This window comes from Delphinapterus leucas, unplaced genomic scaffold (assembly GCF_059928025.1).
Source record: "Delphinapterus leucas isolate spDelLeu-1000000601 "Yukka" unplaced genomic scaffold, BTC_Dleu_Yukka2 spDelLeu_asBTCV2_sq52, whole genome shotgun sequence".
NCBI lineage: Eukaryota > Metazoa > Chordata > Mammalia > Artiodactyla > Monodontidae > Delphinapterus > Delphinapterus leucas.
This window is the reverse complement of record NW_028322261.1, coordinates 2,427,116-2,994,807: the sequence shown is the minus strand read 5'-3', so window position 1 is coordinate 2,994,807 and position 567,692 is coordinate 2,427,116.

Here is a 567,692-nt window from a genome sequence, read left to right as displayed (position 1 = left end):
GTAGAAGCAGTAGTAGAAATAGTAGCAGCTGCGCCAGTTGTATTATTTTGCCATGCCCTGGGTTAGTAGAAGTAGTAGCAGCAGCAGCAAAATTTGAAGCAGTAGCAGTAGTAGCAGAAGTAGTAGTACTAGCAGCAGTAGCAGTAGTTGCAGCAGTAGTGGTAATAGTAGTAGTATTTGGCACGGACTGGGCTACTAGTTGTACTAGTAGCAGCAGCAGTAGTAGTAGCAGCAGTAGTAGTAGTAGCAGCAGTAGTAGTAGCAGCAGCTGTAGTGGTAATATTTGTACTCTTTGAAATCCACTGAGGTGGTAGTAGTAGTAGTAGTTGTATTGGTAGCAGCAGCAGTTGAATTGGCAGCAACATCAGTAGGAGGAGGAGGAGATTTGCCCTACAGTGTGCAAGTAGTAGTATTAGCATTAGCACTAATAGGTGTAGTACTAGTAGATTTGCCATGCACTGGGTTAGCAGTATTGATATTAGTAGTAACAGTAGTAGCAGCAGCAGCAGCAGTAGTAATATGAGTAGTACTTTCCATGCACTGGACTACTATTAGTAGCAGTAGTAGTAGCAGTAGTAGCAGCAGCAGAAGCAGTAGTGGTAATAGTAGTAGTATCTGCCAAGCACTGGGTAAGTAGTAGTAGTAGCAATAGGAGAAATAGCAATACTAGTACTAGATTTGCCATACACTGGGCACATTGTATTGATTTTAGTAGTAACAGTAGTAGCAGCAGCAGCAGTAGTGTTAATAGTAAAAGTATTTACCATGCACTGGACTAGTAGTAGTAGTAGAATTAGCAGCAGCAGTACCAGTAGCTGCAGAAGCAGTAGTAGTAGCAGCAGCAGTAGAAGTAGCAGCTGCAGCAGCAGTAGTAGCAGCAGTAGTAGTAGTAGTATTTGCCATGCAGTGAGCTAGTAGTAGTCGTAGTAGTAGTGGTAGCAGCAGCAGTAGAACTGGCAGCAGCAGCAGTAGAAGTAGCAGAAGCTTTGACCTGCAGTGGGCCAGTAGTAGTAATAGCATTAGCACTAATAGGTGTAGTACTAATAGACATGCCATACAGTGTGCTAATGTTATTAATACTAGCAGTAGCAGTGCTAGCAGCTAAAGCAGTAGTAGTAGTAATAGCAGTAGTATTACCATTCACTGGACTAGTAGTAGTTGTAGCAGCAGCAGTAGAATTATCAGCAATAGTACTAGTAGTAGTAGCAGTATATGTAGCAGCAGCAGCAGTAGAATTATCAGCAACAGTACTAGTAGTAGTAGCAGTAGTAGTAGCAGTAGTAGCAGCAGCAGTAGTAGTAAAACTATTTGCCAGGCACTGCACTACTTGTAGTAGCAGTAGTAGTAGCAGCAGCAGCGGAAGTAGTAATAGTAGTGGTATTTACCATGCACTGAACTAATATTAGCAGTAGTAGCAGCAGCAGCAGTAGTAGTAGTAGCAGCAGTAGTGGTAAATGTAGTAGTATTTCCCATGCGCTGGGCTAGTAGTAGAAGTCATAGTAGTAGTGGTAGCAGCAGAATTAGAAGTGCCAGCAGCAGCAATAGTAGTAGCAGAAGTTTTGCCCTGCAGTGGGCCAGTAGTAGTAGTAGCAGTAGCAGCTATAGAAGTAGTAGTAGTATATGTGCCATGAACTGGTGTAGTAGTATTGATAGTAGTAGTAGCAACAGCAACCGTAGTAGTATGAATAGTACTTGCGATGCACTGGATTACTAGTAGTAGCAGCAGTAGTAGAAGTAATAGCAGCAGCAGCAGTAGTAGTAATGCTAGTACTATGTGACATGCACTCTGCTGGTAGTAGTAGTAGTAGTAATAGCAGCAGCTGTAGATGTGGCAGCAGCAGTAGTAGTAGTAGCAGCAGTTGTGGTAATAGTAGTAGTATTTGCCATGCACTAGGATCGTGGTAGTAGCAGTAATAGTAGTACTAGCAGCAGAAGTAGATGCAGCAGCAGCAGCAGTAGAAGTAGCAGCAGTAGTGGTAATAGAATTAGTATTTGCCATGCACTGGGCTAGTAGTAATTTTAGTGGAAGTTGCGGCAGTAGAATTGGCCACAGCAGCAGTAGTAGTAGCACCAGATTTGCCCTGCAGTGGGCAAGTAGTAGTAGTAGCAGTAGCAGCAATAGAATTAGTAGTAGTTGATTTGCCGTGCAATGGACTACTAGCAGTAACAGTAGTAGTAGAGGTAGCATCAGCAAGAGAAGTGGCATCAGCAGCAGTAATAGTAGCAGTAGATATTTCCTGCAGTGGGCCAGTAGTAGTACTAGAATTAGCACTAACAGTTGTAGTACTAGTGGATTTCCCATGCACTAGGTTAGTTGTATTGATACTAGTAGTAGCAGTCGTAGCAATAGCAGCAGTAGTAGTAACATTAGTAGTATTTGCCTTGCACTGGAATTGTAGAAGAATTAGTAGATTTAGAAGCAGGAGTAGAAGTTTCTGCAGCAGCATTAATAGTAGCAGCAGCAGTAGTAGTAGTATTAGCAGTTGTGGTTATAGTAGTAGTATTTGCCATGCACTGTACTAAAAGTAGTAGCAGTAGTAGCAGCAGCAGCACTACTAGTTACACTACTAGTAATTACCATGCACTGGGCTAGTAGTGGTATTAGTAGCAGCAGCAGTAGTAGTAGCCGCATTAGTAGTAGTCGAAGCAGTAGTGGTAATAGTAGTAGCATTTTCCATAAACAAGGCTAGTAGAAGTAGTAGTAGTGGTCGCAGCAGCAGTAGAAGTGGCAGCAGTAGTACTAGTGGCAGCAGATTTGCCCTGCAGTGGGCTAGCAGTAGTAGTAGAAGAATCAGAAATAGCAGTAGTATTAGTAGATTTGCCATGCACTGGGCTGTAGTATTAATACTAGTAGTAGCAAGAATAGCAGCAGCAGCAGCAGTAGTAATAATAGTAGTATTATTTGCCGTGCCCTGGGATAGTAGTAGTAGTAGTAGTAGCAAAAGCAGTAGAATTAGAAAGAGTAGCAGTAGTAGTAGCAGCAGTAGTAGCAGCAGTAGTGGTAACAGTAGTAGTATTTGGCACGCCCTGGGTAAGTAGTAGTAGTAGCAGTAGCAGCAATAGCAATTGTAGTAGTAGATTTGCCATGCTCTGGCCTAGTGGTATTCATATGAGTAGTAGCAGTAGTAGCAACAGCAGTTGTAGTAATATTAGTTGTATTTGCCATGCACTTTACTACTAGTAGTAGCAGTGGTAGCAGCAGCAGCATTAGTATTAATTGTAGTTGTATTTACCATGCACTGTACTACTAGTAGTAACAGTAGTAGCAGCAGACGTAGTAATTATAGTAGTATTTTAAATGCAATGCACTACTAGTAATAGCAATGTGTTTGCAATGCACTGGACTTGTAGTAGTAGCAATAGTAGTAGCACCAGTAGCTGCAGAAGCAGCAGTGGTAGTAATAGTAGTAGTATTTACCACGCACTGGGCTAGTAGTAGCTGTAGTAATACGAGCAGCAGGAGAAGTAGCAGCGGCAGTCGAAGTAGTAGCAGCAGTCGTGGTGATACTAGTAGTATTTGATATACACTGGACTACTAATAGTAGCAGTAGTAGCAGAAGTAGTAGCAGCAGAAGCAGTAATAGTAGTAGTATTTGCCATGCATTGACTAGTAGTAGTAGTAGCAGCACATAGAGCAGCAGCATCAGTAGAATTAGCAGCAACAGTGCTAGTAGTAGTAGCAGTAGTAGTAGCAGTAGTAGCAGCAGCCTGAGCAGTAGTGTTAATAGTATTTGCCATTCACTGCACTACCTGTAGTAGCAGAAGTAGTATCAGAAGTAGCAGCAGCTGCGGTAGTAGTAATAGTACTAGCATTTGACATACACTGAACTAATAGTAGTAGTAGTAGCAGCAGCAATCAAATTAGCATCAGCAGTACTAGTAGTAGCAGCAGTAATCATCATAGTAGTAGTATTGGCCATGCGCTGGGCTACTAGTAGAAGTTGTAGTAGTAGTGGAAGCAGCAGCAGTAGAACGGACAGCAGAAGCAGTAGTAGTAGCAGAAGATTTGCCCTGCAGTGGGCCAGTAGTAATAGTAGCGGAAGCAGGAATAGCAGTATTAGTAGTATATTTGACATGCACTGGGCTAGTAGTATTTATAGTAGTAGTAGCAGCAGCAGCAGTATTACTATTAATAATATTTGCCATGCACTGGATTACTAGTAGTAGCAGTAGTAGGAGCATCAGTAGTAGCAGCAGCAGTAATAGAAATAGTAGTAGAATTTTAAATGCACTGGACTGCTAGTACTAGCAGTAGTAGTAGCAGAAGCAGCAGTAGTAATAATAGTAGTACCATTTGCCATGCACTGGGCTGGTAGTACACTAGTAGAAGCAGCAGCAGTAGAAATAGCAGCTGCTGTAGTAGAACCAGTAGTGGTAATTGTAGTAGTATTTGCCATGCACTGGACTAGTCGTCGTAGTAGTAGTAGTGGGATCAGCATCAGTAGATGTGACAGCAGCAACAGTAGTAGTAGCAGCTAACTTGCACTGCAGTTGGCAGTAGTAGTAGGACAAGAAGCAGCAATAGCAGTAGGAGTAATAGATTGGGCTAGTAGTATTGATGGTAGTAGTAGCAGTAGTAACAGCATCAGAAGCAGTAGTAAGAGTAGTAGTATTTGCCATTTACTGGACAAATAGTAGTAGCAGCAGTAGCACCAGAAGCAGCAGTAATATTAATAGTAGTAGTATTGTTGATGCACTAGTCAATAGTTGTAATAGTAGTAGCTGTAGCAGCAGCAATAGAAGTGGCAGGGGCAGCACTAGAAGTAGCAGCAGATTTTCCCTGCACTGGGCCAGTAGTAGTAGTAAAAGTGTTAGGAATAGAAGTAGAAATAGTAGATTTGCCTTGCAATGGGCTAGTAATATTCATAGTAGTAGTAGAAGTAGTAGCAGCGGCAGTAGTAGTAATATTAGTAGTATTTGCCACGCACTGGACTACTATTGGCAGCAGTAGTAGCAGCAGCAGCAGCAGTAGTGGTAATAGTAGTAGCATCTGCCATGCACTGGTTTAGCAGTAGTAGTAGCAGCAGCAGCAATAGCAAGAGTAGTAGTAGGTTTGCCATGAAATTGGCTGGTACTATTGATATTAGTAGTAGCAGTAGTAGCAGCATCAGCAGTAGTAGTAATAGAATTATATTTGCAATACACTGGACTAGCACTAGTAGCAGTAGTAGCAGTAACACTAGAAGCTGCATCAGCAGTAGTACTAGTAGTATTAGGATTTACCATACACTGGACTACTAGTAGTAGCAGTTGTAGTAGTTGTAGCAACAGCAGTAGAAGTGGCAGCAGCAACAGAAGTAGTAGCAGCAGATTTACCCTGGAGCTGGCCAGTAGTAGTAGTAGTAGCGGTAGCAGATACAGCAGTAGTAGTAGCAGATTTCCCATGCACTAAGCTAGTAGTATTGGTAGTAGTAGTAGCAGTATTAGCAGCAGCAGCAGGAGTAGTAATAGAAGTAGTATTCCCCATGCACTAGACTACAAGTAATAGAAGTACTAGTAGAAGTAGTAGCAGCAGCAGCAGTAGTAATAATAGTAGTATTATTTGCCATGCCCTGGGCTAGTAGCAGTCGTAATAGTAGTAGTAGCAGCAACAGTAGAATTAGAAGCGGTAGCAGTAGTAGTAGCAGAAGTAGTCGTAAGAGCAACAGCAGTTATAGTAGCAGAAGTAGCAGCAGTGGTAATAGTAGTAGTATTTGGCATGGACTGGGCTAGTAATAGTACTAGTAGCAGCAGCTGTAGTAGTAGCAACTGTACTGGTAATATTGGTAGTATTTGAAATGCACTGGGGTACTAGGAGTAGTAGTTGTATTGGTAGCAGCAGAAGTAGAATTAGCAGCAACGTCGGTAGTAGTAGCAGCAGATTGGCCCTGCAGTGTGCAAGTAGCAGTATTAGCATTAGCACTAATAGGTGTAGTACTAGTAGATTTGCCATGCACTGGGATAGTAGTATTGATACTAGTAGTAGCAGTAGTAGCAGCAGCAGAAGTAGTAGTAATAGTAGTATTTGCCATGCACTAGACTACTAGTAGTAGCAGCAGTAGTAGAGGTAGCACCAGGAATAGAAGTGGCATAAGCAGCAGTAAGAGTAGCAGCAGATTTGCCCTGCAGTGGGCCACTAGTAGTAGTAGCAGTAGCAGCTATAGCAGTAGTAGTAGTATATTGGCCATGCACTGGGCTAGTAGTATTGATAGTAGTAGTAGCAACAGCAGCAGTAGTAGTATGAATAGTATTTGCGACACACTGGATTACTAGTAATAGCAGTAGTACTAGAAGTCATAGCAACAGCAGCAGAGGTAGTAGTAATACTAGTACTATTTGCCACGCACTGTGCTAGTAGTAGAAGTAGTAATAGAAATAGCAGCAGCAGTAGATGTAGCTGCAGCAGCAGTAGAGGTAGCAGCAACAGTGGTAATAGAAGTAGTATCTGCCATGCACTGCGTAAGAAGTAGTAGTAGCAGTAGCAGCAATAGTAACAGTAGAGGTAGACTTGCCATGCACTGGGCTCGTAGTATTGATATTAGTAGTAGCAGTAGCCGCTGCTGCAGCAGTAGTAGTAATAGAGTAGCATTTGCCACGGACAGGATTAGTAGTAGTAGCAGTGGTAGCATTAGCAGCAGTCATAGTCATAGTAGTAGTATTTGCCAAGGGCTGGACTACTAGTAGTTGCAGTAGAAGGAGCAGTAGTAGTAGCAGCAGCAGCAGTAGTAGTGATAGTAGTAGTATTTGCCATTCCCTGGACTACTAGTAATAGCAGTAGTAGTAGCAGTAGTAGCAGCAGCAGCAGTAGTAGTAATAGTAGTAGTATTTGCCACACACTGGTCTACTAGTAGTAGCAGTAGCAGAAGCAGTAGTAGAAAAAGCAGACGTAGGAGTAGCTTTACTAGTAGTACATTCCGTGCACTGGGATAGTAATAGTACAAGTAGCAGCAGTAATAGGACTAGCAGGAGTAGTAGGACTAACAGCAGTAGTGGTAATAGTAGTAGTATTTGAGATGCAATGGGCTAGTAGTAGTAGTAGTAGTTGTAGCAGCAGCAGCAGTAGAAGTGGCAGATGATTTGCCCAGCAGTGGGCCAGTAGTAGTAGTGGAAGTAGCAGCAATAGCAGCAGTAGTAGTATATTTGCCATGCACTGGCTAGTAGCATTGATAGTAGTATTAGCAGTAGTAGAGGCAACATCAGTAGTAGTAATATTTGTTGTATTTGCCATGCACTGGATCACTAGTAGTAGCAGTATTAGCAGCAGTAGTAGCAGCAGCTGCAGCAGTAGTAGTAAGAGTATTTTTCATGCACTGGACTACCAGTAGTAGCAGCAGTACTAGCAGAAGCAGCAGTAGTCGTAATAATCGTATTATTTACCTTGCACTGGGACTAGTAGTGGTAGTAGTAGAAGCAGCAGCAGGAGAAGTAGAAGCAGTAGCAGTAGTATCAGTAGAAGCAGCAGCAGCAGTAGAAGTAAGAGTTGTAATGTTTGCAATTTACTGGGTGCAAGTTGTAGCAGTAGTAGTAGCAGTAGCAGCAACTGCAGCAGTAGTAGTAATAGAAGCAGTATTTGCCATACACTGGAGTACTAGTAGTAGCAGTAGTGGTAGTGACAGCAATAAAAGTGGCAGCAGCAGTAGTAGAAACAGTAGTAGTACTTGCCATGCACTGCACTACTATCAGTGGCAGGAGTAGTAGTAGTAGTAGTAGCAGCAGCAGCAGCAGTAGTAGTAATAGTAGAAGTATTTGCCATGCACGGAGATAGTAGTAGTAGCAGCAGCAGCAGCAGCACTACTAGTTGCTGCAGTAGTAATAGCAGCAGCAGTAGTGGTAATAGTAGTAGTATTTGCTATTCACTGGGCTGCTACTAGTAGGAGCAGTCGCAGCACTAGCAAGGGTAGTAGTAGATTTACCATGCACTGGTCGAGTAGTATTGGTATTAGTAGTGGCAGTAGTAGCAGCAGCATCAGCATCAGTTGTAGTAGCAGTATTTTCCACGAACAGGGCTAGGATGAGTAGTAGTAGCAGCAGCAGCTGTAGAAGAAGCAGCAGCCGTAGTAGAAGCAGCAGTACTAGAAGTAGAAGCAATAGTGGTAATAGTACTAGTATCTGCCATGCACTGGTCTAGCAGTAGTAGTAGCAGTAGCCGCAACAGATGTAGTAATAGTAGATTTGCCATGCACTGGGTTAGTATTATAGATCATTGTAGTAGCAGTACTAGCAGCAGTAGTAGTAATAGTAGTAGTATTTGCAATGCAAAGGACTGCTAGTAGTAGCAGTAATAGTAGAAGTAGGAGGAGCAGCAGCAGCAGTATTAGTAATAGCACTAGTGTTTGCCATGCACTGGACTAGTAGTAGTAGTAGAAATAGCAGCAGCAGTAGTAGTAGCAGCAGTTGTGGTAATAGTAGTAGTATTTGCCATGCACTGGACTACTAGTAGTAGCAGTAGTAATAATGGGAGCAACAGCATTAGAATTGACCGCAGCAGCAGTAGTAGTAGCACCAGAGTTGCCCTGCAGTGTGACATTAGGAGTAGTAGCAGTAGTAGCAATAGAAGTACTAGTAGTAGATTTGCCATGCACTGAGCTAGTAGGATGGATAGTAGTAGCAGTAGCAGCAGTAGTAATAATAGAAGTAGTATTTGCCATGCACTGGACTACTAGTACTAGCAGAAGTAGTAGCAGAAGTATCAGCAGCAGCAGCAGTAGTAATAGTAGTAGTATTTGCCATGCAATGGTCTACTAGTAGTAGCTGCAGTGGTAGCAGTAATAGAAACAGTAGACACAGGAGTAGTTATACAAGTAGTATTCTCCATGCACTGAGCTACTAAGGGTACAAGTAGCAGCAGTAGTAGGAGTAGCAGCAGTAGTGGGAGTAGCAGCAGTAGTGTTAATAGTAGTAGTATTTTCCATGCACTGGGCTTGTTGTAGTACTAACAGTATTAGTGGTAGCAGCAGCAGTAGAAGTCCCGGGCTAAGTAGAAGTAGCAGAATATTAGACCTGCAGTGGACCAGTAGTAGTATTCGCATTAGCAGTAATAGGTGTAGTACTAGTAGATTTGCCATACACTGGACTACTAATATTGATACTAGTAGCAGTAGTAGTAGTAACTATAATATTATTTGCGATGTACTGGACTACTATTAGTAGCAATAGTAGTAGCAGTAGTAGCAGCAGCAGTACTGGTAATAGTAGTAGTATTTGGCATGCACTGTGATAGTAGTAGTAGTAGCCCTAACAGCAATAGCAAACAGGCCCGACCCTGCTTAGCTTCCGCGATCCAGCCGAGATCACGCCCCTCTGGGCTGGTTTGGCAGTAGGTGGCTGCAGGGTCGCGGGCTGCCTCTTGAGGCGCAGCTGAGCAGGCACTTTGGTCTAACCTCCAGCCCAGCGGCCCGCCCGACCTGGCAGGGCCCCGCCGCCCGTCTAGACAGGGAAACGGAGGTCTAGGGTACAGGGGAGTGGCGGGCATGTTGGCGACCATCCAGCCCAGGGCGGGCGGGACCCAGCAAATTTTTGGCGCTTGGCGCCCCACCCCAGATCTCGCAGGCCGCTCACAAGTATGTGGCCCCGGAGGCTTCAGGGCCCGGGGCCCGCGGTCCCTTGGGCATCCCACCTGCCCGCCCACGCTGTGCTAGGCGCAGCCCGGACGCAGACGTGCCCGGCCCTCCTAACCGAGAGAAGCTGTCACGAAACCATTGGGAGCCACCATTGTGTTGGCACAGCCTCTGAGACCCAGCAACGCCACCCCTGCCCCCACGCCGCAGTTCCGAACTCAGTACCCCGCCCCAAGTGGCCGGCAGCCCCGGGGAAGCGGCCTGCGCCCTCAATCCCGCTCTCGCCCCCGGCCAGAGCGAAAAGGCAGAGGGGTGGCATTTTCCATATGGAGCTGTGGAGAGACAGCCAGGCAGACAGGTGGCGGCGAAGGGGCTGTGCTCCAGTGGGTGAGGCCAGCTTCCCCGGGGCTGCCGGCCACTTGGGGTGGGGTACTGAGCTCGGAACTGCAGCGTGGGGGCAAGGGTGGCGTTGCTTGATCCTAGGGGCCCTGCCAACTCAATGGTGGCTCCCAGTGGTTTCGGGCCAGCTTCTGTCTGGTAGGACGGCCGGGCTCATCTGCATCTGGGCTGCGCCTGGCGCAGCGTGGGTGGGCAGGTGGGATGCCCAAGGGACCGCGGGCCCCAGACCCTGTAGCCTCCGGGTCCACGTCTTTGTAAGCGGCCTGCGTGATCTGGGGTGGGGCGCGAAGCGCCGCAAAGTTTGCTGGGTCCCGTCAGCCCTGGGCTGGTTGGTCGCCCACACCTCCGCCACCTGCATGTAGCCTAGACCTCCGTTTCCCTGTCTAGGCAGGCGGCAGGACTCTGCTGGATCGGGCGGGCCGCTGGACTGGTGGTATGACCCAAGCGCCTGCTAAGCTGCGCCTCAAGAGGCAGCCCGCGACCCTGCAGCCACCTATTTCCAAACCAGCCCAGAGGGCATGATCTCGGCTCAATTGCGGAAGCTAAGAAGGGTCGGGCCTGTTTAGTACGGGAATGGGAGACCTCCTGGGAATACCGGGTGCTATAGGCTTTTGGCCTCCCGCTCTGCATTCTCCTTTTGTCGTCCGCGGCGGCGGCTATCTCTGCCCACGCCTGGTACCTCTGCAGGCCCCACCTCCTCAGGCCCCTCCCACCACAGCAAGCGTCTGACGGGGCGCTCCCCGCCTGCCTGACCGGCCAGGCGGCCAGAAGGCGTCCCTGGAAGGCAGCGACACACCAGACGCTCCGGGGGTGGCCTGACGCGACCCAGACATGGCCGCGGACACGGGTGTCATCCGTGCGGCCCGCGAGCCCTGCGAACTGCAATAGTAGTAGTAGATTTGCAATGCACTAGTCTAGTAATATTGATATTAGTAGTAACAGTAGTAGCAGCATCAGCTGTAGTAGTAAAACTATTAGTAATAATGCACTGCAGTTCTAGTAGTAGCGGCAGTAGTAACATTTTAGCAGCAGCAGCAGTACTCATAGTAGTAGTATTTGCCATGCACTGGACTCCTATAGTAGCAGTAGTAGTGGTGGTAACAACAGCAAAAAAGGGCCGGCAGCAACAGTGGTAGCGGAAGAAGATTTGCCCTGCAGTTGGCCAGTAGTAGTAGTAGTAGCGGTAGCAGCCATAGCGGTCGTAGTAGTAGATTAGCCATGCACTGAGCTAGTAGTATTGATAGTAGTAATAGCACTAGTAGCAGCAGCAGCAGGTCTAGTAATTGTAGTAGTATTTGACGTGCACTGCACTACTAGTAGTAGCAGTAGAAGTAGTAGCAGCAACAGCAGTTGTAGTAATAGTAGTAGTGTTTGCCACGCACTGGGGAGGTAGTAGTTGTAGTAACAACAGCAGTAGTAGAAGTAGCAGCAGCAGCAGTAGTAGTAGCAGCAGTAGAGGTAATAGTATTTTTATTTACGATGCACTGGGATTGTAGTAGTGGTAGAAGCAATAGTAGAAGACGCAGCAGCAGCAGTAGTAGTAACAGCAGTTATGTACTGCACCGGGCCAGTCGTAGTAGTAAGAGTAGAAGCAATAGGAGTAGTAGTAGGGATTTACTGTGCACTGTGATAGTAGTATTGATACAAGTAGTAGCAGTAGTAGCAGCAGCAGCAGCAGTAGTAATAGTAGTAGTATTTGCCATGCGCTCGACTACTAGACGTAGCGGTAATAGTAGTAGTAGTAGCAACAGCAGCAGCAGGAATAGGAATAGTTGTAGTATTTGAAATGCACTGTGATAGTAGTAGTACTAGCAGCAGCAGCAGCAAAAGTAGTAGCAGCAGTATTTGTAGCAGCAGTAGTGGTGGTAGCAGCAGAAGTGGTAATAGCAGTAGTACTTGCCATGCACTCGGCTAGTAGGAGTCCTAATAGCAGCAGTATTAGTAGTATCACCAGTAATAGTAACAGCAGCAGTACCCCTACTAGTAGCAGCTATAGTGATAATAGTAGTAGTGCTTGGAATGGACTGGGCTAGTAGTAGTACTAGTAGCAGCAGCAGTATTAGTAGAAGCGGTAGTAAAAAGTAGCAGCAGTAGTGGTAATATTTGTAGCGTTTGAAATACACTGTGGGAGTAGTAGTAGTAGTAGTTGTATTGGTAGCAGCAGCAGTAGAATTGGCAGAATATCAGTACTAGTAACAGCAGACTTGCCCCGCTGTGTGCAAATAGTAGTGTTAGCCTTAGCAGTAATAGGTGTAATACTAGTAGATTTGCAAGCACTGGGTTAGTAGTATTGGTAGTAGTAGTAGCAGCAGCAGAAGTAGTAGTAACATTAGTAGTATTTGCCATGAACTGGACTATTATTAGTAGAAGTAGTAGTAGTAGCAGTAGTAGCAGCAGCAGCAGCAGAAGTGGTAATAAGTAGTAGTATCGGCCATGCACTGGGTTAGTAGTAGTAGTAGCATTAGCAGCAATAGCAATAGTAGTAGTAGACTTGCCATGCACTCCGCTAGTAATATTGATATTAGTAGTAGCAGTTGTAGCAGCATCAGCAGTAGTAGTAATAGTAAAAATATTTGCAATACACTGGACTACAAGTAGTAGAAGCAGTAGTAGAAATAGTAGCAGCTGCGCCAGTTGTATTATTTTGCCATGCCCTGGGTTAGTAGAAGTAGTAGCAGCAGCAGCAAAATTTGAAGCAGTAGCAGTAGTAGCAGAAGTAGTAGTACTAGCAGCAGTAGCAGTAGTTGCAGCAGTAGTGGTAATAGTAGTAGTATTTGGCACGGACTGGGCTACTAGTTGTACTAGTAGCAGCAGCAGTAGTAGTAGCAGCAGTAGTAGTAGTAGCAGCAGTAGTAGTAGCAGCAGCTGTAGTGGTAATATTTGTACTCTTTGAAATCCACTGAGGTGGTAGTAGTAGTAGTAGTTGTATTGGTAGCAGCAGCAGTTGAATTGGCAGCAACATCAGTAGGAGGAGGAGGAGATTTGCCCTACAGTGTGCAAGTAGTAGTATTAGCATTAGCACTAATAGGTGTAGTACTAGTAGATTTGCCATGCACTGGGTTAGCAGTATTGATATTAGTAGTAACAGTAGTAGCAGCAGCAGCAGCAGTAGTAATATGAGTAGTACTTTCCATGCACTGGACTACTATTAGTAGCAGTAGTAGTAGCAGTAGTAGCAGCAGCAGAAGCAGTAGTGGTAATAGTAGTAGTATCTGCCAAGCACTGGGTAAGTAGTAGTAGTAGCAATAGGAGAAATAGCAATACTAGTACTAGATTTGCCATACACTGGGCACATTGTATTGATTTTAGTAGTAACAGTAGTAGCAGCAGCAGCAGTAGTGTTAATAGTAAAAGTATTTACCATGCACTGGACTAGTAGTAGTAGTAGAATTAGCAGCAGCAGTACCAGTAGCTGCAGAAGCAGTAGTAGTAGCAGCAGCAGTAGAAGTAGCAGCTGCAGCAGCAGTAGTAGCAGCAGTAGTAGTAGTAGTATTTGCCATGCAGTGAGCTAGTAGTAGTCGTAGTAGTAGTGGTAGCAGCAGCAGTAGAACTGGCAGCAGCAGCAGTAGAAGTAGCAGAAGCTTTGACCTGCAGTGGGCCAGTAGTAGTAATAGCATTAGCACTAATAGGTGTAGTACTAATAGACATGCCATACAGTGTGCTAATGTTATTAATACTAGCAGTAGCAGTGCTAGCAGCTAAAGCAGTAGTAGTAGTAATAGCAGTAGTATTACCATTCACTGGACTAGTAGTAGTTGTAGCAGCAGCAGTAGAATTATCAGCAATAGTACTAGTAGTAGTAGCAGTATATGTAGCAGCAGCAGCAGTAGAATTATCAGCAACAGTACTAGTAGTAGTAGCAGTAGTAGTAGCAGTAGTAGCAGCAGCAGTAGTAGTAAAACTATTTGCCAGGCACTGCACTACTTGTAGTAGCAGTAGTAGTAGCAGCAGCAGCGGAAGTAGTAATAGTAGTGGTATTTACCATGCACTGAACTAATATTAGCAGTAGTAGCAGCAGCAGCAGTAGTAGTAGTAGCAGCAGTAGTGGTAAATGTAGTAGTATTTCCCATGCGCTGGGCTAGTAGTAGAAGTCATAGTAGTAGTGGTAGCAGCAGAATTAGAAGTGCCAGCAGCAGCAATAGTAGTAGCAGAAGTTTTGCCCTGCAGTGGGCCAGTAGTAGTAGTAGCAGTAGCAGCTATAGAAGTAGTAGTAGTATATGTGCCATGAACTGGTGTAGTAGTATTGATAGTAGTAGTAGCAACAGCAACCGTAGTAGTATGAATAGTACTTGCGATGCACTGGATTACTAGTAGTAGCAGCAGTAGTAGAAGTAATAGCAGCAGCAGCAGTAGTAGTAATGCTAGTACTATGTGACATGCACTCTGCTGGTAGTAGTAGTAGTAGTAATAGCAGCAGCTGTAGATGTGGCAGCAGCAGTAGTAGTAGTAGCAGCAGTTGTGGTAATAGTAGTAGTATTTGCCATGCACTAGGATCGTGGTAGTAGCAGTAATAGTAGTACTAGCAGCAGAAGTAGATGCAGCAGCAGCAGCAGTAGAAGTAGCAGCAGTAGTGGTAATAGAATTAGTATTTGCCATGCACTGGGCTAGTAGTAATTTTAGTGGAAGTTGCGGCAGTAGAATTGGCCACAGCAGCAGTAGTAGTAGCACCAGATTTGCCCTGCAGTGGGCAAGTAGTAGTAGTAGCAGTAGCAGCAATAGAATTAGTAGTAGTTGATTTGCCGTGCAATGGACTACTAGCAGTAACAGTAGTAGTAGAGGTAGCATCAGCAAGAGAAGTGGCATCAGCAGCAGTAATAGTAGCAGTAGATATTTCCTGCAGTGGGCCAGTAGTAGTACTAGAATTAGCACTAACAGTTGTAGTACTAGTGGATTTCCCATGCACTAGGTTAGTTGTATTGATACTAGTAGTAGCAGTCGTAGCAATAGCAGCAGTAGTAGTAACATTAGTAGTATTTGCCTTGCACTGGAATTGTAGAAGAATTAGTAGATTTAGAAGCAGGAGTAGAAGTTTCTGCAGCAGCATTAATAGTAGCAGCAGCAGTAGTAGTAGTATTAGCAGTTGTGGTTATAGTAGTAGTATTTGCCATGCACTGTACTAAAAGTAGTAGCAGTAGTAGCAGCAGCAGCACTACTAGTTACACTACTAGTAATTACCATGCACTGGGCTAGTAGTGGTATTAGTAGCAGCAGCAGTAGTAGTAGCCGCATTAGTAGTAGTCGAAGCAGTAGTGGTAATAGTAGTAGCATTTTCCATAAACAAGGCTAGTAGAAGTAGTAGTAGTGGTCGCAGCAGCAGTAGAAGTGGCAGCAGTAGTACTAGTGGCAGCAGATTTGCCCTGCAGTGGGCTAGCAGTAGTAGTAGAAGAATCAGAAATAGCAGTAGTATTAGTAGATTTGCCATGCACTGGGCTGTAGTATTAATACTAGTAGTAGCAAGAATAGCAGCAGCAGCAGCAGTAGTAATAATAGTAGTATTATTTGCCGTGCCCTGGGATAGTAGTAGTAGTAGTAGTAGCAAAAGCAGTAGAATTAGAAAGAGTAGCAGTAGTAGTAGCAGCAGTAGTAGCAGCAGTAGTGGTAACAGTAGTAGTATTTGGCACGCCCTGGGTAAGTAGTAGTAGTAGCAGTAGCAGCAATAGCAATTGTAGTAGTAGATTTGCCATGCTCTGGCCTAGTGGTATTCATATGAGTAGTAGCAGTAGTAGCAACAGCAGTTGTAGTAATATTAGTTGTATTTGCCATGCACTTTACTACTAGTAGTAGCAGTGGTAGCAGCAGCAGCATTAGTATTAATTGTAGTTGTATTTACCATGCACTGTACTACTAGTAGTAACAGTAGTAGCAGCAGACGTAGTAATTATAGTAGTATTTTAAATGCAATGCACTACTAGTAATAGCAATGTGTTTGCAATGCACTGGACTTGTAGTAGTAGCAATAGTAGTAGCACCAGTAGCTGCAGAAGCAGCAGTGGTAGTAATAGTAGTAGTATTTACCACGCACTGGGCTAGTAGTAGCTGTAGTAATACGAGCAGCAGGAGAAGTAGCAGCGGCAGTCGAAGTAGTAGCAGCAGTCGTGGTGATACTAGTAGTATTTGATATACACTGGACTACTAATAGTAGCAGTAGTAGCAGAAGTAGTAGCAGCAGAAGCAGTAATAGTAGTAGTATTTGCCATGCATTGACTAGTAGTAGTAGTAGCAGCACATAGAGCAGCAGCATCAGTAGAATTAGCAGCAACAGTGCTAGTAGTAGTAGCAGTAGTAGTAGCAGTAGTAGCAGCAGCCTGAGCAGTAGTGTTAATAGTATTTGCCATTCACTGCACTACCTGTAGTAGCAGAAGTAGTATCAGAAGTAGCAGCAGCTGCGGTAGTAGTAATAGTACTAGCATTTGACATACACTGAACTAATAGTAGTAGTAGTAGCAGCAGCAATCAAATTAGCATCAGCAGTACTAGTAGTAGCAGCAGTAATCATCATAGTAGTAGTATTGGCCATGCGCGGGGCTACTAGTAGAAGTTGTAGTAGTAGTGGAAGCAGCAGCAGTAGAACGGACAGCAGAAGCAGTAGTAGTAGCAGAAGATTTGCCCTGCAGTGGGCCAGTAGTAATAGTAGCGGAAGCAGGAATAGCAGTATTAGTAGTATATTTGACATGCACTGGGCTAGTAGTATTTATAGTAGTAGTAGCAGCAGCAGCAGTATTACTATTAATAATATTTGCCATGCACTGGATTACTAGTAGTAGCAGTAGTAGGAGCATCAGTAGTAGCAGCAGCAGTAATAGAAATAGTAGTAGAATTTTAAATGCACTGGACTGCTAGTACTAGCAGTAGTAGTAGCAGAAGCAGCAGTAGTAATAATAGTAGTACCATTTGCCATGCACTGGGCTGGTAGTACACTAGTAGAAGCAGCAGCAGTAGAAATAGCAGCTGCTGTAGTAGAACCAGTAGTGGTAATTGTAGTAGTATTTGCCATGCACTGGACTAGTCGTCGTAGTAGTAGTAGTGGGATCAGCATCAGTAGATGTGACAGCAGCAACAGTAGTAGTAGCAGCTAACTTGCACTGCAGTTGGCAGTAGTAGTAGGACAAGAAGCAGCAATAGCAGTAGGAGTAATAGATTGGGCTAGTAGTATTGATGGTAGTAGTAGCAGTAGTAACAGCATCAGAAGCAGTAGTAAGAGTAGTAGTATTTGCCATTTACTGGACAAATAGTAGTAGCAGCAGTAGCACCAGAAGCAGCAGTAATATTAATAGTAGTAGTATTGTTGATGCACTAGTCAATAGTTGTAATAGTAGTAGCTGTAGCAGCAGCAATAGAAGTGGCAGGGGCAGCACTAGAAGTAGCAGCAGATTTTCCCTGCACTGGGCCAGTAGTAGTAGTAAAAGTGTTAGGAATAGAAGTAGAAATAGTAGATTTGCCTTGCAATGGGCTAGTAATATTCATAGTAGTAGTAGAAGTAGTAGCAGCGGCAGTAGTAGTAATATTAGTAGTATTTGCCACGCACTGGACTACTATTGGCAGCAGTAGTAGCAGCAGCAGCAGCAGTAGTGGTAATAGTAGTAGCATCTGCCATGCACTGGGTTAGCAGTAGTAGTAGCAGCAGCAGCAATAGCAATAGTAGTAGTAGGTTTGCCATGAAATTGGCTGGTACTATTGATATTAGTAGTAGCAGTAGTAGCAGCATCAGCAGTAGTAGTAATAGAATTATATTTGCAATACACTGGACTAGCACTAGTAGCAGTAGTAGCAGTAACACTAGAAGCTGCATCAGCAGTAGTACTAGTAGTATTAGGATTTACCATACACTGGACTACTAGTAGTAGCAGTTGTAGTAGTTGTAGCAAGAGCAGAAGTGGCAGCAGCAACAGAAGTAGTAGCAGCAGATTTACCCTGGAGCTGGCCAGTAGTAGTAGTAGTAGCGGTAGCAGATACAGCAGTAGTAGTAGCAGATTTCCCATGCACTAAGCTAGTAGTATTGGTAGTAGTAGTAGCAGTATTAGCAGCAGCAGCAGGAGTAGTAATAGAAGTAGTATTCCCCATGCACTAGACTACAAGTAATAGAAGTACTAGTAGAAGTAGTAGCAGCAGCAGCAGTAGTAATAATAGTAGTATTATTTGCCATGCCCTGGGCTAGTAGCAGTCGTAATAGTAGTAGTAGCAGCAACAGTAGAATTAGAAGCGGTAGCAGTAGTAGTAGCAGAAGTAGTCGTAAGAGCAACAGCAGTTATAGTAGCAGAAGTAGCAGCAGTGGTAATAGTAGTAGTATTTGGCATGGACTGGGCTAGTAATAGTACTAGTAGCAGCAGCTGTAGTAGTAGCAACTGTACTGGTAATATTGGTAGTATTTGAAATGCACTGGGGTACTAGGAGTAGTAGTTGTATTGGTAGCAGCAGAAGTAGAATTAGCAGCAACGTCGGTAGTAGTAGCAGCAGATTGGCCCTGCAGTGTTCAAGTAGCAGTATTAGCATTAGCACTAATAGGTGTAGTACTAGTAGATTTGCCATGCACTGGGATAGTAGTATTGATACTAGTAGTAGCAGTAGTAGCAGCAGCAGAAGTAGTAGTAATAGTAGTATTTGCCATGCACTAGACTACTAGTAGTAGCAGCAGTAGTAGAGGTAGCACCAGGAATAGAAGTGGCATAAGCAGCAGTAAGAGTAGCAGCAGATTTGCCCTGCAGTGGGCCACTAGTAGTAGTAGCAGTAGCAGCTATAGCAGTAGTAGTAGTATATTGGCCATGCACTGGGCTAGTAGTATTGATAGTAGTAGTAGCAACAGCAGCAGTAGTAGTATGAATAGTATTTGCGACACACTGGATTACTAGTAATAGCAGTAGTACTAGAAGTCATAGCAACAGCAGCAGAGGTAGTAGTAATACTAGTACTATTTGCCACGCACTGTGCTAGTAGTAGAAGTAGTAATAGAAATAGCAGCAGCAGTAGATGTAGCTGCAGCAGCAGTAGAGGTAGCAGCAACAGTGGTAATAGAAGTAGTATCTGCCATGCACTGCGTAAGAAGTAGTAGTAGCAGTAGCAGCAATAGTAACAGTAGAGGTAGACTTGCCATGCACTGGGCTCGTAGTATTGATATTAGTAGTAGCAGTAGCCGCTGCTGCAGCAGTAGTAGTAATAGAGTAGCATTTGCCACGGACAGGATTAGTAGTAGTAGCAGTGGTAGCATTAGCAGCAGTCATAGTCATAGTAGTAGTATTTGCCAAGGGCTGGACTACTAGTAGTTGCAGTAGAAGGAGCAGTAGTAGTAGCAGCAGCAGCAGTAGTAGTGATAGTAGTAGTATTTGCCATTCCCTGGACTACTAGTAATAGCAGTAGTAGCAGCAGCAGCAGTAGTAATAGTAGTAGTATTTGCCACACACTGGTCTACTAGTAGTAGCAGTAGCAGAAGCAGTAGTAGAAAAAGCAGACGTAGGAGTAGCTTTACTAGTAGTACATTCCATGCACTGGGATAGTAATAGTACAAGTAGCAGCAGTAATAGGACTAGCAGCAGTAGTAGGACTAACAGCAGTAGTGGTAATAGTAGTAGTATTTGAGATGCAATGGGCTAGTAGTAGTAGTAGTAGTAGTAGTAGTTGTAGCAGCAGCAGCAGTAGAAGTGGCAGATGATTTGCCCAGCAGTGGGCCAGTAGTAGTAGTGGAAGTAGCAGCAATAGCAGCAGTAGTAGTATATTTGCCATGCACTGGCTAGTAGCATTGATAGTAGTATTAGCAGTAGTAGAGGCAACATCAGTAGTAGTAATATTTGTTGTATTTGCCATGCACTGGATCACTAGTAGTAGCAGTAGTAGCAGCAGTAGTAGCAGCAGCTGCAGCAGTAGTAGTAAGAGTATTTTTCATGCACTGGACTACCAGTAGTAGCAGTAGTAGCAGCAGTACTAGCAGAAGCAGCAGTAGTCGTAATAATCGTATTATTTACCTTGCACTGGGACTAGTAGTGGTAGTAGTAGAAGCAGCAGCAGGAGAAGTAGAAGCAGTAGCAGTAGTATCAGTAGAAGCAGCAGCAGCAGTAGAAGTAATAGTTGTAATGTTTGCAATTTACTGGGTGCAAGTTGTAGCAGTAGTAGTAGCAGTAGCAGCAACGGCAGCAGTAGTAGTAATAGAAGCAGTATTTGCCATACACTGGAGTACTAGTAGTAGCAGTAGTGGTAGTGACAGCAACAAAAGTGGCAGCAGCAGTAGTAGAAACAGTAGTAGTACTTGCCATGCACTGCACTACTATCAGTGGCAGGAGTAGTAGTAGTAGTAGTAGTAGCAGCAGCAGCACTAGTAGTAATAGTAGAAGTATTTGCCATGCACGGAGATAGTAGTTGTAGCAGCAGCAGCAGCAGCACTACTAGTTGCTGCAGTAGTAATAGCAGCAGCAGTAGTGGTAATAGTAGTAGTATTTGCTATTCACTGGGCTGCTACTAGTAGGAGCAGTCACAGCACTAGCAAGAGTAGTAGTAGATTTACCATGCACTGGTCGAGTAGTATTGGTATTAGTAGTGGCAGTAGTAGCAGCAGCATCAGTAGTAGTAATAGTAGCAGTATTTTCCACGAACAGGGCTAGGATGAGTAGTAGTAGCAGCAGCAGCTGTAGAAGAAGCAGCAGCCGTAGTAGAAGCAGCAGTACTAGAAGTAGAAGCAATAGTGGTAATAGTACTAGTATCTGCCATGCACTGGTCTAGCAGTAGTAGTAGCAGTAGCCGCAATAGAAGTAGTAATAGTAGATTTGCCATGCACTGGGTTAGTATTATAGATCATTGTAGTAGCAGTACTAGCAGCAGCAGTAGTAATACTAGTAGTATTTGCAATGCAAAGGACTGCTAGTAGTAGCAGTAATAGTAGAAGTAGGAGGAGCAGCAGCAGCAGTATTAGTAATAGCACTAGTGTTTGCCATGCACTGGACTAGTAGTAGTAGTAGAAATAGCAGCAGCAGTAGTAGTAGCAGCAGTTGTGGTAATAGTAGTAGTATTTGCCATGCACTGGACTACTAGTAGTAGCAGTAGTAATAATGGGAGCAACAGCATTAGAATTGACCGCAGCAGCAGTAGTAGTAGCACCAGAGTTGCCCTGCAGTGTGACATTAGGAGTAGTAGCAGTAGTAGCAATAGAAGTACTAGTAGTAGATTTGCCATGCACTGAGCTAGTAGGATGGATAGTAGTAGCAGTAGCAGCAGTAGTAATAATAGAAGTAGTATTTGCCATGCACTGGACTGCTAGTACTAGCAGAAGTAGTAGCAGTAGAATCAGCAGCAGCAGCAGTAGTAATATTAGTAGTATTTGCCATGCACTGGACTACTAGTAGTAGCAGTAGTAATAATGGGAGCAATAGCATTAGAATTGACCGCAGCAGCAGTAGTAGTAGCACCAGAGTTGCCCTGCAGTGTGACATTAGGTGTAGTAGCAGTAGTAGCAATAGAAGTACTAGTACTAGATTTGCCATGCACTGAGCTAGTAGGATGGATAGTAGTAGCAGTAGCAGCAGTAGTAATAATAGAAGTAGTATTTGCCATGCACTGGACTGCTAGTACTAGCAGAAGTAGTAGCAGTAGAATCAGCAGCAGCAGCAGTAGTAATAGTAGTAGTATTTGCCATGCAATGGTCTACTAGTAGTAGCTGCAGTGGTAGCAGTAATAGAAACAGTAGACACAGGAGTAGTTATACAAGTAGTATTCTCCATGCACTGAGCTACTAAGGGTACAAGTAGCAGCAGTAGTAGGAGTAGCAGCAGTAGTGGGAGTAGCAGCAGTAGTGTTAATAGTAGTAGTATTTGCAATGCAATAGGCTAGTATTTGTAGTAGTACTAGTGGTCGCACCAGCAGTAGAAGTGGTAGAAGATTTGCCTGGCAGTGGGCCAGTAGTAGGAGTGGAAGTAGCAGCAATAGCAGTAGTAGTAGTAGATTTGCCATGCACTGAGCTAGTAGTATTGATGGTAGTAGTAGCAGTAGTATCAGCAGCAGCAGTAGTAGTAATAGTTGTAGTATTTGCCATGCACTGGACTACTAGTACTAGCAGAAGTAGTAGCAGTAGTATCAGCAGCAGCAGAAGTAGTAGTAGTAGTAGTATTTGCCATGCACTGGTCTACTAGGAGTAGCAGTTGTAGTAGCAGTAATATAAACTGCAGACATAAGCGTAGTTATAGAAGTACTATATTCCATGCACTGGGCTACTAAGAGAAAAAGTAGCAGCAGTAGTAGTCGTAGCAGCAGTAGGAGGAGTAGCAGCAGTAGTGTTAATACTAGTAGTATTTGATATGCAATAGGCTAGTATTTGTAGTAGTACCAGTGATCGCAGCAGCAGAAGTGGTAGAAGATTTGCCTGGCAGTTGGCCAGTAGTAGGAGTGGAAGTAGCAGCAATAGCAGTAGTAGTAGTAGACTTGCCATGCACTGGCTAGTAGTATTGATAGCAGTAGTAGCCGTAGTAGCAGCAGCAGCAGCAGTAGTAATAATAGTAGTATTATTTGCCATGCCCTGGGATAGTAGTAGTAGTAGTAGTAGCAAAAGCAGTAGAATTAGAAACAGTAGCAGTAGTAGTTGCAGCAGTAGTAGCAGCAGTAGTGGTAACAGTAGTTGTATTTGGCACGCCCTGGGTAAGTAGTAGTAGTAGCAGTAGCAGCAATAGCAATTGTAGTAGTAGATTTGCCATGCTCTGGCCTAGTGGTATTCATATTAGTAGTAGCAGTAGTAGCAACAGCAGTTGTAGTAATATTAGTTGTATTTGCCATGCAATTTACTACTAGTAGTAGCAGTGGTAGCAGCAGCAGCATTAGTATTAATTGTAGTTGTATTTACCATGCACTGTACTACTAGTAGTAACAGTAGTAGCAGCAGACGTAGTAATTATAGTAGTATTTTAAATGCAATGCACTACTAGTAATAGCAATGTGTTTGCAATGCACTGGACTTGTAGTAGTAGCAATAGTAGTAGCACCAGTAGCTGCAGAAGCAGCAGTGGTAGTAATAGTAGTAGTATTTACCACGCACTGGGCTAGTAGTAGCTGTAGTAATACGAGCAGCAGGAGAAGTAGCAGCGGCAGTCGAAGTAGTAGCAGCAGTCGTGGTGATACTAGTAGTATTTGATATACACTGGACTACTAATAGTAGCAGTAGTAGCAGAAGTAGTAGCAGCAGAAGCAGTAATAGTAGTAGTATTTGCCATGCATTGACTAGTAGTAGTAGTAGCAGCACATAGAGCAGCAGCATCAGTAGAATTAGCAGCAACAGTGCTAGTAGTAGTAGCAGTAGTAGTAGCAGTAGTAGCAGCAGCCTGAGCAGTAGTGTTAATAGTATTTGCCATTCACTGCACTACCTGTAGTAGCAGAAGTAGTATCAGAAGTAGCAGCAGCTGCGGTAGTAGTAATAGTACTAGCATTTGACATACACTGAACTAATAGTAGTAGTAGTAGCAGCAGCAATCAAATTAGCATCAGCAGTACTAGTAGTAGCAGCAGTAATCATCATAGTAGTAGTATTGGCCATGCGCTGGGCTACTAGTAGAAGTTGTAGTAGTAGTGGAAGCAGCAGCAGTAGAACGGACAGCAGAAGCAGTAGTAGTAGCAGAAGATTTGCCCTGCAGTGGGCCAGTAGTAATAGTAGCGGAAGCAGGAATAGCAGTATTAGTAGTATATTTGACATGCACTGGGCTAGTAGTACACTAGTAGTAGCAGCAGCAGTAGAAATAGCAGCTGCTGTAGTAGAACCAGTAGTGGTAATTGTAGTAGTATTTGCCATGCACTGGACTAGTCGTCGTAGTAGTAGTAGTGGGATCAGCATCAGTAGATGTGACAGCAGCAACAGTAGTAGTAGCAGCTAACTTGCACTGCAGTTGGCAGTAGTAGTAGGACAAGAAGCAGCAATAGCAGTAGGAGTAATAGATTGGGCTAGTAGTATTTATGGTAGCAGTAGCAGTAGTAACAGCATCAGAAGCAGTAGTAAGAGTAGTAGTATTTGCCATTTACTGGACAAATAGTAGTAGCAGTAGTAGCACCAGAAGCAGCAGTAATATTAATAGTAGTAGTATTGTTGATGCACTAGTCAATAGTTGTAATAGTAGTAGCTGTAGCAGCAGCAATAGAAGTGGCAGGGGCAGCACTAGAAGTAGCAGCAGATTTTCCCTGCACTGGGCCAGTAGTAGTAGTAAAAGTGTTAGGAATAGCAGTAGAAATAGTAGATTTGCCTTGCAATGGGCTAGTAATATTCATAGTAGTAGTAGAAGTAGTAGCAGCGTCAGTAGTGGTAATATTAGTAGTATTTGCCACGCACTGGACTACTATTAGCAGCAGTAGTAGCAGCAGCAGCAGCAGTAGTGGTAATAGTAGTAGCATCTGCCATGCACTGGTTTAGCAGTAGTAGTAGCAGCAGCAGCAATAGCAAGAGTAGTAGTAGGTTTGCCATGAAATTGGCTGGTACTATTGATATTAGTAGTAGCAGTAGTAGCAGCATCAGCAGTAGTAGTAATAGAATTATATTTGCAATACACTGGACTAGCAGTAGTAGCAGTAGTAGCAGTAACACTAGAAGCTGCATCAGCAGTAGTACTAGTAGTATTAGGATTTACCATACACTGGACTACTAGTAGTAGCAGTAGTAGTAGTTGTAGCAAGAGCAGTAGAAGTGGCAGCAGCAACAGAAGTAGTAGCAGCAGATTTGCCCTGGAGCTGGCCAGTAGTAGTAGTAGTAGCGGTAGCAGATACAGCAGTAGTAGTAGCAGATTTCCCATGCACTAAGCTAGTAGTATTGGGAGTAGTAGTAGCAGTATTAGCAGCAGCAACAGGAGTAGTAATAGAAGTAGTATTTCCCATGCACTAGACTACAAGTAATAGAAGTACTAGTAGAAGTAGTAGCAGCAGCAGCAGTAGTAATAATAGTAGTAGTATTTGCCATGCCCTGGGCTAGTAGTAGTAGCAGCAACAGTAGAATTAGAAGCGGTAGCAGTAGTAGTAGCAGAAGTAGTCGTAAGAGCAAGAGCAGTAATAGTAGCAGAAGTAGCAGCAGTGGTAATAGTCGTAGTATTTGGCATGGACTGGGCTAGTAATAGTACTAGTAGCAGCAGCAGTAGTAGTAGCAACAGTACTGGTAATATTGGTAGTATTTGAAATGCACTGGGGTACTAGGAGTAGTAGTTGTATTGGTAGCAGCAGAAGTAGAATTAGCAGCAACGTCGGTAGTAGTAGCAGCAGATTGGCCCTGCAGTGTGCAAGTAGCAGTATTAGCATTAGCACTAATAGGTGTAGTACTAGTAGATTTGCCATGCACTGGGATAGTAGTATTGATACTAGTAGTAGCAGTAGTAGCAGCAGCAGAAGTAGTAGTAATAGTAGTATTTGCCATGCACTAGACTACTAGTAGTAGCAGCAGTAGTAGAGGTAGCACCAGGAATAGAAATGGCATAAGCAGCAGTAAGAGTAGCAGCAGATATGCCCTGCAGTGGGCCACTAGTAGTAGTAGCAGTAGCAGCTATAGCAGTAGTAGTAGTATATTGGCCATGCACTGGGCTAGTAGTATTGATAGTAGTAGTAGCAACAGCAGCAGTAGTAGTATGAATAGTATTTGCGACACACTGGATTACTAGTAGTAGCAGTAGTACTAGAAGTCATAGCAACAGCAGCAGCGGTAGTAGTAATATTAGTACTATTTGCCACGCACTGTGCTAGTAGTAGAAGTAGTAATAGTAATAGCAGCAGCAGTAGATGTAGCTGCAGCAGCAGTAGAGGTAGCAGCAGCAGTGGTAATAGAAGTAGTATCTGCCATGCACTGGGTAAGAAGTAGTAGTAGCAGTAGCAGCAATAGTAACAGTAGAGGTAGACTTGCCATGCACTGGGCTCGTAGTATTGATATTAGTAGTAGCAGTAGCCGCTGCTGCAGCAGTAGTAGTAATAGAGTAGCATTTGCCACGGACAGGATTAGTAGTAGTAGCAGTGGTAGCATTAGCAGCAGTCATAGTCATAGTAGTAGTATTTGCCAAGGACTGGACTACTAGTAGTTGCAGTAGAAGGAGCAGTAGTAGTAGCAGCAGCAGCAGTAGTAGTGATAGTAGTAGTAGTATTTGCCATTCCCTGGACTACTAGTAATAGCAGTAGTAGTAGCAGTAGTAGCAGCAGCAGCAGTAGTAGTAATAGTAGTAGTATTTGCCACACACTGGTCTACTAGTAGTAGCAGTAGCAGAAGCAGTAGTAGAAAAAGCAGACGTAGGAGTAGCTTTACTAGTAGTACATTCCGTGCACTGGGATAGTAATAGTACAAGTAGCAGCTGTAATAGGACTAGCAGCAGTAGTAGGACTAACAGCAGTAGTGGTAATAGTAGTAGTATTTGAGATGCAATGGGCTAGTAGTAGTAGTAGTAGTAGTAGTTGTAGCAGCAGCAGCAGTAGAAGTGGCAGATGATTTGCCCAGCAGTGGGCCAGTAGTAGTAGTGGAAGTAGCAGCAATAGCAGCAGTAGTAGTATATTTGCCATGCACTGGCTAGTAGCATTGATAGTAGTATTAGCAGTAGTAGAGGCAACATCAGTAGTAGTAATATTTGTTGTATTTGCCATGCACTGGATCACTAGTAGTAGCAGTAGTAGCAGCAGTAGTAGCAGCAGCTGCAGCAGTAGTAGTAATAGTATTTTTCATGCACTGGACTACCAGTAGTAGCAGTAGTAGCAGCAGTACTAGCAGAAGCAGCAGTAGTCGTAATAATCGTATTATTTACCTTGCACTGGGACTAGTAGTGGTAGTAGTAGAAGCAGCAGCAGGAGAAGTAGAAGCAGTAGCAGTAGTATCAGTAGAAGCAGCAGCAGCAGTAGAAGTAATAGTTGTAATGTTTGCAATTTACTGGGTGCAAGTTGTAGCAGTAGTAGTAGCAGTAGCAGCAACGGCAGCAGTAGTAGTAATAGAAGCAGTATTTGCCATACACTGGAGTACTAGTAGTAGCAGTAGTGGTAGTGACAGCAATAAAAGTGGCAGCAGCAGTAGTAGAAACAGTAGTAGTACTTGCCATGCACTGCACTACTATCAGTAGCAGGAGTAGTAGTAGTAGTAGCAGCAGCAGCAGCAGTAGTAGTAATAGTAGAAGTATTTGCCATGCACGGAGATAGTAGTAGTAGCAGCAGCAGCAGCAGCACTACTAGTTGCTGCAGTAGTAATAGCAGCAGCAGTAGTGGTAATAGTAGTAGTATTTGCTATTCACTGGGCTGCTACTAGTAGGAGCAGTCACAGCACTAGCAAGGGTAGTAGTAGATTTACCATGCACTGGTCGAGTAGTATTGGTATTAGTAGTGGCAGTAGTAGCAGCAGCATCAGCATCAGTTGTAGTAGCAGTATTTTCCACGAACAGAGCTAGGATGAGTAGTAGTAGCAGCAGCAGCTGTAGAAGAAGCAGCAGACGTAGTAGAAGCAGCAGTACTAGAAGTAGAAGCAATAGTGGTAATAGTAGTAGTATCTGCCATGCACTGGTCTAGCAGTAGTAGTAGCAGTAGCCGCAATAGAAGTAGGAATAGTAGATTTGTCATGCACTGGGTTAGTATTATAGATCATTGTAGTAGCCGTACTAGCAGCAGTAGTAGTAATAGTAGTAGTATTTACAATGCAAAGGACTGCTAGTAGTAGCAGTAATAGTAGAAGTAGGAGGAGCAGCAGCAGCAGTATTAGTAATAGCACTAGTGTTTGCCATGCACTGGACTAGTAGTAGTAGTAGAAATAGCAGCAGCAGTAGTAGTAGCAGCAGTTGTGGTAATAGTAGTAGTATTTGCCATGCATTGGACTACTAGTAGTAGCAGTAGTAATAATGGGAGCAACAGCATTAGAATTGACCGCAGCAGCAGTAGTAGTAGCACCAGAGTTGCCCTGCAGTGTGACATTAGGTGTAGTAGCAGTAGTAGCAATAGAAGTACTAGTACTAGATTTGCCATGCACTGAGCTAGTAGGATGGATAGTAGTAGCAGTAGCAGCAGTAGTAATAATAGAAGTAGTATTTGCCATGCACTGGACTGCTAGTACTAGCAGAAGTAGTAGCAGTAGAATCAGCAGCAGCAGCAGTAGTAATATTAGTAGTATTTGCCATGCACTGGACTACTAGTAGTAGCAGTAGTAATAATGGGAGCAATAGCATTAGAATTGACCGCAGCAGCAGTAGTAGTAGCACCAGAGTTGCCCTGCAGTGTGACATTAGGAGTAGTAGCAGTAGTAGCAATAGAAGTACTAGTAGTAGATTTGCCATGCACTGAGCTAGTAGGATGGATAGTAGTAGCAGTAGCAGCAGTAGTAATAATAGAAGTAGTATTTGCCATGCACTGGACTGCTAGTACTAGCAGAAGTAGTAGCAGTAGAATCAGCAGCAGCAGCAGTAGTAATAGTAGTAGTATTTGCCATGCAATGGTCTACTAGTAGTAGCTGCAGTGGTAGCAGTAATAGAAACAGTAGACACAGGAGTAGTTATACAAGTAGTATTCTCCATGCACTGAGCTACTAAGGGTACAAGTAGCAGCAGTAGTAGGAGTAGCAGCAGTAGTGGGAGTAGCAGCAGTAGTGTTAATAGTAGTAGTATTTGCAATGCAATAGGCTAGTATTTGTAGTAGTACTAGTGGTCGCACCAGCAGTAGAAGTGGTAGAAGATTTGCCTGGCAGTGGGCCAGTAGTAGGAGTGGAAGTAGCAGCAATAGCAGTAGTAGTAGTAGATTTGCCATGCACTGAGCTAGTAGTATTGATGGTAGTAGTAGCAGTAGTATCAGCAGCAGCAGTAGTAGTAATAGTTGTAGTATTTGCCATGCACTGGACTACTAGTACTAGCAGAAGTAGTAGCAGTAGTATCAGCAGCAGCAGAAGTAGTAGTAGTAGTAGTATTTGCCATGCACTGCTCTACTAGGAGTAGCAGTTGTAGTAGCAGTAATATAAACTGCAGACATAAGCGTAGTTATAGAAGTACTATATTCCATGCACTGGGCTACTAAGAGAAAAAGTAGCAGCAGTAGTAGTCGTAGCAGCAGTAGGAGGAGTAGCAGCAGTAGTGTTAATACTAGTAGTATTTGATATGCAATAGGCTAGTATTTGTAGTAGTACCAGTGATCGCAGCAGCAGAAGTGGTAGAAGATTTGCCTGGCAGTTGGCCAGTAGTAGGAGTGGAAGTAGCAGCAATAGCAGTAGTAGTAGTAGACTTGCCATGCACTGGCTAGTAGTATTGATAGCAGTAGTAGCCGTAGTAGCAGCAGCAGCAGCAGTAGTAATAATAGTAGTATTATTTGCCATGCCCTGGGATAGTAGTAGTAGTAGTAGTAGCAAAAGCAGTAGAATTAGAAACAGTAGCAGTAGTAGTTGCAGCAGTAGTAGCAGCAGTAGTGGTAACAGTAGTTGTATTTGGCACGCCCTGGGTAAGTAGTAGTAGTAGCAGTAGCAGCAATAGCAATTGTAGTAGTAGATTTGCCATGCTCTGGCCTAGTGGTATTCATATTAGTAGTAGCAGTAGTAGCAACAGCAGTTGTAGTAATATTAGTTGTATTTGCCATGCAATTTACTACTAGTAGTAGCAGTGGTAGCAGCAGCAGCATTAGTATTAATTGTAGTTGTATTTACCATGCACTGTACTACTAGTAGTAACAGTAGTAGCAGCAGACGTAGTAATTATAGTAGTATTTTAAATGCAATGCACTACTAGTAATAGCAATGTGTTTGCAATGCACTGGACTTGTAGTAGTAGCAATAGTAGCTGCAGAAGCAGCAGTGGTAGTAATAGTAGTAGTATTTACCACGCACTGGGCTAGTAGTAGCTGTAGTAATACGAGCAGCAGGAGAAGTAGCAGCGGCAGTCGAAGTAGTAGCAGCAGTCGTGGTGATACTAGTAGTATTTGATATACACTGGACTACTAATAGTAGCAGTAGTAGCAGAAGTAGTAGCAGCAGAAGCAGTAATAGTAGTAGTATTTGCCATGCATTGACTAGTAGTAGTAGTAGCAGCACATAGAGCAGCAGCATCAGTAGAATTAGCAGCAACAGTGCTAGTAGTAGTAGCAGTAGTAGTAGCAGTAGTAGCAGCAGCCTGAGCAGTAGTGTTAATAGTATTTGCCATTCACTGCACTACCTGTAGTAGCAGAAGTAGTATCAGAAGTAGCAGCAGCTGCGGTAGTAGTAATAGTACTAGCATTTGACATACACTGAACTAATAGTAGTAGTAGTAGCAGCAGCAATCAAATTAGCATCAGCAGTACTAGTAGTAGCAGCAGTAATCATCATAGTAGTAGTATTGGCCATGCGCTGGGCTACTAGTAGAAGTTGTAGTAGTAGTGGAAGCAGCAGCAGTAGAACGGACAGCAGAAGCAGTAGTAGTAGCAGAAGATTTGCCCTGCAGTGGGCCAGTAGTAATAGTAGCGGAAGCAGGAATAGCAGTATTAGTAGTATATTTGACATGCACTGGGCTAGTAGTACACTAGTAGTAGCAGCAGCAGTAGAAATAGCAGCTGCTGTAGTAGAACCAGTAGTGGTAATTGTAGTAGTATTTGCCATGCACTGGACTAGTCGTCGTAGTAGTAGTAGTGGGATCAGCATCAGTAGATGTGACAGCAGCAACAGTAGTAGTAGCAGCTAACTTGCACTGCAGTTGGCAGTAGTAGTAGGACAAGAAGCAGCAATAGCAGTAGGAGTAATAGATTGGGCTAGTAGTATTTATGGTAGCAGTAGCAGTAGTAACAGCATCAGAAGCAGTAGTAAGAGTAGTAGTATTTGCCATTTACTGGACAAATAGTAGTAGCAGTAGTAGCACCAGAAGCAGCAGTAATATTAATAGTAGTAGTATTGTTGATGCACTAGTCAATAGTTGTAATAGTAGTAGCTGTAGCAGCAGCAATAGAAGTGGCAGGGGCAGCACTAGAAGTAGCAGCAGATTTTCCCTGCACTGGGCCAGTAGTAGTAGTAAAAGTGTTAGGAATAGCAGTAGAAATAGTAGATTTGCCTTGCAATGGGCTAGTAATATTCATAGTAGTAGTAGAAGTAGTAGCAGCGTCAGTAGTGGTAATATTAGTAGTATTTGCCACGCACTGGACTACTATTAGCAGCAGTAGTAGCAGCAGCAGCAGCAGTAGTGGTAATAGTAGTAGCATCTGCCATGCACTGGTTTAGCAGTAGTAGTAGCAGCAGCAGCAATAGCAAGAGTAGTAGTAGGTTTGCCATGAAATTGGCTGGTACTATTGATATTAGTAGTAGCAGTAGTAGCAGCATCAGCAGTAGTAGTAATAGAATTATATTTGCAATACACTGGACTAGCAGTAGTAGCAGTAGTAGCAGTAACACTAGAAGCTGCATCAGCAGTAGTACTAGTAGTATTAGGATTTACCATACACTGGACTACTAGTAGTAGCAGTAGTAGTAGTTGTAGCAAGAGCAGTAGAAGTGGCAGCAGCAACAGAAGTAGTAGCAGCAGATTTGCCCTGGAGCTGGCCAGTAGTAGTAGTAGTAGCGGTAGCAGATACAGCAGTAGTAGTAGCAGATTTCCCATGCACTAAGCTAGTAGTATTGGGAGTAGTAGTAGCAGTATTAGCAGCAGCAACAGGAGTAGTAATAGAAGTAGTATTTCCCATGCACTAGACTACAAGTAATAGAAGTACTAGTAGAAGTAGTAGCAGCAGCAGCAGTAGTAATAATAGTAGTATTATTTGCCATGCATTGGGCTAGTAGCAGTCGTAATAGTAGTAGTAGCAGCAACAGTAGAATTAGAAGCGGTAGCAGTAGTAGTAGCAGAAGTAGTCGTAAGAGCAACAGCAGTTATAGTAGCAGAAGTAGCAGCAGTGGTAATAGTAGTAGTATTTGGCATGGACTGGGCTAGTAATAGTACTAGTAGCAGCAGCTGTAGTAGTAGCAACTGTACTGGTAATATTGGTAGTATTTGAAATGCACTGGGGTACTAGGAGTAGTAGTTGTATTGGTAGCAGCAGAAGTAGAATTAGCAGCAACGTCGGTAGTAGTAGCAGCAGATTGGCCCTGCAGTGTTCAAGTAGCAGTATTAGCATTAGCACTAATAGGTGTAGTACTAGTAGATTTGCCATGCACTGGGATAGTAGTATTGATACTAGTAGTAGCAGTAGTAGCAGCAGCAGAAGTAGTAGTAATAGTAGTATTTGCCATGCACTAGACTACTAGTAGTAGCAGCAGTAGTAGAGGTAGCACCAGGAATAGAAGTGGCATAAGCAGCAGTAAGAGTAGCAGCAGATTTGCCCTGCAGTGGGCCACTAGTAGTAGTAGCAGTAGCAGCTATAGCAGTAGTAGTAGTATATTGGCCATGCACTGGGCTAGTAGTATTGATAGTAGTAGTAGCAACAGCAGCAGTAGTAGTATGAATAGTATTTGCGACACACTGGATTACTAGTAATAGCAGTAGTACTAGAAGTCATAGCAACAGCAGCAGAGGTAGTAGTAATACTAGTACTATTTGCCACGCACTGTGCTAGTAGTAGAAGTAGTAATAGAAATAGCAGCAGCAGTAGATGTAGCTGCAGCAGCAGTAGAGGTAGCAGCAACAGTGGTAATAGAAGTAGTATCTGCCATGCACTGCGTAAGAAGTAGTAGTAGCAGTAGCAGCAATAGTAACAGTAGAGGTAGACTTGCCATGCACTGGGCTCGTAGTATTGATATTAGTAGTAGCAGTAGCCGCTGCTGCAGCAGTAGTAGTAATAGAGTAGCATTTGCCACGGACAGGATTAGTAGTAGTAGCAGTGGTAGCATTAGCAGCAGTCATAGTCATAGTAGTAGTATTTGCCAAGGGCTGGACTACTAGTAGTTGCAGTAGAAGGAGCAGTAGTAGTAGCAGCAGCAGCAGTAGTAGTGATAGTAGTAGTATTTGCCATTCCCTGGACTACTAGTAATAGCAGTAGTAGCAGCAGCAGCAGTAGTAATAGTAGTAGTATTTGCCACACACTGGTCTACTAGTAGTAGCAGTAGCAGAAGCAGTAGTAGAAAAAGCAGACGTAGGAGTAGCTTTACTAGTAGTACATTCCATGCACTGGGATAGTAATAGTACAAGTAGCAGCAGTAATAGGACTAGCAGCAGTAGTAGGACTAACAGCAGTAGTGGTAATAGTAGTAGTATTTGAGATGCAATGGGCTAGTTGTAGTAGTAGTAGTTGTAGCAGCAGCAGCAGTAGAAGTGGCAGATGATTTGCCCAGCAGTGGGCCAGTAGTAGTAGTGGAAGTAGCAGCAATAGCAGCAGTAGTAGTATATTTGCCATGCACTGGCTAGTAGCATTGATAGTAGTATTAGCAGTAGTAGAGGCAACATCAGTAGTAGTAATATTTGTTGTATTTGCCATGCACTGGATCACTAGTAGTAGCAGTATTAGCAGCAGTAGTAGCAGCAGCTGCAGCAGTAGTAGTAATAGTATTTTTCATGCACTGGACTACCAGTAGTAGCAGCAGTACTAGCAGAAGCAGCAGTAGTCGTAATAATCGTATTATTTACCTTGCACTGGGACTAGTAGTGGTAGTAGTAGAAGCAGCAGCAGGAGAAGTAGAAGCAGTAGCAGTAGTATCAGTAGAAGCAGCAGCAGCAGTAGAAGTAAGAGTTGTAATGTTTGCAATTTACTGGGTGCAAGTTGTAGCAGTAGTAGTAGCAGTAGCAGCAACTGCAGCAGTAGTAGTAATAGAAGCAGTATTTGCCATACACTGGAGTACTAGTAGTAGCAGTAGTGGTAGTGACAGCAATAAAAGTGGCAGCAGCAGTAGTAGAAACAGTAGTAGTACTTGCCATGCACTGCACTACTATCAGTGGCAGGAGTAGTTGTAGTAGTAGTAGCAGCAGCAGCAGCAGTAGTAGTAATAGTAGAAGTATTTGCCATGCACGGAGATAGTAGTAGTAGCAGCAGCAGCACCAGCACTACTAGTTGCTGCAGTAGTAATAGCAGCAGCAGTAGTGGTAATAGTAGTAGTATTTGCTATTCACTGGGCTGCTACTAGTAGGAGCAGTCGCAGCACTAGCAAGGGTAGTAGTAGATTTACCATGCACTGGTCGAGTAGTATTGGTATTAGTAGTGGCAGTAGTAGCAGCAGCATCAGCATCAGTTGTAGTAGCAGTATTTTCCACGAACAGGGCTAGGATGAGTAGTAGTAGCAGCAGCAGCTGTAGAAGAAGCAGCAGCCGTAGTAGAAGCAGCAGTACTAGAAGTAGAAGCAATAGTGGTAATAGTAGTAGTATCTGCCATGCACTGGTCTAGCAGTAGTAGTAGCAGTAGCCGCAACAGATGTAGTAATAGTAGATTTGCCATGCACTGGGTTAGTATTATAGATCATTGTAGTAGCAGTACTAGCAGCAGTAGTAGTAATAGTAGTAGTATTTGCAATGCAAAGGACTGCTAGTAGTAGCAGTAATAGTAGAAGTAGGAGGAGCAGCAGCAGCAGTATTAGTAATAGCACTAGTGTTTGCCATGCACTGGACTAGTAGTAGTAGTAGAAATAGCAGCAGCAGTAGTAGTAGCAGCAGTTGTGGTAATAGTAGTAGTATTTGCCATGCACTGGACTACTAGTAGTAGCAGTAGTAATAATGGGAGCAACAGCATTAGAATTGACCGCAGCAGCAGTAGTAGTAGCACCAGAGTTGCCCTGCAGTGTGACATTAGGAGTAGTAGCAGTAGTAGCAATAGAAGTACTAGTAGTAGATTTGCCATGCACTGAGCTAGTAGGATGGATAGTAGTAGCAGTAGCAGCAGTAGTAATAATAGAAGTAGTATTTGCCATGCACTGGACTACTAGTACTAGCAGAAGTAGTAGCAGAAGTATCAGCAGCAGCAGCAGTAGTAATAGTAGTAGTATTTGCCATGCAATGGTCTACTAGTAGTAGCTGCAGTGGTAGCAGTAATAGAAACAGTAGACACAGGAGTAGTTATACAAGTAGTATTCTCCATGCACTGAGCTACTAAGGGTACAAGTAGCAGCAGTAGTAGGAGTAGCAGCAGTAGTGGGAGTAGCAGCAGTAGTGTTAATAGTAGTAGTATTTTCCATGCACTGGGCTTGTTGTAGTACTAACAGTATTAGTGGTAGCAGCAGCAGTAGAAGTCCCGGGCTAAGTAGAAGTAGCAGAATATTAGACCTGCAGTGGACCAGTAGTAGTATTCGCATTAGCAGTAATAGGTGTAGTACTAGTAGATTTGCCATACACTGGACTACTAATATTGATACTAGTAGCAGTAGTAGTAGTAACTATAATATTATTTGCGATGTACTGGACTACTATTAGTAGCAATAGTAGTAGCAGTAGTAGCAGCAGCAGTACTGGTAATAGTAGTAGTATTTGGCATGCACTGTGATAGTAGTAGTAGTAGCCCTAACAGCAATAGCAAACAGGCCCGACCCTGCTTAGCTTCCGCGATCCAGCCGAGATCACGCCCCTCTGGGCTGGTTTGGCAGTAGGTGGCTGCAGGGTCGCGGGCTGCCTCTTGAGGCGCAGCTGAGCAGGCACTTTGGTCTAACCTCCAGCCCAGCGGCCCGCCCGACCTGGCAGGGCCCCGCCGCCCGTCTAGACAGGGAAACGGAGGTCTAGGGTACAGGGGAGTGGCGGGCATGTTGGCGACCATCCAGCCCAGGGCGGGCGGGACCCAGCAAATTTTTGGCGCTTGGCGCCCCACCCCAGATCTCGCAGGCCGCTCACAAGTATGTGGCCCCGGAGGCTTCAGGGCCCGGGGCCCGCGGTCCCTTGGGCATCCCACCTGCCCGCCCACGCTGTGCTAGGCGCAGCCCGGACGCAGACGTGCCCGGCCCTCCTAACCGAGAGAAGCTGTCACGAAACCATTGGGAGCCACCATTGTGTTGGCACAGCCTCTGAGACCCAGCAACGCCACCCCTGCCCCCACGCCGCAGTTCCGAACTCAGTACCCCGCCCCAAGTGGCCGGCAGCCCCGGGGAAGCGGCCTGCGCCCTCAATCCCGCTCTCGCCCCCGGCCAGAGCGAAAAGGCAGAGGGGTGGCATTTTCCATATGGAGCTGTGGAGAGACAGCCAGGCAGACAGGTGGCGGCGAAGGGGCTGTGCTCCAGTGGGTGAGGCCAGCTTCCCCGGGGCTGCCGGCCACTTGGGGTGGGGTACTGAGCTCGGAACTGCAGCGTGGGGGCAAGGGTGGCGTTGCTTGATCCTAGGGGCCCTGCCAACTCAATGGTGGCTCCCAGTGGTTTCGGGCCAGCTTCTGTCTGGTAGGACGGCCGGGCTCATCTGCATCTGGGCTGCGCCTGGCGCAGCGTGGGCGGGCAGGTGGGATGCCCAAGGGACCGCGGGCCCCAGACCCTGTAGCCTCCGGGTCCACGTCTTTGTAAGCGGCCTGCGTGATCTGGGGTGGGGCGCGAAGCGCCGCAAAGTTTGCTGGGTCCCGTCAGCCCTGGGCTGGTTGGTCGCCCACACCTCCGCCACCTGCATGTAGTCTAGACCTCCGTTTCCCTGTCTAGGCAGGCGGCAGGACTCTGCTGGATCGGGCGGGCCGCTGGACTGGTGGTATGACCCAAGCGCCTGCTAAGCTGCGCCTCAAGAGGCAGCCCGCGACCCTGCAGCCACCTATTTCCAAACCAGCCCAGAGGGCGTGATCTCGGCTCAATTGCGGAAGCTAAGAAGGGTCGGGCCTGTTTAGTACGGGAATGGGAGACCTCCTGGGAATACCGGGTGCTATAGGCTTTTGGCCTCCCGCTCTGCATTCTCCTTTTGTCGCCCGCGGCGGCGGCTATCTCTGCCCACGCCTGGTACCTCTGCAGGCCCCACCTCCTCAGGCCCCTCCCACCACAGCAAGCGTCTGACGGGGCGCTCCCCGCCTGCCTGACCGGCCAGGCGGCCAGAAGGCGTCCCTGGAAGGCAGCGACACACCAGACGCTCCGGGGGTGGCCTGACGCGACCCAGACATGGCCGCGGACACGGGTGTCATCCGTGCGGCCCGCGAGCCCTGCGAACTGCAATAGTAGTAGTAGATTTGCAATGCACTAGTCTAGTAATATTGATATTAGTAGTAACAGTAGTAGCAGCATCAGCTGTAGTAGTAAAACTATTAGTAATAATGCACTGCAGTTCTAGTAGTAGCGGCAGTAGTAACATTTTAGCAGCAGCAGCAGTACTCATAGTAGTAGTATTTGCCATGCACTGGACTCCTATAGTAGCAGTAGTAGTGGTGGTAACAACAGCAAAAAAGGGCCGGCAGCAACAGTGGTAGCGGAAGAAGATTTGCCCTGCAGTTGGCCAGTAGTAGTAGTAGTAGCGGTAGCAGCCATAGCGGTCGTAGTAGTAGATTAGCCATGCACTGAGCTAGTAGTATTGATAGTAGTAATAGCACTAGTAGCAGCAGCAGCAGGTCTAGTAATTGTAGTAGTATTTGACGTGCACTGCACTACTAGTAGTAGCAGTAGAAGTAGTAGCAGCAACAGCAGTTGTAGTAATAGTAGTAGTGTTTGCCACGCACTGGGGAGGTAGTAGTTGTAGTAACAACAGCAGTAGTAGAAGTAGCAGCAGCAGCAGTAGTAGTAGCAGCAGTAGAGGTAATAGTATTTTTATTTACGATGCACTGGGATTGTAGTAGTGGTAGAAGCAATAGTAGAAGACGCAGCAGCAGCAGTAGTAGTAACAGCAGTTATGTACTGCACCGGGCCAGTCGTAGTAGTAAGAGTAGAAGCAATAGGAGTAGTAGTAGGGATTTACTGTGCACTGTGATAGTAGTATTGATACAAGTAGTAGCAGTAGTAGCAGCAGCAGCAGCAGTAGTAATAGTAGTAGTATTTGCCATGCGCTCGACTACTAGACGTAGCGGTAATAGTAGTAGTAGTAGCAACAGCAGCAGCAGGAATAGGAATAGTTGTAGTATTTGAAATGCACTGTGATAGTAGTAGTACTAGCAGCAGCAGCAGCAAAAGTAGTAGCAGCAGTATTTGTAGCAGCAGTAGTGGTGGTAGCAGCAGAAGTGGTAATAGCAGTAGTACTTGCCATGCACTCGGCTAGTAGGAGTCCTAATAGCAGCAGTATTAGTAGTATCACCAGTAATAGTAACAGCAGCAGTACCCCTACTAGTAGCAGCTATAGTGATAATAGTAGTAGTGCTTGGAATGGACTGGGCTAGTAGTAGTACTAGTAGCAGCAGCAGTATTAGTAGAAGCGGTAGTAAAAAGTAGCAGCAGTAGTGGTAATATTTGTAGCGTTTGAAATACACTGTGGGAGTAGTAGTAGTAGTAGTTGTATTGGTAGCAGCAGCAGTAGAATTGGCAGAATATCAGTACTAGTAACAGCAGACTTGCCCCGCTGTGTGCAAATAGTAGTGTTAGCCTTAGCAGTAATAGGTGTAATACTAGTAGATTTGCAAGCACTGGGTTAGTAGTATTGGTAGTAGTAGTAGCAGCAGCAGAAGTAGTAGTAACATTAGTAGTATTTGCCATGAACTGGACTATTATTAGTAGAAGTAGTAGTAGTAGCAGTAGTAGCAGCAGCAGCAGCAGAAGTGGTAATAAGTAGTAGTATCGGCCATGCACTGGGTTAGTAGTAGTAGTAGCATTAGCAGCAATAGCAATAGTAGTAGTAGACTTGCCATGCACTCCGCTAGTAATATTGATATTAGTAGTAGCAGTTGTAGCAGCATCAGCAGTAGTAGTAATAGTAAAAATATTTGCAATACACTGGACTACAAGTAGTAGAAGCAGTAGTAGAAATAGTAGCAGCTGCGCCAGTTGTATTATTTTGCCATGCCCTGGGTTAGTAGAAGTAGTAGCAGCAGCAGCAAAATTTGAAGCAGTAGCAGTAGTAGCAGAAGTAGTAGTACTAGCAGCAGTAGCAGTAGTTGCAGCAGTAGTGGTAATAGTAGTAGTATTTGGCACGGACTGGGCTACTAGTTGTACTAGTAGCAGCAGCAGTAGTAGTAGCAGCAGTAGTAGTAGTAGCAGCAGTAGTAGTAGCAGCAGCTGTAGTGGTAATATTTGTACTCTTTGAAATCCACTGAGGTGGTAGTAGTAGTAGTAGTTGTATTGGTAGCAGCAGCAGTTGAATTGGCAGCAACATCAGTAGGAGGAGGAGGAGATTTGCCCTACAGTGTGCAAGTAGTAGTATTAGCATTAGCACTAATAGGTGTAGTACTAGTAGATTTGCCATGCACTGGGTTAGCAGTATTGATATTAGTAGTAACAGTAGTAGCAGCAGCAGCAGCAGTAGTAATATGAGTAGTACTTTCCATGCACTGGACTACTATTAGTAGCAGTAGTAGTAGCAGTAGTAGCAGCAGCAGAAGCAGTAGTGGTAATAGTAGTAGTATCTGCCAAGCACTGGGTAAGTAGTAGTAGTAGCAATAGGAGAAATAGCAATACTAGTACTAGATTTGCCATACACTGGGCACATTGTATTGATTTTAGTAGTAACAGTAGTAGCAGCAGCAGCAGTAGTGTTAATAGTAAAAGTATTTACCATGCACTGGACTAGTAGTAGTAGTAGAATTAGCAGCAGCAGTACCAGTAGCTGCAGAAGCAGTAGTAGTAGCAGCAGCAGTAGAAGTAGCAGCTGCAGCAGCAGTAGTAGCAGCAGTAGTAGTAGTAGTATTTGCCATGCAGTGAGCTAGTAGTAGTCGTAGTAGTAGTGGTAGCAGCAGCAGTAGAACTGGCAGCAGCAGCAGTAGAAGTAGCAGAAGCTTTGACCTGCAGTGGGCCAGTAGTAGTAATAGCATTAGCACTAATAGGTGTAGTACTAATAGACATGCCATACAGTGTGCTAATGTTATTAATACTAGCAGTAGCAGTGCTAGCAGCTAAAGCAGTAGTAGTAGTAATAGCAGTAGTATTACCATTCACTGGACTAGTAGTAGTTGTAGCAGCAGCAGTAGAATTATCAGCAATAGTACTAGTAGTAGTAGCAGTATATGTAGCAGCAGCAGCAGTAGAATTATCAGCAACAGTACTAGTAGTAGTAGCAGTAGTAGTAGCAGTAGTAGCAGCAGCAGTAGTAGTAAAACTATTTGCCAGGCACTGCACTACTTGTAGTAGCAGTAGTAGTAGCAGCAGCAGCGGAAGTAGTAATAGTAGTGGTATTTACCATGCACTGAACTAATATTAGCAGTAGTAGCAGCAGCAGCAGTAGTAGTAGTAGCAGCAGTAGTGGTAAATGTAGTAGTATTTCCCATGCGCTGGGCTAGTAGTAGAAGTCATAGTAGTAGTGGTAGCAGCAGAATTAGAAGTGCCAGCAGCAGCAATAGTAGTAGCAGAAGTTTTGCCCTGCAGTGGGCCAGTAGTAGTAGTAGCAGTAGCAGCTATAGAAGTAGTAGTAGTATATGTGCCATGAACTGGTGTAGTAGTATTGATAGTAGTAGTAGCAACAGCAACCGTAGTAGTATGAATAGTACTTGCGATGCACTGGATTACTAGTAGTAGCAGCAGTAGTAGAAGTAATAGCAGCAGCAGCAGTAGTAGTAATGCTAGTACTATGTGACATGCACTCTGCTGGTAGTAGTAGTAGTAGTAATAGCAGCAGCTGTAGATGTGGCAGCAGCAGTAGTAGTAGTAGCAGCAGTTGTGGTAATAGTAGTAGTATTTGCCATGCACTAGGATCGTGGTAGTAGCAGTAATAGTAGTACTAGCAGCAGAAGTAGATGCAGCAGCAGCAGCAGTAGAAGTAGCAGCAGTAGTGGTAATAGAATTAGTATTTGCCATGCACTGGGCTAGTAGTAATTTTAGTGGAAGTTGCGGCAGTAGAATTGGCCACAGCAGCAGTAGTAGTAGCACCAGATTTGCCCTGCAGTGGGCAAGTAGTAGTAGTAGCAGTAGCAGCAATAGAATTAGTAGTAGTTGATTTGCCGTGCAATGGACTACTAGCAGTAACAGTAGTAGTAGAGGTAGCATCAGCAAGAGAAGTGGCATCAGCAGCAGTAATAGTAGCAGTAGATATTTCCTGCAGTGGGCCAGTAGTAGTACTAGAATTAGCACTAACAGTTGTAGTACTAGTGGATTTCCCATGCACTAGGTTAGTTGTATTGATACTAGTAGTAGCAGTCGTAGCAATAGCAGCAGTAGTAGTAACATTAGTAGTATTTGCCTTGCACTGGAATTGTAGAAGAATTAGTAGATTTAGAAGCAGGAGTAGAAGTTTCTGCAGCAGCATTAATAGTAGCAGCAGCAGTAGTAGTAGTATTAGCAGTTGTGGTTATAGTAGTAGTATTTGCCATGCACTGTACTAAAAGTAGTAGCAGTAGTAGCAGCAGCAGCACTACTAGTTACACTACTAGTAATTACCATGCACTGGGCTAGTAGTGGTATTAGTAGCAGCAGCAGTAGTAGTAGCCGCATTAGTAGTAGTCGAAGCAGTAGTGGTAATAGTAGTAGCATTTTCCATAAACAAGGCTAGTAGAAGTAGTAGTAGTGGTCGCAGCAGCAGTAGAAGTGGCAGCAGTAGTACTAGTGGCAGCAGATTTGCCCTGCAGTGGGCTAGCAGTAGTAGTAGAAGAATCAGAAATAGCAGTAGTATTAGTAGATTTGCCATGCACTGGGCTGTAGTATTAATACTAGTAGTAGCAAGAATAGCAGCAGCAGCAGCAGTAGTAATAATAGTAGTATTATTTGCCGTGCCCTGGGATAGTAGTAGTAGTAGTAGTAGCAAAAGCAGTAGAATTAGAAAGAGTAGCAGTAGTAGTAGCAGCAGTAGTAGCAGCAGTAGTGGTAACAGTAGTAGTATTTGGCACGCCCTGGGTAAGTAGTAGTAGTAGCAGTAGCAGCAATAGCAATTGTAGTAGTAGATTTGCCATGCTCTGGCCTAGTGGTATTCATATGAGTAGTAGCAGTAGTAGCAACAGCAGTTGTAGTAATATTAGTTGTATTTGCCATGCACTTTACTACTAGTAGTAGCAGTGGTAGCAGCAGCAGCATTAGTATTAATTGTAGTTGTATTTACCATGCACTGTACTACTAGTAGTAACAGTAGTAGCAGCAGACGTAGTAATTATAGTAGTATTTTAAATGCAATGCACTACTAGTAATAGCAATGTGTTTGCAATGCACTGGACTTGTAGTAGTAGCAATAGTAGTAGCACCAGTAGCTGCAGAAGCAGCAGTGGTAGTAATAGTAGTAGTATTTACCACGCACTGGGCTAGTAGTAGCTGTAGTAATACGAGCAGCAGGAGAAGTAGCAGCGGCAGTCGAAGTAGTAGCAGCAGTCGTGGTGATACTAGTAGTATTTGATATACACTGGACTACTAATAGTAGCAGTAGTAGCAGAAGTAGTAGCAGCAGAAGCAGTAATAGTAGTAGTATTTGCCATGCATTGACTAGTAGTAGTAGTAGCAGCACATAGAGCAGCAGCATCAGTAGAATTAGCAGCAACAGTGCTAGTAGTAGTAGCAGTAGTAGTAGCAGTAGTAGCAGCAGCCTGAGCAGTAGTGTTAATAGTATTTGCCATTCACTGCACTACCTGTAGTAGCAGAAGTAGTATCAGAAGTAGCAGCAGCTGCGGTAGTAGTAATAGTACTAGCATTTGACATACACTGAACTAATAGTAGTAGTAGTAGCAGCAGCAATCAAATTAGCATCAGCAGTACTAGTAGTAGCAGCAGTAATCATCATAGTAGTAGTATTGGCCATGCGCTGGGCTACTAGTAGAAGTTGTAGTAGTAGTGGAAGCAGCAGCAGTAGAACGGACAGCAGAAGCAGTAGTAGTAGCAGAAGATTTGCCCTGCAGTGGGCCAGTAGTAATAGTAGCGGAAGCAGGAATAGCAGTATTAGTAGTATATTTGACATGCACTGGGCTAGTAGTATTTATAGTAGTAGTAGCAGCAGCAGCAGTATTACTATTAATAATATTTGCCATGCACTGGATTACTAGTAGTAGCAGTAGTAGGAGCATCAGTAGTAGCAGCAGCAGTAATAGAAATAGTAGTAGAATTTTAAATGCACTGGACTGCTAGTACTAGCAGTAGTAGTAGCAGAAGCAGCAGTAGTAATAATAGTAGTACCATTTGCCATGCACTGGGCTGGTAGTACACTAGTAGAAGCAGCAGCAGTAGAAATAGCAGCTGCTGTAGTAGAACCAGTAGTGGTAATTGTAGTAGTATTTGCCATGCACTGGACTAGTCGTCGTAGTAGTAGTAGTGGGATCAGCATCAGTAGATGTGACAGCAGCAACAGTAGTAGTAGCAGCTAACTTGCACTGCAGTTGGCAGTAGTAGTAGGACAAGAAGCAGCAATAGCAGTAGGAGTAATAGATTGGGCTAGTAGTATTGATGGTAGTAGTAGCAGTAGTAACAGCATCAGAAGCAGTAGTAAGAGTAGTAGTATTTGCCATTTACTGGACAAATAGTAGTAGCAGCAGTAGCACCAGAAGCAGCAGTAATATTAATAGTAGTAGTATTGTTGATGCACTAGTCAATAGTTGTAATAGTAGTAGCTGTAGCAGCAGCAATAGAAGTGGCAGGGGCAGCACTAGAAGTAGCAGCAGATTTTCCCTGCACTGGGCCAGTAGTAGTAGTAAAAGTGTTAGGAATAGAAGTAGAAATAGTAGATTTGCCTTGCAATGGGCTAGTAATATTCATAGTAGTAGTAGAAGTAGTAGCAGCGGCAGTAGTAGTAATATTAGTAGTATTTGCCACGCACTGGACTACTATTGGCAGCAGTAGTAGCAGCAGCAGCAGCAGTAGTGGTAATAGTAGTAGCATCTGCCATGCACTGGGTTAGCAGTAGTAGTAGCAGCAGCAGCAATAGCAATAGTAGTAGTAGGTTTGCCATGAAATTGGCTGGTACTATTGATATTAGTAGTAGCAGTAGTAGCAGCATCAGCAGTAGTAGTAATAGAATTATATTTGCAATACACTGGACTAGCACTAGTAGCAGTAGTAGCAGTAACACTAGAAGCTGCATCAGCAGTAGTACTAGTAGTATTAGGATTTACCATACACTGGACTACTAGTAGTAGCAGTTGTAGTAGTTGTAGCAAGAGCAGTAGAAGTGGCAGCAGCAACAGAATTAGTAGCAGCAGATTTACCCTGGAGCTGGCCAGTAGTAGTAGTAGTAGCGGTAGCAGATACAGCAGTAGTAGTAGCAGATTTCCCATGCACTAAGCTAGTAGTATTGGTAGTAGTAGTAGCAGTATTAGCAGCAGCAGCAGGAGTAGTAATAGAAGTAGTATTCCCCATGCACTAGACTACAAGTAATAGAAGTACTAGTAGAAGTAGTAGCAGCAGCAGCAGTAGTAATAATAGTAGTATTATTTGCCATGCCCTGGGCTAGTAGCAGTCGTAATAGTAGTAGTAGCAGCAACAGTAGAATTAGAAGCGGTAGCAGTAGTAGTAGCAGAAGTAGTCGTAAGAGCAACAACAGTTATAGTAGCAGAAGTAGCAGCAGTGGTAATAGTAGTAGTATTTGGCATGGACTGGGCTAGTAATAGTACTAGTAGCAGCAGCTGTAGTAGTAGCAACTGTACTGGTAATATTGGTAGTATTTGAAATGCACTGGGGTACTAGGAGTAGTAGTTGTATTGGTAGCAGCAGAAGTAGAATTAGCAGCAACGTCGGTAGTAGTAGCAGCAGATTGGCCCTGCAGTGTTCAAGTAGCAGTATTAGCATTAGCACTAATAGGTGTAGTACTAGTAGATTTGCCATGCACTGGGATAGTAGTATTGATACTAGTAGTAGCAGTAGTAGCAGCAGCAGAAGTAGTAGTAATAGTAGTATTTGCCATGCACTAGACTACTAGTAGTAGCAGCAGTAGTAGAGGTAGCACCAGGAATAGAAGTGGCATAAGCAGCAGTAAGAGTAGCAGCAGATTTGCCCTGCAGTGGGCCACTAGTAGTAGTAGCAGTAGCAGCTATAGCAGTAGTAGTAGTATATTGGCCATGCACTGGGCTAGTAGTATTGATAGTAGTAGTAGCAACAGCAGCAGTAGTAGTATGAATAGTATTTGCGACACACTGGATTACTAGTAATAGCAGTAGTACTAGAAGTCATAGCAACAGCAGCAGAGGTAGTAGTAATACTAGTACTATTTGCCACGCACTGTGCTAGTAGTAGAAGTAGTAATAGAAATAGCAGCAGCAGCAGATGTAGCTGCAGCAGCAGTAGAGGTAGCAGCAACAGTGGTAATAGAAGTAGTATCTGCCATGCACTGCGTAAGAAGTAGTAGTAGCAGTAGCAGCAATAGTAACAGTAGAGGTAGACTTGCCATGCACTGGGCTCGTAGTATTGATATTAGTAGTAGCAGTAGCCGCTGCTGCAGCAGTAGTAGTAATAGAGTAGCATTTGCCACGGACAGGATTAGTAGTAGTAGCAGTGGTAGCATTAGCAGCAGTCATAGTCATAGTAGTAGTATTTGCCAAGGGCTGGACTACTAGTAGTTGCAGTAGAAGGAGCAGTAGTAGTAGCAGCAGCAGCAGTAGTAGTGATAGTAGTAGTATTTGCCATTCCCTGGACTACTAGTAATAGCAGTAGTAGCAGCAGCAGCAGTAGTAATAGTAGTAGTATTTGCCACACACTGGTCTACTAGTAGTAGCAGTAGCAGAAGCAGTAGTAGAAAAAGCAGACGTAGGAGTAGCTTTACTAGTAGTACATTCCATGCACTGGGATAGTAATAGTACAAGTAGCAGCAGTAATAGGACTAGCAGCAGTAGTAGGACTAACAGCAGTAGTGGTAATAGTAGTAGTATTTGAGATGCAATGGGCTAGTAGTAGTAGTAGTAGTTGTAGCAGCAGCAGCAGTAGAAGTGGCAGATGATTTGCCCAGCAGTGGGCCAGTAGTAGTAGTGGAAGTAGCAGCAATAGCAGCAGTAGTAGTATATTTGCCATGCACTGGCTAGTAGCATTGATAGTAGTATTAGCAGTAGTAGAGGCAACATCAGTAGTAGTAATATTTGTTGTATTTGCCATGCACTGGATCACTAGTAGTAGCAGTAGTAGCAGCAGTAGTAGCAGCAGCTGCAGCAGTAGTAGTAAGAGTATTTTTCATGCACTGGACTACCAGTAGTAGCAGTAGTAGCAGCAGTACTAGCAGAAGCAGCAGTAGTCGTAATAATCGTATTATTTACCTTGCACTGGGACTAGTAGTGGTAGTAGTAGAAGCAGCAGCAGGAGAAGTAGAAGCAGTAGCAGTAGTATCAGTAGAAGCAGCAGCAGCAGTAGAAGTAATAGTTGTAATGTTTGCAATTTACTGGGTGCAAGTTGTAGCAGTAGTAGTAGCAGTAGCAGCAACGGCAGCAGTAGTAGTAATAGAAGCAGTATTTGCCATACACTGGAGTACTAGTAGTAGCAGTAGTGGTAGTGACAGCAACAAAAGTGGCAGCAGCAGTAGTAGAAACAGTAGTAGTACTTGCCATGCACTGCACTACTATCAGTGGCAGGAGTAGTAGTAGTAGTAGTAGCAGCAGCAGCAGCACTAGTAGTAATAGTAGAAGTATTTGCCATGCACGGAGATAGTAGTTGTAGCAGCAGCAGCAGCAGCACTACTAGTTGCTGCAGTAGTAATAGCAGCAGCAGTAGTGGTAATAGTAGTAGTATTTGCTATTCACTGGGCTGCTACTAGTAGGAGCAGTCACAGCACTAGCAAGAGTAGTAGTAGATTTACCATGCACTGGTCGAGTAGTATTGGTATTAGTAGTGGCAGTAGTAGCAGCAGCATCAGTAGTAGTAATAGTAGCAGTATTTTCCACGAACAGGGCTAGGATGAGTAGTAGTAGCAGCAGCAGCTGTAGAAGAAGCAGCAGCCGTAGTAGAAGCAGCAGTACTAGAAGTAGAAGCAATAGTGGTAATAGTACTAGTATCTGCCATGCACTGGTCTAGCAGTAGTAGTAGCAGTAGCCGCAATAGAAGTAGTAATAGTAGATTTGCCATGCACTGGGTTAGTATTATAGATCATTGTAGTAGCAGTACTAGCAGCAGCAGTAGTAATACTAGTAGTATTTGCAATGCAAAGGACTGCTAGTAGTAGCAGTAATAGTAGAAGTAGGAGGAGCAGCAGCAGCAGTATTAGTAATAGCACTAGTGTTTGCCATGCACTGGACTAGTAGTAGTAGTAGAAATAGCAGCAGCAGTAGTAGTAGCAGCAGTTGTGGTAATAGTAGTAGTATTTGCCATGCACTGGACTACTAGTAGTAGCAGTAGTAATAATGGGAGCAACAGTATTAGAATTGACCGCAGCAGCAGTAGTAGTAGCACCAGAGTTGCCCTGCAGTGTGACATTAGGAGTAGTAGCAGTAGTAGCAATAGAAGTACTAGTACTAGATTTGCCATGCACTGAGCTAGTAGGATGGATAGTAGTAGCAGTAGCAGCAGTAGTAATAATAGAAGTAGTATTTGCCATGCACTGGACTGCTAGTACTAGCAGAAGTAGTAGCAGTAGAATCAGCAGCAGCAGCAGTAGTAATATTAGTAGTATTTGCCATGCACTGGACTACTAGTAGTAGCAGTAGTAATAATGGGAGCAATAGCATTAGAATTGACCGCAGCAGCAGTAGTAGTAGCACCAGAGTTGCCCTGCAGTGTGACATTAGGTGTAGTAGCAGTAGTAGCAATAGAAGTACTAGTACTAGATTTGCCATGCACTGAGCTAGTAGGATGGATAGTAGTAGCAGTAGCAGCAGTAGTAATAATAGAAGTAGTATTTGCCATGCACTGGACTGCTAGTACTAGCAGAAGTAGTAGCAGTAGAATCAGCAGCAGCAGCAGTAGTAATAGTAGTAGTATTTGCCATGCAATGGTCTACTAGTAGTAGCTGCAGTGGTAGCAGTAATAGAAACAGTAGACACAGGAGTAGTTATACAAGTAGTATTCTCCATGCACTGAGCTACTAAGGGTACAAGTAGCAGCAGTAGTAGGAGTAGCAGCAGTAGTGGGAGTAGCAGCAGTAGTGTTAATAGTAGTAGTATTTGCAATGCAATAGGCTAGTATTTGTAGTAGTACTAGTGGTCGCACCAGCAGTAGAAGTGGTAGAAGATTTGCCTGGCAGTGGGCCAGTAGTAGGAGTGGAAGTAGCAGCAATAGCAGTAGTAGTAGTAGATTTGCCATGCACTGAGCTAGTAGTATTGATGGTAGTAGTAGCAGTAGTATCAGCAGCAGCAGTAGTAGTAATAGTTGTAGTATTTGCCATGCACTGGACTACTAGTACTAGCAGAAGTAGTAGCAGTAGTATCAGCAGCAGCAGAAGTAGTAGTAGTAGTAGTATTTGCCATGCACTGGTCTACTAGGAGTAGCAGTTGTAGTAGCAGTAATATAAACTGCAGACATAAGCGTAGTTATAGAAGTACTATATTCCATGCACTGGGCTACTAAGAGAAAAAGTAGCAGCAGTAGTAGTCGTAGCAGCAGTAGGAGGAGTAGCAGCAGTAGTGTTAATACTAGTAGTATTTGATATGCAATAGGCTAGTATTTGTAGTAGTACCAGTGATCGCAGCAGCAGAAGTGGTAGAAGATTTGCCTGGCAGTTGGCCAGTAGTAGGAGTGGAAGTAGCAGCAATAGCAGTAGTAGTAGTAGACTTGCCATGCACTGGCTAGTAGTATTGATAGCAGTAGTAGCCGTAGTAGCAGCAGCAGCAGCAGTAGTAATAATAGTAGTATTATTTGCCATGCCCTGGGATAGTAGTAGTAGTAGTAGTAGCAAAAGCAGTAGAATTAGAAACAGTAGCAGTAGTAGTTGCAGCAGTAGTAGCAGCAGTAGTGGTAACAGTAGTTGTATTTGGCACGCCCTGGGTAAGTAGTAGTAGTAGCAGTAGCAGCAATAGCAATTGTAGTAGTAGATTTGCCATGCTCTGGCCTAGTGGTATTCATATTAGTAGTAGCAGTAGTAGCAACAGCAGTTGTAGTAATATTAGTTGTATTTGCCATGCAATTTACTACTAGTAGTAGCAGTGGTAGCAGCAGCAGCATTAGTATTAATTGTAGTTGTATTTACCATGCACTGTACTACTAGTAGTAACAGTAGTAGCAGCAGACGTAGTAATTATAGTAGTATTTTAAATGCAATGCACTACTAGTAATAGCAATGTGTTTGCAATGCACTGGACTTGTAGTAGTAGCAATAGTAGTAGCACCAGTAGCTGCAGAAGCAGCAGTGGTAGTAATAGTAGTAGTATTTACCACGCACTGGGCTAGTAGTAGCTGTAGTAATACGAGCAGCAGGAGAAGTAGCAGCGGCAGTCGAAGTAGTAGCAGCAGTCGTGGTGATACTAGTAGTATTTGATATACACTGGACTACTAATAGTAGCAGTAGTAGCAGAAGTAGTAGCAGCAGAAGCAGTAATAGTAGTAGTATTTGCCATGCATTGACTAGTAGTAGTAGTAGCAGCACATAGAGCAGCAGCATCAGTAGAATTAGCAGCAACAGTGCTAGTAGTAGTAGCAGTAGTAGTAGCAGTAGTAGCAGCAGCCTGAGCAGTAGTGTTAATAGTATTTGCCATTCACTGCACTACCTGTAGTAGCAGAAGTAGTATCAGAAGTAGCAGCAGCTGCGGTAGTAGTAATAGTACTAGCATTTGACATACACTGAACTAATAGTAGTAGTAGTAGCAGCAGCAATCAAATTAGCATCAGCAGTACTAGTAGTAGCAGCAGTAATCATCATAGTAGTAGTATTGGCCATGCGCTGGGCTACTAGTAGAAGTTGTAGTAGTAGTGGAAGCAGCAGCAGTAGAACGGACAGCAGAAGCAGTAGTAGTAGCAGAAGATTTGCCCTGCAGTGGGCCAGTAGTAATAGTAGCGGAAGCAGGAATAGCAGTATTAGTAGTATATTTGACATGCACTGGGCTAGTAGTACACTAGTAGTAGCAGCAGCAGTAGAAATAGCAGCTGCTGTAGTAGAACCAGTAGTGGTAATTGTAGTAGTATTTGCCATGCACTGGACTAGTCGTCGTAGTAGTAGTAGTGGGATCAGCATCAGTAGATGTGACAGCAGCAACAGTAGTAGTAGCAGCTAACTTGCACTGCAGTTGGCAGTAGTAGTAGGACAAGAAGCAGCAATAGCAGTAGGAGTAATAGATTGGGCTAGTAGTATTTATGGTAGCAGTAGCAGTAGTAACAGCATCAGAAGCAGTAGTAAGAGTAGTAGTATTTGCCATTTACTGGACAAATAGTAGTAGCAGTAGTAGCACCAGAAGCAGCAGTAATATTAATAGTAGTAGTATTGTTGATGCACTAGTCAATAGTTGTAATAGTAGTAGCTGTAGCAGCAGCAATAGAAGTGGCAGGGGCAGCACTAGAAGTAGCAGCAGATTTTCCCTGCACTGGGCCAGTAGTAGTAGTAAAAGTGTTAGGAATAGCAGTAGAAATAGTAGATTTGCCTTGCAATGGGCTAGTAATATTCATAGTAGTAGTAGAAGTAGTAGCAGCGTCAGTAGTGGTAATATTAGTAGTATTTGCCACGCACTGGACTACTATTAGCAGCAGTAGTAGCAGCAGCAGCAGCAGTAGTGGTAATAGTAGTAGCATCTGCCATGCACTGGTTTAGCAGTAGTAGTAGCAGCAGCAGCAATAGCAAGAGTAGTAGTAGGTTTGCCATGAAATTGGCTGGTACTATTGATATTAGTAGTAGCAGTAGTAGCAGCATCAGCAGTAGTAGTAATAGAATTATATTTGCAATACACTGGACTAGCAGTAGTAGCAGTAGTAGCAGTAACACTAGAAGCTGCATCAGCAGTAGTACTAGTAGTATTAGGATTTACCATACACTGGACTACTAGTAGTAGCAGTAGTAGTAGTTGTAGCAAGAGCAGTAGAAGTGGCAGCAGCAACAGAAGTAGTAGCAGCAGATTTGCCCTGGAGCTGGCCAGTAGTAGTAGTAGTAGCGGTAGCAGATACAGCAGTAGTAGTAGCAGATTTCCCATGCACTAAGCTAGTAGTATTGGGAGTAGTAGTAGCAGTATTAGCAGCAGCAACAGGAGTAGTAATAGAAGTAGTATTTCCCATGCACTAGACTACAAGTAATAGAAGTACTAGTAGAAGTAGTAGCAGCAGCAGCAGTAGTAATAATAGTAGTAGTATTTGCCATGCCCTGGGCTAGTAGTAGTAGCAGCAACAGTAGAATTAGAAGCGGTAGCAGTAGTAGTAGCAGAAGTAGTCGTAAGAGCAAGAGCAGTAATAGTAGCAGAAGTAGCAGCAGTGGTAATAGTCGTAGTATTTGGCATGGACTGGGCTAGTAATAGTACTAGTAGCAGCAGCAGTAGTAGTAGCAACAGTACTGGTAATATTGGTAGTATTTGAAATGCACTGGGGTACTAGGAGTAGTAGTTGTATTGGTAGCAGCAGAAGTAGAATTAGCAGCAACGTCGGTAGTAGTAGCAGCAGATTGGCCCTGCAGTGTGCAAGTAGCAGTATTAGCATTAGCACTAATAGGTGTAGTACTAGTAGATTTGCCATGCACTGGGATAGTAGTATTGATACTAGTAGTAGCAGTAGTAGCAGCAGCAGAAGTAGTAGTAATAGTAGTATTTGCCATGCACTAGACTACTAGTAGTAGCAGCAGTAGTAGAGGTAGCACCAGGAATAGAAATGGCATAAGCAGCAGTAAGAGTAGCAGCAGATATGCCCTGCAGTGGGCCACTAGTAGTAGTAGCAGTAGCAGCTATAGCAGTAGTAGTAGTATATTGGCCATGCACTGGGCTAGTAGTATTGATAGTAGTAGTAGCAACAGCAGCAGTAGTAGTATGAATAGTATTTGCGACACACTGGATTACTAGTAGTAGCAGTAGTACTAGAAGTCATAGCAACAGCAGCAGCGGTAGTAGTAATATTAGTACTATTTGCCACGCACTGTGCTAGTAGTAGAAGTAGTAATAGTAATAGCAGCAGCAGTAGATGTAGCTGCAGCAGCAGTAGAGGTAGCAGCAGCAGTGGTAATAGAAGTAGTATCTGCCATGCACTGGGTAAGAAGTAGTAGTAGCAGTAGCAGCAATAGTAACAGTAGAGGTAGACTTGCCATGCACTGGGCTCGTAGTATTGATATTAGTAGTAGCAGTAGCCGCTGCTGCAGCAGTAGTAGTAATAGAGTAGCATTTGCCACGGACAGGATTAGTAGTAGTAGCAGTGGTAGCATTAGCAGCAGTCATAGTCATAGTAGTAGTATTTGCCAAGGACTGGACTACTAGTAGTTGCAGTAGAAGGAGCAGTAGTAGTAGCAGCAGCAGCAGTAGTAGTGATAGTAGTAGTAGTATTTGCCATTCCCTGGACTACTAGTAATAGCAGTAGTAGTAGCAGTAGTAGCAGCAGCAGCAGTAGTAGTAATAGTAGTAGTATTTGCCACACACTGGTCTACTAGTAGTAGCAGTAGCAGAAGCAGTAGTAGAAAAAGCAGACGTAGGAGTCGCTTTACTAGTAGTACATTCCGTGCACTGGGATAGTAATAGTACAAGTAGCAGCTGTAATAGGACTAGCAGCAGTAGTAGGACTAACAGCAGTAGTGGTAATAGTAGTAGTATTTGAGATGCAATGGGCTAGTAGTAGTAGTAGTAGTAGTAGTAGTTGTAGCAGCAGCAGCAGTAGAAGTGGCAGATGATTTGCCCAGCAGTGGGCCAGTAGTAGTAGTGGAAGTAGCAGCAATAGCAGCAGTAGTAGTATATTTGCCATGCACTGGCTAGTAGCATTGATAGTAGTATTAGCAGTAGTAGAGGCAACATCAGTAGTAGTAATATTTGTTGTATTTGCCATGCACTGGATCACTAGTAGTAGCAGTAGTAGCAGCAGTAGTAGCAGCAGCTGCAGCAGTAGTAGTAAGAGTATTTTTCATGCACTGGACTACCAGTAGTAGCAGTAGTAGCAGCAGTACTAGCAGAAGCAGCAGTAGTCGTAATAATCGTATTATTTACCTTGCACTGGGACTAGTAGTGGTAGTAGTAGAAGCAGCAGCAGGAGAAGTAGAAGCAGTAGCAGTAGTATCAGTAGAAGCAGCAGCAGCAGTAGAAGTAATAGTTGTAATGTTTGCAATTTACTGGGTGCAAGTTGTAGCAGTAGTAGTAGCAGTAGCAGCAACGGCAGCAGTAGTAGTAATAGAAGCAGTATTTGCCATACACTGGAGTACTAGTAGTAGCAGTAGTGGTAGTGACAGCAACAAAAGTGGCAGCAGCAGTAGTAGAAACAGTAGTAGTACTTGCCATGCACTGCACTACTATCAGTAGCAGGAGTAGTAGTAGTAGTAGCAGCAGCAGCAGCAGTAGTAGTAATAGTAGAAGTATTTGCCATGCACGGAGATAGTAGTAGTAGCAGCAGCAGCAGCAGCACTACTAGTTGCTGCAGTAGTAATAGCAGCAGCAGTAGTGGTAATAGTAGTAGTATTTGCTATTCACTGGGCTGCTACTAGTAGGAGCAGTCACAGCACTAGCAAGGGTAGTAGTAGATTTACCATGCACTGGTCGAGTAGTATTGGTATTAGTAGTGGCAGTAGTAGCAGCAGCATCAGCATCAGTTGTAGTAGCAGTATTTTCCACGAACAGAGCTAGGATGAGTAGTAGTAGCAGCAGCAGCTGTAGAAGAAGCAGCAGACGTAGTAGAAGCAGCAGTACTAGAAGTAGAAGCAATAGTGGTAATAGTAGTAGTATCTGCCATGCACTGGTCTAGCAGTAGTAGTAGCAGTAGCCGCAATAGAAGTAGGAATAGTAGATTTGTCATGCACTGGGTTAGTATTATAGATCATTGTAGTAGCCGTACTAGCAGCAGTAGTAGTAATAGTAGTAGTATTTACAATGCAAAGGACTGCTAGTAGTAGCAGTAATAGTAGAAGTAGGAGGAGCAGCAGCAGCAGTATTAGTAATAGCACTAGTGTTTGCCATGCACTGGACTAGTAGTAGTAGTAGAAATAGCAGCAGCAGTAGTAGTAGCAGCAGTTGTGGTAATAGTAGTAGTATTTGCCATGCATTGGACTACTAGTAGTAGCAGTAGTAATAATGGGAGCAACAGCATTAGAATTGACCGCAGCAGCAGTAGTAGTAGCACCAGAGTTGCCCTGCAGTGTGACATTAGGTGTAGTAGCAGTAGTAGCAATAGAAGTACTAGTACTAGATTTGCCATGCACTGAGCTAGTAGGATGGATAGTAGTAGCAGTAGCAGCAGTAGTAATAATAGAAGTAGTATTTGCCATGCACTGGACTGCTAGTACTAGCAGAAGTAGTAGCAGTAGAATCAGCAGCAGCAGCAGTAGTAATATTAGTAGTATTTGCCATGCACTGGACTACTAGTAGTAGCAGTAGTAATAATGGGAGCAATAGCATTAGAATTGACCGCAGCAGCAGTAGTAGTAGCACCAGAGTTGCCCTGCAGTGTGACATTAGGAGTAGTAGCAGTAGTAGCAATAGAAGTACTAGTAGTAGATTTGCCATGCACTGAGCTAGTAGGATGGATAGTAGTAGCAGTAGCAGCAGTAGTAATAATAGAAGTAGTATTTGCCATGCACTGGACTGCTAGTACTAGCAGAAGTAGTAGCAGTAGAATCAGCAGCAGCAGCAGTAGTAATAGTAGTAGTATTTGCCATGCAATGGTCTACTAGTAGTAGCTGCAGTGGTAGCAGTAATAGAAACAGTAGACACAGGAGTAGTTATACAAGTAGTATTCTCCATGCACTGAGCTACTAAGGGTACAAGTAGCAGCAGTAGTAGGAGTAGCAGCAGTAGTGGGAGTAGCAGCAGTAGTGTTAATAGTAGTAGTATTTGCAATGCAATAGGCTAGTATTTGTAGTAGTACTAGTGGTCGCACCAGCAGTAGAAGTGGTAGAAGATTTGCCTGGCAGTGGGCCAGTAGTAGGAGTGGAAGTAGCAGCAATAGCAGTAGTAGTAGTAGATTTGCCATGCACTGAGCTAGTAGTATTGATGGTAGTAGTAGCAGTAGTATCAGCAGCAGCAGTAGTAGTAATAGTTGTAGTATTTGCCATGCACTGGACTACTAGTACTAGCAGAAGTAGTAGCAGTAGTATCAGCAGCAGCAGAAGTAGTAGTAGTAGTAGTATTTGCCATGCACTGGTCTACTAGGAGTAGCAGTTGTAGTAGCAGTAATATAAACTGCAGACATAAGCGTAGTTATAGAAGTACTATATTCCATGCACTGGGCTACTAAGAGAAAAAGTAGCAGCAGTAGTAGTCGTAGCAGCAGTAGGAGGAGTAGCAGCAGTAGTGTTAATACTAGTAGTATTTGATATGCAATAGGCTAGTATTTGTAGTAGTACCAGTGATCGCAGCAGCAGAAGTGGTAGAAGATTTGCCTGGCAGTTGGCCAGTAGTAGGAGTGGAAGTAGCAGCAATAGCAGTAGTAGTAGTAGACTTGCCATGCACTGGCTAGTAGTATTGATAGCAGTAGTAGCCGTAGTAGCAGCAGCAGCAGCAGTAGTAATAATAGTAGTATTATTTGCCATGCCCTGGGATAGTAGTAGTAGTAGTAGTAGCAAAAGCAGTAGAATTAGAAACAGTAGCAGTAGTAGTTGCAGCAGTAGTAGCAGCAGTAGTGGTAACAGTAGTTGTATTTGGCACGCCCTGGGTAAGTAGTAGTAGTAGCAGTAGCAGCAATAGCAATTGTAGTAGTAGATTTGCCATGCTCTGGCCTAGTGGTATTCATATTAGTAGTAGCAGTAGTAGCAACAGCAGTTGTAGTAATATTAGTTGTATTTGCCATGCAATTTACTACTAGTAGTAGCAGTGGTAGCAGCAGCAGCATTAGTATTAATTGTAGTTGTATTTACCATGCACTGTACTACTAGTAGTAACAGTAGTAGCAGCAGACGTAGTAATTATAGTAGTATTTTAAATGCAATGCACTACTAGTAATAGCAATGTGTTTGCAATGCACTGGACTTGTAGTAGTAGCAATAGTAGCTGCAGAAGCAGCAGTGGTAGTAATAGTAGTAGTATTTACCACGCACTGGGCTAGTAGTAGCTGTAGTAATACGAGCAGCAGGAGAAGTAGCAGCGGCAGTCGAAGTAGTAGCAGCAGTCGTGGTGATACTAGTAGTATTTGATATACACTGGACTACTAATAGTAGCAGTAGTAGCAGAAGTAGTAGCAGCAGAAGCAGTAATAGTAGTAGTATTTGCCATGCATTGACTAGTAGTAGTAGTAGCAGCACATAGAGCAGCAGCATCAGTAGAATTAGCAGCAACAGTGCTAGTAGTAGTAGCAGTAGTAGTAGCAGTAGTAGCAGCAGCCTGAGCAGTAGTGTTAATAGTATTTGCCATTCACTGCACTACCTGTAGTAGCAGAAGTAGTATCAGAAGTAGCAGCAGCTGCGGTAGTAGTAATAGTACTAGCATTTGACATACACTGAACTAATAGTAGTAGTAGTAGCAGCAGCAATCAAATTAGCATCAGCAGTACTAGTAGTAGCAGCAGTAATCATCATAGTAGTAGTATTGGCCATGCGCTGGGCTACTAGTAGAAGTTGTAGTAGTAGTGGAAGCAGCAGCAGTAGAACGGACAGCAGAAGCAGTAGTAGTAGCAGAAGATTTGCCCTGCAGTGGGCCAGTAGTAATAGTAGCGGAAGCAGGAATAGCAGTATTAGTAGTATATTTGACATGCACTGGGCTAGTAGTACACTAGTAGTAGCAGCAGCAGTAGAAATAGCAGCTGCTGTAGTAGAACCAGTAGTGGTAATTGTAGTAGTATTTGCCATGCACTGGACTAGTCGTCGTAGTAGTAGTAGTGGGATCAGCATCAGTAGATGTGACAGCAGCAACAGTAGTAGTAGCAGCTAACTTGCACTGCAGTTGGCAGTAGTAGTAGGACAAGAAGCAGCAATAGCAGTAGGAGTAATAGATTGGGCTAGTAGTATTTATGGTAGCAGTAGCAGTAGTAACAGCATCAGAAGCAGTAGTAAGAGTAGTAGTATTTGCCATTTACTGGACAAATAGTAGTAGCAGTAGTAGCACCAGAAGCAGCAGTAATATTAATAGTAGTAGTATTGTTGATGCACTAGTCAATAGTTGTAATAGTAGTAGCTGTAGCAGCAGCAATAGAAGTGGCAGGGGCAGCACTAGAAGTAGCAGCAGATTTTCCCTGCACTGGGCCAGTAGTAGTAGTAAAAGTGTTAGGAATAGCAGTAGAAATAGTAGATTTGCCTTGCAATGGGCTAGTAATATTCATAGTAGTAGTAGAAGTAGTAGCAGCGTCAGTAGTGGTAATATTAGTAGTATTTGCCACGCACTGGACTACTATTAGCAGCAGTAGTAGCAGCAGCAGCAGCAGTAGTGGTAATAGTAGTAGCATCTGCCATGCACTGGTTTAGCAGTAGTAGTAGCAGCAGCAGCAATAGCAAGAGTAGTAGTAGGTTTGCCATGAAATTGGCTGGTACTATTGATATTAGTAGTAGCAGTAGTAGCAGCATCAGCAGTAGTAGTAATAGAATTATATTTGCAATACACTGGACTAGCAGTAGTAGCAGTAGTAGCAGTAACACTAGAAGCTGCATCAGCAGTAGTACTAGTAGTATTAGGATTTACCATACACTGGACTACTAGTAGTAGCAGTAGTAGTAGTTGTAGCAAGAGCAGTAGAAGTGGCAGCAGCAACAGAAGTAGTAGCAGCAGATTTGCCCTGGAGCTGGCCAGTAGTAGTAGTAGTAGCGGTAGCAGATACAGCAGTAGTAGTAGCAGATTTCCCATGCACTAAGCTAGTAGTATTGGGAGTAGTAGTAGCAGTATTAGCAGCAGCAACAGGAGTAGTAATAGAAGTAGTATTTCCCATGCACTAGACTACAAGTAATAGAAGTACTAGTAGAAGTAGTAGCAGCAGCAGCAGTAGTAATAATAGTAGTAGTATTTGCCATGCCCTGGGCTAGTAGCAGTCGTAATAGTAGTAGTAGCAGCAACAGTAGAATTAGAAGCGGTAGCAGTAGTAGTAGCAGAAGTAGTCGTAAGAGCAACAGCAGTTATAGTAGCAGAAGTAGCAGCAGTGGTAATAGTAGTAGTATTTGGCATGGACTGGGCTAGTAATAGTACTAGTAGCAGCAGCTGTAGTAGTAGCAACTGTACTGGTAATATTGGTAGTATTTGAAATGCACTGGGGTACTAGGAGTAGTAGTTGTATTGGTAGCAGCAGAAGTAGAATTAGCAGCAACGTCGGTAGTAGTAGCAGCAGATTGGCCCTGCAGTGTTCAAGTAGCAGTATTAGCATTAGCACTAATAGGTGTAGTACTAGTAGATTTGCCATGCACTGGGATAGTAGTATTGATACTAGTAGTAGCAGCAGCAGAAGTAGTAGTAATAGTAGTATTTGCCATGCACTAGACTACTAGTAGTAGCAGCAGTAGTAGAGGTAGCACCAGGAATAGAAGTGGCATAAGCAGCAGTAAGAGTAGCAGCAGATTTGCCCTGCAGTGGGCCACTAGTAGTAGTAGCAGTAGCAGCTATAGCAGTAGTAGTAGTATATTGGCCATGCACTGGGCTAGTAGTATTGATAGTAGTAGTAGCAACAGCAGCAGTAGTAGTATGAATAGTATTTGCGACACACTGGATTACTAGTAATAGCAGTAGTACTAGAAGTCATAGCAACAGCAGCAGAGGTAGTAGTAATACTAGTACTATTTGCCACGCACTGTGCTAGTAGTAGAAGTAGTAATAGAAATAGCAGCAGCAGCAGATGTAGCTGCAGCAGCAGTAGAGGTAGCAGCAACAGTGGTAATAGAAGTAGTATCTGCCATGCACTGCGTAAGAAGTAGTAGTAGCAGTAGCAGCAATAGTAACAGTAGAGGTAGACTTGCCATGCACTGGGCTCGTAGTATTGATATTAGTAGTAGCAGTAGCCGCTGCTGCAGCAGTAGTAGTAATAGAGTAGCATTTGCCACGGACAGGATTAGTAGTAGTAGCAGTGGTAGCATTAGCAGCAGTCATAGTCATAGTAGTAGTATTTGCCAAGGGCTGGACTACTAGTAGTTGCAGTAGAAGGAGCAGTAGTAGTAGCAGCAGCAGCAGTAGTAGTGATAGTAGTAGTATTTGCCATTCCCTGGACTACTAGTAATAGCAGTAGTAGCAGCAGCAGCAGTAGTAATAGTAGTAGTATTTGCCACACACTGGTCTACTAGTAGTAGCAGTAGCAGAAGCAGTAGTAGAAAAAGCAGACGTAGGAGTAGCTTTACTAGTAGTACATTCCGTGCACTGGGATAGTAATAGTACAAGTAGCAGCTGTAATAGGACTAGCAGCAGTAGTAGGACTAACAGCAGTAGTGGTAATAGTAGTAGTATTTGAGATGCAATGGGCTAGTAGTAGTAGTAGTAGTAGTAGTAGTTGTAGCAGCAGCAGCAGTAGAAGTGGCAGATGATTTGCCCAGCAGTGGGCCAGTAGTAGTAGTGGAAGTAGCAGCAATAGCAGCAGTAGTAGTATATTTGCCATGCACTGGCTAGTAGCATTGATAGTAGTATTAGCAGTAGTAGAGGCACATCAGTAGTAGTAATATTTGTTGTATTTGCCATGCACTGGATCACTAGTAGTAGCAGTAGTAGCAGCAGTAGTAGCAGCAGCTGCAGCAGTAGTAGTAATAGTATTTTTCATGCACTGGACTACCAGTAGTAGCAGTAGTAGCAGCAGTACTAGCAGAAGCAGCAGTAGTCGTAATAATCGTATTATTTACCTTGCACTGGGACTAGTAGTGGTAGTAGTAGAAGCAGCAGCAGGAGAAGTAGAAGCAGTAGCAGTAGTATCAGTAGAAGCAGCAGCAGCAGTAGAAGTAATAGTTGTAATGTTTGCAATTTACTGGGTGCAAGTTGTAGCAGTAGTAGTAGCAGTAGCAGCAACGGCAGCAGTAGTATTAATAGAAGCAGTATTTGCCATACACTGGGGTACTAGTAGTAGCAGTAGTGGTAGTGACAGCAATAAAAGTGGCAGCAGCAGTAGTAGAAACAGTAGTAGTACTTGCCATGCACTGCACTACTATCAGTAGCAGGAGTAGTAGTAGTAGTAGCAGCAGCAGCAGCAGTAGTAGTAATAGTAGAAGTATTTGCCATGCACGGAGATAGTAGTAGTAGCAGCAGCAGCAGCAGCACTACTAGTTGCTGCAGTAGTAATAGCAGCAGCAGTAGTGGTAATAGTAGTAGTATTTGCTATTCACTGGGCTGCTACTAGTAGGAGCAGTCACAGCACTAGCAAGGGTAGTAGTAGATTTACCATGCACTGGTCGAGTAGTATTGGTATTAGTAGTGGCAGTAGTAGCAGCAGCATCAGCATCAGTTGTAGTAGCAGTATTTTCCACGAACAGAGCTAGGATGAGTAGTAGTAGCAGCAGCAGCTGTAGAAGAAGCAGCAGACGTAGTAGAAGCAGCAGTACTAGAAGTAGAAGCAATAGTGGTAATAGTAGTAGTATCTGCCATGCACTGGTCTAGCAGTAGTAGTAGCAGTAGCCGCAATAGAAGTAGGAATAGTAGATTTGTCATGCACTGGGTTAGTATTATAGATCATTGTAGTAGCCGTACTAGCAGCAGTAGTAGTAATAGTAGTAGTATTTACAATGCAAAGGACTGCTAGTAGTAGCAGTAATAGTAGAAGTAGGAGGAGCAGCAGCAGCAGTATTAGTAATAGCACTAGTGTTTGCCATGCACTGGACTAGTAGTAGTAGTAGAAATAGCAGCAGCAGTAGTAGTAGCAGCAGTTGTGGTAATAGTAGTAGTATTTGCCATGCACTGGACTACTAGTAGTAGCAGTAGTAATAATGGGAGCAACAGCATTAGAATTGACCGCAGCAGCAGTAGTAGTAGCACCAGAGTTGCCCTGCAGTGTGACATTAGGAGTAGTAGCAGTAGTAGCAATAGAAGTACTAGTAGTAGATTTGCCATGCACTGAGCTAGTAGGATGGATAGTAGTAGCAGTAGCAGCAGTAGTAATAATAGAAGTAGTATTTGCCATGCACTGGACTACTAGTACTAGCAGAAGTAGTAGCAGAAGTATCAGCAGCAGCAGCAGTAGTAATAGTAGTAGTATTTGCCATGCAATGGTCTACTAGTAGTAGCTGCAGTGGTAGCAGTAATAGAAACAGTAGACACAGGAGTAGTTATACAAGTAGTATTCTCCATGCACTGAGCTACTAAGGGTACAAGTAGCAGCAGTAGTAGGAGTAGCAGCAGTAGTGGGAGTAGCAGCAGTAGTGTTAATAGTAGTAATATTTGCAATGCAATAGGCTAGTATTTGTAGTAGTACTAGTGGTTGCACCAGCAGTAGAAGTGGTAGAAGATTTGCCTGGCAGTGGGCCAGTAGTAGGAGTGGAAGTAGCAGCAATAGCAGTAGTAGTAGTAGATTTGCCATGCACTGAGCTAGTAGTATTGATGGTAGTAGTAGCAGTAGTATCAGCAGCAGCAGTAGTAGTAATAGTTGTAGTATTTGCCATGCACTGGACTACTAGTACTAGCAGAAGTAGTAGCAGTAGTATCAGCAGCAGCAGAAGTAGTAGTAGTAGTAGTATTTGCCATGCACTGGTCTACTAGGAGTAGCAGTTGTAGTAGCAGTAATATAAACTGCAGACATAAGCATAGTTATAGAAGTACTATATTCCATGCACTGGGCTACTAAGAGAAAAAGTAGCAGCAGTAGTAGTCGTAGCAGCAGTAGGAGGAGTAGCAGCAGTAGTGTTAATACTAGTAGTATTTGATATGCAATAGGCTAGTATTTGTAGTAGTACCAGTGATCGCAGCAGCAGAAGTGGTAGAAGATTTGCCTGGCAGTTGGCCAGTAGTAGGAGTGGAAGTAGCAGCAATAGCAGTAGTAGTAGTAGACTTGCCATGCACTGGCTAGTAGTATTGATAGCAGTAGTAGCCGTAGTAGCAGCAGCAGCAGCAGTAGTAATAATAGTAGTATTATTTGCCATGCCCTGGGATAGTAGTAGTAGTAGCAAAAGCAGTAGAATTAGAAACAGTAGCAGTAGTAGTTGCAGCAGTAGTAGCAGCAGTAGTGGTAACAGTAGTTGTATTTGGCACGCCCTGGGTAAGTAGTAGTAGTAGCAGTAGCAGCAATAGCAATTGTAGTAGTAGATTTGCCATGCTCTGGCCTAGTGGTATTCATATTAGTAGTAGCAGTAGTAGCAACAGCAGTTGTAGTAATATTAGTTGTATTTGCCATGCAATTTACTACTAGTAGTAGCAGTGGTAGCAGCAGCAGCATTAGTATTAATTGTAGTTGTATTTACCATGCACTGTACTACTAGTAGTAACAGTAGTAGCAGCAGACGTAGTAATTATAGTAGTATTTTAAATGCAATGCACTACTAGTAATAGCAATGTGTTTGCAATGCACTGGACTTGTAGTAGTAGCAATAGTAGCTGCAGAAGCAGCAGTGGTAGTAATAGTAGTAGTATTTACCACGCACTGGGCTAGTAGTAGCTGTAGTAATACGAGCAGCAGGAGAAGTAGCAGCGGCAGTCGAAGTAGTAGCAGCAGTCGTGGTGATACTAGTAGTATTTGATATACACTGGACTACTAATAGTAGCAGTAGTAGCAGAAGTAGTAGCAGCAGAAGCAGTAATAGTAGTAGTATTTGCCATGCATTGACTAGTAGTAGTAGTAGCAGCACATAGAGCAGCAGCATCAGTAGAATTAGCAGCAACAGTGCTAGTAGTAGTAGCAGTAGTAGTAGCAGTAGTAGCAGCAGCCTGAGCAGTAGTGTTAATAGTATTTGCCATTCACTGCACTACCTGTAGTAGCAGAAGTAGTATCAGAAGTAGCAGCAGCTGCGGTAGTAGTAATAGTACTAGCATTTGACATACACTGAACTAATAGTAGTAGTAGTAGCAGCAGCAATCAAATTAGCATCAGCAGTACTAGTAGTAGCAGCAGTAATCATCATAGTAGTAGTATTGGCCATGCGCTGGGCTACTAGTAGAAGTTGTAGTAGTAGTGGAAGCAGCAGCAGTAGAACGGACAGCAGAAGCAGTAGTAGTAGCAGAAGATTTGCCCTGCAGTGGGCCAGTAGTAATAGTAGCGGAAGCAGGAATAGCAGTATTAGTAGTATATTTGACATGCACTGGGCTAGTAGTACACTAGTAGTAGCAGCAGCAGTAGAAATAGCAGCTGCTGTAGTAGAACCAGTAGTGGTAATTGTAGTAGTATTTGCCATGCACTGGACTAGTCGTCGTAGTAGTAGTAGTGGGATCAGCATCAGTAGATGTGACAGCAGCAACAGTAGTAGTAGCAGCTAACTTGCACTGCAGTTGGCAGTAGTAGTAGGACAAGAAGCAGCAATAGCAGTAGGAGTAATAGATTGGGCTAGTAGTATTTATGGTAGCAGTAGCAGTAGTAACAGCATCAGAAGCAGTAGTAAGAGTAGTAGTATTTGCCATTTACTGGACAAATAGTAGTAGCAGTAGTAGCACCAGAAGCAGCAGTAATATTAATAGTAGTAGTATTGTTGATGCACTAGTCAATAGTTGTAATAGTAGTAGCTGTAGCAGCAGCAATAGAAGTGGCAGGGGCAGCACTAGAAGTAGCAGCAGATTTTCCCTGCACTGGGCCAGTAGTAGTAGTAAAAGTGTTAGGAATAGCAGTAGAAATAGTAGATTTGCCTTGCAATGGGCTAGTAATATTCATAGTAGTAGTAGAAGTAGTAGCAGCGTCAGTAGTGGTAATATTAGTAGTATTTGCCACGCACTGGACTACTATTAGCAGCAGTAGTAGCAGCAGCAGCAGCAGTAGTGGTAATAGTAGTAGCATCTGCCATGCACTGGTTTAGCAGTAGTAGTAGCAGCAGCAGCAATAGCAAGAGTAGTAGTAGGTTTGCCATGAAATTGGCTGGTACTATTGATATTAGTAGTAGCAGTAGTAGCAGCATCAGCAGTAGTAGTAATAGAATTATATTTGCAATACACTGGACTAGCAGTAGTAGCAGTAGTAGCAGTAACACTAGAAGCTGCATCAGCAGTAGTACTAGTAGTATTAGGATTTACCATACACTGGACTACTAGTAGTAGCAGTAGTAGTAGTTGTAGCAAGAGCAGTAGAAGTGGCAGCAGCAACAGAAGTAGTAGCAGCAGATTTGCCCTGGAGCTGGCCAGTAGTAGTAGTAGTAGCGGTAGCAGATACAGCAGTAGTAGTAGCAGATTTCCCATGCACTAAGCTAGTAGTATTGGGAGTAGTAGTAGCAGTATTAGCAGCAGCAACAGGAGTAGTAATAGAAGTAGTATTTCCCATGCACTAGACTACAAGTAATAGAAGTACTAGTAGAAGTAGTAGCAGCAGCAGCAGTAGTAATAATAGTAGTAGTATTTGCCATGCCCTGGGCTAGTAGTAGTAGCAGCAACAGTAGAATTAGAAGCGGTAGCAGTAGTAGTAGCAGAAGTAGTCGTAAGAGCAAGAGCAGTAATAGTAGCAGAAGTAGCAGCAGTGGTAATAGTCGTAGTATTTGGCATGGACTGGGCTAGTAATAGTACTAGTAGCAGCAGCAGTAGTAGTAGCAACAGTACTGGTAATATTGGTAGTATTTGAAATGCACTGGGGTACTAGGAGTAGTAGTTGTATTGGTAGCAGCAGAAGTAGAATTAGCAGCAACGTCGGTAGTAGTAGCAGCAGATTGGCCCTGCAGTGTGCAAGTAGCAGTATTAGCATTAGCACTAATAGGTGTAGTACTAGTAGATTTGCCATGCACTGGGATAGTAGTATTGATACTAGTAGTAGCAGTAGTAGCAGCAGCAGAAGTAGTAGTAATAGTAGTATTTGCCATGCACTAGACTACTAGTAGTAGCAGCAGTAGTAGAGGTAGCACCAGGAATAGAAATGGCATAAGCAGCAGTAAGAGTAGCAGCAGATATGCCCTGCAGTGGGCCACTAGTAGTAGTAGCAGTAGCAGCTATAGCAGTAGTAGTAGTATATTGGCCATGCACTGGGCTAGTAGTATTGATAGTAGTAGTAGCAACAGCAGCAGTAGTAGTATGAATAGTATTTGCGACACACTGGATTACTAGTAGTAGCAGTAGTACTAGAAGTCATAGCAACAGCAGCAGCGGTAGTAGTAATATTAGTACTATTTGCCACGCACTGTGCTAGTAGTAGAAGTAGTAATAGTAATAGCAGCAGCAGTAGATGTAGCTGCAGCAGCAGTAGAGGTAGCAGCAGCAGTGGTAATAGAAGTAGTATCTGCCATGCACTGGGTAAGAAGTAGTAGTAGCAGTAGCAGCAATAGTAACAGTAGAGGTAGACTTGCCATGCACTGGGCTCGTAGTATTGATATTAGTAGTAGCAGTAGCCGCTGCTGCAGCAGTAGTAGTAATAGAGTAGCATTTGCCACGGACAGGATTAGTAGTAGTAGCAGTGGTAGCATTAGCAGCAGTCATAGTCATAGTAGTAGTATTTGCCAAGGACTGGACTACTAGTAGTTGCAGTAGAAGGAGCAGTAGTAGTAGCAGCAGCAGCAGTAGTAGTGATAGTAGTAGTAGTAGTATTTGCCATTCCCTGGACTACTAGTAATAGCAGTAGTAGTAGCAGTAGTAGCAGCAGCAGCAGTAGTAGTAATAGTAGTAGTATTTGCCACACACTGGTCTACTAGTAGTAGCAGTAGCAGAAGCAGTAGTAGAAAAAGCAGACGTAGGAGTAGCTTTACTAGTAGTACATTCCGTGCACTGGGATAGTAATAGTACAAGTAGCAGCTGTAATAGGACTAGCAGCAGTAGTAGGACTAACAGCAGTAGTGGTAATAGTAGTAGTATTTGAGATGCAATGGGCTAGTAGTAGTAGTAGTAGTAGTAGTAGTTGTAGCAGCAGCAGCAGTAGAAGTGGCAGATGATTTGCCCAGCAGTGGGCCAGTAGTAGTAGTGGAAGTAGCAGCAATAGCAGCAGTAGTAGTATATTTGCCATGCACTGGCTAGTAGCATTGATAGTAGTATTAGCAGTAGTAGAGGCAACATCAGTAGTAGTAATATTTGTTGTATTTGCCATGCACTGGATCACTAGTAGTAGCAGTAGTAGCAGCAGTAGTAGCAGCAGCTGCAGCAGTAGTAGTAAGAGTATTTTTCATGCACTGGACTACCAGTAGTAGCAGTAGTAGCAGCAGTACTAGCAGAAGCAGCAGTAGTCGTAATAATCGTATTATTTACCTTGCACTGGGACTAGTAGTGGTAGTAGTAGAAGCAGCAGCAGGAGAAGTAGAAGCAGTAGCAGTAGTATCAGTAGAAGCAGCAGCAGCAGTAGAAGTAATAGTTGTAATGTTTGCAATTTACTGGGTGCAAGTTGTAGCAGTAGTAGTAGCAGTAGCAGCAACGGCAGCAGTAGTAGTAATAGAAGCAGTATTTGCCATACACTGGAGTACTAGTAGTAGCAGTAGTGGTAGTGACAGCAATAAAAGTGGCAGCAGCAGTAGTAGAAACAGTAGTAGTACTTGCCATGCACTGCACTACTATCAGTAGCAGGAGTAGTAGTAGTAGTAGCAGCAGCAGCAGCAGTAGTAGTAATAGTAGAAGTATTTGCCATGCACGGAGATAGTAGTAGTAGCAGCAGCAGCAGCAGCACTACTAGTTGCTGCAGTAGTAATAGCAGCAGCAGTAGTGGTAATAGTAGTAGTATTTGCTATTCACTGGGCTGCTACTAGTAGGAGCAGTCACAGCACTAGCAAGGGTAGTAGTAGATTTACCATGCACTGGTCGAGTAGTATTGGTATTAGTAGTGGCAGTAGTAGCAGCAGCATCAGCATCAGTTGTAGTAGCAGTATTTTCCACGAACAGAGCTAGGATGAGTAGTAGTAGCAGCAGCAGCTGTAGAAGAAGCAGCAGACGTAGTAGAAGCAGCAGTACTAGAAGTAGAAGCAATAGTGGTAATAGTAGTAGTATCTGCCATGCACTGGTCTAGCAGTAGTAGTAGCAGTAGCCGCAATAGAAGTAGGAATAGTAGATTTGTCATGCACTGGGTTAGTATTATAGATCATTGTAGTAGCCGTACTAGCAGCAGTAGTAGTAATAGTAGTAGTATTTACAATGCAAAGGACTGCTAGTAGTAGCAGTAATAGTAGAAGTAGGAGGAGCAGCAGCAGCAGTATTAGTAATAGCACTAGTGTTTGCCATGCACTGGACTAGTAGTAGTAGTAGAAATAGCAGCAGCAGTAGTAGTAGCAGCAGTTGTGGTAATAGTAGTAGTATTTGCCATGCACTGGACTACTAGTAGTAGCAGTAGTAATAATGGGAGCAACAGCATTAGAATTGACCGCAGCAGCAGTAGTAGTAGCACCAGAGTTGCCCTGCAGTGTGACATTAGGTGTAGTAGCAGTAGTAGCAATAGAAGTACTAGTACTAGATTTGCCATGCACTGAGCTAGTAGGATGGATAGTAGTAGCAGTAGCAGCAGTAGTAATAATAGAAGTAGTATTTGCCATGCACTGGACTGCTAGTACTAGCAGAAGTAGTAGCAGTAGAATCAGCAGCAGCAGCAGTAGTAATATTAGTAGTATTTGCCATGCACTGGACTACTAGTAGTAGCAGTAGTAATAATGGGAGCAATAGCATTAGAATTGACCGCAGCAGCAGTAGTAGTAGCACCAGAGTTGCCCTGCAGTGTGACATTAGGAGTAGTAGCAGTAGTAGCAATAGAAGTACTAGTAGTAGATTTGCCATGCACTGAGCTAGTAGGATGGATAGTAGTAGCAGTAGCAGCAGTAGTAATAATAGAAGTAGTATTTGCCATGCACTGGACTGCTAGTACTAGCAGAAGTAGTAGCAGTAGAATCAGCAGCAGCAGCAGTAGTAATAGTAGTAGTATTTGCCATGCAATGGTCTACTAGTAGTAGCTGCAGTGGTAGCAGTAATAGAAACAGTAGACACAGGAGTAGTTATACAAGTAGTATTCTCCATGCACTGAGCTACTAAGGGTACAAGTAGCAGCAGTAGTAGGAGTAGCAGCAGTAGTGGGAGTAGCAGCAGTAGTGTTAATAGTAGTAGTATTTGCAATGCAATAGGCTAGTATTTGTAGTAGTACTAGTGGTCGCACCAGCAGTAGAAGTGGTAGAAGATTTGCCTGGCAGTGGGCCAGTAGTAGGAGTGGAAGTAGCAGCAATAGCAGTAGTAGTAGTAGATTTGCCATGCACTGAGCTAGTAGTATTGATGGTAGTAGTAGCAGTAGTATCAGCAGCAGCAGTAGTAGTAATAGTTGTAGTATTTGCCATGCACTGGACTACTAGTACTAGCAGAAGTAGTAGCAGTAGTATCAGCAGCAGCAGAAGTAGTAGTAGTAGTAGTATTTGCCATGCACTGGTCTACTAGGAGTAGCAGTTGTAGTAGCAGTAATATAAACTGCAGACATAAGCATAGTTATAGAAGTACTATATTCCATGCACTGGGCTACTAAGAGAAAAAGTAGCAGCAGTAGTAGTCGTAGCAGCAGTAGGAGGAGTAGCAGCAGTAGTGTTAATACTAGTAGTATTTGATATGCAATAGGCTAGTATTTGTAGTAGTACCAGTGATCGCAGCAGCAGAAGTGGTAGAAGATTTGCCTGGCAGTTGGCCAGTAGTAGGAGTGGAAGTAGCAGCAATAGCAGTAGTAGTAGTAGACTTGCCATGCACTGGCTAGTAGTATTGATAGCAGTAGTAGCCGTAGTAGCAGCAGCAGCAGCAGTAGTAATAATAGTAGTATTATTTGCCATGCCCTGGGATAGTAGTAGTAGTAGCAAAAGCAGTAGAATTAGAAACAGTAGCAGTAGTAGTTGCAGCAGTAGTAGCAGCAGTAGTGGTAACAGTAGTTGTATTTGGCACACCCTGGGTAAGTAGTAGTAGTAGCAGTAGCAGCAATAGCAATTGTAGTAGTAGATTTGCCATGCTCTGGCCTAGTGGTATTCATATTAGTAGTAGCAGTAGTAGCAACAGCAGTTGTAGTAATATTAGTTGTATTTGCCATGCAATTTACTACTAGTAGTAGCAGTGGTAGCAGCAGCAGCATTAGTATTAATTGTAGTTGTATTTACCATGCACTGTACTACTAGTAGTAACAGTAGTAGCAGCAGACGTAGTAATTATAGTAGTATTTTAAATGCAATGCACTACTAGTAATAGCAATGTGTTTGCAATGCACTGGACTTGTAGTAGTAGCAATAGTAGCTGCAGAAGCAGCAGTGGTAGTAATAGTAGTAGTATTTACCACGCACTGGGCTAGTAGTAGCTGTAGTAATACGAGCAGCAGGAGAAGTAGCAGCGGCAGTCGAAGTAGTAGCAGCAGTCGTGGTGATACTAGTAGTATTTGATATACACTGGACTACTAATAGTAGCAGTAGTAGCAGAAGTAGTAGCAGCAGAAGCAGTAATAGTAGTAGTATTTGCCATGCATTGACTAGTAGTAGTAGTAGCAGCACATAGAGCAGCAGCATCAGTAGAATTAGCAGCAACAGTGCTAGTAGTAGTAGCAGTAGTAGTAGCAGTAGTAGCAGCAGCCTGAGCAGTAGTGTTAATAGTATTTGCCATTCACTGCACTACCTGTAGTAGCAGAAGTAGTATCAGAAGTAGCAGCAGCTGCGGTAGTAGTAATAGTACTAGCATTTGACATACACTGAACTAATAGTAGTAGTAGTAGCAGCAGCAATCAAATTAGCATCAGCAGTACTAGTAGTAGCAGCAGTAATCATCATAGTAGTAGTATTGGCCATGCGCTGGGCTACTAGTAGAAGTTGTAGTAGTAGTGGAAGCAGCAGCAGTAGAACGGACAGCAGAAGCAGTAGTAGTAGCAGAAGATTTGCCCTGCAGTGGGCCAGTAGTAATAGTAGCGGAAGCAGGAATAGCAGTATTAGTAGTATATTTGACATGCACTGGGCTAGTAGTACACTAGTAGTAGCAGCAGCAGTAGAAATAGCAGCTGCTGTAGTAGAACCAGTAGTGGTAATTGTAGTAGTATTTGCCATGCACTGGACTAGTCGTCGTAGTAGTAGTAGTGGGATCAGCATCAGTAGATGTGACAGCAGCAACAGTAGTAGTAGCAGCTAACTTGCACTGCAGTTGGCAGTAGTAGTAGGACAAGAAGCAGCAATAGCAGTAGGAGTAATAGATTGGGCTAGTAGTATTTATGGTAGCAGTAGCAGTAGTAACAGCATCAGAAGCAGTAGTAAGAGTAGTAGTATTTGCCATTTACTGGACAAATAGTAGTAGCAGTAGTAGCACCAGAAGCAGCAGTAATATTAATAGTAGTAGTATTGTTGATGCACTAGTCAATAGTTGTAATAGTAGTAGCTGTAGCAGCAGCAATAGAAGTGGCAGGGGCAGCACTAGAAGTAGCAGCAGATTTTCCCTGCACTGGGCCAGTAGTAGTAGTAAAAGTGTTAGGAATAGCAGTAGAAATAGTAGATTTGCCTTGCAATGGGCTAGTAATATTCATAGTAGTAGTAGAAGTAGTAGCAGCGTCAGTAGTGGTAATATTAGTAGTATTTGCCACGCACTGGACTACTATTAGCAGCAGTAGTAGCAGCAGCAGCAGCAGTAGTGGTAATAGTAGTAGCATCTGCCATGCACTGGTTTAGCAGTAGTAGTAGCAGCAGCAGCAATAGCAAGAGTAGTAGTAGGTTTGCCATGAAATTGGCTGGTACTATTGATATTAGTAGTAGCAGTAGTAGCAGCATCAGCAGTAGTAGTAATAGAATTATATTTGCAATACACTGGACTAGCAGTAGTAGCAGTAGTAGCAGTAACACTAGAAGCTGCATCAGCAGTAGTACTAGTAGTATTAGGATTTACCATACACTGGACTACTAGTAGTAGCAGTAGTAGTAGTTGTAGCAAGAGCAGTAGAAGTGGCAGCAGCAACAGAAGTAGTAGCAGCAGATTTGCCCTGGAGCTGGCCAGTAGTAGTAGTAGTAGCGGTAGCAGATACAGCAGTAGTAGTAGCAGATTTCCCATGCACTAAGCTAGTAGTATTGGGAGTAGTAGTAGCAGTATTAGCAGCAGCAACAGGAGTAGTAATAGAAGTAGTATTTCCCATGCACTAGACTACAAGTAATAGAAGTACTAGTAGAAGTAGTAGCAGCAGCAGCAGTAGTAATAATAGTAGTAGTATTTGCCATGCCCTGGGCTAGTAGTAGTAGCAGCAACAGTAGAATTAGAAGCGGTAGCAGTAGTAGTAGCAGAAGTAGTCGTAAGAGCAAGAGCAGTAATAGTAGCAGAAGTAGCAGCAGTGGTAATAGTCGTAGTATTTGGCATGGACTGGGCTAGTAATAGTACTAGTAGCAGCAGCAGTAGTAGTAGCAACAGTACTGGTAATATTGGTAGTATTTGAAATGCACTGGGGTACTAGGAGTAGTAGTTGTATTGGTAGCAGCAGAAGTAGAATTAGCAGCAACGTCGGTAGTAGTAGCAGCAGATTGGCCCTGCAGTGTGCAAGTAGCAGTATTAGCATTAGCACTAATAGGTGTAGTACTAGTAGATTTGCCATGCACTGGGATAGTAGTATTGATACTAGTAGTAGCAGTAGTAGCAGCAGCAGAAGTAGTAGTAATAGTAGTATTTGCCATGCACTAGACTACTAGTAGTAGCAGCAGTAGTAGAGGTAGCACCAGGAATAGAAATGGCATAAGCAGCAGTAAGAGTAGCAGCAGATATGCCCTGCAGTGGGCCACTAGTAGTAGTAGCAGTAGCAGCTATAGCAGTAGTAGTAGTATATTGGCCATGCACTGGGCTAGTAGTATTGATAGTAGTAGTAGCAACAGCAGCAGTAGTAGTATGAATAGTATTTGCGACACACTGGATTACTAGTAGTAGCAGTAGTACTAGAAGTCATAGCAACAGCAGCAGCGGTAGTAGTAATATTAGTACTATTTGCCACGCACTGTGCTAGTAGTAGAAGTAGTAATAGTAATAGCAGCAGCAGTAGATGTAGCTGCAGCAGCAGTAGAGGTAGCAGCAGCAGTGGTAATAGAAGTAGTATCTGCCATGCACTGGGTAAGAAGTAGTAGTAGCAGTAGCAGCAATAGTAACAGTAGAGGTAGACTTGCCATGCACTGGGCTCGTAGTATTGATATTAGTAGTAGCAGTAGCCGCTGCTGCAGCAGTAGTAGTAATAGAGTAGCATTTGCCACGGACAGGATTAGTAGTAGTAGCAGTGGTAGCATTAGCAGCAGTCATAGTCATAGTAGTAGTATTTGCCAAGGACTGGACTACTAGTAGTTGCAGTAGAAGGAGCAGTAGTAGTAGCAGCAGCAGCAGTAGTAGTGATAGTAGTAGTAGTATTTGCCATTCCCTGGACTACTAGTAATAGCAGTAGTAGTAGCAGTAGTAGCAGCAGCAGCAGTAGTAGTAATAGTAGTAGTATTTGCCACACACTGGTCTACTAGTAGTAGCAGTAGCAGAAGCAGTAGTAGAAAAAGCAGACGTAGGAGTAGCTTTACTAGTAGTACATTCCGTGCACTGGGATAGTAATAGTACAAGTAGCAGCTGTAATAGGACTAGCAGCAGTAGTAGGACTAACAGCAGTAGTGGTAATAGTAGTAGTATTTGAGATGCAATGGGCTAGTAGTAGTAGTAGTAGTAGTAGTAGTTGTAGCAGCAGCAGCAGTAGAAGTGGCAGATGATTTGCCCAGCAGTGGGCCAGTAGTAGTAGTGGAAGTAGCAGCAATAGCAGCAGTAGTAGTATATTTGCCATGCACTGGCTAGTAGCATTGATAGTAGTATTAGCAGTAGTAGAGGCAACATCAGTAGTAGTAATATTTGTTGTATTTGCCATGCACTGGATCACTAGTAGTAGCAGTAGTAGCAGCAGTAGTAGCAGCAGCTGCAGCAGTAGTAGTAAGAGTATTTTTCATGCACTGGACTACCAGTAGTAGCAGTAGTAGCAGCAGTACTAGCAGAAGCAGCAGTAGTCGTAATAATCGTATTATTTACCTTGCACTGGGACTAGTAGTGGTAGTAGTAGAAGCAGCAGCAGGAGAAGTAGAAGCAGTAGCAGTAGTATCAGTAGAAGCAGCAGCAGCAGTAGAAGTAATAGTTGTAATGTTTGCAATTTACTGGGTGCAAGTTGTAGCAGTAGTAGTAGCAGTAGCAGCAACGGCAGCAGTAGTAGTAATAGAAGCAGTATTTGCCATACACTGGAGTACTAGTAGTAGCAGTAGTGGTAGTGACAGCAATAAAAGTGGCAGCAGCAGTAGTAGAAACAGTAGTAGTACTTGCCATGCACTGCACTACTATCAGTAGCAGGAGTAGTAGTAGTAGTAGCAGCAGCAGCAGCAGTAGTAGTAATAGTAGAAGTATTTGCCATGCACGGAGATAGTAGTAGTAGCAGCAGCAGCAGCAGCACTACTAGTTGCTGCAGTAGTAATAGCAGCAGCAGTAGTGGTAATAGTAGTAGTATTTGCTATTCACTGGGCTGCTACTAGTAGGAGCAGTCACAGCACTAGCAAGGGTAGTAGTAGATTTACCATGCACTGGTCGAGTAGTATTGGTATTAGTAGTGGCAGTAGTAGCAGCAGCATCAGCATCAGTTGTAGTAGCAGTATTTTCCACGAACAGAGCTAGGATGAGTAGTAGTAGCAGCAGCAGCTGTAGAAGAAGCAGCAGACGTAGTAGAAGCAGCAGTACTAGAAGTAGAAGCAATAGTGGTAATAGTAGTAGTATCTGCCATGCACTGGTCTAGCAGTAGTAGTAGCAGTAGCCGCAATAGAAGTAGGAATAGTAGATTTGTCATGCACTGGGTTAGTATTATAGATCATTGTAGTAGCCGTACTAGCAGCAGTAGTAGTAATAGTAGTAGTATTTACAATGCAAAGGACTGCTAGTAGTAGCAGTAATAGTAGAAGTAGGAGGAGCAGCAGCAGCAGTATTAGTAATAGCACTAGTGTTTGCCATGCACTGGACTAGTAGTAGTAGTAGAAATAGCAGCAGCAGTAGTAGTAGCAGCAGTTGTGGTAATAGTAGTAGTATTTGCCATGCACTGGACTACTAGTAGTAGCAGTAGTAATAATGGGAGCAACAGCATTAGAATTGACCGCAGCAGCAGTAGTAGTAGCACCAGAGTTGCCCTGCAGTGTGACATTAGGTGTAGTAGCAGTAGTAGCAATAGAAGTACTAGTACTAGATTTGCCATGCACTGAGCTAGTAGGATGGATAGTAGTAGCAGTAGCAGCAGTAGTAATAATAGAAGTAGTATTTGCCATGCACTGGACTGCTAGTACTAGCAGAAGTAGTAGCAGTAGAATCAGCAGCAGCAGCAGTAGTAATATTAGTAGTATTTGCCATGCACTGGACTACTAGTAGTAGCAGTAGTAATAATGGGAGCAATAGCATTAGAATTGACCGCAGCAGCAGTAGTAGTAGCACCAGAGTTGCCCTGCAGTGTGACATTAGGAGTAGTAGCAGTAGTAGCAATAGAAGTACTAGTAGTAGATTTGCCATGCACTGAGCTAGTAGGATGGATAGTAGTAGCAGTAGCAGCAGTAGTAATAATAGAAGTAGTATTTGCCATGCACTGGACTGCTAGTACTAGCAGAAGTAGTAGCAGTAGAATCAGCAGCAGCAGCAGTAGTAATAGTAGTAGTATTTGCCATGCAATGGTCTACTAGTAGTAGCTGCAGTGGTAGCAGTAATAGAAACAGTAGACACAGGAGTAGTTATACAAGTAGTATTCTCCATGCACTGAGCTACTAAGGGTACAAGTAGCAGCAGTAGTAGGAGTAGCAGCAGTAGTGGGAGTAGCAGCAGTAGTGTTAATAGTAGTAGTATTTGCAATGCAATAGGCTAGTATTTGTAGTAGTACTAGTGGTCGCACCAGCAGTAGAAGTGGTAGAAGATTTGCCTGGCAGTGGGCCAGTAGTAGGAGTGGAAGTAGCAGCAATAGCAGTAGTAGTAGTAGATTTGCCATGCACTGAGCTAGTAGTATTGATGGTAGTAGTAGCAGTAGTATCAGCAGCAGCAGTAGTAGTAATAGTTGTAGTATTTGCCATGCACTGGACTACTAGTACTAGCAGAAGTAGTAGCAGTAGTATCAGCAGCAGCAGAAGTAGTAGTAGTAGTAGTATTTGCCATGCACTGGTCTACTAGGAGTAGCAGTTGTAGTAGCAGTAATATAAACTGCAGACATAAGCATAGTTATAGAAGTACTATATTCCATGCACTGGGCTACTAAGAGAAAAAGTAGCAGCAGTAGTAGTCGTAGCAGCAGTAGGAGGAGTAGCAGCAGTAGTGTTAATACTAGTAGTATTTGATATGCAATAGGCTAGTATTTGTAGTAGTACCAGTGATCGCAGCAGCAGAAGTGGTAGAAGATTTGCCTGGCAGTTGGCCAGTAGTAGGAGTGGAAGTAGCAGCAATAGCAGTAGTAGTAGTAGACTTGCCATGCACTGGCTAGTAGTATTGATAGCAGTAGTAGCCGTAGTAGCAGCAGCAGCAGCAGTAGTAATAATAGTAGTATTATTTGCCATGCCCTGGGATAGTAGTAGTAGTAGCAAAAGCAGTAGAATTAGAAACAGTAGCAGTAGTAGTTGCAGCAGTAGTAGCAGCAGTAGTGGTAACAGTAGTTGTATTTGGCACACCCTGGGTAAGTAGTAGTAGTAGCAGTAGCAGCAATAGCAATTGTAGTAGTAGATTTGCCATGCTCTGGCCTAGTGGTATTCATATTAGTAGTAGCAGTAGTAGCAACAGCAGTTGTAGTAATATTAGTTGTATTTGCCATGCAATTTACTACTAGTAGTAGCAGTGGTAGCAGCAGCAGCATTAGTATTAATTGTAGTTGTATTTACCATGCACTGTACTACTAGTAGTAACAGTAGTAGCAGCAGACGTAGTAATTATAGTAGTATTTTAAATGCAATGCACTACTAGTAATAGCAATGTGTTTGCAATGCACTGGACTTGTAGTAGTAGCAATAGTAGCTGCAGAAGCAGCAGTGGTAGTAATAGTAGTAGTATTTACCACGCACTGGGCTAGTAGTAGCTGTAGTAATACGAGCAGCAGGAGAAGTAGCAGCGGCAGTCGAAGTAGTAGCAGCAGTCGTGGTGATACTAGTAGTATTTGATATACACTGGACTACTAATAGTAGCAGTAGTAGCAGAAGTAGTAGCAGCAGAAGCAGTAATAGTAGTAGTATTTGCCATGCATTGACTAGTAGTAGTAGTAGCAGCACATAGAGCAGCAGCATCAGTAGAATTAGCAGCAACAGTGCTAGTAGTAGTAGCAGTAGTAGTAGCAGTAGTAGCAGCAGCCTGAGCAGTAGTGTTAATAGTATTTGCCATTCACTGCACTACCTGTAGTAGCAGAAGTAGTATCAGAAGTAGCAGCAGCTGCGGTAGTAGTAATAGTACTAGCATTTGACATACACTGAACTAATAGTAGTAGTAGTAGCAGCAGCAATCAAATTAGCATCAGCAGTACTAGTAGTAGCAGCAGTAATCATCATAGTAGTAGTATTGGCCATGCGCTGGGCTACTAGTAGAAGTTGTAATAGTAGTGGAAGCAGCAGCAGTAGAACGGACAGCAGAAGCAGTAGTAGTAGCAGAAGATTTGCCCTGCAGTGGGCCAGTAGTAATAGTAGCGGAAGCAGGAATAGCAGTATTAGTAGTATATTTGACATGCACTGGGCTAGTAGTACACTAGTAGTAGCAGCAGCAGTAGAAATAGCAGCTGCTGTAGTAGAACCAGTAGTGGTAATTGTAGTAGTATTTGCCATGCACTGGACTAGTCGTCGTAGTAGTAGTAGTGGGATCAGCATCAGTAGATGTGACAGCAGCAACAGTAGTAGTAGCAGCTAACTTGCACTGCAGTTGGCAGTAGTAGTAGGACAAGAAGCAGCAATAGCAGTAGGAGTAATAGATTGGGCTAGTAGTATTTATGGTAGCAGTAGCAGTAGTAACAGCATCAGAAGCAGTAGTAAGAGTAGTAGTATTTGCCATTTACTGGACAAATAGTAGTAGCAGTAGTAGCACCAGAAGCAGCAGTAATATTAATAGTAGTAGTATTGTTGATGCACTAGTCAATAGTTGTAATAGTAGTAGCTGTAGCAGCAGCAATAGAAGTGGCAGGGGCAGCACTAGAAGTAGCAGCAGATTTTCCCTGCACTGGGCCAGTAGTAGTAGTAAAAGTGTTAGGAATAGCAGTAGAAATAGTAGATTTGCCTTGCAATGGGCTAGTAATATTCATAGTAGTAGTAGAAGTAGTAGCAGCGTCAGTAGTGGTAATATTAGTAGTATTTGCCACGCACTGGACTACTATTAGCAGCAGTAGTAGCAGCAGCAGCAGCAGTAGTGGTAATAGTAGTAGCATCTGCCATGCACTGGTTTAGCAGTAGTAGTAGCAGCAGCAGCAATAGCAAGAGTAGTAGTAGGTTTGCCATGAAATTGGCTGGTACTATTGATATTAGTAGTAGCAGTAGTAGCAGCATCAGCAGTAGTAGTAATAGAATTATATTTGCAATACACTGGACTAGCAGTAGTAGCAGTAGTAGCAGTAACACTAGAAGCTGCATCAGCAGTAGTACTAGTAGTATTAGGATTTACCATACACTGGACTACTAGTAGTAGCAGTAGTAGTAGTTGTAGCAAGAGCAGTAGAAGTGGCAGCAGCAACAGAAGTAGTAGCAGCAGATTTGCCCTGGAGCTGGCCAGTAGTAGTAGTAGTAGCGGTAGCAGATACAGCAGTAGTAGTAGCAGATTTCCCATGCACTAAGCTAGTAGTATTGGGAGTAGTAGTAGCAGTATTAGCAGCAGCAACAGGAGTAGTAATAGAAGTAGTATTTCCCATGCACTAGACTACAAGTAATAGAAGTACTAGTAGAAGTAGTAGCAGCAGCAGCAGTAGTAATAATAGTAGTAGTATTTGCCATGCCCTGGGCTAGTAGTAGTAGCAGCAACAGTAGAATTAGAAGCGGTAGCAGTAGTAGTAGCAGAAGTAGTCGTAAGAGCAAGAGCAGTAATAGTAGCAGAAGTAGCAGCAGTGGTAATAGTCGTAGTATTTGGCATGGACTGGGCTAGTAATAGTACTAGTAGCAGCAGCAGTAGTAGTAGCAACAGTACTGGTAATATTGGTAGTATTTGAAATGCACTGGGGTACTAGGAGTAGTAGTTGTATTGGTAGCAGCAGAAGTAGAATTAGCAGCAACGTCGGTAGTAGTAGCAGCAGATTGGCCCTGCAGTGTGCAAGTAGCAGTATTAGCATTAGCACTAATAGGTGTAGTACTAGTAGATTTGCCATGCACTGGGATAGTAGTATTGATACTAGTAGTAGCAGTAGTAGCAGCAGCAGAAGTAGTAGTAATAGTAGTATTTGCCATGCACTAGACTACTAGTAGTAGCAGCAGTAGTAGAGGTAGCACCAGGAATAGAAATGGCATAAGCAGCAGTAAGAGTAGCAGCAGATATGCCCTGCAGTGGGCCACTAGTAGTAGTAGCAGTAGCAGCTATAGCAGTAGTAGTAGTATATTGGCCATGCACTGGGCTAGTAGTATTGATAGTAGTAGTAGCAACAGCAGCAGTAGTAGTATGAATAGTATTTGCGACACACTGGATTACTAGTAGTAGCAGTAGTACTAGAAGTCATAGCAACAGCAGCAGCGGTAGTAGTAATATTAGTACTATTTGCCACGCACTGTGCTAGTAGTAGAAGTAGTAATAGTAATAGCAGCAGCAGTAGATGTAGCTGCAGCAGCAGTAGAGGTAGCAGCAGCAGTGGTAATAGAAGTAGTATCTGCCATGCACTGGGTAAGAAGTAGTAGTAGCAGTAGCAGCAATAGTAACAGTAGAGGTAGACTTGCCATGCACTGGGCTCGTAGTATTGATATTAGTAGTAGCAGTAGCCGCTGCTGCAGCAGTAGTAGTAATAGAGTAGCATTTGCCACGGACAGGATTAGTAGTAGTAGCAGTGGTAGCATTAGCAGCAGTCATAGTCATAGTAGTAGTATTTGCCAAGGACTGGACTACTAGTAGTTGCAGTAGAAGGAGCAGTAGTAGTAGCAGCAGCAGCAGTAGTAGTGATAGTAGTAGTAGTATTTGCCATTCCCTGGACTACTAGTAATAGCAGTAGTAGTAGCAGTAGTAGCAGCAGCAGCAGTAGTAGTAATAGTAGTAGTATTTGCCACACACTGGTCTACTAGTAGTAGCAGTAGCAGAAGCAGTAGTAGAAAAAGCAGACGTAGGAGTAGCTTTACTAGTAGTACATTCCGTGCACTGGGATAGTAATAGTACAAGTAGCAGCTGTAATAGGACTAGCAGCAGTAGTAGGACTAACAGCAGTAGTGGTAATAGTAGTAGTATTTGAGATGCAATGGGCTAGTAGTAGTAGTAGTAGTAGTAGTAGTTGTAGCAGCAGCAGCAGTAGAAGTGGCAGATGATTTGCCCAGCAGTGGGCCAGTAGTAGTAGTGGAAGTAGCAGCAATAGCAGCAGTAGTAGTATATTTGCCATGCACTGGCTAGTAGCATTGATAGTAGTATTAGCAGTAGTAGAGGCAACATCAGTAGTAGTAATATTTGTTGTATTTGCCATGCACTGGATCACTAGTAGTAGCAGTAGTAGCAGCAGTAGTAGCAGCAGCTGCAGCAGTAGTAGTAATAGTATTTTTCATGCACTGGACTACCAGTAGTAGCAGTAGTAGCAGCAGTACTAGCAGAAGCAGCAGTAGTCGTAATAATCGTATTATTTACCTTGCACTGGGACTAGTAGTGGTAGTAGTAGAAGCAGCAGCAGGAGAAGTAGAAGCAGTAGCAGTAGTATCAGTAGAAGCAGCAGCAGCAGTAGAAGTAATAGTTGTAATGTTTGCAATTTACTGGGTGCAAGTTGTAGCAGTAGTAGTAGCAGTAGCAGCAACGGCAGCAGTAGTATTAATAGAAGCAGTATTTGCCATACACTGGGGTACTAGTAGTAGCAGTAGTGGTAGTGACAGCAATAAAAGTGGCAGCAGCAGTAGTAGAAACAGTAGTAGTACTTGCCATGCACTGCACTACTATCAGTAGCAGGAGTAGTAGTAGTAGTAGCAGCAGCAGCAGCAGTAGTAGTAATAGTAGAAGTATTTGCCATGCACGGAGATAGTAGTAGTAGCAGCAGCAGCAGCAGCACTACTAGTTGCTGCAGTAGTAATAGCAGCAGCAGTAGTGGTAATAGTAGTAGTATTTGCTATTCACTGGGCTGCTACTAGTAGGAGCAGTCACAGCACTAGCAAGGGTAGTAGTAGATTTACCATGCACTGGTCGAGTAGTATTGGTATTAGTAGTGGCAGTAGTAGCAGCAGCATCAGCATCAGTTGTAGTAGCAGTATTTTCCACGAACAGAGCTAGGATGAGTAGTAGTAGCAGCAGCAGCTGTAGAAGAAGCAGCAGACGTAGTAGAAGCAGCAGTACTAGAAGTAGAAGCAATAGTGGTAATAGTAGTAGTATCTGCCATGCACTGGTCTAGCAGTAGTAGTAGCAGTAGCCGCAATAGAAGTAGGAATAGTAGATTTGTCATGCACTGGGTTAGTATTATAGATCATTGTAGTAGCCGTACTAGCAGCAGTAGTAGTAATAGTAGTAGTATTTACAATGCAAAGGACTGCTAGTAGTAGCAGTAATAGTAGAAGTAGGAGGAGCAGCAGCAGCAGTATTAGTAATAGCACTAGTGTTTGCCATGCACTGGACTAGTAGTAGTAGTAGAAATAGCAGCAGCAGTAGTAGTAGCAGCAGTTGTGGTAATAGTAGTAGTATTTGCCATGCACTGGGACTACTAGTAGTAGCAGTAGTAATAATGGGAGCAGCAGCATTAGAATTACTGCAGCAGCAGTAGTAGTAGCACCAGAGTTGCCCTGCAGTGTGACATTAGGAGTAGTAGCAGTAGTAGCAATAGAAGTACTAGTAGTAGATTTGCCATGCACTGAGCTAGTAGGATGGATAGTAGTAGCAGTAGCAGCAGTAGTAATAATAGAAGTAGTATTTGCCATGCACTGGACTACTAGTACTAGCAGAAGTAGTAGCAGAAGTATCAGCAGCAGCAGCAGTAGTAGTAGTAGTATTTGCCATGCAATGGTCTACTAGTAGTAGCTGCAGTGGTAGCAGTAATAGAAACAGTAGACACAGGAGTAGTTATACTAGTAGTATTCTCCATGCACTGAGCTACTAAGGGTACAAGTAGCAGCAGTAGTAGGAGTAGCAGCAGTAGTGGGAGTAGCAGCAGTAGTGTTAATAGTAGTAGTATTTTCCATGCACTGGGCTTGTTGTAGTACTAACAGTATTAGTGGTAGCAGCAGCAGTAGAAGTCCCGGGGCTAAGTAGAAGTAGCAGAATATTAGACCTGCAGTGGACCAGTAGTAGTATTCGCATTAGCAGTAATAGGTGTAGTACTAGTAGATTTGCCATACACTGGACTACTAATATTGATACTAGTAGCAGTAGTAGTAGTAACTATAATATTATTTGCGATGTACTGGACTACTATTAGTAGCAATAGTAGTAGCAGTAGTAGCAGCAGCAGTACTGGTAATAGTAGTAGTATTTGGCATGCACTGTGATAGTAGTAGTAGTAGCCCTAACAGCAATAGCAAACAGGCCCGACCCTGCTTAGCTTCCGCGATCCAGCCGAGATCACACCCCTCTGGGCTGGTTTGGCAGTAGGTGGCTGCAGGGTCGCGGGCTGCCTCTTGAGGCGCAGCTGAGCAGGCACTTTGGTCTAACCTCCAGCCCAGCGGCCCGCCCGACCTGGCAGGGCCCCGCCGCCCGTCTAGACAGGGAAACGGAGGTCTAGGGTACAGGGGAGTGGCGGGCATGTTGGCGACCATCCAGCCCAGGGCGGGCGGGACCCAGCAAATTTTTGGCGCTTGGCGCCCCACCCCAGATCTCGCAGGCCGCTCACAAGTATGTGGCCCCGGAGGCTTCAGGGCCCGGGGCCCGCGGTCCCTTGGGCATCCCACCTGCCCGCCCACGCTGTGCTAGGCGCAGCCCGGACGCAGACGTGCCCGGCCCTCCTAACCGAGAGAAGCTGTCACGAAACCATTGGGAGCCACCATTGTGTTGGCACAGCCTCTGAGACCCAGCAACGCCACCCCTGCCCCCACGCCGCAGTTCCGAACTCAGTACCCCGCCCCAAGTGGCCGGCAGCCCCGGGGAAGCGGCCTGCGCCCTCAATCCCGCTCTCGCCCCCGGCCAGAGCGAAAAGGCAGAGGGGTGGCATTTTCCATATGGAGCTGTGGAGAGACAGCCAGGCAGACAGGTGGCGGCGAAGGGGCTGTGCTCCAGTGGGTGAGGCCAGCTTCCCCGGGGCTGCCGGCCACTTGGGGTGGGGTACTGAGCTCGGAACTGCAGCGTGGGGGCAAGGGTGGCGTTGCTTGATCCTAGGGGCCCTGCCAACTCAATGGTGGCTCCCAGTGGTTTCGGGCCAGCTTCTGTCTGGTAGGACGGCCGGGCTCATCTGCATCTGGGCTGCGCCTGGCGCAGCGTGGGCGGGCAGGTGGGATGCCCAAGGGACCGCGGGCCCCAGACCCTGTAGCCTCCGGGTCCACGTCTTTGTAAGCGGCCTGCGTGATCTGGGGTGGGGCGCGAAGCGCCGCAAAGTTTGCTGGGTCCCGTCAGCCCTGGGCTGGTTGGTCGCCCACACCTCCGCCACCTGCATGTAGCCTAGACCTCCGTTTCCCTGTCTAGGCAGGCGGCAGGACTCTGCTGGATCGGGCGGGCCGCTGGACTGGTGGTATGACCCAAGCGCCTGCTAAGCTGCGCCTCAAGAGGCAGCCCGCGACCCTGCAGCCACCTATTTCCAAACCAGCCCAGAGGGCGTGATCTCGGCTCAATTGCGGAAGCTAAGAAGGGTCGGGCCTGTTTAGTACGGGAATGGGAGACCTCCTGGGAATACCGGGTGCTATAGGCTTTTGGCCTCCCGCTCTGCATTCTCCTTTTGTCGCCCGCGGCGGCGGCTATCTCTGCCCACGCCTGGTACCTCTGCAGGCCCCACCTCCTCAGGCCCCTCCCACCACAGCAAGCGTCTGACGGGGCGCTCCCCGCCTGCCTGACCGGCCAGGCGGCCAGAAGGCGTCCCTGGAAGGCAGCGACACACCAGACGCTCCGGGGGTGGCCTGACGCGACCCAGACATGGCCGCGGACACGGGTGTCATCCGTGCGGCCCGCGAGCCCTGCGAACTGCAATAGTAGTAGTAGATTTGCAATGCACTAGTCTAGTAATATTGATATTAGTAGTAACAGTAGTAGCAGCATCAGCTGTAGTAGTAAAACTATTAGTAATAATGCACTGCAGTTCTAGTAGTAGCGGCAGTAGTAACATTTTAGCAGCAGCAGCAGTACTCATAGTAGTAGTATTTGCCATGCACTGGACTCCTATAGTAGCAGTAGTAGTGGTGGTAACAACAGCAAAAAAGGGCCGGCAGCAACAGTGGTAGCGGAAGAAGATTTGCCCTGCAGTTGGCCAGTAGTAGTAGTAGTAGCGGTAGCAGCCATAGCGGTCGTAGTAGTAGATTAGCCATGCACTGAGCTAGTAGTATTGATAGTAGTAATAGCACTAGTAGCAGCAGCAGCAGGTCTAGTAATTGTAGTAGTATTTGACGTGCACTGCACTACTAGTAGTAGCAGTAGAAGTAGTAGCAGCAACAGCAGTTGTAGTAATAGTAGTAGTGTTTGCCACGCACTGGGGAGGTAGTAGTTGTAGTAACAACAGCAGTAGTAGAAGTAGCAGCAGCAGCAGTAGTAGTAGCAGCAGTAGAGGTAATAGTATTTTTATTTACGATGCACTGGGATTGTAGTAGTGGTAGAAGCAATAGTAGAAGACGCAGCAGCAGCAGTAGTAGTAACAGCAGTTATGTACTGCACCGGGCCAGTCGTAGTAGTAAGAGTAGAAGCAATAGGAGTAGTAGTAGGGATTTACTGTGCACTGTGATAGTAGTATTGATACAAGTAGTAGCAGTAGTAGCAGCAGCAGCAGCAGTAGTAATAGTAGTAGTATTTGCCATGCGCTCGACTACTAGACGTAGCGGTAATAGTAGTAGTAGTAGCAACAGCAGCAGCAGGAATAGGAATAGTTGTAGTATTTGAAATGCACTGTGATAGTAGTAGTACTAGCAGCAGCAGCAGCAAAAGTAGTAGCAGCAGTATTTGTAGCAGCAGTAGTGGTGGTAGCAGCAGAAGTGGTAATAGCAGTAGTACTTGCCATGCACTCGGCTAGTAGGAGTCCTAATAGCAGCAGTATTAGTAGTATCACCAGTAATAGTAACAGCAGCAGTACCCCTACTAGTAGCAGCTATAGTGATAATAGTAGTAGTGCTTGGAATGGACTGGGCTAGTAGTAGTACTAGTAGCAGCAGCAGTATTAGTAGAAGCGGTAGTAAAAAGTAGCAGCAGTAGTGGTAATATTTGTAGCGTTTGAAATACACTGTGGGAGTAGTAGTAGTAGTAGTTGTATTGGTAGCAGCAGCAGTAGAATTGGCAGAATATCAGTACTAGTAACAGCAGACTTGCCCCGCTGTGTGCAAATAGTAGTGTTAGCCTTAGCAGTAATAGGTGTAATACTAGTAGATTTGCAAGCACTGGGTTAGTAGTATTGGTAGTAGTAGTAGCAGCAGCAGAAGTAGTAGTAACATTAGTAGTATTTGCCATGAACTGGACTATTATTAGTAGAAGTAGTAGTAGTAGCAGTAGTAGCAGCAGCAGCAGCAGAAGTGGTAATAAGTAGTAGTATCGGCCATGCACTGGGTTAGTAGTAGTAGTAGCATTAGCAGCAATAGCAATAGTAGTAGTAGACTTGCCATGCACTCCGCTAGTAATATTGATATTAGTAGTAGCAGTTGTAGCAGCATCAGCAGTAGTAGTAATAGTAAAAATATTTGCAATACACTGGACTACAAGTAGTAGAAGCAGTAGTAGAAATAGTAGCAGCTGCGCCAGTTGTATTATTTTGCCATGCCCTGGGTTAGTAGAAGTAGTAGCAGCAGCAGCAAAATTTGAAGCAGTAGCAGTAGTAGCAGAAGTAGTAGTACTAGCAGCAGTAGCAGTAGTTGCAGCAGTAGTGGTAATAGTAGTAGTATTTGGCACGGACTGGGCTACTAGTTGTACTAGTAGCAGCAGCAGTAGTAGTAGCAGCAGTAGTAGTAGTAGCAGCAGTAGTAGTAGCAGCAGCTGTAGTGGTAATATTTGTACTCTTTGAAATCCACTGAGGTGGTAGTAGTAGTAGTAGTTGTATTGGTAGCAGCAGCAGTTGAATTGGCAGCAACATCAGTAGGAGGAGGAGGAGATTTGCCCTACAGTGTGCAAGTAGTAGTATTAGCATTAGCACTAATAGGTGTAGTACTAGTAGATTTGCCATGCACTGGGTTAGCAGTATTGATATTAGTAGTAACAGTAGTAGCAGCAGCAGCAGCAGTAGTAATATGAGTAGTACTTTCCATGCACTGGACTACTATTAGTAGCAGTAGTAGTAGCAGTAGTAGCAGCAGCAGAAGCAGTAGTGGTAATAGTAGTAGTATCTGCCAAGCACTGGGTAAGTAGTAGTAGTAGCAATAGGAGAAATAGCAATACTAGTACTAGATTTGCCATACACTGGGCACATTGTATTGATTTTAGTAGTAACAGTAGTAGCAGCAGCAGCAGTAGTGTTAATAGTAAAAGTATTTACCATGCACTGGACTAGTAGTAGTAGTAGAATTAGCAGCAGCAGTACCAGTAGCTGCAGAAGCAGTAGTAGTAGCAGCAGCAGTAGAAGTAGCAGCTGCAGCAGCAGTAGTAGCAGCAGTAGTAGTAGTAGTATTTGCCATGCAGTGAGCTAGTAGTAGTCGTAGTAGTAGTGGTAGCAGCAGCAGTAGAACTGGCAGCAGCAGCAGTAGAAGTAGCAGAAGCTTTGACCTGCAGTGGGCCAGTAGTAGTAATAGCATTAGCACTAATAGGTGTAGTACTAATAGACATGCCATACAGTGTGCTAATGTTATTAATACTAGCAGTAGCAGTGCTAGCAGCTAAAGCAGTAGTAGTAGTAATAGCAGTAGTATTACCATTCACTGGACTAGTAGTAGTTGTAGCAGCAGCAGTAGAATTATCAGCAATAGTACTAGTAGTAGTAGCAGTATATGTAGCAGCAGCAGCAGTAGAATTATCAGCAACAGTACTAGTAGTAGTAGCAGTAGTAGTAGCAGTAGTAGCAGCAGCAGTAGTAGTAAAACTATTTGCCAGGCACTGCACTACTTGTAGTAGCAGTAGTAGTAGCAGCAGCAGCGGAAGTAGTAATAGTAGTGGTATTTACCATGCACTGAACTAATATTAGCAGTAGTAGCAGCAGCAGCAGTAGTAGTAGTAGCAGCAGTAGTGGTAAATGTAGTAGTATTTCCCATGCGCTGGGCTAGTAGTAGAAGTCATAGTAGTAGTGGTAGCAGCAGAATTAGAAGTGCCAGCAGCAGCAATAGTAGTAGCAGAAGTTTTGCCCTGCAGTGGGCCAGTAGTAGTAGTAGCAGTAGCAGCTATAGAAGTAGTAGTAGTATATGTGCCATGAACTGGTGTAGTAGTATTGATAGTAGTAGTAGCAACAGCAACCGTAGTAGTATGAATAGTACTTGCGATGCACTGGATTACTAGTAGTAGCAGCAGTAGTAGAAGTAATAGCAGCAGCAGCAGTAGTAGTAATGCTAGTACTATGTGACATGCACTCTGCTGGTAGTAGTAGTAGTAGTAATAGCAGCAGCTGTAGATGTGGCAGCAGCAGTAGTAGTAGTAGCAGCAGTTGTGGTAATAGTAGTAGTATTTGCCATGCACTAGGATCGTGGTAGTAGCAGTAATAGTAGTACTAGCAGCAGAAGTAGATGCAGCAGCAGCAGCAGTAGAAGTAGCAGCAGTAGTGGTAATAGAATTAGTATTTGCCATGCACTGGGCTAGTAGTAATTTTAGTGGAAGTTGCGGCAGTAGAATTGGCCACAGCAGCAGTAGTAGTAGCACCAGATTTGCCCTGCAGTGGGCAAGTAGTAGTAGTAGCAGTAGCAGCAATAGAATTAGTAGTAGTTGATTTGCCGTGCAATGGACTACTAGCAGTAACAGTAGTAGTAGAGGTAGCATCAGCAAGAGAAGTGGCATCAGCAGCAGTAATAGTAGCAGTAGATATTTCCTGCAGTGGGCCAGTAGTAGTACTAGAATTAGCACTAACAGTTGTAGTACTAGTGGATTTCCCATGCACTAGGTTAGTTGTATTGATACTAGTAGTAGCAGTCGTAGCAATAGCAGCAGTAGTAGTAACATTAGTAGTATTTGCCTTGCACTGGAATTGTAGAAGAATTAGTAGATTTAGAAGCAGGAGTAGAAGTTTCTGCAGCAGCATTAATAGTAGCAGCAGCAGTAGTAGTAGTATTAGCAGTTGTGGTTATAGTAGTAGTATTTGCCATGCACTGTACTAAAAGTAGTAGCAGTAGTAGCAGCAGCAGCACTACTAGTTACACTACTAGTAATTACCATGCACTGGGCTAGTAGTGGTATTAGTAGCAGCAGCAGTAGTAGTAGCCGCATTAGTAGTACTCGAAGCAGTAGTGGTAATAGTAGTAGCATTTTCCATAAACAAGGCTAGTAGAAGTAGTAGTAGTGGTCGCAGCAGCAGTAGAAGTGGCAGCAGTAGTACTAGTGGCAGCAGATTTGCCCTGCAGTGGGCTAGCAGTAGTAGTAGAAGAATCAGAAATAGCAGTAGTATTAGTAGATTTGCCATGCACTGGGCTGTAGTATTAATACTAGTAGTAGCAAGAATAGCAGCAGCAGCAGCAGTAGTAATAATAGTAGTATTATTTGCCGTGCCCTGGGATAGTAGTAGTAGTAGTAGTAGCAAAAGCAGTAGAATTAGAAAGAGTAGCAGTAGTAGTAGCAGCAGTAGTAGCAGCAGTAGTGGTAACAGTAGTAGTATTTGGCACGCCCTGGGTAAGTAGTAGTAGTAGCAGTAGCAGCAATAGCAATTGTAGTAGTAGATTTGCCATGCTCTGGCCTAGTGGTATTCATATGAGTAGTAGCAGTAGTAGCAACAGCAGTTGTAGTAATATTAGTTGTATTTGCCATGCACTTTACTACTAGTAGTAGCAGTGGTAGCAGCAGCAGCATTAGTATTAATTGTAGTTGTATTTACCATGCACTGTACTACTAGTAGTAACAGTAGTAGCAGCAGACGTAGTAATTATAGTAGTATTTTAAATGCAATGCACTACTAGTAATAGCAATGTGTTTGCAATGCACTGGACTTGTAGTAGTAGCAATAGTAGTAGCACCAGTAGCTGCAGAAGCAGCAGTGGTAGTAATAGTAGTAGTATTTACCACGCACTGGGCTAGTAGTAGCTGTAGTAATACGAGCAGCAGGAGAAGTAGCAGCGGCAGTCGAAGTAGTAGCAGCAGTCGTGGTGATACTAGTAGTATTTGATATACACTGGACTACTAATAGTAGCAGTAGTAGCAGAAGTAGTAGCAGCAGAAGCAGTAATAGTAGTAGTATTTGCCATGCATTGACTAGTAGTAGTAGTAGCAGCACATAGAGCAGCAGCATCAGTAGAATTAGCAGCAACAGTGCTAGTAGTAGTAGCAGTAGTAGTAGCAGTAGTAGCAGCAGCCTGAGCAGTAGTGTTAATAGTATTTGCCATTCACTGCACTACCTGTAGTAGCAGAAGTAGTATCAGAAGTAGCAGCAGCTGCGGTAGTAGTAATAGTACTAGCATTTGACATACACTGAACTAATAGTAGTAGTAGTAGCAGCAGCAATCAAATTAGCATCAGCAGTACTAGTAGTAGCAGCAGTAATCATCATAGTAGTAGTATTGGCCATGCGCTGGGCTACTAGTAGAAGTTGTAGTAGTAGTGGAAGCAGCAGCAGTAGAACGGACAGCAGAAGCAGTAGTAGTAGCAGAAGATTTGCCCTGCAGTGGGCCAGTAGTAATAGTAGCGGAAGCAGGAATAGCAGTATTAGTAGTATATTTGACATGCACTGGGCTAGTAGTATTTATAGTAGTAGTAGCAGCAGCAGCAGTATTACTATTAATAATATTTGCCATGCACTGGATTACTAGTAGTAGCAGTAGTAGGAGCATCAGTAGTAGCAGCAGCAGTAATAGAAATAGTAGTAGAATTTTAAATGCACTGGACTGCTAGTACTAGCAGTAGTAGTAGCAGAAGCAGCAGTAGTAATAATAGTAGTACCATTTGCCATGCACTGGGCTGGTAGTACACTAGTAGAAGCAGCAGCAGTAGAAATAGCAGCTGCTGTAGTAGAACCAGTAGTGGTAATTGTAGTAGTATTTGCCATGCACTGGACTAGTCGTCGTAGTAGTAGTAGTGGGATCAGCATCAGTAGATGTGACAGCAGCAACAGTAGTAGTAGCAGCTAACTTGCACTGCAGTTGGCAGTAGTAGTAGGACAAGAAGCAGCAATAGCAGTAGGAGTAATAGATTGGGCTAGTAGTATTGATGGTAGTAGTAGCAGTAGTAACAGCATCAGAAGCAGTAGTAAGAGTAGTAGTATTTGCCATTTACTGGACAAATAGTAGTAGCAGCAGTAGCACCAGAAGCAGCAGTAATATTAATAGTAGTAGTATTGTTGATGCACTAGTCAATAGTTGTAATAGTAGTAGCTGTAGCAGCAGCAATAGAAGTGGCAGGGGCAGCACTAGAAGTAGCAGCAGATTTTCCCTGCACTGGGCCAGTAGTAGTAGTAAAAGTGTTAGGAATAGAAGTAGAAATAGTAGATTTGCCTTGCAATGGGCTAGTAATATTCATAGTAGTAGTAGAAGTAGTAGCAGCGGCAGTAGTAGTAATATTAGTAGTATTTGCCACGCACTGGACTACTATTGGCAGCAGTAGTAGCAGCAGCAGCAGCAGTAGTGGTAATAGTAGTAGCATCTGCCATGCACTGGGTTAGCAGTAGTAGTAGCAGCAGCAGCAATAGCAATAGTAGTAGTAGGTTTGCCATGAAATTGGCTGGTACTATTGATATTAGTAGTAGCAGTAGTAGCAGCATCAGCAGTAGTAGTAATAGAATTATATTTGCAATACACTGGACTAGCACTAGTAGCAGTAGTAGCAGTAACACTAGAAGCTGCATCAGCAGTAGTACTAGTAGTATTAGGATTTACCATACACTGGACTACTAGTAGTAGCAGTTGTAGTAGTTGTAGCAACAGCAGTAGAAGTGGCAGCAGCAACAGAAGTAGTAGCAGCAGATTTACCCTGGAGCTGGCCAGTAGTAGTAGTAGTAGCGGTAGCAGATACAGCAGTAGTAGTAGCAGATTTCCCATGCACTAAGCTAGTAGTATTGGTAGTAGTAGTAGCAGTATTAGCAGCAGCAGCAGGAGTAGTAATAGAAGTAGTATTTCCCATGCACTAGACTACAAGTAATAGAAGTACTAGTAGAAGTAGTAGCAGCAGCAGCAGTAGTAATAATAGTAATAGTATTTGCCATGCCCTGGGCTAGTAGATAGTAGCAGCAACAGTAGAATTAGAAGCGGTAGCAGTAGTAGTAGCAGAAGTAGTCGTAAGAGCAAGAGCAGTAATAGTAGCAGAAGTAGCAGCAGTGGTAATAGTCGTAGTATTTGGCATGGACTGGGCTAGTAATAGTACTAGTAGCAGCAGCAGTAGTAGTAGCAACAGTACTGGTAATATTGGTAGTATTTGAAATGCACTGGGGTACTAGGAGTAGTAGTTGTATTGGTAGCAGCAGAAGTAGAATTATCAGCAACGTCGGTAGTAGTAGCAGCAGATTGGCCCTGCAGTGTGCAAGTAGCAGTATTAGCATTAGCACTAATAGGTGTAGTACTAGTAGATTTGCCATGCACTGGGATAGTAGTATTGATACTAGTAGTAGCAGCAGCAGAAGTAGTAGTAATAGTAGTATTTGCCATGCACTAGACTACTAGTAGTAGCAGCAGTAGTAGAGGTAGCACCAGGAATAGAAGTGGCATAAGCAGCAGTAAGAGTAGCAGCAGATTTGCCCTGCAGTGGGCCACTAGTAGTAGTAGCAGTAGCAGCTATAGCAGTAGTAGTAGTATATTGGCCATGAACTGGGCTACTAGTATTGATAGTAGTAGTAGCAACAGCAGCAGTAGTAGTATGAATAGTATTTGTGACACACTGTATTACTAGTAGTAGCAGTAGTACTAGAAGTCATAGCAACAGCAGCAGCGGTAGTAGTAATCCCTAGTACTATTTGCCACGCACTGTGCTAGTAGTAGAAGTAGTAATAGTAATAGCAGCAGCAGCAGTAGAGGTAGCAGCAGCAGTGGTAATAGAAGTAGTATCTGCCATGCACTGGGTAAGAAGTAGTAGTAGCAGTAGCAGCAATAGTAACAGTAGAGGTAGACTTGCCACGCACTGGACTCGTAGTATTGATATTAGTAGTAGCAGTAGCCGCTGCTGCAGCAGTAGTAGTAATAGAGTAGCATTTGCCACGGACAGGATTAGTAGTAGTAGCAGTGGTAGCATTAGCAGCAGTCATAGTCATAGTAGTAGTATTTGCCAAGGACTGGACTACTAGTAGTTGCAGTAGAAGGAGCAGTAGTAGTAGCAGCAGCAGCAGTAGTAGTGATAGTAGTAGTAGTATTTGCCATTCCCTGGACTACTAGTAATAGCAGTAGTAGTAGCAGTAGTAGCAGCAGCAGCAGTAGTAGTAATAGTAGTAGTATTTGCCACACACTGGTCTACTAGTAGTAGCAGTAGCAGAAGCAGTAGTAGAAAAAGCAGACGTAGGAGTAGCTTTACTAGTAGTACATTCCGTGCACTGGGATAGTAATAGTACAAGTAGCAGCAGTAATAGGACTAGCAGGAGTAGTAGGACTAACAGCAGTAGTGGTAATAGTAGTAGTATTTGAGATGCAATGGGCTAGTAGTAGTAGTAGTAGTAGTAGTTGTAGCAGCAGCAGCAGTAGAAGTGGCAGATGATTTGCCCAGCAGTGGGCCAGTAGTAGTAGTGGAAGTAGCAGCAATAGCAGCAGTAGTAGTATATTTGCCATGCACTGGCTAGTAGCATTGATAGTAGTATTAGCAGTAGTAGAGGCAACATCAGTAGTAGTAATATTTGTTGTATTTGCCATGCACTGGATCACTAGTAGTAGCAGTATTAGCAGCAGTAGTAGCAGCAGCTGCAGCAGTAGTAGTAAGAGTATTTTTCATGCACTGGACTACCAGTAGTAGCAGCAGTACTAGCAGAAGCAGCAGTAGTCGTAATAATCGTATTATTTACCTTGCACTGGGACTAGTAGTGGTAGTAGTAGAAGCAGCAGCAGGAGAAGTAGAAGCAGTAGCAGTAGTATCAGTAGAAGCAGCAGCAGCAGTAGAAGTAAGAGTTGTAATGTTTGCAATTTACTGGGTGCAAGTTGTAGCAGTAGTAGTAGCAGTAGCAGCAACTGCAGCAGTAGTAGTAATAGAAGCAGTATTTGCCATACACTGGAGTACTAGTAGTAGCAGTAGTGGTAGTGACAGCAATAAAAGTGGCAGCAGCAGTAGTAGAAACAGTAGTAGTACTTGCCATGCACTGCACTACTATCAGTGGCAGGAGTAGTAGTAGTAGTAGTAGCAGCAGCAGCAGCAGTAGTAGTAATAGTAGAAGTATTTGCCATGCACGGAGATAGTAGTAGTAGCAGCAGCAGCAGCAGCACTACTAGTTGCTGCAGTAGTAATAGCAGCAGCAGTAGTGGTAATAGTAGTAGTATTTGCTATTCACTGGGCTGCTACTAGTAGGAGCAGTCGCAGCACTAGCAAGGGTAGTAGTAGATTTACCATGCACTGGTCGAGTAGTATTGGTATTAGTAGTGGCAGTAGTAGCAGCAGCATCAGCATCAGTTGTAGTAGCAGTATTTTCCACGAACAGGGCTAGGATGAGTAGTAGTAGCAGCAGCAGCTGTAGAAGAAGCAGCAGCCGTAGTAGAAGCAGCAGTACTAGAAGTAGAAGCAATAGTGGTAATAGTACTAGTATCTGCCATGCACTGGTCTAGCAGTAGTAGTAGCAGTAGCCGCAACAGATGTAGTAATAGTAGATTTGCCATGCACTGGGTTAGTATTATAGATCATTGTAGTAGCAGTACTAGCAGCAGTAGTAGTAATAGTAGTAGTATTTGCAATGCAAAGGACTGCTAGTAGTAGCAGTAATAGTAGAAGTAGGAGGAGCAGCAGCAGCAGTATTAGTAATAGCACTAGTGTTTGCCATGCACTGGACTAGTAGTAGTAGTAGAAATAGCAGCAGCAGTAGTAGTAGCAGCAGTTGTGGTAATAGTAGTAGTATTTGCCATGCACTGGACTACTAGTAGTAGCAGTAGTAATAATGGGAGCAACAGCATTAGAATTGACCGCAGCAGCAGTAGTAGTAGCACCAGAGTTGCCCTGCAGTGTGACATTAGGAGTAGTAGCAGTAGTAGCAATAGAAGTACTAGTAGTAGATTTGCCATGCACTGAGCTAGTAGGATGGATAGTAGTAGCAGTAGCAGCAGTAGTAATAATAGAAGTAGTATTTGCCATGCACTGGACTACTAGTACTAGCAGAAGTAGTAGCAGAAGTATCAGCAGCAGCAGCAGTAGTAATAGTAGTAGTATTTGCCATGCAATGGTCTACTAGTAGTAGCTGCAGTGGTAGCAGTAATAGAAACAGTAGACACAGGAGTAGTTATACAAGTAGTATTCTCCATGCACTGAGCTACTAAGGGTACAAGTAGCAGCAGTAGTAGGAGTAGCAGCAGTAGTGGGAGTAGCAGCAGTAGTGTTAATAGTAGTAGTATTTTCCATGCACTGGGCTTGTTGTAGTACTAACAGTATTAGTGGTAGCAGCAGCAGTAGAAGTCCCGGGCTAAGTAGAAGTAGCAGAATATTAGACCTGCAGTGGACCAGTAGTAGTATTCGCATTAGCAGTAATAGGTGTAGTACTAGTAGATTTGCCATACACTGGACTACTAATATTGATACTAGTAGCAGTAGTAGTAGTAACTATAATATTATTTGCGATGTACTGGACTACTATTAGTAGCAATAGTAGTAGCAGTAGTAGCAGCAGCAGTACTGGTAATAGTAGTAGTATTTGGCATGCACTGTGATAGTAGTAGTAGTAGCCCTAACAGCAATAGCAAACAGGCCCGACCCTGCTTAGCTTCCGCGATCCAGCCGAGATCACGCCCCTCTGGGCTGGTTTGGCAGTAGGTGGCTGCAGGGTCGCGGGCTGCCTCTTGAGGCGCAGCTGAGCAGGCACTTTGGTCTAACCTCCAGCCCAGCGGCCCGCCCGACCTGGCAGGGCCCCGCCGCCCGTCTAGACAGGGAAACGGAGGTCTAGGGTACAGGGGAGTGGCGGGCATGTTGGCGACCATCCAGCCCAGGGCGGGCGGGACCCAGCAAATTTTTGGCGCTTGGCGCCCCACCCCAGATCTCGCAGGCCGCTCACAAGTATGTGGCCCCGGAGGCTTCAGGGCCCGGGGCCCGCGGTCCCTTGGGCATCCCACCTGCCCGCCCACGCTGTGCTAGGCGCAGCCCGGACGCAGACGTGCCCGGCCCTCCTAACCGAGAGAAGCTGTCACGAAACCATTGGGAGCCACCATTGTGTTGGCACAGCCTCTGAGACCCAGCAACGCCACCCCTGCCCCCACGCCGCAGTTCCGAACTCAGTACCCCGCCCCAAGTGGCCGGCAGCCCCGGGGAAGCGGCCTGCGCCCTCAATCCCGCTCTCGCCCCCGGCCAGAGCGAAAAGGCAGAGGGGTGGCATTTTCCATATGGAGCTGTGGAGAGACAGCCAGGCAGACAGGTGGCGGCGAAGGGGCTGTGCTCCAGTGGGTGAGGCCAGCTTCCCCGGGGCTGCCGGCCACTTGGGGTGGGGTACTGAGCTCGGAACTGCAGCGTGGGGGCAAGGGTGGCGTTGCTTGATCCTAGGGGCCCTGCCAACTCAATGGTGGCTCCCAGTGGTTTCGGGCCAGCTTCTGTCTGGTAGGACGGCCGGGCTCATCTGCATCTGGGCTGCGCCTGGCGCAGCGTGGGCGGGCAGGTGGGATGCCCAAGGGACCGCGGGCCCCAGACCCTGTAGCCTCCGGGTCCACATCTTTGTAAGCGGCCTGCGTGATCTGGGGTGGGGCGCGAAGCGCCGCAAAGTTTGCTGGGTCCCGTCAGCCCTGGGCTGGTTGGTCGCCCACACCTCCGCCACCTGCATGTAGCCTAGACCTCCGTTTCCCTGTCTAGGCAGGCGGCAGGACTCTGCTGGATCGGGCGGGCCGCTGGACTGGTGGTATGACCCAAGCGCCTGCTAAGCTGCGCCTCAAGAGGCAGCCCGCGACCCTGCAGCCACCTATTTCCAAACCAGCCCAGAGGGCGTGATCTCGGCTCAATTGCGGAAGCTAAGAAGGGTCGGGCCTGTTTAGTACGGGAATGGGAGACCTCCTGGGAATACCGGGTGCTATAGGCTTTTGGCCTCCCGCTCTGCATTCTCCTTTTGTCGCCCGCGGCGGCGGCTATCTCTGCCCACGCCTGGTACCTCTGCAGGCCCCACCTCCTCAGGCCCCTCCCACCACAGCAAGCGTCTGACGGGGCGCTCCCCGCCTGCCTGACCGGCCAGGCGGCCAGAAGGCGTCCCTGGAAGGCAGCGACACACCAGACGCTCCGGGGGTGGCCTGACGCGACCCAGACATGGCCGCGGACACGGGTGTCATCCGTGCGGCCCGCGAGCCCTGCGAACTGCAATAGTAGTAGTAGATTTGCAATGCACTAGTCTAGTAATATTGATATTAGTAGTAACAGTAGTAGCAGCATCAGCTGTAGTAGTAAAACTATTAGTAATAATGCACTGCAGTTCTAGTAGTAGCGGCAGTAGTAACATTTTAGCAGCAGCAGCAGTACTCATAGTAGTAGTATTTGCCATGCACTGGACTCCTATAGTAGCAGTAGTAGTGGTGGTAACAACAGCAAAAAAGGGCCGGCAGCAACAGTGGTAGCGGAAGAAGATTTGCCCTGCAGTTGGCCAGTAGTAGTAGTAGTAGCGGTAGCAGCCATAGCGGTCGTAGTAGTAGATTAGCCATGCACTGAGCTAGTAGTATTGATAGTAGTAATAGCACTAGTAGCAGCAGCAGCAGGTCTAGTAATTGTAGTAGTATTTGACGTGCACTGCACTACTAGTAGTAGCAGTAGAAGTAGTAGCAGCAACAGCAGTTGTAGTAATAGTAGTAGTGTTTGCCACGCACTGGGGAGGTAGTAGTTGTAGTAACAACAGCAGTAGTAGAAGTAGCAGCAGCAGCAGTAGTAGTAGCAGCAGTAGAGGTAATAGTATTTTTATTTACGATGCACTGGGATTGTAGTAGTGGTAGAAGCAATAGTAGAAGACGCAGCAGCAGCAGTAGTAGTAACAGCAGTTATGTACTGCACCGGGCCAGTCGTAGTAGTAAGAGTAGAAGCAATAGGAGTAGTAGTAGGGATTTACTGTGCACTGTGATAGTAGTATTGATACAAGTAGTAGCAGTAGTAGCAGCAGCAGCAGCAGTAGTAATAGTAGTAGTATTTGCCATGCGCTCGACTACTAGACGTAGCGGTAATAGTAGTAGTAGTAGCAACAGCAGCAGCAGGAATAGGAATAGTTGTAGTATTTGAAATGCACTGTGATAGTAGTAGTACTAGCAGCAGCAGCAGCAAAAGTAGTAGCAGCAGTATTTGTAGCAGCAGTAGTGGTGGTAGCAGCAGAAGTGGTAATAGCAGTAGTACTTGCCATGCACTCGGCTAGTAGGAGTCCTAATAGCAGCAGTATTAGTAGTATCACCAGTAATAGTAACAGCAGCAGTACCCCTACTAGTAGCAGCTATAGTGATAATAGTAGTAGTGCTTGGAATGGACTGGGCTAGTAGTAGTACTAGTAGCAGCAGCAGTATTAGTAGAAGCGGTAGTAAAAAGTAGCAGCAGTAGTGGTAATATTTGTAGCGTTTGAAATACACTGTGGGAGTAGTAGTAGTAGTAGTTGTATTGGTAGCAGCAGCAGTAGAATTGGCAGAATATCAGTACTAGTAACAGCAGACTTGCCCCGCTGTGTGCAAATAGTAGTGTTAGCCTTAGCAGTAATAGGTGTAATACTAGTAGATTTGCAAGCACTGGGTTAGTAGTATTGGTAGTAGTAGTAGCAGCAGCAGAAGTAGTAGTAACATTAGTAGTATTTGCCATGAACTGGACTATTATTAGTAGAAGTAGTAGTAGTAGCAGTAGTAGCAGCAGCAGCAGCAGAAGTGGTAATAAGTAGTAGTATCGGCCATGCACTGGGTTAGTAGTAGTAGTAGCATTAGCAGCAATAGCAATAGTAGTAGTAGACTTGCCATGCACTCCGCTAGTAATATTGATATTAGTAGTAGCAGTTGTAGCAGCATCAGCAGTAGTAGTAATAGTAAAAATATTTGCAATACACTGGACTACAAGTAGTAGAAGCAGTAGTAGAAATAGTAGCAGCTGCGCCAGTTGTATTATTTTGCCATGCCCTGGGTTAGTAGAAGTAGTAGCAGCAGCAGCAAAATTTGAAGCAGTAGCAGTAGTAGCAGAAGTAGTAGTACTAGCAGCAGTAGCAGTAGTTGCAGCAGTAGTGGTAATAGTAGTAGTATTTGGCACGGACTGGGCTACTAGTTGTACTAGTAGCAGCAGCAGTAGTAGTAGCAGCAGTAGTAGTAGTAGCAGCAGTAGTAGTAGCAGCAGCTGTAGTGGTAATATTTGTACTCTTTGAAATCCACTGAGGTGGTAGTAGTAGTAGTAGTTGTATTGGTAGCAGCAGCAGTTGAATTGGCAGCAACATCAGTAGGAGGAGGAGGAGATTTGCCCTACAGTGTGCAAGTAGTAGTATTAGCATTAGCACTAATAGGTGTAGTACTAGTAGATTTGCCATGCACTGGGTTAGCAGTATTGATATTAGTAGTAACAGTAGTAGCAGCAGCAGCAGCAGTAGTAATATGAGTAGTACTTTCCATGCACTGGACTACTATTAGTAGCAGTAGTAGTAGCAGTAGTAGCAGCAGCAGAAGCAGTAGTGGTAATAGTAGTAGTATCTGCCAAGCACTGGGTAAGTAGTAGTAGTAGCAATAGGAGAAATAGCAATACTAGTACTAGATTTGCCATACACTGGGCACATTGTATTGATTTTAGTAGTAACAGTAGTAGCAGCAGCAGCAGTAGTGTTAATAGTAAAAGTATTTACCATGCACTGGACTAGTAGTAGTAGTAGAATTAGCAGCAGCAGTACCAGTAGCTGCAGAAGCAGTAGTAGTAGCAGCAGCAGTAGAAGTAGCAGCTGCAGCAGCAGTAGTAGTAGTAGTATTTGCCATGCAGTGAGCTAGTAGTAGTCGTAGTAGTAGTGGTAGCAGCAGCAGTAGAACTGGCAGCAGCAGCAGTAGAAGTAGCAGAAGCTTTGACCTGCAGTGGGCCAGTAGTAGTAATAGCATTAGCACTAATAGGTGTAGTACTAATAGACATGCCATACAGTGTGCTAATGTTATTAATACTAGCAGTAGCAGTGCTAGCAGCTAAAGCAGTAGTAGTAGTAATAGCAGTAGTATTACCATTCACTGGACTAGTAGTAGTTGTAGCAGCAGCAGTAGAATTATCAGCAATAGTACTAGTAGTAGTAGCAGTATATGTAGCAGCAGCAGCAGTAGAATTATCAGCAACAGTACTAGTAGTAGTAGCAGTAGTAGTAGCAGTAGTAGCAGCAGCAGTAGTAGTAAAACTATTTGCCAGGCACTGCACTACTTGTAGTAGCAGTAGTAGTAGCAGCAGCAGCGGAAGTAGTAATAGTAGTGGTATTTACCATGCACTGAACTAATATTAGCAGTAGTAGCAGCAGCAGCAGTAGTAGTAGTAGCAGCAGTAGTGGTAAATGTAGTAGTATTTCCCATGCGCTGGGCTAGTAGTAGAAGTCATAGTAGTAGTGGTAGCAGCAGAATTAGAAGTGCCAGCAGCAGCAATAGTAGTAGCAGAAGTTTTGCCCTGCAGTGGGCCAGTAGTAGTAGTAGCAGTAGCAGCTATAGAAGTAGTAGTAGTATATGTGCCATGAACTGGTGTAGTAGTATTGATAGTAGTAGTAGCAACAGCAACCGTAGTAGTATGAATAGTACTTGCGATGCACTGGATTACTAGTAGTAGCAGCAGTAGTAGAAGTAATAGCAGCAGCAGCAGTAGTAGTAATGCTAGTACTATGTGACATGCACTCTGCTGGTAGTAGTAGTAGTAGTAATAGCAGCAGCTGTAGATGTGGCAGCAGCAGTAGTAGTAGTAGCAGCAGTTGTGGTAATAGTAGTAGTATTTGCCATGCACTAGGATCGTGGTAGTAGCAGTAATAATAGTACTAGCAGCAGAAGTAGATGCAGCAGCAGCAGCAGTAGAAGTAGCAGCAGTAGTGGTAATAGAATTAGTATTTGCCATGCACTGGGCTAGTAGTAATTTTAGTGGAAGTTGCGGCAGTAGAATTGGCCACAGCAGCAGTAGTAGTAGCACCAGATTTGCCCTGCAGTGGGCAAGTAGTAGTAGTAGCAGTAGCAGCAATAGAATTAGTAGTAGTTGATTTGCCGTGCAATGGACTACTAGCAGTAACAGTAGTAGTAGAGGTAGCATCAGCAAGAGAAGTGGCATCAGCAGCAGTAATAGTAGCAGTAGATATTTCCTGCAGTGGGCCAGTAGTAGTACTAGAATTAGCACTAACAGTTGTAGTACTAGTGGATTTCCCATGCACTAGGTTAGTTGTATTGATACTAGTAGTAGCAGTCGTAGCAATAGCAGCAGTAGTAGTAACATTAGTAGTATTTGCCTTGCACTGGAATTGTAGAAGAATTAGTAGATTTAGAAGCAGGAGTAGAAGTTTCTGCAGCAGCATTAATAGTAGCAGCAGCAGTAGTAGTAGTATTAGCAGTTGTGGTTATAGTAGTAGTATTTGCCATGCACTGTACTAAAAGTAGTAGCAGTAGTAGCAGCAGCAGCACTACTAGTTACACTACTAGTAATTACCATGCACTGGGCTAGTAGTGGTATTAGTAGCAGCAGCAGTAGTAGTAGCCGCATTAGTAGTAGTCGAAGCAGTAGTGGTAATAGTAGTAGCATTTTCCATAAACAAGGCTAGTAGAAGTAGTAGTAGTGGTCGCAGCAGCAGTAGAAGTGGCAGCAGTAGTACTAGTGGCAGCAGATTTGCCCTGCAGTGGGCTAGCAGTAGTAGTAGAAGAATCAGAAATAGCAGTAGTATTAGTAGATTTGCCATGCACTGGGCTGTAGTATTAATACTAGTAGTAGCAAGAATAGCAGCAGCAGCAGCAGTAGTAATAATAGTAGTATTATTTGCCGTGCCCTGGGATAGTAGTAGTAGTAGTAGTAGCAAAAGCAGTAGAATTAGAAAGAGTAGCAGTAGTAGTAGCAGCAGTAGTAGCAGCAGTAGTGGTAACAGTAGTAGTATTTGGCACGCCCTGGGTAAGTAGTAGTAGTAGCAGTAGCAGCAATAGCAATTGTAGTAGTAGATTTGCCATGCTCTGGCCTAGTGGTATTCATATGAGTAGTAGCAGTAGTAGCAACAGCAGTTGTAGTAATATTAGTTGTATTTGCCATGCACTTTACTACTAGTAGTAGCAGTGGTAGCCGCAGCAGCATTAGTATTAATTGTAGTTGTATTTACCATGCACTGTACTACTAGTAGTAACAGTAGTAGCAGCAGACGTAGTAATTATAGTAGTATTTTAAATGCAATGCACTACTAGTAATAGCAATGTGTTTGCAATGCACTGGACTTGTAGTAGTAGCAATAGTAGTAGCACCAGTAGCTGCAGAAGCAGCAGTGGTAGTAATAGTAGTAGTATTTACCACGCACTGGGCTAGTAGTAGCTGTAGTAATACGAGCAGCAGGAGAAGTAGCAGCGGCAGTCGAAGTAGTAGCAGCAGTCGTGGTGATACTAGTAGTATTTGATATACACTGGACTACTAATAGTAGCAGTAGTAGCAGCAGAAGCAGTAATAGTAGTAGTATTTGCCATGCATTGACTAGTAGTAGTAGTAGCAGCACATAGAGCAGCAGCATCAGTAGAATTAGCAGCAACAGTGCTAGTAGTAGTAGCAGTAGTAGTAGCAGTAGTAGCAGCAGCCTGAGCAGTAGTGTTAATAGTATTTGCCATTCACTGCACTACCTGTAGTAGCAGAAGTAGTATCAGAAGTAGCAGCAGCTGCGGTAGTAGTAATAGTACTAGCATTTGACATACACTGAACTAATAGTAGTAGTAGTAGCAGCAGCAATCAAATTAGCATCAGCAGTACTAGTAGTAGCAGCAGTAATCATCATAGTAGTAGTATTGGCCATGCGCTGGGCTACTAGTAGAAGTTGTAGTAGTAGTGGAAGCAGCAGCAGTAGAACGGACAGCAGAAGCAGTAGTAGTAGCAGAAGATTTGCCCTGCAGTGGGCCAGTAGTAATAGTAGCGGAAGCAGGAATAGCAGTATTAGTAGTATATTTGACATGCACTGGGCTAGTAGTATTTATAGTAGTAGTAGCAGCAGCAGCAGTATTACTATTAATAATATTTGCCATGCACTGGATTACTAGTAGTAGCAGTAGTAGGAGCATCAGTAGTAGCAGCAGCAGTAATAGAAATAGTAGTAGAATTTTAAATGCACTGGACTGCTAGTACTAGCAGTAGTAGTAGCAGAAGCAGCAGTAGTAATAATAGTAGTACCATTTGCCATGCACTGGGCTGGTAGTACACTAGTAGAAGCAGCAGCAGTAGAAATAGCAGCTGCTGTAGTAGAACCAGTAGTGGTAATTGTAGTAGTATTTGCCATGCACTGGACTAGTCGTCGTAGTAGTAGTAGTGGGATCAGCATCAGTAGATGTGACAGCAGCAACAGTAGTAGTAGCAGCTAACTTGCACTGCAGTTGGCAGTAGTAGTAGGACAAGAAGCAGCAATAGCAGTAGGAGTAATAGATTGGGCTAGTAGTATTGATGGTAGTAGTAGCAGTAGTAACAGCATCAGAAGCAGTAGTAAGAGTAGTAGTATTTGCCATTTACTGGACAAATAGTAGTAGCAGCAGTAGCACCAGAAGCAGCAGTAATATTAATAGTAGTAGTATTGTTGATGCACTAGTCAATAGTTGTAATAGTAGTAGCTGTAGCAGCAGCAATAGAAGTGGCAGGGGCAGCACTAGAAGTAGCAGCAGATTTTCCCTGCACTGGGCCAGTAGTAGTAGTAAAAGTGTTAGGAATAGCAGTAGAAATAGTAGATTTGCCTTGCAATGGGCTAGTAATATTCATAGTAGTAGTAGAAGTAGTAGCAGCGGCAGTAGTGGTAATATTAGTAGTATTTGCCACGCACTGGACTACTATTGGCAGCAGTAGTAGCAGCAGCAGCAGCAGTAGTGGTAATAGTAGTAGCATCTGCCATGCACTGGGTTAGCAGTAGTAGTAGCAGCAGCAGCAATAGCAATAGTAGTAGTAGGTTTGCCATGAAATTGGCTGGTACTATTGATATTAGTAGTAGCAGTAGTAGCAGCATCAGCAGTAGTAGTAATAGAATTATATTTGCAATACACTGGACTAGCACTAGTAGCAGTAGTAGCAGTAACACTAGAAGCTGCATCAGCAGTAGTACTAGTAGTATTAGGATTTACCATACACTGGACTACTAGTAGTAGCAGTTGTAGTAGTTGTAGCAAGAGCAGTAGAAGTGGCAGCAGCAACAGAAGTAGTAGCAGCAGATTTGCCCTGGAGCTGGCCAGTAGTAGTAGTAGTAGCGGTAGCAGATACAGCAGTAGTAGTAGCAGATTTCCCATGCACTAAGCTAGTAGTATTGGTAGTAGTAGTAGCAGTATTAGCAGCAGCAGCAGGAGTAGTAATAGAAGTAGTATTCCCCATGCACTAGACTACAAGTAATAGAAGTACTAGTAGAAGTAGTAGCAGCAGCAGCAGTAGTAATAATAGTAGTAGTATTTGCCATGCCCTGGGCTAGTAGCAGTCGTAATAGTAGTAGTAGCAGCAACAGTAGAATTAGAAGCGGTAGCAGTAGTAGTAGCAGAAGTAGTCGTAAGAGCAACAGCAGTTATAGTAGCAGAAGTAGCAGCAGTGGTAATAGTAGTAGTATTTGGCATGGACTGGGCTAGTAATAGTACTAGTAGCAGCAGCTGTAGTAGTAGCAACTGTACTGGTAATATTGGTAGTATTTGAAATGCACTGGGGTACTAGGAGTAGTAGTTGTATTGGTAGCAGCAGAAGTAGAATTAGCAGCAACGTCGGTAGTAGTAGCAGCAGATTGGCCCTGCAGTGTTCAAGTAGCAGTATTAGCATTAGCACTAATAGGTGTAGTACTAGTAGATTTGCCATGCACTGGGATAGTAGTATTGATACTAGTAGTAGCAGTAGTAGCAGCAGCAGAAGTAGTAGTAATAGTAGTATTTGCCATGCACTAGACTACTAGTAGTAGCAGCAGTAGTAGAGGTAGCACCAGGAATAGAAGTGGCATAAGCAGCAGTAAGAGTAGCAGCAGATTTGCCCTGCAGTGGGCCACTAGTAGTAGTAGCAGTAGCAGCTATAGCAGTAGTAGTAGTATATTGGCCATGCACTGGGCTAGTAGTATTGATAGTAGTAGTAGCAACAGCAGCAGTAGTAGTATGAATAGTATTTGCGACACACTGGATTACTAGTAATAGCAGTAGTACTAGAAGTCATAGCAACAGCAGCAGAGGTAGTAGTAATACTAGTACTATTTGCCACGCACTGTGCTAGTAGTAGAAGTAGTAATAGAAATAGCAGCAGCAGTAGATGTAGCTGCAGCAGCAGTAGAGGTAGCAGCAACAGTGGTAATAGAAGTAGTATCTGCCATGCACTGCGTAAGAAGTAGTAGTAGCAGTAGCAGCAATAGTAACAGTAGAGGTAGACTTGCCATGCACTGGGCTCGTAGTATTGATATTAGTAGTAGCAGTAGCCGCTGCTGCAGCAGTAGTAGTAATAGAGTAGCATTTGCCACGGACAGGATTAGTAGTAGTAGCAGTGGTAGCATTAGCAGCAGTCATAGTCATAGTAGTAGTATTTGCCAAGGGCTGGACTACTAGTAGTTGCAGTAGAAGGAGCAGTAGTAGTAGCAGCAGCAGCAGTAGTAGTGATAGTAGTAGTATTTGCCATTCCCTGGACTACTAGTAATAGCAGTAGTAGCAGCAGCAGCAGTAGTAATAGTAGTAGTATTTGCCACACACTGGTCTACTAGTAGTAGCAGTAGCAGAAGCAGTAGTAGAAAAAGCAGACGTAGGAGTAGCTTTACTAGTAGTACATTCCATGCACTGGGATAGTAATAGTACAAGTAGCAGCAGTAATAGGACTAGCAGCAGTAGTAGGACTAACAGCAGTAGTGGTAATAGTAGTAGTATTTGAGATGCAATGGGCTAGTAGTAGTAGTAGTAGTTGTAGCAGCAGCAGCAGTAGAAGTGGCAGATGATTTGCCCAGCAGTGGGCCAGTAGTAGTAGTGGAAGTAGCAGCAATAGCAGCAGTAGTAGTATATTTGCCATGCACTGGCTAGTAGCATTGATAGTAGTATTAGCAGTAGTAGAGGCAACATCAGTAGTAGTAATATTTGTTGTATTTGCCATGCACTGGATCACTAGTAGTAGCAGTAGTAGCAGCAGTAGTAGCAGCAGCTGCAGCAGTAGTAGTAAGAGTATTTTTCATGCACTGGACTACCAGTAGTAGCAGTAGTAGCAGCAGTACTAGCAGAAGCAGCAGTAGTCGTAATAATCGTATTATTTACCTTGCACTGGGACTAGTAGTGGTAGTAGTAGAAGCAGCAGCAGGAGAAGTAGAAGCAGTAGCAGTAGTATCAGTAGAAGCAGCAGCAGCAGTAGAAGTAATAGTTGTAATGTTTGCAATTTACTGGGTGCAAGTTGTAGCAGTAGTAGTAGCAGTAGCAGCAACGGCAGCAGTAGTAGTAATAGAAGCAGTATTTGCCATACACTGGAGTACTAGTAGTAGCAGTAGTGGTAGTGACAGCAACAAAAGTGGCAGCAGCAGTAGTAGAAACAGTAGTAGTACTTGCCATGCACTGCACTACTATCAGTGGCAGGAGTAGTAGTAGTAGTAGTAGCAGCAGCAGCACTAGTAGTAATAGTAGAAGTATTTGCCATGCACGGAGATAGTAGTTGTAGCAGCAGCAGCAGCAGCACTACTAGTTGCTGCAGTAGTAATAGCAGCAGCAGTAGTGGTAATAGTAGTAGTATTTGCTATTCACTGGGCTGCTACTAGTAGGAGCAGTCACAGCACTAGCAAGAGTAGTAGTAGATTTACCATGCACTGGTCGAGTAGTATTGGTATTAGTAGTGGCAGTAGTAGCAGCAGCATCAGTAGTAGTAATAGTAGCAGTATTTTCCACGAACAGGGCTAGGATGAGTAGTAGTAGCAGCAGCAGCTGTAGAAGAAGCAGCAGCCGTAGTAGAAGCAGCAGTACTAGAAGTAGAAGCAATAGTGGTAATAGTACTAGTATCTGCCATGCACTGGTCTAGCAGTAGTAGTAGCAGTAGCCGCAATAGAAGTAGTAATAGTAGATTTGCCATGCACTGGGTTAGTATTATAGATCATTGTAGTAGCAGTACTAGCAGCAGCAGTAGTAATACTAGTAGTATTTGCAATGCAAAGGACTGCTAGTAGTAGCAGTAATAGTAGAAGTAGGAGGAGCAGCAGCAGCAGTATTAGTAATAGCACTAGTGTTTGCCATGCACTGGACTAGTAGTAGTAGTAGAAATAGCAGCAGCAGTAGTAGTAGCAGCAGTTGTGGTAATAGTAGTAGTATTTGCCATGCACTGGACTACTAGTAGTAGCAGTAGTAATAATGGGAGCAACAGCATTAGAATTGACTGCAGCAGCAGTAGTAGTAGCACCAGAGTTGCCCTGCAGTGTGACATTAGGAGTAGTAGCAGTAGTAGCAATAGAAGTACTAGTACTAGATTTGCCATGCACTGAGCTAGTAGGATGGATAGTAGTAGCAGTAGCAGCAGTAGTAATAATAGAAGTAGTATTTGCCATGCACTGGACTGCTAGTACTAGCAGAAGTAGTAGCAGTAGAATCAGCAGCAGCAGCAGTAGTAATATTAGTAGTATTTGCCATGCACTGGACTACTAGTAGTAGCAGTAGTAATAATGGGAGCAATAGCATTAGAATTGACCGCAGCAGCAGTAGTAGTAGCACCAGAGTTGCCCTGCAGTGTGACATTAGGAGTAGTAGCAGTAGTAGCAATAGAAGTACTAGTAGTAGATTTGCCATGCACTGAGCTAGTAGGATGGATAGTAGTAGCAGTAGCAGCAGTAGTAATAATAGAAGTAGTATTTGCCATGCACTGGACTGCTAGTACTAGCAGAAGTAGTAGCAGTAGAATCAGCAGCAGCAGCAGTAGTAATAGTAGTAGTATTTGCCATGCAATGGTCTACTAGTAGTAGCTGCAGTGGTAGCAGTAATAGAAACAGTAGACACAGGAGTAGTTATACAAGTAGTATTCTCCATGCACTGAGCTACTAAGGGTACAAGTAGCAGCAGTAGTAGGAGTAGCAGCAGTAGTGGGAGTAGCAGCAGTAGTGTTAATAGTAGTAGTATTTGCAATGCAATAGGCTAGTATTTGTAGTAGTACTAGTGGTCGCACCAGCAGTAGAAGTGGTAGAAGATTTGCCTGGCAGTGGGCCAGTAGTAGGAGTGGAAGTAGCAGCAATAGCAGTAGTAGTAGTAGATTTGCCATGCACTGAGCTAGTAGTATTGATGGTAGTAGTAGCAGTAGTATCAGCAGCAGCAGTAGTAGTAATAGTTGTAGTATTTGCCATGCACTGGACTACTAGTACTAGCAGAAGTAGTAGCAGTAGTATCAGCAGCAGCAGAAGTAGTAGTAGTAGTAGTATTTGCCATGCACTGGTCTACTAGGAGTAGCAGTTGTAGTAGCAGTAATATAAACTGCAGACATAAGCGTAGTTATAGAAGTACTATATTCCATGCACTGGGCTACTAAGAGAAAAAGTAGCAGCAGTAGTAGTCGTAGCAGCAGTAGGAGGAGTAGCAGCAGTAGTGTTAATACTAGTAGTATTTGATATGCAATAGGCTAGTATTTGTAGTAGTACCAGTGATCGCAGCAGCAGAAGTGGTAGAAGATTTGCCTGGCAGTTGGCCAGTAGTAGGAGTGGAAGTAGCAGCAATAGCAGTAGTAGTAGTAGACTTGCCATGCACTGGCTAGTAGTATTGATAGCAGTAGTAGCCGTAGTAGCAGCAGCAGCAGCAGTAGTAATAATAGTAGTATTATTTGCCATGCCCTGGGATAGTAGTAGTAGTAGTAGCAAAAGCAGTAGAATTAGAAACAGTAGCAGTAGTAGTTGCAGCAGTAGTAGCAGCAGTAGTGGTAACAGTAGTTGTATTTGGCACGCCCTGGGTAAGTAGTAGTAGTAGCAGTAGCAGCAATAGCAATTGTAGTAGTAGATTTGCCATGCTCTGGCCTAGTGGTATTCATATTAGTAGTAGCAGTAGTAGCAACAGCAGTTGTAGTAATATTAGTTGTATTTGCCATGCAATTTACTACTAGTAGTAGCAGTGGTAGCAGCAGCAGCATTAGTATTAATTGTAGTTGTATTTACCATGCACTGTACTACTAGTAGTAACAGTAGTAGCAGCAGACGTAGTAATTATAGTAGTATTTTAAATGCAATGCACTACTAGTAATAGCAATGTGTTTGCAATGCACTGGACTTGTAGTAGTAGCAATAGTAGCTGCAGAAGCAGCAGTGGTAGTAATAGTAGTAGTATTTACCACGCACTGGGCTAGTAGTAGCTGTAGTAATACGAGCAGCAGGAGAAGTAGCAGCGGCAGTCGAAGTAGTAGCAGCAGTCGTGGTGATACTAGTAGTATTTGATATACACTGGACTACTAATAGTAGCAGTAGTAGCAGAAGTAGTAGCAGCAGAAGCAGTAATAGTAGTAGTATTTGCCATGCATTGACTAGTAGTAGTAGTAGCAGCACATAGAGCAGCAGCATCAGTAGAATTAGCAGCAACAGTGCTAGTAGTAGTAGCAGTAGTAGTAGCAGTAGTAGCAGCAGCCTGAGCAGTAGTGTTAATAGTATTTGCCATTCACTGCACTACCTGTAGTAGCAGAAGTAGTATCAGAAGTAGCAGCAGCTGCGGTAGTAGTAATAGTACTAGCATTTGACATACACTGAACTAATAGTAGTAGTAGTAGCAGCAGCAATCAAATTAGCATCAGCAGTACTAGTAGTAGCAGCAGTAATCATCATAGTAGTAGTATTGGCCATGCGCTGGGCTACTAGTAGAAGTTGTAGTAGTAGTGGAAGCAGCAGCAGTAGAACGGACAGCAGAAGCAGTAGTAGTAGCAGAAGATTTGCCCTGCAGTGGGCCAGTAGTAATAGTAGCGGAAGCAGGAATAGCAGTATTAGTAGTATATTTGACATGCACTGGGCTAGTAGTACACTAGTAGTAGCAGCAGCAGTAGAAATAGCAGCTGCTGTAGTAGAACCAGTAGTGGTAATTGTAGTAGTATTTGCCATGCACTGGACTAGTCGTCGTAGTAGTAGTAGTGGGATCAGCATCAGTAGATGTGACAGCAGCAACAGTAGTAGTAGCAGCTAACTTGCACTGCAGTTGGCAGTAGTAGTAGGACAAGAAGCAGCAATAGCAGTAGGAGTAATAGATTGGGCTAGTAGTATTTATGGTAGCAGTAGCAGTAGTAACAGCATCAGAAGCAGTAGTAAGAGTAGTAGTATTTGCCATTTACTGGACAAATAGTAGTAGCAGTAGTAGCACCAGAAGCAGCAGTAATATTAATAGTAGTAGTATTGTTGATGCACTAGTCAATAGTTGTAATAGTAGTAGCTGTAGCAGCAGCAATAGAAGTGGCAGGGGCAGCACTAGAAGTAGCAGCAGATTTTCCCTGCACTGGGCCAGTAGTAGTAGTAAAAGTGTTAGGAATAGAAGTAGAAATAGTAGATTTGCCTTGCAATGGGCTAGTAATATTCATAGTAGTAGTAGAAGTAGTAGCAGCAGCAGTAGTAGTAATATTAGTAGTATTTGCCACGCACTGGACTACTATTGGCAGCAGTAGTAGCAGCAGCAGCAGCAGTAGTGGTAATAGTAGTAGCATCTGCCATGCACTGGTTTAGCAGTAGTAGTAGCAGCAGCAGCAATAGCAAGAGTAGTAGTAGGTTTGCCATGAAATTGGCTGGTACTATTGATATTAGTAGTAGCAGTAGTAGCAGCATCAGCAGTAGTAGTAATAGAATTATATTTGCAATACACTGGACTAGCAGTAGTAGCAGTAGTAGCAGTAACACTAGAAGCTGCATCAGCAGTAGTACTAGTAGTATTAGGATTTACCATACACTGGACTACTAGTAGTAGCAGTAGTAGTAGTTGTAGCAAGAGCAGTAGAAGTGGCAGCAGCAACAGAAGTAGTAGCAGCAGATTTGCCCTGGAGCTGGCCAGTAGTAGTAGTAGTAGCGGTAGCAGATACAGCAGTAGTAGTAGCAGATTTCCCATGCACTAAGCTAGTAGTATTGGGAGTAGTAGTAGCAGTATTAGCAGCAGCAACAGGAGTAGTAATAGAAGTAGTATTTCCCATGCACTAGACTACAAGTAATAGAAGTACTAGTAGAAGTAGTAGCAGCAGCAGCAGTAGTAATAATAGTAGTAGTATTTGCCATGCCCTGGGCTAGTAGTAGTAGCAGCAACAGTAGAATTAGAAGCGGTAGCAGTAGTAGTAGCAGAAGTAGTCGTAAGAGCAAGAGCAGTAATAGTAGCAGAAGTAGCAGCAGTGGTAATAGTCGTAGTATTTGGCATGGACTGGGCTAGTAATAGTACTAGTAGCAGCAGCAGTAGTAGTAGCAACAGTACTGGTAATATTGGTAGTATTTGAAATGCACTGGGGTACTAGGAGTAGTAGTTGTATTGGTAGCAGCAGAAGTAGAATTAGCAGCAACGTCGGTAGTAGTAGCAGCAGATTGGCCCTGCAGTGTGCAAGTAGCAGTATTAGCATTAGCACTAATAGGTGTAGTACTAGTAGATTTGCCATGCACTGGGATAGTAGTATTGATACTAGTAGTAGCAGTAGTAGCAGCAGCAGAAGTAGTAGTAATAGTAGTATTTGCCATGCACTAGACTACTAGTAGTAGCAGCAGTAGTAGAGGTAGCACCAGGAATAGAAATGGCATAAGCAGCAGTAAGAGTAGCAGCAGATATGCCCTGCAGTGGGCCACTAGTAGTAGTAGCAGTAGCAGCTATAGCAGTAGTAGTAGTATATTGGCCATGCACTGGGCTAGTAGTATTGATAGTAGTAGTAGCAACAGCAGCAGTAGTAGTATGAATAGTATTTGCGACACACTGGATTACTAGTAGTAGCAGTAGTACTAGAAGTCATAGCAACAGCAGCAGCGGTAGTAGTAATATTAGTACTATTTGCCACGCACTGTGCTAGTAGTAGAAGTAGTAATAGTAATAGCAGCAGCAGTAGATGTAGCTGCAGCAGCAGTAGAGGTAGCAGCAGCAGTGGTAATAGAAGTAGTATCTGCCATGCACTGGGTAAGAAGTAGTAGTAGCAGTAGCAGCAATAGTAACAGTAGAGGTAGACTTGCCATGCACTGGGCTCGTAGTATTGATATTAGTAGTAGCAGTAGCCGCTGCTGCAGCAGTAGTAGTAATAGAGTAGCATTTGCCACGGACAGGATTAGTAGTAGTAGCAGTGGTAGCATTAGCAGCAGTCATAGTCATAGTAGTAGTATTTGCCAAGGACTGGACTACTAGTAGTTGCAGTAGAAGGAGCAGTAGTAGTAGCAGCAGCAGCAGTAGTAGTGATAGTAGTAGTAGTATTTGCCATTCCCTGGACTACTAGTAATAGCAGTAGTAGTAGCAGTAGTAGCAGCAGCAGCAGTAGTAGTAATAGTAGTAGTATTTGCCACACACTGGTCTACTAGTAGTAGCAGTAGCAGAAGCAGTAGTAGAAAAAGCAGACGTAGGAGTCGCTTTACTAGTAGTACATTCCGTGCACTGGGATAGTAATAGTACAAGTAGCAGCTGTAATAGGACTAGCAGCAGTAGTAGGACTAACAGCAGTAGTGGTAATAGTAGTAGTATTTGAGATGCAATGGGCTAGTAGTAGTAGTAGTAGTAGTAGTAGTTGTAGCAGCAGCAGCAGTAGAAGTGGCAGATGATTTGCCCAGCAGTGGGCCAGTAGTAGTAGTGGAAGTAGCAGCAATAGCAGCAGTAGTAGTATATTTGCCATGCACTGGCTAGTAGCATTGATAGTAGTATTAGCAGTAGTAGAGGCAACATCAGTAGTAGTAATATTTGTTGTATTTGCCATGCACTGGATCACTAGTAGTAGCAGTAGTAGCAGCAGTAGTAGCAGCAGCTGCAGCAGTAGTAGTAATAGTATTTTTCATGCACTGGACTACCAGTAGTAGCAGTAGTAGCAGCAGTACTAGCAGAAGCAGCAGTAGTCGTAATAATCGTATTATTTACCTTGCACTGGGACTAGTAGTGGTAGTAGTAGAAGCAGCAGCAGGAGAAGTAGAAGCAGTAGCAGTAGTATCAGTAGAAGCAGCAGCAGCAGTAGAAGTAATAGTTGTAATGTTTGCAATTTACTGGGTGCAAGTTGTAGCAGTAGTAGTAGCAGTAGCAGCAACGGCAGCAGTAGTAGTAATAGAAGCAGTATTTGCCATACACTGGAGTACTAGTAGTAGCAGTAGTGGTAGTGACAGCAATAAAAGTGGCAGCAGCAGTAGTAGAAACAGTAGTAGTACTTGCCATGCACTGCACTACTATCAGTAGCAGGAGTAGTAGTAGTAGTAGCAGCAGCAGCAGCAGTAGTAGTAATAGTAGAAGTATTTGCCATGCACGGAGATAGTAGTAGTAGCAGCAGCAGCAGCAGCACTACTAGTTGCTGCAGTAGTAATAGCAGCAGCAGTAGTGGTAATAGTAGTAGTATTTGCTATTCACTGGGCTGCTACTAGTAGGAGCAGTCACAGCACTAGCAAGGGTAGTAGTAGATTTACCATGCACTGGTCGAGTAGTATTGGTATTAGTAGTGGCAGTAGTAGCAGCAGCATCAGCATCAGTTGTAGTAGCAGTATTTTCCACGAACAGAGCTAGGATGAGTAGTAGTAGCAGCAGCAGCTGTAGAAGAAGCAGCAGACGTAGTAGAAGCAGCAGTACTAGAAGTAGAAGCAATAGTGGTAATAGTAGTAGTATCTGCCATGCACTGGTCTAGCAGTAGTAGTAGCAGTAGCCGCAATAGAAGTAGGAATAGTAGATTTGTCATGCACTGGGTTAGTATTATAGATCATTGTAGTAGCCGTACTAGCAGCAGTAGTAGTAATAGTAGTAGTATTTACAATGCAAAGGACTGCTAGTAGTAGCAGTAATAGTAGAAGTAGGAGGAGCAGCAGCAGCAGTATTAGTAATAGCACTAGTGTTTGCCATGCACTGGACTAGTAGTAGTAGTAGAAATAGCAGCAGCAGTAGTAGTAGCAGCAGTTGTGGTAATAGTAGTAGTATTTGCCATGCACTGGACTACTAGTAGTAGCAGTAGTAATAATGGGAGCAACAGCATTAGAATTGACCGCAGCAGCAGTAGTAGTAGCACCAGAGTTGCCCTGCAGTGTGACATTAGGTGTAGTAGCAGTAGTAGCAATAGAAGTACTAGTACTAGATTTGCCATGCACTGAGCTAGTAGGATGGATAGTAGTAGCAGTAGCAGCAGTAGTAATAATAGAAGTAGTATTTGCCATGCACTGGACTGCTAGTACTAGCAGAAGTAGTAGCAGTAGAATCAGCAGCAGCAGCAGTAGTAATATTAGTAGTATTTGCCATGCACTGGACTACTAGTAGTAGCAGTAGTAATAATGGGAGCAATAGCATTAGAATTGACCGCAGCAGCAGTAGTAGTAGCACCAGAGTTGCCCTGCAGTGTGACATTAGGAGTAGTAGCAGTAGTAGCAATAGAAGTACTAGTAGTAGATTTGCCATGCACTGAGCTAGTAGGATGGATAGTAGTAGCAGTAGCAGCAGTAGTAATAATAGAAGTAGTATTTGCCATGCACTGGACTGCTAGTACTAGCAGAAGTAGTAGCAGTAGAATCAGCAGCAGCAGCAGTAGTAATAGTAGTAGTATTTGCCATGCAATGGTCTACTAGTAGTAGCTGCAGTGGTAGCAGTAATAGAAACAGTAGACACAGGAGTAGTTATACAAGTAGTATTCTCCATGCACTGAGCTACTAAGGGTACAAGTAGCAGCAGTAGTAGGAGTAGCAGCAGTAGTGGGAGTAGCAGCAGTAGTGTTAATAGTAGTAGTATTTGCAATGCAATAGGCTAGTATTTGTAGTAGTACTAGTGGTCGCACCAGCAGTAGAAGTGGTAGAAGATTTGCCTGGCAGTGGGCCAGTAGTAGGAGTGGAAGTAGCAGCAATAGCAGTAGTAGTAGTAGATTTGCCATGCACTGAGCTAGTAGTATTGATGGTAGTAGTAGCAGTAGTATCAGCAGCAGCAGTAGTAGTAATAGTTGTAGTATTTGCCATGCACTGGACTACTAGTACTAGCAGAAGTAGTAGCAGTAGTATCAGCAGCAGCAGAAGTAGTAGTAGTAGTAGTATTTGCCATGCACTGGTCTACTAGGAGTAGCAGTTGTAGTAGCAGTAATATAAACTGCAGACATAAGCATAGTTATAGAAGTACTATATTCCATGCACTGGGCTACTAAGAGAAAAAGTAGCAGCAGTAGTAGTCGTAGCAGCAGTAGGAGGAGTAGCAGCAGTAGTGTTAATACTAGTAGTATTTGATATGCAATAGGCTAGTATTTGTAGTAGTACCAGTGATCGCAGCAGCAGAAGTGGTAGAAGATTTGCCTGGCAGTTGGCCAGTAGTAGGAGTGGAAGTAGCAGCAATAGCAGTAGTAGTAGTAGACTTGCCATGCACTGGCTAGTAGTATTGATAGCAGTAGTAGCCGTAGTAGCAGCAGCAGCAGCAGTAGTAATAATAGTAGTATTATTTGCCATGCCCTGGGATAGTAGTAGTAGTAGCAAAAGCAGTAGAATTAGAAACAGTAGCAGTAGTAGTTGCAGCAGTAGTAGCAGCAGTAGTGGTAACAGTAGTTGTATTTGGCACGCCCTGGGTAAGTAGTAGTAGTAGCAGTAGCAGCAATAGCAATTGTAGTAGTAGATTTGCCATGCTCTGGCCTAGTGGTATTCATATTAGTAGTAGCAGTAGTAGCAACAGCAGTTGTAGTAATATTAGTTGTATTTGCCATGCAATTTACTACTAGTAGTAGCAGTGGTAGCAGCAGCAGCATTAGTATTAATTGTAGTTGTATTTACCATGCACTGTACTACTAGTAGTAACAGTAGTAGCAGCAGACGTAGTAATTATAGTAGTATTTTAAATGCAATGCACTACTAGTAATAGCAATGTGTTTGCAATGCACTGGACTTGTAGTAGTAGCAATAGTAGCTGCAGAAGCAGCAGTGGTAGTAATAGTAGTAGTATTTACCACGCACTGGGCTAGTAGTAGCTGTAGTAATACGAGCAGCAGGAGAAGTAGCAGCGGCAGTCGAAGTAGTAGCAGCAGTCGTGGTGATACTAGTAGTATTTGATATACACTGGACTACTAATAGTAGCAGTAGTAGCAGAAGTAGTAGCAGCAGAAGCAGTAATAGTAGTAGTATTTGCCATGCATTGACTAGTAGTAGTAGTAGCAGCACATAGAGCAGCAGCATCAGTAGAATTAGCAGCAACAGTGCTAGTAGTAGTAGCAGTAGTAGTAGCAGTAGTAGCAGCAGCCTGAGCAGTAGTGTTAATAGTATTTGCCATTCACTGCACTACCTGTAGTAGCAGAAGTAGTATCAGAAGTAGCAGCAGCTGCGGTAGTAGTAATAGTACTAGCATTTGACATACACTGAACTAATAGTAGTAGTAGTAGCAGCAGCAATCAAATTAGCATCAGCAGTACTAGTAGTAGCAGCAGTAATCATCATAGTAGTAGTATTGGCCATGCGCTGGGCTACTAGTAGAAGTTGTAGTAGTAGTGGAAGCAGCAGCAGTAGAACGGACAGCAGAAGCAGTAGTAGTAGCAGAAGATTTGCCCTGCAGTGGGCCAGTAGTAATAGTAGCGGAAGCAGGAATAGCAGTATTAGTAGTATATTTGACATGCACTGGGCTAGTAGTACACTAGTAGTAGCAGCAGCAGTAGAAATAGCAGCTGCTGTAGTAGAACCAGTAGTGGTAATTGTAGTAGTATTTGCCATGCACTGGACTAGTCGTCGTAGTAGTAGTAGTGGGATCAGCATCAGTAGATGTGACAGCAGCAACAGTAGTAGTAGCAGCTAACTTGCACTGCAGTTGGCAGTAGTAGTAGGACAAGAAGCAGCAATAGCAGTAGGAGTAATAGATTGGGCTAGTAGTATTGATGGTAGCAGTAGCAGTAGTAACAGCATCAGAAGCAGTAGTAAGAGTAGTAGTATTTGCCATTTACTGGACAAATAGTAGTAGCAGTAGTAGCACCAGAAGCAGCAGTAATATTAATAGTAGTAGTATTGTTGATGCACTAGTCAATAGTTGTAATAGTAGTAGCTGTAGCAGCAGCAATAGAAGTGGCAGGGGCAGCACTAGAAGTAGCAGCAGATTTTCCCTGCACTGGGCCAGTAGTAGTAGTAAAAGTGTTAGGAATAGAAGTAGAAATAGTAGATTTGCCTTGCAATGGGCTAGTAATATTCATAGTAGTAGTAGAAGTAGTAGCAGCAGCAGTAGTAGTAATATTAGTAGTATTTGCCACGCACTGGACTACTATTGGCAGCAGTAGTAGCAGCAGCAGCAGCAGTAGTGGTAATAGTAGTAGCATCTGCCATGCACTGGTTTAGCAGTAGTAGTAGCAGCAGCAGCAATAGCAAGAGTAGTAGTAGGTTTGCCATGAAATTGGCTGGTACTATTGATATTAGTAGTAGCAGTAGTAGCAGCATCAGCAGTAGTAGTAATAGAATTATATTTGCAATACACTGGACTAGCAGTAGTAGCAGTAGTAGCAGTAACACTAGAAGCTGCATCAGCAGTAGTACTAGTAGTATTAGGATTTACCATACACTGGACTACTAGTAGTAGCAGTAGTAGTAGTTGTAGCAAGAGCAGTAGAAGTGGCAGCAGCAACAGAAGTAGTAGCAGCAGATTTGCCCTGGAGCTGGCCAGTAGTAGTAGTAGTAGCGGTAGCAGATACAGCAGTAGTAGTAGCAGATTTCCCATGCACTAAGCTAGTAGTATTGGGAGTAGTAGTAGCAGTATTAGCAGCAGCAACAGGAGTAGTAATAGAAGTAGTATTTCCCATGCACTAGACTACAAGTAATAGAAGTACTAGTAGAAGTAGTAGCAGCAGCAGCAGTAGTAATAATAGTAGTAGTATTTGCCATGCCCTGGGCTAGTAGTAGTAGCAGCAACAGTAGAATTAGAAGCGGTAGCAGTAGTAGTAGCAGAAGTAGTCGTAAGAGCAAGAGCAGTAATAGTAGCAGAAGTAGCAGCAGTGGTAATAGTCGTAGTATTTGGCATGGACTGGGCTAGTAATAGTACTAGTAGCAGCAGCAGTAGTAGTAGCAACAGTACTGGTAATATTGGTAGTATTTGAAATGCACTGGGGTACTAGGAGTAGTAGTTGTATTGGTAGCAGCAGAAGTAGAATTAGCAGCAACGTCGGTAGTAGTAGCAGCAGATTGGCCCTGCAGTGTGCAAGTAGCAGTATTAGCATTAGCACTAATAGGTGTAGTACTAGTAGATTTGCCATGCACTGGGATAGTAGTATTGATACTAGTAGTAGCAGTAGTAGCAGCAGCAGAAGTAGTAGTAATAGTAGTATTTGCCATGCACTAGACTACTAGTAGTAGCAGCAGTAGTAGAGGTAGCACCAGGAATAGAAATGGCATAAGCAGCAGTAAGAGTAGCAGCAGATATGCCCTGCAGTGGGCCACTAGTAGTAGTAGCAGTAGCAGCTATAGCAGTAGTAGTAGTATATTGGCCATGCACTGGGCTAGTAGTATTGATAGTAGTAGTAGCAACAGCAGCAGTAGTAGTATGAATAGTATTTGCGACACACTGGATTACTAGTAGTAGCAGTAGTACTAGAAGTCATAGCAACAGCAGCAGCGGTAGTAGTAATATTAGTACTATTTGCCACGCACTGTGCTAGTAGTAGAAGTAGTAATAGTAATAGCAGCAGCAGTAGATGTAGCTGCAGCAGCAGTAGAGGTAGCAGCAGCAGTGGTAATAGAAGTAGTATCTGCCATGCACTGGGTAAGAAGTAGTAGTAGCAGTAGCAGCAATAGTAACAGTAGAGGTAGACTTGCCATGCACTGGGCTCGTAGTATTGATATTAGTAGTAGCAGTAGCCGCTGCTGCAGCAGTAGTAGTAATAGAGTAGCATTTGCCACGGACAGGATTAGTAGTAGTAGCAGTGGTAGCATTAGCAGCAGTCATAGTCATAGTAGTAGTATTTGCCAAGGACTGGACTACTAGTAGTTGCAGTAGAAGGAGCAGTAGTAGTAGCAGCAGCAGCAGTAGTAGTGATAGTAGTAGTAGTATTTGCCATTCCCTGGACTACTAGTAATAGCAGTAGTAGTAGCAGTAGTAGCAGCAGCAGCAGTAGTAGTAATAGTAGTAGTATTTGCCACACACTGGTCTACTAGTAGTAGCAGTAGCAGAAGCAGTAGTAGAAAAAGCAGACGTAGGAGTCGCTTTACTAGTAGTACATTCCGTGCACTGGGATAGTAATAGTACAAGTAGCAGCTGTAATAGGACTAGCAGCAGTAGTAGGACTAACAGCAGTAGTGGTAATAGTAGTAGTATTTGAGATGCAATGGGCTAGTAGTAGTAGTAGTAGTAGTAGTAGTTGTAGCAGCAGCAGCAGTAGAAGTGGCAGATGATTTGCCCAGCAGTGGGCCAGTAGTAGTAGTGGAAGTAGCAGCAATAGCAGCAGTAGTAGTATATTTGCCATGCACTGGCTAGTAGCATTGATAGTAGTATTAGCAGTAGTAGAGGCAACATCAGTAGTAGTAATATTTGTTGTATTTGCCATGCACTGGATCACTAGTAGTAGCAGTAGTAGCAGCAGTAGTAGCAGCAGCTGCAGCAGTAGTAGTAATAGTATTTTTCATGCACTGGACTACCAGTAGTAGCAGTAGTAGCAGCAGTACTAGCAGAAGCAGCAGTAGTCGTAATAATCGTATTATTTACCTTGCACTGGGACTAGTAGTGGTAGTAGTAGAAGCAGCAGCAGGAGAAGTAGAAGCAGTAGCAGTAGTATCAGTAGAAGCAGCAGCAGCAGTAGAAGTAATAGTTGTAATGTTTGCAATTTACTGGGTGCAAGTTGTAGCAGTAGTAGTAGCAGTAGCAGCAACGGCAGCAGTAGTAGTAATAGAAGCAGTATTTGCCATACACTGGAGTACTAGTAGTAGCAGTAGTGGTAGTGACAGCAATAAAAGTGGCAGCAGCAGTAGTAGAAACAGTAGTAGTACTTGCCATGCACTGCACTACTATCAGTAGCAGGAGTAGTAGTAGTAGTAGCAGCAGCAGCAGCAGTAGTAGTAATAGTAGAAGTATTTGCCATGCACGGAGATAGTAGTAGTAGCAGCAGCAGCAGCAGCACTACTAGTTGCTGCAGTAGTAATAGCAGCAGCAGTAGTGGTAATAGTAGTAGTATTTGCTATTCACTGGGCTGCTACTAGTAGGAGCAGTCACAGCACTAGCAAGGGTAGTAGTAGATTTACCATGCACTGGTCGAGTAGTATTGGTATTAGTAGTGGCAGTAGTAGCAGCAGCATCAGCATCAGTTGTAGTAGCAGTATTTTCCACGAACAGAGCTAGGATGAGTAGTAGTAGCAGCAGCAGCTGTAGAAGAAGCAGCAGACGTAGTAGAAGCAGCAGTACTAGAAGTAGAAGCAATAGTGGTAATAGTAGTAGTATCTGCCATGCACTGGTCTAGCAGTAGTAGTAGCAGTAGCCGCAATAGAAGTAGGAATAGTAGATTTGTCATGCACTGGGTTAGTATTATAGATCATTGTAGTAGCCGTACTAGCAGCAGTAGTAGTAATAGTAGTAGTATTTACAATGCAAAGGACTGCTAGTAGTAGCAGTAATAGTAGAAGTAGGAGGAGCAGCAGCAGCAGTATTAGTAATAGCACTAGTGTTTGCCATGCACTGGACTAGTAGTAGTAGTAGAAATAGCAGCAGCAGTAGTAGTAGCAGCAGTTGTGGTAATAGTAGTAGTATTTGCCATGCACTGGACTACTAGTAGTAGCAGTAGTAATAATGGGAGCAACAGCATTAGAATTGACCGCAGCAGCAGTAGTAGTAGCACCAGAGTTGCCCTGCAGTGTGACATTAGGTGTAGTAGCAGTAGTAGCAATAGAAGTACTAGTACTAGATTTGCCATGCACTGAGCTAGTAGGATGGATAGTAGTAGCAGTAGCAGCAGTAGTAATAATAGAAGTAGTATTTGCCATGCACTGGACTGCTAGTACTAGCAGAAGTAGTAGCAGTAGAATCAGCAGCAGCAGCAGTAGTAATATTAGTAGTATTTGCCATGCACTGGACTACTAGTAGTAGCAGTAGTAATAATGGGAGCAATAGCATTAGAATTGACCGCAGCAGCAGTAGTAGTAGCACCAGAGTTGCCCTGCAGTGTGACATTAGGAGTAGTAGCAGTAGTAGCAATAGAAGTACTAGTAGTAGATTTGCCATGCACTGAGCTAGTAGGATGGATAGTAGTAGCAGTAGCAGCAGTAGTAATAATAGAAGTAGTATTTGCCATGCACTGGACTGCTAGTACTAGCAGAAGTAGTAGCAGTAGAATCAGCAGCAGCAGCAGTAGTAATAGTAGTAGTATTTGCCATGCAATGGTCTACTAGTAGTAGCTGCAGTGGTAGCAGTAATAGAAACAGTAGACACAGGAGTAGTTATACAAGTAGTATTCTCCATGCACTGAGCTACTAAGGGTACAAGTAGCAGCAGTAGTAGGAGTAGCAGCAGTAGTGGGAGTAGCAGCAGTAGTGTTAATAGTAGTAGTATTTGCAATGCAATAGGCTAGTATTTGTAGTAGTACTAGTGGTCGCACCAGCAGTAGAAGTGGTAGAAGATTTGCCTGGCAGTGGGCCAGTAGTAGGAGTGGAAGTAGCAGCAATAGCAGTAGTAGTAGTAGATTTGCCATGCACTGAGCTAGTAGTATTGATGGTAGTAGTAGCAGTAGTATCAGCAGCAGCAGTAGTAGTAATAGTTGTAGTATTTGCCATGCACTGGACTACTAGTACTAGCAGAAGTAGTAGCAGTAGTATCAGCAGCAGCAGAAGTAGTAGTAGTAGTAGTATTTGCCATGCACTGGTCTACTAGGAGTAGCAGTTGTAGTAGCAGTAATATAAACTGCAGACATAAGCATAGTTATAGAAGTACTATATTCCATGCACTGGGCTACTAAGAGAAAAAGTAGCAGCAGTAGTAGTCGTAGCAGCAGTAGGAGGAGTAGCAGCAGTAGTGTTAATACTAGTAGTATTTGATATGCAATAGGCTAGTATTTGTAGTAGTACCAGTGATCGCAGCAGCAGAAGTGGTAGAAGATTTGCCTGGCAGTTGGCCAGTAGTAGGAGTGGAAGTAGCAGCAATAGCAGTAGTAGTAGTAGACTTGCCATGCACTGGCTAGTAGTATTGATAGCAGTAGTAGCCGTAGTAGCAGCAGCAGCAGCAGTAGTAATAATAGTAGTATTATTTGCCATGCCCTGGGATAGTAGTAGTAGTAGCAAAAGCAGTAGAATTAGAAACAGTAGCAGTAGTAGTTGCAGCAGTAGTAGCAGCAGTAGTGGTAACAGTAGTTGTATTTGGCACGCCCTGGGTAAGTAGTAGTAGTAGCAGTAGCAGCAATAGCAATTGTAGTAGTAGATTTGCCATGCTCTGGCCTAGTGGTATTCATATTAGTAGTAGCAGTAGTAGCAACAGCAGTTGTAGTAATATTAGTTGTATTTGCCATGCAATTTACTACTAGTAGTAGCAGTGGTAGCAGCAGCAGCATTAGTATTAATTGTAGTTGTATTTACCATGCACTGTACTACTAGTAGTAACAGTAGTAGCAGCAGACGTAGTAATTATAGTAGTATTTTAAATGCAATGCACTACTAGTAATAGCAATGTGTTTGCAATGCACTGGACTTGTAGTAGTAGCAATAGTAGCTGCAGAAGCAGCAGTGGTAGTAATAGTAGTAGTATTTACCACGCACTGGGCTAGTAGTAGCTGTAGTAATACGAGCAGCAGGAGAAGTAGCAGCGGCAGTCGAAGTAGTAGCAGCAGTCGTGGTGATACTAGTAGTATTTGATATACACTGGACTACTAATAGTAGCAGTAGTAGCAGAAGTAGTAGCAGCAGAAGCAGTAATAGTAGTAGTATTTGCCATGCATTGACTAGTAGTAGTAGTAGCAGCACATAGAGCAGCAGCATCAGTAGAATTAGCAGCAACAGTGCTAGTAGTAGTAGCAGTAGTAGTAGCAGTAGTAGCAGCAGCCTGAGCAGTAGTGTTAATAGTATTTGCCATTCACTGCACTACCTGTAGTAGCAGAAGTAGTATCAGAAGTAGCAGCAGCTGCGGTAGTAGTAATAGTACTAGCATTTGACATACACTGAACTAATAGTAGTAGTAGTAGCAGCAGCAATCAAATTAGCATCAGCAGTACTAGTAGTAGCAGCAGTAATCATCATAGTAGTAGTATTGGCCATGCGCTGGGCTACTAGTAGAAGTTGTAGTAGTAGTGGAAGCAGCAGCAGTAGAACGGACAGCAGAAGCAGTAGTAGTAGCAGAAGATTTGCCCTGCAGTGGGCCAGTAGTAATAGTAGCGGAAGCAGGAATAGCAGTATTAGTAGTATATTTGACATGCACTGGGCTAGTAGTACACTAGTAGTAGCAGCAGCAGTAGAAATAGCAGCTGCTGTAGTAGAACCAGTAGTGGTAATTGTAGTAGTATTTGCCATGCACTGGACTAGTCGTCGTAGTAGTAGTAGTGGGATCAGCATCAGTAGATGTGACAGCAGCAACAGTAGTAGTAGCAGCTAACTTGCACTGCAGTTGGCAGTAGTAGTAGGACAAGAAGCAGCAATAGCAGTAGGAGTAATAGATTGGGCTAGTAGTATTTATGGTAGCAGTAGCAGTAGTAACAGCATCAGAAGCAGTAGTAAGAGTAGTAGTATTTGCCATTTACTGGACAAATAGTAGTAGCAGTAGTAGCACCAGAAGCAGCAGTAATATTAATAGTAGTAGTATTGTTGATGCACTAGTCAATAGTTGTAATAGTAGTAGCTGTAGCAGCAGCAATAGAAGTGGCAGGGGCAGCACTAGAAGTAGCAGCAGATTTTCCCTGCACTGGGCCAGTAGTAGTAGTAAAAGTGTTAGGAATAGCAGTAGAAATAGTAGATTTGCCTTGCAATGGGCTAGTAATATTCATAGTAGTAGTAGAAGTAGTAGCAGCGTCAGTAGTGGTAATATTAGTAGTATTTGCCACGCACTGGACTACTATTAGCAGCAGTAGTAGCAGCAGCAGCAGCAGTAGTGGTAATAGTAGTAGCATCTGCCATGCACTGGTTTAGCAGTAGTAGTAGCAGCAGCAGCAATAGCAAGAGTAGTAGTAGGTTTGCCATGAAATTGGCTGGTACTATTGATATTAGTAGTAGCAGTAGTAGCAGCATCAGCAGTAGTAGTAATAGAATTATATTTGCAATACACTGGACTAGCAGTAGTAGCAGTAGTAGCAGTAACACTAGAAGCTGCATCAGCAGTAGTACTAGTAGTATTAGGATTTACCATACACTGGACTACTAGTAGTAGCAGTAGTAGTAGTTGTAGCAAGAGCAGTAGAAGTGGCAGCAGCAACAGAAGTAGTAGCAGCAGATTTGCCCTGGAGCTGGCCAGTAGTAGTAGTAGTAGCGGTAGCAGATACAGCAGTAGTAGTAGCAGATTTCCCATGCACTAAGCTAGTAGTATTGGGAGTAGTAGTAGCAGTATTAGCAGCAGCAACAGGAGTAGTAATAGAAGTAGTATTTCCCATGCACTAGACTACAAGTAATAGAAGTACTAGTAGAAGTAGTAGCAGCAGCAGCAGTAGTAATAATAGTAGTAGTATTTGCCATGCCCTGGGCTAGTAGTAGTAGCAGCAACAGTAGAATTAGAAGCGGTAGCAGTAGTAGTAGCAGAAGTAGTCGTAAGAGCAAGAGCAGTAATAGTAGCAGAAGTAGCAGCAGTGGTAATAGTCGTAGTATTTGGCATGGACTGGGCTAGTAATAGTACTAGTAGCAGCAGCAGTAGTAGTAGCAACAGTACTGGTAATATTGGTAGTATTTGAAATGCACTGGGGTACTAGGAGTAGTAGTTGTATTGGTAGCAGCAGAAGTAGAATTAGCAGCAACGTCGGTAGTAGTAGCAGCAGATTGGCCCTGCAGTGTGCAAGTAGCAGTATTAGCATTAGCACTAATAGGTGTAGTACTAGTAGATTTGCCATGCACTGGGATAGTAGTATTGATACTAGTAGTAGCAGTAGTAGCAGCAGCAGAAGTAGTAGTAATAGTAGTATTTGCCATGCACTAGACTACTAGTAGTAGCAGCAGTAGTAGAGGTAGCACCAGGAATAGAAATGGCATAAGCAGCAGTAAGAGTAGCAGCAGATATGCCCTGCAGTGGGCCACTAGTAGTAGTAGCAGTAGCAGCTATAGCAGTAGTAGTAGTATATTGGCCATGCACTGGGCTAGTAGTATTGATAGTAGTAGTAGCAACAGCAGCAGTAGTAGTATGAATAGTATTTGCGACACACTGGATTACTAGTAGTAGCAGTAGTACTAGAAGTCATAGCAACAGCAGCAGCGGTAGTAGTAATATTAGTACTATTTGCCACGCACTGTGCTAGTAGTAGAAGTAGTAATAGTAATAGCAGCAGCAGTAGATGTAGCTGCAGCAGCAGTAGAGGTAGCAGCAGCAGTGGTAATAGAAGTAGTATCTGCCATGCACTGGGTAAGAAGTAGTAGTAGCAGTAGCAGCAATAGTAACAGTAGAGGTAGACTTGCCATGCACTGGGCTCGTAGTATTGATATTAGTAGTAGCAGTAGCCGCTGCTGCAGCAGTAGTAGTAATAGAGTAGCATTTGCCACGGACAGGATTAGTAGTAGTAGCAGTGGTAGCATTAGCAGCAGTCATAGTCATAGTAGTAGTATTTGCCAAGGACTGGACTACTAGTAGTTGCAGTAGAAGGAGCAGTAGTAGTAGCAGCAGCAGCAGTAGTAGTGATAGTAGTAGTAGTATTTGCCATTCCCTGGACTACTAGTAATAGCAGTAGTAGTAGCAGTAGTAGCAGCAGCAGCAGTAGTAGTAATAGTAGTAGTATTTGCCACACACTGGTCTACTAGTAGTAGCAGTAGCAGAAGCAGTAGTAGAAAAAGCAGACGTAGGAGTAGCTTTACTAGTAGTACATTCCGTGCACTGGGATAGTAATAGTACAAGTAGCAGCTGTAATAGGACTAGCAGCAGTAGTAGGACTAACAGCAGTAGTGGTAATAGTAGTAGTATTTGAGATGCAATGGGCTAGTAGTAGTAGTAGTAGTAGTAGTAGTTGTAGCAGCAGCAGCAGTAGAAGTGGCAGATGATTTGCCCAGCAGTGGGCCAGTAGTAGTAGTGGAAGTAGCAGCAATAGCAGCAGTAGTAGTATATTTGCCATGCACTGGCTAGTAGCATTGATAGTAGTATTAGCAGTAGTAGAGGCAACATCAGTAGTAGTAATATTTGTTGTATTTGCCATGCACTGGATCACTAGTAGTAGCAGTAGTAGCAGCAGTAGTAGCAGCAGCTGCAGCAGTAGTAGTAATAGTATTTTTCATGCACTGGACTACCAGTAGTAGCAGTAGTAGCAGCAGTACTAGCAGAAGCAGCAGTAGTCGTAATAATCGTATTATTTACCTTGCACTGGGACTAGTAGTGGTAGTAGTAGAAGCAGCAGCAGGAGAAGTAGAAGCAGTAGCAGTAGTATCAGTAGAAGCAGCAGCAGCAGTAGAAGTAATAGTTGTAATGTTTGCAATTTACTGGGTGCAAGTTGTAGCAGTAGTAGTAGCAGTAGCAGCAACGGCAGCAGTAGTAGTAATAGAAGCAGTATTTGCCATACACTGGAGTACTAGTAGTAGCAGTAGTGGTAGTGACAGCAATAAAAGTGGCAGCAGCAGTAGTAGAAACAGTAGTAGTACTTGCCATGCACTGCACTACTATCAGTAGCAGGAGTAGTAGTAGTAGTAGCAGCAGCAGCAGCAGTAGTAGTAATAGTAGAAGTATTTGCCATGCACGGAGATAGTAGTAGTAGCAGCAGCAGCAGCAGCACTACTAGTTGCTGCAGTAGTAATAGCAGCAGCAGTAGTGGTAATAGTAGTAGTATTTGCTATTCACTGGGCTGCTACTAGTAGGAGCAGTCGCAGCACTAGCAAGGGTAGTAGTAGATTTACCATGCACTGGTCGAGTAGTATTGGTATTAGTAGTGGCAGTAGTAGCAGCAGCATCAGCATCAGTTGTAGTAGCAGTATTTTCCACGAACAGAGCTAGGATGAGTAGTAGTAGCAGCAGCAGCTGTAGAAGAAGCAGCAGACGTAGTAGAAGCAGCAGTACTAGAAGTAGAAGCAATAGTGGTAATAGTAGTAGTATCTGCCATGCACTGGTCTAGCAGTAGTAGTAGCAGTAGCCGCAATAGAAGTAGGAATAGTAGATTTGTCATGCACTGGGTTAGTATTATAGATCATTGTAGTAGCCGTACTAGCAGCAGTAGTAGTAATAGTAGTAGTATTTACAATGCAAAGGACTGCTAGTAGTAGCAGTAATAGTAGAAGTAGGAGGAGCAGCAGCAGCAGTATTAGTAATAGCACTAGTGTTTGCCATGCACTGGACTAGTAGTAGTAGTAGAAATAGCAGCAGCAGTAGTAGTAGCAGCAGTTGTGGTAATAGTAGTAGTATTTGCCATGCACTGGACTACTAGTAGTAGCAGTAGTAATAATGGGAGCAACAGCATTAGAATTGACCGCAGCAGCAGTAGTAGTAGCACCAGAGTTGCCCTGCAGTGTGACATTAGGTGTAGTAGCAGTAGTAGCAATAGAAGTACTAGTAGTAGATTTGCCATGCACTGAGCTAGTAGGATGGATAGTAGTAGCAGTAGCAGCAGTAGTAATAATAGAAGTAGTATTTGCCATGCACTGGACTGCTAGTACTAGCAGAAGTAGTAGCAGTAGAATCAGCAGCAGCAGCAGTAGTAATATTAGTAGTATTTGCCATGCACTGGACTACTAGTAGTAGCAGTAGTAATAATGGGAGCAATAGCATTAGAATTGACCGCAGCAGCAGTAGTAGTAGCACCAGAGTTGCCCTGCAGTGTGACATTAGGAGTAGTAGCAGTAGTAGCAATAGAAGTACTAGTAGTAGATTTGCCATGCACTGAGCTAGTAGGATGGATAGTAGTAGCAGTAGCAGCAGTAGTAATAATAGAAGTAGTATTTGCCATGCACTGGACTGCTAGTACTAGCAGAAGTAGTAGCAGTAGAATCAGCAGCAGCAGCAGTAGTAATAGTAGTAGTATTTGCCATGCAATGGTCTACTAGTAGTAGCTGCAGTGGTAGCAGTAATAGAAACAGTAGACACAGGAGTAGTTATACAAGTAGTATTCTCCATGCACTGAGCTACTAAGGGTACAAGTAGCAGCAGTAGTAGGAGTAGCAGCAGTAGTGGGAGTAGCAGCAGTAGTGTTAATAGTAGTAGTATTTGCAATGCAATAGGCTAGTATTTGTAGTAGTACTAGTGGTCGCACCAGCAGTAGAAGTGGTAGAAGATTTGCCTGGCAGTGGGCCAGTAGTAGGAGTGGAAGTAGCAGCAATAGCAGTAGTAGTAGTAGATTTGCCATGCACTGAGCTAGTAGTATTGATGGTAGTAGTAGCAGTAGTATCAGCAGCAGCAGTAGTAGTAATAGTTGTAGTATTTGCCATGCACTGGACTACTAGTACTAGCAGAAGTAGTAGCAGTAGTATCAGCAGCAGCAGAAGTAGTAGTAGTAGTAGTATTTGCCATGCACTGGTCTACTAGGAGTAGCAGTTGTAGTAGCAGTAATATAAACTGCAGACATAAGCGTAGTTATAGAAGTACTATATTCCATGCACTGGGCTACTAAGAGAAAAAGTAGCAGCAGTAGTAGTCGTAGCAGCAGTAGGAGGAGTAGCAGCAGTAGTGTTAATACTAGTAGTATTTGATATGCAATAGGCTAGTATTTGTAGTAGTACCAGTGATCGCAGCAGCAGAAGTGGTAGAAGATTTGCCTGGCAGTTGGCCAGTAGTAGGAGTGGAAGTAGCAGCAATAGCAGTAGTAGTAGTAGACTTGCCATGCACTGGCTAGTAGTATTGATAGCAGTAGTAGCCGTAGTAGCAGCAGCAGCAGCAGTAGTAATAATAGTAGTATTATTTGCCATGCCCTGGGATAGTAGTAGTAGTAGCAAAAGCAGTAGAATTAGAAACAGTAGCAGTAGTAGTTGCAGCAGTAGTAGCAGCAGTAGTGGTAACAGTAGTTGTATTTGGCACGCCCTGGGTAAGTAGTAGTAGTAGCAGTAGCAGCAATAGCAATTGTAGTAGTAGATTTGCCATGCTCTGGCCTAGTGGTATTCATATTAGTAGTAGCAGTAGTAGCAACAGCAGTTGTAGTAATATTAGTTGTATTTGCCATGCAATTTACTACTAGTAGTAGCAGTGGTAGCAGCAGCAGCATTAGTATTAATTGTAGTTGTATTTACCATGCACTGTACTACTAGTAGTAACAGTAGTAGCAGCAGACGTAGTAATTATAGTAGTATTTTAAATGCAATGCACTACTAGTAATAGCAATGTGTTTGCAATGCACTGGACTTGTAGTAGTAGCAATAGTAGCTGCAGAAGCAGCAGTGGTAGTAATAGTAGTAGTATTTACCACGCACTGGGCTAGTAGTAGCTGTAGTAATACGAGCAGCAGGAGAAGTAGCAGCGGCAGTCGAAGTAGTAGCAGCAGTCGTGGTGATACTAGTAGTATTTGATATACACTGGACTACTAATAGTAGCAGTAGTAGCAGAAGTAGTAGCAGCAGAAGCAGTAATAGTAGTAGTATTTGCCATGCATTGACTAGTAGTAGTAGTAGCAGCACATAGAGCAGCAGCATCAGTAGAATTAGCAGCAACAGTGCTAGTAGTAGTAGCAGTAGTAGTAGCAGTAGTAGCAGCAGCCTGAGCAGTAGTGTTAATAGTATTTGCCATTCACTGCACTACCTGTAGTAGCAGAAGTAGTATCAGAAGTAGCAGCAGCTGCGGTAGTAGTAATAGTACTAGCATTTGACATACACTGAACTAATAGTAGTAGTAGTAGCAGCAGCAATCAAATTAGCATCAGCAGTACTAGTAGTAGCAGCAGTAATCATCATAGTAGTAGTATTGGCCATGCGCTGGGCTACTAGTAGAAGTTGTAGTAGTAGTGGAAGCAGCAGCAGTAGAACGGACAGCAGAAGCAGTAGTAGTAGCAGAAGATTTGCCCTGCAGTGGGCCAGTAGTAATAGTAGCGGAAGCAGGAATAGCAGTATTAGTAGTATATTTGACATGCACTGGGCTAGTAGTACACTAGTAGTAGCAGCAGCAGTAGAAATAGCAGCTGCTGTAGTAGAACCAGTAGTGGTAATTGTAGTAGTATTTGCCATGCACTGGACTAGTCGTCGTAGTAGTAGTAGTGGGATCAGCATCAGTAGATGTGACAGCAGCAACAGTAGTAGTAGCAGCTAACTTGCACTGCAGTTGGCAGTAGTAGTAGGACAAGAAGCAGCAATAGCAGTAGGAGTAATAGATTGGGCTAGTAGTATTGATGGTAGCAGTAGCAGTAGTAACAGCATCAGAAGCAGTAGTAAGAGTAGTAGTATTTGCCATTTACTGGACAAATAGTAGTAGCAGTAGTAGCACCAGAAGCAGCAGTAATATTAATAGTAGTAGTATTGTTGATGCACTAGTCAATAGTTGTAATAGTAGTAGCTGTAGCAGCAGCAATAGAAGTGGCAGGGGCAGCACTAGAAGTAGCAGCAGATTTTCCCTGCACTGGGCCAGTAGTAGTAGTAAAAGTGTTAGGAATAGCAGTAGAAATAGTAGATTTGCCTTGCAATGGGCTAGTAATATTCATAGTAGTAGTAGAAGTAGTAGCAGCGTCAGTAGTGGTAATATTAGTAGTATTTGCCACGCACTGGACTACTATTAGCAGCAGTAGTAGCAGCAGCAGCAGCAGTAGTGGTAATAGTAGTAGCATCTGCCATGCACTGGTTTAGCAGTAGTAGTAGCAGCAGCAGCAATAGCAAGAGTAGTCGTAGGTTTGCCATGAAATTGGCTGGTACAATTGATATTAGTAGTAGCAGTAGTAGCAGCATCAGCAGTAGTAGTAATAGAATTATATTTGCAATACACTGGACTAGCAGTAGTAGCAGTAGTAGCAGTAACACTAGAAGCTGCATCAGCAGTAGTACTAGTAGTATTAGGATTTACCATACACTGGACTACTAGTAGTAGCAGTAGTAGTAGTTGTAGCAAGAGCAGTAGAAGTGGCAGCAGCAACAGAAGTAGTAGCAGCAGATTTGCCCTGGAGCTGGCCAGTAGTAGTAGTAGTAGCGGTAGCAGATACAGCAGTAGTAGTAGCAGATTTCCCATGCACTAAGCTAGTAGTATTGGGAGTAGTAGTAGCAGTATTAGCAGCAGCAACAGGAGTAGTAATAGAAGTAGTATTTCCCATGCACTAGACTACAAGTAATAGAAGTACTAGTAGAAGTAGTAGCAGCAGCAGCAGTAGTAATAATAGTAGTAGTATTTGCCATGCCCTGGGCTAGTAGTAGTAGCAGCAACAGTAGAATTAGAAGCGGTAGCAGTAGTAGTAGCAGAAGTAGTCGTAAGAGCAAGAGCAGTAATAGTAGCAGAAGTAGCAGCAGTGGTAATAGTCGTAGTATTTGGCATGGACTGGGCTAGTAATAGTACTAGTAGCAGCAGCAGTAGTAGTAGCAACAGTACTGGTAATATTGGTAGTATTTGAAATGCACTGGGGTACTAGGAGTAGTAGTTGTATTGGTAGCAGCAGAAGTAGAATTAGCAGCAACGTCGGTAGTAGTAGCAGCAGATTGGCCCTGCAGTGTGCAAGTAGCAGTATTAGCATTAGCACTAATAGGTGTAGTACTAGTAGATTTGCCATGCACTGGGATAGTAGTATTGATACTAGTAGTAGCAGTAGTAGCAGCAGCAGAAGTAGTAGTAATAGTAGTATTTGCCATGCACTAGACTACTAGTAGTAGCAGCAGTAGTAGAGGTAGCACCAGGAATAGAAATGGCATAAGCAGCAGTAAGAGTAGCAGCAGATATGCCCTGCAGTGGGCCACTAGTAGTAGTAGCAGTAGCAGCTATAGCAGTAGTAGTAGTATATTGGCCATGCACTGGGCTAGTAGTATTGATAGTAGTAGTAGCAACAGCAGCAGTAGTAGTATGAATAGTATTTGCGACACACTGGATTACTAGTAGTAGCAGTAGTACTAGAAGTCATAGCAACAGCAGCAGCGGTAGTAGTAATATTAGTACTATTTGCCACGCACTGTGCTAGTAGTAGAAGTAGTAATAGTAATAGCAGCAGCAGTAGATGTAGCTGCAGCAGCAGTAGAGGTAGCAGCAGCAGTGGTAATAGAAGTAGTATCTGCCATGCACTGGGTAAGAAGTAGTAGTAGCAGTAGCAGCAATAGTAACAGTAGAGGTAGACTTGCCATGCACTGGGCTCGTAGTATTGATATTAGTAGTAGCAGTAGCCGCTGCTGCAGCAGTAGTAGTAATAGAGTAGCATTTGCCACGGACAGGATTAGTAGTAGTAGCAGTGGTAGCATTAGCAGCAGTCATAGTCATAGTAGTAGTATTTGCCAAGGACTGGACTACTAGTAGTTGCAGTAGAAGGAGCAGTAGTAGTAGCAGCAGCAGCAGTAGTAGTGATAGTAGTAGTAGTATTTGCCATTCCCTGGACTACTAGTAATAGCAGTAGTAGTAGCAGTAGTAGCAGCAGCAGCAGTAGTAGTAATAGTAGTAGTATTTGCCACACACTGGTCTACTAGTAGTAGCAGTAGCAGAAGCAGTAGTAGAAAAAGCAGACGTAGGAGTAGCTTTACTAGTAGTACATTCCGTGCACTGGGATAGTAATAGTACAAGTAGCAGCTGTAATAGGACTAGCAGCAGTAGTAGGACTAACAGCAGTAGTGGTAATAGTAGTAGTATTTGAGATGCAATGGGCTAGTAGTAGTAGTAGTAGTAGTAGTAGTTGTAGCAGCAGCAGCAGTAGAAGTGGCAGATGATTTGCCCAGCAGTGGGCCAGTAGTAGTAGTGGAAGTAGCAGCAATAGCAGCAGTAGTAGTATATTTGCCATGCACTGGCTAGTAGCATTGATAGTAGTATTAGCAGTAGTAGAGGCAACATCAGTAGTAGTAATATTTGTTGTATTTGCCATGCACTGGATCACTAGTAGTAGCAGTAGTAGCAGCAGTAGTAGCAGCAGCTGCAGCAGTAGTAGTAATAGTATTTTTCATGCACTGGACTACCAGTAGTAGCAGTAGTAGCAGCAGTACTAGCAGAAGCAGCAGTAGTCGTAATAATCGTATTATTTACCTTGCACTGGGACTAGTAGTGGTAGTAGTAGAAGCAGCAGCAGGAGAAGTAGAAGCAGTAGCAGTAGTATCAGTAGAAGCAGCAGCAGCAGTAGAAGTAATAGTTGTAATGTTTGCAATTTACTGGGTGCAAGTTGTAGCAGTAGTAGTAGCAGTAGCAGCAACGGCAGCAGTAGTATTAATAGAAGCAGTATTTGCCATACACTGGGGTACTAGTAGTAGCAGTAGTGGTAGTGACAGCAATAAAAGTGGCAGCAGCAGTAGTAGAAACAGTAGTAGTACTTGCCATGCACTGCACTACTATCAGTAGCAGGAGTAGTAGTAGTAGTAGCAGCAGCAGCAGCAGTAGTAGTAATAGTAGAAGTATTTGCCATGCACGGAGATAGTAGTAGTAGCAGCAGCAGCAGCAGCACTACTAGTTGCTGCAGTAGTAATAGCAGCAGCAGTAGTGGTAATAGTAGTAGTATTTGCTATTCACTGGGCTGCTACTAGTAGGAGCAGTCACAGCACTAGCAAGGGTAGTAGTAGATTTACCATGCACTGGTCGAGTAGTATTGGTATTAGTAGTGGCAGTAGTAGCAGCAGCATCAGCATCAGTTGTAGTAGCAGTATTTTCCACGAACAGAGCTAGGATGAGTAGTAGTAGCAGCAGCAGCTGTAGAAGAAGCAGCAGACGTAGTAGAAGCAGCAGTACTAGAAGTAGAAGCAATAGTGGTAATAGTAGTAGTATCTGCCATGCACTGGTCTAGCAGTAGTAGTAGCAGTAGCCGCAATAGAAGTAGGAATAGTAGATTTGTCATGCACTGGGTTAGTATTATAGATCATTGTAGTAGCCGTACTAGCAGCAGTAGTAGTAATAGTAGTAGTATTTACAATGCAAAGGACTGCTAGTAGTAGCAGTAATAGTAGAAGTAGGAGGAGCAGCAGCAGCAGTATTAGTAATAGCACTAGTGTTTGCCATGCACTGGACTAGTAGTAGTAGTAGAAATAGCAGCAGCAGTAGTAGTAGCAGCAGTTGTGGTAATAGTAGTAGTATTTGCCATGCACTGGACTACTAGTAGTAGCAGTAGTAATAATGGGAGCAACAGCATTAGAATTGACCGCAGCAGCAGTAGTAGTAGCACCAGAGTTGCCCTGCAGTGTGACATTAGGAGTAGTAGCAGTAGTAGCAATAGAAGTACTAGTACTAGATTTGCCATGCACTGAGCTAGTAGGATGGATAGTAGTAGCAGTAGCAGCAGTAGTAATAATAGAAGTAGTATTTGCCATGCACTGGACTACTAGTACTAGCAGAAGTAGTAGCAGAAGTATCAGCAGCAGCAGCAGTAGTAATAGTAGTAGTATTTGCCATGCAATGGTCTACTAGTAGTAGCTGCAGTGGTAGCAGTAATAGAAACAGTAGACACAGGAGTAGTTATACAAGTAGTATTCTCCATGCACTGAGCTACTAAGGGTACAAGTAGCAGCAGTAGTAGGAGTAGCAGCAGTAGTGGGAGTAGCAGCAGTAGTGTTAATAGTAGTAATATTTGCAATGCAATAGGCTAGTATTTGTAGTAGTACTAGTGGTTGCACCAGCAGTAGAAGTGGTAGAAGATTTGCCTGGCAGTGGGCCAGTAGTAGGAGTGGAAGTAGCAGCAATAGCAGTAGTATTAGTAGATTTGCCATGCACTGAGCTAGTAGTATTGATGGTAGTAGTAGCAGTAGTATCAGCAGCAGCAGTAGTAGTAATAGTTGTAGTATTTGCCATGCACTGGACTACTAGTACTAGCAGAAGTAGTAGCAGTAGTATCAGCAGCAGCAGAAGTAGTAGTAGTAGTAGTATTTGCCATGCACTGGTCTACTAGGAGTAGCAGTTGTAGTAGCAGTAATATAAACTGCAGACATAAGCATAGTTATAGAAGTACTATATTCCATGCACTGGGCTACTAAGAGAAAAAGTAGCAGCAGTAGTAGTCGTAGCAGCAGTAGGAGGAGTAGCAGCAGTAGTGTTAATACTAGTAGTATTTGATATGCAATAGGCTAGTATTTGTAGTAGTACCAGTGATTGCAGCAGCAGAAGTGGTAGAAGATTTGCCTGGCAGTTGGCCAGTAGTAGGAGTGGAAGTAGCAGCAATAGCAGTAGTAGTAGTAGACTTGCCATGCACTGGCTAGTAGTATTGATAGCAGTAGTAGCCGTAGTAGCAGCAGCAGCAGCAGTAGTAATAATAGTAGTATTATTTGCCGTGCCCTGGGATAGTAGTAGTAGTAGTAGTAGTAGTAAAAGCAGTAGAATTAGAAACAGTAGCAGTAGTAGTTGCAGCAGTAGTAGCAGCAGTAGTGGTAACAGTAGTTGTATTTGGCACGCCCTGGGTAAGTAGTAGTAGTAGCAGTAGCAGCAATAGCAATTGTAGTAGTAGATTTGCCATGCTCTGGCCTAGTGGTATTCATATTAGTAGTAGCAGTAGTAGCAACAGCAGTTGTAGTAATATTAGTTGTATTTGCCATGCAATTTACTACTAGTAGTAGCAGTGGTAGCAGCAGCAGCATTAGTATTAATTGTAGTTGTATTTACCATGCACTGTACTACTAGTAGTAACAGTAGTAGCAGCAGACGTAGTAATTATAGTAGTATTTTAAATGCAATGCACTACTAGTAATAGCAATGTGTTTGCAATGCACTGGACTTGTAGTAGTAGCAATAGTAGCTGCAGAAGCAGAAGTGGTAGTAATAGTAGTATTTACCACGCACTGGGCTAGTAGTTGCTGTAGTAATACGAGCAGCAGCAGTCGTGGTGATACTAGTAGTATTTGATATACACTGGACTACTAATAGTAGCAGTAGTAGCAGAAGTAGTAGCAGCAGAAGCAGTAATAGTAGTAGTATTTGCCATGCATTGACTAGTAGTAGTAGTAGCAGCACATAGAGCAGCAGCATCAGTAGAATTAGCAGCAACAGTGCTAGTAGTAGTAGCAGTAGTATTAGCAGTAGTAGCAGCAGCCTGAGCAGTAGTATTAATAGTATTTGCCATTCACTGCACTACCTGTAGTAGCAGAAGTAGTATCAGAAGTAGCAGCAGCTGCGGTAGTAGTAATAGTACTAGTATTTGACATACACTGAACTAATAGTAGTAGTAGTAGCAGCAGCAATCAAATTAGCATCAGCAGTACTAGTAGTAGCAGCAGTAATCATCATAGTAGTAGTATTGGCCATGCGCTGGGCTACTAGTAGAAGTTGTAGTAGTAGTGGAAGCAGCAGCAGTAGAACGGACAGCAGAAGCAGTAGTAGTAGCAGAAGATTTGCCCTGCAGTGGGCCAGTAGTAATAGTAGCGGAAGCAGGAATAGCAGTATTAGTAGTATATTTGACATGCACTGGGCTAGTAGTATTTATAGTAGTAGTAGCAGCAGCAGCAGTATTACTATTAATAATATTTGCCATGCACTGGATTACTAGTAGTAGCAGTAGTAGGAGCATCAGTAGTAGCAGCAGCAGTAATAGAAATAGTAGTAGAATTTTAAATGCACTGGACTGCTAGTACTAGCAGTAGTAGTAGCAGAAGCAGCAGTAGTAATAATAGTAGTACCATTTGCCATGCACTGGGCTAGTAGTACGCTAGTAGTAGCAGCAGCAGTAGAAATAGCAGCTGCTGTAGTAGAACCAGTAGTGGTAATTGTAGTAGTATTTGCCATGCACTGGACTAGTCGTCGTAGTAGTAGTAGTGGGATCAGCATCAGTAGATGTGACAGCAGCAACAGTAGTAGTAGCAGCTAACTTGCACTGCAGTTGGCAGTAGTAGTAGGACAAGAAGCAGCAATAGCAGTAGGAGTAATAGATTGGGCTAGTAGTATTTATGGTAGCAGTAGCAGTAGTAACAGCATCAGAAGCAGTAGTAAGAGTAGTAGTATTTGCCATTTACTGGACAAATAGTAGTAGCAGTAGTAGCACCAGAAGCAGCAGTAATATTAATAGTAGTAGTATTGTTGATGCACTAGTCAATAGTTGTAATAGTAGTAGCTGTAGCAGCAGCAATAGAAGTGGCAGGGGCAGCACTAGAAGTAGCAGCAGATTTTCCCTGCACTGGGCCAGTAGTAGTAGTAAAAGTGTTAGGAATAGCAGTAGAAATAGTAGATTTGCCTTGCAATGGGCTAGTAATATTCATAGTAGTAGTAGAAGTAGTAGCAGCGGCAGTAGTGGTAATATTAGTAGTATTTGCCACGCACTGGACTACTATTGGCAGCAGTAGTAGCAGCAGCAGCAGCAGTAGTGGTAATAGTACTAGCATCTGCCATGCACTGGGTTAGCAGTAGTAGTAGCAGCAGCAGCAATAGCAAGAGTAGTAGTAGGTTTGCCATGAAATTGGCTGGTACTATTGATATTAGTAGTAGCAGTAGTAGCAGCATCAGCAGTAGTAGTAATTGAATTATATTTGCAATACACTGGACTAGCAGTAGTAGCAGTAGTAGCAGTAACACTAGAAGCTGCATCAGCAGTAGTACTAGTAGTATTAGGATTTACCATACACTGGACTACTAGTAGTAGCAGTAGTAGTAGTTGTAGCAAGAGCAGTAGAAGTGGCAGCAGCAACAGAAGTAGTAGCAGCAGATTTGCCCTGGAGCTGGCCAGTAGTAGTAGTAGTAGCGGTAGCAGATACAGCAGTAGTAGTAGCAGATTTCCCATGCACTAAGCTAGTAGTATTGGGAGTAGTAGTAGCAGTAGTAGCAGCAGCAGCAGGAGTAGTAATAGAAGTAGTATTTCCCATGCACTAGACTACAAGTAATAGAAGTACTAGTAGAAGTAGTAGCAGCAGCAGCAGTAGTAATAATAGTAGTAGTATTTGCCATGCCCTGGGCTAGTAGTAGTAGCAGCAACAGTAGAATTAGAAGCGGTAGCAGTAGTAGTAGCAGAAGTAGTCGTAAGAGCAAGAGCAGTAATAGTAGCAGAAGTAGCAGCAGTGGTAATAGTCGTAGTATTTGGCATGGACTGGGCTAGTAATAGTACTAGTAGCAGCAGCAGTAGTAGTAGCAACAGTACTGGTAATATTGGTAGTATTTGAAATGCACTGGGGTACTAGGAGTAGTAGTTGTATTGGTAGCAGCAGAAGTAGAATTAGCAGCAACGTCGGTAGTAGTAGCAGCAGATTGGCCCTGCAGTGTGCAAGTAGCAGTATTAGCATTAGCACTAATAGGTGTAGTACTAGTAGATTTGCCATGCACTGGGATAGTAGTATTGATACTAGTAGTAGCAGTAGTAGCAGCAGCAGAAGTAGTAGTAATAGTAGTATTTGCCATGCACTAGACTACTAGTAGTAGCAGCAGTAGTAGAGGTAGCACCAGGAATAGAAATGGCATAAGCAGCAGTAAGAGTAGCAGCAGATATGCCCTGCAGTGGGCCACTAGTAGTAGTAGCAGTAGCAGCTATAGCAGTAGTAGTAGTATATTGGCCATGCACTGGGCTAGTAGTATTGATAGTAGTAGTAGCAACAGCAGCAGTAGTAGTATGAATAGTATTTGCGACACACTGGATTACTAGTAGTAGCAGTAGTACTAGAAGTCATAGCAACAGCAGCAGCGGTAGTAGTAATATTAGTACTATTTGCCACGCACTGTGCTAGTAGTAGAAGTAGTAATAGTAATAGCAGCAGCAGTAGATGTAGCTGCAGCAGCAGTAGAGGTAGCAGCAGCAGTGGTAATAGAAGTAGTATCTGCCATGCACTGGGTAAGAAGTAGTAGTAGCAGTAGCAGCAATAGTAAGAGTAGAGGTAGACTTGCCATGCACTGGGCTCGTAGTATTGATATTAGTAGTAGCAGTAGCCGCTGCTGCAGCAGTAGTAGTAATAGAGTAGCATTTGCCACGGACAGGATTAGTAGTAGTAGCAGTGGTAGCATTAGCAGCAGTCATAGTCATAGTAGTAGTATTTGCCAAGGACTGGACTACTAGTAGTTGCAGTAGAAGGAGCAGTAGTAGTAGCAGCAGCAGCAGTAGTAGTGATAGTAGTAGTAGTATTTGCCATTCCCTGGACTACTAGTAATAGCAGTAGTAGTAGCAGTAGTAGCAGCAGCAGCAGTAGTAGTAATAGTAGTAGTATTTGCCACACACTGGTCTACTAGTAGTAGCAGTAGCAGAAGCAGTAGTAGAAAAAGCAGACGTAGGAGTCGCTTTACTAGTAGTACATTCCGTGCACTGGGATAGTAGTAGTACAAGTAGCGGCTGTAATAGGACTAGCAGCAGTAGTAGGACTAACAGCAGTAGTGGTAATAGTAGTAGTATTTGAGATGCAATGGGCTAGTAGTAGTAGTAGTAGTAGTAGTTGTAGCAGCAGCAGCAGTAGAAGTGGCAGATGATTTGCCCAGCAGTGGGCCAGTAGTAGTAGTGGAAGTAGCAGCAATAGCAGCAGTAGTAGTATATTTGCCATGCACTGGCTAGTAGCATTGATAGTAGTATTAGCAGTAGTAGAGGCAACATCAGTAGTAGTAATATTTGTTGTATTTGCCATGCACTGGATCACTAGTAGTAGCAGTAGTAGCAGCAGTAGTAGCAGCAGCTGCAGCAGTAGTAGTAATAGTATTTTTCATGCACTGGACTACCAGTAGTAGCAGTAGTAGCAGCAGTACTAGCAGAAGCAGCAGTAGTCGTAATAATCGTATTATTTACCTTGCACTGGGACTAGTAGTGGTAGTAGTAGAAGCAGCAGCAGGAGAAGTAGAAGCAGTAGCAGTAGTATCAGTAGAAGCAGCAGCAGCAGTAGAAGTAATAGTTGTAATGTTTGCAATTTACTGGGTGCAAGTTGTAGCAGTAGTAGTAGCAGTAGCAGCAACGGCAGCAGTAGTAGTAATAGAAGCAGTATTTGCCATACACTGGAGTACTAGTAGTAGCAGTAGTGGTAGTGACAGCAATAAAAGTGGCAGCAGCAGTAGTAGAAACAGTAGTAGTACTTGCCATGCACTGCACTACTATCAGTAGCAGGAGTAGTAGTAGTAGTAGCAGCAGCAGCAGCAGTAGTAGTAATAGTAGAAGTATTTGCCATGCACGGAGATAGTAGTAGTAGCAGCAGCAGCAGCAGCACTACTAGTTGCTGCAGTAGTAATAGCAGCAGCAGTAGTGGTAATAGTAGTAGTATTTGCTATTCACTGGGCTGCTACTAGTAGGAGCAGTCGCAGCACTAGCAAGGGTAGTAGTAGATTTACCATGCACTGGTCGAGTAGTATTGGTATTAGTAGTGGCAGTAGTAGCAGCAGCATCAGCATCAGTTGTAGTAGCAGTATTTTCCACGAACAGAGCTAGGATGAGTAGTAGTAGCAGCAGCAGCTGTAGAAGAAGCAGCAGACGTAGTAGAAGCAGCAGTACTAGAAGTAGAAGCAATAGTGGTAATAGTAGTAGTATCTGCCATGCACTGGTCTAGCAGTAGTAGTAGCAGTAGCCGCAATAGAAGTAGGAATAGTAGATATGTCATGCACTGGGTTAGTATTATAAATCATTGTAGTAGCCGTACTAGCAGCAGTAGTAGTAATAGTAGTAGTATTTACAATGCAAAGGACTGCTAGTAGTAGCAGTAATAGTAGAAGTAGGAGGAGCAGCAGCAGCAGTATTAGTAATAGCACTAGTGTTTGCCATGCACTGGACTAGTAGTAGTAGTAGAAATAGCAGCAGCAGTAGTAGTAGCAGCAGTTGTGGTAATAGTAGTAGTATTTGCCATGCACTGGACTACTAGTAGTAGCAGTAGTAATAATGGGAGCAACAGCATTAGAATTGACCGCAGCAGCAGTAGTAGTAGCACCAGAGTTGCCCTGCAGTGTGACATTAGGAGTAGTAGCAGTAGTAGCAATAGAAGTACTAGTAGTAGATTTGCCATGCACTGAGCTAGTAGGATGGATAGTAGTAGCAGTAGCAGCAGTAGTAATAATAGAAGTAGTATTTGCCATGCACTGGACTACTAGTACTAGCAGAAGTAGTAGCAGAAGTATCAGCAGCAGCAGCAGTAGTAATAGTAGTAGTATTTGCCATGCAATGGTCTACTAGTAGTAGCTGCAGTGGTAGCAGTAATAGAAACAGTAGACACAGGAGTAGTTATACAAGTAGTATTCTCCATGCACTGAGCTACTAAGGGTACAAGTAGCAGCAGTAGTAGGAGTAGCAGCAGTAGTGGGAGTAGCAGCAGTAGTGTTAATAGTAGTAGTATTTGCAATGCAATAGGCTAGTATTTGTAGTAGTACTAGTGGTCGCACCAGCAGTAGAAGTGGTAGAAGATTTGCCTGGCAGTGGGCCAGTAGTAGGAGTGGAAGTAGCAGCAATAGCAGTAGTAGTAGTAGATTTGCCATGCACTGAGCTAGTAGTATTGATGGTAGTAGTAGCAGTAGTATCAGCAGCAGCAGTAGTAGTAATAGTTGTAGTATTTGCCATGCACTGGACTACTAGTACTAGCAGAAGTAGTAGCAGTAGTATCAGCAGCAGCAGAAGTAGTAGTAGTAGTAGTATTTGCCATGCACTGCTCTACTAGGAGTAGCAGTTGTAGTAGCAGTAATATAAACTGCAGACATAAGCGTAGTTATAGAAGTACTATATTCCATGCACTGGGCTACTAAGAGAAAAAGTAGCAGCAGTAGTAGTCGTAGCAGCAGTAGGAGGAGTAGCAGCAGTAGTGTTAATACTAGTAGTATTTGATATGCAATAGGCTAGTATTTGTAGTAGTACCAGTGATCGCAGCAGCAGAAGTGGTAGAAGATTTGCCTGGCAGTTGGCCAGTAGTAGGAGTGGAAGTAGCAGCAATAGCAGTAGTAGTAGTAGACTTGCCATGCACTGGCTAGTAGTATTGATAGCAGTAGTAGCCGTAGTAGCAGCAGCAGCAGCAGTAGTAATAATAGTAATATTATTTGCCGTGCCCTGGGATAGTAGTAGTAGTAGTAGTAGCAAAAGCAGTAGAATTAGAAACAGTAGCAGTAGTAGTTGCAGCAGTAGTAGCAGCAGTAGTGGTAACAGTAGTTGTATTTGGCACGCCCTGGGTAAGTAGTAGTAGTAGCAGTAGCAGCAATAGCAATTGTAGTAGTAGATTTGCCATGCTCTGGCCTAGTGGTATTCACATTAGTAGTAGCAGTAGTAGCAACAGCAGTTGTAGTAATATTAGTTGTATTTGCCATGCAATTTACTACTAGTAGTAGCAGTGGTAGCAGCAGCAGCATTAGTATTAATTGTAGTTGTATTTACCATGCACTGTACTACTAGTAGTAACAGTAGTAGCAGCAGACGTAGTAATTATAGTAGTATTTTAAATGCAATGCACTACTAGTAATAGCAATGTGTTTGCAATGCACTGGACTTGTAGTAGTAGCAATAGTAGCTGCAGAAGCAGCAGTGGTAGTAATAGTAGTAGTATTTACCACGCACTGGGCTAGTAGTAGCTGTAGTAATACGAGCAGCAGGAGAAGTAGCAGCGGCAGTCGAAGTAGTAGCAGCAGTCGTGGTGATACTAGTAGTATTTGATATACACTGGACTACTAATAGTAGCAGTAGTAGCAGAAGTAGTAGCAGCAGAAGCAGTAATAGTAGTAGTATTTGCCATGCATTGACTAGTAGTAGTAGTAGCAGCACATAGAGCAGCAGCATCAGTAGAATTAGCAGCAACAGTGCTAGTAGTAGTAGCAGTAGTAGTAGCAGTAGTAGCAGCAGCCTGAGCAGTAGTATTAATAGTATTTGCCATTCACTGCACTACCTGTAGTAGCAGAAGTAGTATCAGAAGTAGCAGCAGCTGCGGTAGTAGTAATAGTACTAGTATTTGACATACACTGAACTAATAGTAGTAGTAGTAGCAGCAGCAATCAAATTAGCATCAGCAGTACTAGTAGTAGCAGCAGTAATCATCATAGTAGTAGTATTGGCCATGCGCTGGGCTACTAGTAGAAGTTGTAGTAGTAGTGGAAGCAGCAGCAGTAGAACGGACAGCAGAAGCAGTAGTAGTAGCAGAAGATTTGCCCTGCAGTGGGCCAGTAGTAATAGTAGCGGAAGCAGGAATAGCAGTATTAGTAGTATATTTGACATGCACTGGGCTAGTAGTATTTATAGTAGTAGTAGCAGCAGCAGCAGTATTACTATTAATAATATTTGCCATGCACTGGATTACTAGTAGTAGCAGTAGTAGGAGCATCAGTAGTAGCAGCAGCAGTAATAGAAATAGTAGTAGAATTTTAAATGCACTGGACTGCTAGTACTAGCAGTAGTAGTAGCAGAAGCAGCAGTAGTAATAATAGTAGTACCATTTGCCATGCACTGGGCTAGTAGTACGCTAGTAGTAGCAGCAGCAGTAGAAATAGCAGCTGCTGTAGTAGAACCAGTAGTGGTAATTGTAGTAGTATTTGCCATGCACTGGACTAGTCGTCGTAGTAGTAGTAGTGGGATCAGCATCAGTAGATGTGACAGCAGCAACAGTAGTAGTAGCAGCTAACTTGCACTGCAGTTGGCAGTAGTAGTAGGACAAGAAGCAGCAATAGCAGTAGGAGTAATAGATTGGGCTAGTAGTATTGATGGTAGCAGTAGCAGTAGTAACAGCATCAGAAGCAGTAGTAAGAGTAGTAGTATTTGCCATTTACTGGACAAATAGTAGTAGCAGGAGTAGCACCAGAAGCAGCAGTAATATTAATAGTAGTAGTATTGTTGATGCACTAGTCAATAGTTGTAATAGTAGTAGCTGTAGCAGCAGCAATAGAAGTGGCAGGGGCAGCACTAGAAGTAGCAGCAGATTTTCCCTGCACTGGGCCAGTAGTAGTAGTAAAAGTGTTAGGAATAGCAGTAGAAATAGTAGATTTGCCTTGCAATGGGCTAGTAATATTCATAGTAGTAGTAGAAGTAGTAGCAGCGGCAGTAGTGGTAATATTAGTAGTATTTGCCACGCACTGGACTACTATTGGCAGCAGTAGTAGCAGCAGCAGCAGCAGTAGTGGTAATAGTAGTAGCATCTGCCATGCACTGGGTTAGCAGTAGTAGTAGCAGCAGCAGCAATAGCAAGAGTAGTAGTAGGTTTGCCATGAAATTGGCTGGTACTATTGATATTAGTAGTAGCAGTAGTAGCAGCATCAGCAGTAGTAGTAATAGAATAATATTTGCAATACACTGGACTAGCAGTAGTAGCAGTAGTAGCAGTAACACTAGAAGCTGCATCAGCAGTAGTACTAGTAGTATTAGGATTTACCATACACTGGACTACTAGTAGTAGCAGTAGTAGTAGTTGTAGCAAGAGCAGTAGAAGTGGCAGCAGCAACAGAAGTAGTAGCAGCAGATTTGCCCTGGAGCTGGCCAGTAGTAGTAGTAGTAGCGGTAGCAGATACAGCAGTAGTAGTAGCAGATTTCCCATGCACTAAGCTAGTAGTATTGGTAGTAGTAGTAGCAGTATTAGCAGCAGCAACAGGAGTAGTAATAGAAGTAGTATTTCCCATGCACTAGACTACAAGTAATAGAAGTACTAGTAGAAGTAGTAGCAGCAGCAGCAGTAGTAATAATAGTAATAGTATTTGCCATGCCCTGGGCTAGTAGTAGTAGCAGCAACAGTAGAATTAGAAGCGGTAGCAGTAGTAGTAGCAGAAGTAGTCGTAAGAGCAAGAGCAGTAATAGTAGCAGAAGTAGCAGCAGTGGTAATAGTCGTAGTATTTGGCATGGACTGGGCTAGTAATAGTACTAGTAGCAGCAGCAGTAGTAGTAGCAACAGTACTGGTAATATTGGTAGTATTTGAAATGCACTGGGGTACTAGGAGTAGTAGTTGTATTGGTAGCAGCAGAAGTAGAATTAGCAGCAACGTCGGTAGTAGTAGCAGCAGATTGGCCCTGCAGTGTGCAAGTAGCAGTATTAGCATTAGCACTAATAGGTGTAGTACTAGTAGATTTGCCATGCACTGGGATAGTAGTATTGATACTAGTAGTAGCAGTAGTAGCAGCAGCAGAAGTAGTAGTAATAGTAGTATTTGCCATGCACTAGACTACTAGTAGTAGCAGCAGTAGTAGAGGTAGCACCAGGAATAGAAATGGCATAAGCAGCAGTAAGAGTAGCAGCAGATATGCCCTGCAGTGGGCCACTAGTAGTAGTAGCAGTAGCAGCTATAGCAGTAGTAGTAGTATATTGGCCATGCACTGGGCTAGTAGTATTGATAGTAGTAGTAGCAACAGCAGCAGTAGTAGTATGAATAGTATTTGCGACACACTGGATTACTAGTAGTAGCAGTAGTACTAGAAGTCATAGCAACAGCAGCAGCGGTAGTAGTAATATTAGTACTATTTGCCACGCACTGTGCTAGTAGTAGAAGTAGTAATAGTAATAGCAGCAGCAGTAGATGTAGCTGCAGCAGCAGTAGAGGTAGCAGCAGCAGTGGTAATAGAAGTAGTATCTGCCATGCACTGGGTAAGAAGTAGTAGTAGCAGTAGCAGCAATAGTAACAGTAGAGGTAGACTTGCCATGCACTGGGCTCGTAGTATTGATATTAGTAGTAGCAGTAGCCGCTGCTGCAGCAGTAGTAGTAATAGAGTAGCATTTGCCACGGACAGGATTAGTAGTAGTAGCAGTGGTAGCATTAGCAGCAGTCATAGTCATAGTAGTAGTATTTGCCAAGGACTGGACTACTAGTAGTTGCAGTAGAAGGAGCAGTAGTAGTAGCAGCAGCAGCAGTAGTAGTGATAGTAGTAGTAGTATTTGCCATTCCCTGGACTACTAGTAATAGCAGTAGTAGTAGCAGTAGTAGCAGCAGCAGCAGTAGTAGTAATAGTAGTAGTATTTGCCACACACTGGTCTACTAGTAGTAGCAGTAGCAGAAGCAGTAGTAGAAAAAGCAGACGTAGGAGTCGCTTTACTAGTAGTACATTCCGTGCACTGGGATAGTAGTAGTACAAGTAGCGGCTGTAATAGGACTAGCAGCAGTAGTAGGACTAACAGCAGTAGTGGTAATAGTAGTAGTATTTGAGATGCAATGGGCTAGTAGTAGTAGTAGTAGTAGTAGTTGTAGCAGCAGCAGCAGTAGAAGTGGCAGATGATTTGCCCAGCAGTGGGCCAGTAGTAGTAGTGGAAGTAGCAGCAATAGCAGCAGTAGTAGTATATTTGCCATGCACTGGCTAGTAGCATTGATAGTAGTATTAGCAGTAGTAGAGGCAACATCAGTAGTAGTAATATTTGTTGTATTTGCCATGCACTGGATCACTAGTAGTAGCAGTAGTAGCAGCAGTAGTAGCAGCAGCTGCAGCAGTAGTAGTAAGAGTATTTTTCATGCACTGGACTACCAGTAGTAGCAGTAGTAGCAGCAGTACTAGCAGAAGCAGCAGTAGTCGTAATAATCGTATTATTTACCTTGCACTGGGACTAGTAGTGGTAGTAGTAGAAGCAGCAGCAGGAGAAGTAGAAGCAGTAGCAGTAGTATCAGTAGAAGCAGCAGCAGCAGTAGAAGTAATAGTTGTAATGTTTGCAATTTACTGGGTGCAAGTTGTAGCAGTAGTAGTAGCAGTAGCAGCAACGGCAGCAGTAGTAGTAATAGAAGCAGTATTTGCCATACACTGGAGTACTAGTAGTAGCAGTAGTGGTAGTGACAGCAATAAAAGTGGCAGCAGCAGTAGTAGAAACAGTAGTAGTACTTGCCATGCACTGCACTACTATCAGTAGCAGGAGTAGTAGTAGTAGTAGCAGCAGCAGCAGCAGTAGTAGTAATAGTAGAAGTATTTGCCATGCACGGAGATAGTAGTAGTAGCAGCAGCAGCAGCAGCACTACTAGTTGCTGCAGTAGTAATAGCAGCAGCAGTAGTGGTAATAGTAGTAGTATTTGCTATTCACTGGGCTGCTACTAGTAGGAGCAGTCGCAGCACTAGCAAGGGTAGTAGTAGATTTACCATGCACTGGTCGAGTAGTATTGGTATTAGTAGTGGCAGTAGTAGCAGCAGCATCAGCATCAGTTGTAGTAGCAGTATTTTCCACGAACAGAGCTAGGATGAGTAGTAGTAGCAGCAGCAGCTGTAGAAGAAGCAGCAGCCGTAGTAGAAGCAGCAGTACTAGAAGTAGAAGCAATAGTGGTAATAGTAGTAGTATCTGCCATGCACTGGTCTAGCAGTAGTAGTAGCAGTAGCCGCAATAGAAGTAGTAATAGTAGATTTGCCATGCACTGGGTTAGTATTATAGATCATTGTAGTAGCCGTACTAGCAGCAGTAGTAGTAATAGTAGTAGTATTTACAATGCAAAGGACTGCTAGTAGTAGCAGTAATAGTAGAAGTAGGAGGAGCAGCAGCAGCAGTATTAGTAATAGCACTAGTGTTTGCCATGCACTGGACTAGTAGTAGTAGTAGAAATAGCAGCAGCAGTAGTAGTAGCAGCAGTTGTGGTAATAGTAGTAGTATTTGCCATGCACTGGACTACTAGTAGTAGCAGTAGTAATAATGGGAGCAACAGCATTAGAATTGACCGCAGCAGCAGTAGTAGTAGCACCAGAGTTGCCCTGCAGTGTGACATTAGGAGTAGTAGCAGTAGTAGCAATAGAAGTACTAGTAGTAGATTTGCCATGCACTGAGCTAGTAGGATGGATAGTAGTAGCAGTAGCAGCAGTAGTAATAATAGAAGTAGTATTTGCCATGCACTGGACTACTAGTACTAGCAGAAGTAGTAGCAGAAGTATCAGCAGCAGCAGCAGTAGTAATAGTAGTAGTATTTGCCATGCAATGGTCTACTAGTAGTAGCTGCAGTGGTAGCAGTAATAGAAACAGTAGACACAGGAGTAGTTATACAAGTAGTATTCTCCATGCACTGAGCTACTAAGGGTACAAGTAGCAGCAGTAGTAGGAGTAGCAGCAGTAGTGGGAGTAGCAGCAGTAGTATTAATAGTAGTAGTATTTGCAATGCAATAGGCTAGTATTTGTAGTAGTACTAGTGGTCGCACCAGCAGTAGAAGTGGTAGAAGATTTGCCTGGCAGTGGGCCAGTAGTAGGAGTGGAAGTAGCAGCAATAGCAGTAGTAGTAGTAGATTTGCCATGCACTGAGCTAGTAGTATTGATGGTAGTAGTAGCAGTAGTATCAGCAGCAGCAGTAGTAGTAATAGTTGTAGTATTTGCCATGCACTGGACTACTAGTACTAGCAGAAGTAGTAGCAGTAGTATCAGCAGCAGCAGAAGTAGTAGTAGTAGTAGTATTTGCCATGCACTGCTCTACTAGGAGTAGCAGTTGTAGTAGCAGTAATATAAACTGCAGACATAAGCGTAGTTATAGAAGTACTATATTCCATGCACTGGGCTACTAAGAGAAAAAGTAGCAGCAGTAGTAGTCGTAGCAGCAGTAGGAGGAGTAGCAGCAGTAGTGTTAATACTAGTAGTATTTGATATGCAATAGGCTAGTATTTGTAGTAGTACCAGTGATCGCAGCAGCAGAAGTGGTAGAAGATTTGCCTGGCAGTTGGCCAGTAGTAGGAGTGGAAGTAGCAGCAATAGCAGTAGTAGTAGTAGACTTGCCATGCACTGGCTAGTAGTATTGATAGCAGTAGTAGCCGTAGTAGCAGCAGCAGCAGCAGTAGTAATAATAGTAATATTATTTGCCGTGCCCTGGGATAGTAGTAGTAGTAGTAGCAAAAGCAGTAGAATTAGAAACAGTAGCAGTAGTAGTTGCAGCAGTAGTAGCAGCAGTAGTGGTAACAGTAGTTGTATTTGGCACGCCCTGGGTAAGTAGTAGTAGTAGCAGTAGCAGCAATAGCAATTGTAGTAGTAGATTTGCCATGCTCTGGCCTAGTGGTATTCATATTAGTAGTAGCAGTAGTAGCAACAGCAGTTGTAGTAATATTAGTTGTATTTGCCATGCAATTTACTACTAGTAGTAGCAGTGGTAGCAGCAGCAGCATTAGTATTAATTGTAGTTGTATTTACCATGCACTGTACTACTAGTAGTAACAGTAGTAGCAGCAGACGTAGTAATTATAGTAGTATTTTAAATGCAATGCACTACTAGTAATAGCAATGTGTTTGCAATGCACTGGACTTGTAGTAGTAGCAATAGTAGCTGCAGAAGCAGAAGTGGTAGTAATAGTAGTATTTACCACGCACTGGGCTAGTAGTTGCTGTAGTAATACGAGCAGCAGCAGTCGTGGTGATACTAGTAGTATTTGATATACACTGGACTACTAATAGTAGCAGTAGTAGCAGAAGTAGTAGCAGCAGAAGCAGTAATAGTAGTAGTATTTGCCATGCATTGACTAGTAGTAGTAGTAGCAGCACATAGAGCAGCAGCATCAGTAGAATTAGCAGCAACTGTGCTAGTAGTAGTAGCAGTAGTATTAGCAGTAGTAGCAGCAGCCTGAGCAGTAGTATTAATAGTATTTGCCATTCACTGCACTACCTGTAGTAGCAGAAGTAGTATCAGAAGTAGCAGCAGCTGCGGTAGTAGTAATAGTACTAGTATTTGACATACACTGAACTAATAGTAGTAGTAGTAGCAGCAGCAATCAAATTAGCATCAGCAGTACTAGTAGTAGCAGCAGTAATCATCATAGTAGTAGTATTGGCCATGCGCTGGGCTACTAGTAGAAGTTGTAGTAGTAGTGGAAGCAGCAGCAGTAGAACGGACAGCAGAAGCAGTAGTAGTAGCAGAAGATTTGCCCTGCAGTGGGCCAGTAGTAATAGTAGCGGAAGCAGGAATAGCAGTATTAGTAGTATATTTGACATGCACTGGGCTAGTAGTATTTATAGTAGTAGTAGCAGCAGCAGCAGTATTACTATTAATAATATTTGCCATGCACTGGATTACTAGTAGTAGCAGTAGTAGGAGCATCAGTAGTAGCAGCAGCAGTAATAGAAATAGTAGTAGAATTTTAAATGCACTGGACTGCTAGTACTAGCAGTAGTAGTAGCAGAAGCAGCAGTAGTAATAATAGTAGTACCATTTGCCATGCACTGGGCTAGTAGTACGCTAGTAGTAGCAGCAGCAGTAGAAATAGCAGCTGCTGTAGTAGAACCAGTAGTGGTAATTGTAGTAGTATTTGCCATGCACTGGACTAGTCGTCGTAGTAGTAGTAGTGGGATCAGCATCAGTAGATGTGACAGCAGCAACAGTAGTAGTAGCAGCTAACTTGCACTGCAGTTGGCAGTAGTAGTAGGACAAGAAGCAGCAATAGCAGTAGGAGTAATAGATTGGGCTAGTAGTATTGATGGTAGCAGTAGCAGTAGTAACAGCATCAGAAGCAGTAGTAAGAGTAGTAGTATTTGCCATTTACTGGACAAATAGTAGTAGCAGTAGTAGCACCAGAAGCAGCAGTAATATTAATAGTAGTAGTATTGTTGATGCACTAGTCAATAGTTGTAATAGTAGTAGCTGTAGCAGCAGCAATAGAAGTGGCAGGGGCAGCACTAGAAGTAGCAGCAGATTTTCCCTGCACTGGGCCAGTAGTAGTAGTAAAAGTGTTAGGAATAGCAGTAGAAATAGTAGATTTGCCTTGCAATGGGCTAGTAATATTCATAGTAGTAGTAGAAGTAGTAGCAGCGGCAGTAGTGGTAATATTAGTAGTATTTGCCACGCACTGGACTACTATTGGCAGCAGTAGTAGCAGCAGCAGCAGCAGTAGTGGTAATAGTAGTAGCATCTGCCATGCACTGGGTTAGCAGTAGTAGTAGCAGCAGCAGCAATAGCAAGAGTAGTAGTAGGTTTGCCATGAAATTGGCTGGTACTATTGATATTAGTAGTAGCAGTAGTAGCAGCATCAGCAGTAGTAGTAATTGAATTATATTTGCAATACACTGGACTAGCAGTAGTAGCAGTAGTAGCAGTAACACTAGAAGCTGCATCAGCAGTAGTACTAGTAGTATTAGGATTTACCATACACTGGACTACTAGTAGTAGCAGTAGTAGTAGTTGTAGCAAGAGCAGTAGAAGTGGCAGCAGCAACAGAAGTAGTAGCAGCAGATTTGCCCTGGAGCTGGCCAGTAGTAGTAGTAGTAGCGGTAGCAGATACAGCAGTAGTAGTAGCAGATTTCCCATGCACTAAGCTAGTAGTATTGGGAGTAGTAGTAGCAGTATTAGCAGCAGCAACAGGAGTAGTAATAGAAGTAGTATTTCCCATGCACTAGACTACAAGTAATAGAAGTACTAGTAGAAGTAGTAGCAGCAGCAGCAGTAGTAATAATAGTAGTAGTATTTGCCATGCCCTGGGCTAGTAGTAGTAGCAGCAACAGTAGAATTAGAAGCGGTAGCAGTAGTAGTAGCAGAAGTAGTCGTAAGAGCAAGAGCAGTAATAGTAGCAGAAGTAGCAGCAGTGGTAATAGTCGTAGTATTTGGCATGGACTGGGCTAGTAATAGTACTAGTAGCAGCAGCAGTAGTAGTAGCAACAGTACTGGTAATATTGGTAGTATTTGAAATGCACTGGGGTACTAGGAGTAGTAGTTGTATTGGTAGCAGCAGAAGTAGAATTAGCAGCAACGTCGGTAGTAGTAGCAGCAGATTGGCCCTGCAGTGTGCAAGTAGCAGTATTAGCATTAGCACTAATAGGTGTAGTACTAGTAGATTTGCCATGCACTGGGATAGTAGTATTGATACTAGTAGTAGCAGTAGTAGCAGCAGCAGAAGTAGTAGTAATAGTAGTATTTGCCATGCACTAGACTACTAGTAGTAGCAGCAGTAGTAGAGGTAGCACCAGGAATAGAAATGGCATAAGCAGCAGTAAGAGTAGCAGCAGATATGCCCTGCAGTGGGCCACTAGTAGTAGTAGCAGTAGCAGCTATAGCAGTAGTAGTAGTATATTGGCCATGCACTGGGCTAGTAGTATTGATAGTAGTAGTAGCAACAGCAGCAGTAGTAGTATGAATAGTATTTGCGACACACTGGATTACTAGTAGTAGCAGTAGTACTAGAAGTCATAGCAACAGCAGCAGCGGTAGTAGTAATATTAGTACTATTTGCCACGCACTGTGCTAGTAGTAGAAGTAGTAATAGTAATAGCAGCAGCAGTAGATGTAGCTGCAGCAGCAGTAGAGGTAGCAGCAGCAGTGGTAATAGAAGTAGTATCTGCCATGCAGTGGGTAAGATGTAGTAGTAGCAGTAGCAGCAATAGTAACAGTAGAGGTAGACTTGCCATGCACTGGGCTCGTAGTATTGATATTAGTAGTAGCAGTAGCCGCTGCTGCAGCAGTAGTAGTAATAGAGTAGCATTTGCCACGGACAGGATTAGTAGTAGTAGCAGTGGTAGAATTAGCAGCAGTCATAGTCATAGTAGTAGTATTTGCCAAGGACTGGACTACTAGTAGTTGCAGTAGAAGGAGCAGTAGTAGTAGCAGCAGCAGCAGTAGTAGTGATAGTAGTAGTAGTATTTGCCATTCCCTGGACTACTAGTAATAGCAGTAGTAGTAGCAGTAGTAGCAGCAGCAGCAGTAGTAGTAATAGTAGTAGTATTTGCCACACACTGGTCTACTAGTAGTAGCAGTAGCAGAAGCATTAGTAGAAAAAGCAGACGTAGGAGTCGCTTTACTAGTAGTACATTCCGTGCACTGGGATAGTAATAGTACAAGTAGCAGCAGTAATAGGACTAGCAGGAGTAGTAGGACTAACAGCAGTAGTGGTAATAGTAGTAGTATTTGAGATGCAATGGGGTAGTAGTAGTAGTAGTAGTTGTAGCAGCAGCAGCAGTAGAAGTGGCAGATGATTTGCCCAGCAGTGGGCCAGTAGTAGTAGTGGAAGTAGCAGCAATAGCAGCAGTAGTAGTATATTTGCCATGCACTGGCTAGTAGCATTGATAGTAGTATTAGCAGTAGTAGAGGCAACATCAGTAGTAGTAATATTTGTTGTATTTGCCATGCACTGGATCACTAGTAGTAGCAGTAGTAGCAGCAGTAGTAGCAGCAGCTGCAGCAGTAGTAGTAATAGTATTTTTCATGCACTGGACTACCAGTAGTAGCAGTAGTAGCAGCAGTATTAGCAGAAGCAGCAGTAGTCGTAATAATCGTATTATTTACCTTGCACTGGGACTAGTAGTGGTAGTAGTAGAAGCAGCAGCAGGAGAAGTAGAAGCAGTAGCAGTAGTATCAGTAGAAGCAGCAGCAGCAGTAGAAGTAATAGTTGTAATGTTTGCAATTTACTGGGTGCAAGTTGTAGCAGTAGTAGTAGCAGTAGCAGCAACGGCAGCAGTAGTATTAATAGAAGCAGTATTTGCCATACACTGGGGTACTAGTAGTAGCAGTAGTGGTAGTGACAGCAATAAAAGTGGCAGCAGCAGTAGTAGAAACAGTAGTAGTACTTGCCATGCACTGCACTACTATCAGTAGCAGGAGTAGTAGTAGTAGCAGCAGCAGCAGCACTAGTAGTAATAGTAGAAGTATTTGCCATGCACGGAGATAGTAGTTGTAGCAGCAGCAGCAGCAGCACTACTAGTTGCTGCAGTAGTAATAGCAGCAGCAGTAGTGGTAATAGTAGTAGTATTTGCTATTCACTGGGCTGCTACTAGTAGGAGCAGTCACAGCACTAGCAAGGGTAGTAGTAGATTTACCATGCACTGGTCGAGTAGTATTGGTATTAGTAGTGGCAGTAGTAGCAGCAGCATCAGTAGTAGTAATAGTAGCAGTATTTTCCACGAACAGGGCTAGGATGAGTAGTAGTAGCAGCAGCAGCTGTAGAAGAAGCAGCAGCCGTAGTAGAAGCAGCAGTACTAGAAGTAGAAGCAATAGTGGTAATAGTAGTAGGATCTGCCATGCACTGGTCTAGCAGTAGTAGTAGCAGTAGCCGCAATAGAAGTAGTAATAGTAGATTTGCCATGCACTGGGTTAGTATTATAGATCATTGTAGTAGCAGTACTAGCAGCAGCAGTAGTAATACTAGTAGTATTTGCAATGCAAAGGACTGCTAGTAGTAGCAGTAATAGTAGAAGTAGGAGGAGCAGCAGCAGCAGTATTAGTAATAGCACTAGTGTTTGCCATGCACTGGACTAGTAGTAGTAGTAGAAATAGCAGCAGCAGTAGTAGTAGCAGCAGTTGTGGTAATAGTAGTAGTATTTGCCATGCACTGGACTACTAGTAGTAGCAGTAGTAATAATGGGAGCAACAGCATTAGAATTGACCGCAGCAGCAGTAGTAGTAGCACCAGAGTTGCCCTGCAGTGTGACATTAGGTGTAGTAGCAGTAGTAGCAATAGAAGTACTAGTACTAGATTTGCCATGCACTGAGCTAGTAGGATGGATAGTAGTAGCAGTAGCAGCAGTAGTAATAATAGAAGTAGTATTTGCCATGCACTGGACTGCTAGTACTAGCAGAAGTAGTAGCAGTAGAATCAGCAGCAGCAGCAGTAGTAATATTAGTAGTATTTGCCATGCATTGGACTACTAGTAGTAGCAGTAGTAATAATGGGAGCAATAGCATTAGAATTGACCGCAGCAGCAGTCGTAGTAGCACCAGAGTTGCCCTGCAGTGTGACATTAGGAGTAGTAGCAGTAGTAGCAATAGAAGTACTAGTAGTAGATTTGCCATGCACTGAGCTAGTAGGATGGATAGTAGTAGCAGTAGCAGCAGTAGTAATAATAGAAGTAGTATTTGCCATGCACTGGACTGCTAGTACTAGCAGAAGTAGTAGCAGTAGAATCAGCAGCAGCAGCAGTAGTAATAGTAGTAGTATTTGCCATGCAATGGTCTACTAGTAGTAGCTGCAGTGGTAGCAGTAATAGAAACAGTAGACACAGGAGTAGTTATACAAGTAGTATTCTCCATGCACTGAGCTACTAAGGGTACAAGTAGCAGCAGTAGTAGGAGTAGCAGCAGTAGTGGGAGTAGCAGTAGTAGTGTTAATAGTAGTAGTATTTGCAATGCAATAGGCTAGTATTTGTAGTAGTACTAGTGGTCGCACCAGCAGTAGAAGTGGTAGAAGATTTGCCTGGCAGTGGGCCAGTAGTAGGAGTGGAAGTAGCAGCAATAGCAGTAGTAGTAGTAGATTTGCCATACACTGAGCTAGTAGTATTGATGGTAGTAGTAGCAGTAGTATCAGCAGCAGCAGTAGTAGTAATAGTTGTAGTATTTGCCATGCACTGGACTACTAGTACTAGCAGAAGTAGTAGCAGTAGTATCAGCAGCAGCAGAAGTAGTAGTAGTAGTAGTATTTGCCATGCACTGGTCTACTAGGAGTAGCAGTTGTAGTAGCAGTAATATAAACTGCAGACATAAGCGTAGTTATAGAAGTACTATATTCCATGCACTGGGCTACTAAGAGAAAAAGTAGCAGCAGTAGTAGTCGTAGCAGCAGTAGGAGGAGTAGCAGCAGTAGTGTTAATACTAGTAGTATTTGATATGCAATAGGCTAGTATTTGTAGTAGTACCAGTGATCGCAGCAGCAGAAGTGGTAGAAGATTTGCCTGGCAGTTGGCCAGTAGTAGGAGTGGAAGTAGCAGCAATAGCAGTAGTAGTAGTAGACTTGCCATGCACTGGCTAGTAGTATTGATAGCAGTAGTAGCCGTAGTAGCAGCAGCAGCAGCAGTAGTAATAATAGTAGTATTATTTGCCATGCCCTGGGATAGTAGTAGTAGTAGTAGTAGCAAAAGCAGTAGAATTAGAAACAGTAGCAGTAGTAGTTGCAGCAGTAGTAGCAGCAGTAGTGGTAACAGTAGTTGTATTTGGTACGCCCTGGGTAAGTAGTAGTAGTAGCAGTAGCAGCAATAGCAATTGTAGTAGTAGATTTGCCATGCTCTGGCCTAGTGGTATTCACATTAGTAGTAGCAGTAGTAGCAACAGCAGTTGTAGTAATATTAGTTGTATTTGCCATGCAATTTACTACTAGTAGTAGCAGTGGTAGAAGCAGCAGCATTAGTATTAATTGTAGTTGTATTTACCATGCACTGTACTACTAGTAGTAACAGTAGTAGCAGCAGACGTAGTAATTATAGTAGTATTTTAAATGCAATGCACTACTAGTAATAGCAATGTGTTTGCAATGCACTGGACTTGTAGTAGTAGCAATAGTAGCTGCAGAAGCAGCAGTGGTAGTAATAGTAGTAGTATTTACCACGCACTGGGCTAGTAGTAGCTGTAGTAATACGAGCAGCAGGAGAAGTAGCAGCGGCAGTCGAAGTAGTAGCAGCAGTCGTGGTGATACTAGTAGTATTTGATATACACTAGACTACTAATAGTAGCAGTAGTAGCAGAAGTAGTAGCAGCAGAAGCAGTAATAGTAGTAGTATTTGCCATGCATTGACTAGTAGTAGTAGTAGCAGCACATAGAGCAGCAGCATCAGTAGAATTAGCAGCAACAGTGCTAGTAGTAGTAGCAGTAGTAGTAGCAGTAGTAGCAGCAGCCTGAGCAGTAGTATTAATAGTATTTGCCATTCACTGCACTACCTGTAGTAGCAGAAGTAGTATCAGAAGTAGCAGCAGCTGCGGTAGTAGTAATAGTACTAGTATTTGACATACACTGAACTAATAGTAGTAGTAGTAGCAGCAGCAATCAAATTAGCATCAGCAGTACTAGTAGTAGCAGCAGTAATCATCATAGTAGTAGTATTGGCCATGCGCTGGGCTACTAGTAGAAGTTGTAGTAGTAGTGGAAGCAGCAGCAGTAGAACGGACAGCAGAAGCAGTAGTAGTAGCAGAAGATTTGCCCTGCAGTGGGCCAGTAGTAATAGTAGCGGAAGCAGGAATAGCAGTATTAATAGTATATTTGACATGCACTGGGCTAGTAGTATTTATAGTAGTAGTAGCAGCAGCAGCAGTATTACTATTAATAATATTTGCCATGCACTGGATTACTAGTAGTAGCAGTAGTAGGAGCATCAGTAGTAGCAGCAGCAGTAATAGAAATAGTAGTAGAATTTTAAATGCACTGGACTGCTAGTACTAGCAGTAGTAGTAGCAGAAGCAGCAGTAGTAATAATAGTAGTACCATTTGCCATGCACTGGGCTAGTAGTACGCTAGTAGTAGCAGCAGCAGTAGAAATAGCAGCTGCTGTAGTAGAACCAGTAGTGGTAATTGTAGTAGTATTTGCCATGCAGTGGACTATTCGTCGTAGTAGTAGTAGTGGTATCAGCATCAGTAGATGTGACAGCAGCAACAGTAGTAGTAGCAGCTAACTTGCACTGCAGTTGGCAGTAGTAGTAGGACAAGAAGCAGCAATAGCAGTAGGAGTAATAGATTGGGCTAGTAGTATTGATGGTAGAAGTAGCAGTAGTAACAGCATCAGAAGCAGTAGTAAGAGTAGTAGTATTTGCCATTTACTGACAAATAGTAGTAGCAGGAGTAGCACCAGAAGCAGCAGTAATATTAATAGTAGTAGTATTGTTGATGCACTAGTCAATAGTTGTAATAGTAGTAGCTGTAGCAGCAGCAATAGAAGTGGCAGGGGCAGCACTAGAAGTAGCAGCAGATTTTCCCTGCACTGGGCCAGTAGTAGTAGTAAAAGTGTTAGGAATAGAAGTAGAAATAGTAGATTTGCCTTGCAATGGGCTAGTAATATTCATAGTAGTAGTAGAAGTAGTAGCAGCGGCAGTAGTGGTAATATTAGTAGTATTTGAAACGCACTGGACTACTATTAGCAGCAGTAGTAGCAGCAGCAGCAGCAGTAGTGGTAATAGTAGTAGCATCTGCCATGCACTGGTTTAGCAGTAGTAGTAGCAGCAGCAGCAATAGCAAGAGTAGTAGTAGGTTTGCCATGAAATTGGCTGGTACTATTGATATTAGTAGTAGCAGTAGTAGCAGCATCAGCAGTAGTAGTAATAGAATAATATTTGCAATACACTGGACTAGCAGTAGTAGCAGTAGTAGCAGTAACACTAGAAGCTGCATCAGCAGTAGTACTAGTAGTATTAGGATTTACCATACACTGGACTACTAGTAGTAGCAGTAGTAGTAGTTGTAGCAAGAGCAGTAGAAGTGGCAGCAGCAACAGAAGTAGTAGCAGCAGATTTGCCCTGGAGCTGGCCAGTAGTAGTAGTAGTAGCGGTAGCAGATACAGCAGTAGTAGTAGCAGATTTCCCATGCACTAAGCTAGTAGTATTGGGAGTAGTAGTAGCAGTATTAGCAGCAGCAGCAGGAGTAGTAATAGAAGTAGTATTTCCCATGCACTAGACTACAAGTAATAGAAGTACTAGTAGAAGTAGTAGCAGCAGCAGCAGTAGTAATAATAGTAATAGTATTTGCCATGCCCTGGGCTAGTAGTAGTAGCAGCAACAGTAGAATTAGAAGCGGTAGCAGTAGTAGTAGCAGAAGTAGTCGTAAGAGCAACAGCAGTAAGAGTAGCAGAAGTAGCAGCAGTGGTAATAGTCGTAGTATTTGGCATGGACTGGGCTAGTAATAGTACTAGTAGCAGCAGCAGTAGTAGTAGCAACAGTACTGGTAATATTGGTAGTATTTGAAATGCACTGGGGTACTAGGAGTAGTAGTTGTATTGGTAGCAGCAGAAGTAGAATTAGCAGCAACGTCGGTAGTAGTAGCAGCAGATTGGCCCTGCAGTGTGCAAGTAGCAGTATTAGCATTAGCACTAATAGGTGTAGTACTAGTAGATTTGCCATGCACTGGGATAGTAGTATTGATACTAGTAGTAGCAGTAGTAGCAGCAGCAGAAGTAGTAGTAATAGTAGTATTTGCCATGCACTAGACTACTAGTAGTAGCAGCAGTAGTAGAGGTAGCACCAGGAATAGAAGTGGCATAAGCAGCAGTAAGAGTAGCAGCAGATTTGCCCTGCAGTGGGCCACTAGTAGTAGTAGCAGTAGCAGCTATAGCAGTAGTAGTATTATATTGGCCATGAACTGGGCTAGTAGTATTGATAGTAGTAGTAGCAACAGCAGCAGTAGTAGTATGAATAGTATTTGTGACACACTGTATTACTAGTAGTAGCAGTAGTACTAGAAGTCATAGCAACAGCAGCAGCGGTAGTAGTAATATTAGTACTATTTGCCACGCACTGTGCTAGTAGTAGAAGTAGTAATAGTAATAGCAGCAGCAGCAGTAGAGGTAGCAGCAGCAGTGGTAATAGAAGTAGTATCTGCCATGCACTGGGTAAGAAGTAGTAGTAGCAGTAGCAGCAATAGTAACAGTAGAGGTAGACTTGCCACGCACTGGACTCGTAGTATTGATATTAGTAGTAGCAGTAGCCACTGCTGCAGCAGTAGTAGTAATAGAGTAGCATTTGCCACGGACAGGATTAGTAGTAGTAGCAGTGGTAGCATTAGCAGCAGTCATAGTCATAGTAGTAGTATTTGCCAAGGGCTGGACTACTAGTAGTTGCAGTAGAAGGAGCAGTAGTAGTAGCAGCAGCAGCAGTAGTAGTGATAGTAGTAGTATTTGCCATTCCCTGGACTACTAGTAATAGCAGTAGTAGCAGCAGCAGCAGTAGTAATAGTAGTAGTATTTGCCACACACTGGTCTACTAGTAGTAGCAGTAGCAGAAGCAGTAGTAGAAAAAGCAGACGTAGGAGTAGCTTTACTAGTAGTACATTCCATGCACTGGGATAGTAATAGTACAAGTAGCAGCAGTAATAGGACTAGCAGCAGTAGTAGGACTAACAGCAGTAGTGGTAATAGTAGTAGTATTTGAGATGCAATGGGCTAGTAGTAGTAGTAGTAGTTGTAGCAGCAGCAGCAGTAGAAGTGGCAGATGATTTGCCCAGCAGTGGGCCAGTAGTAGTAGTGGAAGTAGCAGCAATAGCAGCAGTAGTAGTATATTTGCCATGCACTGGCTAGTAGCATTGATAGTAGTATTAGCAGTAGTAGAGGCAACATCAGTAGTAGTAATATTTGTTGTATTTGCCATGCACTGGATCACTAGTAGTAGCAGTAGTAGCAGCAGTAGTAGCAGCAGCTGCAGCAGTAGTAGTAAGAGTATTTTTCATGCACTGGACTACCAGTAGTAGCAGTAGTAGCAGCAGTACTAGCAGAAGCAGCAGTAGTCGTAATAATCGTATTATTTACCTTGCACTGGGACTAGTAGTGGTAGTAGTAGAAGCAGCAGCAGGAGAAGTAGAAGCAGTAGCAGTAGTATCAGTAGAAGCAGCAGCAGCAGTAGAAGTAATAGTTGTAATGTTTGCAATTTACTGGGTGCAAGTTGTAGCAGTAGTAGTAGCAGTAGCAGCAACGGCAGCAGTAGTAGTAATAGAAGCAGTATTTGCCATACACTGGAGTACTAGTAGTAGCAGTAGTGGTAGTGACAGCAACAAAAGTGGCAGCAGCAGTAGTAGAAACAGTAGTAGTACTTGCCATGCACTGCACTACTATCAGTGGCAGGAGGAGTAGTAGTAGTAGTAGTAGCAGCAGCAGCAGTAGTAGTAATAGTAGAAGTATTTGCCATGCACGGAGATAGTAGTAGTAGCAGCAGCAGCAGCAGCACTACTAGTTGCTGCAGTAGTAATAGCAGCAGCAGTAGTGGTAATAGTAGTAGTATTTGCTATTCACTGGGCTGCTACTAGTAGGAGCAGTCGCAGCACTAGCAAGGGTAGTAGTAGATTTACCATGCACTGGTCGAGTAGTATTGGTATTAGTAGTGGCAGTAGTAGCAGCAGCATCAGCATCAGTTGTAGTAGCAGTATTTTCCACGAACAGGGCTAGGATGAGTAGTAGTAGCAGCAGCAGCTGTAGAAGAAGCAGCAGCCGTAGTAGAAGCAGCAGTACTAGAAGTAGAAGCAATAGTGGTAATAGTAGTAGTATCTGCCATGTACTGGTCTAGCAGTAGTAGTAGCAGTAGCCGCAACAGATGTAGTAATAGTAGATTTGCCATGCACTGGGTTAGTATTATAGATCATTGTAGTAGCAGTACTAGCAGCAGTAGTAGTAATAGTAGTAGTATTTGCAATGCAAAGGACTGCTAGTAGTAGCAGTAATAGTAGAAGTAGGAGGAGCAGCAGCAGCAGTATTAGTAATAGCACTAGTGTTTGCCATGCACTGGACTAGTAGTAGTAGTAGAAATAGCAGCAGCAGTAGTAGTAGCAGCAGTTGTGGTAATAGTAGTAGTATTTGCCATGCACTGGACTACTAGTAGTAGCAGTAGTAATAATGGGAGCAATAGCATTAGAATTGACCGCAGCAGCAGTAGTAGTAGCACCAGAGTTGCCCTGCAGTGTGACATTAGGAGTAGTAGCAGTAGTAGCAATAGAAGTACTAGTAGTAGATTTGCCATGCACTGAGCTAGTAGGATGGATAGTAGTAGCAGTAGCAGCAGTAGTAATAATAGAAGTAGTATTTGCCATGCACTGGACTACTAGTACTAGCAGAAGTAGTAGCAGAAGTATCAGCAGCAGCAGCAGTAGTAATAGTAGTAGTATTTGCCATGCAATGGTCTACTAGTAGTAGCTGCAGTGGTAGCAGTAATAGAAACAGTAGACACAGGAGTAGTTATACAAGTAGTATTCTCCATGCACTGAGCTACTAAGGGTACAAGTAGCAGCAGTAGTAGGAGTAGCAGCAGTAGTGGGAGTAGCAGCAGTAGTGTTAATAGTAGTAGTATTTTCCATGCACTGGGCTTGTTGTAGTACTAACAGTATTAGTGGTAGCAGCAGCAGTAGAAGTCCCGGGCTAAGTAGAAGTAGCAGAATATTAGACCTGCAGTGGACCAGTAGTAGTATTCGCATTAGCAGTAATAGGTGTAGTACTAGTAGATTTGCCATACACTGGACTACTAATATTGATACTAGTAGCAGTAGTAGTAGTAACTATAATATTATTTGCGATGTACTGGACTACTATTAGTAGCAATAGTAGTAGCAGTAGTAGCAGCAGCAGTACTGGTAATAGTAGTAGTATTTGGCATGCACTGTGATAGTAGTAGTAGTAGCCCTAACAGCAATAGCAAACAGGCCCGACCCTGCTTAGCTTCCGCGATCCAGCCGAGATCACGCCCCTCTGGGCTGGTTTGGCAGTAGGTGGCTGCAGGGTCGCGGGCTGCCTCTTGAGGCGCAGCTGAGCAGGCACTTTGGTCTAACCTCCAGCCCAGCGGCCCGCCCGACCTGGCAGGGCCCCGCCGCCCGTCTAGACAGGGAAACGGAGGTCTAGGGTACAGGGGAGTGGCGGGCATGTTGGCGACCATCCAGCCCAGGGCGGGCGGGACCCAGCAAATTTTTGGCGCTTGGCGCCCCACCCCAGATCTCGCAGGCCGCTCACAAGTATGTGGCCCCGGAGGCTTCAGGGCCCGGGGCCCGCGGTCCCTTGGGCATCCCACCTGCCCGCCCACGCTGTGCTAGGCGCAGCCCGGACGCAGACGTGCCCGGCCCTCCTAACCGAGAGAAGCTGTCACGAAACCATTGGGAGCCACCATTGTGTTGGCACAGCCTCTGAGACCCAGCAACGCCACCCCTGCCCCCACGCCGCAGTTCCGAACTCAGTACCCCGCCCCAAGTGGCCGGCAGCCCCGGGGAAGCGGCCTGCGCCCTCAATCCCGCTCTCGCCCCCGGCCAGAGCGAAAAGGCAGAGGGGTGGCATTTTCCATATGGAGCTGTGGAGAGACAGCCAGGCAGACAGGTGGCGGCGAAGGGGCTGTGCTCCAGTGGGTGAGGCCAGCTTCCCCGGGGCTGCCGGCCACTTGGGGTGGGGTACTGAGCTCGGAACTGCAGCGTGGGGGCAAGGGTGGCGTTGCTTGATCCTAGGGGCCCTGCCAACTCAATGGTGGCTCCCAGTGGTTTCGGGCCAGCTTCTGTCTGGTAGGACGGCCGGGCTCATCTGCATCTGGGCTGCGCCTGGCGCAGCGTGGGCGGGCAGGTGGGATGCCCAAGGGACCGCGGGCCCCAGACCCTGTAGCCTCCGGGTCCACGTCTTTGTAAGCGGCCTGCGTGATCTGGGGTGGGGCGCGAAGCGCCGCAAAGTTTGCTGGGTCCCGTCAGCCCTGGGCTGGTTGGTCGCCCACACCTCCGCCACCTGCATGTAGCCTAGACCTCCGTTTCCCTGTCTAGGCAGGCGGCAGGACTCTGCTGGATCGGGCGGGCCGCTGGACTGGTGGTATGACCCAAGCGCCTGCTAAGCTGCGCCTCAAGAGGCAGCCCGCGACCCTGCAGCCACCTATTTCCAAACCAGCCCAGAGGGCGTGATCTCGGCTCAATTGCGGAAGCTAAGAAGGGTCGGGCCTGTTTAGTACGGGAATGGGAGACCTCCTGGGAATACCGGGTGCTATAGGCTTTTGGCCTCCCGCTCTGCATTCTCCTTTTGTCGCCCGCGGCGGCGGCTATCTCTGCCCACGCCTGGTACCTCTGCAGGCCCCACCTCCTCAGGCCCCTCCCACCACAGCAAGCGTCTGACGGGGCGCTCCCCGCCTGCCTGACCGGCCAGGCGGCCAGAAGGCGTCCCTGGAAGGCAGCGACACACCAGACGCTCCGGGGGTGGCCTGACGCGACCCAGACATGGCCGCGGACACGGGTGTCATCCGTGCGGCCCGCGAGCCCTGCGAACTGCAATAGTAGTAGTAGATTTGCAATGCACTAGTCTAGTAATATTGATATTAGTAGTAACAGTAGTAGCAGCATCAGCTGTAGTAGTAAAACTATTAGTAATAATGCACTGCAGTTCTAGTAGTAGCGGCAGTAGTAACATTTTAGCAGCAGCAGCAGTACTCATAGTAGTAGTATTTGCCATGCACTGGACTCCTATAGTAGCAGTAGTAGTGGTGGTAACAACAGCAAAAAAGGGCCGGCAGCAACAGTGGTAGCGGAAGAAGATTTGCCCTGCAGTTGGCCAGTAGTAGTAGTAGTAGCGGTAGCAGCCATAGCGGTCGTAGTAGTAGATTAGCCATGCACTGAGCTAGTAGTATTGATAGTAGTAATAGCACTAGTAGCAGCAGCAGCAGGTCTAGTAATTGTAGTAGTATTTGACGTGCACTGCACTACTAGTAGTAGCAGTAGAAGTAGAAGCAGCAACAGCAGTTGTAGTAATAGTAGTAGTGTTTGCCACGCACTGGGGAGGTAGTAGTTGTAGTAACAACAGCAGTAGTAGAAGTAGCAGCAGCAGCAGTAGTAGTAGCAGCAGTAGAGGTAATAGTATTTTTATTTACGATGCACTGGGATTGTAGTAGTGGTAGAAGCAATAGTAGAAGACGCAGCAGCAGCAGTAGTAGTAACAGCAGTTATGTACTGCACCGGGCCAGTCGTAGTAGTAAGAGTAGAAGCAATAGGAGTAGTAGTAGGGATTTACTGTGCACTGTGATAGTAGTATTGATACAAGTAGTAGCAGTAGTAGCAGCAGCAGCAGCAGTAGTAATAGTAGTAGTATTTGCCATGCGCTCGACTACTAGACGTAGCGGTAATAGTAGTAGTAGTAGCAACAGCAGCAGCAGGAATAGGAATAGTTGTAGTATTTGAAATGCACTGTGATAGTAGTAGTACTAGCAGCAGCAGCAGCAAAAGTAGTAGCAGCAGTATTTGTAGCAGCAGTAGTGGTGGTAGCAGCAGAAGTGGTAATAGCAGTAGTACTTGCCATGCACTCGGCTAGTAGGAGTCCTAATAGCAGCAGTATTAGTAGTATCACCAGTAATAGTAACAGCAGCAGTACCCCTACTAATAGCAGCTATAGTGATAATAGTAGTAGTGCTTGGAATGGACTGGGCTAGTAGTAGTACTAGTAGCAGCAGCAGTATTAGTAGAAGCGGTAGTAAAAAGTAGCAGCAGTAGTGGTAATATTTGTAGCGTTTGAAATACACTGTGGGAGTAGTAGTAGTAGTAGTTGTATTGGTAGCAGCAGCAGTAGAATTGGCAGAATATCAGTACTAGTAACAGCAGACTTGCCCCGCTGTGTGCAAATAGTAGTGTTAGCCTTAGCAGTAATAGGTGTAATACTAGTAGATTTGCAAGCACTGGGTTAGTAGTATTGGTAGTAGTAGTAGCAGCAGCAGAAGTAGTAGTAACATTAGTAGTATTTGCCATGAACTGGACTATTATTAGTAGAAGTAGTAGTAGTAGCAGTAGTAGCAGCAGCAGCAGCAGAAGTGGTAATAAGTAGTAGTATCGGCCATGCACTGGGTTAGTAGTAGTAGTAGCATTAGCAGCAATAGCAATAGTAGTAGTAGACTTGCCATGCACTCCGCTAGTAATATTGATATTAGTAGTAGCAGTTGTAGCAGCATCAGCAGTAGTAGTAATAGTAAAAATATTTGCAATACACTGGACTACAAGTAGTAGAAGCAGTAGTAGAAATAGTAGCAGCTGCGCCAGTTGTATTATTTTGCCATGCCCTGGGTTAGTAGAAGTAGTAGCAGCAGCAGCAAAATTTGAAGCAGTAGCAGTAGTAGCAGAAGTAGTAGTACTAGCAGCAGTAGCAGTAGTTGCAGCAGTAGTGGTAATAGTAGTAGTATTTGGCACGGACTGGGCTACTAGTTGTACTAGTAGCAGCAGCAGTAGTAGTAGCAGCAGTAGTAGTAGTAGCAGCAGTAGTAGTAGCAGCAGCTGTAGTGGTAATATTTGTACTCTTTGAAATCCACTGAGGTGGTAGTAGTAGTAGTAGTTGTATTGGTAGCAGCAGCAGTTGAATTGGCAGCAACATCAGTAGGAGGAGGAGGAGATTTGCCCTACAGTGTGCAAGTAGTAGTATTAGCATTAGCACTAATAGGTGTAGTACTAGTAGATTTGCCATGCACTGGGTTAGCAGTATTGATATTAGTAGTAACAGTAGTAGCAGCAGCAGCAGCAGTAGTAATATGAGTAGTACTTTCCATGCACTGGACTACTATTAGTAGCAGTAGTAGTAGCAGTAGTAGCAGCAGCAGAAGCAGTAGTGGTAATAGTAGTAGTATCTGCCAAGCACTGGGTAAGTAGTAGTAGTAGCAATAGGAGAAATAGCAATACTAGTACTAGATTTGCCATACACTGGGCACATTGTATTGATTTTAGTAGTAACAGTAGTAGCAGCAGCAGCAGTAGTGTTAATAGTAAAAGTATTTACCATGCACTGGACTAGTAGTAGTAGTAGAATTAGCAGCAGCAGTACCAGTAGCTGCAGAAGCAGTAGTAGTAGCAGCAGCAGTAGAAGTAGCAGCTGCAGCAGCAGTAGTAGCAGCAGTAGTAGTAGTAGTATTTGCCATGCAGTGAGCTAGTAGTAGTCGTAGTAGTAGTGGTAGCAGCAGCAGTAGAACTGGCAGCAGCAGCAGTAGAAGTAGCAGAAGCTTTGACCTGCAGTGGGCCAGTAGTAGTAATAGCATTAGCACTAATAGGTGTAGTACTAATAGACATGCCATACAGTGTGCTAATGTTATTAATACTAGCAGTAGCAGTGCTAGCAGCTAAAGCAGTAGTAGTAGTAATAGCAGTAGTATTACCATTCACTGGACTAGTAGTAGTTGTAGCAGCAGCAGTAGAATTATCAGCAATAGTACTAGTAGTAGTAGCAGTATATGTAGCAGCAGCAGCAGTAGAATTATCAGCAACAGTACTAGTAGTAGTAGCAGTAGTAGTAGCAGTAGTAGCAGCAGCAGTAGTAGTAAAACTATTTGCCAGGCACTGCACTACTTGTAGTAGCAGTAGTAGTAGCAGCAGCAGCGGAAGTAGTAATAGTAGTGGTATTTACCATGCACTGAACTAATATTAGCAGTAGTAGCAGCAGCAGCAGTAGTAGTAGTAGCAGCAGTAGTGGTAAATGTAGTAGTATTTCCCATGCGCTGGGCTAGTAGTAGAAGTCATAGTAGTAGTGGTAGCAGCAGAATTAGAAGTGCCAGCAGCAGCAATAGTAGTAGCAGAAGTTTTGCCCTGCAGTGGGCCAGTAGTAGTAGTAGCAGTAGCAGCTATAGAAGTAGTAGTAGTATATGTGCCATGAACTGGTGTAGTAGTATTGATAGTAGTAGTAGCAACAGCAACCGTAGTAGTATGAATAGTACTTGCGATGCACTGGATTACTAGTAGTAGCAGCAGTAGTAGAAGTAATAGCAGCAGCAGCAGTAGTAGTAATGCTAGTACTATGTGACATGCACTCTGCTGGTAGTAGTAGTAGTAGTAATAGCAGCAGCTGTAGATGTGGCAGCAGCAGTAGTAGTAGTAGCAGCAGTTGTGGTAATAGTAGTAGTATTTGCCATGCACTAGGATCGTGGTAGTAGCAGTAATAGTAGTACTAGCAGCAGAAGTAGATGCAGCAGCAGCAGCAGTAGAAGTAGCAGCAGTAGTGGTAATAGAATTAGTATTTGCCATGCACTGGGGTAGTAGTAATTTTAGTGGAAGTTGCGGCAGTAGAATTGGCCACAGCAGCAGTAGTAGTAGCACCAGATTTGCCCTGCAGTGGGCAAGTAGTAGTAGTAGCAGTAGCAGCAATAGAATTAGTAGTAGTTGATTTGCCGTGCAATGGACTACTAGCAGTAACAGTAGTAGTAGAGGTAGCATCAGCAAGAGAAGTGGCATCAGCAGCAGTAATAGTAGCAGTAGATATTTCCTGCAGTGGGCCAGTAGTAGTACTAGAATTAGCACTAACAGTTGTAGTACTAGTGGATTTCCCATGCACTAGGTTAGTTGTATTGATACTAGTAGTAGCAGTCGTAGCAATAGCAGCAGTAGTAGTAACATTAGTAGTATTTGCCTTGCACTGGAATTGTAGAAGAATTAGTAGATTTAGAAGCAGGAGTAGAAGTTTCTGCAGCAGCATTAATAGTAGCAGCAGCAGTAGTAGTAGTATTAGCAGTTGTGGTTATAGTAGTAGTATTTGCCATGCACTGTACTAAAAGTAGTAGCAGTAGTAGCAGCAGCAGCACTACTAGTTACACTACTAGTAATTACCATGCACTGGGCTAGTAGTGGTATTAGTAGCAGCAGCAGTAGTAGTAGCCGCATTAGTAGTAGTCGAAGCAGTAGTGGTAATAGTAGTAGCATTTTCCATAAACAAGGCTAGTAGAAGTAGTAGTAGTGGTCGCAGCAGCAGTAGAAGTGGCAGCAGTAGTACTAGTGGCAGCAGATTTGCCCTGCAGTGGGCTAGCAGTAGTAGTAGAAGAATCAGAAATAGCAGTAGTATTAGTAGATTTGCCATGCACTGGGCTGTAGTATTAATACTAGTAGTAGCAAGAATAGCAGCAGCAGCAGCAGTAGTAATAATAGTAGTATTATTTGCCGTGCCCTGGGATAGTAGTAGTAGTAGTAGTAGCAAAAGCAGTAGAATTAGAAAGAGTAGCAGTAGTAGTAGCAGCAGTAGTAGCAGCAGTAGTGGTAACAGTAGTAGTATTTGGCACGCCCTGGGTAAGTAGTAGTAGTAGCAGTAGCAGCAATAGCAATTGTAGTAGTAGATTTGCCATGCTCTGGCCTAGTGGTATTCATATGAGTAGTAGCAGTAGTAGCAACAGCAGTTGTAGTAATATTAGTTGTATTTGCCATGCACTTTACTACTAGTAGTAGCAGTGGTAGCAGCAGCAGCATTAGTATTAATTGTAGTTGTATTTACCATGCACTGTACTACTAGTAGTAACAGTAGTAGCAGCAGACGTAGTAATTATAGTAGTATTTTAAATGCAATGCACTACTAGTAATAGCAATGTGTTTGCAATGCACTGGACTTGTAGTAGTAGCAATAGTAGTAGCACCAGTAGCTGCAGAAGCAGCAGTGGTAGTAATAGTAGTAGTATTTACCACGCACTGGGCTAGTAGTAGCTGTAGTAATACGAGCAGCAGGAGAAGTAGCAGCGGCAGTCGAAGTAGTAGCAGCAGTCGTGGTGATACTAGTAGTATTTGATATACACTGGACTACTAATAGTAGCAGTAGTAGCAGAAGTAGTAGCAGCAGAAGCAGTAATAGTAGTAGTATTTGCCATGCATTGACTAGTAGTAGTAGTAGCAGCACATAGAGCAGCAGCATCAGTAGAATTAGCAGCAACAGTGCTAGTAGTAGTAGCAGTAGTAGTAGCAGTAGTAGCAGCAGCCTGAGCAGTAGTGTTAATAGTATTTGCCATTCACTGCACTACCTGTAGTAGCAGAAGTAGTATCAGAAGTAGCAGCAGCTGCGGTAGTAGTAATAGTACTAGCATTTGACATACACTGAACTAATAGTAGTAGTAGTAGCAGCAGCAATCAAATTAGCATCAGCAGTACTAGTAGTAGCAGCAGTAATCATCATAGTAGTAGTATTGGCCATGCGCTGGGCTACTAGTAGAAGTTGTAGTAGTAGTGGAAGCAGCAGCAGTAGAACGGACAGCAGAAGCAGTAGTAGTAGCAGAAGATTTGCCCTGCAGTGGGCCAGTAGTAATAGTAGCGGAAGCAGGAATAGCAGTATTAGTAGTATATTTGACATGCACTGGGCTAGTAGTATTTATAGTAGTAGTAGCAGCAGCAGCAGTATTACTATTAATAATATTTGCCATGCACTGGATTACTAGTAGTAGCAGTAGTAGGAGCATCAGTAGTAGCAGCAGCAGTAATAGAAATAGTAGTAGAATTTTAAATGCACTGGACTGCTAGTACTAGCAGTAGTAGTAGCAGAAGCAGCAGTAGTAATAATAGTAGTACCATTTGCCATGCACTGGGCTGGTAGTACACTAGTAGAAGCAGCAGCAGTAGAAATAGCAGCTGCTGTAGTAGAACCAGTAGTGGTAATTGTAGTAGTATTTGCCATGCACTGGACTAGTCGTCGTAGTAGTAGTAGTGGGATCAGCATCAGTAGATGTGACAGCAGCAACAGTAGTAGTAGCAGCTAACTTGCACTGCAGTTGGCAGTAGTAGTAGGACAAGAAGCAGCAATAGCAGTAGGAGTAATAGATTGGGCTAGTAGTATTGATGGTAGTAGTAGCAGTAGTAACAGCATCAGAAGCAGTAGTAAGAGTAGTAGTATTTGCCATTTACTGGACAAATAGTAGTAGCAGCAGTAGCACCAGAAGCAGCAGTAATATTAATAGTAGTAGTATTGTTGATGCACTAGTCAATAGTTGTAATAGTAGTAGCTGTAGCAGCAGCAATAGAAGTGGCAGGGGCAGCACTAGAAGTAGCAGCAGATTTTCCCTGCACTGGGCCAGTAGTAGTAGTAAAAGTGTTAGGAATAGCAGTAGAAATAGTAGATTTGCCTTGCAATGGGCTAGTAATATTCATAGTAGTAGTAGAAGTAGTAGCAGCGGCAGTAGTAGTAATATTAGTAGTATTTGCCACGCACTGGACTACTATTGGCAGCAGTAGTAGCAGCAGCAGCAGCAGTAGTGGTAATAGTAGTAGCATCTGCCATGCACTGGGTTAGCAGTAGTAGTAGCAGCAGCAGCAATAGCAATAGTAGTAGTAGGTTTGCCATGAAATTGGCTGGTACTATTGATATTAGTAGTAGCAGTAGTAGCAGCATCAGCAGTAGTAGTAATAGAATTATATTTGCAATACACTGGACTAGCACTAGTAGCAGTAGTAGCAGTAACACTAGAAGCTGCATCAGGAGTAGTACTAGTAGTATTAGGATTTACCATACACTGGACTACTAGTAGTAGCAGTTGTAGTAGTTGTAGCAACAGCAGTAGAAGTGGCAGCAGCAACAGAAGTAGTAGCAGCAGATTTACCCTGGAGCTGGCCAGTAGTAGTAGTAGTAGCGGTAGCAGATACAGCAGTAGTAGTAGCAGATTTCCCATGCACTAAGCTAGTAGTATTGGGAGTAGTATTAGCAGTATTAGCAGCAGCAGCAGGAGTAGTAATAGAAGTAGTATTCCCCATGCACTAGACTACAAGTAATAGAAGTACTAGTAGAAGTAGTAGCAGCAGCAGCAGTAGTAATAATAGTAGTATTATTTGCCATGCCCTGGGCTAGTAGCAGTCGTAATAGTAGTAGTAGCAGCAACAGTAGAATTAGAAGCGGTAGCAGTAGTAGTAGCAGAAGTAGTCGTAAGAGCAACAGCAGTTATAGTAGCAGAAGTAGCAGCAGTGGTAATAGTAGTAGTATTTGGCATGGACTGGGCTAGTAATAGTACTAGTAGCAGCAGCTGTAGTAGTAGCAACTGTACTGGTAATATTGGTAGTATTTGAAATGCACTGGGGTACTAGGAGTAGTAGTTGTATTGGTAGCAGCAGAAGTAGAATTAGCAGCAACGTCGGTAGTAGTAGCAGCAGATTGGCCCTGCAGTGTTCAAGTAGCAGTATTAGCATTAGCACTAATAGGTGTAGTACTAGTAGATTTGCCATGCACTGGGATAGTAGTATTGATACTAGTAGTAGCAGTAGTAGCAGCAGCAGAAGTAGTAGTAATAGTAGTATTTGCCATGCACTAGACTACTAGTAGTAGCAGCAGTAGTAGAGGTAGCACCAGGAATAGAAGTGGCATAAGCAGCAGTAAGAGTAGCAGCAGATTTGCCCTGCAGTGGGCCACTAGTAGTAGTAGCAGTAGCAGCTATAGCAGTAGTAGTAGTATATTGGCCATGCACTGGGCTAGTAGTATTGATAGTAGTAGTAGCAACAGCAGCAGTAGTAGTATGAATAGTATTTGCGACACACTGGATTACTAGTAATAGCAGTAGTACTAGAAGTCATAGCAACAGCAGCAGAGGTAGTAGTAATACTAGTACTATTTGCCACGCACTGTGCTAGTAGTAGAAGTAGTAATAGAAATAGCAGCAGCAGTAGATGTAGCTGCAGCAGCAGTAGAGGTAGCAGCAACAGTGGTAATAGAAGTAGTATCTGCCATGCACTGCGTAAGAAGTAGTAGTAGCAGTAGCAGCAATAGTAACAGTAGAGGTAGACTTGCCATGCACTGGGCTCGTAGTATTGATATTAGTAGTAGCAGTAGCCGCTGCTGCAGCAGTAGTAGTAATAGAGTAGCATTTGCCACGGACAGGATTAGTAGTAGTAGCAGTGGTAGCATTAGCAGCAGTCATAGTCATAGTAGTAGTATTTGCCAAGGGCTGGACTACTAGTAGTTGCAGTAGAAGGAGCAGTAGTAGTAGCAGCAGCAGCAGTAGTAGTGATAGTAGTAGTATTTGCCATTCCCTGGACTACTAGTAATAGCAGTAGTAGCAGCAGCAGCAGTAGTAATAGTAGTAGTATTTGCCACACACTGGTCTACTAGTAGTAGCAGTAGCAGAAGCAGTAGTAGAAAAAGCAGACGTAGGAGTAGCTTTACTAGTAGTACATTCCATGCACTGGGATAGTAATAGTACAAGTAGCAGCAGTAATAGGACTAGCAGCAGTAGTAGGACTAACAGCAGTAGTGGTAATAGTAGTAGTATTTGAGATGCAATGGGCTAGTAGTAGTAGTAGTAGTTGTAGCAGCAGCAGCAGTAGAAGTGGCAGATGATTTGCCCAGCAGTGGGCCAGTAGTAGTAGTGGAAGTAGCAGCAATAGCAGCAGTAGTAGTATATTTGCCATGCACTGGCTAGTAGCATTGATAGTAGTATTAGCAGTAGTAGAGGCAACATCAGTAGTAGTAATATTTGTTGTATTTGCCATGCACTGGATCACTAGTAGTAGCAGTAGTAGCAGCAGTAGTAGCAGCAGCTGCAGCAGTAGTAGTAATAGTATTTTTCATGCACTGGACTACCAGTAGTAGCAGTAGTAGCAGCAGTACTAGCAGAAGCAGCAGTAGTCGTAATAATCGTATTATTTACCTTGCACTGGGACTAGTAGTGGTAGTAGTAGAAGCAGCAGCAGGAGAAGTAGAAGCAGTAGCAGTAGTATCAGTAGAAGCAGCAGCAGCAGTAGAAGTAATAGTTGTAATGTTTGCAATTTACTGGGTGCAAGTTGTAGCAGTAGTAGTAGCAGTAGCAGCAACGGCAGCAGTAGTAGTAATAGAAGCAGTATTTGCCATACACTGGAGTACTAGTAGTAGCAGTAGTGGTAGTGACAGCAATAAAAGTGGCAGCAGCAGTAGTAGAAACAGTAGTAGTACTTGCCATGCACTGCACTACTATCAGTAGCAGGAGTAGTAGTAGTAGTAGCAGCAGCAGCAGCAGTAGTAGTAATAGTAGAAGTATTTGCCATGCACGGAGATAGTAGTAGTAGCAGCAGCAGCAGCAGCACTACTAGTTGCTGCAGTAGTAATAGCAGCAGCAGTAGTGGTAATAGTAGTAGTATTTGCTATTCACTGGGCTGCTACTAGTAGGAGCAGTCGCAGCACTAGCAAGGGTAGTAGTAGATTTACCATGCACTGGTCGAGTAGTATTGGTATTAGTAGTGGCAGTAGTAGCAGCAGCATCAGCATCAGTTGTAGTAGCAGTATTTTCCACGAACAGAGCTAGGATGAGTAGTAGTAGCAGCAGCAGCTGTAGAAGAAGCAGCAGCCGTAGTAGAAGCAGCAGTACTAGAAGTAGAAGCAATAGTGGTAATAGTAGTAGTATCTGCCATGCACTGGTCTAGCAGTAGTAGTAGCAGTAGCCGCAATAGAAGTAGTAATAGTAGATTTGCCATGCACTGGGTTAGTATTATAGATCATTGTAGTAGCCGTACTAGCAGCAGTAGTAGTAATAGTAGTAGTATTTACAATGCAAAGGACTGCTAGTAGTAGCAGTAATAGTAGAAGTAGGAGGAGCAGCAGCAGCAGTATTAGTAATAGCACTAGTGTTTGCCATGCACTGGACTAGTAGTAGTAGTAGAAATAGCAGCAGCAGTAGTAGTAGCAGCAGTTGTGGTAATAGTAGTAGTATTTGCCATGCACTGGACTACTAGTAGTAGCAGTAGTAATAATGGGAGCAACAGCATTAGAATTGACCGCAGCAGCAGTAGTAGTAGCACCAGAGTTGCCCTGCAGTGTGACATTAGGAGTAGTAGCAGTAGTAGCAATAGAAGTACTAGTAGTAGATTTGCCATGCACTGAGCTAGTAGGATGGATAGTAGTAGCAGTAGCAGCAGTAGTAATAATAGAAGTAGTATTTGCCATGCACTGGACTACTAGTACTAGCAGAAGTAGTAGCAGAAGTATCAGCAGCAGCAGCAGTAGTAATAGTAGTAGTATTTGCCATGCAATGGTCTACTAGTAGTAGCTGCAGTGGTAGCAGTAATAGAAACAGTAGTCACAGGAGTAGTTATACAAGTAGTATTCTCCATGCACTGAGCTACTAAGGGTACAAGTAGCAGCAGTAGTAGGAGTAGCAGCAGTAGTGGGAGTAGCAGCAGTAGTGTTAATAGTAGTAGTATTTGCAATGCAATAGGCTAGTATTTGTAGTAGTACTAGTGGTCGCACCAGCAGTAGAAGTGGTAGAAGATTTGCCTGGCAGTGGGCCAGTAGTAGGAGTGGAAGTAGCAGCAATAGCAGTAGTAGTAGTAGATTTGCCATGCACTGAGCTAGTAGTATTGATGGTAGTAGTAGCAGTAGTATCAGCAGCAGCAGTAGTAGTAATAGTTGTAGTATTTGCCATGCACTGGACTACTAGTACTAGCAGAAGTAGTAGCAGTAGTATCAGCAGCAGCAGAAGTAGTAGTAGTAGTAGTATTTGCCATGCACTGGTCTACTAGGAGTAGCAGTTGTAGTAGCAGTAATATAAACTGCAGACATAAGCGTAGTTATAGAAGTACTATATTCCATGCACTGGGCTACTAAGAGAAAAAGTAGCAGCAGTAGTAGTCGTAGCAGCAGTAGGAGGAGTAGCAGCAGTAGTGTTAATACTAGTAGTATTTGATATGCAATAGGCTAGTATTTGTAGTAGTACCAGTGATCGCAGCAGCAGAAGTGGTAGAAGATTTGCCTGGCAGTTGGCCAGTAGTAGGAGTGGAAGTAGCAGCAATAGCAGTAGTAGTAGTAGACTTGCCATGCACTGGCTAGTAGTATTGATAGCAGTAGTAGCCGTAGTAGCAGCAGCAGCAGCAGTAGTAATAATAGTAATATTATTTGCCGTGCCCTGGGATAGTAGTAGTAGTAGTAGTAGCAAAAGCAGTAGAATTAGAAACAGTAGCAGTAGTAGTTGCAGCAGTAGTAGCAGCAGTAGTGGTAACAGTAGTTGTATTTGGCACGCCCTGGGTAAGTAGTAGTAGTAGCAGTAGCAGCAATAGCAATTGTAGTAGTAGATTTGCCATGCTCTGGCCTAGTGGTATTCATATTAGTAGTAGCAGTAGTAGCAACAGCAGTTGTAGTAATATTAGTTGTATTTGCCATGCAATTTACTACTAGTAGTAGCAGTGGTAGCAGCAGCAGCATTAGTATTAATTGTAGTTGTATTTACCATGCACTGTACTACTAGTAGTAACAGTAGTAGCAGCAGACGTAGTAATTATAGTAGTATTTTAAATGCAATGCACTACTAGTAATAGCAATGTGTTTGCAATGCACTGGACTTGTAGTAGTAGCAATAGTAGCTGCAGAAGCAGAAGTGGTAGTAATAGTAGTATTTACCACGCACTGGGCTAGTAGTTGCTGTAGTAATACGAGCAGCAGCAGTCGTGGTGATACTAGTAGTATTTGATATACACTGGACTACTAATAGTAGCAGTAGTAGCAGAAGTAGTAGCAGCAGAAGCAGTAATAGTAGTAGTATTTGCCATGCATTGACTAGTAGTAGTAGTAGCAGCACATAGAGCAGCAGCATCAGTAGAATTAGCAGCAACAGTGCTAGTAGTAGTAGCAGTAGTAGTAGCAGTAGTAGCAGCAGCCTGAGCAGTAGTATTAATAGTATTTGCCATTCACTGCACTACCTGTAGTAGCAGAAGTAGTATCAGAAGTAGCAGCAGCTGCGGTAGTAGTAATAGTACTAGTATTTGACATACACTGAACTAATAGTAGTAGTAGTAGCAGCAGCAATCAAATTAGCATCAGCAGTACTAGTAGTAGCAGCAGTAATCATCATAGTAGTAGTATTGGCCATGCGCTGGGCTACTAGTAGAAGTTGTAGTAGTAGTGGAAGCAGCAGCAGTAGAACGGACAGCAGAAGCAGTAGTAGTAGCAGAAGATTTGCCCTGCAGTGGGCCAGTAGTAATAGTAGCGGAAGCAGGAATAGCAGTATTAGTAGTATATTTGACATGCACTGGGCTAGTAGTATTTATAGTAGTAGTAGCAGCAGCAGCAGTATTACTATTAATAATATTTGCCATGCACTGGATTACTAGTAGTAGCAGTAGTAGGAGCATCAGTAGTAGCAGCAGCAGTAATAGAAATAGTAGTAGAATTTTAAATGCACTGGACTGCTAGTACTAGCAGTAGTAGTAGCAGAAGCAGCAGTAGTAATAATAGTAGTACCATTTGCCATGCACTGGGCTAGTAGTACGCTAGTAGTAGCAGCAGCAGTAGAAATAGCAGCTGCTGTAGTAGAACCAGTAGTGGTAATTGTAGTAGTATTTGCCATGCACTGGACTAGTCGTCGTAGTAGTAGTAGTGGGATCAGCATCAGTAGATGTGACAGCAGCAACAGTAGTAGTAGCAGCTAACTTGCACTGCAGTTGGCAGTAGTAGTAGGACAAGAAGCAGCAATAGCAGTAGGAGTAATAGATTGGGCTAGTAGAATTTATGGTAGCAGTAGCAGTAGTAACAGCATCAGAAGCAGTAGTAAGAGTAGTAGTATTTGCCATTTACTGGACAAATAGTAGTAGCAGTAGTAGCACCAGAAGCAGCAGTAATATTAATAGTAGTAGTATTGTTGATGCACTAGTCAATAGTTGTAATAGTAGTAGCTGTAGCAGCAGCAATAGAAGTGGCAGGGGCAGCACTAGAAGTAGCAGCAGATTTTCCCTGCACTGGGCCAGTAGTAGTAGTAAAAGTGTTAGGAATAGAAGTAGAAATAGTAGATTTGCCTTGCAATGGGCTAGTAATATTCATAGTAGTAGTAGAAGTAGTAGCAGCGGCAGTAGTGGTAATATTAGTAGTATTTGCCACGCACTGGACTACTATTGGCAGCAGTAGTAGCAGCAGCAGCAGCAGTAGTGGTAATAGTAGTAGCATCTGCCATGCACTGGGTTAGCAGTAGTAGTAGCAGCAGCAGCAATAGCAAGAGTAGTAGTAGGTTTGCCATGAAATTGGCTGGTACTATTGATATTAGTAGTAGCAGTAGTAGCAGCATCAGCAGTAGTAGTAATAGAATAATATTTGCAATACACTGGACTAGCAGTAGTAGCAGTAGTAGCAGTAACACTAGAAGCTGCATCAGCAGTAGTACTAGTAGTATTAGGATTTACCATACACTGGACTACTAGTAGTAGCAGTAGTAGTAGTTGTAGCAAGAGCAGTAGAAGTGGCAGCAGCAACAGAAGTAGTAGCAGCAGATTTGCCCTGGAGCTGGCCAGTAGTAGTAGTAGTAGCGGTAGCAGATACAGCAGTAGTAGTAGCAGATTTCCCATGCACTAAGCTAGTAGTATTGGGAGTAGTAGTAGCAGTATTAGCAGCAGCAGCAGGAGTAGTAATAGAAGTAGTATTTCCCATGCACTAGACTACAAGTAATAGAAGTACTAGTAGAAGTAGTAGCAGCAGCAGCAGTAGTAATAATAGTAGTAGTATTTGCCATGCCCTGGGCTAGTAGTAGTAGCAGCAACAGTAGAATTAGAAGCGGTAGCAGTAGTAGTAGCAGAAGTAGTCGTAAGAGCAAGAGCAGTAATAGTAGCAGAAGTAGCAGCAGTGGTAATAGTCGTAGTATTTGGCATGGACTGGGCTAGTAATAGTACTAGTAGCAGCAGCAGTAGTAGTAGCAACAGTACTGGTAATATTGGTAGTATTTGAAATGCACTGGGGTACTAGGAGTAGTAGTTGTATTGGTAGCAGCAGAAGTAGAATTAGCAGCAACGTCGGTAGTAGTAGCAGCAGATTGGCCCTGCAGTGTGCAAGTAGCAGTATTAGCATTAGCACTAATAGGTGTAGTACTAGTAGATTTGCCATGCACTGGGATAGTAGTATTGATACTAGTAGTAGCAGTAGTAGCAGCAGCAGAAGTAGTAGTAATAGTAGTATTTGCCATGCACTAGACTACTAGTAGTAGCAGCAGTAGTAGAGGTAGCACCAGGAATAGAAATGGCATAAGCAGCAGTAAGAGTAGCAGCAGATATGCCCTGCAGTGGGCCACTAGTAGTAGTAGCAGTAGCAGCTATAGCAGTAGTAGTAGTATATTGGCCATGCACTGGGCTAGTAGTATTGATAGTAGTAGTAGCAACAGCAGCAGTAGTAGTATGAATAGTATTTGCGACACACTGGATTACTAGTAGTAGCAGTAGTACTAGAAGTCATAGCAACAGCAGCAGCGGTAGTAGTAATATTAGTACTATTTGCCACGCACTGTGCTAGTAGTAGAAGTAGTAATAGTAATAGCAGCAGCAGTAGATGTAGCTGCAGCAGCAGTAGAGGTAGCAGCAGCAGTGGTAATAGAAGTAGTATCTGCCATGCACTGGGTAAGAAGTAGTAGTAGCAGTAGCAGCAATAGTAACAGTAGAGGTAGACTTGCCATGCACTGGGCTCGTAGTATTGATATTAGTAGTAGCAGTAGCCGCTGCTGCAGCAGTAGTAGTAATAGAGTAGCATTTGCCACGGACAGGATTAGTAGTAGTAGCAGTGGTAGCATTAGCAGCAGTCATAGTCATAGTAGTAGTATTTGCCAAGGACTGGACTACTAGTAGTTGCAGTAGAAGGAGCAGTAGTAGTAGCAGCAGCAGCAGTAGTAGTGATAGTAGTAGTAGTATTTGCCATTCCCTGGACTACTAGTAATAGCAGTAGTAGTAGCAGTAGTAGCAGCAGCAGCAGTAGTAGTAATAGTAGTAGTATTTGCCACACACTGGTCTACTAGTAGTAGCAGTAGCAGAAGCAGTAGTAGAAAAAGCAGACGTAGGAGTAGCTTTACTAGTAGTACATTCCGTGCACTGGGATAGTAATAGTACAAGTAGCAGCAGTAATAGGACTAGCAGGAGTAGTAGGACTAACAGCAGTAGTGGTAATAGTAGTAGTATTTGAGATGCAATGGGCTAGTAGTAGTAGTAGTAGTAGTAGTTGTAGCAGCAGCAGCAGTAGAAGTGGCAGATGATTTGCCCAGCAGTGGGCCAGTAGTAGTAGTGGAAGTAGCAGCAATAGCAGCAGTAGTAGTATATTTGCCATGCACTGGCTAGTAGCATTGATAGTAGTATTAGCAGTAGTAGAGGCAACATCAGTAGTAGTAATATTTGTTGTATTTGCCATGCACTGGATCACTAGTAGTAGCAGTAGTAGCAGCAGTAGTAGCAGCAGCTGCAGCAGTAGTAGTAATAGTATTTTTCATGCACTGGACTACCAGTAGTAGCAGTAGTAGCAGCAGTACTAGCAGAAGCAGCAGTAGTCGTAATAATCGTATTATTTACCTTGCACTGGGACTAGTAGTGGTAGTAGTAGAAGCAGCAGCAGGAGAAGTAGAAGCAGTAGCAGTAGTATCAGTAGAAGCAGCAGCAGCAGTAGAAGTAATAGTTGTAATGTTTGCAATTTACTGGGTGCAAGTTGTAGCAGTAGTAGTAGCAGTAGCAGCAACGGCAGCAGTAGTAGTAATAGAAGCAGTATTTGCCATACACTGGAGTACTAGTAGTAGCAGTAGTGGTAGTGACAGCAATAAAAGTGGCAGCAGCAGTAGTAGAAACAGTAGTAGTACTTGCCATGCACTGCACTACTATCAGTAGCAGGAGTAGTAGTAGTAGTAGCAGCAGCAGCAGCAGTAGTAGTAATAGTAGAAGTATTTGCCATGCACGGAGATAGTAGTAGTAGCAGCAGCAGCAGCAGCACTACTAGTTGCTGCAGTAGTAATAGCAGCAGCAGTAGTGGTAATAGTAGTAGTATTTGCTCTTCACTGGGCTGCTACTAGTAGGAGCAGTCACAGCACTAGCAAGGGTAGTAGTAGATTTACCATGCACTGGTCGAGTAGTATTGGTATTAGTAGTGGCAGTAGTAGCAGCAGCATCAGCATCAGTTGTAGTAGCAGTATTTTCCACGAACAGAGCTAGGATGAGTAGTAGTAGCAGCAGCAGCTGTAGAAGAAGCAGCAGCCGTAGTAGAAGCAGCAGTACTAGAAGTAGAAGCAATAGTGTTAATAGTAGTAGTATCTGCCATGCACTGGTCTAGCAGTAGTAGTAGCAGTAGCCGCAATAGAAGTAGGAATAGTAGATTTGTCATGCACTGGGTTAGTATTATAGATCATTGTAGTAGCCGTACTAGCAGCAGTAGTAGTAATAGTAGTAGTATTTACAATGCAAAGGACTGCTAGTAGTAGCAGTAATAGTAGAAGTAGGAGGAGCAGCAGCAGCAGTATTAGTAATAGCACTAGTGTTTGCCATGCACTGGACTAGTAGTAGTAGTAGAAATAGCAGCAGCAGTAGTAGTAGCAGCAGTTGTGGTAATAGTAGTAGTATTTGCCATGCACTGGACTACTAGTAGTAGCAGTAGTAATAATGGGAGCAACAGCATTAGAATTGACCGCAGCAGCAGTAGTAGTAGCACCAGAGTTGCCCTGCAGTGTGACATTAGGAGTAGTAGCAGTAGTAGCAATAGAAGTACTAGTAGTAGATTTGCCATGCACTGAGCTAGTAGGATGGATAGTAGTAGCAGTAGCAGCAGTAGTAATAATAGAAGTAGTATTTGCCATGCACTGGACTACTAGTACTAGCAGAAGTAGTAGCAGAAGTATCAGCAGCAGCAGCAGTAGTAATAGTAGTAGTATTTGCCATGCAATGGTCTACTAGTAGTAGCTGCAGTGGTAGCAGTAATAGAAACAGTAGACACAGGAGTAGTTATACAAGTAGTATTCTCCATGCACTGAGCTACTAAGGGTACAAGTAGCAGCAGTAGTAGGAGTAGCAGCAGTAGTGGGAGTAGCAGCAGTAGTGTTAATAGTAGTAATATTTGCAATGCAATAGGCTAGTATTTGTAGTAGTACTAGTGGTCGCACCAGCAGTAGAAGTGGTAGAAGATTTGCCTGGCAGTGGGCCAGTAGTAGGAGTGGAAGTAGCAGCAATAGCAGTAGTAGTAGTAGATTTGCCATGCACTGAGCTAGTAGTATTGATGGTAGTAGTAGCAGTAGTATCAGCAGCAGCAGTAGTAGTAATAGTTGTAGTATTTGCCATGCACTGGACTACTAGTACTAGCAGAAGTAGTAGCAGTAGTATCAGCAGCAGCAGAAGTAGTAGTAGTAGTAGTATTTGCCATGCACTGGTCTACTAGGAGTAGCAGTTGTAGTAGCAGTAATATAAACTGCAGACATAAGCATAGTTATAGAAGTACTATATTCCATGCACTGGGCTACTAAGAGAAAAAGTAGCAGCAGTAGTAGTCGTAGCAGCAGTAGGAGGAGTAGCAGCAGTAGTGTTAATACTAGTAGTATTTGATATGCAATAGGCTAGTATTTGTAGTAGTACCAGTGATTGCAGCAGCAGAAGTGGTAGAAGATTTGCCTGGCAGTTGGCCAGTAGTAGGAGTGGAAGTAGCAGCAATAGCAGTAGTAGTAGTAGACTTGCCATGCACTGGCTAGTAGTATTGATAGCAGTAGTAGCCGTAGTAGCAGCAGCAGCAGCAGTAGTAATAATAGTAGTATTATTTGCCGTGCCCTGGGATAGTAGTAGTAGTAGTAGTAGTAGTAAAAGCAGTAGAATTAGAAACAGTAGCAGTAGTAGTTGCAGCAGTAGTAGCAGCAGTAGTGGTAACAGTAGTTGTATTTGGCACGCCCTGGGTAAGTAGTAGTAGTAGCAGTAGCAGCAATAGCAATTGTAGTAGTAGATTTGCCATGCTCTGGCCTAGTGGTATTCATATTAGTAGTAGCAGTAGTAGCAACAGCAGTTGTAGTAATATTAGTTGTATTTGCCATGCAATTTACTACTAGTAGTAGCAGTGGTAGCAGCAGCATTAGTATTAATTGTAGTTGTATTTACCATGCACTGTACTACTAGTAGTAACAGTAGTAGCAGCAGACGTAGTAATTATAGTAGTATTTTAAATGCAATGCACTACTAGTAATAGCAATGTGTTTGCAATGCACTGGACTTGTAGTAGTAGCAATAGTAGCTGCAGAAGCAGCAGTGGTAGTAATAGTAGTAGTATTTACCACGCACTGGGCTAGTAGTAGCTGTAGTAATACGAGCAGCAGGAGAAGTAGCAGCGGCAGTCGAAGTAGTAGCAGCAGTCGTGGTGATACTAGTAGTATTTGATATACACTGGACTACTAATAGTAGCAGTAGTAGCAGAAGTAGTAGCAGCAGAAGCAGTAATAGTAGTAGTATTTGCCATGCATTGACTAGTAGTAGTAGTAGCAGCACATAGAGCAGCAGCATCAGTAGAATTAGCAGCAACAGTGCTAGTAGTAGTAGCAGTAGTAGTAGCAGTAGTAGCAGCAGCCTGAGCAGTAGTGTTAATAGTATTTGCCATTCACTGCACTACCTGTAGTAGCAGAAGTAGTATCAGAAGTAGCAGCAGCTGCGGTAGTAGTAATAGTACTAGCATTTGACATACACTGAACTAATAGTAGTAGTAGTAGCAGCAGCAATCAAATTAGCATCAGCAGTACTAGTAGTAGCAGCAGTAATCATCATAGTAGTAGTATTGGCCATGCGCTGGGCTACTAGTAGAAGTTGTAGTAGTAGTGGAAGCAGCAGCAGTAGAACGGACAGCAGAAGCAGTAGTAGTAGCAGAAGATTTGCCCTGCAGTGGGCCAGTAGTAATAGTAGCGGAAGCAGGAATAGCAGTATTAGTAGTATATTTGACATGCACTGGGCTAGTAGTATTTATAGTAGTAGTAGCAGCAGCAGCAGTATTACTATTAATAATATTTGCCATGCACTGGATTACTAGTAGTAGCAGTAGTAGGAGCATCAGTAGTAGCAGCAGCAGTAATAGAAATAGTAGTAGAATTTTAAATGCACTGGACTGCTAGTACTAGCAGTAGCAGTAGCAGAAGTAGCAGTAGTAATAATAGTAGTACCATTTGCCATGCACTGGGCTAGTAGTACACTAGTAGTAGCAGCAGCAGTAGAAATAGCAGCTGCTGTAGTAGAACCAGTAGTGGAAATTGTAGTAGTATTTGCCATGCACTGGACTAGTCGTCGTAGTAGTAGTAGTGGGATCAGCATCAGTAGATGTGACAGCAGCAACAGTAGTAGTAGCAGCTAACTTGCACTGCAGTTGGCAGTAGTAGTAGGACAAGAAGCAGCAATAGCAGTAGGAGTAATAGATTGGACTAGTAGTATTGATGGTAGTAGTAGCAGTAGTAACAGCATCAGAAGCAGTAGTAAGAGTAGTAGTATTTGCCATTTACTGGACAAATAGTAGTAGCAGTAGTAGCACCAGAAGCAGCAGTAATATTAATAGTAGTAGTATTGTTGATGCACTAGTCAATAGTTGTAATAGTAGTAGCTGTAGCAGCAGCAATAGAAGTGGCAGGGGCAGCACTAGAAGTAGCAGCAGATTTTCCCTGCACTGGGCCAGTAGTAGTAGTAAAAGTGTTAGGAATAGAAGTAGAAATAGTAGATTTGCCTTGCAATGGGCTAGTAATATTCATAGTAGTAGTAGAAGTAGTAGCAGCGGCAGTAGTGGTAATATTAGTAGTATTTGAAACGCACTGGACTACTATTAGCAGCAGTAGTAGCAGCAGCAGCAGCAGTAGTGGTAATAGTAGTAGCATCTGCCATGCACTGGGTTAGCAGTAGTAGTAGCAGCAGCAGCAATAGCAAGAGTAGTAGTAGGTTTGCCATGAAATTGGCTGGTACTATTGATATTAGTAGTAGCAGTAGTAGCAGCATCAGCAGTAGTAGTATTAGAATTATATTTGCAATACACTGGACTAGCAGTAGTAGCAGTAGTAGCAGTAACACTAGAAGCTGCATCAGCAGTAGTACTAGTAGTATTAGGATTTACCATACACTGGACTACTAGTAGTAGCAGTAGTAGTAGTTGTAGCAAGAGCAGTAGAAGTGGCAGCAGCAACAGAAGTAGTAGCAGCAGATTTGCCCTGGAGCTTGCCAGTAGTAGTAGTAGTAGCGGTAGCAGATACAGCAGTAGTAGTAGCAGATTTCCCATGCACTAAGCTAGTAGTATTGGTAGTAGTAGTAGCAGTAGTAGCAGCAGCAGCAGGAGTAGTAATAGAAGTAGTATTTCCCATGCACTAGACTACAAGTAATAGAAGTACTAGTAGAAGTAGTAGCAGCAGCAGCAGTAGTAATAATAGTAGTAGTATTTGCCATGCCCTGGGCTAGTAGTAGTAGCAGCAACAGTAGAATTAGAAGCGGTAGCAGTAGTAGTAGCAGAAGTAGTCGTAAGAGCAAGAGCAGTAATAGTAGCAGAAGTAGCAGCAGTGGTAATAGTCGTAGTATTTGGCATGGACTGGGCTAGTAATAGTACTAGTAGCAGCAGCAGTAGTAGTAGCAACAGTACTGGTAATATTGGTAGTATTTGAAATGCACTGGGGTACTAGGAGTAGTAGTTGTATTGGTAGCAGCAGAAGTAGAATTAGCAGCAACGTCGGTAGTAGTAGCAGCAGATTGGCCCTGCAGTGTGCAAGTAGCAGTATTAGCATTAGCACTAATAGGTGTAGTACTAGTAGATTTGCCATGCACTGGGATAGTAGTATTGATACTAGTAGTAGCAGTAGTAGCAGCAGCAGAAGTAGTAGTAATAGTAGTATTTGCCATGCACTAGACTACTAGTAGTAGCAGCAGTAGTAGAGGTAGCACCAGGAATAGAAATGGCATAAGCAGCAGTAAGAGTAGCAGCAGATATGCCCTGCAGTGGGCCACTAGTAGTAGTAGCAGTAGCAGCTATAGCAGTAGTAGTAGTATATTGGCCATGCACTGGGCTAGTAGTATTGATAGTAGTAGTAGCAACAGCAGCAGTAGTAGTATGAATAGTATTTGCGACACACTGGATTACTAGTAGTAGCAGTAGTACTAGAAGTCATAGCAACAGCAGCAGCGGTAGTAGTAATATTAGTACTATTTGCCACGCACTGTGCTAGTAGTAGAAGTAGTAATAGTAATAGCAGCAGCAGTAGATGTAGCTGCAGCAGCAGTAGAGGTAGCAGCAGCAGTGGTAATAGAAGTAGTATCTGCCATGCACTGGGTAAGAAGTAGTAGTAGCAGTAGCAGCAATAGTAACAGTAGAGGTAGACTTGCCATGCACTGGGCTCGTAGTATTGATATTAGTAGTAGCAGTAGCCGCTGCTGCAGCAGTAGTAGTAATAGAGTAGCATTTGCCACGGACAGGATTAGTAGTAGTAGCAGTGGTAGCATTAGCAGCAGTCATAGTCATAGTAGTAGTATTTGCCAAGGACTGGACTACTAGTAGTTGCAGTAGAAGGAGCAGTAGTAGTAGCAGCAGCAGCAGTAGTAGTGATAGTAGTAGTAGTATTTGCCATTCCCTGGACTACTAGTAATAGCAGTAGTAGTAGCAGTAGTAGCAGCAGCAGCAGTAGTAGTAATAGTAGTAGTATTTGCCACACACTGGTCTACTAGTAGTAGCAGTAGCAGAAGCAGTAGTAGAAAAAGCAGACGTAGGAGTCGCTTTACTAGTAGTACATTCCGTGCACTGGGATAGTAGTAGTACAAGTAGCGGCTGTAATAGGACTAGCAGCAGTAGTAGGACTAACAGCAGTAGTGGTAATAGTAGTAGTATTTGAGATGCAATGGGCTAGTAGTAGTAGTAGTAGTAGTAGTTGTAGCAGCAGCAGCAGTAGAAGTGGCAGATGATTTGCCCAGCAGTGGGCCAGTAGTAGTAGTGGAAGTAGCAGCAATAGCAGCAGTAGTAGTATATTTGCCATGCACTGGCTAGTAGCATTGATAGTAGTATTAGCAGTAGTAGAGGCAACATCAGTAGTAGTAATATTTGTTGTATTTGCCATGCACTGGATCACTAGTAGTAGCAGTAGTAGCAGCAGTAGTAGCAGCAGCTGCAGCAGTAGTAGTAAGAGTATTTTTCATGCACTGGACTACCAGTAGTAGCAGTAGTAGCAGCAGTACTAGCAGAAGCAGCAGTAGTCGTAATAATCGTATTATTTACCTTGCACTGGGACTAGTAGTGGTAGTAGTAGAAGCAGCAGCAGGAGAAGTAGAAGCAGTAGCAGTAGTATCAGTAGAAGCAGCAGCAGCAGTAGAAGTAATAGTTGTAATGTTTGCAATTTACTGGGTGCAAGTTGTAGCAGTAGTAGTAGCAGTAGCAGCAACGGCAGCAGTAGTAGTAATAGAAGCAGTATTTGCCATACACTGGAGTACTAGTAGTAGCAGTAGTGGTAGTGACAGCAATAAAAGTGGCAGCAGCAGTAGTAGAAACAGTAGTAGTACTTGCCATGCACTGCACTACTATCAGTAGCAGGAGTAGTAGTAGTAGTAGCAGCAGCAGCAGCAGTAGTAGTAATAGTAGAAGTATTTGCCATGCACGGAGATAGTAGTAGTAGCAGCAGCAGCAGCAGCACTACTAGTTGCTGCAGTAGTAATAGCAGCAGCAGTAGTGGTAATAGTAGTAGTATTTGCTATTCACTGGGCTGCTACTAGTAGGAGCAGTCGCAGCACTAGCAAGGGTAGTAGTAGATTTACCATGCACTGGTCGAGTAGTATTGGTATTAGTAGTGGCAGTAGTAGCAGCAGCATCAGCATCAGTTGTAGTAGCAGTATTTTCCACGAACAGAGCTAGGATGAGTAGTAGTAGCAGCAGCAGCTGTAGAAGAAGCAGCAGCCGTAGTAGAAGCAGCAGTACTAGAAGTAGAAGCAATAGTGGTAATAGTAGTAGTATCTGCCATGCACTGGTCTAGCAGTAGTAGTAGCAGTAGCCGCAATAGAAGTAGTAATAGTAGATTTGCCATGCACTGGGTTAGTATTATAGATCATTGTAGTAGCCGTACTAGCAGCAGTAGTAGTAATAGTAGTAGTATTTACAATGCAAAGGACTGCTAGTAGTAGCAGTAATAGTAGAAGTAGGAGGAGCAGCAGCAGCAGTATTAGTAATAGCACTAGTGTTTGCCATGCACTGGACTAGTAGTAGTAGTAGAAATAGCAGCAGCAGTAGTAGTAGCAGCAGTTGTGGTAATAGTAGTAGTATTTGCCATGCACTGGACTACTAGTAGTAGCAGTAGTAATAATGGGAGCAACAGCATTAGAATTGACCGCAGCAGCAGTAGTAGTAGCACCAGAGTTGCCCTGCAGTGTGACATTAGGAGTAGTAGCAGTAGTAGCAATAGAAGTACTAGTAGTAGATTTGCCATGCACTGAGCTAGTAGGATGGATAGTAGTAGCAGTAGCAGCAGTAGTAATAATAGAAGTAGTATTTGCCATGCACTGGACTACTAGTACTAGCAGAAGTAGTAGCAGAAGTATCAGCAGCAGCAGCAGTAGTAATAGTAGTAGTATTTGCCATGCAATGGTCTACTAGTAGTAGCTGCAGTGGTAGCAGTAATAGAAACAGTAGACACAGGAGTAGTTATACAAGTAGTATTCTCCATGCACTGAGCTACTAAGGGTACAAGTAGCAGCAGTAGTAGGAGTAGCAGCAGTAGTGGGAGTAGCAGCAGTAGTGTTAATAGTAGTAGTATTTGCAATGCAATAGGCTAGTATTTGTAGTAGTACTAGTGGTCGCACCAGCAGTAGAAGTGGTAGAAGATTTGCCTGGCAGTGGGCCAGTAGTAGGAGTGGAAGTAGCAGCAATAGCAGTAGTAGTAGTAGATTTGCCATGCACTGAGCTAGTAGTATTGATGGTAGTAGTAGCAGTAGTATCAGCAGCAGCAGTAGTAGTAATAGTTGTAGTATTTGCCATGCACTGGACTACTAGTACTAGCAGAAGTAGTAGCAGTAGTATCAGCAGCAGCAGAAGTAGTAGTAGTAGTAGTATTTGCCATGCACTGCTCTACTAGGAGTAGCAGTTGTAGTAGCAGTAATATAAACTGCAGACATAAGCGTAGTTATAGAAGTACTATATTCCATGCACTGGGCTACTAAGAGAAAAAGTAGCAGCAGTAGTAGTCGTAGCAGCAGTAGGAGGAGTAGCAGCAGTAGTGTTAATACTAGTAGTATTTGATATGCAATAGGCTAGTATTTGTAGTAGTACCAGTGATCGCAGCAGCAGAAGTGGTAGAAGATTTGCCTGGCAGTTGGCCAGTAGTAGGAGTGGAAGTAGCAGCAATAGCAGTAGTAGTAGTAGACTTGCCATGCACTGGCTAGTAGTATTGATAGCAGTAGTAGCCGTAGTAGCAGCAGCAGCAGCAGTAGTAATAATAGTAATATTATTTGCCGTGCCCTGGGATAGTAGTAGTAGTAGTAGTAGCAAAAGCAGTAGAATTAGAAACAGTAGCAGTAGTAGTTGCAGCAGTAGTAGCAGCAGTAGTGGTAACAGTAGTTGTATTTGGCACGCCCTGGGTAAGTAGTAGTAGTAGCAGTAGCAGCAATAGCAATTGTAGTAGTAGATTTGCCATGCTCTGGCCTAGTGGTATTCATATTAGTAGTAGCAGTAGTAGCAACAGCAGTTGTAGTAATATTAGTTGTATTTGCCATGCAATTTACTACTAGTAGTAGCAGTGGTAGCAGCAGCAGCATTAGTATTAATTGTAGTTGTATTTACCATGCACTGTACTACTAGTAGTAACAGTAGTAGCAGCAGACGTAGTAATTATAGTAGTATTTTAAATGCAATGCACTACTAGTAATAGCAATGTGTTTGCAATGCACTGGACTTGTAGTAGTAGCAATAGTAGCTGCAGAAGCAGAAGTGGTAGTAATAGTAGTATTTACCACGCACTGGGCTAGTAGTTGCTGTAGTAATACGAGCAGCAGCAGTCGTGGTGATACTAGTAGTATTTGATATACACTGGACTACTAATAGTAGCAGTAGTAGCAGAAGTAGTAGCAGCAGAAGCAGTAATAGTAGTAGTATTTGCCATGCATTGACTAGTAGTAGTAGTAGCAGCACATAGAGCAGCAGCATCAGTAGAATTAGCAGCAACAGTGCTAGTAGTAGTAGCAGTAGTAGTAGCAGTAGTAGCAGCAGCCTGAGCAGTAGTATTAATAGTATTTGCCATTCACTGCACTACCTGTAGTAGCAGAAGTAGTATCAGAAGTAGCAGCAGCTGCGGTAGTAGTAATAGTACTAGTATTTGACATACACTGAACTAATAGTAGTAGTAGTAGCAGCAGCAATCAAATTAGCATCAGCAGTACTAGTAGTAGCAGCAGTAATCATCATAGTAGTAGTATTGGCCATGCGCTGGGCTACTAGTAGAAGTTGTAGTAGTAGTGGAAGCAGCAGCAGTAGAACGGACAGCAGAAGCAGTAGTAGTAGCAGAAGATTTGCCCTGCAGTGGGCCAGTAGTAATAGTAGCGGAAGCAGGAATAGCAGTATTAGTAGTATATTTGACATGCACTGGGCTAGTAGTATTTATAGTAGTAGTAGCAGCAGCAGCAGTATTACTATTAATAATATTTGCCATGCACTGGATTACTAGTAGTAGCAGTAGTAGGAGCATCAGTAGTAGCAGCAGCAGTAATAGAAATAGTAGTAGAATTTTAAATGCACTGGACTGCTAGTACTAGCAGTAGTAGTAGCAGAAGCAGCAGTAGTAATAATAGTAGTACCATTTGCCATGCACTGGGCTAGTAGTACGCTAGTAGTAGCAGCAGCAGTAGAAATAGCAGCTGCTGTAGTAGAACCAGTAGTGGTAATTGTAGTAGTATTTGCCATGCACTGGACTAGTCGTCGTAGTAGTAGTAGTGGGATCAGCATCAGTAGATGTGACAGCAGCAACAGTAGTAGTAGCAGCTAACTTGCACTGCAGTTGGCAGTAGTAGTAGGACAAGAAGCAGCAATAGCAGTAGGAGTAATAGATTGGGCTAGTAGTATTTATGGTAGCAGTAGCAGTAGTAACAGCATCAGAAGCAGTAGTAAGAGTAGTAGTATTTGCCATTTACTGGACAAATAGTAGTAGCAGTAGTAGCACCAGAAGCAGCAGTAATATTAATAGTAGTAGTATTGTTGATGCACTAGTCAATAGTTGTAATAGTAGTAGCTGTAGCAGCAGCAATAGAAGTGGCAGGGGCAGCACTAGAAGTAGCAGCAGATTTTCCCTGCACTGGGCCAGTAGTAGTAGTAAAAGTGTTAGGAATAGAAGTAGAAATAGTAGATTTGCCTTGCAATGGGCTAGTAATATTCATAGTAGTAGTAGAAGTAGTAGCAGCGGCAGTAGTGGTAATATTAGTAGTATTTGCCACGCACTGGACTACTATTGGCAGCAGTAGTAGCAGCAGCAGCAGCAGTAGTGGTAATAGTAGTAGCATCTGCCATGCACTGGGTTAGCAGTAGTAGTAGCAGCAGCAGCAATAGCAAGAGTAGTAGTAGGTTTGCCATGAAATTGGCTGGTACTATTGATATTAGTAGTAGCAGTAGTAGCAGCATCAGCAGTAGTAGTAATAGAATTATATTTGCAATACACTGGACTAGCAGTAGTAGCAGTAGTAGCAGTAACACTAGAAGCTGCATCAGCAGTAGTACTAGTAGTATTAGGATTTACCATACACTGGACTACTAGTAGTAGCAGTAGTAGTAGTTGTACCAAGAGCAGTAGAAGTGGCAGCAGCAACAGAAGTAGTAGCAGCAGATTTGCCCTGGAGCTGGCCAGTAGTAGTAGTAGTAGCGGTAGCAGATACAGCAGTAGTAGTAGCAGATTTCCCATGCACTAAGCTAGTAGTATTGGTAGTAGTAGTAGCAGTATTAGCAGCAGCAGCAGGAGTAGTAATAGAAGTAGTATTTCCCATGCACTAGACTACAAGTAATAGAAGTACTAGTAGAAGTAGTAGCAGCAGCAGCAGTAGTAATAATAGTAGTAGTATTTGCCATGCCCTGGGCTAGTAGTAGTAGCAGCAACAGTAGAATTAGAAGCGGTAGCAGTAGTAGTAGCAGAAGTAGTCGTAAGAGCAAGAGCAGTAATAGTAGCAGAAGTAGCAGCAGTGGTAATAGTCGTAGTATTTGGCATGGACTGGGCTAGTAATAGTACTAGTAGCAGCAGCAGTAGTAGTAGCAACAGTACTGGTAATATTGGTAGTATTTGAAATGCACTGGGGTACTAGGAGTAGTAGTTGTATTGGTAGCAGCAGAAGTAGAATTAGCAGCAACGTCGGTAGTAGTAGCAGCAGATTGGCCCTGCAGTGTGCAAGTAGCAGTATTAGCATTAGCACTAATAGGTGTAGTACTAGTAGATTTGCCATGCACTGGGATAGTAGTATTGATACTAGTAGTAGCAGTAGTAGCAGCAGCAGAAGTAGTAGTAATAGTAGTATTTGCCATGCACTAGACTACTAGTAGTAGCAGCAGTAGTAGAGGTAGCACCAGGAATAGAAATGGCATAAGCAGCAGTAAGAGTAGCAGCAGATATGCCCTGCAGTGGGCCACTAGTAGTAGTAGCAGTAGCAGCTATAGCAGTAGTAGTAGTATATTGGCCATGCACTGGGCTAGTAGTATTGATAGTAGTAGTAGCAACAGCAGCAGTAGTAGTATGAATAGTATTTGCGACACACTGGATTACTAGTAGTAGCAGTAGTACTAGAAGTCATAGCAACAGCAGCAGCGGTAGTAGTAATATTAGTACTATTTGCCACGCACTGTGCTAGTAGTAGAAGTAGTAATAGTAATAGCAGCAGCAGTAGATGTAGCTGCAGCAGCAGTAGAGGTAGCAGCAGCAGTGGTAATAGAAGTAGTATCTGCCATGCACTGGGTAAGATGTAGTAGTAGCAGTAGCAGCAATAGTAAGAGTAGAGGTAGACTTGCCATGCACTGGGCTCGTAGTATTGATATTAGTAGTAGCAGTAGCCGCTGCTGCAGCAGTAGTAGTAATAGAGTAGCATTTGCCACGGACAGGATTAGTAGTAGTAGCAGTGGTAGCATTAACAGCAGTCATAGTCATAGTAGTAGTATTTGCCAAGGACTGGACTACTAGTAGTTGCAGTAGAAGGAGCAGTAGTAGTAGCAGCAGCAGCAGTAGTAGTGATAGTAGTAGTAGTATTTGCCATTCCCTGGACTACTAGTAATAGCAGTAGTAGTAGCAGTAGTAGCAGCAGCAGCAGTAGTAGTAATAGTAGTAGTATTTGCCACACACTGGTCTACTAGTAGTAGCAGTAGCAGAAGCAGTAGTAGAAAAAGCAGACGTAGGAGTCGCTTTACTAGTAGTACATTCCGTGCACTGGGATAGTAATAGTACAAGTAGCAGCAGTAATAGGACTAGCAGGAGTAGTAGGACTAACAGCAGTAGTGGTAATAGTAGTAGTATTTGAGATGCAATGGGCTAGTAGTAGTAGTAGTAGTAGTAGTTGTAGCAGCAGCAGCAGTAGAAGTGGCAGATGATTTGCCCAGCAGTGGGCCAGTAGTAGTAGTGGAAGTAGCAGCAATAGCAGCAGTAGTAGTATATTTGCCATGCACTGGCTAGTAGCATTGATAGTAGTATTAGCAGTAGTAGAGGCAACATCAGTAGTAGTAATATTTGTTGTATTTGCCATGCACTGGATCACTAGTAGTAGCAGTAGTAGCAGCAGTAGTAGCAGCAGCTGCAGCAGTAGTAGTAATAGTATTTTTCATGCACTGGACTACCAGTAGTAGCAGTAGTAGCAGCAGTATTAGCAGAAGCAGCAGTAGTCGTAATAATCGTATTATTTACCTTGCACTGGGACTAGTAGTGGTAGTAGTAGAAGCAGCAGCAGGAGAAGTAGAAGCAGTAGCAGTAGTATCAGTAGAAGCAGCAGCAGCAGTAGAAGTAATAGTTGTAATGTTTGCAATTTACTGGGTGCAAGTTGTAGCAGTAGTAGTAGCAGTAGCAGCAACGGCAGCAGTAGTAGTAATAGAAGCAGTATTTGCCATACACTGGAGTACTAGTAGTAGCAGTAGTGGTAGTGACAGCAATAAAAGTGGCAGCAGCAGTAGTAGAAACAGTAGTAGTACTTGCCATGCACTGCACTACTATCAGTAGCAGGAGTAGTAGTAGTAGCAGCAGCAGCAGCAGTAGTAGTAATAGTAGAAGTATTTGCCATGCACGGAGATAGTAGTAGTAGCAGCAGCAGCAGCAGCACTACTAGTTGCTGCAGTAGTAATAGCAGCAGCAGTAGTGGTAATAGTAGTAGTATTTGCTATTCACTGGGCTGCTACTAGTAGGAGCAGTCACAGCACTAGCAAGGGTAGTAGTAGATTTACCATGCACTGGTCGAGTAGTATTGGTATTAGTAGTGGCAGTAGTAGCAGCAGCATCAGCATCAGTTGTAGTAGCAGTATTTTCCACGAACAGAGCTAGGATGAGTAGTAGTAGCAGCAGCAGCTGTAGAAGAAGCAGCAGACGTAGTAGAAGCAGCAGTACTAGAAGTAGAAGCAATAGTGGTAATAGTAGTAGTATGTGCCATGCACTGGTCTAGCAGTAGTAGTAGCAGTAGCCGCAATAGAAGTAGGAATAGTAGATTTGTCATGCACTGGGTTAGTATTATAGATCATTGTAGTAGCCGTACTAGCAGCAGTAGTAGTAATAGTAGTAGTATTTACAATGCAAAGGACTGCTAGTAGTAGCAGTAATAGTAGAAGTAGGAGGAGCAGCAGCAGCAGTATTAGTAATAGCACTAGTGTTTGCCATGCACTGGACTAGTAGTAGTAGTAGAAATAGCAGCAGCAGTAGTAGTAGCAGCAGTTGTGGTAATAGTAGTAGTATTTGCCATGCACTGGACTACTAGTAGTAGCAGTAGTAATAATGGGAGCAACAGCATTAGAATTGACCGCAGCAGCAGTAGTAGTAGCACCAGAGTTGCCCTGCAGTGTGACATTAGGTGTAGTAGCAGTAGTAGCAATAGAAGTACTAGTACTAGATTTGCCATGCACTGAGCTAGTAGGATGGATAGTAGTAGCAGTAGCAGCAGTAGTAATAATAGAAGTAGTATTTGCCATGCACTGGACTGCTAGTACTAGCAGAAGTAGTAGCAGTAGAATCAGCAGCAGCAGCAGTAGTAATATTAGTAGTATTTGCCATGCACTGGACTACTAGTAGTAGCAGTAGTAATAATGGGAGCAATAGCATTAGAATTGACCGCAGCAGCAGTAGTAGTAGCACCAGAGTTGCCCTGCAGTGTGACATTAGGAGTAGTAGCAGTAGTAGCAATAGAAGTACTAGTAGTAGATTTGCCATGCACTGAGCTAGTAGGATGGATAGTAGTAGCAGTAGCAGCAGTAGTAATAATAGAAGTAGTATTTGCCATGCACTGGACTGCTAGTACTAGCAGAAGTAGTAGCAGTAGAATCAGCAGCAGCAGCAGTAGTAATAGTAGTAGTATTTGCCATGCAATGGTCTACTAGTAGTAGCTGCAGTGGTAGCAGTAATAGAAACAGTAGACACAGGAGTAGTTATACAAGTAGTATTCTCCATGCACTGAGCTACTAAGGGTACAAGTAGCAGCAGTAGTAGGAGTAGCAGCAGTAGTGGGAGTAGCAGCAGTAGTGTTAATAGTAGTAGTATTTGCAATGCAATAGGCTAGTATTTGTAGTAGTACTAGTGGTTGCACCAGCAGTAGAAGTGGTAGAAGATTTGCCTGGCAGTGGGCCAGTAGTAGGAGTGGAAGTAGCAGCAATAGCAGTAGTAGTAGTAGATTTGCCATGCACTGAGCTAGTAGTATTGATGGTAGTAGTAGCAGTAGTATCAGCAGCAGCAGTAGAGGTAATAGTTGTAGTATTTGCCATGCACTGGACTACTAGTACTAGCAGAAGTAGTAGCAGTAGTATCAGCAGCAGCAGAAGTAGTAGTAGTAGTAGTATTTGCCATGCACTGGTCTACTAGGAGTAGCAGTTGTAGTAGCAGTAATATAAACTGCAGACATAAGCATAGTTATAGAAGTACTATATTCCATGCACTGGGCTACTAAGAGAAAAAGTAGCAGCAGTAGTAGTCGTAGCAGCAGTAGGAGGAGTAGCAGCAGTAGTGTTAATACTAGTAGTATTTGATATGCAATAGGCTAGTATTTGTAGTAGTACCAGTGATCGCAGCAGCAGAAGTGGTAGAAGATTTGCCTGGCAGTTGGCCAGTAGTAGGAGTGGAAGTAGCAGCAATAGCAGTAGTAGTAGTAGACTTGCCATGCACTGGCTAGTAGTATTGATAGCAGTAGTAGCCGTAGTAGCAGCAGCAGCAGCAGTAGTAATAATAGTAGTATTATTTGCCATGCCCTGGGATAGTAGTAGTAGTAGCAAAAGCAGTAGAATTAGAAACAGTAGCAGTAGTAGTTGCAGCAGTAGTAGCAGCAGTAGTGGTAACAGTAGTTGTATTTGGCACGCCCTGGGTAAGTAGTAGCAGTAGCAGTAGCAGCAATAGCAATTGTAGTAGTAGATTTGCCATGCTCTGGCCTAGTGGTATTCATATTAGTAGTAGCAGTAGTAGCAACAGCAGTTGTAGTAATATTAGTTGTATTTGCCATGCAATTTACTACTAGTAGTAGCAGTGGTAGCAGCAGCAGCATTAGTATTAATTGTAGTTGTATTTACCATGCACTGTACTACTAGTAGTAACAGTAGTAGCAGCAGACGTAGTAATTATAGTAGTATTTTAAATGCAATGCACTACTAGTAATAGCAATGTGTTTGCAATGCACTGGACTTGTAGTAGTAGCAATAGTAGCTGCAGAAGCAGCAGTGGTAGTAATAGTAGTAGTATTTACCACGCACTGGGCTAGTAGTAGCTGTAGTAATACGAGCAGCAGGAGAAGTAGCAGCGGCAGTCGAAGTAGTAGCAGCAGTCGTGGTGATACTAGTAGTATTTGATATACACTGGACTACTAATAGTAGCAGTAGTAGCAGAAGTAGTAGCAGCAGAAGCAGTAATAGTAGTAGTATTTGCCATGCATTGACTAGTAGTAGTAGTAGCAGCACATAGAGCAGCAGCATCAGTAGAATTAGCAGCAACAGTGCTAGTAGTAGTAGCAGTAGTAGTAGCAGTAGTAGCAGCAGCCTGAGCAGTAGTGTTAATAGTATTTGCCATTCACTGCACTACCTGTAGTAGCAGAAGTAGTATCAGAAGTAGCAGCAGCTGCGGTAGTAGTAATAGTACTAGCATTTGACATACACTGAACTAATAGTAGTAGTAGTAGCAGCAGCAATCAAATTAGCATCAGCAGTACTAGTAGTAGCAGCAGTAATCATCATAGTAGTAGTATTGGCCATGCGCTGGGCTACTAGTAGAAGTTGTAGTAGTAGTGGAAGCAGCAGCAGTAGAACGGACAGCAGAAGCAGTAGTAGTAGCAGAAGATTTGCCCTGCAGTGGGCCAGTAGTAATAGTAGTGGAAGCAGGAATAGCAGTATTAGTAGTATATTTGACATGCACTGGGCTAGTAGTACACTAGTAGTAGCAGCAGCAGTAGAAATAGCAGCTGCTGTAGTAGAACCAGTAGTGGTAATTGTAGTAGTATTTGCCATGCACTGGACTAGTCGTCGTAGTAGTAGTAGTGGGATCAGCATCAGTAGATGTGACAGCAGCAACAGTAGTAGTAGCAGCTAACTTGCACTGCAGTTGGCAGTAGTAGTAGGACAAGAAGCAGCAATAGCAGTAGGAGTAATAGATTGGGCTAGTAGTATTTATGGTAGCAGTAGCAGTAGTAACAGCATCAGAAGCAGTAGTAAGAGTAGTAGTATTTGCCATTTACTGGACAAATAGTAGTAGCAGTAGTAGCACCAGAAGCAGCAGTAATATTAATAGTAGTAGTATTGTTGATGCACTAGTCAATAGTTGTAATAGTAGTAGCTGTAGCAGCAGCAATAGAAGTGGCAGGGGCAGCACTAGAAGTAGCAGCAGATTTTCCCTGCACTGGGCCAGTAGTAGTAGTAAAAGTGTTAGGAATAGCAGTAGAAATAGTAGATTTGCCTTGCAATGGGCTAGTAATATTCATAGTAGTAGTAGAAGTAGTAGCAGCGTCAGTAGTGGTAATATTAGTAGTATTTGCCACGCACTGGACTACTATTAGCAGCAGTAGTAGCAGCAGCAGCAGCAGTAGTGGTAATAGTAGTAGCATCTGCCATGCACTGGTTTAGCAGTAGTAGTAGCAGCAGCAGCAATAGCAAGAGTAGTAGTAGGTTTGCCATGAAATTGGCTGGTACTATTGATATTAGTAGTAGCAGTAGTAGCAGCATCAGCAGTAGTAGTAATAGAATTATATTTGCAATACACTGGACTAGCAGTAGTAGCAGTAGTAGCAGTAACACTAGAAGCTGCATCAGCAGTAGTACTAGTAGTATTAGGATTTACCATACACTGGACTACTAGTAGTAGCAGTAGTAGTAGTTGTAGCAAGAGCAGTAGAAGTGGCAGCAGCAACAGAAGTAGTAGCAGCAGATTTGCCCTGGAGCTGGCCAGTAGTAGTAGTAGTAGCGGTAGCAGATACAGCAGTAGTAGTAGCAGATTTCCCATGCACTAAGCTAGTAGTATTGGGAGTAGTAGTAGCAGTATTAGCAGCAGCAACAGGAGTAGTAATAGAAGTAGTATTTCCCATGCACTAGACTACAAGTAATAGAAGTACTAGTAGAAGTAGTAGCAGCAGCAGCAGTAGTAATAATAGTAGTAGTATTTGCCATGCCCTGGGCTAGTAGTAGTAGCAGCAACAGTAGAATTAGAAGCGGTAGCAGTAGTAGTAGCAGAAGTAGTCGTAAGAGCAAGAGCAGTAATAGTAGCAGAAGTAGCAGCAGTGGTAATAGTCGTAGTATTTGGCATGGACTGGGCTAGTAATAGTACTAGTAGCAGCAGCAGTAGTAGTAGCAACAGTACTGGTAATATTGGTAGTATTTGAAATGCACTGGGGTACTAGGAGTAGTAGTTGTATTGGTAGCAGCAGAAGTAGAATTAGCAGCAACGTCGGTAGTAGTAGCAGCAGATTGGCCCTGCAGTGTGCAAGTAGCAGTATTAGCATTAGCACTAATAGGTGTAGTACTAGTAGATTTGCCATGCACTGGGATAGTAGTATTGATACTAGTAGTAGCAGTAGTAGCAGCAGCAGAAGTAGTAGTAATAGTAGTATTTGCCATGCACTAGACTACTAGTAGTAGCAGCAGTAGTAGAGGTAGCACCAGGAATAGAAATGGCATAAGCAGCAGTAAGAGTAGCAGCAGATATGCCCTGCAGTGGGCCACTAGTAGTAGTAGCAGTAGCAGCTATAGCAGTAGTAGTAGTATATTGGCCATGCACTGGGCTAGTAGTATTGATAGTAGTAGTAGCAACAGCAGCAGTAGTAGTATGAATAGTATTTGCGACACACTGGATTACTAGTAGTAGCAGTAGTACTAGAAGTCATAGCAACAGCAGCAGCGGTAGTAGTAATATTAGTACTATTTGCCACGCACTGTGCTAGTAGTAGAAGTAGTAATAGTAATAGCAGCAGCAGTAGATGTAGCTGCAGCAGCAGTAGAGGTAGCAGCAGCAGTGGTAATAGAAGTAGTATCTGCCATGCACTGGGTAAGAAGTAGTAGTAGCAGTAGCAGCAATAGTAACAGTAGAGGTAGACTTGCCATGCACTGGGCTCGTAGTATTGATATTAGTAGTAGCAGTAGCCGCTGCTGCAGCAGTAGTAGTAATAGAGTAGCATTTGCCACGGACAGGATTAGTAGTAGTAGCAGTGGTAGCATTAGCAGCAGTCATAGTCATAGTAGTAGTATTTGCCAAGGACTGGACTACTAGTAGTTGCAGTAGAAGGAGCAGTAGTAGTAGCAGCAGCAGCAGTAGTAGTGATAGTAGTAGTAGTATTTGCCATTCCCTGGACTACTAGTAATAGCAGTAGTAGTAGCAGTAGTAGCAGCAGCAGCAGTAGTAGTAATAGTAGTAGTATTTGCCACACACTGGTCTACTAGTAGTAGCAGTAGCAGAAGCAGTAGTAGAAAAAGCAGACGTAGGAGTAGCTTTACTAGTAGTACATTCCGTGCACTGGGATAGTAATAGTACAAGTAGCAGCTGTAATAGGACTAGCAGCAGTAGTAGGACTAACAGCAGTAGTGGTAATAGTAGTAGTATTTGAGATGCAATGGGCTAGTAGTAGTAGTAGTAGTAGTAGTAGTTGTAGCAGCAGCAGCAGTAGAAGTGGCAGATGATTTGCCCAGCAGTGGGCCAGTAGTAGTAGTGGAAGTAGCAGCAATAGCAGCAGTAGTAGTATATTTGCCATGCACTGGCTAGTAGCATTGATAGTAGTATTAGCAGTAGTAGAGGCAACATCAGTAGTAGTAATATTTGTTGTATTTGCCATGCACTGGATCACTAGTAGTAGCAGTAGTAGCAGCAGTAGTAGCAGCAGCTGCAGCAGTAGTAGTAATAGTATTTTTCATGCACTGGACTACCAGTAGTAGCAGTAGTAGCAGCAGTACTAGCAGAAGCAGCAGTAGTCGTAATAATCGTATTATTTACCTTGCACTGGGACTAGTAGTGGTAGTAGTAGAAGCAGCAGCAGGAGAAGTAGAAGCAGTAGCAGTAGTATCAGTAGAAGCAGCAGCAGCAGTAGAAGTAATAGTTGTAATGTTTGCAATTTACTGGGTGCAAGTTGTAGCAGTAGTAGTAGCAGTAGCAGCAACGGCAGCAGTAGTAGTAATAGAAGCAGTATTTGCCATACACTGGAGTACTAGTAGTAGCAGTAGTGGTAGTGACAGCAATAAAAGTGGCAGCAGCAGTAGTAGAAACAGTAGTAGTACTTGCCATGCACTGCACTACTATCAGTAGCAGGAGTAGTAGTAGTAGTAGCAGCAGCAGCAGCAGTAGTAGTAATAGTAGAAGTATTTGCCATGCACGGAGATAGTAGTAGTAGCAGCAGCAGCAGCAGCACTACTAGTTGCTGCAGTAGTAATAGCAGCAGCAGTAGTGGTAATAGTAGTAGTATTTGCTCTTCACTGGGCTGCTACTAGTAGGAGCAGTCGCAGCACTAGCAAGGGTAGTAGTAGATTTACCATGCACTGGTCGAGTAGTATTGGTATTAGTAGTGGCAGTAGTAGCAGCAGCATCAGCATCAGTTGTAGTAGCAGTATTTTCCACGAACAGAGCTAGGATGAGTAGTAGTAGCAGCAGCAGCTGTAGAAGAAGCAGCAGACGTAGTAGAAGCAGCAGTACTAGAAGTAGAAGCAATAGTGGTAATAGTAGTAGTATCTGCCATGCACTGGTCTAGCAGTAGTAGTAGCAGTAGCCGCAATAGAAGTAGGAATAGTAGATTTGTCATGCACTGGGTTAGTATTATAGATCATTGTAGTAGCCGTACTAGCAGCAGTAGTAGTAATAGTAGTAGTATTTACAATGCAAAGGACTGCTAGTAGTAGCAGTAATAGTAGAAGTAGGAGGAGCAGCAGCAGCAGTATTAGTAATAGCACTAGTGTTTGCCATGCACTGGACTAGTAGTAGTAGTAGAAATAGCAGCAGCAGTAGTAGTAGCAGCAGTTGTGGTAATAGTAGTAGTATTTGCCATGCACTGGACTACTAGTAGTAGCAGTAGTAATAATGGGAGCAACAGCATTAGAATTGACCGCAGCAGCAGTAGTAGTAGCACCAGAGTTGCCCTGCAGTGTGACATTAGGAGTAGTAGCAGTAGTAGCAATAGAAGTACTAGTAGTAGATTTGCCATGCACTGAGCTAGTAGGATGGATAGTAGTAGCAGTAGCAGCAGTAGTAATAATAGAAGTAGTATTTGCCATGCACTGGACTACTAGTACTAGCAGAAGTAGTAGCAGAAGTATCAGCAGCAGCAGCAGTAGTAATAGTAGTAGTATTTGCCATGCAATGGTCTACTAGTAGTAGCTGCAGTGGTAGCAGTAATAGAAACAGTAGACACAGGAGTAGTTATACAAGTAGTATTCTCCATGCACTGAGCTACTAAGGGTACAAGTAGCAGCAGTAGTAGGAGTAGCAGCAGTAGTGGGAGTAGCAGCAGTAGTGTTAATAGTAGTAATATTTGCAATGTAATAGGCTAGTATTTGTAGTAGTACTAGTGGTCGCACCAGCAGTAGAAGTGGTAGAAGATTTGCCTGGCAGTGGGCCAGTAGTAGGAGTGGAAGTAGCAGCAATAGCAGTAGTAGTAGTAGATTTGCCATGCACTGAGCTAGTAGTATTGATGGTAGTAGTAGCAGTAGTATCAGCAGCAGCAGTAGTAGTAATAGTTGTAGTATTTGCCATGCACTGGACTACTAGTACTAGCAGAAGTAGTAGCAGTAGTATCAGCAGCAGCAGAAGTAGTAGTAGTAGTAGTATTTGCCATGCACTGGTCTACTAGGAGTAGCAGTTGTAGTAGCAGTAATATAAACTGCAGACATAAGCATAGTTATAGAAGAACTATATTCCATGCACTGGGCTACTAAGAGAAAAAGTAGCAGCAGTAGTAGTCGTAGCAGCAGTAGGAGGAGTAGCAGCAGTAGTGTTAATACTAGTAGTATTTGATATGCAATAGGCTAGTATTTGTAGTAGTACCAGTGATTGCAGCAGCAGAAGTGGTAGAAGATTTGCCTGGCAGTTGGCCAGTAGTAGGAGTGGAAGTAGCAGCAATAGCAGTAGTAGTAGTAGACTTGCCATGCACTGGCTAGTAGTATTGATAGCAGTAGTAGCCGTAGTAGCAGCAGCAGCAGCAGTAGTAATAATAGTAGTATTATTTGCCGTGCCCTGGGATAGTAGTAGTAGTAGTAGTAGTAGTAAAAGCAGTAGAATTAGAAACAGTAGCAGTAGTAGTTGCAGCAGTAGTAGCAGCAGTAGTGGTAACAGTAGTTGTATTTGGCACGCCCTGGGTAAGTAGTAGTAGTAGCAGTAGCAGCAATAGCAATTGTAGTAGTAGATTTGCCATGCTCTGGCCTAGTGGTATTCATATGAGTAGTAGCAGTAGTAGCAACAGCAGTTGTAGTAATATTAGTTGTATTTGCCATGCAATTTACTACTAGTAGTAGCAGTGGTAGCAGCAGCAGCATTAGTATTAATTGTAGTTGTATTTACCATGCACTGTACTACTAGTAGTAACAGTAGTAGCAGCAGACGTAGTAATTATAGTAGTATTTTAAATGCAATGCACTACTAGTAATAGCAATGTGTTTGCAATGCACTGGACTTGTAGTAGTAGCAATAGTAGCTGCAGAAGCAGCAGTGGTAGTAATAGTAGTAGTATTTACCACGCACTGGGCTAGTAGTAGCTGTAGTAATACGAGCAGCAGGAGAAGTAGCAGCGGCAGTCGAAGTAGTAGCAGCAGTCGTGGTGATACTAGTAGTATTTGATATACACTGGACTACTAATAGTAGCAGTAGTAGCAGAAGTAGTAGCAGCAGAAGCAGTAATAGTAGTAGTATTTGCCATGCATTGACTAGTAGTAGTAGTAGCAGCACATAGAGCAGCAGCATCAGTAGAATTAGCAGCAACAGTGCTAGTAGTAGTAGCAGTAGTAGTAGCAGTAGTAGCAGCAGCCTGAGCAGTAGTGTTAATAGTATTTGCCATTCACTGCACTACCTGTAGTAGCAGAAGTAGTATCAGAAGTAGCAGCAGCTGCGGTAGTAGTAATAGTACTAGCATTTGACATACACTGAACTAATAGTAGTAGTAGTAGCAGCAGCAATCAAATTAGCATCAGCAGTACTAGTAGTAGCAGCAGTAATCATCATAGTAGTAGTATTGGCCATGCGCTGGGCTACTAGTAGAAGTTGTAGTAGTAGTGGAAGCAGCAGCAGTAGAACGGACAGCAGAAGCAGTAGTAGTAGCAGAAGATTTGCCCTGCAGTGGGCCAGTAGTAATAGTAGCGGAAGCAGGAATAGCAGTATTAGTAGTATATTTGACATGCACTGGGCTAGTAGTATTTATAGTAGTAGTAGCAGCAGCAGCAGTATTACTATTAATAATATTTGCCATGCACTGGATTACTAGTAGTAGCAGTAGTAGGAGCATCAGTAGTAGCAGCAGCAGTAATAGAAATAGTAGTAGAATTTTAAATGCACTGGACTGCTAGTACTAGCAGTAGCAGTAGCAGAAGTAGCAGTAGTAATAATAGTAGTACCATTTGCCATGCACTGGGCTAGTAGTACACTAGTAGTAGCAGCAGCAGTAGAAATAGCAGCTGCTGTAGTAGAACCAGTAGTGGAAATTGTAGTAGTATTTGCCATGCACTGGACTAGTCGTCGTAGTAGTAGTAGTGGGATCAGCATCAGTAGATGTGACAGCAGCAACAGTAGTAGTAGCAGCTAACTTGCACTGCAGTTGGCAGTAGTAGTAGGACAAGAAGCAGCAATAGCAGTAGGAGTAATAGATTGGACTAGTAGTATTGATGGTAGTAGTAGCAGTAGTAACAGCATCAGAAGCAGTAGTAAGAGTAGTAGTATTTGCCATTTACTGGACAAATAGTAGTAGCAGTAGTAGCACCAGAAGCAGCAGTAATATTAATAGTAGTAGTATTGTTGATGCACTAGTCAATAGTTGTAATAGTAGTAGCTGTAGCAGCAGCAATAGAAGTGGCAGGGGCAGCACTAGAAGTAGCAGCAGATTTTCCCTGCACTGGGCCAGTAGTAGTAGTAAAAGTGTTAGGAATAGAAGTAGAAATAGTAGATTTGCCTTGCAATGGGCTAGTAATATTCATAGTAGTAGTAGAAGTAGTAGCAGCGGCAGTAGTGGTAATATTAGTAGTATTTGAAACGCACTGGACTACTATTAGCAGCAGTAGTAGCAGCAGCAGCAGCAGTAGTGGTAATAGTAGTAGCATCTGCCATGCACTGGGTTAGCAGTAGTAGTAGCAGCAGCAGCAATAGCAAGAGTAGTAGTAGGTTTGCCATGAAATTGGCTGGTACTATTGATATTAGTAGTAGCAGTAGTAGCAGCATCAGCAGTAGTAGTATTAGAATTATATTTGCAATACACTGGACTAGCAGTAGTAGCAGTAGTAGCAGTAACACTAGAAGCTGCATCAGCAGTAGTACTAGTAGTATTAGGATTTACCATACACTGGACTACTAGTAGTAGCAGTAGTAGTAGTTGTAGCAAGAGCAGTAGAAGTGGCAGCAGCAACAGAAGTAGTAGCAGCAGATTTGCCCTGGAGCTTGCCAGTAGTAGTAGTAGTAGCGGTAGCAGATACAGCAGTAGTAGTAGCAGATTTCCCATGCACTAAGCTAGTAGTATTGGTAGTAGTAGTAGCAGTAGTAGCAGCAGCAGCAGGAGTAGTAATAGAAGTAGTATTTCCCATGCACTAGACTACAAGTAATAGAAGTACTAGTAGAAGTAGTAGCAGCAGCAGCAGTAGTAATAATAGTAGTAGTATTTGCCATGCCCTGGGCTAGTAGTAGTAGCAGCAACAGTAGAATTAGAAGCGGTAGCAGTAGTAGTAGCAGAAGTAGTCGTAAGAGCAAGAGCAGTAATAGTAGCAGAAGTAGCAGCAGTGGTAATAGTCGTAGTATTTGGCATGGACTGGGCTAGTAATAGTACTAGTAGCAGCAGCAGTAGTAGTAGCAACAGTACTGGTAATATTGGTAGTATTTGAAATGCACTGGGGTACTAGGAGTAGTAGTTGTATTGGTAGCAGCAGAAGTAGAATTAGCAGCAACGTCGGTAGTAGTAGCAGCAGATTGGCCCTGCAGTGTGCAAGTAGCAGTATTAGCATTAGCACTAATAGGTGTAGTACTAGTAGATTTGCCATGCACTGGGATAGTAGTATTGATACTAGTAGTAGCAGTAGTAGCAGCAGCAGAAGTAGTAGTAATAGTAGTATTTGCCATGCACTAGACTACTAGTAGTAGCAGCAGTAGTAGAGGTAGCACCAGGAATAGAAATGGCATAAGCAGCAGTAAGAGTAGCAGCAGATATGCCCTGCAGTGGGCCACTAGTAGTAGTAGCAGTAGCAGCTATAGCAGTAGTAGTAGTATATTGGCCATGCACTGGGCTAGTAGTATTGATAGTAGTAGTAGCAACAGCAGCAGTAGTAGTATGAATAGTATTTGCGACACACTGGATTACTAGTAGTAGCAGTAGTACTAGAAGTCATAGCAACAGCAGCAGCGGTAGTAGTAATATTAGTACTATTTGCCACGCACTGTGCTAGTAGTAGAAGTAGTAATAGTAATAGCAGCAGCAGTAGATGTAGCTGCAGCAGCAGTAGAGGTAGCAGCAGCAGTGGTAATAGAAGTAGTATCTGCCATGCACTGGGTAAGAAGTAGTAGTAGCAGTAGCAGCAATAGTAACAGTAGAGGTAGACTTGCCATGCACTGGGCTCGTAGTATTGATATTAGTAGTAGCAGTAGCCGCTGCTGCAGCAGTAGTAGTAATAGAGTAGCATTTGCCACGGACAGGATTAGTAGTAGTAGCAGTGGTAGCATTAGCAGCAGTCATAGTCATAGTAGTAGTATTTGCCAAGGACTGGACTACTAGTAGTTGCAGTAGAAGGAGCAGTAGTAGTAGCAGCAGCAGCAGTAGTAGTGATAGTAGTAGTAGTATTTGCCATTCCCTGGACTACTAGTAATAGCAGTAGTAGTAGCAGTAGTAGCAGCAGCAGCAGTAGTAGTAATAGTAGTAGTATTTGCCACACACTGGTCTACTAGTAGTAGCAGTAGCAGAAGCAGTAGTAGAAAAAGCAGACGTAGGAGTCGCTTTACTAGTAGTACATTCCGTGCACTGGGATAGTAGTAGTACAAGTAGCGGCTGTAATAGGACTAGCAGCAGTAGTAGGACTAACAGCAGTAGTGGTAATAGTAGTAGTATTTGAGATGCAATGGGCTAGTAGTAGTAGTAGTAGTAGTAGTTGTAGCAGCAGCAGCAGTAGAAGTGGCAGATGATTTGCCCAGCAGTGGGCCAGTAGTAGTAGTGGAAGTAGCAGCAATAGCAGCAGTAGTAGTATATTTGCCATGCACTGGCTAGTAGCATTGATAGTAGTATTAGCAGTAGTAGAGGCAACATCAGTAGTAGTAATATTTGTTGTATTTGCCATGCACTGGATCACTAGTAGTAGCAGTAGTAGCAGCAGTAGTAGCAGCAGCTGCAGCAGTAGTAGTAAGAGTATTTTTCATGCACTGGACTACCAGTAGTAGCAGTAGTAGCAGCAGTACTAGCAGAAGCAGCAGTAGTCGTAATAATCGTATTATTTACCTTGCACTGGGACTAGTAGTGGTAGTAGTAGAAGCAGCAGCAGGAGAAGTAGAAGCAGTAGCAGTAGTATCAGTAGAAGCAGCAGCAGCAGTAGAAGTAATAGTTGTAATGTTTGCAATTTACTGGGTGCAAGTTGTAGCAGTAGTAGTAGCAGTAGCAGCAACGGCAGCAGTAGTAGTAATAGAAGCAGTATTTGCCATACACTGGAGTACTAGTAGTAGCAGTAGTGGTAGTGACAGCAATAAAAGTGGCAGCAGCAGTAGTAGAAACAGTAGTAGTACTTGCCATGCACTGCACTACTATCAGTAGCAGGAGTAGTAGTAGTAGTAGCAGCAGCAGCAGCAGTAGTAGTAATAGTAGAAGTATTTGCCATGCACGGAGATAGTAGTAGTAGCAGCAGCAGCAGCAGCACTACTAGTTGCTGCAGTAGTAATAGCAGCAGCAGTAGTGGTAATAGTAGTAGTATTTGCTATTCACTGGGCTGCTACTAGTAGGAGCAGTCGCAGCACTAGCAAGGGTAGTAGTAGATTTACCATGCACTGGTCGAGTAGTATTGGTATTAGTAGTGGCAGTAGTAGCAGCAGCATCAGCATCAGTTGTAGTAGCAGTATTTTCCACGAACAGAGCTAGGATGAGTAGTAGTAGCAGCAGCAGCTGTAGAAGAAGCAGCAGCCGTAGTAGAAGCAGCAGTACTAGAAGTAGAAGCAATAGTGGTAATAGTAGTAGTATCTGCCATGCACTGGTCTAGCAGTAGTAGTAGCAGTAGCCGCAATAGAAGTAGTAATAGTAGATTTGCCATGCACTGGGTTAGTATTATAGATCATTGTAGTAGCCGTACTAGCAGCAGTAGTAGTAATAGTAGTAGTATTTACAATGCAAAGGACTGCTAGTAGTAGCAGTAATAGTAGAAGTAGGAGGAGCAGCAGCAGCAGTATTAGTAATAGCACTAGTGTTTGCCATGCACTGGACTAGTAGTAGTAGTAGAAATAGCAGCAGCAGTAGTAGTAGCAGCAGTTGTGGTAATAGTAGTAGTATTTGCCATGCACTGGACTACTAGTAGTAGCAGTAGTAATAATGGGAGCAACAGCATTAGAATTGACCGCAGCAGCAGTAGTAGTAGCACCAGAGTTGCCCTGCAGTGTGACATTAGGAGTAGTAGCAGTAGTAGCAATAGAAGTACTAGTAGTAGATTTGCCATGCACTGAGCTAGTAGGATGGATAGTAGTAGCAGTAGCAGCAGTAGTAATAATAGAAGTAGTATTTGCCATGCACTGGACTACTAGTACTAGCAGAAGTAGTAGCAGAAGTATCAGCAGCAGCAGCAGTAGTAATAGTAGTAGTATTTGCCATGCAATGGTCTACTAGTAGTAGCTGCAGTGGTAGCAGTAATAGAAACAGTAGACACAGGAGTAGTTATACAAGTAGTATTCTCCATGCACTGAGCTACTAAGGGTACAAGTAGCAGCAGTAGTAGGAGTAGCAGCAGTAGTGGGAGTAGCAGCAGTAGTGTTAATAGTAGTAGTATTTGCAATGCAATAGGCTAGTATTTGTAGTAGTACTAGTGGTCGCACCAGCAGTAGAAGTGGTAGAAGATTTGCCTGGCAGTGGGCCAGTAGTAGGAGTGGAAGTAGCAGCAATAGCAGTAGTAGTAGTAGATTTGCCATGCACTGAGCTAGTAGTATTGATGGTAGTAGTAGCAGTAGTATCAGCAGCAGCAGTAGTAGTAATAGTTGTAGTATTTGCCATGCACTGGACTACTAGTACTAGCAGAAGTAGTAGCAGTAGTATCAGCAGCAGCAGAAGTAGTAGTAGTAGTAGTATTTGCCATGCACTGCTCTACTAGGAGTAGCAGTTGTAGTAGCAGTAATATAAACTGCAGACATAAGCGTAGTTATAGAAGTACTATATTCCATGCACTGGGCTACTAAGAGAAAAAGTAGCAGCAGTAGTAGTCGTAGCAGCAGTAGGAGGAGTAGCAGCAGTAGTGTTAATACTAGTAGTATTTGATATGCAATAGGCTAGTATTTGTAGTAGTACCAGTGATCGCAGCAGCAGAAGTGGTAGAAGATTTGCCTGGCAGTTGGCCAGTAGTAGGAGTGGAAGTAGCAGCAATAGCAGTAGTAGTAGTAGACTTGCCATGCACTGGCTAGTAGTATTGATAGCAGTAGTAGCCGTAGTAGCAGCAGCAGCAGCAGTAGTAATAATAGTAATATTATTTGCCGTGCCCTGGGATAGTAGTAGTAGTAGTAGTAGCAAAAGCAGTAGAATTAGAAACAGTAGCAGTAGTAGTTGCAGCAGTAGTAGCAGCAGTAGTGGTAACAGTAGTTGTATTTGGCACGCCCTGGGTAAGTAGTAGTAGTAGCAGTAGCAGCAATAGCAATTGTAGTAGTAGATTTGCCATGCTCTGGCCTAGTGGTATTCATATTAGTAGTAGCAGTAGTAGCAACAGCAGTTGTAGTAATATTAGTTGTATTTGCCATGCAATTTACTACTAGTAGTAGCAGTGGTAGCAGCAGCAGCATTAGTATTAATTGTAGTTGTATTTACCATGCACTGTACTACTAGTAGTAACAGTAGTAGCAGCAGACGTAGTAATTATAGTAGTATTTTAAATGCAATGCACTACTAGTAATAGCAATGTGTTTGCAATGCACTGGACTTGTAGTAGTAGCAATAGTAGCTGCAGAAGCAGAAGTGGTAGTAATAGTAGTATTTACCACGCACTGGGCTAGTAGTTGCTGTAGTAATACGAGCAGCAGCAGTCGTGGTGATACTAGTAGTATTTGATATACACTGGACTACTAATAGTAGCAGTAGTAGCAGAAGTAGTAGCAGCAGAAGCAGTAATAGTAGTAGTATTTGCCATGCATTGACTAGTAGTAGTAGTAGCAGCACATAGAGCAGCAGCATCAGTAGAATTAGCAGCAACAGTGCTAGTAGTAGTAGCAGTAGTAGTAGCAGTAGTAGCAGCAGCCTGAGCAGTAGTATTAATAGTATTTGCCATTCACTGCACTACCTGTAGTAGCAGAAGTAGTATCAGAAGTAGCAGCAGCTGCGGTAGTAGTAATAGTACTAGTATTTGACATACACTGAACTAATAGTAGTAGTAGTAGCAGCAGCAATCAAATTAGCATCAGCAGTACTAGTAGTAGCAGCAGTAATCATCATAGTAGTAGTATTGGCCATGCGCTGGGCTACTAGTAGAAGTTGTAGTAGTAGTGGAAGCAGCAGCAGTAGAACGGACAGCAGAAGCAGTAGTAGTAGCAGAAGATTTGCCCTGCAGTGGGCCAGTAGTAATAGTAGCGGAAGCAGGAATAGCAGTATTAGTAGTATATTTGACATGCACTGGGCTAGTAGTATTTATAGTAGTAGTAGCAGCAGCAGCAGTATTACTATTAATAATATTTGCCATGCACTGGATTACTAGTAGTAGCAGTAGTAGGAGCATCAGTAGTAGCAGCAGCAGTAATAGAAATAGTAGTAGAATTTTAAATGCACTGGACTGCTAGTACTAGCAGTAGTAGTAGCAGAAGCAGCAGTAGTAATAATAGTAGTACCATTTGCCATGCACTGGGCTAGTAGTACGCTAGTAGTAGCAGCAGCAGTAGAAATAGCAGCTGCTGTAGTAGAACCAGTAGTGGTAATTGTAGTAGTATTTGCCATGCACTGGACTAGTCGTCGTAGTAGTAGTAGTGGGATCAGCATCAGTAGATGTGACAGCAGCAACAGTAGTAGTAGCAGCTAACTTGCACTGCAGTTGGCAGTAGTAGTAGGACAAGAAGCAGCAATAGCAGTAGGAGTAATAGATTGGGCTAGTAGTATTGATGGTAGCAGTAGCAGTAGTAACAGCATCAGAAGCAGTAGTAAGAGTAGTAGTATTTGCCATTTACTGGACAAATAGTAGTAGCAGTAGTAGCACCAGAAGCAGCAGTAATATTAATAGTAGTAGTATTGTTGATGCACTAGTCAATAGTTGTAATAGTAGTAGCTGTAGCAGCAGCAATAGAAGTGGCAGGGGCAGCACTAGAAGTAGCAGCAGATTTTCCCTGCACTGGGCCAGTAGTAGTAGTAAAAGTGTTAGGAATAGAAGTAGAAATAGTAGATTTGCCTTGCAATGGGCTAGTAATATTCATAGTAGTAGTAGAAGTAGTAGCAGCGGCAGTAGTGGTAATATTAGTAGTATTTGCCACGCACTGGACTACTATTGGCAGCAGTAGTAGCAGCAGCAGCAGCAGTAGTGGTAATAGTAGTAGCATCTGCCATGCACTGGGTTAGCAGTAGTAGTAGCAGCAGCAGCAATAGCAAGAGTAGTAGTAGGTTTGCCATGAAATTGGCTGGTACTATTGATATTAGTAGTAGCAGTAGTAGCAGCATCAGCAGTAGTAGTAATAGAATTATATTTGCAATACACTGGACTAGCAGTAGTAGCAGTAGTAGCAGTAACACTAGAAGCTGCATCAGCAGTAGTACTAGTAGTATTAGGATTTACCATACACTGGACTACTAGTAGTAGCAGTAGTAGTAGTTGTACCAAGAGCAGTAGAAGTGGCAGCAGCAACAGAAGTAGTAGCAGCAGATTTGCCCTGGAGCTGGCCAGTAGTAGTAGTAGTAGCGGTAGCAGATACAGCAGTAGTAGTAGCAGATTTCCCATGCACTAAGCTAGTAGTATTGGTAGTAGTAGTAGCAGTATTAGCAGCAGCAGCAGGAGTAGTAATAGAAGTAGTATTTCCCATGCACTAGACTACAAGTAATAGAAGTACTAGTAGAAGTAGTAGCAGCAGCAGCAGTAGTAATAATAGTAGTAGTATTTGCCATGCCCTGGGCTAGTAGTAGTAGCAGCAACAGTAGAATTAGAAGCGGTAGCAGTAGTAGTAGCAGAAGTAGTCGTAAGAGCAAGAGCAGTAATAGTAGCAGAAGTAGCAGCAGTGGTAATAGTCGTAGTATTTGGCATGGACTGGGCTAGTAATAGTACTAGTAGCAGCAGCAGTAGTAGTAGCAACAGTACTGGTAATATTGGTAGTATTTGAAATGCACTGGGGTACTAGGAGTAGTAGTTGTATTGGTAGCAGCAGAAGTAGAATTAGCAGCAACGTCGGTAGTAGTAGCAGCAGATTGGCCCTGCAGTGTGCAAGTAGCAGTATTAGCATTAGCACTAATAGGTGTAGTACTAGTAGATTTGCCATGCACTGGGATAGTAGTATTGATACTAGTAGTAGCAGTAGTAGCAGCAGCAGAAGTAGTAGTAATAGTAGTATTTGCCATGCACTAGACTACTAGTAGTAGCAGCAGTAGTAGAGGTAGCACCAGGAATAGAAATGGCATAAGCAGCAGTAAGAGTAGCAGCAGATATGCCCTGCAGTGGGCCACTAGTAGTAGTAGCAGTAGCAGCTATAGCAGTAGTAGTAGTATATTGGCCATGCACTGGGCTAGTAGTATTGATAGTAGTAGTAGCAACAGCAGCAGTAGTAGTATGAATAGTATTTGCGACACACTGGATTACTAGTAGTAGCAGTAGTACTAGAAGTCATAGCAACAGCAGCAGCGGTAGTAGTAATATTAGTACTATTTGCCACGCACTGTGCTAGTAGTAGAAGTAGTAATAGTAATAGCAGCAGCAGTAGATGTAGCTGCAGCAGCAGTAGAGGTAGCAGCAGCAGTGGTAATAGAAGTAGTATCTGCCATGCACTGGGTAAGATGTAGTAGTAGCAGTAGCAGCAATAGTAACAGTAGAGGTAGACTTGCCATGCACTGGGCTCGTAGTATTGATATTAGTAGTAGCAGTAGCCGCTGCTGCAGCAGTAGTAGTAATAGAGTAGCATTTGCCACGGACAGGATTAGTAGTAGTAGCAGTGGTAGCATTAACAGCAGTCATAGTCATAGTAGTAGTATTTGCCAAGGACTGGACTACTAGTAGTTGCAGTAGAAGGAGCAGTAGTAGTAGCAGCAGCAGCAGTAGTAGTGATAGTAGTAGTAGTATTTGCCATTCCCTGGACTACTAGTAATAGCAGTAGTAGTAGCAGTAGTAGCAGCAGCAGCAGTAGTAGTAATAGTAGTAGTATTTGCCACACACTGGTCTACTAGTAGTAGCAGTAGCAGAAGCAGTAGTAGAAAAAGCAGACGTAGGAGTCGCTTTACTAGTAGTACATTCCGTGCACTGGGATAGTAATAGTACAAGTAGCAGCAGTAATAGGACTAGCAGGAGTAGTAGGACTAACAGCAGTAGTGGTAATAGTAGTAGTATTTGAGATGCAATGGGCTAGTAGTAGTAGTAGTAGTAGTAGTTGTAGCAGCAGCAGCAGTAGAAGTGGCAGATGATTTGCCCAGCAGTGGGCCAGTAGTAGTAGTGGAAGTAGCAGCAATAGCAGCAGTAGTAGTATATTTGCCATGCACTGGCTAGTAGCATTGATAGTAGTATTAGCAGTAGTAGAGGCAACATCAGTAGTAGTAATATTTGTTGTATTTGCCATGCACTGGATCACTAGTAGTAGCAGTAGTAGCAGCAGTAGTAGCAGCAGCTGCAGCAGTAGTAGTAATAGTATTTTTCATGCACTGGACTACCAGTAGTAGCAGTAGTAGCAGCAGTATTAGCAGAAGCAGCAGTAGTCGTAATAATCGTATTATTTACCTTGCACTGGGACTAGTAGTGGTAGTAGTAGAAGCAGCAGCAGGAGAAGTAGAAGCAGTAGCAGTAGTATCAGTAGAAGCAGCAGCAGCAGTAGAAGTAATAGTTGTAATGTTTGCAATTTACTGGGTGCAAGTTGTAGCAGTAGTAGTAGCAGTAGCAGCAACGGCAGCAGTAGTAGTAATAGAAGCAGTATTTGCCATACACTGGAGTACTAGTAGTAGCAGTAGTGGTAGTGACAGCAATAAAAGTGGCAGCAGCAGTAGTAGAAACAGTAGTAGTACTTGCCATGCACTGCACTACTATCAGTAGCAGGAGTAGTAGTAGTAGCAGCAGCAGCAGCAGTAGTAGTAATAGTAGAAGTATTTGCCATGCACGGAGATAGTAGTAGTAGCAGCAGCAGCAGCAGCACTACTAGTTGCTGCAGTAGTAATAGCAGCAGCAGTAGTGGTAATAGTAGTAGTATTTGCTATTCACTGGGCTGCTACTAGTAGGAGCAGTCACAGCACTAGCAAGGGTAGTAGTAGATTTACCATGCACTGGTCGAGTAGTATTGGTATTAGTAGTGGCAGTAGTAGCAGCAGCATCAGCATCAGTTGTAGTAGCAGTATTTTCCACGAACAGAGCTAGGATGAGTAGTAGTAGCAGCAGCAGCTGTAGAAGAAGCAGCAGACGTAGTAGAAGCAGCAGTACTAGAAGTAGAAGCAATAGTGGTAATAGTAGTAGTATGTGCCATGCACTGGTCTAGCAGTAGTAGTAGCAGTAGCCGCAATAGAAGTAGGAATAGTAGATTTGTCATGCACTGGGTTAGTATTATAGATCATTGTAGTAGCCGTACTAGCAGCAGTAGTAGTAATAGTAGTAGTATTTACAATGCAAAGGACTGCTAGTAGTAGCAGTAATAGTAGAAGTAGGAGGAGCAGCAGCAGCAGTATTAGTAATAGCACTAGTGTTTGCCATGCACTGGACTAGTAGTAGTAGTAGAAATAGCAGCAGCAGTAGTAGTAGCAGCAGTTGTGGTAATAGTAGTAGTATTTGCCATGCACTGGACTACTAGTAGTAGCAGTAGTAATAATGGGAGCAACAGCATTAGAATTGACCGCAGCAGCAGTAGTAGTAGCACCAGAGTTGCCCTGCAGTGTGACATTAGGTGTAGTAGCAGTAGTAGCAATAGAAGTACTAGTACTAGATTTGCCATGCACTGAGCTAGTAGGATGGATAGTAGTAGCAGTAGCAGCAGTAGTAATAATAGAAGTAGTATTTGCCATGCACTGGACTGCTAGTACTAGCAGAAGTAGTAGCAGTAGAATCAGCAGCAGCAGCAGTAGTAATATTAGTAGTATTTGCCATGCACTGGACTACTAGTAGTAGCAGTAGTAATAATGGGAGCAATAGCATTAGAATTGACCGCAGCAGCAGTAGTAGTAGCACCAGAGTTGCCCTGCAGTGTGACATTAGGAGTAGTAGCAGTAGTAGCAATAGAAGTACTAGTAGTAGATTTGCCATGCACTGAGCTAGTAGGATGGATAGTAGTAGCAGTAGCAGCAGTAGTAATAATAGAAGTAGTATTTGCCATGCACTGGACTGCTAGTACTAGCAGAAGTAGTAGCAGTAGAATCAGCAGCAGCAGCAGTAGTAATAGTAGTAGTATTTGCCATGCAATGGTCTACTAGTAGTAGCTGCAGTGGTAGCAGTAATAGAAACAGTAGACACAGGAGTAGTTATACAAGTAGTATTCTCCATGCACTGAGCTACTAAGGGTACAAGTAGCAGCAGTAGTAGGAGTAGCAGCAGTAGTGGGAGTAGCAGCAGTAGTGTTAATAGTAGTAGTATTTGCAATGCAATAGGCTAGTATTTGTAGTAGTACTAGTGGTTGCACCAGCAGTAGAAGTGGTAGAAGATTTGCCTGGCAGTGGGCCAGTAGTAGGAGTGGAAGTAGCAGCAATAGCAGTAGTAGTAGTAGATTTGCCATGCACTGAGCTAGTAGTATTGATGGTAGTAGTAGCAGTAGTATCAGCAGCAGCAGTAGTAGTAATAGTTGTAGTATTTGCCATGCACTGGACTACTAGTACTAGCAGAAGTAGTAGCAGTAGTATCAGCAGCAGCAGTAGTAGTAGTAGTAGTAGTATTTGCCATGCACTGGTCTACTAGGAGTAGCAGTTGTAGTAGCAGTAATATAAACTGCAGACATAAGCATAGTTATAGAAGTACTATATTCCATGCACTGGGCTACTAAGAGAAAAAGTAGCAGCAGTAGTAGTCGTAGCAGCAGTAGGAGGAGTAGCAGCAGTAGTGTTAATACTAGTAGTATTTGATATGCAATAGGCTAGTATTTGTAGTAGTACCAGTGATCGCAGCAGCAGAAGTGGTAGAAGATTTGCCTGGCAGTTGGCCAGTAGTAGGAGTGGAAGTAGCAGCAATAGCAGTAGTAGTAGTAGACTTGCCATGCACTGGCTAGTAGTATTGATAGCAGTAGTAGCCGTAGTAGCAGCAGCAGCAGCAGTAGTAATAATAGTAGTATTATTTGCCATGCCCTGGGATAGTAGTAGTAGTAGCAAAAGCAGTAGAATTAGAAACAGTAGCAGTAGTAGTTGCAGCAGTAGTAGCAGCAGTAGTGGTAACAGTAGTTGTATTTGGCACGCCCTGGGTAAGTAGTAGTAGTAGCAGTAGCAGCAATAGCAATTGTAGTAGTAGATTTGCCATGCTCTGGCCTAGTGGTATTCATATTAGTAGTAGCAGTAGTAGCAACAGCAGTTGTAGTAATATTAGTTGTATTTGCCATGCAATTTACTACTAGTAGTAGCAGTGGTAGCAGCAGCAGCATTAGTATTAATTGTAGTTGTATTTACCATGCACTGTACTACTAGTAGTAACAGTAGTAGCAGCAGACGTAGTAATTATAGTAGTATTTTAAATGCAATGCACTACTAGTAATAGCAATGTGTTTGCAATGCACTGGACTTGTAGTAGTAGCAATAGTAGCTGCAGAAGCAGCAGTGGTAGTAATAGTAGTAGTATTTACCACGCACTGGGCTAGTAGTAGCTGTAGTAATACGAGCAGCAGGAGAAGTAGCAGCGGCAGTCGAAGTAGTAGCAGCAGTCGTGGTGATACTAGTAGTATTTGATATACACTGGACTACTAATAGTAGCAGTAGTAGCAGAAGTAGTAGCAGCAGAAGCAGTAATAGTAGTAGTATTTGCCATGCATTGACTAGTAGTAGTAGTAGCAGCACATAGAGCAGCAGCATCAGTAGAATTAGCAGCAACAGTGCTAGTAGTAGTAGCAGTAGTAGTAGCAGTAGTAGCAGCAGCCTGAGCAGTAGTGTTAATAGTATTTGCCATTCACTGCACTACCTGTAGTAGCAGAAGTAGTATCAGAAGTAGCAGCAGCTGCGGTAGTAGTAATAGTACTAGCATTTGACATACACTGAACTAATAGTAGTAGTAGTAGCAGCAGCAATCAAATTAGCATCAGCAGTACTAGTAGTAGCAGCAGTAATCATCATAGTAGTAGTATTGGCCATGCGCTGGGCTACTAGTAGAAGTTGTAGTAGTAGTGGAAGCAGCAGCAGTAGAACGGACAGCAGAAGCAGTAGTAGTAGCAGAAGATTTGCCCTGCAGTGGGCCAGTAGTAATAGTAGTGGAAGCAGGAATAGCAGTATTAGTAGTATATTTGACATGCACTGGGCTAGTAGTACACTAGTAGTAGCAGCAGCAGTAGAAATAGCAGCTGCTGTAGTAGAACCAGTAGTGGTAATTGTAGTAGTATTTGCCATGCACTGGACTAGTCGTCGTAGTAGTAGTAGTGGGATCAGCATCAGTAGATGTGACAGCAGCAACAGTAGTAGTAGCAGCTAACTTGCACTGCAGTTGGCAGTAGTAGTAGGACAAGAAGCAGCAATAGCAGTAGGAGTAATAGATTGGGCTAGTAGTATTTATGGTAGCAGTAGCAGTAGTAACAGCATCAGAAGCAGTAGTAAGAGTAGTAGTATTTGCCATTTACTGGACAAATAGTAGTAGCAGTAGTAGCACCAGAAGCAGCAGTAATATTAATAGTAGTAGTATTGTTGATGCACTAGTCAATAGTTGTAATAGTAGTAGCTGTAGCAGCAGCAATAGAAGTGGCAGGGGCAGCACTAGAAGTAGCAGCAGATTTTCCCTGCACTGGGCCAGTAGTAGTAGTAAAAGTGTTAGGAATAGCAGTAGAAATAGTAGATTTGCCTTGCAATGGGCTAGTAATATTCATAGTAGTAGTAGAAGTAGTAGCAGCGTCAGTAGTGGTAATATTAGTAGTATTTGCCACGCACTGGACTACTATTAGCAGCAGTAGTAGCAGCAGCAGCAGCAGTAGTGGTAATAGTAGTAGCATCTGCCATGCACTGGTTTAGCAGTAGTAGTAGCAGCAGCAGCAATAGCAAGAGTAGTAGTAGGTTTGCCATGAAATTGGCTGGTACTATTGATATTAGTAGTAGCAGTAGTAGCAGCATCAGCAGTAGTAGTAATAGAATTATATTTGCAATACACTGGACTAGCAGTAGTAGCAGTAGTAGCAGTAACACTAGAAGCTGCATCAGCAGTAGTACTAGTAGTATTAGGATTTACCATACACTGGACTACTAGTAGTAGCAGTAGTAGTAGTTGTAGCAAGAGCAGTAGAAGTGGCAGCAGCAACAGAAGTAGTAGCAGCAGATTTGCCCTGGAGCTGGCCAGTAGTAGTAGTAGTAGCGGTAGCAGATACAGCAGTAGTAGTAGCAGATTTCCCATGCACTAAGCTAGTAGTATTGGGAGTAGTAGTAGCAGTATTAGCAGCAGCAACAGGAGTAGTAATAGAAGTAGTATTTCCCATGCACTAGACTACAAGTAATAGAAGTACTAGTAGAAGTAGTAGCAGCAGCAGCAGTAGTAATAATAGTAGTAGTATTTGCCATGCCCTGGGCTAGTAGTAGTAGCAGCAACAGTAGAATTAGAAGCGGTAGCAGTAGTAGTAGCAGAAGTAGTCGTAAGAGCAAGAGCAGTAATAGTAGCAGAAGTAGCAGCAGTGGTAATAGTCGTAGTATTTGGCATGGACTGGGCTAGTAATAGTACTAGTAGCAGCAGCAGTAGTAGTAGCAACAGTACTGGTAATATTGGTAGTATTTGAAATGCACTGGGGTACTAGGAGTAGTAGTTGTATTGGTAGCAGCAGAAGTAGAATTAGCAGCAACGTCGGTAGTAGTAGCAGCAGATTGGCCCTGCAGTGTGCAAGTAGCAGTATTAGCATTAGCACTAATAGGTGTAGTACTAGTAGATTTGCCATGCACTGGGATAGTAGTATTGATACTAGTAGTAGCAGTAGTAGCAGCAGCAGAAGTAGTAGTAATAGTAGTATTTGCCATGCACTAGACTACTAGTAGTAGCAGCAGTAGTAGAGGTAGCACCAGGAATAGAAATGGCATAAGCAGCAGTAAGAGTAGCAGCAGATATGCCCTGCAGTGGGCCACTAGTAGTAGTAGCAGTAGCAGCTATAGCAGTAGTAGTAGTATATTGGCCATGCACTGGGCTAGTAGTATTGATAGTAGTAGTAGCAACAGCAGCAGTAGTAGTATGAATAGTATTTGCGACACACTGGATTACTAGTAGTAGCAGTAGTACTAGAAGTCATAGCAACAGCAGCAGCGGTAGTAGTAATATTAGTACTATTTGCCACGCACTGTGCTAGTAGTAGAAGTAGTAATAGTAATAGCAGCAGCAGTAGATGTAGCTGCAGCAGCAGTAGAGGTAGCAGCAGCAGTGGTAATAGAAGTAGTATCTGCCATGCACTGGGTAAGAAGTAGTAGTAGCAGTAGCAGCAATAGTAACAGTAGAGGTAGACTTGCCATGCACTGGGCTCGTAGTATTGATATTAGTAGTAGCAGTAGCCGCTGCTGCAGCAGTAGTAGTAATAGAGTAGCATTTGCCACGGACAGGATTAGTAGTAGTAGCAGTGGTAGCATTAGCAGCAGTCATAGTCATAGTAGTAGTATTTGCCAAGGACTGGACTACTAGTAGTTGCAGTAGAAGGAGCAGTAGTAGTAGCAGCAGCAGCAGTAGTAGTGATAGTAGTAGTAGTATTTGCCATTCCCTGGACTACTAGTAATAGCAGTAGTAGTAGCAGTAGTAGCAGCAGCAGCAGTAGTAGTAATAGTAGTAGTATTTGCCACACACTGGTCTACTAGTAGTAGCAGTAGCAGAAGCAGTAGTAGAAAAAGCAGACGTAGGAGTAGCTTTACTAGTAGTACATTCCGTGCACTGGGATAGTAATAGTACAAGTAGCAGCTGTAATAGGACTAGCAGCAGTAGTAGGACTAACAGCAGTAGTGGTAATAGTAGTAGTATTTGAGATGCAATGGGCTAGTAGTAGTAGTAGTAGTAGTAGTAGTTGTAGCAGCAGCAGCAGTAGAAGTGGCAGATGATTTGCCCAGCAGTGGGCCAGTAGTAGTAGTGGAAGTAGCAGCAATAGCAGCAGTAGTAGTATATTTGCCATGCACTGGCTAGTAGCATTGATAGTAGTATTAGCAGTAGTAGAGGCAACATCAGTAGTAGTAATATTTGTTGTATTTGCCATGCACTGGATCACTAGTAGTAGCAGTAGTAGCAGCAGTAGTAGCAGCAGCTGCAGCAGTAGTAGTAATAGTATTTTTCATGCACTGGACTACCAGTAGTAGCAGTAGTAGCAGCAGTACTAGCAGAAGCAGCAGTAGTCGTAATAATCGTATTATTTACCTTGCACTGGGACTAGTAGTGGTAGTAGTAGAAGCAGCAGCAGGAGAAGTAGAAGCAGTAGCAGTAGTATCAGTAGAAGCAGCAGCAGCAGTAGAAGTAATAGTTGTAATGTTTGCAATTTACTGGGTGCAAGTTGTAGCAGTAGTAGTAGCAGTAGCAGCAACGGCAGCAGTAGTAGTAATAGAAGCAGTATTTGCCATACACTGGAGTACTAGTAGTAGCAGTAGTGGTAGTGACAGCAATAAAAGTGGCAGCAGCAGTAGTAGAAACAGTAGTAGTACTTGCCATGCACTGCACTACTATCAGTAGCAGGAGTAGTAGTAGTAGTAGCAGCAGCAGCAGCAGTAGTAGTAATAGTAGAAGTATTTGCCATGCACGGAGATAGTAGTAGTAGCAGCAGCAGCAGCAGCACTACTAGTTGCTGCAGTAGTAATAGCAGCAGCAGTAGTGGTAATAGTAGTAGTATTTGCTCTTCACTGGGCTGCTACTAGTAGGAGCAGTCGCAGCACTAGCAAGGGTAGTAGTAGATTTACCATGCACTGGTCGAGTAGTATTGGTATTAGTAGTGGCAGTAGTAGCAGCAGCATCAGCATCAGTTGTAGTAGCAGTATTTTCCACGAACAGAGCTAGGATGAGTAGTAGTAGCAGCAGCAGCTGTAGAAGAAGCAGCAGACGTAGTAGAAGCAGCAGTACTAGAAGTAGAAGCAATAGTGGTAATAGTAGTAGTATCTGCCATGCACTGGTCTAGCAGTAGTAGTAGCAGTAGCCGCAATAGAAGTAGGAATAGTAGATTTGTCATGCACTGGGTTAGTATTATAGATCATTGTAGTAGCCGTACTAGCAGCAGTAGTAGTAATAGTAGTAGTATTTACAATGCAAAGGACTGCTAGTAGTAGCAGTAATAGTAGAAGTAGGAGGAGCAGCAGCAGCAGTATTAGTAATAGCACTAGTGTTTGCCATGCACTGGACTAGTAGTAGTAGTAGAAATAGCAGCAGCAGTAGTAGTAGCAGCAGTTGTGGTAATAGTAGTAGTATTTGCCATGCACTGGACTACTAGTAGTAGCAGTAGTAATAATGGGAGCAACAGCATTAGAATTGACCGCAGCAGCAGTAGTAGTAGCACCAGAGTTGCCCTGCAGTGTGACATTAGGAGTAGTAGCAGTAGTAGCAATAGAAGTACTAGTAGTAGATTTGCCATGCACTGAGCTAGTAGGATGGATAGTAGTAGCAGTAGCAGCAGTAGTAATAATAGAAGTAGTATTTGCCATGCACTGGACTACTAGTACTAGCAGAAGTAGTAGCAGAAGTATCAGCAGCAGCAGCAGTAGTAATAGTAGTAGTATTTGCCATGCAATGGTCTACTAGTAGTAGCTGCAGTGGTAGCAGTAATAGAAACAGTAGACACAGGAGTAGTTATACAAGTAGTATTCTCCATGCACTGAGCTACTAAGGGTACAAGTAGCAGCAGTAGTAGGAGTAGCAGCAGTAGTGGGAGTAGCAGCAGTAGTGTTAATAGTAGTAATATTTGCAATGCAATAGGCTAGTATTTGTAGTAGTACTAGTGGTCGCACCAGCAGTAGAAGTGGTAGAAGATTTGCCTGGCAGTGGGCCAGTAGTAGGAGTGGAAGTAGCAGCAATAGCAGTAGTAGTAGTAGATTTGCCATGCACTGAGCTAGTAGTATTGATGGTAGTAGTAGCAGTAGTATCAGCAGCAGCAGTAGTAGTAATAGTTGTAGTATTTGCCATGCACTGGACTACTAGTACTAGCAGAAGTAGTAGCAGTAGTATCAGCAGCAGCAGAAGTAGTAGTAGTAGTAGTATTTGCCATGCACTGGTCTACTAGGAGTAGCAGTTGTAGTAGCAGTAATATAAACTGCAGACATAAGCATAGTTATAGAAGAACTATATTCCATGCACTGGGCTACTAAGAGAAAAAGTAGCAGCAGTAGTAGTCGTAGCAGCAGTAGGAGGAGTAGCAGCAGTAGTGTTAATACTAGTAGTATTTGATATGCAATAGGCTAGTATTTGTAGTAGTACCAGTGATTGCAGCAGCAGAAGTGGTAGAAGATTTGCCTGGCAGTTGGCCAGTAGTAGGAGTGGAAGTAGCAGCAATAGCAGTAGTAGTAGTAGACTTGCCATGCACTGGCTAGTAGTATTGATAGCAGTAGTAGCCGTAGTAGCAGCAGCAGCAGCAGTAGTAATAATAGTAGTATTATTTGCCATGCCCTGGGATAGTAGTAGTAGTAGTAGTAGTAGTAAAAGCAGTAGAATTAGAAACAGTAGCAGTAGTAGTTGCAGCAGTAGTAGCAGCAGTAGTGGTAACAGTAGTTGTATTTGGCACGCCCTGGGTAAGTAGTAGTAGTAGCAGTAGCAGCAATAGCAATTGTAGTAGTAGATTTGCCATGCTCTGGCCTAGTGGTATTCATATTAGTAGTAGCAGTAGTAGCAACAGCAGTTGTAGTAATATTAGTTGTATTTGCCATGCAATTTACTACTAGTAGTAGCAGTGGTAGCAGCAGCAGCATTAGTATTAATTGTAGTTGTATTTACCATGCACTGTACTACTAGTAGTAACAGTAGTAGCAGCAGACGTAGTAATTATAGTAGTATTTTAAATGCAATGCACTACTAGTAATAGCAATGTGTTTGCAATGCACTGGACTTGTAGTAGTAGCAATAGTAGCTGCAGAAGCAGCAGTGGTAGTAATAGTAGTAGTATTTACCACGCACTGGGCTAGTAGTAGCTGTAGTAATACGAGCAGCAGGAGAAGTAGCAGCGGCAGTCGAAGTAGTAGCAGCAGTCGTGGTGATACTAGTAGTATTTGATATACACTGGACTACTAATAGTAGCAGTAGTAGCAGAAGTAGTAGCAGCAGAAGCAGTAATAGTAGTAGTATTTGCCATGCATTGACTAGTAGTAGTAGTAGCAGCACATAGAGCAGCAGCATCAGTAGAATTAGCAGCAACAGTGCTAGTAGTAGTAGCAGTAGTAGTAGCAGTAGTAGCAGCAGCCTGAGCAGTAGTGTTAATAGTATTTGCCATTCACTGCACTACCTGTAGTAGCAGAAGTAGTATCAGAAGTAGCAGCAGCTGCGGTAGTAGTAATAGTACTAGCATTTGACATACACTGAACTAATAGTAGTAGTAGTAGCAGCAGCAATCAAATTAGCATCAGCAGTACTAGTAGTAGCAGCAGTAATCATCATAGTAGTAGTATTGGCCATGCGCTGGGCTACTAGTAGAAGTTGTAGTAGTAGTGGAAGCAGCAGCAGTAGAACGGACAGCAGAAGCAGTAGTAGTAGCAGAAGATTTGCCCTGCAGTGGGCCAGTAGTAATAGTAGCGGAAGCAGGAATAGCAGTATTAGTAGTATATTTGACATGCACTGGGCTAGTAGTATTTATAGTAGTAGTAGCAGCAGCAGCAGTATTACTATTAATAATATTTGCCATGCACTGGATTACTAGTAGTAGCAGTAGTAGGAGCATCAGTAGTAGCAGCAGCAGTAATAGAAATAGTAGTAGAATTTTAAATGCACTGGACTGCTAGTACTAGCAGTAGCAGTAGCAGAAGTAGCAGTAGTAATAATAGTAGTACCATTTGCCATGCACTGGGCTAGTAGTACACTAGTAGTAGCAGCAGCAGTAGAAATAGCAGCTGCTGTAGTAGAACCAGTAGTGGAAATTGTAGTAGTATTTGCCATGCACTGGACTAGTCGTCGTAGTAGTAGTAGTGGGATCAGCATCAGTAGATGTGACAGCAGCAACAGTAGTAGTAGCAGCTAACTTGCACTGCAGTTGGCAGTAGTAGTAGGACAAGAAGCAGCAATAGCAGTAGGAGTAATAGATTGGACTAGTAGTATTGATGGTAGTAGTAGCAGTAGTAACAGCATCAGAAGCAGTAGTAAGAGTAGTAGTATTTGCCATTTACTGGACAAATAGTAGTAGCAGTAGTAGCACCAGAAGCAGCAGTAATATTAATAGTAGTAGTATTGTTGATGCACTAGTCAATAGTTGTAATAGTAGTAGCTGTAGCAGCAGCAATAGAAGTGGCAGGGGCAGCACTAGAAGTAGCAGCAGATTTTCCCTGCACTGGGCCAGTAGTAGTAGTAAAAGTGTTAGGAATAGAAGTAGAAATAGTAGATTTGCCTTGCAATGGGCTAGTAATATTCATAGTAGTAGTAGAAGTAGTAGCAGCGGCAGTAGTGGTAATATTAGTAGTATTTGAAACGCAATGGACTACTATTAGCAGCAGTAGTAGCAGCAGCAGCAGCAGTAGTGGTAATAGTAGTAGCATCTGCCATGCACTGGGTTAGCAGTAGTAGTAGCAGCAGCAGCAATAGCAAGAGTAGTAGTAGGTTTGCCATGAAATTGGCTGGTACTATTGATATTAGTAGTAGCAGTAGTAGCAGCATCAGCAGTAGTAGTATTAGAATTATATTTGCAATACACTGGACTAGCAGTAGTAGCAGTAGTAGCAGTAACACTAGAAGCTGCATCAGCAGTAGTACTAGTAGTATTAGGATTTACCATACACTGGACTACTAGTAGTAGCAGTAGTAGTAGTTGTAGCAAGAGCAGTAGAAGTGGCAGCAGCAACAGAAGTAGTAGCAGCAGATTTGCCCTGGAGCTTGCCAGTAGTAGTAGTAGTAGCGGTAGCAGATACAGCAGTAGTAGTAGCAGATTTCCCATGCACTAAGCTAGTAGTATTGGTAGTAGTAGTAGCAGTAGTAGCAGCAGCAGCAGGAGTAGTAATAGAAGTAGTATTTCCCATGCACTAGACTACAAGTAATAGAAGTACTAGTAGAAGTAGTAGCAGCAGCAGCAGTAGTAATAATAGTAGTAGTATTTGCCATGCCCTGGGCTAGTAGTAGTAGCAGCAACAGTAGAATTAGAAGCGGTAGCAGTAGTAGTAGCAGAAGTAGTCGTAAGAGCAAGAGCAGTAATAGTAGCAGAAGTAGCAGCAGTGGTAATAGTCGTAGTATTTGGCATGGACTGGGCTAGTAATAGTACTAGTAGCAGCAGCAGTAGTAGTAGCAACAGTACTGGTAATATTGGTAGTATTTGAAATGCACTGGGGTACTAGGAGTAGTAGTTGTATTGGTAGCAGCAGAAGTAGAATTAGCAGCAACGTCGGTAGTAGTAGCAGCAGATTGGCCCTGCAGTGTGCAAGTAGCAGTATTAGCATTAGCACTAATAGGTGTAGTACTAGTAGATTTGCCATGCACTGGGATAGTAGTATTGATACTAGTAGTAGCAGTAGTAGCAGCAGCAGAAGTAGTAGTAATAGTAGTATTTGCCATGCACTAGACTACTAGTAGTAGCAGCAGTAGTAGAGGTAGCACCAGGAATAGAAATGGCATAAGCAGCAGTAAGAGTAGCAGCAGATATGCCCTGCAGTGGGCCACTAGTAGTAGTAGCAGTAGCAGCTATAGCAGTAGTAGTAGTATATTGGCCATGCACTGGGCTAGTAGTATTGATAGTAGTAGTAGCAACAGCAGCAGTAGTAGTATGAATAGTATTTGCGACACACTGGATTACTAGTAGTAGCAGTAGTACTAGAAGTCATAGCAAGAGCAGCAGCGGTAGTAGTAATATTAGTACTATTTGCCACGCACTGTGCTAGTAGTAGAAGTAGTAATAGTAATAGCAGCAGCAGTAGATGTAGCTGCAGCAGCAGTAGAGGTAGCAGCAGCAGTGGTAATAGAAGTAGTATCTGCCATGCACTGGGTAAGAAGTAGTAGTAGCAGTAGCAGCAATAGTAACAGTAGAGGTAGACTTGCCATGCACTGGGCTCGTAGTATTGATATTAGTAGTAGCAGTAGCCGCTGCTGCAGCAGTAGTAGTAATAGAGTAGCATTTGCCACGGACAGGATTAGTAGTAGTAGCAGTGGTAGCATTAGCAGCAGTCATAGTCATAGTAGTAGTATTTGCCAAGGACTGGACTACTAGTAGTTGCAGTAGAAGGAGCAGTAGTAGTAGCAGCAGCAGCAGTAGTAGTGATAGTAGTAGTAGTATTTGCCATTCCCTGGACTACTAGTAATAGCAGTAGTAGTAGCAGTAGTAGCAGCAGCAGCAGTAGTAGTAATAGTAGTAGTATTTGCCACACACTGGTCTACTAGTAGTAGCAGTAGCAGAAGCAGTAGTAGAAAAAGCAGACGTAGGAGTCGCTTTACTAGTAGTACATTCCGTGCACTGGGATAGTAGTAGTACAAGTAGCGGCTGTAATAGGACTAGCAGCAGTAGTAGGACTAACAGCAGTAGTGGTAATAGTAGTAGTATTTGAGATGCAATGGGCTAGTAGTAGTAGTAGTAGTAGTAGTTGTAGCAGCAGCAGCAGTAGAAGTGGCAGATGATTTGCCCAGCAGTGGGCCAGTAGTAGTAGTGGAAGTAGCAGCAATAGCAGCAGTAGTAGTATATTTGCCATGCACTGGCTAGTAGCATTGATAGTAGTATTAGCAGTAGTAGAGGCAACATCAGTAGTAGTAATATTTGTTGTATTTGCCATGCACTGGATCACTAGTAGTAGCAGTAGTAGCAGCAGTAGTAGCAGCAGCTGCAGCAGTAGTAGTAAGAGTATTTTTCATGCACTGGACTACCAGTAGTAGCAGTAGTAGCAGCAGTACTAGCAGAAGCAGCAGTAGTCGTAATAATCGTATTATTTACCTTGCACTGGGACTAGTAGTGGTAGTAGTAGAAGCAGCAGCAGGAGAAGTAGAAGCAGTAGCAGTAGTATCAGTAGAAGCAGCAGCAGCAGTAGAAGTAATAGTTGTAATGTTTGCAATTTACTGGGTGCAAGTTGTAGCAGTAGTAGTAGCAGTAGCAGCAACGGCAGCAGTAGTAGTAATAGAAGCAGTATTTGCCATACACTGGAGTACTAGTAGTAGCAGTAGTGGTAGTGACAGCAATAAAAGTGGCAGCAGCAGTAGTAGAAACAGTAGTAGTACTTGCCATGCACTGCACTACTATCAGTAGCAGGAGTAGTAGTAGTAGTAGCAGCAGCAGCAGCAGTAGTAGTAATAGTAGAAGTATTTGCCATGCACGGAGATAGTAGTAGTAGCAGCAGCAGCAGCAGCACTACTAGTTGCTGCAGTAGTAATAGCAGCAGCAGTAGTGGTAATAGTAGTAGTATTTGCTATTCACTGGGCTGCTACTAGTAGGAGCAGTCGCAGCACTAGCAAGGGTAGTAGTAGATTTACCATGCACTGGTCGAGTAGTATTGGTATTAGTAGTGGCAGTAGTAGCAGCAGCATCAGCATCAGTTGTAGTAGCAGTATTTTCCACGAACAGAGCTAGGATGAGTAGTAGTAGCAGCAGCAGCTGTAGAAGAAGCAGCAGCCGTAGTAGAAGCAGCAGTACTAGAAGTAGAAGCAATAGTGGTAATAGTAGTAGTATCTGCCATGCACTGGTCTAGCAGTAGTAGTAGCAGTAGCCGCAATAGAAGTAGTAATAGTAGATTTGCCATGCACTGGGTTAGTATTATAGATCATTGTAGTAGCCGTACTAGCAGCAGTAGTAGTAATAGTAGTAGTATTTACAATGCAAAGGACTGCTAGTAGTAGCAGTAATAGTAGAAGTAGGAGGAGCAGCAGCAGCAGTATTAGTAATAGCACTAGTGTTTGCCATGCACTGGACTAGTAGTAGTAGTAGAAATAGCAGCAGCAGTAGTAGTAGCAGCAGTTGTGGTAATAGTAGTAGTATTTGCCATGCACTGGACTACTAGTAGTAGCAGTAGTAATAATGGGAGCAACAGCATTAGAATTGACCGCAGCAGCAGTAGTAGTAGCACCAGAGTTGCCCTGCAGTGTGACATTAGGAGTAGTAGCAGTAGTAGCAATAGAAGTACTAGTAGTAGATTTGCCATGCACTGAGCTAGTAGGATGGATAGTAGTAGCAGTAGCAGCAGTAGTAATAATAGAAGTAGTATTTGCCATGCACTGGACTACTAGTACTAGCAGAAGTAGTAGCAGAAGTATCAGCAGCAGCAGCAGTAGTAATAGTAGTAGTATTTGCCATGCAATGGTCTACTAGTAGTAGCTGCAGTGGTAGCAGTAATAGAAACAGTAGACACAGGAGTAGTTATACAAGTAGTATTCTCCATGCACTGAGCTACTAAGGGTACAAGTAGCAGCAGTAGTAGGAGTAGCAGCAGTAGTGGGAGTAGCAGCAGTAGTGTTAATAGTAGTAGTATTTGCAATGCAATAGGCTAGTATTTGTAGTAGTACTAGTGGTCGCACCAGCAGTAGAAGTGGTAGAAGATTTGCCTGGCAGTGGGCCAGTAGTAGGAGTGGAAGTAGCAGCAATAGCAGTAGTAGTAGTAGATTTGCCATGCACTGAGCTAGTAGTATTGATGGTAGTAGTAGCAGTAGTATCAGCAGCAGCAGTAGTAGTAATAGTTGTAGTATTTGCCATGCACTGGACTACTAGTACTAGCAGAAGTAGTAGCAGTAGTATCAGCAGCAGCAGAAGTAGTAGTAGTAGTAGTATTTGCCATGCACTGCTCTACTAGGAGTAGCAGTTGTAGTAGCAGTAATATAAACTGCAGACATAAGCGTAGTTATAGAAGTACTATATTCCATGCACTGGGCTACTAAGAGAAAAAGTAGCAGCAGTAGTAGTCGTAGCAGCAGTAGGAGGAGTAGCAGCAGTAGTGTTAATACTAGTAGTATTTGATATGCAATAGGCTAGTATTTGTAGTAGTACCAGTGATCGCAGCAGCAGAAGTGGTAGAAGATTTGCCTGGCAGTTGGCCAGTAGTAGGAGTGGAAGTAGCAGCAATAGCAGTAGTAGTAGTAGACTTGCCATGCACTGGCTAGTAGTATTGATAGCAGTAGTAGCCGTAGTAGCAGCAGCAGCAGCAGTAGTAATAATAGTAATATTATTTGCCGTGCCCTGGGATAGTAGTAGTAGTAGTAGTAGCAAAAGCAGTAGAATTAGAAACAGTAGCAGTAGTAGTTGCAGCAGTAGTAGCAGCAGTAGTGGTAACAGTAGTTGTATTTGGCACGCCCTGGGTAAGTAGTAGTAGTAGCAGTAGCAGCAATAGCAATTGTAGTAGTAGATTTGCCATGCTCTGGCCTAGTGGTATTCATATTAGTAGTAGCAGTAGTAGCAACAGCAGTTGTAGTAATATTAGTTGTATTTGCCATGCAATTTACTACTAGTAGTAGCAGTGGTAGCAGCAGCAGCATTAGTATTAATTGTAGTTGTATTTACCATGCACTGTACTACTAGTAGTAACAGTAGTAGCAGCAGACGTAGTAATTATAGTAGTATTTTAAATGCAATGCACTACTAGTAATAGCAATGTGTTTGCAATGCACTGGACTTGTAGTAGTAGCAATAGTAGCTGCAGAAGCAGAAGTGGTAGTAATAGTAGTATTTACCACGCACTGGGCTAGTAGTTGCTGTAGTAATACGAGCAGCAGCAGTCGTGGTGATACTAGTAGTATTTGATATACACTGGACTACTAATAGTAGCAGTAGTAGCAGAAGTAGTAGCAGCAGAAGCAGTAATAGTAGTAGTATTTGCCATGCATTGACTAGTAGTAGTAGTAGCAGCACATAGAGCAGCAGCATCAGTAGAATTAGCAGCAACAGTGCTAGTAGTAGTAGCAGTAGTAGTAGCAGTAGTAGCAGCAGCCTGAGCAGTAGTATTAATAGTATTTGCCATTCACTGCACTACCTGTAGTAGCAGAAGTAGTATCAGAAGTAGCAGCAGCTGCGGTAGTAGTAATAGTACTAGTATTTGACATACACTGAACTAATAGTAGTAGTAGTAGCAGCAGCAATCAAATTAGCATCAGCAGTACTAGTAGTAGCAGCAGTAATCATCATAGTAGTAGTATTGGCCATGCGCTGGGCAACTAGTAGAAGTTGTAGTAGTAGTGGAAGCAGCAGCAGTAGAACGGACAGCAGAAGCAGTAGTAGTAGCAGAAGATTTGCCCTGCAGTGGGCCAGTAGTAATAGTAGCGGAAGCAGGAATAGCAGTATTAGTAGTATATTTGACATGCACTGGGCTAGTAGTATTTATAGTAGTAGTAGCAGCAGCAGCAGTATTACTATTAATAATATTTGCCATGCACTGGATTACTAGTAGTAGCAGTAGTAGGAGCATCAGTAGTAGCAGCAGCAGTAATAGAAATAGTAGTAGAATTTTAAATGCACTGGACTGCTAGTACTAGCAGTAGTAGTAGCAGAAGCAGCAGTAGTAATAATAGTAGTACCATTTGCCATGCACTGGGCTAGTAGTACGCTAGTAGTAGCAGCAGCAGTAGAAATAGCAGCTGCTGTAGTAGAACCAGTAGTGGTAATTGTAGTAGTATTTGCCATGCACTGGACTAGTCGTCGTAGTAGTAGTAGTGGGATCAGCATCAGTAGATGTGACAGCAGCAACAGTAGTAGTAGCAGCTAACTTGCACTGCAGTTGGCAGTAGTAGTAGGACAAGAAGCAGCAATAGCAGTAGGAGTAATAGATTGGGCTAGTAGTATTTATGGTAGCAGTAGCAGTAGTAACAGCATCAGAAGCAGTAGTAAGAGTAGTAGTATTTGCCATTTACTGGACAAATAGTAGTAGCAGTAGTAGCACCAGAAGCAGCAGTAATATTAATAGTAGTAGTATTGTTGATGCACTAGTCAATAGTTGTAATAGTAGTAGCTGTAGCAGCAGCAATAGAAGTGGCAGGGGCAGCACTAGAAGTAGCAGCAGATTTTCCCTGCACTGGGCCAGTAGTAGTAGTAAAAGTGTTAGGAATAGAAGTAGAAATAGTAGATTTGCTTTGCAATGGGCTAGTAATATTCATAGTAGTAGTAGAAGTAGTAGCAGCAGCAGTAGTGGTAATATTAGTAGTATTTGCCACGCACTGGACTACTATTGGCAGCAGTAGTAGCAGCAGCAGCAGCAGTAGTGGTAATAGTAGTAGCATCTGCCATGCACTGGGTTAGCAGTAGTAGTAGCAGCAGCAGCAATAGCAAGAGTAGTAGTAGGTTTGCCATGAAATTGGCTGGTACTATTGATATTAGTAGTAGCAGTAGTAGCAGCATCAGCAGTAGTAGTAATAGAATTATATTTGCAATACACTGGACTAGCAGTAGTAGCAGTAGTAGCAGTAACACTAGAAGCTGCATCAGCAGTAGTACTAGTAGTATTAGGATTTACCATACACTGGACTACTAGTAGTAGCAGTAGTAGTAGTTGTAGCAAGAGCAGTAGAAGTGGCAGCAGCAACAGAAGTAGTAGCAGCAGATTTGCCCTGGAGCTGGCCAGTAGTAGTAGTAGTAGCGGTAGCAGATACAGCAGTAGTAGTAGAAGATTTCCCATGCACTAAGCTAGTAGTATTGGGAGTAGTAGTAGCAGTATTAGCAGCAGCAGCAGGAGTAGTAATAGAAGTAGTATTTCCCATGCACTAGACTACAAGTAATAGAAGTACTAGTAGAAGTAGTAGCAGCAGCAGCAGTAGTAATAATAGTAGTAGTATTTGCCATGCCCTGGGCTAGTAGTAGTAGCAGCAACAGTAGAATTAGAAGCGGTAGCAGTAGTAGTAGCAGAAGTAGTCGTAAGAGCAAGAGCAGTAATAGTAGCAGAAGTAGCAGCAGTGGTAATAGTCGTAGTATTTGGCATGGACTGGGCTAGTAATAGTACTAGTAGCAGCAGCAGTAGTAGTAGCAACAGTACTGGTAATATTGGTAGTATTTGAAATGCACTGGGGTACTAGGAGTAGTAGTTGTATTGGTAGCAGCAGAAGTAGAATTAGCAGCAACGTCGGTAGTAGTAGCAGCAGATTGGCCCTGCAGTGTGCAAGTAGCAGTATTAGCATTAGCACTAATAGGTGTAGTACTAGTAGATTTGCCATGCACTGGGATAGTAGTATTGATACTAGTAGTAGCAGTAGTAGCAGCAGCAGAAGTAGTAGTAATAGTAGTATTTGCCATGCACTAGACTACTAGTAGTAGCAGCAGTAGTAGAGGTAGCACCAGGAATAGAAATGGCATAAGCAGCAGTAAGAGTAGCAGCAGATATGCCCTGCAGTGGGCCACTAGTAGTAGTAGCAGTAGCAGCTATAGCAGTAGTAGTAGTATATTGGCCATGCACTGGGCTAGTAGTATTGATAGTAGTAGTAGCAACAGCAGCAGTAGTAGTATGAATAGTATTTGCGACACACTGGATTACTAGTAGTAGCAGTAGTACTAGAAGTCATAGCAACAGCAGCAGCGGTAGTAGTAATATTAGTACTATTTGCCACGCACTGTGCTAGTAGTAGAAGTAGTAATAGTAATAGCAGCAGCAGTAGATGTAGCTGCAGCAGCAGTAGAGGTAGCAGCAGCAGTGGTAATAGAAGTAGTATCTGCCATGCACTGGGTAAGATGTAGTAGTAGCAGTAGCAGCAATAGTAACAGTAGAGGTAGACTTGCCATGCACTGGGCTCGTAGTATTGATATTAGTAGTAGCAGTAGCCGCTGCTGCAGCAGTAGTAGTAATAGAGTAGCATTTGCCACGGACAGGATTAGTAGTAGTAGCAGTGGTAGCATTAGCAGCAGTCATAGTCATAGTAGTAGTATTTGCCAAGGACTGGACTACTAGTAGTTGCAGTAGAAGGAGCAGTAGTAGTAGCAGCAGCAGCAGTAGTAGTGATAGTAGTAGTAGTATTTGCCATTCCCTGGACTACTAGTAATAGCAGTAGTAGTAGCAGTAGTAGCAGCAGCAGCAGTAGTAGTAATAGTAGTAGTATTTGCCACACACTGGTCTACTAGTAGTAGCAGTAGCAGAAGCAGTAGTAGAAAAAGCAGACGTAGGAGTAGCTTTACTAGTAGTACATTCCGTGCACTGGGATAGTAATAGTACAAGTAGCAGCAGTAATAGGACTAGCAGGAGTAGTAGGACTAACAGCAGTAGTGGTAATAGTAGTAGTATTTGAGATGCAATGGGCTAGTAGTAGTAGTAGTAGTAGTAGTTGTAGCAGCAGCAGCAGTAGAAGTGGCAGATGATTTGCCCAGCAGTGGGCCAGTAGTAGTAGTGGAAGTAGCAGCAATAGCAGCAGTAGTAGTATATTTGCCATGCACTGGCTAGTAGCATTGATAGTAGTATTAGCAGTAGTAGAGGCAACATCAGTAGTAGTAATATTTGTTGTATTTGCCATGCACTGGATCACTAGTAGTAGCAGTAGTAGCAGCAGTAGTAGCAGCAGCTGCAGCAGTAGTAGTAAGAGTATTTTTCATGCACTGGACTACCAGTAGTAGCAGTAGTAGCAGCAGTACTAGCAGAAGCAGCAGTAGTCGTAATAATCGTATTATTTACCTTGCACTGGGACTAGTAGTGGTAGTAGTAGAAGCAGCAGCAGGAGAAGTAGAAGCAGTAGCAGTAGTATCAGTAGAAGCAGCAGCAGCAGTAGAAGTAATAGTTGTAATGTTTGCAATTTACTGGGTGCAAGTTGTAGCAGTAGTAGTAGCAGTAGCAGCAACGGCAGCAGTAGTAGTAATAGAAGCAGTATTTGCCATACACTGGAGTACTAGTAGTAGCAGTAGTGGTAGTGACAGCAATAAAAGTGGCAGCAGCAGTAGTAGAAACAGTAGTAGTACTTGCCATGCACTGCACTACTATCAGTAGCAGGAGTAGTAGTAGTAGTAGCAGCAGCAGCAGCAGTAGTAGTAATAGTAGAAGTATTTGCCATGCACGGAGATAGTAGTAGTAGCAGCAGCAGCAGCAGCACTACTAGTTGCTGCAGTAGTAATAGCAGCAGCAGTAGTGGTAATAGTAGTAGTATTTGCTCTTCACTGGGCTGCTACTAGTAGGAGCAGTCGCAGCACTAGCAAGGGTAGTAGTAGATTTACCATGCACTGGTCGAGTAGTATTGGTATTAGTAGTGGCAGTAGTAGCAGCAGCATCAGCATCAGTTGTAGTAGCAGTATTTTCCACGAACAGAGCTAGGATGAGTAGTAGTAGCAGCAGCAGCTGTAGAAGAAGCAGCAGACGTAGTAGAAGCAGCAGTACTAGAAGTAGAAGCAATAGTGGTAATAGTAGTAGTATCTGCCATGCACTGGTCTAGCAGTAGTAGTAGCAGTAGCCGCAATAGAAGTAGGAATAGTAGATTTGTCATGCACTGGGTTAGTATTATAGATCATTGTAGTAGCCGTACTAGCAGCAGTAGTAGTAATAGTAGTAGTATTTACAATGCAAAGGACTGCTAGTAGTAGCAGTAATAGTAGAAGTAGGAGGAGCAGCAGCAGCAGTATTAGTAATAGCACTAGTGTTTGCCATGCACTGGACTAGTAGTAGTAGTAGAAATAGCAGCAGCAGTAGTAGTAGCAGCAGTTGTGGTAATAGTAGTAGTATTTGCCATGCACTGGACTACTAGTAGTAGCAGTAGTAATAATGGGAGCAACAGCATTAGAATTGACCGCAGCAGCAGTAGTAGTAGCACCAGAGTTGCCCTGCAGTGTGACATTAGGAGTAGTAGCAGTAGTAGCAATAGAAGTACTAGTAGTAGATTTGCCATGCACTGAGCTAGTAGGATGGATAGTAGTAGCAGTAGCAGCAGTAGTAATAATAGAAGTAGTATTTGCCATGCACTGGACTACTAGTACTAGCAGAAGTAGTAGCAGAAGTATCAGCAGCAGCAGCAGTAGTAATAGTAGTAGTATTTGCCATGCAATGGTCTACTAGTAGTAGCTGCAGTGGTAGCAGTAATAGAAACAGTAGACACAGGAGTAGTTATACAAGTAGTATTCTCCATGCACTGAGCTACTAAGGGTACAAGTAGCAGCAGTAGTAGGAGTAGCAGCAGTAGTGGGAGTAGCAGCAGTAGTGTTAATAGTAGTAATATTTGCAATGCAATAGGCTAGTATTTGTAGTAGTACTAGTGGTCGCACCAGCAGTAGAAGTGGTAGAAGATTTGCCTGGCAGTGGGCCAGTAGTAGGAGTGGAAGTAGCAGCAATAGCAGTAGTAGTAGTAGATTTGCCATGCACTGAGCTAGTAGTATTGATGGTAGTAGTAGCAGTAGTATCAGCAGCAGCAGTAGTAGTAATAGTTGTAGTATTTGCCATGCACTGGACTACTAGTACTAGCAGAAGTAGTAGCAGTAGTATCAGCAGCAGCAGAAGTAGTAGTAGTAGTAGTATTTGCCATGCACTGGTCTACTAGGAGTAGCAGTTGTAGTAGCAGTAATATAAACTGCAGACATAAGCATAGTTATAGAAGAACTATATTCCATGCACTGGGCTACTAAGAGAAAAAGTAGCAGCAGTAGTAGTCGTAGCAGCAGTAGGAGGAGTAGCAGCAGTAGTGTTAATACTAGTAGTATTTGATATGCAATAGGCTAGTATTTGTAGTAGTACCAGTGATTGCAGCAGCAGAAGTGGTAGAAGATTTGCCTGGCAGTTGGCCAGTAGTAGGAGTGGAAGTAGCAGCAATAGCAGTAGTAGTAGTAGACTTGCCATGCACTGGCTAGTAGTATTGATAGCAGTAGTAGCCGTAGTAGCAGCAGCAGCAGCAGTAGTAATAATAGTAGTATTATTTGCCGTGCCCTGGGATAGTAGTAGTAGTAGTAGTAGTAGTAAAAGCAGTAGAATTAGAAACAGTAGCAGTAGTAGTTGCAGCAGTAGTAGCAGCAGTAGTGGTAACAGTAGTTGTATTTGGCACGCCCTGGGTAAGTAGTAGTAGTAGCAGTAGCAGCAATAGCAATTGTAGTAGTAGATTTGCCATGCTCTGGCCTAGTGGTATTCATATTAGTAGTAGCAGTAGTAGCAACAGCAGTTGTAGTAATATTAGTTGTATTTGCCATGCAATTTACTACTAGTAGTAGCAGTGGTAGCAGCAGCAGCATTAGTATTAATTGTAGTTGTATTTACCATGCACTGTACTACTAGTAGTAACAGTAGTAGCAGCAGACGTAGTAATTATAGTAGTATTTTAAATGCAATGCACTACTAGTAATAGCAATGTGTTTGCAATGCACTGGACTTGTAGTAGTAGCAATAGTAGCTGCAGAAGCAGCAGTGGTAGTAATAGTAGTAGTATTTACCACGCACTGGGCTAGTAGTAGCTGTAGTAATACGAGCAGCAGGAGAAGTAGCAGCGGCAGTCGAAGTAGTAGCAGCAGTCGTGGTGATACTAGTAGTATTTGATATACACTGGACTACTAATAGTAGCAGTAGTAGCAGAAGTAGTAGCAGCAGAAGCAGTAATAGTAGTAGTATTTGCCATGCATTGACTAGTAGTAGTAGTAGCAGCACATAGAGCAGCAGCATCAGTAGAATTAGCAGCAACAGTGCTAGTAGTAGTAGCAGTAGTAGTAGCAGTAGTAGCAGCAGCCTGAGCAGTAGTGTTAATAGTATTTGCCATTCACTGCACTACCTGTAGTAGCAGAAGTAGTATCAGAAGTAGCAGCAGCTGCGGTAGTAGTAATAGTACTAGCATTTGACATACACTGAACTAATAGTAGTAGTAGTAGCAGCAGCAATCAAATTAGCATCAGCAGTACTAGTAGTAGCAGCAGTAATCATCATAGTAGTAGTATTGGCCATGCGCTGGGCTACTAGTAGAAGTTGTAGTAGTAGTGGAAGCAGCAGCAGTAGAACGGACAGCAGAAGCAGTAGTAGTAGCAGAAGATTTGCCCTGCAGTGGGCCAGTAGTAATAGTAGCGGAAGCAGGAATAGCAGTATTAGTAGTATATTTGACATGCACTGGGCTAGTAGTATTTATAGTAGTAGTAGCAGCAGCAGCAGTATTACTATTAATAATATTTGCCATGCACTGGATTACTAGTAGTAGCAGTAGTAGGAGCATCAGTAGTAGCAGCAGCAGTAATAGAAATAGTAGTAGAATTTTAAATGCACTGGACTGCTAGTACTAGCAGTAGCAGTAGCAGAAGTAGCAGTAGTAATAATAGTAGTACCATTTGCCATGCACTGGGCTAGTAGTACACTAGTAGTAGCAGCAGCAGTAGAAATAGCAGCTGCTGTAGTAGAACCAGTAGTGGAAATTGTAGTAGTATTTGCCATGCACTGGACTAGTCGTCGTAGTAGTAGTAGTGGGATCAGCATCAGTAGATGTGACAGCAGCAACAGTAGTAGTAGCAGCTAACTTGCACTGCAGTTGGCAGTAGTAGTAGGACAAGAAGCAGCAATAGCAGTAGGAGTAATAGATTGGACTAGTAGTATTGATGGTAGTAGTAGCAGTAGTAACAGCATCAGAAGCAGTAGTAAGAGTAGTAGTATTTGCCATTTACTGGACAAATAGTAGTAGCAGTAGTAGCACCAGAAGCAGCAGTAATATTAATAGTAGTAGTATTGTTGATGCACTAGTCAATAGTTGTAATAGTAGTAGCTGTAGCAGCAGCAATAGAAGTGGCAGGGGCAGCACTAGAAGTAGCAGCAGATTTTCCCTGCACTGGGCCAGTAGTAGTAGTAAAAGTGTTAGGAATAGAAGTAGAAATAGTAGATTTGCCTTGCAATGGGCTAGTAATATTCATAGTAGTAGTAGAAGTAGTAGCAGCGGCAGTAGTGGTAATATTAGTAGTATTTGAAACGCACTGGACTACTATTAGCAGCAGTAGTAGCAGCAGCAGCAGCAGTAGTGGTAATAGTAGTAGCATCTGCCATGCACTGGGTTAGCAGTAGTAGTAGCAGCAGCAGCAATAGCAAGAGTAGTAGTAGGTTTGCCATGAAATTGGCTGGTACTATTGATATTAGTAGTAGCAGTAGTAGCAGCATCAGCAGTAGTAGTATTAGAATTATATTTGCAATACACTGGACTAGCAGTAGTAGCAGTAGTAGCAGTAACACTAGAAGCTGCATCAGCAGTAGTACTAGTAGTATTAGGATTTACCATACACTGGACTACTAGTAGTAGCAGTAGTAGTAGTTGTAGCAAGAGCAGTAGAAGTGGCAGCAGCAACAGAAGTAGTAGCAGCAGATTTGCCCTGGAGCTTGCCAGTAGTAGTAGTAGTAGCGGTAGCAGATACAGCAGTAGTAGTAGCAGATTTCCCATGCACTAAGCTAGTAGTATTGGTAGTAGTAGTAGCAGTAGTAGCAGCAGCAGCAGGAGTAGTAATAGAAGTAGTATTTCCCATGCACTAGACTACAAGTAATAGAAGTACTAGTAGAAGTAGTAGCAGCAGCAGCAGTAGTAATAATAGTAGTAGTATTTGCCATGCCCTGGGCTAGTAGTAGTAGCAGCAACAGTAGAATTAGAAGCGGTAGCAGTAGTAGTAGCAGAAGTAGTCGTAAGAGCAAGAGCAGTAATAGTAGCAGAAGTAGCAGCAGTGGTAATAGTCGTAGTATTTGGCATGGACTGGGCTAGTAATAGTACTAGTAGCAGCAGCAGTAGTAGTAGCAACAGTACTGGTAATATTGGTAGTATTTGAAATGCACTGGGGTACTAGGAGTAGTAGTTGTATTGGTAGCAGCAGAAGTAGAATTAGCAGCAACGTCGGTAGTAGTAGCAGCAGATTGGCCCTGCAGTGTGCAAGTAGCAGTATTAGCATTAGCACTAATAGGTGTAGTACTAGTAGATTTGCCATGCACTGGGATAGTAGTATTGATACTAGTAGTAGCAGTAGTAGCAGCAGCAGAAGTAGTAGTAATAGTAGTATTTGCCATGCACTAGACTACTAGTAGTAGCAGCAGTAGTAGAGGTAGCACCAGGAATAGAAATGGCATAAGCAGCAGTAAGAGTAGCAGCAGATATGCCCTGCAGTGGGCCACTAGTAGTAGTAGCAGTAGCAGCTATAGCAGTAGTAGTAGTATATTGGCCATGCACTGGGCTAGTAGTATTGATAGTAGTAGTAGCAACAGCAGCAGTAGTAGTATGAATAGTATTTGCGACACACTGGATTACTAGTAGTAGCAGTAGTACTAGAAGTCATAGCAACAGCAGCAGCGGTAGTAGTAATATTAGTACTATTTGCCACGCACTGTGCTAGTAGTAGAAGTAGTAATAGTAATAGCAGCAGCAGTAGATGTAGCTGCAGCAGCAGTAGAGGTAGCAGCAGCAGTGGTAATAGAAGTAGTATCTGCCATGCACTGGGTAAGAAGTAGTAGTAGCAGTAGCAGCAATAGTAACAGTAGAGGTAGACTTGCCATGCACTGGGCTCGTAGTATTGATATTAGTAGTAGCAGTAGCCGCTGCTGCAGCAGTAGTAGTAATAGAGTAGCATTTGCCACGGACAGGATTAGTAGTAGTAGCAGTGGTAGCATTAGCAGCAGTCATAGTCATAGTAGTAGTATTTGCCAAGGACTGGACTACTAGTAGTTGCAGTAGAAGGAGCAGTAGTAGTAGCAGCAGCAGCAGTAGTAGTGATAGTAGTAGTAGTATTTGCCATTCCCTGGACTACTAGTAATAGCAGTAGTAGTAGCAGTAGTAGCAGCAGCAGCAGTAGTAGTAATAGTAGTAGTATTTGCCACACACTGGTCTACTAGTAGTAGCAGTAGCAGAAGCAGTAGTAGAAAAAGCAGACGTAGGAGTCGCTTTACTAGTAGTACATTCCGTGCACTGGGATAGTAGTAGTACAAGTAGCGGCTGTAATAGGACTAGCAGCAGTAGTAGGACTAACAGCAGTAGTGGTAATAGTAGTAGTATTTGAGATGCAATGGGCTAGTAGTAGTAGTAGTAGTAGTAGTTGTAGCAGCAGCAGCAGTAGAAGTGGCAGATGATTTGCCCAGCAGTGGGCCAGTAGTAGTAGTGGAAGTAGCAGCAATAGCAGCAGTAGTAGTATATTTGCCATGCACTGGCTAGTAGCATTGATAGTAGTATTAGCAGTAGTAGAGGCAACATCAGTAGTAGTAATATTTGTTGTATTTGCCATGCACTGGATCACTAGTAGTAGCAGTAGTAGCAGCAGTAGTAGCAGCAGCTGCAGCAGTAGTAGTAAGAGTATTTTTCATGCACTGGACTACCAGTAGTAGCAGTAGTAGCAGCAGTACTAGCAGAAGCAGCAGTAGTCGTAATAATCGTATTATTTACCTTGCACTGGGACTAGTAGTGGTAGTAGTAGAAGCAGCAGCAGGAGAAGTAGAAGCAGTAGCAGTAGTATCAGTAGAAGCAGCAGCAGCAGTAGAAGTAATAGTTGTAATGTTTGCAATTTACTGGGTGCAAGTTGTAGCAGTAGTAGTAGCAGTAGCAGCAACGGCAGCAGTAGTAGTAATAGAAGCAGTATTTGCCATACACTGGAGTACTAGTAGTAGCAGTAGTGGTAGTGACAGCAATAAAAGTGGCAGCAGCAGTAGTAGAAACAGTAGTAGTACTTGCCATGCACTGCACTACTATCAGTAGCAGGAGTAGTAGTAGTAGTAGCAGCAGCAGCAGCAGTAGTAGTAATAGTAGAAGTATTTGCCATGCACGGAGATAGTAGTAGTAGCAGCAGCAGCAGCAGCACTACTAGTTGCTGCAGTAGTAATAGCAGCAGCAGTAGTGGTAATAGTAGTAGTATTTGCTATTCACTGGGCTGCTACTAGTAGGAGCAGTCGCAGCACTAGCAAGGGTAGTAGTAGATTTACCATGCACTGGTCGAGTAGTATTGGTATTAGTAGTGGCAGTAGTAGCAGCAGCATCAGCATCAGTTGTAGTAGCAGTATTTTCCACGAACAGAGCTAGGATGAGTAGTAGTAGCAGCAGCAGCTGTAGAAGAAGCAGCAGCCGTAGTAGAAGCAGCAGTACTAGAAGTAGAAGCAATAGTGGTAATAGTAGTAGTATCTGCCATGCACTGGTCTAGCAGTAGTAGTAGCAGTAGCCGCAATAGAAGTAGTAATAGTAGATTTGCCATGCACTGGGTTAGTATTATAGATCATTGTAGTAGCCGTACTAGCAGCAGTAGTAGTAATAGTAGTAGTATTTACAATGCAAAGGACTGCTAGTAGTAGCAGTAATAGTAGAAGTAGGAGGAGCAGCAGCAGCAGTATTAGTAATAGCACTAGTGTTTGCCATGCACTGGACTAGTAGTAGTAGTAGAAATAGCAGCAGCAGTAGTAGTAGCAGCAGTTGTGGTAATAGTAGTAGTATTTGCCATGCACTGGACTACTAGTAGTAGCAGTAGTAATAATGGGAGCAACAGCATTAGAATTGACCGCAGCAGCAGTAGTAGTAGCACCAGAGTTGCCCTGCAGTGTGACATTAGGAGTAGTAGCAGTAGTAGCAATAGAAGTACTAGTAGTAGATTTGCCATGCACTGAGCTAGTAGGATGGATAGTAGTAGCAGTAGCAGCAGTAGTAATAATAGAAGTAGTATTTGCCATGCACTGGACTACTAGTACTAGCAGAAGTAGTAGCAGAAGTATCAGCAGCAGCAGCAGTAGTAATAGTAGTAGTATTTGCCATGCAATGGTCTACTAGTAGTAGCTGCAGTGGTAGCAGTAATAGAAACAGTAGACACAGGAGTAGTTATACAAGTAGTATTCTCCATGCACTGAGCTACTAAGGGTACAAGTAGCAGCAGTAGTAGGAGTAGCAGCAGTAGTGGGAGTAGCAGCAGTAGTGTTAATAGTAGTAGTATTTGCAATGCAATAGGCTAGTATTTGTAGTAGTACTAGTGGTCGCACCAGCAGTAGAAGTGGTAGAAGATTTGCCTGGCAGTGGGCCAGTAGTAGGAGTGGAAGTAGCAGCAATAGCAGTAGTAGTAGTAGATTTGCCATGCACTGAGCTAGTAGTATTGATGGTAGTAGTAGCAGTAGTATCAGCAGCAGCAGTAGTAGTAATAGTTGTAGTATTTGCCATGCACTGGACTACTAGTACTAGCAGAAGTAGTAGCAGTAGTATCAGCAGCAGCAGAAGTAGTAGTAGTAGTAGTATTTGCCATGCACTGCTCTACTAGGAGTAGCAGTTGTAGTAGCAGTAATATAAACTGCAGACATAAGCGTAGTTATAGAAGTACTATATTCCATGCACTGGGCTACTAAGAGAAAAAGTAGCAGCAGTAGTAGTCGTAGCAGCAGTAGGAGGAGTAGCAGCAGTAGTGTTAATACTAGTAGTATTTGATATGCAATAGGCTAGTATTTGTAGTAGTACCAGTGATCGCAGCAGCAGAAGTGGTAGAAGATTTGCCTGGCAGTTGGCCAGTAGTAGGAGTGGAAGTAGCAGCAATAGCAGTAGTAGTAGTAGACTTGCCATGCACTGGCTAGTAGTATTGATAGCAGTAGTAGCCGTAGTAGCAGCAGCAGCAGCAGTAGTAATAATAGTAATATTATTTGCCGTGCCCTGGGATAGTAGTAGTAGTAGTAGTAGCAAAAGCAGTAGAATTAGAAACAGTAGCAGTAGTAGTTGCAGCAGTAGTAGCAGCAGTAGTGGTAACAGTAGTTGTATTTGGCACGCCCTGGGTAAGTAGTAGTAGTAGCAGTAGCAGCAATAGCAATTGTAGTAGTAGATTTGCCATGCTCTGGCCTAGTGGTATTCATATTAGTAGTAGCAGTAGTAGCAACAGCAGTTGTAGTAATATTAGTTGTATTTGCCATGCAATTTACTACTAGTAGTAGCAGTGGTAGCAGCAGCAGCATTAGTATTAATTGTAGTTGTATTTACCATGCACTGTACTACTAGTAGTAACAGTAGTAGCAGCAGACGTAGTAATTATAGTAGTATTTTAAATGCAATGCACTACTAGTAATAGCAATGTGTTTGCAATGCACTGGACTTGTAGTAGTAGCAATAGTAGCTGCAGAAGCAGAAGTGGTAGTAATAGTAGTATTTACCACGCACTGGGCTAGTAGTTGCTGTAGTAATACGAGCAGCAGCAGTCGTGGTGATACTAGTAGTATTTGATATACACTGGACTACTAATAGTAGCAGTAGTAGCAGAAGTAGTAGCAGCAGAAGCAGTAATAGTAGTAGTATTTGCCATGCATTGACTAGTAGTAGTAGTAGCAGCACATAGAGCAGCAGCATCAGTAGAATTAGCAGCAACAGTGCTAGTAGTAGTAGCAGTAGTAGTAGCAGTAGTAGCAGCAGCCTGAGCAGTAGTATTAATAGTATTTGCCATTCACTGCACTACCTGTAGTAGCAGAAGTAGTATCAGAAGTAGCAGCAGCTGCGGTAGTAGTAATAGTACTAGTATTTGACATACACTGAACTAATAGTAGTAGTAGTAGCAGCAGCAATCAAATTAGCATCAGCAGTACTAGTAGTAGCAGCAGTAATCATCATAGTAGTAGTATTGGCCATGCGCTGGGCTACTAGTAGAAGTTGTAGTAGTAGTGGAAGCAGCAGCAGTAGAACGGACAGCAGAAGCAGTAGTAGTAGCAGAAGATTTGCCCTGCAGTGGGCCAGTAGTAATAGTAGCGGAAGCAGGAATAGCAGTATTAGTAGTATATTTGACATGCACTGGGCTAGTAGTATTTATAGTAGTAGTAGCAGCAGCAGCAGTATTACTATTAATAATATTTGCCATGCACTGGATTACTAGTAGTAGCAGTAGTAGGAGCATCAGTAGTAGCAGCAGCAGTAATAGAAATAGTAGTAGAATTTTAAATGCACTGGACTGCTAGTACTAGCAGTAGTAGTAGCAGAAGCAGCAGTAGTAATAATAGTAGTACCATTTGCCATGCACTGGGCTAGTAGTACGCTAGTAGTAGCAGCAGCAGTAGAAATAGCAGCTGCTGTAGTAGAACCAGTAGTGGTAATTGTAGTAGTATTTGCCATGCACTGGACTAGTCGTCGTAGTAGTAGTAGTGGGATCAGCATCAGTAGATGTGACAGCAGCAACAGTAGTAGTAGCAGCTAACTTGCACTGCAGTTGGCAGTAGTAGTAGGACAAGAAGCAGCAATAGCAGTAGGAGTAATAGATTGGGCTAGTAGTATTTATGGTAGCAGTAGCAGTAGTAACAGCATCAGAAGCAGTAGTAAGAGTAGTAGTATTTGCCATTTACTGGACAAATAGTAGTAGCAGTAGTAGCACCAGAAGCAGCAGTAATATTAATAGTAGTAGTATTGTTGATGCACTAGTCAATAGTTGTAATAGTAGTAGCTGTAGCAGCAGCAATAGAAGTGGCAGGGGCAGCACTAGAAGTAGCAGCAGATTTTCCCTGCACTGGGCCAGTAGTAGTAGTAAAAGTGTTAGGAATAGAAGTAGAAATAGTAGATTTGCCTTGCAATGGGCTAGTAATATTCATAGTAGTAGTAGAAGTAGTAGCAGCGGCAGTAGTGGTAATATTAGTAGTATTTGCCACGCACTGGACTACTATTGGCAGCAGTAGTAGCAGCAGCAGCAGCAGTAGTGGTAATAGTAGTAGCATCTGCCATGCACTGGGTTAGCAGTAGTAGTAGCAGCAGCAGCAATAGCAAGAGTAGTAGTAGGTTTGCCATGAAATTGGCTGGTACTATTGATATTAGTAGTAGCAGTAGTAGCAGCATCAGCAGTAGTAGTAATAGAATTATATTTGCAATACACTGGACTAGCAGTAGTAGCAGTAGTAGCAGTAACACTAGAAGCTGCATCAGCAGTAGTACTAGTAGTATTAGGATTTACCATACACTGGACTACTAGTAGTAGCAGTAGTAGTAGTTGTACCAAGAGCAGTAGAAGTGGCAGCAGCAACAGAAGTAGTAGCAGCAGATTTGCCCTGGAGCTGGCCAGTAGTAGTAGTAGTAGCGGTAGCAGATACAGCAGTAGTAGTAGCAGATTTCCCATGCACTAAGCTAGTAGTATTGGTAGTAGTAGTAGCAGTATTAGCAGCAGCAGCAGGAGTAGTAATAGAAGTAGTATTTCCCATGCACTAGACTACAAGTAATAGAAGTACTAGTAGAAGTAGTAGCAGCAGCAGCAGTAGTAATAATAGTAGTAGTATTTGCCATGCCCTGGGCTAGTAGTAGTAGCAGCAACAGTAGAATTAGAAGCGGTAGCAGTAGTAGTAGCAGAAGTAGTCGTAAGAGCAAGAGCAGTAATAGTAGCAGAAGTAGCAGCAGTGGTAATAGTCGTAGTATTTGGCATGGACTGGGCTAGTAATAGTACTAGTAGCAGCAGCAGTAGTAGTAGCAACAGTACTGGTAATATTGGTAGTATTTGAAATGCACTGGGGTACTAGGAGTAGTAGTTGTATTGGTAGCAGCAGAAGTAGAATTAGCAGCAACGTCGGTAGTAGTAGCAGCAGATTGGCCCTGCAGTGTGCAAGTAGCAGTATTAGCATTAGCACTAATAGGTGTAGTACTAGTAGATTTGCCATGCACTGGGATAGTAGTATTGATACTAGTAGTAGCAGTAGTAGCAGCAGCAGAAGTAGTAGTAATAGTAGTATTTGCCATGCACTAGACTACTAGTAGTAGCAGCAGTAGTAGAGGTAGCACCAGGAATAGAAATGGCATAAGCAGCAGTAAGAGTAGCAGCAGATATGCCCTGCAGTGGGCCACTAGTAGTAGTAGCAGTAGCAGCTATAGCAGTAGTAGTAGTATATTGGCCATGCACTGGGCTAGTAGTATTGATAGTAGTAGTAGCAACAGCAGCAGTAGTAGTATGAATAGTATTTGCGACACACTGGATTACTAGTAGTAGCAGTAGTACTAGAAGTCATAGCAACAGCAGCAGCGGTAGTAGTAATATTAGTACTATTTGCCACGCACTGTGCTAGTAGTAGAAGTAGTAATAGTAATAGCAGCAGCAGTAGATGTAGCTGCAGCAGCAGTAGAGGTAGCAGCAGCAGTGGTAATAGAAGTAGTATCTGCCATGCACTGGGTAAGATGTAGTAGTAGCAGTAGCAGCAATAGTAAGAGTAGAGGTAGACTTGCCATGCACTGGGCTCGTAGTATTGATATTAGTAGTAGCAGTAGCCGCTGCTGCAGCAGTAGTAGTAATAGAGTAGCATTTGCCACGGACAGGATTAGTAGTAGTAGCAGTGGTAGCATTAACAGCAGTCATAGTCATAGTAGTAGTATTTGCCAAGGACTGGACTACTAGTAGTTGCAGTAGAAGGAGCAGTAGTAGTAGCAGCAGCAGCAGTAGTAGTGATAGTAGTAGTAGTATTTGCCATTCCCTGGACTACTAGTAATAGCAGTAGTAGTAGCAGTAGTAGCAGCAGCAGCAGTAGTAGTAATAGTAGTAGTATTTGCCACACACTGGTCTACTAGTAGTAGCAGTAGCAGAAGCAGTAGTAGAAAAAGCAGACGTAGGAGTCGCTTTACTAGTAGTACATTCCGTGCACTGGGATAGTAATAGTACAAGTAGCAGCAGTAATAGGACTAGCAGGAGTAGTAGGACTAACAGCAGTAGTGGTAATAGTAGTAGTATTTGAGATGCAATGGGCTAGTAGTAGTAGTAGTAGTAGTAGTTGTAGCAGCAGCAGCAGTAGAAGTGGCAGATGATTTGCCCAGCAGTGGGCCAGTAGTAGTAGTGGAAGTAGCAGCAATAGCAGCAGTAGTAGTATATTTGCCATGCACTGGCTAGTAGCATTGATAGTAGTATTAGCAGTAGTAGAGGCAACATCAGTAGTAGTAATATTTGTTGTATTTGCCATGCACTGGATCACTAGTAGTAGCAGTAGTAGCAGCAGTAGTAGCAGCAGCTGCAGCAGTAGTAGTAATAGTATTTTTCATGCACTGGACTACCAGTAGTAGCAGTAGTAGCAGCAGTATTAGCAGAAGCAGCAGTAGTCGTAATAATCGTATTATTTACCTTGCACTGGGACTAGTAGTGGTAGTAGTAGAAGCAGCAGCAGGAGAAGTAGAAGCAGTAGCAGTAGTATCAGTAGAAGCAGCAGCAGCAGTAGAAGTAATAGTTGTAATGTTTGCAATTTACTGGGTGCAAGTTGTAGCAGTAGTAGTAGCAGTAGCAGCAACGGCAGCAGTAGTAGTAATAGAAGCAGTATTTGCCATACACTGGAGTACTAGTAGTAGCAGTAGTGGTAGTGACAGCAATAAAAGTGGCAGCAGCAGTAGTAGAAACAGTAGTAGTACTTGCCATGCACTGCACTACTATCAGTAGCAGGAGTAGTAGTAGTAGCAGCAGCAGCAGCAGTAGTAGTAATAGTAGAAGTATTTGCCATGCACGGAGATAGTAGTAGTAGCAGCAGCAGCAGCAGCACTACTAGTTGCTGCAGTAGTAATAGCAGCAGCAGTAGTGGTAATAGTAGTAGTATTTGCTATTCACTGGGCTGCTACTAGTAGGAGCAGTCACAGCACTAGCAAGGGTAGTAGTAGATTTACCATGCACTGGTCGAGTAGTATTGGTATTAGTAGTGGCAGTAGTAGCAGCAGCATCAGCATCAGTTGTAGTAGCAGTATTTTCCACGAACAGAGCTAGGATGAGTAGTAGTAGCAGCAGCAGCTGTAGAAGAAGCAGCAGACGTAGTAGAAGCAGCAGTACTAGAAGTAGAAGCAATAGTGGTAATAGTAGTAGTATGTGCCATGCACTGGTCTAGCAGTAGTAGTAGCAGTAGCCGCAATAGAAGTAGGAATAGTAGATTTGTCATGCACTGGGTTAGTATTATAGATCATTGTAGTAGCCGTACTAGCAGCAGTAGTAGTAATAGTAGTAGTATTTACAATGCAAAGGACTGCTAGTAGTAGCAGTAATAGTAGAAGTAGGAGGAGCAGCAGCAGCAGTATTAGTAATAGCACTAGTGTTTGCCATGCACTGGACTAGTAGTAGTAGTAGAAATAGCAGCAGCAGTAGTAGTAGCAGCAGTTGTGGTAATAGTAGTAGTATTTGCCATGCACTGGACTACTAGTAGTAGCAGTAGTAATAATGGGAGCAACAGCATTAGAATTGACCGCAGCAGCAGTAGTAGTAGCACCAGAGTTGCCCTGCAGTGTGACATTAGGTGTAGTAGCAGTAGTAGCAATAGAAGTACTAGTACTAGATTTGCCATGCACTGAGCTAGTAGGATGGATAGTAGTAGCAGTAGCAGCAGTAGTAATAATAGAAGTAGTATTTGCCATGCACTGGACTGCTAGTACTAGCAGAAGTAGTAGCAGTAGAATCAGCAGCAGCAGCAGTAGTAATATTAGTAGTATTTGCCATGCACTGGACTACTAGTAGTAGCAGTAGTAATAATGGGAGCAATAGCATTAGAATTGACCGCAGCAGCAGTCGTAGTAGCACCAGAGTTGCCCTGCAGTGTGACATTAGGAGTAGTAGCAGTAGTAGCAATAGAAGTACTAGTAGTAGATTTGCCATGCACTGAGCTAGTAGGATGGATAGTAGTAGCAGTAGCAGCAGTAGTAATAATAGAAGTAGTATTTGCCATGCACTGGACTGCTAGTACTAGCAGAAGTAGTAGCAGTAGAATCAGCAGCAGCAGCAGTAGTAATAGTAGTAGTATTTGCCATGCAATGGTCTACTAGTAGTAGCTGCAGTGGTAGCAGTAATAGAAACAGTAGACACAGGAGTAGTTATACAAGTAGTATTCTCCATGCACTGAGCTACTAAGGGTACAAGTAGCAGCAGTAGTAGGAGTAGCAGCAGTAGTGGGAGTAGCAGCAGTAGTGTTAATAGTAGTAGTATTTGCAATGCAATAGGCTAGTATTTGTAGTAGTACTAGTGGTTGCACCAGCAGTAGAAGTGGTAGAAGATTTGCCTGGCAGTGGGCCAGTAGTAGGAGTGGAAGTAGCAGCAATAGCAGTAGTAGTAGTAGATTTGCCATGCACTGAGCTAGTAGTATTGATGGTAGTAGTAGCAGTAGTATCAGCAGCAGCAGTAGAGGTAATAGTTGTAGTATTTGCCATGCACTGGACTACTAGTACTAGCAGAAGTAGTAGCAGTAGTATCAGCAGCAGCAGAAGTAGTAGTAGTAGTAGTATTTGCCATGCACTGGTCTACTAGGAGTAGCAGTTGTAGTAGCAGTAATATAAACTGCAGACATAAGCATAGTTATAGAAGTACTATATTCCATGCACTGGGCTACTAAGAGAAAAAGTAGCAGCAGTAGTAGTCGTAGCAGCAGTAGGAGGAGTAGCAGCAGTAGTGTTAATACTAGTAGTATTTGATATGCAATAGGCTAGTATTTGTAGTAGTACCAGTGATCGCAGCAGCAGAAGTGGTAGAAGATTTGCCTGGCAGTTGGCCAGTAGTAGGAGTGGAAGTAGCAGCAATAGCAGTAGTAGTAGTAGACTTGCCATGCACTGGCTAGTAGTATTGATAGCAGTAGTAGCCGTAGTAGCAGCAGCAGCAGCAGTAGTAATAATAGTAGTATTATTTGCCATGCCCTGGGATAGTAGTAGTAGTAGCAAAAGCAGTAGAATTAGAAACAGTAGCAGTAGTAGTTGCAGCAGTAGTAGCAGCAGTAGTGGTAACAGTAGTTGTATTTGGCACGCCCTGGGTAAGTAGTAGCAGTAGCAGTAGCAGCAATAGCAATTGTAGTAGTAGATTTGCCATGCTCTGGCCTAGTGGTATTCATATTAGTAGTAGCAGTAGTAGCAACAGCAGTTGTAGTAATATTAGTTGTATTTGCCATGCAATTTACTACTAGTAGTAGCAGTGGTAGCAGCAGCAGCATTAGTATTAATTGTAGTTGTATTTACCATGCACTGTACTACTAGTAGTAACAGTAGTAGCAGCAGACGTAGTAATTATAGTAGTATTTTAAATGCAATGCACTACTAGTAATAGCAATGTGTTTGCAATGCACTGGACTTGTAGTAGTAGCAATAGTAGCTGCAGAAGCAGCAGTGGTAGTAATAGTAGTAGTATTTACCACGCACTGGGCTAGTAGTAGCTGTAGTAATACGAGCAGCAGGAGAAGTAGCAGCGGCAGTCGAAGTAGTAGCAGCAGTCGTGGTGATACTAGTAGTATTTGATATACACTGGACTACTAATAGTAGCAGTAGTAGCAGAAGTAGTAGCAGCAGAAGCAGTAATAGTAGTAGTATTTGCCATGCATTGACTAGTAGTAGTAGTAGCAGCACATAGAGCAGCAGCATCAGTAGAATTAGCAGCAACAGTGCTAGTAGTAGTAGCAGTAGTAGTAGCAGTAGTAGCAGCAGCCTGAGCAGTAGTGTTAATAGTATTTGCCATTCACTGCACTACCTGTAGTAGCAGAAGTAGTATCAGAAGTAGCAGCAGCTGCGGTAGTAGTAATAGTACTAGCATTTGACATACACTGAACTAATAGTAGTAGTAGTAGCAGCAGCAATCAAATTAGCATCAGCAGTACTAGTAGTAGCAGCAGTAATCATCATAGTAGTAGTATTGGCCATGCGCTGGGCTACTAGTAGAAGTTGTAGTAGTAGTGGAAGCAGCAGCAGTAGAACGGACAGCAGAAGCAGTAGTAGTAGCAGAAGATTTGCCCTGCAGTGGGCCAGTAGTAATAGTAGTGGAAGCAGGAATAGCAGTATTAGTAGTATATTTGACATGCACTGGGCTAGTAGTACACTAGTAGTAGCAGCAGCAGTAGAAATAGCAGCTGCTGTAGTAGAACCAGTAGTGGTAATTGTAGTAGTATTTGCCATGCACTGGACTAGTCGTCGTAGTAGTAGTAGTGGGATCAGCATCAGTAGATGTGACAGCAGCAACAGTAGTAGTAGCAGCTAACTTGCACTGCAGTTGGCAGTAGTAGTAGGACAAGAAGCAGCAATAGCAGTAGGAGTAATAGATTGGGCTAGTAGTATTTATGGTAGCAGTAGCAGTAGTAACAGCATCAGAAGCAGTAGTAAGAGTAGTAGTATTTGCCATTTACTGGACAAATAGAGGTAGCAGTAGTAGCACCAGAAGCAGCAGTAATATTAATAGTAGTAGTATTGTTGATGCACTAGTCAATAGTTGTAATAGTAGTAGCTGTAGCAGCAGCAATAGAAGTGGCAGGGGCAGCACTAGAAGTAGCAGCAGATTTTCCCTGCACTGGGCCAGTAGTAGTAGTAAAAGTGTTAGGAATAGCAGTAGAAATAGTAGATTTGCCTTGCAATGGGCTAGTAATATTCATAGTAGTAGTAGAAGTAGTAGCAGCGTCAGTAGTGGTAATATTAGTAGTATTTGCCACGCACTGGACTACTATTAGCAGCAGTAGTAGCAGCAGCAGCAGCAGTAGTGGTAATAGTAGTAGCATCTGCCATGCACTGGGTTAGCAGTAGTAGTAGCAGCAGCAGCAATAGCAAGAGTAGTAGTAGGTTTGCCATGAAATTGGCTGGTACTATTGATATTAGTAGTAGCAGTAGTAGCAGCATCAGCAGTAGTAGTAATAGAATTATATTTGCAATACACTGGACTAGCAGTAGTAGCAGTAGTAGCAGTAACACTAGAAGCTGCATCAGCAGTAGTACTAGTAGTATTAGGATTTACCATACACTGGACTACTAGTAGTAGCAGTAGTAGTAGTTGTAGCAAGAGCAGTAGAAGTGGCAGCAGCAACAGAAGTAGTAGCAGCAGATTTGCCCTGGAGCTGGCCAGTAGTAGTAGTAGTAGCGGTAGCAGATACAGCAGTAGTAGTAGCAGATTTCCCATGCACTAAGCTAGTAGTATTGGGAGTAGTAGTAGCAGTATTAGCAGCAGCAACAGGAGTAGTAATAGAAGTAGTATTTCCCATGCACTAGACTACAAGTAATAGAAGTACTAGTAGAAGTAGTAGCAGCAGCAGCAGTAGTAATAATAGTAGTAGTATTTGCCATGCCCTGGGCTAGTAGTAGTAGCAGCAACAGTAGAATTAGAAGCGGTAGCAGTAGTAGTAGCAGAAGTAGTCGTAAGAGCAAGAGCAGTAATAGTAGCAGAAGTAGCAGCAGTGGTAATAGTCGTAGTATTTGGCATGGACTGGGCTAGTAATAGTACTAGTAGCAGCAGCAGTAGTAGTAGCAACAGTACTGGTAATATTGGTAGTATTTGAAATGCACTGGGGTACTAGGAGTAGTAGTTGTATTGGTAGCAGCAGAAGTAGAATTAGCAGCAACGTCGGTAGTAGTAGCAGCAGATTGGCCCTGCAGTGTGCAAGTAGCAGTATTAGCATTAGCACTAATAGGTGTAGTACTAGTAGATTTGCCATGCACTGGGATAGTAGTATTGATACTAGTAGTAGCAGTAGTAGCAGCAGCAGAAGTAGTAGTAATAGTAGTATTTGCCATGCACTAGACTACTAGTAGTAGCAGCAGTAGTAGAGGTAGCACCAGGAATAGAAATGGCATAAGCAGCAGTAAGAGTAGCAGCAGATATGCCCTGCAGTGGGCCACTAGTAGTAGTAGCAGTAGCAGCTATAGCAGTAGTAGTAGTATATTGGCCATGCACTGGGCTAGTAGTATTGATAGTAGTAGTAGCAACAGCAGCAGTAGTAGTATGAATAGTATTTGCGACACACTGGATTACTAGTAGTAGCAGTAGTACTAGAAGTCATAGCAACAGCAGCAGCGGTAGTAGTAATATTAGTACTATTTGCCACGCACTGTGCTAGTAGTAGAAGTAGTAATAGTAATAGCAGCAGCAGTAGATGTAGCTGCAGCAGCAGTAGAGGTAGCAGCAGCAGTGGTAATAGAAGTAGTATCTGCCATGCACTGGGTAAGAAGTAGTAGTAGCAGTAGCAGCAATAGTAACAGTAGAGGTAGACTTGCCATGCACTGGGCTCGTAGTATTGATATTAGTAGTAGCAGTAGCCGCTGCTGCAGCAGTAGTAGTAATAGAGTAGCATTTGCCACGGACAGGATTAGTAGTAGTAGCAGTGGTAGCATTAGCAGCAGTCATAGTCATAGTAGTAGTATTTGCCAAGGACTGGACTACTAGTAGTTGCAGTAGAAGGAGCAGTAGTAGTAGCAGCAGCAGCAGTAGTAGTGATAGTAGTAGTAGTATTTGCCATTCCCTGGACTACTAGTAATAGCAGTAGTAGTAGCAGTAGTAGCAGCAGCAGCAGTAGTAGTAATAGTAGTAGTATTTGCCACACACTGGTCTACTAGTAGTAGCAGTAGCAGAAGCAGTAGTAGAAAAAGCAGACGTAGGAGTAGCTTTACTAGTAGTACATTCCGTGCACTGGGATAGTAATAGTACAAGTAGCAGCTGTAATAGGACTAGCAGCAGTAGTAGGACTAACAGCAGTAGTGGTAATAGTAGTAGTATTTGAGATGCAATGGGCTAGTAGTAGTAGTAGTAGTAGTAGTAGTTGTAGCAGCAGCAGCAGTAGAAGTGGCAGATGATTTGCCCAGCAGTGGGCCAGTAGTAGTAGTGGAAGTAGCAGCAATAGCAGCAGTAGTAGTATATTTGCCATGCACTGGCTAGTAGCATTGATAGTAGTATTAGCAGTAGTAGAGGCAACATCAGTAGTAGTAATATTTGTTGTATTTGCCATGCACTGGATCACTAGTAGTAGCAGTAGTAGCAGCAGTAGTAGCAGCAGCTGCAGCAGTAGTAGTAATAGTATTTTTCATGCACTGGACTACCAGTAGTAGCAGTAGTAGCAGCAGTACTAGCAGAAGCAGCAGTAGTCGTAATAATCGTATTATTTACCTTGCACTGGGACTAGTAGTGGTAGTAGTAGAAGCAGCAGCAGGAGAAGTAGAAGCAGTAGCAGTAGTATCAGTAGAAGCAGCAGCAGCAGTAGAAGTAATAGTTGTAATGTTTGCAATTTACTGGGTGCAAGTTGTAGCAGTAGTAGTAGCAGTAGCAGCAACGGCAGCAGTAGTAGTAATAGAAGCAGTATTTGCCATACACTGGAGTACTAGTAGTAGCAGTAGTGGTAGTGACAGCAATAAAAGTGGCAGCAGCAGTAGTAGAAACAGTAGTAGTACTTGCCATGCACTGCACTACTATCAGTAGCAGGAGTAGTAGTAGTAGTAGCAGCAGCAGCAGCAGTAGTAGTAATAGTAGAAGTATTTGCCATGCACGGAGATAGTAGTAGTAGCAGCAGCAGCAGCAGCACTACTAGTTGCTGCAGTAGTAATAGCAGCAGCAGTAGTGGTAATAGTAGTAGTATTTGCTATTCACTGGGCTGCTACTAGTAGGAGCAGTCGCAGCACTAGCAAGGGTAGTAGTAGATTTACCATGCACTGGTCGAGTAGTATTGGTATTAGTAGTGGCAGTAGTAGCAGCAGCATCAGCATCAGTTGTAGTAGCAGTATTTTCCACGAACAGAGCTAGGATGAGTAGTAGTAGCAGCAGCAGCTGTAGAAGAAGCAGCAGCCGTAGTAGAAGCAGCAGTACTAGAAGTAGAAGCAATAGTGGTAATAGTAGTAGTATCTGCCATGCACTGGTCTAGCAGTAGTAGTAGCAGTAGCCGCAATAGAAGTAGTAATAGTAGATTTGCCATGCACTGGGTTAGTATTATAGATCATTGTAGTAGCCGTACTAGCAGCAGTAGTAGTAATAGTAGTAGTATTTACAATGCAAAGGACTGCTAGTAGTAGCAGTAATAGTAGAAGTAGGAGGAGCAGCAGCAGCAGTATTAGTAATAGCACTAGTGTTTGCCATGCACTGGACTAGTAGTAGTAGTAGAAATAGCAGCAGCAGTAGTAGTAGCAGCAGTTGTGGTAATAGTAGTAGTATTTGCCATGCACTGGACTACTAGTAGTAGCAGTAGTAATAATGGGAGCAACAGCATTAGAATTGACCGCAGCAGCAGTAGTAGTAGCACCAGAGTTGCCCTGCAGTGTGACATTAGGAGTAGTAGCAGTAGTAGCAATAGAAGTACTAGTAGTAGATTTGCCATGCACTGAGCTAGTAGGATGGATAGTAGTAGCAGTAGCAGCAGTAGTAATAATAGAAGTAGTATTTGCCATGCACTGGACTACTAGTACTAGCAGAAGTAGTAGCAGAAGTATCAGCAGCAGCAGCAGTAGTAATAGTAGTAGTATTTGCCATGCAATGGTCTACTAGTAGTAGCTGCAGTGGTAGCAGTAATAGAAACAGTAGACACAGGAGTAGTTATACAAGTAGTATTCTCCATGCACTGAGCTACTAAGGGTACAAGTAGCAGCAGTAGTAGGAGTAGCAGCAGTAGTGGGAGTAGCAGCAGTAGTGTTAATAGTAGTAATATTTGCAATGCAATAGGCTAGTATTTGTAGTAGTACTAGTGGTCGCACCAGCAGTAGAAGTGGTAGAAGATTTGCCTGGCAGTGGGCCAGTAGTAGGAGTGGAAGTAGCAGCAATAGCAGTAGTAGTAGTAGATTTGCCATGCACTGAGCTAGTAGTATTGATGGTAGTAGTAGCAGTAGTATCAGCAGCAGCAGTAGTAGTAATAGTTGTAGTATTTGCCATGCACTGGACTACTAGTACTAGCAGAAGTAGTAGCAGTAGTATCAGCAGCAGCAGAAGTAGTAGTAGTAGTAGTATTTGCCATGCACTGGTCTACTAGGAGTAGCAGTTGTAGTAGCAGTAATATAAACTGCAGACATAAGCATAGTTATAGAAGAACTATATTCCATGCACTGGGCTACTAAGAGAAAAAGTAGCAGCAGTAGTAGTCGTAGCAGCAGTAGGAGGAGTAGCAGCAGTAGTGTTAATACTAGTAGTATTTGATATGCAATAGGCTAGTATTTGTAGTAGTACCAGTGATTGCAGCAGCAGAAGTGGTAGAAGATTTGCCTGGCAGTTGGCCAGTAGTAGGAGTGGAAGTAGCAGCAATAGCAGTAGTAGTAGTAGACTTGCCATGCACTGGCTAGTAGTATTGATAGCAGTAGTAGCCGTAGTAGCAGCAGCAGCAGCAGTAGTAATAATAGTAGTATTATTTGCCGTGCCCTGGGATAGTAGTAGTAGTAGTAGTAGTAGTAAAAGCAGTAGAATTAGAAACAGTAGCAGTAGTAGTTGCAGCAGTAGTAGCAGCAGTAGTGGTAACAGTAGTTGTATTTGGCACGCCCTGGGTAAGTAGTAGTAGTAGCAGTAGCAGCAATAGCAATTGTAGTAGTAGATTTGCCATGCTCTGGCCTAGTGGTATTCATATTAGTAGTAGCAGTAGTAGCAACAGCAGTTGTAGTAATATTAGTTGTATTTGCCATGCAATTTACTACTAGTAGTAGCAGTGGTAGCAGCAGCAGCATTAGTATTAATTGTAGTTGTATTTACCATGCACTGTACTACTAGTAGTAACAGTAGTAGCAGCAGACGTAGTAATTATAGTAGTATTTTAAATGCAATGCACTACTAGTAATAGCAATGTGTTTGCAATGCACTGGACTTGTAGTAGTAGCAATAGTAGCTGCAGAAGCAGCAGTGGTAGTAATAGTAGTAGTATTTACCACGCACTGGGCTAGTAGTAGCTGTAGTAATACGAGCAGCAGGAGAAGTAGCAGCGGCAGTCGAAGTAGTAGCAGCAGTCGTGGTGATACTAGTAGTATTTGATATACACTGGACTACTAATAGTAGCAGTAGTAGCAGAAGTAGTAGCAGCAGAAGCAGTAATAGTAGTAGTATTTGCCATGCATTGACTAGTAGTAGTAGTAGCAGCACATAGAGCAGCAGCATCAGTAGAATTAGCAGCAACAGTGCTAGTAGTAGTAGCAGTAGTAGTAGCAGTAGTAGCAGCAGCCTGAGCAGTAGTGTTAATAGTATTTGCCATTCACTGCACTACCTGTAGTAGCAGAAGTAGTATCAGAAGTAGCAGCAGCTGCGGTAGTAGTAATAGTACTAGCATTTGACATACACTGAACTAATAGTAGTAGTAGTAGCAGCAGCAATCAAATTAGCATCAGCAGTACTAGTAGTAGCAGCAGTAATCATCATAGTAGTAGTATTGGCCATGCGCTGGGCTACTAGTAGAAGTTGTAGTAGTAGTGGAAGCAGCAGCAGTAGAACGGACAGCAGAAGCAGTAGTAGTAGCAGAAGATTTGCCCTGCAGTGGGCCAGTAGTAATAGTAGCGGAAGCAGGAATAGCAGTATTAGTAGTATATTTGACATGCACTGGGCTAGTAGTATTTATAGTAGTAGTAGCAGCAGCAGCAGTATTACTATTAATAATATTTGCCATGCACTGGATTACTAGTAGTAGCAGTAGTAGGAGCATCAGTAGTAGCAGCAGCAGTAATAGAAATAGTAGTAGAATTTTAAATGCACTGGACTGCTAGTACTAGCAGTAGCAGTAGCAGAAGTAGCAGTAGTAATAATAGTAGTACCATTTGCCATGCACTGGGCTAGTAGTACACTAGTAGTAGCAGCAGCAGTAGAAATAGCAGCTGCTGTAGTAGAACCAGTAGTGGAAATTGTAGTAGTATTTGCCATGCACTGGACTAGTCGTCGTAGTAGTAGTAGTGGGATCAGCATCAGTAGATGTGACAGCAGCAACAGTAGTAGTAGCAGCTAACTTGCACTGCAGTTGGCAGTAGTAGTAGGACAAGAAGCAGCAATAGCAGTAGGAGTAATAGATTGGACTAGTAGTATTGATGGTAGTAGTAGCAGTAGTAACAGCATCAGAAGCAGTAGTAAGAGTAGTAGTATTTGCCATTTACTGGACAAATAGTAGTAGCAGTAGTAGCACCAGAAGCAGCAGTAATATTAATAGTAGTAGTATTGTTGATGCACTAGTCAATAGTTGTAATAGTAGTAGCTGTAGCAGCAGCAATAGAAGTGGCAGGGGCAGCACTAGAAGTAGCAGCAGATTTTCCCTGCACTGGGCCAGTAGTAGTAGTAAAAGTGTTAGGAATAGAAGTAGAAATAGTAGATTTGCCTTGCAATGGGCTAGTAATATTCATAGTAGTAGTAGAAGTAGTAGCAGCGGCAGTAGTGGTAATATTAGTAGTATTTGAAACGCACTGGACTACTATTAGCAGCAGTAGTAGCAGCAGCAGCAGCAGTAGTGGTAATAGTAGTAGCATCTGCCATGCACTGGGTTAGCAGTAGTAGTAGCAGCAGCAGCAATAGCAAGAGTAGTAGTAGGTTTGCCATGAAATTGGCTGGTACTATTGATATTAGTAGTAGCAGTAGTAGCAGCATCAGCAGTAGTAGTATTAGAATTATATTTGCAATACACTGGACTAGCAGTAGTAGCAGTAGTAGCAGTAACACTAGAAGCTGCATCAGCAGTAGTACTAGTAGTATTAGGATTTACCATACACTGGACTACTAGTAGTAGCAGTAGTAGTAGTTGTAGCAAGAGCAGTAGAAGTGGCAGCAGCAACAGAAGTAGTAGCAGCAGATTTGCCCTGGAGCTTGCCAGTAGTAGTAGTAGTAGCGGTAGCAGATACAGCAGTAGTAGTAGCAGATTTCCCATGCACTAAGCTAGTAGTATTGGTAGTAGTAGTAGCAGTAGTAGCAGCAGCAGCAGGAGTAGTAATAGAAGTAGTATTTCCCATGCACTAGACTACAAGTAATAGAAGTACTAGTAGAAGTAGTAGCAGCAGCAGCAGTAGTAATAATAGTAGTAGTATTTGCCATGCCCTGGGCTAGTAGTAGTAGCAGCAACAGTAGAATTAGAAGCGGTAGCAGTAGTAGTAGCAGAAGTAGTCGTAAGAGCAAGAGCAGTAATAGTAGCAGAAGTAGCAGCAGTGGTAATAGTCGTAGTATTTGGCATGGACTGGGCTAGTAATAGTACTAGTAGCAGCAGCAGTAGTAGTAGCAACAGTACTGGTAATATTGGTAGTATTTGAAATGCACTGGGGTACTAGGAGTAGTAGTTGTATTGGTAGCAGCAGAAGTAGAATTAGCAGCAACGTCGGTAGTAGTAGCAGCAGATTGGCCCTGCAGTGTGCAAGTAGCAGTATTAGCATTAGCACTAATAGGTGTAGTACTAGTAGATTTGCCATGCACTGGGATAGTAGTATTGATACTAGTAGTAGCAGTAGTAGCAGCAGCAGAAGTAGTAGTAATAGTAGTATTTGCCATGCACTAGACTACTAGTAGTAGCAGCAGTAGTAGAGGTAGCACCAGGAATAGAAATGGCATAAGCAGCAGTAAGAGTAGCAGCAGATATGCCCTGCAGTGGGCCACTAGTAGTAGTAGCAGTAGCAGCTATAGCAGTAGTAGTAGTATATTGGCCATGCACTGGGCTAGTAGTATTGATAGTAGTAGTAGCAACAGCAGCAGTAGTAGTATGAATAGTATTTGCGACACACTGGATTACTAGTAGTAGCAGTAGTACTAGAAGTCATAGCAACAGCAGCAGCGGTAGTAGTAATATTAGTACTATTTGCCACGCACTGTGCTAGTAGTAGAAGTAGTAATAGTAATAGCAGCAGCAGTAGATGTAGCTGCAGCAGCAGTAGAGGTAGCAGCAGCAGTGGTAATAGAAGTAGTATCTGCCATGCACTGGGTAAGAAGTAGTAGTAGCAGTAGCAGCAATAGTAACAGTAGAGGTAGACTTGCCATGCACTGGGCTCGTAGTATTGATATTAGTAGTAGCAGTAGCCGCTGCTGCAGCAGTAGTAGTAATAGAGTAGCATTTGCCACGGACAGGATTAGTAGTAGTAGCAGTGGTAGCATTAGCAGCAGTCATAGTCATAGTAGTAGTATTTGCCAAGGACTGGACTACTAGTAGTTGCAGTAGAAGGAGCAGTAGTAGTAGCAGCAGCAGCAGTAGTAGTGATAGTAGTAGTAGTATTTGCCATTCCCTGGACTACTAGTAATAGCAGTAGTAGTAGCAGTAGTAGCAGCAGCAGCAGTAGTAGTAATAGTAGTAGTATTTGCCACACACTGGTCTACTAGTAGTAGCAGTAGCAGAAGCAGTAGTAGAAAAAGCAGACGTAGGAGTCGCTTTACTAGTAGTACATTCCGTGCACTGGGATAGTAGTAGTACAAGTAGCGGCTGTAATAGGACTAGCAGCAGTAGTAGGACTAACAGCAGTAGTGGTAATAGTAGTAGTATTTGAGATGCAATGGGCTAGTAGTAGTAGTAGTAGTAGTAGTTGTAGCAGCAGCAGCAGTAGAAGTGGCAGATGATTTGCCCAGCAGTGGGCCAGTAGTAGTAGTGGAAGTAGCAGCAATAGCAGCAGTAGTAGTATATTTGCCATGCACTGGCTAGTAGCATTGATAGTAGTATTAGCAGTAGTAGAGGCAACATCAGTAGTAGTAATATTTGTTGTATTTGCCATGCACTGGATCACTAGTAGTAGCAGTAGTAGCAGCAGTAGTAGCAGCAGCTGCAGCAGTAGTAGTAAGAGTATTTTTCATGCACTGGACTACCAGTAGTAGCAGTAGTAGCAGCAGTACTAGCAGAAGCAGCAGTAGTCGTAATAATCGTATTATTTACCTTGCACTGGGACTAGTAGTGGTAGTAGTAGAAGCAGCAGCAGGAGAAGTAGAAGCAGTAGCAGTAGTATCAGTAGAAGCAGCAGCAGCAGTAGAAGTAATAGTTGTAATGTTTGCAATTTACTGGGTGCAAGTTGTAGCAGTAGTAGTAGCAGTAGCAGCAACGGCAGCAGTAGTAGTAATAGAAGCAGTATTTGCCATACACTGGAGTACTAGTAGTAGCAGTAGTGGTAGTGACAGCAATAAAAGTGGCAGCAGCAGTAGTAGAAACAGTAGTAGTACTTGCCATGCACTGCACTACTATCAGTAGCAGGAGTAGTAGTAGTAGTAGCAGCAGCAGCAGCAGTAGTAGTAATAGTAGAAGTATTTGCCATGCACGGAGATAGTAGTAGTAGCAGCAGCAGCAGCAGCACTACTAGTTGCTGCAGTAGTAATAGCAGCAGCAGTAGTGGTAATAGTAGTAGTATTTGCTATTCACTGGGCTGCTACTAGTAGGAGCAGTCGCAGCACTAGCAAGGGTAGTAGTAGATTTACCATGCACTGGTCGAGTAGTATTGGTATTAGTAGTGGCAGTAGTAGCAGCAGCATCAGCATCAGTTGTAGTAGCAGTATTTTCCACGAACAGAGCTAGGATGAGTAGTAGTAGCAGCAGCAGCTGTAGAAGAAGCAGCAGCCGTAGTAGAAGCAGCAGTACTAGAAGTAGAAGCAATAGTGGTAATAGTAGTAGTATCTGCCATGCACTGGTCTAGCAGTAGTAGTAGCAGTAGCCGCAATAGAAGTAGTAATAGTAGATTTGCCATGCACTGGGTTAGTATTATAGATCATTGTAGTAGCCGTACTAGCAGCAGTAGTAGTAATAGTAGTAGTATTTACAATGCAAAGGACTGCTAGTAGTAGCAGTAATAGTAGAAGTAGGAGGAGCAGCAGCAGCAGTATTAGTAATAGCACTAGTGTTTGCCATGCACTGGACTAGTAGTAGTAGTAGAAATAGCAGCAGCAGTAGTAGTAGCAGCAGTTGTGGTAATAGTAGTAGTATTTGCCATGCACTGGACTACTAGTAGTAGCAGTAGTAATAATGGGAGCAACAGCATTAGAATTGACCGCAGCAGCAGTAGTAGTAGCACCAGAGTTGCCCTGCAGTGTGACATTAGGAGTAGTAGCAGTAGTAGCAATAGAAGTACTAGTAGTAGATTTGCCATGCACTGAGCTAGTAGGATGGATAGTAGTAGCAGTAGCAGCAGTAGTAATAATAGAAGTAGTATTTGCCATGCACTGGACTACTAGTACTAGCAGAAGTAGTAGCAGAAGTATCAGCAGCAGCAGCAGTAGTAATAGTAGTAGTATTTGCCATGCAATGGTCTACTAGTAGTAGCTGCAGTGGTAGCAGTAATAGAAACAGTAGACACAGGAGTAGTTATACAAGTAGTATTCTCCATGCACTGAGCTACTAAGGGTACAAGTAGCAGCAGTAGTAGGAGTAGCAGCAGTAGTGGGAGTAGCAGCAGTAGTGTTAATAGTAGTAGTATTTGCAATGCAATAGGCTAGTATTTGTAGTAGTACTAGTGGTCGCACCAGCAGTAGAAGTGGTAGAAGATTTGCCTGGCAGTGGGCCAGTAGTAGGAGTGGAAGTAGCAGCAATAGCAGTAGTAGTAGTAGATTTGCCATGCACTGAGCTAGTAGTATTGATGGTAGTAGTAGCAGTAGTATCAGCAGCAGCAGTAGTAGTAATAGTTGTAGTATTTGCCATGCACTGGACTACTAGTACTAGCAGAAGTAGTAGCAGTAGTATCAGCAGCAGCAGAAGTAGTAGTAGTAGTAGTATTTGCCATGCACTGGTCTACTAGGAGTAGCAGTTGTAGTAGCAGTAATATAAACTGCAGACATAAGCGTAGTTATAGAAGTACTATATTCCATGCACTGGGCTACTAAGAGAAAAAGTAGCAGCAGTAGTAGTCGTAGCAGCAGTAGGAGGAGTAGCAGCAGTAGTGTTAATACTAGTAGTATTTGATATGCAATAGGCTAGTATTTGTAGTAGTACCAGTGATCGCAGCAGCAGAAGTGGTAGAAGATTTGCCTGGCAGTTGGCCAGTAGTAGGAGTGGAAGTAGCAGCAATAGCAGTAGTAGTAGTAGACTTGCCATGCACTGGCTAGTAGTATTGATAGCAGTAGTAGCCGTAGTAGCAGCAGCAGCAGCAGTAGTAATAATAGTAATATTATTTGCCGTGCCCTGGGATAGTAGTAGTAGTAGTAGTAGCAAAAGCAGTAGAATTAGAAACAGTAGCAGTAGTAGTTGCAGCAGTAGTAGCAGCAGTAGTGGTAACAGTAGTTGTATTTGGCACGCCCTGGGTAAGTAGTAGTAGTAGCAGTAGCAGCAATAGCAATTGTAGTAGTAGATTTGCCATGCTCTGGCCTAGTGGTATTCATATTAGTAGTAGCAGTAGTAGCAACAGCAGTTGTAGTAATATTAGTTGTATTTGCCATGCAATTTACTACTAGTAGTAGCAGTGGTAGCAGCAGCAGCATTAGTATTAATTGTAGTTGTATTTACCATGCACTGTACTACTAGTAGTAACAGTAGTAGCAGCAGACGTAGTAATTATAGTAGTATTTTAAATGCAATGCACTACTAGTAATAGCAATGTGTTTGCAATGCACTGGACTTGTAGTAGTAGCAATAGTAGCTGCAGAAGCAGAAGTGGTAGTAATAGTAGTATTTACCACGCACTGGGCTAGTAGTTGCTGTAGTAATACGAGCAGCAGCAGTCGTGGTGATACTAGTAGTATTTGATATACACTGGACTACTAATAGTAGCAGTAGTAGCAGAAGTAGTAGCAGCAGAAGCAGTAATAGTAGTAGTATTTGCCATGCATTGACTAGTAGTAGTAGTAGCAGCACATAGAGCAGCAGCATCAGTAGAATTAGCAGCAACAGTGCTAGTAGTAGTAGCAGTAGTAGTAGCAGTAGTAGCAGCAGCCTGAGCAGTAGTATTAATAGTATTTGCCATTCACTGCACTACCTGTAGTAGCAGAAGTAGTATCAGAAGTAGCAGCAGCTGCGGTAGTAGTAATAGTACTAGTATTTGACATACACTGAACTAATAGTAGTAGTAGTAGCAGCAGCAATCAAATTAGCATCAGCAGTACTAGTAGTAGCAGCAGTAATCATCATAGTAGTAGTATTGGCCATGCGCTGGGCTACTAGTAGAAGTTGTAGTAGTAGTGGAAGCAGCAGCAGTAGAACGGACAGCAGAAGCAGTAGTAGTAGCAGAAGATTTGCCCTGCAGTGGGCCAGTAGTAATAGTAGCGGAAGCAGGAATAGCAGTATTAGTAGTATATTTGACATGCACTGGGCTAGTAGTATTTATAGTAGTAGTAGCAGCAGCAGCAGTATTACTATTAATAATATTTGCCATGCACTGGATTACTAGTAGTAGCAGTAGTAGGAGCATCAGTAGTAGCAGCAGCAGTAATAGAAATAGTAGTAGAATTTTAAATGCACTGGACTGCTAGTACTAGCAGTAGTAGTAGCAGAAGCAGCAGTAGTAATAATAGTAGTACCATTTGCCATGCACTGGGCTAGTAGTACGCTAGTAGTAGCAGCAGCAGTAGAAATAGCAGCTGCTGTAGTAGAACCAGTAGTGGTAATTGTAGTAGTATTTGCCATGCACTGGACTAGTCGTCGTAGTAGTAGTAGTGGGATCAGCATCAGTAGATGTGACAGCAGCAACAGTAGTAGTAGCAGCTAACTTGCACTGCAGTTGGCAGTAGTAGTAGGACAAGAAGCAGCAATAGCAGTAGGAGTAATAGATTGGGCTAGTAGTATTTATGGTAGCAGTAGCAGTAGTAACAGCATCAGAAGCAGTAGTAAGAGTAGTAGTATTTGCCATTTACTGGACAAATAGTAGTAGCAGTAGTAGCACCAGAAGCAGCAGTAATATTAATAGTAGTAGTATTGTTGATGCACTAGTCAATAGTTGTAATAGTAGTAGCTGTAGCAGCAGCAATAGAAGTGGCAGGGGCAGCACTAGAAGTAGCAGCAGATTTTCCCTGCACTGGGCCAGTAGTAGTAGTAAAAGTGTTAGGAATAGAAGTAGAAATAGTAGATTTGCCTTGCAATGGGCTAGTAATATTCATAGTAGTAGTAGAAGTAGTAGCAGCGGCAGTAGTGGTAATATTAGTAGTATTTGCCACGCACTGGACTACTATTGGCAGCAGTAGTAGCAGCAGCAGCAGCAGTAGTGGTAATAGTAGTAGCATCTGCCATGCACTGGGTTAGCAGTAGTAGTAGCAGCAGCAGCAATAGCAAGAGTAGTAGTAGGTTTGCCATGAAATTGGCTGGTACTATTGATATTAGTAGTAGCAGTAGTAGCAGCATCAGCAGTAGTAGTAATAGAATTATATTTGCAATACACTGGACTAGCAGTAGTAGCAGTAGTAGCAGTAACACTAGAAGCTGCATCAGCAGTAGTACTAGTAGTATTAGGATTTACCATACACTGGACTACTAGTAGTAGCAGTAGTAGTAGTTGTACCAAGAGCAGTAGAAGTGGCAGCAGCAACAGAAGTAGTAGCAGCAGATTTGCCCTGGAGCTGGCCAGTAGTAGTAGTAGTAGCGGTAGCAGATACAGCAGTAGTAGTAGCAGATTTCCCATGCACTAAGCTAGTAGTATTGGTAGTAGTAGTAGCAGTATTAGCAGCAGCAGCAGGAGTAGTAATAGAAGTAGTATTTCCCATGCACTAGACTACAAGTAATAGAAGTACTAGTAGAAGTAGTAGCAGCAGCAGCAGTAGTAATAATAGTAGTAGTATTTGCCATGCCCTGGGCTAGTAGTAGTAGCAGCAACAGTAGAATTAGAAGCGGTAGCAGTAGTAGTAGCAGAAGTAGTCGTAAGAGCAAGAGCAGTAATAGTAGCAGAAGTAGCAGCAGTGGTAATAGTCGTAGTATTTGGCATGGACTGGGCTAGTAATAGTACTAGTAGCAGCAGCAGTAGTAGTAGCAACAGTACTGGTAATATTGGTAGTATTTGAAATGCACTGGGGTACTAGGAGTAGTAGTTGTATTGGTAGCAGCAGAAGTAGAATTAGCAGCAACGTCGGTAGTAGTAGCAGCAGATTGGCCCTGCAGTGTGCAAGTAGCAGTATTAGCATTAGCACTAATAGGTGTAGTACTAGTAGATTTGCCATGCACTGGGATAGTAGTATTGATACTAGTAGTAGCAGTAGTAGCAGCAGCAGAAGTAGTAGTAATAGTAGTATTTGCCATGCACTAGACTACTAGTAGTAGCAGCAGTAGTAGAGGTAGCACCAGGAATAGAAATGGCATAAGCAGCAGTAAGAGTAGCAGCAGATATGCCCTGCAGTGGGCCACTAGTAGTAGTAGCAGTAGCAGCTATAGCAGTAGTAGTAGTATATTGGCCATGCACTGGGCTAGTAGTATTGATAGTAGTAGTAGCAACAGCAGCAGTAGTAGTATGAATAGTATTTGCGACACACTGGATTACTAGTAGTAGCAGTAGTACTAGAAGTCATAGCAACAGCAGCAGCGGTAGTAGTAATATTAGTACTATTTGCCACGCACTGTGCTAGTAGTAGAAGTAGTAATAGTAATAGCAGCAGCAGTAGATGTAGCTGCAGCAGCAGTAGAGGTAGCAGCAGCAGTGGTAATAGAAGTAGTATCTGCCATGCACTGGGTAAGATGTAGTAGTAGCAGTAGCAGCAATAGTAAGAGTAGAGGTAGACTTGCCATGCACTGGGCTCGTAGTATTGATATTAGTAGTAGCAGTAGCCGCTGCTGCAGCAGTAGTAGTAATAGAGTAGCATTTGCCACGGACAGGATTAGTAGTAGTAGCAGTGGTAGCATTAACAGCAGTCATAGTCATAGTAGTAGTATTTGCCAAGGACTGGACTACTAGTAGTTGCAGTAGAAGGAGCAGTAGTAGTAGCAGCAGCAGCAGTAGTAGTGATAGTAGTAGTAGTATTTGCCATTCCCTGGACTACTAGTAATAGCAGTAGTAGTAGCAGTAGTAGCAGCAGCAGCAGTAGTAGTAATAGTAGTAGTATTTGCCACACACTGGTCTACTAGTAGTAGCAGTAGCAGAAGCAGTAGTAGAAAAAGCAGACGTAGGAGTCGCTTTACTAGTAGTACATTCCGTGCACTGGGATAGTAATAGTACAAGTAGCAGCAGTAATAGGACTAGCAGGAGTAGTAGGACTAACAGCAGTAGTGGTAATAGTAGTAGTATTTGAGATGCAATGGGCTAGTAGTAGTAGTAGTAGTAGTAGTTGTAGCAGCAGCAGCAGTAGAAGTGGCAGATGATTTGCCCAGCAGTGGGCCAGTAGTAGTAGTGGAAGTAGCAGCAATAGCAGCAGTAGTAGTATATTTGCCATGCACTGGCTAGTAGCATTGATAGTAGTATTAGCAGTAGTAGAGGCAACATCAGTAGTAGTAATATTTGTTGTATTTGCCATGCACTGGATCACTAGTAGTAGCAGTAGTAGCAGCAGTAGTAGCAGCAGCTGCAGCAGTAGTAGTAATAGTATTTTTCATGCACTGGACTACCAGTAGTAGCAGTAGTAGCAGCAGTATTAGCAGAAGCAGCAGTAGTCGTAATAATCGTATTATTTACCTTGCACTGGGACTAGTAGTGGTAGTAGTAGAAGCAGCAGCAGGAGAAGTAGAAGCAGTAGCAGTAGTATCAGTAGAAGCAGCAGCAGCAGTAGAAGTAATAGTTGTAATGTTTGCAATTTACTGGGTGCAAGTTGTAGCAGTAGTAGTAGCAGTAGCAGCAACGGCAGCAGTAGTAGTAATAGAAGCAGTATTTGCCATACACTGGAGTACTAGTAGTAGCAGTAGTGGTAGTGACAGCAATAAAAGTGGCAGCAGCAGTAGTAGAAACAGTAGTAGTACTTGCCATGCACTGCACTACTATCAGTAGCAGGAGTAGTAGTAGTAGCAGCAGCAGCAGCAGTAGTAGTAATAGTAGAAGTATTTGCCATGCACGGAGATAGTAGTAGTAGCAGCAGCAGCAGCAGCACTACTAGTTGCTGCAGTAGTAATAGCAGCAGCAGTAGTGGTAATAGTAGTAGTATTTGCTATTCACTGGGCTGCTACTAGTAGGAGCAGTCACAGCACTAGCAAGGGTAGTAGTAGATTTACCATGCACTGGTCGAGTAGTATTGGTATTAGTAGTGGCAGTAGTAGCAGCAGCATCAGCATCAGTTGTAGTAGCAGTATTTTCCACGAACAGAGCTAGGATGAGTAGTAGTAGCAGCAGCAGCTGTAGAAGAAGCAGCAGACGTAGTAGAAGCAGCAGTACTAGAAGTAGAAGCAATAGTGGTAATAGTAGTAGTATGTGCCATGCACTGGTCTAGCAGTAGTAGTAGCAGTAGCCGCAATAGAAGTAGGAATAGTAGATTTGTCATGCACTGGGTTAGTATTATAGATCATTGTAGTAGCCGTACTAGCAGCAGTAGTAGTAATAGTAGTAGTATTTACAATGCAAAGGACTGCTAGTAGTAGCAGTAATAGTAGAAGTAGGAGGAGCAGCAGCAGCAGTATTAGTAATAGCACTAGTGTTTGCCATGCACTGGACTAGTAGTAGTAGTAGAAATAGCAGCAGCAGTAGTAGTAGCAGCAGTTGTGGTAATAGTAGTAGTATTTGCCATGCACTGGACTACTAGTAGTAGCAGTAGTAATAATGGGAGCAACAGCATTAGAATTGACCGCAGCAGCAGTAGTAGTAGCACCAGAGTTGCCCTGCAGTGTGACATTAGGTGTAGTAGCAGTAGTAGCAATAGAAGTACTAGTACTAGATTTGCCATGCACTGAGCTAGTAGGATGGATAGTAGTAGCAGTAGCAGCAGTAGTAATAATAGAAGTAGTATTTGCCATGCACTGGACTGCTAGTACTAGCAGAAGTAGTAGCAGTAGAATCAGCAGCAGCAGCAGTAGTAATATTAGTAGTATTTGCCATGCACTGGACTACTAGTAGTAGCAGTAGTAATAATGGGAGCAATAGCATTAGAATTGACCGCAGCAGCAGTAGTAGTAGCACCAGAGTTGCCCTGCAGTGTGACATTAGGAGTAGTAGCAGTAGTAGCAATAGAAGTACTAGTAGTAGATTTGCCATGCACTGAGCTAGTAGGATGGATAGTAGTAGCAGTAGCAGCAGTAGTAATAATAGAAGTAGTATTTGCCATGCACTGGACTGCTAGTACTAGCAGAAGTAGTAGCAGTAGAATCAGCAGCAGCAGCAGTAGTAATAGTAGTAGTATTTGCCATGCAATGGTCTACTAGTAGTAGCTGCAGTGGTAGCAGTAATAGAAACAGTAGACACAGGAGTAGTTATACAAGTAGTATTCTCCATGCACTGAGCTACTAAGGGTACAAGTAGCAGCAGTAGTAGGAGTAGCAGCAGTAGTGGGAGTAGCAGCAGTAGTGTTAATAGTAGTAGTATTTGCAATGCAATAGGCTAGTATTTGTAGTAGTACTAGTGGTTGCACCAGCAGTAGAAGTGGTAGAAGATTTGCCTGGCAGTGGGCCAGTAGTAGGAGTGGAAGTAGCAGCAATAGCAGTAGTAGTAGTAGATTTGCCATGCACTGAGCTAGTAGTATTGATGGTAGTAGTAGCAGTAGTATCAGCAGCAGCAGTAGTAGTAATAGTTGTAGTATTTGCCATGCACTGGACTACTAGTACTAGCAGAAGTAGTAGCAGTAGTATCAGCAGCAGCAGAAGTAGTAGTAGTAGTAGTATTTGCCATGCACTGGTCTACTAGGAGTAGCAGTTGTAGTAGCAGTAATATAAACTGCAGACATAAGCATAGTTATAGAAGTACTATATTCCATGCACTGGGCTACTAAGAGAAAAAGTAGCAGCAGTAGTAGTCGTAGCAGCAGTAGGAGGAGTAGCAGCAGTAGTGTTAATACTAGTAGTATTTGATATGCAATAGGCTAGTATTTGTAGTAGTACCAGTGATCGCAGCAGCAGAAGTGGTAGAAGATTTGCCTGGCAGTTGGCCAGTAGTAGGAGTGGAAGTAGCAGCAATAGCAGTAGTAGTAGTAGACTTGCCATGCACTGGCTAGTAGTATTGATAGCAGTAGTAGCCGTAGTAGCAGCAGCAGCAGCAGTAGTAATAATAGTAGTATTATTTGCCATGCCCTGGGATAGTAGTAGTAGTAGCAAAAGCAGTAGAATTAGAAACAGTAGCAGTAGTAGTTGCAGCAGTAGTAGCAGCAGTAGTGGTAACAGTAGTTGTATTTGGCACGCCCTGGGTAAGTAGTAGTAGTAGCAGTAGCAGCAATAGCAATTGTAGTAGTAGATTTGCCATGCTCTGGCCTAGTGGTATTCATATTAGTAGTAGCAGTAGTAGCAACAGCAGTTGTAGTAATATTAGTTGTATTTGCCATGCAATTTACTACTAGTAGTAGCAGTGGTAGCAGCAGCAGCATTAGTATTAATTGTAGTTGTATTTACCATGCACTGTACTACTAGTAGTAACAGTAGTAGCAGCAGACGTAGTAATTATAGTAGTATTTTAAATGCAATGCACTACTAGTAATAGCAATGTGTTTGCAATGCACTGGACTTGTAGTAGTAGCAATAGTAGCTGCAGAAGCAGCAGTGGTAGTAATAGTAGTAGTATTTACCACGCACTGGGCTAGTAGTAGCTGTAGTAATACGAGCAGCAGGAGAAGTAGCAGCGGCAGTCGAAGTAGTAGCAGCAGTCGTGGTGATACTAGTAGTATTTGATATACACTGGACTACTAATAGTAGCAGTAGTAGCAGAAGTAGTAGCAGCAGAAGCAGTAATAGTAGTAGTATTTGCCATGCATTGACTAGTAGTAGTAGTAGCAGCACATAGAGCAGCAGCATCAGTAGAATTAGCAGCAACAGTGCTAGTAGTAGTAGCAGTAGTAGTAGCAGTAGTAGCAGCAGCCTGAGCAGTAGTGTTAATAGTATTTGCCATTCACTGCACTACCTGTAGTAGCAGAAGTAGTATCAGAAGTAGCAGCAGCTGCGGTAGTAGTAATAGTACTAGCATTTGACATACACTGAACTAATAGTAGTAGTAGTAGCAGCAGCAATCAAATTAGCATCAGCAGTACTAGTAGTAGCAGCAGTAATCATCATAGTAGTAGTATTGGCCATGCGCTGGGCTACTAGTAGAAGTTGTAGTAGTAGTGGAAGCAGCAGCAGTAGAACGGACAGCAGAAGCAGTAGTAGTAGCAGAAGATTTGCCCTGCAGTGGGCCAGTAGTAATAGTAGTGGAAGCAGGAATAGCAGTATTAGTAGTATATTTGACATGCACTGGGCTAGTAGTACACTAGTAGTAGCAGCAGCAGTAGAAATAGCAGCTGCTGTAGTAGAACCAGTAGTGGTAATTGTAGTAGTATTTGCCATGCACTGGACTAGTCGTCGTAGTAGTAGTAGTGGGATCAGCATCAGTAGATGTGACAGCAGCAACAGTAGTAGTAGCAGCTAACTTGCACTGCAGTTGGCAGTAGTAGTAGGACAAGAAGCAGCAATAGCAGTAGGAGTAATAGATTGGGCTAGTAGTATTTATGGTAGCAGTAGCAGTAGTAACAGCATCAGAAGCAGTAGTAAGAGTAGTAGTATTTGCCATTTACTGGACAAATAGTAGTAGCAGTAGTAGCACCAGAAGCAGCAGTAATATTAATAGTAGTAGTATTGTTGATGCACTAGTCAATAGTTGTAATAGTAGTAGCTGTAGCAGCAGCAATAGAAGTGGCAGGGGCAGCACTAGAAGTAGCAGCAGATTTTCCCTGCACTGGGCCAGTAGTAGTAGTAAAAGTGTTAGGAATAGCAGTAGAAATAGTAGATTTGCCTTGCAATGGGCTAGTAATATTCATAGTAGTAGTAGAAGTAGTAGCAGCGTCAGTAGTGGTAATATTAGTAGTATTTGCCACGCACTGGACTACTATTAGCAGCAGTAGTAGCAGCAGCAGCAGCAGTAGTGGTAATAGTAGTAGCATCTGCCATGCACTGGTTTAGCAGTAGTAGTAGCAGCAGCAGCAATAGCAAGAGTAGTAGTAGGTTTGCCATGAAATTGGCTGGTACTATTGATATTAGTAGTAGCAGTAGTAGCAGCATCAGCAGTAGTAGTAATAGAATTATATTTGCAATACACTGGACTAGCAGTAGTAGCAGTAGTAGCAGTAACACTAGAAGCTGCATCAGCAGTAGTACTAGTAGTATTAGGATTTACCATACACTGGACTACTAGTAGTAGCAGTAGTAGTAGTTGTAGCAAGAGCAGTAGAAGTGGCAGCAGCAACAGAAGTAGTAGCAGCAGATTTGCCCTGGAGCTGGCCAGTAGTAGTAGTAGTAGCGGTAGCAGATACAGCAGTAGTAGTAGCAGATTTCCCATGCACTAAGCTAGTAGTATTGGGAGTAGTAGTAGCAGTATTAGCAGCAGCAACAGGAGTAGTAATAGAAGTAGTATTTCCCATGCACTAGACTACAAGTAATAGAAGTACTAGTAGAAGTAGTAGCAGCAGCAGCAGTAGTAATAATAGTAGTAGTATTTGCCATGCCCTGGGCTAGTAGTAGTAGCAGCAACAGTAGAATTAGAAGCGGTAGCAGTAGTAGTAGCAGAAGTAGTCGTAAGAGCAAGAGCAGTAATAGTAGCAGAAGTAGCAGCAGTGGTAATAGTCGTAGTATTTGGCATGGACTGGGCTAGTAATAGTACTAGTAGCAGCAGCAGTAGTAGTAGCAACAGTACTGGTAATATTGGTAGTATTTGAAATGCACTGGGGTACTAGGAGTAGTAGTTGTATTGGTAGCAGCAGAAGTAGAATTAGCAGCAACGTCGGTAGTAGTAGCAGCAGATTGGCCCTGCAGTGTGCAAGTAGCAGTATTAGCATTAGCACTAATAGGTGTAGTACTAGTAGATTTGCCATGCACTGGGATAGTAGTATTGATACTAGTAGTAGCAGTAGTAGCAGCAGCAGAAGTAGTAGTAATAGTAGTATTTGCCATGCACTAGACTACTAGTAGTAGCAGCAGTAGTAGAGGTAGCACCAGGAATAGAAATGGCATAAGCAGCAGTAAGAGTAGCAGCAGATATGCCCTGCAGTGGGCCACTAGTAGTAGTAGCAGTAGCAGCTATAGCAGTAGTAGTAGTATATTGGCCATGCACTGGGCTAGTAGTATTGATAGTAGTAGTAGCAACAGCAGCAGTAGTAGTATGAATAGTATTTGCGACACACTGGATTACTAGTAGTAGCAGTAGTACTAGAAGTCATAGCAACAGCAGCAGCGGTAGTAGTAATATTAGTACTATTTGCCACGCACTGTGCTAGTAGTAGAAGTAGTAATAGTAATAGCAGCAGCAGTAGATGTAGCTGCAGCAGCAGTAGAGGTAGCAGCAGCAGTGGTAATAGAAGTAGTATCTGCCATGCACTGGGTAAGAAGTAGTAGTAGCAGTAGCAGCAATAGTAACAGTAGAGGTAGACTTGCCATGCACTGGGCTCGTAGTATTGATATTAGTAGTAGCAGTAGCCGCTGCTGCAGCAGTAGTAGTAATAGAGTAGCATTTGCCACGGACAGGATTAGTAGTAGTAGCAGTGGTAGCATTAGCAGCAGTCATAGTCATAGTAGTAGTATTTGCCAAGGACTGGACTACTAGTAGTTGCAGTAGAAGGAGCAGTAGTAGTAGCAGCAGCAGCAGTAGTAGTGATAGTAGTAGTAGTATTTGCCATTCCCTGGACTACTAGTAATAGCAGTAGTAGTAGCAGTAGTAGCAGCAGCAGCAGTAGTAGTAATAGTAGTAGTATTTGCCACACACTGGTCTACTAGTAGTAGCAGTAGCAGAAGCAGTAGTAGAAAAAGCAGACGTAGGAGTAGCTTTACTAGTAGTACATTCCGTGCACTGGGATAGTAATAGTACAAGTAGCAGCTGTAATAGGACTAGCAGCAGTAGTAGGACTAACAGCAGTAGTGGTAATAGTAGTAGTATTTGAGATGCAATGGGCTAGTAGTAGTAGTAGTAGTAGTAGTAGTTGTAGCAGCAGCAGCAGTAGAAGTGGCAGATGATTTGCCCAGCAGTGGGCCAGTAGTAGTAGTGGAAGTAGCAGCAATAGCAGCAGTAGTAGTATATTTGCCATGCACTGGCTAGTAGCATTGATAGTAGTATTAGCAGTAGTAGAGGCAACATCAGTAGTAGTAATATTTGTTGTATTTGCCATGCACTGGATCACTAGTAGTAGCAGTAGTAGCAGCAGTAGTAGCAGCAGCTGCAGCAGTAGTAGTAATAGTATTTTTCATGCACTGGACTACCAGTAGTAGCAGTAGTAGCAGCAGTACTAGCAGAAGCAGCAGTAGTCGTAATAATCGTATTATTTACCTTGCACTGGGACTAGTAGTGGTAGTAGTAGAAGCAGCAGCAGGAGAAGTAGAAGCAGTAGCAGTAGTATCAGTAGAAGCAGCAGCAGCAGTAGAAGTAATAGTTGTAATGTTTGCAATTTACTGGGTGCAAGTTGTAGCAGTAGTAGTAGCAGTAGCAGCAACGGCAGCAGTAGTAGTAATAGAAGCAGTATTTGCCATACACTGGAGTACTAGTAGTAGCAGTAGTGGTAGTGACAGCAATAAAAGTGGCAGCAGCAGTAGTAGAAACAGTAGTAGTACTTGCCATGCACTGCACTACTATCAGTAGCAGGAGTAGTAGTAGTAGTAGCAGCAGCAGCAGCAGTAGTAGTAATAGTAGAAGTATTTGCCATGCACGGAGATAGTAGTAGTAGCAGCAGCAGCAGCAGCACTACTAGTTGCTGCAGTAGTAATAGCAGCAGCAGTAGTGGTAATAGTAGTAGTATTTGCTCTTCACTGGGCTGCTACTAGTAGGAGCAGTCGCAGCACTAGCAAGGGTAGTAGTAGATTTACCATGCACTGGTCGAGTAGTATTGGTATTAGTAGTGGCAGTAGTAGCAGCAGCATCAGCATCAGTTGTAGTAGCAGTATTTTCCACGAACAGAGCTAGGATGAGTAGTAGTAGCAGCAGCAGCTGTAGAAGAAGCAGCAGACGTAGTAGAAGCAGCAGTACTAGAAGTAGAAGCAATAGTGGTAATAGTAGTAGTATCTGCCATGCACTGGTCTAGCAGTAGTAGTAGCAGTAGCCGCAATAGAAGTAGGAATAGTAGATTTGTCATGCACTGGGTTAGTATTATAGATCATTGTAGTAGCCGTACTAGCAGCAGTAGTAGTAATAGTAGTAGTATTTACAATGCAAAGGACTGCTAGTAGTAGCAGTAATAGTAGAAGTAGGAGGAGCAGCAGCAGCAGTATTAGTAATAGCACTAGTGTTTGCCATGCACTGGACTAGTAGTAGTAGTAGAAATAGCAGCAGCAGTAGTAGTAGCAGCAGTTGTGGTAATAGTAGTAGTATTTGCCATGCACTGGACTACTAGTAGTAGCAGTAGTAATAATGGGAGCAACAGCATTAGAATTGACCGCAGCAGCAGTAGTAGTAGCACCAGAGTTGCCCTGCAGTGTGACATTAGGAGTAGTAGCAGTAGTAGCAATAGAAGTACTAGTAGTAGATTTGCCATGCACTGAGCTAGTAGGATGGATAGTAGTAGCAGTAGCAGCAGTAGTAATAATAGAAGTAGTATTTGCCATGCACTGGACTACTAGTACTAGCAGAAGTAGTAGCAGAAGTATCAGCAGCAGCAGCAGTAGTAATAGTAGTAGTATTTGCCATGCAATGGTCTACTAGTAGTAGCTGCAGTGGTAGCAGTAATAGAAACAGTAGACACAGGAGTAGTTATACAAGTAGTATTCTCCATGCACTGAGCTACTAAGGGTACAAGTAGCAGCAGTAGTAGGAGTAGCAGCAGTAGTGGGAGTAGCAGCAGTAGTGTTAATAGTAGTAGTATTTGCAATGCAATAGGCTAGTATTTGTAGTAGTACTAGTGGTCGCACCAGCAGTAGAAGTGGTAGAAGATTTGCCTGGCAGTGGGCCAGTAGTAGGAGTGGAAGTAGCAGCAATAGCAGTAGTAGTAGTAGATTTGCCATGCACTGAGCTAGTAGTATTGATGGTAGTAGTAGCAGTAGTATCAGCAGCAGCAGTAGTAGTAATAGTTGTAGTATTTGCCATGCACTGGACTACTAGTACTAGCAGAAGTAGTAGCAGTAGTATCAGCAGCAGCAGAAGTAGTAGTAGTAGTAGTATTTGCCATGCACTGGTCTACTAGGAGTAGCAGTTGTAGTAGCAGTAATATAAACTGCAGACATAAGCATAGTTATAGAAGAACTATATTCCATGCACTGGGCTACTAAGAGAAAAAGTAGCAGCAGTAGTAGTCGTAGCAGCAGTAGGAGGAGTAGCAGCAGTAGTGTTAATACTAGTAGTATTTGATATGCAATAGGCTAGTATTTGTAGTAGTACCAGTGATTGCAGCAGCAGAAGTGGTAGAAGATTTGCCTGGCAGTTGGCCAGTAGTAGGAGTGGAAGTAGCAGCAATAGCAGTAGTAGTAGTAGACTTGCCATGCACTGGCTAGTAGTATTGATAGCAGTAGTAGCCGTAGTAGCAGCAGCAGCAGCAGTAGTAATAATAGTAGTATTATTTGCCATGCCCTGGGATAGTAGTAGTAGTAGTAGTAGTAGTAAAAGCAGTAGAATTAGAAACAGTAGCAGTAGTAGTTGCAGCAGTAGTAGCAGCAGTAGTGGTAACAGTAGTTGTATTTGGCACGCCCTGGGTAAGTAGTAGTAGTAGCAGTAGCAGCAATAGCAATTGTAGTAGTAGATTTGCCATGCTCTGGCCTAGTGGTATTCATATTAGTAGTAGCAGTAGTAGCAACAGCAGTTGTAGTAATATTAGTTGTATTTGCCATGCAATTTACTACTAGTAGTAGCAGTGGTAGCAGCAGCAGCATTAGTATTAATTGTAGTTGTATTTACCATGCACTGTACTACTAGTAGTAACAGTAGTAGCAGCAGACGTAGTAATTATAGTAGTATTTTAAATGCAATGCACTACTAGTAATAGCAATGTGTTTGCAATGCACTGGACTTGTAGTAGTAGCAATAGTAGCTGCAGAAGCAGCAGTGGTAGTAATAGTAGTAGTATTTACCACGCACTGGGCTAGTAGTAGCTGTAGTAATACGAGCAGCAGGAGAAGTAGCAGCGGCAGTCGAAGTAGTAGCAGCAGTCGTGGTGATACTAGTAGTATTTGATATACACTGGACTACTAATAGTAGCAGTAGTAGCAGAAGTAGTAGCAGCAGAAGCAGTAATAGTAGTAGTATTTGCCATGCATTGACTAGTAGTAGTAGTAGCAGCACATAGAGCAGCAGCATCAGTAGAATTAGCAGCAACAGTGCTAGTAGTAGTAGCAGTAGTAGTAGCAGTAGTAGCAGCAGCCTGAGCAGTAGTGTTAATAGTATTTGCCATTCACTGCACTACCTGTAGTAGCAGAAGTAGTATCAGAAGTAGCAGCAGCTGCGGTAGTAGTAATAGTACTAGCATTTGACATACACTGAACTAATAGTAGTAGTAGTAGCAGCAGCAATCAAATTAGCATCAGCAGTACTAGTAGTAGCAGCAGTAATCATCATAGTAGTAGTATTGGCCATGCGCTGGGCTACTAGTAGAAGTTGTAGTAGTAGTGGAAGCAGCAGCAGTAGAACGGACAGCAGAAGCAGTAGTAGTAGCAGAAGATTTGCCCTGCAGTGGGCCAGTAGTAATAGTAGCGGAAGCAGGAATAGCAGTATTAGTAGTATATTTGACATGCACTGGGCTAGTAGTATTTATAGTAGTAGTAGCAGCAGCAGCAGTATTACTATTAATAATATTTGCCATGCACTGGATTACTAGTAGTAGCAGTAGTAGGAGCATCAGTAGTAGCAGCAGCAGTAATAGAAATAGTAGTAGAATTTTAAATGCACTGGACTGCTAGTACTAGCAGTAGCAGTAGCAGAAGTAGCAGTAGTAATAATAGTAGTACCATTTGCCATGCACTGGGCTAGTAGTACACTAGTAGTAGCAGCAGCAGTAGAAATAGCAGCTGCTGTAGTAGAACCAGTAGTGGAAATTGTAGTAGTATTTGCCATGCACTGGACTAGTCGTCGTAGTAGTAGTAGTGGGATCAGCATCAGTAGATGTGACAGCAGCAACAGTAGTAGTAGCAGCTAACTTGCACTGCAGTTGGCAGTAGTAGTAGGACAAGAAGCAGCAATAGCAGTAGGAGTAATAGATTGGACTAGTAGTATTGATGGTAGTAGTAGCAGTAGTAACAGCATCAGAAGCAGTAGTAAGAGTAGTAGTATTTGCCATTTACTGGACAAATAGTAGTAGCAGTAGTAGCACCAGAAGCAGCAGTAATATTAATAGTAGTAGTATTGTTGATGCACTAGTCAATAGTTGTAATAGTAGTAGCTGTAGCAGCAGCAATAGAAGTGGCAGGGGCAGCACTAGAAGTAGCAGCAGATTTTCCCTGCACTGGGCCAGTAGTAGTAGTAAAAGTGTTAGGAATAGAAGTAGAAATAGTAGATTTGCCTTGCAATGGGCTAGTAATATTCATAGTAGTAGTAGAAGTAGTAGCAGCGGCAGTAGTGGTAATATTAGTAGTATTTGAAACGCAATGGACTACTATTAGCAGCAGTAGTAGCAGCAGCAGCAGCAGTAGTGGTAATAGTAGTAGCATCTGCCATGCACTGGGTTAGCAGTAGTAGTAGCAGCAGCAGCAATAGCAAGAGTAGTAGTAGGTTTGCCATGAAATTGGCTGGTACTATTGATATTAGTAGTAGCAGTAGTAGCAGCATCAGCAGTAGTAGTATTAGAATTATATTTGCAATACACTGGACTAGCAGTAGTAGCAGTAGTAGCAGTAACACTAGAAGCTGCATCAGCAGTAGTACTAGTAGTATTAGGATTTACCATACACTGGACTACTAGTAGTAGCAGTAGTAGTAGTTGTAGCAAGAGCAGTAGAAGTGGCAGCAGCAACAGAAGTAGTAGCAGCAGATTTGCCCTGGAGCTTGCCAGTAGTAGTAGTAGTAGCGGTAGCAGATACAGCAGTAGTAGTAGCAGATTTCCCATGCACTAAGCTAGTAGTATTGGTAGTAGTAGTAGCAGTAGTAGCAGCAGCAGCAGGAGTAGTAATAGAAGTAGTATTTCCCATGCACTAGACTACAAGTAATAGAAGTACTAGTAGAAGTAGTAGCAGCAGCAGCAGTAGTAATAATAGTAGTAGTATTTGCCATGCCCTGGGCTAGTAGTAGTAGCAGCAACAGTAGAATTAGAAGCGGTAGCAGTAGTAGTAGCAGAAGTAGTCGTAAGAGCAAGAGCAGTAATAGTAGCAGAAGTAGCAGCAGTGGTAATAGTCGTAGTATTTGGCATGGACTGGGCTAGTAATAGTACTAGTAGCAGCAGCAGTAGTAGTAGCAACAGTACTGGTAATATTGGTAGTATTTGAAATGCACTGGGGTACTAGGAGTAGTAGTTGTATTGGTAGCAGCAGAAGTAGAATTAGCAGCAACGTCGGTAGTAGTAGCAGCAGATTGGCCCTGCAGTGTGCAAGTAGCAGTATTAGCATTAGCACTAATAGGTGTAGTACTAGTAGATTTGCCATGCACTGGGATAGTAGTATTGATACTAGTAGTAGCAGTAGTAGCAGCAGCAGAAGTAGTAGTAATAGTAGTATTTGCCATGCACTAGACTACTAGTAGTAGCAGCAGTAGTAGAGGTAGCACCAGGAATAGAAATGGCATAAGCAGCAGTAAGAGTAGCAGCAGATATGCCCTGCAGTGGGCCACTAGTAGTAGTAGCAGTAGCAGCTATAGCAGTAGTAGTAGTATATTGGCCATGCACTGGGCTAGTAGTATTGATAGTAGTAGTAGCAACAGCAGCAGTAGTAGTATGAATAGTATTTGCGACACACTGGATTACTAGTAGTAGCAGTAGTACTAGAAGTCATAGCAACAGCAGCAGCGGTAGTAGTAATATTAGTACTATTTGCCACGCACTGTGCTAGTAGTAGAAGTAGTAATAGTAATAGCAGCAGCAGTAGATGTAGCTGCAGCAGCAGTAGAGGTAGCAGCAGCAGTGGTAATAGAAGTAGTATCTGCCATGCACTGGGTAAGAAGTAGTAGTAGCAGTAGCAGCAATAGTAACAGTAGAGGTAGACTTGCCATGCACTGGGCTCGTAGTATTGATATTAGTAGTAGCAGTAGCCGCTGCTGCAGCAGTAGTAGTAATAGAGTAGCATTTGCCACGGACAGGATTAGTAGTAGTAGCAGTGGTAGCATTAGCAGCAGTCATAGTCATAGTAGTAGTATTTGCCAAGGACTGGACTACTAGTAGTTGCAGTAGAAGGAGCAGTAGTAGTAGCAGCAGCAGCAGTAGTAGTGATAGTAGTAGTAGTATTTGCCATTCCCTGGACTACTAGTAATAGCAGTAGTAGTAGCAGTAGTAGCAGCAGCAGCAGTAGTAGTAATAGTAGTAGTATTTGCCACACACTGGTCTACTAGTAGTAGCAGTAGCAGAAGCAGTAGTAGAAAAAGCAGACGTAGGAGTCGCTTTACTAGTAGTACATTCCGTGCACTGGGATAGTAGTAGTACAAGTAGCGGCTGTAATAGGACTAGCAGCAGTAGTAGGACTAACAGCAGTAGTGGTAATAGTAGTAGTATTTGAGATGCAATGGGCTAGTAGTAGTAGTAGTAGTAGTAGTTGTAGCAGCAGCAGCAGTAGAAGTGGCAGATGATTTGCCCAGCAGTGGGCCAGTAGTAGTAGTGGAAGTAGCAGCAATAGCAGCAGTAGTAGTATATTTGCCATGCACTGGCTAGTAGCATTGATAGTAGTATTAGCAGTAGTAGAGGCAACATCAGTAGTAGTAATATTTGTTGTATTTGCCATGCACTGGATCACTAGTAGTAGCAGTAGTAGCAGCAGTAGTAGCAGCAGCTGCAGCAGTAGTAGTAAGAGTATTTTTCATGCACTGGACTACCAGTAGTAGCAGTAGTAGCAGCAGTACTAGCAGAAGCAGCAGTAGTCGTAATAATCGTATTATTTACCTTGCACTGGGACTAGTAGTGGTAGTAGTAGAAGCAGCAGCAGGAGAAGTAGAAGCAGTAGCAGTAGTATCAGTAGAAGCAGCAGCAGCAGTAGAAGTAATAGTTGTAATGTTTGCAATTTACTGGGTGCAAGTTGTAGCAGTAGTAGTAGCAGTAGCAGCAACGGCAGCAGTAGTAGTAATAGAAGCAGTATTTGCCATACACTGGAGTACTAGTAGTAGCAGTAGTGGTAGTGACAGCAATAAAAGTGGCAGCAGCAGTAGTAGAAACAGTAGTAGTACTTGCCATGCACTGCACTACTATCAGTAGCAGGAGTAGTAGTAGTAGTAGCAGCAGCAGCAGCAGTAGTAGTAATAGTAGAAGTATTTGCCATGCACGGAGATAGTAGTAGTAGCAGCAGCAGCAGCAGCACTACTAGTTGCTGCAGTAGTAATAGCAGCAGCAGTAGTGGTAATAGTAGTAGTATTTGCTATTCACTGGGCTGCTACTAGTAGGAGCAGTCGCAGCACTAGCAAGGGTAGTAGTAGATTTACCATGCACTGGTCGAGTAGTATTGGTATTAGTAGTGGCAGTAGTAGCAGCAGCATCAGCATCAGTTGTAGTAGCAGTATTTTCCACGAACAGAGCTAGGATGAGTAGTAGTAGCAGCAGCAGCTGTAGAAGAAGCAGCAGCCGTAGTAGAAGCAGCAGTACTAGAAGTAGAAGCAATAGTGGTAATAGTAGTAGTATCTGCCATGCACTGGTCTAGCAGTAGTAGTAGCAGTAGCCGCAATAGAAGTAGTAATAGTAGATTTGCCATGCACTGGGTTAGTATTATAGATCATTGTAGTAGCCGTACTAGCAGCAGTAGTAGTAATAGTAGTAGTATTTACAATGCAAAGGACTGCTAGTAGTAGCAGTAATAGTAGAAGTAGGAGGAGCAGCAGCAGCAGTATTAGTAATAGCACTAGTGTTTGCCATGCACTGGACTAGTAGTAGTAGTAGAAATAGCAGCAGCAGTAGTAGTAGCAGCAGTTGTGGTAATAGTAGTAGTATTTGCCATGCACTGGACTACTAGTAGTAGCAGTAGTAATAATGGGAGCAACAGCATTAGAATTGACCGCAGCAGCAGTAGTAGTAGCACCAGAGTTGCCCTGCAGTGTGACATTAGGAGTAGTAGCAGTAGTAGCAATAGAAGTACTAGTAGTAGATTTGCCATGCACTGAGCTAGTAGGATGGATAGTAGTAGCAGTAGCAGCAGTAGTAATAATAGAAGTAGTATTTGCCATGCACTGGACTACTAGTACTAGCAGAAGTAGTAGCAGAAGTATCAGCAGCAGCAGCAGTAGTAATAGTAGTAGTATTTGCCATGCAATGGTCTACTAGTAGTAGCTGCAGTGGTAGCAGTAATAGAAACAGTAGACACAGGAGTAGTTATACAAGTAGTATTCTCCATGCACTGAGCTACTAAGGGTACAAGTAGCAGCAGTAGTAGGAGTAGCAGCAGTAGTGGGAGTAGCAGCAGTAGTGTTAATAGTAGTAGTATTTGCAATGCAATAGGCTAGTATTTGTAGTAGTACTAGTGGTCGCACCAGCAGTAGAAGTGGTAGAAGATTTGCCTGGCAGTGGGCCAGTAGTAGGAGTGGAAGTAGCAGCAATAGCAGTAGTAGTAGTAGATTTGCCATGCACTGAGCTAGTAGTATTGATGGTAGTAGTAGCAGTAGTATCAGCAGCAGCAGTAGTAGTAATAGTTGTAGTATTTGCCATGCACTGGACTACTAGTACTAGCAGAAGTAGTAGCAGTAGTATCAGCAGCAGCAGAAGTAGTAGTAGTAGTAGTATTTGCCATGCACTGCTCTACTAGGAGTAGCAGTTGTAGTAGCAGTAATATAAACTGCAGACATAAGCGTAGTTATAGAAGTACTATATTCCATGCACTGGGCTACTAAGAGAAAAAGTAGCAGCAGTAGTAGTCGTAGCAGCAGTAGGAGGAGTAGCAGCAGTAGTGTTAATACTAGTAGTATTTGATATGCAATAGGCTAGTATTTGTAGTAGTACCAGTGATCGCAGCAGCAGAAGTGGTAGAAGATTTGCCTGGCAGTTGGCCAGTAGTAGGAGTGGAAGTAGCAGCAATAGCAGTAGTAGTAGTAGACTTGCCATGCACTGGCTAGTAGTATTGATAGCAGTAGTAGCCGTAGTAGCAGCAGCAGCAGCAGTAGTAATAATAGTAATATTATTTGCCGTGCCCTGGGATAGTAGTAGTAGTAGTAGTAGCAAAAGCAGTAGAATTAGAAACAGTAGCAGTAGTAGTTGCAGCAGTAGTAGCAGCAGTAGTGGTAACAGTAGTTGTATTTGGCACGCCCTGGGTAAGTAGTAGTAGTAGCAGTAGCAGCAATAGCAATTGTAGTAGTAGATTTGCCATGCTCTGGCCTAGTGGTATTCATATTAGTAGTAGCAGTAGTAGCAACAGCAGTTGTAGTAATATTAGTTGTATTTGCCATGCAATTTACTACTAGTAGTAGCAGTGGTAGCAGCAGCAGCATTAGTATTAATTGTAGTTGTATTTACCATGCACTGTACTACTAGTAGTAACAGTAGTAGCAGCAGACGTAGTAATTATAGTAGTATTTTAAATGCAATGCACTACTAGTAATAGCAATGTGTTTGCAATGCACTGGACTTGTAGTAGTAGCAATAGTAGCTGCAGAAGCAGCAGTGGTAGTAATAGTAGTAGTATTTACCACGCACTGGGCTAGTAGTTGCTGTAGTAATACGAGCAGCAGCAGTCGTGGTGATACTAGTAGTATTTGATATACACTGGACTACTAATAGTAGCAGTAGTAGCAGAAGTAGTAGCAGCAGAAGCAGTAATAGTAGTAGTATTTGCCATGCATTGACTAGTAGTAGTAGTAGCAGCACATAGAGCAGCAGCATCAGTAGAATTAGCAGCAACAGTGCTAGTAGTAGTAGCAGTAGTAGTAGCAGTAGTAGCAGCAGCCTGAGCAGTAGTATTAATAGTATTTGCCATTCACTGCACTACCTGTAGTAGCAGAAGTAGTATCAGAAGTAGCAGCAGCTGCGGTAGTAGTAATAGTACTAGTATTTGACATACACTGAACTAATAGTAGTAGTAGTAGCAGCAGCAATCAAATTAGCATCAGCAGTACTAGTAGTAGCAGCAGTAATCATCATAGTAGTAGTATTGGCCATGCGCTGGGCTACTAGTAGAAGTTGTAGTAGTAGTGGAAGCAGCAGCAGTAGAACGGACAGCAGAAGCAGTAGTAGTAGCAGAAGATTTGCCCTGCAGTGGGCCAGTAGTAATAGTAGCGGAAGCAGGAATAGCAGTATTAGTAGTATATTTGACATGCACTGGGCTAGTAGTATTTATAGTAGTAGTAGCAGCAGCAGCAGTATTACTATTAATAATATTTGCCATGCACTGGATTACTAGTAGTAGCAGTAGTAGGAGCATCAGTAGTAGCAGCAGCAGTAATAGAAATAGTAGTAGAATTTTAAATGCACTGGACTGCTAGTACTAGCAGTAGTAGTAGCAGAAGCAGCAGTAGTAATAATAGTAGTACCATTTGCCATGCACTGGGCTAGTAGTACGCTAGTAGTAGCAGCAGCAGTAGAAATAGCAGCTGCTGTAGTAGAACCAGTAGTGGTAATTGTAGTAGTATTTGCCATGCACTGGACTAGTCGTCGTAGTAGTAGTAGTGGGATCAGCATCAGTAGATGTGACAGCAGCAACAGTAGTAGTAGCAGCTAACTTGCACTGCAGTTGGCAGTAGTAGTAGGACAAGAAGCAGCAATAGCAGTAGGAGTAATAGATTGGGCTAGTAGTATTTATGGTAGCAGTAGCAGTAGTAACAGCATCAGAAGCAGTAGTAAGAGTAGTAGTATTTGCCATTTACTGGACAAATAGTAGTAGCAGTAGTAGCACCAGAAGCAGCAGTAATATTAATAGTAGTAGTATTGTTGATGCACTAGTCAATAGTTGTAATAGTAGTAGCTGTAGCAGCAGCAATAGAAGTGGCAGGGGCAGCACTAGAAGTAGCAGCAGATTTTCCCTGCACTGGGCCAGTAGTAGTAGTAAAAGTGTTAGGAATAGAAGTAGAAATAGTAGATTTGCCTTGCAATGGGCTAGTAATATTCATAGTAGTAGTAGAAGTAGTAGCAGCGGCAGTAGTGGTAATATTAGTAGTATTTGCCACGCACTGGACTACTATTGGCAGCAGTAGTAGCAGCAGCAGCAGCAGTAGTGGTAATAGTAGTAGCATCTGCCATGCACTGGGTTAGCAGTAGTAGTAGCAGCAGCAGCAATAGCAAGAGTAGTAGTAGGTTTGCCATGAAATTGGCTGGTACTATTGATATTAGTAGTAGCAGTAGTAGCAGCATCAGCAGTAGTAGTAATAGAATTATATTTGCAATACACTGGACTAGCAGTAGTAGCAGTAGTAGCAGTAACACTAGAAGCTGCATCAGCAGTAGTACTAGTAGTATTAGGATTTACCATACACTGGACTACTAGTAGTAGCAGTAGTAGTAGTTGTACCAAGAGCAGTAGAAGTGGCAGCAGCAACAGAAGTAGTAGCAGCAGATTTGCCCTGGAGCTTGCCAGTAGTAGTAGTAGTAGCGGTAGCAGATACAGCAGTAGTAGTAGCAGATTTCCCATGCACTAAGCTAGTAGTATTGGTAGTAGTAGTAGCAGTAGTAGCAGCAGCAGCAGGAGTAGTAATAGAAGTAGTATTTCCCATGCACTAGACTACAAGTAATAGAAGTACTAGTAGAAGTAGTAGCAGCAGCAGCAGTAGTAATAATAGTAGTAGTATTTGCCATGCCCTGGGCTAGTAGTAGTAGCAGCAACAGTAGAATTAGAAGCGGTAGCAGTAGTAGTAGCAGAAGTAGTCGTAAGAGCAAGAGCAGTAATAGTAGCAGAAGTAGCAGCAGTGGTAATAGTCGTAGTATTTGGCATGGACTGGGCTAGTAATAGTACTAGTAGCAGCAGCAGTAGTAGTAGCAACAGTACTGGTAATATTGGTAGTATTTGAAATGCACTGGGGTACTAGGAGTAGTAGTTGTATTGGTAGCAGCAGAAGTAGAATTAGCAGCAACGTCGGTAGTAGTAGCAGCAGATTGGCCCTGCAGTGTGCAAGTAGCAGTATTAGCATTAGCACTAATAGGTGTAGTACTAGTAGATTTGCCATGCACTGGGATAGTAGTATTGATACTAGTAGTAGCAGTAGTAGCAGCAGCAGAAGTAGTAGTAATAGTAGTATTTGCCATGCACTAGACTACTAGTAGTAGCAGCAGTAGTAGAGGTAGCACCAGGAATAGAAATGGCATAAGCAGCAGTAAGAGTAGCAGCAGATATGCCCTGCAGTGGGCCACTAGTAGTAGTAGCAGTAGCAGCTATAGCAGTAGTAGTAGTATATTGGCCATGCACTGGGCTAGTAGTATTGATAGTAGTAGTAGCAACAGCAGCAGTAGTAGTATGAATAGTATTTGCGACACACTGGATTACTAGTAGTAGCAGTAGTACTAGAAGTCATAGCAACAGCAGCAGCGGTAGTAGTAATATTAGTACTATTTGCCACGCACTGTGCTAGTAGTAGAAGTAGTAATAGTAATAGCAGCAGCAGTAGATGTAGCTGCAGCAGCAGTAGAGGTAGCAGCAGCAGTGGTAATAGAAGTAGTATCTGCCATGCACTGGGTAAGAAGTAGTAGTAGCAGTAGCAGCAATAGTAACAGTAGAGGTAGACTTGCCATGCACTGGGCTCGTAGTATTGATATTAGTAGTAGCAGTAGCCGCTGCTGCAGCAGTAGTAGTAATAGAGTAGCATTTGCCACGGACAGGATTAGTAGTAGTAGCAGTGGTAGCATTAGCAGCAGTCATAGTCATAGTAGTAGTATTTGCCAAGGACTGGACTACTAGTAGTTGCAGTAGAAGGAGCAGTAGTAGTAGCAGCAGCAGCAGTAGTAGTGATAGTAGTAGTAGTATTTGCCATTCCCTGGACTACTAGTAATAGCAGTAGTAGTAGCAGTAGTAGCAGCAGCAGCAGTAGTAGTAATAGTAGTAGTATTTGCCACACACTGGTCTACTAGTAGTAGCAGTAGCAGAAGCAGTAGTAGAAAAAGCAGACGTAGGAGTCGCTTTACTAGTAGTACATTCCGTGCACTGGGATAGTAGTAGTACAAGTAGCGGCTGTAATAGGACTAGCAGCAGTAGTAGGACTAACAGCAGTAGTGGTAATAGTAGTAGTATTTGAGATGCAATGGGCTAGTAGTAGTAGTAGTAGTAGTAGTTGTAGCAGCAGCAGCAGTAGAAGTGGCAGATGATTTGCCCAGCAGTGGGCCAGTAGTAGTAGTGGAAGTAGCAGCAATAGCAGCAGTAGTAGTATATTTGCCATGCACTGGCTAGTAGCATTGATAGTAGTATTAGCAGTAGTAGAGGCAACATCAGTAGTAGTAATATTTGTTGTATTTGCCATGCACTGGATCACTAGTAGTAGCAGTAGTAGCAGCAGTAGTAGCAGCAGCTGCAGCAGTAGTAGTAAGAGTATTTTTCATGCACTGGACTACCAGTAGTAGCAGTAGTAGCAGCAGTACTAGCAGAAGCAGCAGTAGTCGTAATAATCGTATTATTTACCTTGCACTGGGACTAGTAGTGGTAGTAGTAGAAGCAGCAGCAGGAGAAGTAGAAGCAGTAGCAGTAGTATCAGTAGAAGCAGCAGCAGCAGTAGAAGTAATAGTTGTAATGTTTGCAATTTACTGGGTGCAAGTTGTAGCAGTAGTAGTAGCAGTAGCAGCAACGGCAGCAGTAGTAGTAATAGAAGCAGTATTTGCCATACACTGGAGTACTAGTAGTAGCAGTAGTGGTAGTGACAGCAATAAAAGTGGCAGCAGCAGTAGTAGAAACAGTAGTAGTACTTGCCATGCACTGCACTACTATCAGTAGCAGGAGTAGTAGTAGTAGTAGCAGCAGCAGCAGCAGTAGTAGTAATAGTAGAAGTATTTGCCATGCACGGAGATAGTAGTAGTAGCAGCAGCAGCAGCAGCACTACTAGTTGCTGCAGTAGTAATAGCAGCAGCAGTAGTGGTAATAGTAGTAGTATTTGCTATTCACTGGGCTGCTACTAGTAGGAGCAGTCGCAGCACTAGCAAGGGTAGTAGTAGATTTACCATGCACTGGTCGAGTAGTATTGGTATTAGTAGTGGCAGTAGTAGCAGCAGCATCAGCATCAGTTGTAGTAGCAGTATTTTCCACGAACAGAGCTAGGATGAGTAGTAGTAGCAGCAGCAGCTGTAGAAGAAGCAGCAGCCGTAGTAGAAGCAGCAGTACTAGAAGTAGAAGCAATAGTGGTAATAGTAGTAGTATCTGCCATGCACTGGTCTAGCAGTAGTAGTAGCAGTAGCCGCAATAGAAGTAGTAATAGTAGATTTGCCATGCACTGGGTTAGTATTATAGATCATTGTAGTAGCCGTACTAGCAGCAGTAGTAGTAATAGTAGTAGTATTTACAATGCAAAGGACTGCTAGTAGTAGCAGTAATAGTAGAAGTAGGAGGAGCAGCAGCAGCAGTATTAGTAATAGCACTAGTGTTTGCCATGCACTGGACTAGTAGTAGTAGTAGAAATAGCAGCAGCAGTAGTAGTAGCAGCAGTTGTGGTAATAGTAGTAGTATTTGCCATGCACTGGACTACTAGTAGTAGCAGTAGTAATAATGGGAGCAACAGCATTAGAATTGACCGCAGCAGCAGTAGTAGTAGCACCAGAGTTGCCCTGCAGTGTGACATTAGGAGTAGTAGCAGTAGTAGCAATAGAAGTACTAGTAGTAGATTTGCCATGCACTGAGCTAGTAGGATGGATAGTAGTAGCAGTAGCAGCAGTAGTAATAATAGAAGTAGTATTTGCCATGCACTGGACTACTAGTACTAGCAGAAGTAGTAGCAGAAGTATCAGCAGCAGCAGCAGTAGTAATAGTAGTAGTATTTGCCATGCAATGGTCTACTAGTAGTAGCTGCAGTGGTAGCAGTAATAGAAACAGTAGACACAGGAGTAGTTATACAAGTAGTATTCTCCATGCACTGAGCTACTAAGGGTACAAGTAGCAGCAGTAGTAGGAGTAGCAGCAGTAGTGGGAGTAGCAGCAGTAGTGTTAATACTAGTAGTATTTGCAATGCAATAGGCTAGTATTTGTAGTAGTACTAGTGGTCGCACCAGCAGTAGAAGTGGTAGAAGATTTGCCTGGCAGTTGGCCAGTAGTAGGAGTGGAAGTAGCAGCAATAGCAGTAGTAGTAGTAGACTTGCCATGCACTGGCTAGTAGTATTGATAGCAGTAGTAGCCGTAGTAGCAGCAGCAGCAGCAGTAGTAATAATAGTAGTATTATTTGCCATGCCCTGGGATAGTAGTAGTAGTAGCAAAAGCAGTAGAATTAGAAACAGTAGCAGTAGTAGTTGCAGCAGTAGTAGCAGCAGTAGTGGTAACAGTAGTTGTATTTGGCACGCCCTGGGTAAGTAGTAGTAGTAGCAGTAGCAGCAATAGCAATTGTAGTAGTAGATTTGCCATGCTCTGGCCTAGTGGTATTCATATTAGTAGTAGCAGTAGTAGCAACAGCAGTTGTAGTAATATTAGTTGTATTTGCCATGCAATTTACTACTAGTAGTAGCAGTGGTAGCAGCAGCAGCATTAGTATTAATTGTAGTTGTATTTACCATGCACTGTACTACTAGTAGTAACAGTAGTAGCAGCAGACGTAGTAATTATAGTAGTATTTTAAATGCAATGCACTACTAGTAATAGCAATGTGTTTGCAATGCACTGGACTTGTAGTAGTAGCAATAGTAGCTGCAGAAGCAGCAGTGGTAGTAATAGTAGTAGTATTTACCACGCACTGGGCTAGTAGTAGCTGTAGTAATACGAGCAGCAGGAGAAGTAGCAGCGGCAGTCGAAGTAGTAGCAGCAGTCGTGGTGATACTAGTAGTATTTGATATACACTGGACTACTAATAGTAGCAGTAGTAGCAGAAGTAGTAGCAGCAGAAGCAGTAATAGTAGTAGTATTTGCCATGCATTGACTAGTAGTAGTAGTAGCAGCACATAGAGCAGCAGCATCAGTAGAATTAGCAGCAACAGTGCTAGTAGTAGTAGCAGTAGTAGTAGCAGTAGTAGCAGCAGCCTGAGCAGTAGTGTTAATAGTATTTGCCATTCACTGCACTACCTGTAGTAGCAGAAGTAGTATCAGAAGTAGCAGCAGCTGCGGTAGTAGTAATAGTACTAGCATTTGACATACACTGAACTAATAGTAGTAGTAGTAGCAGCAGCAATCAAATTAGCATCAGCAGTACTAGTAGTAGCAGCAGTAATCATCATAGTAGTAGTATTGGCCATGCGCTGGGCTACTAGTAGAAGTTGTAGTAGTAGTGGAAGCAGCAGCAGTAGAACGGACAGCAGAAGCAGTAGTAGTAGCAGAAGATTTGCCCTGCAGTGGGCCAGTAGTAATAGTAGTGGAAGCAGGAATAGCAGTATTAGTAGTATATTTGACATGCACTGGGCTAGTAGTACACTAGTAGTAGCAGCAGCAGTAGAAATAGCAGCTGCTGTAGTAGAACCAGTAGTGGTAATTGTAGTAGTATTTGCCATGCACTGGACTAGTCGTCGTAGTAGTAGTAGTGGGATCAGCATCAGTAGATGTGACAGCAGCAACAGTAGTAGTAGCAGCTAACTTGCACTGCAGTTGGCAGTAGTAGTAGGACAAGAAGCAGCAATAGCAGTAGGAGTAATAGATTGGGCTAGTAGTATTTATGGTAGCAGTAGCAGTAGTAACAGCATCAGAAGCAGTAGTAAGAGTAGTAGTATTTGCCATTTACTGGACAAATAGTAGTAGCAGTAGTAGCACCAGAAGCAGCAGTAATATTAATAGTAGTAGTATTGTTGATGCACTAGTCAATAGTTGTAATAGTAGTAGCTGTAGCAGCAGCAATAGAAGTGGCAGGGGCAGCACTAGAAGTAGCAGCAGATTTTCCCTGCACTGGGCCAGTAGTAGTAGTAAAAGTGTTAGGAATAGCAGTAGAAATAGTAGATTTGCCTTGCAATGGGCTAGTAATATTCATAGTAGTAGTAGAAGTAGTAGCAGCGTCAGTAGTGGTAATATTAGTAGTATTTGCCACGCACTGGACTACTATTAGCAGCAGTAGTAGCAGCAGCAGCAGCAGTAGTGGTAATAGTAGTAGCATCTGCCATGCACTGGTTTAGCAGTAGTAGTAGCAGCAGCAGCAATAGCAAGAGTAGTAGTAGGTTTGCCATGAAATTGGCTGGTACTATTGATATTAGTAGTAGCAGTAGTAGCAGCATCAGCAGTAGTAGTAATAGAATTATATTTGCAATACACTGGACTAGCAGTAGTAGCAGTAGTAGCAGTAACACTAGAAGCTGCATCAGCAGTAGTACTAGTAGTATTAGGATTTACCATACACTGGACTACTAGTAGTAGCAGTAGTAGTAGTTGTAGCAAGAGCAGTAGAAGTGGCAGCAGCAACAGAAGTAGTAGCAGCAGATTTGCCCTGGAGCTGGCCAGTAGTAGTAGTAGTAGCGGTAGCAGATACAGCAGTAGTAGTAGCAGATTTCCCATGCACTAAGCTAGTAGTATTGGGAGTAGTAGTAGCAGTATTAGCAGCAGCAACAGGAGTAGTAATAGAAGTAGTATTTCCCATGCACTAGACTACAAGTAATAGAAGTACTAGTAGAAGTAGTAGCAGCAGCAGCAGTAGTAATAATAGTAGTAGTATTTGCCATGCCCTGGGCTAGTAGTAGTAGCAGCAACAGTAGAATTAGAAGCGGTAGCAGTAGTAGTAGCAGAAGTAGTCGTAAGAGCAAGAGCAGTAATAGTAGCAGAAGTAGCAGCAGTGGTAATAGTCGTAGTATTTGGCATGGACTGGGCTAGTAATAGTACTAGTAGCAGCAGCAGTAGTAGTAGCAACAGTACTGGTAATATTGGTAGTATTTGAAATGCACTGGGGTACTAGGAGTAGTAGTTGTATTGGTAGCAGCAGAAGTAGAATTAGCAGCAACGTCGGTAGTAGTAGCAGCAGATTGGCCCTGCAGTGTGCAAGTAGCAGTATTAGCATTAGCACTAATAGGTGTAGTACTAGTAGATTTGCCATGCACTGGGATAGTAGTATTGATACTAGTAGTAGCAGTAGTAGCAGCAGCAGAAGTAGTAGTAATAGTAGTATTTGCCATGCACTAGACTACTAGTAGTAGCAGCAGTAGTAGAGGTAGCACCAGGAATAGAAATGGCATAAGCAGCAGTAAGAGTAGCAGCAGATATGCCCTGCAGTGGGCCACTAGTAGTAGTAGCAGTAGCAGCTATAGCAGTAGTAGTAGTATATTGGCCATGCACTGGGCTAGTAGTATTGATAGTAGTAGTAGCAACAGCAGCAGTAGTAGTATGAATAGTATTTGCGACACACTGGATTACTAGTAGTAGCAGTAGTACTAGAAGTCATAGCAACAGCAGCAGCGGTAGTAGTAATATTAGTACTATTTGCCACGCACTGTGCTAGTAGTAGAAGTAGTAATAGTAATAGCAGCAGCAGTAGATGTAGCTGCAGCAGCAGTAGAGGTAGCAGCAGCAGTGGTAATAGAAGTAGTATCTGCCATGCACTGGGTAAGAAGTAGTAGTAGCAGTAGCAGCAATAGTAACAGTAGAGGTAGACTTGCCATGCACTGGGCTCGTAGTATTGATATTAGTAGTAGCAGTAGCCGCTGCTGCAGCAGTAGTAGTAATAGAGTAGCATTTGCCACGGACAGGATTAGTAGTAGTAGCAGTGGTAGCATTAGCAGCAGTCATAGTCATAGTAGTAGTATTTGCCAAGGACTGGACTACTAGTAGTTGCAGTAGAAGGAGCAGTAGTAGTAGCAGCAGCAGCAGTAGTAGTGATAGTAGTAGTAGTATTTGCCATTCCCTGGACTACTAGTAATAGCAGTAGTAGTAGCAGTAGTAGCAGCAGCAGCAGTAGTAGTAATAGTAGTAGTATTTGCCACACACTGGTCTACTAGTAGTAGCAGTAGCAGAAGCAGTAGTAGAAAAAGCAGACGTAGGAGTAGCTTTACTAGTAGTACATTCCGTGCACTGGGATAGTAATAGTACAAGTAGCAGCTGTAATAGGACTAGCAGCAGTAGTAGGACTAACAGCAGTAGTGGTAATAGTAGTAGTATTTGAGATGCAATGGGCTAGTAGTAGTAGTAGTAGTAGTAGTAGTTGTAGCAGCAGCAGCAGTAGAAGTGGCAGATGATTTGCCCAGCAGTGGGCCAGTAGTAGTAGTGGAAGTAGCAGCAATAGCAGCAGTAGTAGTATATTTGCCATGCACTGGCTAGTAGCATTGATAGTAGTATTAGCAGTAGTAGAGGCAACATCAGTAGTAGTAATATTTGTTGTATTTGCCATGCACTGGATCACTAGTAGTAGCAGTAGTAGCAGCAGTAGTAGCAGCAGCTGCAGCAGTAGTAGTAATAGTATTTTTCATGCACTGGACTACCAGTAGTAGCAGTAGTAGCAGCAGTACTAGCAGAAGCAGCAGTAGTCGTAATAATCGTATTATTTACCTTGCACTGGGACTAGTAGTGGTAGTAGTAGAAGCAGCAGCAGGAGAAGTAGAAGCAGTAGCAGTAGTATCAGTAGAAGCAGCAGCAGCAGTAGAAGTAATAGTTGTAATGTTTGCAATTTACTGGGTGCAAGTTGTAGCAGTAGTAGTAGCAGTAGCAGCAACGGCAGCAGTAGTAGTAATAGAAGCAGTATTTGCCATACACTGGAGTACTAGTAGTAGCAGTAGTGGTAGTGACAGCAATAAAAGTGGCAGCAGCAGTAGTAGAAACAGTAGTAGTACTTGCCATGCACTGCACTACTATCAGTAGCAGGAGTAGTAGTAGTAGTAGCAGCAGCAGCAGCAGTAGTAGTAATAGTAGAAGTATTTGCCATGCACGGAGATAGTAGTAGTAGCAGCAGCAGCAGCAGCACTACTAGTTGCTGCAGTAGTAATAGCAGCAGCAGTAGTGGTAATAGTAGTAGTATTTGCTCTTCACTGGGCTGCTACTAGTAGGAGCAGTCGCAGCACTAGCAAGGGTAGTAGTAGATTTACCATGCACTGGTCGAGTAGTATTGGTATTAGTAGTGGCAGTAGTAGCAGCAGCATCAGCATCAGTTGTAGTAGCAGTATTTTCCACGAACAGAGCTAGGATGAGTAGTAGTAGCAGCAGCAGCTGTAGAAGAAGCAGCAGACGTAGTAGAAGCAGCAGTACTAGAAGTAGAAGCAATAGTGGTAATAGTAGTAGTATCTGCCATGCACTGGTCTAGCAGTAGTAGTAGCAGTAGCCGCAATAGAAGTAGGAATAGTAGATTTGTCATGCACTGGGTTAGTATTATAGATCATTGTAGTAGCCGTACTAGCAGCAGTAGTAGTAATAGTAGTAGTATTTACAATGCAAAGGACTGCTAGTAGTAGCAGTAATAGTAGAAGTAGGAGGAGCAGCAGCAGCAGTATTAGTAATAGCACTAGTGTTTGCCATGCACTGGACTAGTAGTAGTAGTAGAAATAGCAGCAGCAGTAGTAGTAGCAGCAGTTGTGGTAATAGTAGTAGTATTTGCCATGCACTGGACTACTAGTAGTAGCAGTAGTAATAATGGGAGCAACAGCATTAGAATTGACCGCAGCAGCAGTAGTAGTAGCACCAGAGTTGCCCTGCAGTGTGACATTAGGAGTAGTAGCAGTAGTAGCAATAGAAGTACTAGTAGTAGATTTGCCATGCACTGAGCTAGTAGGATGGATAGTAGTAGCAGTAGCAGCAGTAGTAATAATAGAAGTAGTATTTGCCATGCACTGGACTACTAGTACTAGCAGAAGTAGTAGCAGAAGTATCAGCAGCAGCAGCAGTAGTAATAGTAGTAGTATTTGCCATGCAATGGTCTACTAGTAGTAGCTGCAGTGGTAGCAGTAATAGAAACAGTAGACACAGGAGTAGTTATACAAGTAGTATTCTCCATGCACTGAGCTACTAAGGGTACAAGTAGCAGCAGTAGTAGGAGTAGCAGCAGTAGTGGGAGTAGCAGCAGTAGTGTTAATAGTAGTAATATTTGCAATGCAATAGGCTAGTATTTGTAGTAGTACTAGTGGTCGCACCAGCAGTAGAAGTGGTAGAAGATTTGCCTGGCAGTGGGCCAGTAGTAGGAGTGGAAGTAGCAGCAATAGCAGTAGTAGTAGTAGATTTGCCATGCACTGAGCTAGTAGTATTGATGGTAGTAGTAGCAGTAGTATCAGCAGCAGCAGTAGTAGTAATAGTTGTAGTATTTGCCATGCACTGGACTACTAGTACTAGCAGAAGTAGTAGCAGTAGTATCAGCAGCAGCAGAAGTAGTAGTAGTAGTAGTATTTGCCATGCACTGGTCTACTAGGAGTAGCAGTTGTAGTAGCAGTAATATAAACTGCAGACATAAGCATAGTTATAGAAGAACTATATTCCATGCACTGGGCTACTAAGAGAAAAAGTAGCAGCAGTAGTAGTCGTAGCAGCAGTAGGAGGAGTAGCAGCAGTAGTGTTAATACTAGTAGTATTTGATATGCAATAGGCTAGTATTTGTAGTAGTACCAGTGATTGCAGCAGCAGAAGTGGTAGAAGATTTGCCTGGCAGTTGGCCAGTAGTAGGAGTGGAAGTAGCAGCAATAGCAGTAGTAGTAGTAGACTTGCCATGCACTGGCTAGTAGTATTGATAGCAGTAGTAGCCGTAGTAGCAGCAGCAGCAGCAGTAGTAATAATAGTAGTATTATTTGCCATGCCCTGGGATAGTAGTAGTAGTAGTAGTAGTAGTAAAAGCAGTAGAATTAGAAACAGTAGCAGTAGTAGTTGCAGCAGTAGTAGCAGCAGTAGTGGTAACAGTAGTTGTATTTGGCACGCCCTGGGTAAGTAGTAGTAGTAGCAGTAGCAGCAATAGCAATTGTAGTAGTAGATTTGCCATGCTCTGGCCTAGTGGTATTCATATTAGTAGTAGCAGTAGTAGCAACAGCAGTTGTAGTAATATTAGTTGTATTTGCCATGCAATTTACTACTAGTAGTAGCAGTGGTAGCAGCAGCAGCATTAGTATTAATTGTAGTTGTATTTACCATGCACTGTACTACTAGTAGTAACAGTAGTAGCAGCAGACGTAGTAATTATAGTAGTATTTTAAATGCAATGCACTACTAGTAATAGCAATGTGTTTGCAATGCACTGGACTTGTAGTAGTAGCAATAGTAGCTGCAGAAGCAGCAGTGGTAGTAATAGTAGTAGTATTTACCACGCACTGGGCTAGTAGTAGCTGTAGTAATACGAGCAGCAGGAGAAGTAGCAGCGGCAGTCGAAGTAGTAGCAGCAGTCGTGGTGATACTAGTAGTATTTGATATACACTGGACTACTAATAGTAGCAGTAGTAGCAGAAGTAGTAGCAGCAGAAGCAGTAATAGTAGTAGTATTTGCCATGCATTGACTAGTAGTAGTAGTAGCAGCACATAGAGCAGCAGCATCAGTAGAATTAGCAGCAACAGTGCTAGTAGTAGTAGCAGTAGTAGTAGCAGTAGTAGCAGCAGCCTGAGCAGTAGTGTTAATAGTATTTGCCATTCACTGCACTACCTGTAGTAGCAGAAGTAGTATCAGAAGTAGCAGCAGCTGCGGTAGTAGTAATAGTACTAGCATTTGACATACACTGAACTAATAGTAGTAGTAGTAGCAGCAGCAATCAAATTAGCATCAGCAGTACTAGTAGTAGCAGCAGTAATCATCATAGTAGTAGTATTGGCCATGCGCTGGGCTACTAGTAGAAGTTGTAGTAGTAGTGGAAGCAGCAGCAGTAGAACGGACAGCAGAAGCAGTAGTAGTAGCAGAAGATTTGCCCTGCAGTGGGCCAGTAGTAATAGTAGCGGAAGCAGGAATAGCAGTATTAGTAGTATATTTGACATGCACTGGGCTAGTAGTATTTATAGTAGTAGTAGCAGCAGCAGCAGTATTACTATTAATAATATTTGCCATGCACTGGATTACTAGTAGTAGCAGTAGTAGGAGCATCAGTAGTAGCAGCAGCAGTAATAGAAATAGTAGTAGAATTTTAAATGCACTGGACTGCTAGTACTAGCAGTAGCAGTAGCAGAAGTAGCAGTAGTAATAATAGTAGTACCATTTGCCATGCACTGGGCTAGTAGTACACTAGTAGTAGCAGCAGCAGTAGAAATAGCAGCTGCTGTAGTAGAACCAGTAGTGGAAATTGTAGTAGTATTTGCCATGCACTGGACTAGTCGTCGTAGTAGTAGTAGTGGGATCAGCATCAGTAGATGTGACAGCAGCAACAGTAGTAGTAGCAGCTAACTTGCACTGCAGTTGGCAGTAGTAGTAGGACAAGAAGCAGCAATAGCAGTAGGAGTAATAGATTGGACTAGTAGTATTGATGGTAGTAGTAGCAGTAGTAACAGCATCAGAAGCAGTAGTAAGAGTAGTAGTATTTGCCATTTACTGGACAAATAGTAGTAGCAGTAGTAGCACCAGAAGCAGCAGTAATATTAATAGTAGTAGTATTGTTGATGCACTAGTCAATAGTTGTAATAGTAGTAGCTGTAGCAGCAGCAATAGAAGTGGCAGGGGCAGCACTAGAAGTAGCAGCAGATTTTCCCTGCACTGGGCCAGTAGTAGTAGTAAAAGTGTTAGGAATAGAAGTAGAAATAGTAGATTTGCCTTGCAATGGGCTAGTAATATTCATAGTAGTAGTAGAAGTAGTAGCAGCGGCAGTAGTGGTAATATTAGTAGTATTTGAAACGCACTGGACTACTATTAGCAGCAGTAGTAGCAGCAGCAGCAGCAGTAGTGGTAATAGTAGTAGCATCTGCCATGCACTGGGTTAGCAGTAGTAGTAGCAGCAGCAGCAATAGCAAGAGTAGTAGTAGGTTTGCCATGAAATTGGCTGGTACTATTGATATTAGTAGTAGCAGTAGTAGCAGCATCAGCAGTAGTAGTATTAGAATTATATTTGCAATACACTGGACTAGCAGTAGTAGCAGTAGTAGCAGTAACACTAGAAGCTGCATCAGCAGTAGTACTAGTAGTATTAGGATTTACCATACACTGGACTACTAGTAGTAGCAGTAGTAGTAGTTGTAGCAAGAGCAGTAGAAGTGGCAGCAGCAACAGAAGTAGTAGCAGCAGATTTGCCCTGGAGCTTGCCAGTAGTAGTAGTAGTAGCGGTAGCAGATACAGCAGTAGTAGTAGCAGATTTCCCATGCACTAAGCTAGTAGTATTGGTAGTAGTAGTAGCAGTAGTAGCAGCAGCAGCAGGAGTAGTAATAGAAGTAGTATTTCCCATGCACTAGACTACAAGTAATAGAAGTACTAGTAGAAGTAGTAGCAGCAGCAGCAGTAGTAATAATAGTAGTAGTATTTGCCATGCCCTGGGCTAGTAGTAGTAGCAGCAACAGTAGAATTAGAAGCGGTAGCAGTAGTAGTAGCAGAAGTAGTCGTAAGAGCAAGAGCAGTAATAGTAGCAGAAGTAGCAGCAGTGGTAATAGTCGTAGTATTTGGCATGGACTGGGCTAGTAATAGTACTAGTAGCAGCAGCAGTAGTAGTAGCAACAGTACTGGTAATATTGGTAGTATTTGAAATGCACTGGGGTACTAGGAGTAGTAGTTGTATTGGTAGCAGCAGAAGTAGAATTAGCAGCAACGTCGGTAGTAGTAGCAGCAGATTGGCCCTGCAGTGTGCAAGTAGCAGTATTAGCATTAGCACTAATAGGTGTAGTACTAGTAGATTTGCCATGCACTGGGATAGTAGTATTGATACTAGTAGTAGCAGTAGTAGCAGCAGCAGAAGTAGTAGTAATAGTAGTATTTGCCATGCACTAGACTACTAGTAGTAGCAGCAGTAGTAGAGGTAGCACCAGGAATAGAAATGGCATAAGCAGCAGTAAGAGTAGCAGCAGATATGCCCTGCAGTGGGCCACTAGTAGTAGTAGCAGTAGCAGCTATAGCAGTAGTAGTAGTATATTGGCCATGCACTGGGCTAGTAGTATTGATAGTAGTAGTAGCAACAGCAGCAGTAGTAGTATGAATAGTATTTGCGACACACTGGATTACTAGTAGTAGCAGTAGTACTAGAAGTCATAGCAACAGCAGCAGCGGTAGTAGTAATATTAGTACTATTTGCCACGCACTGTGCTAGTAGTAGAAGTAGTAATAGTAATAGCAGCAGCAGTAGATGTAGCTGCAGCAGCAGTAGAGGTAGCAGCAGCAGTGGTAATAGAAGTAGTATCTGCCATGCACTGGGTAAGAAGTAGTAGTAGCAGTAGCAGCAATAGTAACAGTAGAGGTAGACTTGCCATGCACTGGGCTCGTAGTATTGATATTAGTAGTAGCAGTAGCCGCTGCTGCAGCAGTAGTAGTAATAGAGTAGCATTTGCCACGGACAGGATTAGTAGTAGTAGCAGTGGTAGCATTAGCAGCAGTCATAGTCATAGTAGTAGTATTTGCCAAGGACTGGACTACTAGTAGTTGCAGTAGAAGGAGCAGTAGTAGTAGCAGCAGCAGCAGTAGTAGTGATAGTAGTAGTAGTATTTGCCATTCCCTGGACTACTAGTAATAGCAGTAGTAGTAGCAGTAGTAGCAGCAGCAGCAGTAGTAGTAATAGTAGTAGTATTTGCCACACACTGGTCTACTAGTAGTAGCAGTAGCAGAAGCAGTAGTAGAAAAAGCAGACGTAGGAGTCGCTTTACTAGTAGTACATTCCGTGCACTGGGATAGTAGTAGTACAAGTAGCGGCTGTAATAGGACTAGCAGCAGTAGTAGGACTAACAGCAGTAGTGGTAATAGTAGTAGTATTTGAGATGCAATGGGCTAGTAGTAGTAGTAGTAGTAGTAGTTGTAGCAGCAGCAGCAGTAGAAGTGGCAGATGATTTGCCCAGCAGTGGGCCAGTAGTAGTAGTGGAAGTAGCAGCAATAGCAGCAGTAGTAGTATATTTGCCATGCACTGGCTAGTAGCATTGATAGTAGTATTAGCAGTAGTAGAGGCAACATCAGTAGTAGTAATATTTGTTGTATTTGCCATGCACTGGATCACTAGTAGTAGCAGTAGTAGCAGCAGTAGTAGCAGCAGCTGCAGCAGTAGTAGTAAGAGTATTTTTCATGCACTGGACTACCAGTAGTAGCAGTAGTAGCAGCAGTACTAGCAGAAGCAGCAGTAGTCGTAATAATCGTATTATTTACCTTGCACTGGGACTAGTAGTGGTAGTAGTAGAAGCAGCAGCAGGAGAAGTAGAAGCAGTAGCAGTAGTATCAGTAGAAGCAGCAGCAGCAGTAGAAGTAATAGTTGTAATGTTTGCAATTTACTGGGTGCAAGTTGTAGCAGTAGTAGTAGCAGTAGCAGCAACGGCAGCAGTAGTAGTAATAGAAGCAGTATTTGCCATACACTGGAGTACTAGTAGTAGCAGTAGTGGTAGTGACAGCAATAAAAGTGGCAGCAGCAGTAGTAGAAACAGTAGTAGTACTTGCCATGCACTGCACTACTATCAGTAGCAGGAGTAGTAGTAGTAGTAGCAGCAGCAGCAGCAGTAGTAGTAATAGTAGAAGTATTTGCCATGCACGGAGATAGTAGTAGTAGCAGCAGCAGCAGCAGCACTACTAGTTGCTGCAGTAGTAATAGCAGCAGCAGTAGTGGTAATAGTAGTAGTATTTGCTATTCACTGGGCTGCTACTAGTAGGAGCAGTCGCAGCACTAGCAAGGGTAGTAGTAGATTTACCATGCACTGGTCGAGTAGTATTGGTATTAGTAGTGGCAGTAGTAGCAGCAGCATCAGCATCAGTTGTAGTAGCAGTATTTTCCACGAACAGAGCTAGGATGAGTAGTAGTAGCAGCAGCAGCTGTAGAAGAAGCAGCAGCCGTAGTAGAAGCAGCAGTACTAGAAGTAGAAGCAATAGTGGTAATAGTAGTAGTATCTGCCATGCACTGGTCTAGCAGTAGTAGTAGCAGTAGCCGCAATAGAAGTAGTAATAGTAGATTTGCCATGCACTGGGTTAGTATTATAGATCATTGTAGTAGCCGTACTAGCAGCAGTAGTAGTAATAGTAGTAGTATTTACAATGCAAAGGACTGCTAGTAGTAGCAGTAATAGTAGAAGTAGGAGGAGCAGCAGCAGCAGTATTAGTAATAGCACTAGTGTTTGCCATGCACTGGACTAGTAGTAGTAGTAGAAATAGCAGCAGCAGTAGTAGTAGCAGCAGTTGTGGTAATAGTAGTAGTATTTGCCATGCACTGGACTACTAGTAGTAGCAGTAGTAATAATGGGAGCAACAGCATTAGAATTGACCGCAGCAGCAGTAGTAGTAGCACCAGAGTTGCCCTGCAGTGTGACATTAGGAGTAGTAGCAGTAGTAGCAATAGAAGTACTAGTAGTAGATTTGCCATGCACTGAGCTAGTAGGATGGATAGTAGTAGCAGTAGCAGCAGTAGTAATAATAGAAGTAGTATTTGCCATGCACTGGACTACTAGTACTAGCAGAAGTAGTAGCAGAAGTATCAGCAGCAGCAGCAGTAGTAATAGTAGTAGTATTTGCCATGCAATGGTCTACTAGTAGTAGCTGCAGTGGTAGCAGTAATAGAAACAGTAGACACAGGAGTAGTTATACAAGTAGTATTCTCCATGCACTGAGCTACTAAGGGTACAAGTAGCAGCAGTAGTAGGAGTAGCAGCAGTAGTGGGAGTAGCAGCAGTAGTGTTAATAGTAGTAGTATTTGCAATGCAATAGGCTAGTATTTGTAGTAGTACTAGTGGTCGCACCAGCAGTAGAAGTGGTAGAAGATTTGCCTGGCAGTGGGCCAGTAGTAGGAGTGGAAGTAGCAGCAATAGCAGTAGTAGTAGTAGATTTGCCATGCACTGAGCTAGTAGTATTGATGGTAGTAGTAGCAGTAGTATCAGCAGCAGCAGTAGTAGTAATAGTTGTAGTATTTGCCATGCACTGGACTACTAGTACTAGCAGAAGTAGTAGCAGTAGTATCAGCAGCAGCAGAAGTAGTAGTAGTAGTAGTATTTGCCATGCACTGCTCTACTAGGAGTAGCAGTTGTAGTAGCAGTAATATAAACTGCAGACATAAGCGTAGTTATAGAAGTACTATATTCCATGCACTGGGCTACTAAGAGAAAAAGTAGCAGCAGTAGTAGTCGTAGCAGCAGTAGGAGGAGTAGCAGCAGTAGTGTTAATACTAGTAGTATTTGATATGCAATAGGCTAGTATTTGTAGTAGTACCAGTGATCGCAGCAGCAGAAGTGGTAGAAGATTTGCCTGGCAGTTGGCCAGTAGTAGGAGTGGAAGTAGCAGCAATAGCAGTAGTAGTAGTAGACTTGCCATGCACTGGCTAGTAGTATTGATAGCAGTAGTAGCCGTAGTAGCAGCAGCAGCAGCAGTAGTAATAATAGTAATATTATTTGCCGTGCCCTGGGATAGTAGTAGTAGTAGTAGTAGCAAAAGCAGTAGAATTAGAAACAGTAGCAGTAGTAGTTGCAGCAGTAGTAGCAGCAGTAGTGGTAACAGTAGTTGTATTTGGCACGCCCTGGGTAAGTAGTAGTAGTAGCAGTAGCAGCAATAGCAATTGTAGTAGTAGATTTGCCATGCTCTGGCCTAGTGGTATTCATATTAGTAGTAGCAGTAGTAGCAACAGCAGTTGTAGTAATATTAGTTGTATTTGCCATGCAATTTACTACTAGTAGTAGCAGTGGTAGCAGCAGCAGCATTAGTATTAATTGTAGTTGTATTTACCATGCACTGTACTACTAGTAGTAACAGTAGTAGCAGCAGACGTAGTAATTATAGTAGTATTTTAAATGCAATGCACTACTAGTAATAGCAATGTGTTTGCAATGCACTGGACTTGTAGTAGTAGCAATAGTAGCTGCAGAAGCAGAAGTGGTAGTAATAGTAGTATTTACCACGCACTGGGCTAGTAGTTGCTGTAGTAATACGAGCAGCAGCAGTCGTGGTGATACTAGTAGTATTTGATATACACTGGACTACTAATAGTAGCAGTAGTAGCAGAAGTAGTAGCAGCAGAAGCAGTAATAGTAGTAGTATTTGCCATGCATTGACTAGTAGTAGTAGTAGCAGCACATAGAGCAGCAGCATCAGTAGAATTAGCAGCAACAGTGCTAGTAGTAGTAGCAGTAGTAGTAGCAGTAGTAGCAGCAGCCTGAGCAGTAGTATTAATAGTATTTGCCATTCACTGCACTACCTGTAGTAGCAGAAGTAGTATCAGAAGTAGCAGCAGCTGCGGTAGTAGTAATAGTACTAGTATTTGACATACACTGAACTAATAGTAGTAGTAGTAGCAGCAGCAATCAAATTAGCATCAGCAGTACTAGTAGTAGCAGCAGTAATCATCATAGTAGTAGTATTGGCCATGCGCTGGGCTACTAGTAGAAGTTGTAGTAGTAGTGGAAGCAGCAGCAGTAGAACGGACAGCAGAAGCAGTAGTAGTAGCAGAAGATTTGCCCTGCAGTGGGCCAGTAGTAATAGTAGCGGAAGCAGGAATAGCAGTATTAGTAGTATATTTGACATGCACTGGGCTAGTAGTATTTATAGTAGTAGTAGCAGCAGCAGCAGTATTACTATTAATAATATTTGCCATGCACTGGATTACTAGTAGTAGCAGTAGTAGGAGCATCAGTAGTAGCAGCAGCAGTAATAGAAATAGTAGTAGAATTTTAAATGCACTGGACTGCTAGTACTAGCAGTAGTAGTAGCAGAAGCAGCAGTAGTAATAATAGTAGTACCATTTGCCATGCACTGGGCTAGTAGTACGCTAGTAGTAGCAGCAGCAGTAGAAATAGCAGCTGCTGTAGTAGAACCAGTAGTGGTAATTGTAGTAGTATTTGCCATGCACTGGACTAGTCGTCGTAGTAGTAGTAGTGGGATCAGCATCAGTAGATGTGACAGCAGCAACAGTAGTAGTAGCAGCTAACTTGCACTGCAGTTGGCAGTAGTAGTAGGACAAGAAGCAGCAATAGCAGTAGGAGTAATAGATTGGGCTAGTAGTATTTATGGTAGCAGTAGCAGTAGTAACAGCATCAGAAGCAGTAGTAAGAGTAGTAGTATTTGCCATTTACTGGACAAATAGTAGTAGCAGTAGTAGCACCAGAAGCAGCAGTAATATTAATAGTAGTAGTATTGTTGATGCACTAGTCAATAGTTGTAATAGTAGTAGCTGTAGCAGCAGCAATAGAAGTGGCAGGGGCAGCACTAGAAGTAGCAGCAGATTTTCCCTGCACTGGGCCAGTAGTAGTAGTAAAAGTGTTAGGAATAGAAGTAGAAATAGTAGATTTGCCTTGCAATGGGCTAGTAATATTCATAGTAGTAGTAGAAGTAGTAGCAGCGGCAGTAGTGGTAATATTAGTAGTATTTGCCACGCACTGGACTACTATTGGCAGCAGTAGTAGCAGCAGCAGCAGCAGTAGTGGTAATAGTAGTAGCATCTGCCATGCACTGGGTTAGCAGTAGTAGTAGCAGCAGCAGCAATAGCAAGAGTAGTAGTAGGTTTGCCATGAAATTGGCTGGTACTATTGATATTAGTAGTAGCAGTAGTAGCAGCATCAGCAGTAGTAGTAATAGAATTATATTTGCAATACACTGGACTAGCAGTAGTAGCAGTAGTAGCAGTAACACTAGAAGCTGCATCAGCAGTAGTACTAGTAGTATTAGGATTTACCATACACTGGACTACTAGTAGTAGCAGTAGTAGTAGTTGTACCAAGAGCAGTAGAAGTGGCAGCAGCAACAGAAGTAGTAGCAGCAGATTTGCCCTGGAGCTTGCCAGTAGTAGTAGTAGTAGCGGTAGCAGATACAGCAGTAGTAGTAGCAGATTTCCCATGCACTAAGCTAGTAGTATTGGTAGTAGTAGTAGCAGTAGTAGCAGCAGCAGCAGGAGTAGTAATAGAAGTAGTATTTCCCATGCACTAGACTACAAGTAATAGAAGTACTAGTAGAAGTAGTAGCAGCAGCAGCAGTAGTAATAATAGTAGTAGTATTTGCCATGCCCTGGGCTAGTAGTAGTAGCAGCAACAGTAGAATTAGAAGCGGTAGCAGTAGTAGTAGCAGAAGTAGTCGTAAGAGCAAGAGCAGTAATAGTAGCAGAAGTAGCAGCAGTGGTAATAGTCGTAGTATTTGGCATGGACTGGGCTAGTAATAGTACTAGTAGCAGCAGCAGTAGTAGTAGCAACAGTACTGGTAATATTGGTAGTATTTGAAATGCACTGGGGTACTAGGAGTAGTAGTTGTATTGGTAGCAGCAGAAGTAGAATTAGCAGCAACGTCGGTAGTAGTAGCAGCAGATTGGCCCTGCAGTGTGCAAGTAGCAGTATTAGCATTAGCACTAATAGGTGTAGTACTAGTAGATTTGCCATGCACTGGGATAGTAGTATTGATACTAGTAGTAGCAGTAGTAGCAGCAGCAGAAGTAGTAGTAATAGTAGTATTTGCCATGCACTAGACTACTAGTAGTAGCAGCAGTAGTAGAGGTAGCACCAGGAATAGAAATGGCATAAGCAGCAGTAAGAGTAGCAGCAGATATGCCCTGCAGTGGGCCACTAGTAGTAGTAGCAGTAGCAGCTATAGCAGTAGTAGTAGTATATTGGCCATGCACTGGGCTAGTAGTATTGATAGTAGTAGTAGCAACAGCAGCAGTAGTAGTATGAATAGTATTTGCGACACACTGGATTACTAGTAGTAGCAGTAGTACTAGAAGTCATAGCAACAGCAGCAGCGGTAGTAGTAATATTAGTACTATTTGCCACGCACTGTGCTAGTAGTAGAAGTAGTAATAGTAATAGCAGCAGCAGTAGATGTAGCTGCAGCAGCAGTAGAGGTAGCAGCAGCAGTGGTAATAGAAGTAGTATCTGCCATGCACTGGGTAAGAAGTAGTAGTAGCAGTAGCAGCAATAGTAACAGTAGAGGTAGACTTGCCATGCACTGGGCTCGTAGTATTGATATTAGTAGTAGCAGTAGCCGCTGCTGCAGCAGTAGTAGTAATAGAGTAGCATTTGCCACGGACAGGATTAGTAGTAGTAGCAGTGGTAGCATTAGCAGCAGTCATAGTCATAGTAGTAGTATTTGCCAAGGACTGGACTACTAGTAGTTGCAGTAGAAGGAGCAGTAGTAGTAGCAGCAGCAGCAGTAGTAGTGATAGTAGTAGTAGTATTTGCCATTCCCTGGACTACTAGTAATAGCAGTAGTAGTAGCAGTAGTAGCAGCAGCAGCAGTAGTAGTAATAGTAGTAGTATTTGCCACACACTGGTCTACTAGTAGTAGCAGTAGCAGAAGCAGTAGTAGAAAAAGCAGACGTAGGAGTCGCTTTACTAGTAGTACATTCCGTGCACTGGGATAGTAGTAGTACAAGTAGCGGCTGTAATAGGACTAGCAGCAGTAGTAGGACTAACAGCAGTAGTGGTAATAGTAGTAGTATTTGAGATGCAATGGGCTAGTAGTAGTAGTAGTAGTAGTAGTTGTAGCAGCAGCAGCAGTAGAAGTGGCAGATGATTTGCCCAGCAGTGGGCCAGTAGTAGTAGTGGAAGTAGCAGCAATAGCAGCAGTAGTAGTATATTTGCCATGCACTGGCTAGTAGCATTGATAGTAGTATTAGCAGTAGTAGAGGCAACATCAGTAGTAGTAATATTTGTTGTATTTGCCATGCACTGGATCACTAGTAGTAGCAGTAGTAGCAGCAGTAGTAGCAGCAGCTGCAGCAGTAGTAGTAAGAGTATTTTTCATGCACTGGACTACCAGTAGTAGCAGTAGTAGCAGCAGTACTAGCAGAAGCAGCAGTAGTCGTAATAATCGTATTATTTACCTTGCACTGGGACTAGTAGTGGTAGTAGTAGAAGCAGCAGCAGGAGAAGTAGAAGCAGTAGCAGTAGTATCAGTAGAAGCAGCAGCAGCAGTAGAAGTAATAGTTGTAATGTTTGCAATTTACTGGGTGCAAGTTGTAGCAGTAGTAGTAGCAGTAGCAGCAACGGCAGCAGTAGTAGTAATAGAAGCAGTATTTGCCATACACTGGAGTACTAGTAGTAGCAGTAGTGGTAGTGACAGCAATAAAAGTGGCAGCAGCAGTAGTAGAAACAGTAGTAGTATTTGCCATGCACTGCACTACTATCAGTAGCAGGAGTAGTAGTAGTAGTAGCAGCAGCAGCAGCAGTAGTAGTAATAGTAGAAGTATTTGCCATGCACGGAGATAGTAGTAGTAGCAGCAGCAGCAGCAGCACTACTAGTTGCTGCAGTAGTAATAGCAGCAGCAGTAGTGGTAATAGTAGTAGTATTTGCTATTCACTGGGCTGCTACTAGTAGGAGCAGTCGCAGCACTAGCAAGGGTAGTAGTAGATTTACCATGCACTGGTCGAGTAGTATTGGTATTAGTAGTGGCAGTAGTAGCAGCAGCATCAGCATCAGTTGTAGTAGCAGTATTTTCCACGAACAGAGCTAGGATGAGTAGTAGTAGCAGCAGCAGCTGTAGAAGAAGCAGCAGCCGTAGTAGAAGCAGCAGTACTAGAAGTAGAAGCAATAGTGGTAATAGTAGTAGTATCTGCCATGCACTGGTCTAGCAGTAGTAGTAGCAGTAGCCGCAATAGAAGTAGTAATAGTAGATTTGCCATGCACTGGGTTAGTATTATAGATCATTGTAGTAGCCGTACTAGCAGCAGTAGTAGTAATAGTAGTAGTATTTACAATGCAAAGGACTGCTAGTAGTAGCAGTAATAGTAGAAGTAGGAGGAGCAGCAGCAGCAGTATTAGTAATAGCACTAGTGTTTGCCATGCACTGGACTAGTAGTAGTAGTAGAAATAGCAGCAGCAGTAGTAGTAGCAGCAGTTGTGGTAATAGTAGTAGTATTTGCCATGCACTGGACTACTAGTAGTAGCAGTAGTAATAATGGGAGCAACAGCATTAGAATTGACCGCAGCAGCAGTAGTAGTAGCACCAGAGTTGCCCTGCAGTGTGACATTAGGAGTAGTAGCAGTAGTAGCAATAGAAGTACTAGTAGTAGATTTGCCATGCACTGAGCTAGTAGGATGGATAGTAGTAGCAGTAGCAGCAGTAGTAATAATAGAAGTAGTATTTGCCATGCACTGGACTACTAGTACTAGCAGAAGTAGTAGCAGAAGTATCAGCAGCAGCAGCAGTAGTAATAGTAGTAGTATTTGCCATGCAATGGTCTACTAGTAGTAGCTGCAGTGGTAGCAGTAATAGAAACAGTAGACACAGGAGTAGTTATACAAGTAGTATTCTCCATGCACTGAGCTACTAAGGGTACAAGTAGCAGCAGTAGTAGGAGTAGCAGCAGTAGTGGGAGTAGCAGCAGTAGTGTTAATAGTAGTAGTATTTGCAATGCAATAGGCTAGTATTTGTAGTAGTACTAGTGGTCGCACCAGCAGTAGAAGTGGTAGAAGATTTGCCTGGCAGTGGGCCAGTAGTAGGAGTGGAAGTAGCAGCAATAGCAGTAGTAGTAGTAGATTTGCCATGCACTGAGCTAGTAGTATTGATGGTAGTAGTAGCAGTAGTATCAGCAGCAGCAGTAGTAGTAATAGTTGTAGTATTTGCCATGCACTGGACTACTAGTACTAGCAGAAGTAGTAGCAGTAGTATCAGCAGCAGCAGAAGTAGTAGTAGTAGTAGTATTTGCCATGCACTGCTCTACTAGGAGTAGCAGTTGTAGTAGCAGTAATATAAACTGCAGACATAAGCGTAGTTATAGAAGTACTATATTCCATGCACTGGGCTACTAAGAGAAAAAGTAGCAGCAGTAGTAGTCGTAGCAGCAGTAGGAGGAGTAGCAGCAGTAGTGTTAATACTAGTAGTATTTGATATGCAATAGGCTAGTATTTGTAGTAGTACCAGTGATCGCAGCAGCAGAAGTGGTAGAAGATTTGCCTGGCAGTTGGCCAGTAGTAGGAGTGGAAGTAGCAGCAATAGCAGTAGTAGTAGTAGACTTGCCATGCACTGGCTAGTAGTATTGATAGCAGTAGTAGCCGTAGTAGCAGCAGCAGCAGCAGTAGTAATAATAGTAATATTATTTGCCGTGCCCTGGGATAGTAGTAGTAGTAGTAGTAGCAAAAGCAGTAGAATTAGAAACAGTAGCAGTAGTAGTTGCAGCAGTAGTAGCAGCAGTAGTGGTAACAGTAGTTGTATTTGGCACGCCCTGGGTAAGTAGTAGTAGTAGCAGTAGCAGCAATAGCAATTGTAGTAGTAGATTTGCCATGCTCTGGCCTAGTGGTATTCATATTAGTAGTAGCAGTAGTAGCAACAGCAGTTGTAGTAATATTAGTTGTATTTGCCATGCAATTTACTACTAGTAGTAGCAGTGGTAGCAGCAGCAGCATTAGTATTAATTGTAGTTGTATTTACCATGCACTGTACTACTAGTAGTAACAGTAGTAGCAGCAGACGTAGTAATTATAGTAGTATTTTAAATGCAATGCACTACTAGTAATAGCAATGTGTTTGCAATGCACTGGACTTGTAGTAGTAGCAATAGTAGCTGCAGAAGCAGAAGTGGTAGTAATAGTAGTATTTACCACGCACTGGGCTAGTAGTTGCTGTAGTAATACGAGCAGCAGCAGTCGTGGTGATACTAGTAGTATTTGATATACACTGGACTACTAATAGTAGCAGTAGTAGCAGAAGTAGTAGCAGCAGAAGCAGTAATAGTAGTAGTATTTGCCATGCATTGACTAGTAGTAGTAGTAGCAGCACATAGAGCAGCAGCATCAGTAGAATTAGCAGCAACAGTGCTAGTAGTAGTAGCAGTAGTAGTAGCAGTAGTAGCAGCAGCCTGAGCAGTAGTATTAATAGTATTTGCCATTCACTGCACTACCTGTAGTAGCAGAAGTAGTATCAGAAGTAGCAGCAGCTGCGGTAGTAGTAATAGTACTAGTATTTGACATACACTGAACTAATAGTAGTAGTAGTAGCAGCAGCAATCAAATTAGCATCAGCAGTACTAGTAGTAGCAGCAGTAATCATCATAGTAGTAGTATTGGCCATGCGCTGGGCTACTAGTAGAAGTTGTAGTAGTAGTGGAAGCAGCAGCAGTAGAACGGACAGCAGAAGCAGTAGTAGTAGCAGAAGATTTGCCCTGCAGTGGGCCAGTAGTAATAGTAGCGGAAGCAGGAATAGCAGTATTAGTAGTATATTTGACATGCACTGGGCTAGTAGTATTTATAGTAGTAGTAGCAGCAGCAGCAGTATTACTATTAATAATATTTGCCATGCACTGGATTACTAGTAGTAGCAGTAGTAGGAGCATCAGTAGTAGCAGCAGCAGTAATAGAAATAGTAGTAGAATTTTAAATGCACTGGACTGCTAGTACTAGCAGTAGTAGTAGCAGAAGCAGCAGTAGTAATAATAGTAGTACCATTTGCCATGCACTGGGCTAGTAGTACGCTAGTAGTAGCAGCAGCAGTAGAAATAGCAGCTGCTGTAGTAGAACCAGTAGTGGTAATTGTAGTAGTATTTGCCATGCACTGGACTAGTCGTCGTAGTAGTAGTAGTGGGATCAGCATCAGTAGATGTGACAGCAGCAACAGTAGTAGTAGCAGCTAACTTGCACTGCAGTTGGCAGTAGTAGTAGGACAAGAAGCAGCAATAGCAGTAGGAGTAATAGATTGGGCTAGTAGTATTTATGGTAGCAGTAGCAGTAGTAACAGCATCAGAAGCAGTAGTAAGAGTAGTAGTATTTGCCATTTACTGGACAAATAGTAGTAGCAGTAGTAGCACCAGAAGCAGCAGTAATATTAATAGTAGTAGTATTGTTGATGCACTAGTCAATAGTTGTAATAGTAGTAGCTGTAGCAGCAGCAATAGAAGTGGCAGGGGCAGCACTAGAAGTAGCAGCAGATTTTCCCTGCACTGGGCCAGTAGTAGTAGTAAAAGTGTTAGGAATAGAAGTAGAAATAGTAGATTTGCCTTGCAATGGGCTAGTAATATTCATAGTAGTAGTAGAAGTAGTAGCAGCGGCAGTAGTGGTAATATTAGTAGTATTTGCCACGCACTGGACTACTATTGGCAGCAGTAGTAGCAGCAGCAGCAGCAGTAGTGGTAATAGTAGTAGCATCTGCCATGCACTGGGTTAGCAGTAGTAGTAGCAGCAGCAGCAATAGCAAGAGTAGTAGTAGGTTTGCCATGAAATTGGCTGGTACTATTGATATTAGTAGTAGCAGTAGTAGCAGCATCAGCAGTAGTAGTAATAGAATTATATTTGCAATACACTGGACTAGCAGTAGTAGCAGTAGTAGCAGTAACACTAGAAGCTGCATCAGCAGTAGTACTAGTAGTATTAGGATTTACCATACACTGGACTACTAGTAGTAGCAGTAGTAGTAGTTGTACCAAGAGCAGTAGAAGTGGCAGCAGCAACAGAAGTAGTAGCAGCAGATTTGCCCTGGAGCTGGCCAGTAGTAGTAGTAGTAGCGGTAGCAGATACAGCAGTAGTAGTAGCAGATTTCCCATGCACTAAGCTAGTAGTATTGGTAGTAGTAGTAGCAGTATTAGCAGCAGCAGCAGGAGTAGTAATAGAAGTAGTATTTCCCATGCACTAGACTACAAGTAATAGAAGTACTAGTAGAAGTAGTAGCAGCAGCAGCAGTAGTAATAATAGTAGTAGTATTTGCCATGCCCTGGGCTAGTAGTAGTAGCAGCAACAGTAGAATTAGAAGCGGTAGCAGTAGTAGTAGCAGAAGTAGTCGTAAGAGCAAGAGCAGTAATAGTAGCAGAAGTAGCAGCAGTGGTAATAGTCGTAGTATTTGGCATGGACTGGGCTAGTAATAGTACTAGTAGCAGCAGCAGTAGTAGTAGCAACAGTACTGGTAATATTGGTAGTATTTGAAATGCACTGGGGTACTAGGAGTAGTAGTTGTATTGGTAGCAGCAGAAGTAGAATTAGCAGCAACGTCGGTAGTAGTAGCAGCAGATTGGCCCTGCAGTGTGCAAGTAGCAGTATTAGCATTAGCACTAATAGGTGTAGTACTAGTAGATTTGCCATGCACTGGGATAGTAGTATTGATACTAGTAGTAGCAGTAGTAGCAGCAGCAGAAGTAGTAGTAATAGTAGTATTTGCCATGCACTAGACTACTAGTAGTAGCAGCAGTAGTAGAGGTAGCACCAGGAATAGAAATGGCATAAGCAGCAGTAAGAGTAGCAGCAGATATGCCCTGCAGTGGGCCACTAGTAGTAGTAGCAGTAGCAGCTATAGCAGTAGTAGTAGTATATTGGCCATGCACTGGGCTAGTAGTATTGATAGTAGTAGTAGCAACAGCAGCAGTAGTAGTATGAATAGTATTTGCGACACACTGGATTACTAGTAGTAGCAGTAGTACTAGAAGTCATAGCAACAGCAGCAGCGGTAGTAGTAATATTAGTACTATTTGCCACGCACTGTGCTAGTAGTAGAAGTAGTAATAGTAATAGCAGCAGCAGTAGATGTAGCTGCAGCAGCAGTAGAGGTAGCAGCAGCAGTGGTAATAGAAGTAGTATCTGCCATGCACTGGGTAAGATGTAGTAGTAGCAGTAGCAGCAATAGTAAGAGTAGAGGTAGACTTGCCATGCACTGGGCTCGTAGTATTGATATTAGTAGTAGCAGTAGCCGCTGCTGCAGCAGTAGTAGTAATAGAGTAGCATTTGCCACGGACAGGATTAGTAGTAGTAGCAGTGGTAGCATTAACAGCAGTCATAGTCATAGTAGTAGTATTTGCCAAGGACTGGACTACTAGTAGTTGCAGTAGAAGGAGCAGTAGTAGTAGCAGCAGCAGCAGTAGTAGTGATAGTAGTAGTAGTATTTGCCATTCCCTGGACTACTAGTAATAGCAGTAGTAGTAGCAGTAGTAGCAGCAGCAGCAGTAGTAGTAATAGTAGTAGTATTTGCCACACACTGGTCTACTAGTAGTAGCAGTAGCAGAAGCAGTAGTAGAAAAAGCAGACGTAGGAGTCGCTTTACTAGTAGTACATTCCGTGCACTGGGATAGTAATAGTACAAGTAGCAGCAGTAATAGGACTAGCAGGAGTAGTAGGACTAACAGCAGTAGTGGTAATAGTAGTAGTATTTGAGATGCAATGGGCTAGTAGTAGTAGTAGTAGTAGTAGTTGTAGCAGCAGCAGCAGTAGAAGTGGCAGATGATTTGCCCAGCAGTGGGCCAGTAGTAGTAGTGGAAGTAGCAGCAATAGCAGCAGTAGTAGTATATATGCCATGCACTGGCTAGTAGCATTGATAGTAGTATTAGCAGTAGTAGAGGCAACATCAGTAGTAGTAATATTTGTTGTATTTGCCATGCACTGGATCACTAGTAGTAGCAGTAGTAGCAGCAGTAGTAGCAGCAGCTGCAGCAGTAGTAGTAATAGTATTTTTCATGCACTGGACTACCAGTAGTAGCAGTAGTAGCAGCAGTATTAGCAGAAGCAGCAGTAGTCGTAATAATCGTATTATTTACCTTGCACTGGGACTAGTAGTGGTAGTAGTAGAAGCAGCAGCAGGAGAAGTAGAAGCAGTAGCAGTAGTATCAGTAGAAGCAGCAGCAGCAGTAGAAGTAATAGTTGTAATGTTTGCAATTTACTGGGTGCAAGTTGTAGCAGTAGTAGTAGCAGTAGCAGCAACGGCAGCAGTAGTAGTAATAGAAGCAGTATTTGCCATACACTGGAGTACTAGTAGTAGCAGTAGTGGTAGTGACAGCAATAAAAGTGGCAGCAGCAGTAGTAGAAACAGTAGTAGTACTTGCCATGCACTGCACTACTATCAGTAGCAGGAGTAGTAGTAGTAGCAGCAGCAGCAGCAGTAGTAGTAATAGTAGAAGTATTTGCCATGCACGGAGATAGTAGTAGTAGCAGCAGCAGCAGCAGCACTACTAGTTGCTGCAGTAGTAATAGCAGCAGCAGTAGTGGTAATAGTAGTAGTATTTGCTATTCACTGGGCTGCTACTAGTAGGAGCAGTCACAGCACTAGCAAGGGTAGTAGTAGATTTACCATGCACTGGTCGAGTAGTATTGGTATTAGTAGTGGCAGTAGTAGCAGCAGCATCAGCATCAGTTGTAGTAGCAGTATTTTCCACGAACAGAGCTAGGATGAGTAGTAGTAGCAGCAGCAGCTGTAGAAGAAGCAGCAGACGTAGTAGAAGCAGCAGTACTAGAAGTAGAAGCAATAGTGGTAATAGTAGTAGTATGTGCCATGCACTGGTCTAGCAGTAGTAGTAGCAGTAGCCGCAATAGAAGTAGGAATAGTAGATTTGTCATGCACTGGGTTAGTATTATAGATCATTGTAGTAGCCGTACTAGCAGCAGTAGTAGTAATAGTAGTAGTATTTACAATGCAAAGGACTGCTAGTAGTAGCAGTAATAGTAGAAGTAGGAGGAGCAGCAGCAGCAGTATTAGTAATAGCACTAGTGTTTGCCATGCACTGGACTAGTAGTAGTAGTAGAAATAGCAGCAGCAGTAGTAGTAGCAGCAGTTCTGGTAATAGTAGTAGTATTTGCCATGCACTGGACTACTAGTAGTAGCAGTAGTAATAATGGGAGCAACAGCATTAGAATTGACCGCAGCAGCAGTAGTAGTAGCACCAGAGTTGCCCTGCAGTGTGACATTAGGTGTAGTAGCAGTAGTAGCAATAGAAGTACTAGTACTAGATTTGCCATGCACTGAGCTAGTAGGATGGATAGTAGTAGCAGTAGCAGCAGTAGTAATAATAGAAGTAGTATTTGCCATGCACTGGACTGCTAGTACTAGCAGAAGTAGTAGCAGTAGAATCAGCAGCAGCAGCAGTAGTAATATTAGTAGTATTTGCCATGCACTGGACTACTAGTAGTAGCAGTAGTAATAATGGGAGCAATAGCATTAGAATTGACCGCAGCAGCAGTAGTAGTAGCACCAGAGTTGCCCTGCAGTGTGACATTAGGAGTAGTAGCAGTAGTAGCAATAGAAGTACTAGTAGTAGATTTGCCATGCACTGAGCTAGTAGGATGGATAGTAGTAGCAGTAGCAGCAGTAGTAATAATAGAAGTAGTATTTGCCATGCACTGGACTGCTAGTACTAGCAGAAGTAGTAGCAGTAGAATCAGCAGCAGCAGCAGTAGTAATAGTAGTAGTATTTGCCATGCAATGGTCTACTAGTAGTAGCTGCAGTGGTAGCAGTAATAGAAACAGTAGACACAGGAGTAGTTATACAAGTAGTATTCTCCATGCACTGAGCTACTAAGGGTACAAGTAGCAGCAGTAGTAGGAGTAGCAGCAGTAGTGGGAGTAGCAGCAGTAGTGTTAATAGTAGTAGTATTTGCAATGCAATAGGCTAGTATTTGTAGTAGTACTAGTGGTTGCACCAGCAGTAGAAGTGGTAGAAGATTTGCCTGGCAGTGGGCCAGTAGTAGGAGTGGAAGTAGCAGCAATAGCAGTAGTAGTAGTAGATTTGCCATGCACTGAGCTAGTAGTATTGATGGTAGTAGTAGCAGTAGTATCAGCAGCAGCAGTAGTAGTAATAGTTGTAGTATTTGCCATGCACTGGACTACTAGTACTAGCAGAAGTAGTAGCAGTAGTATCAGCAGCAGCAGAAGTAGTAGTAGTAGTAGTATTTGCCATGCACTGGTCTACTAGGAGTAGCAGTTGTAGTAGCAGTAATATAAACTGCAGACATAAGCATAGTTATAGAAGTACTATATTCCATGCACTGGGCTACTAAGAGAAAAAGTAGCAGCAGTAGTAGTCGTAGCAGCAGTAGGAGGAGTAGCAGCAGTAGTGTTAATACTAGTAGTATTTGATATGCAATAGGCTAGTATTTGTAGTAGTACCAGTGATCGCAGCAGCAGAAGTGGTAGAAGATTTGCCTGGCAGTTGGCCAGTAGTAGGAGTGGAAGTAGCAGCAATAGCAGTAGTAGTAGTAGACTTGCCATGCACTGGCTAGTAGTATTGATAGCAGTAGTAGCCGTAGTAGCAGCAGCAGCAGCAGTAGTAATAATAGTAGTATTATTTGCCATGCCCTGGGATAGTAGTAGTAGTAGCAAAAGCAGTAGAATTAGAAACAGTAGCAGTAGTAGTTGCAGCAGTAGTAGCAGCAGTAGTGGTAACAGTAGTTGTATTTGGCACGCCCTGGGTAAGTAGTAGTAGTAGCAGTAGCAGCAATAGCAATTGTAGTAGTAGATTTGCCATGCTCTGGCCTAGTGGTATTCATATTAGTAGTAGCAGTAGTAGCAACAGCAGTTGTAGTAATATTAGTTGTATTTGCCATGCAATTTACTACTAGTAGTAGCAGTGGTAGCAGCAGCAGCATTAGTATTAATTGTAGTTGTATTTACCATGCACTGTACTACTAGTAGTAACAGTAGTAGCAGCAGACGTAGTAATTATAGTAGTATTTTAAATGCAATGCACTACTAGTAATAGCAATGTGTTTGCAATGCACTGGACTTGTAGTAGTAGCAATAGTAGCTGCAGAAGCAGCAGTGGTAGTAATAGTAGTAGTATTTACCACGCACTGGGCTAGTAGTAGCTGTAGTAATACGAGCAGCAGGAGAAGTAGCAGCGGCAGTCGAAGTAGTAGCAGCAGTCGTGGTGATACTAGTAGTATTTGATATACACTGGACTACTAATAGTAGCAGTAGTAGCAGAAGTAGTAGCAGCAGAAGCAGTAATAGTAGTAGTATTTGCCATGCATTGACTAGTAGTAGTAGTAGCAGCACATAGAGCAGCAGCATCAGTAGAATTAGCAGCAACAGTGCTAGTAGTAGTAGCAGTAGTAGTAGCAGTAGTAGCAGCAGCCTGAGCAGTAGTGTTAATAGTATTTGCCATTCACTGCACTACCTGTAGTAGCAGAAGTAGTATCAGAAGTAGCAGCAGCTGCGGTAGTAGTAATAGTACTAGCATTTGACATACACTGAACTAATAGTAGTAGTAGTAGCAGCAGCAATCAAATTAGCATCAGCAGTACTAGTAGTAGCAGCAGTAATCATCATAGTAGTAGTATTGGCCATGCGCTGGGCTACTAGTAGAAGTTGTAGTAGTAGTGGAAGCAGCAGCAGTAGAACGGACAGCAGAAGCAGTAGTAGTAGCAGAAGATTTGCCCTGCAGTGGGCCAGTAGTAATAGTAGTGGAAGCAGGAATAGCAGTATTAGTAGTATATTTGACATGCACTGGGCTAGTAGTACACTAGTAGTAGCAGCAGCAGTAGAAATAGCAGCTGCTGTAGTAGAACCAGTAGTGGTAATTGTAGTAGTATTTGCCATGCACTGGACTAGTCGTCGTAGTAGTAGTAGTGGGATCAGCATCAGTAGATGTGACAGCAGCAACAGTAGTAGTAGCAGCTAACTTGCACTGCAGTTGGCAGTAGTAGTAGGACAAGAAGCAGCAATAGCAGTAGGAGTAATAGATTGGGCTAGTAGTATTTATGGTAGCAGTAGCAGTAGTAACAGCATCAGAAGCAGTAGTAAGAGTAGTAGTATTTGCCATTTACTGGACAAATAGTAGTAGCAGTAGTAGCACCAGAAGCAGCAGTAATATTAATAGTAGTAGTATTGTTGATGCACTAGTCAATAGTTGTAATAGTAGTAGCTGTAGCAGCAGCAATAGAAGTGGCAGGGGCAGCACTAGAAGTAGCAGCAGATTTTCCCTGCACTGGGCCAGTAGTAGTAGTAAAAGTGTTAGGAATAGCAGTAGAAATAGTAGATTTGCCTTGCAATGGGCTAGTAATATTCATAGTAGTAGTAGAAGTAGTAGCAGCGTCAGTAGTGGTAATATTAGTAGTATTTGCCACGCACTGGACTACTATTAGCAGCAGTAGTAGCAGCAGCAGCAGCAGTAGTGGTAATAGTAGTAGCATCTGCCATGCACTGGTTTAGCAGTAGTAGTAGCAGCAGCAGCAATAGCAAGAGTAGTAGTAGGTTTGCCATGAAATTGGCTGGTACTATTGATATTAGTAGTAGCAGTAGTAGCAGCATCAGCAGTAGTAGTAATAGAATTATATTTGCAATACACTGGACTAGCAGTAGTAGCAGTAGTAGCAGTAACACTAGAAGCTGCATCAGCAGTAGTACTAGTAGTATTAGGATTTACCATACACTGGACTACTAGTAGTAGCAGTAGTAGTAGTTGTAGCAAGAGCAGTAGAAGTGGCAGCAGCAACAGAAGTAGTAGCAGCAGATTTGCCCTGGAGCTGGCCAGTAGTAGTAGTAGTAGCGGTAGCAGATACAGCAGTAGTAGTAGCAGATTTCCCATGCACTAAGCTAGTAGTATTGGGAGTAGTAGTAGCAGTATTAGCAGCAGCAACAGGAGTAGTAATAGAAGTAGTATTTCCCATGCACTAGACTACAAGTAATAGAAGTACTAGTAGAAGTAGTAGCAGCAGCAGCAGTAGTAATAATAGTAGTAGTATTTGCCATGCCCTGGGCTAGTAGTAGTAGCAGCAACAGTAGAATTAGAAGCGGTAGCAGTAGTAGTAGCAGAAGTAGTCGTAAGAGCAAGAGCAGTAATAGTAGCAGAAGTAGCAGCAGTGGTAATAGTCGTAGTATTTGGCATGGACTGGGCTAGTAATAGTACTAGTAGCAGCAGCAGTAGTAGTAGCAACAGTACTGGTAATATTGGTAGTATTTGAAATGCACTGGGGTACTAGGAGTAGTAGTTGTATTGGTAGCAGCAGAAGTAGAATTAGCAGCAACGTCGGTAGTAGTAGCAGCAGATTGGCCCTGCAGTGTGCAAGTAGCAGTATTAGCATTAGCACTAATAGGTGTAGTACTAGTAGATTTGCCATGCACTGGGATAGTAGTATTGATACTAGTAGTAGCAGTAGTAGCAGCAGCAGAAGTAGTAGTAATAGTAGTATTTGCCATGCACTAGACTACTAGTAGTAGCAGCAGTAGTAGAGGTAGCACCAGGAATAGAAATGGCATAAGCAGCAGTAAGAGTAGCAGCAGATATGCCCTGCAGTGGGCCACTAGTAGTAGTAGCAGTAGCAGCTATAGCAGTAGTAGTAGTATATTGGCCATGCACTGGGCTAGTAGTATTGATAGTAGTAGTAGCAACAGCAGCAGTAGTAGTATGAATAGTATTTGCGACACACTGGATTACTAGTAGTAGCAGTAGTACTAGAAGTCATAGCAACAGCAGCAGCGGTAGTAGTAATATTAGTACTATTTGCCACGCACTGTGCTAGTAGTAGAAGTAGTAATAGTAATAGCAGCAGCAGTAGATGTAGCTGCAGCAGCAGTAGAGGTAGCAGCAGCAGTGGTAATAGAAGTAGTATCTGCCATGCACTGGGTAAGAAGTAGTAGTAGCAGTAGCAGCAATAGTAACAGTAGAGGTAGACTTGCCATGCACTGGGCTCGTAGTATTGATATTAGTAGTAGCAGTAGCCGCTGCTGCAGCAGTAGTAGTAATAGAGTAGCATTTGCCACGGACAGGATTAGTAGTAGTAGCAGTGGTAGCATTAGCAGCAGTCATAGTCATAGTAGTAGTATTTGCCAAGGACTGGACTACTAGTAGTTGCAGTAGAAGGAGCAGTAGTAGTAGCAGCAGCAGCAGTAGTAGTGATAGTAGTAGTAGTATTTGCCATTCCCTGGACTACTAGTAATAGCAGTAGTAGTAGCAGTAGTAGCAGCAGCAGCAGTAGTAGTAATAGTAGTAGTATTTGCCACACACTGGTCTACTAGTAGTAGCAGTAGCAGAAGCAGTAGTAGAAAAAGCAGACGTAGGAGTAGCTTTACTAGTAGTACATTCCGTGCACTGGGATAGTAATAGTACAAGTAGCAGCTGTAATAGGACTAGCAGCAGTAGTAGGACTAACAGCAGTAGTGGTAATAGTAGTAGTATTTGAGATGCAATGGGCTAGTAGTAGTAGTAGTAGTAGTAGTAGTTGTAGCAGCAGCAGCAGTAGAAGTGGCAGATGATTTGCCCAGCAGTGGGCCAGTAGTAGTAGTGGAAGTAGCAGCAATAGCAGCAGTAGTAGTATATTTGCCATGCACTGGCTAGTAGCATTGATAGTAGTATTAGCAGTAGTAGAGGCAACATCAGTAGTAGTAATATTTGTTGTATTTGCCATGCACTGGATCACTAGTAGTAGCAGTAGTAGCAGCAGTAGTAGCAGCAGCTGCAGCAGTAGTAGTAATAGTATTTTTCATGCACTGGACTACCAGTAGTAGCAGTAGTAGCAGCAGTACTAGCAGAAGCAGCAGTAGTCGTAATAATCGTATTATTTACCTTGCACTGGGACTAGTAGTGGTAGTAGTAGAAGCAGCAGCAGGAGAAGTAGAAGCAGTAGCAGTAGTATCAGTAGAAGCAGCAGCAGCAGTAGAAGTAATAGTTGTAATGTTTGCAATTTACTGGGTGCAAGTTGTAGCAGTAGTAGTAGCAGTAGCAGCAACGGCAGCAGTAGTAGTAATAGAAGCAGTATTTGCCATACACTGGAGTACTAGTAGTAGCAGTAGTGGTAGTGACAGCAACAAAAGTGGCAGCAGCAGTAGTAGAAAGAGTAGTAGTACTTGCCATGCACTGCACTACTATCAGTGGCAGGAGTAGTAGTAGTAGTAGCAGCAGCAGCAGCAGTAGTAGTAATAGTAGAAGTATTTGCCATGCACGGAGATAGTAGTAGTAGCAGCAGCAGCAGCAGCACTACTAGTTGCTGCAGTAGTAATAGCAGCAGCAGTAGTGGTAATAGTAGTAGTATTTGCTATTCACTGGGCTGCTACTAGTAGGAGCAGTCACAGCACTAGCAAGGGTAGTAGTAGATTTACCATGCACTGGTCGAGTAGTATTGGTATTAGTAGTGGCAGTAGTAGCAGCAGCATCAGCATCAGTTGTAGTAGCAGTATTTTCCACGAACAGAGCTAGGATGAGTAGTAGTAGCAGCAGCAGCTGTAGAAGAAGCAGCAGACGTAGTAGAAGCAGCAGTACTAGAAGTAGAAGCAATAGTGGTAATAGTAGTAGTATCTGCCATGCACTGGTCTAGCAGTAGTAGTAGCAGTAGCCGCAATAGAAGTAGGAATAGTAGATTTGTCATGCACTGGGTTAGTATTATAGATCATTGTAGTAGCCGTACTAGCAGCAGTAGTAGTAATAGTAGTAGTATTTACAATGCAAAGGACTGCTAGTAGTAGCAGTAATAGTAGAAGTAGGAGGAGCAGCAGCAGCAGTATTAGTAATAGCACTAGTGTTTGCCATGCACTGGACTAGTAGTAGTAGTAGAAATAGCAGCAGCAGTAGTAGTAGCAGCAGTTGTGGTAATAGTAGTAGTATTTGCCATGCACTGGACTACTAGTAGTAGCAGTAGTAATAATGGGAGCAACAGCATTAGAATTGACCGCAGCAGCAGTAGTAGTAGCACCAGAGTTGCCCTGCAGTGTGACATTAGGAGTAGTAGCAGTAGTAGCAATAGAAGTACTAGTAGTAGATTTGCCATGCACTGAGCTAGTAGGATGGATAGTAGTAGCAGTAGCAGCAGTAGTAATAATAGAAGTAGTATTTGCCATGCACTGGACTACTAGTACTAGCAGAAGTAGTAGCAGAAGTATCAGCAGCAGCAGCAGTAGTAATAGTAGTAGTATTTGCCATGCAATGGTCTACTAGTAGTAGCTGCAGTGGTAGCAGTAATAGAAACAGTAGACACAGGAGTAGTTATACAAGTAGTATTCTCCATGCACTGAGCTACTAAGGGTACAAGTAGCAGCAGTAGTAGGAGTAGCAGCAGTAGTGGGAGTAGCAGCAGTAGTGTTAATAGTAGTAATATTTGCAATGCAATAGGCTAGTATTTGTAGTAGTACTAGTGGTTGCACCAGCAGTAGAAGTGGTAGAAGATTTGCCTGGCAGTGGGCCAGTAGTAGGAGTGGAAGTAGCAGCAATAGCAGTAGTAGTAGTAGATTTGCCATGCACTGAGCTAGTAGTATTGATGGTAGTAGTAGCAGTAGTATCAGCAGCATCAGTAGTAGTAATAGTTGTAGTATTTGCCATGCACTGGACTACTAGTACTAGCAGAAGTAGTAGCAGTAGTATCAGCAGCAGCAGAAGTAGTAGTAGTAGTAGTATTTGCCATGCACTGGTCTACTAGGAGTAGCAGTTGTAGTAGCAGTAATATAAACTGCAGACATAAGCATAGTTATAGAAGTACTATATTCCATGCACTGGGCTACTAAGAGAAAAAGTAGCAGCAGTAGTAGTCGTAGCAGCAGTAGGAGGAGTAGCAGCAGTAGTGTTAATACTAGTAGTATTTGATATGCAATAGGCTAGTATTTGTAGTAGTACCAGTGATTGCAGCAGCAGAAGTGGTAGAAGATTTGCCTGGCAGTTGGCCAGTAGTAGGAGTGGAAGTAGCAGCAATAGCAGTAGTAGTAGTAGACTTGCCATGCACTGGCTAGTAGTATTGATAGCAGTAGTAGCCGTAGTAGCAGCAGCAGCAGCAGTAGTAATAATAGTAGTATTATTTGCCGTGCCCTGGGATAGTAGTAGTAGTAGTAGTAGTAGTAAAAGCAGTAGAATTAGAAACAGTAGCAGTAGTAGTTGCAGCAGTAGTAGCAGCAGTAGTGGTAACAGTAGTTGTATTTGGCACGCCCTGGGTAAGTAGTAGTAGTAGCAGTAGCAGCAATAGCAATTGTAGTAGTAGATTTGCCATGCTCTGGCCTAGTGGTATTCATATTAGTAGTAGCAGTAGTAGCAACAGCAGTTGTAGTAATATTAGTTGTATTTGCCATGCAATTTACTACTAGTAGTAGCAGTGGTAGCAGCAGCAGCATTAGTATTAATTGTAGTTGTATTTACCATGCACTGTACTACTAGTAGTAACAGTAGTAGCAGCAGACGTAGTAATTATAGTAGTATTTTAAATGCAATGCACTACTAGTAATAGCAATGTGTTTGCAATGCACTGGACTTGTAGTAGTAGCAATAGTAGCTGCAGAAGCAGCAGTGGTAGTAATAGTAGTAGTATTTACCACGCACTGGGCTAGTAGTAGCTGTAGTAATACGAGCAGCAGGAGAAGTAGCAGCGGCAGTCGAAGTAGTAGCAGCAGTCGTGGTGATACTAGTAGTATTTGATATACACTGGACTACTAATAGTAGCAGTAGTAGCAGAAGTAGTAGCAGCAGAAGCAGTAATAGTAGTAGTATTTGCCATGCATTGACTAGTAGTAGTAGTAGCAGCACATAGAGCAGCAGCATCAGTAGAATTAGCAGCAACAGTGCTAGTAGTAGTAGCAGTAGTAGTAGCAGTAGTAGCAGCAGCCTGAGCAGTAGTGTTAATAGTATTTGCCATTCACTGCACTACCTGTAGTAGCAGAAGTAGTATCAGAAGTAGCAGCAGCTGCGGTAGTAGTAATAGTACTAGCATTTGACATACACTGAACTAATAGTAGTAGTAGTAGCAGCAGCAATCAAATTAGCATCAGCAGTACTAGTAGTAGCAGCAGTAATCATCATAGTAGTAGTATTGGCCATGCGCTGGGCTACTAGTAGAAGTTGTAGTAGTAGTGGAAGCAGCAGCAGTAGAACGGACAGCAGAAGCAGTAGTAGTAGCAGAAGATTTGCCCTGCAGTGGGCCAGTAGTAATAGTAGCGGAAGCAGGAATAGCAGTATTAGTAGTATATTTGACATGCACTGGGCTAGTAGTATTTATAGTAGTAGTAGCAGCAGCAGCAGTATTACTATTAATAATATTTGCCATGCACTGGATTACTAGTAGTAGCAGTAGTAGGAGCATCAGTAGTAGCAGCAGCAGTAATAGAAATAGTAGTAGAATTTTAAATGCACTGGACTGCTAGTACTAGCAGTAGTAGTAGCAGAAGTAGCAGTAGTAATAATAGTAGTACCATTTGCCATGCACTGGGCTAGTAGTACACTAGTAGTAGCAGCAGCAGTAGAAATAGCAGCTGCTGTAGTAGAACCAGTAGTGGAAATTGTAGTAGTATTTGCCATGCACTGGACTAGTCGTCGTAGTAGTAGTAGTGGGATCAGCATCAGTAGATGTGACAGCAGCAACAGTAGTAGTAGCAGCTAACTTGCACTGCAGTTGGCAGTAGTAGTAGGACAAGAAGCAGCAATAGCAGTAGGAGTAATAGATTGGACTAGTAGTATTGATGGTAGTAGTAGCAGTAGTAACAGCATCAGAAGCAGTAGTAAGAGTAGTAGTATTTGCCATTTACTGGACAAATAGTAGTAGCAGTAGTAGCACCAGAAGCAGCAGTAATATTAATAGTAGTAGTATTGTTGATGCACTAGTCAATAGTTGTAATAGTAGTAGCTGTAGCAGCAGCAATAGAAGTGGCAGGGGCAGCACTAGAAGTAGCAGCAGATTTTCCCTGCACTGGGCCAGTAGTAGTAGTAAAAGTGTTAGGAATAGCAGTAGAAATAGTAGATTTGCCTTGCAATGGGCTAGTAATATTCATAGTAGTAGTAGAAGTAGTAGCAGCGGCAGTAGTGGTAATATTAGTAGTATTTGAAACGCACTGGACTACTATTAGCAGCAGTAGTAGCAGCAGCAGCAGCAGTAGTGGTAATAGTAGTAGCATCTGCCATGCACTGGGTTAGCAGTAGTAGTAGCAGCAGCAGCAATAGCAAGAGTAGTAGTAGGTTTGCCATGAAATTGGCTGGTACTATTGATATTAGTAGTAGCAGTAGTAGCAGCATCAGCAGTAGTAGTATTAGAATAATATTTGCAATACACTGGACTAGCAGTAGTAGCAGTAGTAGCAGTAACACTAGAAGCTGCATCAGCAGTAGTACTAGTAGTATTAGGATTTACCATACACTGGACTACTAGTAGTAGCAGTAGTAGTAGTTGTAGCAAGAGCAGTAGAAGTGGCAGCAGCAACAGAAGTAGTAGCAGCAGATTTGCCCTGGAGCTGGCCAGTAGTAGTAGTAGTAGCGGTAGCAGATACAGCAGTAGTAGTAGCAGATTTCCCATGCACTAAGCTAGTAGTATTGGTAGTAGTAGTAGCAGTAGTAGCAGCAGCAGCAGGAGTAGTAATAGAAGTAGTATTTCCCATGCACTAGACTACAAGTAATAGAAGTACTAGTAGAAGTAGTAGCAGCAGCAGCAGTAGTAATAATAGTAGTAGTATTTGCCATGCCCTGGGCTAGTAGTAGTAGCAGCAACAGTAGAATTAGAAGCGGTAGCAGTAGTAGTAGCAGAAGTAGTCGTAAGAGCAAGAGCAGTAATAGTAGCAGAAGTAGCAGCAGTGGTAATAGTCGTAGTATTTGGCATGGACTGGGCTAGTAATAGTACTAGTAGCAGCAGCAGTAGTAGTAGCAACAGTACTGGTAATATTGGTAGTATTTGAAATGCACTGGGGTACTAGGAGTAGTAGTTGTATTGGTAGCAGCAGAAGTAGAATTAGCAGCAACGTCGGTAGTAGTAGCAGCAGATTGGCCCTGCAGTGTGCAAGTAGCAGTATTAGCATTAGCACTAATAGGTGTAGTACTAGTAGATTTGCCATGCACTGGGATAGTAGTATTGATACTAGTAGTAGCAGTAGTAGCAGCAGCAGAAGTAGTAGTAATAGTAGTATTTGCCATGCACTAGACTACTAGTAGTAGCAGCAGTAGTAGAGGTAGCACCAGGAATAGAAATGGCATAAGCAGCAGTAAGAGTAGCAGCAGATATGCCCTGCAGTGGGCCACTAGTAGTAGTAGCAGTAGCAGCTATAGCAGTAGTAGTAGTATATTGGCCATGCACTGGGCTAGTAGTATTGATAGTAGTAGTAGCAACAGCAGCAGTAGTAGTATGAATAGTATTTGCGACACACTGGATTACTAGTAGTAGCAGTAGTACTAGAAGTCATAGCAACAGCAGCAGCGGTAGTAGTAATATTAGTACTATTTGCCACGCACTGTGCTAGTAGTAGAAGTAGTAATAGTAATAGCAGCAGCAGTAGATGTAGCTGCAGCAGCAGTAGAGGTAGCAGCAGCAGTGGTAATAGAAGTAGTATCTGCCATGCACTGGGTAAGAAGTAGTAGTAGCAGTAGCAGCAATAGTAACAGTAGAGGTAGACTTGCCATGCACTGGGCTCGTAGTATTGATATTAGTAGTAGCAGTAGCCGCTGCTGCAGCAGTAGTAGTAATAGAGTAGCATTTGCCACGGACAGGATTAGTAGTAGTAGCAGTGGTAGCATTAGCAGCAGTCATAGTCATAGTAGTAGTATTTGCCAAGGACTGGACTACTAGTAGTTGCAGTAGAAGGAGCAGTAGTAGTAGCAGCAGCAGCAGTAGTAGTGATAGTAGTAGTAGTATTTGCCATTCCCTGGACTACTAGTAATAGCAGTAGTAGTAGCAGTAGTAGCAGCAGCAGCAGTAGTAGTAATAGTAGTAGTATTTGCCACACACTGGTCTACTAGTAGTAGCAGTAGCAGAAGCAGTAGTAGAAAAAGCAGACGTAGGAGTCGCTTTACTAGTAGTACATTCCGTGCACTGGGATAGTAGTAGTACAAGTAGCGGCTGTAATAGGACTAGCAGCAGTAGTAGGACTAACAGCAGTAGTGGTAATAGTAGTAGTATTTGAGATGCAATGGGCTAGTAGTAGTAGTAGTAGTAGTAGTTGTAGCAGCAGCAGCAGTAGAAGTGGCAGATGATTTGCCCAGCAGTGGGCCAGTAGTAGTAGTGGAAGTAGCAGCAATAGCAGCAGTAGTAGTATATTTGCCATGCACTGGCTAGTAGCATTGATAGTAGTATTAGCAGTAGTAGAGGCAACATCAGTAGTAGTAATATTTGTTGTATTTGCCATGCACTGGATCACTAGTAGTAGCAGTAGTAGCAGCAGTAGTAGCAGCAGCTGCAGCAGTAGTAGTAATAGTATTTTTCATGCACTGGACTACCAGTAGTAGCAGTAGTAGCAGCAGTACTAGCAGAAGCAGCAGTAGTCGTAATAATCGTATTATTTACCTTGCACTGGGACTAGTAGTGGTAGTAGTAGAAGCAGCAGCAGGAGAAGTAGAAGCAGTAGCAGTAGTATCAGTAGAAGCAGCAGCAGCAGTAGAAGTAATAGTTGTAATGTTTGCAATTTACTGGGTGCAAGTTGTAGCAGTAGTAGTAGCAGTAGCAGCAACGGCAGCAGTAGTAGTAATAGAAGCAGTATTTGCCATACACTGGAGTACTAGTAGTAGCAGTAGTGGTAGTGACAGCAATAAAAGTGGCAGCAGCAGTAGTAGAAACAGTAGTAGTACTTGCCATGCACTGCACTACTATCAGTAGCAGGAGTAGTAGTAGTAGTAGCAGCAGCAGCAGCAGTAGTAGTAATAGTAGAAGTATTTGCCATGCACGGAGATAGTAGTAGTAGCAGCAGCAGCAGCAGCACTACTAGTTGCTGCAGTAGTAATAGCAGCAGCAGTAGTGGTAATAGTAGTAGTATTTGCTATTCACTGGGCTGCTACTAGTAGGAGCAGTCGCAGCACTAGCAAGGGTAGTAGTAGATTTACCATGCACTGGTCGAGTAGTATTGGTATTAGTAGTGGCAGTAGTAGCAGCAGCATCAGCATCAGTTGTAGTAGCAGTATTTTCCACGAACAGAGCTAGGATGAGTAGTAGTAGCAGCAGCAGCTGTAGAAGAAGCAGCAGCCGTAGTAGAAGCAGCAGTACTAGAAGTAGAAGCAATAGTGGTAATAGTAGTAGTATCTGCCATGCACTGGTCTAGCAGTAGTAGTAGCAGTAGCCGCAATAGAAGTAGTAATAGTAGATTTGTCATGCACTGGGTTAGTATTATAGATCATTGTAGTAGCCGTACTAGCAGCAGTAGTAGTAATAGTAGTAGTATTTACAATGCAAAGGACTGCTAGTAGTAGCAGTAATAGTAGAAGTAGGAGGAGCAGCAGCAGCAGTATTAGTAATAGCACTAGTGTTTGCCATGCACTGGACTAGTAGTAGTAGTAGAAATAGCAGCAGCAGTAGTAGTAGCAGCAGTTGTGGTAATAGTAGTAGTATTTGCCATGCACTGGACTACTAGTAGTAGCAGTAGTAATAATGGGAGCAACAGCATTAGAATTGACCGCAGCAGCAGTAGTAGTAGCACCAGAGTTGCCCTGCAGTGTGACATTAGGAGTAGTAGCAGTAGTAGCAATAGAAGTACTAGTAGTAGATTTGCCATGCACTGAGCTAGTAGGATGGATAGTAGTAGCAGTAGCAGCAGTAGTAATAATAGAAGTAGTATTTGCCATGCACTGGACTACTAGTACTAGCAGAAGTAGTAGCAGAAGTATCAGCAGCAGCAGCAGTAGTAATAGTAGTAGTATTTGCCATGCAATGGTCTACTAGTAGTAGCTGCAGTGGTAGCAGTAATAGAAACAGTAGACACAGGAGTAGTTATACAAGTAGTATTCTCCATGCACTGAGCTACTAAGGGTACAAGTAGCAGCAGTAGTAGGAGTAGCAGCAGTAGTGGGAGTAGCAGCAGTAGTGTTAATAGTAGTAGTATTTGCAATGCAATAGGCTAGTATTTGTAGTAGTACTAGTGGTCGCACCAGCAGTAGAAGTGGTAGAAGATTTGCCTGGCAGTGGGCCAGTAGTAGGAGTGGAAGTAGCAGCAATAGCAGTAGTAGTAGTAGATTTGCCATGCACTGAGCTAGTAGTATTGATGGTAGTAGTAGCAGTAGTATCAGCAGCAGCAGTAGTAGTAATAGTTGTAGTATTTGCCATGCACTGGACTACTAGTACTAGCAGAAGTAGTAGCAGTAGTATCAGCAGCAGCAGAAGTAGTAGTAGTAGTAGTATTTGCCATGCACTGCTCTACTAGGAGTAGCAGTTGTAGTAGCAGTAATATAAACTGCAGACATAAGCGTAGTTATAGAAGTACTATATTCCATGCACTGGGCTACTAAGAGAAAAAGTAGCAGCAGTAGTAGTCGTAGCAGCAGTAGGAGGAGTAGCAGCAGTAGTGTTAATACTAGTAGTATTTGATATGCAATAGGCTAGTATTTGTAGTAGTACCAGTGATCGCAGCAGCAGAAGTGGTAGAAGATTTGCCTGGCAGTTGGCCAGTAGTAGGAGTGGAAGTAGCAGCAATAGCAGTAGTAGTAGTAGACTTGCCATGCACTGGCTAGTAGTATTGATAGCAGTAGTAGCCGTAGTAGCAGCAGCAGCAGCAGTAGTAATAATAGTAATATTATTTGCCGTGCCCTGGGATAGTAGTAGTAGTAGTAGTAGCAAAAGCAGTAGAATTAGAAACAGTAGCAGTAGTAGTTGCAGCAGTAGTAGCAGCAGTAGTGGTAACAGTAGTTGTATTTGGCACGCCCTGGGTAAGTAGTAGTAGTAGCAGTAGCAGCAATAGCAATTGTAGTAGTAGATTTGCCATGCTCTGGCCTAGTGGTATTCATATTAGTAGTAGCAGTAGTAGCAACAGCAGTTGTAGTAATATTAGTTGTATTTGCCATGCAATTTACTACTAGTAGTAGCAGTGGTAGCAGCAGCAGCATTAGTATTAATTGTAGTTGTATTTACCATGCACTGTACTACTAGTAGTAACAGTAGTAGCAGCAGACGTAGTAATTATAGTAGTATTTTAAATGCAATGCACTACTAGTAATAGCAATGTGTTTGCAATGCACTGGACTTGTAGTAGTAGCAATAGTAGCTGCAGAAGCAGAAGTGGTAGTAATAGTAGTATTTACCACGCACTGGGCTAGTAGTTGCTGTAGTAATACGAGCAGCAGCAGTCGTGGTGATACTAGTAGTATTTGATATACACTGGACTACTAATAGTAGCAGTAGTAGCAGAAGTAGTAGCAGCAGAAGCAGTAATAGTAGTAGTATTTGCCATGCATTGACTAGTAGTAGTAGTAGCAGCACATAGAGCAGCAGCATCAGTAGAATTAGCAGCAACAGTGCTAGTAGTAGTAGCAGTAGTATTAGCAGTAGTAGCAGCAGCCTGAGCAGTAGTATTAATAGTATTTGCCATTCACTGCACTACCTGTAGTAGCAGAAGTAGTATCAGAAGTAGCAGCAGCTGCGGTAGTAGTAATAGTACTAGTATTTGACATACACTGAACTAATAGTAGTAGTAGTAGCAGCAGCAATCAAATTAGCATCAGCAGTACTAGTAGTAGCAGCAGTAATCATCATAGTAGTAGTATTGGCCATGCGCTGGGCTACTAGTAGAAGTTGTAGTAGTAGTGGAAGCAGCAGCAGTAGAACGGACAGCAGAAGCAGTAGTAGTAGCAGAAGATTTGCCCTGCAGTGGGCCAGTAGTAATAGTAGCGGAAGCAGGAATAGCAGTATTAGTAGTATATTTGACATGCACTGGGCTAGTAGTATTTATAGTAGTAGTAGCAGCAGCAGCAGTATTACTATTAATAATATTTGCCATGCACTGGATTACTAGTAGTAGCAGTAGTAGGAGCATCAGTAGTAGCAGCAGCAGTAATAGAAATAGTAGTAGAATTTTAAATGCACTGGACTGCTAGTACTAGCAGAAGTAGTAGCAGAAGCAGCAGTAGTAATAATAGTAGTACCATTTGCCATGCACTGGGCTAGTAGTACGCTAGTAGTAGCAGCAGCAGTAGAAATAGCAGCTGCTGTAGTAGAACCAGTAGTGGTAATTGTAGTAGTATTTGCCATGCACTGGACTAGTCGTCGTAGTAGTAGTAGTGGGATCAGCATCAGTAGATGTGACAGCAGCAACAGTAGTAGTAGCAGCTAACTTGCACTGCAGTTGGCAGTAGTAGTAGGACAAGAAGCAGCAATAGCAGTAGGAGTAATAGATTGGGCTAGTAGTATTTATGGTAGCAGTAGCAGTAGTAACAGCATCAGAAGCAGTAGTAAGAGTAGTAGTATTTGCCATTTACTGGACAAATAGTAGTAGCAGTAGTAGCACCAGAAGCAGCAGTAATATTAATAGTAGTAGTATTGTTGATGCACTAGTCAATAGTTGTAATAGTAGTAGCTGTAGCAGCAGCAATAGAAGTGGCAGGGGCAGCACTAGAAGTAGCAGCAGATTTTCCCTGCACTGGGCCAGTAGTAGTAGTAAAAGTGTTAGGAATAGAAGTAGAAATAGTAGATTTGCCTTGCAATGGGCTAGTAATATTCATAGTAGTAGTAGAAGTAGTAGCAGCGGCAGTAGTGGTAATATTAGTAGTATTTGCCACGCACTGGACTACTATTGGCAGCAGTAGTAGCAGCAGCAGCAGCAGTAGTGGTAATAGTAGTAGCATCTGCCATGCACTGGGTTAGCAGTAGTAGTAGCAGCAGCAGCAATAGCAAGAGTAGTAGTAGGTTTGCCATGAAATTGGCTGGTACTATTGATATTAGTAGTAGCAGTAGTAGCAGCATCAGCAGTAGTAGTAATAGAATTATATTTGCAATACACTGGACTAGCAGTAGTAGCAGTAGTAGCAGTAACACTAGAAGCTGCATCAGCAGTAGTACTAGTAGTATTAGGATTTACCATACACTGGACTACTAGTAGTAGCAGTAGTAGTAGTTGTACCAAGAGCAGTAGAAGTGGCAGCAGCAACAGAAGTAGTAGCAGCAGATTTGCCCTGGAGCTGGCCAGTAGTAGTAGTAGTAGCGGTAGCAGATACAGCAGTAGTAGTAGCAGATTTCCCATGCACTAAGCTAGTAGTATTGGGAGTAGTAGTAGCAGTATTAGCAGCAGCAGCAGGAGTAGTAATAGAAGTAGTATTTCCCATGCACTAGACTACAAGTAATAGAAGTACTAGTAGAAGTAGTAGCAGCAGCAGCAGTAGTAATAATAGTAGTAGTATTTGCCATGCCCTGGGCTAGTAGTAGTAGCAGCAACAGTAGAATTAGAAGCGGTAGCAGTAGTAGTAGCAGAAGTAGTCGTAAGAGCAAGAGCAGTAATAGTAGCAGAAGTAGCAGCAGTGGTAATAGTCGTAGTATTTGGCATGGACTGGGCTAGTAATAGTACTAGTAGCAGCAGCAGTAGTAGTAGCAACAGTACTGGTAATATTGGTAGTATTTGAAATGCACTGGGGTACTAGGAGTAGTAGTTGTATTGGTAGCAGCAGAAGTAGAATTAGCAGCAACGTCGGTAGTAGTAGCAGCAGATTGGCCCTGCAGTGTGCAAGTAGCAGTATTAGCATTAGCACTAATAGGTGTAGTACTAGTAGATTTGCCATGCACTGGGATAGTAGTATTGATACTAGTAGTAGCAGTAGTAGCAGCAGCAGAAGTAGTAGTAATAGTAGTATTTGCCATGCACTAGACTACTAGTAGTAGCAGCAGTAGTAGAGGTAGCACCAGGAATAGAAATGGCATAAGCAGCAGTAAGAGTAGCAGCAGATATGCCCTGCAGTGGGCCACTAGTAGTAGTAGCAGTAGCAGCTATAGCAGTAGTAGTAGTATATTGGCCATGCACTGGGCTAGTAGTATTGATAGTAGTAGTAGCAACAGCAGCAGTAGTAGTATGAATAGTATTTGCGACACACTGGATTACTAGTAGTAGCAGTAGTACTAGAAGTCATAGCAACAGCAGCAGCGGTAGTAGTAATATTAGTACTATTTGCCACGCACTGTGCTAGTAGTAGAAGTAGTAATAGTAATAGCAGCAGCAGTAGATGTAGCTGCAGCAGCAGTAGAGGTAGCAGCAGCAGTGGTAATAGAAGTAGTATCTGCCATGCACTGGGTAAGAAGTAGTAGTAGCAGTAGCAGCAATAGTAACAGTAGAGGTAGACTTGCCATGCACTGGGCTCGTAGTATTGATATTAGTAGTAGCAGTAGCCGCTGCTGCAGCAGTAGTAGTAATAGAGTAGCATTTGCCACGGACAGGATTAGTAGTAGTAGCAGTGGTAGCATTAGCAGCAGTCATAGTCATAGTAGTAGTATTTGCCAAGGACTGGACTACTAGTAGTTGCAGTAGAAGGAGCAGTAGTAGTAGCAGCAGCAGCAGTAGTAGTGATAGTAGTAGTAGTATTTGCCATTCCCTGGACTACTAGTAATAGCAGTAGTAGTAGCAGTAGTAGCAGCAGCAGCAGTAGTAGTAATAGTAGTAGTATTTGCCACACACTGTTCTACTAGTAGTAGCAGTAGCAGAAGCAGTAGTAGAAAAAGCAGACGTAGGAGTAGCTTTACTAGTAGTACATTCCGTGCACTGGGATAGTAATAGTACAAGTAGCAGCTGTAATAGGACTAGCAGCAGTAGTAGGACTAACAGCAGTAGTGGTAATAGTAGTAGTATTTGAGATGCAATGGGCTAGTAGTAGTAGTAGTAGTAGTAGTAGTTGTAGCAGCAGCAGCAGTAGAAGTGGCAGATGATTTGCCCAGCAGTGGGCCAGTAGTAGTAGTGGAAGTAGCAGCAATAGCAGCAGTAGTAGTATATTTGCCATGCACTGGCTAGTAGCATTGATAGTAGTATTAGCAGTAGTAGAGGCAACATCAGTAGTAGTAATATTTGTTGTATTTGCCATGCACTGGATCACTAGTAGTAGCAGTAGTAGCAGCAGTAGTAGCAGCAGCTGCAGCAGTAGTAGTAATAGTATTTTTCATGCACTGGACTACCAGTAGTAGCAGTAGTAGCAGCAGTACTAGCAGAAGCAGCAGTAGTCGTAATAATCGTATTATTTACCTTGCACTGGGACTAGTAGTGGTAGTAGTAGAAGCAGCAGCAGGAGAAGTAGAAGCAGTAGCAGTAGTATCAGTAGAAGCAGCAGCAGCAGTAGAAGTAATAGTTGTAATGTTTGCAATTTACTGGGTGCAAGTTGTAGCAGTAGTAGTAGCAGTAGCAGCAACGGCAGCAGTAGTAGTAATAGAAGCAGTATTTGCCATACACTGGAGTACTAGTAGTAGCAGTAGTGGTAGTGACAGCAATAAAAGTGGCAGCAGCAGTAGTAGAAACAGTAGTAGTACTTGCCATGCACTGCACTACTATCAGTAGCAGGAGTAGTAGTAGTAGTAGCAGCAGCAGCAGCAGTAGTAGTAATAGTAGAAGTATTTGCCATGCACGGAGATAGTAGTAGTAGCAGCAGCAGCAGCAGCACTACTAGTTGCTGCAGTAGTAATAGCAGCAGCAGTAGTGGTAATAGTAGTAGTATTTGCTATTCACTGGGCTGCTACTAGTAGGAGCAGTCGCAGCACTAGCAAGGGTAGTAGTAGATTTACCATGCACTGGTCGAGTAGTATTGGTATTAGTAGTGGCAGTAGTAGCAGCAGCATCAGCATCAGTTGTAGTAGCAGTATTTTCCACGAACAGAGCTAGGATGAGTAGTAGTAGCAGCAGCAGCTGTAGAAGAAGCAGCAGCCGTAGTAGAAGCAGCAGTACTAGAAGTAGAAGCAATAGTGGTAATAGTAGTAGTATCTGCCATGCACTGGTCTAGCAGTAGTAGTAGCAGTAGCCGCAATAGAAGTAGTAATAGTAGATTTGTCATGCACTGGGTTAGTATTATAGATCATTGTAGTAGCCGTACTAGCAGCAGTAGTAGTAATAGTAGTAGTATTTACAATGCAAAGGACTGCTAGTAGTAGCAGTAATAGTAGAAGTAGGAGGAGCAGCAGCAGCAGTATTAGTAATAGCACTAGTGTTTGCCATGCACTGGACTAGTAGTAGTAGTAGAAATAGCAGCAGCAGTAGTAGTAGCAGCAGTTGTGGTAATAGTAGTAGTATTTGCCATGCACTGGACTACTAGTAGTAGCAGTAGTAATAATGGGAGCAACAGCATTAGAATTGACCGCAGCAGCAGTAGTAGTAGCACCAGAGTTGCCCTGCAGTGTGACATTAGGAGTAGTAGCAGTAGTAGCAATAGAAGTACTAGTAGTAGATTTGCCATGCACTGAGCTAGTAGGATGGATAGTAGTAGCAGTAGCAGCAGTAGTAATAATAGAAGTAGTATTTGCCATGCACTGGACTACTAGTACTAGCAGAAGTAGTAGCAGAAGTATCAGCAGCAGCAGCAGTAGTAATAGTAGTAGTATTTGCCATGCAATGGTCTACTAGTAGTAGCTGCAGTGGTAGCAGTAATAGAAACAGTAGACACAGGAGTAGTTATACAAGTAGTATTCTCCATGCACTGAGCTACTAAGGGTACAAGTAGCAGCAGTAGTAGGAGTAGCAGCAGTAGAGGGAGTAGCAGCAGTAGTGTTAATAGTAGTAGTATTTGCAATGCAATAGGCTAGTATTTGTAGTAGTACTAGTGGTTGCACCAGCAGTAGAAGTGGTAGAAGATTTGCCTGGCAGTGGGCCAGTAGTAGGAGTGGAAGTAGCAGCAATAGCAGTAGTAGTAGTAGATTTGCCATGCACTGAGCTAGTAGTATTGATGGTAGTAGTAGCAGTAGTATCAGCAGCAGCAGTAGTAGTAATAGTTGTAGTATTTGCCATGCACTGGACTACTAGTACTAGCAGAAGTAGTAGCAGTAGTATCAGCAGCAGCAGAAGTAGTAGTAGTAGTATTTGCCATTCACTGCACTACCTGTAGTAGCAGAAGTAGTATCAGAAGTAGCAGCAGCTGCGGTAGTAGTAATAGTACTAGTATTTGACATACACTGAACTAATAGTAGTAGTAGTAGCAGCAGCAATCAAATTAGCATCAGCAGTACTAGTAGTAGCAGCAGTAATCATCATAGTAGTAGTATTGGCCATGCGCTGGGCTACTAGTAGAAGTTGTAGTAGTAGTGGAAGCAGCAGCAGTAGAACGGACAGCAGAAGCAGTAGTAGTAGCAGAAGATTTGCCCTGCAGTGGGCCAGTAGTAATAGTAGCGGAAGCAGGAATAGCAGTATTAGTAGTATATTTGACATGCACTGGGCTAGTAGTATTTATAGTAGTAGTAGCAGCAGCAGCAGTATTACTATTAATAATATTTGCCATGCACTGGATTACTAGTAGTAGCAGTAGTAGGAGCATCAGTAGTAGCAGCAGCAGTAATAGAAATAGTAGTAGAATTTTAAATGCACTGGACTGCTAGTACTAGCAGTAGTAGTAGCAGAAGCAGCAGTAGTAATAATAGTAGTACCATTTGCCATGCACTGGGCTAGTAGTACGCTAGTAGTAGCAGCAGCAGTAGAAATAGCAGCTGCTGTAGTAGAACCAGTAGTGGTAATTGTAGTAGTATTTGCCATGCACTGGACTAGTCGTCGTAGTAGTAGTAGTGGGATCAGCATCAGTAGATGTGACAGCAGCAACAGTAGTAGTAGCAGCTAACTTGCACTGCAGTTGGCAGTAGTAGTAGGACAAGAAGCAGCAATAGCAGTAGGAGTAATAGATTGGGCTAGTAGTATTTATGGTAGCAGTAGCAGTAGTAACAGCATCAGAAGCAGTAGTAAGAGTAGTAGTATTTGCCATTTACTGGACAAATAGTAGTAGCAGTAGTAGCACCAGAAGCAGCAGTAATATTAATAGTAGTAGTATTGTTGATGCACTAGTCAATAGTTGTAATAGTAGTAGCTGTAGCAGCAGCAATAGAAGTGGCAGGGGCAGCACTAGAAGTAGCAGCAGATTTTCCCTGCACTGGGCCAGTAGTAGTAGTAAAAGTGTTAGGAATAGAAGTAGAAATAGTAGATTTGCCTTGCAATGGGCTAGTAATATTCATAGTAGTAGTAGAAGTAGTAGCAGCGGCAGTAGTGGTAATATTAGTAGTATTTGCCACGCACTGGACTACTATTGGCAGCAGTAGTAGCAGCAGCAGCAGCAGTAGTGGTAATAGTAGTAGCATCTGCCATGCACTGGGTTAGCAGTAGTAGTAGCAGCAGCAGCAATAGCAAGAGTAGTAGTAGGTTTGCCATGAAATTGGCTGGTACTATTGATATTAGTAGTAGCAGTAGTAGCAGCATCAGCAGTAGTAGTAATAGAATAATATTTGCAATACACTGGACTAGCAGTAGTAGCAGTAGTAGCAGTAACACTAGAAGCTGCATCAGCAGTAGTACTAGTAGTATTAGGATTTACCATACACTGGACTACTAGTAGTAGCAGTAGTAGTAGTTGTAGCAAGAGCAGTAGAAGTGGCAGCAGCAACAGAAGTAGTAGCAGCAGATTTGCCCTGGAGCTGGCCAGTAGTAGTAGTAGTAGCGGTAGCAGATACAGCAGTAGTAGTAGCAGATTTCCCATGCACTAAGCTAGTAGTATTGGTAGTAGTAGTAGCAGTATTAGCAGCAGCAGCAGGAGTAGTAATAGAAGTAGTATTTCCCATGCACTAGACTACAAGTAATAGAAGTACTAGTAGAAGTAGTAGCAGCAGCAGCAGTAGTAATAATAGTAGTAGTATTTGCCATGCCCTGGGCTAGTAGTAGTAGCAGCAACAGTAGAATTAGAAGCGGTAGCAGTAGTAGTAGCAGAAGTAGTCGTAAGAGCAAGAGCAGTAATAGTAGCAGAAGTAGCAGCAGTGGTAATAGTCGTAGTATTTGGCATGGACTGGGCTAGTAATAGTACTAGTAGCAGCAGCAGTAGTAGTAGCAACAGTACTGGTAATATTGGTAGTATTTGAAATGCACTGGGGTACTAGGAGTAGTAGTTGTATTGGTAGCAGCAGAAGTAGAATTAGCAGCAACGTCGGTAGTAGTAGCAGCAGATTGGCCCTGCAGTGTGCAAGTAGCAGTATTAGCATTAGCACTAATAGGTGTAGTACTAGTAGATTTGCCATGCACTGGGATAGTAGTATTGATACTAGTAGTAGCAGTAGTAGCAGCAGCAGAAGTAGTAGTAATAGTAGTATTTGCCATGCACTAGACTACTAGTAGTAGCAGCAGTAGTAGAGGTAGCACCAGGAATAGAAATGGCATAAGCAGCAGTAAGAGTAGCAGGAGATATGCCCTGCAGTGGGCCACTAGTAGTAGTAGCAGTAGCAGCTATAGCAGTAGTAGTAGTATATTGGCCATGCACTGGGCTAGTAGTATTGATAGTAGTAGTAGCAACAGCAGCAGTAGTAGTATGAATAGTATTTGCGACACACTGGATTACTAGTAGTAGCAGTAGTACTAGAAGTCATAGCAACAGCAGCAGCGGTAGTAGTAATATTAGTACTATTTGCCACGCACTGTGCTAGTAGTAGAAGTAGTAATAGTAATAGCAGCAGCAGTAGATGTAGCTGCAGCAGCAGTAGAGGTAGCAGCAGCAGTGGTAATAGAAGTAGTATCTGCCATGCACTGGGTAAGATGTAGTAGTAGCAGTAGCAGCAATAGTAACAGTAGAGGTAGACTTGCCATGCACTGGGCTCGTAGTATTGATATTAGTAGTAGCAGTAGCCGCTGCTGCAGCAGTAGTAGTAATAGAGTAGCATTTGCCACGGACAGGATTAGTAGTAGTAGCAGTGGTAGCATTAGCAGCAGTCATAGTCATAGTAGTAGTATTTGCCAAGGACTGGACTACTAGTAGTTGCAGTAGAAGGAGCAGTAGTAGTAGCAGCAGCAGCAGTAGTAGTGATAGTAGTAGTAGTATTTGCCATTCCCTGGACTACTAGTAATAGCAGTAGTAGTAGCAGTAGTAGCAGCAGCAGCAGTAGTAGTAATAGTAGTAGTATTTGCCACACACTGGTCTACTAGTAGTAGCAGTAGCAGAAGCAGTAGTAGAAAAAGCAGACGTAGGAGTCGCTTTACTAGTAGTACATTCCGTGCACTGGGATAGTAATAGTACAAGTAGCAGCAGTAATAGGACTAGCAGGAGTAGTAGGACTAACAGCAGTAGTGGTAATAGTAGTAGTATTTGAGATGCAATGGGCTAGTAGTAGTAGTAGTAGTAGTAGTTGTAGCAGCAGCAGCAGTAGAAGTGGCAGATGATTTGCCCAGCAGTGGGCCAGTAGTAGTAGTGGAAGTAGCAGCAATAGCAGCAGTAGTAGTATATTTGCCATGCACTGGCTAGTAGCATTGATAGTAGTATTAGCAGTAGTAGAGGCAACATCAGTAGTAGTAATATTTGTTGTATTTGCCATGCACTGGATCACTAGTAGTAGCAGTAGTAGCAGCAGTAGTAGCAGCAGCTGCAGCAGTAGTAGTAATAGTATTTTTCATGCACTGGACTACCAGTAGTAGCAGTAGTAGCAGCAGTATTAGCAGAAGCAGCAGTAGTCGTAATAATCGTATTATTTACCTTGCACTGGGACTAGTAGTGGTAGTAGTAGAAGCAGCAGCAGGAGAAGTAGAAGCAGTAGCAGTAGTATCAGTAGAAGCAGCAGCAGCAGTAGAAGTAATAGTTGTAATGTTTGCAATTTACTGGGTGCAAGTTGTAGCAGTAGTAGTAGCAGTAGCAGCAACGGCAGCAGTAGTAGTAATAGAAGCAGTATTTGCCATACACTGGAGTACTAGTAGTAGCAGTAGTGGTAGTGACAGCAATAAAAGTGGCAGCAGCAGTAGTAGAAACAGTAGTAGTACTTGCCATGCACTGCACTACTATCAGTAGCAGGAGTAGTAGTAGTAGCAGCAGCAGCAGCAGTAGTAGTAATAGTAGAAGTATTTGCCATGCACGGAGATAGTAGTAGTAGCAGCAGCAGCAGCAGCACTACTAGTTGCTGCAGTAGTAATAGCAGCAGCAGTAGTGGTAATAGTAGTAGTATTTGCTATTCACTGGGCTGCTACTAGTAGGAGCAGTCACAGCACTAGCAAGGGTAGTAGTAGATTTACCATGCACTGGTCGAGTAGTATTGGTATTAGTAGTGGCAGTAGTAGCAGCAGCATCAGTAGTAGTAATAGTAGCAGTATTTTCCACGAACAGGGCTAGGATGAGTAGTAGTAGCAGCAGCAGCTGTAGAAGAAGCAGCAGCCGTAGTAGAAGCAGCAGTACTAGAAGTAGAAGCAATAGTGGTAATAGTAGTAGTATCTGCCATGCACTGGTCTAGCAGTAGTAGTAGCAGTAGCCGCAATAGAAGTAGTAATAGTAGATTTGCCATGCACTGGGTTAGTATTATAGATCATTGTAGTAGCAGTACTAGCAGCAGCAGTAGTAATACTAGTAGTATTTGCAATGCAAAGGACTGCTAGTAGTAGCAGTAATAGTAGAAGTAGGAGGAGCAGCAGCAGCAGTATTAGTAATAGCACTAGTGTTTGCCATGCACTGGACTAGTAGTAGTAGTAGAAATAGCAGCAGCAGTAGTAGTAGCAGCAGTTGTGTTAATAGTAGTAGTATTTGCCATGCACTGGACTACTAGTAGTAGCAGTAGTAATAATGGGAGCAACAGCATTAGAATTGACCGCAGCAGCAGTAGTAGTAGCACCAGAGTTGCCCTGCAGTGTGACATTAGGTGTAGTAGCAGTAGTAGCAATAGAAGTACTAGTACTAGATTTGCCATGCACTGAGCTAGTAGGATGGATAGTAGTAGCAGTAGCAGCAGTAGTAATAATAGAAGTAGTATTTGCCATGCACTGGACTGCTAGTACTAGCAGAAGTAGTAGCAGTAGAATCAGCAGCAGCAGCAGTAGTAATATTAGTAGTATTTGCCATGCACTGGACTACTAGTAGTAGCAGTAGTAATAATGGGAGCAATAGCATTAGAATTGACCGCAGCAGCAGTCGTAGTAGCACCAGAGTTGCCCTGCAGTGTGACATTAGGAGTAGTAGCAGTAGTAGCAATAGAAGTACTAGTAGTAGATTTGCCATGCACTGAGCTAGTAGGATGGATAGTAGTAGCAGTAGCAGCAGTAGTAATAATAGAAGTAGTATTTGCCATGCACTGGACTGCTAGTACTAGCAGAAGTAGTAGCAGTAGAATCAGCAGCAGCAGCAGTAGTAATAGTAGTAGTATTTGCCATGCAATGGTCTACTAGTAGTAGCTGCAGTGGTAGCAGTAATAGAAACAGTAGACACAGGAGTAGTTATACAAGTAGTATTCTCCATGCACTGAGCTACTAAGGGTACAAGTAGCAGCAGTAGTAGGAGTAGCAGCAGTAGTGGGAGTAGCAGTAGTAGTGTTAATAGTAGTAGTATTTGCAATGCAATAGGCTAGTATTTGTAGTAGTACTAGTGGTCGCACCAGCAGTAGAAGTGGTAGAAGATTTGCCTGGCAGTGGGCCAGTAGTAGGAGTGGAAGTAGCAGCAATAGCAGTAGTAGTAGTAGATTTGCCATGCACTGAGCTAGTAGTATTGATGGTAGTAGTAGCAGTAGTATCAGCAGCAGCAGTAGTAGTAATAGTTGTAGTATTTGCCATGCACTGGACTACTAGTACTAGCAGAAGTAGTAGCAGTAGTATCAGCAGCAGCAGAAGTAGTAGTAGTAGTAGTATTTGCCATGCACTGCTCTACCAGGAGTAGCAGTTGTAGTAGCAGTAATATAAACTGCAGACATAAGCGTAGTTATAGAAGTACTATATTCCATGCACTGGGCTACTAAGAGAAAAAGTAGCAGCAGTAGTAGTCGTAGCAGCAGTAGGAGGAGTAGCAGCAGTAGTGTTAATACTAGTAGTATTTGATATGCAATAGGCTAGTATTTGTAGTAGTACCAGTGATCGCAGCAGCAGAAGTGGTAGAAGATTTGCCTGGCAGTTGGCCAGTAGTAGGAGTGGAAGTAGCAGCAATAGCAGTAGTAGTAGTAGACTTGCCATGCACTGGCTAGTAGTATTGATAGCAGTAGTAGCCGTAGTAGCAGCAGCAGCAGCAGTAGTAATAATAGTAGTATTATTTGCCATGCCCTGGGATAGTAGTAGTAGTAGTAGTAGCAAAAGCAGTAGAATTAGAAACAGTAGCAGTAGTAGTTGCAGCAGTAGTAGCAGCAGTAGTGGTAACAGTAGTTGTATTTGGTACGCCCTGGGTAAGTAGTAGTAGTAGCAGCAATAGCAATTGTAGTAGTAGATTTGCCATGCTCTGGCCTAGTGGTATTCACATTAGTAGTAGCAGTAGTAGCAACAGCAGTTGTAGTAATATTAGTTGTATTTGCCATGCAATTTACTACTAGTAGTAGCAGTGGTAGCAGCAGCAGCATTAGTATTAATTGTAGTTGTATTTACCATGCACTGTACTACTAGTAGTAACAGTAGTAGCAGCAGACGTAGTAATTATAGTAGTATTTTAAATGCAATGCACTACTAGTAATAGCAATGTGTTTGCAATGCACTGGACTTGTAGTAGTAGCAATAGTAGCTGCAGAAGCAGCAGTGGTAGTAATAGTAGTAGTATTTACCACGCACTGGGCTAGTAGTAGCTGTAGTAATACGAGCAGCAGGAGAAGTAGCAGCGGCAGTCGAAGTAGTAGCAGCAGTCGTGGTGATACTAGTAGTATTTGATATACACTGGACTACTAATAGTAGCAGTAGTAGCAGAAGTAGTAGCAGCAGAAGCAGTAATAGTAGTAGTATTTGCCATGCATTGACTAGTAGTAGTAGTAGCAGCACATAGAGCAGCAGCATCAGTAGAATTAGCAGCAACAGTGCTAGTAGTAGTAGCAGTAGTAGTAGCAGTAGTAGCAGCAGCCTGAGCAGTAGTATTAATAGTATTTGCCATTCACTGCACTACCTGTAGTAGCAGAAGTAGTATCAGAAGTAGCAGCAGCTGCGGTAGTAGTAATAGTACTAGTATTTGACATACACTGAACTAATAGTAGTAGTAGTAGCAGCAGCAATCAAATTAGCATCAGCAGTACTAGTAGTAGCAGCAGTAATCATCATAGTAGTAGTATTGGCCATGCGCTGGGCTACTAGTAGAAGTTGTAGTAGTAGTGGAAGCAGCAGCAGTAGAACGGACAGCAGAAGCAGTAGTAGTAGCAGAAGATTTGCCCTGCAGTGGGCCAGTAGTAATAGTAGCGGAAGCAGGAATAGCAGTATTAGTAGTATATTTGACATGCACTGGGCTAGTAGTATTTATAGTAGTAGTAGCAGCAGCAGCAGTATTACTATTAATAATATTTGCCATGCACTGGATTACTAGTAGTAGCAGTAGTAGGAGCATCAGTAGTAGCAGCAGCAGTAATAGAAATAGTAGTAGAATTTTAAATGCACTGGACTGCTAGTACTAGCAGTAGTAGTAGCAGAAGCAGCAGTAGTAATAATAGTAGTACCATTTGCCATGCACTGGGCTAGTAGTACGCTAGTAGTAGCAGCAGCAGTAGAAATAGCAGCTGCTGTAGTAGAACCAGTAGTGGTAATTGTAGTAGTATTTGCCATGCACTGGACTAGTCGTCGTAGTAGTAGTAGTGGGATCAGCATCAGTAGATGTGACAGCAGCAACAGTAGTAGTAGCAGCTAACTTGCACTGCAGTTGGCAGTAGTAGTAGGACAAGAAGCAGCAATAGCAGTAGGAGTAATAGATTGGGCTAGTAGTATTTATGGTAGCAGTAGCAGTAGTAACAGCATCAGAAGCAGTAGTAAGAGTAGTAGTATTTGCCATTTACTGGACAAATAGTAGTAGCAGTAGTAGCACCAGAAGCAGCAGTAATATTAATAGTAGTAGTATTGTTGATGCACTAGTCAATAGTTGTAATAGTAGTAGCTGTAGCAGCAGCAATAGAAGTGGCAGGGGCAGCACTAGAAGTAGCAGCAGATTTTCCCTGCACTGGGCCAGTAGTAGTAGTAAAAGTGTTAGGAATAGAAGTAGAAATAGTAGATTTGCCTTGCAATGGGCTAGTAATATTCATAGTAGTAGTAGAAGTAGTAGCAGCGGCAGTAGTGGTAATATTAGTAGTATTTGCCACGCACTGGACTACTATTGGCAGCAGTAGTAGCAGCAGCAGCAGCAGTAGTGGTAATAGTAGTAGCATCTGCCATGCACTGGGTTAGCAGTAGTAGTAGCAGCAGCAGCAATAGCAAGAGTAGTAGTAGGTTTGCCATGAAATTGGCTGGTACTATTGATATTAGTAGTAGCAGTAGTAGCAGCATCAGCAGTAGTAGTAATAGAATAATATTTGCAATACACTGGACTAGCAGTAGTAGCAGTAGTAGCAGTAACACTAGAAGCTGCATCAGCAGTAGTACTAGTAGTATTAGGATTTACCATACACTGGACTACTAGTAGTAGCAGTAGTAGTAGTTGTAGCAAGAGCAGTAGAAGTGGCAGCAGCAACAGAAGTAGTAGCAGCAGATTTGCCCTGGAGCTGGCCAGTAGTAGTAGTAGTAGCGGTAGCAGATACAGCAGTAGTAGTAGCAGATTTCCCATGCACTAAGCTAGTAGTATTGGTAGTAGTAGTAGCAGTAGTAGCAGCAGCAGCAGGAGTAGTAATAGAAGTAGTATTTCCCATGCACTAGACTACAAGTAATAGAAGTACTAGTAGAAGTAGTAGCAGCAGCAGCAGTAGTAATAATAGTAGTAGTATTTGCCATGCCCTGGGCTAGTAGTAGTAGCAGCAACAGTAGAATTAGAAGCGGTAGCAGTAGTAGTAGCAGAAGTAGTCGTAAGAGCAAGAGCAGTAATAGTAGCAGAAGTAGCAGCAGTGGTAATAGTCGTAGTATTTGGCATGGACTGGGCTAGTAATAGTACTAGTAGCAGCAGCAGTAGTAGTAGCAACAGTACTGGTAATATTGGTAGTATTTGAAATGCACTGGGGTACTAGGAGTAGTAGTTGTATTGGTAGCAGCAGAAGTAGAATTAGCAGCAACGTCGGTAGTAGTAGCAGCAGATTGGCCCTGCAGTGTGCAAGTAGCAGTATTAGCATTAGCACTAATAGGTGTAGTACTAGTAGATTTGCCATGCACTGGGATAGTAGTATTGATACTAGTAGTAGCAGTAGTAGCAGCAGCAGAAGTAGTAGTAATAGTAGTATTTGCCATGCACTAGACTACTAGTAGTAGCAGCAGTAGTAGAGGTAGCACCAGGAATAGAAATGGCATAAGCAGCAGTAAGAGTAGCAGCAGATATGCCCTGCAGTGGGCCACTAGTAGTAGTAGCAGTAGCAGCTATAGCAGTAGTAGTAGTATATTGGCCATGCACTGGGCTAGTAGTATTGATAGTAGTAGTAGCAACAGCAGCAGTAGTAGTATGAATAGTATTTGCGACACACTGGATTACTAGTAGTAGCAGTAGTACTAGAAGTCATAGCAACAGCAGCAGCGGTAGTAGTAATATTAGTACTATTTGCCACGCACTGTGCTAGTAGTAGAAGTAGTAATAGTAATAGCAGCAGCAGTAGATGTAGCTGCAGCAGCAGTAGAGGTAGCAGCAGCAGTGGTAATAGAAGTAGTATCTGCCATGCACTGGGTAAGATGTAGTAGTAGCAGTAGCAGCAATAGTAACAGTAGAGGTAGACTTGCCATGCACTGGGCTCGTAGTATTGATATTAGTAGTAGCAGTAGCCGCTGCTGCAGCAGTAGTAGTAATAGAGTAGCATTTGCCACGGACAGGATTAGTAGTAGTAGCAGTGGTAGCATTAGCAGCAGTCATAGTCATAGTAGTAGTATTTGCCAAGGACTGGACTACTAGTAGTTGCAGTAGAAGGAGCAGTAGTAGTAGCAGCAGCAGCAGTAGTAGTGATAGTAGTAGTAGTATTTGCCATTCCCTGGACTACTAGTAATAGCAGTAGTAGTAGCAGTAGTAGCAGCAGCAGCAGTAGTAGTAATAGTAGTAGTATTTGCCACACACTGGTCTACTAGTAGTAGCAGTAGCAGAAGCAGTAGTAGAAAAAGCAGACGTAGGAGTCGCTTTACTAGTAGTACATTCCGTGCACTGGGATAGTAATAGTACAAGTAGCAGCAGTAATAGGACTAGCAGGAGTAGTAGGACTAACAGCAGTAGTGGTAATAGTAGTAGTATTTGAGATGCAATGGGCTAGTAGTAGTAGTAGTAGTAGTAGTTGTAGCAGCAGCAGCAGTAGAAGTGGCAGATGATTTGCCCAGCAGTGGGCCAGTAGTAGTAGTGGAAGTAGCAGCAATAGCAGCAGTAGTAGTATATTTGCCATGCACTGGCTAGTAGCATTGATAGTAGTATTAGCAGTAGTAGAGGCAACATCAGTAGTAGTAATATTTGTTGTATTTGCCATGCACTGGATCACTAGTAGTAGCAGTAGTAGCAGCAGTAGTAGCAGCAGCTGCAGCAGTAGTAGTAATAGTATTTTTCATGCACTGGACTACCAGTAGTAGCAGTAGTAGCAGCAGTATTAGCAGAAGCAGCAGTAGTCGTAATAATCGTATTATTTACCTTGCACTGGGACTAGTAGTGGTAGTAGTAGAAGCAGCAGCAGGAGAAGTAGAAGCAGTAGCAGTAGTATCAGTAGAAGCAGCAGCAGCAGTAGAAGTAATAGTTGTAATGTTTGCAATTTACTGGGTGCAAGTTGTAGCAGTAGTAGTAGCAGTAGCAGCAACGGCAGCAGTAGTAGTAATAGAAGCAGTATTTGCCATACACTGGAGTACTAGTAGTAGCAGTAGTGGTAGTGACAGCAATAAAAGTGGCAGCAGCAGTAGTAGAAACAGTAGTAGTACTTGCCATGCACTGCACTACTATCAGTAGCAGGAGTAGTAGTAGTAGCAGCAGCAGCAGCAGTAGTAGTAATAGTAGAAGTATTTGCCATGCACGGAGATAGTAGTAGTAGCAGCAGCAGCAGCAGCACTACTAGTTGCTGCAGTAGTAATAGCAGCAGCAGTAGTGGTAATAGTAGTAGTATTTGCTATTCACTGGGCTGCTACTAGTAGGAGCAGTCACAGCACTAGCAAGGGTAGTAGTAGATTTACCATGCACTGGTCGAGTAGTATTGGTATTAGTAGTGGCAGTAGTAGCAGCAGCATCAGTAGTAGTAATAGTAGCAGTATTTTCCACGAACAGGGCTAGGATGAGTAGTAGTAGCAGCAGCAGCTGTAGAAGAAGCAGCAGCCGTAGTAGAAGCAGCAGTACTAGAAGTAGAAGCAATAGTGGTAATAGTAGTAGTATCTGCCATGCACTGGTCTAGCAGTAGTAGTAGCAGTAGCCGCAATAGAAGTAGTAATAGTAGATTTGCCATGCACTGGGTTAGTATTATAGATCATTGTAGTAGCAGTACTAGCAGCAGCAGTAGTAATACTAGTAGTATTTGCAATGCAAAGGACTGCTAGTAGTAGCAGTAATAGTAGAAGTAGGAGGAGCAGCAGCAGCAGTATTAGTAATAGCACTAGTGTTTGCCATGCACTGGACTAGTAGTAGTAGTAGAAATAGCAGCAGCAGTAGTAGTAGCAGCAGTTGTGTTAATAGTAGTAGTATTTGCCATGCACTGGACTACTAGTAGTAGCAGTAGTAATAATGGGAGCAACAGCATTAGAATTGACCGCAGCAGCAGTAGTAGTAGCACCAGAGTTGCCCTGCAGTGTGACATTAGGTGTAGTAGCAGTAGTAGCAATAGAAGTACTAGTACTAGATTTGCCATGCACTGAGCTAGTAGGATGGATAGTAGTAGCAGTAGCAGCAGTAGTAATAATAGAAGTAGTATTTGCCATGCACTGGACTGCTAGTACTAGCAGAAGTAGTAGCAGTAGAATCAGCAGCAGCAGCAGTAGTAATATTAGTAGTATTTGCCATGCACTGGACTACTAGTAGTAGCAGTAGTAATAATGGGAGCAATAGCATTAGAATTGACCGCAGCAGCAGTCGTAGTAGCACCAGAGTTGCCCTGCAGTGTGACATTAGGAGTAGTAGCAGTAGTAGCAATAGAAGTACTAGTAGTAGATTTGCCATGCACTGAGCTAGTAGGATGGATAGTAGTAGCAGTAGCAGCAGTAGTAATAATAGAAGTAGTATTTGCCATGCACTGGACTGCTAGTACTAGCAGAAGTAGTAGCAGTAGAATCAGCAGCAGCAGCAGTAGTAATAGTAGTAGTATTTGCCATGCAATGGTCTACTAGTAGTAGCTGCAGTGGTAGCAGTAATAGAAACAGTAGACACAGGAGTAGTTATACAAGTAGTATTCTCCATGCACTGAGCTACTAAGGGTACAAGTAGCAGCAGTAGTAGGAGTAGCAGCAGTAGTGGGAGTAGCAGTAGTAGTGTTAATAGTAGTAGTATTTGCAATGCAATAGGCTAGTATTTGTAGTAGTACTAGTGGTCGCACCAGCAGTAGAAGTGGTAGAAGATTTGCCTGGCAGTGGGCCAGTAGTAGGAGTGGAAGTAGCAGCAATAGCAGTAGTAGTAGTAGATTTGCCATGCACTGAGCTAGTAGTATTGATGGTAGTAGTAGCAGTAGTATCAGCAGCAGCAGTAGTAGTAATAGTTGTAGTATTTGCCATGCACTGGACTACTAGTACTAGCAGAAGTAGTAGCAGTAGTATCAGCAGCAGCAGAAGTAGTAGTAGTAGTAGTATTTGCCATGCACTGCTCTACCAGGAGTAGCAGTTGTAGTAGCAGTAATATAAACTGCAGACATAAGCGTAGTTATAGAAGTACTATATTCCATGCACTGGGCTACTAAGAGAAAAAGTAGCAGCAGTAGTAGTCGTAGCAGCAGTAGGAGGAGTAGCAGCAGTAGTGTTAATACTAGTAGTATTTGATATGCAATAGGCTAGTATTTGTAGTAGTACCAGTGATCGCAGCAGCAGAAGTGGTAGAAGATTTGCCTGGCAGTTGGCCAGTAGTAGGAGTGGAAGTAGCAGCAATAGCAGTAGTAGTAGTAGACTTGCCATGCACTGGCTAGTAGTATTGATAGCAGTAGTAGCCGTAGTAGCAGCAGCAGCAGCAGTAGTAATAATAGTAGTATTATTTGCCATGCCCTGGGATAGTAGTAGTAGTAGTAGTAGCAAAAGCAGTAGAATTAGAAACAGTAGCAGTAGTAGTTGCAGCAGTAGTAGCAGCAGTAGTGGTAACAGTAGTTGTATTTGGTACGCCCTGGGTAAGTAGTAGTAGTAGCAGCAATAGCAATTGTAGTAGTAGATTTGCCATGCTCTGGCCTAGTGGTATTCACATTAGTAGTAGCAGTAGTAGCAACAGCAGTTGTAGTAATATTAGTTGTATTTGCCATGCAATTTACTACTAGTAGTAGCAGTGGTAGCAGCAGCAGCATTAGTATTAATTGTAGTTGTATTTACCATGCACTGTACTACTAGTAGTAACAGTAGTAGCAGCAGACGTAGTAATTATAGTAGTATTTTAAATGCAATGCACTACTAGTAATAGCAATGTGTTTGCAATGCACTGGACTTGTAGTAGTAGCAATAGTAGCTGCAGAAGCAGCAGTGGTAGTAATAGTAGTAGTATTTACCACGCACTGGGCTAGTAGTAGCTGTAGTAATACGAGCAGCAGGAGAAGTAGCAGCGGCAGTCGAAGTAGTAGCAGCAGTCGTGGTGATACTAGTAGTATTTGATATACACTGGACTACTAATAGTAGCAGTAGTAGCAGAAGTAGTAGCAGCAGAAGCAGTAATAGTAGTAGTATTTGCCATGCATTGACTAGTAGTAGTAGTAGCAGCACATAGAGCAGCAGCATCAGTAGAATTAGCAGCAACAGTGCTAGTAGTAGTAGCAGTAGTAGTAGCAGTAGTAGCAGCAGCCTGAGCAGTAGTATTAATAGTATTTGCCATTCACTGCACTACCTGTAGTAGCAGAAGTAGTATCAGAAGTAGCAGCAGCTGCGGTAGTAGTAATAGTACTAGTATTTGACATACACTGAACTAATAGTAGTAGTAGTAGCAGCAGCAATCAAATTAGCATCAGCAGTACTAGTAGTAGCAGCAGTAATCATCATAGTAGTAGTATTGGCCATGCGCTGGGCTACTAGTAGAAGTTGTAGTAGTAGTGGAAGCAGCAGCAGTAGAACGGACAGCAGAAGCAGTAGTAGTAGCAGAAGATTTGCCCTGCAGTGGGCCAGTAGTAATAGTAGCGGAAGCAGGAATAGCAGTATTAGTAGTATATTTGACATGCACTGGGCTAGTAGTATTTATAGTAGTAGTAGCAGCAGCAGCAGTATTACTATTAATAATATTTGCCATGCACTGGATTACTAGTAGTAGCAGTAGTAGGAGCATCAGTAGTAGCAGCAGCAGTAATAGAAATAGTAGTAGAATTTTAAATGCACTGGACTGCTAGTACTAGCAGTAGTAGTAGCAGAAGCAGCAGTAGTAATAATAGTAGTACCATTTGCCATGCACTGGGCTAGTAGTACGCTAGTAGTAGCAGCAGCAGTAGAAATAGCAGCTGCTGTAGTAGAACCAGTAGTGGTAATTGTAGTAGTATTTGCCATGCACTGGACTAGTCGTCGTAGTAGTAGTAGTGGGATCAGCATCAGTAGATGTGACAGCAGCAACAGTAGTAGTAGCAGCTAACTTGCACTGCAGTTGGCAGTAGTAGTAGGACAAGAAGCAGCAATAGCAGTAGGAGTAATAGATTGGGCTAGTAGTATTTATGGTAGCAGTAGCAGTAGTAACAGCATCAGAAGCAGTAGTAAGAGTAGTAGTATTTGCCATTTACTGGACAAATAGTAGTAGCAGTAGTAGCACCAGAAGCAGCAGTAATATTAATAGTAGTAGTATTGTTGATGCACTAGTCAATAGTTGTAATAGTAGTAGCTGTAGCAGCAGCAATAGAAGTGGCAGGGGCAGCACTAGAAGTAGCAGCAGATTTTCCCTGCACTGGGCCAGTAGTAGTAGTAAAAGTGTTAGGAATAGAAGTAGAAATAGTAGATTTGCCTTGCAATGGGCTAGTAATATTCATAGTAGTAGTAGAAGTAGTAGCAGCGGCAGTAGTGGTAATATTAGTAGTATTTGCCACGCACTGGACTACTATTGGCAGCAGTAGTAGCAGCAGCAGCAGCAGTAGTGGTAATAGTAGTAGCATCTGCCATGCACTGGGTTAGCAGTAGTAGTAGCAGCAGCAGCAATAGCAAGAGTAGTAGTAGGTTTGCCATGAAATTGGCTGGTACTATTGATATTAGTAGTAGCAGTAGTAGCAGCATCAGCAGTAGTAGTAATAGAATAATATTTGCAATACACTGGACTAGCAGTAGTAGCAGTAGTAGCAGTAACACTAGAAGCTGCATCAGCAGTAGTACTAGTAGTATTAGGATTTACCATACACTGGACTACTAGTAGTAGCAGTAGTAGTAGTTGTAGCAAGAGCAGTAGAAGTGGCAGCAGCAACAGAAGTAGTAGCAGCAGATTTGCCCTGGAGCTGGCCAGTAGTAGTAGTAGTAGCGGTAGCAGATACAGCAGTAGTAGTAGCAGATTTCCCATGCACTAAGCTAGTAGTATTGGTAGTAGTAGTAGCAGTAGTAGCAGCAGCAGCAGGAGTAGTAATAGAAGTAGTATTTCCCATGCACTAGACTACAAGTAATAGAAGTACTAGTAGAAGTAGTAGCAGCAGCAGCAGTAGTAATAATAGTAGTAGTATTTGCCATGCCCTGGGCTAGTAGTAGTAGCAGCAACAGTAGAATTAGAAGCGGTAGCAGTAGTAGTAGCAGAAGTAGTCGTAAGAGCAAGAGCAGTAATAGTAGCAGAAGTAGCAGCAGTGGTAATAGTCGTAGTATTTGGCATGGACTGGGCTAGTAATAGTACTAGTAGCAGCAGCAGTAGTAGTAGCAACAGTACTGGTAATATTGGTAGTATTTGAAATGCACTGGGGTACTAGGAGTAGTAGTTGTATTGGTAGCAGCAGAAGTAGAATTAGCAGCAACGTCGGTAGTAGTAGCAGCAGATTGGCCCTGCAGTGTGCAAGTAGCAGTATTAGCATTAGCACTAATAGGTGTAGTACTAGTAGATTTGCCATGCACTGGGATAGTAGTATTGATACTAGTAGTAGCAGTAGTAGCAGCAGCAGAAGTAGTAGTAATAGTAGTATTTGCCATGCACTAGACTACTAGTAGTAGCAGCAGTAGTAGAGGTAGCACCAGGAATAGAAATGGCATAAGCAGCAGTAAGAGTAGCAGCAGATATGCCCTGCAGTGGGCCACTAGTAGTAGTAGCAGTAGCAGCTATAGCAGTAGTAGTAGTATATTGGCCATGCACTGGGCTAGTAGTATTGATAGTAGTAGTAGCAACAGCAGCAGTAGTAGTATGAATAGTATTTGCGACACACTGGATTACTAGTAGTAGCAGTAGTACTAGAAGTCATAGCAACAGCAGCAGCGGTAGTAGTAATATTAGTACTATTTGCCACGCACTGTGCTAGTAGTAGAAGTAGTAATAGTAATAGCAGCAGCAGTAGATGTAGCTGCAGCAGCAGTAGAGGTAGCAGCAGCAGTGGTAATAGAAGTAGTATCTGCCATGCACTGGGTAAGATGTAGTAGTAGCAGTAGCAGCAATAGTAACAGTAGAGGTAGACTTGCCATGCACTGGGCTCGTAGTATTGATATTAGTAGTAGCAGTAGCCGCTGCTGCAGCAGTAGTAGTAATAGAGTAGCATTTGCCACGGACAGGATTAGTAGTAGTAGCAGTGGTAGCATTAGCAGCAGTCATAGTCATAGTAGTAGTATTTGCCAAGGACTGGACTACTAGTAGTTGCAGTAGAAGGAGCAGTAGTAGTAGCAGCAGCAGCAGTAGTAGTGATAGTAGTAGTAGTATTTGCCATTCCCTGGACTACTAGTAATAGCAGTAGTAGTAGCAGTAGTAGCAGCAGCAGCAGTAGTAGTAATAGTAGTAGTATTTGCCACACACTGGTCTACTAGTAGTAGCAGTAGCAGAAGCAGTAGTAGAAAAAGCAGACGTAGGAGTCGCTTTACTAGTAGTACATTCCGTGCACTGGGATAGTAATAGTACAAGTAGCAGCAGTAATAGGACTAGCAGGAGTAGTAGGACTAACAGCAGTAGTGGTAATAGTAGTAGTATTTGAGATGCAATGGGCTAGTAGTAGTAGTAGTAGTAGTAGTTGTAGCAGCAGCAGCAGTAGAAGTGGCAGATGATTTGCCCAGCAGTGGGCCAGTAGTAGTAGTGGAAGTAGCAGCAATAGCAGCAGTAGTAGTATATTTGCCATGCACTGGCTAGTAGCATTGATAGTAGTATTAGCAGTAGTAGAGGCAACATCAGTAGTAGTAATATTTGTTGTATTTGCCATGCACTGGATCACTAGTAGTAGCAGTAGTAGCAGCAGTAGTAGCAGCAGCTGCAGCAGTAGTAGTAATAGTATTTTTCATGCACTGGACTACCAGTAGTAGCAGTAGTAGCAGCAGTATTAGCAGAAGCAGCAGTAGTCGTAATAATCGTATTATTTACCTTGCACTGGGACTAGTAGTGGTAGTAGTAGAAGCAGCAGCAGGAGAAGTAGAAGCAGTAGCAGTAGTATCAGTAGAAGCAGCAGCAGCAGTAGAAGTAATAGTTGTAATGTTTGCAATTTACTGGGTGCAAGTTGTAGCAGTAGTAGTAGCAGTAGCAGCAACGGCAGCAGTAGTAGTAATAGAAGCAGTATTTGCCATACACTGGAGTACTAGTAGTAGCAGTAGTGGTAGTGACAGCAATAAAAGTGGCAGCAGCAGTAGTAGAAACAGTAGTAGTACTTGCCATGCACTGCACTACTATCAGTAGCAGGAGTAGTAGTAGTAGCAGCAGCAGCAGCAGTAGTAGTAATAGTAGAAGTATTTGCCATGCACGGAGATAGTAGTAGTAGCAGCAGCAGCAGCAGCACTACTAGTTGCTGCAGTAGTAATAGCAGCAGCAGTAGTGGTAATAGTAGTAGTATTTGCTATTCACTGGGCTGCTACTAGTAGGAGCAGTCACAGCACTAGCAAGGGTAGTAGTAGATTTACCATGCACTGGTCGAGTAGTATTGGTATTAGTAGTGGCAGTAGTAGCAGCAGCATCAGTAGTAGTAATAGTAGCAGTATTTTCCACGAACAGGGCTAGGATGAGTAGTAGTAGCAGCAGCAGCTGTAGAAGAAGCAGCAGCCGTAGTAGAAGCAGCAGTACTAGAAGTAGAAGCAATAGTGGTAATAGTAGTAGTATCTGCCATGCACTGGTCTAGCAGTAGTAGTAGCAGTAGCCGCAATAGAAGTAGTAATAGTAGATTTGCCATGCACTGGGTTAGTATTATAGATCATTGTAGTAGCAGTACTAGCAGCAGCAGTAGTAATACTAGTAGTATTTGCAATGCAAAGGACTGCTAGTAGTAGCAGTAATAGTAGAAGTAGGAGGAGCAGCAGCAGCAGTATTAGTAATAGCACTAGTGTTTGCCATGCACTGGACTAGTAGTAGTAGTAGAAATAGCAGCAGCAGTAGTAGTAGCAGCAGTTGTGGTAATAGTAGTAGTATTTGCCATGCACTGGACTACTAGTAGTAGCAGTAGTAATAATGGGAGCAACAGCATTAGAATTGACCGCAGCAGCAGTAGTAGTAGCACCAGAGTTGCCCTGCAGTGTGACATTAGGTGTAGTAGCAGTAGTAGCAATAGAAGTACTAGTACTAGATTTGCCATGCACTGAGCTAGTAGGATGGATAGTAGTAGCAGTAGCAGCAGTAGTAATAATAGAAGTAGTATTTGCCATGCACTGGACTGCTAGTACTAGCAGAAGTAGTAGCAGTAGAATCAGCAGCAGCAGCAGTAGTAATATTAGTAGTATTTGCCATGCACTGGACTACTAGTAGTAGCAGTAGTAATAATGGGAGCAATAGCATTAGAATTGACCGCAGCAGCAGTCGTAGTAGCACCAGAGTTGCCCTGCAGTGTGACATTAGGAGTAGTAGCAGTAGTAGCAATAGAAGTACTAGTAGTAGATTTGCCATGCACTGAGCTAGTAGGATGGATAGTAGTAGCAGTAGCAGCAGTAGTAATAATAGAAGTAGTATTTGCCATGCACTGGACTGCTAGTACTAGCAGAAGTAGTAGCAGTAGAATCAGCAGCAGCAGCAGTAGTAATAGTAGTAGTATTTGCCATGCAATGGTCTACTAGTAGTAGCTGCAGTGGTAGCAGTAATAGAAACAGTAGACACAGGAGTAGTTATACAAGTAGTATTCTCCATGCACTGAGCTACTAAGGGTACAAGTAGCAGCAGTAGTAGGAGTAGCAGCAGTAGTGGGAGTAGCAGTAGTAGTGTTAATAGTAGTAGTATTTGCAATGCAATAGGCTAGTATTTGTAGTAGTACTAGTGGTCGCACCAGCAGTAGAAGTGGTAGAAGATTTGCCTGGCAGTGGGCCAGTAGTAGGAGTGGAAGTAGCAGCAATAGCAGTAGTAGTAGTAGATTTGCCATGCACTGAGCTAGTAGTATTGATGGTAGTAGTAGCAGTAGTATCAGCAGCAGCAGTAGTAGTAATAGTTGTAGTATTTGCCATGCACTGGACTACTAGTACTAGCAGAAGTAGTAGCAGTAGTATCAGCAGCAGCAGAAGTAGTAGTAGTAGTAGTATTTGCCATGCACTGCTCTACCAGGAGTAGCAGTTGTAGTAGCAGTAATATAAACTGCAGACATAAGCGTAGTTATAGAAGTACTATATTCCATGCACTGGGCTACTAAGAGAAAAAGTAGCAGCAGTAGTAGTCGTAGCAGCAGTAGGAGGAGTAGCAGCAGTAGTGTTAATACTAGTAGTATTTGATATGCAATAGGCTAGTATTTGTAGTAGTACCAGTGATCGCAGCAGCAGAAGTGGTAGAAGATTTGCCTGGCAGTTGGCCAGTAGTAGGAGTGGAAGTAGCAGCAATAGCAGTAGTAGTAGTAGACTTGCCATGCACTGGCTAGTAGTATTGATAGCAGTAGTAGCCGTAGTAGCAGCAGCAGCAGCAGTAGTAATAATAGTAGTATTATTTGCCATGCCCTGGGATAGTAGTAGTAGTAGTAGTAGCAAAAGCAGTAGAATTAGAAACAGTAGCAGTAGTAGTTGCAGCAGTAGTAGCAGCAGTAGTGGTAACAGTAGTTGTATTTGGTACGCCCTGGGTAAGTAGTAGTAGTAGCAGTAGCAGCAATAGCAATTGTAGTAGTAGATTTGCCATGCTCTGGCCTAGTGGTATTCACATTAGTAGTAGCAGTAGTAGCAACAGCAGTTGTAGTAATATTAGTTGTATTTGCCATGCAATTTACTACTAGTAGTAGCAGTGGTAGCAGCAGCAGCATTAGTATTAATTGTAGTTGTATTTACCATGCACTGTACTACTAGTAGTAACAGTAGTAGCAGCAGACGTAGTAATTATAGTAGTATTTTAAATGCAATGCACTACTAGTAATAGCAATGTGTTTGCAATGCACTGGACTTGTAGTAGTAGCAATAGTAGCTGCAGAAGCAGCAGTGGTAGTAATAGTAGTAGTATTTACCACGCACTGGGCTAGTAGTAGCTGTAGTAATACGAGCAGCAGGAGAAGTAGCAGCGGCAGTCGAAGTAGTAGCAGCAGTCGTGGTGATACTAGTAGTATTTGATATACACTGGACTACTAATAGTAGCAGTAGTAGCAGAAGTAGTAGCAGCAGAAGCAGTAATAGTAGTAGTATTTGCCATGCATTGACTAGTAGTAGTAGTAGCAGCACATAGAGCAGCAGCATCAGTAGAATTAGCAGCAACAGTGCTAGTAGTAGTAGCAGTAGTAGTAGCAGTAGTAGCAGCAGCCTGAGCAGTAGTATTAATAGTATTTGCCATTCACTGCACTACCTGTAGTAGCAGAAGTAGTATCAGAAGTAGCAGCAGCTGCGGTAGTAGTAATAGTACTAGTATTTGACATACACTGAACTAATAGTAGTAGTAGTAGCAGCAGCAATCAAATTAGCATCAGCAGTACTAGTAGTAGCAGCAGTAATCATCATAGTAGTAGTATTGGCCATGCGCTGGGCTACTAGTAGAAGTTGTAGTAGTAGTGGAAGCAGCAGCAGTAGAACGGACAGCAGAAGCAGTAGTAGTAGCAGAAGATTTGCCCTGCAGTGGGCCAGTAGTAATAGTAGCGGAAGCAGGAATAGCAGTATTAGTAGTATATTTGACATGCACTGGGCTAGTAGTATTTATAGTAGTAGTAGCAGCAGCAGCAGTATTACTATTAATAATATTTGCCATGCACTGGATTACTAGTAGTAGCAGTAGTAGGAGCATCAGTAGTAGCAGCAGCAGTAATAGAAATAGTAGTAGAATTTTAAATGCACTGGACTGCTAGTACTAGCAGTAGTAGTAGCAGAAGCAGCAGTAGTAATAATAGTAGTACCATTTGCCATGCACTGGGCTAGTAGTACGCTAGTAGTAGCAGCAGCAGTAGAAATAGCAGCTGCTGTAGTAGAACCAGTAGTGGTAATTGTAGTAGTATTTGCCATGCACTGGACTAGTCGTCGTAGTAGTAGTAGTGGGATCAGCATCAGTAGATGTGACAGCAGCAACAGTAGTAGTAGCAGCTAACTTGCACTGCAGTTGGCAGTAGTAGTAGGACAAGAAGCAGCAATAGCAGTAGGAGTAATAGATTGGGCTAGTAGTATTTATGGTAGCAGTAGCAGTAGTAACAGCATCAGAAGCAGTAGTAAGAGTAGTAGTATTTGCCATTTACTGGACAAATAGTAGTAGCAGTAGTAGCACCAGAAGCAGCAGTAATATTAATAGTAGTAGTATTGTTGATGCACTAGTCAATAGTTGTAATAGTAGTAGCTGTAGCAGCAGCAATAGAAGTGGCAGGGGCAGCACTAGAAGTAGCAGCAGATTTTCCCTGCACTGGGCCAGTAGTAGTAGTAAAAGTGTTAGGAATAGAAGTAGAAATAGTAGATTTGCCTTGCAATGGGCTAGTAATATTCATAGTAGTAGTAGAAGTAGTAGCAGCGGCAGTAGTGGTAATATTAGTAGTATTTGCCACGCACTGGACTACTATTGGCAGCAGTAGTAGCAGCAGCAGCAGCAGTAGTGGTAATAGTAGTAGCATCTGCCATGCACTGGGTTAGCAGTAGTAGTAGCAGCAGCAGCAATAGCAAGAGTAGTAGTAGGTTTGCCATGAAATTGGCTGGTACTATTGATATTAGTAGTAGCAGTAGTAGCAGCATCAGCAGTAGTAGTAATAGAATAATATTTGCAATACACTGGACTAGCAGTAGTAGCAGTAGTAGCAGTAACACTAGAAGCTGCATCAGCAGTAGTACTAGTAGTATTAGGATTTACCATACACTGGACTACTAGTAGTAGCAGTAGTAGTAGTTGTAGCAAGAGCAGTAGAAGTGGCAGCAGCAACAGAAGTAGTAGCAGCAGATTTGCCCTGGAGCTGGCCAGTAGTAGTAGTAGTAGCGGTAGCAGATACAGCAGTAGTAGTAGCAGATTTCCCATGCACTAAGCTAGTAGTATTGGGAGTAGTAGTAGCAGTATTAGCAGCAGCAGCAGGAGTAGTAATAGTAGTAGTATTTGCCACACACTGGTCTACTAGTAGTAGCAGTAGCAGAAGCAGTAGTAGAAAAAGCAGACGTAGGAGTCGCTTTACTAGTAGTACATTCCGTGCACTGGGATAGTAATAGTACAAGTAGCAGCAGTAATAGGACTAGCAGGAGTAGTAGGACTAACAGCAGTAGTGGTAATAGTAGTAGTATTTGAGATGCAATGGGCTAGTAGTAGTAGTAGTAGTAGTAGTTGTAGCAGCAGCAGCAGTAGAAGTGGCAGATGATTTGCCCAGCAGTGGGCCAGTAGTAGTAGTGGAAGTAGCAGCAATAGCAGCAGTAGTAGTATATTTGCCATGCACTGGCTAGTAGCATTGATAGTAGTATTAGCAGTAGTAGAGGCAACATCAGTAGTAGTAATATTTGTTGTATTTGCCATGCACTGGATCACTAGTAGTAGCAGTAGTAGCAGCAGTAGTAGCAGCAGCTGCAGCAGTAGTAGTAATAGTATTTTTCATGCACTGGACTACCAGTAGTAGCAGTAGTAGCAGCAGTATTAGCAGAAGCAGCAGTAGTCGTAATAATCGTATTATTTACCTTGCACTGGGACTAGTAGTGGTAGTAGTAGAAGCAGCAGCAGGAGAAGTAGAAGCAGTAGCAGTAGTATCAGTAGAAGCAGCAGCAGCAGTAGAAGTAATAGTTGTAATGTTTGCAATTTACTGGGTGCAAGTTGTAGCAGTAGTAGTAGCAGTAGCAGCAACGGCAGCAGTAGTATTAATAGAAGCAGTATTTGCCATACACTGGGGTACTAGTAGTAGCAGTAGTGGTAGTGACAGCAATAAAAGTGGCAGCAGCAGTAGTAGAAACAGTAGTAGTACTTGCCATGCACTGCACTACTATCAGTAGCAGGAGTAGAAGTAGTAGCAGCAGCAGCAGCACTAGTAGTAATAGTAGAAGTATTTGCCATGCACGGAGATAGTAGTTGTAGCAGCAGCAGCAGCAGCACTACTAGTTGCTGCAGTAGTAATAGCAGCAGCAGTAGTGGTAATAGTAGTAGTATTTGCTATTCACTGGGCTGCTACTAGTAGGAGCAGTCACAGCACTAGCAAGGGTAGTAGTAGATTTACCATGCACTGGTCGAGTAGTATTGGTATTAGTAGTGGCAGTAGTAGCAGCAGCATCAGTAGTAGTAATAGTAGCAGTATTTTCCACGAACAGGGCTAGGATGAGTAGTAGTAGCAGCAGCAGCTGTAGAAGAAGCAGCAGCCGTAGTAGAAGCAGCAGTACTAGAAGTAGAAGCAATAGTGGTAATAGTAGTAGTATCTGCCATGCACTGGTCTAGCAGTAGTAGTAGCAGTAGCCGCAATAGAAGTAGTAATAGTAGATTTGCCATGCACTGGGTTAGTATTATAGATCATTGTAGTAGCAGTACTAGCAGCAGCAGTAGTAATACTAGTAGTATTTGCAATGCAAAGGACTGCTAGTAGTAGCAGTAATAGTAGAAGTAGGAGGAGCAGCAGCAGCAGTATTAGTAATAGCACTAGTGTTTGCCATGCACTGGACTAGTAGTAGTAGTAGAAATAGCAGCAGCAGTAGTAGTAGCAGCAGTTGTGGTAATAGTAGTAGTATTTGCCATGCACTGGACTACTAGTAGTAGCAGTAGTAATAATGGGAGCAACAGCATTAGAATTGACCGCAGCAGCAGTAGTAGTAGCACCAGAGTTGCCCTGCAGTGTGACATTAGGTGTAGTAGCAGTAGTAGCAATAGAAGTACTAGTACTAGATTTGCCATGCACTGAGCTAGTAGGATGGATAGTAGTAGCAGTAGCAGCAGTAGTAATAATAGAAGTAGTATTTGCCATGCACTGGACTGCTAGTACTAGCAGAAGTAGTAGCAGTAGAATCAGCAGCAGCAGCAGTAGTAATATTAGTAGTATTTGCCATGCACTGGACTACTAGTAGTAGCAGTAGTAATAATGGGAGCAATAGCATTAGAATTGACCGCAGCAGCAGTCGTAGTAGCACCAGAGTTGCCCTGCAGTGTGACATTAGGAGTAGTAGCAGTAGTAGCAATAGAAGTACTAGTAGTAGATTTGCCATGCACTGAGCTAGTAGGATGGATAGTAGTAGCAGTAGCAGCAGTAGTAATAATAGAAGTAGTATTTGCCATGCACTGGACTACTAGTACTAGCAGAAGTAGTAGCAGAAGTATCAGCAGCAGCAGCAGTAGTAATAGTAGTAGTATTTGCCATGCAATGGTCTACTAGTAGTAGCTGCAGTGGTAGCAGTAATAGAAACAGTAGACACAGGAGTAGTTATACAAGTAGTATTCTCCATGCACTGAGCTACTAAGGGTACAAGTAGCAGCAGTAGTAGGAGTAGCAGCAGTAGTGGGAGTAGCAGCAGTAGTGTTAATAGTAGTAATATTTGCAATGCAATAGGCTAGTATTTGTAGTAGTACTAGTGGTCGCACCAGCAGTAGAAGTGGTAGAAGATTTGCCTGGCAGTGGGCCAGTAGTAGGAGTGGAAGTAGCAGCAATAGCAGTAGTAGTAGTAGATTTGCCATGCACTGAGCTAGTAGTATTGATGGTAGTAGTAGCAGTAGTATCAGCAGCAGCAGTAGTAGTAATAGTTGTAGTATTTGCCATGCACTGGACTACTAGTACTAGCAGAAGTAGTAGCAGTAGTATCAGCAGCAGCAGAAGTAGTAGTAGTAGTAGTATTTGCCATGCACTGGTCTACTAGGAGTAGCAGTTGTAGTAGCAGTAATATAAACTGCAGACATAAGCATAGTTATAGAAGTACTATATTCCATGCACTGGGCTACTAAGAGAAAAAGTAGCAGCAGTAGTAGTCGTAGCAGCAGTAGGAGGAGTAGCAGCAGTAGTGTTAATACTAGTAGTATTTGATATGCAATAGGCTAGTATTTGTAGTAGTACCAGTGATTGCAGCAGCAGAAGTGGTAGAAGATTTGCCTGGCAGTTGGCCAGTAGTAGGAGTGGAAGTAGCAGCAATAGCAGTAGTAGTAGTAGACTTGCCATGCACTGGCTAGTAGTATTGATAGCAGTAGTAGCCGTAGTAGGAGCAGCAGCAGCAGTAGTAATAATAGTAGTATTATTTGCCGTGCCCTGGGATAGTAGTAGTAGTAGTAGTAGTAGTAAAAGCAGTAGAATTAGAAACAGTAGCAGTAGTAGTTGCAGCAGTAGTAGCAGCAGTAGTGGTAACAGTAGTTGTATTTGGCACGCCCTGGGTAAGTAGTAGTAGTAGCAGTAGCAGCAATAGCAATTGTAGTAGTAGATTTGCCATGCTCTGGCCTAGTGGTATTCATATTAGTAGTAGCAGTAGTAGCAACAGCAGTTGTAGTAATATTAGTTGTATTTGCCATGCAATTTACTACTAGTAGTAGCAGTGGTAGCAGCAGCAGCATTAGTATTAATTGTAGTTGTATTTACCATGCACTGTACTACTAGTAGTAACAGTAGTAGCAGCAGACGTAGTAATTATAGTAGTATTTTAAATGCAATGCACTACTAGTAATAGCAATGTGTTTGCAATGCACTGGACTTGTAGTAGTAGCAATAGTAGCTGCAGAAGCAGCAGTGGTAGTAATAGTAGTAGTATTTACCACGCACTGGGCTAGTAGTAGCTGTAGTAATACGAGCAGCAGGAGAAGTAGCAGCGGCAGTCGAAGTAGTAGCAGCAGTCGTGGTGATACTAGTAGTATTTGATATACACTGGACTACTAATAGTAGCAGTAGTAGCAGAAGTAGTAGCAGCAGAAGCAGTAATAGTAGTAGTATTTGCCATGCATTGACTAGTAGTAGTAGTAGCAGCACATAGAGCAGCAGCATCAGTAGAATTAGCAGCAACAGTGCTAGTAGTAGTAGCAGTAGTAGTAGCAGTAGTAGCAGCAGCCTGAGCAGTAGTGTTAATAGTATTTGCCATTCACTGCACTACCTGTAGTAGCAGAAGTAGTATCAGAAGTAGCAGCAGCTGCGGTAGTAGTAATAGTACTAGCATTTGACATACACTGAACTAATAGTAGTAGTAGTAGCAGCAGCAATCAAATTAGCATCAGCAGTACTAGTAGTAGCAGCAGTAATCATCATAGTAGTAGTATTGGCCATGCGCTGGGCTACTAGTAGAAGTTGTAGTAGTAGTGGAAGCAGCAGCAGTAGAACGGACAGCAGAAGCAGTAGTAGTAGAAGAAGATTTGCCCTGCAGTGGGCCAGTAGTAATAGTAGCGGAAGCAGGAATAGCAGTATTAGTAGTATATTTGACATGCACTGGGCTAGTAGTATTTATAGTAGTAGTAGCAGCAGCAGCAGTATTACTATTAATAATATTTGCCATGCACTGGATTACTAGTAGTAGCAGTAGTAGGAGCATCAGTAGTAGCAGCAGCAGTAATAGAAATAGTAGTAGAATTTTAAATGCACTGGACTGCTAGTACTAGCAGTAGTAGTAGCAGAAGTAGCAGTAGTAATAATAGTAGTACCATTTGCCATGCACTGGGCTAGTAGTACACTAGTAGTAGCAGCAGCAGTAGAAATAGCAGCTGCTGTAGTAGAACCAGTAGTGGAAATTGTAGTAGTATTTGCCATGCACTGGACTAGTCGTCGTAGTAGTAGTAGTGGGATCAGCATCAGTAGATGTGACAGCAGCAACAGTAGTAGTAGCAGCTAACTTGCACTGCAGTTGGCAGTAGTAGTAGGACAAGAAGCAGCAATAGCAGTAGGAGTAATAGATTGGACTAGTAGTATTGATGGTAGTAGTAGCAGTAGTAACAGCATCAGAAGCAGTAGTAAGAGTAGTAGTATTTGCCATTTACTGGACAAATAGTAGTAGCAGTAGTAGCACCAGAAGCAGCAGTAATATTAATAGTAGTAGTATTGTTGATGCACTAGTCAATAGTTGTAATAGTAGTAGCTGTAGCAGCAGCAATAGAAGTGGCAGGGGCAGCACTAGAAGTAGCAGCAGATTTTCCCTGCACTGGGCCAGTAGTAGTAGTAAAAGTGTTAGGAATAGAAGTAGAAATAGTAGATTTGCCTTGCAATGGGCTAGTAATATTCATAGTAGTAGTAGAAGTAGTAGCAGCGGCAGTAGTGGTAATATTAGTAGTATTTGAAACGCAATGGACTACTATTAGCAGCAGTAGTAGCAGCAGCAGCAGCAGTAGTGGTAATAGTAGTAGCATCTGCCATGCACTGGGTTAGCAGTAGTAGTAGCAGCAGCAGCAATAGCAAGAGTAGTAGTAGGTTTGCCATGAAATTGGCTGGTACTATTGATATTAGTAGTAGCAGTAGTAGCAGCATCAGCAGTAGTAGTATTAGAATAATATTTGCAATACACTGGACTAGCAGTAGTAGCAGTAGTAGCAGTAACACTAGAAGCTGCATCAGCAGTAGTACTAGTAGTATTAGGATTTACCATACACTGGACTACTAGTAGTAGCAGTAGTAGTAGTTGTAGCAAGAGCAGTAGAAGTGGCAGCAGCAACAGAAGTAGTAGCAGCAGATTTGCCCTGGAGCTGGCCAGTAGTAGTAGTAGTAGCGGTAGCAGATACAGCAGTAGTAGTAGCAGATTTCCCATGCACTAAGCTAGTAGTATTGGTAGTAGTAGGAGCAGTAGTAGCAGCAGCAGCAGGAGTAGTAATAGAAGTAGTATTTCCCATGCACTAGACTACAAGTAATAGAAGTACTAGTAGAAGTAGTAGCAGCAGCAGCAGTAGTAATAATAGTAGTAGTATTTGCCATGCCCTGGGCTAGTAGTAGTAGCAGCAACAGTAGAATTAGAAGCGGTAGCAGTAGTAGTAGCAGAAGTAGTCGTAAGAGCAAGAGCAGTAATAGTAGCAGAAGTAGCAGCAGTGGTAATAGTCGTAGTATTTGGCATGGACTGGGCTAGTAATAGTACTAGTAGCAGCAGCAGTAGTAGTAGCAACAGTACTGGTAATATTGGTAGTATTTGAAATGCACTGGGGTACTAGGAGTAGTAGTTGTATTGGTAGCAGCAGAAGTAGAATTAGCAGCAACGTCGGTAGTAGTAGCAGCAGATTGGCCCTGCAGTGTGCAAGTAGCAGTATTAGCATTAGCACTAATAGGTGTAGTACTAGTAGATTTGCCATGCACTGGGATAGTAGTATTGATACTAGTAGTAGCAGTAGTAGCAGCAGCAGAAGTAGTAGTAATAGTAGTATTTGCCATGCACTAGACTACTAGTAGTAGCAGCAGTAGTAGAGGTAGCACCAGGAATAGAAATGGCATAAGCAGCAGTAAGAGTAGCAGCAGATATGCCCTGCAGTGGGCCACTAGTAGTAGTAGCAGTAGCAGCTATAGCAGTAGTAGTAGTATATTGGCCATGCACTGGGCTAGTAGTATTGATAGTAGTAGTAGCAACAGCAGCAGTAGTAGTATGAATAGTATTTGCGACACACTGGATTACTAGTAGTAGCAGTAGTACTAGAAGTCATAGCAACAGCAGCAGCGGTAGTAGTAATATTAGTACTATTTGCCACGCACTGTGCTAGTAGTAGAAGTAGTAATAGTAATAGCAGCAGCAGTAGATGTAGCTGCAGCAGCAGTAGAGGTAGCAGCAGCAGTGGTAATAGAAGTAGTATCTGCCATGCACTGGGTAAGAAGTAGTAGTAGCAGTAGCAGCAATAGTAACAGTAGAGGTAGACTTGCCATGCACTGGGCTCGTAGTATTGATATTAGTAGTAGCAGTAGCCGCTGCTGCAGCAGTAGTAGTAATAGAGTAGCATTTGCCACGGACAGGATTAGTAGTAGTAGCAGTGGTAGCATTAGCAGCAGTCATAGTCATAGTAGTAGTATTTGCCAAGGACTGGACTACTAGTAGTTGCAGTAGAAGGAGCAGTAGTAGTAGCAGCAGCAGCAGTAGTAGTGATAGTAGTAGTAGTATTTGCCATTCCCTGGACTACTAGTAATAGCAGTAGTAGTAGCAGTAGTAGCAGCAGCAGCAGTAGTAGTAATAGTAGTAGTATTTGCCACACACTGGTCTACTAGTAGTAGCAGTAGCAGAAGCAGTAGTAGAAAAAGCAGACGTAGGAGTCGCTTTACTAGTAGTACATTCCGTGCACTGGGATAGTAGTAGTACAAGTAGCGGCTGTAATAGGACTAGCAGCAGTAGTAGGACTAACAGCAGTAGTGGTAATAGTAGTAGTATTTGAGATGCAATGGGCTAGTAGTAGTAGTAGTAGTAGTAGTTGTAGCAGCAGCAGCAGTAGAAGTGGCAGATGATTTGCCCAGCAGTGGGCCAGTAGTAGTAGTGGAAGTAGCAGCAATAGCAGCAGTAGTAGTATATTTGCCATGCACTGGCTAGTAGCATTGATAGTAGTATTAGCAGTAGTAGAGGCAACATCAGTAGTAGTAATATTTGTTGTATTTGCCATGCACTGGATCACTAGTAGTAGCAGTAGTAGCAGCAGTAGTAGCAGCAGCTGCAGCAGTAGTAGTAAGAGTATTTTTCATGCACTGGACTACCAGTAGTAGCAGTAGTAGCAGCAGTACTAGCAGAAGCAGCAGTAGTCGTAATAATCGTATTATTTACCTTGCACTGGGACTAGTAGTGGTAGTAGTAGAAGCAGCAGCAGGAGAAGTAGAAGCAGTAGCAGTAGTATCAGTAGAAGCAGCAGCAGCAGTAGAAGTAATAGTTGTAATGTTTGCAATTTACTGGGTGCAAGTTGTAGCAGTAGTAGTAGCAGTAGCAGCAACGGCAGCAGTAGTAGTAATAGAAGCAGTATTTGCCATACACTGGAGTACTAGTAGTAGCAGTAGTGGTAGTGACAGCAATAAAAGTGGCAGCAGCAGTAGTAGAAACAGTAGTAGTACTTGCCATGCACTGCACTACTATCAGTAGCAGGAGTAGTAGTAGTAGTAGCAGCAGCAGCAGCAGTAGTAGTAATAGTAGAAGTATTTGCCATGCACGGAGATAGTAGTAGTAGCAGCAGCAGCAGCAGCACTACTAGTTGCTGCAGTAGTAATAGCAGCAGCAGTAGTGGTAATAGTAGTAGTATTTGCTATTCACTGGGCTGCTACTAGTAGGAGCAGTCGCAGCACTAGCAAGGGTAGTAGTAGATTTACCATGCACTGGTCGAGTAGTATTGGTATTAGTAGTGGCAGTAGTAGCAGCAGCATCAGCATCAGTTGTAGTAGCAGTATTTTCCACGAACAGAGCTAGGATGAGTAGTAGTAGCAGCAGCAGCTGTAGAAGAAGCAGCAGCCGTAGTAGAAGCAGCAGTACTAGAAGTAGAAGCAATAGTGGTAATAGTAGTAGTATCTGCCATGCACTGGTCTAGCAGTAGTAGTAGCAGTAGCCGCAATAGAAGTAGAAATAGTAGATTTGCCATGCACTGGGTTAGTATTATAGATCATTGTAGTAGCCGTACTAGCAGCAGTAGTAGTAATAGTAGTAGTATTTACAATGCAAAGGACTGCTAGTAGTAGCAGTAATAGTAGAAGTAGGAGGAGCAGCAGCAGCAGTATTAGTAATAGCACTAGTGTTTGCCATGCACTGGACTAGTAGTAGTAGTAGAAATAGCAGCAGCAGTAGTAGTAGCAGCAGTTGTGGTAATAGTAGTAGTATTTGCCATGCACTGGACTACTAGTAGTAGCAGTAGTAATAATGGGAGCAACAGCATTAGAATTGACCGCAGCAGCAGTAGTAGTAGCACCAGAGTTGCCCTGCAGTGTGACATTAGGAGTAGTAGCAGTAGTAGCAATAGAAGTACTAGTAGTAGATTTGCCATGCACTGAGCTAGTAGGATGGATAGTAGTAGCAGTAGCAGCAGTAGTAATAATAGAAGTAGTATTTGCCATGCACTGGACTACTAGTACTAGCAGAAGTAGTAGCAGAAGTATCAGCAGCAGCAGCAGTAGTAATAGTAGTAGTATTTGCCATGCAATGGTCTACTAGTAGTAGCTGCAGTGGTAGCAGTAATAGAAACAGTAGACACAGGAGTAGTTATACAAGTAGTATTCTCCATGCACTGAGCTACTAAGGGTACAAGTAGCAGCAGTAGTAGGAGTAGCAGCAGTAGTGGGAGTAGCAGCAGTAGTGTTAATAGTAGTAGTATTTGCAATGCAATAGGCTAGTATTTGTAGTAGTACTAGTGGTCGCACCAGCAGTAGAAGTGGTAGAAGATTTGCCTGGCAGTGGGCCAGTAGTAGGAGTGGAAGTAGCAGCAATAGCAGTAGTAGTAGTAGATTTGCCATGCACTGAGCTAGTAGTATTGATGGTAGTAGTAGCAGTAGTATCAGCAGCAGCAGTAGTAGTAATAGTTGTAGTATTTGCCATGCACTGGACTACTAGTACTAGCAGAAGTAGTAGCAGTAGTATCAGCAGCAGCAGAAGTAGTAGTAGTAGTAGTATTTGCCATGCACTGCTCTACTAGGAGTAGCAGTTGTAGTAGCAGTAATATAAACTGCAGACATAAGCGTAGTTATAGAAGTACTATATTCCATGCACTGGGCTACTAAGAGAAAAAGTAGCAGCAGTAGTAGTCGTAGCAGCAGTAGGAGGAGTAGCAGCAGTAGTGTTAATACTAGTAGTATTTGATATGCAATAGGCTAGTATTTGTAGTAGTACCAGTGATCGCAGCAGCAGAAGTGGTAGAAGATTTGCCTGGCAGTTGGCCAGTAGTAGGAGTGGAAGTAGCAGCAATAGCAGTAGTAGTAGTAGACTTGCCATGCACTGGCTAGTAGTATTGATAGCAGTAGTAGCCGTAGTAGCAGCAGCAGCAGCAGTAGTAATAATAGTAATATTATTTGCCGTGCCCTGGGATAGTAGTAGTAGTAGTAGTAGCAAAAGCAGTAGAATTAGAAACAGTAGCAGTAGTAGTTGCAGCAGTAGTAGCAGCAGTAGTGGTAACAGTAGTTGTATTTGGCACGCCCTGGGTAAGTAGTAGTAGTAGCAGTAGCAGCAATAGCAATTGTAGTAGTAGATTTGCCATGCTCTGGCCTAGTGGTATTCATATTAGTAGTAGCAGTAGTAGCAACAGCAGTTGTAGTAATATTAGTTGTATTTGCCATGCAATTTACTACTAGTAGTAGCAGTGGTAGCAGCAGCAGCATTAGTATTAATTGTAGTTGTATTTACCATGCACTGTACTACTAGTAGTAACAGTAGTAGCAGCAGACGTAGTAATTATAGTAGTATTTTAAATGCAATGCACTACTAGTAATAGCAATGTGTTTGCAATGCACTGGACTTGTAGTAGTAGCAATAGTAGCTGCAGAAGCAGAAGTGGTAGTAATAGTAGTATTTACCACGCACTGGGCTAGTAGTTGCTGTAGTAATACGAGCAGCAGCAGTCGTGGTGATACTAGTAGTATTTGATATACACTGGACTACTAATAGTAGCAGTAGTAGCAGAAGTAGTAGCAGCAGAAGCAGTAATAGTAGTAGTATTTGCCATGCATTGACTAGTAGTAGTAGTAGCAGCACATAGAGCAGCAGCATCAGTAGAATTAGCAGCAACAGTGCTAGTAGTAGTAGCAGTAGTATTAGCAGTAGTAGCAGCAGCCTGAGCAGTAGTATTAATAGTATTTGCCATTCACTGCACTACCTGTAGTAGCAGAAGTAGTATCAGAAGTAGCAGCAGCTGCGGTAGTAGTAATAGTACTAGTATTTGACATACACTGAACTAATAGTAGTAGTAGTAGCAGCAGCAATCAAATTAGCATCAGCAGTACTAGTAGTAGCAGCAGTAATCATCATAGTAGTAGTATTGGCCATGCGCTGGGCTACTAGTAGAAGTTGTAGTAGTAGTGGAAGCAGCAGCAGTAGAACGGACAGCAGAAGCAGTAGTAGTAGCAGAAGATTTGCCCTGCAGTGGGCCAGTAGTAATAGTAGCGGAAGCAGGAATAGCAGTATTAGTAGTATATTTGACATGCACTGGGCTAGTAGTATTTATAGTAGTAGTAGCAGCAGCAGCAGTATTACTATTAATAATATTTGCCATGCACTGGATTACTAGTAGTAGCAGTAGTAGGAGCATCAGTAGTAGCAGCAGCAGTAATAGAAATAGTAGTAGAATTTTAAATGCACTGGACTGCTAGTACTAGCAGTAGTAGTAGCAGAAGCAGCAGTAGTAATAATAGTAGTACCATTTGCCATGCACTGGGCTAGTAGTACGCTAGTAGTAGCAGCAGCAGTAGAAATAGCAGCTGCTGTAGTAGAACCAGTAGTGGTAATTGTAGTAGTATTTGCCATGCACTGGACTAGTCGTCGTAGTAGTAGTAGTGGGATCAGCATCAGTAGATGTGACAGCAGCAACAGTAGTAGTAGCAGCTAACTTGCACTGCAGTTGGCAGTAGTAGTAGGACAAGAAGCAGCAATAGCAGTAGGAGTAATAGATTGGGCTAGTAGTATTTATGGTAGCAGTAGCAGTAGTAACAGCATCAGAAGCAGTAGTAAGAGTAGTAGTATTTGCCATTTACTGGACAAATAGTAGTAGCAGTAGTAGCACCAGAAGCAGCAGTAATATTAATAGTAGTAGTATTGTTGATGCACTAGTCAATAGTTGTAATAGTAGTAGCTGTAGCAGCAGCAATAGAAGTGGCAGGGGCAGCACTAGAAGTAGCAGCAGATTTTCCCTGCACTGGGCCAGTAGTAGTAGTAAAAGTGTTAGGAATAGAAGTAGAAATAGTAGATTTGCCTTGCAATGGGCTAGTAATATTCATAGTAGTAGTAGAAGTAGTAGCAGCGGCAGTAGTGGTAATATTAGTAGTATTTGCCACGCACTGGACTACTATTGGCAGCAGTAGTAGCAGCAGCAGCAGCAGTAGTGGTAATAGTAGTAGCATCTGCCATGCACTGGGTTAGCAGTAGTAGTAGCAGCAGCAGCAATAGCAAGAGTAGTAGTAGGTTTGCCATGAAATTGGCTGGTACTATTGATATTAGTAGTAGCAGTAGTAGCAGCATCAGCAGTAGTAGTATTAGAATAATATTTGCAATACACTGGACTAGCAGTAGTAGCAGTAGTAGCAGTAACACTAGAAGCTGCATCAGCAGTAGTACTAGTAGTATTAGGATTTACCATACACTGGACTACTAGTAGTAGCAGTAGTAGTAGTTGTAGCAAGAGCAGTAGAAGTGGCAGCAGCAACAGAAGTAGTAGCAGCAGATTTGCCCTGGAGCTGGCCAGTAGTAGTAGTAGTAGCGGTAGCAGATACAGCAGTAGTAGTAGCAGATTTCCCATGCACTAAGCTAGTAGTATTGGGAGTAGTAGTAGCAGTAGTAGCAGCAGCAGCAGGAGTAGTAATAGAAGTAGTATTTCCCATGCACTAGACTACAAGTAATAGAAGTACTAGTAGAAGTAGTAGCAGCAGCAGCAGTAGTAATAATAGTAGTAGTATTTGCCATGCCCTGGCCTAGTAGTAGTAGCAGCAACAGTAGAATTAGAAGCGGTAGCAGTAGTAGTAGCAGAAGTAGTCGTAAGAGCAACAGCAGTAATAGTAGCAGAAGTAGCAGCAGTGGTAATAGTCGTAGTATTTGGCATGGACTGGGCTAGTAATAGTACTAGTAGCAGCAGCAGTAGTAGTAGCAACAGTACTGGTAATATTGGTAGTATTTGAAATGCACTGGGGTACTAGGAGTAGTAGTTGTATTGGTAGCAGCAGAAGTAGAATTAGCAGCAACGTCGGTAGTAGTAGCAGCAGATTGGCCCTGCAGTGTGCAAGTAGCAGTATTAGCATTAGCACTAATATGTGTAGTACTAGTAGATTTGCCATGCACTGGGATAGTAGTATTGATACTAGTAGTAGCAGTAGTAGCAGCAGCAGAAGTAGTAGTAATAGTAGTATTTGCCATGCACTAGACTACTAGTAGTAGCAGCAGTAGTAGAGGTAGCACCAGGAATAGAAATGGCATAAGCAGCAGTAAGAGTAGCAGCAGATATGCCCTGCAGTGGGCCACTAGTAGTAGTAGCAGTAGCAGCTATAGCAGTAGTAGTAGTATATTGGCCATGCACTGGGCTAGTAGTATTGATAGTAGTAGTAGCAACAGCAGCAGTAGTAGTATGAATAGTATTTGCGACACACTGGATTACTAGTAGTAGCAGTAGTACTAGAAGTCATAGCAACAGCAGCAGCGGTAGTAGTAATATTAGTACTATTTGCCACGCACTGTGCTAGTAGTAGAAGTAGTAATAGTAATAGCAGCAGCAGTAGATGTAGCTGCAGCAGCAGTAGAGGTAGCAGCAGCAGTGGTAATAGAAGTAGTATCTGCCATGCACTGGGTAAGATGTAGTAGTAGCAGTAGCAGCAATAGTAACAGTAGAGGTAGACTTGCCATGCACTGGGCTCGTAGTATTGATATTAGTAGTAGCAGTAGCCGCTGCTGCAGCAGTAGTAGTAATAGAGTAGCATTTGCCACGGACAGGATTAGTAGTAGTAGCAGTGGTAGCATTAGCAGCAGTCATAGTCATAGTAGTAGTATTTGCCAAGGACTGGACTACTAGTAGTTGCAGTAGAAGGAGCAGTAGTAGTAGCAGCAGCAGCAGTAGTAGTGATAGTAGTAGTAGTATTTGCCATTCCCTGGACTACTAGTAATAGCAGTAGTAGTAGCAGTAGTAGCAGCAGCAGCAGTAGTAGTAATAGTAGTAGTATTTGCCACACACTGGTCTACTAGTAGTAGCAGTAGCAGAAGCAGTAGTAGAAAAAGCAGACGTAGGAGTCGCTTTACTAGTAGTACATTCCGTGCACTGGGATAGTAATAGTACAAGTAGCAGCAGTAATAGGACTAGCAGGAGTAGTAGGACTAACAGCAGTAGTGGTAATAGTAGTAGTATTTGAGATGCAATGGGCTAGTAGTAGTAGTAGTAGTAGTAGTTGTAGCAGCAGCAGCAGTAGAAGTGGCAGATGATTTGCCCAGCAGTGGGCCAGTAGTAGTAGTGGAAGTAGCAGCAATAGCAGCAGTAGTAGTATATTTGCCATGCACTGGCTAGTAGCATTGATAGTAGTATTAGCAGTAGTAGAGGCAACATCAGTAGTAGTAATATTTGTTGTATTTGCCATGCACTGGATCACTAGTAGTAGCAGTAGTAGCAGCAGTAGTAGCAGCAGCTGCAGCAGTAGTAGTAATAGTATTTTTCATGCACTGGACTACCAGTAGTAGCAGTAGTAGCAGCAGTATTAGCAGAAGCAGCAGTAGTCGTAATAATCGTATTATTTACCTTGCACTGGGACTAGTAGTGGTAGTAGTAGAAGCAGCAGCAGGAGAAGTAGAAGCAGTAGCAGTAGTATCAGTAGAAGCAGCAGCAGCAGTAGAAGTAATAGTTGTAATGTTTGCAATTTACTGGGTGCAAGTTGTAGCAGTAGTAGTAGCAGTAGCAGCAACGGCAGCAGTAGTAGTAATAGAAGCAGTATTTGCCATACACTGGAGTACTAGTAGTAGCAGTAGTGGTAGTGACAGCAATAAAAGTGGCAGCAGCAGTAGTAGAAACAGTAGTAGTACTTGCCATGCACTGCACTACTATCAGTAGCAGGAGTAGTAGTAGTAGCAGCAGCAGCAGCAGTAGTAGTAATAGTAGAAGTATTTGCCATGCACGGAGATAGTAGTAGTAGCAGCAGCAGCAGCAGCACTACTAGTTGCTGCAGTAGTAATAGCAGCAGCAGTAGTGGTAATAGTAGTAGTATTTGCTATTCACTGGGCTGCTACTAGTAGGAGCAGTCACAGCACTAGCAAGGGTAGTAGTAGATTTACCATGCACTGGTCGAGTAGTATTGGTATTAGTAGTGGCAGTAGTAGCAGCAGCATCAGCATCAGTTGTAGTAGCAGTATTTTCCACGAACAGAGCTAGGATGAGTAGTAGTAGCAGCAGCAGCTGTAGAAGAAGCAGCAGACGTAGTAGAAGCAGCAGTACTAGAAGTAGAAGCAATAGTGGTAATAGTAGTAGTATGTGCCATGCACTGGTCTAGCAGTAGTAGTAGCAGTAGCCGCAATAGAAGTAGGAATAGTAGATTTGTCATGCACTGGGTTAGTATTATAGATCATTGTAGTAGCCGTACTAGCAGCAGTAGTAGTAATAGTAGTAGTATTTACAATGCAAAGGACTGCTAGTAGTAGCAGTAATAGTAGAAGTAGGAGGAGCAGCAGCAGCAGTATTAGTAATAGCACTAGTGTTTGCCATGCACTGGACTAGTAGTAGTAGTAGAAATAGCAGCAGCAGTAGTAGTAGCAGCAGTTGTGGTAATAGTAGTAGTATTTGCCATGCACTGGACTACTAGTAGTAGCAGTAGTAATAATGGGAGCAACAGCATTAGAATTGACCGCAGCAGCAGTAGTAGTAGCACCAGAGTTGCCCTGCAGTGTGACATTAGGTGTAGTAGCAGTAGTAGCAATAGAAGTACTAGTACTAGATTTGCCATGCACTGAGCTAGTAGGATGGATAGTAGTAGCAGTAGCAGCAGTAGTAATAATAGAAGTAGTATTTGCCATGCACTGGACTGCTAGTACTAGCAGAAGTAGTAGCAGTAGAATCAGCAGCAGCAGCAGTAGTAATATTAGTAGTATTTGCCATGCACTGGACTACTAGTAGTAGCAGTAGTAATAATGGGAGCAATAGCATTAGAATTGACCGCAGCAGCAGTAGTAGTAGCACCAGAGTTGCCCTGCAGTGTGACATTAGGAGTAGTAGCAGTAGTAGCAATAGAAGTACTAGTAGTAGATTTGCCATGCACTGAGCTAGTAGGATGGATAGTAGTAGCAGTAGCAGCAGTAGTAATAATAGAAGTAGTATTTGCCATGCACTGGACTGCTAGTACTAGCAGAAGTAGTAGCAGTAGAATCAGCAGCAGCAGCAGTAGTAATATTTGTTGTATTTGCCATGCACTGGATCACTAGTAGTAGCAGTAGTAGCAGCAGTAGTAGCAGCAGCTGCAGCAGTAGTAGTAAGAGTATTTTTCATGCACTGGACTACCAGTAGTAGCAGTAGTAGCAGCAGTACTAGCAGAAGCAGCAGTAGTCGTAATAATCGTATTATTTACCTTGCACTGGGACTAGTAGTGGTAGTAGTAGAAGCAGCAGCAGGAGAAGTAGAAGCAGTAGCAGTAGTATCAGTAGAAGCAGCAGCAGCAGTAGAAGTAATAGTTGTAATGTTTGCAATTTACTGGGTGCAAGTTGTAGCAGTAGTAGTAGCAGTAGCAGCAACGGCAGCAGTAGTAGTAATAGAAGCAGTATTTGCCATACACTGGAGTACTAGTAGTAGCAGTAGTGGTAGTGACAGCAATAAAAGTGGCAGCAGCAGTAGTAGAAACAGTAGTAGTACTTGCCATGCACTGCACTACTATCAGTAGCAGGAGTAGTAGTAGTAGTAGCAGCAGCAGCAGCAGTAGTAGTAATAGTAGAAGTATTTGCCATGCACGGAGATAGTAGTAGTAGCAGCAGCAGCAGCAGCACTACTAGTTGCTGCAGTAGTAATAGCAGCAGCAGTAGTGGTAATAGTAGTAGTATTTGCTATTCACTGGGCTGCTACTAGTAGGAGCAGTCGCAGCACTAGCAAGGGTAGTAGTAGATTTACCATGCACTGGTCGAGTAGTATTGGTATTAGTAGTGGCAGTAGTAGCAGCAGCATCAGCATCAGTTGTAGTAGCAGTATTTTCCACGAACAGAGCTAGGATGAGTAGTAGTAGCAGCAGCAGCTGTAGAAGAAGCAGCAGCCGTAGTAGAAGCAGCAGTACTAGAAGTAGAAGCAATAGTGGTAATAGTAGTAGTATCTGCCATGCACTGGTCTAGCAGTAGTAGTAGCAGTAGCCGCAATAGAAGTAGTAATAGTAGATTTGCCATGCACTGGGTTAGTATTATAGATCATTGTAGTAGCCGTACTAGCAGCAGTAGTAGTAATAGTAGTAGTATTTACAATGCAAAGGACTGCTAGTAGTAGCAGTAATAGTAGAAGTAGGAGGAGCAGCAGCAGCAGTATTAGTAATAGCACTAGTGTTTGCCATGCACTGGACTAGTAGTAGTAGTAGAAATAGCAGCAGCAGTAGTAGTAGCAGCAGTTGTGGTAATAGTAGTAGTATTTGCCATGCACTGGACTACTAGTAGTAGCAGTAGTAATAATGGGAGCAACAGCATTAGAATTGACCGCAGCAGCAGTAGTAGTAGCACCAGAGTTGCCCTGCAGTGTGACATTAGGAGTAGTAGCAGTAGTAGCAATAGAAGTACTAGTAGTAGATTTGCCATGCACTGAGCTAGTAGGATGGATAGTAGTAGCAGTAGCAGCAGTAGTAATAATAGAAGTAGTATTTGCCATGCACTGGACTACTAGTACTAGCAGAAGTAGTAGCAGAAGTATCAGCAGCAGCAGCAGTAGTAATAGTAGTAGTATTTGCCATGCAATGGTCTACTAGTAGTAGCTGCAGTGGTAGCAGTAATAGAAACAGTAGACACAGGAGTAGTTATACAAGTAGTATTCTCCATGCACTGAGCTACTAAGGGTACAAGTAGCAGCAGTAGTAGGAGTAGCAGCAGTAGTGGGAGTAGCAGCAGTAGTGTTAATAGTAGTAGTATTTGCAATGCAATAGGCTAGTATTTGTAGTAGTACTAGTGGTCGCACCAGCAGTAGAAGTGGTAGAAGATTTGCCTGGCAGTGGGCCAGTAGTAGGAGTGGAAGTAGCAGCAATAGCAGTAGTAGTAGTAGATTTGCCATGCACTGAGCTAGTAGTATTGATGGTAGTAGTAGCAGTAGTATCAGCAGCAGCAGTAGTAGTAATAGTTGTAGTATTTGCCATGCACTGGACTACTAGTACTAGCAGAAGTAGTAGCAGTAGTATCAGCAGCAGCAGAAGTAGTAGTAGTAGTAGTATTTGCCATGCACTGCTCTACTAGGAGTAGCAGTTGTAGTAGCAGTAATATAAACTGCAGACATAAGCGTAGTTATAGAAGTACTATATTCCATGCACTGGGCTACTAAGAGAAAAAGTAGCAGCAGTAGTAGTCGTAGCAGCAGTAGGAGGAGTAGCAGCAGTAGTGTTAATACTAGTAGTATTTGATATGCAATAGGCTAGTATTTGTAGTAGTACCAGTGATCGCAGCAGCAGAAGTGGTAGAAGATTTGCCTGGCAGTTGGCCAGTAGTAGGAGTGGAAGTAGCAGCAATAGCAGTAGTAGTAGTAGACTTGCCATGCACTGGCTAGTAGTATTGATAGCAGTAGTAGCCGTAGTAGCAGCAGCAGCAGCAGTAGTAATAATAGTAATATTATTTGCCGTGCCCTGGGATAGTAGTAGTAGTAGTAGTAGCAAAAGCAGTAGAATTAGAAACAGTAGCAGTAGTAGTTGCAGCAGTAGTAGCAGCAGTAGTGGTAACAGTAGTTGTATTTGGCACGCCCTGGGTAAGTAGTAGTAGTAGCAGTAGCAGCAATAGCAATTGTAGTAGTAGATTTGCCATGCTCTGGCCTAGTGGTATTCATATTAGTAGTAGCAGTAGTAGCAACAGCAGTTGTAGTAATATTAGTTGTATTTGCCATGCAATTTACTACTAGTAGTAGCAGTGGTAGCAGCAGCAGCATTAGTATTAATTGTAGTTGTATTTACCATGCACTGTACTACTAGTAGTAACAGTAGTAGCAGCAGACGTAGTAATTATAGTAGTATTTTAAATGCAATGCACTACTAGTAATAGCAATGTGTTTGCAATGCACTGGACTTGTAGTAGTAGCAATAGTAGCTGCAGAAGCAGAAGTGGTAGTAATAGTAGTATTTACCACGCACTGGGCTAGTAGTTGCTGTAGTAATACGAGCAGCAGCAGTCGTGGTGATACTAGTAGTATTTGATATACACTGGACTACTAATAGTAGCAGTAGTAGCAGAAGTAGTAGCAGCAGAAGCAGTAATAGTAGTAGTATTTGCCATGCATTGACTAGTAGTAGTAGTAGCAGCACATAGAGCAGCAGCATCAGTAGAATTAGCAGCAACAGTGCTAGTAGTAGTAGCAGTAGTATTAGCAGTAGTAGCAGCAGCCTGAGCAGTAGTATTAATAGTATTTGCCATTCACTGCACTACCTGTAGTAGCAGAAGTAGTATCAGAAGTAGCAGCAGCTGCAGTAGTAGTAATAGTACTAGTATTTGACATACACTGAACTAATAGTAGTAGTAGTAGCAGCAGCAATCAAATTAGCATCAGCAGTACTAGTAGTAGCAGCAGTAATCATCATAGTAGTAGTATTGGCCATGCGCTGGGCTACTAGTAGAAGTTGTAGTAGTAGTGGAAGCAGCAGCAGTAGAACGGACAGCAGAAGCAGTAGTAGTAGCAGAAGATTTGCCCTGCAGTGGGCCAGTAGTAATAGTAGCGGAAGCAGGAATAGCAGTATTAGTAGTATATTTGACATGCACTGGGCTAGTAGTATTTATAGTAGTAGTAGCAGCAGCAGCAGTATTACTATTAATAATATTTGCCATGCACTGGATTACTAGTAGTAGCAGTAGTAGGAGCATCAGTAGTAGCAGCAGCAGTAATAGAAATAGTAGTAGAATTTTAAATGCACTGGACTGCTAGTACTAGCAGTAGTAGTAGCAGAAGCAGCAGTAGTAATAATAGTAGTACCATTTGCCATGCACTGGGCTAGTAGTACGCTAGTAGTAGCAGCAGCAGTAGAAATAGCAGCTGCTGTAGTAGAACCAGTAGTGGTAATTGTAGTAGTATTTGCCATGCACTGGACTAGTCGTCGTAGTAGTAGTAGTGGGATCAGCATCAGTAGATGTGACAGCAGCAACAGTAGTAGTAGCAGCTAACTTGCACTGCAGTTGGCAGTAGTAGTAGGACAAGAAGCAGCAATAGCAGTAGGAGTAATAGATTGGGCTAGTAGTATTGATGGTAGCAGTAGCAGTAGTAACAGCATCAGAAGCAGTAGTAAGAGTAGTAGTATTTGCCATTTACTGGACAAATAGTAGTAGCAGTAGTAGCACCAGAAGCAGCAGTAATATTAATAGTAGTAGTATTGTTGATGCACTAGTCAATAGTTGTAATAGTAGTAGCTGTAGCAGCAGCAATAGAAGTGGCAGGGGCAGCACTAGAAGTAGCAGCAGATTTTCCCTGCACTGGGCCAGTAGTAGTAGTAAAAGTGTTAGGAATAGAAGTAGAAATAGTAGATTTGCCTTGCAATGGGCTAGTAATATTCATAGTAGTAGTAGAAGTAGTAGCAGCGGCAGTAGTGGTAATATTAGTAGTATTTGCCACGCACTGGACTACTATTGGCAGCAGTAGTAGCAGCAGCAGCAGCAGTAGTGGTAATAGTAGTAGCATCTGCCATGCACTGGGTTAGCAGTAGTAGTAGCAGCAGCAGCAATAGCAAGAGTAGTAGTAGGTTTGCCATGAAATTGGCTGGTACTATTGATATTAGTAGTAGCAGTAGTAGCAGCATCAGCAGTAGTAGTAATAGAATTATATTTGCAATACACTGGACTAGCAGTAGTAGCAGTAGTAGCAGTAACACTAGAAGCTGCATCAGCAGTAGTACTAGTAGTATTAGGATTTACCATACACTGGACTACTAGTAGTAGCAGTAGTAGTAGTTGTAGCAAGAGCAGTAGAAGTGGCAGCAGCAACAGAAGTAGTAGCAGCAGATTTGCCCTGGAGCTGGCCAGTAGTAGTAGTAGTAGCGGTAGCAGATACAGCAGTAGTAGTAGCAGATTTCCCATGCACTAAGCTAGTAGTATTGGGAGTAGTAGTAGCAGTATTAGCAGCAGCAGCAGGAGTAGTAATAGAAGTAGTATTTCCCATGCACTAGACTACAAGTAATAGAAGTACTAGTAGAAGTAGTAGCAGCAGCAGCAGTAGTAATAATAGTAGTAGTATTTGCCATGCCCTGGCCTAGTAGTAGTAGCAGCAACAGTAGAATTAGAAGCGGTAGCAGTAGTAGTAGCAGAAGTAGTCGTAAGAGCAACAGCAGTAATAGTAGCAGAAGTAGCAGCAGTGGTAATAGTCGTAGTATTTGGCATGGACTGGGCTAGTAATAGTACTAGTAGCAGCAGCAGTAGTAGTAGCAACAGTACTGGTAATATTGGTAGTATTTGAAATGCACTGGGGTACTAGGAGTAGTAGTTGTATTGGTAGCAGCAGAAGTAGAATTAGCAGCAACGTCGGTAGTAGTAGCAGCAGATTGGCCCTGCAGTGTGCAAGTAGCAGTATTAGCATTAGCACTAATAGGTGTAGTACTAGTAGATTTGCCATGCACTGGGATAGTAGTATTGATACTAGTAGTAGCAGTAGTAGCAGCAGCAGAAGTAGTAGTAATAGTAGTATTTGCCATGCACTAGACTACTAGTAGTAGCAGCAGTAGTAGAGGTAGCACCAGGAATAGAAATGGCATAAGCAGCAGTAAGAGTAGCAGCAGATATGCCCTGCAGTGGGCCACTAGTAGTAGTAGCAGTAGCAGCTATAGCAGTAGTAGTAGTATATTGGCCATGCACTGGGCTAGTAGTATTGATAGTAGTAGTAGCAACAGCAGCAGTAGTAGTATGAATAGTATTTGCGACACACTGGATTACTAGTAGTAGCAGTAGTACTAGAAGTCATAGCAACAGCAGCAGCGGTAGTAGTAATATTAGTACTATTTGCCACGCACTGTGCTAGTAGTAGAAGTAGTAATAGTAATAGCAGCAGCAGTAGATGTAGCTGCAGCAGCAGTAGAGGTAGCAGCAGCAGTGGTAATAGAAGTAGTATCTGCCATGCACTGGGTAAGATGTAGTAGTAGCAGTAGCAGCAATAGTAACAGTAGAGGTAGACTTGCCATGCACTGGGCTCGTAGTATTGATATTAGTAGTAGCAGTAGCCGCTGCTGCAGCAGTAGTAGTAATAGAGTAGCATTTGCCACGGACAGGATTAGTAGTAGTAGCAGTGGTAGCATTAGCAGCAGTCATAGTCATAGTAGTAGTATTTGCCAAGGACTGGACTACTAGTAGTTGCAGTAGAAGGAGCAGTAGTAGTAGCAGCAGCAGCAGTAGTAGTGAGAGTAGTAGTAGTATTTGCCATTCCCTGGACTACTAGTAATAGCAGTAGTAGTAGCAGTAGTAGCAGCAGCAGCAGTAGTAGTAATAGTAGTAGTATTTGCCACACACTGGTCTACTAGTAGTAGCAGTAGCAGAAGCAGTAGTAGAAAAAGCAGACGTAGGAGTAGCTTTACTAGTAGTACATTCCGTGCACTGGGATAGTAATAGTACAAGTAGCAGCAGTAATAGGACTAGCAGGAGTAGTAGGACTAACAGCAGTAGTGGTAATAGTAGTAGTATTTGAGATGCAATGGGCTAGTAGTAGTAGTAGTAGTAGTTGTAGCAGCAGCAGCAGTAGAAGTGGCAGATGATTTGCCCAGCAGTGGGCCAGTAGTAGTAGTGGAAGTAGCAGCAATAGCAGCAGTAGTAGTATATTTGCCATGCACTGGCTAGTAGCATTGATAGTAGTATTAGCAGTAGTAGAGGCAACATCAGTAGTAGTAATATTTGTTGTATTTGCCATGCACTGGATCACTAGTAGTAGCAGTAGTAGCAGCAGTAGTAGCAGCAGCTGCAGCAGTAGTAGTAATAGTATTTTTCATGCACTGGACTACCAGTAGTAGCAGTAGTAGCAGCAGTATTAGCAGAAGCAGCAGTAGTCGTAATAATCGTATTATTTACCTTGCACTGGGACTAGTAGTGGTAGTAGTAGAAGCAGCAGCAGGAGAAGTAGAAGCAGTAGCAGTAGTATCAGTAGAAGCAGCAGCAGCAGTAGAAGTAATAGTTGTAATGTTTGCAATTTACTGGGTGCAAGTTGTAGCAGTAGTAGTAGCAGTAGCAGCAACGGCAGCAGTAGTATTAATAGAAGCAGTATTTGCCATACACTGGGGTACTAGTAGTAGCAGTAGTGGTAGTGACAGCAATAAAAGTGGCAGCAGCAGTAGTAGAAACAGTAGTAGTACTTGCCATGCACTGCACTACTATCAGTAGCAGGAGTAGTAGTAGTAGCAGCAGCAGCAGCACTAGTAGTAATAGTAGAAGTATTTGCCATGCACGGAGATAGTAGTTGTAGCAGCAGCAGCAGCAGCACTACTAGTTGCTGCAGTAGTAATAGCAGCAGCAGTAGTGGTAATAGTAGTAGTATTTGCTATTCACTGGGCTGCTACTAGTAGGAGCAGTCACAGCACTAGCAAGGGTAGTAGTAGATTTACCATGCACTGGTCGAGTAGTATTGGTATTAGTAGTGGCAGTAGTAGCAGCAGCATCAGTAGTAGTAATAGTAGCAGTATTTTCCACGAACAGGGCTAGGATGAGTAGTAGTAGCAGCAGCAGCTGTAGAAGAAGCAGCAGCCGTAGTAGAAGCAGCAGTACTAGAAGTAGAAGCAATAGTGGTAATAGTAGTAGTATCTGCCATGCACTGGTCTAGCAGTAGTAGTAGCAGTAGCCGCAATAGAAGTAGTAATAGTAGATTTGCCATGCACTGGGTTAGTATTATAGATCATTGTAGTAGCAGTACTAGCAGCAGCAGTAGTAATACTAGTAGTATTTGCAATGCAAAGGACTGCTAGTAGTAGCAGTAATAGTAGAAGTAGGAGGAGCAGCAGCAGCAGTATTAGTAATAGCACTAGTGTTTGCCATGCACTGGACTAGTAGTAGTAGTAGAAATAGCAGCAGCAGTAGTAGTAGCAGCAGTTGTGGTAATAGTAGTAGTATTTGCCATGCACTGGACTACTAGTAGTAGCAGTAGTAATAATGGGAGCAACAGCATTAGAATTGACCGCAGCAGCAGTAGTAGTAGCACCAGAGTTGCCCTGCAGTGTGACATTAGGTGTAGTAGCAGTAGTAGCAATAGAAGTACTAGTACTAGATTTGCCATGCACTGAGCTAGTAGGATGGATAGTAGTAGCAGTAGCAGCAGTAGTAATAATAGAAGTAGTATTTGCCATGCACTGGACTGCTAGTACTAGCAGAAGTAGTAGCAGTAGAATCAGCAGCAGCAGCAGTAGTAATATTAGTAGTATTTGCCATGCACTGGACTACTAGTAGTAGCAGTAGTAATAATGGGAGCAATAGCATTAGAATTGACCGCAGCAGCAGTCGTAGTAGCACCAGAGTTGCCCTGCAGTGTGACATTAGGAGTAGTAGCAGTAGTAGCAATAGAAGTACTAGTAGTAGATTTGCCATGCACTGAGCTAGTAGGATGGATAGTAGTAGCAGTAGCAGCAGTAGTAATAATAGAAGTAGTATTTGCCATGCACTGGACTACTAGTACTAGCAGAAGTAGTAGCAGAAGTATCAGCAGCAGCAGCAGTAGTAATAGTAGTAGTATTTGCCATGCAATGGTCTACTAGTAGTAGCTGCAGTGGTAGCAGTAATAGAAACAGTAGACACAGGAGTAGTTATACAATAGTATTCTCCATGCACTGAGCTACTAAGGGTACAAGTAGCAGCAGTAGTAGGAGTAGCAGCAGTAGTGGGAGTAGCAGCAGTAGTGTTAATAGTAGTAATATTTGCAATGCAATAGGCTAGTATTTGTAGTAGTACTAGTGGTCGCACCAGCAGTAGAAGTGGTAGAAGATTTGCCTGGCAGTGGGCCAGTAGTAGGAGTGGAAGTAGCAGCAATAGCAGTAGTAGTAGTAGATTTGCCATGCACTGAGCTAGTAGTATTGATGGTAGTAGTAGCAGTAGTATCAGCAGCAGCAGTAGTAGTAATAGTTGTAGTATTTGCCATGCACTGGACTACTAGTACTAGCAGAAGTAGTAGCAGTAGTATCAGCAGCAGCAGAAGTAGTAGTAGTAGTAGTATTTGCCATGCACTGGTCTACTAGGAGTAGCAGTTGTAGTAGCAGTAATATAAACTGCAGACATAAGCATAGTTATAGAAGTACTATATTCCATGCACTGGGCTACTAAGAGAAAAAGTAGCAGCAGTAGTAGTCGTAGCAGCAGTAGGAGGAGTAGCAGCAGTAGTGTTAATACTAGTAGTATTTGATATGCAATAGGCTAGTATTTGTAGTAGTACCAGTGATTGCAGCAGCAGAAGTGGTAGAAGATTTGCCTGGCAGTTGGCCAGTAGTAGGAGTGGAAGTAGCAGCAATAGCAGTAGTAGTAGTAGACTTGCCATGCACTGGCTAGTAGTATTGATAGCAGTAGTAGCCGTAGTAGGAGCAGCAGCAGCAGTAGTAATAATAGTAGTATTATTTGCCGTGCCCTGGGATAGTAGTAGTAGTAGTAGTAGTAGTAAAAGCAGTAGAATTAGAAACAGTAGCAGTAGTAGTTGCAGCAGTAGTAGCAGCAGTAGTGGTAACAGTAGTTGTATTTGGCACGCCCTGGGTAAGTAGTAGTAGTAGCAGTAGCAGCAATAGCAATTGTAGTAGTAGATTTGCCATGCTCTGGCCTAGTGGTATTCATATTAGTAGTAGCAGTAGTAGCAACAGCAGTTGTAGTAATATTAGTTGTATTTGCCATGCAATTTACTACTAGTAGTAGCAGTGGTAGCAGCAGCAGCATTAGTATTAATTGTAGTTGTATTTACCATGCACTGTACTACTAGTAGTAACAGTAGTAGCAGCAGACGTAGTAATTATAGTAGTATTTTAAATGCAATGCACTACTAGTAATAGCAATGTGTTTGCAATGCACTGGACTTGTAGTAGTAGCAATAGTAGCTGCAGAAGCAGCAGTGGTAGTAATAGTAGTAGTATTTACCACGCACTGGGCTAGTAGTAGCTGTAGTAATACGAGCAGCAGGAGAAGTAGCAGCGGCAGTCGAAGTAGTAGCAGCAGTCGTGGTGATACTAGTAGTATTTGATATACACTGGACTACTAATAGTAGCAGTAGTAGCAGAAGTAGTAGCAGCAGAAGCAGTAATAGTAGTAGTATTTGCCATGCATTGACTAGTAGTAGTAGTAGCAGCACATAGAGCAGCAGCATCAGTAGAATTAGCAGCAACAGTGCTAGTAGTAGTAGCAGTAGTAGTAGCAGTAGTAGCAGCAGCCTGAGCAGTAGTGTTAATAGTATTTGCCATTCACTGCACTACCTGTAGTAGCAGAAGTAGTATCAGAAGTAGCAGCAGCTGCGGTAGTAGTAATAGTACTAGCATTTGACATACACTGAACTAATAGTAGTAGTAGTAGCAGCAGCAATCAAATTAGCATCAGCAGTACTAGTAGTAGCAGCAGTAATCATCATAGTAGTAGTATTGGCCATGCGCTGGGCTACTAGTAGAAGTTGTAGTAGTAGTGGAAGCAGCAGCAGTAGAACGGACAGCAGAAGCAGTAGTAGTAGCAGAAGATTTGCCCTGCAGTGGGCCAGTAGTAATAGTAGCGGAAGCAGGAATAGCAGTATTAGTAGTATATTTGACATGCACTGGGCTAGTAGTATTTATAGTAGTAGTAGCAGCAGCAGCAGTATTACTATTAATAATATTTGCCATGCACTGGATTACTAGTAGTAGCAGTAGTAGGAGCATCAGTAGTAGCAGCAGCAGTAATAGAAATAGTAGTAGAATTTTAAATGCACTGGACTGCTAGTACTAGCAGTAGTAGTAGCAGAAGTAGCAGTAGTAATAATAGTAGTACCATTTGCCATGCACTGGGCTAGTAGTACACTAGTAGTAGCAGCAGCAGTAGAAATAGCAGCTGCTGTAGTAGAACCAGTAGTGGAAATTGTAGTAGTATTTGCCATGCACTGGACTAGTCGTCGTAGTAGTAGTAGTGGGATCAGCATCAGTAGATGTGACAGCAGCAACAGTAGTAGTAGCAGCTAACTTGCACTGCAGTTGGCAGTAGTAGTAGGACAAGAAGCAGCAATAGCAGTAGGAGTAATAGATTGGACTAGTAGTATTGATGGTAGTAGTAGCAGTAGTAACAGCATCAGAAGCAGTAGTAAGAGTAGTAGTATTTGCCATTTACTGGACAAATAGTAGTAGCAGTAGTAGCACCAGAAGCAGCAGTAATATTAATAGTAGTAGTATTGTTGATGCACTAGTCAATAGTTGTAATAGTAGTAGCTGTAGCAGCAGCAATAGAAGTGGCAGGGGCAGCACTAGAAGTAGCAGCAGATTTTCCCTGCACTGGGCCAGTAGTAGTAGTAAAAGTGTTAGGAATAGAAGTAGAAATAGTAGATTTGCCTTGCAATGGGCTAGTAATATTCATAGTAGTAGTAGAAGTAGTAGCAGCGGCAGTAGTGGTAATATTAGTAGTATTTGAAACGCAATGGACTACTATTAGCAGCAGTAGTAGCAGCAGCAGCAGCAGTAGTGGTAATAGTAGTAGCATCTGCCATGCACTGGGTTAGCAGTAGTAGTAGCAGCAGCAGCAATAGCAAGAGTAGTAGTAGGTTTGCCATGAAATTGGCTGGTACTATTGATATTAGTAGTAGCAGTAGTAGCAGCATCAGCAGTAGTAGTATTAGAATAATATTTGCAATACACTGGACTAGCAGTAGTAGCAGTAGTAGCAGTAACACTAGAAGCTGCATCAGCAGTAGTACTAGTAGTATTAGGATTTACCATACACTGGACTACTAGTAGTAGCAGTAGTAGTAGTTGTAGCAAGAGCAGTAGAAGTGGCAGCAGCAACAGAAGTAGTAGCAGCAGATTTGCCCTGGAGCTGGCCAGTAGTAGTAGTAGTAGCGGTAGCAGATACAGCAGTAGTAGTAGCAGATTTCCCATGCACTAAGCTAGTAGTATTGGTAGTAGTAGTAGCAGTAGTAGCAGCAGCAGCAGGAGTAGTAATAGAAGTAGTATTTCCCATGCACTAGACTACAAGTAATAGAAGTACTAGTAGAAGTAGTAGCAGCAGCAGCAGTAGTAATAATAGTAGTAGTATTTGCCATGCCCTGGGCTAGTAGTAGTAGCAGCAACAGTAGAATTAGAAGCGGTAGCAGTAGTAGTAGCAGAAGTAGTCGTAAGAGCAAGAGCAGTAATAGTAGCAGAAGTAGCAGCAGTGGTAATAGTCGTAGTATTTGGCATGGACTGGGCTAGTAATAGTACTAGTAGCAGCAGCAGTAGTAGTAGCAACAGTACTGGTAATATTGGTAGTATTTGAAATGCACTGGGGTACTAGGAGTAGTAGTTGTATTGGTAGCAGCAGAAGTAGAATTAGCAGCAACGTCGGTAGTAGTAGCAGCAGATTGGCCCTGCAGTGTGCAAGTAGCAGTATTAGCATTAGCACTAATATGTGTAGTACTAGTAGATTTGCCATGCACTGGGATAGTAGTATTGATACTAGTAGTAGCAGTAGTAGCAGCAGCAGAAGTAGTAGTAATAGTAGTATTTGCCATGCACTAGACTACTAGTAGTAGCAGCAGTAGTAGAGGTAGCACCAGGAATAGAAATGGCATAAGCAGCAGTAAGAGTAGCAGCAGATATGCCCTGCAGTGGGCCACTAGTAGTAGTAGCAGTAGCAGCTATAGCAGTAGTAGTAGTATATTGGCCATGCACTGGGCTAGTAGTATTGATAGTAGTAGTAGCAACAGCAGCAGTAGTAGTATGAATAGTATTTGCGACACACTGGATTACTAGTAGTAGCAGTAGTACTAGAAGTCATAGCAACAGCAGCAGCGGTAGTAGTAATATTAGTACTATTTGCCACGCACTGTGCTAGTAGTAGAAGTAGTAATAGTAATAGCAGCAGCAGTAGATGTAGCTGCAGCAGCAGTAGAGGTAGCAGCAGCAGTGGTAATAGAAGTAGTATCTGCCATGCACTGGGTAAGAAGTAGTAGTAGCAGTAGCAGCAATAGTAACAGTAGAGGTAGACTTGCCATGCACTGGGCTCGTAGTATTGATATTAGTAGTAGCAGTAGCCGCTGCTGCAGCAGTAGTAGTAATAGAGTAGCATTTGCCACGGACAGGATTAGTAGTAGTAGCAGTGGTAGCATTAGCAGCAGTCATAGTCATAGTAGTAGTATTTGCCAAGGACTGGACTACTAGTAGTTGCAGTAGAAGGAGCAGTAGTAGTAGCAGCAGCAGCAGTAGTAGTGATAGTAGTAGTAGTATTTGCCATTCCCTGGACTACTAGTAATAGCAGTAGTAGTAGCAGTAGTAGCAGCAGCAGGAGTAGTAGTAATAGTAGTAGTATTTGCCACACACTGGTCTACTAGTAGTAGCAGTAGCAGAAGCAGTAGTAGAAAAAGCAGACGTAGGAGTCGCTTTACTAGTAGTACATTCCGTGCACTGGGATAGTAGTAGTACAAGTAGCGGCTGTAATAGGACTAGCAGCAGTAGTAGGACTAACAGCAGTAGTGGTAATAGTAGTAGTATTTGAGATGCAATGGGCTAGTAGTAGTAGTAGTAGTAGTAGTTGTAGCAGCAGCAGCAGTAGAAGTGGCAGATGATTTGCCCAGCAGTGGGCCAGTAGTAGTAGTGGAAGTAGCAGCAATAGCAGCAGTAGTAGTATATTTGCCATGCACTGGCTAGTAGCATTGATAGTAGTATTAGCAGTAGTAGAGGCAACATCAGTAGTAGTAATATTTGTTGTATTTGCCATGCACTGGATCACTAGTAGTAGCAGTAGTAGCAGCAGTAGTAGCAGCAGCTGCAGCAGTAGTAGTAAGAGTATTTTTCATGCACTGGACTACCAGTAGTAGCAGTAGTAGCAGCAGTACTAGCAGAAGCAGCAGTAGTCGTAATAATCGTATTATTTACCTTGCACTGGGACTAGTAGTGGTAGTAGTAGAAGCAGCAGCAGGAGAAGTAGAAGCAGTAGCAGTAGTATCAGTAGAAGCAGCAGCAGCAGTAGAAGTAATAGTTGTAATGTTTGCAATTTACTGGGTGCAAGTTGTAGCAGTAGTAGTAGCAGTAGCAGCAACGGCAGCAGTAGTAGTAATAGAAGCAGTATTTGCCATACACTGGAGTACTAGTAGTAGCAGTAGTGGTAGTGACAGCAATAAAAGTGGCAGCAGCAGTAGTAGAAACAGTAGTAGTACTTGCCATGCACTGCACTACTATCAGTAGCAGGAGTAGTAGTAGTAGTAGCAGCAGCAGCAGCAGTAGTAGTAATAGTAGAAGTATTTGCCATGCACGGAGATAGTAGTAGTAGCAGCAGCAGCAGCAGCACTACTAGTTGCTGCAGTAGTAATAGCAGCAGCAGTAGTGGTAATAGTAGTAGTATTTGCTATTCACTGGGCTGCTACTAGTAGGAGCAGTCGCAGCACTAGCAAGGGTAGTAGTAGATTTACCATGCACTGGTCGAGTAGTATTGGTATTAGTAGTGGCAGTAGTAGCAGCAGCATCAGCATCAGTTGTAGTAGCAGTATTTTCCACGAACAGAGCTAGGATGAGTAGTAGTAGCAGCAGCAGCTGTAGAAGAAGCAGCAGCCGTAGTAGAAGCAGCAGTACTAGAAGTAGAAGCAATAGTGGTAATAGTAGTAGTATCTGCCATGCACTGGTCTAGCAGTAGTAGTAGCAGTAGCCGCAATAGAAGTAGTAATAGTAGATTTGCCATGCACTGGGTTAGTATTATAGATCATTGTAGTAGCCGTACTAGCAGCAGTAGTAGTAATAGTAGTAGTATTTACAATGCAAAGGACTGCTAGTAGTAGCAGTAATAGTAGAAGTAGGAGGAGCAGCAGCAGCAGTATTAGTAATAGCACTAGTGTTTGCCATGCACTGGACTAGTAGTAGTAGTAGAAATAGCAGCAGCAGTAGTAGTAGCAGCAGTTGTGGTAATAGTAGTAGTATTTGCCATGCACTGGACTACTAGTAGTAGCAGTAGTAATAATGGGAGCAACAGCATTAGAATTGACCGCAGCAGCAGTAGTAGTAGCACCAGAGTTGCCCTGCAGTGTGACATTAGGAGTAGTAGCAGTAGTAGCAATAGAAGTACTAGTAGTAGATTTGCCATGCACTGAGCTAGTAGGATGGATAGTAGTAGCAGTAGCAGCAGTAGTAATAATAGAAGTAGTATTTGCCATGCACTGGACTACTAGTACTAGCAGAAGTAGTAGCAGAAGTATCAGCAGCAGCAGCAGTAGTAATAGTAGTAGTATTTGCCATGCAATGGTCTACTAGTAGTAGCTGCAGTGGTAGCAGTAATAGAAACAGTAGACACAGGAGTAGTTATACAAGTAGTATTCTCCATGCACTGAGCTACTAAGGGTACAAGTAGCAGCAGTAGTAGGAGTAGCAGCAGTAGTGGGAGTAGCAGCAGTAGTGTTAATAGTAGTAGTATTTGCAATGCAATAGGCTAGTATTTGTAGTAGTACTAGTGGTCGCACCAGCAGTAGAAGTGGTAGAAGATTTGCCTGGCAGTGGGCCAGTAGTAGGAGTGGAAGTAGCAGCAATAGCAGTAGTAGTAGTAGATTTGCCATGCACTGAGCTAGTAGTATTGATGGTAGTAGTAGCAGTAGTATCAGCAGCAGCAGTAGTAGTAATAGTTGTAGTATTTGCCATGCACTGGACTACTAGTACTAGCAGAAGTAGTAGCAGTAGTATCAGCAGCAGCAGAAGTAGTAGTAGTAGTAGTATTTGCCATGCACTGCTCTACTAGGAGTAGCAGTTGTAGTAGCAGTAATATAAACTGCAGACATAAGCGTAGTTATAGAAGTACTATATTCCATGCACTGGGCTACTAAGAGAAAAAGTAGCAGCAGTAGTAGTCGTAGCAGCAGTAGGAGGAGTAGCAGCAGTAGTGTTAATACTAGTAGTATTTGATATGCAATAGGCTAGTATTTGTAGTAGTACCAGTGATCGCAGCAGCAGAAGTGGTAGAAGATTTGCCTGGCAGTTGGCCAGTAGTAGGAGTGGAAGTAGCAGCAATAGCAGTAGTAGTAGTAGACTTGCCATGCACTGGCTAGTAGTATTGATAGCAGTAGTAGCCGTAGTAGCAGCAGCAGCAGCAGTAGTAATAATAGTAATATTATTTGCCGTGCCCTGGGATAGTAGTAGTAGTAGTAGTAGCAAAAGCAGTAGAATTAGAAACAGTAGCAGTAGTAGTTGCAGCAGTAGTAGCAGCAGTAGTGGTAACAGTAGTTGTATTTGGCACGCCCTGGGTAAGTAGTAGTAGTAGCAGTAGCAGCAATAGCAATTGTAGTAGTAGATTTGCCATGCTCTGGCCTAGTGGTATTCATATTAGTAGTAGCAGTAGTAGCAACAGCAGTTGTAGTAATATTAGTTGTATTTGCCATGCAATTTACTACTAGTAGTAGCAGTGGTAGCAGCAGCAGCATTAGTATTAATTGTAGTTGTATTTACCATGCACTGTACTACTAGTAGTAACAGTAGTAGCAGCAGACGTAGTAATTATAGTAGTATTTTAAATGCAATGCACTACTAGTAATAGCAATATGTTTGCAATGCACTGGACTTGTAGTAGTAGCAATAGTAGCTGCAGAAGCAGAAGTGGTAGTAATAGTAGTATTTACCACGCACTGGGCTAGTAGTTGCTGTAGTAATACGAGCAGCAGCAGTCGTGGTGATACTAGTAGTATTTGATATACACTGGACTACTAATAGTAGCAGTAGTAGCAGAAGTAGTAGCAGCAGAAGCAGTAATAGTAGTAGTATTTGCCATGCATTGACTAGTAGTAGTAGTAGCAGCACATAGAGCAGCAGCATCAGTAGAATTAGCAGCAACAGTGCTAGTAGTAGTAGCAGTAGTAGTAGCAGTAGTAGCAGCAGCCTGAGCAGTAGTATTAATAGTATTTGCCATTCACTGCACTACCTGTAGTAGCAGAAGTAGTATCAGAAGTAGCAGCAGCTGCGGTAGTAGTAATAGTACTAGTATTTGACATACACTGAACTAATAGTAGTAGTAGTAGCAGCAGCAATCAAATTAGCATCAGCAGTACTAGTAGTAGCAGCAGTAATCATCATAGTAGTAGTATTGGCCATGCGCTGGGCTACTAGTAGAAGTTGTAGTAGTAGTGGAAGCAGCAGCAGTAGAACGGACAGCAGAAGCAGTAGTAGTAGCAGAAGATTTGCCCTGCAGTGGGCCAGTAGTAATAGTAGCGGAAGCAGGAATAGCAGTATTAGTAGTATATTTGACATGCACTGGGCTAGTAGTATTTATAGTAGTAGTAGCAGCAGCAGCAGTATTACTATTAATAATATTTGCCATGCACTGGATTACTAGTAGTAGCAGTAGTAGGAGCATCAGTAGTAGCAGCAGCAGTAATAGAAATAGTAGTAGAATTTTAAATGCACTGGACTGCTAGTACTAGCAGTAGTAGTAGCAGAAGCAGCAGTAGTAATAATAGTAGTACCATTTGCCATGCACTGGGCTAGTAGTACGCTAGTAGTAGCAGCAGCAGTAGAAATAGCAGCTGCTGTAGTAGAACCAGTAGTGGTAATTGTAGTAGTATTTGCCATGCACTGGACTAGTCGTCGTAGTAGTAGTAGTGGGATCAGCATCAGTAGATGTGACAGCAGCAACAGTAGTAGTAGCAGCTAACTTGCACTGCAGTTGGCAGTAGTAGTAGGACAAGAAGCAGCAATAGCAGTAGGAGTAATAGATTGGGCTAGTAGTATTGATGGTAGCAGTAGCAGTAGTAACAGCATCAGAAGCAGTAGTAAGAGTAGTAGTATTTGCCATTTACTGGACAAATAGTAGTAGCAGTAGTAGCACCAGAAGCAGCAGTAATATTAATAGTAGTAGTATTGTTGATGCACTAGTCAATAGTTGTAATAGTAGTAGCTGTAGCAGCAGCAATAGAAGTGGCAGGGGCAGCACTAGAAGTAGCAGCAGATTTTCCCTGCACTGGGCCAGTAGTAGTAGTAAAAGTGTTAGGAATAGAAGTAGAAATAGTAGATTTGCCTTGCAATGGGCTAGTAATATTCATAGTAGTAGTAGAAGTAGTAGCAGCGGCAGTAGTGGTAATATTAGTAGTATTTGCCACGCACTGGACTACTATTGGCAGCAGTAGTAGCAGCAGCAGCAGCAGTAGTGGTAATAGTAGTAGCATCTGCCATGCACTGGGTTAGCAGTAGTAGTAGCAGCAGCAGCAATAGCAAGAGTAGTAGTAGGTTTGCCATGAAATTGGCTGGTACTATTGATATTAGTAGTAGCAGTAGTAGCAGCATCAGCAGTAGTAGTAATAGAATTATATTTGCAATACACTGGACTAGCAGTAGTAGCAGTAGTAGCAGTAACACTAGAAGCTGCATCAGCAGTAGTACTAGTAGTATTAGGATTTACCATACACTGGACTACTAGTAGTAGCAGTAGTAGTAGTTGTAGCAAGAGCAGTAGAAGTGGCAGCAGCAACAGAAGTAGTAGCAGCAGATTTGCCCTGGAGCTGGCCAGTAGTAGTAGTAGTAGCGGTAGCAGATACAGCAGTAGTAGTAGCAGATTTCCCATGCACTAAGCTAGTAGTATTGGGAGTAGTAGTAGCAGTATTAGCAGCAGCAGCAGGAGTAGTAATAGAAGTAGTATTTCCCATGCACTAGACTACAAGTAATAGAAGTACTAGTAGAAGTAGTAGCAGCAGCAGCAGTAGTAATAATAGTAGTAGTATTTGCCATGCCCTGGGCTAGTAGTAGTAGCAGCAACAGTAGAATTAGAAGCGGTAGCAGTAGTAGTAGCAGAAGTAGTCGTAAGAGCAAGAGCAGTAATAGTAGCAGAAGTAGCAGCAGTGGTAATAGTCGTAGTATTTGGCATGGACTGGGCTAGTAATAGTACTAGTAGCAGCAGCAGTAGTAGTAGCAACAGTACTGGTAATATTGGTAGTATTTGAAATGCACTGGGGTACTAGGAGTAGTAGTTGTATTGGTAGCAGCAGAAGTAGAATTAGCAGCAACGTCGGTAGTAGTAGCAGCAGATTGGCCCTGCAGTGTGCAAGTAGCAGTATTAGCATTAGCACTAATAGGTGTAGTACTAGTAGATTTGCCATGCACTGGGATAGTAGTATTGATACTAGTAGTAGCAGTAGTAGCAGCAGCAGAAGTAGTAGTAATAGTAGTATTTGCCATGCACTAGACTACTAGTAGTAGCAGCAGTAGTAGAGGTAGCACCAGGAATAGAAATGGCATAAGCAGCAGTAAGAGTAGCAGCAGATATGCCCTGCAGTGGGCCACTAGTAGTAGTAGCAGTAGCAGCTATAGCAGTAGTAGTAGTATATTGGCCATGCACTGGGCTAGTAGTATTGATAGTAGTAGTAGCAACAGCAGCAGTAGTAGTATGAATAGTATTTGCGACACACTGGATTACTAGTAGTAGCAGTAGTACTAGAAGTCATAGCAACAGCAGCAGCGGTAGTAGTAATATTAGTACTATTTGCCACGCACTGTGCTAGTAGTAGAAGTAGTAATAGTAATAGCAGCAGCAGTAGATGTAGCTGCAGCAGCAGTAGAGGTAGCAGCAGCAGTGGTAATAGAAGTAGTATCTGCCATGCACTGGGTAAGATGTAGTAGTAGCAGTAGCAGCAATAGTAACAGTAGAGGTAGACTTGCCATGCACTGGGCTCGTAGTATTGATATTAGTAGTAGCAGTAGCCGCTGCTGCAGCAGTAGTAGTAATAGAGTAGCATTTGCCACGGACAGGATTAGTAGTAGTAGCAGTGGTAGCATTAGCAGCAGTCATAGTCATAGTAGTAGTATTTGCCAAGGACTGGACTACTAGTAGTTGCAGTAGAAGGAGCAGTAGTAGTAGCAGCAGCAGCAGTAGTAGTGATAGTAGTAGTAGTATTTGCCATTCCCTGGACTACTAGTAATAGCAGTAGTAGTAGCAGTAGTAGCAGCAGCAGCAGTAGTAGTAATAGTAGTAGTATTTGCCACACACTGGTCTACTAGTAGTAGCAGTAGCAGAAGCAGTAGTAGAAAAAGCAGACGTAGGAGTCGCTTTACTAGTAGTACATTCCGTGCACTGGGATAGTAATAGTACAAGTAGCAGCAGTAATAGGACTAGCAGGAGTAGTAGGACTAACAGCAGTAGTGGTAATAGTAGTAGTATTTGAGATGCAATGGGCTAGTAGTAGTAGTAGTAGTAGTTGTAGCAGCAGCAGCAGTAGAAGTGGCAGATGATTTGCCCAGCAGTGGGCCAGTAGTAGTAGTGGAAGTAGCAGCAATAGCAGCAGTAGTAGTATATTTGCCATGCACTGGCTAGTAGCATTGATAGTAGTATTAGCAGTAGTAGAGGCAACATCAGTAGTAGTAATATTTGTTGTATTTGCCATGCACTGGATCACTAGTAGTAGCAGTAGTAGCAGCAGTAGTAGCAGCAGCTGCAGCAGTAGTAGTAATAGTATTTTTCATGCACTGGACTACCAGTAGTAGCAGTAGTAGCAGCAGTATTAGCAGAAGCAGCAGTAGTCGTAATAATCGTATTATTTACCTTGCACTGGGACTAGTAGTGGTAGTAGTAGAAGCAGCAGCAGGAGAAGTAGAAGCAGTAGCAGTAGTATCAGTAGAAGCAGCAGCAGCAGTAGAAGTAATAGTTGTAATGTTTGCAATTTACTGGGTGCAAGTTGTAGCAGTAGTAGTAGCAGTAGCAGCAACGGCAGCAGTAGTATTAATAGAAGCAGTATTTGCCATACACTGGGGTACTAGTAGTAGCAGTAGTGGTAGTGACAGCAATAAAAGTGGCAGCAGCAGTAGTAGAAACAGTAGTAGTACTTGCCATGCACTGCACTACTATCAGTAGCAGGAGTAGTAGTAGTAGCAGCAGCAGCAGCACTAGTAGTAATAGTAGAAGTATTTGCCATGCACGGAGATAGTAGTTGTAGCAGCAGCAGCAGCAGCACTACTAGTTGCTGCAGTAGTAATAGCAGCAGCAGTAGTGGTAATAGTAGTAGTATTTGCTATTCACTGGGCTGCTACTAGTAGGAGCAGTCACAGCACTAGCAAGGGTAGTAGTAGATTTACCATGCACTGGTCGAGTAGTATTGGTATTAGTAGTGGCAGTAGTAGCAGCAGCATCAGTAGTAGTAATAGTAGCAGTATTTTCCACGAACAGGGCTAGGATGAGTAGTAGTAGCAGCAGCAGCTGTAGAAGAAGCAGCAGCCGTAGTAGAAGCAGCAGTACTAGAAGTAGAAGCAATAGTGGTAATAGTAGTAGTATCTGCCATGCACTGGTCTAGCAGTAGTAGTAGCAGTAGCCGCAATAGAAGTAGTAATAGTAGATTTGCCATGCACTGGGTTAGTATTATAGATCATTGTAGTAGCAGTACTAGCAGCAGCAGTAGTAATACTAGTAGTATTTGCAATGCAAAGGACTGCTAGTAGTAGCAGTAATAGTAGAAGTAGGAGGAGCAGCAGCAGCAGTATTAGTAATAGCACTAGTGTTTGCCATGCACTGGACTAGTAGTAGTAGTAGAAATAGCAGCAGCAGTAGTAGTAGCAGCAGTTGTGGTAATAGTAGTAGTATTTGCCATGCACTGGACTACTAGTAGTAGCAGTAGTAATAATGGGAGCAACAGCATTAGAATTGACCGCAGCAGCAGTAGTAGTAGCACCAGAGTTGCCCTGCAGTGTGACATTAGGTGTAGTAGCAGTAGTAGCAATAGAAGTACTAGTACTAGATTTGCCATGCACTGAGCTAGTAGGATGGATAGTAGTAGCAGTAGCAGCAGTAGTAATAATAGAAGTAGTATTTGCCATGCACTGGACTGCTAGTACTAGCAGAAGTAGTAGCAGTAGAATCAGCAGCAGCAGCAGTAGTAATATTAGTAGTATTTGCCATGCACTGGACTACTAGTAGTAGCAGTAGTAATAATGGGAGCAATAGCATTAGAATTGACCGCAGCAGCAGTCGTAGTAGCACCAGAGTTGCCCTGCAGTGTGACATTAGGAGTAGTAGCAGTAGTAGCAATAGAAGTACTAGTAGTAGATTTGCCATGCACTGAGCTAGTAGGATGGATAGTAGTAGCAGTAGCAGCAGTAGTAATAATAGAAGTAGTATTTGCCATGCACTGGACTACTAGTACTAGCAGAAGTAGTAGCAGAAGTATCAGCAGCAGCAGCAGTAGTAATAGTAGTAGTATTTGCCATGCAATGGTCTACTAGTAGTAGCTGCAGTGGTAGCAGTAATAGAAACAGTAGACACAGGAGTAGTTATACAATAGTATTCTCCATGCACTGAGCTACTAAGGGTACAAGTAGCAGCAGTAGTAGGAGTAGCAGCAGTAGTGGGAGTAGCAGCAGTAGTGTTAATAGTAGTAATATTTGCAATGCAATAGGCTAGTATTTGTAGTAGTACTAGTGGTCGCACCAGCAGTAGAAGTGGTAGAAGATTTGCCTGGCAGTGGGCCAGTAGTAGGAGTGGAAGTAGCAGCAATAGCAGTAGTAGTAGTAGATTTGCCATGCACTGAGCTAGTAGTATTGATGGTAGTAGTAGCAGTAGTATCAGCAGCAGCAGTAGTAGTAATAGTTGTAGTATTTGCCATGCACTGGACTACTAGTACTAGCAGAAGTAGTAGCAGTAGTATCAGCAGCAGCAGAAGTAGTAGTAGTAGTAGTATTTGCCATGCACTGGTCTACTAGGAGTAGCAGTTGTAGTAGCAGTAATATAAACTGCAGACATAAGCATAGTTATAGAAGTACTATATTCCATGCACTGGGCTACTAAGAGAAAAAGTAGCAGCAGTAGTAGTCGTAGCAGCAGTAGGAGGAGTAGCAGCAGTAGTGTTAATACTAGTAGTATTTGATATGCAATAGGCTAGTATTTGTAGTAGTACCAGTGATTGCAGCAGCAGAAGTGGTAGAAGATTTGCCTGGCAGTTGGCCAGTAGTAGGAGTGGAAGTAGCAGCAATAGCAGTAGTAGTAGTAGACTTGCCATGCACTGGCTAGTAGTATTGATAGCAGTAGTAGCCGTAGTAGGAGCAGCAGCAGCAGTAGTAATAATAGTAGTATTATTTGCCGTGCCCTGGGATAGTAGTAGTAGTAGTAGTAGTAGTAAAAGCAGTAGAATTAGAAACAGTAGCAGTAGTAGTTGCAGCAGTAGTAGCAGCAGTAGTGGTAACAGTAGTTGTATTTGGCACGCCCTGGGTAAGTAGTAGTAGTAGCAGTAGCAGCAATAGCAATTGTAGTAGTAGATTTGCCATGCTCTGGCCTAGTGGTATTCATATTAGTAGTAGCAGTAGTAGCAACAGCAGTTGTAGTAATATTAGTTGTATTTGCCATGCAATTTACTACTAGTAGTAGCAGTGGTAGCAGCAGCAGCATTAGTATTAATTGTAGTTGTATTTACCATGCACTGTACTACTAGTAGTAACAGTAGTAGCAGCAGACGTAGTAATTATAGTAGTATTTTAAATGCAATGCACTACTAGTAATAGCAATGTGTTTGCAATGCACTGGACTTGTAGTAGTAGCAATAGTAGCTGCAGAAGCAGCAGTGGTAGTAATAGTAGTAGTATTTACCACGCACTGGGCTAGTAGTAGCTGTAGTAATACGAGCAGCAGGAGAAGTAGCAGCGGCAGTCGAAGTAGTAGCAGCAGTCGTGGTGATACTAGTAGTATTTGATATACACTGGACTACTAATAGTAGCAGTAGTAGCAGAAGTAGTAGCAGCAGAAGCAGTAATAGTAGTAGTATTTGCCATGCATTGACTAGTAGTAGTAGTAGCAGCACATAGAGCAGCAGCATCAGTAGAATTAGCAGCAACAGTGCTAGTAGTAGTAGCAGTAGTAGTAGCAGTAGTAGCAGCAGCCTGAGCAGTAGTGTTAATAGTATTTGCCATTCACTGCACTACCTGTAGTAGCAGAAGTAGTATCAGAAGTAGCAGCAGCTGCGGTAGTAGTAATAGTACTAGCATTTGACATACACTGAACTAATAGTAGTAGTAGTAGCAGCAGCAATCAAATTAGCATCAGCAGTACTAGTAGTAGCAGCAGTAATCATCATAGTAGTAGTATTGGCCATGCGCTGGGCTACTAGTAGAAGTTGTAGTAGTAGTGGAAGCAGCAGCAGTAGAACGGACAGCAGAAGCAGTAGTAGTAGCAGAAGATTTGCCCTGCAGTGGGCCAGTAGTAATAGTAGCGGAAGCAGGAATAGCAGTATTAGTAGTATATTTGACATGCACTGGGCTAGTAGTATTTATAGTAGTAGTAGCAGCAGCAGCAGTATTACTATTAATAATATTTGCCATGCACTGGATTACTAGTAGTAGCAGTAGTAGGAGCATCAGTAGTAGCAGCAGCAGTAATAGAAATAGTAGTAGAATTTTAAATGCACTGGACTGCTAGTACTAGCAGTAGTAGTAGCAGAAGTAGCAGTAGTAATAATAGTAGTACCATTTGCCATGCACTGGGCTAGTAGTACACTAGTAGTAGCAGCAGCAGTAGAAATAGCAGCTGCTGTAGTAGAACCAGTAGTGGAAATTGTAGTAGTATTTGCCATGCACTGGACTAGTCGTCGTAGTAGTAGTAGTGGGATCAGCATCAGTAGATGTGACAGCAGCAACAGTAGTAGTAGCAGCTAACTTGCACTGCAGTTGGCAGTAGTAGTAGGACAAGAAGCAGCAATAGCAGTAGGAGTAATAGATTGGACTAGTAGTATTGATGGTAGTAGTAGCAGTAGTAACAGCATCAGAAGCAGTAGTAAGAGTAGTAGTATTTGCCATTTACTGGACAAATAGTAGTAGCAGTAGTAGCACCAGAAGCAGCAGTAATATTAATAGTAGTAGTATTGTTGATGCACTAGTCAATAGTTGTAATAGTAGTAGCTGTAGCAGCAGCAATAGAAGTGGCAGGGGCAGCACTAGAAGTAGCAGCAGATTTTCCCTGCACTGGGCCAGTAGTAGTAGTAAAAGTGTTAGGAATAGAAGTAGAAATAGTAGATTTGCCTTGCAATGGGCTAGTAATATTCATAGTAGTAGTAGAAGTAGTAGCAGCGGCAGTAGTGGTAATATTAGTAGTATTTGAAACGCAATGGACTACTATTAGCAGCAGTAGTAGCAGCAGCAGCAGCAGTAGTGGTAATAGTAGTAGCATCTGCCATGCACTGGGTTAGCAGTAGTAGTAGCAGCAGCAGCAATAGCAAGAGTAGTAGTAGGTTTGCCATGAAATTGGCTGGTACTATTGATATTAGTAGTAGCAGTAGTAGCAGCATCAGCAGTAGTAGTATTAGAATAATATTTGCAATACACTGGACTAGCAGTAGTAGCAGTAGTAGCAGTAACACTAGAAGCTGCATCAGCAGTAGTACTAGTAGTATTAGGATTTACCATACACTGGACTACTAGTAGTAGCAGTAGTAGTAGTTGTAGCAAGAGCAGTAGAAGTGGCAGCAGCAACAGAAGTAGTAGCAGCAGATTTGCCCTGGAGCTGGCCAGTAGTAGTAGTAGTAGCGGTAGCAGATACAGCAGTAGTAGTAGCAGATTTCCCATGCACTAAGCTAGTAGTATTGGTAGTAGTAGTAGCAGTAGTAGCAGCAGCAGCAGGAGTAGTAATAGAAGTAGTATTTCCCATGCACTAGACTACAAGTAATAGAAGTACTAGTAGAAGTAGTAGCAGCAGCAGCAGTAGTAATAATAGTAGTAGTATTTGCCATGCCCTGGGCTAGTAGTAGTAGCAGCAACAGTAGAATTAGAAGCGGTAGCAGTAGTAGTAGCAGAAGTAGTCGTAAGAGCAAGAGCAGTAATAGTAGCAGAAGTAGCAGCAGTGGTAATAGTCGTAGTATTTGGCATGGACTGGGCTAGTAATAGTACTAGTAGCAGCAGCAGTAGTAGTAGCAACAGTACTGGTAATATTGGTAGTATTTGAAATGCACTGGGGTACTAGGAGTAGTAGTTGTATTGGTAGCAGCAGAAGTAGAATTAGCAGCAACGTCGGTAGTAGTAGCAGCAGATTGGCCCTGCAGTGTGCAAGTAGCAGTATTAGCATTAGCACTAATATGTGTAGTACTAGTAGATTTGCCATGCACTGGGATAGTAGTATTGATACTAGTAGTAGCAGTAGTAGCAGCAGCAGAAGTAGTAGTAATAGTAGTATTTGCCATGCACTAGACTACTAGTAGTAGCAGCAGTAGTAGAGGTAGCACCAGGAATAGAAATGGCATAAGCAGCAGTAAGAGTAGCAGCAGATATGCCCTGCAGTGGGCCACTAGTAGTAGTAGCAGTAGCAGCTATAGCAGTAGTAGTAGTATATTGGCCATGCACTGGGCTAGTAGTATTGATAGTAGTAGTAGCAACAGCAGCAGTAGTAGTATGAATAGTATTTGCGACACACTGGATTACTAGTAGTAGCAGTAGTACTAGAAGTCATAGCAACAGCAGCAGCGGTAGTAGTAATATTAGTACTATTTGCCACGCACTGTGCTAGTAGTAGAAGTAGTAATAGTAATAGCAGCAGCAGTAGATGTAGCTGCAGCAGCAGTAGAGGTAGCAGCAGCAGTGGTAATAGAAGTAGTATCTGCCATGCACTGGGTAAGAAGTAGTAGTAGCAGTAGCAGCAATAGTAACAGTAGAGGTAGACTTGCCATGCACTGGGCTCGTAGTATTGATATTAGTAGTAGCAGTAGCCGCTGCTGCAGCAGTAGTAGTAATAGAGTAGCATTTGCCACGGACAGGATTAGTAGTAGTAGCAGTGGTAGCATTAGCAGCAGTCATAGTCATAGTAGTAGTATTTGCCAAGGACTGGACTACTAGTAGTTGCAGTAGAAGGAGCAGTAGTAGTAGCAGCAGCAGCAGTAGTAGTGATAGTAGTAGTAGTATTTGCCATTCCCTGGACTACTAGTAATAGCAGTAGTAGTAGCAGTAGTAGCAGCAGCAGGAGTAGTAGTAATAGTAGTAGTATTTGCCACACACTGGTCTACTAGTAGTAGCAGTAGCAGAAGCAGTAGTAGAAAAAGCAGACGTAGGAGTCGCTTTACTAGTAGTACATTCCGTGCACTGGGATAGTAGTAGTACAAGTAGCGGCTGTAATAGGACTAGCAGCAGTAGTAGGACTAACAGCAGTAGTGGTAATAGTAGTAGTATTTGAGATGCAATGGGCTAGTAGTAGTAGTAGTAGTAGTAGTTGTAGCAGCAGCAGCAGTAGAAGTGGCAGATGATTTGCCCAGCAGTGGGCCAGTAGTAGTAGTGGAAGTAGCAGCAATAGCAGCAGTAGTAGTATATTTGCCATGCACTGGCTAGTAGCATTGATAGTAGTATTAGCAGTAGTAGAGGCAACATCAGTAGTAGTAATATTTGTTGTATTTGCCATGCACTGGATCACTAGTAGTAGCAGTAGTAGCAGCAGTAGTAGCAGCAGCTGCAGCAGTAGTAGTAAGAGTATTTTTCATGCACTGGACTACCAGTAGTAGCAGTAGTAGCAGCAGTACTAGCAGAAGCAGCAGTAGTCGTAATAATCGTATTATTTACCTTGCACTGGGACTAGTAGTGGTAGTAGTAGAAGCAGCAGCAGGAGAAGTAGAAGCAGTAGCAGTAGTATCAGTAGAAGCAGCAGCAGCAGTAGAAGTAATAGTTGTAATGTTTGCAATTTACTGGGTGCAAGTTGTAGCAGTAGTAGTAGCAGTAGCAGCAACGGCAGCAGTAGTAGTAATAGAAGCAGTATTTGCCATACACTGGAGTACTAGTAGTAGCAGTAGTGGTAGTGACAGCAATAAAAGTGGCAGCAGCAGTAGTAGAAACAGTAGTAGTACTTGCCATGCACTGCACTACTATCAGTAGCAGGAGTAGTAGTAGTAGTAGCAGCAGCAGCAGCAGTAGTAGTAATAGTAGAAGTATTTGCCATGCACGGAGATAGTAGTAGTAGCAGCAGCAGCAGCAGCACTACTAGTTGCTGCAGTAGTAATAGCAGCAGCAGTAGTGGTAATAGTAGTAGTATTTGCTATTCACTGGGCTGCTACTAGTAGGAGCAGTCGCAGCACTAGCAAGGGTAGTAGTAGATTTACCATGCACTGGTCGAGTAGTATTGGTATTAGTAGTGGCAGTAGTAGCAGCAGCATCAGCATCAGTTGTAGTAGCAGTATTTTCCACGAACAGAGCTAGGATGAGTAGTAGTAGCAGCAGCAGCTGTAGAAGAAGCAGCAGCCGTAGTAGAAGCAGCAGTACTAGAAGTAGAAGCAATAGTGGTAATAGTAGTAGTATCTGCCATGCACTGGTCTAGCAGTAGTAGTAGCAGTAGCCGCAATAGAAGTAGTAATAGTAGATTTGCCATGCACTGGGTTAGTATTATAGATCATTGTAGTAGCCGTACTAGCAGCAGTAGTAGTAATAGTAGTAGTATTTACAATGCAAAGGACTGCTAGTAGTAGCAGTAATAGTAGAAGTAGGAGGAGCAGCAGCAGCAGTATTAGTAATAGCACTAGTGTTTGCCATGCACTGGACTAGTAGTAGTAGTAGAAATAGCAGCAGCAGTAGTAGTAGCAGCAGTTGTGGTAATAGTAGTAGTATTTGCCATGCACTGGACTACTAGTAGTAGCAGTAGTAATAATGGGAGCAACAGCATTAGAATTGACCGCAGCAGCAGTAGTAGTAGCACCAGAGTTGCCCTGCAGTGTGACATTAGGAGTAGTAGCAGTAGTAGCAATAGAAGTACTAGTAGTAGATTTGCCATGCACTGAGCTAGTAGGATGGATAGTAGTAGCAGTAGCAGCAGTAGTAATAATAGAAGTAGTATTTGCCATGCACTGGACTACTAGTACTAGCAGAAGTAGTAGCAGAAGTATCAGCAGCAGCAGCAGTAGTAATAGTAGTAGTATTTGCCATGCAATGGTCTACTAGTAGTAGCTGCAGTGGTAGCAGTAATAGAAACAGTAGACACAGGAGTAGTTATACAAGTAGTATTCTCCATGCACTGAGCTACTAAGGGTACAAGTAGCAGCAGTAGTAGGAGTAGCAGCAGTAGTGGGAGTAGCAGCAGTAGTGTTAATAGTAGTAGTATTTGCAATGCAATAGGCTAGTATTTGTAGTAGTACTAGTGGTCGCACCAGCAGTAGAAGTGGTAGAAGATTTGCCTGGCAGTGGGCCAGTAGTAGGAGTGGAAGTAGCAGCAATAGCAGTAGTAGTAGTAGATTTGCCATGCACTGAGCTAGTAGTATTGATGGTAGTAGTAGCAGTAGTATCAGCAGCAGCAGTAGTAGTAATAGTTGTAGTATTTGCCATGCACTGGACTACTAGTACTAGCAGAAGTAGTAGCAGTAGTATCAGCAGCAGCAGAAGTAGTAGTAGTAGTAGTATTTGCCATGCACTGCTCTACTAGGAGTAGCAGTTGTAGTAGCAGTAATATAAACTGCAGACATAAGCGTAGTTATAGAAGTACTATATTCCATGCACTGGGCTACTAAGAGAAAAAGTAGCAGCAGTAGTAGTCGTAGCAGCAGTAGGAGGAGTAGCAGCAGTAGTGTTAATACTAGTAGTATTTGATATGCAATAGGCTAGTATTTGTAGTAGTACCAGTGATCGCAGCAGCAGAAGTGGTAGAAGATTTGCCTGGCAGTTGGCCAGTAGTAGGAGTGGAAGTAGCAGCAATAGCAGTAGTAGTAGTAGACTTGCCATGCACTGGCTAGTAGTATTGATAGCAGTAGTAGCCGTAGTAGCAGCAGCAGCAGCAGTAGTAATAATAGTAATATTATTTGCCGTGCCCTGGGATAGTAGTAGTAGTAGTAGTAGCAAAAGCAGTAGAATTAGAAACAGTAGCAGTAGTAGTTGCAGCAGTAGTAGCAGCAGTAGTGGTAACAGTAGTTGTATTTGGCACGCCCTGGGTAAGTAGTAGTAGTAGCAGTAGCAGCAATAGCAATTGTAGTAGTAGATTTGCCATGCTCTGGCCTAGTGGTATTCATATTAGTAGTAGCAGTAGTAGCAACAGCAGTTGTAGTAATATTAGTTGTATTTGCCATGCAATTTACTACTAGTAGTAGCAGTGGTAGCAGCAGCAGCATTAGTATTAATTGTAGTTGTATTTACCATGCACTGTACTACTAGTAGTAACAGTAGTAGCAGCAGACGTAGTAATTATAGTAGTATTTTAAATGCAATGCACTACTAGTAATAGCAATATGTTTGCAATGCACTGGACTTGTAGTAGTAGCAATAGTAGCTGCAGAAGCAGAAGTGGTAGTAATAGTAGTATTTACCACGCACTGGGCTAGTAGTTGCTGTAGTAATACGAGCAGCAGCAGTCGTGGTGATACTAGTAGTATTTGATATACACTGGACTACTAATAGTAGCAGTAGTAGCAGAAGTAGTAGCAGCAGAAGCAGTAATAGTAGTAGTATTTGCCATGCATTGACTAGTAGTAGTAGTAGCAGCACATAGAGCAGCAGCATCAGTAGAATTAGCAGCAACAGTGCTAGTAGTAGTAGCAGTAGTAGTAGCAGTAGTAGCAGCAGCCTGAGCAGTAGTATTAATAGTATTTGCCATTCACTGCACTACCTGTAGTAGCAGAAGTAGTATCAGAAGTAGCAGCAGCTGCGGTAGTAGTAATAGTACTAGTATTTGACATACACTGAACTAATAGTAGTAGTAGTAGCAGCAGCAATCAAATTAGCATCAGCAGTACTAGTAGTAGCAGCAGTAATCATCATAGTAGTAGTATTGGCCATGCGCTGGGCTACTAGTAGAAGTTGTAGTAGTAGTGGAAGCAGCAGCAGTAGAACGGACAGCAGAAGCAGTAGTAGTAGCAGAAGATTTGCCCTGCAGTAGGCCAGTAGTAATAGTAGCGGAAGCAGGAATAGCAGTATTAGTAGTATATTTGACATGCACTGGGCTAGTAGTATTTATAGTAGTAGTAGCAGCAGCAGCAGTATTACTATTAATAATATTTGCCATGCACTGGATTACTAGTAGTAGCAGTAGTAGGAGCATCAGTAGTAGCAGCAGCAGTAATAGAAATAGTAGTAGAATTTTAAATGCACTGGACTGCTAGTACTAGCAGTAGTAGTAGCAGAAGCAGCAGTAGTAATAATAGTAGTACCATTTGCCATGCACTGGGCTAGTAGTACGCTAGTAGTAGCAGCAGCAGTAGAAATAGCAGCTGCTGTAGTAGAACCAGTAGTGGTAATTGTAGTAGTATTTGCCATGCACTGGACTAGTCGTCGTAGTAGTAGTAGTGGGATCAGCATCAGTAGATGTGACAGCAGCAACAGTAGTAGTAGCAGCTAACTTGCACTGCAGTTGGCAGTAGTAGTAGGACAAGAAGCAGCAATAGCAGTAGGAGTAATAGATTGGGCTAGTAGTATTGATGGTAGCAGTAGCAGTAGTAACAGCATCAGAAGCAGTAGTAAGAGTAGTAGTATTTGCCATTTACTGGACAAATAGTAGTAGCAGTAGTAGCACCAGAAGCAGCAGTAATATTAATAGTAGTAGTATTGTTGATGCACTAGTCAATAGTTGTAATAGTAGTAGCTGTAGCAGCAGCAATAGAAGTGGCAGGGGCAGCACTAGAAGTAGCAGCAGATTTTCCCTGCACTGGGCCAGTAGTAGTAGTAAAAGTGTTAGGAATAGAAGTAGAAATAGTAGATTTGCCTTGCAATGGGCTAGTAATATTCATAGTAGTAGTAGAAGTAGTAGCAGCGGCAGTAGTGGTAATATTAGTAGTATTTGCCACGCACTGGACTACTATTGGCAGCAGTAGTAGCAGCAGCAGCAGCAGTAGTGGTAATAGTAGTAGCATCTGCCATGCACTGGGTTAGCAGTAGTAGTAGCAGCAGCAGCAATAGCAAGAGTAGTAGTAGGTTTGCCATGAAATTGGCTGGTACTATTGATATTAGTAGTAGCAGTAGTAGCAGCATCAGCAGTAGTAGTAATAGAATTATATTTGCAATACACTGGACTAGCAGTAGTAGCAGTAGTAGCAGTAACACTAGAAGCTGCATCAGCAGTAGTACTAGTAGTATTAGGATTTACCATACACTGGACTACTAGTAGTAGCAGTAGTAGTAGTTGTAGCAAGAGCAGTAGAAGTGGCAGCAGCAACAGAAGTAGTAGCAGCAGATTTGCCCTGGAGCTGGCCAGTAGTAGTAGTAGTAGCGGTAGCAGATACAGCAGTAGTAGTAGCAGATTTCCCATGCACTAAGCTAGTAGTATTGGGAGTAGTAGTAGCAGTATTAGCAGCAGCAGCAGGAGTAGTAATAGAAGTAGTATTTCCCATGCACTAGACTACAAGTAATAGAAGTACTAGTAGAAGTAGTAGCAGCAGCAGCAGTAGTAATAATAGTAGTAGTATTTGCCATGCCCTGGGCTAGTAGTAGTAGCAGCAACAGTAGAATTAGAAGCGGTAGCAGTAGTAGTAGCAGAAGTAGTCGTAAGAGCAAGAGCAGTAATAGTAGCAGAAGTAGCAGCAGTGGTAATAGTCGTAGTATTTGGCATGGACTGGGCTAGTAATAGTACTAGTAGCAGCAGCAGTAGTAGTAGCAACAGTACTGGTAATATTGGTAGTATTTGAAATGCACTGGGGTACTAGGAGTAGTAGTTGTATTGGTAGCAGCAGAAGTAGAATTAGCAGCAACGTCGGTAGTAGTAGCAGCAGATTGGCCCTGCAGTGTGCAAGTAGCAGTATTAGCATTAGCACTAATAGGTGTAGTACTAGTAGATTTGCCATGCACTGGGATAGTAGTATTGATACTAGTAGTAGCAGTAGTAGCAGCAGCAGAAGTAGTAGTAATAGTAGTATTTGCCATGCACTAGACTACTAGTAGTAGCAGCAGTAGTAGAGGTAGCACCAGGAATAGAAATGGCATAAGCAGCAGTAAGAGTAGCAGCAGATATGCCCTGCAGTGGGCCACTAGTAGTAGTAGCAGTAGCAGCTATAGCAGTAGTAGTAGTATATTGGCCATGCACTGGGCTAGTAGTATTGATAGTAGTAGTAGCAACAGCAGCAGTAGTAGTATGAATAGTATTTGCGACACACTGGATTACTAGTAGTAGCAGTAGTACTAGAAGTCATAGCAACAGCAGCAGCGGTAGTAGTAATATTAGTACTATTTGCCACGCACTGTGCTAGTAGTAGAAGTAGTAATAGTAATAGCAGCAGCAGTAGATGTAGCTGCAGCAGCAGTAGAGGTAGCAGCAGCAGTGGTAATAGAAGTAGTATCTGCCATGCACTGGGTAAGATGTAGTAGTAGCAGTAGCAGCAATAGTAACAGTAGAGGTAGACTTGCCATGCACTGGGCTCGTAGTATTGATATTAGTAGTAGCAGTAGCCGCTGCTGCAGCAGTAGTAGTAATAGAGTAGCATTTGCCACGGACAGGATTAGTAGTAGTAGCAGTGGTAGCATTAGCAGCAGTCATAGTCATAGTAGTAGTATTTGCCAAGGACTGGACTACTAGTAGTTGCAGTAGAAGGAGCAGTAGTAGTAGCAGCAGCAGCAGTAGTAGTGATAGTAGTAGTAGTATTTGCCATTCCCTGGACTACTAGTAATAGCAGTAGTAGTAGCAGTAGTAGCAGCAGCAGCAGTAGTAGTAATAGTAGTAGTATTTGCCACACACTGGTCTACTAGTAGTAGCAGTAGCAGAAGCAGTAGTAGAAAAAGCAGACGTAGGAGTCGCTTTACTAGTAGTACATTCCGTGCACTGGGATAGTAATAGTACAAGTAGCAGCAGTAATAGGACTAGCAGGAGTAGTAGGACTAACAGCAGTAGTGGTAATAGTAGTAGTATTTGAGATGCAATGGGCTAGTAGTAGTAGTAGTAGTAGTAGTTGTAGCAGCAGCAGCAGTAGAAGTGGCAGATGATTTGCCCAGCAGTGGGCCAGTAGTAGTAGTGGAAGTAGCAGCAATAGCAGCAGTAGTAGTATATTTGCCATGCACTGGCTAGTAGCATTGATAGTAGTATTAGCAGTAGTAGAGGCAACATCAGTAGTAGTAATATTTGTTGTATTTGCCATGCACTGGATCACTAGTAGTAGCAGTAGTAGCAGCAGTAGTAGCAGCAGCTGCAGCAGTAGTAGTAATAGTATTTTTCATGCACTGGACTACCAGTAGTAGCAGTAGTAGCAGCAGTATTAGCAGAAGCAGCAGTAGTCGTAATAATCGTATTATTTACCTTGCACTGGGACTAGTAGTGGTAGTAGTAGAAGCAGCAGCAGGAGAAGTAGAAGCAGTAGCAGTAGTATCAGTAGAAGCAGCAGCAGCAGTAGAAGTAATAGTTGTAATGTTTGCAATTTACTGGGTGCAAGTTGTAGCAGTAGTAGTAGCAGTAGCAGCAACGGCAGCAGTAGTAGTAATAGAAGCAGTATTTGCCATACACTGGAGTACTAGTAGTAGCAGTAGTGGTAGTGACAGCAATAAAAGTGGCAGCAGCAGTAGTAGAAACAGTAGTAGTACTTGCCATGCACTGCACTACTATCAGTAGCAGGAGTAGTAGTAGTAGCAGCAGCAGCAGCAGTAGTAGTAATAGTAGAAGTATTTGCCATGCACGGAGATAGTAGTAGTAGCAGCAGCAGCAGCAGCACTACTAGTTGCTGCAGTAGTAATAGCAGCAGCAGTAGTGGTAATAGTAGTAGTATTTGCTATTCACTGGGCTGCTACTAGTAGGAGCAGTCACAGCACTAGCAAGGGTAGTAGTAGATTTACCATGCACTGGTCGAGTAGTATTGGTATTAGTAGTGGCAGTAGTAGCAGCAGCATCAGCATCAGTTGTAGTAGCAGTATTTTCCACGAACAGAGCTAGGATGAGTAGTAGTAGCAGCAGCAGCTGTAGAAGAAGCAGCAGACGTAGTAGAAGCAGCAGTACTAGAAGTAGAAGCAATAGTGGTAATAGTAGTAGTATGTGCCATGCACTGGTCTAGCAGTAGTAGTAGCAGTAGCCGCAATAGAAGTAGGAATAGTAGATTTGTCATGCACTGGGTTAGTATTATAGATCATTGTAGTAGCCGTACTAGCAGCAGTAGTAGTAATAGTAGTAGTATTTACAATGCAAAGGACTGCTAGTAGTAGCAGTAATAGTAGAAGTAGGAGGAGCAGCAGCAGCAGTATTAGTAATAGCACTAGTGTTTGCCATGCACTGGACTAGTAGTAGTAGTAGAAATAGCAGCAGCAGTAGTAGTAGCAGCAGTTGTGGTAATAGTAGTAGTATTTGCCATGCACTGGACTACTAGTAGTAGCAGTAGTAATAATGGGAGCAACAGCATTAGAATTGACCGCAGCAGCAGTAGTAGTAGCACCAGAGTTGCCCTGCAGTGTGACATTAGGTGTAGTAGCAGTAGTAGCAATAGAAGTACTAGTACTAGATTTGCCATGCACTGAGCTAGTAGGATGGATAGTAGTAGCAGTAGCAGCAGTAGTAATAATAGAAGTAGTATTTGCCATGCACTGGACTGCTAGTACTAGCAGAAGTAGTAGCAGTAGAATCAGCAGCAGCAGCAGTAGTAATATTAGTAGTATTTGCCATGCACTGGACTACTAGTAGTAGCAGTAGTAATAATGGGAGCAATAGCATTAGAATTGACCGCAGCAGCAGTCGTAGTAGCACCAGAGTTGCCCTGCAGTGTGACATTAGGAGTAGTAGCAGTAGTAGCAATAGAAGTACTAGTAGTAGATTTGCCATGCACTGAGCTAGTAGGATGGATAGTAGTAGCAGTAGCAGCAGTAGTAATAATAGAAGTAGTATTTGCCATGCACTGGACTGCTAGTACTAGCAGAAGTAGTAGCAGTAGAATCAGCAGCAGCAGCAGTAGTAATAGTAGTAGTATTTGCCATGCAATGGTCTACTAGTAGTAGCTGCAGTGGTAGCAGTAATAGAAACAGTAGACACAGGAGTAGTTATACAAGTAGTATTCTCCATGCACTGAGCTACTAAGGGTACAAGTAGCAGCAGTAGTAGGAGTAGCAGCAGTAGTGGGAGTAGCAGCAGTAGTGTTAATAGTAGTAGTATTTGCAATGCAATAGGCTAGTATTTGTAGTAGTACTAGTGGTCGCACCAGCAGTAGAAGTGGTAGAAGATTTGCCTGGCAGTGGGCCAGTAGTAGGAGTGGAAGTAGCAGCAATAGCAGTAGTAGTAGTAGATTTGCCATGCACTGAGCTAGTAGTATTGATGGTAGTAGTAGCAGTAGTATCAGCAGCAGCAGTAGTAGTAATAGTTGTAGTATTTGCCATGCACTGGACTACTAGTACTAGCAGAAGTAGTAGCAGTAGTATCAGCAGCAGCAGAAGTAGTAGTAGTAGTAGTATTTGCCATGCACTGGTCTACTAGGAGTAGCAGTTGTAGTAGCAGTAATATAAACTGCAGACATAAGCATAGTTATAGAAGTACTATATTCCATGCACTGGGCTACTAAGAGAAAAAGTAGCAGCAGTAGTAGTCGTAGCAGCAGTAGGAGGAGTAGCAGCAGTAGTGTTAATACTAGTAGTATTTGATATGCAATAGGCTAGTATTTGTAGTAGTACCAGTGATCGCAGCAGCAGAAGTGGTAGAAGATTTGCCTGGCAGTTGGCCAGTAGTAGGAGTGGAAGTAGCAGCAATAGCAGTAGTAGTAGTAGACTTGCCATGCACTGGCTAGTAGTATTGATAGCAGTAGTAGCCGTAGTAGCAGCAGCAGCAGCAGTAGTAATAATAGTAGTATTATTTGCCATGCCCTGGGATAGTAGTAGTAGTAGCAAAAGCAGTAGAATTAGAAACAGTAGCAGTAGTAGTTGCAGCAGTAGTAGCAGCAGTAGTGGTAACAGTAGTTGTATTTGGCACGCCCTGGGTAAGTAGTAGTAGTAGCAGTAGCAGCAATAGCAATTGTAGTAGTAGATTTGCCATGCTCTGGCCTAGTGGTATTCATATTAGTAGTAGCAGTAGTAGCAACAGCAGTTGTAGTAATATTAGTTGTATTTGCCATGCAATTTACTACTAGTAGTAGCAGTGGTAGCAGCAGCAGCATTAGTATTAATTGTAGTTGTATTTACCATGCACTGTACTACTAGTAGTAACAGTAGTAGCAGCAGACGTAGTAATTATAGTAGTATTTTAAATGCAATGCACTACTAGTAATAGCAATGTGTTTGCAATGCACTGGACTTGTAGTAGTAGCAATAGTAGCTGCAGAAGCAGCAGTGGTAGTAATAGTAGTAGTATTTACCACGCACTGGGCTAGTAGTAGCTGTAGTAATACGAGCAGCAGGAGAAGTAGCAGCGGCAGTCGAAGTAGTAGCAGCAGTCGTGGTGATACTAGTAGTATTTGATATACACTGGACTACTAATAGTAGCAGTAGTAGCAGAAGTAGTAGCAGCAGAAGCAGTAATAGTAGTAGTATTTGCCATGCATTGACTAGTAGTAGTAGTAGCAGCACATAGAGCAGCAGCATCAGTAGAATTAGCAGCAACAGTGCTAGTAGTAGTAGCAGTAGTAGTAGCAGTAGTAGCAGCAGCCTGAGCAGTAGTGTTAATAGTATTTGCCATTCACTGCACTACCTGTAGTAGCAGAAGTAGTATCAGAAGTAGCAGCAGCTGCGGTAGTAGTAATAGTACTAGCATTTGACATACACTGAACTAATAGTAGTAGTAGTAGCAGCAGCAATCAAATTAGCATCAGCAGTACTAGTAGTAGCAGCAGTAATCATCATAGTAGTAGTATTGGCCATGCGCTGGGCTACTAGTAGAAGTTGTAGTAGTAGTGGAAGCAGCAGCAGTAGAACGGACAGCAGAAGCAGTAGTAGTAGCAGAAGATTTGCCCTGCAGTGGGCCAGTAGTAATAGTAGCGGAAGCAGGAATAGCAGTATTAGTAGTATATTTGACATGCACTGGGCTAGTAGTATTTATAGTAGTAGTAGCAGCAGCAGCAGTATTACTATTAATAATATTTGCCATGCACTGGATTACTAGTAGTAGCAGTAGTAGGAGCATCAGTAGTAGCAGCAGCAGTAATAGAAATAGTAGTAGAATTTTAAATGCACTGGACTGCTAGTACTAGCAGTAGTAGTAGCAGAAGTAGCAGTAGTAATAATAGTAGTACCATTTGCCATGCACTGGGCTAGTAGTACACTAGTAGTAGCAGCAGCAGTAGAAATAGCAGCTGCTGTAGTAGAACCAGTAGTGGAAATTGTAGTAGTATTTGCCATGCACTGGACTAGTCGTCGTAGTAGTAGTAGTGGGATCAGCATCAGTAGATGTGACAGCAGCAACAGTAGTAGTAGCAGCTAACTTGCACTGCAGTTGGCAGTAGTAGTAGGACAAGAAGCAGCAATAGCAGTAGGAGTAATAGATTGGACTAGTAGTATTGATGGTAGTAGTAGCAGTAGTAACAGCATCAGAAGCAGTAGTAAGAGTAGTAGTATTTGCCATTTACTGGACAAATAGTAGTAGCAGTAGTAGCACCAGAAGCAGCAGTAATATTAATAGTAGTAGTATTGTTGATGCACTAGTCAATAGTTGTAATAGTAGTAGCTGTAGCAGCAGCAATAGAAGTGGCAGGGGCAGCACTAGAAGTAGCAGCAGATTTTCCCTGCACTGGGCCAGTAGTAGTAGTAAAAGTGTTAGGAATAGAAGTAGAAATAGTAGATTTGCCTTGCAATGGGCTAGTAATATTCATAGTAGTAGTAGAAGTAGTAGCAGCGGCAGTAGTGGTAATATTAGTAGTATTTGAAACGCACTGGACTACTATTGGCAGCAGTAGTAGCAGCAGCAGCAGCAGTAGTGGTAATAGTAGTAGCATCTGCCATGCACTGGGTTAGCAGTAGTAGTAGCAGCAGCAGCAATAGCAAGAGTAGTAGTAGGTTTGCCATGAAATTGGCTGGTACTATTGATATTAGTAGTAGCAGTAGTAGCAGCATCAGCAGTAGTAGTATTAGAATAATATTTGCAATACACTGGACTAGCAGTAGTAGCAGTAGTAGCAGTAACACTAGAAGCTGCATCAGCAGTAGTACTAGTAGTATTAGGATTTACCATACACTGGACTACTAGTAGTAGCAGTAGTAGTAGTTGTGGCAAGAGCAGTAGAAGTGGCAGCAGCAACAGAAGTAGTAGCAGCAGATTTGCCCTGGAGCTGGCCAGTAGTAGTAGTAGTAGCGGTAGCAGATACAGCAGTAGTAGTAGCAGATTTCCCATGCACTAAGCTAGTAGTATTGGGAGTAGTAGTAGCAGTAGTAGCAGCAGCAGCAGGAGTAGTAATAGAAGTAGTATTTCCCATGCACTAGACTACAAGTAATAGAAGTACTAGTAGAAGTAGTAGCAGCAGCAGCAGTAGTAATAATAGTAATAGTATTTGCCATGCCCTGGGCTAGTAGTAGTAGCAGCAACAGTAGAATTAGAAGCGGTAGCAGTAGTAGTAGCAGAAGTAGTCGTAAGAGCAAGAGCAGTAATAGTAGCAGAAGTAGCAGCAGTGGTAATAGTCGTAGTATTTGGCATGGACTGGGCTAGTAATAGTACTAGTAGCAGCAGCAGTAGTAGTAGCAACAGTACTGGTAATATTGGTAGTATTTGAAATGCACTGGGGTACTAGGAGTAGTAGTTGTATTGGTAGCAGCAGAAGTAGAATTAGCAGCAACGTCGGTAGTAGTAGCAGCAGATTGGCCCTGCAGTGTGCAAATAGCAGTATTAGCATTAGCACTAATAGGTGTAGTACTAGTAGATTTGCCATGCACTGGGATAGTAGTATTGATACTAGTAGTAGCAGTAGTAGCAGCAGCAGAAGTAGTAGTAATAGTAGTATTTGCCATGCACTAGACTACTAGTAGTAGCAGCAGTAGTAGAGGTAGCACCAGGAATAGAAATGGCATAAGCAGCAGTAAGAGTAGCAGCAGATATGCCCTGCAGTGGGCCACTAGTAGTAGTAGCAGTAGCAGCTATAGCAGTAGTAGTAGTATATTGGCCATGCACTGGGCTAGTAGTATTGATAGTAGTAGTAGCAACAGCAGCAGTAGTAGTATGAATAGTATTTGCGACACACTGGATTACTAGTAGTAGCAGTAGTACTAGAAGTCATAGCAACAGCAGCAGCGGTAGTAGTAATATTAGTACTATTTGCCACGCACTGTGCTAGTAGTAGAAGTAGTAATAGTAATAGCAGCAGCAGTAGATGTAGCTGCAGCAGCAGTAGAGGTAGCAGCAGCAGTGGTAATAGAAGTAGTATCTGCCATGCACTGGGTAAGAAGTAGTAGTAGCAGTAGCAGCAATAGTAAGAGTAGAGGTAGACTTGCCATGCACTGGGCTCGTAGTATTGATATTAGTAGTAGCAGTAGCCGCTGCTGCAGCAGTAGTAGTAATAGAGTAGCATTTGCCACGGACAGGATTAGTAGTAGTAGCAGTGGTAGCATTAGCAGCAGTCATAGTCATAGTAGTAGTATTTGCCAAGGACTGGACTACTAGTAGTTGCAGTAGAAGGAGCAGTAGTAGTAGCAGCAGCAGCAGTAGTAGTGATAGTAGTAGTAGTATTTGCCATTCCCTGGACTACTAGTAATAGCAGTAGTAGTAGCAGTAGTAGCAGCAGCAGCAGTAGTAGTAATAGTAGTAGTATTTGCCACACACTGGTCTACTAGTAGTAGCAGTAGCAGAAGCAGTAGTAGAAAAAGCAGACGTAGGAGTCGCTTTACTAGTAGTACATTCCGTGCACTGGGATAGTAGTAGTACAAGTAGCGGCTGTAATAGGACTAGCAGCAGTAGTAGGACTAACAGCAGTAGTGGTAATAGTAGTAGTATTTGAGATGCAATGGGCTAGTAGTAGTAGTAGTAGTAGTAGTTGTAGCAGCAGCAGCAGTAGAAGTGGCAGATGATTTGCCCAGCAGTGGGCCAGTAGTAGTAGTGGAAGTAGCAGCAATAGCAGCAGTAGTAGTATATTTGCCATGCACTGGCTAGTAGCATTGATAGTAGTATTAGCAGTAGTAGAGGCAACATCAGTAGTAGTAATATTTGTTGTATTTGCCATGCACTGGATCACTAGTAGTAGCAGTAGTAGCAGCAGTAGTAGCAGCAGCTGCAGCAGTAGTAGTAAGAGTATTTTTCATGCACTGGACTACCAGTAGTAGCAGTAGTAGCAGCAGTACTAGCAGAAGCAGCAGTAGTCGTAATAATCGTATTATTTACCTTGCACTGGGACTAGTAGTGGTAGTAGTAGAAGCAGCAGCAGGAGAAGTAGAAGCAGTAGCAGTAGTATCAGTAGAAGCAGCAGCAGCAGTAGAAGTAATAGTTGTAATGTTTGCAATTTACTGGGTGCAAGTTGTAGCAGTAGTAGTAGCAGTAGCAGCAACGGCAGCAGTAGTAGTAATAGAAGCAGTATTTGCCATACACTGGAGTACTAGTAGTAGCAGTAGTGGTAGTGACAGCAATAAAAGTGGCAGCAGCAGTAGTAGAAACAGTAGTAGTACTTGCCATGCACTGCACTACTATCAGTAGCAGGAGTAGTAGTAGTAGTAGCAGCAGCAGCAGCAGTAGTAGTAATAGTAGAAGTATTTGCCATGCACGGAGATAGTAGTAGTAGCAGCAGCAGCAGCAGCACTACTAGTTGCTGCAGTAGTAATAGCAGCAGCAGTAGTGGTAATAGTAGTAGTATTTGCTATTCACTGGGCTGCTACTAGTAGGAGCAGTCGCAGCACTAGCAAGGGTAGTAGTAGATTTACCATGCACTGGTCGAGTAGTATTGGTATTAGTAGTGGCAGTAGTAGCAGCAGCATCAGCATCAGTTGTAGTAGCAGTATTTTCCACGAACAGAGCTAGGATGAGTAGTAGTAGCAGCAGCAGCTGTAGAAGAAGCAGCAGCCGTAGTAGAAGCAGCAGTACTAGAAGTAGAAGCAATAGTGGTAATAGTAGTAGTATCTGCCATGCACTGGTCTAGCAGTAGTAGTAGCAGTAGCCGCAATAGAAGTAGTAATAGTAGATTTGCCATGCACTGGGTTAGTATTATAGATCATTGTAGTAGCCGTACTAGCAGCAGTAGTAGTAATAGTAGTAGTATTTACAATGCAAAGGACTGCTAGTAGTAGCAGTAATAGTAGAAGTAGGAGGAGCAGCAGCAGCAGTATTAGTAATAGCACTAGTGTTTGCCATGCACTGGACTAGTAGTAGTAGTAGAAATAGCAGCAGCAGTAGTAGTAGCAGCAGTTGTGGTAATAGTAGTAGTATTTGCCATGCACTGGACTACTAGTAGTAGCAGTAGTAATAATGGGAGCAACAGCATTAGAATTGACCGCAGCAGCAGTAGTAGTAGCACCAGAGTTGCCCTGCAGTGTGACATTAGGAGTAGTAGCAGTAGTAGCAATAGAAGTACTAGTAGTAGATTTGCCATGCACTGAGCTAGTAGGATGGATAGTAGTAGCAGTAGCAGCAGTAGTAATAATAGAAGTAGTATTTGCCATGCACTGGACTACTAGTACTAGCAGAAGTAGTAGCAGAAGTATCAGCAGCAGCAGCAGTAGTAATAGTAGTAGTATTTGCCATGCAATGGTCTACTAGTAGTAGCTGCAGTGGTAGCAGTAATAGAAACAGTAGACACAGGAGTAGTTATACAAGTAGTATTCTCCATGCACTGAGCTACTAAGGGTACAAGTAGCAGCAGTAGTAGGAGTAGCAGCAGTAGTGGGAGTAGCAGCAGTAGTGTTAATAGTAGTAGTATTTGCAATGCAATAGGCTAGTATTTGTAGTAGTACTAGTGGTCGCACCAGCAGTAGAAGTGGTAGAAGATTTGCCTGGCAGTGGGCCAGTAGTAGGAGTGGAAGTAGCAGCAATAGCAGTAGTAGTAGTAGATTTGCCATGCACTGAGCTAGTAGTATTGATGGTAGTAGTAGCAGTAGTATCAGCAGCAGCAGTAGTAGTAATAGTTGTAGTATTTGCCATGCACTGGACTACTAGTACTAGCAGAAGTAGTAGCAGTAGTATCAGCAGCAGCAGAAGTAGTAGTAGTAGTAGTATTTGCCATGCACTGCTCTACTAGGAGTAGCAGTTGTAGTAGCAGTAATATAAACTGCAGACATAAGCGTAGTTATAGAAGTACTATATTCCATGCACTGGGCTACTAAGAGAAAAAGTAGCAGCAGTAGTAGTCGTAGCAGCAGTAGGAGGAGTAGCAGCAGTAGTGTTAATACTAGTAGTATTTGATATGCAATAGGCTAGTATTTGTAGTAGTACCAGTGATCGCAGCAGCAGAAGTGGTAGAAGATTTGCCTGGCAGTTGGCCAGTAGTAGGAGTGGAAGTAGCAGCAATAGCAGTAGTAGTAGTAGACTTGCCATGCACTGGCTAGTAGTATTGATAGCAGTAGTAGCCGTAGTAGCAGCAGCAGCAGCAGTAGTAATAATAGTAATATTATTTGCCGTGCCCTGGGATAGTAGTAGTAGTAGTAGTAGCAAAAGCAGTAGAATTAGAAACAGTAGCAGTAGTAGTTGCAGCAGTAGTAGCAGCAGTAGTGGTAACAGTAGTTGTATTTGGCACGCCCTGGGTAAGTAGTAGTAGTAGCAGTAGCAGCAATAGCAATTGTAGTAGTAGATTTGCCATGCTCTGGCCTAGTGGTATTCATATTAGTAGTAGCAGTAGTAGCAACAGCAGTTGTAGTAATATTAGTTGTATTTGCCATGCAATTTACTACTAGTAGTAGCAGTGGTAGCAGCAGCAGCATTAGTATTAATTGTAGTTGTATTTACCATGCACTGTACTACTAGTAGTAACAGTAGTAGCAGCAGACGTAGTAATTATAGTAGTATTTTAAATGCAATGCACTACTAGTAATAGCAATGTGTTTGCAATGCACTGGACTTGTAGTAGTAGCAATAGTAGCTGCAGAAGCAGCAGTGGTAGTAATAGTAGTATTTACCACGCACTGGGCTAGTAGTTGCTGTAGTAATACGAGCAGCAGCAGTCGTGGTGATACTAGTAGTATTTGATATACACTGGACTACTAATAGTAGCAGTAGTAGCAGAAGTAGTAGCAGCAGAAGCAGTAATAGTAGTAGTATTTGCCATGCATTGACTAGTAGTAGTAGTAGCAGCACATAGAGCAGCAGCATCAGTAGAATTAGCAGCAACAGTGCTAGTAGTAGTAGCAGTAGTATTAGCAGTAGTAGCAGCAGCCTGAGCAGTAGTATTAATAGTATTTGCCATTCACTGCACTACCTGTAGTAGCAGAAGTAGTATCAGAAGTAGCAGCAGCTGCGGTAGTAGTAATAGTACTAGTATTTGACATACACTGAACTAATAGTAGTAGTAGTAGCAGCAGCAATCAAATTAGCATCAGCAGTACTAGTAGTAGCAGCAGTAATCATCATAGTAGTAGTATTGGCCATGCGCTGGGCTACTAGTAGAAGTTGTAGTAGTAGTGGAAGCAGCAGCAGTAGAACGGACAGCAGAAGCAGTAGTAGTAGCAGAAGATTTGCCCTGCAGTGGGCCAGTAGTAATAGTAGCGGAAGCAGGAATAGCAGTATTAGTAGTATATTTGACATGCACTGGGCTAGTAGTATTTATAGTAGTAGTAGCAGCAGCAGCAGTATTACTATTAATAATATTTGCCATGCACTGGATTACTAGTAGTAGCAGTAGTAGGAGCATCAGTAGTAGCAGCAGCAGTAATAGAAATAGTAGTAGAATTTTAAATGCACTGGACTGCTAGTACTAGCAGTAGTAGTAGCAGAAGCAGCAGTAGTAATAATAGTAGTACCATTTGCCATGCACTGGGCTAGTAGTACGCTAGTAGTAGCAGCAGCAGTAGAAATAGCAGCTGCTGTAGTAGAACCAGTAGTGGTAATTGTAGTAGTATTTGCCATGCACTGGACTAGTCGTCGTAGTAGTAGTAGTGGGATCAGCATCAGTAGATGTGACAGCAGCAACAGTAGTAGTAGCAGCTAACTTGCACTGCAGTTGGCAGTAGTAGTAGGACAAGAAGCAGCAATAGCAGTAGGAGTAATAGATTGGGCTAGTAGTATTGATGGTAGCAGTAGCAGTAGTAACAGCATCAGAAGCAGTAGTAAGAGTAGTAGTATTTGCCATTTACTGGACAAATAGTAGTAGCAGTAGTAGCACCAGAAGCAGCAGTAATATTAATAGTAGTAGTATTGTTGATGCACTAGTCAATAGTTGTAATAGTAGTAGCTGTAGCAGCAGCAATAGAAGTGGCAGGGGCAGCACTAGAAGTAGCAGCAGATTTTCCCTGCACTGGGCCAGTAGTAGTAGTAAAAGTGTTAGGAATAGAAGTAGAAATAGTAGATTTGCCTTGCAATGGGCTAGTAATATTCATAGTAGTAGTAGAAGTAGTAGCAGCGGCAGTAGTGGTAATATTAGTAGTATTTGCCACGCACTGGACTACTATTGGCAGCAGTAGTAGCAGCAGCAGCAGCAGTAGTGGTAATAGTAGTAGCATCTGCCATGCACTGGGTTAGCAGTAGTAGTAGCAGCAGCAGCAATAGCAAGAGTAGTAGTAGGTTTGCCATGAAATTGGCTGGTACTATTGATATTAGTAGTAGCAGTAGTAGCAGCATCAGCAGTAGTAGTAATAGAATTATATTTGCAATACACTGGACTAGCAGTAGTAGCAGTAGTAGCAGTAACACTAGAAGCTGCATCAGCAGTAGTACTAGTAGTATTAGGATTTACCATACACTGGACTACTAGTAGTAGCAGTAGTAGTAGTTGTAGCAAGAGCAGTAGAAGTGGCAGCAGCAACAGAAGTAGTAGCAGCAGATTTGCCCTGGAGCTGGCCAGTAGTAGTAGTAGTAGCGGTAGCAGATACAGCAGTAGTAGTAGCAGATTTCCCATGCACTAAGCTAGTAGTATTGGGAGTAGTAGTAGCAGTATTAGCAGCAGCAGCAGGAGTAGTAATAGAAGTAGTATTTCCCATGCACTAGACTACAAGTAATAGAAGTACTAGTAGAAGTAGTAGCAGCAGCAGCAGTAGTAATAATAGTAGTAGTATTTGCCATGCCCTGGGCTAGTAGTAGTAGCAGCAACAGTAGAATTAGAAGCGGTAGCAGTAGTAGTAGCAGAAGTAGTCGTAAGAGCAAGAGCAGTAATAGTAGCAGAAGTAGCAGCAGTGGTAATAGTCGTAGTATTTGGCATGGACTGGGCTAGTAATAGTACTAGTAGCAGCAGCAGTAGTAGTAGCAACAGTACTGGTAATATTGGTAGTATTTGAAATGCACTGGGGTACTAGGAGTAGTAGTTGTATTGGTAGCAGCAGAAGTAGAATTAGCAGCAACGTCGGTAGTAGTAGCAGCAGATTGGCCCTGCAGTGTGCAAGTAGCAGTATTAGCATTAGCACTAATAGGTGTAGTACTAGTAGATTTGCCATGCACTGGGATAGTAGTATTGATACTAGTAGTAGCAGTAGTAGCAGCAGCAGAAGTAGTAGTAATAGTAGTATTTGCCATGCACTAGACTACTAGTAGTAGCAGCAGTAGTAGAGGTAGCACCAGGAATAGAAATGGCATAAGCAGCAGTAAGAGTAGCAGCAGATATGCCCTGCAGTGGGCCACTAGTAGTAGTAGCAGTAGCAGCTATAGCAGTAGTAGTAGTATATTGGCCATGCACTGGGCTAGTAGTATTGATAGTAGTAGTAGCAACAGCAGCAGTAGTAGTATGAATAGTATTTGCGACACACTGGATTACTAGTAGTAGCAGTAGTACTAGAAGTCATAGCAACAGCAGCAGCGGTAGTAGTAATATTAGTACTATTTGCCACGCACTGTGCTAGTAGTAGAAGTAGTAATAGTAATAGCAGCAGCAGTAGATGTAGCTGCAGCAGCAGTAGAGGTAGCAGCAGCAGTGGTAATAGAAGTAGTATCTGCCATGCACTGGGTAAGATGTAGTAGTAGCAGTAGCAGCAATAGTAACAGTAGAGGTAGACTTGCCATGCACTGGGCTCGTAGTATTGATATTAGTAGTAGCAGTAGCCGCTGCTGCAGCAGTAGTAGTAATAGAGTAGCATTTGCCACGGACAGGATTAGTAGTAGTAGCAGTGGTAGCATTAGCAGCAGTCATAGTCATAGTAGTAGTATTTGCCAAGGACTGGACTACTAGTAGTTGCAGTAGAAGGAGCAGTAGTAGTAGCAGCAGCAGCAGTAGTAGTGATAGTAGTAGTAGTATTTGCCATTCCCTGGACTACTAGTAATAGCAGTAGTAGTAGCAGTAGTAGCAGCAGCAGCAGTAGTAGTAATAGTAGTAGTATTTGCCACACACTGGTCTACTAGTAGTAGCAGTAGCAGAAGCAGTAGTAGAAAAAGCAGACGTAGGAGTCGCTTTACTAGTAGTACATTCCGTGCACTGGGATAGTAATAGTACAAGTAGCAGCAGTAATAGGACTAGCAGGAGTAGTAGGACTAACAGCAGTAGTGGTAATAGTAGTAGTATTTGAGATGCAATGGGCTAGTAGTAGTAGTAGTAGTAGTAGTTGTAGCAGCAGCAGCAGTAGAAGTGGCAGATGATTTGCCCAGCAGTGGGCCAGTAGTAGTAGTGGAAGTAGCAGCAATAGCAGCAGTAGTAGTATATTTGCCATGCACTGGCTAGTAGCATTGATAGTAGTATTAGCAGTAGTAGAGGCAACATCAGTAGTAGTAATATTTGTTGTATTTGCCATGCACTGGATCACTAGTAGTAGCAGTAGTAGCAGCAGTAGTAGCAGCAGCTGCAGCAGTAGTAGTAATAGTATTTTTCATGCACTGGACTACCAGTAGTAGCAGTAGTAGCAGCAGTATTAGCAGAAGCAGCAGTAGTCGTAATAATCGTATTATTTACCTTGCACTGGGACTAGTAGTGGTAGTAGTAGAAGCAGCAGCAGGAGAAGTAGAAGCAGTAGCAGTAGTATCAGTAGAAGCAGCAGCAGCAGTAGAAGTAATAGTTGTAATGTTTGCAATTTACTGGGTGCAAGTTGTAGCAGTAGTAGTAGCAGTAGCAGCAACGGCAGCAGTAGTAGTAATAGAAGCAGTATTTGCCATACACTGGAGTACTAGTAGTAGCAGTAGTGGTAGTGACAGCAATAAAAGTGGCAGCAGCAGTAGTAGAAACAGTAGTAGTACTTGCCATGCACTGCACTACTATCAGTAGCAGGAGTAGTAGTAGTAGCAGCAGCAGCAGCAGTAGTAGTAATAGTAGAAGTATTTGCCATGCACGGAGATAGTAGTAGTAGCAGCAGCAGCAGCAGCACTACTAGTTGCTGCAGTAGTAATAGCAGCAGCAGTAGTGGTAATAGTAGTAGTATTTGCTATTCACTGGGCTGCTACTAGTAGGAGCAGTCACAGCACTAGCAAGGGTAGTAGTAGATTTACCATGCACTGGTCGAGTAGTATTGGTATTAGTAGTGGCAGTAGTAGCAGCAGCATCAGCATCAGTTGTAGTAGCAGTATTTTCCACGAACAGAGTTAGGATGAGTAGTAGTAGCAGCAGCAGCTGTAGAAGAAGCAGCAGACGTAGTAGAAGCAGCAGTACTAGAAGTAGAAGCAATAGTGGTAATAGTAGTAGTATGTGCCATGCACTGGTCTAGCAGTAGTAGTAGCAGTAGCCGCAATAGAAGTAGGAATAGTAGATTTGTCATGCACTGGGTTAGTATTATAGATCATTGTAGTAGCCGTACTAGCAGCAGTAGTAGTAATAGTAGTAGTATTTACAATGCAAAGGACTGCTAGTAGTAGCAGTAATAGTAGAAGTAGGAGGAGCAGCAGCAGCAGTATTAGTAATAGCACTAGTGTTTGCCATGCACTGGACTAGTAGTAGTAGTAGAAATAGCAGCAGCAGTAGTAGTAGCAGCAGTTGTGGTAATAGTAGTAGTATTTGCCATGCACTGGACTACTAGTAGTAGCAGTAGTAATAATGGGAGCAACAGCATTAGAATTGACCGCAGCAGCAGTAGTAGTAGCACCAGAGTTGCCCTGCAGTGTGACATTAGGTGTAGTAGCAGTAGTAGCAATAGAAGTACTAGTACTAGATTTGCCATGCACTGAGCTAGTAGGATGGATAGTAGTAGCAGTAGCAGCAGTAGTAATAATAGAAGTAGTATTTGCCATGCACTGGACTGCTAGTACTAGCAGAAGTAGTAGCAGTAGAATCAGCAGCAGCAGCAGTAGTAATATTAGTAGTATTTGCCATGCACTGGACTACTAGTAGTAGCAGTAGTAATAATGGGAGCAATAGCATTAGAATTGACCGCAGCAGCAGTCGTAGTAGCACCAGAGTTGCCCTGCAGTGTGACATTAGGAGTAGTAGCAGTAGTAGCAATAGAAGTACTAGTAGTAGATTTGCCATGCACTGAGCTAGTAGGATGGATAGTAGTAGCAGTAGCAGCAGTAGTAATAATAGAAGTAGTATTTGCCATGCACTGGACTGCTAGTACTAGCAGAAGTAGTAGCAGTAGAATCAGCAGCAGCAGCAGTAGTAATAGTAGTAGTATTTGCCATGCAATGGTCTACTAGTAGTAGCTGCAGTGGTAGCAGTAATAGAAACAGTAGACACAGGAGTAGTTATACAAGTAGTATTCTCCATGCACTGAGCTACTAAGGGTACAAGTAGCAGCAGTAGTAGGAGTAGCAGCAGTAGTGGGAGTAGCAGCAGTAGTGTTAATAGTAGTAGTATTTGCAATGCAATAGGCTAGTATTTGTAGTAGTACTAGTGGTCGCACCAGCAGTAGAAGTGGTAGAAGATTTGCCTGGCAGTGGGCCAGTAGTAGGAGTGGAAGTAGCAGCAATAGCAGTAGTAGTAGTAGATTTGCCATGCACTGAGCTAGTAGTATTGATGGTAGTAGTAGCAGTAGTATCAGCAGCAGCAGTAGTAGTAATAGTTGTAGTATTTGCCATGCACTGGACTACTAGTACTAGCAGAAGTAGTAGCAGTAGTATCAGCAGCAGCAGAAGTAGTAGTAGTAGTAGTATTTGCCATGCACTGGTCTACTAGGAGTAGCAGTTGTAGTAGCAGTAATATAAACTGCAGACATAAGCATAGTTATAGAAGTACTATATTCCATGCACTGGGCTACTAAGAGAAAAAGTAGCAGCAGTAGTAGTCGTAGCAGCAGTAGGAGGAGTAGCAGCAGTAGTGTTAATACTAGTAGTATTTGATATGCAATAGGCTAGTATTTGTAGTAGTACCAGTGATCGCAGCAGCAGAAGTGGTAGAAGATTTGCCTGGCAGTTGGCCAGTAGTAGGAGTGGAAGTAGCAGCAATAGCAGTAGTAGTAGTAGACTTGCCATGCACTGGCTAGTAGTATTGATAGCAGTAGTAGCCGTAGTAGCAGCAGCAGCAGCAGTAGTAATAATAGTAGTATTATTTGCCATGCCCTGGGATAGTAGTAGTAGTAGCAAAAGCAGTAGAATTAGAAACAGTAGCAGTAGTAGTTGCAGCAGTAGTAGCAGCAGTAGTGGTAACAGTAGTTGTATTTGGCACGCCCTGGGTAAGTAGTAGTAGTAGCAGTAGCAGCAATAGCAATTGTAGTAGTAGATTTGCCATGCTCTGGCCTAGTGGTATTCATATTAGTAGTAGCAGTAGTAGCAACAGCAGTTGTAGTAATATTAGTTGTATTTGCCATGCAATTTACTACTAGTAGTAGCAGTGGTAGCAGCAGCAGCATTAGTATTAATTGTAGTTGTATTTACCATGCACTGTACTACTAGTAGTAACAGTAGTAGCAGCAGACGTAGTAATTATAGTAGTATTTTAAATGCAATGCACTACTAGTAATAGCAATGTGTTTGCAATGCACTGGACTTGTAGTAGTAGCAATAGTAGCTGCAGAAGCAGCAGTGGTAGTAATAGTAGTAGTATTTACCACGCACTGGGCTAGTAGTAGCTGTAGTAATACGAGCAGCAGGAGAAGTAGCAGCGGCAGTCGAAGTAGTAGCAGCAGTCGTGGTGATACTAGTAGTATTTGATATACACTGGACTACTAATAGTAGCAGTAGTAGCAGAAGTAGTAGCAGCAGAAGCAGTAATAGTAGTAGTATTTGCCATGCATTGACTAGTAGTAGTAGTAGCAGCACATAGAGCAGCAGCATCAGTAGAATTAGCAGCAACAGTGCTAGTAGTAGTAGCAGTAGTAGTAGCAGTAGTAGCAGCAGCCTGAGCAGTAGTGTTAATAGTATTTGCCATTCACTGCACTACCTGTAGTAGCAGAAGTAGTATCAGAAGTAGCAGCAGCTGCGGTAGTAGTAATAGTACTAGCATTTGACATACACTGAACTAATAGTAGTAGTAGTAGCAGCAGCAATCAAATTAGCATCAGCAGTACTAGTAGTAGCAGCAGTAATCATCATAGTAGTAGTATTGGCCATGCGCTGGGCTACTAGTAGAAGTTGTAGTAGTAGTGGAAGCAGCAGCAGTAGAACGGACAGCAGAAGCAGTAGTAGTAGCAGAAGATTTGCCCTGCAGTGGGCCAGTAGTAATAGTAGCGGAAGCAGCAATAGCAGTATTAGTAGTATATTTGACATGCACTGGGCTAGTAGTATTTATAGTAGTAGTAGCAGCAGCAGCAGTATTACTATTAATAATATTTGCCATGCACTGGATTACTAGTAGTAGCAGTAGTAGGAGCATCAGTAGTAGCAGCAGCAGTAATAGAAATAGTAGTAGAATTTTAAATGCACTGGACTGCTAGGACTAGCAGTAGTAGTAGCAGAAGTAGCAGTAGTAATAATAGTAGTACCATTTGCCATGCACTGGGCTAGTAGTACACTAGTAGTAGCAGCAGCAGTAGAAATAGCAGCTGCTGTAGTAGAACCAGTAGTGGAAATTGTAGTAGTATTTGCCATGCACTGGACTAGTCGTCGTAGTAGTAGTAGTGGGATCAGCATCAGTAGATGTGACAGCAGCAACAGTAGTAGTAGCAGCTAACTTGCACTGCAGTTGGCAGTAGTAGTAGGACAAGAAGCAGCAATAGCAGTAGGAGTAATAGATTGGACTAGTAGTATTGATGGTAGTAGTAGCAGTAGTAACAGCATCAGAAGCAGTAGTAAGAGTAGTAGTATTTGCCATTTACTGGACAAATAGTAGTAGCAGTAGTAGCACCAGAAGCAGCAGTAATATTAATAGTAGTAGTATTGTTGATGCACTAGTCAATAGTTGTAATAGTAGTAGCTGTAGCAGCAGCAATAGAAGTGGCAGGGGCAGCACTAGAAGTAGCAGCAGATTTTCCCTGCACTGGGCCAGTAGTAGTAGTAAAAGTGTTAGGAATAGAAGTAGAAATAGTAGATTTGCCTTGCAATGGGCTAGTAATATTCATAGTAGTAGTAGAAGTAGTAGCAGCGGCAGTAGTGGTAATATTAGTAGTATTTGAAACGCACTGGACTACTATTGGCAGCAGTAGTAGCAGCAGCAGCAGCAGTAGTGGTAATAGTAGTAGCATCTGCCATGCACTGGGTTAGCAGTAGTAGTAGCAGCAGCAGCAATAGCAAGAGTAGTAGTAGGTTTGCCATGAAATTGGCTGGTACTATTGATATTAGTAGTAGCAGTAGTAGCAGCATCAGCAGTAGTAGTATTAGAATAATATTTGCAATACACTGGACTAGCAGTAGTAGCAGTAGTAGCAGTAACACTAGAAGCTGCATCAGCAGTAGTACTAGTAGTATTAGGATTTACCATACACTGGACTACTAGTAGTAGCAGTAGTAGTAGTTGTGGCAAGAGCAGTAGAAGTGGCAGCAGCAACAGAAGTAGTAGCAGCAGATTTGCCCTGGAGCTGGCCAGTAGTAGTAGTAGTAGCGGTAGCAGATACAGCAGTAGTAGTAGCAGATTTCCCATGCACTAAGCTAGTAGTATTGGGAGTAGTAGTAGCAGTATTAGCAGCAGCAGCAGGAGTAGTAATAGAAGTAGTATTTCCCATGCACTAGACTACAAGTAATAGAAGTACTAGTAGAAGTAGTAGCAGCAGCAGCAGTAGTAATAATAGTAATAGTATTTGCCATGCCCTGGGCTAGTAGTAGTAGCAGCAACAGTAGAATTAGAAGCGGTAGCAGTAGTAGTAGCAGAAGTAGTCGTAAGAGCAAGAGCAGTAATAGTAGCAGAAGTAGCAGCAGTGGTAATAGTCGTAGTATTTGGCATGGACTGGGCTAGTAATAGTACTAGTAGCAGCAGCAGTAGTAGTAGCAACAGTACTGGTAATATTGGTAGTATTTGAAATGCACTGGGGTACTAGGAGTAGTAGTTGTATTGGTAGCAGCAGAAGTAGAATTAGCAGCAACGTCGGTAGTAGTAGCAGCAGATTGGCCCTGCAGTGTGCAAGTAGCAGTATTAGCATTAGCACTAATAGGTGTAGTACTAGTAGATTTGCCATGCACTGGGATAGTAGTATTGATACTAGTAGTAGCAGTAGTAGCAGCAGCAGAAGTAGTAGTAATAGTAGTATTTGCCATGCACTAGACTACTAGTAGTAGCAGCAGTAGTAGAGGTAGCACCAGGAATAGAAATGGCATAAGCAGCAGTAAGAGTAGCAGCAGATATGCCCTGCAGTGGGCCACTAGTAGTAGTAGCAGTAGCAGCTATAGCAGTAGTAGTAGTATATTGGCCATGCACTGGGCTAGTAGTATTGATAGTAGTAGTAGCAACAGCAGCAGTAGTAGTATGAATAGTATTTGCGACACACTGGATTACTAGTAGTAGCAGTAGTACTAGAAGTCATAGCAACAGCAGCAGCGGTAGTAGTAATATTAGTACTATTTGCCACGCACTGTGCTAGTAGTAGAAGTAGTAATAGTAATAGCAGCAGCAGTAGATGTAGCTGCAGCAGCAGTAGAGGTAGCAGCAGCAGTGGTAATAGAAGTAGTATCTGCCATGCACTGGGTAAGAAGTAGTAGTAGCAGTAGCAGCAATAGTAACAGTAGAGGTAGACTTGCCATGCACTGGGCTCGTAGTATTGATATTAGTAGTAGCAGTAGCCGCTGCTGCAGCAGTAGTAGTAATAGAGTAGCATTTGCCACGGACAGGATTAGTAGTAGTAGCAGTGGTAGCATTAGCAGCAGTCATAGTCATAGTAGTAGTATTTGCCAAGGACTGGACTACTAGTAGTTGCAGTAGAAGGAGCAGTAGTAGTAGCAGCAGCAGCAGTAGTAGTGATAGTAGTAGTAGTATTTGCCATTCCCTGGACTACTAGTAATAGCAGTAGTAGTAGCAGTAGTAGCAGCAGCAGCAGTAGTAGTAATAGTAGTAGTATTTGCCACACACTGGTCTACTAGTAGTAGCAGTAGCAGAAGCAGTAGTAGAAAAAGCAGACGTAGGAGTCGCTTTACTAGTAGTACATTCCGTGCACTGGGATAGTAGTAGTACAAGTAGCGGCTGTAATAGGACTAGCAGCAGTAGTAGGACTAACAGCAGTAGTGGTAATAGTAGTAGTATTTGAGATGCAATGGGCTAGTAGTAGTAGTAGTAGTAGTAGTTGTAGCAGCAGCAGCAGTAGAAGTGGCAGATGATTTGCCCAGCAGTGGGCCAGTAGTAGTAGTGGAAGTAGCAGCAATAGCAGCAGTAGTAGTATATTTGCCATGCACTGGCTAGTAGCATTGATAGTAGTATTAGCAGTAGTAGAGGCAACATCAGTAGTAGTAATATTTGTTGTATTTGCCATGCACTGGATCACTAGTAGTAGCAGTAGTAGCAGCAGTAGTAGCAGCAGCTGCAGCAGTAGTAGTAATAGTATTTTTCATGCACTGGACTACCAGTAGTAGCAGTAGTAGCAGCAGTACTAGCAGAAGCAGCAGTAGTCGTAATAATCGTATTATTTACCTTGCACTGGGACTAGTAGTGGTAGTAGTAGAAGCAGCAGCAGGAGAAGTAGAAGCAGTAGCAGTAGTATCAGTAGAAGCAGCAGCAGCAGTAGAAGTAATAGTTGTAATGTTTGCAATTTACTGGGTGCAAGTTGTAGCAGTAGTAGTAGCAGTAGCAGCAACGGCAGCAGTAGTAGTAATAGAAGCAGTATTTGCCATACACTGGAGTACTAGTAGTAGCAGTAGTGGTAGTGACAGCAATAAAAGTGGCAGCAGCAGTAGTAGAAACAGTAGTAGTACTTGCCATGCACTGCACTACTATCAGTAGCAGGAGTAGTAGTAGTAGTAGCAGCAGCAGCAGCAGTAGTAGTAATAGTAGAAGTATTTGCCATGCACGGAGATAGTAGTAGTAGCAGCAGCAGCAGCAGCACTACTAGTTGCTGCAGTAGTAATAGCAGCAGCAGTAGTGGTAATAGTAGTAGTATTTGCTATTCACTGGGCTGCTACTAGTAGGAGCAGTCGCAGCACTAGCAAGGGTAGTAGTAGATTTACCATGCACTGGTCGAGTAGTATTGGTATTAGTAGTGGCAGTAGTAGCAGCAGCATCAGCATCAGTTGTAGTAGCAGTATTTTCCACGAACAGAGCTAGGATGAGTAGTAGTAGCAGCAGCAGCTGTAGAAGAAGCAGCAGCCGTAGTAGAAGCAGCAGTACTAGAAGTAGAAGCAATAGTGGTAATAGTAGTAGTATCTGCCATGCACTGGTCTAGCAGTAGTAGTAGCAGTAGCCGCAATAGAAGTAGGAATAGTAGATTTGTCATGCACTGGGTTAGTATTATAGATCATTGTAGTAGCCGTACTAGCAGCAGTAGTAGTAATAGTAGTAGTATTTACAATGCAAAGGACTGCTAGTAGTAGCAGTAATAGTAGAAGTAGGAGGAGCAGCAGCAGCAGTATTAGTAATAGCACTAGTGTTTGCCATGCACTGGACTAGTAGTAGTAGTAGAAATAGCAGCAGCAGTAGTAGTAGCAGCAGTTGTGGTAATAGTAGTAGTATTTGCCATGCACTGGACTACTAGTAGTAGCAGTAGTAATAATGGGAGCAACAGCATTAGAATTGACCGCAGCAGCAGTAGTAGTAGCACCAGAGTTGCCCTGCAGTGTGACATTAGGAGTAGTAGCAGTAGTAGCAATAGAAGTACTAGTAGTAGATTTGCCATGCACTGAGCTAGTAGGATGGATAGTAGTAGCAGTAGCAGCAGTAGTAATAATAGAAGTAGTATTTGCCATGCACTGGACTACTAGTACTAGCAGAAGTAGTAGCAGAAGTATCAGCAGCAGCAGCAGTAGTAATAGTAGTAGTATTTGCCATGCAATGGTCTACTAGTAGTAGCTGCAGTGGTAGCAGTAATAGAAACAGTAGACACAGGAGTAGTTATACAAGTAGTATTCTCCATGCACTGAGCTACTAAGGGTACAAGTAGCAGCAGTAGTAGGAGTAGCAGCAGTAGTGGGAGTAGCAGCAGTAGTGTTAATAGTAGTAGTATTTGCAATGCAATAGGCTAGTATTTGTAGTAGTACTAGTGGTCGCACCAGCAGTAGAAGTGGTAGAAGATTTGCCTGGCAGTGGGCCAGTAGTAGGAGTGGAAGTAGCAGCAATAGCAGTAGTAGTAGTAGATTTGCCATGCACTGAGCTAGTAGTATTGATGGTAGTAGTAGCAGTAGTATCAGCAGCAGCAGTAGTAGTAATAGTTGTAGTATTTGCCATGCACTGGACTACTAGTACTAGCAGAAGTAGTAGCAGTAGTATCAGCAGCAGCAGAAGTAGTAGTAGTAGTAGTATTTGCCATGCACTGCTCTACTAGGAGTAGCAGTTGTAGTAGCAGTAATATAAACTGCAGACATAAGCGTAGTTATAGAAGTACTATATTCCATGCACTGGGCTACTAAGAGAAAAAGTAGCAGCAGTAGTAGTCGTAGCAGCAGTAGGAGGAGTAGCAGCAGTAGTGTTAATACTAGTAGTATTTGATATGCAATAGGCTAGTATTTGTAGTAGTACCAGTGATCGCAGCAGCAGAAGTGGTAGAAGATTTGCCTGGCAGTTGGCCAGTAGTAGGAGTGGAAGTAGCAGCAATAGCAGTAGTAGTAGTAGACTTGCCATGCACTGGCTAGTAGTATTGATAGCAGTAGTAGCCGTAGTAGCAGCAGCAGCAGCAGTAGTAATAATAGTAATATTATTTGCCGTGCCCTGGGATAGTAGTAGTAGTAGTAGTAGCAAAAGCAGTAGAATTAGAAACAGTAGCAGTAGTAGTTGCAGCAGTAGTAGCAGCAGTAGTGGTAACAGTAGTTGTATTTGGCACGCCCTGGGTAAGTAGTAGTAGTAGCAGTAGCAGCAATAGCAATTGTAGTAGTAGATTTGCCATGCTCTGGCCTAGTGGTATTCATATTAGTAGTAGCAGTAGTAGCAACAGCAGTTGTAGTAATATTAGTTGTATTTGCCATGCAATTTACTACTAGTAGTAGCAGTGGTAGCAGCAGCAGCATTAGTATTAATTGTAGTTGTATTTACCATGCACTGTACTACTAGTAGTAACAGTAGTAGCAGCAGACGTAGTAATTATAGTAGTATTTTAAATGCAATGCACTACTAGTAATAGCAATGTGTTTGCAATGCACTGGACTTGTAGTAGTAGCAATAGTAGCTGCAGAAGCAGCAGTGGTAGTAATAGTAGTATTTACCACGCACTGGGCTAGTAGTTGCTGTAGTAATACGAGCAGCAGCAGTCGTGGTGATACTAGTAGTATTTGATATACACTGGACTACTAATAGTAGCAGTAGTAGCAGAAGTAGTAGCAGCAGAAGCAGTAATAGTAGTAGTATTTGCCATGCATTGACTAGTAGTAGTAGTAGCAGCACATAGAGCAGCAGCATCAGTAGAATTAGCAGCAACAGTGCTAGTAGTAGTAGCAGTAGTAGTAGCAGTAGTAGCAGCAGCCTGAGCAGTAGTATTAATAGTATTTGCCATTCACTGCACTACCTGTAGTAGCAGAAGTAGTATCAGAAGTAGCAGCAGCTGCGGTAGTAGTAATAGTACTAGTATTTGACATACACTGAACTAATAGTAGTAGTAGTAGCAGCAGCAATCAAATTAGCATCAGCAGTACTAGTAGTAGCAGCAGTAATCATCATAGTAGTAGTATTGGCCATGCGCTGGGCTACTAGTAGAAGTTGTAGTAGTAGTGGAAGCAGCAGCAGTAGAACGGACAGCAGAAGCAGTAGTAGTAGCAGAAGATTTGCCCTGCAGTGGGCCAGTAGTAATAGTAGCGGAAGCAGCAATAGCAGTATTAGTAGTATATTTGACATGCACTGGGCTAGTAGTATTTATAGTAGTAGTAGCAGCAGCAGCAGTATTACTATTAATAATATTTGCCATGCACTGGATTACTAGTAGTAGCAGTAGTAGGAGCATCAGTAGTAGCAGCAGCAGTAATAGAAATAGTAGTAGAATTTTAAATGCACTGGACTGCTAGTACTAGCAGTAGTAGTAGCAGAAGCAGCAGTAGTAATAATAGTAGTACCATTTGCCATGCACTGGGCTAGTAGTACGCTAGTAGTAGCAGCAGCAGTAGAAATAGCAGCTGCTGTAGTAGAACCAGTAGTGGTAATTGTAGTAGTATTTGCCATGCACTGGACTAGTCGTCGTAGTAGTAGTAGTGGGATCAGCATCAGTAGATGTGACAGCAGCAACAGTAGTAGTAGCAGCTAACTTGCACTGCAGTTGGCAGTAGTAGTAGGACAAGAAGCAGCAATAGCAGTAGGAGTAATAGATTGGGCTAGTAGTATTGATGGTAGCAGTAGCAGTAGTAACAGCATCAGAAGCAGTAGTAAGAGTAGTAGTATTTGCCATTTACTGGACAAATAGTAGTAGCAGTAGTAGCACCAGAAGCAGCAGTAATATTAATAGTAGTAGTATTGTTGATGCACTAGTCAATAGTTGTAATAGTAGTAGCTGTAGCAGCAGCAATAGAAGTGGCAGGGGCAGCACTAGAAGTAGCAGCAGATTTTCCCTGCACTGGGCCAGTAGTAGTAGTAAAAGTGTTAGGAATAGAAGTAGAAATAGTAGATTTGCCTTGCAATGGGCTAGTAATATTCATAGTAGTAGTAGAAGTAGTAGCAGCGGCAGTAGTGGTAATATTAGTAGTATTTGCCACGCACTGGACTACTATTGGCAGCAGTAGTAGCAGCAGCAGCAGCAGTAGTGGTAATAGTAGTAGCATCTGCCATGCACTGGGTTAGCAGTAGTAGTAGCAGCAGCAGCAATAGCAAGAGTAGTAGTAGGTTTGCCATGAAATTGGCTGGTACTATTGATATTAGTAGTAGCAGTAGTAGCAGCATCAGCAGTAGTAGTAATAGAATAATATTTGCAATACACTGGACTAGCAGTAGTAGCAGTAGTAGCAGTAACACTAGAAGCTGCATCAGCAGTAGTACTAGTAGTATTAGGATTTACCATACACTGGACTACTAGTAGTAGCAGTAGTAGTAGTTGTAGCAAGAGCAGTAGAAGTGGCAGCAGCAACAGAAGTAGTAGCAGCAGATTTGCCCTGGAGCTGGCCAGTAGTAGTAGTAGTAGCGGTAGCAGATACAGCAGTAGTAGCAGATTTCCCATGCACTAAGCTAGTAGTATTGGTAGTAGTAGTAGCAGTATTAGCAGCAGCAGCAGGAGTAGTAATAGAAGTAGTATTTCCCATGCACTAGACTACAAGTAATAGAAGTACTAGTAGAAGTAGTAGCAGCAGCAGCAGTAGTAATAATAGTAGTAGTATTTGCCATGCCCTGGGCTAGTAGTAGTAGCAGCAACAGTAGAATTAGAAGCGGTAGCAGTAGTAGTAGCAGAAGTAGTCGTAAGAGCAAGAGCAGTAATAGTAGCAGAAGTAGCAGCAGTGGTAATAGTCGTAGTATTTGGCATGGACTGGGCTAGTAATAGTACTAGTAGCAGCAGCAGTAGTAGTAGCAACAGTACTGGTAATATTGGTAGTATTTGAAATGCACTGGGGTACTAGGAGTAGTAGTTGTATTGGTAGCAGCAGAAGTAGAATTAGCAGCAACGTCGGTAGTAGTAGCAGCAGATTGGCCCTGCAGTGTGCAAGTAGCAGTATTAGCATTAGCACTAATAGGTGTAGTACTAGTAGATTTGCCATGCACTGGGATAGTAGTATTGATACTAGTAGTAGCAGTAGTAGCAGCAGCAGAAGTAGTAGTAATAGTAGTATTTGCCATGCACTAGACTACTAGTAGTAGCAGCAGTAGTAGAGGTAGCACCAGGAATAGAAATGGCATAAGCAGCAGTAAGAGTAGCAGCAGATATGCCCTGCAGTGGGCCACTAGTAGTAGTAGCAGTAGCAGCTATAGCAGTAGTAGTAGTATATTGGCCATGCACTGGGCTAGTAGTATTGATAGTAGTAGTAGCAACAGCAGCAGTAGTAGTATGAATAGTATTTGCGACACACTGGATTACTAGTAGTAGCAGTAGTACTAGAAGTCATAGCAAGAGCAGCAGCGGTAGTAGTAATATTAGTACTATTTGCCACGCACTGTGCTAGTAGTAGAAGTAGTAATAGTAATAGCAGCAGCAGTAGATGTAGCTGCAGCAGCAGTAGAGGTAGCAGCAGCAGTGGTAATAGAAGTAGTATCTGCCATGCACTGGGTAAGATGTAGTAGTAGCAGTAGCAGCAATAGTAACAGTAGAGGTAGACTTGCCATGCACTGGGCTCGTAGTATTGATATTAGTAGTAGCAGTAGCCGCTGCTGCAGCAGTAGTAGTAATAGAGTAGCATTTGCCACGGACAGGATTAGTAGTAGTAGCAGTGGTAGCATTAGCAGCAGTCATAGTCATAGTAGTAGTATTTGCCAAGGACTGGACTACTAGTAGTTGCAGTAGAAGGAGCAGTAGTAGTAGCAGCAGCAGCAGTAGTAGTGATAGTAGTAGTAGTATTTGCCATTCCCTGGACTACTAGTAATAGCAGTAGTAGTAGCAGTAGTAGCAGCAGCAGCAGTAGTAGTAATAGTAGTAGTATTTGCCACACACTGGTCTACTAGTAGTAGCAGTAGCAGAAGCAGTAGTAGAAAAAGCAGACGTAGGAGTAGCTTTACTAGTAGTACATTCCGTGCACTGGGATAGTAATAGTACAAGTAGCAGCAGTAATAGGACTAGCAGGAGTAGTAGGACTAACAGCAGTAGTGGTAATAGTAGTAGTATTTGAGATGCAATGGGCTAGTAGTAGTAGTAGTAGTAGTAGTTGTAGCAGCAGCAGCAGTAGAAGTGGCAGATGATTTGCCCAGCAGTGGGCCAGTAGTAGTAGTGGAAGTAGCAGCAATAGCAGCAGTAGTAGTATATTTGCCATGCACTGGCTAGTAGCATTGATAGTAGTATTAGCAGTAGTAGAGGCAACATCAGTAGTAGTAATATTTGTTGTATTTGCCATGCACTGGATCACTAGTAGTAGCAGTAGTAGCAGCAGTAGTAGCAGCAGCTGCAGCAGTAGTAGTAATAGTATTTTTCATGCACTGGACTACCAGTAGTAGCAGTAGTAGCAGCAGTATTAGCAGAAGCAGCAGTAGTCGTAATAATCGTATTATTTACCTTGCACTGGGACTAGTAGTGGTAGTAGTAGAAGCAGCAGCAGGAGAAGTAGAAGCAGTAGCAGTAGTATCAGTAGAAGCAGCAGCAGCAGTAGAAGTAATAGTTGTAATGTTTGCAATTTACTGGGTGCAAGTTGTAGCAGTAGTAGTAGCAGTAGCAGCAACGGCAGCAGTAGTATTAATAGAAGCAGTATTTGCCATACACTGGGGTACTAGTAGTAGCAGTAGTGGTAGTGACAGCAATAAAAGTGGCAGCAGCAGTAGTAGAAACAGTAGTAGTACTTGCCATGCACTGCACTACTATCAGTAGCAGGAGTAGTAGTAGTAGCAGCAGCAGCAGCAGTAGTAGTAATAGTAGAAGTATTTGCCATGCACGGAGATAGTAGTTGTAGCAGCAGCAGCAGCAGCACTACTAGTTGCTGCAGTAGTAATAGCAGCAGCAGTAGTGGTAATAGTAGTAGTATTTGCTATTCACTGGGCTGCTACTAGTAGGAGCAGTCACAGCACTAGCAAGGGTAGTAGTAGATTTACCATGCACTGGTCGAGTAGTATTGGTATTAGTAGTGGCAGTAGTAGCAGCAGCATCAGTAGTAGTAATAGTAGCAGTATTTTCCACGAACAGGGCTAGGATGAGTAGTAGTAGCAGCAGCAGCTGTAGAAGAAGCAGCAGCCGTAGTAGAAGCAGCAGTACTAGAAGTAGAAGCAATAGTGGTAATAGTAGTAGTATCTGCCATGCACTGGTCTAGCAGTAGTAGTAGCAGTAGCCGCAATAGAAGTAGTAATAGTAGATTTGCCATGCACTGGGTTAGTATTATAGATCATTGTAGTAGCAGTACTAGCAGCAGCAGTAGTAATACTAGTAGTATTTGCAATGCAAAGGACTGCTAGTAGTAGCAGTAATAGTAGAAGTAGGAGGAGCAGCAGCGGCAGTATTAGTAATAGCACTAGTGTTTGCCATGCACTGGACTAGTAGTAGTAGTAGAAATAGCAGCAGCAGTAGTAGTAGCAGCAGTTGTGGTAATAGTAGTAGTATTTGCCATGCACTGGACTACTAGTAGTAGCAGTAGTAATAATGGGAGCAACAGCATTAGAATTGACCGCAGCAGCAGTAGTAGTAGCACCAGAGTTGCCCTGCAGTGTGACATTAGGTGTAGTAGCAGTAGTAGCAATAGAAGTACTAGTACTAGATTTGCCATGCACTGAGCTAGTAGGATGGATAGTAGTAGCAGTAGCAGCAGTAGTAATAATAGAAGTAGTATTTGCCATGCACTGGACTGCTAGTACTAGCAGAAGTAGTAGCAGTAGAATCAGCAGCAGCAGCAGTAGTAATATTAGTAGTATTTGCCATGCACTGGACTACTAGTAGTAGCAGTAGTAATAATGGGAGCAATAGCATTAGAATTGACCGCAGCAGCAGTCGTAGTAGCACCAGAGTTGCCCTGCAGTGTGACATTAGGAGTAGTAGCAGTAGTAGCAATAGAAGTACTAGTAGTAGATTTGCCATGCACTGAGCTAGTAGGATGGATAGTAGTAGCAGTAGCAGCAGTAGTAATAATAGAAGTAGTATTTGCCATGCACTGGACTGCTAGTACTAGCAGAAGTAGTAGCAGTAGAATCAGCAGCAGCAGCAGTAGTAATAGTAGTAGTATTTGCCATGCAATGGTCTACTAGTAGTAGCTGCAGTGGTAGCAGTAATAGAAACAGTAGACACAGGAGTAGTTATACAAGTAGTATTCTCCATGCACTGAGCTACTAAGGGTACAAGTAGCAGCAGTAGTAGGAGTAGCAGCAGTAGTGGGAGTAGCAGTAGTAGTGTTAATAGTAGTAGTATTTGCAATGCAATAGGCTAGTATTTGTAGTAGTACTAGTGGTCGCACCAGCAGTAGAAGTGGTAGAAGATTTGCCTGGCAGTGGGCCAGTAGTAGGAGTGGAAGTAGCAGCAATAGCAGTAGTAGTAGTAGATTTGCCATGCACTGAGCTAGTAGTATTGATGGTAGTAGTAGCAGTAGTATCAGCAGCAGCAGTAGTAGTAATAGTTGTAGTATTTGCCATGCACTGGACTACTAGTACTAGCAGAAGTAGTAGCAGTAGTATCAGCAGCAGCAGAAGTAGTAGTAGTAGTAGTATTTGCCATGCACTGCTCTACTAGGAGTAGCAGTTGTAGTAGCAGTAATATAAACTGCAGACATAAGCGTAGTTATAGAAGTACTATATTCCATGCACTGGGCTACTAAGAGAAAAAGTAGCAGCAGTAGTAGTCGTAGCAGCAGTAGGAGGAGTAGCAGCAGTAGTGTTAATACTAGTAGTATTTGATATGCAATAGGCTAGTATTTGTAGTAGTACCAGTGATCGCAGCAGCAGAAGTGGTAGAAGATTTGCCTGGCAGTTGGCCAGTAGTAGGAGTGGAAGTAGCAGCAATAGCAGTAGTAGTAGTAGACTTGCCATGCACTGGCTAGTAGTATTGATAGCAGTAGTAGCCGTAGTAGCAGCAGCAGCAGCAGTAGTAATAATAGTAGTATTATTTGCCATGCCCTGGGATAGTAGTAGTAGTAGTAGTAGCAAAAGCAGTAGAATTAGAAACAGTAGCAGTAGTAGTTGCAGCAGTAGTAGCAGCAGTAGTGGTAACAGTAGTTGTATTTGGTACGCCCTGGGTAAGTAGTAGTAGTAGCAGTAGCAGCAATAGCAATTGTAGTAGTAGATTTGCCATGCTCTGGCCTAGTGGTATTCACATTAGTAGTAGCAGTAGTAGCAACAGCAGTTGTAGTAATATTAGTTGTATTTGCCATGCAATTTACTACTAGTAGTAGCAGTGGTAGCAGCAGCAGCATTAGTATTAATTGTAGTTGTATTTACCATGCACTGTACTACTAGTAGTAACAGTAGTAGCAGCAGACGTAGTAATTATAGTAGTATTTTAAATGCAATGCACTACTAGTAATAGCAATGTGTTTGCAATGCACTGGACTTGTAGTAGTAGCAATAGTAGCTGCAGAAGCAGCAGTGGTAGTAATAGTAGTAGTATTTACCACGCACTGGGCTAGTAGTACCTGTAGTAATACGAGCAGCAGGAGAAGTAGCAGCGGCAGTCGAAGTAGTAGCAGCAGTCGTGGTGATACTAGTAGTATTTGATATACACTGGACTACTAATAGTAGCAGTAGTAGCAGAAGTAGTAGCAGCAGAAGCAGTAATAGTAGTAGTATTTGCCATGCATTGACTAGTAGTAGTAGTAGCAGCACATAGAGCAGCAGCATCAGTAGAATTAGCAGCAACAGTGCTAGTAGTAGTAGCAGTAGTATTAGCAGTAGTAGCAGCAGCCTGAGCAGTAGTATTAATAGTATTTGCCATTCACTGCACTACCTGTAGTAGCAGAAGTAGTATCAGAAGTAGCAGCAGCTGCGGTAGTAGTAATAGTACTAGTATTTGACATACACTGAACTAATAGTAGTAGTAGTAGCAGCAGCAATCAAATTAGCATCAGCAGTACTAGTAGTAGCAGCAGTAATCATCATAGTAGTAGTATTGGCCATGCGCTGGGCTACTAGTAGAAGTTGTAGTAGTAGTGGAAGCAGCAGCAGTAGAACGGACAGCAGAAGCAGTAGTAGTAGCAGAAGATTTGCCCTGCAGTGGGCCAGTAGTAATAGTAGCGGAAGCAGGAATAGCAGTATTAGTAGTATATTTGACATGCACTGGGCTAGTAGTATTTATAGTAGTAGTAGCAGCAGCAGCAGTATTACTATTAATAATATTTGCCATGCACTGGATTACTAGTAGTAGCAGTAGTAGGAGCATCAGTAGTAGCAGCAGCAGTAATAGAAATAGTAGTAGAATTTTAAATGCACTGGACTGCTAGTACTAGCAGTAGTAGTAGCAGAAGCAGCAGTAGTAATAATAGTAGTACCATTTGCCATGCACTGGGCTAGTAGTACGCTAGTAGTAGCAGCAGCAGTAGAAATAGCAGCTGCTGTAGTAGAACCAGTAGTGGTAATTGTAGTAGTATTTGCCATGCACTGGACTAGTCGTCGTAGTAGTAGTAGTGGGATCAGCATCAGTAGATGTGACAGCAGCAACAGTAGTAGTAGCAGCTAACTTGCACTGCAGTTGGCAGTAGTAGTAGGACAAGAAGCAGCAATAGCAGTAGGAGTAATAGATTGGGCTAGTAGTATTGATGGTAGCAGTAGCAGTAGTAACAGCATCAGAAGCAGTAGTAAGAGTAGTAGTATTTGCCATTTACTGGACAAATAGTAGTAGCAGTAGTAGCACCAGAAGCAGCAGTAATATTAATAGTAGTAGTATTGTTGATGCACTAGTCAATAGTTGTAATAGTAGTAGCTGTAGCAGCAGCAATAGAAGTGGCAGGGGCAGCACTAGAAGTAGCAGCAGATTTTCCCTGCACTGGGCCAGTAGTAGTAGTAAAAGTGTTAGGAATAGAAGTAGAAATAGTAGATTTGCCTTGCAATGGGCTAGTAATATTCATAGTAGTAGTAGAAGTAGTAGCAGCGGCAGTAGTGGTAATATTAGTAGTATTTGCCACGCACTGGACTACTATTGGCAGCAGTAGTAGCAGCAGCAGCAGCAGTAGTGGTAATAGTAGTAGCATCTGCCATGCACTGGGTTAGCAGTAGTAGTAGCAGCAGCAGCAATAGCAAGAGTAGTAGTAGGTTTGCCATGAAATTGGCTGGTACTATTGATATTAGTAGTAGCAGTAGTAGCAGCATCAGCAGTAGTAGTAATAGAATTATATTTGCAATACACTGGACTAGCAGTAGTAGCAGTAGTAGCAGTAACACTAGAAGCTGCATCAGCAGTAGTACTAGTAGTATTAGGATTTACCATACACTGGACTACTAGTAGTAGCAGTAGTAGTAGTTGTAGCAAGAGCAGTAGAAGTGGCAGCAGCAACAGAAGTAGTAGCAGCAGATTTGCCCTGGAGCTGGCCAGTAGTAGTAGTAGTAGCGGTAGCAGATACAGCAGTAGTAGTAGCAGATTTCCCATGCACTAAGCTAGTAGTATTGGGAGTAGTAGTAGCAGTATTAGCAGCAGCAGCAGGAGTAGTAATAGAAGTAGTATTTCCCATGCACTAGACTACAAGTAATAGAAGTACTAGTAGAAGTAGTAGCAGCAGCAGCAGTAGTAATAATAGTAGTAGTATTTGCCATGCCCTGGGCTAGTAGTAGTAGCAGCAACAGTAGAATTAGAAGCGGTAGCAGTAGTAGTAGCAGAAGTAGTCGTAAGAGCAAGAGCAGTAATAGTAGCAGAAGTAGCAGCAGTGGTAATAGTCGTAGTATTTGGCATGGACTGGGCTAGTAATAGTACTAGTAGCAGCAGCAGTAGTAGTAGCAACAGTACTGGTAATATTGGTAGTATTTGAAATGCACTGGGGTACTAGGAGTAGTAGTTGTATTGGTAGCAGCAGAAGTAGAATTAGCAGCAACGTCGGTAGTAGTAGCAGCAGATTGGCCCTGCAGTGTGCAAGTAGCAGTATTAGCATTAGCACTAATAGGTGTAGTACTAGTAGATTTGCCATGCACTGGGATAGTAATATTGATACTAGTAGTAGCAGTAGTAGCAGCAGCAGAAGTAGTAGTAATAGTAGTATTTGCCATGCACTAGACTACTAGTAGTAGCAGCAGTAGTAGAGGTAGCACCAGGAATAGAAATGGCATAAGCAGCAGTAAGAGTAGCAGCAGATATGCCCTGCAGTGGGCCACTAGTAGTAGTAGCAGTAGCAGCTATAGCAGTAGTAGTAGTATATTGGCCATGCACTGGGCTAGTAGTATTGATAGTAGTAGTAGCAACAGCAGCAGTAGTAGTATGAATAGTATTTGCGACACACTGGATTACTAGTAGTAGCAGTAGTACTAGAAGTCATAGCAACAGCAGCAGCGGTAGTAGTAATATTAGTACTATTTGCCACGCACTGTGCTAGTAGTAGAAGTAGTAATAGTAATAGCAGCAGCAGTAGATGTAGCTGCAGCAGCAGTAGAGGTAGCAGCAGCAGTGGTAATAGAAGTAGTATCTGCCATGCACTGGGTAAGAAGTAGTAGTAGCAGTAGCAGCAATAGTAACAGTAGAGGTAGACTTGCCACGCACTGGACTCGTAGTATTGATATTAGTAGTAGCAGTAGCCGCTGCTGCAGCAGTAGTAGTAATAGAGTAGCATTTGCCACGGACAGGATTAGTAGTAGTAGCAGTGGTAGCATTAGCAGCAGTCATAGTCATAGTAGTAGTATTTGCCAAGGACTGGACTACTAGTAGTTGCAGTAGAAGGAGCAGTAGTAGTAGCAGCAGCAGCAGTAGTAGTGATAGTAGTAGTAGTATTTGCCATTCCCTGGACTACTAGTAATAGCAGTAGTAGTAGCAGTAGTAGCAGCAGCAGCAGTAGTAGTAATAGTAGTAGTATTTGCCACACACTGGTCTACTAGTAGTAGCAGTAGCAGAAGCAGTAGTAGAAAAAGCAGACGTAGGAGTAGCTTTACTAGTAGTACATTCCGTGCACTGGGATAGTAATAGTACAAGTAGCAGCAGTAATAGGACTAGCAGGAGTAGTAGGACTAACAGCAGTAGTGGTAATAGTAGTAGTATTTGAGATGCAATGGGCTAGTAGTAGTAGTAGTAGTAGTAGTTGTAGCAGCAGCAGCAGTAGAAGTGGCAGATGATTTGCCCAGCAGTGGGCCAGTAGTAGTAGTGGAAGTAGCAGCAATAGCAGCAGTAGTAGTATATTTGCCATGCACTGGCTAGTAGCATTGATAGTAGTATTAGCAGTAGTAGAGGCAACATCAGTAGTAGTAATATTTGTTGTATTTGCCATGCACTGGATCACTAGTAGTAGCAGTAGTAGCAGCAGTAGTAGCAGCAGCTGCAGCAGTAGTAGTAATAGTATTTTTCATGCACTGGACTACCAGTAGTAGCAGTAGTAGCAGCAGTACTAGCAGAAGCAGCAGTAGTCGTAATAATCGTATTATTTACCTTGCACTGGGACTAGTAGTGGTAGTAGTAGAAGCAGCAGCAGGAGAAGTAGAAGCAGTAGCAGTAGTATCAGTAGAAGCAGCAGCAGCAGTAGAAGTAATAGTTGTAATGTTTGCAATTTACTGGGTGCAAGTTGTAGCAGTAGTAGTAGCAGTAGCAGCAACGGCAGCAGTAGTAGTAATAGAAGCAGTATTTGCCATACACTGGAGTACTAGTAGTAGCAGTAGTGGTAGTGACAGCAATAAAAGTGGCAGCAGCAGTAGTAGAAACAGTAGTAGTACTTGCCATGCACTGCACTACTATCAGTAGCAGGAGTAGTAGTAGTAGTAGCAGCAGCAGCAGCAGTAGTAGTAATAGTAGAAGTATTTGCCATGCACGGAGATAGTAGTAGTAGCAGCAGCAGCAGCAGCACTACTAGTTGCTGCAGTAGTAATAGCAGCAGCAGTAGTGGTAATAGTAGTAGTATTTGCTATTCACTGGGCTGCTACTAGTAGGAGCAGTCACAGCACTAGCAAGGGTAGTAGTAGATTTACCATGCACTGGTCGAGTAGTATTGGTATTAGTAGTGGCAGTAGTAGCAGCAGCATCAGCATCAGTTGTAGTAGCAGTATTTTCCACGAACAGAGCTAGGATGAGTAGTAGTAGCAGCAGCAGCTGTAGAAGAAGCAGCAGACGTAGTAGAAGCAGCAGTACTAGAAGTAGAAGCAATAGTGGTAATAGTAGTAGTATCTGCCATGCACTGGTCTAGCAGTAGTAGTAGCAGTAGCCGCAATAGAAGTAGGAATAGTAGATTTGTCATGCACTGGGTTAGTATTATAGATCATTGTAGTAGCCGTACTAGCAGCAGTAGTAGTAATAGTAGTAGTATTTACAATGCAAAGGACTGCTAGTAGTAGCAGTAATAGTAGAAGTAGGAGGAGCAGCAGCAGCAGTATTAGTAATAGCACTAGTGTTTGCCATGCACTGGACTAGTAGTAGTAGTAGAAATAGCAGCAGCAGTAGTAGTAGCAGCAGTTGTGGTAATAGTAGTAGTATTTGCCATGCACTGGACTACTAGTAGTAGCAGTAGTAATAATGGGAGCAACAGCATTAGAATTGACCGCAGCAGCAGTAGTAGTAGCACAAGAGTTGCCCTGCAGTGTGACATTAGGAGTAGTAGCAGTAGTAGCAATAGAAGTACTAGTAGTAGATTTGCCATGCACTGAGCTAGTAGGATGGATAGTAGTAGCAGTAGCAGCAGTAGTAATAATAGAAGTAGTATTTGCCATGCACTGGACTACTAGTACTAGCAGAAGTAGTAGCAGAAGTATCAGCAGCAGCAGCAGTAGTAATAGTAGTAGTATTTGCCATGCAATGGTCTACTAGTAGTAGCTGCAGTGGTAGCAGTAATAGAAACAGTAGACACAGGAGTAGTTATACAAGTAGTATTCTCCATGCACTGAGCTACTAAGGGTACAAGTAGCAGCAGTAGTAGGAGTAGCAGCAGTAGTGGGAGTAGCAGCAGTAGTGTTAATAGTAGTAATATTTGCAATGCAATAGGCTAGTATTTGTAGTAGTGCTAGTGGTTGCACCAGCAGTAGAAGTGGTAGAAGATTTGCCTGGCAGTGGGCCAGTAGTAGGAGTGGAAGTAGCAGCAATAGCAGTAGTAGTAGTAGATTTGCCATGCACTGAGCTAGTAGTATTGATGGTAGTAGTAGCAGTAGTATCAGCAGCAGCAGTAGTAGTAATAGTTGTAGTATTTGCCATGCACTGGACTACTAGTACTAGCAGAAGTAGTAGCAGTAGTATCAGCAGCAGCAGAAGTAGTAGTAGTAGTAGTATTTGCCATGCACTGGTCTACTAGGAGTAGCAGTTGTAGTAGCAGTAATATAAACTGCAGACATAAGCATAGTTATAGAAGTACTATATTCCATGCACTGGGCTACTAAGAGAAAAAGTAGCAGCAGTAGTAGTCGTAGCAGCAGTAGGAGGAGTAGCAGCAGTAGTGTTAATACTAGTAGTATTTGATATGCAATAGGCTAGTATTTGTAGTAGTACCAGTGATTGCAGCAGCAGAAGTGGTAGAAGATTTGCCTGGCAGTTGGCCAGTAGTAGGAGTGGAAGTAGCAGCAATAGCAGTAGTAGTAGTAGACTTGCCATGCACTGGCTAGTAGTATTGATAGCAGTAGTAGCCGTAGTAGCAGCAGCAGCAGCAGTAGTAATAATAGTAGTATTATTTGCCGTGCCCTGGGATAGTAGTACTAGTAGTAATAGTAGTAAAAGCAGTAGAATTAGAAACAGTAGCAGTAGTAGTTGCAGCAGTAGTAGCAGCAGTAGTGGTAACAGTAGTTGTATTTGGCACGCCCTGGGTAAGTAGTAGTAGTAGCAGTAGCAGCAATAGCAATTGTAGTAGTAGATTTGCCATGCTCTGGCCTAGTGGTATTCATATTAGTAGTAGCAGTAGTAGCAACAGCAGTTGTAGTAATATTAGTTGTATTTGCCATGCAATTTACTACTAGTAGTAGCAGTGGTAGCAGCAGCAGCATTAGTATTAATTGTAGTTGTATTTACCATGCACTGTACTACTAGTAGTAACAGTAGTAGCAGCAGACGTAGTAATTATAGTAGTATTTTAAATGCAATGCACTACTAGTAATAGCAATGTGTTTGCAATGCACTGGACTTGTAGTAGTAGCAATAGTAGCTGCAGAAGCAGCAGTGGTAGTAATAGTAGTAGTATTTACCACGCACTGGGCTAGTAGTAGCTGTAGTAATACGAGCAGCAGGAGAAGTAGCAGCGGCAGTCGAAGTAGTAGCAGCAGTCGTGGTGATACTAGTAGTATTTGATATACACTGGACTACTAATAGTAGCAGTAGTAGCAGAAGTAGTAGCAGCAGAAGCAGTAATAGTAGTAGTATTTGCCATGCATTGACTAGTAGTAGTAGTAGCAGCACATAGAGCAGCAGCATCAGTAGAATTAGCAGCAACAGTGCTAGTAGTAGTAGCAGTAGTATTAGCAGTAGTAGCAGCAGCCTGAGCAGTAGTATTAATAGTATTTGCCATTCACTGCACTACCTGTAGTAGCAGAAGTAGTATCAGAAGTAGCAGCAGCTGCGGTAGTAGTAATAGTACTAGTATTTGACATACACTGAACTAATAGTAGTAGTAGTAGCAGCAGCAATCAAATTAGCATCAGCAGTACTAGTAGTAGCAGCAGTAATCATCATAGTAGTAGTATTGGCCATGCGCTGGGCTACTAGTAGAAGTTGTAGTAGTAGTGGAAGCAGCAGCAGTAGAACGGACAGCAGAAGCAGTAGTAGTAGCAGAAGATTTGCCCTGCAGTGGGCCAGTAGTAATAGTAGCGGAAGCAGGAATAGCAGTATTAGTAGTATATTTGACATGCACTGGGCTAGTAGTATTTATAGTAGTAGTAGCAGCAGCAGCAGTATTACTATTAATAATATTTGCCATGCACTGGATTACTAGTAGTAGCAGTAGTAGGAGCATCAGTAGTAGCAGCAGCAGTAATAGAAATAGTAGTAGAATTTTAAATGCACTGGACTGCTAGTACTAGCAGTAGTAGTAGCAGAAGCAGCAGTAGTAATAATAGTAGTACCATTTGCCATGCACTGGGCTAGTAGTACGCTAGTAGTAGCAGCAGCAGTAGAAATAGCAGCTGCTGTAGTAGAACCAGTAGTGGTAATTGTAGTAGTATTTGCCATGCACTGGACTAGTCGTCGTAGTAGTAGTAGTGGGATCAGCATCAGTAGATGTGACAGCAGCAACAGTAGTAGTAGCAGCTAACTTGCACTGCAGTTGGCAGTAGTAGTAGGACAAGAAGCAGCAATAGCAGTAGGAGTAATAGATTGGGCTAGTAGTATTGATGGTAGCAGTAGCAGTAGTAACAGCATCAGAAGCAGTAGTAAGAGTAGTAGTATTTGCCATTTACTGGACAAATAGTAGTAGCAGTAGTAGCACCAGAAGCAGCAGTAATATTAATAGTAGTAGTATTGTTGATGCACTAGTCAATAGTTGTAATAGTAGTAGCTGTAGCAGCAGCAATAGAAGTGGCAGGGGCAGCACTAGAAGTAGCAGCAGATTTTCCCTGCACTGGGCCAGTAGTAGTAGTAAAAGTGTTAGGAATAGAAGTAGAAATAGTAGATTTGCCTTGCAATGGGCTAGTAATATTCATAGTAGTAGTAGAAGTAGTAGCAGCGGCAGTAGTGGTAATATTAGTAGTATTTGCCACGCACTGGACTACTATTGGCAGCAGTAGTAGCAGCAGCAGCAGCAGTAGTGGTAATAGTAGTAGCATCTGCCATGCACTGGGTTAGCAGTAGTAGTAGCAGCAGCAGCAATAGCAAGAGTAGTAGTAGGTTTGCCATGAAATTGGCTGGTACTATTGATATTAGTAGTAGCAGTAGTAGCAGCATCAGCAGTAGTAGTAATAGAATAATATTTGCAATACACTGGACTAGCAGTAGTAGCAGTAGTAGCAGTAACACTAGAAGCTGCATCAGCAGTAGTACTAGTAGTATTAGGATTTACCATACACTGGACTACTAGTAGTAGCAGTAGTAGTAGTTGTAGCAAGAGCAGTAGAAGTGGCAGCAGCAACAGAAGTAGTAGCAGCAGATTTGCCCTGGAGCTGGCCAGTAGTAGTAGTAGTAGCGGTAGCAGATACAGCAGTAGTAGTAGCAGATTTCCCATGCACTAAGCTAGTAGTATTGGGAGTAGTAGTAGCAGTATTAGCAGCAGCAGCAGGAGTAGTAATAGAAGTAGTATTTCCCATGCACTAGACTACAAGTAATAGAAGTACTAGTAGAAGTAGTAGCAGCAGCAGCAGTAGTAATAATAGTAGTAGTATTTGCCATGCCCTGGGCTAGTAGTAGTAGCAGCAACAGTAGAATTAGAAGCGGTAGCAGTAGTAGTAGCAGAAGTAGTCGTAAGAGCAAGAGCAGTAATAGTAGCAGAAGTAGCAGCAGTGGTAATAGTCGTAGTATTTGGCATGGACTGGGCTAGTAATAGTACTAGTAGCAGCAGCAGTAGTAGTAGCAACAGTACTGGTAATATTGGTAGTATTTGAAATGCACTGGGGTACTAGGAGTAGTAGTTGTATTGGTAGCAGCAGAAGTAGAATTAGCAGCAACGTCGGTAGTAGTAGCAGCAGATTGGCCCTGCAGTGTGCAAGTAGCAGTATTAGCATTAGCACTAATAGGTGTAGTACTAGTAGATTTGCCATGCACTGGGATAGTAGTATTGATACTAGTAGTAGCAGTAGTAGCAGCAGCAGAAGTAGTAGTAATAGTAGTATTTGCCATGCACTAGACTACTAGTAGTAGCAGCAGTAGTAGAGGTAGCACCAGGAATAGAAATGGCATAAGCAGCAGTAAGAGTAGCAGCAGATATGCCCTGCAGTGGGCCACTAGTAGTAGTAGCAGTAGCAGCTATAGCAGTAGTAGTAGTATATTGGCCATGCACTGGGCTAGTAGTATTGATAGTAGTAGTAGCAACAGCAGCAGTAGTAGTATGAATAGTATTTGCGACACACTGGATTACTAGTAGTAGCAGTAGTACTAGAAGTCATAGCAACAGCAGCAGCGGTAGTAGTAATATTAGTACTATTTGCCACGCACTGTGCTAGTAGTAGAAGTAGTAATAGTAATAGCAGCAGCAGTAGATGTAGCTGCAGCAGCAGTAGAGGTAGCAGCAGCAGTGGTAATAGAAGTAGTATCTGCCATGCACTGGGTAAGATGTAGTAGTAGCAGTAGCAGCAATAGTAACAGTAGAGGTAGACTTGCCATGCACTGGGCTCGTAGTATTGATATTAGTAGTAGCAGTAGCCGCTGCTGCAGCAGTAGTAGTAATAGAGTAGCATTTGCCACGGACAGGATTAGTAGTAGTAGCAGTGGTAGCATTAGCAGCAGTCATAGTCATAGTAGTAGTATTTGCCAAGGACTGGACTACTAGTAGTTGCAGTAGAAGGAGCAGTAGTAGTAGCAGCAGCAGCAGTAGTAGTGATAGTAGTAGTAGTATTTGCCATTCCCTGGACTACTAGTAATAGCAGTAGTAGTAGCAGTAGTAGCAGCAGCAGCAGTAGTAGTAATAGTAGTAGTATTTGCCACACACTGGTCTACTAGTAGTAGCAGTAGCAGAAGCAGTAGTAGAAAAAGCAGACGTAGGAGTAGCTTTACTAGTAGTACATTCCGTGCACTGGGATAGTAATAGTACAAGTAGCAGCAGTAATAGGACTAGCAGGAGTAGTAGGACTAACAGCAGTAGTGGTAATAGTAGTAGTATTTGAGATGCAATGGGCTAGTAGTAGTAGTAGTAGTAGTAGTTGTAGCAGCAGCAGCAGTAGAAGTGGCAGATGATTTGCCCAGCAGTGGGCCAGTAGTAGTAGTGGAAGTAGCAGCAATAGCAGCAGTAGTAGTATATTTGCCATGCACTGGCTAGTAGCATTGATAGTAGTATTAGCAGTAGTAGAGGCAACATCAGTAGTAGTAATATTTGTTGTATTTGCCATGCACTGGATCACTAGTAGTAGCAGTAGTAGCAGCAGTAGTAGCAGCAGCTGCAGCAGTAGTAGTAATAGTATTTTTCATGCACTGGACTACCAGTAGTAGCAGTAGTAGCAGCAGTATTAGCAGAAGCAGCAGTAGTCGTAATAATCGTATTATTTACCTTGCACTGGGACTAGTAGTGGTAGTAGTAGAAGCAGCAGCAGGAGAAGTAGAAGCAGTAGCAGTAGTATCAGTAGAAGCAGCAGCAGCAGTAGAAGTAATAGTTGTAATGTTTGCAATTTACTGGGTGCAAGTTGTAGCAGTAGTAGTAGCAGTAGCAGCAACGGCAGCAGTAGTATTAATAGAAGCAGTATTTGCCATACACTGGGGTACTAGTAGTAGCAGTAGTGGTAGTGACAGCAATAAAAGTGGCAGCAGCAGTAGTAGAAACAGTAGTAGTACTTGCCATGCACTGCACTACTATCAGTAGCAGGAGTAGTAGTAGTAGCAGCAGCAGCAGCAGTAGTAGTAATAGTAGAAGTATTTGCCATGCACGGAGATAGTAGTTGTAGCAGCAGCAGCAGCAGCACTACTAGTTGCTGCAGTAGTAATAGCAGCAGCAGTAGTGGTAATAGTAGTAGTATTTGCTATTCACTGGGCTGCTACTAGTAGGAGCAGTCACAGCACTAGCAAGGGTAGTAGTAGATTTACCATGCACTGGTCGAGTAGTATTGGTATTAGTAGTGGCAGTAGTAGCAGCAGCATCAGTAGTAGTAATAGTAGCAGTATTTTCCACGAACAGGGCTAGGATGAGTAGTAGTAGCAGCAGCAGCTGTAGAAGAAGCAGCAGCCGTAGTAGAAGCAGCAGTACTAGAAGTAGAAGCAATAGTGGTAATAGTAGTAGTATCTGCCATGCACTGGTCTAGCAGTAGTAGTAGCAGTAGCCGCAATAGAAGTAGTAATAGTAGATTTGCCATGCACTGGGTTAGTATTATAGATCATTGTAGTAGCAGTACTAGCAGCAGCAGTAGTAATACTAGTAGTATTTGCAATGCAAAGGACTGCTAGTAGTAGCAGTAATAGTAGAAGTAGGAGGAGCAGCAGCAGCAGTATTAGTAATAGCACTAGTGTTTGCCATGCACTGGACTAGTAGTAGTAGTAGAAATAGCAGCAGCAGTAGTAGTAGCAGCAGTTGTGGTAATAGTAGTAGTATTTGCCATGCACTGGACTACTAGTAGTAGCAGTAGTAATAATGGGAGCAACAGCATTAGAATTGACCGCAGCAGCAGTAGTAGTAGCACCAGAGTTGCCCTGCAGTGTGACATTAGGTGTAGTAGCAGTAGTAGCAATAGAAGTACTAGTACTAGATTTGCCATGCACTGAGCTAGTAGGATGGATAGTAGTAGCAGTAGCAGCAGTAGTAATAATAGAAGTAGTATTTGCCATGCACTGGACTGCTAGTACTAGCAGAAGTAGTAGCAGTAGAATCAGCAGCAGCAGCAGTAGTAATATTAGTAGTATTTGCCATGCACTGGACTACTAGTAGTAGCAGTAGTAATAATGGGAGCAATAGCATTAGAATTGACCGCAGCAGCAGTCGTAGTAGCACCAGAGTTGCCCTGCAGTGTGACATTAGGAGTAGTAGCAGTAGTAGCAATAGAAGTACTAGTAGTAGATTTGCCATGCACTGAGCTAGTAGGATGGATAGTAGTAGCAGTAGCAGCAGTAGTAATAATAGAAGTAGTATTTGCCATGCACTGGACTGCTAGTACTAGCAGAAGTAGTAGCAGTAGAATCAGCAGCAGCAGCAGTAGTAATAGTAGTAGTATTTGCCATGCAATGGTCTACTAGTAGTAGCTGCAGTGGTAGCAGTAATAGAAACAGTAGACACAGGAGTAGTTATACAAGTAGTATTCTCCATGCACTGAGCTACTAAGGGTACAAGTAGCAGCAGTAGTAGGAGTAGCAGCAGTAGTGGGAGTAGCAGTAGTAGTGTTAATAGTAGTAGTATTTGCAATGCAATAGGCTAGTATTTGTAGTAGTACTAGTGGTCGCACCAGCAGTAGAAGTGGTAGAAGATTTGCCTGGCAGTGGGCCAGTAGTAGGAGTGGAAGTAGCAGCAATAGCAGTAGTAGTAGTAGATTTGCCATGCACTGAGCTAGTAGTATTGATGGTAGTAGTAGCAGTAGTATCAGCAGCAGCAGTAGTAGTAATAGTTGTAGTATTTGCCATGCACTGGACTACTAGTACTAGCAGAAGTAGTAGCAGTAGTATCAGCAGCAGCAGAAGTAGTAGTAGTAGTAGTATTTGCCATGCACTGCTCTACTAGGAGTAGCAGTTGTAGTAGCAGTAATATAAACTGCAGACATAAGCGTAGTTATAGAAGTACTATATTCCATGCACTGGGCTACTAAGAGAAAAAGTAGCAGCAGTAGTAGTCGTAGCAGCAGTAGGAGGAGTAGCAGCAGTAGTGTTAATACTAGTAGTATTTGATATGCAATAGGCTAGTATTTGTAGTAGTACCAGTGATCGCAGCAGCAGAAGTGGTAGAAGATTTGCCTGGCAGTTGGTCAGTAGTAGGAGTGGAAGTAGCAGCAATAGCAGTAGTAGTAGTAGACTTGCCATGCACTGGCTAGTAGTATTGATAGCAGTAGTAGCCGTAGTAGCAGCAGCAGCAGCAGTAGTAATAATAGTAGTATTATTTGCCATGCCCTGGGATAGTAGTAGTAGTAGTAGTAGCAAAAGCAGTAGAATTAGAAACAGTAGCAGTAGTAGTTGCAGCAGTAGTAGCAGCAGTAGTGGTAACAGTAGTTGTATTTGGTACGCCCTGGGTAAGTAGTAGTAGTAGCAGTAGCAGCAATAGCAATTGTAGTAGTAGATTTGCCATGCTCTGGCCTAGTGGTATTCACATTAGTAGTAGCAGTAGTAGCAACAGCAGTTGTAGTAATATTAGTTGTATTTGCCATGCAATTTACTACTAGTAGTAGCAGTGGTAGCAGCAGCAGCATTAGTATTAATTGTAGTTGTATTTACCATGCACTGTACTACTAGTAGTAACAGTAGTAGCAGCAGACGTAGTAATTATAGTAGTATTTTAAATGCAATGCACTACTAGTAATAGCAATGTGTTTGCAATGCACTGGACTTGTAGTAGTAGCAATAGTAGCTGCAGAAGCAGCAGTGGTAGTAATAGTAGTAGTATTTACCACGCACTGGGCTAGTAGTAGCTGTAGTAATACGAGCAGCAGGAGAAGTAGCAGCGGCAGTCGAAGTAGTAGCAGCAGTCGTGGTGATACTAGTAGTATTTGATATACACTGGACTACTAATAGTAGCAGTAGTAGCAGAAGTAGTAGCAGCAGAAGCAGTAATAGTAGTAGTATTTGCCATGCATTGACTAGTAGTAGTAGTAGCAGCACATAGAGCAGCAGCATCAGTAGAATTAGCAGCAACAGTGCTAGTAGTAGTAGCAGTAGTAGTAGCAGTAGTAGCAGCAGCCTGAGCAGTAGTATTAATAGTATTTGCCATTCACTGCACTACCTGTAGTAGCAGAAGTAGTATCAGAAGTAGCAGCAGCTGCGGTAGTAGTAATAGTACTAGTATTTGACATACACTGAACTAATAGTAGTAGTAGTAGCAGCAGCAATCAAATTAGCATCAGCAGTACTAGTAGTAGCAGCAGTAATCATCATAGTAGTAGTATTGGCCATGCGCTGGGCTACTAGTAGAAGTTGTAGTAGTAGTGGAAGCAGCAGCAGTAGAACGGACAGCAGAAGCAGTAGTAGTAGCAGAAGATTTGCCCTGCAGTGGGCCAGTAGTAATAGTAGCGGAAGCAGGAATAGCAGTATTAGTAGTATATTTGACATGCACTGGGCTAGTAGTATTTATAGTAGTAGTAGCAGCAGCAGCAGTATTACTATTAATAATATTTGCCATGCACTGGATTACTAGTAGTAGCAGTAGTAGGAGCATCAGTAGTAGCAGCAGCAGTAATAGAAATAGTAGTAGAATTTTAAATGCACTGGACTGCTAGTACTAGCAGTAGTAGTAGCAGAAGCAGCAGTAGTAATAATAGTAGTACCATTTGCCATGCACTGGGCTAGTAGTACGCTAGTAGTAGCAGCAGCAGTAGAAATAGCAGCTGCTGTAGTAGAACCAGTAGTGGTAATTGTAGTAGTATTTGCCATGCAGTGGACTATTCGTCGTAGTAGTAGTAGTGGTGTCAGCATCAGTAGATGTGACAGCAGCAACAGTAGTAGTAGCAGCTAACTTGCACTGCAGTTGGCAGTAGTAGTAGGACAAGAAGCAGCAATAGCAGTAGGAGTAATAGATTGGGCTAGTAGTATTGATGGTAGCAGTAGCAGTAGTAACAGCATCAGAAGCAGTAGTAAGAGTAGTAGTATTTGCCATTTACTGGACAAATAGTAGTAGCAGGAGTAGCACCAGAAGCAGCAGTAATATTAATAGTAGTAGTATTGTTGATGCACTAGTCAATAGTTGTAATAGTAGTAGCTGTAGCAGCAGCAATAGAAGTGGCAGGGGCAGCACTAGAAGTAGCAGCAGATTTTCCCTGCACTGGGCCAGTAGTAGTAGTAAAAGTGTTAGGAATAGAAGTAGAAATAGTAGATTTGCCTTGCAATGGGCTAGTAATATTCATAGTAGTAGTAGAAGTAGTAGCAGCGGCAGTAGTGGTAATATTAGTAGTATTTGAAACGCACTGGACTACTATTAGCAGCAGTAGTAGCAGCAGCAGCAGCAGTAGTGGTAATAGTAGTAGCATCTGCCATGCACTGGGTTAGCAGTAGTAGTAGCAGCAGCAGCAATAGCAAGAGTAGTAGTAGGTTTGCCATGAAATTGGCTGGTACTATTGATATTAGTAGTAGCAGTAGTAGCAGCATCAGCAGTAGTAGTATTAGAATAATATTTGCAATACACTGGACTAGCAGTAGTAGCAGTAGTAGCAGTAACACTAGAAGCTGCATCAGCAGTAGTACTAGTAGTATTAGGATTTACCATACACTGGACTACTAGTAGTAGCAGTAGTAGTAGTTGTAGCAAGAGCAGTAGAAGTGGCAGCAGCAACAGAAGTAGTAGCAGCAGATTTGCCCTGGAGCTGGCCAGTAGTAGTAGTAGTAGCGGTAGCAGATACAGCAGTAGTAGTAGCAGATTTCCCATGCACTAAGCTAGTAGTATTGGTAGTAGTAGTAGCAGTAGTAGCAGCAGCAGCAGGAGTAGTAATAGAAGTAGTATTTCCCATGCACTAGACTACAAGTAATAGAAGTACTAGTAGAAGTAGTAGCAGCAGCAGCAGTAGTAATAATAGTAGTAGTATTTGCCATGCCCTGGGCTAGTAGTAGTAGCAGCAACAGTAGAATTAGAAGCGGTAGCAGTAGTAGTAGCAGAAGTAGTCGTAAGAGCAAGAGCAGTAATAGTAGCAGAAGTAGCAGCAGTGGTAATAGTCGTAGTATTTGGCATGGACTGGGCTAGTAATAGTACTAGTAGCAGCAGCAGTAGTAGTAGCAACAGTACTGGTAATATTGGTAGTATTTGAAATGCACTGGGGTACTAGGAGTAGTAGTTGTATTGGTAGCAGCAGAAGTAGAATTAGCAGCAACGTCGGTAGTAGTAGCAGCAGATTGGCCCTGCAGTGTGCAAGTAGCAGTATTAGCATTAGCACTAATAGGTGTAGTACTAGTAGATTTGCCATGCACTGGGATAGTAGTATTGATACTAGTAGTAGCAGTAGTAGCAGCAGCAGAAGTAGTAGTAATAGTAGTATTTGCCATGCACTAGACTACTAGTAGTAGCAGCAGTAGTAGAGGTAGCACCAGGAATAGAAGTGGCATAAGCAGCAGTAAGAGTAGCAGCAGATTTGCCCTGCAGTGGGCCACTAGTAGTAGTAGCAGTAGCAGCTATAGCAGTAGTAGTAGTATATTGGCCATGCACTGGGCTAGTAGTATTGATAGTAGTAGTAGCAACAGCAGCAGTAGTAGTATGAATAGTATTTGTGACACACTGTATTACTAGTAGTAGCAGTAGTACTAGAAGTCATAGCAACAGCAGCAGCGGTAGTAGTAATCCTAGTACTATTTGCCACGCACTGTGCTAGTAGTAGAAGTAGTAATAGTAATAGCAGCAGCAGCAGTAGAGGTAGCAGCAGCAGTGGTAATAGAAGTAGTATCTGCCATGCACTGGGTAAGAAGTAGTAGTAGCAGTAGCAGCAATAGTAACAGTAGAGGTAGACTTGCCACGCACTGGACTCGTAGTATTGATATTAGTAGTAGCAGTAGCCGCTGCTGCAGCAGTAGTAGTAATAGAGTAGCATTTGCCACGGACAGGATTAGTAGTAGTAGCAGTGGTAGCATTAGCAGCAGTCATAGTCATAGTAGTAGTATTTGCCAAGGACTGGACTACTAGTAGTTGCAGTAGAAGGAGCAGTAGTAGTAGCAGCAGCAGCAGTAGTAGTGATAGTAGTAGTAGTATTTGCCATTCCCTGGACTACTAGTAATAGCAGTAGTAGTAGCAGTAGTAGCAGCAGCAGCAGTAGTAGTAATAGTAGTAGTATTTGCCACACACTGGTCTACTAGTAGTAGCAGTAGCAGAAGCAGTAGTAGAAAAAGCAGACGTAGGAGTCGCTTTACTAGTAGTACATTCCGTGCACTGGGATAGTAGTAGTACAAGTAGCGGCTGTAATAGGACTAGCAGCAGTAGTAGGACTAACAGCAGTAGTGGTAATAGTAGTAGTATTTGAGATGCAATGGGCTAGTAGTAGTAGTAGTAGTAGTAGTTGTAGCAGCAGCAGCAGTAGAAGTGGCAGATGATTTGCCCAGCAGTGGGCCAGTAGTAGTAGTGGAAGTAGCAGCAATAGCAGCAGTAGTAGTATATTTGCCATGCACTGGCTAGTAGCATTGATAGTAGTATTAGCAGTAGTAGAGGCAACATCAGTAGTAGTAATATTTGTTGTATTTGCCATGCACTGGATCACTAGTAGTAGCAGTAGTAGCAGCAGTAGTAGCAGCAGCTGCAGCAGTAGTAGTAAGAGTATTTTTCATGCACTGGACTACCAGTAGTAGCAGTAGTAGCAGCAGTACTAGCAGAAGCAGCAGTAGTCGTAATAATCGTATTATTTACCTTGCACTGGGACTAGTAGTGGTAGTAGTAGAAGCAGCAGCAGGAGAAGTAGAAGCAGTAGCAGTAGTATCAGTAGAAGCAGCAGCAGCAGTAGAAGTAATAGTTGTAATGTTTGCAATTTACTGGGTGCAAGTTGTAGCAGTAGTAGTAGCAGTAGCAGCAACGGCAGCAGTAGTAGTAATAGAAGCAGTATTTGCCATACACTGGAGTACTAGTAGTAGCAGTAGTGGTAGTGACAGCAATAAAAGTGGCAGCAGCAGTAGTAGAAACAGTAGTAGTACTTGCCATGCACTGCACTACTATCAGTAGCAGGAGTAGTAGTAGTAGTAGCAGCAGCAGCAGCAGTAGTAGTAATAGTAGAAGTATTTGCCATGCACGGAGATAGTAGTAGTAGCAGCAGCAGCAGCAGCACTACTAGTTGCTGCAGTAGTAATAGCAGCAGCAGTAGTGGTAATAGTAGTAGTATTTGCTATTCACTGGGCTGCTACTAGTAGGAGCAGTCGCAGCACTAGCAAGGGTAGTAGTAGATTTACCATGCACTGGTCGAGTAGTATTGGTATTAGTAGTGGCAGTAGTAGCAGCAGCATCAGCATCAGTTGTAGTAGCAGTATTTTCCACGAACAGAGCTAGGATGAGTAGTAGTAGCAGCAGCAGCTGTAGAAGAAGCAGCAGCCGTAGTAGAAGCAGCAGTACTAGAAGTAGAAGCAATAGTGGTAATAGTAGTAGTATCTGCCATGCACTGGTCTAGCAGTAGTAGTAGCAGTAGCCGCAATAGAAGTAGTAATAGTAGATTTGCCATGCACTGGGTTAGTATTATAGATCATTGTAGTAGCCGTACTAGCAGCAGTAGTAGTAATAGTAGTAGTATTTACAATGCAAAGGACTGCTAGTAGTAGCAGTAATAGTAGAAGTAGGAGGAGCAGCAGCAGCAGTATTAGTAATAGCACTAGTGTTTGCCATGCACTGGACTAGTAGTAGTAGTAGAAATAGCAGCAGCAGTAGTAGTAGCAGCAGTTGTGGTAATAGTAGTAGTATTTGCCATGCACTGGACTACTAGTAGTAGCAGTAGTAATAATGGGAGCAACAGCATTAGAATTGACCGCAGCAGCAGTAGTAGTAGCACCAGAGTTGCCCTGCAGTGTGACATTAGGAGTAGTAGCAGTAGTAGCAATAGAAGTACTAGTAGTAGATTTGCCATGCACTGAGCTAGTAGGATGGATAGTAGTAGCAGTAGCAGCAGTAGTAATAATAGAAGTAGTATTTGCCATGCACTGGACTACTAGTACTAGCAGAAGTAGTAGCAGAAGTATCAGCAGCAGCAGCAGTAGTAATAGTAGTAGTATTTGCCATGCAATGGTCTACTAGTAGTAGCTGCAGTGGTAGCAGTAATAGAAACAGTAGACACAGGAGTAGTTATACAAGTAGTATTCTCCATGCACTGAGCTACTAAGGGTACAAGTAGCAGCAGTAGTAGGAGTAGCAGCAGTAGTGGGAGTAGCAGCAGTAGTGTTAATAGTAGTAGTATTTGCAATGCAATAGGCTAGTATTTGTAGTAGTACTAGTGGTCGCACCAGCAGTAGAAGTGGTAGAAGATTTGCCTGGCAGTGGGCCAGTAGTAGGAGTGGAAGTAGCAGCAATAGCAGTAGTAGTAGTAGATTTGCCATGCACTGAGCTAGTAGTATTGATGGTAGTAGTAGCAGTAGTATCAGCAGCAGCAGTAGTAGTAATAGTTGTAGTATTTGCCATGCACTGGACTACTAGTACTAGCAGAAGTAGTAGCAGTAGTATCAGCAGCAGCAGAAGTAGTAGTAGTAGTAGTATTTGCCATGCACTGCTCTACTAGGAGTAGCAGTTGTAGTAGCAGTAATATAAACTGCAGACATAAGCGTAGTTATAGAAGTACTATATTCCATGCACTGGGCTACTAAGAGAAAAAGTAGCAGCAGTAGTAGTCGTAGCAGCAGTAGGAGGAGTAGCAGCAGTAGTGTTAATACTAGTAGTATTTGATATGCAATAGGCTAGTATTTGTAGTAGTACCAGTGATCGCAGCAGCAGAAGTGGTAGAAGATTTGCCTGGCAGTTGGCCAGTAGTAGGAGTGGAAGTAGCAGCAATAGCAGTAGTAGTAGTAGACTTGCCATGCACTGGCTAGTAGTATTGATAGCAGTAGTAGCCGTAGTAGCAGCAGCAGCAGCAGTAGTAATAATAGTAATATTATTTGCCGTGCCCTGGGATAGTAGTAGTAGTAGTAGTAGCAAAAGCAGTAGAATTAGAAACAGTAGCAGTAGTAGTTGCAGCAGTAGTAGCAGCAGTAGTGGTAACAGTAGTTGTATTTGGCACGCCCTGGGTAAGTAGTAGTAGTAGCAGTAGCAGCAATAGCAATTGTAGTAGTAGATTTGCCATGCTCTGGCCTAGTGGTATTCATATTAGTAGTAGCAGTAGTAGCAACAGCAGTTGTAGTAATATTAGTTGTATTTGCCATGCAATTTACTACTAGTAGTAGCAGTGGTAGCAGCAGCAGCATTAGTATTAATTGTAGTTGTATTTACCATGCACTGTACTACTAGTAGTAACAGTAGTAGCAGCAGACGTAGTAATTATAGTAGTATTTTAAATGCAATGCACTACTAGTAATAGCAATGTGTTTGCAATGCACTGGACTTGTAGTAGTAGCAATAGTAGCTGCAGAAGCAGCAGTGGTAGTAATAGTAGTATTTACCACGCACTGGGCTAGTAGTTGCTGTAGTAATACGAGCAGCAGCAGTCGTGGTGATACTAGTAGTATTTGATATACACTGGACTACTAATAGTAGCAGTAGTAGCAGAAGTAGTAGCAGCAGAAGCAGTAATAGTAGTAGTATTTGCCATGCATTGACTAGTAGTAGTAGTAGCAGCACATAGAGCAGCAGCATCAGTAGAATTAGCAGCAACAGTGCTAGTAGTAGTAGCAGTAGTATTAGCAGTAGTAGCAGCAGCCTGAGCAGTAGTATTAATAGTATTTGCCATTCACTGCACTACCTGTAGTAGCAGAAGTAGTATCAGAAGTAGCAGCAGCTGCGGTAGTAGTAATAGTACTAGTATTTGACATACACTGAACTAATAGTAGTAGTAGTAGCAGCAGCAATCAAATTAGCATCAGCAGTACTAGTAGTAGCAGCAGTAATCATCATAGTAGTAGTATTGGCCATGCGCTGGGCTACTAGTAGAAGTTGTAGTAGTAGTGGAAGCAGCAGCAGTAGAACGGACAGCAGAAGCAGTAGTAGTAGCAGAAGATTTGCCCTGCAGTGGGCCAGTAGTAATAGTAGCGGAAGCAGGAATAGCAGTATTAGTAGTATATTTGACATGCACTGGGCTAGTAGTATTTATAGTAGTAGTAGCAGCAGCAGCAGTATTACTATTAATAATATTTGCCATGCACTGGATTACTAGTAGTAGCAGTAGTAGGAGCATCAGTAGTAGCAGCAGCAGTAATAGAAATAGTAGTAGAATTTTAAATGCACTGGACTGCTAGTACTAGCAGTAGTAGTAGCAGAAGCAGCAGTAGTAATAATAGTAGTACCATTTGCCATGCACTGGGCTAGTAGTACGCTAGTAGTAGCAGCAGCAGTAGAAATAGCAGCTGCTGTAGTAGAACCAGTAGTGGTAATTGTAGTAGTATTTGCCATGCACTGGACTAGTCGTCGTAGTAGTAGTAGTGGGATCAGCATCAGTAGATGTGACAGCAGCAACAGTAGTAGTAGCAGCTAACTTGCACTGCAGTTGGCAGTAGTAGTAGGACAAGAAGCAGCAATAGCAGTAGGAGTAATAGATTGGGCTAGTAGTATTGATGGTAGCAGTAGCAGTAGTAACAGCATCAGAAGCAGTAGTAAGAGTAGTAGTATTTGCCATTTACTGGACAAATAGTAGTAGCAGTAGTAGCACCAGAAGCAGCAGTAATATTAATAGTAGTAGTATTGTTGATGCACTAGTCAATAGTTGTAATAGTAGTAGCTGTAGCAGCAGCAATAGAAGTGGCAGGGGCAGCACTAGAAGTAGCAGCAGATTTTCCCTGCACTGGGCCAGTAGTAGTAGTAAAAGTGTTAGGAATAGAAGTAGAAATAGTAGATTTGCCTTGCAATGGGCTAGTAATATTCATAGTAGTAGTAGAAGTAGTAGCAGCGGCAGTAGTGGTAATATTAGTAGTATTTGCCACGCACTGGACTACTATTGGCAGCAGTAGTAGCAGCAGCAGCAGCAGTAGTGGTAATAGTAGTAGCATCTGCCATGCACTGGGTTAGCAGTAGTAGTAGCAGCAGCAGCAATAGCAAGAGTAGTAGTAGGTTTGCCATGAAATTGGCTGGTACTATTGATATTAGTAGTAGCAGTAGTAGCAGCATCAGCAGTAGTAGTAATAGAATAATATTTGCAATACACTGGACTAGCAGTAGTAGCAGTAGTAGCAGTAACACTAGAAGCTGCATCAGCAGTAGTACTAGTAGTATTAGGATTTACCATACACTGGACTACTAGTAGTAGCAGTAGTAGTAGTTGTAGCAAGAGCAGTAGAAGTGGCAGCAGCAACAGAAGTAGTAGCAGCAGATTTGCCCTGGAGCTGGCCAGTAGTAGTAGTAGTAGCGGTAGCAGATACAGCAGTAGTAGTAGCAGATTTCCCATGCACTAAGCTAGTAGTATTGGGAGTAGTAGTAGCAGTATTAGCAGCAGCAGCAGGAGTAGTAATAGAAGTAGTATTTCCCATGCACTAGACTACAAGTAATAGAAGTACTAGTAGAAGTAGTAGCAGCAGCAGCAGTAGTAATAATAGTAGTAGTATTTGCCATGCCCTGGGCTAGTAGTAGTAGCAGCAACAGTAGAATTAGAAGCGGTAGCAGTAGTAGTAGCAGAAGTAGTCGTAAGAGCAAGAGCAGTAATAGTAGCAGAAGTAGCAGCAGTGGTAATAGTCGTAGTATTTGGCATGGACTGGGCTAGTAATAGTACTAGTAGCAGCAGCAGTAGTAGTAGCAACAGTACTGGTAATATTGGTAGTATTTGAAATGCACTGGGGTACTAGGAGTAGTAGTTGTATTGGTAGCAGCAGAAGTAGAATTAGCAGCAACGTCGGTAGTAGTAGCAGCAGATTGGCCCTGCAGTGTGCAAGTAGCAGTATTAGCATTAGCACTAATAGGTGTAGTACTAGTAGATTTGCCATGCACTGGGATAGTAGTATTGATACTAGTAGTAGCAGTAGTAGCAGCAGCAGAAGTAGTAGTAATAGTAGTATTTGCCATGCACTAGACTACTAGTAGTAGCAGCAGTAGTAGAGGTAGCACCAGGAATAGAAATGGCATAAGCAGCAGTAAGAGTAGCAGCAGATATGCCCTGCAGTGGGCCACTAGTAGTAGTAGCAGTAGCAGCTATAGCAGTAGTAGTAGTATATTGGCCATGCACTGGGCTAGTAGTATTGATAGTAGTAGTAGCAACAGCAGCAGTAGTAGTATGAATAGTATTTGCGACACACTGGATTACTAGTAGTAGCAGTAGTACTAGAAGTCATAGCAACAGCAGCAGCGGTAGTAGTAATATTAGTACTATTTGCCACGCACTGTGCTAGTAGTAGAAGTAGTAATAGTAATAGCAGCAGCAGTAGATGTAGCTGCAGCAGCAGTAGAGGTAGCAGCAGCAGTGGTAATAGAAGTAGTATCTGCCATGCACTGGGTAAGATGTAGTAGTAGCAGTAGCAGCAATAGTAACAGTAGAGGTAGACTTGCCATGCACTGGGCTCGTAGTATTGATATTAGTAGTAGCAGTAGCCGCTGCTGCAGCAGTAGTAGTAATAGAGTAGCATTTGCCACGGACAGGATTAGTAGTAGTAGCAGTGGTAGCATTAGCAGCAGTCATAGTCATAGTAGTAGTATTTGCCAAGGACTGGACTACTAGTAGTTGCAGTAGAAGGAGCAGTAGTAGTAGCAGCAGCAGCAGTAGTAGTGATAGTAGTAGTAGTATTTGCCATTCCCTGGACTACTAGTAATAGCAGTAGTAGTAGCAGTAGTAGCAGCAGCAGCAGTAGTAGTAATAGTAGTAGTATTTGCCACACACTGGTCTACTAGTAGTAGCAGTAGCAGAAGCAGTAGTAGAAAAAGCAGACGTAGGAGTAGCTTTACTAGTAGTACATTCCGTGCACTGGGATAGTAATAGTACAAGTAGCAGCAGTAATAGGACTAGCAGGAGTAGTAGGACTAACAGCAGTAGTGGTAATAGTAGTAGTATTTGAGATGCAATGGGCTAGTAGTAGTAGTAGTAGTAGTAGTTGTAGCAGCAGCAGCAGTAGAAGTGGCAGATGATTTGCCCAGCAGTGGGCCAGTAGTAGTAGTGGAAGTAGCAGCAATAGCAGCAGTAGTAGTATATTTGCCATGCACTGGCTAGTAGCATTGATAGTAGTATTAGCAGTAGTAGAGGCAACATCAGTAGTAGTAATATTTGTTGTATTTGCCATGCACTGGATCACTAGTAGTAGCAGTAGTAGCAGCAGTAGTAGCAGCAGCTGCAGCAGTAGTAGTAATAGTATTTTTCATGCACTGGACTACCAGTAGTAGCAGTAGTAGCAGCAGTATTAGCAGAAGCAGCAGTAGTCGTAATAATCGTATTATTTACCTTGCACTGGGACTAGTAGTGGTAGTAGTAGAAGCAGCAGCAGGAGAAGTAGAAGCAGTAGCAGTAGTATCAGTAGAAGCAGCAGCAGCAGTAGAAGTAATAGTTGTAATGTTTGCAATTTACTGGGTGCAAGTTGTAGCAGTAGTAGTAGCAGTAGCAGCAACGGCAGCAGTAGTATTAATAGAAGCAGTATTTGCCATACACTGGGGTACTAGTAGTAGCAGTAGTGGTAGTGACAGCAATAAAAGTGGCAGCAGCAGTAGTAGAAACAGTAGTAGTACTTGCCATGCACTGCACTACTATCAGTAGCAGGAGTAGTAGTAGTAGCAGCAGCAGCAGCACTAGTAGTAATAGTAGAAGTATTTGCCATGCACGGAGATAGTAGTTGTAGCAGCAGCAGCAGCAGCACTACTAGTTGCTGCAGTAGTAATAGCAGCAGCAGTAGTGGTAATAGTAGTAGTATTTGCTATTCACTGGGCTGCTACTAGTAGGAGCAGTCACAGCACTAGCAAGGGTAGTAGTAGATTTACCATGCACTGGTCGAGTAGTATTGGTATTAGTAGTGGCAGTAGTAGCAGCAGCATCAGTAGTAGTAATAGTAGCAGTATTTTCCACGAACAGGGCTAGGATGAGTAGTAGTAGCAGCAGCAGCTGTAGAAGAAGCAGCAGCCGTAGTAGAAGCAGCAGTACTAGAAGTAGAAGCAATAGTGGTAATAGTAGTAGTATCTGCCATGCACTGGTCTAGCAGTAGTAGTAGCAGTAGCCGCAATAGAAGTAGTAATAGTAGATTTGCCATGCACTGGGTTAGTATTATAGATCATTGTAGTAGCAGTACTAGCAGCAGCAGTAGTAATACTAGTAGTATTTGCAATGCAAAGGACTGCTAGTAGTAGCAGTAATAGTAGAAGTAGGAGGAGCAGCAGCAGCAGTATTAGTAATAGCACTAGTGTTTGCCATGCACTGGACTAGTAGTAGTAGTAGAAATAGCAGCAGCAGTAGTAGTAGCAGCAGTTGTGGTAATAGTAGTAGTATTTGCCATGCACTGGACTACTAGTAGTAGCAGTAGTAATAATGGGAGCAACAGCATTAGAATTGACCGCAGCAGCAGTAGTAGTAGCACCAGAGTTGCCCTGCAGTGTGACATTAGGTGTAGTAGCAGTAGTAGCAATAGAAGTACTAGTACTAGATTTGCCATGCACTGAGCTAGTAGGATGGATAGTAGTAGCAGTAGCAGCAGTAGTAATAATAGAAGTAGTATTTGCCATGCACTGGACTGCTAGTACTAGCAGAAGTAGTAGCAGTAGAATCAGCAGCAGCAGCAGTAGTAATATTAGTAGTATTTGCCATGCACTGGACTACTAGTAGTAGCAGTAGTAATAATGGGAGCAATAGCATTAGAATTGACCGCAGCAGCAGTCGTAGTAGCACCAGAGTTGCCCTGCAGTGTGACATTAGGAGTAGTAGCAGTAGTAGCAATAGAAGTACTAGTAGTAGATTTGCCATGCACTGAGCTAGTAGGATGGATAGTAGTAGCAGTAGCAGCAGTAGTAATAATAGAAGTAGTATTTGCCATGCACTGGACTGCTAGTACTAGCAGAAGTAGTAGCAGTAGAATCAGCAGCAGCAGCAGTAGTAATAGTAGTAGTATTTGCCATGCAATGGTCTACTAGTAGTAGCTGCAGTGGTAGCAGTAATAGAAACAGTAGACACAGGAGTAGTTATACAAGTAGTATTCTCCATGCACTGAGCTACTAAGGGTACAAGTAGCAGCAGTAGTAGGAGTAGCAGCAGTAGTGGGAGTAGCAGTAGTAGTGTTAATAGTAGTAGTATTTGCAATGCAATAGGCTAGTATTTGTAGTAGTACTAGTGGTCGCACCAGCAGTAGAAGTGGTAGAAGATTTGCCTGGCAGTGGGCCAGTAGTAGGAGTGGAAGTAGCAGCAATAGCAGTAGTAGTAGTAGATTTGCCATGCACTGAGCTAGTAGTATTGATGGTAGTAGTAGCAGTAGTATCAGCAGCAGCAGTAGTAGTAATAGTTGTAGTATTTGCCATGCACTGGACTACTAGTACTAGCAGAAGTAGTAGCAGTAGTATCAGCAGCAGCAGAAGTAGTAGTAGTAGTAGTATTTGCCATGCACTGCTCTACTAGGAGTAGCAGTTGTAGTAGCAGTAATATAAACTGCAGACATAAGCGTAGTTATAGAAGTACTATATTCCATGCACTGGGCTACTAAGAGAAAAAGTAGCAGCAGTAGTAGTCGTAGCAGCAGTAGGAGGAGTAGCAGCAGTAGTGTTAATACTAGTAGTATTTGATATGCAATAGGCTAGTATTTGTAGTAGTACCAGTGATCGCAGCAGCAGAAGTGGTAGAAGATTTGCCTGGCAGTTGGTCAGTAGTAGGAGTGGAAGTAGCAGCAATAGCAGTAGTAGTAGTAGACTTGCCATGCACTGGCTAGTAGTATTGATAGCAGTAGTAGCCGTAGTAGCAGCAGCAGCAGCAGTAGTAATAATAGTAGTATTATTTGCCATGCCCTGGGATAGTAGTAGTAGTAGTAGTAGCAAAAGCAGTAGAATTAGAAACAGTAGCAGTAGTAGTTGCAGCAGTAGTAGCAGCAGTAGTGGTAACAGTAGTTGTATTTGGTACGCCCTGGGTAAGTAGTAGTAGTAGCAGTAGCAGCAATAGCAATTGTAGTAGTAGATTTGCCATGCTCTGGCCTAGTGGTATTCACATTAGTAGTAGCAGTAGTAGCAACAGCAGTTGTAGTAATATTAGTTGTATTTGCCATGCAATTTACTACTAGTAGTAGCAGTGGTAGCAGCAGCAGCATTAGTATTAATTGTAGTTGTATTTACCATGCACTGTACTACTAGTAGTAACAGTAGTAGCAGCAGACGTAGTAATTATAGTAGTATTTTAAATGCAATGCACTACTAGTAATAGCAATGTGTTTGCAATGCACTGGACTTGTAGTAGTAGCAATAGTAGCTGCAGAAGCAGCAGTGGTAGTAATAGTAGTAGTATTTACCACGCACTGGGCTAGTAGTAGCTGTAGTAATACGAGCAGCAGGAGAAGTAGCAGCGGCAGTCGAAGTAGTAGCAGCAGTCGTGGTGATACTAGTAGTATTTGATATACACTGGACTACTAATAGTAGCAGTAGTAGCAGAAGTAGTAGCAGCAGAAGCAGTAATAGTAGTAGTATTTGCCATGCATTGACTAGTAGTAGTAGTAGCAGCACATAGAGCAGCAGCATCAGTAGAATTAGCAGCAACAGTGCTAGTAGTAGTAGCAGTAGTAGTAGCAGTAGTAGCAGCAGCCTGAGCAGTAGTATTAATAGTATTTGCCATTCACTGCACTACCTGTAGTAGCAGAAGTAGTATCAGAAGTAGCAGCAGCTGCGGTAGTAGTAATAGTACTAGTATTTGACATACACTGAACTAATAGTAGTAGTAGTAGCAGCAGCAATCAAATTAGCATCAGCAGTACTAGTAGTAGCAGCAGTAATCATCATAGTAGTAGTATTGGCCATGCGCTGGGCTACTAGTAGAAGTTGTAGTAGTAGTGGAAGCAGCAGCAGTAGAACGGACAGCAGAAGCAGTAGTAGTAGCAGAAGATTTGCCCTGCAGTGGGCCAGTAGTAATAGTAGCGGAAGCAGGAATAGCAGTATTAGTAGTATATTTGACATGCACTGGGCTAGTAGTATTTATAGTAGTAGTAGCAGCAGCAGCAGTATTACTATTAATAATATTTGCCATGCACTGGATTACTAGTAGTAGCAGTAGTAGGAGCATCAGTAGTAGCAGCAGCAGTAATAGAAATAGTAGTAGAATTTTAAATGCACTGGACTGCTAGTACTAGCAGTAGTAGTAGCAGAAGCAGCAGTAGTAATAATAGTAGTACCATTTGCCATGCACTGGGCTAGTAGTACGCTAGTAGTAGCAGCAGCAGTAGAAATAGCAGCTGCTGTAGTAGAACCAGTAGTGGTAATTGTAGTAGTATTTGCCATGCAGTGGACTATTCGTCGTAGTAGTAGTAGTGGTGTCAGCATCAGTAGATGTGACAGCAGCAACAGTAGTAGTAGCAGCTAACTTGCACTGCAGTTGGCAGTAGTAGTAGGACAAGAAGCAGCAATAGCAGTAGGAGTAATAGATTGGGCTAGTAGTATTGATGGTAGCAGTAGCAGTAGTAACAGCATCAGAAGCAGTAGTAAGAGTAGTAGTATTTGCCATTTACTGGACAAATAGTAGTAGCAGGAGTAGCACCAGAAGCAGCAGTAATATTAATAGTAGTAGTATTGTTGATGCACTAGTCAATAGTTGTAATAGTAGTAGCTGTAGCAGCAGCAATAGAAGTGGCAGGGGCAGCACTAGAAGTAGCAGCAGATTTTCCCTGCACTGGGCCAGTAGTAGTAGTAAAAGTGTTAGGAATAGAAGTAGAAATAGTAGATTTGCCTTGCAATGGGCTAGTAATATTCATAGTAGTAGTAGAAGTAGTAGCAGCGTCAGTAGTGGTAATATTAGTAGTATTTGAAACGCACTGGACTACTATTAGCAGCAGTAGTAGCAGCAGCAGCAGCAGTAGTGGTAATAGTAGTAGCATCTGCCATGCACTGGGTTAGCAGTAGTAGTAGCAGCAGCAGCAATAGCAAGAGTAGTAGTAGGTTTGCCATGAAATTGGCTGGTACTATTGATATTAGTAGTAGCAGTAGTAGCAGCATCAGCAGTAGTAGTATTAGAATAATATTTGCAATACACTGGACTAGCAGTAGTAGCAGTAGTAGCAGTAACACTAGAAGCTGCATCAGCAGTAGTACTAGTAGTATTAGGATTTACCATACACTGGACTACTAGTAGTAGCAGTAGTAGTAGTTGTAGCAAGAGCAGTAGAAGTGGCAGCAGCAACAGAAGTAGTAGCAGCAGATTTGCCCTGGAGCTGGCCAGTAGTAGTAGTAGTAGCGGTAGCAGATACAGCAGTAGTAGTAGCAGATTTCCCATGCACTAAGCTAGTAGTATTGGTAGTAGTAGTAGCAGTAGTAGCAGCAGCAGCAGGAGTAGTAATAGAAGTAGTATTTCCCATGCACTAGACTACAAGTAATAGAAGTACTAGTAGAAGTAGTAGCAGCAGCAGCAGTAGTAATAATAGTAGTAGTATTTGCCATGCCCTGGGCTAGTAGTAGTAGCAGCAACAGTAGAATTAGAAGCGGTAGCAGTAGTAGTAGCAGAAGTAGTCGTAAGAGCAAGAGCAGTAATAGTAGCAGAAGTAGCAGCAGTGGTAATAGTCGTAGTATTTGGCATGGACTGGGCTAGTAATAGTACTAGTAGCAGCAGCAGTAGTAGTAGCAACAGTACTGGTAATATTGGTAGTATTTGAAATGCACTGGGGTACTAGGAGTAGTAGTTGTATTGGTAGCAGCAGAAGTAGAATTAGCAGCAACGTCGGTAGTAGTAGCAGCAGATTGGCCCTGCAGTGTGCAAGTAGCAGTATTAGCATTAGCACTAATAGGTGTAGTACTAGTAGATTTGCCATGCACTGGGATAGTAGTATTGATACTAGTAGTAGCAGTAGTAGCAGCAGCAGAAGTAGTAGTAATAGTAGTATTTGCCATGCACTAGACTACTAGTAGTAGCAGCAGTAGTAGAGGTAGCACCAGGAATAGAAGTGGCATAAGCAGCAGTAAGAGTAGCAGCAGATTTGCCCTGCAGTGGGCCACTAGTAGTAGTAGCAGTAGCAGCTATAGCAGTAGTAGTAGTATATTGGCCATGCACTGGGCTAGTAGTATTGATAGTAGTAGTAGCAACAGCAGCAGTAGTAGTATGAATAGTATTTGTGACACACTGTATTACTAGTAGTAGCAGTAGTACTAGAAGTCATAGCAACAGCAGCAGCGGTAGTAGTAATCCTAGTACTATTTGCCACGCACTGTGCTAGTAGTAGAAGTAGTAATAGTAATAGCAGCAGCAGCAGTAGAGGTAGCAGCAGCAGTGGTAATAGAAGTAGTATCTGCCATGCACTGGGTAAGAAGTAGTAGTAGCAGTAGCAGCAATAGTAACAGTAGAGGTAGACTTGCCACGCACTGGACTCGTAGTATTGATATTAGTAGTAGCAGTAGCCGCTGCTGCAGCAGTAGTAGTAATAGAGTAGCATTTGCCACGGACAGGATTAGTAGTAGTAGCAGTGGTAGCATTAGCAGCAGTCATAGTCATAGTAGTAGTATTTGCCAAGGACTGGACTACTAGTAGTTGCAGTAGAAGGAGCAGTAGTAGTAGCAGCAGCAGCAGTAGTAGTGATAGTAGTAGTAGTATTTGCCATTCCCTGGACTACTAGTAATAGCAGTAGTAGTAGCAGTAGTAGCAGCAGCAGCAGTAGTAGTAATAGTAGTAGTATTTGCCACACACTGGTCTACTAGTAGTAGCAGTAGCAGAAGCAGTAGTAGAAAAAGCAGACGTAGGAGTAGCTTTACTAGTAGTACATTCCGTGCACTGGGATAGTAATAGTACAAGTAGCAGCAGTAATAGGACTAGCAGGAGTAGTAGGACTAACAGCAGTAGTGGTAATAGTAGTAGTATTTGAGATGCAATGGGCTAGTAGTAGTAGTAGTAGTAGTAGTTGTAGCAGCAGCAGCAGTAGAAGTGGCAGATGATTTGCCCAGCAGTGGGCCAGTAGTAGTAGTGGAAGTAGCAGCAATAGCAGCAGTAGTAGTATATTTGCCATGCACTGGCTAGTAGCATTGATAGTAGTATTAGCAGTAGTAGAGGCAACATCAGTAGTAGTAATATTTGTTGTATTTGCCATGCACTGGATCACTAGTAGTAGCAGTAGTAGCAGCAGTAGTAGCAGCAGCTGCAGCAGTAGTAGTAATAGTATTTTTCATGCACTGGACTACCAGTAGTAGCAGTAGTAGCAGCAGTACTAGCAGAAGCAGCAGTAGTCGTAATAATCGTATTATTTACCTTGCACTGGGACTAGTAGTGGTAGTAGTAGAAGCAGCAGCAGGAGAAGTAGAAGCAGTAGCAGTAGTATCAGTAGAAGCAGCAGCAGCAGTAGAAGTAATAGTTGTAATGTTTGCAATTTACTGGGTGCAAGTTGTAGCAGTAGTAGTAGCAGTAGCAGCAACGGCAGCAGTAGTAGTAATAGAAGCAGTATTTGCCATACACTGGAGTACTAGTAGTAGCAGTAGTGGTAGTGACAGCAATAAAAGTGGCAGCAGCAGTAGTAGAAACAGTAGTAGTACTTGCCATGCACTGCACTACTATCAGTAGCAGGAGTAGTAGTAGTAGTAGCAGCAGCAGCAGCAGTAGTAGTAATAGTAGAAGTATTTGCCATGCACGGAGATAGTAGTAGTAGCAGCAGCAGCAGCAGCACTACTAGTTGCTGCAGTAGTAATAGCAGCAGCAGTAGTGGTAATAGTAGTAGTATTTGCTATTCACTGGGCTGCTACTAGTAGGAGCAGTCACAGCACTAGCAAGGGTAGTAGTAGATTTACCATGCACTGGTCGAGTAGTATTGGTATTAGTAGTGGCAGTAGTAGCAGCAGCATCAGCATCAGTTGTAGTAGCAGTATTTTCCACGAACAGAGCTAGGATGAGTAGTAGTAGCAGCAGCAGCTGTAGAAGAAGCAGCAGACGTAGTAGAAGCAGCAGTACTAGAAGTAGAAGCAATAGTGGTAATAGTAGTAGTATCTGCCATGCACTGGTCTAGCAGTAGTAGTAGCAGTAGCCGCAATAGAAGTAGGAATAGTAGATTTGTCATGCACTGGGTTAGTATTATAGATCATTGTAGTAGCCGTACTAGCAGCAGTAGTAGTAATAGTAGTAGTATTTACAATGCAAAGGACTGCTAGTAGTAGCAGTAATAGTAGAAGTAGGAGGAGCAGCAGCAGCAGTATTAGTAATAGCACTAGTGTTTGCCATGCACTGGACTAGTAGTAGTAGTAGAAATAGCAGCAGCAGTAGTAGTAGCAGCAGTTGTGGTAATAGTAGTAGTATTTGCCATGCACTGGACTACTAGTAGTAGCAGTAGTAATAATGGGAGCAACAGCATTAGAATTGACCGCAGCAGCAGTAGTAGTAGCACCAGAGTTGCCCTGCAGTGTGACATTAGGAGTAGTAGCAGTAGTAGCAATAGAAGTACTAGTAGTAGATTTGCCATGCACTGAGCTAGTAGGATGGATAGTAGTAGCAGTAGCAGCAGTAGTAATAATAGAAGTAGTATTTGCCATGCACTGGACTACTAGTACTAGCAGAAGTAGTAGCAGAAGTATCAGCAGCAGCAGCAGTAGTAATAGTAGTAGTATTTGCCATGCAATGGTCTACTAGTAGTAGCTGCAGTGGTAGCAGTAATAGAAACAGTAGACACAGGAGTAGTTATACAAGTAGTATTCTCCATGCACTGAGCTACTAAGGGTACAAGTAGCAGCAGTAGTAGGAGTAGCAGCAGTAGTGGGAGTAGCAGCAGTAGTGTTAATAGTAGTAATATTTGCAATGCAATAGGCTAGTATTTGTAGTAGTGCTAGTGGTTGCACCAGCAGTAGAAGTGGTAGAAGATTTGCCTGGCAGTGGGCCAGTAGTAGGAGTGGAAGTAGCAGCAATAGCAGTAGTAGTAGTAGATTTGCCATGCACTGAGCTAGTAGTATTGATGGTAGTAGTAGCAGTAGTATCAGCAGCAGCAGTAGTAGTAATAGTTGTAGTATTTGCCATGCACTGGACTACTAGTACTAGCAGAAGTAGTAGCAGTAGTATCAGCAGCAGCAGAAGTAGTAGTAGTAGTAGTATTTGCCATGCACTGGTCTACTAGGAGTAGCAGTTGTAGTAGCAGTAATATAAACTGCAGACATAAGCATAGTTATAGAAGTACTATATTCCATGCACTGGGCTACTAAGAGAAAAAGTAGCAGCAGTAGTAGTCGTAGCAGCAGTAGGAGGAGTAGCAGCAGTAGTGTTAATACTAGTAGTATTTGATATGCAATAGGCTAGTATTTGTAGTAGTACCAGTGATTGCAGCAGCAGAAGTGGTAGAAGATTTGCCTGGCAGTTGGCCAGTAGTAGGAGTGGAAGTAGCAGCAATAGCAGTAGTAGTAGTAGACTTGCCATGCACTGGCTAGTAGTATTGATAGCAGTAGTAGCCGTAGTAGCAGCAGCAGCAGCAGTAGTAATAATAGTAGTATTATTTGCCGTGCCCTGGGATAGTAGTAGTAGTAGTAGTAGTAGTAAAAGCAGTAGAATTAGAAACAGTAGCAGTAGTAGTTGCAGCAGTAGTAGCAGCAGTAGTGGTAACAGTAGTTGTATTTGGCACGCCCTGGGTAAGTAGTAGTAGTAGCAGTAGCAGCAATAGCAATTGTAGTAGTAGATTTGCCATGCTCTGGCCTAGTGGTATTCATATTAGTAGTAGCAGTAGTAGCAACAGCAGTTGTAGTAATATTAGTTGTATTTGCCATGCAATTTACTACTAGTAGTAGCAGTGGTAGCAGCAGCAGCATTAGTATTAATTGTAGTTGTATTTACCATGCACTGTACTACTAGTAGTAACAGTAGTAGCAGCAGACGTAGTAATTATAGTAGTATTTTAAATGCAATGCACTACTAGTAATAGCAATGTGTTTGCAATGCACTGGACTTGTAGTAGTAGCAATAGTAGCTGCAGAAGCAGCAGTGGTAGTAATAGTAGTAGTATTTACCACGCACTGGGCTAGTAGTAGCTGTAGTAATACGAGCAGCAGGAGAAGTAGCAGCGGCAGTCGAAGTAGTAGCAGCAGTCGTGGTGATACTAGTAGTATTTGATATACACTGGACTACTAATAGTAGCAGTAGTAGCAGAAGTAGTAGCAGCAGAAGCAGTAATAGTAGTAGTATTTGCCATGCATTGACTAGTAGTAGTAGTAGCAGCACATAGAGCAGCAGCATCAGTAGAATTAGCAGCAACAGTGCTAGTAGTAGTAGCAGTAGTAGTAGCAGTAGTAGCAGCAGCCTGAGCAGTAGTGTTAATAGTATTTGCCATTCACTGCACTACCTGTAGTAGCAGAAGTAGTATCAGAAGTAGCAGCAGCTGCGGTAGTAGTAATAGTACTAGCATTTGACATACACTGAACTAATAGTAGTAGTAGTAGCAGCAGCAATCAAATTAGCATCAGCAGTACTAGTAGTAGCAGCAGTAATCATCATAGTAGTAGTATTGGCCATGCGCTGGGCTACTAGTAGAAGTTGTAGTAGTAGTGGAAGCAGCAGCAGTAGAACGGACAGCAGAAGCAGTAGTAGTAGCAGAAGATTTGCCCTGCAGTGGGCCAGTAGTAATAGTAGCGGAAGCAGGAATAGCAGTATTAGTAGTATATTTGACATGCACTGGGCTAGTAGTATTTATAGTAGTAGTAGCAGCAGCAGCAGTATTACTATTAATAATATTTGCCATGCACTGGATTACTAGTAGTAGCAGTAGTAGGAGCATCAGTAGTAGCAGCAGCAGTAATAGAAATAGTAGTAGAATTTTAAATGCACTGGACTGCTAGTACTAGCAGTAGTAGTAGCAGAAGTAGCAGTAGTAATAATAGTAGTACCATTTGCCATGCACTGGGCTAGTAGTACACTAGTAGTAGCAGCAGCAGTAGAAATAGCAGCTGCTGTAGTAGAACCAGTAGTGGAAATTGTAGTAGTATTTGCCATGCACTGGACTAGTCGTCGTAGTAGTAGTAGTGGGATCAGCATCAGTAGATGTGACAGCAGCAACAGTAGTAGTAGCAGCTAACTTGCACTGCAGTTGGCAGTAGTAGTAGGACAAGAAGCAGCAATAGCAGTAGGAGTAATAGATTGGACTAGTAGTATTGATGGTAGTAGTAGCAGTAGTAACAGCATCAGAAGCAGTAGTAAGAGTAGTAGTATTTGCCATTTACTGGACAAATAGTAGTAGCAGTAGTAGCACCAGAAGCAGCAGTAATATTAATAGTAGTAGTATTGTTGATGCACTAGTCAATAGTTGTAATAGTAGTAGCTGTAGCAGCAGCAATAGAAGTGGCAGGGGCAGCACTAGAAGTAGCAGCAGATTTTCCCTGCACTGGGCCAGTAGTAGTAGTAAAAGTGTTAGGAATAGAAGTAGAAATAGTAGATTTGCCTTGCAATGGGCTAGTAATATTCATAGTAGTAGTAGAAGTAGTAGCAGCGGCAGTAGTGGTAATATTAGTAGTATTTGAAACGCACTGGACTACTATTAGCAGCAGTAGTAGCAGCAGCAGCAGCAGTAGTGGTAATAGTAGTAGCATCTGCCATGCACTGGGTTAGCAGTAGTAGTAGCAGCAGCAGCAATAGCAAGAGTAGTAGTAGGTTTGCCATGAAATTGGCTGGTACTATTGATATTAGTAGTAGCAGTAGTAGCAGCATCAGCAGTAGTAGTATTAGAATAATATTTGCAATACACTGGACTAGCAGTAGTAGCAGTAGTAGCAGTAACACTAGAAGCTGCATCAGCAGTAGTACTAGTAGTATTAGGATTTACCATACACTGGACTACTAGTAGTAGCAGTAGTAGTAGTTGTAGCAAGAGCAGTAGAAGTGGCAGCAGCAACAGAAGTAGTAGCAGCAGATTTGCCCTGGAGCTGGCCAGTAGTAGTAGTAGTAGCGGTAGCAGATACAGCAGTAGTAGTAGCAGATTTCCCATGCACTAAGCTAGTAGTATTGGTAGTAGTAGTAGCAGTAGTAGCAGCAGCAGCAGGAGTAGTAATAGAAGTAGTATTTCCCATGCACTAGACTACAAGTAATAGAAGTACTAGTAGAAGTAGTAGCAGCAGCAGCAGTAGTAATAATAGTAGTAGTATTTGCCATGCCCTGGGCTAGTAGTAGTAGCAGCAACAGTAGAATTAGAAGCGGTAGCAGTAGTAGTAGCAGAAGTAGTCGTAAGAGCAAGAGCAGTAATAGTAGCAGAAGTAGCAGCAGTGGTAATAGTCGTAGTATTTGGCATGGACTGGGCTAGTAATAGTACTAGTAGCAGCAGCAGTAGTAGTAGCAACAGTACTGGTAATATTGGTAGTATTTGAAATGCACTGGGGTACTAGGAGTAGTAGTTGTATTGGTAGCAGCAGAAGTAGAATTAGCAGCAACGTCGGTAGTAGTAGCAGCAGATTGGCCCTGCAGTGTGCAAGTAGCAGTATTAGCATTAGCACTAATAGGTGTAGTACTAGTAGATTTGCCATGCACTGGGATAGTAGTATTGATACTAGTAGTAGCAGTAGTAGCAGCAGCAGAAGTAGTAGTAATAGTAGTATTTGCCATGCACTAGACTACTAGTAGTAGCAGCAGTAGTAGAGGTAGCACCAGGAATAGAAATGGCATAAGCAGCAGTAAGAGTAGCAGCAGATATGCCCTGCAGTGGGCCACTAGTAGTAGTAGCAGTAGCAGCTATAGCAGTAGTAGTAGTATATTGGCCATGCACTGGGCTAGTAGTATTGATAGTAGTAGTAGCAACAGCAGCAGTAGTAGTATGAATAGTATTTGCGACACACTGGATTACTAGTAGTAGCAGTAGTACTAGAAGTCATAGCAACAGCAGCAGCGGTAGTAGTAATATTAGTACTATTTGCCACGCACTGTGCTAGTAGTAGAAGTAGTAATAGTAATAGCAGCAGCAGTAGATGTAGCTGCAGCAGCAGTAGAGGTAGCAGCAGCAGTGGTAATAGAAGTAGTATCTGCCATGCACTGGGTAAGAAGTAGTAGTAGCAGTAGCAGCAATAGTAACAGTAGAGGTAGACTTGCCATGCACTGGGCTCGTAGTATTGATATTAGTAGTAGCAGTAGCCGCTGCTGCAGCAGTAGTAGTAATAGAGTAGCATTTGCCACGGACAGGATTAGTAGTAGTAGCAGTGGTAGCATTAGCAGCAGTCATAGTCATAGTAGTAGTATTTGCCAAGGACTGGACTACTAGTAGTTGCAGTAGAAGGAGCAGTAGTAGTAGCAGCAGCAGCAGTAGTAGTGATAGTAGTAGTAGTATTTGCCATTCCCTGGACTACTAGTAATAGCAGTAGTAGTAGCAGTAGTAGCAGCAGCAGCAGTAGTAGTAATAGTAGTAGTATTTGCCACACACTGGTCTACTAGTAGTAGCAGTAGCAGAAGCAGTAGTAGAAAAAGCAGACGTAGGAGTAGCTTTACTAGTAGTACATTCCGTGCACTGGGATAGTAATAGTACAAGTAGCAGCTGTAATAGGACTAGCAGCAGTAGTAGGACTAACAGCAGTAGTGGTAATAGTAGTAGTATTTGAGATGCAATGGGCTAGTAGTAGTAGTAGTAGTTGTAGCAGCAGCAGCAGTAGAAGTGGCAGATGATTTGCCCAGCAGTGGGCCAGTAGTAGTAGTGGAAGTAGCAGCAATAGCAGCAGTAGTAGTATATTTGCCATGCACTGGCTAGTAGCATTGATAGTAGTATTAGCAGTAGTAGAGGCAACATCAGTAGTAGTAATATTTGTTGTATTTGCCATGCACTGGATCACTAGTAGTAGCAGTAGTAGCAGCAGTAGTAGCAGCAGCTGCAGCAGTAGTAGTAATAGTATTTTTCATGCACTGGACTACCAGTAGTAGCAGTAGTAGCAGCAGTACTAGCAGAAGCAGCAGTAGTCGTAATAATCGTATTATTTACCTTGCACTGGGACTAGTAGTGGTAGTAGTAGAAGCAGCAGCAGGAGAAGTAGAAGCAGTAGCAGTAGTATCAGTAGAAGCAGCAGCAGCAGTAGAAGTAATAGTTGTAATGTTTGCAATTTACTGGGTGCAAGGTGTAGCAGTAGTAGTAGCAGTAGCAGCAACGGCAGCAGTAGTAGTAATAGAAGCAGTATTTGCCATACACTGGAGTACTAGTAGTAGCAGTAGTGGTAGTGACAGCAATAAAAGTGGCAGCAGCAGTAGTAGAAACAGTAGTAGTACTTGCCATGCACTGCACTACTATCAGTAGCAGGAGTAGTAGTAGTAGTAGCAGCAGCAGCAGCAGTAGTAGTAATAGTAGAAGTATTTGCCATGCACGGAGATAGTAGTAGTAGCAGCAGCAGCAGCAGCACTACTAGTTGCTGCAGTAGTAATAGCAGCAGCAGTAGTGGTAATAGTAGTAGTATTTGCTATTCACTGGGCTGCTACTAGTAGGAGCAGTCGCAGCACTAGCAAGGGTAGTAGTAGATTTACCATGCACTGGTCGAGTAGTATTGGTATTAGTAGTGGCAGTAGTAGCAGCAGCATCAGCATCAGTTGTAGTAGCAGTATTTTCCACGAACAGAGCTAGGATGAGTAGTAGTAGCAGCAGCAGCTGTAGAAGAAGCAGCAGCCGTAGTAGAAGCAGCAGTACTAGAAGTAGAAGCAATAGTGGTAATAGTAGTAGTATCTGCCATGCACTGGTCTAGCAGTAGTAGTAGCAGTAGCCGCAATAGAAGTAGTAATAGTAGATTTGTCATGCACTGGGTTAGTATTATAGATCATTGTAGTAGCCGTACTAGCAGCAGTAGTAGTAATAGTAGTAGTATTTACAATGCAAAGGACTGCTAGTAGTAGCAGTAATAGTAGAAGTAGGAGGAGCAGCAGCAGCAGTATTAGTAATAGCACTAGTGTTTGCCATGCACTGGACTAGTAGTAGTAGTAGAAATAGCAGCAGCAGTAGTAGTAGCAGCAGTTGTGGTAATAGTAGTAGTATTTGCCATGCACTGGACTACTAGTAGTAGCAGTAGTAATAATGGGAGCAACAGCATTAGAATTGACCGCAGCAGCAGTAGTAGTAGCACCAGAGTTGCCCTGCAGTGTGACATTAGGAGTAGTAGCAGTAGTAGCAATAGAAGTACTAGTAGTAGATTTGCCATGCACTGAGCTAGTAGGATGGATAGTAGTAGCAGTAGCAGCAGTAGTAATAATAGAAGTAGTATTTGCCATGCACTGGACTACTAGTACTAGCAGAAGTAGTAGCAGAAGTATCAGCAGCAGCAGCAGTAGTAATAGTAGTAGTATTTGCCATGCAATGGTCTACTAGTAGTAGCTGCAGTGGTAGCAGTAATAGAAACAGTAGACACAGGAGTAGTTATACAAGTAGTATTCTCCATGCACTGAGCTACTAAGGGTACAAGTAGCAGCAGTAGTAGGAGTAGCAGCAGTAGTGGGAGTAGCAGCAGTAGTGTTAATAGTAGTAGTATTTGCAATGCAATAGGCTAGTATTTGTAGTAGTACTAGTGGTCGCACCAGCAGTAGAAGTGGTAGAAGATTTGCCTGGCAGTGGGCCAGTAGTAGGAGTGGAAGTAGCAGCAATAGCAGTAGTAGTAGTAGATTTGCCATGCACTGAGCTAGTAGTATTGATGGTAGTAGTAGCAGTAGTATCAGCAGCAGCAGTAGTAGTAATAGTTGTAGTATTTGCCATGCACTGGACTACTAGTACTAGCAGAAGTAGTAGCAGTAGTATCAGCAGCAGCAGAAGTAGTAGTAGTAGTAGTATTTGCCATGCACTGGTCTACTAGGAGTAGCAGTTGTAGTAGCAGTAATATAAACTGCAGACATAAGCGTAGTTATAGAAGTACTATATTCCATGCACTGGGCTACTAAGAGAAAAAGTAGCAGCAGTAGTAGTCGTAGCAGCAGTAGGAGGAGTAGCAGCAGTAGTGTTAATACTAGTAGTATTTGATATGCAATAGGCTAGTATTTGTAGTAGTACCAGTGATCGCAGCAGCAGAAGTGGTAGAAGATTTGCCTGGCAGTTGGCCAGTAGTAGGAGTGGAAGTAGCAGCAATAGCAGTAGTAGTAGTAGACTTGCCATGCACTGGCTAGTAGTATTGATAGCAGTAGTAGCCGTAGTAGCAGCAGCAGCAGCAGTAGTAATAATAGTAATATTATTTGCCGTGCCCTGGGATAGTAGTAGTAGTAGTAGTAGCAAAAGCAGTAGAATTAGAAACAGTAGCAGTAGTAGTTGCAGCAGTAGTAGCAGCAGTAGTGGTAACAGTAGTTGTATTTGGCACGCCCTGGGTAAGTAGTAGTAGTAGCAGTAGCAGCAATAGCAATTGTAGTAGTAGATTTGCCATGCTCTGGCCTAGTGGTATTCATATTAGTAGTAGCAGTAGTAGCAACAGCAGTTGTAGTAATATTAGTTGTATTTGCCATGCAATTTACTACTAGTAGTAGCAGTGGTAGCAGCAGCAGCATTAGTATTAATTGTAGTTGTATTTACCATGCACTGTACTACTAGTAGTAACAGTAGTAGCAGCAGACGTAGTAATTATAGTAGTATTTTAAATGCAATGCACTACTAGTAATAGCAATGTGTTTGCAATGCACTGGACTTGTAGTAGTAGCAATAGTAGCTGCAGAAGCAGAAGTGGTAGTAATAGTAGTATTTACCACGCACTGGGCTAGTAGTTGCTGTAGTAATACGAGCAGCAGCAGTCGTGGTGATACTAGTAGTATTTGATATACACTGGACTACTAATAGTAGCAGTAGTAGCAGAAGTAGTAGCAGCAGAAGCAGTAATAGTAGTAGTATTTGCCATGCATTGACTAGTAGTAGTAGTAGCAGCACATAGAGCAGCAGCATCAGTAGAATTAGCAGCAACAGTGCTAGTAGTAGTAGCAGTAGTAGTAGCAGTAGTAGCAGCAGCCTGAGCAGTAGTATTAATAGTATTTGCCATTCACTGCACTACCTGTAGTAGCAGAAGTAGTATCAGAAGTAGCAGCAGCTGCGGTAGTAGTAATAGTACTAGTATTTGACATACACTGAACTAATAGTAGTAGTAGTAGCAGCAGCAATCAAATTAGCATCAGCAGTACTAGTAGTAGCAGCAGTAATCATCATAGTAGTAGTATTGGCCATGCGCTGGGCTACTAGTAGAAGTTGTAGTAGTAGTGGAAGCAGCAGCAGTAGAACGGACAGCAGAAGCAGTAGTAGTAGCAGAAGATTTGCCCTGCAGTGGGCCAGTAGTAATAGTAGCGGAAGCAGGAATAGCAGTATTAGTAGTATATTTGACATGCACTGGGCTAGTAGTATTTATAGTAGTAGTAGCAGCAGCAGCAGTATTACTATTAATAATATTTGCCATGCACTGGATTACTAGTAGTAGCAGTAGTAGGAGCATCAGTAGTAGCAGCAGCAGTAATAGAAATAGTAGTAGAATTTTAAATGCACTGGACTGCTAGTACTAGCAGTAGTAGTAGCAGAAGCAGCAGTAGTAATAATAGTAGTACCATTTGCCATGCACTGGGCTAGTAGTACGCTAGTAGTAGCAGCAGCAGTAGAAATAGCAGCTGCTGTAGTAGAACCAGTAGTGGTAATTGTAGTAGTATTTGCCATGCACTGGACTAGTCGTCGTAGTAGTAGTAGTGGGATCAGCATCAGTAGATGTGACAGCAGCAACAGTAGTAGTAGCAGCTAACTTGCACTGCAGTTGGCAGTAGTAGTAGGACAAGAAGCAGCAATAGCAGTAGGAGTAATAGATTGGGCTAGTAGTATTGATGGTAGCAGTAGCAGTAGTAACAGCATCAGAAGCAGTAGTAAGAGTAGTAGTATTTGCCATTTACTGGACAAATAGTAGTAGCAGTAGTAGCACCAGAAGCAGCAGTAATATTAATAGTAGTAGTATTGTTGATGCACTAGTCAATAGTTGTAATAGTAGTAGCTGTAGCAGCAGCAATAGAAGTGGCAGGGGCAGCACTAGAAGTAGCAGCAGATTTTCCCTGCACTGGGCCAGTAGTAGTAGTAAAAGTGTTAGGAATAGAAGTAGAAATAGTAGATTTGCCTTGCAATGGGCTAGTAATATTCATAGTAGTAGTAGAAGTAGTAGCAGCTGCAGTAGTGGTAATATTAGTAGTATTTGCCACGCACTGGACTACTATTGTCAGCAGTAGTAGCAGCAGCAGCAGCAGTAGTGGTAATAGTAGTAGCATCTGCCATGCACTGGGTTAGCAGTAGTAGTAGCAGCAGCAGCAATAGCAAGAGTAGTAGTAGGTTTGCCATGAAATTGGCTGGTACTATTGATATTAGTAGTAGCAGTAGTAGCAGCATCAGCAGTAGTAGTAATAGAATTATATTTGCAATACACTGGACTAGCAGTAGTAGCAGTAGTAGCAGTAACACTAGAAGCTGCATCAGCAGTAGTACTAGTAGTATTAGGATTTACCATACACTGGACTACTAGTAGTAGCAGTAGTAGTAGTTGTAGCAAGAGCAGTAGAAGTGGCAGCAGCAACAGAAGTAGTAGCAGCAGATTTGCCCTGGAGCTGGCCAGTAGTAGTAGTAGTAGCGGTAGCAGATACAGCAGTAGTAGTAGCAGATTTCCCATGCACTAAGCTAGTAGTATTGGGAGTAGTAGTAGCAGTATTAGCAGCAGCAGCAGGAGTAGTAATAGAAGTAGTATTTCCCATGCACTAGACTACAAGTAATAGATGTACTAGTAGAAGTAGTAGCAGCAGCAGCAGTAGTAATAATAGTAGTAGTATTTGCCATGCCCTGGGCTAGTAGTAGTAGCAGCAACAGTAGAATTAGAAGCGGTAGCAGTAGTAGTAGCAGAAGTAGTCGTAAGAGCAAGAGCAGTAATAGTAGCAGAAGTAGCAGCAGTGGTAATAGTCGTAGTATTTGGCATGGACTGGGCTAGTAATAGTACTAGTAGCAGCAGCAGTAGTAGTAGCAACAGTACTGGTAATATTGGTAGTATTTGAAATGCACTGGGGTACTAGGAGTAGTAGTTGTATTGGTAGCAGCAGAAGTAGAATTAGCAGCAACGTCGGTAGTAGTAGCAGCAGATTGGCCCTGCAGTGTGCAAGTAGCAGTATTAGCATTAGCACTAATAGGTGTAGTACTAGTAGATTTGCCATGCACTGGGATAGTAGTATTGATACTAGTAGTAGCAGTAGTAGCAGCAGCAGAAGTAGTAGTAATAGTAGTATTTGCCATGCACTAGACTACTAGTAGTAGCAGCAGTAGTAGAGGTAGCACCAGGAATAGAAATGGCATAAGCAGCAGTAAGAGTAGCAGCAGATATGCCCTGCAGTGGGCCACTAGTAGTAGTAGCAGTAGCAGCTATAGCAGTAGTAGTAGTATATTGGCCATGCACTGGGCTAGTAGTATTGATAGTAGTAGTAGCAACAGCAGCAGTAGTAGTATGAATAGTATTTGCGACACACTGGATTACTAGTAGTAGCAGTAGTACTAGAAGTCATAGCAACAGCAGCAGCGGTAGTAGTAATATTAGTACTATTTGCCACGCACTGTGCTAGTAGTAGAAGTAGTAATAGTAATAGCAGCAGCAGTAGATGTAGCTGCAGCAGCAGTAGAGGTAGCAGCAGCAGTGGTAATAGAAGTAGTATCTGCCATGCACTGGGTAAGATGTAGTAGTAGCAGTAGCAGCAATAGTAACAGTAGAGGTAGACTTGCCATGCACTGGGCTCGTAGTATTGATATTAGTAGTAGCAGTAGCTGCTGCTGCAGCAGTAGTAGTAATAGAGTAGCATTTGCCACGGACAGGATTAGTAGTAGTAGCAGTGGTAGCATTAGCAGCAGTCATAGTCATAGTAGTAGTATTTGCCAAGGACTGGACTACTAGTAGTTGCAGTAGAAGGAGCAGTAGTAGTAGCAGCAGCAGCAGTAGTAGTGATAGTAGTAGTAGTATTTGCCATTCCCTGGACTACTAGTAATAGCAGTAGTAGTAGCAGTAGTAGCAGCAGCAGCAGTAGTAGTAATAGTAGTAGTATTTGCCACACACTGGTCTACTAGTAGTAGCAGTAGCAGAAGCAGTAGTAGAAAAAGCAGACGTAGGAGTCGCTTTACTAGTAGTACATTCCGTGCACTGGGATAGTAATAGTACAAGTAGCAGCAGTAATAGGACTAGCAGGAGTAGTAGGACTAACAGCAGTAGTGGTAATAGTAGTAGTATTTGAGATGCAATGGGCTAGTAGTAGTAGTAGTAGTAGTAGTTGTAGCAGCAGCAGCAGTAGAAGTGGCAGATGATTTGCCCAGCAGTGGGCCAGTAGTAGTAGTGGAAGTAGCAGCAATAGCAGCAGTAGTAGTATATTTGCCATGCACTGGCTAGTAGCATTGATAGTAGTATTAGCAGTAGTAGAGGCAACATCAGTAGTAGTAATATTTGTTGTATTTGCCATGCACTGGATCACTAGTAGTAGCAGTAGTAGCAGCAGTAGTAGCAGCAGCTGCAGCAGTAGTAGTAATAGTATTTTTCATGCACTGGACTACCAGTAGTAGCAGTAGTAGCAGCAGTATTAGCAGAAGCAGCAGTAGTCGTAATAATCGTATTATTTACCTTGCACTGGGACTAGTAGTGGTAGTAGTAGAAGCAGCAGCAGGAGAAGTAGAAGCAGTAGCAGTAGTATCAGTAGAAGCAGCAGCAGCAGTAGAAGTAATAGTTGTAATGTTTGCAATTTACTGGGTGCAAGTTGTAGCAGTAGTAGTAGCAGTAGCAGCAACGGCAGCAGTAGTATTAATAGAAGCAGTATTTGCCATACACTGGGGTACTAGTAGTAGCAGTAGTGGTAGTGACAGCAATAAAAGTGGCAGCAGCAGTAGTAGAAACAGTAGTAGTACTTGCCATGCACTGCACTACTATCAGTAGCAGGAGTAGTAGTAGTAGCAGCAGCAGCAGCACTAGTAGTAATAGTAGAAGTATTTGCCATGCACGGAGATAGTAGTTGTAGCAGCAGCAGCAGCAGCACTACTAGTTGCTGCAGTAGTAATAGCAGCAGCAGTAGTGGTAATAGTAGTAGTATTTGCTATTCACTGGGCTGCTACTAGTAGGAGCAGTCAGAGCACTAGCAAGAGTAGTAGTAGATTTACCATGCACTGGTCGAGTAGTATTGGTATTAGTAGTGGCAGTAGTAGCAGCAGCATCAGTAGTAGTAATAGTAGCAGTATTTTCCACGAACAGGGCTAGGATGAGTAGTAGTAGCAGCAGCAGCTGTAGAAGAAGCAGCAGCCGTAGTAGAAGCAGCAGTACTAGAAGTAGAAGCAATAGTGGTAATAGTAGTAGTATCTGCCATGCACTGGTCTAGCAGTAGTAGTAGCAGTAGCCGCAATAGAAGTAGTAATAGTAGATTTGCCATGCACTGGGTTAGTATTATAGGTCATTGTAGTAGCAGTACTAGCAGCAGCAGTAGTAATACTAGTAGTATTTGCAATGCAAAGGACTGCTAGTAGTAGCAGTAATAGTAGAAGTAGGAGGAGCAGCAGCAGCAGTATTAGTAATAGCACTAGTGTTTGCCATGCACTGGACTAGTAGTAGTAGTAGAAATAGCAGCAGCAGTAGTAGTAGCAGCAGTTGTGGTAATAGTAGTAGTATTTGCCATGCACTGGACTACTAGTAGTAGCAGTAGTAATAATGGGAGCAACAGCATTAGAATTGACCGCAGCAGCAGTAGTAGTAGCACCAGAGTTGCCCTGCAGTGTGACATTAGGTGTAGTAGCAGTAGTAGCAATAGAAGTACTAGTACTAGATTTGCCATGCACTGAGCTAGTAGGATGGATAGTAGTAGCAGTAGCAGCAGTAGTAATAATAGAAGTAGTATTTGCCATGCACTGGACTGCTAGTACTAGCAGAAGTAGTAGCAGTAGAATCAGCAGCAGCAGCAGTAGTAATATTAGTAGTATTTGCCATGCACTGGACTACTAGTAGTAGCAGTAGTAATAATGGGAGCAATAGCATTAGAATTGACCGCAGCAGCAGTCGTAGTAGCACCAGAGTTGCCCTGCAGTGTGACATTAGGAGTAGTAGCAGTAGTAGCAATAGAAGTACTAGTAGTAGATTTGCCATGCACTGAGCTAGTAGGATGGATAGTAGTAGCAGTAGCAGCAGTAGTAATAATAGAAGTAGTATTTGCCATGCACTGGACTGCTAGTACTAGCAGAAGTAGTAGCAGTAGAATCAGCAGCAGCAGCAGTAGTAATAGTAGTAGTATTTGCCATGCAATGGTCTACTAGTAGTAGCTGCAGTGGTAGCAGTAATAGAAACAGTAGACACAGGAGTAGTTATACAAGTAGTATTCTCCATGCACTGAGCTACTAAGGGTACAAGTAGCAGCAGTAGTAGGAGTAGCAGAAGTAGTGGGAGTAGCAGTAGTAGTGTTAATAGTAGTAGTATTTGCAATGCAATAGGCTAGTATTTGTAGTAGTACTAGTGGTCGCACCAGCAGTAGAAGTGGTAGAAGATTTGCCTGGCAGTGGGCCAGTAGTAGGAGTGGAAGTAGCAGCAATAGCAGTAGTAGTAGTAGATTTGCCATGCACTGAGCTAGTAGTATTGATGGTAGTAGTAGCAGTAGTATCAGCAGCAGCAGTAGTAGTAATAGTTGTAGTATTTGCCATGCACTGGACTACTAGTACTAGCAGAAGTAGTAGCAGTAGTATCAGCAGCAGCAGAAGTAGTAGTAGTAGTAGTATTTGCCATGCACTGGTCTACTAGGAGTAGCAGTTGTAGTAGCAGTAATATAAACTGCAGACATAAGCGTAGTTATAGAAGTACTATATTCCATGCACTGGGCTACTAAGAGAAAAAGTAGCAGCAGTAGTAGTCGTAGCAGCAGTAGGAGGAGTAGCAGCAGTAGTGTTAATACTAGTAGTATTTGATATGCAATAGGCTAGTATTTGTAGTAGTACCAGTGATCGCAGCAGCAGAAGTGGTAGAAGATTTGCCTGGCAGTTGGCCAGTAGTAGGAGTGGAAGTAGCAGCAATAGCAGTAGTAGTAGTAGACTTGCCATGCACTGGCTAGTAGTATTGATAGCAGTAGTAGCCGTAGTAGCAGCAGCAGCAGCAGTAGTAATAATAGTAGTATTATTTGCCATGCCCTGGGATAGTAGTAGTAGTAGTAGTAGCAAAAGCAGTAGAATTAGAAACAGTAGCAGTAGTAGTTGCAGCAGTAGTAGCAGCAGTAGTGGTAACAGTAGTTGTATTTGGTACGCCCTGGGTAAGTAGTAGTAGTAGCAGTAGCAGCAATAGCAATTGTAGTAGTAGATTTGCCATGCTCTGGCCTAGTGGTATTCACATTAGTAGTAGCAGTAGTAGCAACAGCAGTTGTAGTAATATTAGTTGTATTTGCCATGCAATTTACTACTAGTAGTAGCAGTGGTAGCAGCAGCAGCATTAGTATTAATTGTAGTTGTATTTACCATGCACTGTACTACTAGTAGTAACAGTAGTAGCAGCAGACGTAGTAATTATAGTAGTATTTTAAATGCAATGCACTACTAGTAATAGCAATGTGTTTGCAATGCACTGGACTTGTAGTAGTAGCAATAGTAGCTGCAGAAGCAGCAGTGGTAGTAATAGTAGTAGTATTTACCACGCACTGGGCTAGTAGTAGCTGTAGTAATACGAGCAGCAGGAGAAGTAGCAGCGGCAGTCGAAGTAGTAGCAGCAGTCGTGGTGATACTAGTAGTATTTGATATACACTGGACTACTAATAGTAGCAGTAGTAGCAGAAGTAGTAGCAGCAGAAGCAGTAATAGTAGTAGTATTTGCCATGCATTGACTAGTAGTAGTAGTAGCAGCACATAGAGCAGCAGCATCAGTAGAATTAGCAGCAACAGTGCTAGTAGTAGTAGCAGTAGTAGTAGCAGTAGTAGCAGCAGCCTGAGCAGTAGTATTAATAGTATTTGCCATTCACTGCACTACCTGTAGTAGCAGAAGTAGTATCAGAAGTAGCAGCAGCTGCGGTAGTAGTAATAGTACTAGTATTTGACATACACTGAACTAATAGTAGTAGTAGTAGCAGCAGCAATCAAATTAGCATCAGCAGTACTAGTAGTAGCAGCAGTAATCATCATAGTAGTAGTATTGGCCATGCGCTGGGCTACTAGTAGAAGTTGTAGTAGTAGTGGAAGCAGCAGCAGTAGAACGGACAGCAGAAGCAGTAGTAGTAGCAGAAGATTTGCCCTGCAGTGGGCCAGTAGTAAAAGTAGCGGAAGCAGGAATAGCAGTATTAGTAGTATATTTGACATGCACTGGGCTAGTAGTATTTATAGTAGTAGTAGCAGCAGCAGCAGTATTACTATTAATAATATTTGCCATGCACTGGATTACTAGTAGTAGCAGTAGTAGGAGCATCAGTAGTAGCAGCAGCAGTAATAGAAATAGTAGTAGAATTTTAAATGCACTGGACTGCTAGTACTAGCAGTAGTAGTAGCAGAAGCAGCAGTAGTAATAATAGTAGTACCATTTGCCATGCACTGGGCTAGTAGTACGCTAGTAGTAGCAGCAGCAGTAGAAATAGCAGCTGCTGTAGTAGAACCAGTAGTGGTAATTGTAGTAGTATTTGCCATGCAGTGGACTATTCGTCGTAGTAGTAGTAGTGGTGTCAGCATCAGTAGATGTGACAGCAGCAACAGTAGTAGTAGCAGCTAACTTGCACTGCAGTTGGCAGTAGTAGTAGGACAAGAAGCAGCAATAGCAGTAGGAGTAATAGATTGGGCTAGTAGTATTGATGGTAGCAGTAGCAGTAGTAACAGCATCAGAAGCAGTAGTAAGAGTAGTAGTATTTGCCATTTACTGGACAAATAGTAGTAGCAGGAGTAGCACCAGAAGCAGCAGTAATATTAATAGTAGTAGTATTGTTGATGCACTAGTCAATAGTTGTAATAGTAGTAGCTGTAGCAGCAGCAATAGAAGTGGCAGGGGCAGCACTAGAAGTAGCAGCAGATTTTCCCTGCACTGGGCCAGTAGTAGTAGTAAAAGTGTTAGGAATAGAAGTAGAAATAGTAGATTTGCCTTGCAATGGGCTAGTAATATTCATAGTAGTAGTAGAAGTAGTAGCAGCGGCAGTAGTGGTAATATTAGTAGTATTTGAAACGCACTGGACTACTATTAGCAGCAGTAGTAGCAGCAGCAGCAGCAGTAGTGGTAATAGTAGTAGCATCTGCCATGCACTGGTTTAGCAGTAGTAGTAGCAGCAGCAGCAATAGCAAGAGTAGTAGTAGGTTTGCCATGAAATTGGCTGGTACTATTGATATTAGTAGTAGCAGTAGTAGCAGCATCAGCAGTAGTAGTAATAGAATAATATTTGCAATACACTGGACTAGCAGTAGTAGCAGTAGTAGCAGTAACACTAGAAGCTGCATCAGCAGTAGTACTAGTAGTATTAGGATTTACCATACACTGGACTACTAGTAGTAGCAGTAGTAGTAGTTGTAGCAAGAGCAGTAGAAGTGGCAGCAGCAACAGAAGTAGTAGCAGCAGATTTGCCCTGGAGCTGGCCAGTAGTAGTAGTAGTAGCGGTAGCAGATACAGCAGTAGTAGTAGCAGATTTCCCATGCACTAAGCTAGTAGTATTGGGAGTAGTAGTAGCAGTAGTAGCAGCAGCAGCAGGAGTAGTAATAGAAGTAGTATTTCCCATGCACTAGACTACAAGTAATAGAAGTACTAGTAGAAGTAGTAGCAGCAGCAGCAGTAGTAATAATAGTAGTAGTATTTGCCATGCCCTGGGCTAGTAGTAGTAGCAGCAACAGTAGAATTAGAAGCGGTAGCAGTAGTAGTAGCAGAAGTAGTCGTAAGAGCAAGAGCAGTAATAGTAGCAGAAGTAGCAGCAGTGGTAATAGTCGTAGTATTTGGCATGGACTGGGCTAGTAATAGTACTAGTAGCAGCAGCAGTAGTAGTAGCAACAGTACTGGTAATATTGGTAGTATTTGAAATGCACTGGGGTACTAGGAGTAGTAGTTGTATTGGTAGCAGCAGAAGTAGAATTAGCAGCAACGTCGGTAGTAGTAGCAGCAGATTGGCCCTGCAGTGTGCAAGTAGCAGTATTAGCATTAGCACTAATAGGTGTAGTACTAGTAGATTTGCCATGCACTTGGATAGTAGTATTGATACTAGTAGTAGCAGTAGTAGCAGCAGCAGAAGTAGTAGTAATAGTAGTATTTGCCATGCACTAGACTACTAGTAGTAGCAGCAGTAGTAGAGGTAGCACCAGGAATAGAAGTGGCATAAGCAGCAGTAAGAGTAGCAGCAGATTTGCCCTGCAGTGGGCCACTAGTAGTAGTAGCAGTAGCAGCTATAGCAGTAGTAGTAGTATATTGGCCATGAACTGGGCTAGTAGTATTGATAGTAGTAGTAGCAACAGCAGCAGTAGTAGTATGAATAGTATTTGTGACACACTGGATTACTAGTAGTAGCAGTAGTACTAGAAGTCATAGCAACAGCAGCAGCGGTAGTAGTAATCCTAGTACTATTTGCCACGCACTGTGCTAGTAGTAGAAGTAGTAATAGTAATAGCAGCAGCAGTAGATGTAGCTGCAGCAGCAGTAGAGGTAGCAGCAGCAGTGGTAATAGAAGTAGTATCTGCCATGCACTGGGTAAGAAGTAGTAGTAGCAGTAGCAGCAATAGTAACAGTAGAGGTAGACTTGCCATGCACTGGGCTCGTAGTATTGATATTAGTAGTAGCAGTAGCCGCTGCTGCAGCAGTAGTAGTAATAGAGTAGCATTTGCCACGGACAGGATTAGTAGTAGTAGCAGTGGTAGCATTAGCAGCAGTCATAGTCATAGTAGTAGTATTTGCCAAGGACTGGACTACTAGTAGTTGCAGTAGAAGGAGCAGTAGTAGTAGCAGCAGCAGCAGTAGTAGTGATAGTAGTAGTAGTATTTGCCATTCCCTGGACTACTAGTAATAGCAGTAGTAGTAGCAGTAGTAGCAGCAGCAGCAGTAGTAGTAATAGTAGTAGTATTTGCCACACACTGGTCTACTAGTAGTAGCAGTAGCAGAAGCAGTAGTAGAAAAAGCAGACGTAGGAGTCGCTTTACTAGTAGTACATTCCGTGCACTGGGATAGTAGTAGTACAAGTAGCGGCTGTAATAGGACTAGCAGCAGTAGTAGGACTAACAGCAGTAGTGGTAATAGTAGTAGTATTTGAGATGCAATGGGCTAGTAGTAGTAGTAGTAGTAGTAGTTGTAGCAGCAGCAGCAGTAGAAGTGGCAGATGATTTGCCCAGCAGTGGGCCAGTAGTAGTAGTGGAAGTAGCAGCAATAGCAGCAGTAGTAGTATATTTGCCATGCACTGGCTAGTAGCATTGATAGTAGTATTAGCAGTAGTAGAGGCAACATCAGTAGTAGTAATATTTGTTGTATTTGCCATGCACTGGATCACTAGTAGTAGCAGTAGTAGCAGCAGTAGTAGCAGCAGCTGCAGCAGTAGTAGTAAGAGTATTTTTCATGCACTGGACTACCAGTAGTAGCAGTAGTAGCAGCAGTACTAGCAGAAGCAGCAGTAGTCGTAATAATCGTATTATTTACCTTGCACTGGGACTAGTAGTGGTAGTAGTAGAAGCAGCAGCAGGAGAAGTAGAAGCAGTAGCAGTAGTATCAGTAGAAGCAGCAGCAGCAGTAGAAGTAATAGTTGTAATGTTTGCAATTTACTGGGTGCAAGTTGTAGCAGTAGTAGTAGCAGTAGCAGCAACGGCAGCAGTAGTAGTAATAGAAGCAGTATTTGCCATACACTGGAGTACTAGTAGTAGCAGTAGTGGTAGTGACAGCAATAAAAGTGGCAGCAGCAGTAGTAGAAACAGTAGTAGTACTTGCCATGCACTGCACTACTATCAGTAGCAGGAGTAGTAGTAGTAGTAGCAGCAGCAGCAGCAGTAGTAGTAATAGTAGAAGTATTTGCCATGCACGGAGATAGTAGTAGTAGCAGCAGCAGCAGCAGCACTACTAGTTGCTGCAGTAGTAATAGCAGCAGCAGTAGTGGTAATAGTAGTAGTATTTGCTATTCACTGGGCTGCTACTAGTAGGAGCAGTCGCAGCACTAGCAAGGGTAGTAGTAGATTTACCATGCACTGGTCGAGTAGTATTGGTATTAGTAGTGGCAGTAGTAGCAGCAGCATCAGCATCAGTTGTAGTAGCAGTATTTTCCACGAACAGAGCTAGGATGAGTAGTAGTAGCAGCAGCAGCTGTAGAAGAAGCAGCAGCCGTAGTAGAAGCAGCAGTACTAGAAGTAGAAGCAATAGTGGTAATAGTAGTAGTATCTGCCATGCACTGGTCTAGCAGTAGTAGTAGCAGTAGCCGCAATAGAAGTAGTAATAGTAGATTTGTCATGCACTGGGTTAGTATTATAGATCATTGTAGTAGCCGTACTAGCAGCAGTAGTAGTAATAGTAGTAGTATTTACAATGCAAAGGACTGCTAGTAGTAGCAGTAATAGTAGAAGTAGGAGGAGCAGCAGCAGCAGTATTAGTAATAGCACTAGTGTTTGCCATGCACTGGACTAGTAGTAGTAGTAGAAATAGCAGCAGCAGTAGTAGTAGCAGCAGTTGTGGTAATAGTAGTAGTATTTGCCATGCACTGGACTACTAGTAGTAGCAGTAGTAATAATGGGAGCAACAGCATTAGAATTGACCGCAGCAGCAGTAGTAGTAGCACCAGAGTTGCCCTGCAGTGTGACATTAGGAGTAGTAGCAGTAGTAGCAATAGAAGTACTAGTAGTAGATTTGCCATGCACTGAGCTAGTAGGATGGATAGTAGTAGCAGTAGCAGCAGTAGTAATAATAGAAGTAGTATTTGCCATGCACTGGACTACTAGTACTAGCAGAAGTAGTAGCAGAAGTATCAGCAGCAGCAGCAGTAGTAATAGTAGTAGTATTTGCCATGCAATGGTCTACTAGTAGTAGCTGCAGTGGTAGCAGTAATAGAAACAGTAGACACAGGAGTAGTTATACAAGTAGTATTCTCCATGCACTGAGCTACTAAGGGTACAAGTAGCAGCAGTAGTAGGAGTAGCAGCAGTAGTGGGAGTAGCAGCAGTAGTGTTAATAGTAGTAGTATTTGCAATGCAATAGGCTAGTATTTGTAGTAGTACTAGTGGTCGCACCAGCAGTAGAAGTGGTAGAAGATTTGCCTGGCAGTGGGCCAGTAGTAGGAGTGGAAGTAGCAGCAATAGCAGTAGTAGTAGTAGACTTGCCATGCACTGGCTAGTAGTATTGATAGCAGTAGTAGCCGTAGTAGCAGCAGCAGCAGCAGTAGTAATAATAGTAGTATTATTTGCCGTGCCCTGGGATAGTAGTAGTAGTAGTAGTAGTAGTAAAAGCAGTAGAATTAGAAACAGTAGCAGTAGTAGTTGCAGCAGTAGTAGCAGCAGTAGTGGTAACAGTAGTTGTATTTGGCACGCCCTGGGTAAGTAGTAGTAGTAGCAGTAGCAGCAATAGCAATTGTAGTAGTAGATTTGCCATGCTCTGGCCTAGTGGTATTCATATTAGTAGTAGCAGTAGTAGCAACAGCAGTTGTAGTAATATTAGTTGTATTTGCCATGCAATTTACTACTAGTAGTAGCAGTGGTAGCAGCAGCAGCATTAGTATTAATTGTAGTTGTATTTACCATGCACTGTACTACTAGTAGTAACAGTAGTAGCAGCAGACGTAGTAATTATAGTAGTATTTTAAATGCAATGCACTACTAGTAATAGCAATGTGTTTGCAATGCACTGGACTTGTAGTAGTAGCAATAGTAGCTGCAGAAGCAGCAGTGGTAGTAATAGTAGTAGTATTTACCACGCACTGGGCTAGTAGTAGCTGTAGTAATACGAGCAGCAGGAGAAGTAGCAGCGGCAGTCGAAGTAGTAGCAGCAGTCGTGGTGATACTAGTAGTATTTGATATACACTGGACTACTAATAGTAGCAGTAGTAGCAGAAGTAGTAGCAGCAGAAGCAGTAATAGTAGTAGTATTTGCCATGCATTGACTAGTAGTAGTAGTAGCAGCACATAGAGCAGCAGCATCAGTAGAATTAGCAGCAACAGTGCTAGTAGTAGTAGCAGTAGTAGTAGCAGTAGTAGCAGCAGCCTGAGCAGTAGTGTTAATAGTATTTGCCATTCACTGCACTACCTGTAGTAGCAGAAGTAGTATCAGAAGTAGCAGCAGCTGCGGTAGTAGTAATAGTACTAGCATTTGACATACACTGAACTAATAGTAGTAGTAGTAGCAGCAGCAATCAAATTAGCATCAGCAGTACTAGTAGTAGCAGCAGTAATCATCATAGTAGTAGTATTGGCCATGCGCTGGGCTACTAGTAGAAGTTGTAGTAGTAGTGGAAGCAGCAGCAGTAGAACGGACAGCAGAAGCAGTAGTAGTAGCAGAAGATTTGCCCTGCAGTGGGCCAGTAGTAATAGTAGCGGAAGCAGGAATAGCAGTATTAGTAGTATATTTGACATGCACTGGGCTAGTAGTATTTATAGTAGTAGTAGCAGCAGCAGCAGTATTACTATTAATAATATTTGCCATGCACTGGATTACTAGTAGTAGCAGTAGTAGGAGCATCAGTAGTAGCAGCAGCAGTAATAGAAATAGTAGTAGAATTTTAAATGCACTGGACTGCTAGTACTAGCAGTAGTAGTAGCAGAAGTAGCAGTAGTAATAATAGTAGTACCATTTGCCATGCACTGGGCTAGTAGTACACTAGTAGTAGCAGCAGCAGTAGAAATAGCAGCTGCTGTAGTAGAACCAGTAGTGGAAATTGTAGTAGTATTTGCCATGCACTGGACTAGTCGTCGTAGTAGTAGTAGTGGGATCAGCATCAGTAGATGTGACAGCAGCAACAGTAGTAGTAGCAGCTAACTTGCACTGCAGTTGGCAGTAGTAGTAGGACAAGAAGCAGCAATAGCAGTAGGAGTAATAGATTGGACTAGTAGTATTGATGGTAGTAGTAGCAGTAGTAACAGCATCAGAAGCAGTAGTAAGAGTAGTAGTATTTGCCATTTACTGGACAAATAGTAGTAGCAGTAGTAGCACCAGAAGCAGCAGTAATATTAATAGTAGTAGTATTGTTGATGCACTAGTCAATAGTTGTAATAGTAGTAGCTGTAGCAGCAGCAATAGAAGTGGCAGGGGCAGCACTAGAAGTAGCAGCAGATTTTCCCTGCACTGGGCCAGTAGTAGTAGTAAAAGTGTTAGGAATAGAAGTAGAAATAGTAGATTTGCCTTGCAATGGGCTAGTAATATTCATAGTAGTAGTAGAAGTAGTAGCAGCGGCAGTAGTGGTAATATTAGTAGTATTTGAAACGCACTGGACTACTATTAGCAGCAGTAGTAGCAGCAGCAGCAGCAGTAGTGGTAATAGTAGTAGCATCTGCCATGCACTGGGTTAGCAGTAGTAGTAGCAGCAGCAGCAATAGCAAGAGTAGTAGTAGGTTTGCCATGAAATTGGCTGGTACTATTGATATTAGTAGTAGCAGTAGTAGCAGCATCAGCAGTAGTAGTATTAGAATAATATTTGCAATACACTGGACTAGCAGTAGTAGCAGTAGTAGCAGTAACACTAGAAGCTGCATCAGCAGTAGTACTAGTAGTATTAGGATTTACCATACACTGGACTACTAGTAGTAGCAGTAGTAGTAGTTGTAGCAAGAGCAGTAGAAGTGGCAGCAGCAACAGAAGTAGTAGCAGCAGATTTGCCCTGGAGCTGGCCAGTAGTAGTAGTAGTAGCGGTAGCAGATACAGCAGTAGTAGTAGCAGATTTCCCATGCACTAAGCTAGTAGTATTGGTAGTAGTAGTAGCAGTAGTAGCAGCAGCAGCAGGAGTAGTAATAGAAGTAGTATTTCCCATGCACTAGACTACAAGTAATAGAAGTACTAGTAGAAGTAGTAGCAGCAGCAGCAGTAGTAATAATAGTAGTAGTATTTGCCATGCCCTGGGCTAGTAGTAGTAGCAGCAACAGTAGAATTAGAAGCGGTAGCAGTAGTAGTAGCAGAAGTAGTCGTAAGAGCAAGAGCAGTAATAGTAGCAGAAGTAGCAGCAGTGGTAATAGTCGTAGTATTTGGCATGGACTGGGCTAGTAATAGTACTAGTAGCAGCAGCAGTAGTAGTAGCAACAGTACTGGTAATATTGGTAGTATTTGAAATGCACTGGGGTACTAGGAGTAGTAGTTGTATTGGTAGCAGCAGAAGTAGAATTAGCAGCAACGTCGGTAGTAGTAGCAGCAGATTGGCCCTGCAGTGTGCAAGTAGCAGTATTAGCATTAGCACTAATAGGTGTAGTACTAGTAGATTTGCCATGCACTGGGATAGTAGTATTGATACTAGTAGTAGCAGTAGTAGCAGCAGCAGAAGTAGTAGTAATAGTAGTATTTGCCATGCACTAGACTACTAGTAGTAGCAGCAGTAGTAGAGGTAGCACCAGGAATAGAAATGGCATAAGCAGCAGTAAGAGTAGCAGCAGATATGCCCTGCAGTGGGCCACTAGTAGTAGTAGCAGTAGCAGCTATAGCAGTAGTAGTAGTATATTGGCCATGCACTGGGCTAGTAGTATTGATAGTAGTAGTAGCAACAGCAGCAGTAGTAGTATGAATAGTATTTGCGACACACTGGATTACTAGTAGTAGCAGTAGTACTAGAAGTCATAGCAACAGCAGCAGCGGTAGTAGTAATATTAGTACTATTTGCCACGCACTGTGCTAGTAGTAGAAGTAGTAATAGTAATAGCAGCAGCAGTAGATGTAGCTGCAGCAGCAGTAGAGGTAGCAGCAGCAGTGGTAATAGAAGTAGTATCTGCCATGCACTGGGTAAGAAGTAGTAGTAGCAGTAGCAGCAATAGTAACAGTAGAGGTAGACTTGCCATGCACTGGGCTCGTAGTATTGATATTAGTAGTAGCAGTAGCCGCTGCTGCAGCAGTAGTAGTAATAGAGTAGCATTTGCCACGGACAGGATTAGTAGTAGTAGCAGTGGTAGCATTAGCAGCAGTCATAGTCATAGTAGTAGTATTTGCCAAGGACTGGACTACTAGTAGTTGCAGTAGAAGGAGCAGTAGTAGTAGCAGCAGCAGCAGTAGTAGTGATAGTAGTAGTAGTATTTGCCATTCCCTGGACTACTAGTAATAGCAGTAGTAGTAGCAGTAGTAGCAGCAGCAGCAGTAGTAGTAATAGTAGTAGTATTTGCCACACACTGGTCTACTAGTAGTAGCAGTAGCAGAAGCAGTAGTAGAAAAAGCAGACGTAGGAGTAGCTTTACTAGTAGTACATTCCGTGCACTGGGATAGTAATAGTACAAGTAGCAGCTGTAATAGGACTAGCAGCAGTAGTAGGACTAACAGCAGTAGTGGTAATAGTAGTAGTATTTGAGATGCAATGGGCTAGTAGTAGTAGTAGTAGTTGTAGCAGCAGCAGCAGTAGAAGTGGCAGATGATTTGCCCAGCAGTGGGCCAGTAGTAGTAGTGGAAGTAGCAGCAATAGCAGCAGTAGTAGTATATTTGCCATGCACTGGCTAGTAGCATTGATAGTAGTATTAGCAGTAGTAGAGGCAACATCAGTAGTAGTAATATTTGTTGTATTTGCCATGCACTGGATCACTAGTAGTAGCAGTAGTAGCAGCAGTAGTAGCAGCAGCTGCAGCAGTAGTAGTAATAGTATTTTTCATGCACTGGACTACCAGTAGTAGCAGTAGTAGCAGCAGTACTAGCAGAAGCAGCAGTAGTCGTAATAATCGTATTATTTACCTTGCACTGGGACTAGTAGTGGTAGTAGTAGAAGCAGCAGCAGGAGAAGTAGAAGCAGTAGCAGTAGTATCAGTAGAAGCAGCAGCAGCAGTAGAAGTAATAGTTGTAATGTTTGCAATTTACTGGGTGCAAGGTGTAGCAGTAGTAGTAGCAGTAGCAGCAACGGCAGCAGTAGTAGTAATAGAAGCAGTATTTGCCATACACTGGAGTACTAGTAGTAGCAGTAGTGGTAGTGACAGCAATAAAAGTGGCAGCAGCAGTAGTAGAAACAGTAGTAGTACTTGCCATGCACTGCACTACTATCAGTAGCAGGAGTAGTAGTAGTAGTAGCAGCAGCAGCAGCAGTAGTAGTAATAGTAGAAGTATTTGCCATGCACGGAGATAGTAGTAGTAGCAGCAGCAGCAGCAGCACTACTAGTTGCTGCAGTAGTAATAGCAGCAGCAGTAGTGGTAATAGTAGTAGTATTTGCTATTCACTGGGCTGCTACTAGTAGGAGCAGTCGCAGCACTAGCAAGGGTAGTAGTAGATTTACCATGCACTGGTCGAGTAGTATTGGTATTAGTAGTGGCAGTAGTAGCAGCAGCATCAGCATCAGTTGTAGTAGCAGTATTTTCCACGAACAGAGCTAGGATGAGTAGTAGTAGCAGCAGCAGCTGTAGAAGAAGCAGCAGCCGTAGTAGAAGCAGCAGTACTAGAAGTAGAAGCAATAGTGGTAATAGTAGTAGTATCTGCCATGCACTGGTCTAGCAGTAGTAGTAGCAGTAGCCGCAATAGAAGTAGTAATAGTAGATTTGTCATGCACTGGGTTAGTATTATAGATCATTGTAGTAGCCGTACTAGCAGCAGTAGTAGTAATAGTAGTAGTATTTACAATGCAAAGGACTGCTAGTAGTAGCAGTAATAGTAGAAGTAGGAGGAGCAGCAGCAGCAGTATTAGTAATAGCACTAGTGTTTGCCATGCACTGGACTAGTAGTAGTAGTAGAAATAGCAGCAGCAGTAGTAGTAGCAGCAGTTGTGGTAATAGTAGTAGTATTTGCCATGCACTGGACTACTAGTAGTAGCAGTAGTAATAATGGGAGCAACAGCATTAGAATTGACCGCAGCAGCAGTAGTAGTAGCACCAGAGTTGCCCTGCAGTGTGACATTAGGAGTAGTAGCAGTAGTAGCAATAGAAGTACTAGTAGTAGATTTGCCATGCACTGAGCTAGTAGGATGGATAGTAGTAGCAGTAGCAGCAGTAGTAATAATAGAAGTAGTATTTGCCATGCACTGGACTACTAGTACTAGCAGAAGTAGTAGCAGAAGTATCAGCAGCAGCAGCAGTAGTAATAGTAGTAGTATTTGCCATGCAATGGTCTACTAGTAGTAGCTGCAGTGGTAGCAGTAATAGAAACAGTAGACACAGGAGTAGTTATACAAGTAGTATTCTCCATGCACTGAGCTACTAAGGGTACAAGTAGCAGCAGTAGTAGGAGTAGCAGCAGTAGTGGGAGTAGCAGCAGTAGTGTTAATAGTAGTAGTATTTGCAATGCAATAGGCTAGTATTTGTAGTAGTACTAGTGGTCGCACCAGCAGTAGAAGTGGTAGAAGATTTGCCTGGCAGTGGGCCAGTAGTAGGAGTGGAAGTAGCAGCAATAGCAGTAGTAGTAGTAGATTTGCCATGCACTGAGCTAGTAGTATTGATGGTAGTAGTAGCAGTAGTATCAGCAGCAGCAGTAGTAGTAATAGTTGTAGTATTTGCCATGCACTGGACTACTAGTACTAGCAGAAGTAGTAGCAGTAGTATCAGCAGCAGCAGAAGTAGTAGTAGTAGTAGTATTTGCCATGCACTGGTCTACTAGGAGTAGCAGTTGTAGTAGCAGTAATATAAACTGCAGACATAAGCGTAGTTATAGAAGTACTATATTCCATGCACTGGGCTACTAAGAGAAAAAGTAGCAGCAGTAGTAGTCGTAGCAGCAGTAGGAGGAGTAGCAGCAGTAGTGTTAATACTAGTAGTATTTGATATGCAATAGGCTAGTATTTGTAGTAGTACCAGTGATCGCAGCAGCAGAAGTGGTAGAAGATTTGCCTGGCAGTTGGCCAGTAGTAGGAGTGGAAGTAGCAGCAATAGCAGTAGTAGTAGTAGACTTGCCATGCACTGGCTAGTAGTATTGATAGCAGTAGTAGCCGTAGTAGCAGCAGCAGCAGCAGTAGTAATAATAGTAATATTATTTGCCGTGCCCTGGGATAGTAGTAGTAGTAGTAGTAGCAAAAGCAGTAGAATTAGAAACAGTAGCAGTAGTAGTTGCAGCAGTAGTAGCAGCAGTAGTGGTAACAGTAGTTGTATTTGGCACGCCCTGGGTAAGTAGTAGTAGTAGCAGTAGCAGCAATAGCAATTGTAGTAGTAGATTTGCCATGCTCTGGCCTAGTGGTATTCATATTAGTAGTAGCAGTAGTAGCAACAGCAGTTGTAGTAATATTAGTTGTATTTGCCATGCAATTTACTACTAGTAGTAGCAGTGGTAGCAGCAGCAGCATTAGTATTAATTGTAGTTGTATTTACCATGCACTGTACTACTAGTAGTAACAGTAGTAGCAGCAGACGTAGTAATTATAGTAGTATTTTAAATGCAATGCACTACTAGTAATAGCAATGTGTTTGCAATGCACTGGACTTGTAGTAGTAGCAATAGTAGCTGCAGAAGCAGAAGTGGTAGTAATAGTAGTATTTACCACGCACTGGGCTAGTAGTTGCTGTAGTAATACGAGCAGCAGCAGTCGTGGTGATACTAGTAGTATTTGATATACACTGGACTACTAATAGTAGCAGTAGTAGCAGAAGTAGTAGCAGCAGAAGCAGTAATAGTAGTAGTATTTGCCATGCATTGACTAGTAGTAGTAGTAGCAGCACATAGAGCAGCAGCATCAGTAGAATTAGCAGCAACAGTGCTAGTAGTAGTAGCAGTAGTAGTAGCAGTAGTAGCAGCAGCCTGAGCAGTAGTATTAATAGTATTTGCCATTCACTGCACTACCTGTAGTAGCAGAAGTAGTATCAGAAGTAGCAGCAGCTGCGGTAGTAGTAATAGTACTAGTATTTGACATACACTGAACTAATAGTAGTAGTAGTAGCAGCAGCAATCAAATTAGCATCAGCAGTACTAGTAGTAGCAGCAGTAATCATCATAGTAGTAGTATTGGCCATGCGCTGGGCTACTAGTAGAAGTTGTAGTAGTAGTGGAAGCAGCAGCAGTAGAACGGACAGCAGAAGCAGTAGTAGTAGCAGAAGATTTGCCCTGCAGTGGGCCAGTAGTAATAGTAGCGGAAGCAGGAATAGCAGTATTAGTAGTATATTTGACATGCACTGGGCTAGTAGTATTTATAGTAGTAGTAGCAGCAGCAGCAGTATTACTATTAATAATATTTGCCATGCACTGGATTACTAGTAGTAGCAGTAGTAGGAGCATCAGTAGTAGCAGCAGCAGTAATAGAAATAGTAGTAGAATTTTAAATGCACTGGACTGCTAGTACTAGCAGTAGTAGTAGCAGAAGCAGCAGTAGTAATAATAGTAGTACCATTTGCCATGCACTGGGCTAGTAGTACGCTAGTAGTAGCAGCAGCAGTAGAAATAGCAGCTGCTGTAGTAGAACCAGTAGTGGTAATTGTAGTAGTATTTGCCATGCACTGGACTAGTCGTCGTAGTAGTAGTAGTGGGATCAGCATCAGTAGATGTGACAGCAGCAACAGTAGTAGTAGCAGCTAACTTGCACTGCAGTTGGCAGTAGTAGTAGGACAAGAAGCAGCAATAGCAGTAGGAGTAATAGATTGGGCTAGTAGTATTGATGGTAGCAGTAGCAGTAGTAACAGCATCAGAAGCAGTAGTAAGAGTAGTAGTATTTGCCATTTACTGGACAAATAGTAGTAGCAGTAGTAGCACCAGAAGCAGCAGTAATATTAATAGTAGTAGTATTGTTGATGCACTAGTCAATAGTTGTAATAGTAGTAGCTGTAGCAGCAGCAATAGAAGTGGCAGGGGCAGCACTAGAAGTAGCAGCAGATTTTCCCTGCACTGGGCCAGTAGTAGTAGTAAAAGTGTTAGGAATAGAAGTAGAAATAGTAGATTTGCCTTGCAATGGGCTAGTAATATTCATAGTAGTAGTAGAAGTAGTAGCAGCTGCAGTAGTGGTAATATTAGTAGTATTTGCCACGCACTGGACTACTATTGTCAGCAGTAGTAGCAGCAGCAGCAGCAGTAGTGGTAATAGTAGTAGCATCTGCCATGCACTGGGTTAGCAGTAGTAGTAGCAGCAGCAGCAATAGCAAGAGTAGTAGTAGGTTTGCCATGAAATTGGCTGGTACTATTGATATTAGTAGTAGCAGTAGTAGCAGCATCAGCAGTAGTAGTAATAGAATTATATTTGCAATACACTGGACTAGCAGTAGTAGCAGTAGTAGCAGTAACACTAGAAGCTGCATCAGCAGTAGTACTAGTAGTATTAGGATTTACCATACACTGGACTACTAGTAGTAGCAGTAGTAGTAGTTGTAGCAAGAGCAGTAGAAGTGGCAGCAGCAACAGAAGTAGTAGCAGCAGATTTGCCCTGGAGCTGGCCAGTAGTAGTAGTAGTAGCGGTAGCAGATACAGCAGTAGTAGTAGCAGATTTCCCATGCACTAAGCTAGTAGTATTGGGAGTAGTAGTAGCAGTATTAGCAGCAGCAGCAGGAGTAGTAATAGAAGTAGTATTTCCCATGCACTAGACTACAAGTAATAGATGTACTAGTAGAAGTAGTAGCAGCAGCAGCAGTAGTAATAATAGTAGTAGTATTTGCCATGCCCTGGGCTAGTAGTAGTAGCAGCAACAGTAGAATTAGAAGCGGTAGCAGTAGTAGTAGCAGAAGTAGTCGTAAGAGCAAGAGCAGTAATAGTAGCAGAAGTAGCAGCAGTGGTAATAGTCGTAGTATTTGGCATGGACTGGGCTAGTAATAGTACTAGTAGCAGCAGCAGTAGTAGTAGCAACAGTACTGGTAATATTGGTAGTATTTGAAATGCACTGGGGTACTAGGAGTAGTAGTTGTATTGGTAGCAGCAGAAGTAGAATTAGCAGCAACGTCGGTAGTAGTAGCAGCAGATTGGCCCTGCAGTGTGCAAGTAGCAGTATTAGCATTAGCACTAATAGGTGTAGTACTAGTAGATTTGCCATGCACTGGGATAGTAGTATTGATACTAGTAGTAGCAGTAGTAGCAGCAGCAGAAGTAGTAGTAATAGTAGTATTTGCCATGCACTAGACTACTAGTAGTAGCAGCAGTAGTAGAGGTAGCACCAGGAATAGAAATGGCATAAGCAGCAGTAAGAGTAGCAGCAGATATGCCCTGCAGTGGGCCACTAGTAGTAGTAGCAGTAGCAGCTATAGCAGTAGTAGTAGTATATTGGCCATGCACTGGGCTAGTAGTATTGATAGTAGTAGTAGCAACAGCAGCAGTAGTAGTATGAATAGTATTTGCGACACACTGGATTACTAGTAGTAGCAGTAGTACTAGAAGTCATAGCAACAGCAGCAGCGGTAGTAGTAATATTAGTACTATTTGCCACGCACTGTGCTAGTAGTAGAAGTAGTAATAGTAATAGCAGCAGCAGTAGATGTAGCTGCAGCAGCAGTAGAGGTAGCAGCAGCAGTGGTAATAGAAGTAGTATCTGCCATGCACTGGGTAAGATGTAGTAGTAGCAGTAGCAGCAATAGTAACAGTAGAGGTAGACTTGCCATGCACTGGGCTCGTAGTATTGATATTAGTAGTAGCAGTAGCTGCTGCTGCAGCAGTAGTAGTAATAGAGTAGCATTTGCCACGGACAGGATTAGTAGTAGTAGCAGTGGTAGCATTAGCAGCAGTCATAGTCATAGTAGTAGTATTTGCCAAGGACTGGACTACTAGTAGTTGCAGTAGAAGGAGCAGTAGTAGTAGCAGCAGCAGCAGTAGTAGTGATAGTAGTAGTAGTATTTGCCATTCCCTGGACTACTAGTAATAGCAGTAGTAGTAGCAGTAGTAGCAGCAGCAGCAGTAGTAGTAATAGTAGTAGTATTTGCCACACACTGGTCTACTAGTAGTAGCAGTAGCAGAAGCAGTAGTAGAAAAAGCAGACGTAGGAGTCGCTTTACTAGTAGTACATTCCGTGCACTGGGATAGTAATAGTACAAGTAGCAGCAGTAATAGGACTAGCAGGAGTAGTAGGACTAACAGCAGTAGTGGTAATAGTAGTAGTATTTGAGATGCAATGGGCTAGTAGTAGTAGTAGTAGTAGTAGTTGTAGCAGCAGCAGCAGTAGAAGTGGCAGATGATTTGCCCAGCAGTGGGCCAGTAGTAGTAGTGGAAGTAGCAGCAATAGCAGCAGTAGTAGTATATTTGCCATGCACTGGCTAGTAGCATTGATAGTAGTATTAGCAGTAGTAGAGGCAACATCAGTAGTAGTAATATTTGTTGTATTTGCCATGCACTGGATCACTAGTAGTAGCAGTAGTAGCAGCAGTAGTAGCAGCAGCTGCAGCAGTAGTAGTAATAGTATTTTTCATGCACTGGACTACCAGTAGTAGCAGTAGTAGCAGCAGTATTAGCAGAAGCAGCAGTAGTCGTAATAATCGTATTATTTACCTTGCACTGGGACTAGTAGTGGTAGTAGTAGAAGCAGCAGCAGGAGAAGTAGAAGCAGTAGCAGTAGTATCAGTAGAAGCAGCAGCAGCAGTAGAAGTAATAGTTGTAATGTTTGCAATTTACTGGGTGCAAGTTGTAGCAGTAGTAGTAGCAGTAGCAGCAACGGCAGCAGTAGTATTAATAGAAGCAGTATTTGCCATACACTGGGGTACTAGTAGTAGCAGTAGTGGTAGTGACAGCAATAAAAGTGGCAGCAGCAGTAGTAGAAACAGTAGTAGTACTTGCCATGCACTGCACTACTATCAGTAGCAGGAGTAGTAGTAGTAGCAGCAGCAGCAGCACTAGTAGTAATAGTAGAAGTATTTGCCATGCACGGAGATAGTAGTTGTAGCAGCAGCAGCAGCAGCACTACTAGTTGCTGCAGTAGTAATAGCAGCAGCAGTAGTGGTAATAGTAGTAGTATTTGCTATTCACTGGGCTGCTACTAGTAGGAGCAGTCAGAGCACTAGCAAGAGTAGTAGTAGATTTACCATGCACTGGTCGAGTAGTATTGGTATTAGTAGTGGCAGTAGTAGCAGCAGCATCAGTAGTAGTAATAGTAGCAGTATTTTCCACGAACAGGGCTAGGATGAGTAGTAGTAGCAGCAGCAGCTGTAGAAGAAGCAGCAGCCGTAGTAGAAGCAGCAGTACTAGAAGTAGAAGCAATAGTGGTAATAGTAGTAGTATCTGCCATGCACTGGTCTAGCAGTAGTAGTAGCAGTAGCCGCAATAGAAGTAGTAATAGTAGATTTGCCATGCACTGGGTTAGTATTATAGGTCATTGTAGTAGCAGTACTAGCAGCAGCAGTAGTAATACTAGTAGTATTTGCAATGCAAAGGACTGCTAGTAGTAGCAGTAATAGTAGAAGTAGGAGGAGCAGCAGCAGCAGTATTAGTAATAGCACTAGTGTTTGCCATGCACTGGACTAGTAGTAGTAGTAGAAATAGCAGCAGCAGTAGTAGTAGCAGCAGTTGTGGTAATAGTAGTAGTATTTGCCATGCACTGGACTACTAGTAGTAGCAGTAGTAATAATGGGAGCAACAGCATTAGAATTGACCGCAGCAGCAGTAGTAGTAGCACCAGAGTTGCCCTGCAGTGTGACATTAGGTGTAGTAGCAGTAGTAGCAATAGAAGTACTAGTACTAGATTTGCCATGCACTGAGCTAGTAGGATGGATAGTAGTAGCAGTAGCAGCAGTAGTAATAATAGAAGTAGTATTTGCCATGCACTGGACTGCTAGTACTAGCAGAAGTAGTAGCAGTAGAATCAGCAGCAGCAGCAGTAGTAATATTAGTAGTATTTGCCATGCACTGGACTACTAGTAGTAGCAGTAGTAATAATGGGAGCAATAGCATTAGAATTGACCGCAGCAGCAGTCGTAGTAGCACCAGAGTTGCCCTGCAGTGTGACATTAGGAGTAGTAGCAGTAGTAGCAATAGAAGTACTAGTAGTAGATTTGCCATGCACTGAGCTAGTAGGATGGATAGTAGTAGCAGTAGCAGCAGTAGTAATAATAGAAGTAGTATTTGCCATGCACTGGACTGCTAGTACTAGCAGAAGTAGTAGCAGTAGAATCAGCAGCAGCAGCAGTAGTAATAGTAGTAGTATTTGCCATGCAATGGTCTACTAGTAGTAGCTGCAGTGGTAGCAGTAATAGAAACAGTAGACACAGGAGTAGTTATACAAGTAGTATTCTCCATGCACTGAGCTACTAAGGGTACAAGTAGCAGCAGTAGTAGGAGTAGCAGAAGTAGTGGGAGTAGCAGTAGTAGTGTTAATAGTAGTAGTATTTGCAATGCAATAGGCTAGTATTTGTAGTAGTACTAGTGGTCGCACCAGCAGTAGAAGTGGTAGAAGATTTGCCTGGCAGTGGGCCAGTAGTAGGAGTGGAAGTAGCAGCAATAGCAGTAGTAGTAGTAGATTTGCCATGCACTGAGCTAGTAGTATTGATGGTAGTAGTAGCAGTAGTATCAGCAGCAGCAGTAGTAGTAATAGTTGTAGTATTTGCCATGCACTGGACTACTAGTACTAGCAGAAGTAGTAGCAGTAGTATCAGCAGCAGCAGAAGTAGTAGTAGTAGTAGTATTTGCCATGCACTGGTCTACTAGGAGTAGCAGTTGTAGTAGCAGTAATATAAACTGCAGACATAAGCGTAGTTATAGAAGTACTATATTCCATGCACTGGGCTACTAAGAGAAAAAGTAGCAGCAGTAGTAGTCGTAGCAGCAGTAGGAGGAGTAGCAGCAGTAGTGTTAATACTAGTAGTATTTGATATGCAATAGGCTAGTATTTGTAGTAGTACCAGTGATCGCAGCAGCAGAAGTGGTAGAAGATTTGCCTGGCAGTTGGCCAGTAGTAGGAGTGGAAGTAGCAGCAATAGCAGTAGTAGTAGTAGACTTGCCATGCACTGGCTAGTAGTATTGATAGCAGTAGTAGCCGTAGTAGCAGCAGCAGCAGCAGTAGTAATAATAGTAGTATTATTTGCCATGCCCTGGGATAGTAGTAGTAGTAGTAGTAGCAAAAGCAGTAGAATTAGAAACAGTAGCAGTAGTAGTTGCAGCAGTAGTAGCAGCAGTAGTGGTAACAGTAGTTGTATTTGGTACGCCCTGGGTAAGTAGTAGTAGTAGCAGTAGCAGCAATAGCAATTGTAGTAGTAGATTTGCCATGCTCTGGCCTAGTGGTATTCACATTAGTAGTAGCAGTAGTAGCAACAGCAGTTGTAGTAATATTAGTTGTATTTGCCATGCAATTTACTACTAGTAGTAGCAGTGGTAGCAGCAGCAGCATTAGTATTAATTGTAGTTGTATTTACCATGCACTGTACTACTAGTAGTAACAGTAGTAGCAGCAGACGTAGTAATTATAGTAGTATTTTAAATGCAATGCACTACTAGTAATAGCAATGTGTTTGCAATGCACTGGACTTGTAGTAGTAGCAATAGTAGCTGCAGAAGCAGCAGTGGTAGTAATAGTAGTAGTATTTACCACGCACTGGGCTAGTAGTAGCTGTAGTAATACGAGCAGCAGGAGAAGTAGCAGCGGCAGTCGAAGTAGTAGCAGCAGTCGTGGTGATACTAGTAGTATTTGATATACACTGGACTACTAATAGTAGCAGTAGTAGCAGAAGTAGTAGCAGCAGAAGCAGTAATAGTAGTAGTATTTGCCATGCATTGACTAGTAGTAGTAGTAGCAGCACATAGAGCAGCAGCATCAGTAGAATTAGCAGCAACAGTGCTAGTAGTAGTAGCAGTAGTAGTAGCAGTAGTAGCAGCAGCCTGAGCAGTAGTGTTAATAGTATTTGCCATTCACTGCACTACCTGTAGTAGCAGAAGTAGTATCAGAAGTAGCAGCAGCTGCGGTAGTAGTAATAGTACTAGCATTTGACATACACTGAACTAATAGTAGTAGTAGTAGCAGCAGCAATCAAATTAGCATCAGCAGTACTAGTAGTAGCAGCAGTAATCATCATAGTAGTAGTATTGGCCATGCGCTGGGCTACTAGTAGAAGTTGTAGTAGTAGTGGAAGCAGCAGCAGTAGAACGGACAGCAGAAGCAGTAGTAGTAGCAGAAGATTTGCCCTGCAGTGGGCCAGTAGTAATAGTAGCGGAAGCAGGAATAGCAGTATTAGTAGTATATTTGACATGCACTGGGCTAGTAGTACACTAGTAGTAGCAGCAGCAGTAGAAATAGCAGCTGCTGTAGTAGAACCAGTAGTGGTAATTGTAGTAGTATTTGCCATGCACTGGACTAGTCGTCGTAGTAGTAGTAGTGGGATCAGCATCAGTAGATGTGACAGCAGCAACAGTAGTAGTAGCAGCTAACTTGCACTGCAGTTGGCAGTAGTAGTAGGACAAGAAGCAGCAATAGCAGTAGGAGTAATAGATTGGGCTAGTAGTATTTATGGTAGCAGTAGCAGTAGTAACAGCATCAGAAGCAGTAGTAAGAGTAGTAGTATTTGCCATTTACTGGACAAATAGTAGTAGCAGTAGTAGCACCAGAAGCAGCAGTAATATTAATAGTAGTAGTATTGTTGATGCACTAGTCAATAGTTGTAATAGTAGTAGCTGTAGCAGCAGCAATAGAAGTGGCAGGGGCAGCACTAGAAGTAGCAGCAGATTTTCCCTGCACTGGGCCAGTAGTAGTAGTAAAAGTGTTAGGAATAGCAGTAGAAATAGTAGATTTGCCTTGCAATGGGCTAGTAATATTCATAGTAGTAGTAGAAGTAGTAGCAGCGTCAGTAGTGGTAATATTAGTAGTATTTGCCACGCACTGGACTACTATTAGCAGCAGTAGTAGCAGCAGCAGCAGCAGTAGTGGTAATAGTAGTAGCATCTGCCATGCACTGGTTTAGCAGTAGTAGTAGCAGCAGCAGCAATAGCAAGAGTAGTAGTAGGTTTGCCATGAAATTGGCTGGTACTATTGATATTAGTAGTAGCAGTAGTAGCAGCATCAGCAGTAGTAGTAATAGAATTATATTTGCAATACACTGGACTAGCAGTAGTAGCAGTAGTAGCAGTAACACTAGAAGCTGCATCAGCAGTAGTACTAGTAGTATTAGGATTTACCATACACTGGACTACTAGTAGTAGCAGTAGTAGTAGTTGTAGCAAGAGCAGTAGAAGTGGCAGCAGCAACAGAAGTAGTAGCAGCAGATTTGCCCTGGAGCTGGCCAGTAGTAGTAGTAGTAGCGGTAGCAGATACAGCAGTAGTAGTAGCAGATTTCCCATGCACTAAGCTAGTAGTATTGGGAGTAGTAGTAGCAGTATTAGCAGCAGCAACAGGAGTAGTAATAGAAGTAGTATTTCCCATGCACTAGACTACAAGTAATAGAAGTACTAGTAGAAGTAGTAGCAGCAGCAGCAGTAGTAATAATAGTAGTAGTATTTGCCATGCCCTGGGCTAGTAGTAGTAGCAGCAACAGTAGAATTAGAAGCGGTAGCAGTAGTAGTAGCAGAAGTAGTCGTAAGAGCAAGAGCAGTAATAGTAGCAGAAGTAGCAGCAGTGGTAATAGTCGTAGTATTTGGCATGGACTGGGCTAGTAATAGTACTAGTAGCAGCAGCAGTAGTAGTAGCAACAGTACTGGTAATATTGGTAGTATTTGAAATGCACTGGGGTACTAGGAGTAGTAGTTGTATTGGTAGCAGCAGAAGTAGAATTAGCAGCAACGTCGGTAGTAGTAGCAGCAGATTGGCCCTGCAGTGTTCAAGTAGCAGTATTAGCATTAGCACTAATAGGTGTAGTACTAGTAGATTTGCCATGCACTGGGATAGTAGTATTGATACTAGTAGTAGCAGTAGTAGCAGCAGCAGAAGTAGTAGTAATAGTAGTATTTGCCATGCACTAGACTACTAGTAGTAGCAGCAGTAGTAGAGGTAGCACCAGGAATAGAAATGGCATAAGCAGCAGTAAGAGTAGCAGCAGATATGCCCTGCAGTGGGCCACTAGTAGTAGTAGCAGTAGCAGCTATAGCAGTAGTAGTAGTATATTGGCCATGCACTGGGCTAGTAGTATTGATAGTAGTAGTAGCAACAGCAGCAGTAGTAGTATGAATAGTATTTGCGACACACTGGATTACTAGTAGTAGCAGTAGTACTAGAAGTCATAGCAACAGCAGCAGCGGTAGTAGTAATATTAGTACTATTTGCCACGCACTGTGCTAGTAGTAGAAGTAGTAATAGTAATAGCAGCAGCAGTAGATGTAGCTGCAGCAGCAGTAGAGGTAGCAGCAGCAGTGGTAATAGAAGTAGTATCTGCCATGCACTGGGTAAGAAGTAGTAGTAGCAGTAGCAGCAATAGTAACAGTAGAGGTAGACTTGCCATGCACTGGGCTCGTAGTATTGATATTAGTAGTAGCAGTAGCCGCTGCTGCAGCAGTAGTAGTAATAGAGTAGCATTTGCCACGGACAGGATTAGTAGTAGTAGCAGTGGTAGCATTAGCAGCAGTCATAGTCATAGTAGTAGTATTTGCCAAGGACTGGACTACTAGTAGTTGCAGTAGAAGGAGCAGTAGTAGTAGCAGCAGCAGCAGTAGTAGTGATAGTAGTAGTAGTATTTGCCATTCCCTGGACTACTAGTAATAGCAGTAGTAGTAGCAGTAGTAGCAGCAGCAGCAGTAGTAGTAATAGTAGTAGTATTTGCCACACACTGGTCTACTAGTAGTAGCAGTAGCAGAAGCAGTAGTAGAAAAAGCAGACGTAGGAGTAGCTTTACTAGTAGTACATTCCGTGCACTGGGATAGTAATAGTACAAGTAGCAGCTGTAATAGGACTAGCAGCAGTAGTAGGACTAACAGCAGTAGTGGTAATAGTAGTAGTATTTGAGATGCAATGGGCTAGTAGTAGTAGTAGTAGTAGTAGTTGTAGCAGCAGCAGCAGTAGAAGTGGCAGATGATTTGCCCAGCAGTGGGCCAGTAGTAGTAGTGGAAGTAGCAGCAATAGCAGCAGTAGTAGTATATTTGCCATGCACTGGCTAGTAGCATTGATAGTAGTATTAGCAGTAGTAGAGGCAACATCAGTAGTAGTAATATTTGTTGTATTTGCCATGCACTGGATCACTAGTAGTAGCAGTAGTAGCAGCAGTAGTAGCAGCAGCTGCAGCAGTAGTAGTAAGAGTATTTTTCATGCACTGGACTACCAGTAGTAGCAGTAGTAGCAGCAGTACTAGCAGAAGCAGCAGTAGTCGTAATAATCGTATTATTTACCTTGCACTGGGACTAGTAGTGGTAGTAGTAGAAGCAGCAGCAGGAGAAGTAGAAGCAGTAGCAGTAGTATCAGTAGAAGCAGCAGCAGCAGTAGAAGTAATAGTTGTAATGTTTGCAATTTACTGGGTGCAAGTTGTAGCAGTAGTAGTAGCAGTAGCAGCAACGGCAGCAGTAGTAGTAATAGAAGCAGTATTTGCCATACACTGGAGTACTAGTAGTAGCAGTAGTGGTAGTGACAGCAATAAAAGTGGCAGCAGCAGTAGTAGAAACAGTAGTAGTACTTGCCATGCACTGCACTACTATCAGTAGCAGGAGTAGTAGTAGTAGTAGCAGCAGCAGCAGCAGTAGTAGTAATAGTAGAAGTATTTGCCATGCACGGAGATAGTAGTAGTAGCAGCAGCAGCAGCAGCTGCAGCACTACTAGTTGCTGCAGTAGTAATAGCAGCAGCAGTAGTGGTAATAGTAGTAGTATTTGCTATTCACTGGGCTGCTACTAGTAGGAGCAGTCACAGCACTAGCAAGGGTAGTAGTAGATTTACCATGCACTGGTCGAGTAGTATTGGTATTAGTAGTGGCAGTAGTAGCAGCAGCATCAGCATCAGTTGTAGTAGCAGTATTTTCCACGAACAGAGCTAGGATGAGTAGTAGTAGCAGCAGCAGCTGTAGAAGAAGCAGCAGACGTAGTAGAAGCAGCAGTACTAGAAGTAGAAGCAATAGTGGTAATAGTAGTAGTATCTGCCATGCACTGGTCTAGCAGTAGTAGTAGCAGTAGCCGCAATAGAAGTAGGAATAGTAGATTTGTCATGCACTGGGTTAGTATTATAGATCATTGTAGTAGCCGTACTAGCAGCAGTAGTAGTAATAGTAGTAGTATTTACAATGCAAAGGACTGCTAGTAGTAGCAGTAATAGTAGAAGTAGGAGGAGCAGCAGCAGCAGTATTAGTAATAGCACTAGTGTTTGCCATGCACTGGACTAGTAGTAGTAGTAGAAATAGCAGCAGCAGTAGTAGTAGCAGCAGTTGTGGTAATAGTAGTAGTATTTGCCATGCATTGGACTACTAGTAGTAGCAGTAGTAATAATGGGAGCAACAGCATTAGAATTGACCGCAGCAGCAGTAGTAGTAGCACCAGAGTTGCCCTGCAGTGTGACATTAGGTGTAGTAGCAGTAGTAGCAATAGAAGTACTAGTACTAGATTTGCCATGCACTGAGCTAGTAGGATGGATAGTAGTAGCAGTAGCAGCAGTAGTAATAATAGAAGTAGTATTTGCCATGCACTGGACTGCTAGTACTAGCAGAAGTAGTAGCAGTAGAATCAGCAGCAGCAGCAGTAGTAATATTAGTAGTATTTGCCATGCACTGGACTACTAGTAGTAGCAGTAGTAATAATGGGAGCAATAGCATTAGAATTGACCGCAGCAGCAGTAGTAGTAGCACCAGGGTTGCCCTGCAGTGTGACATTAAGAGTAGTAGCAGTAGTAGCAATAGAAGTACTAGTAGTAGATTTGCCATGCACTGAGCTAGTAGGATGGATAGTAGTAGCAGTAGCAGCAGTAGTAATAATAGAAGTAGTATTTGCCATGCACTGGACTGCTAGTACTAGCAGAAGTAGTAGCAGTAGAATCAGCAGCAGCAGCAGTAGTAATAGTAGTAGTATTTGCCATGCAATGGTCTACTAGTAGTAGCTGCAGTGGTAGCAGTAATAGAAACAGTAGACACAGGAGTAGTTATACAAGTAGTATTCTCCATGCACTGAGCTACTAAGGGTACAAGTAGCAGCAGTAGTAGGAGTAGCAGCAGTAGTGGGAGTAGCAGCAGTAGTGTTAATAGTAGTAGTATTTGCAATGCAATAGGCTAGTATTTGTAGTAGTACTAGTGGTCGCACCAGCAGTAGAAGTGGTAGAAGATTTGCCTGGCAGTGGGCCAGTAGTAGGAGTGGAAGTAGCAGCAATAGCAGTAGTAGTAGTAGATTTGCCATGCACTGAGCTAGTAGTATTGATGGTAGTAGTAGCAGTAGTATCAGCAGCAGCAGTAGTAGTAATAGTTGTAGTATTTGCCATGCACTGGACTACTAGTACTAGCAGAAGTAGTAGCAGTAGTATCAGCAGCAGCAGAAGTAGTAGTAGTAGTAGTATTTGCCATGCACTGGTCTACTAGGAGTAGCAGTTGTAGTAGCAGTAATATAAACTGCAGACATAAGCGTAGTTATAGAAGTACTATATTCCATGCACTGGGCTACTAAGAGAAAAAGTAGCAGCAGTAGTAGTCGTAGCAGCAGTAGGAGGAGTAGCAGCAGTAGTGTTAATACTAGTAGTATTTGATATGCAATAGGCTAGTATTTGTAGTAGTACCAGTGATCGCAGCAGCAGAAGTGGTAGAAGATTTGCCTGGCAGTTGGCCAGTAGTAGGAGTGGAAGTAGCAGCAATAGCAGTAGTAGTAGTAGACTTGCCATGCACTGGCTAGTAGTATTGATAGCAGTAGTAGCCGTAGTAGCAGCAGCAGCAGCAGTAGTAATAATAGTAGTATTATTTGCCATGCCCTGGGATAGTAGTAGTAGTAGTAGTAGCAAAAGCAGTAGAATTAGAAACAGTAGCAGTAGTAGTTGCAGCAGTAGTAGCAGCAGTAGTGGTAACAGTAGTTGTATTTGGCACGCCCTGGGTAAGTAGTAGTAGTAGCAGTAGCAGCAATAGCAATTGTAGTAGTAGATTTGCCATGCTCTGGCCTAGTGGTATTCATATTAGTAGTAGCAGTAGTAGCAACAGCAGTTGTAGTAATATTAGTTGTATTTGCCATGCAATTTACTACTAGTAGTAGCAGTGGTAGCAGCAGCAGCATTAGTATTAATTGTAGTTGTATTTACCATGCACTGTACTACTAGTAGTAACAGTAGTAGCAGCAGACGTAGTAATTATAGTAGTATTTTAAATGCAATGCACTACTAGTAATAGCAATGTGTTTGCAATGCACTGGACTTGTAGTAGTAGCAATAGTAGCTGCAGAAGCAGCAGTGGTAGTAATAGTAGTAGTATTTACCACGCACTGGGCTAGTAGTAGCTGTAGTAATACGAGCAGCAGGAGAAGTAGCAGCGGCAGTCGAAGTAGTAGCAGCAGTCGTGGTGATACTAGTAGTATTTGATATACACTGGACTACTAATAGTAGCAGTAGTAGCAGAAGTAGTAGCAGCAGAAGCAGTAATAGTAGTAGTATTTGCCATGCATTGACTAGTAGTAGTAGTAGCAGCACATAGAGCAGCAGCATCAGTAGAATTAGCAGCAACAGTGCTAGTAGTAGTAGCAGTAGTAGTAGCAGTAGTAGCAGCAGCCTGAGCAGTAGTGTTAATAGTATTTGCCATTCACTGCACTACCTGTAGTAGCAGAAGTAGTATCAGAAGTAGCAGCAGCTGCGGTAGTAGTAATAGTACTAGCATTTGACATACACTGAACTAATAGTAGTAGTAGTAGCAGCAGCAATCAAATTAGCATCAGCAGTACTAGTAGTAGCAGCAGTAATCATCATAGTAGTAGTATTGGCCATGCGCTGGGCTACTAGTAGAAGTTGTAGTAGTAGTGGAAGCAGCAGCAGTAGAACGGACAGCAGAAGCAGTAGTAGTAGCAGAAGATTTGCCCTGCAGTGGGCCAGTAGTAATAGTAGCGGAAGCAGGAATAGCAGTATTAGTAGTATATTTGACATGCACTGGGCTAGTAGTACACTAGTAGTAGCAGCAGCAGTAGAAATAGCAGCTGCTGTAGTAGAACCAGTAGTGGTAATTGTAGTAGTATTTGCCATGCACTGGACTAGTCATCGTAGTAGTAGTAGTGGGATCAGCATCAGTAGATGTGACAGCAGCAACAGTAGTAGTAGCAGCTAACTTGCACTGCAGTTGGCAGTAGTAGTAGGACAAGAAGCAGCAATAGCAGTAGGAGTAATAGATTGGGCTAGTAGTATTGATGGTAGCAGTAGCAGTAGTAACAGCATCAGAAGCAGTAGTAAGAGTAGTAGTATTTGCCATTTACTGGACAAATAGTAGTAGCAGTAGTAGCACCAGAAGCAGCAGTAATATTAATAGTAGTAGTATTGTTGATGCACTAGTCAATAGTTGTAATAGTAGTAGCTGTAGCAGCAGCAATAGAAGTGGCAGGGGCAGCACTAGAAGTAGCAGCAGATTTTCCCTGCACTGGGCCAGTAGTAGTAGTAAAAGTGTTAGGAATAGCAGTAGAAATAGTAGATTTGCCTTGCAATGGGCTAGTAATATTCATAGTAGTAGTAGAAGTAGTAGCAGCGTCAGTAGTGGTAATATTAGTAGTATTTGCCACGCACTGGACTACTATTAGCAGCAGTAGTAGCAGCAGCAGCAGCAGTAGTGGTAATAGTAGTAGCATCTGCCATGCACTGGTTTAGCAGTAGTAGTAGCAGCAGCAGCAATAGCAAGAGTAGTAGTAGGTTTGCCATGAAATTGGCTGGTACTATTGATATTAGTAGTAGCAGTAGTAGCAGCATCAGCAGTAGTAGTAATAGAATTATATTTGCAATACACTGGACTAGCAGTAGTAGCAGTAGTAGCAGTAACACTAGAAGCTGCATCAGCAGTAGTACTAGTAGTATTAGGATTTACCATACACTGGACTACTAGTAGTAGCAGTAGTAGTAGTTGTACCAAGAGCAGTAGAAGTGGCAGCAGCAACAGAAGTAGTAGCAGCAGATTTGCCCTGGAGCTGGCCAGTAGTAGTAGTAGTAGCGGTAGCAGATACAGCAGTAGTAGTAGCAGATTTCCCATGCACTAAGCTAGTAGTATTGGGAGTAGTAGTAGCAGTATTAGCAGCAGCAACAGGAGTAGTAATAGAAGTAGTATTTCCCATGCACTAGACTACAAGTAATAGAAGTACTAGTAGAAGTAGTAGCAGCAGCAGCAGTAGTAATAATAGTAGTAGTATTTGCCATGCCCTGGGCTAGTAGTAGTAGCAGCAACAGTAGAATTAGAAGCGGTAGCAGTAGTAGTAGCAGAAGTAGTCGTAAGAGCAAGAGCAGTAATAGTAGCAGAAGTAGCAGCAGTGGTAATAGTCGTAGTATTTGGCATGGACTGGGCTAGTAATAGTACTAGTAGCAGCAGCAGTAGTAGTAGCAACAGTACTGGTAATATTGGTAGTATTTGAAATGCACTGGGGTACTAGGAGTAGTAGTTGTATTGGTAGCAGCAGAAGTAGAATTAGCAGCAACGTCGGTAGTAGTAGCAGCAGATTGGCCCTGCAGTGTGCAAGTAGCAGTATTAGCATTAGCACTAATAGGTGTAGTACTAGTAGATTTGCCATGCACTGGGATAGTAGTATTGATACTAGTAGTAGCAGTAGTAGCAGCAGCAGAAGTAGTAGTAATAGTAGTATTTGCCATGCACTAGACTACTAGTAGTAGCAGCAGTAGTAGAGGTAGCACCAGGAATAGAAATGGCATAAGCAGCAGTAAGAGTAGCAGCAGATATGCCCTGCAGTGGGCCACTAGTAGTAGTAGCAGTAGCAGCTATAGCAGTAGTAGTAGTATATTGGCCATGCACTGGGCTAGTAGTATTGATAGTAGTAGTAGCAACAGCAGCAGTAGTAGTATGAATAGTATTTGCGACACACTGGATTACTAGTAGTAGCAGTAGTACTAGAAGTCATAGCAACAGCAGCAGCGGTAGTAGTAATATTAGTACTATTTGCCACGCACTGTGCTAGTAGTAGAAGTAGTAATAGTAATAGCAGCAGCAGTAGATGTAGCTGCAGCAGCAGTAGAGGTAGCAGCAGCAGTGGTAATAGAAGTAGTATCTGCCATGCACTGGGTAAGAAGTAGTAGTAGCAGTAGCAGCAATAGTAACAGTAGAGGTAGACTTGCCATGCACTGGGCTCGTAGTATTGATATTAGTAGTAGCAGTAGCCGCTGCTGCAGCAGTAGTAGTAATAGAGTAGCATTTGCCACGGACAGGATTAGTAGTAGTAGCAGTGGTAGCATTAGCAGCAGTCATAGTCATAGTAGTAGTATTTGCCAAGGACTGGACTACTAGTAGTTGCAGTAGAAGGAGCAGTAGTAGTAGCAGCAGCAGCAGTAGTAGTGATAGTAGTAGTAGTATTTGCCATTCCCTGGACTACTAGTAATAGCAGTAGTAGTAGCAGTAGTAGCAGCAGCAGCAGTAGTAGTAATAGTAGTAGTATTTGCCACACACTGGTCTACTAGTAGTAGCAGTAGCAGAAGCAGTAGTAGAAAAAGCAGACGTAGGAGTAGCTTTACTAGTAGTACATTCCGTGCACTGGGATAGTAATAGTACAAGTAGCAGCTGTAATAGGACTAGCAGCAGTAGTAGGACTAACAGCAGTAGTGGTAATAGTAGTAGTATTTGAGATGCAATGGGCTAGTAGTAGTAGTAGTAGTTGTAGCAGCAGCAGCAGTAGAAGTGGCAGATGATTTGCCCAGCAGTGGGCCAGTAGTAGTAGTGGAAGTAGCAGCAATAGCAGCAGTAGTAGTATATTTGCCATGCACTGGCTAGTAGCATTGATAGTAGTATTAGCAGTAGTAGAGGCAACATCAGTAGTAGTAATATTTGTTGTATTTGCCATGCACTGGATCACTAGTAGTAGCAGTAGTAGCAGCAGTAGTAGCAGCAGCTGCAGCAGTAGTAGTAATAGTATTTTTCATGCACTGGACTACCAGTAGTAGCAGTAGTAGCAGCAGTACTAGCAGAAGCAGCAGTAGTCGTAATAATCGTATTATTTACCTTGCACTGGGACTAGTAGTGGTAGTAGTAGAAGCAGCAGCAGGAGAAGTAGAAGCAGTAGCAGTAGTATCAGTAGAAGCAGCAGCAGCAGTAGAAGTAATAGTTGTAATGTTTGCAATTTACTGGGTGCAAGTTGTAGCAGTAGTAGTAGCAGTAGCAGCAACGGCAGCAGTAGTAGTAATAGAAGCAGTATTTGCCATACACTGGAGTACTAGTAGTAGCAGTAGTGGTAGTGACAGCAATAAAAGTGGCAGCAGCAGTAGTAGAAACAGTAGTAGTACTTGCCATGCACTGCACTACTATCAGTAGCAGGAGTAGTAGTAGTAGTAGCAGCAGCAGCAGCAGTAGTAGTAATAGTAGAAGTATTTGCCATGCACGGAGATAGTAGTAGTAGCAGCAGCAGCAGCAGCACTACTAGTTGCTGCAGTAGTAATAGCAGCAGCAGTAGTGGTAATAGTAGTAGTATTTGCTATTCACTGGGCTGCTACTAGTAGGAGCAGTCACAGCACTAGCAAGGGTAGTAGTAGATTTACCATGCACTGGTCGAGTAGTATTGGTATTAGTAGTGGCAGTAGTAGCAGCAGCATCAGCATCAGTTGTAGTAGCAGTATTTTCCACGAACAGAGCTAGGATGAGTAGTAGTAGCAGCAGCAGATGTAGAAGAAGTAGCAGACGTAGTAGAAGCAGCAGTACTAGAAGTAGAAGCAATAGTGGTAATAGTAGTAGTATCTGCCATGCACTGGTCTAGCAGTAGTAGTAGCAGTAGCCGCAATAGAAGTAGTAATAGTAGATTTGTCATGCACTGGGTTAGTATTATAGATCATTGTAGTAGCCGTACTAGCAGCAGTAGTAGTAATAGTAGTAGTATTTACAATGCAAAGGACTGCTAGTAGTAGCAGTAATAGTAGAAGTAGGAGGAGCAGCAGCAGCAGTATTAGTAATAGCACTAGTGTTTGCCATGCACTGGACTAGTAGTAGTAGTAGAAATAGCAGCAGCAGTAGTAGTAGCAGCAGTTGTGGTAATAGTAGTAGTATTTGCCATGCACTGGACTACTAGTAGTAGCAGTAGTAATAATGGGAGCAACAGCATTAGAATTGACCGCAGCAGCAGTAGTAGTAGCACCAGAGTTGCCCTGCAGTGTGACATTAGGAGTAGTAGCAGTAGTAGCAATAGAAGTACTAGTACTAGATTTGCCATGCACTGAGCTAGTAGGATGGATAGTAGTAGCAGTAGCAGCAGTAGTAATAATAGAAGTAGTATTTGCCATGCACTGGACTACTAGTACTAGCAGAAGTAGTAGCAGAAGTATCAGCAGCAGCAGCAGTAGTAATAGTAGTAGTATTTGCCATGCAATGGTCTACTAGTAGTAGCTGCAGTGGTAGCAGTAATAGAAACAGTAGACACAGGAGTAGTTATACAAGTAGTATTCTCCATGCACTGAGCTACTAAGGGTACAAGTAGCAGCAGTAGTAGGAGTAGCAGCAGTAGTGGGAGTAGCAGCAGTAGTGTTAATAGTAGTAATATTTGCAATGCAATAGGCTAGTATTTGTAGTAGTACTAGTGGTCGCACCAGCAGTAGAAGTGGTAGAAGATTTGCCTGGCAGTGGGCCAGTAGTAGGAGTGGAAGTAGCAGCAATAGCAGTAGTAGTAGTAGATTTGCCATGCACTGAGCTAGTAGTATTGATGGTAGTAGTAGCAGTAGTATCAGCAGCAGCAGTAGTAGTAATAGTTGTAGTATTTGCCATGCACTGGACTACTAGTACTAGCAGAAGTAGTAGCAGTAGTATCAGCAGCAGCAGAAGTAGTAGTAGTAGTAGTATTTGCCATGCACTGCTCTACTAGGAGTAGCAGTTGTAGTAGCAGTAATATAAACTGCAGACATAAGCATAGTTATAGAAGTACTGTATTCCATGCACTGGGCTACTAAGAGAAAAAGTAGCAGCAGTAGTAGTCGTAGCAGCAGTAGGAGGAGTAGCAGCAGTAGTGTTAATACTAGTAGTATTTGATATGCAATAGGCTAGTATTTGTAGTAGTACCAGTGATTGCAGCAGCAGAAGTGGTAGAAGATTTGCCTGGCAGTTGGCCAGTAGTAGGAGTGGAAGTAGCAGCAATAGCAGTAGTAGTAGTAGACTTGCCATGCACTGGCTAGTAGTATTGATAGCAGTAGTAGCCATAGTAGCAGCAGCAGCAGCAGTAGTAATAATAGTAGTATTATTTCCCGTGCCCTGGGATAGTAGTAGTAGTAGTAGTTGTAGTAAAAGCAGTAGAATTAGAAACAGTAGCAGTAGTAGTTGCAGCAGTAGTAGCAGCAGTAGTGGTAACAGTAGTTGTATTTGGCACGCCCTGGGTAAGTAGTAGTAGTAGCAGTAGCAGCAATAGCAATTGTAGTAGTAGATTTGCCATGCTCTGGCCTAGTGGTATTCATATTAGTAGTAGCAGTAGTAGCAACAGCAGTTGTAGTAATATTAGTTGTATTTGCCATGCAATTTACTACTAGTAGTAGCAGTGGTAGCAGCAGCAGCATTAGTATTAATTGTAGTTGTATTTACCATGCACTGTACTACTAGTAGTAACAGTAGTAGCAGCAGACGTAGTAATTATAGTAGTATTTTAAATGCAATGCACTACTAGTAATAGCAATGTGTTTGCAATGCACTGGACTTGTAGTAGTAGCAATAGTAGCTGCAGAAGCAGCAGTGGTAGTAATAGTAGTAGTATTTACCACGCACTGGGCTAGTAGTAGCTGTAGTAATACGAGCAGCAGGAGAAGTAGCAGCGGCAGTCGAAGTAGTAGCAGCAGTCGTGGTGATACTAGTAGTATTTGATATACACTGGACTACTAATAGTAGCAGTAGTAGCAGAAGTAGTAGCAGCAGAAGCAGTAATAGTAGTAGTATTTGCCATGCATTGACTAGTAGTAGTAGTAGCAGCACATAGAGCAGCAGCATCAGTAGAATTAGCAGCAACAGTGCTAGTAGTAGTAGCAGTAGTAGTAGCAGTAGTAGCAGCAGCCTGAGCAGTAGTGTTAATAGTATTTGCCATTCACTGCACTACCTGTAGTAGCAGAAGTAGTATCAGAAGTAGCAGCAGCTGCGGTAGTAGTAATAGTACTAGCATTTGACATACACTGAACTAATAGTAGTAGTAGTAGCAGCAGCCATCAAATTAGCATCAGCAGTACTAGTAGTAGCAGCAGTAATCATCATAGTAGTAGTATTGGCCATGCGCTGGGCTACTAGTAGAAGTTGTAGTAGTAGTGGAAGCAGCAGCAGTAGAACGGACAGCAGAAGCAGTAGTAGTAGCAGAAGATTTGCCCTGCAGTGGGCCAGTAGTAATAGTAGCGGAAGCAGGAATAGCAGTATTAGTAGTATATTTGACATGCACTGGGCTAGTAGTATTTATAGTAGTAGTAGCAGCAGCAGCAGTATTACTATTAATAATATTTGCCATGCACTGGATTACTAGTAGTAGCAGTAGTAGGAGCATCAGTAGTAGCAGCAGCAGTAATAGAAATAGTAGTAGAATTTTAAATGCACTGGACTGCTAGTACTAGCAGTAGTAGTAGCAGAAGTAGCAGTAGTAATAATAGTAGTACCATTTGCCATGCACTGGGCTAGTAGTACACTAGTAGTAGCAGCAGCAGTAGAAATAGCAGCTGCTGTAGTAGAACCAGTAGTGGAAATTGTAGTAGTATTTGCCATGCACTGGACTAGTCGTCGTAGTAGTAGTAGTGGGATCAGCATCAGTAGATGTGACAGCAGCAACAGTAGTAGTAGCAGCTAACTTGCACTGCAGTTGGCAGTAGTAGTAGGACAAGAAGCAGCAATAGCAGTAGGAGTAATAGATTGGACTAGTAGTATTGATGGTAGTAGTAGCAGTAGTAACAGCATCAGAAGCAGTAGTAAGAGTAGTAGTATTTGCCATTTACTGGACAAATAGTAGTAGCAGGAGTAGCACCAGAAGCAGCAGTAATATTAATAGTAGTAGTATTGTTGATGCACTAGTCAATAGTTGTAATAGTAGTAGCTGTAGCAGCAGCAATAGAAGTGGCAGGGGCAGCACTAGAAGTAGCAGCAGATTTTCCCTGCACTGGGCCAGTAGTAGTAGTAAAAGTGTTAGGAATAGAAGTAGAAATAGTAGATTTGCCTTGCAATGGGCTAGTAATATTCATAGTAGTAGTAGAAGTAGTAGCAGCGGCAGTAGTGGTAATATTAGTAGTATTTGAAACGCACTGGACTACTATTAGCAGCAGTAGTAGCAGCAGCAGCAGCAGTAGTGGTAATAGTAGTAGCATCTGCCATGCACTGGGTTAGCAGTAGTAGTAGCAGCAGCAGCAATAGCAAGAGTAGTAGTAGGTTTGCCATGAAATTGGCTGGTACTATTGATATTAGTAGTAGCAGTAGTAGCAGCATCAGCAGTAGTAGTATTAGAATAATATTTGCAATACACTGGACTAGCAGTAGTAGCAGTAGTAGCAGTAACACTAGAAGCTGCATCAGCAGTAGTACTAGTAGTATTAGGATTTACCATACACTGGACTACTAGTAGTAGCAGTAGTAGTAGTTGTAGCAAGAGCAGTAGAAGTGGCAGCAGCAACAGAAGTAGTAGCAGCAGATTTGCCCTGGAGCTGGCCAGTAGTAGTAGTAGTAGCGGTAGCAGATACAGCAGTAGTAGTAGCAGATTTCCCATGCACTAAGCTAGTAGTATTGGGAGTAGTAGTAGCAGTAGTAGCAGCAGCAGCAGGAGTAGTAATAGAAGTAGTATTTCCCATGCACTAGACTACAAGTAATAGAAGTACTAGTAGAAGTAGTAGCAGCAGCAGCAGTAGTAATAATAGTAGTAGTATTTGCCATGCCCTGGGCTAGTAGTAGTAGCAGCAACAGTAGAATTAGAAGCGGTAGCAGTAGTAGTAGCAGAAGTAGTCGTAAGAGCAAGAGCAGTAATAGTAGCAGAAGTAGCAGCAGTGGTAATAGTCGTAGTATTTGGCATGGACTGGGCTAGTAATAGTACTAGTAGCAGCAGCAGTAGTAGTAGCAACAGTACTGGTAATATTGGTAGTATTTGAAATGCACTGGGGTACTAGGAGTAGTAGTTGTATTGGTAGCAGCAGAAGTAGAATTAGCAGCAACGTCGGTAGTAGTAGCAGCAGATTGGCCCTGCAGTGTGCAAGTAGCAGTATTAGCATTAGCACTAATAGGTGTAGTACTAGTAGATTTGCCATGCACTGGGATAGTAGTATTGATACTAGTAGTAGCAGTAGTAGCAGCAGCAGAAGTAGTAGTAATAGTAGTATTTGCCATGCACTAGACTACTAGTAGTAGCAGCAGTAGTAGAGGTAGCACCAGGAATAGAAATGGCATAAGCAGCAGTAAGAGTAGCAGCAGATATGCCCTGCAGTGGGCCACTAGTAGTAGTAGCAGTAGCAGCTATAGCAGTAGTAGTAGTATATTGGCCATGCACTGGGCTAGTAGTATTGATAGTAGTAGTAGCAACAGCAGCAGTAGTAGTATGAATAGTATTTGCGACACACTGGATTACTAGTAGTAGCAGTAGTACTAGAAGTCATAGCAACAGCAGCAGCGGTAGTAGTAATATTAGTACTATTTGCCACGCACTGTGCTAGTAGTAGAAGTAGTAATAGTAATAGCAGCAGCAGTAGATGTAGCTGCAGCAGCAGTAGAGGTAGCAGCAGCAGTGGTAATAGAAGTAGTATCTGCCATGCACTGGGTAAGAAGTAGTAGTAGCAGTAGCAGCAATAGTAACAGTAGAGGTAGACTTGCCATGCACTGGGCTCGTAGTATTGATATTAGTAGTAGCAGTAGCCGCTGCTGCAGCAGTAGTAGTAATAGAGTAGCATTTGCCACGGACAGGATTAGTAGTAGTAGCAGTGGTAGCATTAGCAGCAGTCATAGTCATAGTAGTAGTATTTGCCAAGGACTGGACTACTAGTAGTTGCAGTAGAAGGAGCAGTAGTAGTAGCAGCAGCAGCAGTAGTAGTGATAGTAGTAGTAGTATTTGCCATTCCCTGGACTACTAGTAATAGCAGTAGTAGTAGCAGTAGTAGCAGCAGCAGCAGTAGTAGTAATAGTAGTAGTATTTGCCACACACTGGTCTACTAGTAGTAGCAGTAGCAGAAGCAGTAGTAGAAAAAGCAGACGTAGGAGTCGCTTTACTAGTAGTACATTCCGTGCACTGGGATAGTAGTAGTACAAGTAGCGGCTGTAATAGGACTAGCAGGAGTAGTAGGACTAACAGCAGTAGTGGTAATAGTAGTAGTATTTGAGATGCAATGGGCTAGTAGTAGTAGTAGTAGTAGTAGTTGTAGCAGCAGCAGCAGTAGAAGTGGCAGATGATTTGCCCAGCAGTGGGCCAGTAGTAGTAGTGGAAGTAGCAGCAATAGCAGCAGTAGTAGTATATTTGCCATGCACTGGCTAGTAGCATTGATAGTAGTATTAGCAGTAGTAGAGGCAACATCAGTAGTAGTAATATTTGTTGTATTTGCCATGCACTGGATCACTAGTAGTAGCAGTAGTAGCAGCAGTAGTAGCAGCAGCTGCAGCAGTAGTAGTAATAGTATTTTTCATGCACTGGACTACCAGTAGTAGCAGTAGTAGCAGCAGTACTAGCAGAAGCAGCAGTAGTCGTAATAATCGTATTATTTACCTTGCACTGGGACTAGTAGTGGTAGTAGTAGAAGCAGCAGCAGGAGAAGTAGAAGCAGTAGCAGTAGTATCAGTAGAAGCAGCAGCAGCAGTAGAAGTAATAGTTGTAATGTTTGCAATTTACTGGGTGCAAGTTGTAGCAGTAGTAGTAGCAGTAGCAGCAACGGCAGCAGTAGTAGTAATAGAAGCAGTATTTGCCATACACTGGAGTACTAGTAGTAGCAGTAGTGGTAGTGACAGCAATAAAAGTGGCAGCAGCAGTAGTAGAAACAGTAGTAGTACTTGCCATGCACTGCACTACTATCAGTGGCAGGAGTAGTAGTAGTAGTAGTAGCAGCAGCAGCAGCAGTAGTAGTAATAGTAGAAGTATTTGCCATGCACGGAGATAGTAGTAGTAGCAGCAGCAGCAGCAGCACTACTAGTTGCTGCAGTAGTAATAGCAGCAGCAGTAGTGGTAATAGTAGTAGTATTTGCTATTCACTGGGCTGCTACTAGTAGGAGCAGTCGCAGCACTAGCAAGGGTAGTAGTAGATTTACCATGCACTGGTCGAGTAGTATTGGTATTAGTAGTGGCAGTAGTAGCAGCAGCATCAGCATCAGTTGTAGTAGCAGTATTTTCCACGAACAGAGCTAGGATGAGTAGTAGTAGCAGCAGCAGCTGTAGAAGAAGCAGCAGCCGTAGTAGAAGCAGCAGTACTAGAAGTAGAAGCAATAGTGGTAATAGTAGTAGTATCTGCCATGCACTGGTCTAGCAGTAGTAGTAGCAGTAGCCGCAATAGAAGTAGTAATAGTAGATTTGTCATGCACTGGGTTAGTATTATAGATCATTGTAGTAGCCGTACTAGCAGCAGTAGTAGTAATAGTAGTAGTATTTACAATGCAAAGGACTGCTAGTAGTAGCAGTAATAGTAGAAGTAGGAGGAGCAGCAGCAGCAGTATTAGTAATAGCACTAGTGTTTGCCATGCACTGGACTAGTAGTAGTAGTAGAAATAGCAGCAGCAGTAGTAGTAGCAGCAGTTGTGGTAATAGTAGTAGTATTTGCCATGCACTGGACTACTAGTAGTAGCAGTAGTAATAATGGGAGCAACAGCATTAGAATTGACCGCAGCAGCAGTAGTAGTAGCACCAGAGTTGCCCTGCAGTGTGACATTAGGAGTAGTAGCAGTAGTAGCAATAGAAGTACTAGTAGTAGATTTGCCATGCACTGAGCTAGTAGGATGGATAGTAGTAGCAGTAGCAGCAGTAGTAATAATAGAAGTAGTATTTGCCATGCACTGGACTACTAGTACTAGCAGAAGTAGTAGCAGAAGTATCAGCAGCAGCAGCAGTAGTAATAGTAGTAGTATTTGCCATGCAATGGTCTACTAGTAGTAGCTGCAATGGTAGCAGTAATAGAAACAGTAGACACAGGAGTAGTTATACAAGTAGTATTCTCCATGCACTGAGCTACTAAGGGTACAAGTAGCAGCAGTAGTAGGAGTAGCAGCAGTAGTGGGAGTAGCAGCAGTAGTGTTAATAGTAGTAGTATTTGCAATGCAATAGGCTAGTATTTGTAGTAGTACTAGTGGTCGCACCAGCAGTAGAAGTGGTAGAAGATTTGCCTGGCAGTGGGCCAGTAGTAGGAGTGGAAGTAGCAGCAATAGCAGTAGTAGTAGTAGATTTGCCATGCACTGAGCTAGTAGTATTGATGGTAGTAGTAGCAGTAGTATCAGCAGCAGCAGTAGTAGTAATAGTTGTAGTATTTGCCATGCACTGGACTACTAGTACTAGCAGAAGTAGTAGCAGTAGTATCAGCAGCAGCAGAAGTAGTAGTAGTAGTAGTATTTGCCATGCACTGGTCTACTAGGAGTAGCAGTTGTAGTAGCAGTAATATAAACTGCAGACATAAGCGTAGTTATAGAAGTACTATATTCCATGCACTGGGCTACTAAGAGAAAAAGTAGCAGCAGTAGTAGTCGTAGCAGCAGTAGGAGGAGTAGCAGCAGTAGTGTTAATACTAGTAGTATTTGATATGCAATAGGCTAGTATTTGTAGTAGTACCAGTGATCGCAGCAGCAGAAGTGGTAGAAGATTTGCCTGGCAGTTGGCCAGTAGTAGGAGTGGAAGTAGCAGCAATAGCAGTAGTAGTAGTAGACTTGCCATGCACTGGCTAGTAGTATTGATAGCAGTAGTAGCCGTAGTAGCAGCAGCAGCAGCAGTAGTAATAATAGTAATATTATTTGCCGTGCCCTGGGATAGTAGTAGTAGTAGTAGTAGCAAAAGCAGTAGAATTAGAAACAGTAGCAGTAGTAGTTGCAGCAGTAGTAGCAGCAGTAGTGGTAACAGTAGTTGTATTTGGCACGCCCTGGGTAAGTAGTAGTAGTAGCAGTAGCAGCAATAGCAATTGTAGTAGTAGATTTGCCATGCTCTGGCCTAGTGGTATTCATATTAGTAGTAGCAGTAGTAGCAACAGCAGTTGTAGTAATATTAGTTGTATTTGCCATGCAATTTACTACTAGTAGTAGCAGTGGTAGCAGCAGCAGCATTAGTATTAATTGTAGTTGTATTTACCATGCACTGTACTACTAGTAGTAACAGTAGTAGCAGCAGACGTAGTAATTATAGTAGTATTTTAAATGCAATGCACTACTAGTAATAGCAATGTGTTTGCAATGCACTGGACTTGTAGTAGTAGCAATAGTAGCTGCAGAAGCAGAAGTGGTAGTAATAGTAGTATTTACCACGCACTGGGCTAGTAGTTGCTGTAGTAATACGAGCAGCAGCAGTCGTGGTGATACTAGTAGTATTTGATATACACTGGACTACTAATAGTAGCAGTAGTAGCAGAAGTAGTAGCAGCAGAAGCAGTAATAGTAGTAGTATTTGCCATGCATTGACTAGTAGTAGTAGTAGCAGCACATAGAGCAGCAGCATCAGTAGAATTAGCAGCAACAGTGCTAGTAGTAGTAGCAGTAGTATTAGCAGTAGTAGCAGCAGCCTGAGCAGTAGTATTAATAGTATTTGCCATTCACTGCACTACCTGTAGTAGCAGAAGTAGTATCAGAAGTAGCAGCAGCTGCGGTAGTAGTAATAGTACTAGTATTTGACATACACTGAACTAATAGTAGTAGTAGTAGCAGCAGCAATCAAATTAGCATCAGCAGTACTAGTAGTAGCAGCAGTAATCATCATAGTAGTAGTATTGGCCATGCGCTGGGCTACTAGTAGAAGTTGTAGTAGTAGTGGAAGCAGCAGCAGTAGAACGGACAGCAGAAGCAGTAGTAGTAGCAGAAGATTTGCCCTGCAGTGGGCCAGTAGTAATAGTAGCGGAAGCAGGAATAGCAGTATTAGTAGTATATTTGACATGCACTGGGCTAGTAGTATTTATAGTAGTAGTAGCAGCAGCAGCAGTATTACTATTAATAATATTTGCAATGCACTGGATTACTAGTAGTAGCAGTAGTAGGAGCATCAGTAGTAGCAGCAGCAGTAATAGAAATAGTAGTAGAATTTTAAATGCACTGGACTGCTAGTACTAGCAGTAGTAGTAGCAGAAGCAGCAGTAGTAATAATAGTAGTACCATTTGCCATGCACTGGGCTAGTAGTACGCTAGTAGTAGCAGCAGCAGTAGAAATAGCAGCTGCTGTAGTAGAACCAGTAGTGGTAATTGTAGTAGTATTTGCCATGCACTGGACTAGTCGTCGTAGTAGTAGTAGTGGGATCAGCATCAGTAGATGTGACAGCAGCAACAGTAGTAGTAGCAGCTAACTTGCACTGCAGTTGGCAGTAGTAGTAGGACAAGAAGCAGCAATAGCAGTAGGAGTAATAGATTGGGCTAGTAGTATTGATGGTAGAAGTAGCAGTAGTAACAGCATCAGAAGCAGTAGTAAGAGTAGTAGTATTTGCCATTTACTGGACAAATAGTAGTAGCAGGAGTAGCACCAGAAGCAGCAGTAATATTAATAGTAGTAGTATTGTTGATGCACTAGTCAATAGTTGTAATAGTAGTAGCTGTAGCAGCAGCAATAGAAGTGGCAGGGGCAGCACTAGAAGTAGCAGCAGATTTTCCCTGCACTGGGCCAGTAGTAGTAGTAAAAGTGTTAGGAATAGAAGTAGAAATAGTAGATTTGCCTTGCAATGGGCTAGTAATATTCATAGTAGTAGTAGAAGTAGTAGCAGCGGCAGTAGTGGTAATATTAGTAGTATTTGAAACGCACTGGACTACTATTAGCAGCAGTAGTAGCAGCAGCAACAGCAGTAGTGGTAATAGTAGTAGCATCTGCCATGCACTGGTTTAGCAGTAGTAGTAGCAGCAGCAGCAATAGCAAGAGTAGTAGTAGGTTTGCCATGAAATTGGCTGGTACTATTGATATTAGTAGTAGCAGTAGTAGCAGCATCAGCAGTAGTAGTAATAGAATAATATTTGCAATACACTGGACTAGCAGTAGTAGCAGTAGTAGCAGTAAAACTAGAAGCTGCATCAGCAGTAGTACTAGTAGTATTAGGATTTACCATACACTGGACTACTAGTAGTAGCAGTAGTAGTAGTTGTAGCAAGAGCAGTAGAAGTGGCAGCAGCAACAGAAGTAGTAGCAGCAGATTTGCCCTGGAGCTGGCCAGTAGTAGTAGTAGTAGCGGTAGCAGATACAGCAGTAGTAGTAGCAGATTTCCCATGCACTAAGCTAGTAGTATTGGTAGTAGTAGTAGCAGTAGTAGCAGCAGCAGCAGGAGTAGTAATAGAAGTAGTATTTCCCATGCACTAGACTACAAGTAATAGAAGTACTAGTAGAAGTAGTAGCAGCAGCAGCAGTAGTAATAATAGTAATAGTATTTGCCATGCCCTGGGCTAGTAGTAGTAGCAGCAACAGTAGAATTAGAAGCGGTAGCAGTAGTAGTAGCAGAAGTAGTCGTAAGAGCAAGAGCAGTAAGAGTAGCAGAAGTAGCAGCAGTGGTAATAGTCGTAGTATTTGGCATGGACTGGGCTAGTAATAGTACTAGTAGCAGCAGCAGTAGTAGTAGCAACAGTACTGGTAATATTGGTAGTATTTGAAATGCACTGGGGTACTAGGAGTAGTAGTTGTATTGGTAGCAGCAGAAGTAGAATTAGCAGCAACGTCGGTAGTAGTAGCAGCAGATTGGCCCTGCAGTGTGCAAGTAGCAGTATTAGCATTAGCACTAATAGGTGTAGTACTAGTAGATTTGCCATGCACTGGGATAGTAGTATTGATACTAGTAGTAGCAGTAGTAGCAGCAGCAGAAGTAGTAGTAATAGTAGTATTTGCCATGCACTAGACTACTAGTAGTAGCAGCAGTAGTAGAGGTAGCACCAGGAATAGAAATGGCATAAGCAGCAGTAAGAGTAGCAGCAGATATGCCCTGCAGTGGGCCACTAGTAGTAGTAGCAGTAGCAGCTATAGCAGTAGTAGTAGTATATTGGCCATGCACTGGGCTAGTAGTATTGATAGTAGTAGTAGCAACAGCAGCAGTAGTAGTATGAATAGTATTTGCGACACACTGGATTACTAGTAGTAGCAGTAGTACTAGAAGTCATAGCAACAGCAGCAGCGGTAGTAGTAATATTAGTACTATTTGCCACGCACTGTGCTAGTAGTAGAAGTAGTAATAGTAATAGCAGCAGCAGTAGATGTAGCTGCAGCAGCAGTAGAGGTAGCAGCAGCAGTGGTAATAGAAGTAGTATCTGCCATGCACTGGGTAAGATGTAGTAGTAGCAGTAGCAGCAATAGTAACAGTAGAGGTAGACTTGCCATGCACTGGGCTCGTAGTATTGATATTAGTAGTAGCAGTAGCCGCTGCTGCAGCAGTAGTAGTAATAGAGTAGCATTTGCCACGGACAGGATTAGTAGTAGTAGCAGTGGTAGCATTAGCAGCAGTCATAGTCATAGTAGTAGTATTTGCCAAGGACTGGACTACTAGTAGTTGCAGTAGAAGGAGCAGTAGTAGTAGCAGCAGCAGCAGTAGTAGTGATAGTAGTAGTAGTATTTGCCATTCCCTGGACTACTAGTAATAGCAGTAGTAGTAGCAGTAGTAGCAGCAGCAGCAGTAGTAGTAATAGTAGTAGTATTTGCCACACACTGGTCTACTAGTAGTAGCAGTAGCAGAAGCAGTAGTAGAAAAAGCAGACGTAGGAGTCGCTTTACTAGTAGTACATTCCGTGCACTGGGATAGTAATAGTACAAGTAGCAGCAGTAATAGGACTAGCAGGAGTAGTAGGACTAACAGCAGTAGTGGTAATAGTAGTAGTATTTGAGATGCAATGGGCTAGTAGTAGTAGTAGTAGTAGTAGTTGTAGCAGCAGCAGCAGTAGAAGTGGCAGATGATTTGCCCAGCAGTGGGCCAGTAGTAGTAGTGGAAGTAGCAGCAATAGCAGCAGTAGTAGTATATTTGCCATGCACTGGCTAGTAGCATTGATAGTAGTATTAGCAGTAGTAGAGGCAACATCAGTAGTAGTAATATTTGTTGTATTTGCCATGCACTGGATCACTAGTAGTAGCAGTAGTAGCAGCAGTAGTAGCAGCAGCTGCAGCAGTAGTAGTAATAGTATTTTTCATGCACTGGACTACCAGTAGTAGCAGTAGTAGCAGCAGTATTAGCAGAAGCAGCAGTAGTCGTAATAATCGTATTATTTACCTTGCACTGGGACTAGTAGTGGTAGTAGTAGAAGCAGCAGCAGGAGAAGTAGAAGCAGTAGCAGTAGTATCAGTAGAAGCAGCAGCAGCAGTAGAAGTAATAGTTGTAATGTTTGCAATTTACTGGGTGCAAGTTGTAGCAGTAGTAGTAGCAGTAGCAGCAACGGCAGCAGTAGTATTAATAGAAGCAGTATTTGCCATACACTGGGGTACTAGTAGTAGCAGTAGTGGTAGTGACAGCAATAAAAGTGGCAGCAGCAGTAGTAGAAACAGTAGTAGTACTTGCCATGCACTGCACTACTATCAGTAGCAGGAGTAGTAGTAGTAGCAGCAGCAGCAGCACTAGTAGTAATAGAAGTATTTGCCATGCACGGAGATAGTAGTTGTAGCAGCAGCAGCAGCAGCACTACTAGTTGCTGCAGTAGTAATAGCAGCAGCAGTAGTGGTAATAGTAGTAGTATTTGCTATTCACTGGGCTGCTACTAGTAGGAGCAGTCACAGCACTAGCAAGGGTAGTAGTAGATTTACCATGCACTGGTCGAGTAGTATTGGTATTAGTAGTGGCAGTAGTAGCAGCAGCATCAGTAGTAGTAATAGTAGCAGTATTTTCCACGAACAGGGCTAGGATGAGTAGTAGTAGCAGCAGCAGCTGTAGAAGAAGCAGCAGCCGTAGTAGAAGCAGCAGTACTAGAAGTAGAAGCAATAGTGGTAATAGTAGTAGGATCTGCCATGCACTGGTCTAGCAGTAGTAGTAGCAGTAGCCGCAATAGAAGTAGTAATAGTAGATTTGCCATGCACTGGGTTAGTATTATAGATCATTGTAGTAGCAGTACTAGCAGCAGCAGTAGTAATACTAGTAGTATTTGCAATGCAAAGGACTGCTAGTAGTAGCAGTAATAGTAGAAGTAGGAGGAGCAGCAGCAGCAGTATTAGTAATAGCACTAGTGTTTGCCATGCACTGGACTAGTAGTAGTAGTAGAAATAGCAGCAGCAGTAGTAGTAGCAGCAGTTGTGGTAATAGTAGTAGTATTTGCCATGCACTGGACTACTAGTAGTAGCAGTAGTAATAATGGGAGCAACAGCATTAGAATTGACCGCAGCAGCAGTAGTAGTAGCACCAGAGTTGCCCTGCAGTGTGACATTAGGTGTAGTAGCAGTAGTAGCAATAGAAGTACTAGTACTAGATTTGCCATGCACTGAGCTAGTAGGATGGATAGTAGTAGCAGTAGCAGCAGTAGTAATAATAGAAGTAGTATTTGCCATGCACTGGACTGCTAGTACTAGCAGAAGTAGTAGCAGTAGAATCAGCAGCAGCAGCAGTAGTAATATTAGTAGTATTTGCCATGCACTGGACTACTAGTAGTAGCAGTAGTAATAATGGGAGCAATAGCATTAGAATTGACCGCAGCAGCAGTAGTAGTAGCACCAGAGTTGCCCTGCAGTGTGACATTAGGAGTAGTAGCAGTAGTAGCAATAGAAGTACTAGTAGTAGATTTGCCATGCACTGAGCTAGTAGGATGGATAGTAGTAGCAGTAGCAGCAGTAGTAATAATAGAAGTAGTATTTGCCATGCACTGGACTGCTAGTACTAGCAGAAGTAGTAGCAGTAGAATCAGCAGCAGCAGCAGTAGTAATAGTAGTAGTATTTGCCATGCAATGGTCTACTAGTAGTAGCTGCAGTGGTAGCAGTAATAGAAACAGTAGACACAGGAGTAGTTATACAAGTAGTATTCTCCATGCACTGAGCTACTAAGGGTACAAGTAGCAGCAGTAGTAGGAGTAGCAGCAGTAGTGGGAGTAGCAGTAGTAGTGTTAATAGTAGTAGTATTTGCAATGCAATAGGCTAGTATTTGTAGTAGTACTAGTGGTCGCACCAGCAGTAGAAGTGGTAGAAGATTTTCCTGGCAGTGGGCCAGTAGTAGGAGTGGAAGTAGCAGCAATAGCAGTAGTAGTAGTAGATTTGCCATGCACTGAGCTAGTAGTATTGATGGTAGTAGTAGCAGTAGTATCAGCAGCAGCAGTAGTAGTAATAGTTGTAGTATTTGCCATGCACTGGACTACTAGTACTAGCAGAAGTAGTAGCAGTAGTATCAGCAGCAGCAGAAGTAGTAGTAGTAGTAGTATTTGCCATGCACTGGTCTACTAGGAGTAGCAGTTGTAGTAGCAGTAATATAAACTGCAGACATAAGCGTAGTTATAGAAGTACTATATTCCATGCACTGGGCTACTAAGAGAAAAAGTAGCAGCAGTAGTAGTCGTAGCAGCAGTAGGAGGAGTAGCAGCAGTAGTGTTAATACTAGTAGTATTTGATATGCAATAGGCTAGTATTTGTAGTAGTACCAGTGATCGCAGCAGCAGAAGTGGTAGAAGATTTGCCTGGCAGTTGGCCAGTAGTAGGAGTGGAAGTAGCAGCAATAGCAGTAGTAGTAGTAGACTTGCCATGCACTGGCTAGTAGTATTGATAGCAGTAGTAGCCGTAGTAGCAGCAGCAGCAGCAGTAGTAATAATAGTAGTATTATTTGCCATGCCCTGGGATAGTAGTAGTAGTAGTAGTAGCAAAAGCAGTAGAATTAGAAACAGTAGCAGTAGTAGTTGCAGCAGTAGTAGCAGCAGTAGTGGTAACAGTAGTTGTATTTGGTACGCCCTGGGTAAGTAGTAGTAGTAGCAGTAGCAGCAATAGCAATTGTAGTAGTAGATTTGCCATGCTCTGGCCTAGTGGTATTCACATTAGTAGTAGCAGTAGTAGCAACAGCAGTTGTAGTAATATTAGTTGTATTTGCCATGCAATTTACTACTAGTAGTAGCAGTGGTAGCAGCAGCAGCATTAGTATTAATTGTAGTTGTATTTACCATGCACTGTACTACTAGTAGTAACAGTAGTAGCAGCAGACGTAGTAATTATAGTAGTATTTTAAATGCAATGCACTACTAGTAATAGCAATGTGTTTGCAATGCACTGGACTTGTAGTAGTAGCAATAGTAGCTGCAGAAGCAGCAGTGGTAGTAATAGTAGTAGTATTTACCACGCACTGGGCTAGTAGTAGCTGTAGTAATACGAGCAGCAGGAGAAGTAGCAGCGGCAGTCGAAGTAGTAGCAGCAGTCGTGGTGATACTAGTAGTATTTGATATACACTGGACTACTAATAGTAGCAGTAGTAGCAGAAGTAGTAGCAGCAGAAGCAGTAATAGTAGTAGTATTTGCCATGCATTGACTAGTAGTAGTAGTAGCAGCACATAGAGCAGCAGCATCAGTAGAATTAGCAGCAACAGTGCTAGTAGTAGTAGCAGTAGTAGTAGCAGTAGTAGCAGCAGCCTGAGCAGTAGTGTTAATAGTATTTGCCATTCACTGCACTACCTGTAGTAGCAGAAGTAGTATCAGAAGTAGCAGCAGCTGCGGTAGTAGTAATAGTACTAGTATTTGACATACACTGAACTAATAGTAGTAGTAGTAGCAGCAGCAATCAAATTAGCATCAGCAGTACTAGTAGTAGCAGCAGTAATCATCATAGTAGTAGTATTGGCCATGCGCTGGGCTACTAGTAGAAGTTGTAGTAGTAGTGGAAGCAGCAGCAGTAGAACGGACAGCAGAAGCAGTAGTAGTAGCAGAAGATTTGCCCTGCAGTGGGCCAGTAGTAATAGTAGCGGAAGCAGGAATAGCAGTATTAGTAGTATATTTGACATGCACTGGGCTAGTAGTATTTATAGTAGTAGTAGCAGCAGCAGCAGTATTACTATTAATAATATTTGCCATGCACTGGATTACTAGTAGTAGCAGTAGTAGGAGCATCAGTAGTAGCAGCAGCAGTAATAGAAATAGTAGTAGAATTTTAAATGCACTGGACTGCTAGTACTAGCAGTAGTAGTAGCAGAAGCAGCAGTAGTAATAATAGTAGTACCATTTGCCATGCACTGGGCTAGTAGTACGCTAGTAGTAGCAGCAGCAGTAGAAATAGCAGCTGCTGTAGTAGAACCAGTAGTGGTAATTGTAGTAGTATTTGCCATGCAGTGGACTATTCGTCGTAGTAGTAGTAGTGGTATCAGCATCAGTAGATGTGACAGCAGCAACAGTAGTAGTAGCAGCTAACTTGCACTGCAGTTGGCAGTAGTAGTAGGACAAGAAGCAGCAATAGCAGTAGGAGTAATAGATTGGGCTAGTAGTATTGATGGTAGAAGTAGCAGTAGTAACAGCATCAGAAGCAGTAGTAAGAGTAGTAGTATTTGCCATTTACTGGACAAATAGTAGTAGCAGGAGTAGCACCAGAAGCAGCAGTAATATTAATAGTAGTAGTATTGTTGATGCACTAGTCAATAGTTGTAATAGTAGTAGCTGTAGCAGCAGCAATAGAAGTGGCAGGGGCAGCACTAGAAGTAGCAGCAGATTTTCCCTGCACTGGGCCAGTAGTAGTAGTAAAAGTGTTAGGAATAGAAGTAGAAATAGTAGATTTGCCTTGCAATGGGCTAGTAATATTCATAGTAGTAGTAGAAGTAGTAGCAGCGGCAGTAGTGGTAATATTAGTAGTATTTGAAACGCACTGGACTACTATTAGCAGCAGTAGTAGCAGCAGCAGCAGCAGTAGTGGTAATAGTAGTAGCATCTGCCATGCACTGGGTTAGCAGTAGTAGTAGCAGCAGCAGCAATAGCAAGAGTAGTAGTAGGTTTGCCATGAAATTGGCTGGTACTATTGATATTAGTAGTAGCAGTAGTAGCAGCATCAGCAGTAGTAGTAATAGAATAATATTTGCAATACACTGGACTAGCAGTAGTAGCAGTAGTAGCAGTAACACTAGAAGCTGCATCAGCAGTAGTGCTAGTAGTATTAGGATTTACCATACACTGGACTACTAGTAGTAGCAGTAGTAGTAGTTGTAGCAAGAGCAGTAGAAGTGGCAGCAGCAACAGAAGTAGTAGCAGCAGATTTGCCCTGGAGCTGGCCAGTAGTAGTAGTAGTAGCGGTAGCAGATACAGCAGTAGTAGTAGCAGATTTCCCATGCACTAAGCTAGTAGTATTGGTAGTAGTAGTAGCAGTATTAGCAGCAGCAGCAGGAGTAGTAATAGAAGTAGTATTTCCCATGCACTAGACTACAAGTAATAGAAGTACTAGTAGAAGTAGTAGCAGCAGCAGCAGTAGTAATAATAGTAATAGTATTTGCCATGCCCTGGGCTAGTAGTAGTAGCAGCAACAGTAGAATTAGAAGCGGTAGCAGTAGTAGTAGCAGAAGTAGTCGTAAGAGCAAGAGCAGTAATAGTAGCAGAAGTAGCAGCAGTGGTAATAGTCGTAGTATTTGGCATGGACTGGGCTAGTAATAGTACTAGTAGCAGCAGCAGTAGTAGTAGCAACAGTACTGGTAATATTGGTAGTATTTGAAATGCACTGGGGTACTAGGAGTAGTAGTTGTATTGGTAGCAGCAGAAGTAGAATTAGCAGCAACGTCGGTAGTAGTAGCAGCAGATTGGCCCTGCAGTGTGCAAGTAGCAGTATTAGCATTAGCACTAATAGGTGTAGTACTAGTAGATTTGCCATGCACTGGGATAGTAGTATTGATACTAGTAGTAGCAGTAGTAGCAGCAGCAGAAGTAGTAGTAATAGTAGTATTTGCCATGCACTAGACTACTAGTAGTAGCAGCAGTAGTAGAGGTAGCACCAGGAATAGAAGTGGCATAAGCAGCAGTAAGAGTAGCAGCAGATTTGCCCTGCAGTGGGCCACTAGTAGTAGTAGCAGTAGCAGCTATAGCAGTAGTAGTAGTATATTGGCCATGAACTGGGCTAGTAGTATTGATAGTAGTAGTAGCAACAGCAGCAGTAGTAGTATGAATAGTATTTGTGACACACTGTATTACTAGTAGTAGCAGTAGTACTAGAAGTCATAGCAACAGCAGCAGCGGTAGTAGTAATCCTAGTACTATTTGCCACGCACTGTGCTAGTAGTAGAAGTAGTAATAGTAATAGCAGCAGCAGCAGTAGAGGTAGCAGCAGCAGTGGTAATAGAAGTAGTATCTGCCATGCACTGGGTAAGAAGTAGTAGTAGCAGTAGCAGCAATAGTAACAGTAGAGGTAGACTTGCCACGCACTGGACTCGTAGTATTGATATTAGTAGTAGCAGTAGCCGCTGCTGCAGCAGTAGTAGTAATAGAGTAGCATTTGCCACGGACAGGATTAGTAGTAGTAGCAGTGGTAGCATTAGCAGCAGTCATAGTCATAGTAGTAGTATTTGCCAAGGACTGGACTACTAGTAGTTGCAGTAGAAGGAGCAGTAGTAGTAGCAGCAGCAGCAGTAGTAGTGATAGTAGTAGTAGTATTTGCCATTCCCTGGACTACTAGTAATAGCAGTAGTAGTAGCAGTAGTAGCAGCAGCAGCAGTAGTAGTAATAGTAGTAGTATTTGCCACACACTGGTCTACTAGTAGTAGCAGTAGCAGAAGCAGTAGTAGAAAAAGCAGACGTAGGAGTAGCTTTACTAGTAGTACATTCCGTGCACTGGGATAGTAATAGTACAAGTAGCAGCAGTAATAGGACTAGCAGGAGTAGTAGGACTAACAGCAGTAGTGGTAATAGTAGTAGTATTTGAGATGCAATGGGCTAGTAGTAGTAGTAGTAGTAGTAGTTGTAGCAGCAGCAGCAGTAGAAGTGGCAGATGATTTGCCCAGCAGTGGGCCAGTAGTAGTAGTGGAAGTAGCAGCAAGAGCAGCAGTAGTAGTATATTTGCCATGCACTGGCTAGTAGCATTGATAGTAGTATTAGCAGTAGTAGAGGCAACATCAGTAGTAGTAATATTTGTTGTATTTGCCATGCACTGGATCACTAGTAGTAGCAGTATTAGCAGCAGTAGTAGCAGCAGCTGCAGCAGTAGTAGTAAGAGTATTTTTCATGCACTGGACTACCAGTAGTAGCAGCAGTACTAGCAGAAGCAGCAGTAGTCGTAATAATCGTATTATTTACCTTGCACTGGGACTAGTAGTGGTAGTAGTAGAAGCAGCAGCAGGAGAAGTAGAAGCAGTAGCAGTAGTATCAGTAGAAGCAGCAGCAGCAGTAGAAGTAAGAGTTGTAATGTTTGCAATTTACTGGGTGCAAGTTGTAGCAGTAGTAGTAGCAGTAGCAGCAACTGCAGCAGTAGTAGTAATAGAAGCAGTATTTGCCATACACTGGAGTACTAGTAGTAGCAGTAGTGGTAGTGACAGCAATAAAAGTGGCAGCAGCAGTAGTAGAAACAGTAGTAGTACTTGCCATGCACTGCACTACTATCAGTGGCAGGAGTAGTAGTAGTAGTAGCAGCAGCAGCAGCAGTAGTAGTAATAGTAGAAGTATTTGCCATGCACGGAGATAGTAGTAGTAGCAGCAGCAGCAGCAGCACTACTAGTTGCTGCAGTAGTAATAGCAGCAGCAGTAGTGGTAATAGTAGTAGTATTTGCTATTCACTGGGCTGCTACTAGTAGGAGCAGTCGCAGCACTAGCAAGGGTAGTAGTAGATTTACCATGCACTGGTCGAGTAGTATTGGTATTAGTAGTGGCAGTAGTAGCAGCAGCATCAGCATCAGTTGTAGTAGCAGTATTTTCCACGAACAGGGCTAGGATGAGTAGTAGTAGCAGCAGCAGCTGTAGAAGAAGCAGCAGCCGTAGTAGAAGCAGCAGTACTAGAAGTAGAAGCAATAGTGGTAATAGTAGTAGTATCTGCCATGCACTGGTCTAGCAGTAGTAGTAGCAGTAGCCGCAACAGATGTAGTAATAGTAGATTTGCCATGCACTGGGTTAGTATTATAGATCATTGTAGTAGCAGTACTAGCAGCAGTAGTAGTAATAGTAGTAGTATTTGCAATGCAAAGGACTGCTAGTAGTAGCAGTAATAGTAGAAGTAGGAGGAGCAGCAGCAGCAGTATTAGTAATAGCACTAGTGTTTGCCATGCACTGGACTAGTAGTAGTAGTAGAAATAGCAGCAGCAGTAGTAGTAGCAGCAGTTGTGGTAATAGTAGTAGTATTTGCCATGCACTGGACTACTAGTAGTAGCAGTAGTAATAATGGGAGCAACAGCATTAGAATTGACCGCAGCAGCAGTAGTAGTAGCACCAGAGTTGCCCTGCAGTGTGACATTAGGAGTAGTAGCAGTAGTAGCAATAGAAGTACTAGTAGTAGATTTGCCATGCACTGAGCTAGTAGGATGGATAGTAGTAGCAGTAGCAGCAGTAGTAATAATAGAAGTAGTATTTGCCATGCACTGGACTACTAGTACTAGCAGAAGTAGTAGCAGAAGTATCAGCAGCAGCAGCAGTAGTAATAGTAGTAGTATTTGCCATGCAATGGTCTACTAGTAGTAGCTGCAGTGGTAGCAGTAATAGAAACAGTAGACACAGGAGTAGTTATACAAGTAGTATTCTCCATGCACTGAGCTACTAAGGGTACAAGTAGCAGCAGTAGTAGGAGTAGCAGCAGTAGTGGGAGTAGCAGCAGTAGTGTTAATAGTAGTAGTATTTTCCATGCACTGGGCTTGTTGTAGTACTAACAGTATTAGTGGTAGCAGCAGCAGTAGAAGTCCCGGGCTAAGTAGAAGTAGCAGAATATTAGACCTGCAGTGGACCAGTAGTAGTATTCGCATTAGCAGTAATAGGTGTAGTACTAGTAGATTTGCCATACACTGGACTACTAATATTGATACTAGTAGCAGTAGTAGTAGTAACTATAATATTATTTGCGATGTACTGGACTACTATTAGTAGCAATAGTAGTAGCAGTAGTAGCAGCAGCAGTACTGGTAATAGTAGTAGTATTTGGCATGCACTGTGATAGTAGTAGTAGTAGCCCTAACAGCAATAGCAAACAGGCCCGACCCTGCTTAGCTTCGCGATCCAGCCGAGATCACGCCCCTCTGGGCTGGTTTGGCAGTAGGTGGCTGCAGGGTCGCGGGCTGCCTCTTGAGGCGCAGCTGAGCAGGCACTTTGGTCTAACCTCCAGCCCAGCGGCCCGCCCGACCTGGCAGGGCCCCGCCGCCCGTCTAGACAGGGAAACGGAGGTCTAGGGTACAGGGGAGTGGCGGGCATGTTGGCGACCATCCAGCCCAGGGCGGGCGGGACCCAGCAAATTTTTGGCGCTTGGCGCCCCACCCCAGATCTCGCAGGCCGCTCACAAGTATGTGGCCCCGGAGGCTTCAGGGCCCGGGGCCCGCGGTCCCTTGGGCATCCCACCTGCCCGCCCACGCTGTGCTAGGCGCAGCCCGGACGCAGACGTGCCCGGCCCTCCTAACCGAGAGAAGCTGTCACGAAACCATTGGGAGCCACCATTGTGTTGGCACAGCCTCTGAGACCCAGCAACGCCACCCCTGCCCCCACGCCGCAGTTCCGAACTCAGTACCCCGCCCCAAGTGGCCGGCAGCCCCGGGGAAGCGGCCTGCGCCCTCAATCCCGCTCTCGCCCCCGGCCAGAGCGAAAAGGCAGAGGGGTGGCATTTTCCATATGGAGCTGTGGAGAGACAGCCAGGCAGACAGGTGGCGGCGAAGGGGCTGTGCTCCAGTGGGTGAGGCCAGCTTCCCCGGGGCTGCCGGCCACTTGGGGTGGGGTACTGAGCTCGGAACTGCAGCGTGGGGGCAAGGGTGGCGTTGCTTGATCCTAGGGGCCCTGCCAACTCAATGGTGGCTCCCAGTGGTTTCGGGCCAGCTTCTGTCTGGTAGGACGGCCGGGCTCATCTGCATCTGGGCTGCGCCTGGCGCAGCGTGGGCGGGCAGGTGGGATGCCCAAGGGACCGCGGGCCCCAGACCCTGTAGCCTCCGGGTCCACATCTTTGTAAGCGGCCTGCGTGATCTGGGGTGGGGCGCGAAGCGCCGCAAAGTTTGCTGGGTCCCGTCAGCCCTGGGCTGGTTGGTCGCCCACACCTCCGCCACCTGCATGTAGCCTAGACCTCCGTTTCCCTGTCTAGGCAGGCGGCAGGACTCTGCTGGATCGGGCGGGCCGCTGGACTGGTGGTATGACCCAAGCGCCTGCTAAGCTGCGCCTCAAGAGGCAGCCCGCGACCCTGCAGCCACCTATTTCCAAACCAGCCCAGAGGGCGTGATCTCGGCTCAATTGCGGAAGCTAAGAAGGGTCGGGCCTGTTTAGTACGGGAATGGGAGACCTCCTGGGAATACCGGGTGCTATAGGCTTTTGGCCTCCCGCTCTGCATTCTCCTTTTGTCGCCCGCGGCGGCGGCTATCTCTGCCCACGCCTGGTACCTCTGCAGGCCCCACCTCCTCAGGCCCCTCCCACCACAGCAAGCGTCTGACGGGGCGCTCCCCGCCTGCCTGACCGGCCAGGCGGCCAGAAGGCGTCCCTGGAAGGCAGCGACACACCAGACGCTCCGGGGGTGGCCTGACGCGACCCAGACATGGCCGCGGACACGGGTGTCATCCGTGCGGCCCGCGAGCCCTGCGAACTGCAATAGTAGTAGTAGATTTGCAATGCACTAGTCTAGTAATATTGATATTAGTAGTAACAGTAGTAGCAGCATCAGCTGTAGTAGTAAAACTATTAGTAATAATGCACTGCAGTTCTAGTAGTAGCGGCAGTAGTAACATTTTAGCAGCAGCAGCAGTACTCATAGTAGTAGTATTTGCCATGCACTGGACTCCTATAGTAGCAGTAGTAGTGGTGGTAACAACAGCAAAAAAGGGCCGGCAGCAACAGTGGTAGCGGAAGAAGATTTGCCCTGCAGTTGGCCAGTAGTAGTAGTAGTAGCGGTAGCAGCCATAGCGGTCGTAGTAGTAGATTAGCCATGCACTGAGCTAGTAGTATTGATAGTAGTAATAGCACTAGTAGCAGCAGCAGCAGGTCTAGTAATTGTAGTAGTATTTGACGTGCACTGCACTACTAGTAGTAGCAGTAGAAGTAGTAGCAGCAACAGCAGTTGTAGTAATAGTAGTAGTGTTTGCCACGCACTGGGGAGGTAGTAGTTGTAGTAACAACAGCAGTAGTAGAAGTAGCAGCAGCAGCAGTAGTAGTAGCAGCAGTAGAGGTAATAGTATTTTTATTTACGATGCACTGGGATTGTAGTAGTGGTAGAAGCAATAGTAGAAGACGCAGCAGCAGCAGTAGTAGTAACAGCAGTTATGTACTGCACCGGGCCAGTCGTAGTAGTAAGAGTAGAAGCAATAGGAGTAGTAGTAGGGATTTACTGTGCACTGTGATAGTAGTATTGATACAAGTAGTAGCAGTAGTAGCAGCAGCAGCAGCAGTAGTAATAGTAGTAGTATTTGCCATGCGCTCGACTACTAGACGTAGCGGTAATAGTAGTAGTAGTAGCAACAGCAGCAGCAGGAATAGGAATAGTTGTAGTATTTGAAATGCACTGTGATAGTAGTAGTACTAGCAGCAGCAGCAGCAAAAGTAGTAGCAGCAGTATTTGTAGCAGCAGTAGTGGTGGTAGCAGCAGAAGTGGTAATAGCAGTAGTACTTGCCATGCACTCGGCTAGTAGGAGTCCTAATAGCAGCAGTATTAGTAGTATCACCAGTAATAGTAACAGCAGCAGTACCCCTACTAGTAGCAGCTATAGTGATAATAGTAGTAGTGCTTGGAATGGACTGGGCTAGTAGTAGTACTAGTAGCAGCAGCAGTATTAGTAGAAGCGGTAGTAAAAAGTAGCAGCAGTAGTGGTAATATTTGTAGCGTTTGAAATACACTGTGGGAGTAGTAGTAGTAGTAGTTGTATTGGTAGCAGCAGCAGTAGAATTGGCAGAATATCAGTACTAGTAACAGCAGACTTGCCCCGCTGTGTGCAAATAGTAGTGTTAGCCTTAGCAGTAATAGGTGTAATACTAGTAGATTTGCAAGCACTGGGTTAGTAGTATTGGTAGTAGTAGTAGCAGCAGCAGAAGTAGTAGTAACATTAGTAGTATTTGCCATGAACTGGACTATTATTAGTAGAAGTAGTAGTAGTAGCAGTAGTAGCAGCAGCAGCAGCAGAAGTGGTAATAAGTAGTAGTATCGGCCATGCACTGGGTTAGTAGTAGTAGTAGCATTAGCAGCAATAGCAATAGTAGTAGTAGACTTGCCATGCACTCCGCTAGTAATATTGATATTAGTAGTAGCAGTTGTAGCAGCATCAGCAGTAGTAGTAATAGTAAAAATATTTGCAATACACTGGACTACAAGTAGTAGAAGCAGTAGTAGAAATAGTAGCAGCTGCGCCAGTTGTATTATTTTGCCATGCCCTGGGTTAGTAGAAGTAGTAGCAGCAGCAGCAAAATTTGAAGCAGTAGCAGTAGTAGCAGAAGTAGTAGTACTAGCAGCAGTAGCAGTAGTTGCAGCAGTAGTGGTAATAGTAGTAGTATTTGGCACGGACTGGGCTACTAGTTGTACTAGTAGCAGCAGCAGTAGTAGTAGCAGCAGTAGTAGTAGTAGCAGCAGTAGTAGTAGCAGCAGCTGTAGTGGTAATATTTGTACTCTTTGAAATCCACTGAGGTGGTAGTAGTAGTAGTAGTTGTATTGGTAGCAGCAGCAGTTGAATTGGCAGCAACATCAGTAGGAGGAGGAGGAGATTTGCCCTACAGTGTGCAAGTAGTAGTATTAGCATTAGCACTAATAGGTGTAGTACTAGTAGATTTGCCATGCACTGGGTTAGCAGTATTGATATTAGTAGTAACAGTAGTAGCAGCAGCAGCAGCAGTAGTAATATGAGTAGTACTTTCCATGCACTGGACTACTATTAGTAGCAGTAGTAGTAGCAGTAGTAGCAGCAGCAGAAGCAGTAGTGGTAATAGTAGTAGTATCTGCCAAGCACTGGGTAAGTAGTAGTAGTAGCAATAGGAGAAATAGCAATACTAGTACTAGATTTGCCATACACTGGGCACATTGTATTGATTTTAGTAGTAACAGTAGTAGCAGCAGCAGCAGTAGTGTTAATAGTAAAAGTATTTACCATGCACTGGACTAGTAGTAGTAGTAGAATTAGCAGCAGCAGTACCAGTAGCTGCAGAAGCAGTAGTAGTAGCAGCAGCAGTAGAAGTAGCAGCTGCAGCAGCAGTAGTAGTAGTAGTATTTGCCATGCAGTGAGCTAGTAGTAGTCGTAGTAGTAGTGGTAGCAGCAGCAGTAGAACTGGCAGCAGCAGCAGTAGAAGTAGCAGAAGCTTTGACCTGCAGTGGGCCAGTAGTAGTAATAGCATTAGCACTAATAGGTGTAGTACTAATAGACATGCCATACAGTGTGCTAATGTTATTAATACTAGCAGTAGCAGTGCTAGCAGCTAAAGCAGTAGTAGTAGTAATAGCAGTAGTATTACCATTCACTGGACTAGTAGTAGTTGTAGCAGCAGCAGTAGAATTATCAGCAATAGTACTAGTAGTAGTAGCAGTATATGTAGCAGCAGCAGCAGTAGAATTATCAGCAACAGTACTAGTAGTAGTAGCAGTAGTAGTAGCAGTAGTAGCAGCAGCAGTAGTAGTAAAACTATTTGCCAGGCACTGCACTACTTGTAGTAGCAGTAGTAGTAGCAGCAGCAGCGGAAGTAGTAATAGTAGTGGTATTTACCATGCACTGAACTAATATTAGCAGTAGTAGCAGCAGCAGCAGTAGTAGTAGTAGCAGCAGTAGTGGTAAATGTAGTAGTATTTCCCATGCGCTGGGCTAGTAGTAGAAGTCATAGTAGTAGTGGTAGCAGCAGAATTAGAAGTGCCAGCAGCAGCAATAGTAGTAGCAGAAGTTTTGCCCTGCAGTGGGCCAGTAGTAGTAGTAGCAGTAGCAGCTATAGAAGTAGTAGTAGTATATGTGCCATGAACTGGTGTAGTAGTATTGATAGTAGTAGTAGCAACAGCAACCGTAGTAGTATGAATAGTACTTGCGATGCACTGGATTACTAGTAGTAGCAGCAGTAGTAGAAGTAATAGCAGCAGCAGCAGTAGTAGTAATGCTAGTACTATGTGACATGCACTCTGCTGGTAGTAGTAGTAGTAGTAATAGCAGCAGCTGTAGATGTGGCAGCAGCAGTAGTAGTAGTAGCAGCAGTTGTGGTAATAGTAGTAGTATTTGCCATGCACTAGGATCGTGGTAGTAGCAGTAATAATAGTACTAGCAGCAGAAGTAGATGCAGCAGCAGCAGCAGTAGAAGTAGCAGCAGTAGTGGTAATAGAATTAGTATTTGCCATGCACTGGGCTAGTAGTAATTTTAGTGGAAGTTGCGGCAGTAGAATTGGCCACAGCAGCAGTAGTAGTAGCACCAGATTTGCCCTGCAGTGGGCAAGTAGTAGTAGTAGCAGTAGCAGCAATAGAATTAGTAGTAGTTGATTTGCCGTGCAATGGACTACTAGCAGTAACAGTAGTAGTAGAGGTAGCATCAGCAAGAGAAGTGGCATCAGCAGCAGTAATAGTAGCAGTAGATATTTCCTGCAGTGGGCCAGTAGTAGTACTAGAATTAGCACTAACAGTTGTAGTACTAGTGGATTTCCCATGCACTAGGTTAGTTGTATTGATACTAGTAGTAGCAGTCGTAGCAATAGCAGCAGTAGTAGTAACATTAGTAGTATTTGCCTTGCACTGGAATTGTAGAAGAATTAGTAGATTTAGAAGCAGGAGTAGAAGTTTCTGCAGCAGCATTAATAGTAGCAGCAGCAGTAGTAGTAGTATTAGCAGTTGTGGTTATAGTAGTAGTATTTGCCATGCACTGTACTAAAAGTAGTAGCAGTAGTAGCAGCAGCAGCACTACTAGTTACACTACTAGTAATTACCATGCACTGGGCTAGTAGTGGTATTAGTAGCAGCAGCAGTAGTAGTAGCCGCATTAGTAGTAGTCGAAGCAGTAGTGGTAATAGTAGTAGCATTTTCCATAAACAAGGCTAGTAGAAGTAGTAGTAGTGGTCGCAGCAGCAGTAGAAGTGGCAGCAGTAGTACTAGTGGCAGCAGATTTGCCCTGCAGTGGGCTAGCAGTAGTAGTAGAAGAATCAGAAATAGCAGTAGTATTAGTAGATTTGCCATGCACTGGGCTGTAGTATTAATACTAGTAGTAGCAAGAATAGCAGCAGCAGCAGCAGTAGTAATAATAGTAGTATTATTTGCCGTGCCCTGGGATAGTAGTAGTAGTAGTAGTAGCAAAAGCAGTAGAATTAGAAAGAGTAGCAGTAGTAGTAGCAGCAGTAGTAGCAGCAGTAGTGGTAACAGTAGTAGTATTTGGCACGCCCTGGGTAAGTAGTAGTAGTAGCAGTAGCAGCAATAGCAATTGTAGTAGTAGATTTGCCATGCTCTGGCCTAGTGGTATTCATATGAGTAGTAGCAGTAGTAGCAACAGCAGTTGTAGTAATATTAGTTGTATTTGCCATGCACTTTACTACTAGTAGTAGCAGTGGTAGCAGCAGCAGCATTAGTATTAATTGTAGTTGTATTTACCATGCACTGTACTACTAGTAGTAACAGTAGTAGCAGCAGACGTAGTAATTATAGTAGTATTTTAAATGCAATGCACTACTAGTAATAGCAATGTGTTTGCAATGCACTGGACTTGTAGTAGTAGCAATAGTAGTAGCACCAGTAGCTGCAGAAGCAGCAGTGGTAGTAATAGTAGTAGTATTTACCACGCACTGGGCTAGTAGTAGCTGTAGTAATACGAGCAGCAGGAGAAGTAGCAGCGGCAGTCGAAGTAGTAGCAGCAGTCGTGGTGATACTAGTAGTATTTGATATACACTGGACTACTAATAGTAGCAGTAGTAGCAGCAGAAGCAGTAATAGTAGTAGTATTTGCCATGCATTGACTAGTAGTAGTAGTAGCAGCACATAGAGCAGCAGCATCAGTAGAATTAGCAGCAACAGTGCTAGTAGTAGTAGCAGTAGTAGTAGCAGTAGTAGCAGCAGCCTGAGCAGTAGTGTTAATAGTATTTGCCATTCACTGCACTACCTGTAGTAGCAGAAGTAGTATCAGAAGTAGCAGCAGCTGCGGTAGTAGTAATAGTACTAGCATTTGACATACACTGAACTAATAGTAGTAGTAGTAGCAGCAGCAATCAAATTAGCATCAGCAGTACTAGTAGTAGCAGCAGTAATCATCATAGTAGTAGTATTGGCCATGCGCTGGGCTACTAGTAGAAGTTGTAGTAGTAGTGGAAGCAGCAGCAGTAGAACGGACAGCAGAAGCAGTAGTAGTAGCAGAAGATTTGCCCTGCAGTGGGCCAGTAGTAATAGTAGCGGAAGCAGGAATAGCAGTATTAGTAGTATATTTGACATGCACTGGGCTAGTAGTATTTATAGTAGTAGTAGCAGCAGCAGCAGTATTACTATTAATAATATTTGCCATGCACTGGATTACTAGTAGTAGCAGTAGTAGGAGCATCAGTAGTAGCAGCAGCAGTAATAGAAATAGTAGTAGAATTTTAAATGCACTGGACTGCTAGTACTAGCAGTAGTAGTAGCAGAAGCAGCAGTAGTAATAATAGTAGTACCATTTGCCATGCACTGGGCTGGTAGTACACTAGTAGAAGCAGCAGCAGTAGAAATAGCAGCTGCTGTAGTAGAACCAGTAGTGGTAATTGTAGTAGTATTTGCCATGCACTGGACTAGTCGTCGTAGTAGTAGTAGTGGGATCAGCATCAGTAGATGTGACAGCAGCAACAGTAGTAGTAGCAGCTAACTTGCACTGCAGTTGGCAGTAGTAGTAGGACAAGAAGCAGCAATAGCAGTAGGAGTAATAGATTGGGCTAGTAGTATTGATGGTAGTAGTAGCAGTAGTAACAGCATCAGAAGCAGTAGTAAGAGTAGTAGTATTTGCCATTTACTGGACAAATAGTAGTAGCAGCAGTAGCACCAGAAGCAGCAGTAATATTAATAGTAGTAGTATTGTTGATGCACTAGTCAATAGTTGTAATAGTAGTAGCTGTAGCAGCAGCAATAGAAGTGGCAGGGGCAGCACTAGAAGTAGCAGCAGATTTTCCCTGCACTGGGCCAGTAGTAGTAGTAAAAGTGTTAGGAATAGAAGTAGAAATAGTAGATTTGCCTTGCAATGGGCTAGTAATATTCATAGTAGTAGTAGAAGTAGTAGCAGCAGCAGTAGTAGTAATATTAGTAGTATTTGCCACGCACTGGACTACTATTGGTAGCAGTAGTAGCAGCAGCAGCAGCAGTAGTGGTAATAGTAGTAGCATCTGCCATGCACTGGGTTAGCAGTAGTAGTAGCAGCAGCAGCAATAGCAATAGTAGTAGTAGGTTTGCCATGAAATTGGCTGGTACTATTGATATTAGTAGTAGCAGTAGTAGCAGCATCAGCAGTAGTAGTAATAGAATTATATTTGCAATACACTGGACTAGCACTAGTAGCAGTAGTAGCAGTAACACTAGAAGCTGCATCAGCAGTAGTACTAGTAGTATTAGGATTTACCATACACTGGACTACTAGTAGTAGCAGTTGTAGTAGTTGTAGCAAGAGCAGTAGAAGTGGCAGCAGCAACAGAAGTAGTAGCAGCAGATTTACCCTGGAGCTGGCCAGTAGTAGTAGTAGTAGCGGTAGCAGATACAGCAGTAGTAGTAGCAGATTTCCCATGCACTAAGCTAGTAGTATTGGTAGTAGTAGTAGCAGTATTAGCAGCAGCAGCAGGAGTAGTAATAGAAGTAGTATTCCCCATGCACTAGACTACAAGTAATAGAAGTACTAGTAGAAGTAGTAGCAGCAGCAGCAGTAGTAATAATAGTAGTAGTATTTGCCATGCCCTGGGCTAGTAGCAGTCGTAATAGTAGTAGTAGCAGCAACAGTAGAATTAGAAGCGGTAGCAGTAGTAGTAGCAGAAGTAGTCGTAAGAGCAACAGCAGTTATAGTAGCAGAAGTAGCAGCAGTGGTAATAGTAGTAGTATTTGGCATGGACTGGGCTAGTAATAGTACTAGTAGCAGCAGCTGTAGTAGTAGCAACTGTACTGGTAATATTGGTAGTATTTGAAATGCACTGGGGTACTAGGAGTAGTAGTTGTATTGGTAGCAGCAGAAGTAGAATTAGCAGCAACGTCGGTAGTAGTAGCAGCAGATTGGCCCTGCAGTGTGCAAGTAGCAGTATTAGCATTAGCACTAATAGGTGTAGTACTAGTAGATTTGCCATGCACTGGGATAGTAGTATTGATACTAGTAGTAGCAGTAGTAGCAGCAGCAGAAGTAGTAGTAATAGTAGTATTTGCCATGCACTAGACTACTAGTAGTAGCAGCAGTAGTAGAGGTAGCACCAGGAATAGAAGTGGCATAAGCAGCAGTAAGAGTAGCAGCAGATTTGCCCTGCAGTGGGCCACTAGTAGTAGTAGCAGTAGCAGCTATAGCAGTAGTAGTAGTATATTGGCCATGCACTGGGCTAGTAGTATTGATAGTAGTAGTAGCAACAGCAGCAGTAGTAGTATGAATAGTATTTGCGACACACTGGATTACTAGTAATAGCAGTAGTACTAGAAGTCATAGCAACAGCAGCAGAGGTAGTAGTAATACTAGTACTATTTGCCACGCACTGTGCTAGTAGTAGAAGTAGTAATAGAAATAGCAGCAGCAGTAGATGTAGCTGCAGCAGCAGTAGAGGTAGCAGCAACAGTGGTAATAGAAGTAGTATCTGCCATGCACTGCGTAAGAAGTAGTAGTAGCAGTAGCAGCAATAGTAACAGTAGAGGTAGACTTGCCATGCACTGGGCTCGTAGTATTGATATTAGTAGTAGCAGTAGCCGCTGCTGCAGCAGTAGTAGTAATAGAGTAGCATTTGCCACGGACAGGATTAGTAGTAGTAGCAGTGGTAGCATTAGCAGCAGTCATAGTCATAGTAGTAGTATTTGCCAAGGGCTGGACTACTAGTAGTTGCAGTAGAAGGAGCAGTAGTAGTAGCAGCAGCAGCAGTAGTAGTGATAGTAGTAGTATTTGCCATTCCCTGGACTACTAGTAATAGCAGTAGTAGCAGCAGCAGCAGTAGTAATAGTAGTAGTATTTGCCACACACTGGTCTACTAGTAGTAGCAGTAGCAGAAGCAGTAGTAGAAAAAGCAGACGTAGGAGTAGCTTTACTAGTAGTACATTCCATGCACTGGGATAGTAATAGTACAAGTAGCAGCAGTAATAGGACTAGCAGCAGTAGTAGGACTAACAGCAGTAGTGGTAATAGTAGTAGTATTTGAGATGCAATGGGCTAGTAGTAGTAGTAGTAGTTGTAGCAGCAGCAGCAGTAGAAGTGGCAGATGATTTGCCCAGCAGTGGGCCAGTAGTAGTAGTGGAAGTAGCAGCAATAGCAGCAGTAGTAGTATATTTGCCATGCACTGGCTAGTAGCATTGATAGTAGTATTAGCAGTAGTAGAGGCAACATCAGTAGTAGTAATATTTGTTGTATTTGCCATGCACTGGATCACTAGTAGTAGCAGTAGTAGCAGCAGTAGTAGCAGCAGCTGCAGCAGTAGTAGTAAGAGTATTTTTCATGCACTGGACTACCAGTAGTAGCAGTAGTAGCAGCAGTACTAGCAGAAGCAGCAGTAGTCGTAATAATCGTATTATTTACCTTGCACTGGGACTAGTAGTGGTAGTAGTAGAAGCAGCAGCAGGAGAAGTAGAAGCAGTAGCAGTAGTATCAGTAGAAGCAGCAGCAGCAGTAGAAGTAATAGTTGTAATGTTTGCAATTTACTGGGTGCAAGTTGTAGCAGTAGTAGTAGCAGTAGCAGCAATGGCAGCAGTAGTAGTAATAGAAGCAGTATTTGCCATACACTGGAGTACTAGTAGTAGCAGTAGTGGTAGTGACAGCAACAAAAGTGGCAGCAGCAGTAGTAGAAACAGTAGTAGTACTTGCCATGCACTGCACTACTATCAGTGGCAGGAGTAGTAGTAGTAGTAGTAGTAGCAGCAGCAGCACTAGTAGTAATAGTAGAAGTATTTGCCATGCACGGAGATAGTAGTTGTAGCAGCAGCAGCAGCAGCACTACTAGTTGCTGCAGTAGTAATAGCAGCAGCAGTAGTGGTAATAGTAGTAGTATTTGCTATTCACTGGGCTGCTACTAGTAGGAGCAGTCACAGCACTAGCAAGAGTAGTAGTAGATTTACCATGCACTGGTCGAGTAGTATTGGTATTAGTAGTGGCAGTAGTAGCAGCAGCATCAGTAGTAGTAATAGTAGCAGTATTTTCCACGAACAGGGCTAGGATGAGTAGTAGTAGCAGCAGCAGCTGTAGAAGAAGCAGCAGCCGTAGTAGAAGCAGCAGTACTAGAAGTAGAAGCAATAGTGGTAATAGTACTAGTATCTGCCATGCACTGGTCTACCAGTAGTAGTAGCAGTAGCCGCAATAGAAGTAGTAATAGTAGATTTGCCATGCACTGGGTTAGTATTATAGATCATTGTAGTAGCAGTACTAGCAGCAGCAGTAGTAATACTAGTAGTATTTGCAATGCAAAGGACTGCTAGTAGTAGCAGTAATAGTAGAAGTAGGAGGAGCAGCAGCAGCAGTATTAGTAATAGCACTAGTGTTTGCCATGCACTGGACTAGTAGTAGTAGTAGAAATAGCAGCAGCAGTAGTAGTAGCAGCAGTTGTGGTAATAGTAGTAGTATTTGCCATGCACTGGACTACTAGTAGTAGCAGTAGTAATAATGGGAGCAACAGCATTAGAATTGACTGCAGCAGCAGTAGTAGTAGCACCAGAGTTGCCCTGCAGTGTGACATTAGGAGTAGTAGCAGTAGTAGCAATAGAAGTACTAGTACTAGATTTGCCATGCACTGAGCTAGTAGGATGGATAGTAGTAGCAGTAGCAGCAGTAGTAATAATAGAAGTAGTATTTGCCATGCACTGGACTGCTAGTACTAGCAGAAGTAGTAGCAGTAGAATCAGCAGCAGCAGCAGTAGTAATATTAGTAGTATTTGCCATGCACTGGACTACTAGTAGTAGCAGTAGTAATAATGGGAGCAATAGCATTAGAATTGACCGCAGCAGCAGTAGTAGTAGCACCAGAGTTGCCCTGCAGTGTGACATTAGGAGTAGTAGCAGTAGTAGCAATAGAAGTACTAGTAGTAGATTTGCCATGCACTGAGCTAGTAGGATGGATAGTAGTAGCAGTAGCAGCAGTAGTAATAATAGAAGTAGTATTTGCCATGCACTGGACTGCTAGTACTAGCAGAAGTAGTAGCAGTAGAATCAGCAGCAGCAGCAGTAGTAATAGTAGTAGTATTTGCCATGCAATGGTCTACTAGTAGTAGCTGCAGTGGTAGCAGTAATAGAAACAGTAGACACAGGAGTAGTTATACAAGTAGTATTCTCCATGCACTGAGCTACTAAGGGTACAAGTAGCAGCAGTAGTAGGAGTAGCAGCAGTAGTGGGAGTAGCAGCAGTAGTGTTAATAGTAGTAGTATTTGCAATGCAATAGGCTAGTATTTGTAGTAGTACTAGTGGTCGCACCAGCAGTAGAAGTGGTAGAAGATTTGCCTGGCAGTGGGCCAGTAGTAGGAGTGGAAGTAGCAGCAATAGCAGTAGTAGTAGTAGATTTGCCATGCACTGAGCTAGTAGTATTGATGGTAGTAGTAGCAGTAGTATCAGCAGCAGCAGTAGTAGTAATAGTTGTAGTATTTGCCATGCACTGGACTACTAGTACTAGCAGAAGTAGTAGCAGTAGTATCAGCAGCAGCAGAAGTAGTAGTAGTAGTAGTATTTGCCATGCACTGGTCTACTAGGAGTAGCAGTTGTAGTAGCAGTAATATAAACTGCAGACATAAGCGTAGTTATAGAAGTACTATATTCCATGCACTGGGCTACTAAGAGAAAAAGTAGCAGCAGTAGTAGTCGTAGCAGCAGTAGGAGGAGTAGCAGCAGTAGTGTTAATACTAGTAGTATTTGATATGCAATAGGCTAGTATTTGTAGTAGTACCAGTGATCGCAGCAGCAGAAGTGGTAGAAGATTTGCCTGGCAGTTGGCCAGTAGTAGGAGTGGAAGTAGCAGCAATAGCAGTAGTAGTAGTAGACTTGCCATGCACTGGCTAGTAGTATTGATAGCAGTAGTAGCCGTAGTAGCAGCAGCAGCAGCAGTAGTAATAATAGTAGTATTATTTGCCATGCCCTGGGATAGTAGTAGTAGTAGTAGTAGCAAAAGCAGTAGAATTAGAAACAGTAGCAGTAGTAGTTGCAGCAGTAGTAGCAGCAGTAGTGGTAACAGTAGTTGTATTTGGCACGCCCTGGGTAAGTAGTAGTAGTAGCAGTAGCAGCAATAGCAATTGTAGTAGTAGATTTGCCATGCTCTGGCCTAGTGGTATTCATATTAGTAGTAGCAGTAGTAGCAACAGCAGTTGTAGTAATATTAGTTGTATTTGCCATGCAATTTACTACTAGTAGTAGCAGTGGTAGCAGCAGCAGCATTAGTATTAATTGTAGTTGTATTTACCATGCACTGTACTACTAGTAGTAACAGTAGTAGCAGCAGACGTAGTAATTATAGTAGTATTTTAAATGCAATGCACTACTAGTAATAGCAATGTGTTTGCAATGCACTGGACTTGTAGTAGTAGCAATAGTAGCTGCAGAAGCAGCAGTGGTAGTAATAGTAGTAGTATTTACCACGCACTGGGCTAGTAGTAGCTGTAGTAATACGAGCAGCAGGAGAAGTAGCAGCGGCAGTCGAAGTAGTAGCAGCAGTCGTGGTGATACTAGTAGTATTTGATATACACTGGACTACTAATAGTAGCAGTAGTAGCAGAAGTAGTAGCAGCAGAAGCAGTAATAGTAGTAGTATTTGCCATGCATTGACTAGTAGTAGTAGTAGCAGCACATAGAGCAGCAGCATCAGTAGAATTAGCAGCAACAGTGCTAGTAGTAGTAGCAGTAGTAGTAGCAGTAGTAGCAGCAGCCTGAGCAGTAGTGTTAATAGTATTTGCCATTCACTGCACTACCTGTAGTAGCAGAAGTAGTATCAGAAGTAGCAGCAGCTGCGGTAGTAGTAATAGTACTAGCATTTGACATACACTGAACTAATAGTAGTAGTAGTAGCAGCAGCAATCAAATTAGCATCAGCAGTACTAGTAGTAGCAGCAGTAATCATCATAGTAGTAGTATTGGCCATGCGCTGGGCTACTAGTAGAAGTTGTAGTAGTAGTGGAAGCAGCAGCAGTAGAACGGACAGCAGAAGCAGTAGTAGTAGCAGAAGATTTGCCCTGCAGTGGGCCAGTAGTAATAGTAGCGGAAGCAGGAATAGCAGTATTAGTAGTATATTTGACATGCACTGGGCTAGTAGTACACTAGTAGTAGCAGCAGCAGTAGAAATAGCAGCTGCTGTAGTAGAACCAGTAGTGGTAATTGTAGTAGTATTTGCCATGCACTGGACTAGTCGTCGTAGTAGTAGTAGTGGGATCAGCATCAGTAGATGTGACAGCAGCAACAGTAGTAGTAGCAGCTAACTTGCACTGCAGTTGGCAGTAGTAGTAGGACAAGAAGCAGCAATAGCAGTAGGAGTAATAGATTGGGCTAGTAGTATTTATGGTAGCAGTAGCAGTAGTAACAGCATCAGAAGCAGTAGTAAGAGTAGTAGTATTTGCCATTTACTGGACAAATAGTAGTAGCAGTAGTAGCACCAGAAGCAGCAGTAATATTAATAGTAGTAGTATTGTTGATGCACTAGTCAATAGTTGTAATAGTAGTAGCTGTAGCAGCAGCAATAGAAGTGGCAGGGGCAGCACTAGAAGTAGCAGCAGATTTTCCCTGCACTGGGCCAGTAGTAGTAGTAAAAGTGTTAGGAATAGAAGTAGAAATAGTAGATTTGCCTTGCAATGGGCTAGTAATATTCATAGTAGTAGTAGAAGTAGTAGCAGCAGCAGTAGTAGTAATATTAGTAGTATTTGCCACGCACTGGACTACTATTGGCAGCAGTAGTAGCAGCAGCAGCAGCAGTAGTGGTAATAGTAGTAGCATCTGCCATGCACTGGTTTAGCAGTAGTAGTAGCAGCAGCAGCAATAGCAAGAGTAGTAGTAGGTTTGCCATGAAATTGGCTGGTACTATTGATATTAGTAGTAGCAGTAGTAGCAGCATCAGCAGTAGTAGTAATAGAATTATATTTGCAATACACTGGACTAGCAGTAGTAGCAGTAGTAGCAGTAACACTAGAAGCTGCATCAGCAGTAGTACTAGTAGTATTAGGATTTACCATACACTGGACTACTAGTAGTAGCAGTAGTAGTAGTTGTAGCAAGAGCAGTAGAAGTGGCAGCAGCAACAGAAGTAGTAGCAGCAGATTTGCCCTGGAGCTGGCCAGTAGTAGTAGTAGTAGCGGTAGCAGATACAGCAGTAGTAGTAGCAGATTTCCCATGCACTAAGCTAGTAGTATTGGGAGTAGTAGTAGCAGTATTAGCAGCAGCAACAGGAGTAGTAATAGAAGTAGTATTTCCCATGCACTAGACTACAAGTAATAGAAGTACTAGTAGAAGTAGTAGCAGCAGCAGCAGTAGTAATAATAGTAGTAGTATTTGCCATGCCCTGGGCTAGTAGTAGTAGCAGCAACAGTAGAATTAGAAGCGGTAGCAGTAGTAGTAGCAGAAGTAGTCGTAAGAGCAAGAGCAGTAATAGTAGCAGAAGTAGCAGCAGTGGTAATAGTCGTAGTATTTGGCATGGACTGGGCTAGTAATAGTACTAGTAGCAGCAGCAGTAGTAGTAGCAACAGTACTGGTAATATTGGTAGTATTTGAAATGCACTGGGGTACTAGGAGTAGTAGTTGTATTGGTAGCAGCAGAAGTAGAATTAGCAGCAACGTCGGTAGTAGTAGCAGCAGATTGGCCCTGCAGTGTGCAAGTAGCAGTATTAGCATTAGCACTAATAGGTGTAGTACTAGTAGATTTGCCATGCACTGGGATAGTAGTATTGATACTAGTAGTAGCAGTAGTAGCAGCAGCAGAAGTAGTAGTAATAGTAGTATTTGCCATGCACTAGACTACTAGTAGTAGCAGCAGTAGTAGAGGTAGCACCAGGAATAGAAATGGCATAAGCAGCAGTAAGAGTAGCAGCAGATATGCCCTGCAGTGGGCCACTAGTAGTAGTAGCAGTAGCAGCTATAGCAGTAGTAGTAGTATATTGGCCATGCACTGGGCTAGTAGTATTGATAGTAGTAGTAGCAACAGCAGCAGTAGTAGTATGAATAGTATTTGCGACACACTGGATTACTAGTAGTAGCAGTAGTACTAGAAGTCATAGCAACAGCAGCAGCGGTAGTAGTAATATTAGTACTATTTGCCACGCACTGTGCTAGTAGTAGAAGTAGTAATAGTAATAGCAGCAGCAGTAGATGTAGCTGCAGCAGCAGTAGAGGTAGCAGCAGCAGTGGTAATAGAAGTAGTATCTGCCATGCACTGGGTAAGAAGTAGTAGTAGCAGTAGCAGCAATAGTAACAGTAGAGGTAGACTTGCCATGCACTGGGCTCGTAGTATTGATATTAGTAGTAGCAGTAGCCGCTGCTGCAGCAGTAGTAGTAATAGAGTAGCATTTGCCACGGACAGGATTAGTAGTAGTAGCAGTGGTAGCATTAGCAGCAGTCATAGTCATAGTAGTAGTATTTGCCAAGGACTGGACTACTAGTAGTTGCAGTAGAAGGAGCAGTAGTAGTAGCAGCAGCAGCAGTAGTAGTGATAGTAGTAGTAGTATTTGCCATTCCCTGGACTACTAGTAATAGCAGTAGTAGTAGCAGTAGTAGCAGCAGCAGCAGTAGTAGTAATAGTAGTAGTATTTGCCACACACTGGTCTACTAGTAGTAGCAGTAGCAGAAGCAGTAGTAGAAAAAGCAGACGTAGGAGTCGCTTTACTAGTAGTACATTCCGTGCACTGGGATAGTAATAGTACAAGTAGCAGCTGTAATAGGACTAGCAGCAGTAGTAGGACTAACAGCAGTAGTGGTAATAGTAGTAGTATTTGAGATGCAATGGGCTAGTAGTAGTAGTAGTAGTAGTAGTAGTTGTAGCAGCAGCAGCAGTAGAAGTGGCAGATGATTTGCCCAGCAGTGGGCCAGTAGTAGTAGTGGAAGTAGCAGCAATAGCAGCAGTAGTAGTATATTTGCCATGCACTGGCTAGTAGCATTGATAGTAGTATTAGCAGTAGTAGAGGCAACATCAGTAGTAGTAATATTTGTTGTATTTGCCATGCACTGGATCACTAGTAGTAGCAGTAGTAGCAGCAGTAGTAGCAGCAGCTGCAGCAGTAGTAGTAATAGTATTTTTCATGCACTGGACTACCAGTAGTAGCAGTAGTAGCAGCAGTACTAGCAGAAGCAGCAGTAGTCGTAATAATCGTATTATTTACCTTGCACTGGGACTAGTAGTGGTAGTAGTAGAAGCAGCAGCAGGAGAAGTAGAAGCAGTAGCAGTAGTATCAGTAGAAGCAGCAGCAGCAGTAGAAGTAATAGTTGTAATGTTTGCAATTTACTGGGTGCAAGTTGTAGCAGTAGTAGTAGCAGTAGCAGCAACGGCAGCAGTAGTAGTAATAGAAGCAGTATTTGCCATACACTGGAGTACTAGTAGTAGCAGTAGTGGTAGTGACAGCAATAAAAGTGGCAGCAGCAGTAGTAGAAACAGTAGTAGTACTTGCCATGCACTGCACTACTATCAGTAGCAGGAGTAGTAGTAGTAGTAGCAGCAGCAGCAGCAGTAGTAGTAATAGTAGAAGTATTTGCCATGCACGGAGATAGTAGTAGTAGCAGCAGCAGCAGCAGCACTACTAGTTGCTGCAGTAGTAATAGCAGCAGCAGTAGTGGTAATAGTAGTAGTATTTGCTATTCACTGGGCTGCTACTAGTAGGAGCAGTCACAGCACTAGCAAGGGTAGTAGTAGATTTACCATGCACTGGTCGAGTAGTATTGGTATTAGTAGTGGCAGTAGTAGCAGCAGCATCAGCATCAGTTGTAGTAGCAGTATTTTCCACGAACAGAGCTAGGATGAGTAGTAGTAGCAGCAGCAGCTGTAGAAGAAGCAGCAGACGTAGTAGAAGCAGCAGTACTAGAAGTAGAAGCAATAGTGGTAATAGTAGTAGTATCTGCCATGCACTGGTCTAGCAGTAGTAGTAGCAGTAGCCGCAATAGAAGTAGGAATAGTAGATTTGTCATGCACTGGGTTAGTATTATAGATCATTGTAGTAGCCGTACTAGCAGCAGTAGTAGTAATAGTAGTAGTATTTACAATGCAAAGGACTGCTAGTAGTAGCAGTAATAGTAGAAGTAGGAGGAGCAGCAGCAGCAGTATTAGTAATAGCACTAGTGTTTGCCATGCACTGGACTAGTAGTAGTAGTAGAAATAGCAGCAGCAGTAGTAGTAGCAGCAGTTGTGGTAATAGTAGTAGTATTTGCCATGCACTGGACTACTAGTAGTAGCAGTAGTAATAATGGGAGCAACAGCATTAGAATTGACCGCAGCAGCAGTAGTAGTAGCACCAGAGTTGCCCTGCAGTGTGACATTAGGTGTAGTAGCAGTAGTAGCAATAGAAGTACTAGTACTAGATTTGCCATGCACTGAGCTAGTAGGATGGATAGTAGTAGCAGTAGCAGCAGTAGTAATAATAGAAGTAGTATTTGCCATGCACTGGACTGCTAGTACTAGCAGAAGTAGTAGCAGTAGAATCAGCAGCAGCAGCAGTAGTAATATTAGTAGTATTTGCCATGCACTGGACTACTAGTAGTAGCAGTAGTAATAATGGGAGCAATAGCATTAGAATTGACCGCAGCAGCAGTAGTAGTAGCACCAGAGTTGCCCTGCAGTGTGACATTAGGAGTAGTAGCAGTAGTAGCAATAGAAGTACTAGTAGTAGATTTGCCATGCACTGAGCTAGTAGGATGGATAGTAGTAGCAGTAGCAGCAGTAGTAATAATAGAAGTAGTATTTGCCATGCACTGGACTGCTAGTACTAGCAGAAGTAGTAGCAGTAGAATCAGCAGCAGCAGCAGTAGTAATAGTAGTAGTATTTGCCATGCAATGGTCTACTAGTAGTAGCTGCAGTGGTAGCAGTAATAGAAACAGTAGACACAGGAGTAGTTATACAAGTAGTATTCTCCATGCACTGAGCTACTAAGGGTACAAGTAGCAGCAGTAGTAGGAGTAGCAGCAGTAGTGGGAGTAGCAGCAGTAGTGTTAATAGTAGTAGTATTTGCAATGCAATAGGCTAGTATTTGTAGTAGTACTAGTGGTCGCACCAGCAGTAGAAGTGGTAGAAGATTTGCCTGGCAGTGGGCCAGTAGTAGGAGTGGAAGTAGCAGCAATAGCAGTAGTAGTAGTAGATTTGCCATGCACTGAGCTAGTAGTATTGATGGTAGTAGTAGCAGTAGTATCAGCAGCAGCAGTAGTAGTAATAGTTGTAGTATTTGCCATGCACTGGACTACTAGTACTAGCAGAAGTAGTAGCAGTAGTATCAGCAGCAGCAGAAGTAGTAGTAGTAGTAGTATTTGCCATGCACTGGTCTACTAGGAGTAGCAGTTGTAGTAGCAGTAATATAAACTGCAGACATAAGCATAGTTATAGAAGTACTATATTCCATGCACTGGGCTACTAAGAGAAAAAGTAGCAGCAGTAGTAGTCGTAGCAGCAGTAGGAGGAGTAGCAGCAGTAGTGTTAATACTAGTAGTATTTGATATGCAATAGGCTAGTATTTGTAGTAGTACCAGTGATCGCAGCAGCAGAAGTGGTAGAAGATTTGCCTGGCAGTTGGCCAGTAGTAGGAGTGGAAGTAGCAGCAATAGCAGTAGTAGTAGTAGACTTGCCATGCACTGGCTAGTAGTATTGATAGCAGTAGTAGCCGTAGTAGCAGCAGCAGCAGCAGTAGTAATAATAGTAGTATTATTTGCCATGCCCTGGGATAGTAGTAGTAGTAGCAAAAGCAGTAGAATTAGAAACAGTAGCAGTAGTAGTTGCAGCAGTAGTAGCAGCAGTAGTGGTAACAGTAGTTGTATTTGGCACGCCCTGGGTAAGTAGTAGTAGTAGCAGTAGCAGCAATAGCAATTGTAGTAGTAGATTTGCCATGCTCTGGCCTAGTGGTATTCATATTAGTAGTAGCAGTAGTAGCAACAGCAGTTGTAGTAATATTAGTTGTATTTGCCATGCAATTTACTACTAGTAGTAGCAGTGGTAGCAGCAGCAGCATTAGTATTAATTGTAGTTGTATTTACCATGCACTGTACTACTAGTAGTAACAGTAGTAGCAGCAGACGTAGTAATTATAGTAGTATTTTAAATGCAATGCACTACTAGTAATAGCAATGTGTTTGCAATGCACTGGACTTGTAGTAGTAGCAATAGTAGCTGCAGAAGCAGCAGTGGTAGTAATAGTAGTAGTATTTACCACGCACTGGGCTAGTAGTAGCTGTAGTAATACGAGCAGCAGGAGAAGTAGCAGCGGCAGTCGAAGTAGTAGCAGCAGTCGTGGTGATACTAGTAGTATTTGATATACACTGGACTACTAATAGTAGCAGTAGTAGCAGAAGTAGTAGCAGCAGAAGCAGTAATAGTAGTAGTATTTGCCATGCATTGACTAGTAGTAGTAGTAGCAGCACATAGAGCAGCAGCATCAGTAGAATTAGCAGCAACAGTGCTAGTAGTAGTAGCAGTAGTAGTAGCAGTAGTAGCAGCAGCCTGAGCAGTAGTGTTAATAGTATTTGCCATTCACTGCACTACCTGTAGTAGCAGAAGTAGTATCAGAAGTAGCAGCAGCTGCGGTAGTAGTAATAGTACTAGCATTTGACATACACTGAACTAATAGTAGTAGTAGTAGCAGCAGCAATCAAATTAGCATCAGCAGTACTAGTAGTAGCAGCAGTAATCATCATAGTAGTAGTATTGGCCATGCGCTGGGCTACTAGTAGAAGTTGTAGTAGTAGTGGAAGCAGCAGCAGTAGAACGGACAGCAGAAGCAGTAGTAGTAGCAGAAGATTTGCCCTGCAGTGGGCCAGTAGTAATAGTAGCGGAAGCAGGAATAGCAGTATTAGTAGTATATTTGACATGCACTGGGCTAGTAGTACACTAGTAGTAGCAGCAGCAGTAGAAATAGCAGCTGCTGTAGTAGAACCAGTAGTGGTAATTGTAGTAGTATTTGCCATGCACTGGACTAGTCGTCGTAGTAGTAGTAGTGGGATCAGCATCAGTAGATGTGACAGCAGCAACAGTAGTAGTAGCAGCTAACTTGCACTGCAGTTGGCAGTAGTAGTAGGACAAGAAGCAGCAATAGCAGTAGGAGTAATAGATTGGGCTAGTAGTATTTATGGTAGCAGTAGCAGTAGTAACAGCATCAGAAGCAGTAGTAAGAGTAGTAGTATTTGCCATTTACTGGACAAATAGTAGTAGCAGTAGTAGCACCAGAAGCAGCAGTAATATTAATAGTAGTAGTATTGTTGATGCACTAGTCAATAGTTGTAATAGTAGTAGCTGTAGCAGCAGCAATAGAAGTGGCAGGGGCAGCACTAGAAGTAGCAGCAGATTTTCCCTGCACTGGGCCAGTAGTAGTAGTAAAAGTGTTAGGAATAGAAGTAGAAATAGTAGATTTGCCTTGCAATGGGCTAGTAATATTCATAGTAGTAGTAGAAGTAGTAGCAGCAGCAGTAGTAGTAATATTAGTAGTATTTGCCACGCACTGGACTACTATTGGCAGCAGTAGTAGCAGCAGCAGCAGCAGTAGTGGTAATAGTAGTAGCATCTGCCATGCACTGGTTTAGCAGTAGTAGTAGCAGCAGCAGCAATAGCAAGAGTAGTAGTAGGTTTGCCATGAAATTGGCTGGTACTATTGATATTAGTAGTAGCAGTAGTAGCAGCATCAGCAGTAGTAGTAATAGAATTATATTTGCAATACACTGGACTAGCAGTAGTAGCAGTAGTAGCAGTAACACTAGAAGCTGCATCAGCAGTAGTACTAGTAGTATTAGGATTTACCATACACTGGACTACTAGTAGTAGCAGTAGTAGTAGTTGTAGCAAGAGCAGTAGAAGTGGCAGCAGCAACAGAAGTAGTAGCAGCAGATTTGCCCTGGAGCTGGCCAGTAGTAGTAGTAGTAGCGGTAGCAGATACAGCAGTAGTAGTAGCAGATTTCCCATGCACTAAGCTAGTAGTATTGGGAGTAGTAGTAGCAGTATTAGCAGCAGCAACAGGAGTAGTAATAGAAGTAGTATTTCCCATGCACTAGACTACAAGTAATAGAAGTACTAGTAGAAGTAGTAGCAGCAGCAGCAGTAGTAATAATAGTAGTAGTATTTGCCATGCCCTGGGCTAGTAGTAGTAGCAGCAACAGTAGAATTAGAAGCGGTAGCAGTAGTAGTAGCAGAAGTAGTCGTAAGAGCAAGAGCAGTAATAGTAGCAGAAGTAGCAGCAGTGGTAATAGTCGTAGTATTTGGCATGGACTGGGCTAGTAATAGTACTAGTAGCAGCAGCAGTAGTAGTAGCAACAGTACTGGTAATATTGGTAGTATTTGAAATGCACTGGGGTACTAGGAGTAGTAGTTGTATTGGTAGCAGCAGAAGTAGAATTAGCAGCAACGTCGGTAGTAGTAGCAGCAGATTGGCCCTGCAGTGTGCAAGTAGCAGTATTAGCATTAGCACTAATAGGTGTAGTACTAGTAGATTTGCCATGCACTGGGATAGTAGTATTGATACTAGTAGTAGCAGTAGTAGCAGCAGCAGAAGTAGTAGTAATAGTAGTATTTGCCATGCACTAGACTACTAGTAGTAGCAGCAGTAGTAGAGGTAGCACCAGGAATAGAAATGGCATAAGCAGCAGTAAGAGTAGCAGCAGATATGCCCTGCAGTGGGCCACTAGTAGTAGTAGCAGTAGCAGCTATAGCAGTAGTAGTAGTATATTGGCCATGCACTGGGCTAGTAGTATTGATAGTAGTAGTAGCAACAGCAGCAGTAGTAGTATGAATAGTATTTGCGACACACTGGATTACTAGTAGTAGCAGTAGTACTAGAAGTCATAGCAACAGCAGCAGCGGTAGTAGTAATATTAGTACTATTTGCCACGCACTGTGCTAGTAGTAGAAGTAGTAATAGTAATAGCAGCAGCAGTAGATGTAGCTGCAGCAGCAGTAGAGGTAGCAGCAGCAGTGGTAATAGAAGTAGTATCTGCCATGCACTGGGTAAGAAGTAGTAGTAGCAGTAGCAGCAATAGTAACAGTAGAGGTAGACTTGCCATGCACTGGGCTCGTAGTATTGATATTAGTAGTAGCAGTAGCCGCTGCTGCAGCAGTAGTAGTAATAGAGTAGCATTTGCCACGGACAGGATTAGTAGTAGTAGCAGTGGTAGCATTAGCAGCAGTCATAGTCATAGTAGTAGTATTTGCCAAGGACTGGACTACTAGTAGTTGCAGTAGAAGGAGCAGTAGTAGTAGCAGCAGCAGCAGTAGTAGTGATAGTAGTAGTAGTATTTGCCATTCCCTGGACTACTAGTAATAGCAGTAGTAGTAGCAGTAGTAGCAGCAGCAGCAGTAGTAGTAATAGTAGTAGTATTTGCCACACACTGGTCTACTAGTAGTAGCAGTAGCAGAAGCAGTAGTAGAAAAAGCAGACGTAGGAGTCGCTTTACTAGTAGTACATTCCGTGCACTGGGATAGTAATAGTACAAGTAGCAGCTGTAATAGGACTAGCAGCAGTAGTAGGACTAACAGCAGTAGTGGTAATAGTAGTAGTATTTGAGATGCAATGGGCTAGTAGTAGTAGTAGTAGTAGTAGTAGTTGTAGCAGCAGCAGCAGTAGAAGTGGCAGATGATTTGCCCAGCAGTGGGCCAGTAGTAGTAGTGGAAGTAGCAGCAATAGCAGCAGTAGTAGTATATTTGCCATGCACTGGCTAGTAGCATTGATAGTAGTATTAGCAGTAGTAGAGGCAACATCAGTAGTAGTAATATTTGTTGTATTTGCCATGCACTGGATCACTAGTAGTAGCAGTAGTAGCAGCAGTAGTAGCAGCAGCTGCAGCAGTAGTAGTAATAGTATTTTTCATGCACTGGACTACCAGTAGTAGCAGTAGTAGCAGCAGTACTAGCAGAAGCAGCAGTAGTCGTAATAATCGTATTATTTACCTTGCACTGGGACTAGTAGTGGTAGTAGTAGAAGCAGCAGCAGGAGAAGTAGAAGCAGTAGCAGTAGTATCAGTAGAAGCAGCAGCAGCAGTAGAAGTAATAGTTGTAATGTTTGCAATTTACTGGGTGCAAGTTGTAGCAGTAGTAGTAGCAGTAGCAGCAACGGCAGCAGTAGTAGTAATAGAAGCAGTATTTGCCATACACTGGAGTACTAGTAGTAGCAGTAGTGGTAGTGACAGCAATAAAAGTGGCAGCAGCAGTAGTAGAAACAGTAGTAGTACTTGCCATGCACTGCACTACTATCAGTAGCAGGAGTAGTAGTAGTAGTAGCAGCAGCAGCAGCAGTAGTAGTAATAGTAGAAGTATTTGCCATGCACGGAGATAGTAGTAGTAGCAGCAGCAGCAGCAGCACTACTAGTTGCTGCAGTAGTAATAGCAGCAGCAGTAGTGGTAATAGTAGTAGTATTTGCTATTCACTGGGCTGCTACTAGTAGGAGCAGTCACAGCACTAGCAAGGGTAGTAGTAGATTTACCATGCACTGGTCGAGTAGTATTGGTATTAGTAGTGGCAGTAGTAGCAGCAGCATCAGCATCAGTTGTAGTAGCAGTATTTTCCACGAACAGAGCTAGGATGAGTAGTAGTAGCAGCAGCAGCTGTAGAAGAAGCAGCAGACGTAGTAGAAGCAGCAGTACTAGAAGTAGAAGCAATAGTGGTAATAGTAGTAGTATCTGCCATGCACTGGTCTAGCAGTAGTAGTAGCAGTAGCCGCAATAGAAGTAGGAATAGTAGATTTGTCATGCACTGGGTTAGTATTAGAGATCATTGTAGTAGCCGTACTAGCAGCAGTAGTAGTAATAGTAGTAGTATTTACAATGCAAAGGACTGCTAGTAGTAGCAGTAATAGTAGAAGTAGGAGGAGCAGCAGCAGCAGTATTAGTAATAGCACTAGTGTTTGCCATGCACTGGACTAGTAGTAGTAGTAGAAATAGCAGCAGCAGTAGTAGTAGCAGCAGTTGTGGTAATAGTAGTAGTATTTGCCATGCACTGGACTACTAGTAGTAGCAGTAGTAATAATGGGAGCAACAGCATTAGAATTGACCGCAGCAGCAGTAGTAGTAGCACCAGAGTTGCCCTGCAGTGTGACATTAGGTGTAGTAGCAGTAGTAGCAATAGAAGTACTAGTACTAGATTTGCCATGCACTGAGCTAGTAGGATGGATAGTAGTAGCAGTAGCAGCAGTAGTAATAATAGAAGTAGTATTTGCCATGCACTGGACTGCTAGTACTAGCAGAAGTAGTAGCAGTAGAATCAGCAGCAGCAGCAGTAGTAATATTAGTAGTATTTGCCATGCACTGGACTACTAGTAGTAGCAGTAGTAATAATGGGAGCAATAGCATTAGAATTGACCGCAGCAGCAGTAGTAGTAGCACCAGAGTTGCCCTGCAGTGTGACATTAGGAGTAGTAGCAGTAGTAGCAATAGAAGTACTAGTAGTAGATTTGCCATGCACTGAGCTAGTAGGATGGATAGTAGTAGCAGTAGCAGCAGTAGTAATAATAGAAGTAGTATTTGCCATGCACTGGACTGCTAGTACTAGCAGAAGTAGTAGCAGTAGAATCAGCAGCAGCAGCAGTAGTAATAGTAGTAGTATTTGCCATGCAATGGTCTACTAGTAGTAGCTGCAGTGGTAGCAGTAATAGAAACAGTAGACACAGGAGTAGTTATACAAGTAGTATTCTCCATGCACTGAGCTACTAAGGGTACAAGTAGCAGCAGTAGTAGGAGTAGCAGCAGTAGTGGGAGTAGCAGCAGTAGTGTTAATAGTAGTAGTATTTGCAATGCAATAGGCTAGTATTTGTAGTAGTACTAGTGGTCGCACCAGCAGTAGAAGTGGTAGAAGATTTGCCTGGCAGTGGGCCAGTAGTAGGAGTGGAAGTAGCAGCAATAGCAGTAGTAGTAGTAGATTTGCCATGCACTGAGCTAGTAGTATTGATGGTAGTAGTAGCAGTAGTATCAGCAGCAGCAGTAGTAGTAATAGTTGTAGTATTTGCCATGCACTGGACTACTAGTACTAGCAGAAGTAGTAGCAGTAGTATCAGCAGCAGCAGAAGTAGTAGTAGTAGTAGTATTTGCCATGCACTGGTCTACTAGGAGTAGCAGTTGTAGTAGCAGTAATATAAACTGCAGACATAAGCATAGTTATAGAAGTACTATATTCCATGCACTGGGCTACTAAGAGAAAAAGTAGCAGCAGTAGTAGTCGTAGCAGCAGTAGGAGGAGTAGCAGCAGTAGTGTTAATACTAGTAGTATTTGATATGCAATAGGCTAGTATTTGTAGTAGTACCAGTGATCGCAGCAGCAGAAGTGGTAGAAGATTTGCCTGGCAGTTGGCCAGTAGTAGGAGTGGAAGTAGCAGCAATAGCAGTAGTAGTAGTAGACTTGCCATGCACTGGCTAGTAGTATTGATAGCAGTAGTAGCCGTAGTAGCAGCAGCAGCAGCAGTAGTAATAATAGTAGTATTATTTGCCATGCCCTGGGATAGTAGTAGTAGTAGCAAAAGCAGTAGAATTAGAAACAGTAGCAGTAGTAGTTGCAGCAGTAGTAGCAGCAGTAGTGGTAACAGTAGTTGTATTTGGCACGCCCTGGGTAAGTAGTAGTAGTAGCAGTAGCAGCAATAGCAATTGTAGTAGTAGATTTGCCATGCTCTGGCCTAGTGGTATTCATATTAGTAGTAGCAGTAGTAGCAACAGCAGTTGTAGTAATATTAGTTGTATTTGCCATGCAATTTACTACTAGTAGTAGCAGTGGTAGCAGCAGCAGCATTAGTATTAATTGTAGTTGTATTTACCATGCACTGTACTACTAGTAGTAACAGTAGTAGCAGCAGACGTAGTAATTATAGTAGTATTTTAAATGCAATGCACTACTAGTAATAGCAATGTGTTTGCAATGCACTGGACTTGTAGTAGTAGCAATAGTAGCTGCAGAAGCAGCAGTGGTAGTAATAGTAGTAGTATTTACCACGCACTGGGCTAGTAGTAGCTGTAGTAATACGAGCAGCAGGAGAAGTAGCAGCGGCAGTCGAAGTAGTAGCAGCAGTCGTGGTGATACTAGTAGTATTTGATATACACTGGACTACTAATAGTAGCAGTAGTAGCAGAAGTAGTAGCAGCAGAAGCAGTAATAGTAGTAGTATTTGCCATGCATTGACTAGTAGTAGTAGTAGCAGCACATAGAGCAGCAGCATCAGTAGAATTAGCAGCAACAGTGCTAGTAGTAGTAGCAGTAGTAGTAGCAGTAGTAGCAGCAGCCTGAGCAGTAGTGTTAATAGTATTTGCCATTCACTGCACTACCTGTAGTAGCAGAAGTAGTATCAGAAGTAGCAGCAGCTGCGGTAGTAGTAATAGTACTAGCATTTGACATACACTGAACTAATAGTAGTAGTAGTAGCAGCAGCAATCAAATTAGCATCAGCAGTACTAGTAGTAGCAGCAGTAATCATCATAGTAGTAGTATTGGCCATGCGCTGGGCTACTAGTAGAAGTTGTAGTAGTAGTGGAAGCAGCAGCAGTAGAACGGACAGCAGAAGCAGTAGTAGTAGCAGAAGATTTGCCCTGCAGTGGGCCAGTAGTAATAGTAGCGGAAGCAGGAATAGCAGTATTAGTAGTATATTTGACATGCACTGGGCTAGTAGTACACTAGTAGTAGCAGCAGCAGTAGAAATAGCAGCTGCTGTAGTAGAACCAGTAGTGGAAATTGTAGTAGTATTTGCCATGCACTGGACTAGTCGTCGTAGTAGTAGTAGTGGGATCAGCATCAGTAGATGTGACAGCAGCAACAGTAGTAGTAGCAGCTAACTTGCACTGCAGTTGGCAGTAGTAGTAGGACAAGAAGCAGCAATAGCAGTAGGAGTAATAGATTGGGCTAGTAGTATTTATGGTAGCAGTAGCAGTAGTAACAGCATCAGAAGCAGTAGTAAGAGTAGTAGTATTTGCCATTTACTGGACAAATAGTAGTAGCAGTAGTAGCACCAGAAGCAGCAGTAATATTAATAGTAGTAGTATTGTTGATGCACTAGTCAATAGTTGTAATAGTAGTAGCTGTAGCAGCAGCAATAGAAGTGGCAGGGGCAGCACTAGAAGTAGCAGCAGATTTTCCCTGCACTGGGCCAGTAGTAGTAGTAAAAGTGTTAGGAATAGCAGTAGAAATAGTAGATTTGCCTTGCAATGGGCTAGTAATATTCATAGTAGTAGTAGAAGTAGTAGCAGCGTCAGTAGTGGTAATATTAGTAGTATTTGCCACGCACTGGACTACTATTAGCAGCAGTAGTAGCAGCAGCAGCAGCAGTAGTGGTAATAGTAGTAGCATCTGCCATGCACTGGTTTAGCAGTAGTAGTAGCAGCAGCAGCAATAGCAAGAGTAGTAGTAGGTTTGCCATGAAATTGGCTGGTACTATTGATATTAGTAGTAGCAGTAGTAGCAGCATCAGCAGTAGTAGTAATAGAATTATATTTGCAATACACTGGACTAGCAGTAGTAGCAGTAGTAGCAGTAACACTAGAAGCTGCATCAGCAGTAGTACTAGTAGTATTAGGATTTACCATACACTGGACTACTAGTAGTAGCAGTAGTAGTAGTTGTAGCAAGAGCAGTAGAAGTGGCAGCAGCAACAGAAGTAGTAGCAGCAGATTTGCCCTGGAGCTGGCCAGTAGTAGTAGTAGTAGCGGTAGCAGATACAGCAGTAGTAGTAGCAGATTTCCCATGCACTAAGCTAGTAGTATTGGGAGTAGTAGTAGCAGTATTAGCAGCAGCAACAGGAGTAGTAATAGAAGTAGTATTTCCCATGCACTAGACTACAAGTAATAGAAGTACTAGTAGAAGTAGTAGCAGCAGCAGCAGTAGTAATAATAGTAGTAGTATTTGCCATGCCCTGGGCTAGTAGTAGTAGCAGCAACAGTAGAATTAGAAGCGGTAGCAGTAGTAGTAGCAGAAGTAGTCGTAAGAGCAAGAGCAGTAATAGTAGCAGAAGTAGCAGCAGTGGTAATAGTCGTAGTATTTGGCATGGACTGGGCTAGTAATAGTACTAGTAGCAGCAGCAGTAGTAGTAGCAACAGTACTGGTAATATTGGTAGTATTTGAAATGCACTGGGGTACTAGGAGTAGTAGTTGTATTGGTAGCAGCAGAAGTAGAATTAGCAGCAACGTCGGTAGTAGTAGCAGCAGATTGGCCCTGCAGTGTGCAAGTAGCAGTATTAGCATTAGCACTAATAGGTGTAGTACTAGTAGATTTGCCATGCACTGGGATAGTAGTATTGATACTAGTAGTAGCAGTAGTAGCAGCAGCAGAAGTAGTAGTAATAGTAGTATTTGCCATGCACTAGACTACTAGTAGTAGCAGCAGTAGTAGAGGTAGCACCAGGAATAGAAATGGCATAAGCAGCAGTAAGAGTAGCAGCAGATATGCCCTGCAGTGGGCCACTAGTAGTAGTAGCAGTAGCAGCTATAGCAGTAGTAGTAGTATATTGGCCATGCACTGGGCTAGTAGTATTGATAGTAGTAGTAGCAACAGCAGCAGTAGTAGTATGAATAGTATTTGCGACACACTGGATTACTAGTAGTAGCAGTAGTACTAGAAGTCATAGCAACAGCAGCAGCGGTAGTAGTAATATTAGTACTATTTGCCACGCACTGTGCTAGTAGTAGAAGTAGTAATAGTAATAGCAGCAGCAGTAGATGTAGCTGCAGCAGCAGTAGAGGTAGCAGCAGCAGTGGTAATAGAAGTAGTATCTGCCATGCACTGGGTAAGAAGTAGTAGTAGCAGTAGCAGCAATAGTAACAGTAGAGGTAGACTTGCCATGCACTGGGCTCGTAGTATTGATATTAGTAGTAGCAGTAGCCGCTGATGCAGCAGTATTAGTAATAGAGTAGCATTTGCCACGGACAGGATTAGTAGTAGTAGCAGTGGTAGCATTAGCAGCAGTCATAGTCATAGTAGTAGTATTTGCCAAGGACTGGACTACTAGTAGTTGCAGTAGAAGGAGCAGTAGTAGTAGCAGCAGCAGCAGTAGTAGTGATAGTAGTAGTAGTATTTGCCATTCCCTGGACTACTAGTAATAGCAGTAGTAGTAGCAGTAGTAGCAGCAGCAGCAGTAGTAGTAATAGTAGTAGTATTTGCCACACACTGGTCTACTAGTAGTAGCAGTAGCAGAAGCAGTAGTAGAAAAAGCAGACGTAGGAGTAGCTTTACTAGTAGTACATTCCGTGCACTGGGATAGTAATAGTACAAGTAGCAGCTGTAATAGGACTAGCAGCAGTAGTAGGACTAACAGCAGTAGTGGTAATAGTAGTAGTATTTGAGATGCAATGGGCTAGTAGTAGTAGTAGTAGTAGTAGTAGTTGTAGCAGCAGCAGCAGTAGAAGTGGCAGATGATTTGCCCAGCAGTGGGCCAGTAGTAGTAGTGGAAGTAGCAGCAATAGCAGCAGTAGTAGTATATTTGCCATGCACTGGCTAGTAGCATTGATAGTAGTATTAGCAGTAGTAGAGGCAACATCAGTAGTAGTAATATTTGTTGTATTTGCCATGCACTGGATCACTAGTAGTAGCAGTAGTAGCAGCAGTAGTAGCAGCAGCTGCAGCAGTAGTAGTAATAGTATTTTTCATGCACTGGACTACCAGTAGTAGCAGTAGTAGCAGCAGTACTAGCAGAAGCAGCAGTAGTCGTAATAATCGTATTATTTACCTTGCACTGGGACTAGTAGTGGTAGTAGTAGAAGCAGCAGCAGGAGAAGTAGAAGCAGTAGCAGTAGTATCAGTAGAAGCAGCAGCAGCAGTAGAAGTAATAGTTGTAATGTTTGCAATTTACTGGGTGCAAGTTGTAGCAGTAGTAGTAGCAGTAGCAGCAACGGCAGCAGTAGTAGTAATAGAAGCAGTATTTGCCATACACTGGAGTACTAGTAGTAGCAGTAGTGGTAGTGACAGCAACAAAAGTGGCAGCAGCAGTAGTAGAAACAGTAGTAGTACTTGCCATGCACTGCACTACTATCAGTAGCAGGAGTAGTAGTAGTAGTAGCAGCAGCAGCAGCAGTAGTAGTAATAGTAGAAGTATTTGCCATGCACGGAGATAGTAGTAGTAGCAGCAGCAGCAGCAGCACTACTAGTTGCTGCAGTAGTAATAGCAGCAGCAGTAGTGGTAATAGTAGTAGTATTTGCTATTCACTGGGCTGCTACTAGTAGGAGCAGTCGCAGCACTAGCAAGGGTAGTAGTAGATTTACCATGCACTGGTCGAGTAGTATTGGTATTAGTAGTGGCAGTAGTAGCAGCAGCATCAGCATCAGTTGTAGTAGCAGTATTTTCCACGAACAGAGCTAGGATGAGTAGTAGTAGCAGCAGCAGCTGTAGAAGAAGCAGCAGCCGTAGTAGAAGCAGCAGTACTAGAAGTAGAAGCAATAGTGGTAATAGTAGTAGTATCTGCCATGCACTGGTCTAGCAGTAGTAGTAGCAGTAGCCGCAATAGAAGTAGTAATAGTAGATTTGTCATGCACTGGGTTAGTATTATAGATCATTGTAGTAGCCGTACTAGCAGCAGTAGTAGTAATAGTAGTAGTATTTACAATGCAAAGGACTGCTAGTAGTAGCAGTAATAGTAGAAGTAGGAGGAGCAGCAGCAGCAGTATTAGTAATAGCACTAGTGTTTGCCATGCACTGGACTAGTAGTAGTAGTAGAAATAGCAGCAGCAGTAGTAGTAGCAGCAGTTGTGGTAATAGTAGTAGTATTTGCCATGCACTGGACTGCTAGTACTAGCAGAAGTAGTAGCAGTAGAATCAGCAGCAGCAGCAGTAGTAATATTAGTAGTATTTGCCATGCACTGGACTACTAGTAGTAGCAGTAGTAATAATGGGAGCAATAGCATTAGAATTGACCGCAGCAGCAGTAGTAGTAGCACCAGAGTTGCCCTGCAGTGTGACATTAGGAGTAGTAGCAGTAGTAGCAATAGAAGTACTAGTAGTAGATTTGCCATGCACTGAGCTAGTAGGATGGATAGTAGTAGCAGTAGCAGCAGTAGTAATAATAGAAGTAGTATTTGCCATGCACTGGACTGCTAGTACTAGCAGAAGTAGTAGCAGTAGAATCAGCAGCAGCAGCAGTAGTAATAGTAGTAGTATTTGCCATGCAATGGTCTACTAGTAGTAGCTGCAGTGGTAGCAGTAATAGAAACAGTAGACACAGGAGTAGTTATACAAGTAGTATTCTCCATGCACTGAGCTACTAAGGGTACAAGTAGCAGCAGTAGTAGGAGTAGCAGCAGTAGTGGGAGTAGCAGCAGTAGTGTTAATAGTAGTAGTATTTGCAATGCAATAGGCTAGTATTTGTAGTAGTACTAGTGGTCGCACCAGCAGTAGAAGTGGTAGAAGATTTGCCTGGCAGTGGGCCAGTAGTAGGAGTGGAAGTAGCAGCAATAGCAGTAGTAGTAGTAGATTTGCCATGCACTGAGCTAGTAGTATTGATGGTAGTAGTAGCAGTAGTATCAGCAGCAGCAGTAGTAGTAATAGTTGTAGTATTTGCCATGCACTGGACTACTAGTACTAGCAGAAGTAGTAGCAGTAGTATCAGCAGCAGCAGAAGTAGTAGTAGTAGTAGTATTTGCCATGCACTGGTCTACTAGGAGTAGCAGTTGTAGTAGCAGTAATATAAACTGCAGACATAAGCATAGTTATAGAAGTACTATATTCCATGCACTGGGCTACTAAGAGAAAAAGTAGCAGCAGTAGTAGTCGTAGCAGCAGTAGGAGGAGTAGCAGCAGTAGTGTTAATACTAGTAGTATTTGATATGCAATAGGCTAGTATTTGTAGTAGTACCAGTGATTGCAGCAGCAGAAGTGGTAGAAGATTTGCCTGGCAGTTGGCCAGTAGTAGGAGTGGAAGTAGCAGCAATAGCAGTAGTAGTAGTAGACTTGCCATGCACTGGCTAGTAGTATTGATAGCAGTAGTAGCCGTAGTAGCAGCAGCAGCAGCAGTAGTAATAATAGTAGTATTATTTGCCGTGCCCTGGGATAGTAGTAGTAGTAGTAGTAGTAGTAAAAGCAGTAGAATTAGAAACAGTAGCAGTAGTAGTTGCAGCAGTAGTAGCAGCAGTAGTGGTAACAGTAGTTGTATTTGGCACGCCCTGGGTAAGTAGTAGTAGTAGCAGTAGCAGCAATAGCAATTGTAGTAGTAGATTTGCCATGCTCTGGCCTAGTGGTATTCATATTAGTAGTAGCAGTAGTAGCAACAGCAGTTGTAGTAATATTAGTTGTATTTGCCATGCAATTTACTACTAGTAGTAGCAGTGGTAGCAGCAGCAGCATTAGTATTAATTGTAGTTGTATTTACCATGCACTGTACTACTAGTAGTAACAGTAGTAGCAGCAGACGTAGTAATTATAGTAGTATTTTAAATGCAATGCACTACTAGTAATAGCAATGTGTTTGCAATGCACTGGACTTGTAGTAGTAGCAATAGTAGCTGCAGAAGCAGCAGTGGTAGTAATAGTAGTAGTATTTACCACGCACTGGGCT